Below are 490,766 nucleotides of genomic sequence, written 5' to 3'. Positions count from 1 at the left end.
ACCTAAGGAAAGAGACGGGGAAGCAGGGAAAGGAATCTAGGTCTTGCAGTCACACGCTTCTGCAACATGATCCTCTAGCACCAAAAACATTTATTTTTTGCAGCTGACTAGACTTTGGGAAATTTCAATATATTATGATTATTCGGGCGGGGGGAGGGGAGGGTTTGGGGCTTTTTTTCCCTTCCTAATTATTTCTGTCTCTCTTCAAGCGGGCATTGATGAAAGCCGGGTAAAAGTGCCCTCCCCCCATCTTTCCAAATATATTTCGGCTAGCGTACATGCTGAAGTGTTTATGGTGTATGCCTACATCTTCTTAAGTAGCAATTTCTTTCTGTATAGGGTGAAAGGATTTTTTTTTTCCCCCCCTTAGCACTGGAAGGCACTTAGAAAGAAATGAGAATTTTAGAAGCCGATGCGAGGCAGTGGGGTCACACTCTCGCACTGCCGCGGGTTGGACCGCGTGTGAGGACCGCCGCCGAGCGCTGCCGAGGCGCGGCGGGGGCGGCGGGCGGGCGGCGCTGCCGGGCGCGGGGGCGGCCGCACCTCGGGGCTGCCAATCCCCGCGGGGGCGGGGGCGCCTCCCCTGCCGCGAGCCGCTGCCCTGGGAATGGCAGCGCGGGTGCCGCAGGAGCTCCCCGGAGGCAGCGGGCACCGGCACCGCGCCCGGCCACGCCGCGGGGGAGGCAGCGCCGCGCCCGCCTGCGCCGGCCCACGCGGGTCCGCGCTGCGCCGCAGCGGGGCGGGGACACAACCGGGCAGCCCCTTCCCCGCGCCTTGCCCCCGCCGGAGAAGGGGCCGGGGCTGACACGGGCGGCGGCGGGGAAGGTCCTGGGGGATCGCGGTCCAGCCGGGTGCCTTCGCTCCCGGACCGAGCCGTACGGGGTCTGCGGCGCCGGGGGGCTGAGGCGGTCATCCCCACCCAGCTGGTGAGGTGGCCCCTGGGTGCTGCTGTCTGCTCTCTGCATCCCCAGCCCCACATTTGGTGTGTCTAGGTTTTTCCTTCTGCCTCCTGTCAGGCCCGGGGCAGGGCTTGTTTGGCCTCCAGATGGTTCCGAGCAGTACGTAGCTACTTGCCCAAACCATTGAGCCATTCTTTGCTGGAACAATTGTAGATACCACTGATGTAAGTGGTATCGCTGCAAGCCCAAATCAGGTTCACGAGCTGCTGAAAGCACCCACAAGGTACAGGGTTCTTTCTGCTTTCAAAGTTTGTTTTGGTTAGAAGCAAAAGGCAGCAAACTGGAGTGCCAAGCAGGGAGAGGAGGCATAAAGACTCTTGCTAGCATGGATGTTAAATTTGGTATCTGTGATGGCCTTTGAGATACCTGCTATGATAATCTCCCACACAAAGCTTTGGTAAGATTGGCTGCAGAGTAAAGGAGGAGATTTTCAAATCATTAGCAGGAGATGCTTGCTTTCTTACATAGTCTCGTTTAGTAAATTGTTTATTTTTGTGAATGATTTGTGGAGGTTTTGGGAACCTAGTAGCGCATCGCTTCAGAGAGATACTCTAAAAAAATTTACAGAGACCGGAATTGTATGTGTTTGTCCAGCTTTAAGGGCAATCCTATACTATTTTCTATTTAATTTCATCTTAAGTACTACATTTTTAAATTTTTTTTCACCCATTCAGCACACAGAATTCACAATATATCACAAAATAAGACATTGTATTATTCTGCATCTGTGTTTTAAGAAGTTTCCATCAAGATCTACCTTTACACAGAAATTTCCACTTAATTGTTTACCCTGATGACAGATCATATTTTTGTTACAGTATCATGGAAATCAGGGATGGAAATACAGAATAGATCATCTCCTGGCGGGAGGATGTGGGGTGAACAAGATAAATCCACAAACAATAATCTTTGAGGTTGTATCCAGCCAAACTAAATCTAACTAATCCCTTTGGGATTTTATTCCATCCGCCCTATTAGACATTGCCAAAGGAAAGCTTTTCATTCAGTCACTTGCAGCACTTTTTTTAAAATTTCTTCACATTACATACAAGATGAGGACCATCTCAAGGAATTGCCTTTTCCATAGTTAAAAACCTTTGACACAGAGAATCATTAAGTTTGGGAAAGATCTCCAAGATCATCAAGTCCAGCCTTTGACCAAATACCACCATGCTCACTACAACCACAGCACAAAGTGTTGTGTGTACACATGTACAACAGGAAAGAAGGAAGAAGAAATAAAGGGAAGGCAGTACTAGTTTCCATGTTCTAACCAAGGCTGGCTTTCTACACTCACAGTCTAGAACAGATTGTGCACTTCAAATCATTTTGGGATAGTCTTAGAGGGAAAAAAAAAGAAGGGGTGAAGATGGCATGTTGCTGGTTGACTGACTAAGGCCCAGAGTAGAAAAGCAAAGACTTCCGGGGTGAGGATAGTACCACTTTGAAGTAATTTTCCAGTGTTTGGGGTTTCTTGGTGTATCACCATTACTTGCCAATTTTTTTTTTTTTTTGTAATATATATAAGAACTCTAGTAGTAATCATTCCCACCTCCAGAGGAATGCTGCCTTCCTTCCCTTCCTGGCACAGTGATTAGCTATCACACAGGTAGGCCTCATAGGAAACATTCCTAATAAAGTACATGAGAGCTCTGCTATTAGTTCATTTTTAATGCCCTGAGAAGCAACAAACTTCTATTATGCATTCAAATGCTACCCACTTTTAGTGACTGCAGTAACTTCCTTTGGATAAAATTACATTAACTGTTTCTTGTGGTGGGCTTACATCACCAAACTTAAGTAAGTGGCATTCAGTATATAAACCCCAAAGTCTGTTCACTAGAAGAGAAGGTGGTCCTGATCTAAAACCTTCAAAGGCAAATAGGAATCTTTACATCACATTTGGTAATCCCTCCCTTTGAGTTTTCAGCATTCAGACAGTCACACAGTTGCACACAGAGATAGACTAGAAGTGTTTTCAGGTTTATTAATTTAGACTTGGGTTTTTGCCTCACATGAGTCAATAATTGAAATCATCAGGCAGAAGGCCTTCAATAAATACAGTTCAGTTTGCAAACACTCTACTTTTTGATTTATTTTTAAAGCATTACTGGCCTAGCCTGTCAGTCATGTTCACGAAGCACTATTCATGGTGGTTTTCAGTGACTAGTCAATCTGAACGCAGCATATTTTAAAGGTATATAAAAACAAAAGTTCAGAGGAGATAGAAATAGCAATTGGTCAAGACAAACACACCTCTGTACAATACACACTGTACAGACTCAGCAAATAACCAAACCCAAAGGTATAAAGACCAAGAGAGATCTCATATTGCAAGTTTGCTTTCTCTTACTTTTCTTCTCACATGGCTGACTCAGTTCAGAACTGTTTGGCCCAGCAATACTTAACAAGTACTTAACAAACAGCACAATGAGAGAATCAGTTCTCTTTCATGCAGCCATACTATCACTTCTCCAAGCAGTTTGGAATTTTTTCTTTGTATGTAGTTATGAGGTGAGTATAGCACAGTGTTTCAGATATTGAAGACATCTGTATCATTAAAGCCTACTTCTTGCAAAAGCCCTCTCCCCATTCAAAGCTGGGGTTTTGGTATGTGTCCCTGAACTGTGATTACACTCCTGCACTTCTTGACAGAATCCTTATCATGTGTAGAGCCTTTGGTTTTGTCTTCAGAGTGATTCACTAGCATGATGTATCCTTACAACACCCAGAACAGTTGATGTATTTTATTAGCCTCATTTTATAAGTTGGGAAACAGCAGCAGAGAGGTGATGAGTCTGTTCTATCATCTTTATTCACATTCGATTAGTGCCTTAATCCCTGGATAGTTCCACTGCTTTCAGTGGGAATTCTTGCACAGTAAAATACTGCTTGATAGGACTGAAAATCACAGTGTCTTTCACTAAGTGATTTGAGCAAGGCCATGGAGAGAGTTTTAGTGCAGGTTTAGAACTGAGGACTCTTTCTCAAACAAACACTCTTTTGTTTCATCCATTTTCCCAATTTAAAAACAAAACCCAGAACTCACCACCATATCTGTCATTTTCCCACCACCCAAGCTAATTTGCAGTCATAATAATGATCAAGTAGCCCCACTGTACTGACATTACATACAAGTTGACACCTAACACAAAGAAAATTCATAGGACTGGTGCAGTTCCCAATTTCTTATGCTATGAAAATGACCATCTTTTTGGTCTCCTAATTTAGCAATTCAAAGGAGGTGGGTGAAAGGCACATCTCATATGAAGAAGTTTCATATGCAGTTCAGCACTAGGACAAAGGTAGTACTAAGTCAGTTTCAAGATACAAAGCCACGTCTCTATTTGGCTTTTTTTAATTCTGTTCTTTCAGCACAAAATGTGTACTCTAAATTCACAACATTCATCTTTGTATTTTCACAGACAGATAAAGATAGGTACATTAATTTACAGATGTCTTGCTAAATTTGCTCTGTTCAGTTGACGGAAGTGGGTGTTTTCACCTTCCAGAATCAAGCTATTTTGTCCACTTTTCCTTCCAGCTTCTGCAAAGACCTCATATTTGGTCAACACATGTGAACACCACGTCCTGACCTGTGTCTCCTCATAAACCTTAGCTACCATTGTGTAGCTATCATTGTAAAAAGTAGCCTTTTTAATTGTAAAAGTATAGTGACTTCTTTGAGCTGTTACCAGTTTTTAAAGCTGTGAATTCGCTGACTGGATTTTCACACACCTCTCTGTTGAGAAGAATAGAAGTGCTTAGGGCAGCAGCTACTTAAGACAGAGGAAACTGTACAGAAACTTCCCCACCTCCTATTGGCAACGACTCTGATTCTCCAGCACTTTTCCTCCCCTTTCCTGCCTCTTCTCCATCTCTTTCTTCTCCTCCTCTATTTCTATAGCAGGAATTCCACAAATCCCTCGCTTCTAGGAGGTAATATCCAACATCCTCTACCCAGCAGAGGAAGCACACACCTGCCTTGTCAGTGTCTATAACTTCAATGTGATGAAACTGTAATTATGTTTCCTTTTGTAAAAGACACACTGGGTCATTCCACTCAAACATTTCTAGCTCCCCTGGACTCTATCCCAGCATCAGAAGGTCGGTACTGAGAGTTTCTATGATGATGAGGGTATGTGGAACACTCCATGCCCGAAAAGTAATTTGTGGTACCTTAGGTAACCAAAAGGGCTGGAAGAGGAGAAAACTGTCTGCAAAGTTCTCTTGTCCTCAAACTCTGCCACACTGGTCTTTGTCCCTGCCATTTTCCATCACTCTTTCTTACACAGATCCAGGACCTGTCTGTCTTTCCTCATTTATGTTATTTACTTCTATAGCCCTCTTCCTTGTAGCCTTCTTTACAGATCAAAATCTCTATGGCAAGACACAGAGGCCCATGCCAGGCCCCTGGGAGCTGCTGGCAGAGTCTGTGGTAGGAAAGGAGCTGCCAGCACAGGGCTCTGTTACCTTCCCCTGGCAGCACTGCATCAGGCTAGGAGGTGGACCATGGAAGTTCCCCGGGCAGCGATGAACAGCCCAGACCTGCAAGGCAGCCCTGGGGGGTACCACAGGGGTACACCAAGGGAGTTTACCTGCTCTGCCTCCCCACTTCCTTTTGCCTGCATATTTTGCAGCACAGAGCTTGTCTTGGTGTCTCTGGTACTCAAATGTCTCAAGCAGTGAGGTCTCAAATTCATCCGGGTGAAAATCCATGTTTGATTACATACAAATTCTATAGGAATAAGCAGAAGCAACCGAGAATCAGAATATCCTTGGTTTTCAGTAAAAAAAAGAGAAACCAAACTTCAAGACTGGAGGACGGACACAGACAGTATTTTAGTCTAAATAAGTAGTTCCACTATTGGAAAATCACACAATTTCCACTTACTGTTCATTCAGCTTTCAAACTGCTTTTAAGCTACATCATCTCAACTATCCCAGTGGTTCACAAGAGTTACACTTTTAAACCCCCACCACAGTGTCCAGGCTACAGATTTTTTGTTTCTTCACAATATTCTGTGAAAGATAGAGGGAAAAAAATCAATTCTAACTGCATGTTTCTGCAAGATAAGCTCCACTCTATATTTTCAATTATTTTTAACTCTTTATTTAAGGAATTCAGAATAAACCCAACTTCTGTGAGAAGCATGCAACTCCTGTTATGAATTCTATTCTATAGCAAGTCTTTTACACTTATGGTTATGTCTCTCAAAAGATAATTGATAGTATTTCCATCTGCATATGTTTGGTAGCAGAAAGAAAAAAAAAAACCAAAATACCAGGAAATATCCACTAAATGTAGCATACTATCAAAATACACTGTACATTTAAAGAAGAAGGTACAAAAAAATATTTATAATCTTTAAGAGGTAATTCAGTGACCATACACAGATAATTTTTCCCTTTTGATTCAACAGCACTAGTTTTTTCTACCCCTTTTTCTAATATAGAGCAGGATTAACTGCATCTACTCCCACAAAGTACAAAACTAGTACAAGTGAGAAGAAGAAAGATCTGGCTCCTAAGAGTCAAATCTATCACTGGTGGCAGCTCTACTAAACGTGCTCTAAAACTGCTGTGCGTGAGAGAAGAGGGCAAGTTAGCCTGAGCAACCTGGTCTGATCTCTCTTGGCTTTGAGCAGGAGTTTGGGCTTGACACCTTCTGAGGCCCGTCCCCACCTGAACCTCAATTTCTGCTTTGTAAGTTCTTTTCACTTTCATCTTCACTAGTGAATTTAATGGGAACCGATTCAGACTTTTCTGAACACACTGGGTTTTTGGGATGGTTTTTGTATTGGAGATTTTTTTTTTCAAATCAAAATGTTATGCCCTCACTTCTATTTGCATCACCATTCAAGCACACTACATCTGAAAGAACTGTTATACTAGTTCATCCACTTCACTACTTGAAACTGTGTAAAAGTGAAAATGCAAGGCAGGAGAGCAAAAACCACCACTACTCACAGTCACAAGTCTAAACAATGTTCCCAATAAAATGTCTGAATTTCAAACTCCATAAAAACCTACAGCAATCCTCATTTCTTCAAGAACAGAATTTTTCTTTCAAAAGTTTTGCTTTCACAAGTTTGGTAAAACACAGGACAGAGAGCTTCTTGGGGAGAACACAGAGGAGAAAAGAAAGGATTCTCCTGTTCCACCAGTGTTACTCTACATATTTGATCAAAAGAGCCCCCAAATTGCTCTGACGGTTGTGGGAGTACAATCAGATGACATGGGCTCATGCATGCTCCTCCGCATGCCCTGCCTGCATGAGGAAAAAGTAACATACTTCATGGTTTGACACTGGCTAGGACACAGATGCCAGCAGCCACCTTCTCAGTTTTCTGTCAGATTCTGACACTGTATTGGCCTCTGATTTTTCCAGTCAGGGCCCATGCATCAGGTTTTTTGGGTTTTTTTTTTTTTTTGCTTCCCTTCAGAAATCATCCTGCTTGACAAAGGGGGGAAAACTCTTTACTTGTATGGTCCCTTACATGAAAATGTTGTAGTGAATAGAAAGCTGAAAGTTACCAGACTGATGGCCCAAAATGTGAGGTCCTTTCAAAGTAATGTTTGGGAACAGCACAGCATCAGTCATTCAGACAAGGAGGTATTTTCAGGGTTGCTTAACAGTCATTGAAACACTAAAGGCAGAGAACCACAGCAAAAAGTTTCGTGTTGCCACCTTTCACCATTTTATGAAAACTCTTCTGGTTCTGAAGATCATGGAATCATAGAATGTCCTGGAATGGAAGGGACCTTATAGATCATCCAGTTCCAACCCCCCCTGCTGTGGACAGGGACACCTCTCATTAGAAAAGGTTGTTCAGAGCTCTGTCCAACTTGACCTCAAACAGTTCCAGGAACAGGGCATCTACAACTTCTCTGGGCAGCCTGTTCCACTTCCACACCACCCTCACTGTAAAGATTGTTTTCCTAACATCTAATCTAAACCTACTCTAAGTTTGAAGTAATTGTCCTGTCAATATATGCCCTTGTAAAAAGTCCCTCTCTGTCTTTCCTGTAGGTTCCTTTCAGGTACTAGAAGGCCACAATTAGGTCACCCCAAAGCTTTCTCCTTTCCAGGCTGAACAAACACAGTTCTCTCAACCTTTCCTCATAGTAGCAGATATGGTCCATCCCTCTGATCAGCTTGGTGACCTGTCTCTGGACTCAAACAGGTCCATGTCCTTCCTGTGCTGGGGACCCCAGAGCTGGATGGAGCACTGCAGGTGGGGTGTCACCAAAGTGGAGCAGAGAGGCAGAATCCCCTCCCTCACCCTGCTGCCCAAGCCCCTTTGGAGGCAGCCCAGGTTACGGTTGGGTTCCTGGGCTGCAAGTGCACATTGCTGGGTCATGTCCAGCCTCTCATCCACCAGCATCCCCAAGTTCTTGCTGGGGCTGCTCTCAATATGTTCATTCCTCAATCCAGGTGCCACACTTTGCCCTTGATCTTGTTAAACTGCATGAGATGCCCATGGGCCCACTTGTCCAGGTCTCTCTGGATAGCATCCCCTCCTTCAGGTGTGTCAATAGCACCAGTTGGCTTGGTGTCATCCACAAACATGCTGAGGGGAAAATTCCAATGACTACATTGTTGTTGCAGAGAAATGCCTGGGATTGGGATTTGAGTTCTCCTTTCTTAACCAAGAGAAACGTCAGCTGCAAAGACAAGCAAACCCTAAGTGTTGGTATTACAACAATACAATCATTGTTTTTCTTTGCATCTTAGAGAGACTGTACAAGAAAAACCTTGAGAAACTAACAGGAAAGATGAATTTCTCATCCCTGAAGGCCACAATCCCCAAATTTCCTATAAACTGCAAGAAACAAACTCGCAGAGAAGGGATGAGCAGGCGGTTTTCATTAGCGTGCTCAAACCTTTTCTTCCCAAGTTGTAAAGCAGTAACTCCCAGAAAATCCACACTTCCTACCCACAACCATCAGCCTTTACCGTTTAGATCCATGAAGGCTGATGCTGTGAGCCCACAGGGCCACTCAGGCACACACCAGGGCTGGGCGGGAGGGACACAGCCCCTACTCTTGACGCAGGGATGGGGAAGGGGGTGCAAAAAAACAACCAAAAAAACCCCTCACCGGGGTGGCGATGTCCTGACCCCACCGCAGCGCTAGGCAGGGCAGGCAGACAGCGCCTCGCCGTCGGCTGCGGAAAGCTGAGGATGGGGATGGGGGGACAGGAGCGCTCCCTCCCTCCCTCCCTCCCCCCGCCCGCGGCGGCTGCTGCCGTCAGAGCTGCCTGCGTCAATGCTGCCTCAGCGACACGCACCGGGGCCCTGCGCTCCCGCTCCCCCACCCCCCTGCCGCTCCCGTGGAGGGCTTTTTTTCTTTTTTAATTCTCTTTTTATTTTTTTTTCCCCCCCCCTCAATGAGACGCCTTACTGGCATTTATTTATTTATTTATTTATTTTTATGATCCCTCTCATGAAGCCGGTGCCGTTGGCGCGTTTACGGTTCTTTTGTGCGAGGGGATTTCCATCCTCCCTCCCTCCTTTTTATTTTAAAAAATTAATAATTTAAAGAATAATTGCTGTTTTATTTATTTCGCGCACGTCCCGTGTCCCTCCAGACACGGGTCTCCTCCGGTGCCGACCCCCACGCACACCTTCCCCACCCCCCGATCTTCTTCCCCCTCTCTCCCTGTCACTGCAGCAGAGAGGAGACTGGAACCAGGAGGCTGCACCAGCACACACTCAGCTTACTATATTATAACGGATTTCCCTCTCTTCCCAGAAAAGCAACCGGGTTTTTTCCCTCCTGTTTAATAGCCCACTCATTCAGCATTTGTGCATTATCCGCACACCCACCATTATTTCTTCTCTTGCCACTGCCTTCACCACCCCCTCCATTAATCATCAAGTCCTGGGCTCTAAAGAATAATGGTTTATAAAATGGTTGCTCTGTGCATGTCCTCAGCTGCACGCATAATCCCAGCCTCCTGGTCTGTGTGCCTCTTCTGCACATCAAGGTCAGAGGGAAGGCTTGAGGGCACAGTTAAACCCCAAACTTATTTATTTGCGTTTTCTTCCCAACTGTCTCCTTCCACCCCGTTTCTTTTCCTCTGGAGAATTTAATGGCAAAGCTCCCCGGATTTCTGTGGGGTCAGGCCTTGCCCTACTTCAGAATGTATCTGTGCTTAGCTCGGCGGAGAGGACAATATCCCGGTCCTATTAAAGTCAATGGCAACCAGTGAACTCAAGCGTCACCGGATTTGGCTGGCAGAGCATGCACAGCCACGCTCTGGCCAAACCCTGCTCCGTTTCAATTCAGCTTAACTGCAGCACTGCCAAGCTGCTGGGAAGCTGGCTTGTGATGCTGGCGCAGCGCTGCCCTCTCATACAGGAATCCTTGGTGACGTTAAACAGCTGGAACAGATCCTGCACCTCCCTGCTGCCGCCATGCAAGAAGCCAGACACTAGCTTCCACCTCCTGGCACCTCCCCAGCAGATAAAGGTCCTTCGAGGTCAAGACTGGCTGGATAAATTAGAGCAGCCTAAAGACTATATTAATTTGTACTGCAAACGAGCCTGGTGCTGTCCAAGTCCCAGTGGTGTGAGGCACAGACATTTCTGCATCCTCCCAGCTGCACTTACCCCTGCTCCCCCTCCAGCTCAGGGCTGGGTATATTAACAATTGTATGATAGCAAATCCTTTTTTTCTGTCAATCCAAACATCAAAAGTTTTAAACAGTTTGGTTCAGTAGCTCCAAGTACTTTGAATAACCATTGTGCTTCTAAATACAAGAAAAACAAATTTTTAAAGTGTAAGTAATTAGACCACAAACTAAATTTCTGAAAAGAGAAAGGAACCTACCAACTGAATAACTTGTGCACAGCAAGAGCTTCACTGTGCATTTGAAACTTATTATTTGCATTTATTACACGCACACACAAAAAAATCCCCAGCCAAATCCAGTGTCATAAAAACAGTACTTGATGGCAATAGGGATCCCCACAGCAACAGGAATGCACTTACGCCTTTTAATACCTGGCTTATACATAAAAATGCATTTACATCACTTGTTTTTTCAGCTATTAACTGTATTTAACTTAATAATGTTGGTGAGGATGTTCAATAACTATTTAACATGCCACAAAGCCATGCAGGACAGAGGTTTTCAGGGTCTCAACCAACCTCTGACTTGCCATACTAGATATGATGCAAGTGGCTCAGCAATCTGCCCCAGTCACAGGACGTTTGAGGAAAGGCAGGCATTCGGAAGGGCTCCCACAGAGTCCCAGGCATGGCAAGCAGCCTGACTTTACCCACGGTCATTTACATTCTACCACTGTGACTGCCCTTTCTTATAAGTTGCGGATTTTTTTTCTTTTTTTTTTACTATTTTATTTCAGTGCAGCAAAACCAACCTTGGGATGCATTTGAGCATATTTTTCATATTATGAGTGGTGCAACTCTCAATATCCAAATACGTAAATGGGAGATGGGACAGATAGCATGCACTAGCACACTAATAAGGGTGACTTTACTGTTCATTTCCCCACGTTTAAGGTGACCTTGTGAGAGCAAGGGTAGCCACTGCAGGTGGATGCTGTATGATACTGACAGTGGAATGATGCCCCCGGAGCAGGAAGGGGCCGGCTGTCTATGCAGAATGAGTCCCTCTTTCCTGTCAGTGTGGCAGAGGGGAGTGGTGCCTGCCTGATGGACAGGGCGGCTCCCTGCCTTTTGCACAGAACAAGGCACTGCACTCAATAGCTCTGCCTGCAGAGAAGGAGGTTTGAAACCAGTCAGCCTTTACTCTGCCTTGGGAGTTGCTCCAAGTTTTTGCCTGCAGATTGCAATGCTAAATTGAGACCATTATCTTGCATTGAGCTATTTTCATCCCAAAGTGCTTTAAAGGCTTAGCAAATATACAGACTATGGTGCTATATGCACAGGAGTCGCTCCAGCTACTAATGAAATGCAGCCACATATTAACCAGTCATGTTGTGCCTGGTCCCTGGGTGTGATGACTGCCAGATTTTGCTTTACCCAGCTGAGTTGAATCTGGTTTTTGGTTAGTGAAACACTTCATGCCATTTGAAAAGGACAACTTTACAGGATCTTTTCATACAGGTAAGTAGGTATAGGCAGTTACACTCAGCCCTGGGATTTGGAACACCACCACTGAGACAAGATCTTCTCTGGAGTCCTGCTTTGTTCCACCACCCATATTCAACATTAATTATCAAAACAGTCCTCCTTCCACTCAGGGGTACAGGGAGCTGAGCCTGAACGTCTAGAGCCTTTTACCCATGGGGTAGTTATTCAAAGGCCTCCCCAGGGCCAGACGTGAATAAAACACCATGCCTGGTGTTTTGGTGATCCATAGAAAATGAATTAATATTTTCAATGCAATTTCTTGTGGACTGTATGGGTAAAGCACTAAAGCCACCTCCACAACCAGCTTTAACTCACACGTGTCTGCTCTGTCTAGAAGAGGTAAGAAAAGTGAATTACTGCATGTTTACCATTATGGGCAATTCATTTTAAAATGAAAAAGTACAGTGAAATATAAACTGTGTGCCTAAAATGAACGCCTATAGCATCCACTTAGTACTGTACACACACCTCTGTATAGATGGCACACAGTGCATTAAATAAGCATGCTTCCCTGTCTCTAGCTAGGGTAGAGAGGGAATTGTGTGGTGAAAGATGTAATTTGTACATTAGGAAGTCTCTGTTGCCAGATCAGCAGCAGCAGCACTGACGTCTGTACTCTCTCTCTTTGTTCCTGCTGCTATAAATCAAAATGACTACAGTCCAAATGCCTCACTTGTTTAACTATAAATGCACTGTTAGTCAGAAAAATCAACACCAGAAGGCATCTAGATATACTGCATGTATTTTAAAATTATTAAATAGAGATTGTTCAAAAAAGAAAAAGAACAAAAATTATAAATTTATGGTCTCTAGAACAAAAACTTTTAATGGGTGGAATCCAACAGAGCTATAAAAATTTGAGTCTACAGGCACTGATGTCTTTACTAAATGAACTATCAAATTTGCCTTTCTTAATGTGCATTGGGATCTTAATTTTTTTTCCCAAATTAATGCAACATCTTTAGAAGCGTATTTTCCCCCATGTCCTCATATATTTTTCTACTTATGCAAACTACTGGAAGGAAATTAAAAAAGGATAGATGAAATGGGTCACATTTTACTTCCCTTTTTTTATATGCCTCTGTGTTTCGAATAGATACAAACATATCTATCTCATGCTGACTCCCATTTTGGGGGGGAATTTTAGAAAGCTAAATATCTCTTTTGCTGATAAAATGAGCTCCCAAGGCCTAAAATACAACTTAGATCCCTTCCCAGTTCTAAAAGAAGACTCGATAGTTACATAAAAATGGTGGTGCCAGTGTTTACTGCTGACCTGTCGCTGTGGAAGAGCAGGGGAAATCTCTTCCTAATTCCTGGAATCATTATAGAAAAATACAGCACAATTTCTTGACTAAATGGAAAGGGAACAGAAGAAATTAAGAAAGTAACCTTCCAATACCAACATCAGCTCAGCTCAGCTGTAAATCCTGTGTATCAGGCGACCCAGCCAAAAATACGCTGAGCTGTAGCTCTGAAGAGGAAATAACAGGATCAGGGAACAGCAGGTGAACACATTGTCAACACTACACTGACGTTGCTGCTGGAGCTGCTGTATTACAGTTCCTGAGACCACCAAATTTCTACAGTAAGATGTTCAAAGAGTATCAAAGCAAGAAGTCTGAAGGTTTTTGTCACAGAGGCTGTCTTGTTCAGACTTGGCTAATGAATTTGCAACCAGATGTTCATTTTAACATCTGATCCAAAATGCACTGAAGTCAATGGAAAGTCAATTGGAAGATCCAGATTATTGGAAAAAGTTACTGTAGAGACAATTTAAAAAAAAAAAAAAATTACAGAATAGAGCTATTGGTCATTCAGCTTGTTGCTGACTGTAGGAAAGGCAAAGGAGCAGACACAGAGTCACCAATTGTGTGTCACTGTAATTGTCATGTGAATGGCTAGAGACTATAACAACAAAAACTTAAAAATAACTGTATTTTACTCTTTCTCATTGCATGTCAACTTAGCCAGCATGCCTTCTCATTTGCCATGGTTTAAGAGCATGTACACATGGTTACTATAGCTCAGCTGGAACTACTGTAATATTTTAGGATGTGGTAACTATGTAAAATAGAGGATAATAATGTGACCAATGCTAGTTACCATCACTTTTTAGAAGCAGCCTAACAGGCCACATGAATAATAGTTGAATTTTCTGTTTTGTTTCATTTCAGTTTATAAATGTTATAAACGTTGAAATAGAACCATCTTGAGGTAACAGACTTCTGTATGTCTTTTGGATTCAGTTCCATTAATACTGATTTTATAAGCTTTAAGCAATAAACAGTATAAGAAATATTAAAGAGTCAGACCAGGATGCAGTGTCTGAAAAAGCAAGGCTAAACAAAGTCTTCTGAGTTTTAGAGAAAATAATTAGCCATTGCAATCACTTCCCTGGACATAGTTCGTTCCATCTGGAGTCTTCAACCCAAGACTGATTGGATATCTTTCTAGATGTTGTAATCTTGCTGCAGAACTTTGCAGCAGGGATTCTCTCAGCTCCACTATTCAGAAAGACAGACTTATCCTAATGGTCCTCCTAACTCTGCACACATGGCACCTCAGTAACTGCGGAACAGTGAGCACAGATCAACCATCTCTTTCACCTCTAAGTTAAGGTGTCCTTTGAAAAAAGTTCTGTTTCTCCTCTTGCATACATTTGCATCGGTTCGATTTGCACACAGACCTTAAAAATAACTAACAAATCATGCATTGTCTTTGTATCACCAGGAGGCTGTAAGTTGGTGGACAAGAGTTCAAGTTCACAGGAAAAGAGACAGAAAACAGCAAATTTCAGACGGGACTTTGGTTTGGTGCAGTCCTCCCTCACACCAACTGAATTAGGAAGAGATGGAATTAAACTGAGCAAATGTCCATACAAAAATCTGGTAAGAACTGCAGTGGAGTGGAGACATCTAGCTGCCTACTGTCTCCCAACAGCATCTGTGAATCAGGAAATCCTGAATCTGGAGAGAGGTTATAGATATGAACTTCTTTAGGAGAAAGCAAACAAGCCCAGCCTTTCCAAGAGGGAGCATAAAACTGAGATGGAGAGGAGATTATACATATTTCTTACATTTCCTCTTGTTCTCTCTGGACCCTTCCCTAACAAAATCTTATTTCCTTTAATCCCTTAAGTTTGGTTTCTTAGGAGGGCATTTTATTTTTGCAGTTTGGGTTACATGGTCTCAAAAAGCAGCTTTGAATGTGCAAATTACCACAAGAAACAATGCTGAAAACACCTCCTTGGTCCAGCACTGAGGAGGCTGTATTGTTCAGGCTGCACCCCATGCCTGACTTGGAAGCCTAAAAGCAGGGCAGCATGTAATACTGCGGCAAACTCTCCCTTACATTGTAAACAGGGTCATTTCCAATCTATTTCCAGAGGCCCAGCAAACTCACAGGCTCCGCAGCAAGGTGGGACTGTGCACAGCCCATCACACCTGCATCACCACAGGGAGACACCGAGCAAGCTGCATGGTGTCCTGCTCTGTGGAGATACCATTGCAGCTCTGCCCACAAACCACAGCCTGCTGAGTCCACATATGGAAGCATAGATTTAGACACACCATGAGGTGAGGGACAGAAAATCAAGATTTGATGGGTACCTACTTGAGGGCTTTGAAACATCATGTGTGCCTCCCATTTCATATGGCCTCAAGCTGCTGCAGCCAGATGTCACAGGCTCTGGGACTGCAGCAGTCAGCAGCAGGATATGGCAGTGAGGCCACAGCCTGCTCCTTCAACTGCTCTGCACCTCTCCTTCCAGCTTCAGCCTGTGCCTGCTCCCAGTGCACATAAACACAGGCACATGCTAGCTCCAGCAGCAATTAAACTTTCCGCACTCACAAATTCTGACTCTACAGCTTGGGAACTACCCAAAATTGCAGTTGGAGCCCAGCTGTTCCCTACCATCACCCGTTAAACAAAGGCTAGGCAGGCCTGCATTTATGTTTCTGCAAGAGAGACAAGAACTGGGAGGCGCTGAACCGGTTTTGCGTGAAAAAGTACAGGGATTATCCTAGTTACAACTATCTCATCACAACAAAATAATCCCTGTGACCATGGAGGTGAGGCCAATATTCAGATAATGACGTGCATCTGGAATGAAATAAGAGATTTCGGACATCGGGACAAAGGAAGGATAATAAGAGTACTGGCACAAGCTCAAACACTAATGCATACCAAACGTTAATGCGCCGCAAACAGCAGCTGCTGCAGAGGATTGGTTTTGATTTTCTTAGGGAAGAGATATCACCAGCAGAAGGAAACCTGCAGTGTTATATTTTGGTAGATGAGGAGGCAGCTTGGGTTCTGAAGCCCACACCTATGTCACGAGCAACATCAAGTCCACAGTTCAGACTAAGGCAGGCACCTCTAGCTCAAAACTGGCCGAGTTTGCAGGCAACTCTGACAATGTAAGCAGCAAGGTCGCAGGTGCACAAGTAAGTACTTTTCTCCTCTCAAGAAATCCCTTGAGAATGAGTTTGAGGGTGTCCTCAAAGCAAGGAATTTTGCACTGCAGCATCAACTGCTTTTCCTATCAAAGGAGGATTTCAGCTTCCAGGGATGTTGATTTTGTTGCTGTTCTCCCCTTCTCCTTTCCTCCTTTTGTCAGCCCAAGAGTAACAAGAGAGCCAAATGAAATCTGCCAGCTCATTTGGTCTTTCCAAATCAATGCTTTGCCAGGATTTTCTATGCCTTTTGTCACTAGCATTTTCAAACGTCTCCCCAAGTCTCAGAGTGATCTGAAACCTCTTAGCTTCTAAGATCAAGTGTATTTACTATAATATAAACAAATCATGACACTTTTAACAGGAGCTAAATTCATCAAAGGAAATCACATCATGAGCTAATCGTGAAGGCCATTATTCTAGAAGGGAAATGTGAACATAAGAGCTAAACTTTACCCAACAAATTTAAGCTGAACATTTCCCGCAATGATTAGGGCAGCAGGAAATTGAGGGATGTATTTTCAAGAAAGCTGTGGAGAGAAACACTTTGTGAAGGATTCTCACCGTTCTGTTTACAGGTGCCACTGTAAGCAATTGTGTGGTTTCTAAGTGAAAGAAAGATATATAAATGAATTTGAGTTCAAGCCTTACTTATAAGAAGCCCTCATGTTACCATGATTAATATTGGCATCCCACCAAACCTGAGAGAAACTCAATGGACCAGCATAATCCCTGATCACTGAAGTTAATTGAGGTTGAGTCACACCCAGAACAATCTTTCCTGTTCATTCATTAATAAGAGACTAAAACACTATGTAGACAGCTTCTGGTATCAAGGGCAAGGTATGCTGAAAAAAAGATATTTTTGACTTAAAAGCACAAGATTTCCTCCCATTCTCCCTAGAAGACAAAAACGCAGTCTTGTAGTAAATTCAGATTTACTGATTTTCGTAGACTGCCAAGTTTATTTAGTGTCAAAGTTGGCCCACTACCTTGCCACACACAAGTCCATCACAGTCTATTGTGCCATGAATGAATCTTCACCACCTGACTGAATTCACAGTACCTTTTTCCTGTACCTGCTGGACTGCACTGTGACAATCAAGGGGTTTTAAGCTTAGTCTAGTTTGCACATTGCTGCAATCAGGACAATGCCCATGGTAGCAACAAGAGTATATTGGAATAATGTTCTACCACTGCCTTGACTTTGACTCAGGGCTTGTGCCTGCAGGATACTTTTCCTATTGCCTTAAAAATTACTAGTGAGGGATTCCACATAAAAGACCCTTGAAGAAATGAAACTTAGGATTTTTTTTTTCATGCTGTATATGAAAACAGCAGACTCATACATGAAATTCCTTCAAGTATCTTAAGTATCCAAAGAGAAAATTTATTGTTTTGATAGCAGTAAACCCCAAAGATGGAGTTACAAACATACCTCAAATTTTCCCAACTGTAGTTATTAGGCAGGTGTTCTTCCTGATCTGGGATATTATGGGAGTTATTCAGTCATTTTAACTAAGAAATTGCTTTACAAAACCAGTTCAGAGCTAGCTTCAATTTTGGGACGTCTAGAATCAATGGTATTTTCCGAGGAGATATTTACCTTGGGTTCTTGACTTTCCTGAAAAAGAGCCACTGGGCTGGGGATTTACATCAACAATGTAACTTTTCTGTGTTCTTATCAGTAATAGAGGATACCAGTGTCTTTGAAATAACTCATTTTGATCTTTTACTGAAGCTTGAAAAACAAAAATAGGAGCATTTGTCCCCGTTTTTTACCACTGCTTATTTTTAATAAAATAATCATAACAAAAAGAAAAAAAAAAAAATCTGCTCCAGAAAGGCTTTTAGAACAACCAAAGACTAAGCCTAAATGATCCATCCTAGGTTTTACTTCTTACCTGACTGCTTCTGAAAAAGGAAATTTTGGGTGGTTTATCAATTCCCTGTAGATATCCAACTGGGATGTATTTATTGAATTTTAAAAAACCCTTCAACTAACTTGCTGCAACAAAGTACTTTGGTTAGCTCTTTACCTGAAGTAATAAATTAAAAGCAACCCATTATCTGGGTTGCAGTGCAACTCATTTCAAAAGCCTGACATTTACAGTAGAGGAACTCTTAAATATATAAACATTTCTCACTTTTACTAATACTAATCTCTCAATTCACTTTAACCACAAATGATTTTAAATAGCTAATAGATCTTAAGAATCACTTGGATTTCACTTCTGGTATAGTCACCTAATGTCCTAATATATCTACAGTAAGGTAATACATCCTGAATATAGTTCTAAGAACAATTAATTAAAATGGGAAAATATTTGGAACAGTTCTAGTAAGATTTATTTATAAAAGCTGTTTCTGTGGGCAGTAGTAACTCTTATACTCAAGTCTTTAAAGCCCCCTTGAAAGTATTTACACCTAAATGGAATGAAGATTTTTCAGAAGGAAAATTATGATGACATAGTCAGCAAAGTTACATGCTACCTGTTTGTTTAAACATTTTTCTTCCATAGCAGGGTTAGATGGATACCCCATCATGGTGTTGGGGAACACTGTGCTTTGCTGAAGCTCTAATTCCCATAGATGTAGACAGGGGGAAAAAATGTTACTGTCCCATGCTTTCACAGTTTCACAGAAATAGCCATGCATATTGGAAGAGCAGCACAGTCACTGATAAACATCTCTGTAGTGAGAGCCCACACTTCACATGTAAAGAATATGTTGCACAGGAAGAGCAGAAGAGTTGCTCTTACAACTACTTAAGAACTAGAATTCCAGTCTTCTGGAAAATCCTCATGTATTTTTGTTGCATATTACAACAAACAACAGCAACTTCAGAAGTTCTGGCAAACCAGTTGTGAAACCAGTCAGTTAAGAGAGCAACCCAGCACATTACATTCCATTTCATTCTAATGCCCTTGATCAGTTGCTGTGCTTCATGGAAACTTTAGTCCAGGTGACTTTAACCCTCTTTTCTTCCAGAGCCTATGCCCTGGCTGCACCCTTCCTCACATGCCACAGCAACTGTGCCTGCACCAACACCCTCCCTCATGTGCCTGCAGCAGGAGAACCAGCAGGCCCTGTGCAGGGGGAAGGAGGAGGACTACCAATTGCAATAGAAATCAATTAGCACATAAGAGATTAATGACAAGCTCAAAAGCCTTCAAACAATAGTCAGGTAGACTGCCTGCACGGCCGATCCACGTGCTGGTGTCTAAGTTTTATTGCCAAATTGTCTCGAGCAACAGGGTACTGGAACTGGATTATGGTTATAGCAAACTGGAGGGACTGTCAAAAAGTAAAAAAGGTCACTTATTTTATTCTTGTCTCAAAACATTATGGCTTACCACCCTGAAAGGAGACAAGGGTGCTTGCAGAAACAAAATCTTTCATTGTGAAAGGACTGACAGATCTAATCATCATTTCTGCCTCAAAAATTTTTAAAATGCAGTATGTGAAAACATGCTGATCCTTGGGAAATAAGTGGGGCTGTCAAAAATAAATAGGTTCCAGCTTTTCAGGAAGAGCAGATTCACTACAGTGACGTAAAAACACCCAGCAGTTTGTCCCAGCCATTTCCCATGAGACGCTGCTGATGTAGGAAGAAACAGCAGCTCACACAGCTGCCTGTAAATTTAAATGCCAGGATGTTATTTCTTGAATATCTTATTTTTTTCCAAACCTCACCTTTGACACAGCAGCAGTACTGGCACAGTCCTCTCATACCCTCAGAAAGACCCTTTGACCTACTGAAGACTTAAAAAAAAAGAAAAAAACAAAAAACAACAGCAACAAAATCACCAAAAAAAGTCACAAAATATCACATTATGTCTCCAAATACATTACAAGATACTAGCAAAGAATCTACCAGGGACAAAGAAAATACCTTCATTTCTAAGCATATGTCTGTGTTTCCTATTCAAAGTGGTTTGTTTCAGACCCATGTAGAGGCTGCCTGGGTGAAGTATTTAGTTATTTTAGTTAGGAGGACAGTTTTTTCAGCAAACATTTCATGATACCTCTGTTTTCTCTCATGTTAATTCATCAGGGTCTAGCTCCTTTACTGTTTCATTCTCAGACTTCCACTCACTTTTTCCACAAAAATCCTGTTAAATCCTAACCAATGTTTTCCATAAGACAGAACACATGAATTAGTGTTTGTTTATGAAAGGAGCATAGGGATTACATGCTGGAAAAGGTTCTTTACACATAATCACTTCAACACGTGTCTTTCCACCCCACTTACTGTAAGACTGCAAGTCATGTTAACATCTCAATAAGAAAAAGAATATTGGCTGGCTTGTTGCACTGCTCCAAGAAAATGAAGAAAGGATTGTTGGTATATATTAAAAATATATAGAAAATATAAACCCATTAAAATATGTGTCCAGAAACTGAAGGAAAACAGAATCATCTCAGTAGGTTCTCCTTGATAGCTAAGGAGTCAGGTAAGTAACATCAGACAAGATCCATTTTCTTTTTGCCCTCTCATTTGCCCTGAATAGTAGGCAGCCTTTGCTAGACCAGCAGAAGCCCATGTCACAGATCGGGACCTTCAACAGAAAATTGTCTCTCTTCAGAGAATTTCTGGTGGCAACACCTGGTGGGAAAAAGCCACATTCAAAAACTCAGGGATATAGTGAAGTTGCATGTCTTTGAAGAGAAACCCTACGGCCTCTAACTTTTACAGGACAGAGGTTGACACTTTTAAGCCAGTTGTTATACATGTAAGGAATAGGAAAGAGCTAGACCAAACAAGATCCTGTGATTTCTACCCCAAAGAGCTTCAAATTCATCATTCCCCCCAAACCCTCCTTTCTCAGACTTCCTCATCAGAAAAGGAAGCCCCTTAAAGACAAATCCAGACACAGGAAGGTCAATATCTATAATGATTTCAAAGGCTCACCGTCCTAAACAAATAAGACACCAGGCCTCTGGTGAAGCCAAACACAACAGGAAGGGCAGAGTTTTGCTGTTGGCTTCAGTGTTACCATGACTGTTTTTGCTGTTCTTTCAGAGTATAAGAATTACTTGAACAAGCAAAGTTCAGCCCTGCTTTTCCAGAAGCAGCAAAGCATGCCCAGCACATGACTGAGCAGTCCATCTCCATACCTCATCTCACCTGAAGTTGTTCTGCAAGCAGCATAGTTAGCAAAGCCTGGTTTCCTGCAGGCTCACTTTACTTCTCCACCACCTTTCTCAGCATCAGCCCAGCTTCCTCCAGCATCCACCCAGCACCCTATGGAGTGAGAGGCAATCCACACTGAATTCAGCCACCATCTAGGTGACCACCAAGCCCACTGGCCTACTGGTGCACAGGTCCTGGGCTGTGCCCACTCTCCTGGCAGAGCAACAATAACAGCAGGTCCTTCCTCAATGCAGTTCCTGGTGTTCACCAAATCAGTGAGGGTTTAACGATCATTGAAACCTTCTTTCAAAAGTTGGTGGCAATTGAGCAGTAGGGCTAAAAAGCTGTGAGAGGGAAACAAATGGAGATGGATAAACAGACAGTGGGCTCACATGTCTTCTTTTCACAGTTCAGGCTAAAAAGGAACTTCTTATATATAGGTGTATATAGGGCTGGTAACTGGCAGAATTCTCAGTATCAAAAGAAAGGTGGCCCTGTTTCAAAAAACCATCAGCCTATTTGAAGTTAGCTGGTGTTTTTTCTCTGGTAATGACTTTAACAGTCATTTTTACTAGCCACACTGGGCACTATTCCATTTAACAGACTAGAGCGCTCATTTCTCCAAGCAACTCTGCAAGCCAGGTAAGATCACTCAGTATAAGTCAGCCAGAGATGTTGCATTTCTTCCTGAAATGACCCTGTTGCAGGTGGAGAGAGCGACACTTGTATGATCAGAACAATCTTCTCCACAAAGACAGAAAACCTGCCCCCCATTTTGCCCTGCTTCAAGTGGAAGCCAAATCCACCAGGATGGACATTAATTGGAGCAATTCTACTGCAATGGGCTCCAATGGTGCTAGATGCCAAAGAAAAATATTTTCCAGGCCTTCAGCACAGCTGGAGCTTTGAGAAGTCTGGCGTTGATTCACAAGAGGGTGTAGGTGTCACAACATTCACTACTGGAGCCCTTAGCTTTTTTGATAAATTAGTGGGTCAAATCTCTAAGTTAGAGGTAGCGGGGAAACAAGTGGGTCTGGGATTTACTGCTAAATTGAAATGTAAAGAAATTAGTTTGAGGATGAATATATAATGTTTCTTTTATTAATTTTGAGAAGTTTATTTTTCCTGATTGGTTTAGATTAAATACATTCCTAAAGAAAAACAAAATCCCAAAATTAAAATTGAAAATTCGGTCGTTCTCAGAATTATTTACCACATTTTTCATGATCATCATTCATCACATTCTGTGTGACTTCACAGTTAATTCTGATAGACCCAGTCCTCTACAGTATGAAGAATTCCCTCTGTCTTTACAAAAAGATGTGGATGGTGCCAGATATCCTAAGTAAATGCGTACTTGCTCTTCCCCAACAGTTACTTCTTTTGAAGTTATCCTTATTAGGAATAACTGGATATAAAACCTCCGTAGTTCATTATCTGCTTTATCACATAGGCAAGAAACCAGAGTTACAACATCTGTTACAACAATTTAGCCTTTTCACACTCCAAATTAAATGAAGATTCAGAGTTGTAACTGTCAAATTGTCCTGCTTTGGTCCAGAAATTGTGACGTAAGTTTCACTCCTTGAACCATCAGTGTTGGCATACGACCGTCATGTAACCTTTATGCCCAGCTTCCATCTCTGTAAAAGTTGATGTCACTCATTTTTATGAAGTACCCTGCTCAACAATGCTAGAAACAGTGCTAGATAAAAGACTATCAAAATTCTTCTATCCATGTCTTGTCATCCAGCTTTAAATTTGCCACTGAGCATAAATGGGCCTCAGAAATGTGTCATTTTCTGTTTATGTTTCATAGATATACACTAAATCATTTATTTAACAAAACATATTTTAACAGAGTCTGTTAAAAAAAAAAATTGCATATGCAGTGGTTACATAAAACTTTGTAGTCTCATTTTAGCTTCTCCATCTTTGGGTGAATTTGAAGCTTCCGAGTTGTCTGCAGTATTTTACATTAAGGGCATTCAGGAGAGTGCAGGGTCTGCTCTACTGTGTTGAAATTCCAGCTTAGTTTTCATTCAGTATTATATTGTCAATGCATCTGCCTCATAGAACCTTACAGCAGTCTCCCAGTACCTAAAAATGTTCTACAAGGAAGCTGGAGAGGAACTTCTTGCGAGGTCAAGCTAGTGACAGGACAAGGGGGAACAGCTTCAAGCTGACAGAGGGCAGGGTTAGATTAGATACAAGGAAGAAATTCTTCACAATGAGGATAATGAAACAGTGGAACTCACTGCCCAAAGAAGTTGTGGATGCTGCATCCCTGTAAGTGTTCACAGCCACATCAGACAGGCTTTGAGCAACCCTGTCCAGTGAAAGGTGTCCCTGCCCATGGAGGAGGGTTGGAATGGATGATCTTTAAGGTTCCTTCCAACTCAAACTATTCTATGATTCTCTGAAATCTGACTGCTTTCTCTTCTGAATAAGTATTACACAGACAGTGACGTCCATTTAGAACGGAAAATAAAGAGTTGCATTTACAACTAAAGAAGTCATACACAAGAATTACCACCTTACATCAGACCCATGTGCTTCTGAATAAAAGTAAGAAAATCTTCAATAAGCACTTTTGAAGTGGCTTTTAAACTGGATTGTTTTTACATGAGTTAGCATTTAGCTCATGTCCCATCCAAATCACTCTTGCAGCTTTCAAATGCTCAGCTTTGTAAACCTCAATAGGAGAAAAAAAAAATTTCTAATTTTTTTTAATGTCAGATCAGGAATGAAAAATTTGCTTATGGCACAGGAGACAAGGCTGTTAAATTTTACTTCAAGATTAAAAAAAAAAAAAGTATTTGGCTCTGTAGTACTGCTATTCAGGAGATCATGGTCATCAAATGAACACACATGGTAAAGTGAATTCCACCAGGATACCACAAAGCAATTGACCTAATTCTGTAGGCCAGCAATAACTGTAAAAAAATTATGCAGGAAAATAAACTCCAAAGTGTACTGTTTTTTAAAAGTTATATTCTCATGTAAGTAAGCACACGACTTTTCTGATATTATTGAATGACCCACAGACCAGACTTGATATGGAATGGTATCAGACCAAACCTGCCTTGTAAGAGATACAGTCTCCTTTTATAGTTACGGTCTCCTTTTAAATCACTGGCACTTTCTTGCCTTCAAAGAGATAGCTGCTCTCCTTCTCTTACCTAGAATCCCAGCCAGATCTGATACCTACACACACAGGTACTTACAAGTCAGCCCTGAAAGGCAGCAAGGATGGATACTACAGACCGCCTTGAATTAGGCAGTTTTTACAGATGTAAATGGAGAAGGCTTAAGCTATGCCTAGACACAATACTATCAATCTTCCTTCAAGAATGCCAGAAATTGCAAAAGGATCTAAGAATATTTCTTAGGTGTTTGCCTGTTGGTTAGGTTTTTTATTTTCAATTAATAGGAGACATAAGAGGTAGAAAAATACTGAATTCAACCTACCTACCTTCTGAAGGGATTATCATTGTACTGTCATTAACTGATTTATCATTAATCACTGCACTGTAGGAAAGCAGTGAAGGATAACCCCCTTCTACATCTTCACCCTGTATTCTGCTCAAAAACAAAACTCTGACCCGATTGCAACCCTGCTGGAAACCTCAGTTCTGGATCAGGCACCCCCCAGCTAGGTGTCTGTCAAACAGTGGAGAAGGCTGAGAACAGTTCACTAAGTCTAATACACAAAATCCATACTCTGATGTTAATAGTCTATACAAATAATATGCAGCTCCTATTGCTGTGACAGCTAAACCACCAAAAACCATCTGAAAATCAAAGTCAGACCAAAACTACAGCCAAGCATAATAGTTCAGTACAATGAGACCTGCCTCCCTGTGCTTTGACGTGGCTATGGGGTCGCTGGTCATTGCTGTTATGTGTCTTAATTATTTCATCGCCCATGTGTGCAGCAGAAACATCAGTCTGACATCTGTTTGTTCTAACAAAGTGATAAACAGGTGACTGCTGTAACAAGATGGCTTATGACCATGACTGCTGTGACAATGAGTGGAAATTGCAGTGCTCAATGCCATATGGGTTGCATTTGTCACCACACAAGAGAATAGAGCAGAAAGATGAACTTCTCTCACTGCTATCAAAGCTTCTTCTGCCTCAAGGCACCAAAACCATAGCCTATAACTTCCTAGGCAAAACCCAAAACACTTTCCTACTGTTGTCAAAACCTGTACAATCTTTGATTATGGTGCCTTTACTTGGCCATTTGATCTCATCACTTCCTTGCAGTAAAACTAGGCCAGAGTCCAGGTCCAGCCTGGACAGTTTCCCAGTTCGTGAATTAGGGATGTGGCTAGAAAGAGATAGACTGCAAAAATAGCTGAACCAGAACTATCACTTCCTAGGGTGGGGTTGCAAGTAGCTGCCAAGTCCCCATGCAAGAGGTGAACATTGCTTCCCTCTCTGCTGTTTTGAATGAGCATAGCATGGGCAGCTGCGTGTTCTGGGTTCAAGTGTGCTCTGAGCACAGTGAGGGGAGCCAACAGCTCAGGAGTTTTCAGTCACAAACACTACCTCCACTGTGGATCATAAAGGGCCCTGGGTTGTCACAAGGGACCCAATTCCCTACACTTAGCTACACGGGTGTGTATTTGCACATCCAACTTCACGTGCACAACATTTGGACCAAACAGGGACTTGGTTTTACACATCTCCAGCAAGGCAGCTAACAAGTGGACTGTCTAGCTTGTGGTCTTTGATCTAGATGATTAAATAGCTGAAAGCCTACTTTTGGTGTGAAAATACTTACTCCAAGAATCTTGAATTAATGGCACTTCTAAACTTCCTGTAAACGGACTTGGCAGAATCCGTCACTGGTGAGGGAGACTTTAAGGCACAGATATGTTTCTGTTAACTTCAAAATATAGTAACTTGAAAATTGGCCAATAGCTATCCTGTTTATTTACATTAACTGACACACTGAAATATGTCTAGGAATGGTTATCCAATAGATGCTAAGTGCTTAGGTGACATCCTATGTTCCCAAAAACCCCCAAACCCACACAACTGCTGCATTGGGAAGTAACTTCTGGAAATCATCTCATCTAATCCCCCTCCTCAAAGTAGGATCAGCTACATCAGATTGATCAGGTCTGGTTTTGAAGAATTCTAAAGATGGGGACTTCACAATCTGTCTGGGAATCCTGCTCCACTGCTTGACCATCTTCTCCTAAAAAGTGCTTGTATTAAGTTAAAATGGGACACTTTGGATTTTGGGTTGTGCCCACTGCCTCCTGACTTCTGAATTTTCTTTTAGATAAGTTAACTCAACAAGTAAAAGTTTGCATCTAATAAAAGAAAGCCTGTCTATTCCTCCTGTGGGCCTCAGCACTGGAGAGGTGAGTATTAGAAGGGCATTGGAAGCTGGGCACAACAACACTACAGAAAACACATTATCCCTCCAGAAACATGTAAATTCCCTCCCAGGACACTGCTGCAGGGCTGTCAGGACCTGCACATCACAGCCAACTGCAGCCCCAGCTCTGAAGGGCTGTTCACATTTCCAGGTGACAGCCAGCCACACATGCACAGATAAGCCACGCTTTCCATAGCCCTTCCCTTTGCTCAGCAGATGTGTAGAAGTGCCTTCTTCTGCAAAGGACAAAACCCTTGACTCCATGTCAGTATGACATGACTTGAACTGCCCAGATTCCCAGGATCTGGGGATTCTGCCTATAAATGGGTACCAAAATTGTATGCCAGAATATGCAAATATTAGAGTTACAGTTTTCTTTTATGCTAGAAACTCATCCAAATTCCTGTAAGAACTTCCCTACATAAGGATCCAGCAGTAGGGAGAGCTTGAACATTATTTTATAACTAAAGTGCATCAGCAGAATAGTTTTTCATCAACAAAATCTCTAGCTCACTTATGGAACTTCTACCAGATTTCCTTTTGCAATGCTGTCATAGTCCCTGAAGCATATTCCAACATTTTCGTCATCTGATCAGCCCTGCATAATTTTTTTGATAGCAGCTGTGTGTGCTTTCTTCATACTTTTCCCCCTAGTGCATTAATATTTCTTTTTATGAACTCTTTCCAAGGATTGTGAAAAATGTCTTTTGCTTCTTCCTTTTCTTACACTCCTTCCCAGACTAAGACTAGCTTATGCTTTTGCCTAATGGAAACAATCCAAGATGCACCTTTTAAAGATAAGAAGCAATTCTGAAACTTTTTTTTTAATAGAGGAAAAAAAATACATTTGCTTCTGTTATAAGAGACCTGAACTTGGTTGATGCTCTGCCGCAAGTCTCCACTTTAACCTCAGCTGGACTCACCTAGCCTATTCTTGTCCAATTATTCTGGAGAGGTATTGGGAAAATAAAATGCCTGAGAAAAAGATATATTGGGTGAATTTGTGTCATACCACAAGCGTTTTCCTATTATAGCTTTTTGCAAATAGGTACTAGAAGACTGCAATAAAATAGATTTCTTTGCATTAATGTTGTTGAGACTTAAAATGGAAACCAACATTATGTAGATATCTATTTTAGTGATGTTCATAGTGGGAAGAATCAGGGAATAACAGCAGTGGAAATGAGCACATCACCAGTAGAGTTATGTTCAGTAAGAGTCTCTCTCATAGAGGTTACACAGCTGGTGACTGAGATAAAGCAGAAAGAATATTGCAAACAGTGTGTTTTGCATGAAAAAGTAACCAGATTTTAATATGGGCAGTTTCTGCAGTTCTAGGACATGATGAGTGCTCCAAATCATGCTACAGTTTATAAACCAGAGAGGAAGGAGAACAGTGGGGAAAAAAAAGTTAATTTGTGACCCAAATTCCTTATACTTTCTAAACCTCTTTCCTCTTGAACAGAGTATCTGAAAGCAATATCCTGGCATGAGTTTAATCAAATATAAAGTAACTCAGGGTAATCTTCTGGGACCTGTTATGTCTGTGAAAAGTTATTTCTTTCCTTAAACCCTGCTTCCCTTCTGGAAGTCTGTTAGTCATGAAATAAGCGAGCAGTAGTGTCTGAGGCAGTAAATACAGCACTCACCCCCCATCCTACCCTCCATCCAATCTCTCCTTACTGCTTCCCAAAAGAATACATCAAATTTCACTAATGAAACAGCTACTTGTTTTTCCTCTCTGAGATAAAGGGGAATGAACAAGAGAATGAAAGAGCAGTGGCAACCATCCTAATGAAGAGACATTACAAGGTTTTGGCAGTCATATTCAAATGCTGGTACCAGAAGTAAATCATTTAATATGATTTGAGGAGACCAATTCAAACCACTATTTTTCCTCTTGTTCTCTAAAAAAATATTTTCTTTAGCACATGAATTCAGTGCTGTTATACATCTGGATTTCTGGTTGTTGAGTGAAATTCCTGGAAAGCCCCTAAAAACCTTCTTGTGTTTCTCTGTTTGGTTTCTTGTTTCGATTTGTTTGGGGATTTTTTAAATCTCTTTACCCACGGTGAAGTATCTAGTTTCTTCCTTTATGCTCTTTTCTGTCTTAAAACAGCCAGTATCACCAGCAGAACTCATTTTTCTTTGCTTTTCTTTCCAGGAAAGAAGGCTGGGTTGCATTAAACCTCCTTAGCACTGAAGTGACTGAGTGTCCCATTGGGCACCAACTGCATTCATGTTAAGTCTCTCCATGCTCCAAATCTCAGTAAGTTATTGAGAAACATAGATTGAGACAACTACCAAATGCAGCTGGTTCTCAGTTTTCAAATTTAAGTAGCAATTTGTATCCTGGGTCTAAGGCTGCATTCCTAGAGCACTATCAAATTTCACCTTTGATTTTAGTGTGATTACTGAAGGATGTACCTCAAAACCCAGAAGCAGCCTAATTAAGAGGCATGAAAGAGAACTTAACCATCTTCTACCATGTTAGCTTAGAGGACTCTTCATGCTGCACATTAATCCAAGCATAAGAAAAAGACAAAGCAGGCGTGGATCTGCAACAGCCCTGAGGACAACATAAAACTCAAAAAAAAAAAAAAATCAAACAAACCCTTATTGTTTTTAACTTGGACTAGTCATAGCTCCAGGCTCAGAGCCATTTTTCTCATGCAGAGAACTCCTCACTGCTTTCCATGAGAGATCCCCACACAAGATATTATAAAACTCAGCGTGTTGGAGAATGGAGAAGGTTATTTCCAATTCCTTCTCTCAAGCTGCTCTCAGTGCAACGGAACTTTCTGCTCAGATAGCTTTTCCTCCTCTGAAGTTTCCTTTATTCTTTCAGCTCTGATTTCTGGGATTTCTGTCCTGTTATTTTCCCCCTAGGAAAGACATTATTACAGCTTCTCCTTCCCTCTCCTATCCCCTTGCATGCTGTCAAGAACATTGCACAGAAAGAGTTATTGCTGATTCATTTTCCTGCCTGCCAATTAGCAGTATACCATGTCAGATTCAAGTGAGTAAATACTAATAAACCATATCACAACTATCCAGCCCATCTGACCCTCTGACAGTTTTCAGTGCTTTCTACTTTATTAGAATGAGGTATTAATAGAACAGACATGTTTCACAAGACACAGAACTGTAGTGCTTTGAATCACAGAACTAATTTTGTAGCCAGAAATGTGGGTTCTTTAGCATGGTTCTTTATGGCAAACTCTGCTAAATCGTGTAGTTTTGAGGACATTTTTTCTTGTATTCCATCAATAAAATAATCACACTGGTGAGTGGATATCCTCCTAACTTGCTCTATCTTTCTAATATTTGATCACAAATACTTGGTACAGGGACCAGCTCATGTTGTTTGCACAACATTGCAAGGTCCCAAGTCTAGACCAGAATAACCAGGTCCTCCTGTAAAACACAGTAGTTTAGAAGACACTTTATGTTAACAGATGCCTTGGATATAAATAGAAGGAACAGGTCTCTCCTCCAAAAAGCTGGCAACAGAAGACCTGAACTCCATATTGTGCATGGTGCCAGGGAAAATTTGCTTGCCCAGAAACACTGTTATTTGAAGGCAACACAACATGGGCACGGAGGGCAACTGCATACTTCTCAGTGAGGTGCAGGAGCATAAACAGACTACAACTTGGAAGCAGGAGGCAATCAGACATATGGTCTCATGAAAATATATCTATCTCATGCCATGTATATTTTTAATACAAGGAAACAATCTGACATAGTTCATACTCAACCAAGTTAAAACTATTCATATTAATATGTCATACAGGTTGGTAGTTTTGAAACTGTCCACTTGAACTCTGCAACTCATTTGCAAGCAAATAACCTTATGCTGAATGCATTTCTTTTTCATTGAAAAAACATTTCAAAAATTATTTCCAGCTTGCACATATTTGAATGTCCACTCTTAAAATATGGATAGCTGAATTATTGGAGGAAGTCCAACCACAGCTCTAAACTGCAACTGAGAGTGAAGCAAGACAGATATCAACACCCCAAACACTCACACTTGTGCCAGGGCTGTATAACAGAAGAGTCTCTTTGCAGCAGTAAACTCAGGAAAGTTTTAATATGTGCTGGCATGAGGAAATAAAGACAAAGCCTAATGTGAACAAGGCACAGTGCTAAAGGGTGCTTTGTGAGTTTTCAGGAAGTGACAGACCACTGTTTTCTGACAAAATTCAACTGCAGCAAGTAGCAAAGCCAGGATGCCTTGCTATTACTTAGCCTGAGATTTTAGATTAAAGTTCCTTCTATCCCCATTCTTCTAAGAGGCACATGCAGCTTCTCCTATTAATATTTCTATTCAAGTAGGATGCTAATATTGACTCGCTACCAAAAGATCAAAGTTAACCTATAGAAACATTGTGCCTGCTCCCTCTAAGCGTCTCCATTAAAGATCCTTACATCTTTTTCCTAAGAACTTGTCCTGTGCTATGGAATTCCAAAAACCACACGACTTCCGTGCCAGCAGTTCTTCAGCAGTTGTGCCAAGAGCTTTCTCCCTTACGTACTTTTAAAGACCTACTTTGAAGCAACACATTCTGTAGCCATACACCCCCAGAAAGCAGAGCTCTGCAGTGCCCAGCACCTCAGTGAAGCATTCCTTTATGCCCCCACTCAGACATTTTTTCAAATGAAAACCTACTGTAAGTAGTAATTCACTAACAAGGTACACAATCAGTATTTCCCCACAATAGAGGAAAAACATGTGGTTAACAGACTTCCCTAATAAAATGGACAGAAACCTACAATCAATACTACTAAACAGATGTAAGTTACACTTGTGAAAAAGTTTCAAAGCAATTCTTCCTGGACTAGTGATGTATGTTGCAAAATTTCCATTTCATCCCTGTATATATCTTAAATGGATTAAAACAAGATATACTTGGTAAACCATGACTGCCTCATTGTGGATTAAAACAATGCTTGCTTCCAGTTGTTGGCTATTACTACCAAAATATTAGCTTTTTCTTCATCTCTTAAAAAAAGAAAAAAAAAAAATAAGACGTGTTCAGGTGAATGATCCAAAGTATTTCTGAAGATACTATCACATCATTTGGTTGGCTGACAAATAGCTTGCAATAGGTGCAGCTGAATAATCACTTGATCATGGCTGAAATCACAGCCATGCATATCATAGCAGAAATGCAAGCTGCATGTGAATTTATTCTCAGATTTTTTCAAAACTCTCCATAGCCTTGCAAAATCTTCTGCTTCAACACTGAATACTGGGTGCTAAATAACATTTACTTTAAGATACATTCAAAAACCTACCTAGCAACTTTATTGCCATATCCAAATTCCCATTTCCGTTCTCTGAATATTCTCATGAATTTATCTTCCATGGAAGCACAGGCTGTCTGAGCTCCAGCTTTGAACTTCCTGGAGGACTTGCTTAAACAAGTACAAACTCATGTCTGATCAGATGGCCAGCAAGGAACCAGATTTTATTTTCACAAGAGAAGGACATTCTTGCTCTCACAGCATGACCCTTGTACATCTTGGGATCCATTACTTACCACATGTAGGTCCTTTGAACCTGGTTCAACTAAAAGCAGTTAAACTGGAGTTGCTATTCCATGTGTTCTTATTTCCAAGTCTTTTACTGCAGCCTCTGCATCATCCCAGGTTGCTTACAGCAAAGTCAGTGCTTATACAAATTCATGGACATAATCTCACTCAGAAGACAGAAGTACCTTGTGACATACTAAACTCTTTGAATTTTGTGTTGAACCTCTCATTGCAGCTGAGTGTTGTTTTTAGTTACTTTAGTGACTTCTTACCCAAATCTAGAAGAATCAGTTACAGGGTAGTCTGAATTATGCAGGCTATTGTACTGTTAAACACATATCCTTGGCAATTCACATGTATGGCTTCTGCATGGGGACAATCTGGTTATTGGATGCAATATTTACTTGGCTAGATCAACAGCTGTAGCTACTGGCTGTCAGAGTAATGTATCTGGCTACTAAGAGATTACCTCTGCTGATATACAGGCCTCGTTACCAGTCAAAGGAGTTTTCATTAACTTTTATATCTGTATTAATAAAATTAAAATAACTTATTTCTTCCACTATTATCACATATCTTCTAGCATTTTCTTCAGACAGAGCCCCATTGCATTAAACAGCCAGGATATTTGCTCTTTTGTTTGGGGAACTGTTCTCGTGAACCAACGTTTTTGTTCTGTTTTGGAATATAAGACTTCCCTATGGAAGGAAGAATCCAAACCAAGTAAACTGCTGCAAAGACTACCCATGAAATACTTTATTTTGAGCTTTTCCATCCATAATTTAGCAGCTGTGTCTAAACTAGGAGCTTGGAATGGGGCTTGGCTGTGCTACGGTCAGAAGCCGTGGCGCTCCCAGCATGGCAGCATCCTCCCAGGAAGCTATCCCCATGGAGCCTCCAGCACCACCCCACTCTCAGGGCATTACCTGCCATTCAGCCACACCTTCATTTTGAGAAAACATTGTTCCCCACACAGGCAGACAAAAGCTAATTTATCAGTTAATTCCTGTCCCATCCCATTATTGACTCCAGCCTCCGTCCTCTCTGGCCTTCGTGAACAACCATTTACCTGAAGTTTAAAAGCATCAGTAACTTTTAAGTTAAATTGCTGTACAAATTCCAGATGCTCATCAAGAAGCAGGTACTATATAAACAATGAAAAAGTATTATACATCCATCCCCATGCCCTTAACAAGGCACTGAAGGGCCTAGGAAAGATCACAGGCAGAAGCTTCAGAGTGATGCAGGAAGAACAACATTGGGAATCTTTCATGAGTGCTTAAATTGAAGAGATTTGTCCAGGAGTTTCTCTCCCAAGACTCTTTCCTAGTGTCTGTTTATTACTATTAATGTCATGGAAAGACTCAAAGAGTAGCTTACATTGTCCTCATCTGGGACAGGTCTGAATTTTAACAGTCCCAACAGAAAGTGATGGGATAAATATTCTCAGGAGCTGCAGTAGCCCCTGAAATTCATCGGCAAGTGGGTGATCAGCATTTTCTTCAATCTGTACAAGACAATTACAGTTTTATTGGGAAAGATTAAATACCAAGGCAAAATCTTTGTGAAGAAGAAAGGAGGAGGTAACCTTGCCTTAGTAACCCTCTTGCTAAAAAAAAAAAAAAAAATCCAAGTCTTAGCTCTCTGATCTTTGATTTTCCTATTTACTTGGACTTTGGTGAAGTCTATGCCCTTTTGTCTACAGTTAGAACCACACATTCTCTGTGCTTGCCACCTCCTTGACTTTGTGTAGAGGTATTTCACACAGCATGGTTACCTTGTTCCCTGCCCAACAGAACTAAGACAGCCCAGTTTCAGACAGACCCCCAAGCGCACATCCCCACACCCTCCCCTCACACCAGATACCCTCACATGCTCCAACACACCCTAAGGTGCCTGGCTTGGACACACAGGGTCAGATAGAGGGGTGGCTGATGCAGGCATGCAGCAGCCTCTGGCCAAGGAAACCTGCTCCAGGTCATCCTTCCGGTGAGAAAGTTCCTCAAGGTTCAGTTTCTTCCATACGTTTGGGATGCCTCTGACTTCCTGCTCACATGAGCAATAGGTTCAAAAGCTTTTGGGATGATACTGACTAATACTGACACGCAGCCAGCAAAGCCCCACTGGTGTTGTTTCCTTAGCAAGCAAGAATGAACATTTGGGAAAAGTTGTGCTGGGTGGCTGGAACCTCAGGTCTTGTTGGAAAAGAGAAAGGAAGAGTGTGCTTGAGGGATATTTTTGTTATTTGATCTTGCTGCTAAATATATATATTTCTTATAGTAACTGATTTACTGATTTTGAAACCTCATCTTTCTCTAAGTTTTATATCCTCTCTGTCATATGAGAAACAATAAATCCATAAGCAGTGCTGACAATAGAAAGCAACTAAAGTTTTTGAAAGCTAAGGTGCTCCATTCCTAACACATGCTTTTCCTGCATATGTAAAGCATCTGTGGCTGAAACAGCTCCTTGAGGAAACTCAAGGGAGGAAACTCAAACATTGTGAGTCAAAGCTGCAGAAGGACAGGCTATTAATCACAAAACTATCTTCCTGTCCCTGAAAGAAAACACGCAGGACAAGAACAATACATGATCACTCACTGTGAACACAAACAAGTCTCACTTCAGAAATATTTTACCTTGATGTGCCTTGCTCTGGCCTGTGCCACTCTTCCCTCAGCTCTGAAGGCAGAGTCTGGCCAGGGAATTATGACAAAAGGATTGCTGAATAAATTGGTTTTGTTTCAAAACCCAGCCTGGTTTTCCAGGAAAAAGGGTTTAGTTGTCTATTTCTATGAACAACTCTCCTCCCTGGAACAGAGTTTAAGAGCTCCCTGTCAGCAGTACATGGAACCCGTACTGAGAGGAAGCATTAGAAGGACATGGGGGACAAAGCAGGGAAAAGAAAAAGCCATAGTACTCATTACATGGAGAAGAGGAAGTTGTTTTGTTAATTAAAAAAACACGTATCCTTAACAGCTTGTGCAGGGGAGCAAGAACATACAAAGTTGTCTATGTCAGTCTTGATTTTGCCTGGCTCCCTGCAGAGGCTGGAAACAGCAGTTCTTAGGGCAGGCTGCCACTTGCACAGCCCTCCCCCCAGTGGAGGATCAGCCAACCTGACCAGGTCGCATCAGCATGGAGCGTATCCCACACCAGGAAGAATCATCATGTATTTGCTTTGGCTAGGTGGTCGTGCTGAACTTCAGGCTGCTCCACCTTAGACCACACAGCCCAGGGGCATCTGGGGGTAAGCGTGTGAGGCTGAGCCAGTGGCTCAGCACTACAGACCATCCACCCCGCCCAGGGGAGCACTGAACACCCCTGAGTGGGCAGATGTCAGTGTAGCTAGGCAGCCTGACTCCCTAGACAGACGTCAGGAGTTTATCCCCAATGTCCTTTTCTCCTACCAGAAGGTCAACATGACTGTAAAGGACTTGATCCTAAGCCAGAGCCCGCTGTGGGTCTCACACAGCACTGATGCATGTTCCAATCTCTTCCCATTTAAAAACCAGCGCAAGGGCTGAGGGTTTGTTCCCAAGAAGCTGTGAGAGAGGGCAGCAGTTAACATCCAGAAAGCTGGAGAAACACTCCGGGCATAGCAGCAGTTCACACTGCAGGGAAGGCATGGATCAGAAAGCACCACTGGGTATGGCAGTATCTGCTTTGGGTTTAAAGGAAATGTCACAAAAGGAGGGAACAATATTGATACAGATTTTGCGAGTGCATTCATTGCCTGACTACCGAATGTGGTAGTACCTTTTAGCTCAAATAATCTCTCGTCTATCCTAGGTCAGAAATTTCTACCTATGGCAGGCTTTTACAGTAAAGCACCTATCCCTTCTGTGAATTGTAAATAAAAGCAACAATAAAGATAACATTAGATTATCTAATCAGATTCCAGACTCCCCAAAAGATTTACTCCTCTGTCAAGGTGCTCCTTCAGAAAACCTGAGCTGGTTCCAAGAGAAGCAGCTTTTAAACTAACCATGTACTGATCCAGCACAAGGCTCTAAGTTATTAGACAAGCATTTTAATGAGTGCATCTGATCTTACTTAGCTGGTTAGCTATCTGTACTTTTTAAAACGCTGAGCTTAGCTTCAGAATACTTTTATACAGTGTTGGTACTGTGTGTAAACTGCTGTATTTCCCTCCACCAAAACAGAGATAAAACAGGCATAAATATGCAGTGAACAATGAACACACTCTTAAGGGCCTTTAAGGGTCAAAGTCTGTATGGAGTATTTGCTAACAGCAGAGCATAAGTCCCCTTACTCCTGTATCACTCACAAACATCATTGTCAGGGCCAGCAAGAAGCCTCATACACTCTCAGAGACAGATAACAAGATAGAAAACTGTACTGTACCATGGACATTGTAACTGCAATGACTGATCTCTGCCTCCTGGCTTCATGTCTCAGAGTGATGTCAGTCCACGAGAGTGTATTTGCCTTTTGCAAGAGAAGGGTTCTTAGCTCTAAGGAATAAAAAAAAACAGCCAGAGCAGTGGAAAGACATGAGTTCACTGAGGACTGCTCTCTTCTCATCCGTCACACTGCCCTCCCCATGCCCATAGGCTTGCTTACTATTTTGATTTTTAATTATGATTTTTCTTATATAAGATTTTTAGGATGCTTCTTTCCAAACTAGAAAAGTTTGGTAGCACCAAAGAGCCCCAGAGGGAGAGCCCTTGCCACTGTCAATGCCAGACCGGAGAGTCCCAGTCCAAAGGAGTGGTTCACAGTCTCCTCTCCCATGGCTTTTTGCATTCCAGGCAGGCCAAGACATACAAAAGAGAAAGCACACATTTTAAGTGCATTTCATTTAAAGTAAATTGCCTAAAGTGGAAAAGTTTGTGTTCATTAACAGACTTATTCAGAGATATGAGAACAAATCTCAACAGTAAACCAGTGCAAGATTTGCCCATCCTTGGCTGCATTTATGAAACCCTACCCAGCAAAATGCCATCACCTGTCCTTGGCTCAGCTCTTCGCTTCAAAACTCCAATCAAAAGAGATTTAAAATGGTCAAGAACATCAATCACAGATACCCTTAAAGCAAAGGTAGAAAGGACAAAACTTTCAGCAAGGAAATTCTGGCAGTGCTGCCTCAGAGGCAGAGCAGGTGTACAAGTAAGGGATGGATTTATTGGAATTGATCATATGCAAGACAGCACAAAAAGTAGTGACTACAACACAGGCAAATCTGAAGTTACTGCTCTTGCAGCTTTCAGATATGCACTTTTAGTCTAAGTTTAGTTTTCCTCCTTGTTAAATTACACAAAACTTACACAATCTAAGAATCAGTAGTATTTCAGTTGATAAAATGTAATTTATTAGCAACAGAGAAAAGGAGCAAAATGTGATAGGCAGCTCTAAAAAATTTTAGTTCTGCTTTGGCAAACGTAAATCTAACAATAGTTTCTTTTGCAGCAGCATTTATTCACAGGGCCAATTTGAGGTTGGTTCACACTACAAAGCTACACCCTCAGAGAAGAGAAACCCAGTGTGCTTTAGTAATTAGTACACACCATGCTTGCCTAGCAATCAATTTACAGTTGAGAGCTGTGCCAAACCGCACATCCCGCGGCAACCTCACCTGCTGGCAGGCAGGAGAGACGAGTCTGTCCAGCAGAGGGAGATAACAGACCAGCAGTGAAGCCTGCTCCCCTGGTACAGCCCCGCGCTCGGAGAGGTGCTCCGCCCTCCCTCCCTCCCCGAGGGCCTAGAGAGCATCCTATGGGATGGGGAAGGGCAAGAGCAGAACGGGGTTAAGGGGGAGGGAAAGAAGCACTTTCGAGAGTAATAAAGAAATTGCTTGCTTTGAAATTCTGAAAATGGATCTAAACGGGCAAATAAAAAATTAGTGCTTTTTTTGGTTGGTTGTTTTTTTTTTGTTTTTTGGGGTTTTTTTAGTATTTGGTCTAACAAAACAATTTCACTTAGGCAGGCAAAAAGGAGATGTTCAAGCTCGCAGTAGCCCAAAGAGGAAGCCTGATGCTTCAGCAGGGTTATCAGTCAAGAGTGTTTTATGCTATCTAAAATATACCAAAGCTTTTATTTTCTTCTTATTGAAGTACCCCTGATGTGCTGTAACAGAGGTCTGAGAACAGAAACTACCAGTTCTTCATAGGCAAGACCTGCTTGATCTTGCTCTAGAAATAAGAGTGACATTTTGGTGGTCACTTCAGGACCTTGACACCCCTGGCAGCCAGCAGAACTCCAGCTCCCATGCCTTAGGGAGCACATGTGCCACATCTGCAGCACAGAGCAGAGGAGAGACGGTGCTGGGGCTGCATCCTGACCACCCACTTGGGTGTGGCAGCACAAGGATGGGCTTCCTGCTGTGCTCTTTTCTGAGGCCTAATCACAGAGCTGTCTTAATTTTTCTAACTCTAAATACTTGTTAAGTGCCAACAGTGGCACCCTGAACCCTACAGAAATTCACCACAAGAAGGGGGGGAAGCAAAGTGCTTCCAAACATTTCAAGGTGATAGAGCCTACAGAAGGAAGTCCCTGCACAAGGTCCATTCTCCAAATCCTGATTTTGGTCCAGATCACTTCCCTATAGCAATGCACCAGAAAGCAGCACAGATGAGGTTGCAAGTAGAGCCAACACAGTGGGCCTGGTAGCACACACATATATACTTATGGGAGCCATCGCATTGGCAGCACCACCCCAGAACCCATTCCAGGGGACAGAACAAAAGCTAAAGCAGAGAGGAATGTGTCTTTCAGGACCTCTGAATTTTTCTTAAAAGACAAATGAATGAACAAAAAAAAAAAGTACATAAAAAAAGATGGCACACAACTAAGAAATCCAAGATTCAGGATGAAAATGAATATTTTAGTGATAAATTTCAATCCTGAACTTCATTGGGACCACCACAATCACATGAAACAGAGGTGGAATAAAACTGAGGATAAGTAACAACCATTTGATGTCAAGTCTGTCAAAGCAAAACAGACCCTACTGGCAGCCTTTCTGAGCATGGACTTTGTGCATGTCATCAGCCAAGCTTCACTAGTGCAAATTTATACAAGGAAAAAGAGAAAGCCAAGTTATGGGGTGAACCTACCTGCTGAAATCCAGCTTCTGGAGCTCTCTGAGAGTTTGCCTTATCTAATTACCTAACAGCAGAAATTCAACAAAGAAAGGCATTCCTCAAACTGACAAATTAGGAGGCTGAGGGAATGCTGTCATTTATTCACCAAGGCAAGTCAAAATTAAAAGTTAGCTTTGTTTGCTCTCACTGGTCAGTTTAAAACACAAATTCAGTCTTCTGACAGGCAGTTTTCCAAGGGCTGTTTAATTGCTACCATTTTTCAGCAGTCAGCATATTTGCAGAATTCCCTGGCATGCCCCAACAACAGCTCTGTGGTTTGCAGAAGCAAGCGCTTTCAAGATGAGTATCATTCCTCACCTACATAGAAAAATGTGCTTGTAAGTAAAAAAAAAAAAAAAAAACCCTACATAGAGGAAAAATTGCTCAAGTCCAGTTGCCAAAGTTCATCTCTTTTTATTCATCCTGGAATGGACGGCATCACCAACTTTATATTCAAGTTAGCATAGAGTTGTTTGTTATTTTAGTGTCATAAAAAAGTAACTCCAGCTTAGGGTAATCACACTTACTCTCATTTATTTCCTGTTACCATCTACATGAAAACCCCAGTGACAGCATGGCAATCCTCTATGATCTCTCTGTAGAATAGATCAGTACACTCACTACAAATAACCCAGTCAGAGAGAAAAGAAAATTTCCGTAAACGCAAGACAGGACTCATTTTCTCAAGTTTCCTGACTCAGTGCTCCCATTCCACCTACATATCTCACCCTAAGCCTGGATTTTCCCCTTCCTCTGCACAGATCCCCAGCTCCTGCCCTGCAACCATCCTCCCAGCAGCTGCACAGCAGCTGAAGCACCACCAAAAGGTGACATAGTCTCCGGCTGCCAAGGGCATAAGAAAAAAGTACATCCAGCCTGCAGCTACTTTTTGGGGTGCTTCTGAGAGTTTGCATGTGTCCAAACTAAGAGAACAGGAAGAAGGTAGAAGTTTCACAGGCACCAATAGCAAGAATGCATTTCATTTTGCAGAGATGTAAATTAACTGTGGGAACTGCATAAACCTGCTGCTGGGGCGAGTGGAAATTTCTCTTTCCCTCCCACCCACCATAGGCAACCTACAACATAGCAAAGAACAGATGATGGAAACTTACATGAGCCACCCAGTAAGAGTGGGACAACCAGAACACGTAACTGTCCTGGATTACAAGTGTTATAAATACCTCTCACACAGACCATACACTTTCGGACAGTAATTCAGGCATAGGACACAGCATGGGACTCCACTTCTAATGTATCGAAACAAGAGCTTTCATGTGGGAAGTTCTCGGAATTATTAAAGTTTCAAAATTACCATCACAAATGTTGTCTTAAGGTGAAGGATAGATCAAGAATTAAGTTTCACACATTTAGTGCAGTGCCCAGAACCCAACTCAACAAGCCAAAACCTTTTGTAGAACAGTGCCAATGATTGTGCAGGGTAACTAGCAGAAGCCGCCTTGAATTTAAAATAACATGGCAGGTCAAGCAGCTGCCAGCATCACCACTGCCTCCCTGCCTCCCTGTCACCAAGAGAGGCCTGCAGCAGCTGAAGGCAGTCCTCTTGGCAGAAACAGTCATTAGTTAATTACATTAGTGGTCACCAAGACCACACTGGGCCAAGCTGCTGCTGTGGAGGCTATGTCACAGGGCAGAGACGAGAACCACACTTCCAGCTCTCCAAGCCACCCCACCACAGCAGTATGGTCGAGAAGCTGCTCTGCCTCAGCAGAACATACTGAAGAAGACCTCACCAATCCATAGCAGCTCATTTCTCTCAGTGCCATCAACCCCACAGCATAATCCTAGCCCAGGAGACATTCCATGGCTTACCTGAAAGCTCCAGGCTGGCTGTTTCTGAGGAACAAAAGACAGGCTCACCACTAGCCTGCACATTCCAAATATATCTCAATTCCCTTTCTTCCCCACCGGTGGCTCGACCTCCCACACAGCTGGCTCCACCTGCTCCAAAATCCCCACCTGTGCCCACCCAAACTAGCATCACCTGCCTGCTCCACCTCAGAGCCCACAGAGGCCAGCCAGCAGCGAGGTGGGTGTGTGCCACCTGCGTGCCAGCTCTGTGGGCTAAGGCAGCCCAGTTTCTGCAGGGTCACAAGGCCTTTTGTAATGGACCATGAGCTCTCCAGCCTGCACTCCAGCCCCTGCATAACTGGTATTGGATCTGAGATCATAAATATGAACAAACAGGCAGGTGTCATTCACAAGCTGCTGAATGTTCTGGTTTCCTTTCCATGTGTCCTGTCAGGTTTCTCTGGTTTTTTCCCCATTCAGCAAGTGAGTTTTTTCCAGGTTGCCTGTGTAGCTTTTCCTGTACTGACTGACATACCATGGGCCTTGGATGACACTGCAAAGAGAAGTCACTGAACAATATTCAGAGAACCTAAGTGCTGCAAACCAGACCCCAGACACTGCCAAGAGCAAGGACAAGAATGCCCACTGTCCACGTGCACAAAGAGAGGAGAGAGAGAAGTGGGGTCACTGTACCATTAGAGCATGATGGAAATTAAGGCTAGTACAAGTTTTTTTTCCTCAAGAACTCATTATCCTGCTTCTGTTCTCACTGACTAAGATGAGTTATAATAAGGAGGCAAAGGCAGAAAAGCTAATGGAAGGTTTAGCACTTTCTTTAATGTCTTAGTCCAAAAGTCAAGAGATCATTGACAAAATCTCCTGAAGAGGTGAGGTTCAGAGATGTCACTAATGCAGAGCAAAAGGGAGATATCTCACAGAACAAACTAGAAAACTGGGGAGCAATGAAAGTGGTATAAAGCTGACTGGGACAAGGGCAAAGTCACAGTCAAAGACTAATAATACTTTCTGACAGATGATGGGAGGTCATAGCAAAAAATAGCTAAAGATGGGTGTGGATCACCACGACCATCAATCACTGACCTAACTCTAGATAATGAAAATGTGTTTTTCAATGTTATCAAAATGATTAATTCCAGTGCAAATAGGGAAGCAGTATGCCATTGCATAGGCTCTTCTGCAAGCCCATGCTTTGTACCATGGACACTCCATCTCTCCCTTTCATCGAGCCAGACATGGACAGAGGGCCAGCAGGACAGGGAAAGCTACCAGAGAAGAAGAGAGGGGTTTTATAACCTATCAAAAGAGAGGCTGAGAAATTACTTTCTAACAACACATATCAGCTTAAAGACTACCAGGGGAGAAGAATCACTTAAACTGGGAATAGGTTTTGGCTCAAGATCAGACAGTCATAAGACTATTACAGATAAATTTCAGCTGGCAATTAAAAGATACCTCCTAAGCAATGAGAAGCAAGGGGTCTGCAAAAGTCTGCCAATCAGCAGATAAATAAAAGCAACACCACTGGCCACAGGTAAAAGCCTCCCCAGAATCTCATCCATTGTTTTTAAGCTGAACACTGGTGCTTTCCCAAAAGGGCTTGGTGAAGAGATTTTCTATAATTAAGGAACTAGATTCAGGAAACCCCTTCCAACTCTCTGGTACAAGTCTAGTAATTTCATATCACAGATGAATTACTGGCATTGATGGAGTTACTGAAGCAATTAATTAGTTTACTAGCATCAAGAAACAACCTACTTTTGTAGTGCTGCAAGACTGGGAGCGGAGAGGGAAAAGCAAGAAAGAGCTACAAGCTGCTTGCCCAGCAGGTACAGACAGTCATCCCTAGGAATCCTAGGGTCACATACCTGTGACACCATCTCAGGTGGTGCCTTGGGAGACAAGGCTCAGAGACATGTCAGGAGTGCAGCACCAGAAGTATATTATGGTAACTGTGCCATTCTGGAAAAAAAAAAAAAAGGGCATGGGGGAGGAGAGAAGCTTTGATTGGCTTGAAATTTGAATTGCAGTGAGCTGTGTGAGCATACCAGGAGTATGCAATATATGGCAGCCCCAGTGGACTGCTGTTCGCTCCACACTGACCAGCTGACATCCAACTCTGGGAAGCTATCACAGGGAATGGGCTTCAGCACCTCCCCTGCTCCTATTGACAGTGTAGATGGACTTGAGAAATGATAAACATGATAAACACAAGCCAGCATTTCAGCTAACAAAAACTAGCAGTGTCCACTTAGGAGAGCAGGGGGCGAAGATGAACACAAAGGACAGAAGGACTGTGAATGATAGAGCACTGGTAGCTCCAGGAGGAGATTCCTGAAAAGCCCTGTGCCTTCTCTGTTTACAAAAGCAACTGCTGTAGCCAGCCATATAATCTTGGGCTTTAAAGCCCACAGTGTCCAGATCCTCGATATCACATTGATGTGTACAGTGGGAGAACCTGGCTTTGGATTGTTACCTTCTCAAAGAATTTTTGATATTGTCAAAAATAACTCTGTCTATAAAGTGCTACTAGACATTATGAGAAATACTAGAACTGCACCATGCACCATTCAGACTGGCTCCCTCATTTTCTTTACCTCAGTTCCCAAAGGCACGGACATCCAGGAACAGCTAAAGCCAGGACCTCTAAAGAAGATATTATTTTCTGCACAGATAGAAACCTCTGGAATGAGTCTCTGTGTGGTTTAAAAAAAAATTACATGTTTCTGATTCTGTCTTCTTTATTCCTGACTTCCAATATATTTGGGGGGTTAATTTTTTTTTACTTTCTATTTTTATTACATTTTATTTGTATTTACATGAGTGATGCAGTACCTTAAGGTGTATTATCTCTACTCATAAATTTAATTGACATCTATTGGGGAGAGTCAGGCTGGAGACAAGCATGGAAATACAAAATCTCACATTTTACTCCTGCTTGGAACTGAGTATTGACATGGCTTTTGGAGGCAGAGTAAGACATTTCTGCACAATTGGGATGAGGGTTTTACAAAGATTTTTTTACAGCCAGCATTTGTTGCCCAAAGGAAAATAAAGGTAAAAAGCATTTACCCACTGAGGTGGTAAACAGTATAGGTTTCCTAAGAGTTCTGAGCATTTGGACTTCTCCCAGCCTCACAGTCTGTAGCCCCAGTGTTTGGCTGGTGTGCAGCACAGCTGGGAGCAGTGAGGAGTCATGGTGGACCTAGTACCAGAAAAGAGCAGAGCCACACTCACAGGTGGGGCCGTTTCAGATGTCTCACACCAGCCTTCCTCAGCATTTGGAAACATCACCTACATTGGTGCCTTTCTCTTGCTTCCACCAGCAGCGCCAGGGCTGCACCAGCCAGCAGCTGAGGAAGAAGCACAGCACGGCTGCCCTGAGCCCACGGGTGAGAAAAGCGGCTCCAGAAGGGTCACACAAAGTTCATTTTCAGGTATGAGTACACAGACATCAAAATGCTCTATCTGCCTTAAAGTGGCTTGCAAATTGCACTCACTGAAAGGTTTTGGCTTCTTTAATTTGAAAGTATGGGGGGGGGGGGGGGGGCGGGGAAACATCCCACACCAAAAAAAGCCAACTAGGTAAGATCCATCTGATACCAGCATTAAGTAGGGCCGAGCCCCCTCACTTCACAGCCCAAAGGCTCTAGCTGGAGGCAGGTTAGTTCAGAGAGCCATAGCTCATTCTTATAATAACTAACCTCAACTATTTTCATCCACATGGACGTGAAACCATTTCTTCAGTACAAGGTCTGCAAGAACCTGAGAAACTGCTGACCCTGGTGCTGGGCAGCAGCTGCGGGCTGTCCTCCATGCAAGACTCTGTGCGGGAAAGACACCATGCACAGAGACAGCTTCCAGCTCTAGGCCTAGCACCTCTCCTGCTTTATGGGTCCCTGTCACTGCACAGACTGCCCAGGGAGATGGTGGAGTCCCCATCCCTGGAGTATTTAAAAGACGTGTAGATGTGATACTTAAGAGACGTGGGTTAATGGTTGGACTCAATCTTAAAGGTCATTTCCAAACTAAATGATTCTACAGCAGGTTGATCATCCTCTTCCCCTGACATGCCTGCTTTGAGGGCACAGCTCTGGGGCAAGGGATAAAGCTGGCTCCCTCCCCAACATGAGCTGGGCTCCCCCACCATGTCAGCTCTCAGAAGTGGCATGTGCACACTCAGCTATACACAGAGCCACAGTAGTGCTGATCAGCTGATAACAGACTCCTGAAGCAGCTGAAAGTACCAGGCAGCAGCTTGGCATTTATTACTTTGTTATCAAGGTACAACACAGCAGCTGCCAGGCTTGCATCCAGCTCCAGCGTTTACCCTAGAAATTGGTCGGTGTGGGAAAAGAGCTTTCACCCGGCACCAAAAGCAGTGACCATCTCTGAATACCAGTCAGTCAAGGATTTATCAAAATGAGGCAAAACCAGAGATGGGGCGGGGGGAGCGGGAGAAAGCAGGGAGAGGTGGATGAGAACTTTTTGAACTTTCGCCCACAGACAGAAGCTGACATGCGGCAGGAACCATTTGTGAAACCGCTCCGTGGAAGGTCAGCATACTGTAGGCTTGATACGGCTGATGTGCATTTGCTTCACCTTTCCCACTGCCCCCACAAACTGAAAATCAAGCATGGAGTTTGTCTTAAGAATCTTTACTTCTTTTTTTTAACTTAAATTATACGTCCGAAATACAAGTATAAAATGTAACAATGAAATAGGCTGCTAATTTCTACAAAATAGTCTAAATAATAATGCACTTACATCATTTACACAATTTACCTTCACAATAAAATAGGAGCACTTAGATCAATATTTACATATTGACAGAGGATGTGGCTGTGCAGCCATCCCATTTCTGGTGCTGTCTCCTGCTGGAGTACCTCTGGGAGACTGCTTCCTGCAGTCACACACAGACCCTTCTGCAGGGAAAACACCCTGCCAAAGCCTTTCTAAGTACAGGGACCTGCCCAAAGGGTACCAAACAGACCAAAACAGTGGCAAATATTTGCTTTTTTATCTTATAGCTGCCACCATAGCACATAAGCACACATCAGTGAGTTATTTAAGGAATTCCCTGATACAGAATTTTGCTTTGCTATATTAGGCACTTCATTATAAAAGTTATTTATATGGCTTATGCAAAAGAACTCACTTTCCTCAGGATATTTAGTTGCCAGAGTCAGTGGGAGAAAGAGATGAGTCTAAGGGCATACTTTCAGCCAAGGTTTTGGGTTTGCCTGCATTAGGAATTTGGATCACATTACTTCATATCATTAATGAAGGAACTATTTTATAAAGACCTGTTCCTTCCAGCAAGTCAAGCAGTCAGTGTATTTTAAGTCTTAGTATAGCTGCACTTTTGTGCAAAATCCTTGACAGCTACAGATTTCGCTCTTCCAGCAAGTTAACTACTTACATCCATGCTGTTCAATGTGCCATTGTGTGACATATCCCACAAATGATTGTCTTAAAGTTCACTGTAGGTTGAGGTATTATTTACACATCTTCTACATGTTAGTTAAAGATAAAGTTGTAACTTACCAAATAAAAGATAAAGTTGTAACTTACCAAATAAAAGATAAAGTTGTAACTTACCAAATAATAAATATAGATCAGAGTACAAGATTGAAATAAAATAAATTAGAATGATTCCCCAGGTGTTGAATTCCTTCTCTTAAGGCCTGAACCAAAGATTCAAAAAAAAAAAAAAAAAAACCACACCAAAACAAAACACCAAGTGATGTATTTTCAATGGCTCAAAAAGGTTTTGGATAAGGCTCCTAATTAGACACTGTCTGTTTGAAAATGATACATTTAGCTAAGCTGATGGGTATTTGAAACCCATATGATCAAACAGCAAAACTTACCTCTAAAAGAGTCTTTTGGGTAAAACTTTTTAGACCAAACATTAATACTGGTTTTATTGGGAAGAATATAGTTCTTCAAGATTGTCTCAACATTAATTCAGCAGCAAGGAAATAAGCGTACAGTTAAGAACACAACGTATTTGTGAAGCAAATACGTGTTAGTGCACATGATTTTCCAAAAACTTCACTCCCCAGCTACATTTGTGCATATTTCAGAATGCCTCTAACTAGATGGTTAATAAAAGTCTTCTCATGACTATAGCTAAATTTGCAGTTTGAAAAAATTAACTGAAAAACAGTTAGGAGTAACTTACTCAAGAACAATGCCAAATTTCCGGTCCAAATGTATCAGAACACTGAGAAACTTGGAATCCAAGTAAAAATCTTCAAACTTAGGTCTATCAAACTTCAAAAAAGAAAAAAATATTAAAAGCAGTGAATCTGCTCTCAGAATTGCACACTCACCAGGTTTGTAAACTCTACATGAAGTCAGTGATGCACCGTTCACTCTAAGAGGTATAATGCGGATGCTCTATGCAGAGCAGTGCAGATGCTTTTTGTTCACCATTTCCTTCGTCTCCTCTTTCTCTTCCTTGAGGATTAAGCATCTAAAGTAATTCAGTAGCTATAAGTGTCTTAGAGGAAGAGGCCTGGGTTTACATGGAAGGGGGGGTGACAGGTGTCCACGTGGATGCCAGCCTGGCATGTGCAGAGGTGTCGTACTGGCTGTCGGGCAGGTCCGTGGGCGCCGCACCGTCGTACAGGGGCGAGGCGGAGGAGGCGGCCGTGACCGGGTGGGGCAGAGTGGAGTAGTGAGCTGGGGAGCCACGCAGGAACTGGGAGCTCAGGCCATTGGACATCCCGCTCGGCTGGGACACCGGCGTGATGGTGCTGTTACTCACAGACCACAAGTTGGGGTACTGACTGCAAGACGGAAAGCCATAAATAAACCAAGGTATTAGTGACTCTAATGTCTGCTGGCTCAGCTCACAACACAGCCCCCAAGCCAGGTCCATTTGCTGGAGATGGTGAAATTCTCTAGGCAGTTCCCAGCCACTGCGACACAGGAAGGACCTCCAGGCAGAATTTGTATTCATGGCACCCCCACAAGTAAATCAAACTTCTCTATTTTCCACCAGATAGGGGGTTAGACAAAAGGGGCGGCAGAAATGCCTTCCTTGAGGTTCCACAGTTCCAGTTCTACTGGTTTTACCTTCTTAAGAACTCAGTGACAAAATCAAAAGTCAGGGAACTTTGCAACTTCCTAAATACATATCCCAGGGATAAGACAGGGAAAAAAGCACTAGAAAGACCTCTTGACTCAATCTGTGTTCAGGACTAAAGCTTATATTAACTCATACTGGGCAGTAGTACATAGCCTGATTAACAGTTAAGTATCAATGTGCATGGCTCAAATGCAAAAATGCATTCCACAAACAGAATGGTAGGTCTGAATTGCTGAGAAAGATGTCCAAATCTTGTCCCTCTGCACTTAATAGCAAATATTTTACCACCTTTTCTGTATCTCCTTGAATTTTCAAATTTAGCTCTAAGGGATTAACTGCAAGTTAAACTTTCGGATCCTTTAGCAAAAACTTAATTAAGATTGTAAGTACAAAGAGGGGAAAAGATTCTTTTTTATGATCACAAAGTATAAAGACTTTCACCACATGTACCATCCCATGCTATGCTAGTTAGCGTGGCAATGCTTAAGTAAAGAATTACTGCCCCAACCCTGTGCTCCTTCTCCACACTACAGTTCACTGCTCCATCACTAGTAGCAGAACAAGGATTTATGAAGATGGCTGGGAAAGCAGTGACCAGCTAAAATGAAAGGGATAAAAAAATAAACATTTTAAACACCATTATGCGTAAGAGATGAAACTTAAGGAAGCATCCTCAAATTCAATCTATGTTTGTCTAAGCAATTTGCAATCCTTAATCTATCAAATATTGCTGTCACAAGTATCTACATTTCCAAAACATAAAAAAAAAATTATCTTTCATCAATCTGTTTTCCTTGTGGACAGTCCTTCTCAGTACCCCACAGAGTGCTGATGGTTCATACCAATGGCCAAAAGGTCTTCTAACATGCTGGTGACTCTTTACCTCCTTTTTCAGCCTTTTCTTCCTAGAAAGTACCAATACACAGATTTGAGGGCTCATGAGGGATGGACTCCTACCTGGAGCTGGCAGCTGTGCCAGTGCTGTGACTCATGGGCAGCATTGCTGTGTGCGTAGTAACTCCTAGAGAAGACCAGTTGTCATGGGACTGCAGCATGGATAGGCAGGCAGAGGAGTTGTCAGCATAGGCTGCTGAGAAAACACATAATCACTTACAAACACTAGAATCCAGCCAAATAACAATCTTGTATTTAAATGCAGTGCAGAGGTTTAAATCATCCTTCCCCACTACTGCCTTGGGGAAAAAAAAAAAAAGACAAAATTACACCCACACAGAAAAAACAAAGCCAGTAACCACTTGTGTCAAGCTCACACTTTCATTGGCATTGCCCTGATGTGCTGTTTTGCTCGACTCATAACTGCAAAATCTTTCTGTGAAGGGCCTATGACCAAAAGGCTGTCTGCAAACCACCTGCTAATTCAGCACATGATATCTTATTCAGTCAGTGGGAAAAGGAGAGCTCTTTATTTACACTTTCCCAATCACCTGGGGACCTTCCAGGACACCTTTATCTCCATGACCTACTCTGGCAGTAACAGTCTGGCAAAGCTGGATAACAAGCATACCACTGGATCACACATCCCAGTTTTGAGCTGAGCATGCCACCATGGGCATGCTCATGAAATCTGTCTTGGCCACCATCAGGAGTGACTGGACTGTGGCTTAGACTACTCAGCTTGTGGCCCAAACTGGCTGGCTCACGAGGAAGCTATAAAGGCAACCCCAGCCACCCATAGTGAGAAGGAAGTTGCTGTGGTAGCTAGCTAAGGGAAGGAGGTTCTTTGCTGAGGACCAGGGAAAAAGAAAGAACACCAGAGAGGTTTTGTTCTTTTATTTTTTTTAAGTCACAAAAACAGAACTTGCACAAAATTTCCAGGATGCAAGGGAAGTTCACAGAAAGCTAGTTTTCCACTTCAAAATGAACTACAAAGCTACATACAAGATTGGGCAGGCTGCATCTAGAAGCCCATGTACTTCGTAATTCAAAATATTAAGTACTTTTTTAATGGGAACCTTCAATATCTATACAGCCTGAAAACAAAAATCGTTAACCATTCTTCTTTGCCAGAAGAAAGAAAAAATTTTATAAAACCAACCAGCCAAAAAAATCCCACTGCTAAAAATGCCCTTCTCACCCTTAAGTACCTAGTGCCTGAGATACGAAGTCTTAAGATACTTGGCTACTTCTGAGCACACCTTCTAAAAGCTCTGCAGTTTACTCAGCTCCATATTGTTTCTGTCTATCCAACAGTGGAATGTTCATAGACAACAACCCTGATGCACAGACATTACCTACAGCCACAGGTAATAGACACTAACAAAATCAGACCCTCAGTTATAAAGACACTGGGAATACGTGCTCATCTCAGTCCCCATCTTTTCCCAGAGCTGCAGCCTCAGACTTACTTGGCGAATTGTTCCTGTGTGTGTAGGGGTTGGCGTAGGGCGCAGGCCGGTGGTTCCTCAGCGATGAGTACCTCTCACAGCTGTGCGCAGGGGACAGCGACAGCGGGGCTCCAAACTGCGCGTGAGGATTGGCAGGTGGACACAGAGTTCCACTTCCAGGAATAAGCCAGCTACCTACTGTGGGGAAGCAAGAGGTCTGTAAGAGGGGTGCATAGTGCAGCCAGGCAGAGAATCACAGCAACAAGACACACAACTGAATAGCGAGGAAATGCACACTCAGGAAAGGAAACTGAGTTTCAACATAGCTGGAAAATCTGGATCTTTACAGCTTTCCTAAATGCTCTTATGAAGGAAAATTAGAAAACGTCTTGTGTCAAGGTAGCTTGTTTTTTAAATTTCCATTTAATTACAACAACAGTAAGGAAACATGGAAATTGTTAAACCCTCCCATACGTAGGTAGTGTGTGCTCAGTAATTGTCAGCATAGTATTCAGTTTTAAATTGCTCTTTGGGGGTCTCAATCTACAGCTAAGTACTGAGGTTTCTCAGACTGCTAAGAACTCCTCTTAAAAATTAAGTATTTTCCCTGAAACAAAATAATTCCTACTGCAAATCAACACCCCCATCCTTTATAGGCTGCAGTCATTTTGTTATCAATAATCTGTTAAAACAGAAATCATTAAAACACTAATGCTTTTCAACCATCTAAAAGAACTTTTTTAAGCAAATGCCCATAATTTTCTTAGAGTACTTAATATGTAAGTACTGTCTCAATAAATTTTATGAAATAAACTTTTGTCTCCATGTCCATATGAACATGTCCTTGTATAAAAAGGCAGATGTCTTTTTGGACATGAAGGCAACTCTGCAAGAGTCTATTAAATGATTTTCAATGCAGTAAGTCTTAACCACACACAGACATTATAGTGTTTATACAATCATAAACATGAATGAACCACAGTCACAAAGGCTGGTAACATTCCTCTCTCTGTGAGCTAACAAGCCTGCCATCAAGCACTGGTTTCAAAGCTTTGCTTAACTTAACAGAGAGTAGATGGAAGAAACCAAAGTTATGCTCATGATGCACAATGAAAGGAAACATACACTGTGAATACCCAGACTGCTGGTTGTCCCCCACTTCCTCCATCATGTCTTTGTGATCACTTCTACAAAAGAAACAGTGCTGTATGAGTTAAGAATATGTCTTCACAAGTCTATCTTTAAAATCCACATTTTAGAATTAAGTTAAGAGCTCTCACCTTTCTTTTGCATCAAGAAATGCCTTTGCAAACGGATTGTATTTAATTTTTAAAGCTGTGATCTAAAAACAACAACAAATATCTTTATTCACATGTATCACCATTCATTATCACACTGATACTAGGATTTGAATTAGGACTATCCACTGAAGTTAATAAAATCACAAATTTTTGAAGAAATAAAAGTAGGCCCATAATAGCAACTGATGGGCATGAATTATACAGCTCCACAAGGTCTGAAATATTATCAAAGGACTAGGAGTTAGTCTCTTTGCCAAATCTTAAAAGGCTGAATTGCCTGAGTTCATTGATCATCTAAAGAAACACCTAAGAAAGGTAGTAAACTGAATAGTTATAAAAATCTTCACATTTCAAGCCAGAGGAGATTGGACATCAAAGAAATCTCAGAAAATTTGATAATTACAACTTCATTCAACACAGACATGCATTTGGGCTAACAGAAAAAGGGCCACTCCAAAAATGGTGCATTCAGTACTCAGCCATTTCACCGTGTAGCTGAAAATGACAACTGTATTTTTTACCACAGTTGTTTGCCCCCACAGAAGCTTTTAAGAACTACTCCCCTAGAAGGAATCTGAAGTACATATTGAGACAAACAGTGACCAGAACTTTGTTCGATCCTTCATTCATAGGGCTTAGACACACATGAATTTCATCTTTCATATTTAGCTTCAAAAAAAAAAAAAAAAAAAAAAAAATCACAGGAAGAACTGAAAAATGCGAAAGGAGATCCATTATTTTGCTCTTTAACATGCACATTTTGCTACTTGAAACCTCCTGGTAATGGCATCTTCTCTTCCCCGCTGTGCATACCTCTTCATTCTGGTAGGCTGTCACAGCTATAAACTGGGTTTCTGGGAAGGAATGGCTGGTGATCATCCGCTGCGGGCCACCCACTCGCACTATGTGAATCCGTGGCTCATACTTGTGCAGGGAGTTCAACATGATCTGTGAACAAACAGAGCAGGTGAGCAGTGACAGAGCAGTGGCAGATGCTGGCAGGCACAAAGGTTTTAGAGTATTCATCTTTCCATCAGAAGTGAAAAAGGCAGTAAGGATGAATAAAGCCTAAAACAGAAGCTGTGAGAGAAGGAAAGACACACTGAGGCCAGACACCACAACTTCTTGCACAGTTATCCTCATCCCTGTTACTTGACAAGGCACTCGCAGAGTCACAAATGCATCAGTAAGTCAGACAGAAAGATTCATCTACCACACCACTGACATTAGCAGACATTCAGACCAGAAAGAGATTTGCAAAAAAAAAGGTGATAAAACATCAAGGCACCCATCCTCGGTGGAAAGCAGAGCTCTCCTGAAGAAATTAATTTGGATGAATTTGGGGGCGGTCGGGGAGGGAAGAGGAGACGAAGTGCGACCCATACCAATACGTTTGGTAAGAAAAGTACGAAAACGAGCATTAAGGAGAGAGCGAGCCCGCAGGGCCGGGCCGGGCGGGTCGGGACGCGCTGACCGGCAGGTCCCGGTGTTTACCTGCCCGCCGCCGTTGAGCTTGTTGGTGAGTTTGACTTTGCTGAAGGAGACGGGCGCCTTCATCCAGTGGGCGCCGAAGTTGGGCGAGTCGGGGTGGATGTAGACGCAGCTGGGCGCCTGCGGCTCCGGCTTCCCGCCCGGCACCCACTCCCCGTTCACGTACTTCCAGCGGTGGCCGTCGGCCGCCACGAAGTCCAGCAGGAAGGAGTACATGGCGTTGGGGTCCAGCCCCGACACGCTCACCTTCAGCACCGGGAACATCCTCCTGCGGGGCGACACGGAGGCGCGAGGCACGGCGGCGGGCAGCCCGCGACCCCCGGCCCCAGGCGGCACCGGGGCGGAAGGCAGCGGGGGTCGCGGGGCCGCTCCCTACCTGCCGTTCTTGGTGACGATCATCTCGTTGGTGAGCTCCTTGAAGCGCAGCCACAGGTCGCTGTCCTCCAGCGCGACGCGCAGCTCCCTCTCCGTGGGGTCCCCCTTCTCGCTGCCCGCCTGCAGCTCGCTCTCCACGGCGCTCAGCAGGTGGTCCACGCGGTACTGCGGGGGCTTGCCCGAGCCCTCCGCGCCGGGGGAGCTCATCCTGGCCCCGCGCCCGCCCGCGGGGCAGCTCCCGAGCACGGCAGCGACGGGAACGAGCCGGGCCCGAACCACCTCCCCTCACCCTCAGCGGGCCGGGCCGCTGTTATAGCCCGCCATAAACGCCCCCCCGGTGACATCACCGCGCCGGCGGGGGGGCCCCGCTGATTGGCGGGCGGCGCCTTTGATCGGCGCGGGCGGCGCTGCCCATTGGCCGCCCGCGGCCATATCAGAACGGTGCCCGCGGGAGCCTGTGATGTTAATTGCAGCCCGCGGGATTAAACGCGGCTATTTTATGTAAATCTGCCCCCAAATGTTTGCACCTCTATCAAAGCCGCCGGGGCCGGGGCTCCGGCAGCCGCGGAGGAAATGGCCCATCTCGGCAACAGCCTCACAACCGGCCAGCGCGGCACCCTCCCGCCGCAGCGAGACCCCCGGTCCGCTTCTAGGCGGGCAGTCCTGGACGGGAGGCGCTCCCGCCGCGGATTCATATTTAGGGAGAAAAAACGGGAAGTCCTCTTCTCCAAGCGGCCGCAAGCGGACAGCAGCACCCCGCCCCGCACGCCCCTTCCCCCCACGCCTGCCCCTGCCCCCTTGTCAGAAACTTCTGCTGCAGGGAAGGGTGCAGCTGGCAGAGACAAACCTTGCGGGAAAAATCAGCCAAAGAGCTGAATCCGCATTGTACAGCGGCTGACCACAAACCTGGCACAGTACGGGCTCTCCCTGTCACGGGCTCCCTGGCTTTTAGCGAGCCCAAGCGTCCACCCGTGAGAAGAGTGTCGGAGTTTGCCTCACAGCACCAGCACGGGCAGTGCCGTCGCAGCCGAGATGCTCGACGGGGATGGTTTCGAGCCATCCCACCTAAATAATTTTTTAAAAATCTAAAAATCAGATCGGTACCTACCCGCCATCCCACCTAAATAAAAACAGACTTCTGAAAACCAGATCGATAGTTAAAGGCTTTGTTTCGTGAAGGAAGGAGAAACCCCCGCGAGCTCCTGTGGGCAAGATGGGAGGCTCAGCCTCATGGGTGAAAGTTTGCAACGGGATGAATTTATTTTGGAGTTATTTGACACAAAAACAAGGGCCGGGACGAGGGAAAAGAGGGCTGCTCTGAAGCACTCCCGCCGGCCGGTGTTGTAATAGTTTGCATTCTCCGGGGCTGCGGCGGTCTGTGGTGTGAGGGAAGTTTATTACCTTTCCGTGAGAATCCCTGGATAGAGGGCGAGGAGGAGAGAGGTGACAATGAGCAGGAAATAGTTCAATGGGGTCTCTTTAAACAATAACAAGTTCTTTAAACGGGAGCAAAGGAGAGGGGAAAAGAAGTGGAGCGGCGTAAAAATCAGAGTTGTTTTTTAAAATAGGCATCTCCTCTTCTCCAAACACCGCGCACCATTGCTGCCCGGATTTTTCAAATTTTAGGAGAAAGTGCCCAGGGTACACTGTCAAGCTGCCTGGCAGCAGAAGGAGCTGGAAGTCAGGGCTGCCAGGGGAAGGCACCCTGAAGGTCCCTTTGAGGGATGCAGACGGTGATTCAGTCCTTTTTGGTTTAGTAGCTGCGGCTTAGGGCTGTATTTTCATTACACAGCACCATCGGGCTCATACATCATTAACTTACTCAACTCCGCAGAGCTTTTTCTCCCCTTCAACCTGACAAGCCGAATTCCTCGAGCCACCTCTCTTCAACCACTGTGCAGAAGTAGGCGAAAAAATGTTATCCCTTCAGATTAATTCTTGCTTTAAAGTTTCTTTAAGCTCTTTCTGCCTGAGCACCTACTGCCTGCTTTTGTCCTCATCGGAAGGGCGAAGCAGCATTTGCAAATAAGTTACGGGCAAAGTTTACTGAGTTGATACGTGGTCACTGCTAGCCGTAGTTGGAGACGATCTTTTCGCTATCGGGTGTTTATTTCGCTGAAGGCGCTCCGCTCAAAACGAGCAACCGCGACCTAACAAAACCTACGAACGCTGAAACCCCGCATGAGCACGGCACGCTGGCCCTCGGGTGGGCTGGCAGCTCCAACTTTGGGTTTTGCTTTGAAGGCGACATTTCAAACATCTTAACCCTGAAAAAGCCGAGTACCAGGAGAGGCTAACCCCGAGGAAGGACCCGCACATACAGTTCCCTGCTCCGTTCGGGTGCCAGGGAGAGAAGGGGCTTTTCACCCCCTGCAGGAGTCGTGTCACTTTTAGGGTACGGTCCGCATGGAAGGGGAGGAGGAAGGGGACAAGAGCAGTGGAGGTGGTGGAGGTGGTGATGGTGGGACGTGTCTAGCCTCGGCTTTTCCGCAGCTCGACGCCACCTGACAATGAACGTGTTTGAGCCGAAAGCAGCAGGAACAGCCGGAACTGAAAGCGACGGAGCAGTTTTGGTGGAATAGGAACCGTTTTGAAAATGTATAAATCAAATAATTAGAGACTATCTAGATTTGTGTTTAGGTGATCTGAGCTTTTAAAACACCATTTAATTCTTCCAGATGGATGCTTCAAGGAAGGACCAATCCCTTTTATATCTATGCACTCAAGGAATAGAAAGCCCTTCCGCAGCAGACACTTACCTGCATGGTTAATAATTTTTGCACTGATCGCTCTCTTTAGGCAAAGAGAGGAGAGTTGAAGTTCAACTTGATTTGATAGATCTCACGTTTTAGTTAATACTTAGCAAATCAGTGAGCTGCTCATCCCAGAAAAATAATGTATGCTCTAAAATTTAGCTGGTCTTTAAAAAAAACCAAGTTTTTCCCGCTTTAAATTTTGAAATGACCATTAAAAAAAAAAAGTTTCCAGGAGTTATACATAGTCTTTGGAATGCCAAAAAAAACCCCCATAAAAATAAAAACAAGCCAACAACTGCTCCAAAAGAACCAACAAGCCCAAACCGTAAAGTTTTTCCTCGGCTTGGATTCCTGCCGTCTTTATTTTATTTCCTTCCCCCTCTTTCTGATCTTAATTGCACGTTGGTTCTCAGGAGAGAGGACTCCCCACTTCCACAGTCTTTTCACCGGGAGCTGCAGTGCATGACAGTTTACAGCCAAAAAACTTCCTCCAGCCGAACAGCTATAAAGATTCCCGATTTATAGCAATACTTTCCCTCTTGCATGGGAAGATTAGTAGCCTCCAGCTGTTACTTCATGTTCAGAAGGCCTGTCCGTCATTCCGAACCTTATTCCCCGGGACATCGCTAATCCCCAGACACCCTCCCAGCGGGAACCAGCCCGTCCCTGCGGTCCCAGGGTACCAGCTGCCCCTCTGCAGCTTTAACCGCCTGAGGATGCCGTGCGAAAATGTCAGAGCGTGTTTAAGTATTGGAGGTATTTGTTTAAATATCTTTCAGCTTGCAATTCGAGGGGGGACTCACGCTATTAACACCACCCTTGGTGCCGGATCTGCGTCCCTGCAGCTCCCCCTACCACGTCCCGTCCCCATCCCAGGCAGCAGCACCAGGCTGGGCCAGCACCCACTGAGCCCAGAGATAAAACCCACGTTCCAAAGGTGAAAACTTCCCACTTCTCATTCCCTGAAGAGTAAACACCTGCTTTCTCACCACCTAGGTTTTTTCCCCCTTTTTCCCCCTTAAGAAAAATTAATACATTTATCATTGTATATATGTAACTGAGATGTGCATTTCTGCTTGTCAGCTGCTTTTTCCTGGACACTGGGGAGAAATGTCCTACTGATACTACTATTGAGGCATTGATGTGGATGTAAATGACATTTTCCTAGGACGGTTCTGCATCTTATTTAACCCGACATATAACTTTCCTTATATATGACTTACACGAAGCCTAGATTGTGCTGGAAGAACTCTTCATAAGAACTCACCACTTTGTAACCCCAGCATGCTAACATATGCTTACATAGGACATGATAACCTGTGAAAACTTGTAGTAGTTTTGTCCATATTAATGTGGGTATTAAGCCTCTGGAAAAAGTATGTTTCAGGATCTCCACCTTTAGTTAATAGGACTGATTTTCTCCACAAGTTTTGATGCAAACATATTTTTGAGAAACATTTTCTTTTCAAGTAGTCTGAGCAGAGCCCAGCATGTTGATTTTGGTTTGTTTTGCTTTCCCCCTTTACCATTTGGGAGGGCACGGCAAAGGCAGAGTGCCATCCTGAATTTTTGGAAGGTGGCAAAATTCCCATTGACTTAGTCAGATATTTGCTTGAGTACTGCTAAGTGCCCTCTCCAGCTCAAATGCTCAGATCCTGAGGTTTCCCTCATGAAAGTCAATGATCAAACTTCCAGGGACTTCAGCGCCTGCTGCACTAGATGGCACCAACTGGGGAAAAACAACAAAATAAACTGAAGCTCCCACAAAAGTCCTTAAGAGAGAGTCTGGCTCAAAGACAGATGAAATCAGGAGCTGTGAGAGTAGAATATCTTGACCTAGAATACCTTTTTCAATATCTTATTGATATTGCTTAGATGACAAGAGGTCTTTAAAACAAGTTTTCCTGAGTGAACTAGTGGGAACAAGGAGATGACACAAACAGGAGCCACTCACCATTCTTAACAGGCCATTTCATTTAAAGCTGCAAAGAGGACGGGCACAACAGGGACTACAGGGGATGCAAAGAGCAGTAGTAGTATGATAGATACTGTTTACTGTATTATCCTGACCTAAAGGATAAATTTAAAAAACTCCAAACAAGCAAAAACTAAAACAACAAAACAAACAAAAAAACCGAACCCAACCCCACACTGAAGACCTATTCTGCTTCTAACAGGGACTGTAGAAATCTGATGACAGAAAGTACTAGTGTTGTCATAAATGTCCTAGCAGGGGTCCTGTTGGGAGACCCTGCCATAAACAACACCTTTTCTTATACTTCAATACATATAGCTCCCAAAGAGCACTAATGTAAACTCAACTTTCCTTGCTGAGATATGTTGGAGGAGGTTAAAAAGCTACTGTTCAGGTCTTAAGTACAGAAGTCCTCAGATTTGCTGACATCAATGACCAAAACAGACTTCTACTGGAAATATTCATCTTTGCCCTAAGCATATGCCTCTCTTTATAAAAGTATGCAGTGCTAAGAATCAAACTTTCTTTCACAATTCTTTTAACATCAATAAAAGACTTAAGGAATTTGGAAATCTATAATTTTTCCTTTACTTTGAACATTTCATGAGGATCACCATAAGGCTTAAGACAAACTGGGTGCTTCACAGCTAGACAATGTTAACACCTCTACATAAAGAGATATAAGTCCTTATCTGTAACTGCAGAATTTTAAAAACCAAATAAATCTCTTTTCCATTTTTTTGTAAGGGTTTTTTTCCCCTCCTTTACTGTTAAGTGCTTCTCTTCATTCTCCTCACTGGACCACAGGAAAGGCAAATACACAGCATTAATGAGCACTATTTTATATTTTATAAATAAGGATAACATTTTTAGTATTCATCTGTCAATTTGTGTATAAATCTAGATTATTTTGTGCTTTGGAATCAGTAATTGCCTTGAATGTGGCCTCAAAGCTTACAGCCCCTCCTGAACTCTTTACTGCCAAGATTATTTCCTGATTTCTTGCTCTAGGTAACTGCCTCATCCATACGAAATAAAAGGATTTGGATATCTTCAGCCATGAGGGGTTACTGGAAACAAATTCTCTGCCTCTCATCATCAAGGAAGCTCTCAGATAAAAAAACTGTTTTCTTTATCTTGTTTGAGTTAACCTCCACTGACTGACATCAACAGTTTTGTATAACATGCTTTCATCATGTTGGTGCAGCAGATTCAGGGGAAAAGGACAGAAACTTAACTCAACCTAGGGATTATCTGAACTCACATGTAGCATGCTCTTACATCAACTGAGCCACTTTCTAGGTCCCTCCACTGTACTCTTCCTTACACTGCTCTGAACACAATTAATTTATTTCTTCCAAGCTCTGTGACGTACCTCTGTTCTCCATACCTAACTCTTCATCTTACCCACGCTCACTTCACCAACAAGGTCTTCTCCACATCTAACTATTTTCATATTATTACTTCTAAGACAGTGAAATATTCACAAACTGATCAAGTCACCACCATATTTTCCTGTAAATCTTTTTCCCATTATAGGCACAGCATTTATGTTGCACACCATGCTGGACAGGTCTGTTTGGAGGAAAATATATGGGAGAAGGACCACACAGAGCAGAAGAATAGGACTGTCACACCAACGACTTCACATCCGGACAAGGAATAAATAAGCAAGGCAACACTCATTGGAAAGTGGTAATTGCAGAGAAATGAGAAACTGCTGGCACCACAGCTCCTTAAGGAAGCTCATGTTGGTCTTCTCAGAGAGACAATGGGCAAAACTAAGGCCAGCTTCTGTCTCTCACTCAGGCTCAGACCTGGAGAGCACCTTCTGAGACACAGAGGCATGCTTGTGGTTCTCTGCTTGTGGCTTCATGAGGAATGTAGAATGCTTTGCTAACTTCAGCTTTTTTGCATTGAATGTACCCATCAAGCCCTGACAAACACAAATGTTTCTTACGGTTTCCGGGTTTGAATTCAGCTAAGGTTGATTGGGTCTTGGCCACTTCTTCTGGCCTTATGCCACCTAACAGGTTTAGATATGGGAAGATGGTTGATGTAATGTACAGCACAAGAGTTTGAATGCCAGGAGAGCTGATTCTGCACTCTACTGACTCACTGTCTCACTTTGGGCAAGTTTTCAGGATCTCATTTTAGCAGCCTTCAGAGTGAAAATATTACATAGAAATTTTCATTGCTAATATCCCAGCCTTATTTTCTCAAGAACCATTTCTAATGCAAGCAAGCATCCAATAGGCTAATAATGCATAATGAAAAGTAATTACATGTCAAAACAAAAATTCACAACCTTTGATGTCTGGTAATGCAAATTTGGTTTGATTTTCTAACAAGGTTGCATTTTTCCTGCTGGATGTTTTTGGAGCACTGGTGTTTTTATCAAACTGCTCATTTTAGGACACTTAGTTCCAGGATGCTGCAGACGTTGGTTCATTTTGCACATTAAATTTGTTTAAACAAGCCAAAACAACACAACAACAACAACAACGATGCAACAAAAAAAACCCAAACAACAAACAAACAAAAAAACCCCAACCAATCAAAAAAAACCACCAAAACCTAAAACAAACCCCAACAACAACAAAGAAACCCCCAAACCAGTCCACAGAATAAAAAAGAACCATATAAGCCCTACCTTTTTATCTAGCAATCCATGCTGTCAGTACCACATGCAGATACAACAGAGATGATGAATGCGGAGCAAATGACAGATGTGTGGGGACCACATCATGTAATAACCACCACTGCCTGTGCCAAAGGAGGCAGTGCCAGGAATGCCTAGGGGACACTGCAGAAACATGAGCTTCTCTTCTCGATCATAAACTTTCCACTTACATCCTTGCTAATGTACTACATTAATAAACTTGCAGACACTTTGCAAACATTTATTTGCTTTCTTCGGCTTTTTTTTTTTTAACAAGCTGAATTAAAACAATTAAATTAAAACCAATCTCAATCATGTTGTATGCATTGCTTTATACTAGTAAAAACCACCACTAATTGAAGCCTTCTCCAATTCTATCCTTAGACAGCTTGTTATTTGCATTTAACACTGGCTTTGCAAAAATTTTTTTAAAGAAACCAGAAGGAAGATTTCAATATCATCCAAGTCAGTAATTTCAGGTGCATTTCTCTTCAAGAACCTTGTAGCAGATGCCATGTATCCCCAAGAATTAATTTCCTGTTTCTGTCTGTCCAGATGTCAAGGACAACGCCAATCTAAGAGGTAGAAAAATAACTTTAAGGCACCTTTCTTTAGGAAGAAAACACTTCACTTCAAGCCTTAACACATTGACAGCTTTGATAAAAATAGGATTTAATTCAAGACTTTATCCTTGGCAGATGTCTTGTCTCACACATTAAGTTGTGTACACTTGTAGTAAATATATTTCCATTCAAAAAGCAATTGCTGTGGTGCACTGAAAAGTCTTCACCCCATTTTACATTTAGAAATACAAGATTACAGTGTGCAACACTGGCACAATATTAAGTTAATAAGTCAAGTATACATTTCTGATAAAGAAATTGCAAAACTCACAAACCCATTTTATTAATGAACCCTTAAGGCTAAAAAAGTTCTTAAGTATCAGTTAATTTCTCCAGATTTTACCTCAGAAATATTTCTGTTGAGAGCAGGAAATTTTTCCATGGGTAATTAACACAAGAATAAAACTGAATGAAGTAGAAATATGTCCCCATTTCTTATAATTTTTGTTCTTAGATCAACAACTGGAAGCTGGAGACTCTTGTATTTACAAGGCTGGGTAATGACTTATGACCCTATTTTATTATTGATTATATTTGTAATATTTCTTGGATTTGCACCCTGAGTAAAAGTGAAAAAGAAATGTAACTCAATAGAGTGTACACATTACAAGTCTTCCTCTCAGAAAAGAAACTGTTGGAATCAACCAAGTCTCCAAAATTCTTGCTTTATTCCTGGCTTTTCTTTTAAAACCCTTGCTCTGCCACAAGGAAGTTTTGGCAAAACATTTCTTTTGAGGAGGGGGGAGGAGGTAGAAAAGTAGAGGGAGGAACCTAAAAATCTCCACCTTTTGGCCATCTCAAGTCTGCCTGGAAGCTCAATATGATGCAATTAATGAACGGCAATCCTCCACCTTCAGTGCTTCCTTCCCTTTCTCGAGACAGATGTGCTAACAGCATGGCACCTTCTTTAAAGGAACTCAGTTTTATGGAAGCTGATCTCTCAGCAAGGCACAAGTGGCTACAAGCTTTTGGCTGCCCCATGTATTTTCAAGCAAAATCACTGTGTTTCTTACCAAATATTCAGAGACCATATCAGAGATGAAAATCATTTCTATCCAGAGACCAGCAAATGCCTCTTTTTTTTTTCCAGATTTTTGAATGTCCATGAATGTTAACATATTCTTTGGTTGCCTTGGAAAACATTCTTATATACAAATGTATCTTGTTTGCAAGCTTTTTTCTCATATGGGGCACACATTTTACTCTGTTTAGCTGGAATCCTATTCCTTCTACGCATATCCTGATACGCAGCCCCAAACCAGTTCTCTCCCCCCATGCTTTTACATCTTGCAAGACATACAATGCCACCCTCTCCTCACTTATATCCAAACTCAAGAAAGAAAAACAGCTCAAAATTCAGCCTATCTGGGTGCCTACAATTAAACACCTAAATAAGTTACCTGTTAATCAGGGATGCTAAATACCTACAGTTCCTGCAAAAGTCAAGAACTGTAGAAAACTAGGATATTTCAGCCCCCACAACCTCCATTTCCCACCTGCCCTCAGACACAGAAAGCACATTCTCAGCTTTACTTACCACACTCATGGTGTTACACTCAATGACACTGGATAAAGCAATATTAAACAGAAATTAAGTTATTGAATTGGATTCTCATGCCTAAATTTCACCACAGAAGTTTGATTTTTTAGCTTAAACATTACAGTAAAAAAACCCCAAGAAGATAGAAGAAAACAACTAGATACACAGAATCCCAGATTTCCTTCCAAGAGGAAGCACAGTGCCAGGAAGCATTATGGATATCAACCAGCTGTCATGAAGGACAGAGAAGACACCTGCTCGTACCATGCTTCATGCTTCACAGAATAAATAAATAAAATAAAATCTTACCCTTGAGTCTCCCAAAAAGTTAGTTTTCCTAACATTGCCAATGTTCTGACTCAAAGAAACATCAGCAGAAAGTAGTGATCCCTAACATATTTAAAGTGTTTGTGGAGATAAGTTTTGTCTCTCTCCCTAAAAAATAAGACTAAGCTTCAAGTACTATTCATGAACTGTGGAAAGAGCCACAGTTTTAAAATATTTTTCAAAAAAGACAAAATTTTCTATACATTATCTCAGAGTTAACAAAGCAATATGCACTTCTACAGAAAACAAATGATTTATAAAGGATGCTATGAACTGTTAGAAGTGGAGTTTCAACAGCTTCAGACCAACTAATACGTCATTTGAACAAATACTGAACAGTAACTGAACAGTAACAGTAAGGGATAGGAGAATGTTTTCAATGGATGTATTTGAGATACCTCAGTTGAGAAACTTTGAGACTAAATCCCAAAAACTTCTAATTATTTTCACTTCAGTGTTTTGTTACTAGGCTTCCAAGTAGAAATCCTGAAGTGGCTCTATCTTCCACTTGCAGCTGAAGAGCTTTGTGCACACCACCAGAAAAATTCCTGTTGCTGGAAGTCCTCAGCTGAAAGGGGAGACTCTCCAAGAAGACAAACCTATGGCAACGTCAGGAAGGGAAAAGCAATTGCCCATTTCATATCTGTTTTGAAATTACTTTCTTCATTCTACATAAATTAACAATGCTAGGAGACTTCCTAGGAAAAGTAAATTTTTCTTACAGGGTGCTGGAAAATTTTCATGGAGAACTGGCTGAAGATCTTGTGTGAAAAGGCTGACAGCAGAAATATGCTATTCTGCAAAGGGATGCTGGCTTAGCAATATGCTTTAAAATAAACTAATCACATTGAATATTTCTTCTGCCTTTTCCCATCAGCTGGTCATAAAGAGAGAAGCAAAAGAAAGAAGTAAACCTATTTGAGAATGTTTTCACCCTAAAGGAGCATGGGAATAGACAGCTCAAGAGTTTTGCCTGAACAGCTATGGTGATTTAATAGTATTTCTCTTGGCAAGTGTCCAGATTAAAGACCAAAACCCAGTATTTTAATTTTTTTAGCAGTTCTTAGTTATTTAAGCATCTCACAGGAAGAATGCTAAACTTCAAATATTCAAGGCCTGAAAACAGCAGTGGTAATGACAAAGTAGAGATTCATTTGAGAGTCAATGCAACCTATGAGAGTCATAAGAATTACAATAATTCAAAAATCACCCACAAGTATGTAGAGTCTGTTTTACTTGTGGTGCTTAACAGAGGTTGGCAATTTCTATGTGTTTTGCTTTGGAACATAATCTGAAACAACAATTTGGGTTTGGCACTTACTGATATACCAGCAATTAACAAGTTGTTAAAAAACATCACAATCTTTTGAAGACCATATTGATCCTTGGGGTATTTTCCTGATCTTTACACTACCTGCTTCTTCTTATATTTTAAATTACCTTCATTTACATGCAGATAATAAAAATATGCCTTTATTTGACTCTATTTAACCTACCATTGTCAGACCAACAAATCTTTTTTTTACATTTGAGCAATAGTTCAGCAGGAAATCAGCCCAGCAATGACATAAAAGAAAAAATCCTAACTTTTTCTTTAGATCTTCTTTGCTTTGGGATACTATTTTCAAAGTCCTCAGATCTTTCTCAAATTCCTAATTATGTATTTCTTTTCTTATACCCTCAAACAACTGCTAGACTTGGGGCAATCTAGAGTTCCAGGACCTTGCAGGGAAAACCTGCCCAACAATTTAATTTCTGTCTTACTCGCAGGAAGGGAGTCCCTTTTGGAGAGCAGCAGAAACCACAGTTCAGCCAGAGCAGTTTTAGGTTGCCCCTATAGCAAAAACTCGTAAGCTGCTATTGCAGCCTAATGGGGCTGCTGGTGTGCATTCACACAGTCCTACTGAAATGCCCTCCTCATTAAAAGGGTTATTCAGAAGCCAACGTCTGCACTGACTTCGGTTTCTAAATAACTTTAGATTCAATGTCAGGGTCAAAATAGGGCTCCTGAATGGCTTCAGGATGGCAGAGTACCTGGTGATCCCTAGGATTTGTGAATTAGTGCAAGGAAAGGGGAATCAGTAGATGAAGATCTGGTTATTTGGTCAGGTTTCTTTGCAATGCAAGGTCTCCTCCTTTTACGCTAGTGTACTGTAAATTGCCAGGGAATTGCGGCAAAGGATAACAGCATTTTGTCACAGTTGTGATTAAGAGACTGAATCTTTAGTGCCCCTTTAAATTGCCTCTCCTGTTGTCCTAATTCAAATAGAATTTCATTGTTTTCAATGCGTGGGAGGAGGATTCAGGGGGAAACAGTAGCAAATTTTACTTCTGTCCCAGAGAGGTATGCAAACAAACAGCAGAAGTGAACTTCTAGAGAAATTATTTTACTGCCTATTAGTGTCTGCCAGTTCTCATAGATGCATCAGGATGCATGAGAATTCCCTTATAAAGTAATTTATGTGCTGTGCTGCAGAGCAGCACTTTACTCTTTTGATCTCTGATATTAGGGATAACAAATTTGCAGGCACCTTCAGATTTCTCAGCACTGCCATGCAGTCTAAGCTGGACTGGTCTGACTGCTGCTTGTTCCTTTAACTCGGTTTTATGTAACACATGATTATCTCAAGCATAGCCTGGAAGCAGGCAGGACTTTTAAAACTGTTTGGAGAACCTGATTAGAAATAAAAGGGGCTTCATTTCTGATCTTACCTTTCTTTATGTCCTGGATTCAGCTGGGATAGAGTTAATTTTGAGATAGGTAAGGACAGACACATCACTCTGTAAACATTTTTTCTTGGTTGCTTAAGCTTGTTTTTGCAGTTATGCAAAATATATCAAAATATGGTGTGGGTGAATGTTGGGTTTTTATGGTTTTCATGAAAAATATGGCATATGCCCTTCCAAAGCCGGGAAAATGATGATAGCATTGCTTTCTCATTCTTTTTGGAGAGACTATAACTCTCTTATCCAGACCACCTTCATGGTATCAGGTATCATGGTATGCTGTACACCTGAGGCCTTGCTGTGCTCCAGTACAGAAAGCTATAGTTCCTTGCTAAATGTCTGTACATGGATTTGAAAATATACTCATTATTTCTATGTGAAAGAGCTCTCTGAAAACCTTAAGAGACAACTTCACCCCACCCTCTTCACTGTCCTTCACAGGTATAAACGTGCTTCCTAAAATGTTGTTAAACTTGTTGTGAAGGAAAGTTCTCCATTTTGTACAGATCACTCAAACAGAAATCTGTCACAGTTGCATGCAAGTTGCATACAGTCTTTCTTGGGACTTTTGTATCTTCTTCTAAAGGAAAACATGGATGTGTTTTATGATACCATTTTCTTAAGGCATATGATGGTTTCTTCTTTTCTCTGCTATCTTCCCGTCTGCTGTCAGTGGAGCTTCAAATGTTCCATGCTTCCTCCCTGAAAAAGAAAAAAAGAATTAAAAAGAAAGAGCTGAGCTCCTGCTGCACATCCCAGAGCCCTGTGGGAACAAAGAGCCAAGAGTGATGGGAGGGAGGATGGAAAACCAGTGGGAATAGGCAGGAGACAGGCGAGGCGGTGGGGGAAGGGGCCATGGGGCAGTGGGGGAATGGGAGCAGAAAGGAGCCAGATCTGGTAAGCTAAGGAGAAGCCCGGTAGGAGAAACTTCTTTGTTTGCAGGAGACAACAAAGGGGAAGGGGAAATGATGGAAGAAGCAGAGCTGTTGGGTTAGAAGTTGTTCGTTGTTTCTATCCACACTCTGCCCACACCCACGAAGGGGAAAACGAAAACACACAAGGGGGACTGATTAACATGTGCAAACAAACATGCTTCTTTTGCTCTGCTTGTGACAATTAACTATCTCTTTTTCCTTTTTTCTCCCTTTGTTTGGCATTTGGACAAAAACAATTAGATATGAAAATGTGAAGTTGAAAATCTAATATGGCAAGGCTATAGAAGATATTGACTTCCTTGATCTTGACACATTGATCTAAATATATTTTGTTAGCAGCTCAGAAGTACTGGTTTCTCTTAGACAGGGCTGACTGCTACAAGGAAAACTAACCTGACCGACAGTGATATGATTTTTCTCTAAATCTAAAACTTGAATTTTTTCTGTATCCTGAGAGATTTAGCAGGGAGAAGTTAATGTCACAACTTTTGTATTGTTTGTATACAGAACTGCTTTGTTTTAGGTTAAAAACTCCTAGTGGAAACCATTTATTTGTGGAAAGAAACATCAAATCCCTGTGAGAAATTAATATATATCTTTACTTATCCAGCAGGCCATCTAAAATATCAAAACCAGAGCAATACCAACCTTTTCTAAGTTAACTAATATCAGTTCTTTGCTGTAGGACTGAGTGTTTTCCTCCTAGCAATATTACAGCAGAGTCGTCAGCATTTCAATGTAATCTGCACTACAATGCCCTATGTTAATGCAGACAGATACTTCAAAAACAGAACAACATGTTAATTGTCCCTCCCATATAACTCTTGGGCCTAACAATTAGTACCCACTTTTATTAGCAGTTAAGTGCAGAAATATACCATTTAAAAATCTTACAACCTTTGTTCTGGATTTTAGGTGACTTCCACAAAATGTGTCTTTACTAATTTCTTTTGTAAGCTTTCGTGTCTGTTGTAAACAGCATTTTTATTCCCTGACTTGTTGCCTGGATAGTAAGGCAAAGAAACAGGACACCTTATTTTGCTAAAACTTTTGTTTTCTTTTAAATTTTACTTTAAGAGATTAGTAAAAGCTGGAAAACTTTCTTCATTTGTCATGGATGAATTTTTTTCCCATCTCTTTATCTGCTGTACTTGGAACTCTGAATTTGGTAGTTGGAAATTAAGCTATCCTGGGGATTAAACTCTTCAGTAATAAAACTGGATTAAACTTCAATTTCTTGATCAAATCTGAAAAGAAACATGGCTCAAAAGAGAGCACTATCAAACTCAGGAAGATTTTCCCGGTGAACGTGAATTATCAGAATAGTCATGTTCTTACAAAACAAGCTGACCAATCCCATTTCTGCTCTTTTCTGAATACTCATTGCTGGTTTCACTTTTCACCCATTTATTATTTCAGTTGCACTGTTTTAAGACAGGCTTTGTTCTGTGCAAGATAAACAAAACAAGCAGTGATTCCTGGAAGTAAAAAATTTACTTGTCCTGTCAGTTCCTTTTCCTGCAAGGAAATTGCACTGTCCTTATATACTCATCCCTGTCCTGCTAGTAACCAGGGTGTTCAAGTCTTAAACCCAATCTCTTTTGCATGGTTGTGGTGTGATAAGTACCCTCCAAAGGCTTGCTTACTTAGCAGTGGCCGCTAAAAACACAGTCTAGTAATACCTGCTGTAGGGCTTTTCCTGCCGCAGCTGGGGGGGTGTTGCTGGCACTTTGACTCCATCCATGCCTAAACGAACCAAGAGTTGGCCAGTCAGTCCTCAGGCACCAGGAAGGCACTTTACGTACCTGGCTAAATTTGCCTTGCAATTTACAGCTGTGAGAGGAAAAACATTTTGCCTGTCCCTTTCATGTTCTAAAGAGCGAGGGAAACAATTTTTACATATATACAAGTTGGGTGTTTTATCTCACACAACTTTCTGGTGCTTACACATTTTCTTCTCCATAATGAATGATTAACTTTTTAATTTTTTTGAAACTCCTAGCTCTCAGTGGATATTTTTAGTTGACAATAATGACTCATCTATGAGAGTGTTTCTTTTTTCTTCTCCACTGACCATCTTTGATTCTTTAAAATGTTCTCATCCCTCCCATTACAAGAGTTGTGTTCTCTCATACAGCTGAGGGTATTTTCTCTGCTACCATGGTCTGTATATTTCTATGAGCAGCTACTGAGAGAGTGTAAAACAGCCCACTCATATGTGAGATATGAAGATTTCCACAAAATGAAACTCAAAACCATGTTTTACAACATACCAAGAATATGAACACACTTCTAAATATGCTTATTTTTACTGTTTCCTGGAAAGCTGAATTTATTGATTCACACTCAGTTTTGTTGTGGGCACATACTGGTACATGGAAGGTCCTACACTGGAAAATATTTCCTTCCAATTCAGTTGTGGTACAAAATAAAGAAAAAAATCACTGTTTTTGCTGTTTTCAGTACTGGAAGTGTATTAGCTCAAATGGAGAAACTCAGGTTTCATTACAGCAGTTTAAGCTTTGAGTTGCAGCAATACCAACCACTCTGAAAAATCACTTTACAGATTTGCTGCAGAAGAAGATGAAAGAGTGGCAAAAATTCTTGTCTTCATGTAAGGCCAGAATGATTGTTAATACCAAAAATTCCAAGTATTTATAGATAGTCTGTACCTGATGTAGCTTTTGGGGAAGTTATAAAAAAGCAATTTCTTGCTTCTATATTTTAGTAGTCCCTTTCCAGTTTAGGAGATTTCTTCTTTATCTGCATAATTAGTCCAACCAGTAAGCCTTGATTTAGCTACTTAAAGTTAAAAAACCAAACAAAATTTCACCATTACACTGAAGAATTAAGCCATGTAAATTCATTGAATCAGTCAGTCCTGAACAAGAGATGTATCATCATTGTAGTTACATCATCTTATTTGAAAATACTTCAGTACTTTGCCACTTAATTAGCTTCATTAAGGGAGAAAAATACAGTATTTACAGAAGTAAGCATTTTCACAGAATATGTATAATTTGAATTGGAAAAATCAATACAAAAAATAATCCGGTTTTAAGTCAAATCTGAGTCCCAATACTACTGTTTGTTAAACCAGTCTAAGTGTCTGGAGCCAAGCACAACACCTGGCTGCCTTTGAGCTGGATTCCACATAAGGATACTGGCTTATTTCTCATGGGGCTCCCTTGGCTGGACTGCACAGCCTATTTTATGTGTGATGCAAGGAGGTGCCCACTCTGGTAAGCGGAGGATTCAAGAGTGAGTGTAGCACAGGAGCATGGGGTCATGTGGGAGCCTGACAGAGGCAGGCTGTACTTTCCTTTCTTTTCTTTTTTGAGTTACAGCCCCTGTGAGTCAAAAGAACTCAGGTTAACTGAGCTGACCCAGAGCACTTGGTGTCATTACAACAAATGAAAATAACACCATCGGAGCCAAGAACATCAGTGATTCAATGAGGGACTTTTTGAGTTTTCAAGTCAAAATTCAGTTTTCCTGTTGCCAGACTGAATCTTGGGATTTCTTTTGTGGGTGAGAACAAAATATTTTACTTTCTTTTTTTTTGTTTTTCAGGAAGGAGAATGTTTCAAAATTCATGAATTCTCATTTTTCATCAGATCCACTCCTAATCAGACTCCCAAAACTTGTACTTTTAAAGTTCCTAGTACTACATTTTAGGGCAGAAGTATTAATAACAGTATGTGCATGCCTATATACAGCAGTAGAGTTGAAGTCTTTGTGTGTTGCTGCATTCAGACTTGTACAAAGTCAAACCCAGATCTTCCTTTAAATTAGACAAAGCTTCCAAACTTGATTCAAGAGACTTATGGAACCAAACACAATTGTGTGGAATCTATGAGGAGCAACATACCAGCACTGGATGCTTCAGAGCCATGTCCTGAAGAGTCAGAGGTTTACTTCTTGTGGGGCTAAAGCACTGGCACTGGATTTCTGCAAGGTACATAAAATACACCTCTGAAAAGGCTTATTACAAGAAATTAATTTCATAGACCTAATTTAAATATTTACAGCATAGTGCTATGTTTGCAGTACAATTATATTAGATATACTTTTTGTATTGTAATAAATTAATTTTCTGTCTTGTCTGTTTTTTAGAGCATCTCTTCTCAACATCAAACCTTCCCGACCTCAACCGAAGAGAAATTATTAGTAAAATGTTTCTTAGAACACCTAAAAAATTTATCTAAAAATGAGCTGTGAAAATTTTATTTGCATATACTTTTGCATTCAAGGAAAGTCAAAATCAGTTTCTTTCATGGGTACCAAAGTCGGCACAAATGGCAGAAATCCTTGGAAGGTAAATATGTGCCTTGCTCTGTTTGAAGAAATCAGGCTTCAAAACAGCAAAGTTATAGACTTTTGAAAACATGCATCCTGGTTTGCACAGCAGGTTTTTAACATCAGAAGCAAACACCAGGATGTGATGTTCTGAATATTCACTTTCAGTATATTTGAAAGCTCACACCTACTTGTATTTGAATGTGTGATTACTTTCAGTGCTGCATTGTTCTGAAACAGTTACAAAAAGAAAAGGGCATTGGAGACCTTACTGTTTATAATAAATCATGTTTCTGCTTTCAGTCAGGGAATGAAAGAATATAGGCATTTTACTCACAGGAACTACTATTACTCTTGTAGAAATAAACTTTAGATAGAGCTTCCTGCAAAAAAGGCTGTGATCTAGGATGTATGCTGATTTGAATCATTATGTGGAGAAATATACTCACATTTCTGTGACCCCATTATCTTCATTTCTCAATTCATAGAAAACTTTGTATGCTTTGGAAGATCTTTTGCAGTGCTGTCCCTGATGCTTTTTTCTGGCCAAAACCGGAAATGTGTTTTCCTCCTCACTTTCTCAGTGACACTTGTTGATTTATGTTCTCTTGGAAATAAATAATCCACCTCAGGATAAGAGAAAAACAAAGCTGAGCGACAAAAACCAATTCTGTGCCCTCAGAGAATAGTGAATGCAGCTAAAGGGGATCAAATATGGTCACAATCAATAACGTGGTCAGAACTGAATGCATCTTTCAAGCTTTGGCTTGAAACTTCTGTTAGTTACTGGAACTGTTCACCGCCTTTGGGCCTAGACCGTAGTTTTAGACTGAATTTTGGAATGAATAAGAAAGTTCATTTCTGCCAGTTGACCTGGGGAGTGAGGTTCATGGCTAACTCAGTTCTGAGTTCACCAGCCTCGATTCATCATAAGTGACAGAGGATGGCTGAGATAGGGAGAAGGTGAGACGCTTAAAGTAGGTGCTTAAAAACAGGTGAAAAAAAAAATGCTGTCAAAATTAACTCCTGTTTTATGTGTTTCCTGTACCAGAGTAACACAATTAATACTTCCGTGCACAGTGCTTGTTAAATACACAGTATGAAGAAGCAATTGGAGGAATAATGCAAACGAAGAAAGTGAAAGAATAGTATTTAAAGGTTTTGTTTCTTCAGAAGAGCCACACAACCCTTAATTCAGTAAGAATGTCCCACAGTCTGAGACTATCATAAGCCATTAATGGGATTTTTTGGTTTTGACATTCAGCAAAGTATTAGCTAAATAAGGGGAGTATTTATTTATTCCTTAATTCTATCTTATTTCTTGAAATAATTGTTCTTTAGTCAAATATCTGTCATTGATATATCAAAAAAATCAGAAATTAATTTAAACAAAATGGGCCTTTACTCTCAGATTTTCCCTTTGACTTTTATTTCTCTTTTTAGTAGAAAATATTCAGCATTTCTTTTTATGGTGTACTATAATAATAAAAGCTTAAAAGTTTTACAACAGTTCTGAACTCATACCTGCAAACTTGTATTCTGTAAAGGTCCTGATATCATTTGCTTGAAAGGCTTATCTGTAGATATTAAATATCATGAGATATTAAAGCCCATTTTCAAAGCCTAGAAGATCGAGAAAAAATAAACTTTTTTAATGGTTCATACTTGAGAATACAGCATTTCTAACCTGCAAGGTAATAAAAACATGAAATGTAGATACAAAAACTATTTTAAATGTATTACTTTATGCTTGGTGCCAATTTCTTTGAACTCATTTTATTTCAATAAAAGTAATGCGGAACAGGGAGAGGTTGAAAACAGATGTGAACTCCTGCCCCTCCAGTCTTCTGGGCAGATTTCCCACTGATCTACCAGAAGTACACTTTTTCAAATAATTGTTAAAATAAAAATTTTGGTTAGAGCTAGCTCTCATGAGAACAAGTGCCAGGGGATGTTCAGCCTACAGTCCTTGTCTGCCCACAAACTGGCACTTGGGATTACCAGATTTCTGCTGCCTCAGTCCTGAACTCAGCTTTATGCCAATCATACCAAACTACAAGGTGGCTTCAAAGGTTTCCATGTGTAAACTCACGGCCTCTCATGCTCATCTGTCCGCTAAAAGCTTTCACTGAAAAGTTAATTTTACTTAAGACACCCACTTCTCCCACCCCAGTACCAATACTCCTTAGAAAAGTGCTTTAGTCATTATTTTGCCTGGCAAGGTCTTCATTAAAAAAAAAAAAGAAAAAACAAAGCAGAAAAGAAAGCTGTGATCATTTGCTTACTAACTGTAACACATTCAGCAGCTGCAAACTCATTGTTTTGCTCCAGCCTCCTGCTCCAAGTAGCAGCAAATAGAATATCATGCTTGGAGGAAAGAACTAAAGCTCATCAATCCATGAATATATGGCAGATATTGTCACTGCTGCTGAATCACTGTCCCTTAAGCAATACAGCAGGCCTGGTATCTAACTGTGGAGCTACACTGAAAATGTGCACCTCTGCATACTGGGGCTCTTCTGGTTCTCTCGCAGCACTACAAACAATCTCCTGTTTTTCTGGAGGACTGAGAGTCTTTTATCATAAAAGCAAGTGCTTTATCAGAGCTCAAGTATGGAAACAAGTTTTGTTTCACGGGAATGAACACATGGGTCAGGGTAAATTTTAAATAGTTTAGCTTTCTATCTAAAATGAAGCCTCACTGTGACTTTGTCCTTGAGATCATTAAAACACGAGAGACCATCAAAACACTGAGGCTGCTCTCTCTTAAGGAGCCAGTGGTATTCCTAAGTGCTTCAGTGAAGCTTAAGCAAGAAGTTTTCAAGGAGGTCCCTCAGCTTCCTGAACAAGATTGGGGTTCTACAAGGAGAGGACTTTCTTTAACAACAACACATACAAGTCACCACTCTGATCCTCCAGTTCACGTTCCTAGAACAAGATTCATTACATTTCTATTTTAATGCTCTGGAAGTTGGAAAAGGACTTTGAAATGGGAAAACAGTGATCTGGTCTTAGTGCAGCTGGGATTTTCTTTATGTTGATCTGGTTCTCTGTCCCTAAGGCCTTTTAGTCCAACAGAAATATATTTATTCACGTAACACTGAGCATGAAACAAATTTATAACCTTGCATTGCCAAAATTTGATGTTATACACAGGGAAATAAATCTGAAGTTGAATCAGCTTTTTAGTCACTTCAGTTTTTTGAGCACATGGTCAACATGGGAGCATTAGCGTCAGTTATTTTAATGATTTTTAATATTTGGGACTTTTTTTTCCCACTATTTTGGTAGTCAATAATTGTGAATAACACCCTGCCATCATTTTTGCAAATGGAGAAACAAAAAGAAATATTTGTAAATCAAAAGCTAGTATAATAATGTCTTTTTAAATTTTACATAAATCTGTTAAATAGTGGAGTTACTTGCCCTTTTAAATAAAACTCAGAAGACCTGAATATATCTTAATACAACATTAAAGATTTTTGTACATAATGACAGTAGTTGACCTCCATAATCATAAGTTGTCAAATAAGTTGATAATGCCACAGTAAGAAAGCAAATAAAAAAGGTGTCTTTCATGTTGAAAATATTTCTTACTCCTTTTACAGGTTTTGATTTGTAAGTAAAAAAAAATAAATTAGACTCTGTGTCTATTATGAACTGAGCTTACTCAAAGGAATTTCCCTGTTTAAATCAATAAGAAGATAAACATTGTCTGCATAAGACTATGTAGCACTGGACATTTGATGACCTCCTGAAATTCCTATTCACTCAATTCATTTGATGAAGTATTGCACTGGACTCAGAAATGCTCTGACAAAAAAAAGATTGAATATAAAAAAATCTTTGGCTTAATTACAGGGTTTTTTTACTATATTGGAATAGCTGTAGAGAGATATAATGTTCTTCATAAAAAAAAATTTATATTATATATTTGAAAATAGGTAATTTTTAACTTCCCCTACTCTGATGACTGGTCCAGCAAGCAAACATGACTTTTCACTAATACTGTCTGCTTTTCATTATTTTAATATGTAACTCTATCCCTCATATATGAAATGTATATCTACATATAATTTAAAATGAATAAATTGTCATTAATGATTTTGAGTAGCAAGTTTTTAATTTCAACAATCTTAATTTTTATATGTGTATGATGGCAAATTCATTGAGGTCTTTATTTTGGTTTTCTGCATGAATTCAGCAGCTTGAATTATTTGCCTGCCTCTTGAAGGAAGCAAGTCTAGCAAAAAAGCAAAAAAGTTATTTTATTTCTAATGAGAATTATTTGTTCTCTAAAATTCCTGAGTGACTTCAGGACCAACTGTAAGCTAAGGCTCTGGAGCTGAGCTTCAGAAGATTTCAGGAATCGTTCTTAATGCAGGGTCCAATTTCAATTTATGAAATACTGGTGTGGGTGACTCATTATAAAACACTTTCAGCATTCTGTGTTCCACTAGAGTGAGACTAAAGCAATGGGTAGGACTGTACAGAAACAGGAGCAGGGCCATATGCTCGGTGGGCTGCTTGGCTGCACAAGGAAAGAAACTGATACAGCACTGTGGGGGATGTTTTTTTCTGTCCCATATGGAACACTAGTTACAAGTTACAGTGAATTAAACTCCTGAATCAGCAAATTAAATCAGAACAGCGTCGCCTGATGACATCTTTGGAAACAATCTGCGAAACAATCTGGTATATGTAAAATAATGTTTAAGAACAGATGTGACATTCTTTGGCACTGACCCCCCAATATGCCTGTTCCTATGTGGAGTCTTTGGGACTTCAGTGACTTGCTTGTGCAGGGCTTCTTGCAGACCCTGATAGAAGTAATTCCTTGCTACGAAGAACAACAGAAAGGGAAAGTGCAGCTTAACTTTCATCTGGAACTTCTGTCCTCAGGACTTTTGAAGCTGTATTTGTTAAGTGGCACGTCATATCCGCTTGTAGCACCGACAGATTTAAACACATACAGCACTAGTTTTCTGGGTATATGTGAATCTGCTCACATGCACCGTGTCTTTGCTTTACTGAGATTTAAGGAGCAAATGATCCCATCCCTGCTTAACTAGAATATTTGTCCTTTTGAATCAAAGTAATTTTTTTTTTTTTAAGGATCACCAAAATCCTCCCACACTTGGCAAAATTATTTTGGTTGCAGTAACAGAGCATGCCCAAAGTTACTAGAAACCCTCTGCTTTTTCATAATTTAGTCCTTTACGCGTCTGGGGAAAAAAAAAAAAAATAGCTAAGGTGGAGAAGACCAGGGTTCCTGGGAAATACGGAGTTAACATAACCCGGTTTTGTTGCCCGGAGTAGGAAATAGCTCACTCCTGCAGTCAATTTGCCTAATTGATGAGAAGCCTGATTGCAGGCGAAGGAGTGGATACCCCGGGGGCGAAATGCATGCACAGAGGCGGGGAGCTTGTGCGGCGGCTTCACAGAAACGGGGGCTCCTGCGCTGAGAAATCATTTTCCACGATCCATTTTCCCATGTCCAGCATGCCCCCGAGCACAAAGCCTTGTTGCAGACCTGGAGAGAGGGGCCCAGCCAGGGAAGCCGCGGTGTTACCGCCTCGGGGCGGCTGCGGGCCCAGCGAACCCGGAGGCCATCCCGGCTGGGAGGCCGCTCAGCCCCCTGCGGCGAGGCTCTCCAGCAGGAGAAGTCTTCTTTCGCCCACCCAAACGCTCCCCACCCGCAAACAGCACGGAGTTCGCTTCTCTAGTGTTTCCTGCTCCATCGCTCCTCCGAGGGGAAACCAGACATGCCCGAGTGACAGCGGTCCCAAGGCTTGGGCCCCGCAGCAGCTGCGTGGTTCCCTAAGCCGCTCGCTCGGGATGCTGCCCTGGCACTTCACAGTACAGTAACCCAGCCCTCGTCTGGGCTTTTGCATCTCGGCTTCATTACTATTACCATGATAAAGACCAGCTTTTTTTTTTTTTCGACTTCCCTTTTCAAGTCTCTACTTGCTCTTGACTTTTCTGAATTTCTCTTTGAAACCTTGACACTTTGGTTGCTCTCCCAGACAGATCTAATTACAAGAGTTCAAAAACCCTTGGGTTTTTTGTTGGGCTGGGAGGTGAGGGAGTGAGGAGAAAGCATGGATAACAGAGAGATGCTGTGAAGATTTGCTGGGACAACTCATCTCCTCCCAAGGCTCCTCAGGCCTTCTCTGCAATTCTGAGGGACCAGAAAGCTGCAGCTGTGAGACATAATCAAAAATCCAGGTTTAGCATAAAACAGAAATACCAAAATGTGAGCCTAACAGGATAAACAGGAATTGGAGGCTGCCAATTGTTTCAGTGTGCAATACTCTGACTTCTTCCAATGAGACCTCACCATTCCTACTTTGAGAAAAAAACTTGATAACAGTTTAAATTTTAAAAAGAAGAAAAACCCATGTGGAGGCTCATTCAAAGCATCACACTGTGAAACCGCATGGGAGCTTACAGTCTGCTACAGCCCTCATTCCATGCTGATGTGAATGAAAATGCCTTTTAATTTTTTCCCCCCTATCTCCAGGATTCACTGGAATTCCTGGACAGTTCCCAAACCAACCTACTCCCCTTAACTCGCAGGATTTTCTGATCCCCATGTTGCTAGGGCTGAAAGGTACCAAAAGAATAATAAAGGTATTTCTGGGGCCCTTTATGAAAAGTTATCTCTCTGACGCAGACATGACAGAACTCAGGTCTATTTTCCTGAGAGCAGCACGATTTCAGTCATGGCTCACCTGGGGGTGGTTTACAGAGATTCTCCTTTATGTCAGTACAAAAAAAGGCAGTCAGCTAGTGAGGACAACATAGCCATCATCAAAACTCAGTGTGAAAAGGAGAACTATGTGTTAGATTTTTACCCTACTGGCATTCATAAATCACCTGGAACAAAGACATTTGGGAAAACTGAGCCTAGCCTCAACAGAGTAATTATTTCTGGTATCTCCAATTCAATATTTAGTTCTGTCACTAGAGGTGCTAATACATTATCAGGAAGTTAGGCTGTATATCTGTCTGGAAGATGGACCTTGTTTCTTTTTCTCCTAATTCTTCCCAACCCCTTTCCTTTTCCAGGCCACAAGTCCTTGTACATCCATAGACTTAATCAGTGAGGCTCCTGATTTAGTATTCTGAGGACCACTATTAGAACCGCTAGACACAGCTTTAATCTTTTTGACAAACTCTATTTATATTCCTCCTGTATTAATCTTAGAGTCCATAATACATCATGCAGTGACAGAGTAGTGGATAATTTTATTAAACCTGTGGATGACACTAGGTGGGAAGAGACTACCAGGAAGCTGGGTTTAGAATACAAAGTGATCTGGACAAATTGAAAGCATGGTCTGAAGCAGCAGCAGCAGGCTATCCAGCACAGACAAATGCAAGACAGTGCACACAGGCAAGAATAATGCACTACATGAAGCCAGGCTGCCAAGCAGCTGCTCAGGGCGTGAGGTGAAAGCTGAGTAACTACAGAGGATTGCAAGCTTAGCAAACCCAAATACTGCAAGAGGAACTAGAAGCATAAGCCCAAGCTGGAAATCACAAAACATAATAATTCAGTCATTATGCTGCATTACATCTTCGAGGCAGCACCACATCCAGATGTGTGTGAGCTGCTTCAAGAGGGACACAGAACAGCTGAAGAGAACAATGACGGGCAACAGAAGTTTAGAAAATGCAAGTAATTAAAATGGTGATAGCTTAAAAAAAAAAAAAAAACTGAAGAAATTACAATCTGCAAACCTGTGTAAAGGAATTGATACCTTTTTTTCCTATTTATTTAGTTACTGGGGAAAAATAATTAAAAAATAATTTAAAGAAAGAGGAATGGCTTTAGTTGCAGGAAGAAGGTTAAGGTTCCAGGTTGAGAAATACACATTTTAAAGGTAAGGAAAAGGGGACTCTGGACCAAGTTTGACAGGGAGAGCAGGTGCCTGAGAAAAAGTTATATAAATATCTATTAACAATGAGTGGGTATTATTTGATGCTGCAGTGGGAAGACGAGTGGTTTAGATTATCTTTTCTTTAAAAGAAAAGAATCTTCCAGTTCTACAGTTCCAATAACCTAACAAGCCTAAAACTTTTGAAGTTAACAGAATTTTCCAAGATCCAAGTCCTTAAAAAAATGTATAGGTTTTGACAAGAGTCTCATAAAAATAAACCAAAAAATTTATGAGCTATACTATTGGTTCACCTGTATTTTACCATCCTCTACACAAAGCTGTTATCTGTTCATATTTTATTGTAATATGATACTGGGAAAAATTTTTTGTCGTACGCTTAACTAAGTAAAGAGTGCAACAAGCCATAAACACTCGACAGACGTTTTAAAGGCCATTAGTGTAATGAGATTATACCATGAAGTCTGTCTACAGTACCTGATCTTAAAAAATTAAATCAACACTTCTAAACTAGGAATGATTTCAGCTGAAGAGAACTATCTATCCACATGATCCCTAGTATGCTTTTCTGGTAATTCTTATGCCCAAAGACAGAAAAAAGTCCATCAAGGAATGACAGACATTTATTATACTAGAGTATATACTAGATTACTAAAAACAGATTATTTAAAAATAAATTAAATGATATCTTAAACTAATTTACGTACATGTTTTTCTTTACCTATGATATATCAAATTACGTAGTTCAACTACAGTTTATCAACATGAATCTAAGCATTCTTTTTCATTTTTTGCTTAAAAGTATTGTATAAAAAACATCACATATGAATAATTACTCCATGCTCCAAAAATTTTTTTACATTATACAAATCACCTGTGTGTAACACAATTCACACTTTGGTGTCCCCTTTTTCCCTTTTTTGAAGCTTTTAAAACACACTGGCACACAGGACCACATTCAACTCCTGTATAAAGCTAAATTTCCACCTGAATTTGGTGGATTTATAGTAATATCCAATGTTACGTTTTCTTTCTTTTTCTTTTTTTCTTTTTTTTTTTCCTATCAAGCATTGAACATACTCAAGGCTACTGCAGTTACAAAGCACAATGAAGTTTTATGTCACTGATATTACATCTTTGGACTTTACTGGGGGATCACTCTGCATTTTACATCAGGGCAGTAGATAATTCTGTTGATTTTTTCCCACCCTGTTCAGTCTGAATGATTTTTTGTATCCCCAGTAAATTCCCAAATTAATTTTCTGAGGCTTGAGCAATACTCGCTGAACTTGTTCCGGATTTCACTGTATCATCCTTTCATCACCCCACAGAAAATCTCTACCTGGTAGAGAACTCATTCAGTTCTGAATTATTAGAGTTTTATCTTTGGATCTGACCCTAACATAGATTAAAAATATCAAAATACTTAGTCTTAACTTACAGTCTTGTAAATTAAATGCATATACATGTTCCTACATGGATGACAACAGCAGTTTGCATTTCTCCCAACACACTTTAACATGCATAGACAGGAGTAGGGACATACTAGCTCAAAGTGAACTTTTGGCCTCTTGGGGGCACAGGAAATTTGGTTCCTGAAGCAACTGCAATTCTTCCACAGGATCCCTCCAACTCGGCTTTCAGCTGCAGTAGTACAAATCAAAAGCAACCTCCTGGTGCTAGCATGGATATTGACCAAAAGTTAACACTATATACATATATTAAAAAAATTCAACCTGTGTGTCCTGGAGGTGTGTCCTGGTTGCTATGGGAACGGTAATGATCAATTTCCTGGCTAGTATGGGATCCAAGTACCCTTCAACATAGCTTTAATGTTGTTTTTCACACTTGCAAAAGATACAGATTTTAGATGTAGTTCAGGCATTCCCAAATGGACTAAGCTCTTTTCCCTGACATTTTGCTAGGATGTTTAACTTAACAAAACAGAGCAAAACAAAACAAAAAAAGATCAAACCAACCCCAAACAACGACCAAAAAAAAGGAAAAAAATGCTTAATAAAATAATAGGCACATTGTGATGAAACCCTTACAGTATTACCATCAACATTTCCAGCAACCCCCTGCCAGTATCCATTCGGACTGGTGGCTCAATGTACCTGAGACAGCTAATTAAAAAAGGAAGTGGTCAAAGTCATGCCCTTTTTTTTGGTAAACTTCAAAGGTGATCCCTCTCCTTCCTCCTCTTTACATTTTACTGTCTGGCTTTCTGCCCATCCTGCAGCTGTTGGCTGAGCCTGTCTTTCATGGCGTCAAACCTGCCTCCTCACGGTCCATAAAGTTACAGCAGAGATCGTGATACGCAGGTGTGGAAAAGCCAGAAGTGCAAGATGGGCCCGTTAATGATTTTTCTGGCACCCCATGCTGAGCTGCTGAAAAAAAGAGAGCAGCTCGCAGAAGGCAAGGGACTCTTTGTTTGCAGAGGTATTTGAGATTGTATTACTTCTCCCACAGCAAAGGTGTTGGGTTTTCACTTTAAGGGCTGTTTACAGAAATGATTCACCTTTTATACAGCTTTTAAAAAATGCTTTGAGGCTTTAATTGGACACAGGATTTACATCACACCAGTACGAAAACTCTTACTTTTCATTTAACCCCCCATCAAATCTTTCAATGATCTTGCTCAGTGATAAGCAGCCACCTCCCATTGTGTGGACTTCACAGAGGAAAACAGAAATCAATCTTTAGGGATTCATTTATGTCATAAACTTTCATTTGGAAATTTCTGCACCCATTTACATTTGGGCAATGAAGGCAGAGGGGACCAACTGCTGGGGGGCAAAAAGAACAAAACAGGAAAAACCACAATGATTTGTTATTGTTCTTGAAATAACTGAACAATTTAATAAACTATATCTAAAAGTCTTATCTTATAGAAGTCACGTAAAAGTCTGCTGTATTTTAAACAGTCCTCGAGCTGTGAACTGGGCCAAAAGAACAACTTTTAGCAATTCCAGCTCAAGATTTTTAGAAATGGGTGCCTGAAACTAATAGTCTACAGGAACCATTTTCCAGAGCACACAAGCAACACCACTCAGAATCAATGGGACTTGAATTTTCAGATCGTCCAAATACCAAAGCATGGCCTGAGTTTCACAAAATATTTAGTGCCCAACTTCAACCGGTGTCCCTATCCCCCTCTAGGAGAGAGAGCCTGAACAGCTGCTTGTGGGCTTTAAATCTGTCCCTGAGCCCCTAATTAGGTGTGGGATGCTAGCACTTCTGTGACCTCTAGGTCCTAGATTCCCTAGCACCCCAAACTTTAGGCATCTGTATTTTAACCTTTTACATCAATGTTTTAAAGCTGGACAGTATTTTGGTGCTAACAAAGAGTGAGCAAATAAGGACTGAAAGAAGTAGCAAGTGAGGAACATATTGCAAGGGGATGGGAGGTTTAAGAGGAGTTAGTGAGTCAGAAAAGTGGCAGCTGCACTGTCATCTCTGCTGTGATCTTATATAGCAAAAGTTTAGCAAGGGTTTTTCTACACAAAGCTACTGGGTATTGCCCAAATCTCAAAGGTGCAAGTTCAGTTCTGCAGCTGCTTATCCATCTAGATCTATGCCATGGTTTAACCCCAGCCAGCAGCCAAACCCCACACAGCCACCCACTCACTCCCCCACCAGTGGGATCAGGGAGAGAATCAGAAGGGTAAAAGATAGAAAACTCATGGGTTGAGACAAAGACAGTTTAATAGGGAAAGGAAAGGCCACACAAACAAGCGAAGCAAAACAAAGAATTAATTCACTGCTTCCCATAGGCAGGCAGGTGTTCAGCCATCTCCAGGACAGCAGGGCCCTATCACATGCAATGGCTACTTGGGAAAGACAAATGCTATCACTCCAAACATCCTCCCCATGTCCTTCTTCCCCTACTTTATATACTGAGCATGATGTCGTGTGGTCTGGAATGTCCCTGTGGTCAGTTGGGGTCACCTGTCCTGGCTGTGTCTCCTTCCAGCCTCCCACTCACCCCCAACTTCCCCACCAGTGTGGCCATATGAAAAGCAGGAAAGGCCTTGGCTCTGTGCAAGCCCTGCTCAGCAATGACAAAAACATCTTGATATTCTCAACCCTGCGTTCAGCACAAATCCAAAACACAGCCCCATACCAGCCACTGTGAAGAAAGTTAACTCTACCCCAGGCAAAACCAGCAAACTCTATATGATAATGTGGCCCTTCTGGTTAGCAGTGGTAGATTAATTTCAAGCTCCTGACCTGCTCACGTATTTTTTTCCTAATACTTTTATTTCCATGAACAATCATTTCTAATGCAGCAATTCCTAGGAACTCAAAGCAGGACTGGGTGCGATCACAAATCTGAAGTCAAGCAGTGCCAACCATAAATGAGCTGGATCCAGCTGCATGATGCTTCTGTGACTGCTTCAGCAGCTGGTTGTGCTATTCAGCAGCTTATGAAGTTCTGAGATAGCTGAACATCTCTTCAAGAAAGACCAGTGGGAACCAGAATGCACCTTATTGTCTGCAACAGTGGAAAATGGAGTGTGGTTTTCTCCACGCCTGAAGTTGCAACTTGCTCAGAGCTGGCATGGCATGGCTTTGCTGACAAACAAATTAATCAAGCTCCTTCTAAAGCCATTGGGGAATGATATGCATGTATTTCATGCTACTCCTAAATCCAGTTCTGTTAACAGAATTCTAAGGGAACTTGGTACACATAAGATGCTGTCTCTGCTATTTTCCAGTTATTGCTGTGGAAACTGTGCCAGTATCTTCAGCATGGAAATATAACACAAACTGCCCAACCCAGGACTTGACAAAGATGGTCTGTAACCTAAAAGAGCAACCAAAGCTCAAAAATCTAACTCAGGGACAGAACTGTCAAGAGTATTCACACAGAGCAAAGAAATAGGGAAAGAGATACAGAGAAGGCAACCACTCTCTATATTTTTACTAGAAACTTATTTCCCAGCTGTCAGAAGGAAGAGTAAGGTGAGCTCATGAATAACTGCTTTTGCAGGTTCCCTTGAACGCCAGACTAATCTTTAGCTATCCATCCTGCAGCAGTCTGTAATAACCTCCCCACTGTGTCAGCAGATAGATTTTAACAGCAACACACAAGAAGCAAAATCTTTTTTTAAACCAAGCAAGTCTCGTTAGCCTTTGTGCTGCACCCACAAGTCACCTCATTATATGAACTGGTCTTTCTCCTTACATTTGTGATGCTACAAAATGTCTTCCCAGCCATATGTACCATAGTTCACAACATCTCTGCCATCAGCTTTTCAGGAAGGAAGCTCTGACCTTGCAGCTCTGGAGGGTCATGAGCCAGTGCTCCCACAAGAAAATAAATTTTTAAAAAAGCATGTTAGAAACTGAAAAGCTGAGGGAGCTTGGGCATGGTGGGGAGGGGAAGATGTTGCAGAGTACTGTGGTAAATTATCTGCTGTGCCACAGGACTCTTCTTTAGCCATGTGCATGCTATACAGTCTTTTTGCACCACAATTCTTTTCTCTGGTGATGATGGCAGTACAATAATAATAACTCTGTAGAAATAGCTACCAAGTGCAGTTCTGGTAAGGCCACTGAAAAAAGCTGCTGAAAAACACAGCCCTAATTTCATACACTCAGCTTAGTAATTATAGAGCAAAATTCAGCTGAAAGGAGCCAGCAAGGGCTGGGATTTTCACACTTACCATAGGAAATATTTGCTGGGTTTCTTTTTGGGGCTTTGTGTGTTTATGAGAACAAGGCGGCCGTTGGCAGAGTGCTGATCCCAGAAGTCTAGCTGAGTGCTGTGAGCAGAAGAAAGAAAACAAACTCAGAAGGATGCATTTCTAAATGCCCCTTGATGTGCCATCCTAAAATTCATCTTCCCCTGGAATAAAGTAACTAACATAAAATGCAGGAATGTTTTAGAGATTATATTTTCCTTATTGAAGCCAATCTCCATTTCTTTGAAAGAAAAAAAACTTCTGAAGAGGACAACATTATGTTTTATCCATAGTTCACTCTCTTCTCATCCTATGTATTTTCTTTCCATCAGGCTGTATTCTTCACTAATAATAGAAGTAGAGGGCAAAGGATTTAGTGTTAGCAAAACAGGTCCAGTTTTGCAAGGGCCTGTCTGAAGTAGCCATTCCGTGCTCTGTCTCAGGTAAAACAAGTGGAAATTACCAGCTAAAGGAGGTTCTGTCCCCTCCTCCTAGTATTTGTACAGCTATATAATAAGCCATATCAAGAAAGCATCTCTAAACAAATCTGAAGATAAATTAGGGAGTGGAATGTGGAGATGATTTTCATCCAGATCAGAACCAATGTCTGCCTCCCAAAACAGGGGGCATGAGTTCCAGCAGGAGCACAAGTTGGGAAGAGCTGGAGTTGACAGCTTCACTTTACACAGCACACTTCCATCAATCCAAAATTATTGTGAAATTAAAGTCCTGGCCAGTTCACAATTAAGAATAAAGACACACTCAAAAAAAAACAAACAAAAAAAAACCAAACCAAAAAGGCATGTATTTTTTTCTTTTTGTTTGAGCTCTGTGAGCTGGCTCACTCTAGTGTCAGAGACGCTCTAGCAGGAGACCAAGGACATGAAAGGGAGGGGAGCTGATTTAGCAGCATTAGCTGTTATGTCAGCTTAGTTGTAGCACCAACTCCTTTAGAGCTTCTGTGGCAAGCTGATCATTAGCAACAATAAAACTTGAAAACTCTTGAAATTATTTTATTTCTTTTTCTTGCTGGCTGGAAAATTACAGTGGTTCTTTCTGAGATCTGTCATAAAAGGCAGTTATACATGATGATACAAAATCTGTCTCAGAGACCAAGAGCTGAAATAGAGATTTGAAGCTTTGTTCAGGCCACCTAACTCCTCTTTCAACAGAAAAAGAGGGGATGGAGAGGACCCTATTAAGTTTTGCACAAAGGCTGTTCTGGTGAATCCTTAAACACAGTGATTTTACTTCAATCTGTTATTATACTTCCATGAGACCGAGAGAAGTGCAATTATGTTGGTTCACTGTTTGCTCCCATATCTTCCTCCATCTGCCCCAAACCACTGGCGATCAAGTGGCTGCTACGTGCCGCTCCCAGGAGCAGCACACAAGCTGCAATGCACTGCTGTTTCAGAAATTCCTGGGTCTGGCTCTGCTGGAAGTAGTGTAAGTGTAAGGTATTTACACATTTTCATTTCCAGGCATGAGCCAGAGGTGCAAAGGTTCACAACTGAGGCAGCAAAGGCGACCTCACCCATGAGGTAGGCTTGATTGGATCCACTGATGGCAAATTTCATACAAAAGTTCACCTCAATGCCTCAGTCAATTTCAAGACTCTTAGATGAAAGAGTTTATGACAATGATTTACTGAATAAAAACAATTAATGCCATCGGCAGATTTTCATCATTTGACAACACATAACAACTGTGTGGAAGCGATGCACTTGGATTTTGTAATGGATCTGATTTAAAATTTTCCCATGAGATTTTGTACTTGGCAGCACAGGAAGATTCAGAATGAGTACATTGAGAAAGGCCAAGTTCAACTAGAAAAGATCCTGAGCAACATGATCTAGATTTGAAGTGGAAGCAGAAGTTGCATGACAAACCTCCAGAGATCCCTTACAACCGCTCTTTTCAATGCTTTTAAATTCTTGTATCAGTAGATTTGATCCTCTCACTTTAACAGAGGCATCCTGCTTCACTTGAGTACTTAACCAAGAGCACTTACAAATGGTAACAGCCATGGTCATTATCAAAGCTGAACACCTCGCTGGACTATCTGCTTTGGCCAAATACCAGTCACTGCCCCGTGTGACAACTGGATGAAATACAATGGACCCTTGAACAGGAGCAGGGTCAATAATCAGTTACACCCTCCTGGCCTTAAAATGTAATGAATAGGATTAGATGAAGAGATATCAGGGAGGAAACACCCTTTGAAGCTTAGTTAGCATTCTTCAAACTACAAGATTATTAGTCTTAGCCTGGAGAAGAGCTTATGTCCCTCAGAGACCATCTCCTTTTTGCAGCTGGTCTAATTAAAGAAGCCTACAAACAATCTTGTCTGTGTCTTTCTGACCACACAATTCAACACAAACTGCTACTGAGAGGGAAAGTAACTGTAAACATCCCAGTTACAGCAGGCAGATTAGGCAGGAGGCCAGCTGAGCAAAGAGAGAAGGCAGCAGACCAGCCTCCTGGACCTGGTGCCAGAGGTTAGCTATACGTTGTACTTTGCAAACAACAAAGTCCTTGTAGCTCTCCTTCTGCAGAAACCCTGCACAGCCTGCAAAGAAAGGGAGTTATTTCCAGCAATCTCTACAGGTGTGTGCATGCCGCAGTTCTTTTTCAGATTAACATTAATTTTGATAAAATAAAATTTAAGGGTAAGTCTCAGAGCAAAGATGCTCATTATAGTCTTTCTATATGTTTTAGTCTTTCTTAATGTATTAAACACAGGAGCTCTGCTTAAATTTCAGTCCTGGGGAGAAGAAAAAAAAAAAGAAAAAAAGGAAAACTTCACCACAATGCATAACTATTAGAGTCTAAAAAATAAAAAATTGATAAGTGCTTGTAAGACAAGTAACACTTGCATTTCCTGCACGAAGAAAACAAGGGGGAAAAGAAGACATCCAAAGAGGGAAAGGATCAGTCATTCAACCTAGCCTCCTGACTCAGTGAGAATCGATTTTTTTGCTGCCTGCTGCATGGTCCTGCAAGTCAATGCAGATCCTGACTTCTTGCCTCAAATTTGTTTCAGGAGAGATTTTGCACCCATCAGGCAAAGTGTGCCAGCACTGGAGTGAGCAGTGTTATCGGGTGTTAGCTGCAGCACTCTGATACATCCTTGAGAACTAGCACATCATTAGGGATATTTTCACAATGGAATGTGTGGATCTTAGGTCCATGTCAGACAGAACTGAGAATGCTTTCAAGAAGGAATTAAAAAGTCCTTAACAACTTTTAATAACTGTTCATTTAAATGTCCTTTATCCATATGACTTCAGCACTATTTTTGAAATTTTCAAAAAAGTTTTGATAAAGCAACTCTGTATGGTCTTCTGTTAGAAAAAAAAAAAAAAAAGAAAGAACACACAAAACACCCAACCAATGAAACACACACCACCACCCCTTTCCCCCAAATGGAAGTATTTATTTTTTGAAATGTGCTCTAGAAGAGAAATTAACAGGAAATATATTTCACAGTGCAATACCCACTATAACAGATACAAAATCTGAGTCTCCGCACTTTGGGCAGTTATTGCCACCTCCCTGAATTAGCCACAGTTTACACCTACTTGCACTGATATAAATGACAACACAAGAGCAAGGTGATAGAAAACAGGTCTGCAATGTCTATCCTCAGCCAAACACACCTGCAACCCTCTTACAGAGCAAACTATATATTGCAGTATCTCTAACTTGTGTATACTACAATAACAGTAATAACCTCTGTGGAACTACATGTAACATAAATTACACATTTTATACACTGGACTTACAAGAGATTTCACATTGACCAATATATACGTGAACATTGAAACACCCCTGCTCACATGTTACATTCTAAGCACATTTTAAAATAAAATAGGATTTGTTCTTTGGCACAGCTGACATGCTCCCCCAGCAGCCACCTTGATGAAAAAAACAGTGAGAGTTCACACTCACCAAGGACTTGTCAGCACAAGGCATCACAGTTCCTGAAGAGCACTTCCAATTCCCACAGGCAGGTATCTGTCTCAGTGACACAGCTTCAAGGGCACACCACAGACACCTGTGAGATTAAATATTAAACTCCCTGGTCACACTGGCATGCAACCTCAGCCATTATTATTTGTAAACTACATGGCTGAACAACCCCAGATTTTCAGAGAAAGAAGTGATACTGTGGTCCAGACTTTCACTGTGACTTTGCTGAAAAGCATGAAGGCTGTGTTGCTTCCAGCCTCCCTTACCTATGCTGCTAAAAATGAACTGACACAGATCATTCTACTCATCAATCACCCCCACTGGGATGTCAAGAGACCACCAATAGCATATCTGAGACTACTCCACTGATGAAAGAATATGTGCTTAAGAACTCTACATGTTTTCCTGATCATCAAGTTTCGCTCCAGAGATAACTGGAAATGTTTCATTTGAAATAATTTCCTGAGGGACAGTCTTACAGAACAGCTATTCAGATTATTTACCTGTAGCCACTCTGTGTAAAGAAGCTTATTCCTTAGAATTGCCAAGTGTGTGAAAGGAAAAGCCTCTGTCAGAAGAGTTGTCTGTCTATCCACAATATACCATCCACTTTGAAGCAGTTTCCACATTGATGGTTTCCCATCCATAAACCACATGCTTCATAACCAGAAAACCACTGCAGTGGGGTCCCCCTCAAGTAACTTTATTAAGAACACATTAATGTCCTAGTGAAGGATAAAAATTAATTTCAAATCCATGCCTTGTCTCTGATACAGGGAAAAACAAGTCTTTGCTGAAATACAAAATAATAAAGGATTAACTACCTTAAATGTTCTAAGCAAACAATGATTTTTCATTCTTAAACCCCAAACTCTATTTTTAGAGATTTATCTTATACACCTGCTTCTCTTTCCTGGAAATAATATACAGTACCTGATTTTTACCTAGATTCTCTGGCATCTCCAGCTCCATATCCAATTCTATTTGCTGCTAAAGTTAACAGTAACTTTCAAATGAAATTAATGTTAATACTTATAACTTTAGAAACGTTAATCTCAGCTGCTGTGTCTAGAGTTAAAACAGGAGCAGCTGGTGTTCAGGAGGTTCTGGTTTGGGAGTTATGGATGCCAGTGGAAGGTGGACTGGAAAGAAAAGGAATTTTGTTTATATGGCTGATGAAAATTTCTTGCCTATCAGCAGCTGCTTTCATTAACTTTCTTTACAAAAATGTGAAAGAATTTTGGTGTGGGTCCTCAGAACATGCAGTTCCTCAAAACTCCACATCAGGAGGTGCAGTCTCTCCTCCTTTCCCTGCACTGGGGACCAGGACCCACCACCCACAGACCCATTTCTCCTAAGGCAGGTGTGCTTCAGTCATGCCTGGGAGGAGGAAAGGCCAGGGTCTCTTTCAGGACAAGAGGCACTGGGCATACATAAAGTGGCACTGCTCTGGGAAAGAAAGGGTGGCTGAAGCATGAAGTGGACCAGTTTGGGGATTTATTTTGTTGTTATTAGAAGCTAATGTGGAGGGAAAAGAGGGGAGTCATATTCTTCACTTTCTAACATTCAAGTAGTGTAGCAGTCACCAGACACACAAAACCCCGGGTCCCAGGCCCTCCTTGGTATTTAAACTTTTGCCTCATCCCTCTGAAGCCTCATGCTCCTACACACAATCAGCACCTCCTCCCTGACCCATCCTGGCCCCTTCCTTTTTCCTCTTCCTCTGCTGTGCTGAACACCACATGCACCTCACTCAGTTTTGTCCTCTCTCAGCTCTATGACAGTCTGCACTAAATTTCTCCTTCCTGACTCTGACCCTTCCTTGTCACCCTTTTTCTCCTTTAAAACTTACCTTAGCTTTGGCCCCTACTTTTGGATTTATGTCTATTCTGTAAGGAAGGGATACCCAGTTTATTTTAACATGCAAGCTCAAACAGTCATAAGTTTGATCCAGGCTGCAAGGAGCAGACTGTGGGCACTTCTAATGCCCCCCAGTCCTAACAAATCCCTCTCTATGTTCCATTGCAGCCCAGCATATATATGGATTTCCCATCACCCTGGAATGGCTCCCCGTTCTCCACTATCTCTTGTCCTGTCTGTGAAAGCTCTTCAAAGCTCTACCCTAGGTGTCATCTTCTGTATCTTATCCTCAGGGAGCCTCTCGTCTTCACACTGATATAACTATTACCTTTAGGTAAATGGCTCACAAATCTACATCTCAATACCAAAGTGATCTCCCTCAGTTTAGCACTACACATTTAATAACACTTCTGATCTGCTGCCCTGGAAGGATGACTATTTGTTTAAAACTAAACTTTGCAGATATTACTGAGCAGCTTGTCTTTTTCCTTTTATGTTATTTCCTTTTTATGTTATTTCCTCTTCTCCATTGCTGTTAGCAGCAAAATTCTTCCCATTTCTAAAACTTCAATTTTCAATACCTACTTTTAATACCTATTTTTTGTACCTACCAGTTCTGGAATATTTCCTACCTTTCAAACTTTTCTCCACAATAAAAGAAATAAATCCAGACAACATGCTTCTCCATATCTTGGCCATCTTGATCTACTACAAATACTTTCTTCTGCAGTTCTTCACTGTTCCTGTCTTTTTGGACCAAAAAGACAGTCAGTGATGAACAGAATGATATAAATGCCTTACACTCCCAGGACCTGTTGCACTTAGATATAGTAAGGTAATCACAGGAACTTTAATTACATTAAAAATAAAATGCAGCAGCAGTAACAAAAATTGTTGATCTAGCTCCTCTGTGACTTCCCTTCCTGTACCACTGAATTTTCAATTCCTGCCCCATTATCCCTAAGTTCTATGCCAAAGCTGGGTAAAAGCTCTTGCTTGCTGGCTTTTTGCAGTGCCAATGATGAACATGTTCTCAAAATGATATTTTAAAAAGTAACTTGGCCTTGTATTGAAAATCTCCTCTTCAGATTTGTGCCTGACTCCCACTCCTGTTCCCAGATATCAGTTATCACAAACCTCTTTGGAGCCTTGATACAAAACCGTCCAGTGTGCCCAAAGGCAAGGGCAGAAAGAGGGGGAGGCAACAGAACTACAAACAAACCTCATTTCCTTAGAATAAGAGTGAGAGTGAAAAAATTAATTTACAGATTTACACAATATACTTACACTTTTAGTTCCTTCAGCTTACTTTCAGTTAAAATAGTTTCAATGAAAGAGGCAACAATCATTATATTTAAACTGTCATCTTTATGTTTCAGATCTATTTTTCGAGAGGCATGAAATGAAAGAAGGAGTGAAATGGATGCTACTGATGCAGGACACTCTGCCATTTCAGAAAGCCAAGACACACCTGTTTGCTCTCAGCATTTTCATTGATTTCTTCACATGCCAGACCCACAAACCATTTCTTACGGGCTGCTGATGCTCTGCCAACACCAGTAAATCAGGCATGCCAAGGGAAGCTTTCTAGCACAAAAGCTGAGCAGCATGAAGCAGCTGGTGCCCATGCCAGGAAACTCTCTTACCTTCAGGCCAACGCAAGCTGCCGACCAGCAGCCCTTCCCAGAGCACCACAGCCACTGTTCTCCTCAACAGGACTGTCTGGCACGTTTCAGTCTCCAAGAATGTCGGCGTCTTTACCCAAACCAAGATTACAGATGGCACTTCTATGCCTGAGATGGGTTTTATTAAAACTCCAACTTTCAGCAGTTAAATACATACAATTCTGCTTAGACATAAACAGTGTTCCAAGTGTAAGTAACATCTGAAAAAGTGATCTGTTTTCTTGCTGTTTGGCCAAATGTCATTCACTTCCAGACTTCATTAGACTTACTGGTGTCATCCAAGAAAAAAGAAAACATCTCCTTATCTACCTTGTAATTGTTTTTTAATAGATATTTGGGACAAATTTGCAAGTATTACAGCTTTTTTGTAAAATATTTTGCATATGGATTTTTTTTTTTTTTTTTTTTTTTGTTCACTCTGATAGACAATTGAATTAGGTTACCACTGTAGGTCCTTTTCAGCTGAACTATTCTATTCTGTCTTCTATTTTAACACTCAAGAGAAGTACTGAAATGTGAGCTCTGGATCTGGTCCTCCTCTAGTCTAGGGCTGCTCCCTGCAGCAATCCCACTATAATTCTCTTTTCTCAGAATAACAAGAAGTTGGTCTTTCTGTAAACTAGAGCTGGAGAACAAGAACTGGAGAGAAAAATTATTTTAAATAATTTTTTTTTTTTTAACTTCACGAGGCTGAGGATTCTCATTTAAACAAAGGTGAAGAGAATAGCTGAATCAAATGAAAACAGAAAGAAGTTTTGCCTGTCTTTGTATGACGGGAGAAGGGAAATAAAGAAAAATGCAATGGCACTAATATTTATGGAAATTTGCACTGTGAGCATAAGCACCTAAGCATCCAAGCAAATATTAATACAGGGGTTGAGTATATCTCTGTAACCCTGATGGGCAACAATACAAAACCAGGAAATGCTCTAGGCAATGTCTATGTAAAACCCACATCAACTGCCCGTATCAGTTAAAAAACAGAGATACATTTAAATTAGTGCCAGTATGTGAGAAGGCCTTTGATTGAATGCCATTTGCATTTCATAGAGAAAAACAAAAGTTTCTGGGCCTGATTCTCCCTAGACTTGCACCCAGGTGGCTGCACTTGCATTGCACAGGTTACCACTATAGAGTGGCTCAATATCATAAGTATTTGCAGCTCCTTGTGTGACTAGAAATATATTCCTAAAATGCAAAATACTTGGAGGAAGGAAAACCAGTATCCCGAAGCCAATCTGCACATGTGCCATATTCCTGTCTTGCTTTTCCTTCCCTACTCCACTCCTGGCACTACAACTAAGCTGCTCCAGGCTGGACATGCCAAAAGGAGCCAACTTATTGCAACCAACTCATGGCCTGAACTTTCTATTTTCCATTGGGTATACCTGTTCTAAAAATACTTCTACTGCTCTTCATTTGCTCATCTTTTCGTCCTGCCAGTATTATAGCCTGAAAGGCTCAGGGGTTTTCAAGTCATTTTCAAGTGGCCTTTTCCCCTTTTCATGCATTAAAGGCTGCCCCTTCATTTCTCCGCTTTACTTTTCTCTCACCTGTTTGTGAACAACCACTTCAGCCTCAGCCAACCACACAGAAACAAGCACTGAGCCAAGGCATATTTGCCTTGGGTCAGGCAAACAGGGTCTGTGTGGCCACCCTTGGCCTGGGGCAGGATGAAAGGCCATCCAGGCCCCCTCACGGTTTGGTGACACCCCAGCCAACCCTCCCTTCCTTTGGAAACAATTACAGAGGGTCACCTAAAAGTGGCTGCAAATAAAGCTCTTTGCAGAAGCTGAGAGAGGCTGCTTTCTCACCACCAGCATTTGGGACCTGTTTTCTGCTGTCACTCACACTGGTGGGACCAGGGTGCTGTCATGGAGGGAAATCACCCAGGACTTTCTCTGGGTGCGTGACTTGGCTTCCTGGCAGCTAATCCAGTCGAGGCAGTAGCTCACATGCGGGTTTTATCTTAAATAAAGAATAAGAACTATTATACTTGTGTGTTTTCATTTTTGCTCTGTTAATGGGGTAGTTCCAACTTTCTTTCATGCTCTCCTTGCCAGCTCTGCACACTGTGCAACTGTTAATCTAAATCCTCCTAAAGACATCAGCTGGTGGCTGAATTCTATGGAAAAGTAATTTTAAGAATGGACGAAATTTATAGAGACAATGTCTGCCCAGACAGTAAAGGTGGAAATGAACATGCTTTTAATGGCAATGGAATAAATCTGGTTTAGTGCAACATGGGGGCCAAGCCTTCCTGTCAGCCTACACAAAAGCATGAAGCAGGCCTGAGTCCCCCTCCTCTGTGTAGGATGTCCTCTCATCAGGGGGGTTCACTGCAAGCTACTCCTGGCTCCAGCTTGGAGACTGTAGCTGTCAGGTGCGAAGAGAGAAAGCAGAGTGAAATTTGCTTATCCAAGCCCTTTTCCAGCCTACAGCCAAGAGATACCATTTGGTATCATCCAGTGTACTGTGGGCCAAAGGCAAGAGCTCCACATTATGTACTGTAGAGTTCCACACAGCACATTTCTGGAAGTAGAGAGACTGGGTCTTAAGCTGGACAGGAGGCTGAAGCCCTCTTCTGATCAAAAGAAAAGCATTAGTCTTACCAAATCAGTCATCTCTTCCTCTCACATTAGAAGCCAGCTTAAAAGCCTCAGCCTTATACCTTAAATCCTTTAACTCAAATCTAGCTTGCCACCTGCATCCTTGCCACAGGAAGAAAGTGCAGCCTCAGCAATGACATCAGCTGCACGGGACCCAGCTGAAGCTGTTCAAGGAAGAGCTGGGCATTGGCAAGCCCACGCTTCACCACTGGAGATGAGGACACTGGAGAAGTGTGGGAGCACTGCAGCTCTGCCACCACTGTGGCATGGGGCCAAAACTTGTAGCTTCTCTCTTCAGTCAAACCAGAAAGCAACCCACATATAATGGGTGAGTGATAGGGAGGAGACAAATCCTTTACACGTTAAAATTGCTGATGATGTTACATTGTGTATGTGATGAATACACTACAAGTCTGGAGACAGGGAAAAAGTGGTTCTGATGATCAGTTACTTGAGTGTTTGGTGTAAGCCCTTCTGAGAAGAGGAGAAAAGCTGCATCATGTCACAACATCAAATGGAGTATCACTTAAGAACACCTGCCTCATGTTAAGGATACCAAGAAAGGTATTTTAAAATTAAACCAAAAGGTGGTTAAAGTTTCATCTCAAAACTTTCCCTAGCCATTTTCTTCTATTTCTTTTTTCTTTCAAGCCAAAGAATCTTCTTTGAAAGAAAAAATCACTTCTGATTCCTGTTCCATAAGTAAAATTATGGGGGAAAAGTGGGAAAACAAAAGAAGAGAAATAATTTTAAAATCTCATTGTCTTTTACTGCAAAATGGTCTTAGAAGACTGGATAGACCACTTCTCATTTGTACAACTACTTCTTTAACTTGTAGTAATATTGCCAGAATTGACCAATGGTAGGTTTTTCCAAGTTGTTCAAAGGCTAGGGGTCATGTAATACACTTCTTGTATTTACAAATACAAGGCCATATTGTCAAATATACAGGATAAAGTCCTAGTTTCCTATTCTGTAATTCCTCATCCCCCCCCCCCCTCCCCCCCAACAAAAAACATACTACTTCATTTTTCTTTCAAACTGTTTCATTGTCCAGGTTATCCTTTGGTAAATAGGCTCTAAATTTTGTAAAAGACATTAAATAAAAAATTCATGTAACAAACATTACAATTAATATAGCAACTTATATGCTCAGAACAGGTTAATTCAAGCAAAAAATGACCACAGGTATACCTGTGCACAATAAAAATATCTGGATTTAAGATTAGAAGAGAGCAAGGGTCACTATATTTTTCATTGCTGTAGAAAAAGATGTTATTTTTGTCCCTTGCAATATAAATGAGCTTAGTAGGCCCAACATGTGAAATACCTTCAGGACAGAACAGACTTTATGAAAAGATAGATGGATGGAACCATTGAGTTCATAATCATACCACTGCTTTTGACTTCTCTCCAAAGCATGTTCTACTTAGGAAAAGAATGCAAACTGCAAATTAAACCCTCACTTATCCTCAGCAACCTGACAGTCTGGCCCAAGAAATACTGCTAAGTCTGGCACTCTGGGAGAGTGATGCGTGCATCGCACGGAGGTGTGAGGAACGCGGCCCACCCCGGCTCATCTCGCAGGGCACAGCTGGGGAACTGTACACAAAGAGAGGAAACAAGTGTCTTTGAGGCAAGGAGGTGAGAAGGGGCCTGAAGAAAAATGGGAGATATTTTTATTTCCTTCATATCCTGCTGCTATTTTAGCCAAGCATTTTTCATTGCTAACTTATATGAAAAGAGTTTTTTTTACCAAAACAGTTTTCAGATGTCAGAATTAATCCCTTTGATTAATGTCATTAAAACTGGGTGTGCTACTGAGTCTTTTCAAGTATTCTTCATTACCATCCTTTAAACCTGTTCTTTTTGCATTTTCAGTTTACAGCACCTTTGCACGGGGACACAATGAGCTGGAAGGGAAGGTGTTCTGCCAAGAAGATTGGGGTAAACACCAATGAAGCTTCTTCTAAGCATTTGCACCCTCCTTATCTCTGTGTCATTCTTCAGCTTACACACCCTCAAACATTCTCCTTGCCTTCATGCTGCTTAGCTTCTGTGTGGAACGTCAAAAACTTGAATACCTTGATCAAAATTCTTTCTTTAGCTCTTTGGCTTCCCCATTAGCAGAAGCAGCAGGTGCCTGAATCTGACACAGAACTTCCCTAGCCTAGAAACAGTCTGAATAATTAATATTTCTCTTCTCTAACTTTCTATGGTCCCTTTTCACCCTCTGTCAGCCAAAAGAATAATGTACTTGAATAATCATGCTGTAGTACAGTCAGTCATGAAAACCACTTGTTCGCATGTTGGGCAAATTAATCAGACTGTCTACATACTCTGGCACAGAGGCTTCTTTTCTATTTAAATAATTGAGAGATTGCTTTGGATTTTAGCATTTCATATGTCTATTCAAATTGTAGTTCAGTTTTCCTTTTTCTAGAGACTGGGATGCTTTTGGTTTAACAAGCAGAAATAACTGTGATAGAAGAATTGCACCAAAGGGACAACACCACATTACTGGGCTTGATTCTCAGGTGACACAAATGAGCACTGATCCATTGATGCTAATGGGTTACACATTCCTACAACACTTAAAGATCTGGCTTCTTTTCTTTCTGCCTTCTTGCTGTCAACTTTTTGCCATCAGTTTTGGTGTGGGGCTTCCTTCCCCTCCTCCCCCAACTAAACTACCTAAATACTCAGCTATGACCATGCGTGTAAGTAACACAACTTTTTGATTTTATATGCTCAGGTTTTCTTTTGGGCTGTTAACTATTACAGCCCAGTAGAAACAGCAGCCAAAAGTCTTCACAGTCCCATTGGTCCTGTAGTTTATTCCTTAGTCTTCTGTTCTGAGAAAGATGATATAAAAATATTAAATTATTTAATACTCAAAACCAAGAAGAAATCAAAGATAACAAATACCTTGTTAAATCTTAGAAGATATTCTAGAGATATAATTAGGAATGAGAATACCCTAAAATATACTAAGCTTCCCCTTGAATAAACAAATCTGTTTATTCCTCTCTCTGCTGTTTTCTGATCACCATCTTTCTACTCAGAGGAAAGCAGCTCTTTTTTCTTACTAATCAAGATCCTTCAGGAATTACAGAAAAGGGCTCCCACATTAGTTAGATGTGCTTTTCCTGAGATCAGACTGCAAAGTGGAAAATCTGCCTGGCTACATGTTAAGGACAAGTTTGAACCCATCTTCCTTCCCCCTCTCTCCAGTACCAAGGTCAGCACAGATTAAATATTTGGAACTCCATACCTAAATCCTGGTCTTCTACATTGTGTAAAGTAATTTCCTTCAGATCTAAGTAGCTTCCAAACTGCATGCCTGATAAAGTAGAGCCCCAGACAGTGTTATCTAGAGTGGTAACACAAAATAACATGAGATAATACTCTGTGGACAGCGCACCTGCAAAGGTGTATGAGCCAACGCATATGGAAGAGATACGTGTGTGAAACAGAGCTGAAACGACAGTCAGTGGGAATCAAGGAATTAGATGTATGTCCCCAGACAAAATGCTCTGCACTTCAATGAAAGCTTCTCCCACATTGTCTGGTCTGCCTCTGAGGGCATCTCAAACACTGTCTGAAACCTGCTGTAGAACTGGCTCTCAAACACAGCCTTATCACAGACTGATTCAGTTCTTTGCAACCATATTATGTTTCTGTATATCAAATTGTACACCCCTATGAACAGAGGAAAAATACCTAAACATTCTTAGAGTCATAATTAGTTGCTAAATTGAGATCGAGGTATTTTTTCTCTGAAGTCTGTGTTTTTCCCTAGGATTACTGGAACTAAATTTCCCTTGACACCACTCAAAAGAAACCCCAGCTCCACAACCCAGTGAAGGAGAAGCAGATGATTTAAGATTATAGGATTAGGATGTTTTTACTAGTTCTAATTCCTTCTTCATCAGTAATGTGTGTACATGGTTATTCACCACAAACTCTTCACTGTCCTAGTTAAAAATAACAGTTTCACTCCTTTTTCCCAGCAGGAAAGTGTTCACATCACAGCTGATACTAACAGGCTCTGTTGTTAGAGAAACCAAGAACGGGATAAGCAAAGGGTCTGAGACACTGACCTGGATAGTTTTCTTTTAGTCCGTTTGGATTAGAAGAAAAAAAAAATACCTCTAAACCAGACAGCAGCTGTGTCACATGCAGAAAGGGTACTCCTCTGTATGGAAGTTCTGAGCATGCAAGGTTTCATTCCTCTTCCTCTTCAACAGACCATTCACAGGTAACCCACAAAAACTGAGATTTATGAGAGAAATGAACACTTTAGGAAAACAGACCCTTAAAAAGAGACTGGTATTATCTGTAGTGTTTTTTAAATGTTCAACCATGCAAAGTCCTGCAGTTGACAAAGCCCCAGACATTTCTATTGAATAATTTTCTTAGTTATCTAATAGATAATGAATATATATTGCACAAAATATATAATGTATTATATATTATATATAATTAATATATATTGCAAAAAAATTGGTTGATTTTTCAAATTAAAAAGCAACATTCAAAGAAAATGTAACTTTAGAAGCCTAAGAGGGCTAAGGAATAGTCTCAAGGTACTTCATGTTATGGGACAATTTGTAGCGAGGCAGTTATGTCCAGGGATGTCCACTTAAAAGCAAAATAAAGTTTTAGTCAGTATTTTTTTTTCCTTCCAGTAGCTGGGAAACAAAGCACAAAACAAATGACAAGTAAACATTCAGCCACAGGAAGCCATTAACAACAGTGGGCACCAATTAGGGCCCAGCAGGTATCCTTTACACTGCCTGGTGCTCTAGCTCCTCCTCAAATACTTTGGCATAACACTCACAAACTCAGGCTTAGGAAACAACAGGCTGTTTCATTTACTCTGCAATTTGTAGCCACATATTCCTGCTGATAGGCCCATAAACCTGTTTGTAGTCTTCTTCTGTTTCCCTTCAAGTTTGTGTCATTAGAAACAACAATTACTGTCTGTCCAAAGAGAATACTCTTCAGGAAAGAAAATAAAATTGAGATACTGTGATCCTTTTCCTCTTTGTCTCTCTCTCTCACTCCTTTTCAACTTTTCTTTTCGAGGAGAATGCATAACACAATAGCTGACGTCAGGCAAATGGGCTCACTGAGAAAATATATGTGAATTCTCAGATTTTTGCAATGGGGACATTATTTTTTTCAAATCACAAATTTTCCAGTAGAACAGAGTGAAAAGCACATTGTTCTCAAAATTAAGTCAAGGTCTTCAAGAATTAAAAAAGACCAAAAAACATGTTCTACTTCATCCAAAAACATTGCACAAAATATACAGTTTCGAAATCCTTATGTCAATTTGTAACTGCTATCCAAGAAACCTCAATAAATTACCCAAGCCTTTTAAAGTCACTTATAGATTGTGCCTTACTTCTTCCCTGAGCAAGTACAGAATTTTATTGAAACATGACACAGAATAAGATTCTCACTTTTGCATTGAGACTGTAAGATAAAAAATAACAAAGCAGGTTGCAATCTCACAAACCAAGATTTTACCAGCTTGTAACTGTTTTTCTGAAATGAAAAAGTACTTCTGTGGCATTATGGCACTGCAAAAGGCAGAGGAAAGTCAGAGCCCAGCCCAGAGAACTGAGAGATCTTCTTAGTGAGTGTCATGATATAAAACAATATGGGTGAAACAACCCACTCAACTCCACTAAATCAACCTTTGTCTTACAACCATCCACAGCCAGGGTGCTCTCATGTGCCATTTCTCTCATCGCTGCTAGATGAAAGTTAACCCAAACATCATCAGCTGATGTTTGGTAGTTTCTTGATGCTTTTGGCGTTACAAGGAAAACAAACCAAACCTGTGCTAATTCGGTGCCCTCCTGTTTCTCTTTGATTTTCCTTCATTTTTAATAATTTTTTCCACTGTTTTTTACCATTTCAATAAAATCAAAGCAAACATCAGCAAATGAGTAAGTTACTTTCCAACTGCACTAAATGTTAAATCCCCACTGGCAAAGGTGTGCCCAGTTATCCACCTCTTTGCTCCCTCCACTGCCTCTGCTGACAGTTCTCACTGAAGCTCCCAACTCCTGCTCCGCCAGCAGCATGACAGAGTTGTGCAGCCTCTGCATACAACAGCCCCCACAACAAGCATTGAAAATCCTGTGTGATAGAGGGATAAACTCTACTACAGTGTTTCCAGAACACCTATCCAATGGGTTTTGAGGAATAACCAGATATATACTTTAAGCCTTGTGTCATGTGTCTCAGTACTGTCATACAGGTGTGGGGTATAGGAGTGTCCTTATCATGCCCAGATATTGGCAGCCTAGAACCCAGAAAGATAATTGACAGAAAACCCACAAATCCTGTGTGTATCCAGAGCTCACCTGTCCAGTGCTCTTGTCATGGGAAATGTCTAGGAACCACTGAGTTCTGCACCAGCCCTGACTCCTCACTGCTGCTGCTTTGCAGCTCAGCACTTCAAGGAGACCATGTGGCCACCAAGGTAGAGAAATTCAGTACCTGTCTTGCTCCTCTTGGCTCAGCAGGGAACTGAGAGCAGAAGACTCCACATCACTGTTTCCTGGCATGCTGGGACAGGAGCACTGTGTGACAGAAGTGAGTGAAATGATTGAGGTACTGATATTCCTCAGCAATACAGAAAATGACATGTGAGGAAGCCTGAGTACAGGAAGCCAAACCAGTTTGCCCATTTCCACAGATCAAAGAACTCAATTGAGTGGACTCTGCTGATGTGCTGCTCCATGAATATATGTAAACTCAAACATTCTCCTCCATAGCGAAAAGGATACAACTGATGTGGACATTTGCAGGATTTTCAGAATGAGGTTTATTTATTCCATTTGAAATTAGCCTAGACTGGCCTTTCCCAGGTACCAAACTGCTGGGGAGTTTCACCCATTACAATGTGAGCTTTCCCCATTCCTCTGTGGGAAGGAAGAAGTTGTGCCTGTGTAACTTACCTGCATACACGCATTTCAGTTTTGTCTTGATACTTCTCAGAAAGAAATTTGGGACATAGAATAATACACCTAAATACTCATCATCTAAGTGTACACGAATCCATACACAAAACACTAGCTAACAAGAAAGGTGTTACTATTTGCACAACTGAGTGCATATATATAAGCAACCCTTTCAGCACTAAGAATATATCTTTGAAAACTACATCTTATACTCTAAGGCCAAAAGAGGTAGTGTCCCTGCTCTACAGCCACCTAGAAATCAGGTGGCTCATCCAAGCCAGTCATCTAGGCTCCTTCTGTAGTCAAGCAAGAGAGATAAGTGTCTCCAGATTGCCATTTATCCCATTCTAGGATAGGTGAGTAAAACAGGTGAGATTAATCCCTGGCATGGTATCTGCTGGGGGAGGGTGAGGAATTACTTCCTAGATTACTCTCTTAGGAGAGATACTTAACTTTTAGCAGCTAATGTTGAGAGGAATCCCATGATACAAGATTAGGGAGGATTATAAAGATTCACACACTTGTGAAAATTCCCATTATATTTAGCTTACAAAGAAAGTCAAAATATAAATTTCCCGTGCAAAAAAATCATCTTACACTCTCGATCATTCAAACTGTAGACCACTATATCTATTAGAGATTTGTGGAAGTTTTATGTGTTTTCATAAAGAAGTAAAGTTCATGCTGTTCTATTTTCCCAAGAAAATGAGGTTCACTTTCTGAATATTAAGAAACTGTTGCAAACCTGTTAGCCATTTAAATATGACAGAGATATATAAAAAACTTGAAACATTTAGTGGGAGCATGTTACCAAGTAAAGGACAGATCTGTCAGTGCTGCCGAAGAGGAAAGGTGGGAATGTGTCATCACTCCTGAGATCAGAAATGAAATTTAACCCAGAGAAGAAACTTGTTTAGCTCACTGCTTCCATTCACCTGACACCATAGTGTCAATTAGAGACAACAGTTTTTCCACATCTGCTGTTCTTCAGGAGTTCAAGGTTCCCTTTCGGTTTTGCACAACATCCATGCAAACAGTGAGAACAGCTCTTGTTAGCAGAATCTCTCCACGGTGCCTCCTGCATTACTGAAACCAGTGGCACTAGTTCTTTTTCTCCATGCCAGCTAAGTATGTGCTACCATTTACTGCCTATAAATGCAGGACGTTCCACACAGGCAAATATCTCAGAACAAAAACCTGCTCAGCCCAACTGGGCACTGTTTGCAAGTTCTTTTAAACCGCTAATAGTTACATTAAATAGGGAAAAATATTTTCTGCTTTGATGAGATTCACACCTGCCATTCTTGCAAGGCTAACTCTTCAAGAAATTGAAAAATTCAGGCAATAGTAACATATATAATCTTCGGTCACAGTTTCTCCCTGCATGGAAAAAACAATGTGCTACTTCACAAGCCCTGAATAGACTAAACTCAGAAATAGGTTGAGAAAGAGGCAGACATTGCATTTACTGTTTTTCTCAGTTTATTTGCTACTGTAATCCCCTTTAGGATTTTCCCTTCTCATGTCAAGTATTTAAAAAATGAGGAGAAAGCATAAAGTCATGATTAAGTGAGCATCTGCTTAAAAGTGGCTCTAAATTCTAGAAGTCAGAGCCCAATGCCACAAAGCAGGTAAAATGTAGACGTGAGATCTGCATTTCTCTGCATTGCTGTGGCTGGGTGAAAAGATTCAGAGATATCTACCAAGACTAAATTGATATTCAGGTGTTGAAAAGCAACTGTCACAGTCACAACTGAAATGCCGGCCTACATACAGTGATTCACATGTTGTGTTCCTTTAAAAGTAACTATAACCCTGTCACGCTAACAATCCCATGGAAATCCAAAATGGGTGAGGAGGGGAGCTTTCATTTCCTGGTTACTTTACAACCATTTCACCTGTCTCATCCCAGAGTCTGGTGCTGCATTCCAGTAATGCAAGCACTGGGAAGGCTGGCGAGGTGTGAAAGGACCATAAAACAGAAACACCAGGAGACACCACGGAGATCATCAGGTCACACACTACAGTTTTACAGCCCCGGTTTCCAGCCACGCTAGCTCACAGACAGCCAAAGCCTGGGCTTCTGCAGGCAGTGAGAGGAGCAAAGCAGTGGCTACGCTGGACACAGCCACTTGCTTCCACTCTCCATAACCCATCTCATTTGTACATTCCCACACAGAGCAACTGTGAGATTTGAGTTCACAAAGGTGGCAAATTTGAAGCGTTAAAGCATGTCTTTAGATGCATTGCTTCACTGCAGACGTACTTTATGGGGGTTTTCTCGTAACACCTGCTGCTATATCCAACAGAGAAACTGATGTGGGTCCTCCATTGGATCAGCATCCAGCTCTCAGTTTTCCCTGCAGTCACTTTTCCCCTCTTCCTCTTCAGTATTCTCCAAATTTTCTTCTTCTGAAGAAAGCATCTGAGAAGAGTTCCAAAATTACCATCCTTTAGTCCTACACACTTTCATTTTTTAATACAGACTAGCATAACCAGGCCTACAGTCTTTAGCTTATTTTTATTTTATTTGCTCAAAATAAATAGCTGTTAAGATTAAAAATGAGTGATTATCTGCTAATATACCAATGAATTGCATACCCAAGCTAAATATTTTAAGTCCCAATACAGTTTTACAGACTACATCAGTACAAATGACTCAAGAGGACCAAGAGTTTCACACCTCATAAGATGCATTATGGACACATTAAGATTAATGAAACGAGCAGGATCTGGGAGCATATCTCTGTCCACATCCACATTAGCACGGCACAAAATAGAGGAAGCTGAACCTGCAGAATGAAAGTCAGTGCTGAGGACCCAGCACCCGCCCAAGTTTTTCTTACTTTGAGCTACCTCTGGAACTGTGGACCAAAACACCCACTGGCAGCTGGCACACACAGGGCAAAGCATGTCCATCCATCCATCCATCCATCCATCCATCCTCAGCCCCACTTCATGATGTGAGCCTCCAAGTGCCAAAGGGGAGCAGCTGGAGGCTCACTTCAAAGTAGATCTGGGGTAATTAGCTCTAAAGTCTTTTGCTACATAAATATTAATAGTAGTATTTTAATGTATCTCAAGCACTTCCAGTTTAAAATGGTTGGAATAAAACAGATTTAAAGTTTGTCAGCACTTAATTAAATGTGATTATTTTCACCACCATTGCTGTTTTCCTGCTGTATACCCAGAACACTCCAGGGCACAGCATGGCCATGCAGACATGCCCGCAAATGAACATGAGTGCAATTAGACATCTACAGGCCTTTACACCAAAAGAGCTGAGCTGAACTACTAATTTCAACAAATGTAGTCTCCCTCACAGGTAGGTCTTGGGCAGAAAAAAAATTGTTGGTTTTAGTTTTTTTAATTTAATTTCCATGTATACGTTAAATCCATGTATGCAACTCACTGTGGAAAACACAGGTTAAACAAGCTTAAGATACTAGAAGAGAAGAAAACTTGAGCTGTTGTTCTTTTTTAGGCTTCGAGGCCCACATGACACAGCTGACAAAGCTACAAAAGTTCAACCATTTGTGTGTGCAGGCCCAGGTAAAGGAAGTCTGCACTTTCCAGTCCTCCATGTGCTTATTTGACATAAACATATAATGGGAAATAATGCTGTGGAAGCCCTGAGCAATAACGTGCGAGGCACTCCTGTAAAAAGAAGCATTAACATACTTTTACAAATTGTTATGACAGCTTAGTAATTGGATACAGCAACTTTTCCAGACCTATTGGCACACGAGTGTGGGAAGAGCTTGCCTGGAGGCTGCTGGTTCTGCAGGACAGTAGCTGCAGGCAATTCAGGGAACACTTTCACTGGAAGCTACAGGTCAGGAAAATAAAGGGGAAAAATACTTTGGAAAAAAAAAATCTTGAAGAACAAAATCTAAAAATAGACTTTGATGGTTTGAACAAGATAAAGCTGTTGGAAACTGTTTGAACTGTTAAATTAGATTTATTTAAAGAACATAACTGGTTTGATTTTAAAAGCACTTCAACTTCCTTTACCAAATGAAGTTTTTCTTAACTCTCAAGCTTCAACAGAATTTCCTAATTTTTTAAAATGATTCCTAACAGTTCATGAGGCACATTTGAGGCTAGGCACCAGAAAAAACATTGTATGCAAGGATCTATCCTATTCCTTCCACACCTGCAACTCTCAGCTCTCACTTAAACTAAACATGGAATTTTAAACTTGTACAAACCTCTTATTTCAGTTTAATAGTGACTTATAATTATTCATTCTAAATCCACTTCTTACTGACATAAGCTAAACAAATGGAATTCTAAATTACAATGACTGTTAAAGTCAAGGTTTTTCCACTGCAATATCCAGGTCAGTATAAAACCAACCCAAGTTTGAGGTAATTTTGTAGTATACATAAAGCCCTAAAGTACTCAGAAACAAGTATCCTCCTATTGTTCATATAAATAAAACAAAACGTGTAACACAGAGCAGCCTTTGTAGCCCTTTCTTAATAAGATTTTGATAAAATACAAGGGAAAATACTCTCTGCTCAACATTTCCCTAACCTTCACCTATAAAGAAAAAAAAAGCCACAGATGGGTCAATACTTTTCAAATTGATTGATACCTTACACAAGACAAAATTATGTATATGTCATGATTAAAGCAATTCTCTCCCAATGGTGACTGTGTCACTCCAAAAATAATTCAATGCAGTATTCCCCTGTTAAGTATGGAGAAAAGTGTTTCCTTTAGAAGAGGAAATTCTCTTAAGGAAGTTGTTTTAAGCTAAATAAAAGTTCAGGATGAAGCCAGCAAAAGGTGTGAAGGATTTCTCTTTGATTTCCCAGCTTGTGTATTTGGGCTCAGACACAGACTACATTTTATGCACATATTAATAGGATGCTAATAAGCCTACAACTCCACTTTGACAGGGACCTGTAGAGACAACCTGATATGTGGCACCAGATATAATAGCTGTCTTAAGCAGGAGATTTATTTCCCTCTCCCACAGGGGGTAAATCAGACCACATATTTTTTAATTACAAGTTCAAATGAAAATGTCATGCAAAGTTAGGCTGTTATTTTTGTTGTAATGTTTCTCAGTTAAAGTTAAACCTTCAAAAGATCGAAATAGAATCCAAGCCTTTGAGACTTCCTAGGAGCAGGTTTTGCTCTTCACTGGTAACCCTACATGCAAAATGAGGCCACTCATTTGCAAACCCTCGTAAATTACTAGGTCATGAAAACAATCCTGGTACCAAAAGCACAGAAATTGGCAGCATTTATTTAAACAGCTTGCTGTACCCCATAGAAAACTTGGAGAGAGATTCTATCTAGCTGTAAACTGCAGAGATATTTTGAAGTTAAATCTTTTTAAAACAATGCTGAAAAATTTATAAAAGTGATACAACGAATAATAAAAAGTATTAGGCAAGAATAATCTCAACCATGTATTTATCCTAATTTGTATTTACCATTAAACAAATAATCCAGAAATTACACCTAGTATATCTAATGCCACATCCTAAAAATTAATTTAACCACACACTCAAGAAAGGCTTCCATATACCTTCTCCCCCAAACAAATTTTGTTTTCACCATTTCAGCTAGGGGATTTTTTCATATTTCTTGAACAACAAAAATAAATTAGGACAAATTTTTCATCATCAGACACTAAAAAAGGCCTTTTCCTTGAACAGCACATGCAAAATGGAATTTTAAAAAATTAAAAAACCAACAACTAAAAAAACCCCACAATGCACAAGTGATTTTCATTTTAATTCGAAATAAAAATTCTGGAAAAGTGGGACTGTTCTTAGCCTGTTGACACAGAAGCTTCTCCCTTTTATTAACTGTTGCTTTGATGAAACTTAAAAAAATCGTAACAAGAAGTTTTGTTGCTGTTTTAAAAAATTTTATATGGGTTGAGCATTTTACATTTAAAAAAAAATATATAGATAGATATAGATAGATATTTTTCAATATATTTATATTTTCACTCTGGTCAATTGACCAGCATGTATGTATACAGCTACTAGTAGAATTGTGTCAAATATCTTCTCCTATCCTGGGAAGATTCTCATCTTCAAAATTATTTCTGTCAGCTTAAGGGTCTACTGACAATGACTTCAGCAGTCAACAAAAAAAATGGACAATTGTCACTCATCAGTTGCTCTTATCTGCCAGCTTGAAGAAATTCTTGTGGCCTTTCTATTTTTAACGTGAAATAAATTAGTATAGTTCTGAAATTACAGAGTAGATTATTAATTTAAAAGTTGACTAAATGGGACTCCCCTTCCCTTTACTGTCATTTGTACACAGGGAGTTTCATCTGTTCACTTGACCTTCTCCTCAAGAGGATGAAAAGAGCAGAAGCAAAGTGCCACCCAAAGATGTCTCATGCCTGCATTGCAAATGGTTCAAAATGTCCTCGTGTCCATGCAACTGACTTCAAAGGGCTCTCATAAAAGTAATCCAGGTCATTCTGAAATGAGGCACCTGCGCTGCTCCAAGGGGGCTGGCTGTTCCTCACTCACACAACTGCAGCCACCATGGCACAACAGTGTGCACAAAGATGTTCATCTATAAATCTCACCTGCTCACATGATCTCTGCTCTGGACATGAGTCTCTCACCCCCTCTCAAAGCTGGAAATCCAGCCTTGAGAAGACAGGTAGGAAGGTTCAGAGCTTCAGGCACCAGATTCTCGTACAGAGGGAGGAGGTCAAGGGGACCGTCACAGAGTCTTGAAGGCTGTGCCCTGATGCTTGTGTATCCAGCTACAGTGACACTGAAAAAATAGCAACTTTTATTACCTCTTGCAAATCTATTTTAGTTTCCTAGCCGCAGGACCTAAAGATGCAGGGCCAAAAGAGGAACATTTAAATCTTCACAAAGAGGACAAACCATAAACCAGAGCTCAATCTATTTATTGTTATGTGGCCTGCACATAGATACATGCACATAAACATGCTGCTGTAACACAGAAAACACATATAAATTAGCTGCTGGTCGCATTCTGTACTGCAGGCTGTGAGATGTGAAGGGCACACGTGCATGCAGTCCTTGGGCAGCTGTCCTGCATCACTTCAGGTGCCGTTCAGACAATGCTCCAAAGCCATTTTGTCTTCCTGGTTCAAGCACTATCCTTGAAATCCATACAGCATTTATGACACTCTGCCTAAGAGCTTCCTACATGTGTAAAATCAAGCCAGCTTTCTTCCAGTAGCTTACCAAACATTCATGTCAACCTTGACAGGCTCAGTTCAAATTCTGACGTGTGGCAGCTGCTAACAATCACTTTAGCAGTAACTGAATCCACTGAATGCTTTTTGGGAAGGGTCTAAGATATTTGAACTATTAGGAAACGTGCATTATCTGTAGGTGATGGCCAACCCTGCAATCAAAACTGAAATGACAGCACTTCTGTGCAAACACAAGTTAATTTTGATCATTGCTTTCAGGGCACCAAATATCAGAATGGTTACAACAATTCCGTTATGGAAATTTGAGAAACCTCCTCAGGGACACTGTGTGTATCCTACCATCAGTAGCCTGAACCGGAGTCCTGCTCTGCAGCCTCTCAGCAGTTTTGACGCCTAAGCAAGCCATCTTCACCATCATCTTCCTCCCTCCATCAGCCCACTCAGGACTGGTTTGTAGAGCAGAACCCTCTCAGCATAAACCACATACAAAGCCCACCTCAAGGTAATAAAAACCCATCACTTTTAGGAAGATGAGATGCTGATTTACCCTGAGATCAACATGATGAAGTCAGCAAGGAAACTAACCTTGGCAAATTCACTTCACAGCACCTCAGGACAATGCAAGTTGGCTAACTGTTCATTTTCCAAATCATTTTCCAGCAGTGGAAACAAAGTTTAGCATCCCAGAAGAAGAATCTCAAAGGGTCTGGGAGCAGTACTGGCAACTGTAATTTCTTTCTAGGATAAAGAATAAATAAATAAAAAAGAAAGAAAGAAGAAAAGAAAAAAAAAAAAAAAGAAAGGAAACCCAAGATACAACAACTTAGCTTGTTTGATCTGGGGCTATTTAGGTTTACAACAGTAATCTTGCTTTCACCTGCATCATGGAAGTACATTTTTCCCTTGTCAGAGTAGTGGATAAGTGAAACCCACAAATGTAATTTTTTTTTCTGTGACAACCATTCACATTTCAATCTAGCATTCAAACAGAAAACCAAATCCTAAATCTATTCAATTGTCTTACTATATCCCACAGATGTTAAACATGTTTTACTGACCACTGTAAGGCTGCCAGTGAGAGGCAATGAACTTTCTCTCTCTTGCCCTACACTGACTGTCTTTCCTTTGATTTTTCAATTCTCCCTCTGTCAGGACTAGGCTTGTCTGAAGACAGGAGCAGCAACAGACATCCTGTGAACTGGGGAAAAGCAAAGCATAAGAGAGATCAGACAACATATCTGAAGAATTGTATATCTGTTTTGGTTTGCTTAATTTTTTTTTTTCAGAGTCCTCAGGCTGTAAGGTGGTTTGACCCTGGTTGGAGACCAGATGCCTACAAAAGCCACTCTATCACTTTCCTCCTCTACTGGACAGGGTAGAGAAAATACAGCAATGGGTCAAAATAAAGACACGGAGAGATTCTCCCACTGTCATGGAAAAACAGACTTGTTTGGGGAAATGAGTTAAACTTTTTTACCAGTCAGATCAGAGTAGGATAATGACAGATAGAACCAAATCTTAAAAACACCTTTCCCCCACCCCCCTATTCTTCCTGGGCTTAACTTTACTCCTGGTTGGGGAGTGGGGGCTGTGGTCAGTTCATCACATGTTGTTTCTTCCAATTCTTCCTCCTTATGGGGAGGGCCCCTCACACTGTTCCCCTGCTCCAGCATGGTCCCTTCCACAGGACACAGTCCTCCACTAACTCCTCCAAGGTAAGCCCTTCTCATGGGCGGCAGCTCTTCATGAACTGCTTCAGCATGGATCCATGGCACAGTCCTTCAGGAACAAGCTGCTCCAGCATGGGTCCTCCACTTAGTAAAGCTCCAGATCATGTGGATACAAAGGGGGAACTCAGACTGCTGATGGCTCTGTTTCAGCCTGTCAAAGACCCAACACACAAATAATGCTGCAGCATTCCAAGCAATAGCAGAGCACCACACTTCCAGCACAGGGAATGCCCCTCACCTCCTCCACTAGGGCAGTTCAGCTCTTACCTACTTCTTTGCAGTGCTTGGGCACCTGTGAGCCCCCCAGACTACTGTGCCATTGTGCTCCCAGTACAAGATTATTTGGACAGAATAACTCCCCAATACAAAATACAAGCACCTGCCCACAATGAGATCATTGAGATCACCACAAAAGTGCTGTCACAGAAGTGTAGCTGTGCCATTAAAACATGAGTCCCACACCACATGGGCTACTACAAGAAGCCAGGCTGCTGAAGGCTGCTGCCAGGATGAGTCAACCCTCAAGAGTCAGCCAACACAGGCTGAAGAGTTTACCTGAGGTAAATGTAAACACTTGTGCCAAGATATGATCCATTAATGGATGATAAGCCATAGGACTACCTTCATGTTTCTTCCCCTTCTTTCCGAACTGACTTGCAAGGATTTTCCAGAAATTGGTCTGTTTTTTCATTTATGTTTCAGTATATTGCCTACATAGTTTATGTACCGGAAAAATTGTACTTACTCTTTAAAAACAGTCTCCAATTCAAGTAACAGCACACAGCTTGATTAACTCTCATCTATAGACACTATGGAGTTAAACTGAATTTTCAACTAAAGACAAAGAGGAGGAAGCAAGAATAAGAACATAATAATATATTGCATACATTTAGCTATGTTATACTCCACAGAGAAACATCTTTTAGCAGATGTTTATAGCAATTGTTCAGACTATCCCACACCATATCCAAGTAAGTTTTCAAAGGAGAAGATGTAAGATATGGAATGAAAAGTACAGAAACTTAAAGAAACACATACAAACAATAACCAAACCAACAAAAAGAACACCACCCCCACCCCCCCCCCCAAAAAAAAAAAAAAAGGCAAGAACCCAAAAAACCAACCAACCAACCAACCAAAAAAAAAACCAACAACACAGCAAGACTGATATTTGGGTTAGGTTTTCTTGGTTTTGTTTTGGCTTTTTTTAATAACAGTGTTGAAAGCAACAAAAACCACCCCAAATCCCTCCCACCAAACAAAATCTAATAATAAATGTAATGTAATCTTCAAGCCAAACTCTTGGCAGGGCACTCAGGATTGCTGAGTTTGGATACTACAGTATCCAACAGCTTTGCCTGAGGATGTTCACTGAGTTTGCTCACACTGTGCAACCTTTTTGTTGTATATTCCCTCAAATATTGAGACCAAAATTCTCGGAAAGAAAAAAAGAAAAGACTGTAATGGCTTCGGACACCTAGTTAAGCAGCTTGTTTCCGAAAAGTGCTGATGACCCAGGAGCTCCCATTCACTTCAAAGTGTGGGATCTGGGAATGTTGGTTGCTTTAAGATTTATGGTCTCTCTACATCCTAAATGAGAGATTCAAGAAATTACAACGAGTAGCTCATCTCCATTAAAATTAGAAAGAAGTGCCAGACTGATTTGTGGCATCTGTTCCAGAGACCAACACGTTCATGTCTTCACTGACCCTGCTGGAGGAATAAATAGTGTAAAGAAAGGAGGATACTCCAGGGAAAGCTTTGCTAAGAGGCAGTGGGGCACCTCACCACAAAATCCTCATGCTGACAGAAGCCTCAGCACATGAGAGAGCGGAGAGGATGAGAAGTCTCTCTGCCTGCAGACTAGTTATTAGTAAAGGAACAGAATTCAGCTCACAGCTCTGACTATATTCCTGTCAGCGAGCCAGCTTACCAACATTGTGTAAAAACATAATCACAAGCAGGCCAATAACAGTCCAAGACAGCATGTGGAAATCCATAGCTAAACAAAATAACACCATCAGGAGCAAAAACTTTGATTCAAATACGGGGGAGAATTCTTACCATGTAGCAAAGCTGTTGTACAGCCAAGCTGACAGACCAAACCTACAAAACTTGTACAAAATCTCCTAACATTTAGATATTGATACCCACAGGGATTTTGGGGACTGGCAAGTCACCAAACTAAATGTGTTATTTCACTCTAGGCAGGATTGTTCCCCAGTGTTTCCTAAAAATATGGCAAAACCCAAGAAAGTTTTGGAAGGCTTTCTCCTCTTCTGGGGGGGGGGGGGGGGGGGGTGGAAAAGAATAGCAACTGCAAAGGGTAAGAGTCCATAAAAGGATGTCACTGTTAGCAACCTGAGTGACAGACAGGAAGGAGATTTCCACAATGGGCATTTGGTGAATTGCAAGCTATAAAAACTGTTTGGAGATTGCTGGGTTGTCTGCAGTTTCTGGGGACAGCAATTTAATTCTGTCTGTTACTAAAAGATCTTATTTTATTTATATTATTTATTTGGGAATTTCTGCATATACCAAAGTAAAACAAGAAAACAAAACAAATCACATTTCTTACTAGGTTTTTTCAGTGACTGTATAACTAGAAAAGTGGGTTTAATATCTCAGGTTTTGCACCTATCATTGGAAAAAACAATTTCTCTTGTAGTTACTGTTACAAACAGCCTTCCTTTCACCTGATTTATTTTGTTTTTATTGTGCTTTTTGTGCAGTCATTCTTTTCTGCTTTTAAACCTTCGAGTTACTATGATAATGCATGAATTATTGAAAAGTATATGCATCTATGCTGAAGTTGCACCTTAGTAGTCCTAGCCCTCAGTACCAAGTGGTCTGTTGTAGCTGAATTGGAGAAAGAAAATCCTTTCCTGCACCAAGAAAGTTCTCAGAGGAAAATATAAATAAAATCTTTCTGAGAAAAAATTTCTTCTTGTAATTCAAAGAATTTCATACATAAATATTGGCTCCCCCCTTTTCCAACATCCTCCCGCTCCTCAACTTCACACTTTTTTCTCCTTTTGCTGTTCAAGATTTTCGGTGATGCTAAAACCAGAGATTGAGATCTGAATTCTCTGCTTTTGAACTTCCTTATTCAGCAAGTCCCAGGACCATAAACAGCATTTCTCTGCCTGTAGAGATCCTATTACATTTTAAGGTGGCACTTGAGTGGATGGGTGAAAGGGGAAGTCTCGCTAACTAATTTACACTTGGCAGATTTTTTTTGTTGTTGTTAAAAACGTGTATTTTTCATCTTTTAAATATATATATATATATATATTTATATCTCCATCTTGGATAGGTGGAAAATAAAAGGAAAAGCTAAAGGAGCTCAAGCTGTTTAGCAAGTTGAAACTGTTTAAATAATAAGCCCTTTGAAATGTCATTTCACATACATGTTTTATTGTGTTTATCTTTAAAACGGAAGAGACAGACTAGTCTTTGATATACACCTAAGAAATCTATCTGCATTATACAGTTAAACGAATTTAATCAATGCAACAAAGAAGACGCTTAACTTTCCTCAGAGTGCTAGGGACCAGTTAGGGGCACAAACATACTAACACTTCTATTTGATGCAAGTATGGGTTGGCTAAATTGGCAACTGAGACATTTAGGGCACAGAGCAATGAATGTGAGCAAAACCACCTTTTACAGAATACTTCACAAGTATCATAAAGTACAGGGCAGTAGTAACTGCTTGAAGCAAATGTCCACAGCAGTGGTGGCTTTTTTCCTGGGGAAAGGAGAAGGCAACAGCAGATTTAGTCCAAGGACCCTTTTCCTTCCCCAGCTTCTGGAAGCCTCTTTTCTCTAAGCTCATCTTAAACGGACCTGGGAGGGAGGCTTGTATTTTTTAGCTGCTGGCATATGCACACCAATATCCGCACAATTTCCACCCCCAGACTACAAGCGCAGGAATGCAGGATTTGCCAGCTGTTGGCAACTGGCAACTCCTGAAGAGCCCCAGTAGATGGCAACGTTGACCTGAGTGTCCTTGGGCCCCATGCCTGCCCGGGCCCTGCAGTCCGCGCAGGGGCTTTGGGAGAGGCTTGTTTCCATATAATGCCCGAGCCCCCGGGAATTTGGATGCCTTAATGCACAGAGAAGACATTTCTGCTGCAGAATATGCCAAACAGTGATGTATGGCCAAAGATACAGTAAAAGGAGGAAAAGAAAAGCCATAAGATCCAACCTTCTGAAAGAAAAGTACATTCAAACTACCAGTGGAATTGTAGAATCATAGAATGGTCCGGGTTGGGAGGGACCTTTAAGGGTCACTTTGTCCAAGCCCACTGCTATGAGGAGGGATGTCTTCAACTAGCCCAGGTTGCTCAGAGTCCAGTCCAGCCTGACCTGGAATGTTTCCAGGGATGGGACATCCACCACTTCTCTGGGCAATATGTTCCAGTGTTTCACCACCCTCTTTGTAAAAGAATTCCTCCTATATCTAATCTAAATTGACCCTCCTTCAGTTTGCAACCATTGGCCCATGTCCATCTCAACAGGCTCTGCTAACAAGTTTGAACACAAGGTGTCTTTCCAGCTGTGTACAATTACTGTCTCTGGCACCACAGAATTACAGCTGTCACACTAGTGCATGCACTGTCCTGCAAGTGACATGATGGCTCCTGAAGTAAAAACAAACCTCTTTCAGTTATCAGGAAGGCATGAGCTGAGACCCAGCTGCATCAAACTGCACCCTAATGCAGAAAACACTAGAGCAGTAAGAAAATATTGAGAGTATCCCACAACAGTGCCTACAAAAGCTTTTTTGAAAAGAGTCTTCCAACATAGCACATATTTTCATATGCCATTATGCAAATACTGTTGAATATCACCCCTCTAATGTCTAGGCTAACCAGGGTGGACTCCCATTTGATGCACAGGGGAATACTCTATACTGAAAATTGCCAAAGAACTCCTTGCCCGCCTCCCTGTACAGACTCTCTCCCCTGGTAGCTGATGAAAACGACGGGCACTGCAGCACAGTGACAGCAAAACACCACACCTAAAAATCTAATTTCCCTTGGTATGTGGGAGGTTTTTTTGAAGACCGCTTTCAGCATTTTAGGCTATATAATCAAGTTTTGCTCTTGCCCACACAGACATAAACAAAGAATAAAAATAAACAAATTCATGAAAGATGCCTGTAGAGTAACCACAACTGTGTCAGGATCCATTCTCTTACCAGTTAAACCAAGGTGCTCCACCAATACAGAAACTCTATTGGGTACTAAAAAGGGAACACCAGCCCTTGGGCAACTGAATGATTTCCTTGCGACTTGATCATAAGTCCTGAAATTCAGTGCTGTCTGTTACCAGGTAGCCTTCCATAAGGACATTACCTGATCCATTGGGGCCTGTTTCATCACGTCTTCTTCATCTTCCTCAGTAAATGCTGGTTTGACATTTATCCTCTCTGCCATCTTTGATAGTCCCCTTCTGTGGTTATTCTGTACTCAGATAAATTGGTGCCAAAAAAGAGAAGCTGTGCAATTGTGGCAATGGATACTTTCTGGGTTGTCTTTGCCAATGTATCATTCAAACTAAGAATGAAGCTAGAATATGGCTGGCCATCACACACCTACCCACACTACATATAAACACTTAAACACCAAGAACATGCATCTGGTTCTCAGACATCTCCAGTAAACTGGAGTGGAAGTTGTGCATCCTTACTGACAAGTTAACACTCAGCAGACACAATCTTCTGCTGTAGAAAACATAATTGGACAGCCAAAATCCTACAGGCTGCACCAGCAAACCACAAAAATGTCATAAACAACCTATAAACCCTTCTGAAATGCAAGGTTTCTTGTTCCATGTGTGATGCAATTAATGTATCAGGAACATCCATAGCAGGTATGCAGCTGTGACTCGTGACCTGCAGGGCACGGACAAACCTGGAGGTCTGGAGGGATGGCCTGTGGCAGAACAACGGCTCTGGTGGCTCACAGGTGTGCAAGACTTGCTCAAAGTTTAGATACAAAGAAGCAAACTATATCAATTGGTTGAGTGTCTCTTGCACGTTTAAAAACACCCAGAATTTTATTGGGATATCAAAGAATCAAAGCAATTCGTACGAGTACAGACCAAAAAAACCCACGAACAAACAAAAGAAACCCACAGAGTTTTTTAAAAAGTTTCATTAATGTCTCACTAAAATTAGACTACTCTGGAAGAGCTGCACTGCCTGACAGAAGAAGGTATCTGTCAGACCCTCTCTAAGCTTTAGGAAATGGCAGGTATTCCAGGCAAGAAAAACATGCAGGTTCAGGATAAGCACCTGAAGTGCTCTGATTTTCGAGGTCTGGGTTGGAATGGGTTTTTAGTGGCAGCAACATAAAACAGACCAGCTCTTTGTCCTGCACTGGCCCATGACCTCAGATCTGGCTTGAGGAACTAAAGTATTCATGTACCAGATACAGAAAAATCTTATGTTATTTATCATATTCTATCTGCAACATGTTGGGGTTTTTTGGTTTATTCTAGACTATCAAATGCTCAGCATCCAACTCTGACTAAGCCTGATACCTTTCTGGGCTCACCAAGTTTCTAAGTGCCATTCCAAGAAACAGATCTTACAGAAAGCATCCTCTCAATCCAAATCATACAAGCCATAGCTCTTGTGGCGATGCTTCTGAGGTGGCACAAGCTCCCTCACCAGAGGTCAAGAGGCAACACAGAACAGTTAACACACACATTCACTTGCCCCTACCAAGTGCTATTGGAGATGAAGTCTGACCACATCTTTCTTGTTTGCAGGAGACCAATAACTGCAAAAAAAATAGTTGCCATCTCACAGAAATACCTGGCATTACTGACGTTATTCCTGCATGACATCACTTTTCCCTCTCTTTGTAGTACAATTTGTTGCTATGAAATCTCAAGAATGCCAGTGATTGATTTTGAAAGCCAGTGAATATCTAATGTGTATCTAATAAGCAGCAAAATGAGACAGATGTGACAACAAGCAAAACGACAGTACAATAAAAATGACTGATACATAAAAAGAAACTTGGTTTTGTTAAAAGAAAAAAACACAACAAAACACAAGCATAAAGTGCCACTACTTCCTCCTCCAGCTTAGTTGTAAAATCCATCTCACTGGTTAAACACCAAAGCACTGCTCAGGAGGCACATTGCTCGCAGTGGGAAGAATCCTGCTTTCATTGCAAGTAATCCTTTGCTACCAAGGACACGAGCAAACATGCATTAATCTGGTGGTTCCCACCTGCAGAAAGGCCTGCAGGCACTCGCTGTGTGGAGAACAGTGGAAGGCAGCCTTGGCACCCACCTGGCAGCCCTCACCCTCCAACTATGAGGCAGCAACACTGCCTGGGGCAAAGAACCACGGCAATAATACCTTATGGCACTGACAGTGTTTTGTAAGTGAGAGGGCTAAAGAGAGAAACTTAAAATCAGTAGCAGTAATGGCACCCATGCCAGTTCTCCTCTCATTGTTAAATCCAACATTTGAAGGATCCTGAGCAGAGAAACAAAGCAAACCTTTACAATTCTGTCAAAAGCAGCAGGGGGAAAAGGCTCTGATTATGCTTTGGTTTCAGATGAATGTGCACCCGACATACCAGCGAACAGCACAGCGCTCTCCCGCCTCAGAGAGGACAAGGCTGACAGATGGTGCAGGTGCTCGTGTTCTCTAGGGGCAAGATGATGCTACTGAGAATTGTGTCTGCAGTGCAAGATTTATAAGAGAGAAATGGAACCATGCCACAGACTGAGGTATTTTGTTGTTGTGCCATGTCCCTAAGCTCCTGTCTACTCCTCTTCACATCAACCTTATTTTTCTATTTCCCCCTCCCCCGCTCCATCTTGCAGCAGCTCCCTGGTGACATCCCATTTGCCTCTTTCCACAGAGAGCTTCCCAGCAGCACCACTCTGAGACAATTCAGTAAGCTCCCTGGAGCTGAGCTCACAGCTTTATTCCACAGTGAACACACAGAACAGAAATATAGATAAGCCTAGGTGAAGAGGCATTATTGTGAGTCAGTGGCTGTTCACCTCTTCCCTACCAACAGAGGTCTGAAGTTTAGTTCTGATCCAACATCAAAGGGGCTTGAAGATAGCACAGCAAAAGTGTGGAAAGAAACAAAGAAGTAATTAAACCACTGTGAGAAAACTTTCTGATACAGGACAGTTTGAGACTCCTTTTAAGCCATGCAACTCTCTGCTTGCAAAGCTTCAGACTTTTAATGCAGTATACCTCATACCATGAGTTTCCATCCCTCCTGCAGCACCTGTCAAGGGTAATTCAGCCTTGAGAAGGCCGAGGAATAAATCAACAGGTGGTTGTTGAAAGAAGAGGAAACTACATGAGTAACACAAGGCTGGCCTCACACAAGAGTGAGTTACAGTGTGCAGCATCCTGGCATGTACACAAGGGAAGGCAGAAAAAGTATTCAGCAGATGAATAATCAAAGACAGAATCACAGAATATGCTGAGTTGGAAGGGACCCACAAGGATCCATGCGGGCATACCCGTGTTTCCTTTGTGTGTGACCCAAATCTTACTCCAAGTGAACACAACTGCTGAGAAGTCACTGTAAATGTACTATTAAATCCAAGTTCAAATCTGCCTGTGTGCTAACATTCTTAACTTGTTGGATTAATGCTGGCTGCACATAAGATACTGTGTTGAACCCACACTTCTTTGAGTCAACATTGCTTCATCCTTCTGTTAGATTATGCATTGCCTACTTTTTCTAAAGAATTTAAACAAAGACCCACAGAGAGTGCACATTATAGTCCCAACCTCAGTACTTTATCTTTTTCCCCTCACAAAAAGGTTTTTGTTGTGCAACAGCACCTGCATCACAACACATATAAATTAAGAGAAGGGCCTGAATCCACAGCAGTCAAAAGACAGATGTAGTTGCAGTGAGGCAACACTTGGCACTGCCCCATCCTGCTGAGGTATTCAGCTCACAGAACAGCATTCACAAGTCCAAGCCAGACACCAAAATCCAAAAGAGCCTGGGCCTTAAGGGCTGAAGATCTGCCCTCTCACAGGAGCATTGACTTTTTTCATACTCTGGCTTCAGAGGCGGGGAGGAGATAATTTTAAAACCCTTAAAGTAAAAAAGAAGTACCCAAGAAAAATATTTCTCAAATCTGCACCCAGATGTTGCATCAACATTTTTGTAGTGACTTAGCTATTAATTTGTTACTATCTATAGGAGTTGGATTCTTTTACAAGCAGAAACATTTCACTGTCGTCTCTCCAATGGTGAAAACTCTCCTACAAAATGGCAAAATTTGAGTAACATGCTAGTAGTGGTCACTGCCCTCACGCCCTCTGCATAAAGGAGTTCACACCCACATTCCCTCACCTTTCAGGAGAGCAACATAACAACCAGGCTGTTGACAACACTGAGGGAGAATATTTAACTTATCTTCTGAGCCTACTAGACAAGGCAAAGAGGACACCCACAAAGCAAGAAGTCTTCCCTAAGACAAGGACATGAACCTTGAGGTAGAAACAAATCCTGCACTTCATTTGCACCTAAAACTATCAGCTTTTTCTTTTAACTACAGTTGTCTGTCAAGAAACAGTAATCCACAAACAAATTTTCCCTCTTCCAAATCCTTGTTTCCTATCTCCTCACGAATGCACAGTTTCCCACACACACAAAGCTGCCCTTGAAACCCTAAGAGCTGTTTTTGAAACTGGAGCTCCACAAGTCAGATAGGACACCGTTACACAGGAAAAAAAAAAGTATTTACTACTCATGGCCAAGCAATAAAAATACCATTCAGGCAACTGTTCGAACTGTGGAAAGAGACCAAGTTACACGATCTCTATTTACTCCCTTCCCACACACAGGCTCCCTGGCAGATGAAACACAAGAAAGACCCCATTAGTATGCTCAGGAGTTGAAAGCTTGGGTTTGCCAGCCTTTCACCAGGCAACACAGTCAACACCAACCAGAACATGTCAACGTGCAGCCCAATAGGCTGCATAATTAGGCAGGTTCTGGCATTTTCCAGTGGCCAGTGCAGGGAGCTGTGTAAAACCCATCATGGTAAGGCATAACAAACTCCTAGAAGTACAACCAGGCTGCACAAGAGCAAAGCCTAAGCAGTAAGTGATGTTGAAATCACTTATAAAAAGGCCGTATGAGCACATAAATAAAGGGGGATGGATGAACTCCTTCATACCTAACTTCAGTGTGCTTGGCCCCACAACCACAGTGTGCAGGTGTGTGTGACATTCTCGAATGCTTTTTTCAAAGAGGAAAAAGTGAATGCCAGTCTTCCTCCTGCCAGGGCAGAACTGAGTGAATAAAGTGGCTCTGTTTGTGGAGCCACTTTGTCACCTGCTACCTGAGTCAAATCACAGGAGGAGTTGGGACATCCATTTACTTTGGTATTTCACAGGGATTTGCCAGCATTCTCAGCTCAGTCTCCTCTTCTGCAAGCTCCAACAGTGATTGCCTCCAGCTATTGCTCCTCCTGGCTGAGTCCTTCCATCCATTCAGCCTGGTTCTGACCTGAATCTGTATCATTTTCCCGGGCATCTGAGCACCAGATGCCCGGGAAAATGATACAGATTCAGGTCAGAGCCAGGCTGATGCACCAGCATCTTTCCCCAGAGCTGCTGCCTCGAGCTCTTGTCCTTGTTGTAACCCTCACCAGAGGCGTGAGAGGCTGGCAGAGAACTCTTGTGGTGGAGGAAAATCTGTTCCTGCAGCCACTTCCGACCTCCTGATCCCAGAAGGCAGACGTGGCTGCTAGAAAAGTTCTGCTCCATGCTTCAAGCCCTCATTTTAAACATGCTTCAGACTGAAAAAGCCTTCAGAAAAGAAAACCAGAAGCAGCAACTTTCAATTTTATAAGACCTTTGAAAGTGTGTGCAGAGTAACAAAGAAACATCCTGTTTAATCAATCATTTGACTGAATACAGAAGGCTTAGAAAAAAAAGGCTGCTATTGGACACAGAACTACAACAATTTAAATGTCAAATTCTTGCTGTAAAGCACAGAGAAGTTACAATAGTAACCATAAGTTATGTTAGTAATTGTGCACCAAAATCAGTGCACATTTTTATCCTTCCCAAATTTTTCCCAAGAGCAATTGAACCATTCCTCTTTTCACTGAAATTTCAAAAATATAGATATTTACTTGATGCACACACCTGGAACAGAATTTAATCCCCTCTTGAAGTGGCTTAATGGTTAAAAAATAGCACCAGGCTCTAGGAGACAATGTGCAGTTCTAAATACATAAAATACTTTACCCACTTACACTTTAATCTGGATTAGAGCATGGCCAGTTGATGCTGCAGTACAAATACTTGGCAATAGCCACAGCCAACTGCCATGCCAGAAATGTACTAGGCAGAAGAGAAGAGAGAGCTGCTCATCTCATGCACATTTGATGTCAAAATACATCATCTGTGACTGCACATCACACCTCAGCATGGCTTTGTGTGGAAGACAAAACGCTCTGATTTACAGCATTATAGATGTTTGCTAAATGCCTTAATTGCCCTGTCTTCTTTCAAAGTGGCACTTTATTATTAGCTTACAGAGTGTGCTATGTAAGGCAGATAATTTTTTTCCTAGTTCTTTATTGACACCTTAAAAATCTGTATTTTACTAATATTCCTTTGAATAAGAAGAATGTCTGCTTTACCCCAGGATTCAGTGATGAACAGCCACAGTCAGCTCCTCGTTACTATGGCAATATTACATAGGAGCTACAGAAACAGACCGATGCTTTTATCTTCTCCCTTTGTACCTAGAATATACTCACTTCCCCCTCCCCTCCTTTAATTTTGAACAAAACAGCCACAAAGAGGGATGGTGAATCATTCAGAGAATCAAAACAAAGGTTATTTTATTAACTTTGTTATCTTAACTGAGAATAAATTACAGGTCTGTGAATGAGATATAAACACCAAAAACCTTCAGATATTTTCTTGCAAACAAAGTGTTTTCTTTTTTTTCATGAAAAAAAAAAAAAAAAACCTTGGAAAAAAGCCTTAGTGACCCACTCTGCTTGTTTCTCAAGCAAAGCTGAACCCCTTTGCTCTTTAGCTGTACCCAGGGAATGGTGAGAGCAAGGATCACTCACTCAACTTGCTGTTTCCCCTGAAAACAACTAAACCAGTCAATGTAGACACATTTGTCTGTGTCAGCTGCAATGAAATCCCATTTTTCATGTGACACCATCCAAGAGGTAACAGAAACAGGCTCCTGCATGACTACTAACACCACCTCATCCCTATTCATTTGCTTCTAACCAGCAGTGGTTTAAGCCCTCTGCTCTAACTCCTCTCAAGATTTATAGCAAAACATCTCATTTGCATCTCTTGACTCCACCCCTTGTGGAAGCTCTCCCTGTTTGTATCAATCAAAGCACACCAGATGAGGAAAGGTTTCCAGCTCATGGGATGTGATGGTTTGGGAAGCAGGCATATTAAGCAGCTCAGTCAGCTGAGCCAAGGCAGGAGCTCTACCACAGCTGGGGATCAGCCAGTGGTGGCACAAGGTGGCGACAAGCAGTTTGCTGAGCTCCTTTTGTTCTGCTTACAATCTGAATTCATCCGCCAGAGGTTCGAGACAAAGCTACTGCCTCCAAACTTCTTTTCAGATTCATCAAAAAGGAAAAAAAAAAAATCATGGAACAATTTTCCCCTAAAAAATCAGCTCTTCAAACTCAAGAAATGTATGTTTAGGATTTCTATAATGATACACTCCAGTTGCTCATTCAGAGGAGAGCACCATTTAGCAAATAATTTTTTGTAGTCCCTGGTTCTACTGACACTTCAGTACTGCCCTAGACAACCCATTTTTTCTTTCTCCTTTGCGCCAGTCTATAGTTTTGACAGCTCCACATTCTCAATGTATGTTCTTCTGGCTTTCAGCATTTTTAAAATACCTTTCCAGTGGAGGTAGAGATTCCTGATTACGATTTAAGCCTATGGGCCATTGGTTTACTCTTTCGGAAATTTCATTAAACTCTTAGATGTAACCTGCATATTCCAAATAATCCATAAATTGCAAGATTTTTATCTCAGGCAGCGGAGAGAAGAAATATACTGGCACACATTCCATAAGAATTCCAGAAAAAGAAAAAAATAGACACCCCAGCAGTAAACTGTCAGTATGACCCATAACCAGTTTACCAACAGGCACGTGAATAACATATCTTGCACAGTAAACTTTCCCAACATGCCAGGAACCAAAAACCAGTCCAAAAGGCATTGTAAGCATCAATACGAATTCAGTATTTGCTGTTTCACAGTAATTGCCCCCTGCAATTATGCCAGTTTAAATTAAAGATATCATGGTCATGATATCTAGTTAAGAGTATCTGAGTCAGACTATTTCCCATTTTGACAAAATGTTTTTTTGTAGCCTCACTAGGAAAAAATAAGAAGCCATAAGATTGAATACAATAGATTAATGTTTTCCACGTACTTGTAATTTAAAGGAATTGCTTGCTAACGACATCTTGTGCAGTATCCTTCAGATACACCTGCCAAGCCAAATTACTTATACTAAAATAACCTGTGTGAAGTCTACATACATTTTCCTCAAAGCTAAAGAAGCTCAGTGACTAACATGAATTGAAAAATACCCATTCTCCGTAGACCACGTGGTTGAAAACAGCAAGCAGTACAAAATACCCTCATAACAAGTACCAGGGCATCCACGTTCCTGTTTGATGATGGTTGTGCAGAGTGTTTGTGCCTGTCCCATGAAGAGATTTCAGGCATTGCAAACTGATATAGGGAAGGCACATGGACGTGTAAGACAGACCACTTGGATAGAGGCTTTCAATTCACTTTCAGTATCTGTTCAGCACTTCACATGGCGGTAAAATAATAAATCCCAGTGACACAGCCCCACACAACAGCCTCACAAAAACATTTATTCAACTGTTGGCTCTTCTTCTGTTTGCTTTGAAACTTTGCACTTTAGGGGTAAGGTTGAGAAAGGGAGAAAGGTTTAGCTCATTCTCAGGAGTTATATGAGGAGTTACAGTGGTTGCTGTAGGAGAAAAACACAGGGAGGACTGTATTATATGAGCATGTATTAAAATGGCTGGATCTCTGTTAAGAGCTTCACATACTAGGCACTAAGCAAATAAAATGCTTTCAAAGAACACAGCCATAATTACTGCATGGATTGTGTTAAAACAAACAAAAACTTCTCACAAAAAGCCGAGAGAGAAAAGTAAAGCCACACGTTCTTACTGAGGACTACTCCCTGTTTCCCGGCCGGGCCACTGCAGGGGGAGCAGGCGATGCGGCCCCCGGGCGCAGCTGTCCCGGGAGGTTCGCGTGGTTCCCCGTCCCAGGAGAGCGGCACAGCCCCGCCTCGGGACACCCCCGTTCCGACGTTCCCCCCCGCCCATCAGCTTTTCCCTTAACAACAGCTCCCAGGTGCTTCACGCACCAAGAAGCCTTTTCTGCAGAGTTTTGCTTTTATTTGCTCCTATTTCTATCCTAGTCCTAAATAACCTCTGTTAGTTTTAATTTAAAGCATTTAAAGTTTGGTCGCTTAGTGCTCTTCCCACTCGGGTTTTGCTATTCTGAAAGCTCCCTGGCAAAGTGAACGCTGTGATTCATTTTTCAGCCCCTCACTGCGTGCCGCACCTGCCCGGCTGTTGGGACCATGCTGGCGGGTGGAACTGTGGCAGCCAAGAGAATGTTAAAAAAAAAAAAAATTTGGAATACCAGAATTTACTACAGTTTTCTCTCTCCTGTGCTAATTGTTAAGAAGGTAATAGCTTCAGTGCTAATTTATTTTTATGTTTAATTAGGAACCTTTTTTTCCTTTACATTCAAAGCTCAGCTTTTACCAGCACTCAGATGGTGAGAGGAAAGATAATGGAAGCATTACATTCCTTCTAGTCAGTGTACTGAGAGCTGAACATCAGTTGACCCTTCCTGAACAGTTCATTTAACCAAAAAGTAAAGCTAATTTGGGGTGTAGAAATCTCAGCAGTTTTATTACACCTAACACTTCCACCCAAAATGCAAGCCCTCACAATAAGAATGACCTAATGTCACTGTCGTGCAGCTGGCAATTAAGCACCACAGCAGCCACTCACTCACCACCTTCCCCGCCCCCACCAGTGGAATGGGGAGGACAATCAACAGTAGAACTTGTAGGTTGACATAAGAAGAGTTAAATAACTAAAACAAAGTAAAATATAGTAATAATGATAAAACAAAGCGAACCAAACAAGGGATGCACAATGCAATTGCTCACACACCCACTGACTAATGCCAGACTCCATCCCCAAACCTAGATCGACTCCCCTTCCCAGCAGCTCCCCCAGTTTATATACTGGGCATGATGTTTTAGGGTATGAAAACATCTCTTTGGCCAGTTCAGGTCACCTCTCCCAGCTACACTCCTTCCCAGTTTTCCTTTTGTGTACCTCCTCTATAGCAGAGCATGAGACACAAAAAAAGTTCTTGATTTAGGATGAACACAACTTAGCAAAAACCAAAAGCTTTCAGTGTGTTATCAGCATTATTCTCATGCTGAGTCAAAACACAGCGCTGTACTGAGAAGAAAATATCTAAACTGAAACCAGGACAGTCATTAACTCAAGACAGCTGACTGCAAAACACAGACTGCATGCTTTTGGTATCTTCAGTTTTATAAAAAAAAAAAAAACAAGAAATCTTTAAGTCATTCCAGAACTCTCAATCCCTCATTATATGTTGCTAAGAAGGGAAAAAATTGCTTTAAAATAACGTCCTTCAAACATAACCTGTAACAGCTCTTTCAATAAAAATAAAAGGGACTAAAAGACTTCATTGCCTCACTATATATCTATGTATCTATACACCCAACTTACTCTTATCACTGGGAACCAGCTTCTTTCTCTGGAAGTAGCTCCTAACTCATACCACATCCCTTTGCTGGCTTGGTCCTGCAGCTGGGTGAGATCCAGGCGAGGGCCCATCAGCTGCAGGCATTCATTCAGTGAGGCTCACAGCTTTTTCCCCATGGTCTGAGAAGAAGCAAGAACACCTGTGAATAAGAAATTACCAGTACTATTTCCAGAGACTATTGCTGCAGGCCTTCCTCCCTGGGAAGGCAAAAGAAACATTCACATCTTTCTCGGTGACTTCTCTTCCAGCAAGTGCCAAAGCCAAGCCTTCTCAAAAATCTCTTCCTCTCTTCGCAAAACCACCAATGGGAAGAGGCTTTGATTAGGAGAGAAAACAGAATGTGCCTTTACCTCACAAAAAAACCCCACAAAACCAAAGAAAGAGCCCCCCCAACTGAAAGGGCAGTTGTGATCGAGACAGACACTACCCCACTAGTCCTCTCAGGGCAGCAGCCCCCAAACTGATGCACTCACCCAGCTGTGTGTCAGATCCCTTAGGCACAGCTGGGAAGGGTGTGAGATGGTGGGGATGTTTGACAACAGCTCAGGGAATACTGTTTGTCAGGGCTTTACAAGCATTCTGGTGAGGAAGATCACAAAAGAAGATAAAAGCTGGGCAATAACATGCTCCCCACTCAGCTTTGAAACAAGAAAAATGGTACTGTGTCAGTGGCGTGAGAAAGACGAGAGTTGGGCTAGAACCCAAGAGCAGACTCAGTGATGCACAGGGCTGAGGTTGTTCAGTTAGAAAAACACAGGCTTCACCTGTGTCTGGCCTCTCAGCCTTGCTCAGGAGCAGCAGGAAGGCAACACTATTTATCAGCTACCTTAAAAAAAAAAAGAAAAAGACACAGAATATGTGTTGCTTGGGGGTTTTTTTCCACTGTAAATCATGCTGACATGCTTGGAGGAAAAAGCTATCTACCCCAAAGGAATTATTGATTATTTTAAGCATTCACAGCACCAGCTGCTCCTAACTCTCAACAACTAAAAGGGTTATGAGCGGGAGGCTTAGGCTGAGGCATTTTGAAGATGGCTAATATACTGTAAAAAGCAAATGTAGTGACTTCCAAGCTGATTATTGGTTCTTATGGCAAAATCAGATCAATGCCACCTGAAAAGTGTTCCTGAAGACATCTGATTTGTTCACCAGTACAGAACCAGAAAGGCTCTTACTTATGCCAATACACTGGGGTTCAGCTCCACAGGCTGAGAACTGGGGAGAGCTGGCAGTGGCCTTATCTGTCTGGGGAAAGCTCTCTCACCTTGACTGAGCACAGATGCAGCAGAAGGACAGAAAAGCATCCCACTTGAATTTGCCAGTCATGCCAGCCACAACCTGTCTTAAACCCATGTGTGTGAGATGGAGGAAGGCTCAGGCTGACTGGGGATCAGTGGGATAGGAAGTTTTGGTTCTCAACACTTCATAAGGCTTTTGCTCTCTCAAGGAAAGGAAGAGTGATTAATTTATTGTATGATGCCTACTGACACATAATTAAATAATGGATCTTAGACAGCAGTAGCTATTCTGCACTAAGACAAACGCAATGACTTATTTGAGGGTTTTCACCACTTTCTGAATTTCCACAGGCATTTTTGTCTTTTGAAACCTGCTACTGGGCTCAATTGTCTATTATAACACATATTAATGAATTAAATAAGCAGTTTTATTATGTTTAGCTACAATTTTTAGATACTGGAATCCAAGAGTTTTCTTTTAAACTGAAAAAATACTGAGAGGTAAGCAACATGCAAAAGGAACAGAAGCTACTACTGCTGGTTTGTCTCTTCTCCTACCACTTGTAAGATTTCTGGGCATTTCAGCTGAACGTATTCAGAACACTAAGGGCATAATTCCTCATTCAAAGAGAGCAGAAAGGGGACAATACTGAAAACAATAAATCTTGATGTTACCATTTAGTGAAGGAGATACTATTACAAGCAGACAGTAGTTATATGACTCCAGGGAGTCCAGTGGCTCTTAGCATCCAGCCTAAAATCAGGACTGCATAACCACATTTTAGGATGAGGCCATCTCAGGCCCACTTCCAGTTACCATGGACAATGACTTACCTAACATAAAAGATCTTAGCTGCATGATCAGCTTTGTTCAAATAAATTCTTTAGGAGAAATAAATAAATAAATAAATAAAATCTATCCAAGCAATTCCCAAGTTCTCAAATTCTTCATTCTAGGGGCAGGTTCTTTCTTTTTTGGAATTGGCAGCCCTTCAATGCCAACCCCTCTTACCCCCAGTTCACACTGCATTTGCTGCAGCTGTGCATTCAAATTTACTGAATTTTTTGCCACACTTCAGACTCTGAACAAAGCAGCTTTCAGCCTCACAAGTAAGCTTTAACATACTTCAGCCCCCAATGAGTGAATCACTTTTTCATCGCAACTGGACATACTGATTGTAGTTAATATGAAACCATGGAGCAGTTTAAGGAACAACATTAAGAGGCCAGGATGCTCATTTATAAACTCACATTCCCAAAAGAGAAACAAAAGGAAAACTCAGCTAACAGCTCAAATACTATAATTTCCATCATTGTTAGAAGATGGAAAAACAACAACAAAAAGTGGGTCTGACATCAATCCAGCATATATTGAATTTGGCAGGAAATTTGCAATTGTTGAGGCAGATTTGCTTGAAGATGTTAATGAAAACCGGTGATGTGACAGAACTACATGCAAACTCAGCTAAAATGATATGAAAATGCTTGTGTTTTACAGCTATCACTACAAATGACTCTACATTTGCTTAAATGAAATAGAATTAGTCTCCATACATTTTCATGCCCCATGCTTTTGTCTCTGAGCATATCTATTTCACAATTGCCTTATATTGGTTCATTATTTTTTTTCAATGGCAGTATCAATGCATTTAATAAATAAATATTTTCTCAAACCCTCTCCCCTGTCATTCCTTAAGTTTCAGGTGAAAAAAATGAAAAAAGCACTTGAACAAACATGGAGCAAAACAAAATGCAGCACGTCGCTACATCGTGCAACTACTATACTAGGTTTATCTCACATGATGTAATGGAATAGCCAGCACAGACATCATTTGGTATAAACAACTGACGTCTTAGTGAAATCTATAATCCCCAATTTGTGGCACTAAACTTTTACTCCACTAAGTAAATTCAACTTAACGTGTTCATACATGTTCAAACATTAATTTGCAAAATACTTACAGAATCACAGTAAACGCTTAGGTCTGACTGTTGTTCTGAGAAGCTGGATAACAACAATACAAGAGCAACAGTAGGTGGCCGAGACACTAAGCCTGATAAAGACTTACCCTTCCCTTTCCGCCCGTAATTTTTGTACACTTGGCCTCTCCCGTCCCCTCCTCGCCTCTCCCAACACACAGAGCTCTAAGGAGCACCAGACATGGCCATAGCCCGGAGCAGGGAAGGCTGCAGCGGGCCCCGGGGATGGGAGGCCGGGGGACGCTGACAAAGGATGCTGCTCTGAGCTCCCTCCCTCCTTCCTTCCTATTCCACCTCGTACATTGACAGCAGCTCGAAGGATCGGATGTATCTGAATTACTGCCTGGGCGGGGATGAAATCGCCAAGACCCAGCCGCTCGTCTCCGGTTCCCCGGCACAGGGGACTGGAGCAACCTCTGCCCACGCCGTGGCCGCCCGCACTGCTCCATCCTCCTCCCGTTGCCCCTGTCTCTCCCCGGGAGGGCTGCTCCCCGCTGGCGCGGTGGCCGGCACTGCTGCCATCTGCCCCGGCAGCGACGGGCTGGCCCCCGCCCGCTCGGTACCCTGCCTGCGCCGCCTCGCCGAATCCGCGGCTCTGCGTTCTCCCCGGAGCCGAGATGTCGGCGACTGTTCCGAGGAGCAAACGTGTGAACGGCACAGGCTCTTCGCACGGTGACCAGCCCGCCATCCTCACCTTGTGGACACCGAGATAGGGACACCGCCAGGCTGGGACGGCCCAACGCGAAGCTATCAAGGCGCAAAGGCTACCGCAACACAAGAGTCCTTTATTCAAATAAATAAAAATGAACTTTTATATACAAATATACAAAACCATTACGCACATTCTATAAAGTAGTCAGAAATCTTTAGAAAAACCGCGAGGGTGGAGGCAGGACGCCCACAGCCGGTGCCCTCCCTCCCAGCACCCGGACACCGGCGGGCGGAGGCCGACGCCGCTCCTTTGTCCCTCGCCCCGGCGGCGGCGGCGGCGCCCCGAGGATCGGCTCCAGGCCAGGGGCTCCGCTGCTCTGGCGCCGACAACAGCACACGGAACACGACATCGCGGATGGCGGCCCCACCTCCCCCCGGTCCGACAGCTCCTCTAGCCCCCGCCGTGCCGCTCCCCGGTCCTGGCGGGGCTCAGAGGGTGCCCAAGTGCGGCAGCGTCTCCAGCCGTTCGGGGTGGTCGCGGCCGGCCGCGCTCTCCACGCCGCGCAGCCACTCGGTGCATTTCCGCACCAGACCCTCGTCCGCCGCGGCCCCCGCCTCCTCCTCCTCGTACTCCTCGTCATCGTAGCGGTGCCGGTCGTTGAGCAGCGAAACCTTCAGCAGAGCGCGCAGGTCGCCGCGCCGGGCCGGGGCGGCTCTGCCGGCGGGGGAGGGGGCGGGCTGCCCCCGCTGCCGCTCCAGGCTGCGGCGCTGCAGCACCCGGATGGCCTCCGGGGGCAGGCTCAGCGAGAAGCGCCCCGCCGCCTCCCCCGGCGCCCCGCCGAGGCTCTCGCAGGAGCGGCTGCCCGCCCCCGGCGCCCCCGGGCGCCCCCGCGGCTGCGGCGGGGTGGGCTGGGGCCGCGCCGCTCGCTCGGCCGGCGGTCTCCGCGGCGGCGGCCGCTGCAGGGACGAGCAAGGCCAGGAGTTGGAGAGGGGGCCCGGCCGCTCCGGGGGCGCCCCCCGCGCCTTCCTCGCCCCCTTCTCCTCTGCGGGCCGAGGCGCTGCCTTCTTGGGGGCCGAGGCGGTCGCCGGCGGCTTCTTGGGCTGTGCCCGGGCGGCAGCGGGGGAAGAGGAGGCGGCCGGCAGGATGGCTGGCAGGAGGGGCGGCAGGGTGGCGGGGCGCCCGGGAGTTCCCTCCGGCTCGTCGCTGCGCGCCCAGGGAGGCGCGGAGCGCGCTCCGGGCAGGGCGGTGCTTCTCCCCGCGGGCGGGCAGGGCCCCGCGGCGCGCCGGGGCTGCAGCCCCATGGCGAGAGGCGGACGAGCAGCCCCAGCCGCCGGCGCGGAATGCGAGCTCGCTCCGCGCCGACAGCCGCCGATTTTCTCTCGCTAACCCGTCCCCCTTCCCGCCCTTCGCCCGCCCCGGGAACACCCTTCCCCAGCGCGGGGTGGGCATGCGGGCGGGGACGGGGGTCGTGCCGGGACGGCCGCCCTCCCGAATGAGCCGCACTGGTCGGGCGCGATGCGGCGCTACTCCGGCGCCTTTTCCCGGTCCTCTCCCGCCCAGCCCAAAGCAGAGCCGAAGTAAAGACGGATATGGCGGGGCTTACGCCCCGAGGGCAAACAGGCTCTAAATTCATCTCGAAGTCTTCAAGCGTCCAAGCGTGAAAAGGCAGTATTTTAAAATTGTGTTAAATTCTCTTGCCATCTTAAAAACATGAATGATAGCTTGAGCTCCTTGATTCCTTGAAATATCGTGAATAAGGGCAGGCAGACAGGACAAGAGACAGACACAGTCAGACCTAGGGCCGACTCAGACTTTGTGGACAAGCGGTGCCTGGCTTGGTAATGAAGAGCATAATCCAGAGATCTTTCTAGCCTCAATGCCTTCTGTGACAGAGGTAAAGCACATCCCCCGTTGGGTTTTTGTTTGGGTTTTTTGTTTTATTTTGGGGGGTTTGTGTTTTGTTTGTTTGGGGTTTAGTTTTTTGTGATGTACGAGGCAACAATTTCCTACCTTTTCAAGTACCCTAGCCAACAACAGAGGTTTGGAGAGGTTTCATAGAGCAGTAATAAGTAAACATATATTTCCAATGGATCCAAGATTATTACCACCACTCCAAAATTTAGTCTTAGAAGCCACAGCATATAATTCCTGCAGCATTTACTTCAAAGTACTGTTTTAACTAGGATACCAAAACTTTATCAAAAGATGGGTAGCATGTATGCAATCCACAGGGTCTGAGATTTTCACACCTATCGTTCCACACTACCATGATGGGTATTACTACTGTACTGTGAAGATTCCCCAGCTGTGAGCTCTTGGGATACTCAGACACAGTAAACAAAGACAGGATGTGAAGGAACAAAAGATACAGACAAAACAACACAAGACTGTGTGCTCTGTATCGATGGAGGAAGTAAATCCTTAAATGTTCAGGAGAGAAAAAAACCAAATAAGAAGGCACATGGTCTGGCATAACAGACCAAAGTGCATATAAAAGCATACCAGTACATGGAACTTTTGGCTCTTCAACCCATTCTCTCCTGGTGACCTAAGTGTTAACAGACTTCATCATTTACCATAGTGGATAAATAAATTTAAAAATTTTGAATAACCAATGCCATTATTCTAATTAAAGACTACAGTGAAGGTGATTGTGTACCACCAGATGGGCAAAACCAGCTCTGGAGCAAACGAAGGCCTGGCCCTGAAGCACCAGTGGTATGGGATCTCCCCACGATCAGCTGAGATCAGCAACAGCAAATACGGAAGGGGCAGTCACTTTCAGGACAACATCCACCACCGCCTAAGCACATCCTACTTCTTCTTCAAAGCAAGCTGAAAACTAAAAGGAACTAAAATTTCACCCAAGGGTGCCCCAGCACTCAAGGGCTGTGGGCAGAGCTGGAACAGCCGTCACTACATCCCACAGCATTAGTGAGCCCAAGAGCCTGCTGTGGGGCCAGGACTACCTGGCCCCCTATGACCAGGAGGGACAATGCCTCCCTGGCAATTTATTGTTACTAATTAGTTAAAAGGTGTGGCTTAGTTGGAAGTCTAGCTGCAAAATAATGCAATCACCCTGTACATAGCTTCCTCAAAAGTGGTTGCTATGTTTTGCAACATACACTGAGACTGAACAGGAACATACTGTACCTCAATTTGTCTCTTTAGCCTGAACCCTGAATACTAAAAAGACTGGGGTTTTCCCCTTCCTGACACTGCAGATCACGTCTCTCAAAGCCATTCCTTCTTCTATATTTGTGGATTAACAGAAAAAAAAATCCAAACCAACTCAGTTTTGAACATACATAATTAAGCACATCCATCCTGTGCAAAAAAAACCCCTCCTGCAATATAATATCAACCATCAAACATTAAAGATTTAACTTTGCTCCAGAATAACTGGATAGTTCTTAGTTGAAAAAATTAGAAATGAGAACCTCTTACTGAAGCCAGACAAAGCGTTAGAGTACTTCACTTCAATCTATTACCAGAGTAAGTCAGAATGAACAGTTTGTCTAAATACTAAAAACAAAGAACCTTTAAAGTCACTTCTGCAAATCTATGCAGCAAATTTGGATATAGTAATATACATATCCCCCTTTTTATGCTTTCATATTTATTCAAGTGTAATGCTGAAATTTTCAGCTCTCTATAGCCGATTCCTAAATAAAAATGTATTAGGCACTTTTAAAATGAATTTATTTCAAAAGTCTCATTTATACATTAGCCATAAGTTCTTTTAGTAAAAAGTATTTAGGTATGAAAGTTTTTTTTTTTTTTTTAAATCATTTAAAATACAACTTTTTAATAAAATCCAACAGGTTTTAAACACACCTTTCACATTCTCATTAAGTTCTTTCCATAAGGCACATGTATAGGCATTTCAAAGGAGCAGTTAATTACAACTTTCCAAATCTTTACAACGTTTATAAAACGCTCTCTTTGGAAAAGCATACAATGGATAATATACAAACATCAATGGCACATTGCAAATTTTAGACAGAACTATAAATGAAATCTTTATGCATACCCAGACCTTGGTGACTTACCTCCACTGGGGAATAAACCGTTACTGGATACAAAGTAGTGTTACAACTACTCTGCATAAAGTATTTAAATGTACTTTTTTGTTAAAAAAAAAAAAAGCCTGGAAGTTCCAGGGTAAACACAAATAATTCTTGAAATTTATGTTAAAATCTGTTTCTAGTAAAAACTATTTAATCTCCCAAGTGCAAAAGGCAAGGAAAATACTAAATTGCTACTGGATATTTCAGAAGTGGAAAAGTAGAGTTCTCTGAGCAAAATTTACAGAGGAAAAAAGTTGCCTTTTAAAGCGGATAGTGGTTCCGGGTTTTAATTTACCCTAGACAGGATGAGAAGCATTTAATCACAGCATCCCTTTAAAAAAGAAAAAAGGAAAAAAAAAGTCAGTGAGGATATTTGTTATTTTGTTTCTATGCATCTAAACCATTAACTATTTACAATTATAAACATGGCAGAAACTAAAGACAGATAGCAATAGTTTATCACGTGCAGGATCTGTGTGTGAGTGGCTCTACCAAACCAGCTAAAGCCCAGGCTCCAGCCCGGTCTGTACCGAGGTTCTTCCAGGCTGTTTGCATTGCAGCCCATGCTGAAATGCAGACACAGTGCTGGGAACTGCTCTGCAGCACGTGGGAGGCTGAGCAAAGGGCAGAGCCCGACTGCGCAAGGGCTGCCCAGCAAGGGCACAGCTGAGGAGCGCCCAATCCACAGCAAGGCACAGCTGCCAGGACTCCAAGCCACATCGGAGTTGGATAAAGCACAGGCTGAAGGGTTAAAGTGTGCACTGACAGTGCAGGATGGAGAGAGCTGATTCAGCCCTAAGGTTTGGAAGATCTGGAGGGTTCTTTTTTTTCAATCAACAATAAACTGTTTTCTGTTCTCTGATTGTTACACTCAGATCACTCACTTTAGTCTCCTTTATTTTAACTTTTCCCAGAAAAGTAACAACTTACTAAGGAGTGGAATTTGTATTCTGTTGCTAGTCAGTTTCAAAAAAAGAAGAAACATACTATCATCACTCCTTAAAGTCACTTAGCTGTATGCATTTTGGTTTTGTTGCATTTGTTGTTGTTTTCATTTGTATCTGGTTTGGTGGGGCTTTTTGTTGCCACGCCAACTGGAGAGCTACCATTAACTAAAGAAAACAAACAGAAACCAACAACCTCCACCCCAATAAACCCACGAACAAGTAAATTGTTCTGAAGAGCAAACCATGAATGGAGTTAAACCAAGGAGTGGTAATTTTTTGAAATCAAGAGAAATGCATACTTCAAACAATGACATAATACTATTCTCTGGCACTCAGCACGGTTTAAATCACTGTTCCCATAAGAAAGGCAGCCTATACAACATATTTATGATACCACTCCAAATTAGCAAATAACTCAGTAATCCCTAAAGAAATCACAGTGTTACCAAAACCAGTCTATATAAAATTCAGTTCTTTGGCTCTTAAAATCTAATAGATAGATAAACCCAAAGAAATTAACTGGTGCATATAACCTCATGTTTTTCTCCCCAGAACTTAGAAGTACTGTTGGTAGGGAAGAAAATGTCAGAGAGACCAGAAGCTCAATGTGCTTTCTCTACAGAGCAGACCATTAAAATAAAAGAGAAAAAAAAAGGAATGAACCTACTGAGACTGTCTCCTGGCCACAAGAATTCAGAATACTACTTTTGACTGGGTCAGCTTGAGTTGTCAGAAATAGCAAAACGACGGTTTGAAGCCTGAGTTCAGTTCTTTTATTCACTGTAATTATCAACTACTATCTTTGAAAAAATCCTTCCTAGATGAAATCTGAAGCTTTAAAAAAACATAGTACAGGTGTTTTGGCAATGCTACAGGAAAATACCAGCTGAAACAGGTAGACAATACTTTGAATTCTTTTTCCCCACACTTCTACTACAGAAAACCTCACTATATTGAAGTGCTTAATTCTTTCAAAAAAAAACCAAAAAAACCACTTCTGGAAAGACCAAACAGCATTTTATACGAATCACAGAAAAAACAGATTCTTACATTTGATTACTTGCATGTGTTTTCACTATGTGTTTGGTCTGTTTTCATTCGCTTTTTGTACACACAAGAATGAAAGGGAAGAGAGAAGCTTGCCAGAATGAAAATAAAGACAAAGCATTGCTTTTGCCCCTTCTAAAAATGATGGAGGAATTCGGAAATAGGAACAGAAGCTGCCACTATGTTGTTTGTTTGCTTTTAACTAGGACCTCAGATCCATAAGCTACCTTTAATTTTAGTTACAGAAAAGTCACTATTGCATCACTATATTGCTAAATCATTGAAGAATTTAAACAAAACTTTGATATATTTCCAGTGATGGAAACTAGAGAAAAATTTATTACACAGAATTACTATGTATTGTACTTCTATTTAAAGCTTATATTAAGCATGACTTTAAAGTTCAGCTATGCCATTTTCTAAAAATTAAAAGAAAGGGAGGATGTTATATTTTTCCAGACACATAAAGTATTTCCCCTCCCGCCAGCATAAAGGTAGCTGACTTTTGTTAAGATGGAAATTATTATGCAGACTCACCTTGCAAAAGGAATATAAGACAGACTATACCTGAAAAAAAGAGGAAAAAAAGTATATTTGCAGAGCGTTCAAGTCTCTCCTAGAACCAAATTATTTCACTTTAGCCCAGCATTAATAAAAGCAATCTGTTGTAACAAAATTTTAAACAAGGTTACCTATTCAATTTAATGCTTATCTGAGAAAAGATGACATGTTTGGACAAGAACTAAACATATTGACAAGGACTTGGTAGTTTACTTTTTCCTTGTTTGGTTGGGTTTTCTTCTCTTTTTTTTATGTAGTTCATAACTTCTATTGCACATGAACTTAAAAAAAAAAACCCTGACTTAATATTGTCAAATCCAAAAGGAACAGATTTATTTTTCCAGTTTAAAAGACAATCTAAATTACTACGCAAACATACATCTAATCATATTATATATGTAACTAAATACAGATACATGCTGTAGTTTAAATAATATTCCACAATTCTGACACTCAGACAGCTGACAAATCTATTATTCTCTGAAAACTGCTTCTCACAAGCCTCCAGGCAGTGTTCTGTTCTCATGCCCAGCCTGATCAAACCCTAGGACTCTTTAACAAATGTGAACTGTCTGCTGCAAACACGTGCAGCACAGTCTGAGCTAGCCGTCTTCCCTCTATCTAGCACCATGCCCAGCAGTCCCTGTCCTGAACAAATGGTTCCTTGTCCTCAGACCCACGTGCAGTATAGACTGTGTATAGGGCAAGGTCAAACAAGAACTGTGGTCACCTTGGGTTGCCTGAGAGCTAGCACCAAGTAATTCACCTGAGACAAGGACACAAAGCGTGTATCTCTGAGGAGAAAGCAGTAACTTCCAGAACTTCTGCCAGGCTTGCAAGCATTCACCTGACTGCACCCACACACTGCCAAACCCAGCCCCTGAGCATACTCATGGTCATCACAGTACCTGCTGCACTAAATTCACCCTCCCACATCCACCCACTCTTTACCCAGTGCCACTGTATATTCCCAGGGCAGGACGTACCCTAGGAAAATGTTTTTTAGTTTCTTTCACTTCAAAAATGAAAAATTAGTTAGAATTCAAAAAAGAGGAGATTATACTGTTACTTTCACAACACAGAAAAAGCATGAAAATTTTTTTGCATATATATTCCTTTCGTATGGCTTCAGATAAGTTCACACATTGCAGAATATACTTCATATTACCATTTTTGCAAGACGATTGAATATAGATTTTGCTGGAGTTACACAACCTAGCTGAGAAAAACAGATTGAGGCTAGCATTTGGGCACACTTATATGTGAATCATATATATATAGGTTTATAATCATGCGGGTGTAGGGGCAGAGAGAAGAAATTAAAAGGAATTTTAAGAATCTTACCAGGTCATTGCCAAGAACTGCAATATGCAGAATAACATCGCCAAACCTTTTTTGTTCCACTAAGTAAAAATAAAGCAAATACTGCAAGTTAGTTCATTTTGCACCACTCCAGTCTATACTGTAAACAATTGGCACAGTCTGTTCAATCAAAAATTGAGTTAACTGACATTGCCTACATTTCCTTCTCTGAATTTGTTATTTCTTTCCCAACAACTCTCCATTAATTTTATCCATCACTCCATTAGCATCATGCTATGAAAACCTTTTCTAGCTTTGAAAACACCTAACAACACCAGTGTTAACACTCACTCACATCACTGTACTTCTGCAAATATGGAAGTTCATTCCAGTGACATAATTACTTCTACAGAATGTAACTACAGACAGTTTTCAACCAAGATGCTTGAAGATACTTCTGGGTTTTTTCCGTTGTCTTAACCAGCTTAATACTCTGTATCCATGGCTTCTAAAGATGACTACACACTCTCTGATATTTTCTGACAAAAGTATGCACCACTGAAACAGTATTTTAACTTGCTTTTCTTTAGTTTTTATTCTAGAGGTCTGCAGACTGAACCTGATGCTCTAGATTTTGCATACTCATCTACATCACATGCAGGTGGAAGGATGCACTTGCTTTACAGCCAGCAGGCTCATCGCTCCACCTAAGCTCAACCACAGCCAACAACAAAATCACCACACACAACGAGCTCACCTTTCCTCCACAACTGAACTGTATCTTAAAGCTACAATACAATTAATGTACTAATGAAGTTAGATTGCTTTTTAGAGGAGAAAAGTACTCTCACTTACCCAGAATACAGCACACAGAGTCAATATTAGGCAAAGCTGGGGTGAGGAGAGAAAAAAAAAAGGATGAATACTGCAAATAAACAACAAAGCAAGTACAGTATCTGATTCCATGTTTTCGGTGGGCAATCAGCATTTGAAAATTAACTTATGAAACAAGCAGAGCCAAAGGCTGTTGTACAGTGACTATATGATGAACTCCATGTAAAGTGGTGTATTCACGGCCAGAAGGGCTGAGACAAGTCTTAGAAGAAAGACAAGTCAGGAGTTGACCTCAGGAATCAGAAGGAGTATAGCCTGGTGTGTGCACCCTTATGTGTTGGTTCTGTTAAGAGGTGGGCTTAGATGACAAAGCTTTATTGAAAGGAATCAAATAGTCTGGTAACTGCTACTCTCTTATTCCACTACATACTATCATTTTAACCTAGTATTTGTAACACCTGTCTCTCACAAGAAATATGTGTGCACCGCTAGGAACAACCCCTTATTAAAAACAACCATTCTCAATTACTGTATCTGGCAAATACAGGCTATGCCTCATCTGCCAGTGCTTTTTCATCTTCTGACAGTAATGAAGAGTCTGCTACGGAGCAGCTGCCTCAGGTACAATGAAAAAGCTCACAGGAAGCTTTGTTCAAAGCGCTTTAACACTTTGGATGGAACATTACTAAGATATGGTTTACTATGCCAAATAATCACACCATTTTGCAAGCTTAACCATCAGTTAGAACTTTTCCACTAAATCTTATCTGGCTTCCTCCATTTGTCATTACACATAGTAGAAAACAGAACAAAACTACAAGTTAATTTTCGCTTGAAAAAAAATTTGTTGGTGTTTTATTGAAAGGAATAAAAATAACAGACTCTTTGGAAATTTTCCAAACATGTTTGTGACTCCTCAACTGCCTACAATTCTAGTTTTGTGTTACGATGGGGATTAAAACAGCCAAATTCATCCAAAGTTTTCAAAACTTTTAATTTTCCAGTTCTTCTCTGTTTTACTGAAATTTCCATACTAAAAGCCTTAGCTCTCATCCAATGTTCATGTTCACCATTAGATGAAACCTTTCATTCTCTCTTTTCCCAACTTTGTTGGTAGCCTGGTCTGCACAGGTAGGTCTGTGATGTTTGCTCTGCTCTGTTCTCTTTCCATTTCCCTGATGTGTCTTGTTTTTACAGCCTTCAAAGCAAGTTCTTTTCTTTGTCACCATGTCTGAGCATGGTGGATGACAGGATCATCAGAGCAAAATGATCTTTGTGCCTGCTGTTTTAAGTGTCTGGCTTAGGCTCTCAGTTTCACTGGAAAAAGCCCACAGCTGTAAATTGTTGGAGAATTCATGCTCAGCAAATACAGACTCTATGAGAACTGGAGATATTCTTGCACAATTTTAATTCAGGCCTACAAAACATTAACTTGCTGGGACTTGTAACTTGGTATGAGTTGTAAATAATGACAGAACAACAAAAAAACCACCACTAAAACAACACAAAACAAACCTCTTGAACAAAGCTTGGAGTCTAAGCAATGACCAAGTGACTTCCCCTGGGGAAATGTAAGCTTCTTAAACGAGATTATAACTTTTTTTTTAATGTGGGTGTGTGAGAGGAAGAACATACAACCCCCATATGACAGCCATCCAGAAGAATTTATGAAGACATTCTTACCCACTAATCGACTAGAAAAACAAATTATATGATAGGGAGAATAGGAAAGCCAACTACACCTCAAAATTAAAAGTTGAAACAAATCAGTAGGAACAAGAGAGAAAAGCATAAAACAGAGAAGGAGCAAGGGGACAAAGTTGTTTTAACTACCTAATATAGACCTTTGGGATAGGAATTCTGATATTGGAGAGAAAGTTTTTTTCCATCCTCCTGGAAGAAGAAATGATGGTCATGGAAGTAAAGGAGCCAGGGATGTCACAATGGAGCATCTCAAAGCCGAACATGTGGCCTCCCAGACTTTGGGGAAATAAATTAATTTTCTTCATTGCTTTGAAGATTCTGAACCACTGACCTTTACAGACCAAGCTGCAGCCAACAAACAACTGTCAAGCTACAATTAGTGACCACTGACTTTTCACAGTAGCTAAAAAATCTCTCACCTTGTTCTTGAAGAAAATATTTTAGAAAATAAATTAAAAATAATTAACCTGGTATTAGAATTTACTAAGAAATATTTAGTAAAGAACATTTTACTCCAAATGATTAATTTAAAAATCATAAACAACAAAAACACACATTCATAGAAAGGAGGTAGATGCTCTTTGTGACATACAAAGCTAAACAATTTGATGGTCATTTCTCAACAGAATGAAGAGGTAGACTGAGAAGTAACCTCCCTTTAGAAAAGCATTAAATTTAGCTTTGAGGCTAATGGAAAATACATTTTTTTAATAAAAGGAAACAAAACCAGTATATTTACCAACATCACAATTGTAGCTACTAATCGTTTTGGATCAAACATTGCTTTCAGTTGCTTCAGTGGTCCCATCAGGAAACATGTACTAATAGGAGAAAAAAACCAAAACAAATTGTAAATCACTTTCAAATAACTCTTTCTAAAAGACAGTAGGTAATTAACCAGTTTTCCAACAGATAGATGACTACAAAGACTTTAAAAAAAGATATTTCAGTGCTTAGCAACAGAGATTCACTAGAACAGAAGGTGAAATACTCCATGAATTTAGCCCTGGAAACAGTTTATGAGTCACCCTTGGTCACGAAATTCTTTCCAAAATATTACCATAGTAAAAAAAAGTAACAGGCAAATACAAGAACACTTATATTGGTTGAGATAAGAGACGATAGAGAGTGTGACAAGGATATACTTAAGAAATAACAGAAGAGCATAGAAGCAAATCAGTTTTCATGAACTCTTTTATTGAATAAGAAGAAAAACATTTCCACTAATAATCTGTTTGATGGTGCTGAATGCCATTTATAAATAAAGACAATTAAGGAAGCAGTGCAGTTACAGTTAAATTTAAATCATATTAAGAGACACGAAATGGTAGGAGATTAAACAATGACTATAAGTAGCTCTACATGAATTTAGAGATGGGTGGGTAGTCAAAGATGTTTTGATTGTTATTTTAAGATGGCAAGCACCAAAATACATAGAAAAAAAAAAAGATGAGAAAACTCAACTGCAGAAGTAAATGAGATCATATCCAAGACTTGAGGAAAGAGAATGGGAGCAAATACAGTGGTTAGAGCTTTTTACATTACCAAAACAAAACATTCTGCTATAAGTATAGCAGAGGGTTATCAAGTTGAAGTCTAGTGAATTTTTTGTTGAAGCTGTTATTTATAACAACTGACTTGCCAAAATAATGTCAAGATTACAAAGACCAACCTGCTGTAGAAAATTCTTGTTTCCCAATAGATTTTTTTTACTTGGGCAGAATGTAAGTAGCTACAATCAAGGTTACAGGGAAGCTCTACCTCTTTTAGTCAAACTCAGCAAGCAAAAAGGCAGGAAAAAGTTCAGTAGTTTGTATTAATCTTCCTACTTTTTTCTACTCTTAACTACAGTAGCAGTTAAGTAGTTAACTTGAAGGGAGAATGAAAACCATCAGCAACACCACACGCTGTACCTTCTCATGCAAAGAAATGCCATCTGAACTAAGATTTCACAACCTCAGGAGTAATTCTCTGGCTCAAATATTTGAGATGAGTCTCTTCCTTGTCATTCTGCTTTGTAGAAAACACAACAATTTAATGAGTTAAAATGCCTGTAATCTTGTGGTAGTCTGAATGCTTTACTACAGAGCAGAAAACCCAGTTTAACTCCTTTTCTAGTCATTCAGTTTTATATGAAATGAAGCAGGGAACAGTTTGATAGAGTTTCCTCCTGAAACCAATAATAAGCCTCCTAAGATAGAAGAAATATGGGAATCCACATTCCAAGCAGTAAATAGAGCTCTATCTTCCACATCCAAATGTTCTCCTACCAGCAACTTTGCACATGTATCTCCTTCATTTTTTTTAATCTTATGTAGACAAACCCCAAATGTCCATATTAAATGGAAAAAAGTTTTCACAATTCGATAGGAAAAGTTTTGAATTAACTGCAATCCAAACTAAATTCTTCTCAGTATTTTTTCATCTTGTCTGCTGGGCCATAAAATTAAATTAAGACAAAAAAAAAGGGGCTGTGAAGAACTAGGAGAAAATATCAGTTAGCTAGTAGAAGAATACAGATGAAGAAAATATGGTGGTAAAAAGCAGTTAAGTTTAGGCCACAGGAAATAAGCAGAAAAAATACAGAAAGCAAAATGCATTGTTTGTAATCTGATTGGCATTGAGAAGACCGACACCACAAGAGTTTCTCCAGATATGAGAAGAGATTCCATAGGGAGCAGAAAGAAAGGCTGGGAAAAAATTCTAGACACCCTCCAGTTAAACAGAATAATTCTTTTAGACACACCACATTCTGTAGGAGATATACTCATCATCCCTGAGGATAATCAAGTAAGTACCATTGTTTTCATGTGCATGGTTAGAAAATGACAGTAAAAACAATCTAGAGGGGACTGAACAGGCTAGTAAGAGTTTGCATCTTTGGTTTAAATACAGACTTGCAAATGAGCCTAGAAAAGTTTAAATCTGCTTGTCAATTTGGGACTTCATTGTCATCTCCTACTGTTCTTAGAACACACTTGCCTGTTGTTTATATCTCAAAGGACTACTGAAGGAAAAAGGGGCCTCTTTTCTCTTCTAATCTTAGCTGGAGTCCAGACTAAAGTTTTCCAGCATTCTCCTAAAAGAAATACTAGTCTGTAAAAACTTTCCTCTTAACTCAATTAGACTCGATTAGTAGTAAGTTTCTAAAATGCTCATTTAATTTTAAGAAGTGAAAACACACTCAAAGTACCAGGTAAAAACAACACAATCAAAAAACCTTACTCCAAACCAACAACAAAGAATAAAGAGTAAGAAAAGGGAGAGAAAGGCAAACACTTAGCCTTGCCTATCTCCACTATCAACTTTTTGTCTTGTTTTAGTATGAGATGGAATAGTTCTACAACTGAGACTCAATGTCAGTATAGAAATTATTGTCTCCTAACAAATTTGTTGAGGAAAAGCAGTACACTTTCATGTTTCTCTAACGCTTATGTCACATTACCTGAGTTTCAACAGATTAACAACGCTTTGACTCAAGAATTAAGTCACTTGAGTGAAGTCATAGAGTCCATGAAAGTCAAGACCACACTCCGTGGGGTTTGAGTCCCATGACCATGCCTCAACTACTCTAAGATAATAAGAGGAGGACAAACAGAAACTGAAAATACCTTATGGACATTAAGTTGTTTCTTATGCGTCTTTCAAACTGTGAAAGGAAAGTTTTCAATTTTAAGAGGCCCTCTTCTGCAAATTATTTCAGGACTGTTATGTGAAACACTTCAAAGAACCAAACAGAGAGTTTAAAAACACACTATGAACCAATTTTAGATTCTGCCTTCAGCCTTACAGTCAAAACAAGGATTTCCTGAACGTTTCCTTTTTGAAAGAGTTTTCTTGGAAACAGGATGATCTCTCTGTTAAAAACAAAAAGCTCCTTCCAGTAACAAGGAATCCACACAGTGGGCAGACTACCAGTTTGCTTCTGAAGCTGAAGTACTTACATACCTGGCAGAAGGATTTAGCTGTAAAAAGTAAAGAACATTCAGCTAGCAATTTGTTACTCATACTTTAGATAGCAGTTGTGATGTGTCCGCAAAGAGGCGTGTAAGATAACTGATATACAACAAAACTGTAAAACAAACAAGTTTTTGTTATTAGCATTTCAATATGAAACAATGTTGTTTATATGCGACATAGACAGCACTCTAAAATAAAAGCAAATGGAAATGTAGCTGAAAAGGAGGGTACTTTTCTAATAACAATAACTAAGAAATCATACCTGGCTAGTGCAGCAATATTTCCCAGGGTGTAGAACACTGCAAAAAGTTTGATCCCCTTTGGGAGCCATAGCAATGCTGTTCCCTATAAAAGACAGGTTATTGGTATGTTTGCAATCAGTTAAGTCAATTTATTTAGATTTTTATAGTCTATAAATACAACTTCATACTGCAAAGAGCATCATTCTGACATATACTAGCAGAGCACACTGCTCTCAGAGTTGCAGCTGTCACTACCCAGAACACTTCTATTGCCACCTGCTGGCAGACAATGTGTTGGTTTACTGTAGTTCCAGATATTTTTACAACTAGGCAATGTTTGTTTACTGTTCATATTCTATTCACAACACTTTTGCTTTTGTTACAATGCCTCACTGTACATCCTACACCTCTGCACACAAGATAAAATGTCATAAAGCTGCACTAATATTCACTATCTCCTTTCTCCTCCAATCAACCATTTGGACTTGCAGTCTAAATACACACTGAGGCTGAACAGAAACATTTCAGAACTCTTACTTCCAGATATCTCTTCCCTCCGCTAAACTTAAAAAAATCCAAAGCCTTCTGCTGATCACAGCTACCTATGATGATCAGGGAGAAAAGGAATCATAGCACGGTTTGGACTGGAAGGGACCTCAAAGATCACCTAGATCCAACCGCCACTGCCATGGGCAGGGGCACCTCCCACTAGACCAGGCGGCTCACAGCCCCATTCAGCCTGGCTTTGAACATTGCCAGGGATGGGGCATCCACAACTTCTCTGGACAACCTGTTCTACTGCCTCACAATAAAGAATTTCTTCCATATATCTAACTTAAATTTTCCTGTTTTCAATTTGTACCCGTTATCCCTTGTCCTATCACTACGGCTCCTGATGAAGAGCCCCTTCCGGGCTTCCCTGTAGGTCTCCTTTAGATACTGGAAGGCTGCTATGAGGTCTCCATACAACCTTCTGTTCTACAGGCTGTACAGACCCAACATTCTCAGCCTGTCGGAGCCTAAATAGAGCCTCAACTAGAAGCAAAACAAACTGTGATCTGCACACTGTCCTGAAAAAACCCAACCAAACAAAAAAGCAACTGCATTCTACTCAATTGCAATTTCAGTGGAAATCTGTGGTAAAAGGAAAAGAGGAAGAAAGACAGAGGGAGGACAGGAAGGGGAGAGATAAAGGGGAGGAAGGAAAAGAGGGAGGACTTCCCCCATGTTTTTTCACCTTCTTCTGGGAATTTCCATGCAGCTGAAAAACTGCTTTCTAGTGCAAGTTACCTGTGCCTGATTTTGACAGACCCAAGCAATTAAGAGATCTCAACTCTTAACTGCAGGCTGGAGACTCCTGCCAGCCCCTAAAGTTCAGGAATGAACAAATGATTTGCTGACTTTAAAACCAGCAGGAGTGCAGCAGGTTTTTCAAGTGTCAACACACAACCACAGTCATCACCTTGATTTGTTGAGTGTGACATGCTACACATGTGGTTTCTTCAGCTTTTAAAAACCTTTCAAGCTTCCCCCCTCTTTTATCCCTTTATTAGAGAGAATAAAAGTAAAATGGGTACACACCTCTTTCCTAATACACAAATTACAAAAAATATATCCTATTTTGTCAGTGTCCAAGCCTTTTAGTAAGAAAATGTATTATGCTACAATAAAAATGCTCTCTTCTGTAGTTGGAAGAAAAACAGCCAAAATCATAATTTAGAGATCAACAGCCAATTATACATTTAATGTCCACTTAAATAAATGCATACAAAATTTAGAATACAGGATAAAGCAAACACAGAATCACATAGAAAGTAGGAATGTGAATGAGGTTCAGCTGTAGAACAGTAATAAAGCACAAAGAAAAAAATAACTTTACTTACAAGAAAAGAACACAAAATGCCAGCAACAAAGCATATGCCAAACCATTTGACTCGAGTACCAAGGCTGAGCGTTGAGGCATCAAGGACCTTAATAGGAAGAGAGGAAAAAGAGGCATTACAAACCCAGTTTTGAACAATCTAAAGAACGTTTTTTTTCTTTACCACCAAACTCCTGAATTTCAAACAAAATAATTTTTTAGCTGGAAATAATTATTTTACCTTGCTTAAGAGTCGCTTGTGTATTAATTCTTTCATATTACAAAATTATATTATCAATTTGGAACACGTGGAAACATATTTACAAACAAAGAAAAAAGACAAAATCCATAAAGGCATATCCTGGCATGCAAGCAATTGCTGCTTCACTTTCAAACAGATTTTCTTATTACCACACAATTGAAAATAGTCAGAATTGTACCAAATCAAGAGAATGAGTGGACCTCCTAGCAATCTGCAGAGGAATTAATCTATTTGTGCAACACTGTAGGTTCCTATAGACATTACCACCTTTTCCTGTTACTAAGAGGATCCCTTGTACATATTAATGCCAGTATCCACTGCAAGCATTACAACTGCAATTACTGCTCCTTACAGGGTGAGGGTGTAGGCAGATCAACACAGCTTGTCTCACCAGACTAGGATAACTTGCTGAAAGGGAATATTTCACTTCCTGCTTCTCCAGAGTGACTCCAGAACATAATGAGCTGAGCTACCTGACACAACTCATGACAAGAGAACAGAATTAGTGTTCCTTCTATTCTGATGACCTTGCTAAGGAGCCAAGCCAGCTCTGCAAGCTGTCAGAAAAGCAGCAGGGGTGATGTAAGGAAAGAGGCAGGGCCATGTATCTGGCAGAAAGGCTCCTTTCAGCAGAAGTGATTTGTTAGATGTCCTCAGCTCATCTCCACCCATGCTGTAAGAACAATGAATTTCAGTTTACTCCCGGTCACTACAATTAAATGTACTTTCTATTCTAAACCGGCCTATTAAGTGAAGTGTTGCTTCAGCTTACATAAAATTACTTTAAAAAACCAACTTTCCTATTTGTTTAGATGTCACAGGCAAATCTGCTCTCTTGTTTTCGAGTCAACAGGTATTTTAATCAAGTCTTATTAACCAAATATACATGATAGGCCTTTCCCAGCCAATGAATATGGTATTTCTTCTTATCTCTTGAGAAAATTCTCTTTCAGGCAGTGGTCAATGAACCAAGGAAATCTGTTACTGCTTAGAACAATTTCACATCTCTACAAATGAAGAAACTATATCTAGTTTAATAAAAAAAGTGCTGCACGCACGCTCACATACAGGTGCTGTGATGACAGAACTTCTCAAAGCTCAGAAGATGCAGCTTACCTTGTTAGGTCCGACACTTTATCCTTATGTATGCATTAAAGAAACAGACAAAAACAGTAACTGAACAATGGCTAAGTATTTTAAATCATATTTGACAGTCATAGTCCTGAATGCCTGCGCATTTAAGAGTAGGAATAGCTGGTAGGACACAGCTGAAGATACCCATTTCAATCATGCCTTTAGTTACACCTATTCATGCAACTAATCATAAGCATGCAAACACAAAAAAAGAGTAAAAATTCTTTCCATCCATGTTCAGAAATGAAGTGTAGATAGGCCATACTATCAGTAAACCCAACACACACATTTCAGATTGCCTAGAAAACAGGGAAAGGATGAAGACCAATAATTTATTCAGGTGCATCAGGCTCATTGCTGCCACTTACTGCTCTTCTAATCTTAATATCTGACAGTGCTCCTGAAGTGACTACCAGGACATTTCATTCTTCAAATAAATTCGAAAATAGCTTTATCTTCATTTAAATCCCTAACAGTTAAGAGGTGAAAAAATAAAAACAAACCAAAAAAAAACAAAAAAAAAAAACAAAAAAAAAAAAAAACAGCACAAGAACTAAGAGAACCACACAAAGGCTTGGAGCAAAAAAATGCCACAAACCCCAAAAAGTTAGATACATTTTATGGATTTAACTCTTAAAAACTTCGATTGACAATATATCCACATGAACTACAGGAAGAAAATGAAGGCTCATCCTCCAACCATTCCAGGTGATGTCACCATTTATATTGTCAAGCTGAACCTATTTAATGCAATGTTTGAAATCCCAAAACTGGGGATCTGGTAATGCATTTTCTTAGTCCCTGATACCTAAGAGGACTGAGGGAGACCTTATTGCAGTCTACAGCTTCCTTATGAGGGGAAGCAGAGGGGAAGACACTGATCTCTTCTCTGTGGTGACCAGAGTCAGGACCCGAGGGAACAGCAGAAACTGTTACAGGAGGTTTAGGCTGGATATCAGGTAAAAGTTCTTCACCCAGAGGGTGGCTGGGCACTGGAACAGGCTCCCCAGGGCAGTGGTCACAGCACCAGCCTGAGAGAGTTCAAGAAGCATTTGGACAATGCTCTCAGGCACATGGTGTGGCTCTTAGGGATGGTGCTGTGCCTCTTGGGGATGGTGCTGGGCAGGGCCAGGAACCGGACTCGATGGTCCTTGTGGGTCCCTTCCTATCTACAACTTACACCTTTTGGGTTTCATGGAAGCAATGGGACTCATTACCTTTCCAAGACGCCTGTTTCAACCCTGCGGTGAAGCACCTTGCTGCAAAAGTTGAGTTACAGATACACAGTTCAACTGAGTAAACCACAGCTTGTGCTAAAATGCCAGGCTCACTCCAGAAGCTGAAGATCTGACACTGCACATATCCTGCCACACGTGCTGCAGGCAGTAATTCCTATACTAGGGGCGATGAGACATGCTGAAGTAACAACTTAGGTTCTTAGGGACTATGAACCCTAAAAAAAAGTACATCTAAACTACCCTTGCAAAAAAAGCAGGAAACAACGTAAAGGTGATAAAGATTTTTTTGTGCGTGTCTGACATAAATTATACAGCTAATCCCAGATTTCAGACAAAAAGAGTTGGCATTGCAGTCTATGATATTTGCATTAGCAAAAGCTTTTATTTAGGAGACTGAAAAAATTACCAGGCATGTTCCACATCTGTAGTTCATGTGGAGGACTACACAGTAGTGGTGGCAAGGGAGTTCCTGCAAAACATACCCTTCTTCCTATATGGTTTATCAGCTTGTTTCTAACAAGAAAAAGAAAAATTAAACTGAAATCAACAAAAGGAAATCCTTAGTTTTTTAGTGCTAAACTTTAATGCCAAATTCCTGGGCAAGAAGCAAAGCTTTTTATTCACAGGATATTTCAAGCAAATACTATATAAAATAAGTGACTGGAATCTGGAAGGGGGACTTTCTGAAACATAAGGAACAGTCTTGCAATAGTCTGATATACAAGTTAGAAGTGCCAGTAACAGCATCATTGCTGAACAGTTTGCAATGGACACACAACAAACAATATGAATGATAATCCACAAGGCTGCTTTTGATGAAAAATATTTCTTGTAGCTCTGAACATTCACCTAGGCTCCCCCCACATATTAATGATCTTATAACAGCTTTCCATGTAGGCAAACAGAGAAACATAACCACTTTGTTTTACTATTCTAGAAGCTAACAATTACACCTTTTCTCAATGGTAAATATGCAAGTAATGGAGAAAATTCAAAGAGACACTGAGTAAATTTGCAGCATTGAGTTTCTAAGCCACAAGGAAAAAAATATTTATAGAGATATATTTTCATCTTTCCCTAACAGGCCTCCTTATTTGTATTTCTATCAGCACTTGAGAGTAAAATATAGGAAATGTAATATACATTTTCTTATGAAAATATTATAAATACCTGGTCTATTCCTCTTTGTTGAAATCTTGTCGAGTGTTTAAGCAGCTGTCAGCTGTCACACGGACTGATTTTATATTAGTTTTGGTGCTGATAAAACTAAACAGCATAAGGCTGCCCTGAAAACATCATAACACTGCTACACTTACTATTTATTATTGATCTTTTTGGTAAGGAATTCCTTTAATTTTTTTATATATATATTTAGAATAATGGATCTAATTGCAGCAAGAAACAACAGCTGAAGAGTTTAGAAAGTACAAAAAGACTTCACTGAATCATACCAGAGTTATTTCATTATAGACTTGTCTTCTACTTAGCAGGAATGACTACTGACTTCATGATAATGGTTCTGCAAAAAATCAAGGGATAGAATACAGATATATCTATGGACTTGAACCATATGATGGCTATTACACAACTATCAGATACTCCAAAGAGAGGAGCATTGTTTTCAACCAAACACATGACTTGTCTCCAGAGAGATCATTAAAATCGCTCAAGATTTTACACAGACAGTGCATACCCTCACATGTTCTTTCACAGCCCTACCTCTTACCAAGTGTTCCTCTCTGCATGGGTGCACAGACTTTTTTGCTCTAATGCACACACTTTAAAAATAGTCAGCACCACTCAGCTCCAGCTTTAGTGAACGTCACGTATGAATTTCCTCTCTAAAAAAGAGGCTTGATTTCCACGGTTCTACAAACACAGTGCTACCTTGAGAGAAAAATACAGCTGAAAAATTGCCTGACCTAATCACTGGACTTTTTTCTTAAGTCAAGGGGTATTTATTTATTTTAAAGAGCTCTCTGGTTCATCTCAGCATGAAGCTACTTTGCACTGCACCAAAGACACATTTAAAAGTCTTCTTCTATCAGGTACTGGATAGGTTTTAAGTATAGGCAGATTTTTCTTATTTAAAGTCTTTTCTGGCTATAACGGTATCATTACATGCAATAGTGAAATCATATATAGTTTAATTACTGACATTTAACAAATTAGCACATTCTTAGCTATCTCCTCAGGAAATACACCTCAAATATAAAAACATTAACTATGTAGGCATTTATCTACTGATTGCCACCTTAAAACAACTATCACATGTGCCTCACATGAAATGTGCCTGGTGATGGCAGAATAATTCTCTTGGAACTGAACTGAGATTAGCAGAAATGTAAGTATTTCCTTGATAATCCTGAGAACACCAGGTGAAGCATACCTCCAAAATGCTGGCAGCCAGTTCTGGTGTGAAAGGGCACGGATTCTACACTGCTTCCAGAATCAGTGGACACAATTTAGCTGCTTTGCTGTGGCAGAGAAGCCAAACTCATGAACCTTGAAGACCAACAGCAACTCAGTGCAAAACTAAGTGATGCGTATCAGCAGCAAGCTGCTAGAACTAATATTATGCCAGCTGTGCTCAGGCTGTGCTGGTTCACCAAGGTTTGTGAGCTGCAGCTCAGATCCCAGCTACGTTCCAACCTCCTCCACCACGCTCCAGCACCCTCTAAGTAGCGAGTAGTATCAAGATATTCCTTGATGTAGGGCACTTTGACCTGCAGTCACATGAATTGAGAGGGAGCAGAGGGAATGAATGGTTCTTTGTAAGCATGCGCAGCTTTATTTCAACCTAGAGATTAATTCTCAGGAATGCATGGTCTTCAAACACAGTAAAAACGAAACAAAAAAAACCCCCTGACGATGAGGAAGATAGTGGGAACGAAACAGAAAAATTAAGCCACACTTAAGGAGTAAGGGGCAAAAAGTAACTTCAGCAGAATATACATAAAACGTCTAAAGAAAACCCTTGCTTTTGCAAATTTAAGGGCATAGGGGAATGGAGAAGCAATTTACACTGAATCGCAGAATCAGTAGGGTTGGAAGGGAGCAGTGTGTTATGCGGTCCGAATTCCCTGCCTAAGCACAAGAAGACTTCGCAGAAACCAAAGGACCCCAAGTCACCAACACAGCCAAAAGCTTCACACACCAGGAATTCGCCAAAACCCATCCTCCGGGCAGGGCCTGCTACCCACAACCCTCGTCCGACGGCGCACGCCGCAAACTTTGCTCCCTCCTTCGCCTGCCCATCTCTGCCCCGGTCGGGCAGGCACCAGGAAGCGGGGTGTGCGTGTGCGCAGGCCGGGGACGAAGGAAGGCAGGGTGGGGAACACGGCAGCGCCCGAGCCACGGACACCGGGATGGGGATGGGGTTGGGGACGGGGCCGGCGCGGGGAGGCTCCAGCGCCGCTCGACCCCCGCGCGCCCCGCGCCGGGGAGGGGGAGGGAGAGCGGGCTCCCGCCGAGCCGTACCTGCGCCGTCAGTCCCTGCTCCTCGTCGTCCTGCCCGGCCAGCACCCGCCGCAGCTTCTCCATGCCGGCCCTCCCTGCGCAGGGCCGCGCCGGGGGTCGGGATGGGGCGGGACGGGGCCGCGCTCCACCACGGGCCGCCGGCCCAACCGGGAAGTGACGCGCGCCCCGAGGCGGTGGCGGGGCCGCGCCTGCGCACTCCGGGCCGCTCCGCAGCATCCCCGTGGGACGGCGCTGGCCCCGCCGCCCAGCCGAGTGCGCGGGTGGGGCGAGGGGGCCCCGGTGTAGCCCTCACTGGAGGCACCGGGGAGGAAGAATGGCTTTTTCAGCCTGACCCCGGCTTCATCGTCGCCCGCAGAATCGGCCTTCGCACAGCAGCGTGATTCTCATGAGCGCGCTGAACACAGAACACAGCACCGTGGGTGCGCAGGGCTCCGGTAAAACCGCATTAGGACACGCTGGGGCACCTCGTGTTCAGGTGGAAATTCCTGAGCATCAGTTTCCTGCCATCGCCTCTGGTCCTATTGCTTGGCACCACCGAGCAGAGCCTGGCTCTTCAACTGATGCACAGGAAGTCCCACCTGGATACTAGGAAGAAGTTCTTTACTATGCAGTTGACCCAGCACTGGAAGACTGGCCCGAGAGGTTGTGTAGTTTCCCTCACTGAAGGTCTTCAAGAACCATCTGGATGCAATCCTGTGCCGTGTGCTCTAGGATGACCCTGGAGCACAGCGTGGTTCCGAGCAGCCGGCGGTGTCCAGCTTGGCCTGGCTGTTCCACGGGCACGGTGCAGGCGGGCCGAGCGTTTGGTCACTCACTGTCAGCCGGCAGGCACACTGCGAGCCCCAGCGCCAACAGCCTCGGCCCTCCTTCAACTGGGGGTGCCTGAGGTCTCCAGCACCCACTTGGGAGCAAGCCAGGTGTTCTCCCAGCTAGAATGGGTGGGGTACAGAGAAATGGCATTAGGTGTAAACACCTTTTCCCAGAGACTTGCAGTGTGGCGCTGTGTGGTCTGTTAGCCTCTGCCCCTGGAGGAAGGAGTATGGCAGAGGCCGTCACGCGGTGCTGTGTCATAGCTTTGCCTGCTCGTTCCCAGCGACATTCCATCCTCCATCCACTCTGTTCAAGCCTGGTCATTCCATGTAAGTCTTCCCTGTCCTGCTCTGTTCAGACGCTGCCTCTGTGCCCCCTGGGGCTGTTCCTGCATGTGTGCCTCTGCTGTTTGACCGGCCTTTGGACGAACACCTCAGCACTGGTCTGGGTCATTTGGGGGGGAATGAGGCTGGTGGCTGGGGGAAGGGGTCCAGGTGCTTGCAAAGTGACAGCAGGCAGCAGCGTAGGCTGGGGCAGAAGAGGAAGATGAGTGATAATGGCTGGGTAACCTGCTGCTGTGTGAATGAAATTTGATAAAAGCCCGGGCAGCAGAGCACCCCGTGAGGCTCTTAGGACAGAAACCTTCCCTTCCCACCCTCCTCCCCTCCCCACACACACTTAGGAAGTTTCCTATGTGCCTTCTACCGTGGCTTTTAGGTGAAACATTTGGACACAAACTATACCTTTCCAACCTGATGACAGGCCATTGGCATCTCAGGAAGCTTTAGGTCAAGGCTAAAATTAATAATGGGAGAAACACTTGCAGACATGGCAAAATGTCACCTGAGGCAGGCAGCATTGCCGTACCTTGTGAGGACCTGAGCAGGGAGGACAGTGTATAAGGGAACAATATAACCATGACCCTGCAGGCGGGGGAGGAGAAACGGGAGAAAGAATGGACAGGGTATATGAGGGTATATCTGAGTGTGCACAAATCATCTTTCTTAGTAGCCCCCAGAATTGTAACAAAATTATTTGTTACAGAAGTGTTTTAATTCCAAAGCATATATGAGAGCAAAATATAAAAACAAGAAAGTACTCTTTGGGCGTTTTTTCCCCTCCCAATTTATAGATAGATATGGATAGATGCAGACAATTTAAATCTGAGTCTAGCCTTCTGGTCTGTGTGACTTTAAGCAGGAGTTGTTGGCTGTGCCTTGGATTACTGGTGGCTTTCTGGTTGTACAGGGAGTACAGGCAGGAAAGCACCTGGCAGAGAGCAAGCTGAAGCTGTTCTTTTGTTTCTGCATGAACAAGTGCACAGAGAAAGCAGAGAAGAGCAGTGCACACTCGGGCAGTGTGGGGTGTCCAGCTTGCATCCTACTGCTGTCCCATCTTCCTGCCTGCAGCTGCCTGGGCTCTGCAGCCAGCCTGGAACCCACAGCTGTTTCACTCCTGAGCGAGGCAAGGGGTGGTTTTTGTTTCCCTGCTATTTTCTTGAGCAGCAGGTTGTCATAGTCACACCAAATGTATTTTTCCTAGTTTCCCTGCTCAACAGAAATTCTTAATTCTCTGTACTATCAGGGAATACCATGAGACAGTCATTACCTTGCCAGGAAAAAGAGGCAGTTTGGAAGGCCTATGATATTCAGTGTTTCTGTGCTGATGAACTTCAGCTGGTAAGGCAGCAGGATCAAAAAATTACTCTTATTTTCTAAAAAGCTCAAATTCTTTTGCTAACACAAGTCAAAATAGCTGGTACAAAGTATCATTATGCCTTTAGATCACAAACCTACCACCTCTGGAGCTAATTTCTGGTTTTATGATGACAGTGTTACGGATTTGCAAGCCTCAGTTTCTCTATTCATAAGGAATGATGCGGTTTGCTTACAAGTTTCATTGATTCTTGACCTTACTGTTTTGCATGTATCTGCATCTAAATTCAAAGCTAACTAGAAAATCTGCGAAGTGATGTTGTCTTCCTGAAAAATATGTGAATTCAGCCACCTTACTGAATTGATGCAGTTGGTGGCATACTTTTAACGTACATAGAGCAGTGTCTGTGCCCTTCAGTCTTGCAGCTCTAACAGCTGTAAACCTGTAAACACTTATTCCACAAAAGTAACAGTCGTGTGATTGCTCTGTCACACGTAGGGCTCTAATGACCTGCCCCTCCCCACCTTCGCACTTTTTACCTTTGAAAACGGGATATTTGAATGAATACTGCTGAAAGGTTAGTCAGGGGTTATAAGGAATGTTAAACAAATGATCTTACAGAGACCTACTGGGAGCAGAGTAGAAAACAGAAAATATAGACCTGCTTTGGGGACTTGCCTATTCCACTTGGTAAGACTCCACCTCAGTCCTGCTGTATGGAGCAAATACATCACACAAAGCAGCAGCTTCTGAAGCCATCTGAAGGGAAGCGAGCTTAACAGTGGGGAATGAATGCCTTTCATAGCTTTTGAAAAGATCCTCTGCTCCTGAAAATGCAGCTATAAACATCTTTCAACAAGCCTGCATTGCTGACAATAACAGGTAGAGGTGATCCAAAAGCAGGGAACAAGGAAGCAAAAGCTGAAAAATGTATTCCCTTTCTTATGCCTCAGTTCAGGAAACCCATCTTTTCTGATTTGTCTGACCCCTCCTGCAGATCAGCCTAAGTCACAGGCCACGTGGCGGCTTCATCCAGCTTCATGGTAATTGTTTCTGCTGTGACTCAAACCTTTCCAGATCCAGTCATCGCTTCTCTAGTAACACAAAGTAACCTCACTCACAGGTCTCTGGTGTAGAAAGCTGAGGGATACAAAAACCAGCTACAGATGAGCTATTTCCCGGTGTGCTTGGCAGGTGTGTTTATGATTCACAGGAACACTGTGAGCTACTGCAAAGCTTTGGAGGGAAAGGGAATAGTCTTTATTGGCTCACTGTGGCCAAAAGAACACATGCAAGGAAGTACCAAACAGCCTTATGAGCTCAACTCTGTGTGGCATCATGCACTCAGATCAGGTAGTGCAGACGCTTGGTCAACTGATACACTACTGGAGACCCTGCCAAATCTTTGAAGCCGTTCCTGTTACTAACAATAATCCAGCTGAGAGCTGAGGCTGATGTTTATCGTGTTACAGTATAAGAAACACAAAGTAATAGATAGGTTACTGATCACACTGCTGGCTTTGTGCTTTGCTTCCAGGTGACCCATAGCATCAAGCGTGTACAAAAATACCTTCTAGTTGTTGCTTTGCATGGCTTCCCCATGAACAAATGCAGCAATTGTTTTAGGATTTTAAGTCATCCTAGGTGCAAGGAGACATGGTATATCCGAATCTGTAAGACAGGAACATTTGAGATAATCTTGCTACTCCCTTGGCACTGAAACAAGTTAAAATCTGGAGATCTTCCTGTCCTTAAACTGTGATCTCAGATCCTGTCAGACTGCAACCTGATGCAGTGACAGATTAAAGAGGACTAATATCTTGTCCTGTCAGGAGACACCTTTAAGATTTCACACTACCACATTTCCTCTTGAAAGAGGCTATTGGTATCATTTACATGACTCCGAGAAGGCATCCCTTTAGTTAATACAAACCTTAGGACAAGAAACACGATACGAAATTACTCCCATCAGCCTATAAATCAATATTACTTAGAGCAAGTTACAGCAATGGTTCTCCCCTGAGTAAGTTATGTACTAAATGTTTTCAAAATTATTAAATACTTTCAAAATTTTAAGTGGCTTACTTTGTACCTTTACATTTTTCTAACACAGTGGACCAAATACAGCCACCACGTAAGTGCTGCCGTAACCGACATTGCCTTCTCTTGCACCAAAGGCTGAGTTTGGACCAGTTATCCCCATACAAGTTTCACTTAATGAGAAAGACATGACCCAGATTTCAGACGAAACGAATAAGCGGAAAATTCCTAGCCTTGTTGCCATAGTTACTTGAAACCTGCTGTTAAAGAAGGTGGGAAGAAAGGGAAAAGGATGAAAAGCAGGAAAAAAAGAGAGCAGTATCATGGTCAGGCTTAGGCCATATGATAAACAGAGGTGATGATCTTGACAGAGCAGGACCTCAGTGATGACACTCAGAGCAGGTTATCCAAAAACCTGGTATTTCTGCTTTCTGGCTGCTATTGAATTGATTCCATGGACATTGGTTATTTTTAAGTGGTTACCACAGTGACTAAATGCAATGCACTGGGATTAGGTATTAGATCTGCAAAGGCAGAAAAGGATTGGGTGGGGAGAAACAGACTTCTCCACAATTAATTTAATAAAGAAATTGCCTAATTTTAAATACCAGACTGATTGCTTTTCCACTTTATAGAGATAGTAAAACTTGCAGCAATGTCTTGCTCAATCAGAATAAACTTTTTAGCCTTTGTGTAAGTTGGCAACAGAAATACTCCAGCTCTGTAGAAGCAGAACTGCAGACATATCGCACCAGGCAGTGAGCACTGTTCTTCCCCAAATGCAGACAGGATCAATGTACCCTGTGAGACACAGGCTGAAAACCTAAGAGAGCTGGTAACTGTGCTTGTGAATATTTCCTGTATTACTGCTTTATATTCTACTGCTAATTTTCATGTCTGTCACATGAGCATGAAGAAACACACTGTATTCATTAAGGGCTTTGGACTAAGTGATATGAACATATCACTCTAAGAGGTTTTTTTATTACTTGTCTATCTCATCTTTTTATTCCTGCTCTTTTTGACTGCCTTCACATTCTTATTACTGGCATGTAAAGATATAACCTCTGTCTGCACCTGTAGCAGTGTAATACAGATTCACGTACACTGGAAACACAGTTGAAGTAAATTCATTTGATGCTCTACATATTGGTTGGACCATAATACAGTTTGTATCAGCATTCATGCAAGAACCCAGGGAAAACACTGGAGTAGTTGTAAGATTCGTTAGTCCTCATCTAAGACTGTATTTTCTAAGCACTTTATTTCCATGTCAAAACCTGTCTTGGACGCAAGGAGAAAACTTTTTTTTACTGCCTTTCCTGTCTTTAAACTTACTGAGACTTCCTGCCCCCCACCCCCCCTCCCCCAGTTCTCTGCTGTGCTGTCCTTGCTCAGATGACACCATTGTGCTTTGCATGGAGAATAAAAGGTAACCCTCAGTCCTGTGAAGAACTACATTTTACTAAGAGTGTGTTTTCTCTGAGAGCTGGCAGGCTGTATTGGTAGCACTGTGGCCAAGAGATTTTTCTGCTGGTTTAGAGTAGGGAACATTCATTTTATATAGAAGTCTTAGAAGAAAAAAAAACAAACCAAACCCAAACAAAACAAAACCAAAAAAAGAACCAGAAAAACCAAACAAAAAAACCCCCAAAACCAGCACCCATACATAGCAGCAATGGCTGAAATGATTATAAACCATGAGACAGTTGTATGAGATTGAACAAAATTCACTATCAGTAGGTGTTACTACACTCATTAAAGAATCCTTGCAATTCCTTCTCTTCTGACCACACAATTATGATTTCTGTCCGTTAATTACTATGCTACTAAATGATTTCCACATGTGAATCATAAGTCATCAAGCTTCCAGATCAAGGACACTGAGTCTTACAGTAGCAGAAGAGATTGTGAGCTACTTTGATGCCATAGTTACAGTCTTAAGTCATCCCTTTAAAAAGTCAGTCATCTCCAGCTCAAACTGGGGAGAAAAGGGGAAAGACAGACAGACCGAGAGCTTAGCTGGTACTGTCTTCCCCCTTGAATTCCTAAGGGTGTTGCATTCCTTACCAGCAGTGTAGCAGGACTTGCTCAGAAAGGTGAGAAATTCTTTTCTGTCTGAAGACATGAAAGCAGACAGCAGCTGTTGCTACAGCAGTAACCACTGCAGCAAGAGAGGAAAGGCCATGTGGTTCCCATTCCTACTGTGGTGGAACAGAAGCAGTACACACAGAACAGTGGCTGGGAGCAGAGCAGCACACGCTTCTAGTACCAGGACATATCCTACAGATGAAAGTTGTTATTAAACCAAGCTGTGAAATTAAAACCAAGTAGGTATTTCAGAATAATGGCAAGTACAGACAAGCCCTATAATCTTATAAATCAAATGCAAAGACTGAGCTCTAACTTATAATTAACCAGTGAAACTCACATAGCCCCATTATTTCATCCAGTGCTACCTGAGGGGAATAAGAAAAGGAAAAAAAAAGGAAGCCATTAGTGCCAATAAGGTATTCAAACTCGGAAATACAAAATCACCATTCTTCTTTCAGCTACTGTTCCCCTTTTTGGATTATCCCAAGCAGCCCCATCCCAAAACAGCCATATGCCAGTGTATTTCAGTGTTTTGTGCCAGAGGTGGAGGGTGCAGACTAATCATACAATTATTTATTGCAAGAACTCCTTATAGTATTCCAATAACCCCCTTGCTCCTAGCAGCTTTAAACAAAGAAATGGTATGTAAATGGCTTGATAAATAATGCTTTGACTCACACAGGCCCCAAGCCACTTGGTGGCACTCTGCCCATATAAACTATTTCTGTCACTAGGCAGACCAACAGGCTCTGGAAATCCAGCCCAGGCTGAATTTCCCACCCCAAACAGGGCACTGTCCCTTCAAGTCCCATGAAAAATGCTTTACTGCCACCCCTTCCTTTTTAAAGTCTGTATGGGCTGCAGGAAGCATCACTGGTTTAAAAATCTAATCAAAGCCAATTAGAGCCCACTTTCCAGCTGCAATTCACTCTTGCTCTAGTCCACTATGAAAGAATTTGAGCCTTGTCACAGTAAATGGACAAGGGGAAGAAAGGAGGAGAAAGGTAGAAAGAAGTAAGAAAGTATGGTGCAGCTACCAGGAAAATGAGAGAAGTAACTCTTGCAAATGGTATTCTCTGAGTAGAGAAGCAAAGACAATCAGGAGCTAATGAACAGTGATCAAAGCAGCAGGTGAGAGTAGAGTACAGCCTGTAATGCAAGCTTCACCCAAAAGCAGTGTAACACATTTCACACCTACAAAGCTCAAACTCAGTTGTAGCTTATTTTTCTCTCTCCAGAAGTAATATAACAAACTATAAGGTGCCAAGATAATCAGCTGTCCTTATGTGCTTGTGCCTCACTACTCATTTGTACAGAAGTCTAACAGTGCTTCTATTCCAGGAGATAGGGAGAGAGGGGGAGTGACTACTTTTGTGACAAGAGAGCAGTACTGAAGGGGCAGCTTTATGCAGTAACTTTTCTAAAGCAAGAAGCAGCAGTCAGTACCAGCTTTACCCATCCAGTAGATGTGCTCTCTTAGCCTCTTCCTTGTATGCCCATCAAAAAATGTTGCCATCGCAGTAGAATTAGAAGATGGCCAATTAAGACTTGCTCTAATTGCTAGAAGACAATATGTAATATTGACTTAGTTGCATAATGAGAGCTCTGAATTGAACCCTGCCTATTACAGCAGGACTACTCAGTCTAAGTACCCACACACTCTCTTTCCTGCTAGGGGGAAGAAGTTTTAGGTATTACGATCCAGAGGACACTTACCTAAATTCCATACATACCATTTATTTTTTCAGCCTGTTTTTGCTTCATGCTGTTACAGTAATAAAGTGACACTCCATAATAAAATTTCACTTTTGGGTCTGTTATCACAGTATGAAAAACAAAACTTTTCCAAGTGTTCAAGAGTTTTATTGCCATGTGGAACATGTTTATTGTTCAAAAACGCTGCACTGAAAAAAAATCTGTAACATACATTCTCACATTCTTTGCCTTTTATCTTTACAGCAATGTAACTTTCAGGCAGATCATGCACAAAAACCACTCTCACAATGAAGTCAAAAACTACTGAAAGGCACTTTATGTCTTTCAGATCTTAGACTCCAAACAAGTTTAGTTTTTGCCTGTGTAAGAATTACATACATCTAGAATAACTCAAACAGTAGGAAAAAAATAAAATCTACTTAGAACTTCTTAAAGAAGAGTATCAAACTTTGTTGCCTTCCTTCATTCAGTGCTATGCTTTTGTTTTTCCAAGCCTTCTTTAAAGAGTGTGCAACATAAAAATGGATGTTAATGAAGTCTCTTTACTGAGACAAGACATGCAGTGAGGGAAGAGGGATGGCTGCTCACTTCCAGGCTGCCTATCTACACATTTGTTCTTGTAAATTACAAGCCACTGCTTAAGTTAGAAAAAAAGAGATAGAATAGGAATGAATGCACTCAAGTTAAATGGCTTTTAAGAACATGTTAATACATAAACAATGATAACGCCTACAGTTCTGTTTACTGACCTCTGTTCATGTTGATTTTAAAATTAGTTTTGTCAAACCATCATGGGCCCCTTTTGTAGACTGTTAGATAAAAAAGTTGGTTTTCAAATATTGTTTGTTATTTGGGTGGCTAACTTTTTATTAAAGGGGTGGTTATTAAACATCAGTAAGGCAGCAAGACTTTAAATGTAATGGTTTACATTGCTGAATAGTACTTTTTAAAAGGCAAGATAGAAAAATTATTAGAAGAATTCTTGGTATGGTCATATTCCTAATAGGTGTTTCTGTTTCATCCCCACTGTAATTGTCACAGCAACTGTAGATGGCATGTCTTCTTGGTTGTAATTCAGGATGAATACATTCCCTGGCTTATTTCAAGTTATATTTTTAGTTGTGTTTCTCCAGCCTGCCAAAAGAAAAACAGCTTTTGTAAGAGTGAATACTGAACTACAATTGCTATTAAAAAACTCTGAACTTACATTAGAACTTTATGAATGAAGGACATTGGTCAGTGATTTATGCAGAGACAAGTCCAGTTGCAGTTTTGTAGAGTCTCATTTTTTTAATTTATAGTTCAGTAGGTTTAATCCTCCTATTGCTCCACACAAATTTCTTGGAGCAGAAAAGAGAAAAGCCATAATCCTGATTCATCAGGATTGCTTGGGGCAGCATCTGCACTACTTGCTACACAATGAAGGTGTGAGACTGATTGCAGTCTGTTCCCCAGGCACACTCACTTGGCCCTACCTCATGTATAGAACAGTCAGCTCTGATAGGTTTTGTGTGACTTCTCTTTCCCATGTACAACTCCTTCACAGTTTTATGGATGTTTCCATCTCAGCAATTAGTTGCCAAGATGGACACATGCAGACTAACCAACAGAACGCACGAAACCACCCCAGAAATAGCCAGCAGCTGCTGAAGGCCCTGTCTACACTCACTGCTGACCATAAGGGCTTCCTGCCTTTTCTGTGTGCAGACCTCAGAAGGTTCAACAGAGTTGCAAGGTAAAAAGTGCTGCTACTGAAAACAAGCTTGTTAACAGGTTTGCAAAAGGTAATGAAGTTAAAACAAGTTCAGAAACCATGCAGAGCTTTGCACCACAGTTAAAAATCACTAGCAGAGTATTCCAAGAGCCATCAGTTTATGACTTCCCCATTTTAAAATGTAACTTGCCTGTATTTGATCAGTCGTCCTCCTTGAATAAGTTGTGCAACTTCATTAGTGAAGTGGCATGCAAAAAGAAGCCAGTTCCTTGGCTGCACTTTATAGGCAAATCTCATGAAAGTCAAGGAGTAACAACATAGTGCTGCAAAAGATGATAGATCTTATTAAGAGATTGTAAATATCTGCATTTTGTTGAATCATAATTTTCCTACTAGTACAATGTAAGGACAGGTAGAACATTTGTTGCTGCTTTTGAGTTTTCCAACAGCCCTACAAACATGTCCAGTGTGAGGATCTAATGCAAGGAAACACAAACAGTGCTCATTTCTGCTACACAAGAAAATCTACATGGCTGCAGCCTTCCATAAGAATTCATTTTGCTCATACACTATCCTGTGATGCAACAGAAGTCTTTTTAGTTTATTATCTAAAGTATCTCAGCCAGGAAATAAAGAGTTTATCCCAAGGATAAATGGTCTGTCCTATACAATTATTCTGACAATTTCCAAGTTGAAGTATTTTTAAAGACACTAACCACTTAATACAGTTCTTTCTGGGAACATTTTAAAATGGACTTTAAGATCAGGAGTTTTCGATGCCCAGGAAACCATGAACATTCAGAAACATGAACCTTTGTTACCTGCTTTCCAGAAAGATGAGAAACTATTTTGATCTACTCTCCTACCACAATTAAATTTAAATACAGGAAACTACAACCCAAGAATTCACTAGTTTTGTAAACTTCTGACAGGCTTAAAGAAAAAAAATTGGTAAATTAATAGTTCAAGGAAAACAGCCTTTTTTAAACTACAAATACTCTTTTTTCATTTCCCGGGTTCTGTACACACACCAAACTATATACACCTGCAAAAATTTAAAAAAGCATCTCAACACTGCTGAGCTGGGTAGCTGCCACCAAAACACTATTTGCCAAACAGCTTTGCTGTACTGGAGACTATCTAAACTAGTCTTCTGTCTCAAGGAAGCTGATTCAGGGACTGAATTACTCTAAGCAGAGCCTAATGATGATGAGGCTATAAAATTCCTTAAGCCAAAGGTATTGTGCTTGTAGGAAGAAGAATTACTCTGAATTAAGTTATTAAGTGAATTAAGGAAGAGACATAATGCCAAAGTTAAGCTAATAAATTAAAGCTACTAGATTTCTAGTCCTAGAAAAGAATTTGAATATAGAGGCAAAAACTATACATGTTCCAAAGAAAGGTGGAAAAATATTGCTTATGCATTTAAAAATAACTTCTCATTTAAAAATAATTTCTCATTAAGAGTCACAATAGTCTCTCAGACAACTACTTTGCAAAGAGTTAAGTCTTTGCTGCTTCTTGCACCCTGCTGACCAAGCATTACCATTTCTTCAAGTAGTCAGTGTTGATAAATATTTAAATCTCACACTAACCACAAAGTATCATTGTTCTTTATAGAAAGAATAAAACTGGGTAAAGAGATACATTTTGAACAAGTGTCTGCAATAGTGCAAGATAACAAGAGTTATACTTCAGGAGACAGTCTGGTCTCGAAAACTGCTAAGGTTCAAGACCTGCCTCACTCTCCCCTCCCAAATTAGTGGGAAGCTTTCCAAAAAAGAGCCCTGCAGTTTTTCAGTACCTCAATTTAAGTGGCCTCTGAAGTTATGTAACAAGATATCAAATATCTACATGTGCTTTGATCACAAGTTTGCAGACAACTAATAATATATCATTGCTTAAAAGACAAAAACTGTGTTCTGGAGTCAGTTTACTAACAAGAAGTGTGTCTCAGGTCTTACCAAATGTCATTCGGCCACTAATAATTTCTGGCGATTTCTTCATGTCATTAAAAGCAGCAACAGGAAGACCCCAGTTGGCAACTGGTCCCCAAAAGTGCTGTGAAGAGGGAAAACAAAAATAAAGTTAAACAGAAACAAAGATCTCCTGCAGTAGTCTTACAGTTTTTTCTTAGACACACAAAACTAGAGGACAGGGTTATGGGTGAAATTCCAAGAAAAGACAGAGACTATTTTTAATGTAAGAGAGAAAAACTAAACCTTTCTTTTAGTGGGATCTACTCTTCAGAAGGAAAGGTACAGGAACCTACTCTGGATCTTCTTTCAGACTGGAGAGGAACTACTGTAAAGCCATTGAAATAGAATTTTGTGTAATTACAGCCCAGCAGTCATTAAGCATCTGATTTGCATTGTCATATAATAACTTCAGATTTACAGTTCACTTCTGTGCATAGAATTAGCATTTCTCTCTTTCAAATAAGACTCCTCAAAAATATAATGAAAATGTAAGGACTTGATGAAGTGAAGAATTGAAATTGTTTTTGTGTTATGCGGAGGATGAAGAAATGCTCAGCAAGCATCTTCTTGTGCGTCCTTACACCCTCTCTTTGAAAGAGCAGGGCCAGCAAGCAAAGCAAACTGTTACCCTGAGCTTCATCTGCAATTGCTGAAACAACTTAGTGATTACTTAAAACTCAGTGATTCAATGAAGGTCAGAGGGGAGCAGTTAGCAACAGGTGTGTACACAAACAGAAAAAACAGAGACAAGAAGTGGAAAGAATCAAGTCAGAAAAACTGACAAGAGTTTATTTTGATGGGTATTATATAAAAGACTCTGAACTGAGAAAAATTGTATCACAAGTTCAATTTTCATTACTATTGTAAGCAACAAGGCTTCACCAGAATCCTTTGCACAGAACATGCACACAGTATTTGCATCAGCTTCTTGTAAATAGAAGTTCATTCTCAAAAGTAACTTGGCCAGATATGACAAAAGAGATGCACCTTGAAAGAAAAAGCTTTGCAGATACCAACTATATCCATTCTTCTGACACTTTCTGTAACTGTAATGTGTTTAACGATTTGGAATTCTCAGGGGGTATTTAAATTTCTTGCAATTTAATTCTAATATACTCTTGCCAGTCTTGCTATAACACTACAGACAGACTAAAAGCCACACTTCATTCCTGTGCTTGCAATACACGAAACTTAGCTAAAAAAAATAGAAAGAAGTGAGTTTTAGTTACACACACTGTTTTGATAGTTCAGCTTTAGTACAATATGCAAAACAATATAGTATTTCTCCAAATTCAGATTTACAACAACAGTATTCTGAAGAACAGAATAAAAGCATTTCTTTGCTATATTCCTACTGGTAGGAAAATTGATATCTTTAATGGTTAAAGCCTCTCAAGCACATCAGAGGTAACATGGCATAACGGGGAAGAGTTGCATGACTACATGGTATTCACACTGTACCTCTGTGTATCTACAATACCACTTAAACACAAGATATGTAGCAACAGAACAAGAACATTCACAGAATTCAGCAGGACACAAGATGTTGATTTGGAGGTTTTAATGGAGCTATTTAAATAGTTTTAAAGGACAATAAGAGGACCAGAAACAACTAGTCACAACCATGACTACTTGCACAGTGAGAATGCAAGACACCTTGTGTAAGCATCACCACACCAAAGCAAACTTTAAGTGGAGAGACACTACCTGTATTTGGGGATGGTTTTAGTCATTTCAGGGGTCTCATTTGAACACTGTAGTTTATGAAAAATAAGCTTGTTTTTTTTGAATCTATGAAATCTTTACAGCTTTTAAGAATCTGAGTGACAACTTCTGTTTTGAAAGGTAAATTAAATCAACTTGACATTTTTACTTAATCAACTGCCATTAGAACATAAGGAAATAATACACTATAGATTATGGACCACTCGAATTCAGGCCATGTAAGCTGAAGAATCCTCAGTTCACAAAAGTACTGCAGCAGTAACTTTTCTCTGCTGCCAACGAGTTTTATTTTGGAACCGTCTCACTTGAGATGGCTATCAGACTGTAAGTGCCACCAGGCAGGTAGCCCTTTGAAGTCTCCACACACAAGAATTTAACTACACCTATACAGTTTGTCTTTGTCTTGGGAAAAGAACAAATCTTTCATAACATCATGATTCACAGTACAACAAGCGTAAAACACCCACTTCCAGTTCCAGAGGCAAACTGAAAGGCTCCAGGACAGAAAAGTGTAGTGTGAGTTATTTCGTACATTTATTGTCTGAATTAAAGGCCATTAAAGATAAGCCAGGTAGTTTGGTTATGTACCAGTATTGCTGTTATGTAGAAGAATGGTTTCAAACTGCTCTGATCTCCTTAGCAAGAAGTATGGAAAAAATGAAGCCCCTTTAATTTAAGATATTCTGAAGGAGCTAACATTTGGTCACCTTAACCTCAGACTTGCAATTAAATATTCCTCGTGCATCACTCCTGGAGGTTTGCAGTATGCTTTTCAGTTGCAAACAAAGTCATAACAGTACTAAGGGAAAAAGACAGCAAGTTACTGAAGCCAGGAAGAACGTGAAATCAGAAATCCCCTCCCTTTTCTTACCGTACTGTTCAAGTGCACCATCATTGTTTTCCATTCAAAAAGCACATGAAAGAAAGAAGACAAAAACCCACGTTAGCTTGTTTCATAATTACACAGACAAAAGTGTACCATAAATAGAAGATAGGCAGAAGTCAGGAAGCTGTCATGGCATCAACTTTGATCAGTGTATTAGTGTTAAAAAAATCCCATTTCCCACAAGAGCTGTCACTGTAAAAAGTGTTTGCTGCTCTCCTTTTCCCAGCTACATAAAATCCCATTAGGGTCAGTGGGAGACATTCAACCCTTCACAGAACCCAAGAACCCACCCCAACTAGTTTGAGATATGCCGAAAGACATCTAGCTTTGTCATGACAAAGCTAAACAGCTAAAATTCTTCAGTGAAAGCTTTGAAGTCACTTGGAATTCTCTGTGTACCTCTGTAAGTAGGTCAAATCAAAGACTACCAGATCCTGTCACTAAGTTCGGGCCAACTGTGGCTGTACCAAACATGAGCTATAACACATTCTCAGTGATATATGCAATTACACTTCAGTCAAGTATGGGGTTCATTTAAGTGATCATCTAGGTACCGGTTTATGTAATAACAATGATCTATGCATAAAAGCTAGACTACAGCATACATGTAAGATTGTTACTAAGCTTTTGTTTCAGAACTCTTAAACACTCTCTTTCTAACAAAGATACTGATAAGACTTAGTTCTGAATTATGACTTAAAAGAAGGCATTTCTTATGAGAAATAGGTAGGCTAATAGAAAGCCTAGCAGTGCTCTGAGCTGCAGAACACTTTGTAACTATCGCTTCCCTCACACTGATTTCCATGTTCATAGATCACCATTTTATAAATAGCTATGGTAAGGAAACAGTCAGGTCTACCTAGGAAATCACACAGGATCTGCATTTCAGTGAGTCTTTGCTACAAGTCACAGTTGGTTGAAGGTGCTTTGTTAGCATGCCCTTGACTAGTCAAACCACTTGGTTTTTGTTTTCTGTTTAACTGATCGACAGCAATAGTCAACTGAAGTTCACAAGACAAGTGTACACTTAAACTTTTTCATAAAACCCTAACTAAACAAGTTCAGATGTGTCTCCTGGCACCACATTTTCGCACCAATAGAAGTCAGCCTTAATTTTTGAAGTGCAAGTTGTTTCCAGGGAAGAGAAAGCCTAAAATAGAATCAAACTGATACTACTATAACAGAATAGGCAGCTCTGGCTAAGGTCTTGTAAGGTTGTCCTTACAATCACATGGGAGTGGAATAGTTATTATACTTCTAGAAGAGGGTAAATCAAGGGCATATAGACTCTTCCAGGAAACAGGCATCCAGCAGCCAAGCGAGTTGCAACAAATGCACCATATCCAATAGTGAGGATACTTCACCATGTGCATGCATCTATTTCTGAAATGACTCCATTCCAAATTAGTAGTTTCCAAGGACTTCAAGAACTACATTCAGTCCCTTGACAAAGGAAACATTGTACTAGTGTTTTCAGAACTGTGGATAACAACTGTTGGATGTACTCATTCAGTCTCCAAGTGTCAGCTTTCTGTTTAAATGTCTAGATGTCACAAGAGGAACCCAGGGCTGTTCAATACCTTGTATCAGTACTAAGTTCATTCCAAAAAGGCTATAGTGGGAAAGATTTCGTTTTCTAAAATTTCTGCACATATTTTCCTCATTCTGACAATAAGAATATTAATAGGCTAGATACCATTCTGCAAATATAGGTGAACTGTCACTATTTGTTTTCCCCATACTGCCACCCCTTAAGTGGAAAGGGCACTACCCTTCTGCAAAAGGGCAATTGTTCAGTTCTCAGGGCACACAAGACAAGCAGGTGCTGTGTCCTTCAGTTTCTAGCACAGATCACAGAGGACTTTTTATTTTAAAGTTATATCTTCACGTTTAAAGATTTACTAAAGAGAACTGAAGATCAGCTAATTCTAGTTCTATTACTGAAGAGAACTCCTCTTAAGTTTGTTTGAATTAAAGAAAGTTCTTAGACAGCTCATATCAATTTAAGTGCTCAGGCTTTCCAGGGAATGAACTATGGCTATTTTAAAGCCCTCTATATTAACAGAGTCACTACATTTGCATTACCGATCAGGAAGAGAGATTTCAGATAGTGCCCCAGCAGACTGCAATCTCCATGCTTGTTTTTCTATTGCCAGGAGATTTTTGGAGTCCTTGGAATTCATTGTATGACAAAAGCAATTTAGGCTTCTACCACAAGAAAATGACAGCTTGTCTAGAGTGATGTCTTCTCTCTTAAAAGAGGAAGAAAATTGATTTATTGGATGTTTTTCAGAAGACATTTTAAATCAATACAATAGGAAGTAACAGGATGCAGCTGCCTATTAGTGGCTTAGATAATATGACATCAGTGACAGCTGCCATTTTTAGAATCTTGAGAAAAAATGCAACTTCAGGTTCACAATACACAGAGCTACCATGCTTTAATATGCTAATCAGCTAGTTTTAAATTAACATTACTGCTGCATTTTACAAGAAGCAAGAAAAGTAGACCTACAGCTCATTTTGAAGCATTAAGACATAGTTAGGGTAAATTTTTGTATGATTTACAGTCATTCAGATCCCTATTAATCACCACTAGAGAAAAGTCAATGCGAAACTGGCAGAAAAAATAATTTGTAATGATAGTTTTAAAAGCAGTTTCTCCTGTTTCTTTGTGCAAGATACAAAAGCTAACCTTTGACACCATAAAGCAATTCTAAAGCCAGATATGTCCACCTGAGCAAAGCGACATGGATTCATTAGGCTTGCTTTCATGTTTGCAGGTTATGAAGCTGAAATTGAAGCTACTTATTCCAACAGATGTCTGCAAGTTTTGATTGCCCCAAGCCATAATAATAGAGCACTTAATCCACCAAATCCACCACTTTGGGTAACTTCATTTATTCTATTGAGGGTCAAGTAATCTAAAGCCTAACACTGGTATCCCTAACAGTATCTTAATTTATTAATTCTGACAAACAAATTTCACGTTTATAAAGCCTTGATTCCCTGCAGTGATTCGATGCTGGTTTTTAGAACAGACACCATAGTCTCAAGAGCCTTAAGGACACTTTTGCTCTATGAGCAAAGAGAGAAAGAATGGACTTTTTTTCAGGATAGAGTCCTATAGTCTGGGGAAGAAATCACCTTCAGGAAGAAATGCAAAGAGGTAACTCTCCATTTCTTCTATGGAGAAGACAGACAAGCCTTTTATTGACAGCTATTTAAATTTTAAATGCAACATAAAGCCAATAACTTAGACACTTACCTCCTAGTAAGCAAGAAACAATGCTGAAAGGCCAGAGCAGATGGAGCAATTGACTTTAGCCCTTCATGACACACCCAGTAACAGAAGTACAAATGAAGCAGGTACGTTTGTATATAGCAAGGCAAAACACATTCCATCCACAATGGTAGAAACCTGTGGAATGCTCTTTTTATTGCAATACAGTCATATATACAGCTTGTTTGAAGACTAGATGAAATACATCTGAAAGTTTTTTTTAAAAAACGTTTTCAGTCTTGGGTGAGGAAAGATACTTCCAGTAACCGTGGTGGCATTAGGAAGCAGCTGTTATTTCACCTGGATGTTTGTTTTTCCAATTATGAAGCAGATTACTGTTTTAATGGCCATTTACATGCTTCACATGAATCCTGTTACAATTAACTAAATGTTAACACTAATATGCATCTATCGAGCTTACATGATATCCTCAAGACTTTCAAAAGGAATCACAGAAGCCTAATCTGGACTTTTTGTTTTGCTTCAAGGTTGTTCTCTTCCTTCTTGTATTTTTGTCCCACTGTTTCTGTGGATCTTGATTTTGTGAATGTCAAACGAACCCTCTGCTTAGAATCATAGAATGGTTTGAGTTGGAAAAAACTTAAGGATCATCGAGTTCCAATCCTTCTGCTATGGGCAGGGACACCTTCCACTTAACCAGGTTGCTCAAAGCCTCATCCAGCCTGGATCTGAACACTTCCAGGGATGGGGGTCCATAACCTCATTGGGGGCAAACTTTCCAGTGCCTCACCATCCTCGCAGTAAAGCATTTCTTCCTAGTATCTAATCTAAGTCTTTCCTCCTTAAGTTTAAGGCTTTATTGAGCCTTTATTTTATAATCCCTCGTCCACACAGGCTTACACCACCTCCTGCTACTTTAACGAAGATTACATTTCTCAGATAAGGAGATGTCCTCCTACATGCTTGCTCAACATCAAACACCAGTTACAATAGATGTAGGTAAAATAGCAAGCAACAGCTATAGTGAAAGGTTGCTCAACCACCTTTATTAGAAGAGACCATTTTTATTTAGTTAGTTTTGTCAAACAGCCTATCAGCCAGAGAAACTTCAGCCTGCCTACTTGAGACTACTCCTGCACAGTGGTTCAACCAGATTTAAGTATGCCAAAACTGTTCTTTAACGCAGTCTTGTCGTTTCAGTCTAGAGTGCCATATCCCTTACCACAGCACGCAGGACAAAGCTTGACACCAGCACTGAGCCGTCTGGGAGGTGACTTAAGCCACATTCCACGACAGTGGAGCTCTAACGAGCCTCTGAAAAGAGGTACCTACTTACACGTACTCAGAGATTCAAATAACTGAGCTTCAGACTGCATCCGTGATCAAGCTCGCTTCTGCCCATAGCAGGGCAAAGCTCTTTCTGCCCCTGTGGCAGGCAGCAGTCAGACCGTCCTGGTCCCGGGCTCCTGTGCCCGCTGCCACCTCTGTGTCGCAGCGAGCCCCTGCCGGCGGCGGGGCGGCACTCGCGGCTGTCACAGCCGGGAGGGGAAGGTCACGGAGGGGCGCAGCTGCCGCGGCAGCTTCAAAGCGCGCCGCGTCACTTCAAGGTCAAAGCCGGTTTGCCCGGGCCGGGGCGGGACAGTGACAGCCCCGACCGCTCCTCGGGCCGAGGTGACGACACGCGAGACAAGGGGAGCGACAAGACCACGACACCTCCGGGCCGGCTCCTCGCTTCCTTCTCCCCCCACCCAGCCGCCGGCGAGGGCGAGCTCGCCAGGGGTCAACCGGTGCCAGCCGTCCTACCCGTCCCGGGCGCCCCGAGGCTGCGGAGTTCGGGGACGGGACACTGGTTCCTGCCACCCGCCCGGGCAGGGCGGTGGGCGCGGCGACGACGCCCCCCGTGCCGCGCTCACCTCATCAGGTAGTCCCTGAACTCCTTGCTGCGCAGATAATCCGCGGCCTTGCGGCCCAGCGCCGCCGCCATGGCGTCTCGGCGGCAGTGGGGAAGGGAGCGCCCGCCTGGCCCGGCCGCCTCACGCCGCGATGCCGCCGCTACCGCCGCCGGTGACAACTGCCCCGCGCGCCGCCCGCCGGCCGCTTTACGGCAGCGCGCGCGCGCCCCCGCCCCGTCCCCGCGGCGCTCTCGCCGCCCATTGGCCGCGGCGGCCCCGCCCCCCGCGCGCGCCCGGCCCGGGGAGACGGTCGCGGGCAGGGGGAAAAGCAGGGGGCCGTAAAGCAGCGCGGCGGGAGGAGGGGGGGAAAGCGTCGCAAAGCGCGGCGGGGAGGGGTCGCCGTGGGCCGAGCCGCCGGCGTTCCTCCGCAGCCCGCGGGGCAGCGTCGCGCGGGGGCTCCCCGAGCCGCGATTGGCTGCGGGGCGGCAGCAGGTGGCTTCCCATTGGGCGCGCCGCCCCTCGCGGGACGGGGCCCCGCCCCCAGCGGCGCGAGTGGGGCGTGAGCAGGGGCTCGGTTAGAGCGGGGGGGCGGCAGAGCGCGGGGAGGGACTGAGCGGGGAGGTCAGGGAGTCTCCCTGTCTGGAAACATTCCAAACCCATCTGGACGCGTCCCTGTGTCACCTGCTCTGGGTGACCCTGCCTTGGCAGGGGAGCTGGACTCGATGATTTCAAGAGGTCCCTTTCAAGCCCAGCTATCCTGTGATTCTGTGATAATTACTTCAGTAATTTTAATTGGAATGGTCTCAGATCCCATCTTTCACCAGCACTTTCTATTTCATACCTGAGCAGAGGTTAGTTACGTAGAAGGGAAGATAAACTCTCACCTTGCTAATACTATCTAGAAAATATGGGCCATACAAACAAATTCTTTTATCTTTGCTCAGTGCACTAGAGATAGTGAAAATGGATGTCTATCTCCCCTGCTTTTCAAAGCCTTGCAGCCTCAGTTTTTACAGTCCAGAGCGGGGCTGAGAGTGCAGCCTGGGGCACTGCTACGCTCTGCAAGAAGCCCTGGACACCATGGCTGCTTTGTTTCCTTCTGTTTCCCTCTTCCCTGCAGGATCTCAGGTTAAAAAAAAACCAAACAAAAAACTAAAAAAAAAAACAACCTGCCAAAAACAGAAACAAAACAAAAACAACCAAAAAAACCCCACAAAAAACCACAGAACACACACACCAAACCCAACCCCCTCAAAAACTGTACAAAAAAGCCCCAACAGAAAACCTCTCTTCACCCTTCTCACCCCACATTACTTGCTTAAGAGGGCAGCAGGTTTGAGGAAAAGCATTGGCTAATCTCTCCTTTTTCTATATATATTCAGCATATGATCTGACACCCCACAACAAAGCCCTGCTTTGCTGTGTGAGTGGAAGAATTTTAATCCCCTTGGTATATTGCATTTTAAAAGCCAAAATGTAGCCCAGCATATTTCTATGGACTACTTAGACTCCAATTTAAAAGCAGCAATGTGAATCTAAATGAGGTCTCAAGGAATCATTTATTCCAGTTGATTCGACATGCACTGACAGAAGGAAGGTCTGTGGAAATCAGTTCTGTATGTTCAAACAAAATTCTGATGTGATTCCACATATCTTAGATGGCCAGGCTCAGTCCTTAATATTACAACTACAGTTATAGAACTAATTTTTAGCCGTACATTGCAAGGCTAAAAATGTAGTCTTATTCTCCTTTACTGAAAATTTGTAAATTTTTTTTCTTAACTCCATGTAGGGAGAAAAAAAAATAATGTGTCTTCATTGGGAACATTGTTCTTTAGTCTTTCTTCCTGGAGTAAACAAGTTCTTTTAACCTTTTCTCACAGGCTGTGCCTATTACATTTCTTAACCTTTTGCCTACTCCATTTGTGTTTACAGCTTTCTTAAGGCATAGCCAAGAGTCACCATGTCTCACTCAAAGCCTTACCAGCAGTGCAGTACTCTTCTCCCATTTTGAGAGTGTCTCACTGTTTGTTTTTTTTTTTTTTAAATAGTTAATGGAAAAATCATTAACCTGAAACGTGTCCAGAAGAAAGCAGTCCCACATGACAGGCTCTACCAGTTACACAACAAAACCAGCTAGCAAGGATTTGCTTTTGTTCTGTATGTATTCATAGTGCTTTTATTTGCATACAGTTTTTAGGCTTTTTGTAAGGATATCAAAAACCATACAAAAGATCCCCTTAATGTATCCATAGCTTTTCTTTTCCCCCTTTCAGCCTGTTCAACAGAAAAATTAGATTGGATTTGATATGAGTTTCTCTTGACAAGTTCATGTCAGGTGTACTTTTGAGCATGTCATTCCCTGAGTGAACATTAGCTGGTAGTTCAGTAAATTATTGTAGCAGGTTTTTCTTCATGGTGTTATTTGGTTTGGTTTAGTTTGTTTTTTTTAATGTCAGAATTAGGCCATTTGACTTACAATTTGCTGAGTTTTTGTGAACCCTTTCTCTTCAGACATGTTCTCTTCTCCAGTGCAGGACTGCTCTGTCCTTCCATGACCTGGAGAAAAAATCACTGATCATCTCAAACTGATCATGTCAAATTGCTTCTGTGAGGGCCTGGTGGACTTCAGAGCAAGTTTCATTAGGTTTTGCCACACATTTATTTTCTAAAATATATTCCACCTGTGTTTTTCCTAGTCTGAACTATGCTTCTTTCTATTTTTTTCATGGTAAATTCATACCTATTTTGGGTTATTATTACCACACTTCTGCTTTTATCTGTCATGGACTCTTTCTGCATTATTTAATGACTGCAACTGCCTTTGTCTTATTGTAATTTCTAATGCTTTTATCAAACTCCTTTAATTGTCTTTTATGTCCATGATAGTTGAAACTGATTTCATAGCTTAACCTTTCTGATTCTGTTATCTGCAAGCTGACACCATTTCTTTATTTTCATCTACTCATATGTCCTTTTGGCTATTTACTTGTTCCCTTTTGATTTTTAGGTCATTGTGTGAATAAGACAAGCCGTGTATGTCAAAGGGTGGCTCCCGTGTCTCTTCTAATCAGAACAAGTAAGTGTAGCTTGGTTTGGTTTTCAAACAGACAGGTCCCATGCAATCTTTTATCCCTTAGATTATCTTCACAAATACCCTGCCTGCCACTTCCTGGAATTTCTTCCTGACATTCTCATTGCTTTCTTTTGTTTCTCATTAGCCTTGTACTTCTGACCTTTGCAAGGAGATACTTCTGAAGTCTATTAGGCTCTCCAGTTATTCTTCTTATTTTTCCTCAGCCTTTGGCCAGGTCACTACATTTTTAGCTTGCTTACTGACTTTTGTTGCTTTTGGTCATTAATCTACAGCTTTTCCTCACTGGATTTGAAAGCTGGTGCGCCTGAATTCCCTCCCAGGTTTTTAGCTGATGGACTCTATGGTTGTCCAGCCGTTACTCTACATGGAATACTCTAATAACAGAGGCTTTCTGTAGACAGCAGTTCTGCAGCTCATCATCCCTTGCTGCCAGCACATGTCTGTGCTCACAGCCTGTGGCTGGGGGTATGGAGGAGAGCATTCCTGGATGGAGCATTGTTGGCTCCACAAGTCTTCAGTGCTAGTACACCCAGGGATGGTGTTTTTGCCCACAAGAACACATACATAAGGTAGCCAGGGCTGGATGAGCTTTAATAATTTTTGGTAGTATCTTAAGTTTTGCCCTCTGTGAGGAGGTGAGCTGTTGGATGATTGGTCTGTTAAGCAAATGAATACTGTGTCTCCCTCAGAAGAGAGTCTCCATATCCCATTCCCCATTTCTGGGTGTGGAGGTGGCAGGGGCACTCCTCCTAGCTGCAGGAGACATATGGCTCTTCCTGTTCTCCTCATCCTAGAACTGCATCTCAGGAATTAGTACTTCTTGACCTCAGTGGATGCAGATCCAGCTGCTGAGTAAAGCAGCCTGCAATATTTCTCCTTTTCAGGCATCTCCTGTCTTCCTCTTGACATGCCTTTGCAGGCACATGCATGGTGGCATGTGGGAAAGAGGAGTGTTCTACCTGCCTGGCAATAATGGACATTGCAGAGCAATCTACTAATGCTATGCAGTAGTTAAGCTTGACAATAAAATCAGCCCTAAAGGATGTATCTGATGCAATTCTTAACAAATATCTCTGGGGCAAAACAGTGGTGCCCTTTCCCATCTGTGAAAAGAATTGCAAAAAGCCACTATTTGGAATGTTGCTTGACAGACAAGGGAACAACGATTAAACAAGTTGTTCAAGAACCTGTGACTTCAGGACTGAAGGAGTTAATACTTCCCTGCTGTGGTAGCTCCAAAGTTGCAGAAAAACATGAAGAAAAGATACATTGCTTGGAGAGTCTTCCTAGACCTTGTAACGAAATACCTGTTCATTAAAGTGGGCAGAAATCACCTGGTAGGTAGACAAGATTGACTAGAGCCACTATGACATTTAATCAGGTGCAATCTCAAACTGAGCCAAGCGGGAGCACAGCTTGATGTGACACTTGCATTTGTCTTTGCATCTTTGATTACGGGTACATTATCGCTACATGCTGGCATGAGCAGTTTTATTCCAAGTGGAGTACACAGCAGTAACTGAGTAGAGTGAACACCTGAGAATGCCAAGAAGGGAGTCTGTGTTATAGAAATAATGAATAACATCTGTAAAATGCATGCTCAGTGCTGACATGTTTGTGAAGGCATCCTAGTAGAAATATGACTTCAGTATTAGTCTAAAGAAAACTGAAATAAATGCTTAACAACTAAATAACTCAAAAAGCAGCTATACCTCATTTGAAAAAACAGTTCTTGAAATTCAGAAATCCTTAGTGCTGAAAAATACGGTTACAGCTCCTAGAGATAAGAGTTCTCACTGTGACTGACGGTGGAGCACACTATTGCACAAAATCAGCATATATCATTTGAGAGATCCACAGTTTCTGTGTAAAACCTGATCAAGTAGGATAAATTAGTACATTATGGAGCTAGAGGCATTTCATCATCTGCAGTTCCAGTAGGATCTGGAGTAGGACCAAACAGCAAAATAAAACATACATTTCCAGCTGAGGCCTTGCAAATAACACAATGGTGTAATTACAAAACTACTAGGAAAAGACCCTGCTCTATGAATGGCCAAAAGAACACTATGATGTAGGCATTGCAATGGACCGAGTCAAGAAGTGAAAAGTAGAAAAGATGCAGGACAGATCTGGAAAAAAAATTCTATCGCCAAGACATAAATATTGGCAAATTAGCTGTTATTGTGGTTAACAATGATTGTAGGCAAGCCAAGCAACGGCTGGGCAGCCGGAACTAAAGCAAGGGCGTTACCTGTAACAGTGGAAAATGAAAGTATAAAGTCAGCATAGAAGACAAGCATTTCAGGCAGTTGTTGCAATTATCACTGCTTTCCCCTGCCTTACATGCAAAAAGGCCTGTCTGTCATCATTAGATTACAGTTGGGTGGGGCTGAACACTTGAAGCTTTTATTAGCATAGTTATTCCTGTTATTATAAACTGTCGGTAGAAACCACACAAGCTCTAGGCTCTGGTCTGTATCACGTGTGCATAGAAAACAGCTAGTCCTGTGCTGTGAAAAGCTGAACAGACAAGGGGAAATTGAACAGACAAGGCGAAGCAAAGTACAGCAGTCTGGCAGAGAGGCAGCTGGGTTTGTAGTGAAGCTGTTCTTTTTCTTGGTGCCTGAGAAGCAGCCTGGGGGCCGCTGCTCAAGGGTGGGGCAGCTCCTCACTGCTGAGCTGACTGCCAGCATTAAACCTTGTGTGAGGGGTGGGAAAAACCCCAAACCAACCCCAAACAAACAAACAAATCCTCCAAACAGTATCTTCCCCTGCTTAAACTTAAAGTACAACTGTTCTTAAGGGCAGAGAATTTTTTTCGTAGAAGTCAACCAGCTGTAGATAAAGGAGGCACCCTGCATGAGTACAGACAAGCTTTCAGGCAGCTGGAGGATGGGGCCTTTATATGATGAGACTGCTTTGAGTCCTCAATTAGTCACACATGGTAAAAGAGACAGATAAAATTGAAGCTGAAATTTCTTAAGTCAGCTTCCTGCTGAAATATGTGTAATAGTGATGGCATCTTCTTGATGTTTTACCATCAAGAAGACTGATACCAAGTGTTTTAAAGTAATTTTCTGGGCTGAAGTTCATCTTGCAATTTACTCATATATAATATTGCTTCAAATTAAATAATTATAGATTATATTTTTAAACATAAAGCTATATTTCTAGGGTTATTTAGAAGAAATTAGGTTTTAAACATGGGGGGAAAAAAACTAATTAATGGGTTTATTCACAAGTTATTTATACTTGCAATTGGTAATGTGGATACAGGTACTGGGCTACATATTCAATAAATGGACCTTTAAAACTGTATTTGTTTTTTAACTTATAAAATTCGCTTTTCCTAAGTAAAGAAGTTGTTACAATAAATGGCCATTTCTAATAGTCATGTGTATACTTCCCTGTGAGAAGAAGCACCAAACTGTTGTTTCTAGTACCACACCACTGCATTACTGGTATCCCTGAAGCAATTGTGGAAGATTATCTTGTGTTTGGGAAGGAAGGGATGAGGCTTGCTTATTCAGTCAGGTGCACTCTGTACTTTATACTGCCAAATCAGGTCAGCTGGGGTAAGAGAGCCTTTTTGTGTAAAACTGCCTTGAAAATTCATATCCTTTACTCAGCTGGGGAAACTTCTGTTAAGAGTTAAATGACATAATCACTTCATTTCTGTAATTATCGTGTCCAGAGGAGCAGAATGGGAGGGCTGGTGATGCTTGCTCTGCAGGCTGTACCTCCTAGCAGGTGTCAAACCACGCTGCAAAGCAGAGTTGGTTTCCTCATCCTGGAAAACATGCCTTGGGAATAAATCCAACAGCATTCAAAAAAAAAACAAAAGCAAAAAACCAAACCAAAACAAAACAAAAAAAAACCCAAAAACCCAATGTAGAAATACTCTTCTGTTCTATTTTTAAAAACTACTTCCAGTTTCTGAGTTCTGAGGAAGGACTATCAATGATGTGACATGAGCTTCTCAAGTAAGTTGTGAGGAGATTTGCTTTCTCCAGTACTGCCTAGCAAAGTGTGTTCTGGAACACTTGTTCTTCATGAAAAGCGTTAGACACTGATTTTCTCCCAAGCTTTGTATGTCCTTTTTAAAGTGCTTTAACCAATACAAACATCCCAATGATTATAAGGAAAAGGGTAAAGTCAGAGTTCTGACTGATGGCAGAAAGCGAGGTGTCAAAGTTGATAGACACTGGTAAGTAATGACAGTCATTTTAGTTATGTAATCTTTTCCTCAGGACTCATGGGTCTTTATTGAGCTGTATCTAGTATAAATGTAGTAGAACATGATAAAAAATACAGGTTTCTGGCATGGTTTGCCACTAATAAATTCACCGACCTTATGCTCTTTCCTGGTACCTTCGTTCTCCTCAGCCTAAAAAACCTAAGGGAGGCTGGAGGATGGCCAGGAGCAGGGGATAATTCCTGATAGAAAAGTACAGTTCTGTGCTTTTCTCCTCTTTCAGCCCTTCCCCAGTTAAAGAACAACCACATAAACTACTGCCACTGGAAAACTTTGAACATAAATATTGGTAGACTTATTCTAGGGAAAAAAAAAAAAGTAGATTATTACATTTGAGACAGAAATGCATGATTACACCAGGGCTCACTTCAGTCTAATTACAGTATCCTAGTTAGTGTTAAACTTAGGGTCAGTTTTTGTCTCGATGGACTGAGATCTCTCTCGCTCACTGGAGAAATGCAAGAGCAAGATGGTATCTAAGATGTCCCTGACTTACTAGAGGAAGCCAAAGGTCTTTGAATTGGTGATGTGTATCCAGATAGGGACCCTGAAATCACCTTTGGCCTATTTCTTTAACTAAAAGAAAAGGGGGAAATTTCAGTAGGCTACAGCGTATAAACAAACCACAAGCATACACGATGAGTAACTTGAAGGTAAACATGCCAAAGTCCTTTCCAAAGCTACTGGGATCAAAGTGAAATATACAATAGGTCATAGTGGATTTCTACAGTCATTCAGGACTTGACACAGAGACATTTAGGTTTGCAGAAGGCCTAACAGGCAAAAAAAAAAAAAGATTAAATATTCAATTGAAGAATGGATGCATTTTACTCATGTACCCAAATGTGCATGTGCCAAATTGAGTTGGGTGGTTACAGACAACCTCCAAACTATGTACACTGGATCTTTTATTATTAGAAAGATTTGAAATGTTTTGTCCCACAGACATCTGAGTTAATCTTTATGTGGGTATTGATCTTTCCAATAAACATTAATATTAGCTGGTGATGCTACAGCTTCAGTTCACAAGGACTATCTTGTTTTTTACAAGAGATATCTTGTTTTTCACACCAAAGGCCTTATAAATTAAATATTATATCCAAAAGCTACTGATCCTGGGCACCTGGGCTGGACAGTAGTGTCTGCCCTGCACACAGGGGGAGTGTTAGCCCTTACAGAGTGGAAGCCAAACCTTTCACAAGTGGCAGGAAGCTCAACAAAACCAAACCAAAAAGATACGTGGAGTAGATCAATGCCCTTACTGTGATCCCCCTCTGTGACTTTGGTGTTGCTTTCTTGCTCAGAAAGTCCCTCTTGAAGGCTGTGCAGAAGTACATTTTTATAACCTGCTGAAACCAGTTCCTTCTCTTCTCTGAAAGCTCAGGAGGAGGCAGTGGGAGCAGACATCAAGTGGAAGGAAACGCTGTGATCCCAGTGCTTGCTAAGGATGCTGCAGATCAGAGCAGGGAACCCCATCAGCTCCTTCCTTAGGCTGGTGTTGGTCAAACCCACGCAACCACCTCCTGGGAGCATGATGCAAGCTTCCAGCAGTGTCGGCGTATTTAATGTTCTTTGGACTAAAAGAGGGACTGTCACTTTGCAGGAGGGTGCCCTGACGGGGGTTGCTATGCAGCACTTCCATACTGAGTGGCTGCTCTGCACAAATTTCTGCCACATCATTCCTCAAGAAGGCTGCTACAGCAGTGTTTGTCAGAGATGGAAAAAGCCTCACTAGATGTAATCCTTAGTGTTTAGGTTTACCTAAAATAGTTCTTCTGGGAATTGCTAATATTCACCATCTTGAAGCTGAGGAGTGGGGTAGTGTTTTCCCTTGAGAACCAACTTCTTCAACAGTTGCTATGCATTATTAGGAACAGCATTTACACTTGTTATTTGATAACTTATTTCCCTTCTTCCTTCCTTCATTTTTTTAACCTTTTTTTTCCCCTTAACCTCCAGGTTGCTGTGATTAGAATTTTGCAGCCTCTCTCTCTCAGTGTACATCTCATAGATGTCAGAAGCTGCATAGAGCCAGTCAGTTCATTAGTCGCCACTCAGCTCTAGGCCTTGGTAATGTAAAAATTCAAGATTTTGTGGTCTAATTTTCACTTTCTTTTAAAAGCTTAGTTATAATTGGAGATCTTATTTGAGATTAAAGCCTTATTTATCTCTTTGTTCGCAAAGGTTTCACTCATGTTTGACATCTATTTCTTTAAGGCCCTCCTGTGGTTCACAGGATTAGCGTGCTATTAATGCTATAGTAATTTATTTGGATTTTAAGGCAGTGAGTTTTTTATTATGTTTGGGGAACACCATTTGCCTGGTCTTGTTACAGGTTTTACCGATATTGCACCAACTGTGTGGAAGAGGTTGTTCTAAAACAACATTTATAGGTAGTCATAAGCATCACAAAATTTCAGAGTGATATTCTATATTGTCAAAAGACAGTAAATATTCTCCACGTGTACCATAGTAAAGATACAGATTTAAACAGAGAAAGTTGATTGTTCCAGTTGTTTGTGGCTTAAAAATCTTTGAATTAATCTTTGGAGTTCATCCATCAGTCCTGATCTACTCATTCACTGCCAACTGCTCGTGCTAGGGTGATATGAATGCATGTCATATTTGAGGCCCAGAGAGACTATCACAGCATTTAAAATAGATTTCCAGATTACTGCAGGCCTTTGAAGTCATCCACTTGCTTCTGCACTAACCTTTTGTCTGTTAAGGGATACTACTAAAAGTGACACAAAGGGAATCACAAAATCCTTTTCTCTTTTGATGTTTTATTCCAACGAATAACAGCCTCACTTTTGAAACTACAGTTACCTTATTTCCATTCTGCGGCTGCATGAATTTTGCACCCAGAAATTTGCCTGGTTTTGTGCTCCAGTCTGTCTCTCTGTGCTTCTAGAACATGTGATTTTTCTGCCTGTGAAGATTCTTGTAGACATTAATCAAGTCACCTCTCAGCCATCTGCAAGCTAAGCTGAACAGATCAGGGTCTTTAATAATCTCCATGGCAGGCATTTTGGGGTTTTTTGTCCCTGCATCTGAACTCTGGATCATTTAAATATATTAAAGTTATATTAGTTGGTGCCATTTTAAAAATGACACTTGTGGCCTGAATGGTGGGGTTTGCATGGTATTTTCTTACCGTTAACATATACTGCCTAATCTCTTCTTCCACTTTCCCTTAGAAGCCAGGGATGAAGCTTCCAGTTACAATGGTGAGGTATTTTTTTTAATTCTTACAGATTGATTTTTAAGAGAATCAAGTGCTTGTTGATGATATGACTGAGAAGACTGGCATTTAAGCATAAGATAGGGCAAATTGCAATGGATCTTCCCCAGTTAGGCATTATATTTAATGAAACATGACCTGGAAGAAAGATTCTGTGACTAAGGGAGTCACTCAGCCTGTCTTAGGCTGAGGTTCTAGGTGTTGACTGCATCACAATGAGGGTATTTTTGACTTGAATGGTTATTAAACAGTAGAAAAATACACCGAGTTTAAAGGTCATTGAACAATGATTTTTGAATGTGTTGGTGGACATAATAATATACAACACACCCTATTTCAAAGACAAACACTGTACTTTTCCTAATAGACCATATCATGGTACAAGAACATGAAGTCACTTGGGAGACTTCTTGGAACTGGAAATTGTGCAAGTTGTGTGCATGTTGGATATGTGACATGAGCTTCTCATAAAGCTGCTGTCATTCCTGGGCTCGGGAGAGTAATAACAATTTGCATCCGAATTCCAGAATAAATAATCCTCACTTTTGCTTAACTGAATAAGCATTTCTTTTGGCTGGGCCAAAGGCATGCCTACATCTCAGCTGTGTATTCCACTTTATTCCCACCCATCAACACATGAAGGAGCATGTTTCTCATTCCTGGACAAAATCTGTACCTGCATGTATTAGTCCACAGATCCAAAGACTGCAGCCCTGTAACTGATGTGCAGCGCTACTCAACAGTGTAACTGATGGCAGCAGGCTGGTGGTTGAAGTGAGACCAGATAGGAAAAAGTCAGCACTGCCAAGAGTTTCTAAAAGCTGATGGGTCACTCTTGTCACTGCTCTGAAGTGAAGGGCAGGTTGTTTCTGTTCTCTGTGTTTAAGCCCCATTGTAACAGCAGATGTTCCTAAAGGGTAAGTTGTTTTAGTACCGACAGGTGAAATAAAGAAATGGATGAGTAAAGCAAATAACTGATTATAACAGAATTTACAATAGAGACAAGAGCCCAGACAGTAATGTGACAATTAGAAAGTCTGGGTAAATGCACTAGAAATCACTGAATCTTCCTTTGCATGCCTTAGCAAGGAGACTATCATTAAAATCGAAGCTGCAAAATTCTACAGTAGGGAAAGTGTTACACTTTACAGCTGCAGATGTTTTTACTGGTGACCACAGACCCTGAAGGACAGGAAGAATCAATTAGGCAGGAGCGTGCCAAGCCAAAACAATGCACAGGCTTACCACAGATGGTGAGTCACCAGCCTCTTAATAAACTGATTTCCTTGACAAAAAATGGAATTGATCTCAGGCCAGCTTTGGTTGTTTAGAAAACAACCAAAGAGCTCCTGTCCATCTACATGAATGGACAGATAATCCTTTCTTCCATCTTGTCTCCAGAGAGTCGGAGTATGGCATCTTTAACAGTCAATTCACTAAAGTTATCTGTGAGTAACCTGAAAAGCTGGACATAGCCTAAAATCCTTGTCTTCAGCTCTTCTTCACAGCTTTTAATGCAAAATCTTTGCTTCTTGTGATCTTCAGACGTTAGCTGTTATTGTTACTGCCTCTTGTTTGCCTTGCTGTAGTGTCCGAGATGCTCAAGCCAGCAGCTGTGCTGCCCTTGAACATGATGTTATTCAGGCATATAACAGGACTATCTGAGCCCCAGGACAATTCTCATGGTATCTCCTTGTGGGATAAGGAAAGGGAGTGAAGCAAACTGGGATGAGATAAAGGAGGGGAAAGATACAAGAAAGAAATGAATGTTGACTAAAGAGCAAAATTACAAGTCGGAGGGGAGTTGTGGGCTACTGTTTTGAGTTTTTTAAAATTTTAAACAAATGCGTACCTCTCCATACAGGGGGAAAAAAAGCATGGTTGCTTTCTCATTAAGTGCAGAGGTTTAACATGGTTGTCAATGCAGATTTCCTAAAAGGACTGTGTCTTGATCAGGCACTTGAGTATATTGTGGGAAAGCCTTTCTCTCAGACATCTCATTTAATTCATTTTCTAGCACTGGAGGCAAAGACTTCATCTGCCTGCCCAGGGCCTGGTGTGACCCATGGCTTCCTAACCAGGTCCTCTGAAAAGTTAATATATGTTCAACAGTGGCTGAACTTGGCTCATTCCTGATCATGGTCGTATTACAAGAGGAATTAGAAGAGGGAATGGAAGAGAAAGCCTGGATTTGTTGTTTTTTGGGTTTTTTTCTCTTCAGTTTTCCTGTTTGGATGTTCTTGGTTATGATTATGGTCCTCCAGAGAAGTCTCCTTTTTTAACCACTGGGCCCATAAAGACAGGTGTACTGGACTCACTGGCCTGCCCACCAGAAGAGGCTATAAAAACCACATGACGGACCTGTGGGGCAGAAAATTGGTAAGAGAAAGGTGGAATAGCTCATGGTACGTGCTGGGGGGCAGAGGAAGAGGATGGGGAGGGACATGCATGTCCCAATGATTGAGGATTATGAGGACTAAAGGAGCAGGAATTTTCTTTCATGAACAGAGAAAAGAAAGGAAGGACAGAAGTGGGAGTAGGACAGGAGCAGCTGGTAGGAGAAAAGAGAGACTGCCTACAGTCAGAGCAGAAATCCTACCAATAACATTCCTGAAGTCCAAGTTTGCTTGGTTATGCTTGCTTGGACCTAAATCACATGCTGTTTCTCCATATCTGGTGCCACATGCTGTTCCTGCAGGGAACCTGAGCCAGACTCACCACCTTTGTGATACTGCCAGGTCTGATGACAATCCAGACATGAACACTGGTGTAACTGTGTGCAGGCTCAGATGTGGTAATGCAAGGAAAGCAGAACCAATCCCTCAAAGTAGGAGGGGTTGATTTTGCTTTTGTGGTCACTAGTAAGTCCAGCAAGCAGAAAAGGCTATGCAGGCTGCTTGCCAGCAACTAGCAGTTTCCAGAGGAATGGTACCTTGGAAGATCTCAAGGGGGCAAGGGAAATTCATGCTAAGGCAGCTTGTGTGAAAGCACTCATTTGTCTGGCACTGAAATCCTAAATTTGTCTAGTGGGTGAACTGTCTGACTAATGGGCGTTTAAGACTTACTTGTTGCTTCCCAAAGCAGAGGTTTGAGTATTGAGGCTGCACAAAGATAACAGTTCCAGGTATAATTTGAATAGTAACTGTGTGCTTTTAATGTGACCAACACATGGCATTCAAACATGACCAGTACTTGGGGACTGGAAATGAATTACACAAAAACAAGCAGGATCCTTTTTGTTTTTCTTTTCTTTTTATTTCTTTATAAAGAAAGGAAAGGATGGGCATGCCAAACCAAAATGGCAGAACACAGACAAAGGTGAGCACTGAGGCCTCTCCTTGGGGGCCATCCACAATAAACTCTTGCCTTGGTAGGGTACAGCTCCCCATCCCTCCTGCCAGGAGGAATCCAGCATGCAGCCAGCCCTTCAGCACAATCACAGCTCTTTGAAGTTAGTTTGCACAGTTTCACAATACCGTCAGCCCACATCATGGTGGGACAGCAGCAGCTGAGGCCAGCAACATTAGCAGCAGCAACATGGGATACAGTGCACAGAAAAAAGGGAGCAAAGAGCTTGTTTGCAAACGATTGTAGGTAACAATATAGAAAGTCAGATCATCATTCTGCTATAAAAATATTACACTTCATAAAACCATGTACTATAAAAAAAATCTATTCAGAAACGCTGGTAAACATAACAAGTATCTGTACACTGGCTGCCCTTTTCATACAGGAAACATAAAAAGCGTGAGCCTCAGAAATCATCATTTTGTAAACATGAATATGGAGCCTGTAAACAAAGTGCTAGATCATGGTTCATATTTTGTCAAATTAACTTAATACTACCAAGTAAATCCCTTACACACATCATCACCTAATGGCCAGACTCCACTACTGTGACAGGAAAGAGGACTTGACTCCAAGCTCTCCCACTAGAGTCATTGAAGGTGCATATGGATTCAGGAATTAACACAGGAGCGAAGGCAGCAAGATATGGCTCTGAATAGCAAATCAGAAACAATCTTTTAGCAACTGGTTTTCATTTTCTGCACTTCAAATGCGTATTTCCAGTCTCTCCTTTCAAAATTTGCCTTTATCAAAGAGGGTGTGCATTTTCCTCATTTTCCTTTCAGGCTACAGCATCTCTGAAAAATATGTCCATAACATCCATTTAGGAGACATAATGGAGTACAAGTTGACTCTGTAACTATGTATACCAAAGCAAGAAGCAGTGGTTGAACAGTTCAACACTGAACATCGTGGTTTTCACAACAGAGGATGACAAAAAGGGCCAAATTCTTATTTTTAGACTCTAAACTTCCAGCTGCAAAATATTTTCACGTACAAGCCTTGTGATGACATGAATGATCAGATGCTGGCTGACATACATGTGTTGTCACCTAGCTGCATCTGGACATGCAAGGTCTAGGTTCACAAAAATCTATGAAGAGAGTTTAGCTAAAATTTGGCTCTAAGACTTACTGTAACTTTATTTACTCTGTAACATTTTTGTTCTGCATAGGCTTCAATCCACCCTTCACCTGAATACTATGAGTTTTAATTCTGTACACACTGAGAACCTACTTTTAACTTCACTTCATCTTCTGAGTTTAAATTCTCATGTTTTTGCTGACTTTCAGAATAGGAGAGGGTGCGCAATTGTTGGATGTGTCTGCTGTGGACAGACATGGAAGGAGGAGTGTGGGACTGTGTTCAGACAGGAATTGAGGTACCAGAAGCAGATTAGCTGCAGTATTTTCAGGCAACACAAGATTTCAGGATCAGGGTCAGCTAGGAGGTAAGAATATACACTTCTAAAGGAAAATGATGCATACCTCAAAAGAGAAAAGAAAAATGGGCTTGTACATTTTATTTTTTTTTAAATAAACTATACTAAAGCATCTTATTAACATTATTTTAGGCCTTTTATTTTTATGTAAGGAATATCTGAAGGGTTGTGTCTCTTGCCTGTCTTTTAGGATTCAGATATGGAAACCTGGAGCTTATGTGGCTTTTGCTTAAAAGTGTCATCTCTGGATGTTCAACAAGAGAACTTTGCTTATAAATATTTGCTTTGGCATTTCTGATACACACATCCTAAGAGAAGGCTTCAAAACACCTGACTGAAAATAATTTTCCAGTGAAAGCTACGATATATTTTCTGCTATAGGAATCTGCTGTATTTTCTGTGTTTGACTGCCTTACTCCTAGTGATCGAGAAAGCTGTAGCATGCCTCAAAATCAAGAATTTCCTCTGTAAAAATGGATGATTTAAAAACAAATCCTGGGGGTTTTCTACCATTCTTATTAAGTTATCGGTGGCAAAAATACATGCAGTTAACATTATTTCCCCACGACATGCCATCTGTGGCCCTTCTGGTTACAGGGAGTTTATGTGAACTTTTGGCCGATTTTCAGTAACCTGGACTTGTCCCACTCTCCATGCACAGGGCTTGGCACTGGGAACCTGCTGCTGGACAAACATCACATCATTTATAGCCCTGACTCTGAGCCACAGCTGGGCTCTGCTCAGCCTAACTCAGAGACAGAGGGACAGAGGGGACACTGAACTTGTAGCCACTCCAGTGTGTTGACAGCACTGTTGGCTAAACTGATTCTGTTGCCCTCCAGCTGTCTCCAGCCATTTGTTCTGACGCACAAACATTTACTTTGCCCCATGGTGACCTGGCTAAGGGAGGTGGGAAAGGACAGATGAGCAGCTGAAATCAAGAGAAAGTGACTGCCTGCCATTTTTAGTGTCAGCACTTGCATATGCTGGGGTAAGTTCAGCAGACCAACAGCATGAGAAACCTTTGTGCCATCTATGGCCTAGTGGATGTTCCAAACCCTGTCATAATTCCTATCACAGACACACAGCAATTGCATACTTGACCAAGGTTTGGATGCATCTGGAGGTACCAAAGCTGGGTACAAGTTGCTAGAGAGAGCTGAAAGGGTCTGGCTGAAAAGAGAGCCCAGTATTATATCCAGGGTTAGATGAAGCACAGGGACACACAATCTGTATTTTGTAAGAGTGTGACATGTGATGTCATGACATCATGTCACACAAGATGTGCTTCACTCAGCTCTCTGTGCTTGGACTATCCCCAGCATCCTGAGCTCTCAGGGAGCTGAAGAAGATTATTTTGTGGAGAAACAAACCAGAATCTATTCTCATATAGACTTCTTTTTCAAATGTAAAGATTAATTACAGTGTGTCTGTGTCACTTGTCATTTGCTGAAATAGTTAGGCTTTATAAATGCTATCTGCTGTTAAAATTTGCTTAGAAAAAATTAAACAGATTTTAAACAAGGGAAAATTCATGAGGGGCTGGGGCAGTGGTCAGCCCTCCCTTTGAGCAGCATCTCCCACACCTCTGCAATGTACACAAGCTGTGGTGCTGTGTAGGAACTGGGGTAACACTTCCCATGATATTCTTCTTCAGAGCCCTTTGACTTTCTTCAGAGTTCTGGAGCTGCAGAGGCAGGGTCCAGCTCTGCAACATGTGGGGAAATGCCTCCTCCCTGCTGGGCAGACACTTCTCTACTGAGCTGAACAACAAAACCTGCACAGATATGGTCCTGTGCAACCTGCTCTAAGTGAACCTTCTTTAGCAGGGGGGCTGGACTAGATGGGCTCCAGAGGTCCCTTCCAACCCTAACCATTCTGTGACTGATTTTGAAGTGGGTCTCTGGATGAGCTGACTATGTCTGTGACAGGTACACTGTGGTATGCCTTGGACAATCATTGCATTGTGCAGCCTGATGGTTAAGAATGTAACTATAATATTTGTAATAGCCTAAGGCACTAGGTCACTTTATGGATCAAAAACTTGCAAGATGGTATGTTCTAATTCAAAGAGATTTTTAGACATTCAGGAGTTAAACATAACATTTAGTAAAAGTCTCTTAAGGTTATATAAAGAGAAAGAGAGAAGCTAAGCCTTTTTCTATTTTCTCCTAGGAAAAAAAAGTGCTATTGCTGAGCTATACCATGGCCAGGAGTCTAGAAAGGAGATGCTGGTATAAAAGCAGCCATTGCAGTAATTAGGCCACAGCCTAGCATCCTCTCCTGGATCCAGCTGGGCCAGGGGAAGTGGTGGGTGCTATGAGTCTGAAATAATGACTGCCAGTGGCATATTCCTCCCTTTCTGCCTCCCTTGGATTTGCTGATGGAGGCTCTTGTATTTCAGTCCAAGTGAGCTGGGACAGTGGAAATGGTTTAATTTGGTTCACTTGACTGGAACAGATCAGAAAACCCTCAGAAGGGCACTTCCCATGGCAAGACTGCAGAGGAGAGACTGATCTGCCTTTGGAAGTGCACAGGATGCACATCTGGGACAGAGGGGAGGCTGAATGGCACAATTTCCTCCATGGATGGGCACAGCCTTTTTTTCTACACCCAGAGTAATCACTACCAATATCAATGACAGATTTCAAAGAACACTGCAGACAAAACTTTCAAGGCTATCACCTCAGCCGCTGACTACAATTCTGTCCCTATTTTTGTGCATGTATTTACATACAGACACATATGTGCACACATCTGGATGCACTGGCAACAAAACCTTAATAAACAAAGCCCACTATATGTATGGGCTTATAGTTATTTATAGGCTTATAAAGTAATTAATAGCATTAAGATGTATGAGTCTGTATGTGTCTCTATGATAATAGCTGGTGGATCAGAAAAAAGTAAGTCAGGAAGAGATTAAAACCATTAAACTTTGGGAAGAGCAACATCCTGTAAGCTTGGCCTAAAATAATATTCAGTTGGGGAAAAATGCTCAAAGAATTAAGACTGACTATATCTAGAGGGAATTAGACTTTTTCCAGTGGTTGTGAGAGAAAGCAAACTGAACCAATACAAGATGACCAGGAAATCTCAGAGGGAGACAAAAACTGTACATAATATTTGCAATACTTTTTCTGCCCATATACAATACAATACAATTACTCTGACCACTAAAAATACATTTTGTTAAAACAGCACATAGCAGCTCGGACCCCACAAAATCCAGCCTTCCTTCCAGGTTGTCCTTTGCATCCTTATGCCCACCTTGCCTTCTTCCAGGACAGAAGTGACTTCAAGAGAACCAAGGCCTGGCCAGAGCTATTCTGCACCAGCCAGGATATCCCTGTCAGTGGATATCCTCGCAGCGTGCTGTTAGCAGAAACACGCGAGACTTAACTTCTAACAAGCAGAAAATTCTAAAGGCAGCAAAGCTTAGCCAGAGGAGAGAATATGGGCTGCTGTGTGCACAACCATGAACACCCACCTGCACGTTTGCACTCATCGGTCCCAGCTGATTCAGCCTCTGTGTGAAGTTTCACAGCATTGTTTATTTTAGAAAAGAGAAGGGCTTCAAGGAGAGCTGCTTTGCAGTGATTCTCTGTGCACAGCACATAAACTTGAACATTAAATATAAGTTTAAATTATTAAGAATAAATTTAAATTTAAAAATAGACTAATGCAAACAAACAAACTTCAGTCAACATTGAATCAGAGCTACTTTTAGGAAGAATATTACTATAGCAAATGAAACCCCTTGGACACTCTGAGGCAGTGACCTGGTAATTCCAGTTCAGCACCAAGATGCACAAACTACCCAGCAAGCAAAAATTACCATGTCTAGCATATGAAGCTCCATGTTCACATTTTTCTTTTTTTTTTCCCCTGTCACAACAGAAAAAAGCCAACACAGCACAGTAGATTTTCCCACGAAGCATCTGAGGTGACAAAATTCACTCAGAAAATAAAAATTAACAAAAGCAGTACAAAGAAGAATCCCGGTCAGCTTGTGACCACCATAAGCCAAGATGGGTAAGAAAAAGAATAAAAAAACAGTTCACATCCAGCACCACAAACCTTGCTTGCTTTCTTTGAAACCAGGGAATGAGAAAAAAGTCCATTTTGCAGAGACCATTTCAACAAAAGTTTTCTTTCCCTGGACCTGGAAAATCCAGGTATTAGGGCACAGAATTTTTGTTTTATATGTATATAAATACACATGTACATATTCATATAAATATAAAAGCAGAGCATCCTCCCATTTCTCCTCATAATTTATTATTATTAAAGCTTGTAACAGAGTTGGCTGAACTCTTCAGAAGTGGGTACTCTCTGCACACACATGGCATGGGGAATTTAGCTCTGCTAGAGCAGAACACCCAGGCAGGGACATGAAATGTTGGGTGATGGAGGCAGATTTGGGTGAACAGCCAGGGGAGGGCAGGGAGCAGTGACTGGAAATGGCCTCTCTTGCTCCAAGATGGCACTCTGGCCTGCCAGAACTGCTCTCAGTGAGCAGACTGGGTGATGGTGTGGGAGGATGGCTGCATCAACCCACTAGGCTCCTGGGCAGCCCAGCCACCCACTGTCTTCTGCACCAGTCACTGAAGAGGGACTGTCCCCTGTTTTGAGAGAGTCCCAGTTTGCCCCCCAGCAACTTGTACACTAGTTGCCTTTGGGTAGTTTTGCCTACTGTCCTCAAAGCCACTCACACCTTTCCCTGCCTCTTGTTTGGTTCCCCAGCCCCCTCACCTAGTCCTCCCAGACCTGCTTGCTAGCCAAGACCAGACACATTTCTCTTGCCTGATCCACACGCTCCTACTCACACTGCTTTACATGAATGCCTTCCCACAGTCTCATAAGACCCATTCTTTTCCTCAGAAGACCAGGTTCTCAGAGGTTTTCTGCTCTCTGAGACTTTTGAGCAAGTCAGAGCTGGTGGCACACTCTCCTCGAGAGATGCTAGCTTCATTCCAGAGAAGGCAGGGGCAAAGTGCAAAATATTCCTCAAAAATAGAAGGTATTTCCACCACCAGCAGCTCTCTCTCCCTCATGCTGTATAGCACTTGTTTCAAATAAGGTATTAGTCATGTGTCTCTGCAGCCTTCACTCTTCCTGGGGTGAGTGGAGATCAGTAGATGTCTACTGGTGACCAGCCAAGTCACTTCATCATCACACATGCTGGAACAGCATTCAAACCCAACTGCGTTCTTTGTAGCAAAAAGTGCTTTTCTTGAGAAACAAAATGAAAACTGTTCCCATGGAACATCTTACAGACTCAAAAATAGATTTCCTAGGGTGGGAAGGATGGAGCTCACCTATTTTGTTTGGCTTTATCTCAGTAAAGAAACAGAGCTACCGGCAAAACTGGCACATCTTTGTGAAGTTGTTAAACTCAGGAGCCTGGCTGGAATGTAACAAAAAAGATGTGGTGAATGAGAACTTTGCCATACGTGGGCTTCTGCTAGTTCTGGCAATTTCATGTGCAGGTTGTTCGAAAAAGTTCTGCTAGCCAAGTGAAGATTAATTTCTCAAATAATAAGCTGTGGGTTTTCAAGGAGGCCTTTTGGGGGTACTGCTACAATCTGGTAGAGGTAAGTCTTTTCATGCCTCGCCGCTGAGCCAGATTGGAGGACAATACAGGCTCCAGCCTTGGTGCCTGAGGTGCTCGGTTTAAAGCAAAGTAAGTGGCTGCCATTGCACCCTGGAAAATAGAGAAGGAGAAAACTTTGAGCTGAAATTCAGTTCTTTGATGCTTTTCCCTTCCCCTATTCAGTCTCCTGCAAAAACTGTCATTCATGCACAATTTCCGTGAAATTATACCATTTAGGCTGGCAGACAGCCAGAGTGTCTCAGATTCAAAGTGGTGAAGAGCAGTATGTACCACCAGATTATTACAATGCCGCCTGAAGTTAAAAATACTGAGCAGGTTTCAGTCAAAAATCTTTGCTCTTAATACAGTGCCATATTAAATTTAGCTGCTGTGGCAAATAATCTTCCCAACTCCTCTATCACTTTCCAGACTATTTACACAAATGACAGCTCATTCTGCAAGGAAGGAAGAGGGAAGGGTGTAGGAGGTACCTTCACCAGGTGAACATCCTGTCTGCTGAGTTGGTTTTGAGACAGGTACTCCCTGTTCACTATCCATGGATGTCTCAGGACTTGGACTGCTGTGAGGCGCTGATGAGGGTCTACATGAAGCATCTTAGACACAATGTCCTGGGTTGAAAAGGAAGAAAACAGTACAAGGGAAAAAGTAATTAATAGCAGGGCTGGTTTTACTAAGATCTTCCTGTTGGCAGTATCACAGTTAGCATGTCCAATGGAGAGAGTGATACACTTGAGACAGGCTTTATATTCTGTAAGTGTCAGGTCTTATCTTCAAAACTTTCAAGTGTAATGTTCAACTCTCAGCTCATAATCCAGTCAAAACATAATGTGGAGGGTATTCATCTGATCGAATGAGTGTTATTTACTGATGACCTTGTAGGAGTGATGAATACCTAGGGAGAGGATGCCATCTGGAGGCATCTCCTCGATGACCTGGAAGCATGCTTACAAGAGGAACTTAGAATAGAAACCTAACACTCAGGTAACTAAAGTTCAGTTAGGTTAGTTCTACAACATCTTTAATTTCAAAACTGGACAGCTGATAAAAAAATCCACTGTGAGGCTCCTAGGTTCTGGTAGCAAGATTAATATGTCAGTAGGATTGCTTGCAGTTTTGTGGTGGAATGTATCAGTGTTACTCCACTGGATAGTAACATTTGCTAAAAATGAAATCTCTTGCAAGAATCTTTAAATCCTGTCAAAGCTTCTGATTAATGCTGGGCAACTGGAAGCTTGCAAATTTCCTGCCCATTTACCTGGTCACAGACTAGTGCACAGCTTCATGCCTAAAGATCTCAGCACCTGATGATTTTTTTCTCCTGGGGTTTCCATGCTTTGTGATTGATGGGCAGCCTAAACTGTGAACTGTACAGGAATTAAAACTGCCTGCTCCTGGCTAACTGAGAAGCAAAGAGGTGATTCATGTATTGACTATACATCTGTGGCATTGACAAACCTACACTTCCTTTAAAAGTGCAGTTGCAGCAAAAAAACCCATTCCATGGTATTTAAATCTCGAGAGAAAATCTGAGAAAGGGTTTCACTGACCTTTGCAGTATCAGATACTGAATCCCAGTTTCCTCCTGTAAGAGCATATTTGCCACTGCCAATCCTGGCCAGAATCTCCTCTGGGGTGTCATCCGGTCCATTTGCAAAAGGAGTGAATCTATTATAAAAAAAAATAAAGAGAGAGAGAAAGAGAAAAAACCTATGTAATTTGCAAGTATGTGATTTCTAGGTTCTAGTATTAACTGCCACTAATTGCAACAGGAATTTGGTTCCAGAATGTACCACTGATACTGATGCTTCATTTTCACTCAAACTGTACAGGCTGGTGGTTCCTCATATTGATCTGTAGAGGAAAAGACTGATTCCTTAATTGTTTTTTATATTTTTGTTCCATTACAATTTTTTAGGAACGACATATTCTTTGTAAAAATAGTCAGGTTTTTACCTTAAGTCTGCTTTATTGCCAACACCTTTATTGGCAATACCAGTACCTTGGTAATGGCAAGAAAGGATAAAAATTATGAAGGAGAAAAATTACGATCTGAAACAGAAAAAAAGGAAAAGAAAAGAAGAACCCTTTCTAATCTATTTTGCATTGCTTCATTAACCATAATGTACAAGTCAGTTGGGCAAAAGAAATGACCTGCAATAGGTTACTTCCTTGTCTAGCCAGTCAGAAATGAACAGTAACATGCGCCCAGCTTTACAAAATCAGTGTCACATGCAGAGGGTACACTTTTTGTCTTCAGAAAGTGACAAGAGAAAAGGTTTTTGCAGCTGACTAAAATCTACCAGGCCAAATTTTACTCTGCAATCTTGAACAGCTGTGTAGGTTTAGAAGAAGTAGGTATTTCAGATTTTTATATTTTTCCTTCAATCTGTCTTTTCTGAGAACTTGCCAGAGTGGTTTTTAGATTGTTAGATAGTTGGGTTGGCCACAGCTTCCTATCCCACCCTATTTCTGGTAAAAAATTCAATTCCTCATGTTGTATTTTCTCCTTTTCAATAACATTTCAGACTTCACAGCAGTTCAGCCCAAAGAGATATGTAATGCTATTCCAATCTATAGCCATCAGGAGGGATGCAGTAGGAGTTAAGGACTGGCAAAAACTCTGAGGTCTGTCACTAGCTCCAGTAACAGGATCCTGTCCTGTGCTCTAGTCCTGGCTGTCTGAGCCCTCTCTGCTCATAGTGATGATAGAAGGAGAAAAAAATTCCTGGATGTAAATACTTGTTAGTTCCTACTCATCTCCTCTAATGAGGAAGAACAAGACCATTCATAAATGCAGTTCTGGCACCAAAAAAAGCATTCCTCAACTGATTTTGTTACTATTATTTTCTCTGATAAGTGCAGGAAAAGTGAAATACAGGTTACTAGCACCTGTCAGTAAATTTAATATCCACTAAGTTGTGCTATTTGTATTTCTGATTCAAATATATCTGGACTTTTTTCTTCATATTTAATAAAGAAACATTTTCAACCAAACAAATGTAACTGTGGGTAATGTGTTAATTTTAATTTACTGATTCCAGCTGTGTAGCAGTCTAGGGCAGCAGCCAAATAGGAAAAGGTTCTTGGAGATCCTAGCAGACTGGGAGACTTCCCCAGAAAGTCTCAATATATTTCAGGTGACCTTGAACACATCTGTAATCAAGATTAAAACAGATGAGATAGAGACCCCTGGCACCTTTTCTATAATCCACAAGGCAAGAGATGCAAATAACAGAAAGTCAGAGTCCAACTTTTTGTTTTCTATATAAAACCTAGGAATGAATCCAAGCTTCCTGTCACAGCTGAATGATCATGAAGCAGATTAAACAGTTTAGAGAGATCACTGAAAAGCTGCAAACTGCGCTTAGGTGTGATAAATGTGCACATACTACACTCTGAGAAATGAAATGCAGGGGCCTGATAACTCTAGATTGGGCTTGCACACTTTGTTTCCCAATCATCTCAGCACGTCTTACTCCTATCCTTCACTGCTTATTTCAATCTGTGTCTTTCCCTGCATCTTCCTGTGTTAGTATTTCACTTTAGCCAACACATTGGTAGGGGTATTTTTGCCAAGTACCTCTCAAAAGTTTCTGCTACCTGTTGCTATTCTTGCTGATCTCTTAGTTTACTTTCTGAATCATGTTTTTCAAATAGCATCTGAAAACTATGTCTGGGTGGGGTTTTTTTAGCTTTCAAAGGTGCTCAGACACTTCAATAACAGTATCAAATGAAGAATAATGAAGCTGAGGAGAATACATGTATCAGTAGAATGAATTAACATTCTTCCACACATAAGGTGAACGTGATGTGGCTCTTCATACTCCTATGCACCTCTCCTAATGGAAAACTTTCCCACTGCTTAAGTGGTGAGTGAACCCTTTAGGCGTCTAGGTCTCAGTGCATACAGGCACTTTCTGTTAAAAACCTAAACAATTTGTCAAGTGTCAAAGCTATTTATGCATTCTAAAAAAACCTTTTTCTAATTCTAGGTCTTGACATCTATTTTCTTGCTTTTAACAACTGAACACACTTCTTAAGGAGGCCAGAATCCTTATCTGTGACTCCTTTCAGGCTTAATCAGTGCTACAGTGCTGAGCCCACTGGAGACTGCTGCTCTAGGAGAACCTCGTCACTCACCCAGCCAACATGGTGTACAGCAGGATCCCCAAGCTCCAAATGTCACAGGCTGCATCATAACCTTGGCGTTTAAGGACCTGTGGGAAGAAAAGAGAGAGATGGAAATAAGTTAATCTGCATTCCTGAATTTTGAGCTTCTGATCTACAAAAAGCACTGATTAGTGGTTGTGTCTGCTGACATTCCCAGGGCTTAGCTGCATATCTGCCTTGAACAGGTGGCTGCCTTGAGATCAAAAACTCCAGTAGTGCTATGGAGCAAGGTGAAGCCCAGGCTGGAAGGATCTGGTTAGTGTTCAAACTCAGCACATCTTTCCCCTTTTCAGTGAGAGAGATGGGTGCAGCCTGGTGGACCTGGGAAGTCTGGGAGCTCCTCTGACCATCCAACATGCAGCAAAGCAGAGCAGTATTTCAGTGTTTTAAAATGCTTCATAGAAATACAAGCTCACTAATACTTTGAAACATATCCTCCTAACATAAAAGTTACCAACAACACCGTGGATGCATCATAGGGCTAAATGACGGTAATAAGTGTTCCAACTGAGCTCAGTTTGGATTTGATACAGCAAATGGATGCACACTGATGCATATCTAATGTCAGACTAAGGAAGATACATGACAACTGCAAAGAAAGCTAAAAGGCTTCTCTTACTTCTGTGTAAAGAAAAGTGGCCACATTTAGACTGGAAGTAACAGATAGCAGGCTAAAACTTGACCCCCTTCTCCTGTGGGGCAAACAAGACCTGTGGTAGTCAGCAGAGATCTGACCAGTAAGTTCAATACCGACACATGGTAAGGTATAGCAGTAAGGGTAATGTCCAGATTTCATTTGTGCTAGTGCACACTAGCAGAAATGCCTGTTTGGGTCAGTGCAGGTCCAAGTGAAAGTGAAGTCACCAACTAAGCTCAGGGACCACCTCCAGATCTTCCCACAAAAGCAAACTGCCCTCTCTTTATTCAGTTCTGTTACACAAGGATAGTTTTGTCCTCTTCAGATAGACTGGTAGATAGATCTTTTTGCAAAGCACATGAGAAAGGAATGTACAAATTCAGCAAGTCTTTCTCTCACCTGCAGCCTTATTACCCAGGAGCGATTTAAGTAGCTGAAGCCTATCACAGAAACTATGAAGTCTATCACCAAACTCTGCTAAGGAAAAACAGTTTGAGAAATTGTTGCCTCGACAGATTTTATAAATGATGAGTGGCAAAGCAACCATCTGCCAGGTGTGCTGCTGAGTGAACATTTGCTACCTGGAAAAAACCCCAACAAACCAAAAAACTCCCACAGCAACAAAACCAGGAAAAAGCCATAGTTCCTCCTGTTGACAAAGCTGGAAAAATCATGCTTCTGCCTCTCTCTCCTGTACATAATATATAGGCTTTCTGGCTGATTTATTTATTTCCATTTCTTTAGTTCCTGCATTCATTCTCCCTCTATTAATGTTAGTTTTTATGGGAAAAACTTCTTTGGTATATGACAAACTCAGCTGCTTCTTCCTTCACCTGTGAGACTGAATAGCCAACATTTATCTTTTGTTGTGGTCATTCTCACTGACTTTTGAACAGTTACATTTTCACTCCTTCTCTGCTTTCCTCCGATAACCAAGGATAATCAAGCCCAAGGTAAGTGACAGAAAAATGGGGCAGTGATGATACTTAGTGGAGCAGGTTAATAAGCAAGTGGTTACACAACCCCAAAGTGATGGCGAGGTGTCGTTGTGTGTTATCATTCCGTTTGCAGGTGCACTGCTAGATAACAGGGACACTCACTCTGTGCCAGTGCCTAGGGAAAGCTTTGCTGGCAAACACCTTTTTATCAATAGTAACTTCAGCCCACAGATAGCAACAGGACCCAGTGAGTTATCAGTGTCACTGCTATTTGAAAATGTCTCCAGCAGGTCTGTGTTTTAAAAGAGAACACTGAGCTGATGGGAGAAAGTGTGGGAAACCTTGGCCAAAAAGACTGGTGTTTGATCTGGGCAGGAGATGCTATGGAACAGTAACAAGCATGTGTCTTAGCAACAGATCAATCAGGGAGAGAGCTTTGCAAAAGTTGCAGTGCTGTCCTCCTGTAATGGATGCCAAAAAAAATTTACCACTGATTAAGGAGTTTAAGTCACTTTGAGAACTTAGTGGGATCTGAAACAGAGGCACAAACTGGTTCCTAGTGCCACACCATAGCAAGACATTGTGGAGGTGTATCCTGGACATAATGATACCCTGGGTTCATCCAATTCTGATAATGGCTCAGGTATTTTTCCAACCCCCTTTTATTTTTATAGGCTTTGACTTACCGGGTTAACAGTGTTACAAACACAGTTTTTTCTCAGTTGTGACAAGCAGGGATGTGAATGGGTACACAAGATAATAAAAAACCCTCATAATTTCAAATGACAAAGCAATAGTTCTTTACGAATTTTGTAGGAAAACTACAGAATAAAATATTTACTTTATCCAAGAGCACCCTACTGCATCAGTAGTACAACAGCCTGGCTCCTTCCTCTTCGCATGCAGCACGACTCGCACTAGGTGGCAGCGTGCCTCTTTCGGATAGCCTTCATCTTTGCTCTTGCTATCACCTAAAACGCAAATTAACTGTTTCCAAAATAAAGCGAGATCCAAGGGGGCAAATATGTCCTCCTTCTTTGGTCACTACCGTCTTTGTCACCAGCTCAGCTGACTTTCTGCCTCCTTAGTTATTTTCCTGATCATGTGGCAGACGTTGCCATCGGACTCAGACAGGGAACATGAAAGTCAAGTCTAAGCTGGAGGGCAGCATTATATCACAGGTAAAATGTAAAAGCACTTAAGGCTTTATGTAAGCTCCCTGCCAGTTCTGGTAATGTTTCAGTTAATCTCCAATGTCTCCTGCATTAGCAGGACCTGTATTACTCATCACAAATGACTGGGAGTGTGATTCCTGCTTTCAGTTCAAATCAGAAGAGTCTGATCTGAAACTGGAAATGTTTGTGATTACAGAAACTATACAAAATAGCCAATCTTGAAAAATAGCTACACCTATTTTAAGCATCTTGTACCTTGGAGGAAATCTGAGTGCATCAAATCTTGCAAACATGATTATTTTTGTGGTTTAGAAATTGAATGGCTGTGGTGTCACACAACTTTTTCAATGTACTTTGATAAATTTTGAACAGCTCATTCCCATTTCTAAAATGGAAGCCTAACCAAACAGCAATTAAAAACCCCAACCAATCTATCTTGGCAATAGAAGATTTTTTTTGCTGAAGAAAAATCTGTTACGAATTTATACTGGCCCAGCAATAGTCTCAGTATAACAAATTCTCCTTCTGATGCAGGAAGGCTGTTGATTCCTGTAACTTTTGGTATCATGAAAGGACCTTGTACAGAAAGATCATCCTATTTTTCTCTTCCCAGCCACATACCACACAGATGAACATAGCTTGGTTAGCTTAGGGAGAAAAAAAGATTGCTAGATTATACCGAGAGACACTGGTATTTGATAGTAGAGAATGGATGAAGTATTAAAGACAATAGCTTTTTGTTTTTCTTATAAGGACCAAAACAAGCAAAGGAAGACACACATTTGAAGTAGTGTATTGCAAGTACTAAAATTTTTGATTTTCATCACTCCAAGAAACGGGCAATTACCCAAGAAATTAACTTCTTGCTCCTTCATTGTGAGGAAGCAGATACGAACATCTCATGGATCAAATACAGCAAAGAGCCCAAGCCATGAAACAGCTGTATGACCCAAGCCCACTCCTGCAGGGCTGCATGAAAGGAGCAGCGCTTGCCAGTGATGCAGAGCCACCTCTCCCTGAGCTCAGGACAAACTGTTTGGTCTTCCTCCATTGCCCTGTGTGTAAAAATGAGAAAGCCTTTCCTACATCCCCCAGAATAGGGGGGATTGGTACTAGGAAAGCCCAAGACAAGAGATGTTTCTTTACCTCAGTAAAGTCAACAATACAGCTCTCACTGATTTCAGCACAGTAAAGATTTCATGCAAGGATTTTTGTTTTCAGTCTTATCACAGAATCATGGAATGGTTAAGGATGGAAGGGTCATATAGTTCAACCTCCATGCTCAAGCAGGGTCCCCTAGAGCACTCAGCATTGTGTCCAGATGGCTTTTGGAAATCTCCAGAGAAGGAGGCTCCACAATGTCTCTGGGCAACCTGACACCAGATTTCCCTCTTAAGCCTTAATCCTGTTCTGATGCAGTGCACCAGAGGGAAAGCACTCCGATTAGAAGCAGCTAGAGAAAAAAAGATATGTATCCCAGTAATGAGCCAAAGCATAGTGTGCACCAGTCCAAGACAGACACCAGCTTCTGTCAGGAGAAAAACAACTGCTGTGACAGGACCAGGAATAGGAAAGTTATGGTAATAAAGGCTGTTTGAGTGCCAGTAGCCTGGTTTCTGCCTTGCTCCTCTTGTAAAGGCAGCAAGGGAGAAAGGACTGCTTCCCAGGACACACTACTGAAGGCTTTGAAATGTGATCCTACCTCAGGTGCGACAAAGTTGGCTGTGTAGCAGGGAGTCATGAGCAGCCCGTTCTCCGCTCTCAGTTGCTTGGCAAACCCAAAGTCACAGATCCTGATGGAGTCTGGGTTTCCTGACTCATCCATGTAGAGGATATTACTTGGCTTGAGATCTCGGTGCACCACCTTAAGAAAGAAGAGTGAGAAATGAGTGAGAAGAGGAGGTCAGGGAGCACTCAGGCTTGGCTTCCACTCTTGGTCTGCTGGTTGAGGTAGGTCAAGAGCTCACGCCGAAAATATTTAAGTTTGGAAAAAAACTTGCTTAAAAGCCTTGGACAAATGAAGGAAAAAAAAAAAGTTAAAGTCTGTTAAAATGAGAAATAAAATGTTTGACAGCCTCTGCTGGTGTATTAAGAAGGTGGCTGCTGCTCTAAGGGGAGGCAACTTCCTGAGGGTGGTCGAAGTCAGCTGTTGTACAAACATCTTGGTGATAGAGTCTCCTCTGGAGCTTGATGGCCCTGAATACTCAGCTGAAAGGTGAAGAAGAAATCACATCATAGGAGGAAAGTGTGTAAGGGTCTTCTTGTGACTGTCCATGTGAGAGGCTCACACCTGAAAGGAAGGATTAGTTTTTTTCTTAATTTCAAAATGTATTCACAGAACTTCATGTGACTGTGTGTTTTACGAGACATGCTGCATTTCAGTGGCAGGAAAACAGCTTTTATTTGTTATAGCAAGACTGAAAATTCCCATGAAAGCAGAGAAGCCAATGCACAAAATGCACTTTGTTTTAACCATGAAGCAGGAAAAGCAGCAAATATTTGACTAGTTATCCAAACTGCTTGTCCCTGAAATGCAGAAAAGGAGAGATTTTCAAACTGTTGTATATAAAGAGCTTAGACTTTAAAAGTCAGATTTTAACAGCATGTCAGAAGTCTTTCCCCTCAGCTGCTCAAAATGCCACTTCATTTGGAGAGCTGAGCATTTGATTTTCTACCTATCTGCTGATTCAGCTCCCTATTTGAAATGTTGCTAAAAGTTCAGGTCCTGCAATAATGATTGTGATAAAAAGTATATAACTAATATCTCAAGAAGGTACATGAACTTGAAAGTCACTGTAGTGTGGGAAAGAAAATACTACTTTGACATGCTTCAGGTCAGTGGAAAATGGATAAAAAGCCTATGACCCTATTTCACAAAGCAGATGTAATTATAAATATGGAGAAAGTTTTTTTTTGGGGGGGGAACATATTAACATTTCAGAGAAGCAAAATCACAACCATTTTCTCTTTCTAAATTATTTCTAAATATAGTTGTATTTTAAGGAGGTTGATGCAGCTAAGCCAAAAAAGCAGTGCTTACACCCTGAGAGTGCAGGTAGTCCACAGTCCTGGTGATGGTGCACAGCACAGCGCTGGCCTCCCGCTCTGAGAAACACTTCTGCCGAAGAATGCGGTCCAGCAGCTCTCCTCCCCGCATCAGCTCCATCACCAGGTACACGAATTTCCCATCATCATAGACCTGGAACAGCCATACCATAAATACATGCTTTGGACCCATTAACTTGGTAAAGGTTGGTCCTTTAATCACAGTGTTGGCTTGCTTGTGTGAGATGTTGCAAGAAGAAAGTGTCAGCAAATGTGTGGGAAATGTGCTTATTATGCCTAACAACAAAAAAGAAAACTTTATAAAATGACTTAAGTCATCACTGTTTTCTTGTGTCTGTAGCAGCTTGCTGATTTGTCCACACAGAAATGTAGCTTTCCTGGTCTGCTATCATGGCAGCAGAGCAGGCTCAGCTGTTAAAAACAGCACCACTCCACACAGCTTCAAATGTCTGCTGGCTCTCACCCAATCATTCTTCTCAGTAGTGTTCTCTCTTTCCACTTCCACAGGGTAACATTTGCCATTTCAAATATCAATATTTCCCTTTGACTCACGATCAGCTAAAGAACTGTATTATACTGTTGGCCAACGCTTGCATCAAATGATATTATATAGTTTATATTTGCAATTCTGGTGAAAATTGTTGATATCAGGTACAAGACACATTCAATGTCAATGGCAATTGGTAAAAGACATTTTGTCATTTAAATTGGAGGACAACCATTTTCATGTCATCATCCTTTATCTGGACTGCAAATAATAGGCAGTGTTATAGTCATCAATGCTAAATGTTTCTGGAAAGGAATATAAAACCTTATTTTGCATAGATTTTGGGATACTCTTTAACACTAAGGAATTAGGTAAGACTTTCCTGAGAGCATGTGATTAGCAGATTTTTATAAAATTCACTAAGGTCTAAACCATAATATACTGGCCACTGACACAAGCAGGATTTTGTTCTGTAAACTCTGAATATGACACGGTGTGGACTATCTTAGGTGAGACTTCAGACAGCAAAATTAAAACATCTCTGACTAAAGACCATTACTCCACTTAAGCAAAGTGAAGGCTATTTTTCATATGACATGATGAAGAAAAATACCTTAATGACTTCTCAGGCTGCTTGAGTAGAAGGTAAATAGTCCCTGGCATTAAAACACTATCGCAGTGACTCTGTGAGCTCTCCTCTCCCCAACAAAGCAGACCTCACAGGCTGCATGGGAATGGCTGCTGCTTGTGAAAGATCATCTCCCTGTCCAGCAGCACCACTGTGTGTGTTCAGCAGTGTCCCAAAACACCCAGATAGGGAGATCTCCTTTTAAATAGTGCTGCCAACCCAAACCCATTTTGTTGTTCTCCAGCACTGTGCCCCTTTGGTTTATTTATGGTTTGTAAGACAGTAACTGGAGAATGCGTAACCTGAGCAGTCTTTCCAAATGCTATCCAGTAATTTGTTAAGTCATGTTTTTCTCCTTGATTTCAATGGGTCTGGTTTTAGCTCTGACCTTCAACTGAAGAATTTTCCAGACATGGACTAATAAGTAAGCCTGACTATAAGATGAAAATCATTTAATGCTGAAGTGCTCAAAGACTACTCACATCTTTAAGAGTAATGATGTTTGGATGCTGTCCATATCGCAAAAGTATCTCAATTTCTTCAGAAGGGTCTCTCTTGCTCTTATCAATTATCTGGAATAAATGAAGCACAGTGCAGTCAAATACTGGTTTGCAGCACTAAGCATAAACCAACCAATTCGTACAGTTTAAACAATTTAATATTCAAAATTCCTCTATTAATCATTATCCTAGGAGAGGACATGCAAATGAGAGCCATGCTGACTGTCTGCCAAAGCAGACGGAGCAATAATTAGTTTAGATTCTGGAGGCGTAGGCCCTCTTTTTGATGCCTACAGTTCTGTTTACCCATAAATAATGGCAGTTACAGGAAGTGTCATTTAGAAATCAAACAACCTTGAGAGTTTTAAAATAACAGTAGTTTTAAAATGATCTCTTTGACATAAAAAATTGATGTAATCATAATATTGGCACATGCTTGTATATATGCTGATAAATTAATAAAAACTAATTGTCATATGTATTTGTTAGAAATAAAAATGTATAGACATTTCTGTCAGGGGAGATTTGAATTGAAGCTATGGGCAATCACTTGGCTCTTTGGGCCAAGCTGATGTAGTGAACAACAGAGTGACCACAGATTGCATTTGGCCATGTAACCGAACTCCCCACCCATTCCTAAACTGGAAAGAAATCTGCTTTATAGATCACTTTCATGTAGTCAGCATCTTTTGCCTTATCAGAAAGTATAGTAAGACATGCAAACTTTTTAGTTTTGTAGCAGCCAGTCTTAGAAAAACATGACACCTGGTGCTTAGAGAGCATCACTGCATGGAAGGCCAGCTATGAGGAGAGCACTGACTTCTCCTCAGTGATTCTGTTACCTGTACTTGGGATGTCAGTCAAAGAGCTTTAGTCATTTGTCCAGTTGAGTGCATTGATTAATGTTTCTCACTTTGCAGATTTAAATGATCAATATGAAACAAAAAATAATCCTAAGGGAAGTCTCTGCAATTTTGGAATCTCAAAAGCAACTGCCCAGGAAATGGCAAAAGACTCATTCTACTGAAAACTCATTAGGAGTACACTATTTCAGCTCTATTTCTTACTGCTAGAAAACAACAGCAGTACTTTTGAGTAACACATTTACTGAAGTGGAATGGGTGGCATTTTCAGAAAATCATAATTCCATTATCGCCTTGGATATCAAGGCTTCCAAACTTAAATGGGGTTAGTTCTCTCCAAGAACTAGGCACAGAGCACAGATTTAAAATGATGGTGTTATCGGGGAAAAAACAGCTTTTTAAAAACCTCTCTGGATAATGAAGATAAATGCCTGCCTGCTTTTTTATAAAATGCATGCATTTTTCATGGTTTAATTATGGTGATACAAATTCAAGTACATGAGTAGAATCTTATGCATTAGCTATAATAATGCATTACTGCATATATATCAGAGGTTTCATAGTCATCATGACTGGCATGTATGTGCAGTGATAATGATGGTCAGTAGTTGTCCATGGCTCAGGTATGGATTTGATGCCATATCAGTGATTTGGTGCTGGATTAAAAGAAGTGTGACAAATCAAAGTGCAAAAGGCAGCTGATGCAGGTAAATTGTTGTTGTCCACATTTGAATAAATAAAGGAAAACCTCAAGAACAGGTGAATGAAAAAAAATAATTCTGCTGCTGTTCTCCCAGTTTAGTTGAGGATTATCAAGAATCCAATGAAGTCCTGACCAACTGACTCCTCAGGAATACAACCACAGTGACTGAATGTGTCCCACTCAAACAGTAACTCTAATATACAAAAAGATCCTCAGGGCCACTTCCTTGGCTAAACTAATATACCTCTTATCAAGTTACTGGAGTAACTCACATGTGCCCCTGTTAGCATCTGCCTGCCTTGCACAAACCTTGCCACCCATGTGAAGTACCACTATCACTATGCTACTGTAGCAAGCTATACATTCCAGATTCCTTTTCTGTTGCAGCTCCCCGTGAAAGGAAATATCCAGAGCTGTGGAAAATTTTAAGCAACTATTAATAATGCAGGACTATAAATGCATATATATGGCCTAAAAAAATCCAACCCAAAAATAGTCTCAGCTATTGACAAAACCGAAACCAACATAACCCAAAGCACTCTGCTACCGATGTAGTAGTAACAGCAGTAGATGACTTTTAATGCTTCTAACTCACAATATGCAATGTAAATACAAACTGCAAGACAGTCCCCCTAAATATGCATGCCTTTTGTTTTAATGTGTGTGCAAACTGCAATACAGTGATTAGGTGGACAGACAAGCTACCCAAAACCACGCCACAAATCACTGTCAGAGCTATGAATGGACCTGCCAAATTCCTCTCGGTCCCTGGGTAGTTTGACTGGACAGACCAGAACAATTTTTTTCTTCCACAGCAAGAGTCTGTCACCCTGACAGTGCCTCTCTTCAGCGTGCCTGTGACTTAGCCTTCGCCCATGACTGATTAAGCAGCAGAGGAGGTGTCTGCTGCAGCTGCAGCAGAAATCTCTCTGCAGTTCAGACTGGCTGCAGTATGCACAGTTTCTTTATTTGTATGTTGCAATGGCCACAGCAGTTCATTAAATATGCCCCAGAGCTCTGCTGTGATACCCAGTCTTCCTGATCTTCCTTTTCACAAAGTCATAGAATCATTGAGGTTGGAAAAGATCTCTTGAGATCATTAAGTCAAATAATTAACCCAGCATTGCCAAATCCACCACTAAACCATGTCCCCAAGTGCCATATCTAGATGTCTCTTAAATGCCTCCAGGGATGGTGACTTCACCATTTCCCTGGGCAGCCCGTGCAGTGCTTTACAATCCTTTCAGAGAGTTTTTTGCTGTGTTGTTAAATGCACCCAGAATTTCCTGTGGTAAAAAACAGTATTTGCCACCCCAGTCCCTGTTTCCTCTGAGACACTGTGTTTTGCATGAATACAGACTCTTCTCTGTTCCTCTCTGTGACAGTACATGAACCTCTAGCAGCTCTTCCTGTGCAAGGAATATGTCTTTCCTTTAGGAAACTCATTCTGATTTCATTCAACTAAAATGCTGAATTCAACTAAAATGTTGAATGTTCACTCTCTAGAACTCACAGAATTAAGGGAAGATCTCAGCTACTAGTCCTGAGAATTTGAGTAATAGGTAATGATGCTACTTTTCTATTTCTCTCTTTAGATGTGCGGTGAAGAACACCAAGTCAAAAAGCCACCATAATGCATAAGTAACTTTACTGAAAATACAGTGTGAGCTCCACTGTACCTGGGCAGAGAAGAGCTGTGACACACGAGGGTCTCCTATTGCCCTTCAGAAGAGAAAGAAGCTGAGCATAAGGTAAACAGACTTTTCTCTGTGCATTGGACACCCAGGGATTGTTCAGAAACTCATCTGTGTCAAACAGTGTATGAAACAATTCCAGAGTAAAATGGGCTCAGCACAGTCAATAGTGTCCTTTGTTCTGATAGGGCACTTGTTTGTTCTTTGACTATCACATCCTTTGTGTGACTAACTGACAGAAAAAGGTGCCTTTTCTTTCCTCAATGGGATTTAGGGTAATAACCTCATGATATTTTAAAGTCAGTCAAGCTCCTTTAAAGGACAATACTGAACACTTTCTCTATTAACAAAGAAAGGATCAGGACGGAATATTTTCAAAATCCCAATTAACACATCTGTCCAGTTTTTACAAGTCCTTCTACAAGTCTTCTGCATGGAAAAAAATCATCCAATTCTCTTTTACTAATGGGTTTTCAATGGCTTTAGCCTTGCCAGAGCAGACTGATGAGTATAAAAGAGAGTATCAGTAAAATTCCGTGTGGGTAAAGCCTTGCTGAAATTGGCGCAGCAACTAAATAGACAGTGTATATATATATATTTGCTTGTTGCCTTTTTGTGAAGGTATTTGCATGCTTCCAGCTGTGTAGATAAATCTCTTCTTCTGGACCTAGTTATGCCACTAGCAAATGTTGGAGCCTTCAGCTGTTTGATACCACCCACCAGCTGGGGCTTACAGCCTTTACAGCCCTGCCAAAGAAACAGTACGTGTGAGCACTCCCTAATCTGCTTTCCCTGAACCAGCCCTGCTAATACAAATTGCCTTTTCAAACACTGAAATTAACCTGAACGACTGTGCACAAGAAGAAGGGAGAATGGCTGTGTTTCTCACATGGAGTTCTCCATCACTACAGTTGTGAGATTGGAAAAAGGCAAGAGGTGGGAGGAGACAGTGTAACTGCCTTTACTGTCTGGAAAGTGAACAGCCTAAAAGAAAAAGTGAGAGAAAAGCAAGAGAGCGAGAAAGAGGACAGAAAAGAAACATGAAATGATGGGAAGAGCAGTGATATGAAACTGAGGAAAAGGATAGGGCTCTGGCCAGGTTAAGCTGGAGCTAGCCAGAAACCAGCTCTGGAAACTGCTCTGTTGGGTCTTTCTGTGGCGGGGAGAAAGGACTTTGTGCATCTTTAATGACCAAACAAGACTATATTAAAACATTTGCTTGGCTCTGACTTGATTCTTCTCTTTAAGTGAGACAAGACTCAAAAGCTGTCTGATCATGTCAACTGAAATGAGTGATTGTAGCCACCTTCCTTCCTGGGGAAGCTGAATGCACCCAAGACTGTCACAGTGTTTTAACCCTTAACACCATGGTGTGTGCCACGACCACGGACTGCAGCAAAAATTCTCCATTTTATTTTATAGATTCATTCCACAACGAAACCCACAAACACGGGGAAGCATTGAAGGCACACCCTGCAGCACGGGAATAGATAAAAAGTAGGTTGAGAAGCTTTGAATTAGGAGTTTTGTTGGGTCATGCTGCAGAGGCATAAGCCATAGCTCTTTTTCCCCCCAGTCCCAAATGGGATAAGCCTCTGCTCTGTCTTCAGCTGCCCCAAGTGACCTTTCCTGGCAGCTGAAACTGAGATACCAGAGTGTGAACTGAGGCAGCTGAGCTACTGGTACAAGTCCCAGTCTGCTTCTCCAGCAACATAAAGTCCAGCAGAAGGTAGGGCAGACACCTGGGCACTGTCACAACTTGTACAGCCACAGCTGAGGCTGCCAGTGTGTTTAGGCAGTGAGATGATGTAAAGCTCCTTTTGACCAATACTAGGGAAGTTCTAATGGCTTTGTGAAAAAAGCATGGAGGAGGAAGAGAGTTCTATACACTTTTAAAAGCTGCTTTATTTTCTGTTATATAATGTTTTTTTCTATAGTCTGTTTGGAGAGTAAGCATGGGTTAATCTCCTTTAAGAAAAGACTCATTACATAGTGTGATGTGATAGTCCCTGTAAAAATCCTTTACTTTTCTGAGAAGTGAGGGATGAGCAAAGGGAGAATTAATTTTGTGTCCCTTTGCACATTATATCTACACTGTGATGTATTTGAAAATTGAGGGCACCACTAGTGGAAGTGACTATAGGTGGGATTTGCTTCTCTTCTGAAAAAAGGAGGTGTGACAGCACACAGAGATTTCAACCTGACAGTTTCATCTACAATACTAATTCCAAAGAAAGTATCACAGAGAGAGTTTCCTGCAATTCTGTGCTGCTGGAAAATGTACAGGTTTCCATTTCAGTAATATTTCCTTCTAAAAATAAGCTCTATTCATGCCAAGCATCTGTTTTAATTTCGTTCCTTTTTTGATGTCAAATAACTCAAGCTGGATGAAAATCACTGCAGAAAGGCTAATATTATTTAAAAGAACATGGTATAATTTTACATTTAAGATGTCTCCAAGGAGAACTTTTCCAAGCCTCATAGTTTCTGAGGGACTATTTGCTGTGCTATTAGTTTTGATTAGCTCCAGAAATTCATTCCCTCCATCCATGTTTAAATCTTTCAGGAAAATAGAGAAACGACTATTAGAAGAAACAGGCCTAATTAGCAATACTTTTCTGAAATAAGGACTGCCCATCCAATCAAGCTGTGCAGGTGAGACATTAAACACTTCTGCACACAGAGCATGCCCACTTGCTGACACTGTTTGCTGACTTAGCACTCCTAAGCTGTCAGCTGGAACTGTTAATTAACTGTTCTTGTTAATTAGCACTTATAGGGTAGCAGACATTTTCCAAGCAGAGCAGAAACAGTAACAAATTTATTTCAATAGCACCCGTGAAACAGAAAAGCTCATTCTAGGGAGAAGTCTTCAGTTTTGGAGGCAGAATAGCTTGGTGGAAAGGCTCTGCACTGTTTCAGTCTGCTCTGCTCAGCACATTGTCCTTGGATCAGACTGATGAGTTTTCAGTCCATCAAATAACTGCAGTGCTGCTCCCACCTTCTTCTACAAAAAGCTTCAGGGATGGAAACCAGTGTATCATATTCAGAATTTACAAAAGGGGAAAATTATTACGTCAGTACGGAAGACAAATACAAGAAGCATAGTTTGAATGTCCCCAAAAGAGAAACAGAGGCACAAAGGACCAAATTCTGTCCAAAATACTTTCGGTATTTGGCAAGCAAACTAGCAAAGAGAAACATCATATTATTAAGCTGTAGAAAAGTCGCTGCCTGATCCTAGGTCTCAGAAAAGATCTAGTTAGCAGCGAGAAATACCATAATCTCACATTCTTCAGAGGTTCAGCCATGCCAAGGAAAGAGACACTGTGAGCTTTGTGATGAAGCGGGAGGGAGGCTGCAGGAATCCTTAAACCAGAGATGTACAACCACTACACATTTAATATTTGCTTCAAAGCTGAGATTAAGAGGTGACCTGCACATGTTTCTGTATTTCTACCTGCCCTCTCTGATTATTTTGTTAAGACTTAAGCAATGCTTTGACCCCATTCAGCCCAAAAATCCTGACCCCATCAGGATCATTGAGTCCAACTCCTATCCGAACTCAAATCAAAACAATAGAAAAGTGAGACTCGTTGAAGTTTTTGCAGGTATTTCAGAAACCCCAAATCTTAAAAAATGAGGATGCCATATGAAATAGGCTATGTTGCCTCCTGTTATGGTGAATGTACAGAACTGCTCTGGTCCAGTGTGGAAGTTAGGTCCTTTGATAAAAGTTTTTGAAGTGGGAAAACCAAAATAGCCTTCAAAAAGACTGTCACAGATCAGACATAAGATCCTCATAGACAATAATAATCTATCACCCTTTGATGCTTCATCCATTGTCCTGTAAATCATTTTCTCTTTCCATCACATCTAGAGGACACCCTCCATGCTGTTCGTAACCTCTTAGTATGGTAACTAGCCCTTATTAGGGCTATTAATGCTGGTTTCTTTGCAGAGCGCTCTGGAAAACAACCCTCCCTATGCCAATTCAAAGAAGGACAAAGATTTGTGCTTAAATCTGCTCTGAAGCCTGTATCTCCTACATGGCACTCTATAGGCTACAGCATCCGGTGCCCCACTGCCAAGAAGCTTGTGTGTGCTTCAGACACTCAAAACCATCTTTTCCTTAGGTGTCTGGGCCACATTATTTCCTGATGCCCAGCTTTATAAACCAAATTCCATGGGAGAACCTGGTAAGTGTTCTCTGCAGTTTATCAAGGTAAGAAGGGATCTTGTACCTCTGACCCTGCATTTTGTAAGGCTACATTTCCACTAATATGAGAAACCCAACTTCTTGGCATGTGAGGGGGAAGATGTCTAGGTCATCTCCTTGAAGAGTCTGCTTTACCAACTGCTCTCACAATCAGACTTTTTTTTCCCCTGAAAATCCCTTTTTTAGCTTCAAGACATTCTGTCTTCTTTTGCTGTCTTTAGCAGCCAAATGGTTGTCATCCATCATTTATATCACCTTAGAGATATTTATAGATTTTGATTGCATTCCTCTGGGCTCTTGTCTGTCTTACATCACACGTATTTGTAGCTCTCTTGGTAGAGCTTGCCTTGCAATTCTTGCATATTTTCTGTTACAGATTTTCTCTAATTTGCTTATATTCTATCTTAAATCATGGATACCAAAAGAGCGCATGATCTCACAGAGTTCAGTATTCCTACTCAGGTACTACAAGAAAAACTCATTTATATGCAAACATGTTAGTAAGATAGAAATCTATAGGTCTGCATAAGAATTTTATTAATAAAACTGTAACTACACTAGCAACATATTTATGAAATGCTTGTCTGATGGTGGTATTCAAATATTTGTATTTCCATCCTATGAATTATTTGAAAACACTGAGCAGTTGCATTACATATTCAGGGAAGGGAAGCAAATAGTAATGAAAAATTTTGGGAAGATTGCAGTCAGAGACACTTTCTCAATAAAATATTAGAAAGTATCTTTCAGAATCGTTAGTATGATCTTGCAGAGGCAAAAAATTTGCTCTTCACAGATAATTTGATAAGCCATCTTGGGGAAGAGCAAGGACAGTTAGGGGCTTCCAGAAGCATGGCTGACATTCTTATTTCCCTTCACTTGGCTAACAGGTTCGATAATGAGGTCCTTTTATATAACATTATATTCTTCCTGATGCGATTTTTTCCCCAAGTGCAAGATGTGACAGAGGCCTACCCTTACCCATACAAACCTGATTGTGACAGCCACCCAGCAAAGTCAAGGGGGGCTTGCATTACTAGGGAGTGAAGGAGAACTGAGACAGCACCTCAGCATCTGATCCATGCCCATTCAGCCCATCCTCTCTCTTTCAGAGTCTTGATAGTGCTCTGCTCCACCAGCAGGAACTTCTGCGAAATTTCAAAGCTAAATTTAAAGGGGATGCATTACCAGTGGTTCTGACCTGGAGATTGCTGCACATACCCTGGGGCCTGACCCCTGTACCATGTTCTGGTGCAGGCAGAGGGAGGAAAAGGCTGGACAAGCAGTAGATGACAAGCAGCTGGTTTGACAAGCTGGCAGACTCAGGGCCAAGAAATCTGAGGTCAGTCAGCAAACTTTCCATTGACCTGCCTATTTATATACTGATATATTTATCCATTTTCCAGCAGACACTAGGTACCTCCCAAACAGACAAGAATTGATACAGAGCCTTCCCTGAAATTTTCACTGTCTCTTTCACTTTAGCGACTTTCTATGGTTAAGGAGAGACAATTTTAAGCAAATCTCTCTAAATCTACAGACACCTTAACTTTCAAGGAGATTTAATGATGTTTGGACTGGTTTTTTTATTTCACTAAATAAGATTCCTATTTTCTTTACTGCATTCAGCACCAAACTCCTGACCTAACCATAGTACAGGTTAAGGAGAAAATGTAGAGCCACTAAATACTACTGTGGAACCTCCTGCCTTCAGATTACTGTGCAATTTTATCTACTTACACTAACCACCTCAAAACAACCAAATCAAGACCGGGAACATCAATGGAAGAGGAAAATGAAGTTTAAGGAAATTATGAATAAACTCTGGAATTTAGACGGATTTTAGTGACTATGTCACTCACTGTTACTACAAATAAATAGACGTATACAACCAGTTCGATTACACAGGCCTGCTAACACTAGCTCTCATGATCTCTGTTTATTGACAGCATGTTGACATCACCTCTCTGCTGGTATTGAATTTTTGTAGCTAATTAAAATGTGCCTTCTCTCCAGTCTGCACATACCAAAACATGCTAGACAGATGTGCTTTCAGTGCTTTGCAATTACCAGAATGATACATGAGCTGTACAATTTACTCAGACTCTAGCATAAACTAACTTGTATCCCAGTGGCAGACATAGATGCAAACTTTGGCTTTGCTCAGAACTGTGGAACATCTGGAGCCAAACAGCTGGTTAGTACATTACAGAGATAGGAAAAAGTCATGAGATTCACATGTGTTTCAAGATCCAAATTCCACTGTAATATTGGCATCTGCAAAATTGGACTTGTCAACTGGGTCGGTCTCTACTATATGTTTCTTCTTCAAAGGAGGGAAAAATATTTATCCTGTGTTTTTACCTAGTTGTTTGCCCTGTCTCTAACAGCATGAAGGGACTAAAAACCAACAAGACTTAACCAGTTGGATATTCTTTTGACCTGGAGAAGAAGGCGGTTGATGTCAAGCTGTTGAATCTGGCACCTAAGCCACCCGCCTCTGCAATGTCTGGGGCAGGACTGGGGGTAGAACTGGCCCAGCAGCAGAAATTTCTACTTGGCTATTATCCACCAGTAATCTCTCCTGGGGGTCAGGAGTCAATCTAAATAGATAAACTTTCAGAAACAGGGAGATGAAATCAAGTCCTTTTCTAACTTACTTAATCTGGTGTCAGTAAGAAGCAGATCCAAAAATCCATCTTGAAAGCTTCATTAGCGCTCCAAGCTTGAAAGCTGTGCAATAGTTTTAAGTAAAGAAAAACATTTGGAATATGCTAATTGCATCACATCTCTGGCAGGTTTTGCAAAATCTGATTCACCGAGAGCTCTGAACTCCAAACAAGAGCTCTTAATCTGTTTAGGCTTCCATTGCAAACTTTCTTCCACCCACAGAAACCCCTCCCGTCTCCTCTAGCATCATTCTTTTACTTAATTAACTTATTTTCTATAGATACTGATGTGCCTTAATACTTCGATCTGATTTTCCTTTGCTCCTGACCTCACCATTACATATACACCCATGTGAAGTATGTGACTATGACAATGCCAGTTCTCTTTGCTATTGAAAATCATTAGGCCTGCTGTAGTCAAGATGATCAATATCATAGCAGAAGAATCTGTAACACAATAGAGGTCCATCAGAGAAACACTTGTTTTCCCGTCTATGTTCTTTCTACCAGAGTCTTATGAAGCATCCAACTAAGAACATTCTGTGATTCAGAAAAATTAACAAATACTTACTTGAGTTTCAGAACTTTTTACTTTTTTTCACCAGAGAATGAGACGGAAGGAAAGTTAAGAGTAAAATTTTAAAAGCTCCTCAGAGTACGTACGTGCAGTAGAATATGACACATGGACTTGCTAAACCAACATCTACCTGCACTGACCTAGATAGGTGCCTATTAGTTTCAGAGTAGACTCAGCTGGCACGAAATCTGACTGTCTACAGGGTTTTTTCTCTAGCATGGTAGTGAAATGCTCTCAGAAGTGGAGATATGTCTGAATTCTGAAATACTGCACTTAGGAGCCCGAGGGCATGTCTAAAATAGCTTTAGAGTTTATTATTAGCATTTCATTTTTACAGATGACACAGAAGAAGAGGGAATAGGTTGCAAGAAAATTCTCTTCTTCAGCAGGCTCCAGGACTGGATTTACAAAGGCAGTACAGCTGCCTACAGGTGCTGAGAGGTGTCTGGGGAAAATTCCAAAAGCTCCTCAGTGAGCAATGTGCCTAGTCTCAATGAGCTCTGAAAAGAGTGAAATTCCAGATCTGTTCAGATGCTTTTACAACACCAGCAAAGAACTTCTTTGCACTGCTATACATCTAATTATTTCTACAAGATGCCCCCCAATTAGTAGCAGATGGCCATCAAAAGGAAAAGGGATGATTTTCCATTTTAATAAATATATTCTCCTTCTGGGCTAGGAAAGGTTTTGCTTTTCTGACTGTAGCTCTGACTCAAGTTACTCTGGCCAGGTAATTTCCTGTCTCAGTAAGACACCACACAATAATAGTAAATAAGGTGAGTGGCAGTCTGCACTGAAGGATTATTTACTTCCACAGTGACATGATGTGTGTCTTCCCGCAGTGATGCCACCACATAATTTCCCTAACTCCTTCCCTACCACCAGCCTCCCCTGGGGGAGACAGGATGCTACTCTCTGACGTGTTGGCAGTTCATCTGAAAGAGGGAGCTTTTAATGAGGTGGTGCAAGGCAAGTGGGGCTGCTGCCTATCACATAAACTATCACTGCAGATACTTTTTCCTGTGAACGTTAGGTACTTGAGAACACTGGGAAAATTATACTTACTAACACAAATGAAAAGAGCCTAATTACAGTGATTTTTATAGAGAGTGTTAAAGGATGCATGTCAAAAGGGACCGATATATAATTATGATAATATCTGTTGCGACTCCTGTGCTATCTAATTACTTGAAATGGGTGGCATTGTGCAATTTTTTTGAAAGTGAGCTACTCTGACAACAAAATGATATAATCTCATTATGAAATTACAATAAAATTGAAAGAAAAGTAAAATTAATATATTGGTAGGAGTAATAGTCAAAGAGGCAGCACTAAATGTGCTGGAAAGAGAATAAACAGAAACCCACCAACTGTCTCCAACCCCAAATCTGTGCTACACATTTGACTCACACTGTGTCAGAAACTGAGATGCTGCACATGTTGCCTACACTGGCAGTCAAAATCAAGACGTATTTACATGACAAGAAAAGAGTTGTAAGAAGTGGAGGAAGAAGTAAAAAGAGAAAATATTAAAAAAATGGGAAAGAGCATAAACCTAGTGCTGAACCACAGTGCTGAACTCTTCTGGAGTTTTGAGTGTCTCCATGCCTTGGCTTTTTTTCTGGATCCTCTGAGGTACCCCAAACACCCAGCTGCTGAGCATGCTGGACCCTGTCAGATTTGGGCATGCAGACTTCTTCGAGGGATGAAGTTTTTCTATTTTGGTTTCCCAGTGGCTGTATTACACTGATGAATCTGTCCACAATACTTGATACAAATGAATTATTAAAGTTATTACTTTAATTTAGCATACATTTTGTTCATCATGGATGTATTTAAATTATACAGAACTCATACCTACTATAACATAATGCCATCTGTTGACAAATTACCTGGGCACTGAAAAAACCAGATTTTTTCATTCATTAGAAATAAAAATAGTAGCATATTCATTTGCAAGCCCACAGATCTGCTGGTAAGTCTATGTTCCTGATTATGGTGTAGCGCAGAGAAATCAACCATTGTTTGAAGTGACATCAACAGATTGTAGGTTAATAGTGTTTTCCAGATTTTTGTGGCCACCATGAGGAAACATGAAAATTTTCATGGATTTTCACAGATACTGCATTGTCATCAGTCTAGCAGTGGAAAGTAAGACTAAATAAAATATTTAATCTTATTCTATTGGCTGTCTGGAGGTAATTTATCTCATGAACTGCAGTTTGGATCACTTCCTTAAGGTCTCATCATCTCACTGACTAGCAAAGACACAATCTCATTTATTAGCAAAATTTACATCTCTTTTCTAAAATTTTAAAATAACCAAAGTAGAGTGGCAGTTGGCTAGATCCCTTCATTTAGTGCAAGTTTGGTAAATACACTTCTCTATGAACTGCAATCTGTTCCCATGAGATGCTGCAGAGTGAAAGGATCTGACCTAACTTCCCCTGTCTTCTCAAATTCCTTGTTATAATCTAATCTTGTCCCTTCTTGGTACAAGAACAAAAACATGAAATACTGTTCTAACATACGAGTGTTTTCATTGCTACACTTTTCCTTAAAGGAAAGTGCACTTTTGGAACTCTTCCTCTGAGCTGCAATCTCACAACCACTTGCCACATACCCTGGTCTGTACTGCCCGCTGAAATGGCTGCATGCTGCTCATTCAGCAGCCCTGAATAGAGATTATGACAGTGCTCTGAGCATGGCCTTGCAAAGTAGTTCTACTGAAGTTCTTCCCTGTAGGAAAAGGTTCCCTCATCTTAGCTGCTTCCTGGCCTCAGTGGCTGAGGTGACTCTGTTTTATGCACTGCTGCTTGACCAAGTCTGAAGTTCACTGACTTGTCTTTAATGCCCACCTAAATCAATATTTTAAATTTCGGCTGAAGATCGACTTGCTCATTTTGATAGCATTTGTTTTGAATGTAAGAAGAAAAAAAAGAAATCTGAATTTTTGTATGTGGTCATGGTTTTCACTGAAAAATCTGTCTAATTACAACAAAAAAGTGAGATCTATACAACTTGAGAAAGAAGAATAAATCATGATTCAACTTTGCAATAATTTTATATGTGATTTTTTAAAATTATGATGATTCAGTGTAGGATATGTAAATCTTATTCAGTTTGCAAGGAGCACGGCTGAAGTGATTAAAAGGTTTTTTCCACTGAGGAATTCTATGTGGTGAGACTGAAGTGTGAAAAAAAATAAAACTTATCATGAAACCTGCCATCTTACAAAACAGAAAAAGTCCCAAGCAACACCCAGCAACAAGAAATAAGCCAACAAAAAATCCAGTGACTCCACTGCTGCCCAGGCTGGCAGAGCAGTCTCAGCTGCATTTCTGGCATTTACCAGAGGCTTTCTTACCTTCACTGCAAACTCTGTTTCTGTAGCTTTATGAACACATCTCTTGCACACTGAATAGGAGCCAATTCCTATGTCCTCCTTGATCTCGTATCCATCAGTAAAATGAATGTTGTTCCCATGTAACTGCTATAGGGAAAGACAAAAGAAACAAGGTAATCAGGACATGGGTATGTAAAAGCAAAGGCTAGCCTCCTCTTGATGGAGGTGCTTGATCTCTCCTTCACAGAACTCTCTTGTCCTTAGCAGCTTTTCTAAGTCCAGTTAAAAAATTATGAAGCCCTTTACTTAAACAAATAAGTGTGTCTCTTCCCTTTTTACCTTTTTCCAGTCCATAAGATGGAGTTGTCCATGTAGAAATAGCAGCAAAACCACAGTGATTTCCTAAACTACTTTTGGAATGCAGAAAATCACTATCTATTAGAAATTCATAGAAAACTGTGGGGCCAAATCTCCTGAAAAACCCACATATCTTGACAATATAAACTGAGGGGCAGATAACTTATAAAATATTAATAGCTTCACAGTCTTCAAGAGAGATACCCCATATATGGGAGCACCTCCAGATCACTGGAGGTCCTGTCTAGAATATGTTTATCTGTGGTTTCTCTGTGAGAGAGAAGTTACTATTTTAAGTCCTTAATTCATATTTGGAAAATGTCTGGGCAGGTAGACTGGTTCAATGGTGAATCCCAAATCTGAGGCTTTGCTGCAAATTCCATCCCAGGACTCAAGAAATGACCAGCACCTCTAAAAATCCTCCAAGAATCCTCTGTCTAGAAGTGTAACCTTGCTAGCAAAGTCCACACAGAACCTGCTAAATCATAAGACATGCATGTGTTAGTATTACATTTTTACAAATTAAATCACAGAAATATATATAACATTTCTGGGATGTAATTGCTTGGGTAACATTTCACTTACTGTTGCATAAGAGCATCTTTAAGAGTATGACATATTCCACTGTAAATAATTAAAATAGAGATGAAAACCTATGAAAACCATAGGCAGGGTCTCCCTCCTTGAGGCATGTATACCTGTGGCTGTGGGTAAGAAAAGGGGCTTTTCCCTAGTGAGAATATTGGCTGCATCTTTAAGCAGCTCAGTTCTTTCTCGTCATTCGCTTTTCCTCTGATGTATTGAACCTTTTGTAGCAATTTATTTCTGGTTTAAAGTACAGCTGGATGTATTTTTTTAGGGTAATGGCAGAAAAGAACCAAGTGTCTGGCATGTTCCCCCATCAAGCCACCCTGGTTTAGGTGAGTACACCCAGGTTTTTGTGCACTAGCAACAGGAGTAGGGTGGCCTCTTACACCCAGGAGCTTGGGCTCTGTGTCTCTGGGAGCCTGTAGCTGTAGTCCATCAAACCCCTTTGCCAGCACAGACTGTGTCATATAATCCAAGACAAAACTGTTGAGAAAGACATGCATTCAGTGAAAAAACACTTCATTACCCACCCTCCATGCAAAACTGGAATCCTGTTTCAGGTATTGAGAAGTACTTTTCATTTTAGTTGTGACAAAGTGAAGTTCCTATTTCCTTTGCAAAGGCGGTGAGGAACATTTTATACATAAAAGCCTTTGGGAAAAAATTCTCGTTTTCCACCACCTACATGCTGCATGTAAAACACCTCCTTCCTACACTAGGTAGCTGTGAAATACCAGTGAGAACATTAGGCAGCTTAAATACACTATGCACATACGTATCTGCACATCAGATGTGAAATGTAACCAGCATCAGTACCTGCACAATTGGGTGAACAGTGATTTTGTGCACATCTTGCTGTGCAGGCTCCTGCACCAAGTTAGAGGCAACAAAGCTGAATCCTCTGAAAAGATGATGAGCATTGGCACTTGGAGGAACACCTGGGGAATCTGTAGAAGAAGGGAAGAAAAGAGCCTCATGAGCTGCACAAAAGAACAAAAATGCAATAGCATGGCACCACGACAGACAAAGCCACCCCTGCCAGTCAACAGCAGATCTGATAAACTGGCAGACACATGGGAATATCAAGGCTTTGGTGTGCCTTCTCCATTCTTTTCCTCTGGATTTGAACAATGCCGGGGGATTTTTGCAAAGATGTCTCTTCTTGGATACAGGGATTTTTTCACAGTGCATGTTCATTCTTAGGCAAAGTACTACCTGTGCACAGAGAGAGAGAAGGCACAGGGCAGAGAGGCTCGGAGAGACAGGAGAGAGACAGGGGCAGGGCACCCTGCAGGGCTCAGCAGAGGTTCTCCAGGGAGTGGAAGAAAGCTACAGGCTGCTATATCTGTCCTTTGCAGCACGACTTGACTACAGAAATTACAAAGACTGAAGTGTCATGCTGGGTCAGGAGAATACCAGGAAGACATGAAACCAATGTAAAAGCACAATACTCCAGTAGTGGTGGTTTGCAGCCTTATAGGAATCTTCTGGAGCAGCTTTAGGAGCTGGGACCTACTCCAGGAAAGGCAGTGGCTGACTTGTCCTCAGGTGAACAAAACAACTAGGATTGTTTTAACTAACTTTCATGGAGATTTTCTCCCCATTCCTTCCCCTGACATGGCAAAAGGAGGGAAGGAATCACCAAAGTTCAAAAAATCCTGAATTATTCTACCTTTGGAATGAAATAACCAGAGAGCAATTCTTCATACCTGCAGCACTGCTCAGTGAGAGAAGCAGCATGATGAAACGAGAAGAGCTGTGCTTCACTTAAAATTCTTGAAAGGTTTAAAGAGATCTTTCTCCCCTATGTATGTTTTATCCCAGGTATTTTCTTAAGCAAGAAGAATCACTTTGTAAACCATTCCTTGGTAACTGGCTGGGTATTATAAAACCTATAGTAGTAAAATTTGCCAACCTTTTTTTTTTATTGGGGGGGGGGGGGGAATTGTGTTGGTTTTTTTTTTTCTCCTTTTCTCTTCGCATTTTCTCCAATGCACCATGTGATTTACCATGACAAAGTTACAGCTAAACTTTCTTTAGAAAGCTATTTCCTTGTAGAAAAGTGTGTAAATACCCAGTTATCTAAAGAAAATTCATCCCCACTGAGCCTTATATCTGACTCACCTGCTTGAGGCCCTGAAAATACGTGAGAATGTGTACTTCTTAGTGTGCACACTCCCTGTATAAATCTACCGGTCAAATGAATAGAGGAACTGAAGTCAGAATTTGGTAAAACCAATAGATCTGCTTGGGAATAAACAAACTGAGACGGCAGCTAATTCTGTTTCTCATCACAAAGCTTCCTCAGCTTTGACAGGAGTCAGAGTCAGGAGTCAGTCTGTTCTTACTGCCCAGCAAGTAAGAGTTCAGATGGAGGAGACTGTCTTTCGGTAAAATGACGTGGGCTTTTTGCTTATCTCAGTGTTTTTGATGGGCACTCTCCTCAAAAATACATGGATGAATCACACCAGATCTCTTGCATCACTGGATACTTCCTACCATGGCATATATATAACAGTGATTTTTACAAGAGGGATTAATTAAGAGGAAAGAATGTTTCTTTTAAGAAAAGGAATGACAATAATTCACATCTGAACACTTCTGAACTTCAGAAAAGCTGTGATCCAGCTCTAAAACTGAAGTGGTAGGTCAGCTCTATTTAAAAATAACTGTTTCTTCATAACTCCCTGCCAATCGCTTGAGCAAATACTGCAGAAGAACTATTGATGATTTAGTGTTCACTATTACATATTCATCGCCAACAACTGATTTACCCATTAAAACATTTTTGTTAAGTGCAAAATTATGTTTAAATCATGTTAACTGACTGACAGCTCAGAAAACTAAATCATTTTTCTAGGCCCTATAAATCAGAATCATTTCATATGTCTGAATTAGATCCACTTACAAGCACCAATCTTGTATAATGGTTATCTTTCCTCCTGTGAAAAAGTCGTAATGCTTTGTTCCACTAGAGCATCTAAGTTTAAGGGTTTTCAAAGACTTCATAACTCTTAAGTAATTTCCTTCATCATGTTTCACTGGGGCTGGGAAACATCATATTTGCAAAGCAGGATATTTAGATACTTCAGGTGAAATTTTACATACTTTTTTCTCAGCAGAAAAGTCAGTCTAAAATATTCCTGCTGTCCCATCAATTGCAACAGTACAAACAATTGTGGACTGAAATCTAAATTGGGTCACAAGAATGATCTTGGTCTGATCCATGTTCAAATCACCATTTCTAACCTAGATTGCTTCAGCCTCCAGCTCTCTGTAAGGAGCTGAGTCACCACAAATGACATGTGGGTCCACGGTGGTGAATTCAGGAAGCAAGTGGCCAGAAAAATCAACTCCAACTTGGACAAATCTCTGAGAAAAAGTGATGTGAAACTATACCCACATAAATGATCTGTCAGTGCCAGAAACCACATCTCTGGCACACTTAGATCTGAGGTTAAGAATCCACAGAAGGCTGTTTCAACCTCCAGGGTAAAGGAAGTTTCTGAGGTACAGCAAATCACTGGACTGACAAGATTTACTGGATCCAAAACTTTGACATAAACCTGCCTCCAGGCAGGAGAACTCATTCATAAATACAGTGTAAAATGACTATATGTTGTTGTATCCCCTGCTTGGTAGTGTCTTTCTGGCAGCTTCATTAAAACACAACTGCATGATCATGAAGCAGGAATTATTACACTGCTTTCTATCTGAGGATGTTCACAGTAACATGGTTATTTTGTTTGGGGTCTATGTCATGATAGAAAATCCACAAAATAAAAGAGGTTATTGTTCTGTTCCATCAGCAGTGTGAGCCAGTATTGAACACATCTGTGATGCTCTCCCTCATCCTGGTTGACCCACCAGTAAACAGTCAGGGGCTGCAAAATATTCTTCCATTCTGCCAGGGCTTTTCCATCACTCTGGAAGCGCAAATGGATTCACACTTCCAATTACACCTATTTTGAAAAGGCATGGTTTGATTCTCAGGACACTACCCATGGTAGCCCAAAGCAGAATTGAGGCAGGCCATCTCCCCAGCCCAGCCACCACCCCAAAACAAATCTTCCAAGTCAGTGTCTTGTACAAAATAACAAATTTAGTTAGGCAACAGTAGTAACATGCAGAGTGTAAAATACAGCCCCAGGCATTACGAAAACGAATGAAATGTGAGCTTCCAAAGCAATACAAACTCTTGATGCTTCTTTGCACATCAGTGGAACTTCCCATGGCAGCACCAGACTACACATCTCTCAAGACCAGACTCACTTGCAGTCTCCAGTATTTCACAGAAATTAGTTCCTCTGAAATCTAAATTAAAGCTAAAATCAGATGGGTGAGATGTCTAGTTACCAAAGATCATGCTTCTATGCAGTGGAATAGGAATATCAGAACATGACCAAAATATACTGGACACAGGTGGGGATGTTCCATTTGAAAAAAAAGAATTAGTATTTTTATAGCTTGCAAAAGTCAGCACAACCTTGCAGAAAAAAAAAAAAATAGGAACTGACTGACAAAAGATTTGAAGTAGATACCATTATTTCAAACCTCGTGAAAGGAAATTTGAGCCAGGCTTTGAATAGAAGTTTGGGCTAGTTTTAAGAAAAAATGGTGTAGGTCATAAGCCTGAACAAAAACTGCTGGAAATCTCAGCTCTGATTCACGTGTTACAATGTAGGCATTTTCATAATGCAAGCTCAGATCTTTCCCTCTCACTACAACAGTTCTGGGGCAATTTGAGGGTTGAAGCTTATACTTGGTTATTACAACAATACTACATGATATTTATAGAGCTTACCATCTTCAAAGTGTTTTACAAACAACAACTAATTCAATTCTTACACTTTAGAAAGCATAAATAGGTACTTACTACTTACAGGAATATCACAGGCAGAAATGTAACGTAACTTATCCATGTCTAGCAGGAGGCAACAAAATAAATGGGATTACCACTCTGACATTATTGATATTCTTGCTTTCCACTTAAAAGAGTGGAAAGATTGAGTTTTGTGCAACAGTCACCTTCATCTGTATATAGAGTAAAAAGTGTGGTATTTCTATTAGGAAATAGAAGTTACAGGAACAACATTCTCTCTGCAAGCATTTTCTAAATATTGTGGGCGAAATTTCCTGTTGGCATAACTCTGCTGACCTGAGAACTTGATGATTCTTCATTGCTTTTAACCGCACTTTAACTTCCAACAGTCCATAGTCTGTGGGACGTCATAATTAAAACATCTATGCAATATATAATTACATACTAACTTGCAGAGATGCAAAGTTCTTTGAAGCCGAGGTAACTTAAAATAGTTAAATTCAGCTAGTGTAAGCAATGATGAGTAATAAAATAGCAAAGCAATAGTTATTTTTGCTTTTAAAAATGTGAAATCTGTCCTTCCTGAAGACAAGTTAATGTGAAGCTGATGAAATACTTATGAGCTTCTTTTGTTGGAAAAGCAAAAACAGTCTTTGCTTCCTGCTGGATATGGCAAAACCCTGTAATGCCACAGATGATCAGACTTTTAGACTGTGTTGGAATAGGGAGGGGAAGGAAGAATGAATTCACTAACTGAAAAGATGTATTTACCCATGTGCCACCTTACTAACCTGTGGGGGTTCGAGACGTGAACTCTGGATCAAAATGAAAGGTGTCTTCTGGCCGCCCCACTGCGGGCTTGAAAGGAGGCTTGATTTCTTTTCTGTAGAGTTTCTACAAGGAGAAGAACAGATCACAATCAACATCAACGTTTACACCCTCAGCATCTGCAGGTAGACTCCCCTGCTTCCTTTAGGGTGTCCTCTCTCAGCTCCATGCTGTCCTTGCTGGACTGACAGAAAAGGATGATGTATCCATGGTTCTGGCTCCTGCTTGACAGGTTGGCTTAAAATCTGTGCTCTGGATGGTCGCTGCAGATTTAGCTACACAAATGATCCTGGCAAAAATTTAGCCCATAGAATGGAACAGTATTCCAGCTGGGGCATCTGGAAATTCACTGGTCTAAGGGCAGGACTGGAGTGTGCAATGGTAAGACCAGGAAACAGGGTGACTTCAGCAGAGCAGCAATGGCAGTCAGCACAAAGAACTGCTAGGAAGCCATGAGTGTTTTAGCATTTATTATTTGTCAAGAACCAGCAATGTTTGACATGCTGCCAGACTGAGCTGAGCAACAGGCTTGGCTGCCTGGTCCTTACAACCTAAAAAAGAGACTTTCTTTTAGCATACCTGGTAAAAGGGAAGGGGGTTTACAGCTGATGATTACATGAAATTCCCATCAAAAGATGCTAGGGAGAAAGCACTGGGAATGGGTGGGGAATCACACTGAAGCTCTACATGTGGCTTGAACTGAGGAGCAAAACCAAGGTAAAACATAAGGAAGAGAGGGAAGTCTGTAACAGGTAAGTACTGGTAGGTGTGTGAGTTTCTGCTGGTGACTGAGGGGTCATGTAGGGGATCACCTAAGTAACAGGCACCATAAGTTCATCCTAATGCATCCTACCTTTATTACAAGGGACTTCGTGGCCTGTTTACTTATTCTCAGAGATCTTTAAGAAATTTCTACACCATGCTCCTTTGCAAGCATTCATACACACACAGACACACACAGGTGCAGGATGTCTGGATCTGATCCAAAGCCTACAGAGGCTAATGGAAAGAGCCCTAATGATTTCAGCCATCTTTGCACCATCTCTGCCTGAAATGGCCAAAACTGAACATCACGCTGATAGCAGCACGGGGAACAGAGCTCCAGTTTGACTCCCTGCCCCATGTTGCAGTCCCTAGACTGCATTTCCTTTCTAGCAATGCTTTTGTTCTCAGGTTTCAAAGGGCTGAATTAGTTGGCACAGACAGTTCCCCACAATTAACATGTCTGAGCATAAATGTAACATTTAATCCAAACTTTCAAGTCAAGATAAGAACTGGAGAGTTCAACTTTATGACTGCTTGCAATACATATTTTTAGGTTAGCTCTTAAAAAAACTTCCTAATGAGCTGATTTTTCAAAATATTTAATAGAGATTACTAAATGCTTGTCCAGCTCCTTGAGTGCAGGAAGAGTCTTTTTAACTGTGCATTTTGTGGTGAATTAACTTCTGTAATACAAAGCATGTGGTCAGACCTAGGATATATACACATCACCATAATTTGAATTTGATTTCGCATTGATAAATAAAGGTTCTTGAAGCAGAAAATTCTGTAGCATAGTATTAGCCTTAACATAAAGGATATATTTATGGTTGAATTATTATTCCCTGGGAAAGTGAAACGGTGAGGTTGGAAATGACTGCAATAATTAATGGCCATTTCACCATAAAAAGTTCCTGCTTGCGTAAAACTGCTCCATATCTTCGGAGAGGAAAGGAGATGAATAACTGCTGTGAGCCACAATGGAAAGCCAGTCTTCCAAATAATTAAAAGCCAATTGCAATCTTAAGCAGGAAGTGTCACTCATCAGCTGAAGAGTATCAACCTAGTAATTAACATACATCTTTTTCTGTCTGCACAGAACTTTAAAAGAGAACTCAGCACCTACTAAAGCTTTTTCAGTTCCTAGCATTTCACCTTGAGAAAGCTATTTGCTTCCAGCTTCCCTTTATTTGTCTTATTTCAGAACTGCAGTGCTTCTACTGCAGAAAGCAATATGTCATATGCACATGCTTCCTCCCCGAAACAACTGCACAGCTCATCCTGTGAGGTCCAAAAATTGGAAAATGTTTCAGAGCTGTACATCATTCAAGAATTGCACTCTCTTTTCATTATCGTAACCATATTCTCTCTGGCCTCTTAATTCCTTCCCCCATCTGTAGTTTCTTAAGTGCTGCTGGAGCTACATTTGTATTTTGAATCCCTAACCCACATCCTCCACTGCTAGGGAGGGATTTAAGATTCAGCATGAGTCACACACCACCTAAAGATGCATAATCACAAATTCACTTTCTGGGAGGGAATGGAAACGAAGAAGTTGCTTGTGTGAGTGAAAGGCACTCCTTCGAGCACAACCCCCATGACTCCCTTTTCCATTTCCTTACTCACTTGTGATAAAAATTAGACAACAGAACAGCAAAAATTAAGATGCCAGAACAGCAAAAGGTAAAGTGCCTAAAACATCTTTTTTCCCCAAGCTCTTGAATAGGGTAACTAAATGAAACCATTGAGGACCAGGAAAAGCAGAGTATTATCATCTGTGGACTTCTTCATCCCACATTGGCTCCAGTTCTCTGAGTGAACCATTACAACCAAAGCCAAATGACTAAACCACAGGGCAGCCCAGCAGAGTTAAACACAAAAGCCTGCTGCAGACAGAACGCCTCTCCCTTTAGAAACCTGCATCCTGTATGCTGCAAAACTCAGTGGGACACAAGCTGATCTAAGAAAATAGTACAAATCACAGCCATTGCTTTGTATACACATAGAGAGGGAATCTCTTGGAGGATTTGAGATCCCTCTTCTTTCAAGAATATTTCTAGTTTTAGGAAATGTATTAATATATTATCTCTTACCATGGTGCCCAAACTATTCAGGGATAACGTATCTTGACTCTGACCTCTTCTGACAGAAACCAACCAGAGTGGGAAATGACAGCAAGTTAAATTTCAAATCTTGCCTTTGACCATTTCTATCAGGCTGGCCATAACTTCTGGTAAAGTTTAAGCAGTTATGTACTTTCTAAGTCATGGTAGTCTTAGCACCATATGCAAAAGTTACTGTGAGTTCCATCATCTGTTTAAATGGGAACAGGGTCCCAGTTTTCCCAGTCCAAATTCCAGTTTTGATATTCAAATTTTTGTTTTAGGGCTTCTTATTAGGCATTCAAAAGAGACTTTGGATATAGTAGTGCTAACTGGAGCATTTAAATTTCAGGCTGGGTACTTAGGATCATTATATATTTGTTATTTTGCACAGGTATAAGAAGCTTAAGATTTTTTTTTCTTCCACATTGTTTCCACATCCATAAAGGAGAATTGCACTCCTTAGCCCTTAATGTTTTATTGAGAATATTATTTATTTCTCTTTCCCAGTAAAGAATAAGCTCCCACATCCCATCACCATTTTTTTAAAACTGGCCACAGCATTGATTTAGCACAGAAAAATGTGACTGACAGGAATCACTGCACATCACACAGTGTTGTCGGATCCAGAGGCTGTGCTGAGGGAGTGCATAATCCACAGAACGAGGGAGATGGACTCCAGGGTGTGAAAACACTGATGTAGATATTCACACCTCGATACATATCCATGCCTCTGACTACTTATCAACCCCTCACATCCTCCTGAGACTTTGATAATAATTACCTATGAATTAACCAGAAACCATTTCTATTGCAGTTTGAGAAACAATGAGCTTCTATCGACTTTCTTTCTGATTTCAGACAAAAACATTTTTATTTGAAATAACTAATTTTCATCCAGGTGCCACTGGCCTTTTCTTAAAATATGTTGCCAGATCCCTAATATAATCTTCAGATGAACATCTCCTCAGCTGGAACTAAAGTAATACACAAGAGAGACTAGTAATAAAATGCTTCAACATTGTGTTTCTTTCTCTTCTTATTTATAAGTAGTTAATTTTTCATCATCTTTAAAAAAACACACTCCTAAAAACCCCAGAGATGTAAATGCTCTGTACATGTGCCTGGCAAATATCAAAAAAAGGAAAATGGTTTAATTTCATTAAAAACTATTTAGTCATTTCCTCAACTGAGTTTCTTTGATGAAGAATTGAATTATTCCTTAGACACTTTCTAGAAAGATGCTACCCTCCACAGTGATGCACTTGTAGTGTGAGAATAAACTCCCTTGATACATATACCTGTCATAGAAAATCCAATAAGCAGACAAAAGGATGAGCTACATTCTAAAATGCTTGTCCTCTCCTAGATTAATGACTCAATGTTATTGCCTGCAAATGATAGAAGAGCTAGCAGAATTCAGACCTCAGGATTAATTTTTGCTGTTGGTAAAATCTGCAATTAAATAATTCACATTTTCAGTTTAGTTTAATCTCTGATTAATATTAAAGGAAAAAGACCTGGAATCCACTTTCTTCCCACGCTTTTCCTCAGCTGTATTTGACAATTCGTTTTCCAGCATGTCATTTGCTCTAGTTCCAATTTAGCCTGTCATCTAAACAAAAACTACTGTTTATAGCCCACTCCTCCGACAGCAGTCTGCAAAAAGGGATTTCATTTCTCATTTTCAATGAAAAGCCAGAAATTCATTATGCATGACCTGGGAAGAAGAAACAGTGGTAAAATATCAGGAACCAGACTGTGCTTTCTCAGAACCAATGACTGAAATTATTTGAGGTCAACTCATTTTGGGTCTGCTTGTCTTAAGAAGAAAAGAAGGTGCAAGGTTAATAAGCAGGTAAAACTGTCAAGGAGCTGGACATCTAATCTCTTTCCTGAGCATTCCAGCCTTGATCATGAAAGACAGTCCATCCATTTAACAACAGATCTACTGAATTTGTGTCATGGTGCCCTACTAAATGCCTCAGGGCAGCAAGACTGATACTTTCAGAAACCTCTAGCTATTTTTCACTCTGGAAAGTGGGAATTTAAGGCTTTGTTACAGGGCAACAGCTGTAAAAATGTGAGTCTTACAGAGTCTCATGCCACAATTTAAGTCTGGGCATAAAAATCCTGTGTCAGATTGTCCACAGTTCATGTAGCAGAGGAGTTAGCCAGAAGTTAAACCTAAGGTGGCTGGAGATTTTGCTGAAGAATGGCACTCTGGAACATGGGAGTGGCTTCTGGGAAAGGCTGGGATGAGGAGGGTTCCCTGGCCACACTCATGTTTTCCAGGATTGCCCTTACTGTCTCTGCATGCAGTGGTCACACGGTACCAGCACGCTGTGCTTGGCAGCAGCGACTGCAGCATCGTGACAGGGGCCATTCCCACACTGTGTATGCTGTTTCCACTGTGTTTGCTGTGTTCATCCAAAACAGACATTATATCTGGTTGTGTATGTTTGATTACTGCCCCAACAGGTAAACACTTCAGTGACAGAGAAAATAACCAGCTCCAATCCAAAACCCAAGGGAACAGCTCTGAAAATACTGTGAAATGAAAGCCCGAGTCACACAGTTCTGTCTGCAACTCTAATATCACTGCAACATCAAGACTTCACACATGACTTAGAAGAAAGAAGCTAACTCATTTCTGTTTTGAATCTCTCTTTAAAATTAGGTGATGAAATTTGGTGCTTTGTTCCTGGTTATCATGTCACTCGTGTAGGAAAAATCATGCTTAAAATCAAACCTGTTTCACACTGCATTTCTAGCAGACACTAACCCATTCTTACCCTTCATGATAAGGGGGCTTTTGGTGGAGAATTGTTTTACTACAGTTGCTGAAATTTTCTGTGCTGTCAGTCACAGCAGTCCTGTCTGTCATAGCTGCCAAGGTAGCACAGAAGTTCTCCAAAAGAGCTTGCCTCTTGCTCTCTGAGGTCTTTATATTACCAAGGCATAAAGTAAAATCAACATTTCTGTCCCATCTCAGCAGTGCTGTTTGCTTACTGTCTGCAAACTGATGTGGGAGATTCAGTATACATTATGGGAGAACAAAATGAGGGCACCAGGGAGTCTTTTCCTGCAACTGTACAGAGACCAGTGCTAAATATCTATGTCTGATCCATTTCTGTTCTCTGACCCTGTTCTGTTTCTGTCCATGGAGAACACGTTAACAACTGGTTGGATGATCATTGAGAGTCAAAGTCCTGGCTTCAGCTCAGGGCCACGCTGGCTCACACTGCTCTGAAATATGTCCAATACTGTAGCTGCTGGAACGAGATAAGCCTCCCAAGATCTCCATGAGTGATTGCAAAATGAGGATAAAATGAGGAAATATATTACAAAGATGATAGCTGATCGGTATAATAATGATCTGTCTCCAAGAAAGTGCAAAAAGCACTAATTATGTTGAAATAAAATGGATTTTTACAGCTATATTTCATAGCAGTGTTAGAGGGCTGGATAACACATCAAAGGGCAATTAAATCCACCTTCCTCTCCAGCTTCAAGGCACGTTCAAGCATACCTATCTTCTTTGTGGTAGATATTTCTCTGTCCAAAAGAGCTTTTTCAAATGATGGAGGACTGTAGAGTTTCCTTAGGACAGGCGTGAAATTGTTCCCTAAAGAACGGAGCTTGAAGCAATCACCAATTACCATGACAGAAGGTGGTCTTGAATATTCTCTTGGGACAGAACTGACTTTTCCAAAAACCTTTCCAAGATGCAGAGCCTCATTTATTTATGATGAGCTAGTGAGCTGCTCCACTAGCAAACACAGAAGCAAGAAAAACCCTCTCACCGTTCCAGTGCTTCTTATTATATCAAGACATATTCATCTGACCTATATGTTTATTGCAAAGCTGAGGACTGTGGAGATATCCGAGGAATATAGAAAATAATATTATTTTTATTTATATTAATGTTATTTTTAAATAATCATAATCATAATCAACAACCCATGTCTTTTGGATTCTCTATTTTTTTATTTTCACTTATTGTTTTCATAAATATAAAGTCTTCATACAGAATCTCATGGTTAGTAAGAAGCAAAAGAGGAAAGAGACTCTGGACTCCAGAACATATGTACTGGGACTAAAAGTCAGCTTGACTATATAGGAAAGTCTCAAAATCCACTTCCATTGATTATATTTTAATGTGTTTATGAATCATGACAACTCTTCAACATGCAAATAAAATTAGATATTTCTAAGGAGTTTTACCAAAATAAATGGGTTTGTGGGCCTTTCAAAGGCTACCTGGGCACCACAAAATGTTCTCTCACAGAAGAATTAGCTTTACTGCAAAGTCCTGAGCAGCAGTTTGAGAATGGCTCTGTAACACAGATTCATGCAGTTTTACCAGAATTTATTGTAAGACTCGCATCAATGTTACTGATTGTACTAGCATTCATGAGTGAATGCATTAAATACTGAAGAGACACAACAATATCATAACACAGGCTGGATAAAATTAAACTAGAAAATGCTAAAGGATGTGGAAAACAGGAGCTCTGATGCACTGGCAGATGTCCAGATCAAGAATGAAAAATGTTTGCTGCCAGGTTTGTCTAAGAACAAGTCAATCTGAAAAAATACGATGCTGAAAATGTGAGATTTAACCTCTTACGAGTCTAAATCAAATACTCAGATAATCTGTACCACCACCTTTATGAGCTCTAGCTGTTAGCAATAAAATAAATCCTTGTTTACCATTCTGTTAATCACATCTGACATGTCTTACTTGAATCATATTTAATTTAATCAACTGTTCCAATTCTGAGCACTGATGCTAACAAGCATGCAAGAGGGACATAGGCACCCACTGAGAAGGCTTTAACTCCTCTGTGTTGAAGTTAGGCTCTCAATGTTAGAGAACGTAATCCTATTCCTAAGCATAGAAGTTCATCTTCAAAAAATGTAGCAGCTAAGGAAAAAGAATGCTGCTCCACTTACATTCCAGTCTATAGTAACAAAGAAAGGGTGACGTTTAATTTCTTCCACTCCATCAAATCCAGCACCTGAGAAGAGAAGGAAAGAATCAAAATGAAATCATGCTTATAAGAGAGCAGCAGCATAACCTTTCTTCTCCAGTCTCCCTCCCCATCCCCACTTTTCTTCTGACAGAGTGAGAGCCCCCATCTAAATGTTTCTTCTAGTCAAGAAATACTGCATGGTGCAACTGCCACTGCAGTATAAACTCCCATAAACAGATGAAGGCACTTCATTAATGACAGTTTGATCCCAAGGGTCTTTTACTTTTTTCTAATTGAGGCTGCTGCCAAGGTTTTGCATGAGACAGGGGATTTTAGCCACAGCAGAGTGCATGCCCCAGCAAGGTCAGGAAAGGCCCCAGGATATGCCGATACTCTGGCAAGGCTCCACCAGTGGCAGCTCTTCTATCCACACTGGCTTTCAAACCTTGATTAGCTACTGTTCTCCACAGGCACAGAAAGCTGCACTACAGGCAAGTATAGACTCAAAATACCAAAAGCCTCCAAATGATTTGAGGGAAGCCAGGGTTTTAGGTTCCCCGTCTTCAAATACTGTCTTCAAATTCCTGTGAGTACCAAAATCATCACTCTCAGTGTTATGTTATGTTCCCTTCACTATTAAATTTCTGTTACATTACTGTAGGAAATTTAGGGAAAGTCTTCTGAGATCTGGTAATGAATCTAATTCCTTCATTACTTTTGCCTTATGTTTTCACTGAAGATTGACATTTTTATTCCTTTAGCTCAATTTATTTGCTTCACTGCTATCAGAGAACCAAACAGGTACTCAGAAATAATTAAAGAACTGTCAGAGAGGATCTAGAATGCCATTTTTGGGGTTGATTTGACCTTATTAATAGCACTTCTCATTTTCATTTCAAGGAAAATTAAAATCTGGAAGCAAAGGCTTTGCACTGCAATTCTGGAATCAGTTCCTGAAGGGTACCCATCCTACTTCTTTACAAGCATGCTGAGCATCCTTAATTCCCAAAAGGATTTGGGATTCCTGCACGCCTTGCAAGGGGCACTCAGCACCTCAGAGCTTTTTATGTATGCAGTATTTGTACTTCAGGAAGATAACATTACAAGCAGCTTTACAAAGGCCTTGCCAACGGAAGCTTTTGGAAAATGTGATGTCTGCTCTCCTTGTGTACAAAACCATTATTGATGTTTGTCAAAATGCAATGATCAGGAACTGCTTCCTACAGCCTGCTTAACATTCACTGATGAAAGGATACAGAAAGCAAACACTTTGTAAACATAACATGCAGGATTGTCTGTGAGGCCTGCTGGAAAACAGCAAAGAGGGATGATCTGATTAATTCCCCATCCCATTAATCTTTCACTATGGGCAAACACAAGCAATGCACATGAGGGTAAAGAATCCTAGCCTGCCATACAAAATTATGTGCTCAGAGGTGATCAGCCCCACTGAGGAGCCTGTGGGTTATGACAGACAGACATTTCTAGGCAAACACAACATGAAATCAAACCTTGGAAAAAGAAAGAGGACAAAAGGGACAATATCATTGCACTGTCACCGTGTAAGTCTGTTGCATTCCTGCAACTGGAATATGGATTGTAGCTGACACTCCCCCTGTAAAAGGGTATACTTATTAAAGTTAGGAAAAATCAAAGATGGTCAACACGGAAGCTTATGGAATGAATGAGGAATGTTATGGAATAACTGAGTAGGTCCGGACTTTTCATCCTGGAAACAGATGACCAAAGATGTATACAATAGATCACTAAACGATGCTAGCAGGAATCAGGTTCAGAAGAACCTGGAGATGTTTCCTCAGGAAACAGACAGTTGTGTGATGTGGAATTACTTGGAAAAGATGACGTGGTGTAAAATACTTATATGGGTCCATGGGGAGGCCAGGAAAATCTGTTGAAAAGAAATCTGTTGAAGATTACTTCATCGACAAACCACAAGAGTTTCAAAAAATCCCTTGCTTGACCTTAAAGAAGGAATAGGAGAAAATTTGGGTGAAGCAACACATATGTTTATCCTGTTCTTACATGCCCCTAGGCAGTTGTTTATGGCCCATGGGTACAGAACAAGAAAATAGTAAGTCTTAGAAAAAGACTTGTTCTATGACTTCCCTAGCATATTTTTGTTCAGTGCACAGTCTGAAGTCTGCAAGATTCCCTTGGCAGATTCATTCTGATTTTAGCAATGCCAACAGAAACACAAAACCAACAGAGTTACTCTGAAGAGAATTACATTAAGCAAATCTTCAGAAAAGAAATACCTGTGAAAAATGCTTTGAGTCAGTGGTGGTGATTGGAAACTGCAATGTGCAGTAAATGTTCTTTACCACATCAGGATGAAACCCAAGTGCCAGATTGATTTTTGCAGGACTGGGATAAGTGCTCAGACACTGTAAGACACTAGTAGCATATCCTAGACTGAGGAAAATTGCTAATGCATTCAGTTTTCTCCACTCCATCCCTTCCGCACTACTTCTCTTTCCCTCCTGCTTAGGCTAATGGATACATCATTGTGTGTCGGGAATGGCACGCTTTTTTTCAGACCGTCTATTTGAAAGCCACACTTTTTGCTACTGTTGTTGTTCCTTTTTCCAGAAACCCACAGAAATAAGAACCAAGAAAAAAGTCCACCCACAGCTACTTCTTTTAGTGGAGGGCTTCAGTGTTCAGTAAGAAATGCAAGCATGTAGTTAAGGCAGGCATTTGTTTGAAAAATTTTCATTTCCCAGTTGGGGCCACCTCAGCTCCAGCACAGAAGGAATATATTGTTAAGTGCAAGGGCTTAATATATTAAAGAAATTTAGGATGGTAATAGCCTAATTTTGCAAAGAGTGGATGACTTCCAATTCTTAGCAACTGATTTTATGCTATGGAGAAGGTTTAGCACTTCCTGCAGTTTTTATTCCCTGACCTTCTGTGCCATGAGACCTGCTGGTGTAGCCCACAACTCCTTCTTGGATTGTGTGCTGTGGCTGCAGGCAGCAGCGTGTGGCCTGGTGCTCTCCTCAGCTGGAGGAGGGAAGTGGCCCTCCTCCAGGGTGCATTCAGGAGCAGCTCTGGGAGCCAGAAGGACAGCCCTGATCCCGCTGTAAAAGTCCACGGGAGACATTAGCATCCGTGCTTATGCTGGAGTCTCCCTGGATTTGCTCAGCATGTTTCAGTCATTCATCTACCATCGGCAAATCTACAGGGGAACTGAAAAGAGATGTGCTTTCATGGAGAAAAGAAAAGCACTACAGAGGTCATGACTGGAAAGGCCTGCTTCATGGAGATGGACATTTCTTGGCATAGAGATGGGTATTCAGCAAACAGCACACTGCATGACCACAAAACTTTCACCTTCCCCAAGGTTTCTGGTGAGTTTGGGTTTTTAACTTCATTTCAACATCAATTTAGCAATAAGACCTATCAGTCAAGAATAATCAGCACTACCAAACCTATTGCCTGCAAATATTCTTATGTGCCATCTAGTTCCATGAGGGTCTGAAAAGATAAATAATTCTTTCAGATCAAACTGCCAGTTTAAACACATTATAGAGTGCAAGCATTTATATAAAAGCAGCCTCATATTAGTAAGTGAGAACTTAATTATCTAAGTTTTATGCCTGTAATAAAAGTGCCTGCAAAGAGTAAGAGTAGAATGTTTTATTTTTAATTGGTTTTGATTATTGAATCATTATGGACAACACGAGCCTTGAAATATTAAGGGCAAGAAAGGAGATCTATGAAATTTGAAAGTTGATTACTTGGATATTCAAATTCATCAGGAAGAGTTTCCAGAATTTTAGTTTCAGATAATTAAATTTCAGTGTCTCCACAGCTTCAGAATCTTTTTAGTGGGCTAGACTTTTTGAAGTACTTTTCTAAGGTTTACAAGAAATCTTTACAGTTGCTCTAACAAAGGGGAAAGTTGTTTTTTGTTTAAATTCATCATTTTATAAAGCAAAACCCCAAAGTTTTCTATATGAAAAAGCAGAATGTATCTTCCCTGAGAACATGGGATTAAGAAAACAGTAATGATTTCCTTGGCTTTTACTCTGACCCTACTGGCATATACTTTTATTTTAAACTTTCTTGGCCAAGCTTCTCAATTATAAGGACTCTGGAAACTTTATACTGCTCAGCAGCGCAGGGAGTTTGTTAAATAATATGTTCTTAATATAAAATACATTTTAATATGTATTTTTTAAATAATCATTTTAAATAATATTTTATTTACCTGAGCAGATCCAGGCCTTAGGGCATGTCCCTTGCCTAAGTTCCAGGCAATGTAATGAACTAACACCTTCATCATAAAGCTTTACTTCTGAGTGCTTACTCCTTATTTGCCAGGGTATTCAGTTAGTTTAAGAATTTAAAATTATGCTTATCCATAATCTGAAATTTGTTGTACTTAGAGCAATACTACCAAAGCAGTGCTATGCAGCTTATTTGTACAGCAAATAGGCTCAGAAAAGAACAGACAGTGCCCAAAACCAGGGATAGCAAAGGAAGACTTTCCATTCCTTAAAGATTTGTCACAAATATTAATACGGGCATCAGACTTAAAAATAGAAGCAAGTAAACCAGATCACTAAATTTCTTCTCAGTCTTGTCAAACTTGCTTCAACCCTAATATTTCTTCCATTGATAATCCAAATCTTCAAAACAAAATTTCAGAATACATCATCAATCTTTACTTCTGTTTGTTAAGATACCAAAATCAAATGGCAAAAAGTGCCTTTTATCTTGTCAATGTTTAAAATTGGATTTTGGAACTAAATGAACTTTCCAGATTTGCAAATTTATGAAACAATGGCTGAAAACAAGTGTTTGATCCATAATATAGTTCATTTGTTTTAGCATGCTTCATTAATTTTCCAAAGATTTTTCAAAACTGGATGTCTAAGCCTACTTTTTTTTTAAATATTATTATTCCTTTCCCAGAAAAAGCTAAAATTCAGAAGGCTGAAGCAGTCCTTTTATCTACTGACTTCTGTTCAGTATTTAGGCCAACTATTCAAGCTTTTCTTCTTCTGTTATCAACAGGTCCCTTTCCATCTTCCTTTGTGCTGATCTCAATCAGTTAAAACAGAGTGCCTTCAGGAGCTTTCCACCATTATCCCTGAAATGTTAAGATCTCTTTCTCTGTTACACTTTTATATTTTATTTCCTTGGATGTTTGTGTTAAAAATAATTTCATTCTTTCTTTTTTTATTTTCCCCCAAGCCTTCCCAGTATTTCAATAAACCTCAGGTTTTAAAACCTCGACCCCTAGCAATTCCTCATTATTAACATATGAGGGCTAGAATTGTTATGGCTCAAACTAAGTTTTAGTGAGTAGCTTTTTATTTAAGGACTGGTATCCAGAAACTCCCACTGTCTTGACTGGAGCTCCATTTTGGATGGATAGTAACTTGTGAGAAGGCACAAAATGAGCACAGCAGAATAAAACCAAGAGATGGAGGAAGGGGGGGAAACAGCAGAAAGAAACAGAGGTAGGGAGTGGGAAAAAGTTCGTATTTGGTGCAGCACCCATTTTTTCTGAACAGAGATTAAACCTAGAAATCCCAATACTCTATTTTTTTCTAGTGTCAAACAAATTGCTTGAGAGCAATTGAAACCTGGTAAGAAAATGTGTTTTTCTACTCTCATGTCTACAGCATATCAGACTACAAGAGTGACCATTTGGATCGAAAGGTAAAACCAATGGAAGGGCATTTCCTCTGGGGGCCATGTGGGATTCCCCTGGTAGGAGAGGGGCCAGAGCAGCATGCTGCAGGACTGGATCCCCACTGCCACCCAGCACTGTGCTTGATTGGGTTGTCCCCTCATCCCTGTGGAGAACAACAACAAAATTTGCAGTGGAAATCATGCCATAGGCATTGTCCACGACCTCATCAAATGCAATTAATTTGTTAATAAAACCCATAAACAAAGGTCAGATGACATAAGATACATTATTCAATATATACTTTATCACAATCTAAACAGGATTATTAACAAAGGGTGAAGACACATCAGTAAAAAGGAGATGCTATATTTGGGTAATAAAGAATAAAGTCTACTGTAAGACTGCACCGAGCTACTGAGACAGGACTGAAATGCATTTGAGAATGGGAGAGATGAAACCTCAGATTTGCAGCTAAATTACACAGATTCACTTGTTTCTCAGTCCCCTATATTATCATACACAGCAGTTATCTTAAATCATTCATAAAAGCTGGCGGTTTACACACCCTCATTACGAAAAAAATGAAATACAAATTAATAACGTGTTTTAGATTTCAGTGCTTTGCCTGTACTCCTTACAAATTTCTCTAGTGATGCTGAAGGTTCACTGTGCCCTGGGAAGAAATGCCAAATGCCACCTAATGAAGAGGATAACCATCAGAAAAGATGGGCTGAGAGCAACGACCACCACCAGACAAGGCAGGGAGCACACACCAAATGCCCTGATCAAACGCACACGTACCCAATCTGTTGGAGGGGTTCCTTTTGAAGAGGGCTCGCAGCAGGCTCTGGGCTTCTATGCTCAAGAACTGTGGCATTCCCAGCTTGGCTCTGAAAGAACACAACACTTGAAAAGAAAATAGATTTTTCAAACTTTTTTTCCATCCCCCTGTGGCTGAAACAGTGGAATTGTAGTAGTCAGGATGGGCAGACACACGAAATCAGTGACCAAAGGCTGCCTAAGCATAGTGCAATACAGAGAAGCTGATCTTATTCTACGGAATTTAAGGAAGGTTTTACCACTGACTTAGAGGTACAGCAGATCTAATGAATCTCATAAAAATTTTGCAACCTAAATAGGTATTTTCCTACAGAATTTTTTCACTTTTTTAGTTTGCTGGAATAAATTTGGGAATCAAGAGGAATTTAAACAATGAAACAATGGAAAAACATATACTAAATTGCATACTATTTAAAGAGAATAAAACTTTTCTCTTGGCCATTCACTGCTACAAAAAAACCCATAATACTGAGCAAGGCTAAGCTTCAAGTACTTTTGTCTGCATTTAACATCAAATGAATGGGACATTGCAAAGGAAAATATTTGAAACTTGGCAACAAAATATAAGATGTCCTGCAGAAATCTGACTTTCCTGCATTTTGCAGATACTGACATTATCACAAGTAAGATAAATTTCTTTTGTAAGGCCCTCTCAGTAATTCACTTCCTAGTATTTATTCTGAAGGCAATTTTAGAGTTAAACACAGGCATCAGCTATGTGTGCCTTACTAAATTCATGCCTTGCATAGCTTTGGAAAGTTCATTATGCACTTTATTACTGTCTACCCTTCCCATACTTGGGCCCTATGGAGTCTCCAGAGGGTAGAGTTAACTCACAATTAGAAGAATGAAAGCAGTTTTGATACTCACTTGAGAATGAGTGCCATTGTCTCCTTTCTGTCTTTTCCCTGGAAGGGTAATGATCCCGTCAGCATCTCAAACTGTGGAGTAGCAACAAAATGGTAAATCAAATGTGCACTGGGACGGTCTGCGTGGCTGAAAGACACCACATCCATCTTCTATTTCCAGCATGACTGAAAACGTGAGGAAAAGAAATGATCCAACAAGCTGTGCTTCAGAAAAGAAATGGCACAGCAAGTCTGGATGATTGTTCCATTCCAGAGATGTGTTACAGACTGTTTACACTGATACTTGTTGTCAAGTTTTGGTATGTGTGGGAAGAAGTGTCACATATGCTGTTTCCTCCAGCACCTGTTTTATGACCAATGCTGGAAATGAGTTATTTGGGTGGAGGGACCCTTAGCCTGCATGGGTATAGCTGTTCTTAGGTGTTTGGCATGGACTACCATGCAAGGAAAATGGATTCAACAATGCCACTCCCCATCTTTTTAGGTTGAGTCCTAAACCACCTTTTTGATTGTATATTTGCACCGCTTAGAGATGCCTCTACTGTATGTTGCAGGAGAAACAAGCCTAAACCACACATTCTCAAGGCTTTTGAGTGTGCCTTTTCTCCCTTGCTTTGGTTCCTCTGGCTGTACTCAGTGATGAATCTCACAAGTGTCACATTTAACTGAACCCAAATCTCAAAGCAAATTCAACAATCATCATCAATTATTTACCTAACTCATGTGTTGAAATATCAATCAGATATGGTTCCTTTGAGACAGATTAGTGCTATCAGTAAATTTGACAGGAATTTCACATCTGTAAGGAGGAAAAAAAACCAAAAAAACCCCAACCAAAGAAGCTTGCCTAGTTTGGATTCAATACCAGGTCTTTCACATAGCTCTTGCCCATGGTGTTTTATGGAGTGGCAGCTGCATTTTCTGACTAAGGGAGGTTGAAGGCTGTGCATCACCAAATATAAAGACACCAAGAACATAAATCAGCTTGGACACAGAGGAGAACAGTATCCATTGAGAGTAAGGTGAACTGTTACTTGTTTATGTCTGTCACTCAGGCTTTGGATCTCTTCTACTATAATAATCTAATTAATTAGATTAATGAATCAATTTAATAATTAATACTCATTTCTATAATTAAATACCTGTTAAGGCAGGGAAGACTCTTCAAGCTTCATGTAGTTTTTGTACCTTATCCTACAAGAAACCACAGTGCTCCCAGAAAGCTCTTTGTGCTAAGAAGAATCTTTTCATTACCAAAACTTGTGTCAGATTGCCCCACAGCCTGACTCTTCCTTTTGCCCAGATTAAATACAGATATACCATAAGAAAAATACAGAAGACAGAAGAAAACTAATGGTGAAACTGCTATGCTAATTTTGAGAGAAGGGCAGAGGAGGCATATAGAAGCCAGATAACTAATTGAATATAGCTAATTGAAGGATTAATCTTCATTAGTAACAAATTACCTCAAGGCACTAAAATCCATAGCAGAAAGAAAAAAAAAAAAACACTTTAAAAAAATGTATATGGCTGACAAATATAAACAAGATTTGGAAAAAACAAATGTATTAACTTCTGCTTGGGTTAGGAGAGGCAAGAAAAGAGCTGCCTGGTAGAGCTGGAGAAAAGCAGCTTGTCTTCTACAAAGAAACATAATGGAGGAGAATTTTTAAACCTGCATAGATGACACTGGAGCTTAAATACCATTTTCAAAGTAATTCTGACCTATTAGAGCCTTAGTCCTGATTAAAGTGTTGAGATATACTGGGAATGAGGGGCAGAGAACACTGCTTCCCAGGGCAGCAGCAGCAATGGTACAGATTGTACCAAACCCTCCTCATGATTTCTAGAGCATTTATGCTCACAGTAAGTACCTAATGTTCACTTACACTTGCTCATGTTACTTTGTTGTTACAATAAATCTAATTTAGCTGCTATGTCTCATTTATACTGGCATAAATGGGCTTGACACTGCTGATGCAGATGATACAGATATGGAAGATACCAAGCAACTGCTTGGTCAGTGACTATGTGGGAGGGGACTGTAGCTCCCACCCACCCCAATATCCCAGGAATACCTGCAAATGCACTGTGGCTGCAAAGAACGGAAACCAGAAGGAAGGAACTTGGAAGAAATTTAAGTTGCAGGAGGGAGCAGGGAGAATGACTGTCCCAGAGGCTGTAGGGAATATTTACTGTGCTGCTGTAATGGCCAGCACTTTGTTACCCCATGTTCTCCAATTGCACAGGCCTAATGTTGAGATTAATTCAGGTCCAGAAGAAATGCCCTTAATATCAGTATTTAAAGTGAAAGGCAGCTACGTAAGTTAAGTATACCGGAGCTTTTTACTTCAATGAACTCAGCTAAGCAGCATCTATAAGAAAGCATTAGTTTCTCAATTACAGTCCTGACTAAATGTGTTGAAGGTTAAAAATGAAAGAACAGGAATGAAAACAAAAATTGAAATAGTTCATCTCATTAGTTAAAGCTATCACCTCACTGCGCAATGACCTGTCCTCCTGCTTACTTTTTCAAAAAATCAAAACTCTTGCTAAATCTGAATATGAAAACAGATGTGAGAACATGCTGCTTACACTCTTGCACATAAACAGAGAGCTGTATGGGTCACAGCAGTTTGACAAGAAGCTGAGCCTAGGGGTGAATGAACTCTGCAGTATTTTTGTCTATTAAAGCACTCCCTATAGTTTTGCTGGGAGACTCAATTTTCATTCTCTCCACTTCCCCATCTGTATAAACCATCTGTTTTCACCTTCCTTCCCACTGATTCACTTCCTGGGTGTTTTGGAGGGCAATCTTCTGCTCACAGTACTTCAAAAGTCTGTACCTCCCTCCAATCTTGACTTCCTTTCTGTACCAAAGAAAGTGCAAGAAAGTCAAATACTCTTTGTTCCAGTTCAGCTGCCTATTTAGAAAACCACAGAATTAAGCTTAATGGAGTCACACAGTCCAACCCCTGTTGAGGTCTCAATATACTATGCAGTGCTTCCTTTCTCCAGTTTTCAGGGCAGTCTCCCATTTCAGTAGGCAAAACGAGCACTTCCCAGAAGATACACATCGGAGAAGACCTTGGAAAAGAGTGCCACATTTCCTGAGGAAATGGATTCAAGAAGTGACCTTGGAGGGTCATTGGGGAAGATAAGGAATGAGAAAAAATCCTCAGCCTAGGTAACTACCATATGAATCTTCCTAACTGATGGAAGAAGAGCAGGCTGTGCAAACGACTTCAGCCCAATAAATAGGATAAAACTCAGAGTGACAAAGAGACTTGATACCACTCAGTTTTTGAAGAGAGAGACACTCTCATCAGAATGGCCAGGTTCTCCTCTCCACTTCCAGTCATTTTTCAGGTATCTGAGAACTGTCAGTTTAATAATTTGCAAAATGCATTGAATACTTTTCATTATTATCTGAATGTGAAACATAATGAATTAGTGCTTGCAAAGGGTTGAATCCCTTAACACAGTGCAAGCACAAACATTCAAAATGATGTTCATGAACACCGTCTCTTGCACCAGGAATAGAACAAGTGTTATGATGGGATTTTATAAAAGAACATTGTAATGCTTTGATGTCTTGTATTGATTTTTCCAATGCCACTGTGTAGTTAATACAAAATTAGTACAGAGCTGAATACGTTGGATACCAAAGGGACATCTTCTTTTCTTCTGAAACTTCACTACTTGCTGACACATATGAATACATTTCTTCCGGTTTGGGACTGCCTACCAAGTCATCAAAGCCATTTCTCTAATTATATTCCCCTCTCTGCTCACATGATTCTCAAAGGTATACAGTGGTTTTTTTCCTGAACTGAAAGAGATAAAAACTTCCATAAGGTCTGTGACCTTGTAAATGAGCTGGCAGGATGAACTACAAAAGCACTGCTTTGTGAGACCTTCCAAGAGATTTGTACATGTTAGATCATGCAGACCAGTTTAGCTGGGCTTCAGAGATGGTAGTGTAGGCATCAAGACTCTTGCAGTGCAGCTGAAAAGGTATTATTTACATATCCAACTGTTTAACAATTTAGGCCAAACACTTGTTCATGAAGATCTCTTGATGCAAAGCTTTTACAGAGTATATCCTATCCAAAATCTCCAAAGCAGTAAGATACAGAAAGGCAAAAAACGAAAACTGTCTGGTCACGATAAACCGCATAAATTCACCAGCACAAATCATAGTTGGGTTTCAGCAGTCATCACCACGTATTTCATGAGAAGCAGGGGCTGTCTTCTGCAATGCTGGAAAGGGCGAATTTCAAGATGTGTATAAGTACACTGATGCCTTAGGACTTAGCTTTTATATTTTTCAGGTCCTGTACTGCTTTAGTCTGTAACTCTAAAACTCCCTAGCCTGTTAGCTAGTATTCTCCCATTCTGGTTAGACATAACAAACCCTCTCTGGGCCTGGACTCAAGGACACCTTGCTGTCCCAGGCCCTGAAATATGTAAACTGAGCCTCTGGGGAGGGGGAACAAACTTGGGGTAATGACTTCATTACCTGAAATTGTAATTGGAGAATTAACCCTGATGTGCAACTGGACCAAACTTATAAAAGTGTGAAAAACCTGTGACCCAGTGTCCATCTTGGGTGGAGCCCCTCAGAGGCTTTTTGACTGCCCAAGGTGTACCTACTGAAGGCCCTCAATAAATACCCGCTTTTATTCTCTTAATATTGTCTAGACTCTGTTTCCAGGTAGCCACTCCAAGGCATTAATACCTGTTGACACACAGTAAGATACCATAAAACAGTTCAAATAAACGGAGCAGCAAACAAACAGAGCAGGTAACAGTTTCAGTTGTGTGGCCTGTGTCAAAGACCTAGGTGGCAGTAAATGACATTTTTCTGTTGTTGACAGTGAAACTCCTGGTGAATAATAATAATGAAATAATTAATAACATAATTAATAAATAAGACCAGAATAAGACCTCATTTTCAGGCAAGTTTGCTTCACTATTAATAATCGCAACATGCCACATTTAAGGAGTCTGCAAGGATCACTCAGTTTGATTCTAGCCTGTGCTACGGTCGATGCAGGTTGGCAAGAAGCTGCCAGCACAACCCAACCCTTCATACAGAAGTATTAATCCCCCTTCACAGAACAGAGCAGAACAGACAAGTGAGTGTATGGTTGCTCTGATGATGAGGAGGATACAGGCCATGTTACAACTATCTGCCTAATATGTTCCCTTTTTTGATTAGAATTTTAGATGTGAAAATTACACTATCACATACAGTTTCTTTCAATCTATGCATATTTCATCAACTGGTACACTTTCTTTGTGTATTTTACATCATACTGCAAAATGCTTAGGAAGAAATGCTAATAAATCATTTGAATACCATTTAATTATTTTCAGATTGACAGAAAAACAGCTTTCCTAATAGAACATACAAGTGACAGAACAAGGAAAACAAGGAGAAAAGAGCAGAGTGAAAGACAACACTAGAAAATCCTCCCACATGTTTGATGTCTGGAAATACACATTTTTCTGTCCCAACCAGTTAAATGTTGAAAATGGAAAAAGGTTGAACTGATTGACGTATTTTTCTCTAAGATGTTTGGTAACCCTTAAAGGCTAAAAGCGTTAGCTTGGAGTTTAAAGGGTTTTACTTTCTTTAATTCATCTCCTTTTATAAGGATTCTTATCTTTTCTAATTCTAATATGCTGAATTCTTAGGGGAGGGTTGAAAAGAGCAATGGAAAGAAAGAAAGAAATGCTAGCATAACCCAGGAAGGAAGCAGTCTGGTTTATTAAGAGTTTATTAGCTGGTGAAAGAAAAACAATCTATACACCAAATGCACCATCATTTAATGGGAGACAGAGTGAGCAGACACAGCTATCCTCCAAAACTAAATACGTAATAAAAAACTTAAAGATAGATTTATTCTTTGAGACATAACCTATTGATTTTCATGAATAAATGTATATAGTTCAGAAGTGCTGATCATCCATAAATGGATTTGTGGCCACAGGAGATAAGGATGTTCCACTCCTTTTATAATTCAGGCAATCAATTACAATATTTATGTAGATTAACTGCTGCCAACCTGCTAGATCAAAGATATAGGCCCTCCCCCACCCAAATTTTCACATTGTTTCCTATACTTCCTCTCGTGGCACCAGTTGTCCGCTTTGAGTAAACAAAATTTAAACATATTCTATGGATTTTGGTATGTAGTATAATATATAGCTACCAAACATAGCCTCCATACCACAGGAAAGAGTACCATATTAGAAGAGCACATTGCCAATTTCTGCTTCTGCAGGGAAGCTGTGACAATCACAGTGAGGTGCCCTGTGAGCCACAGCTGCCTGGTGGTGGCCATGCCCCAAGCACTTGGGTAGAAGCCTGCACACTTTGGGAGAGAGCAGCACCACCTCTGCTACCCAAACAAATCCCCGTGAGAGTAACAAATGCCTGGTGTCTGGGCTCAAGGGACAGCACGATCCTTGATAAAACAATGCTGCAAATATCTGCTTCCAAAAACCTACAGTGTTTATACAGCTTTTAAAAGAATCAGTGTCACAAATCAACTTCTTGATCTTCATCAGCAACAACAGAACACAGACTGAAGAGGCTGGAGGGGTGCACGTTAGCATCTAAAGATGTAATTTTAGAAGGCTGGCTTGAGGAAAAAACTTCCCTGATAGTGCAATTTTTATCTGAGGGATAAAATCTCTCCTACAACCACCCCTCCAACAAAGCAGCACAATTTTTGCATTACCATGAGCACGCCAAAGGACCACCAGTCGGCACTCTGCGTGTGTCCTCGCCGGTTGACCACCTCTGGGGCCATGTACTCTATTGTCCCGCAGAATGAGTACGCTCTCTTGTCATGGTCAATGGCTTCTTTACTCAGACCAAAATCTACATAAATTGAAGAAAAAAAGACTTGTCAGGTCTCTAAAAATTATTACAAATGCTTTTGCTCACTTAAACTGTTTGAACAAAACACACCAACCAGCTGGAGAAGTGCCCTTCTGTCGGTGTGCAGAAAGAGGCCGCAGGCACGTATGTGCTGGAGCCCTGCCTATGTGGAGTGCCTGGCTGGCACCTGTAATACACTCTGAAAGTAGGCATATCATTTACTCTGTTCAGAATGAGGTTCGGGCCCAAGGCAGAAAGGAGTTTAAATAAGCAGAAATATACAGTTCAGGTTTGGTGAAGGCAATGCTAGTGAGGATTCTTGTGCAGATAACCAAAGTACTAGGAATAATAAACCCAGATTACACCAGTGAAAAGGCTGGGTACACAGCACCTTCAGAGTGGCAAAGGGACGTCTTTCCAGCCATCTTCTGCCTGGATTAAATACTCATATTGGAAGCATCCTTCCATACACAGTTGTAGGCAGCCAAACCTGCCTGCTTCACATCAGTCAAGAACACAATTTTACCAAGAAAATGCTATGTTCTCCGTATGCTGTGCAGCACGGGGGTTTGACAAATTGACAGAGAAGCTCAACACTCAAACTCTTCTGGCTTCTAGTTTTTGTAAGCAAACTCCTTCCAACAAAAGACCAGGATGCATGGAATATACTGCAGGAAAAAAAAAATCAGCTTATAGGCACGAAGTTTTCTGTTCCTCACATACCTGTTATCTTAATGTGACCCTCTTCATCAAGAAGAATGCTATAAAGCAAAAAAGAAACATTGATTCATTAACCAGGCACAGAGTGCAGTTAAAAACCACAAATATAAAATATTTAAGTCAGGTACGGAGATATGCAAGTGTCCTGGGGTGACGTTATGAAGCCGCTTTATTCCTTACCCATCCGCTCAATGCCCAAGGACGCTGGGCCTTTAGGATGGACCCGGGGCTGGGGCCGGAGCCACGGACCCGAGGGGGCGTTGAACGGTTCAGCCCAAGGGCTTCAGGGGCTCGGGAGGGAGTGCGCCGGGAGTGCTGTGCTGCTTTTTGGTTTCCTTTGTGTTCCAGCTAGCTGGGAAAAGGTTCTGTTGGTTTTTTCCTTGGTCTTTTTTCTCTTTCCTTTCCCTTGACTCACTGCTTCCCTTCCCTCCTCACTGGTCTGGGGAGCCTGCGGGGGTGGCCCCAGCTGGTCAAGCCTGGGTGTCTGTTCCCTCTCTGGGAATTTGTTGTATTTTGAGGGTTTTTAAAATCCTGTTCTACCCTGTTTTGTTTGTGTGTTAATAGTTTGGTTTCTTTTTCCCACTTTCACTTCTTGTGACCCATTTGTCTCACTGACGGAGGAAAAGGGGAGGCCCTTTTCCCTTCGGAGGAGACACTCACTCTGGAGTGTTTCCTCCTGAAGTTTTGTCTCAAAAACCGAGACAGCAAGATTCAAAAACTTGTGTAAACAAAACCTTAGTGGATTCTGTGGCTCCAGAAAGAAAAATGAATATCAGAGGTTTGTTTAATCTCATGTCTGAGGCATGCACAGCCTGAGGCAGTTCCATGAAGAGCCTCCTCCTTGCTCCATAGGATGGTCAAGGTGGGCATGCAAGCAGAGCTCAGAAAGAACAGAGTGCTTAAAGCCAGAAACTGCCGAGTATATGCTTCCAGCAGGAGAAGGAGCTAGAGGTTTCCTGTTCTTGTCATAATAAAGGGCAATCACACAAATAATCAGGGCTTGGACTCACTGGACCTAAAATTAAGTCCAAAGGTTCATGCTGAAGTAATAAAAGTCATCACAGAGTGCAGTGACTAGTCATAGCCTAACTGCATGGATGTCAGCCTCTGCTTATTTTTTCTGTCCAGAGCACAGATGAAAATTCAGCCTGGAAGCCAAATTCAAGTATTCCCATATTTGCCACCTGCCAACATATTTTCTCCTCACAAAGGCACTCCAACATTTCTGTAGCTCGCAAAAAGCAGTGCTAGTTTTTGTGGAAAGGAGGGGACAATGAATTTGAAAAATAATGATTTTGGTAAATAAAAACTGGCATAGTAATGAAGGAAGTCTTCAGTACTAGTTCGACTTAGTACATTTCTCTTTTCCAAATGATCTGTCATGGTGCCAGCTATTTCTATATTACTCTTCTCTTAGAGAATCACTTTAATTATTCAGGAAGAAAATAGGACATAAGTGAACCAAATGTAATAGGCTATACTTTTGTGAAAAGTTGTGAAAAGAAACATAATTGAAAAACGATGCTCTTCTGTCATTCATTTATGTGTTTAGAAAAAGCTGTTGTGCAATTCCTCAAAGGGCAGCAACTAAGTCAGTACTATGCATCCAGTAATTAAAGCCTTTTCTTCTCGATAAAAGCATCTTACCTTTATTCTTTCTCCACAGCTTTCTTGAACACATAATTTTCAAGGACTAGTCTATAACAGGCATATTTAAATGTATTTTTGTGACTGCGACCCCTAAACCTGTGCTTCAGAAGAGAACAGAATGAAACACCTGCCAGTGTGGAAGTGAGCATGAATGTACGAACTCCACAGACCTGGATCTGGAAAAATAGCAGGAGGACTAGAGCTCATAGAAATCACCCAAAAATTTGCCCCACACCCAGGAAGCCCCTGTGAATTACAATGCAATTCAAAGGTTGTGGAAATTTCCCCAGAAACACTGATTTTATATTTAATGGATTTTAAATTTCATAATTTCGTATTAAAAATCCATGCTGCTTCTGTATGTATACGATGTACGTTTCCCATACCTTTGCCCTGGTTAGAGGGTCCACACCTTACCCTCATTAAAGGGATGGAGGCAACACCAACACAGCTATCAGACTGATAATACTGATGGAGGTTGAGTCAGAAACATACAGCAACTCTTTCTCACACTGAATGTTTGAATAAGCAGCAAAATTAATAGATCCTGGCTTCCAATGGATGCGTAACCTATATCCCCCAAAACGTGATCTACAGTTCCCTCTGCCATCTCATGTTCCCTAACCACCCTTCTACCATGCCCTCAGCTGCTGGCAGCCTCTGTGGCCCCTTGCAGCACCCTTTGGACATCTGGATGTTTCCACATTTGCCATCTGGCAGCACAAATAACGCTACAGTTACTAACTGAAGATTATATTTCACATAAAAAGAAAACAATACGCTAATAGGAAAAAAAAAAGGCAACTGTTGCACTGAATTATCTTAGAGTGAAATTAAGAAGCAAAGAACAAAGTACCTGCTTCTAAGAATGCAAATTACAATAACAGACAAATAGTTTTCTCCAGTGTGACTGTAGAAGCAAACTTACTATCTGATCATTCTCTGTACTCTCTTTTTATCTTCATCACTTTACAGTTCCTTTTTATCCTACAATGTCCATAGTAGAATTTCTATTGTGACAATCACAATTACTTTAGCTATGGTTTACAGGATACATTACTCTGCAATAAGACAGTTTTATTCTGTGGAAGGGAAAAAAGAATCAGAAGTTCTTAATATGATTCAGGCTTGAGAATAATCTTTCATTTAAATTAATGTTTTGAAATTATAAAAGCCATGAAAAGTAGACTAATTTTAAATGCTAAATTAGGTTACAGTCTCACTGAGTGATAACCTTCAGGTAGGAGTTCTTTTCATTGTATTTGTTCAGTCTAAGGCTTGAGTGCTTTTACAGGATACTGTCATCGTCAACGTTCTCCTCAAGGCAGTAATAACAGTTATTAGGTGAAAAATATACCAACACCATAAATAAGTGAACCGCACATAGGCTTGGAACAAAAAATGCCACAAAACAAGGGTGTCTCTTAGAGAAGAGGAGACTAAGGGGAGACCGCATTGTAGCCTACAGCTTTCTGAAGAGGGGAAGAGGAGGGGCAGGCACTGATCTCTTCTCTGTGGTGACTGGTGATGGGCCTGAGGTTTAGGTTGGATATTAGGAAAAAGTTCTTCACCCAGAGGTTGGTTTAGCACTGGAACAGCACTGGAACAGCACCAGCCTGACAGAGCTCAAGAAGTGTTTGGACAATGCTCTCAGGCACATGGTGTGACTCTTGGGGTTGTCGTGGGGATATTCTATTATTCTATGACAGAGCATTTTTGCATCAGGATCATCCCACAAACATTCAAACTGCTTTCACTGACCTCAGTTTGAAAGTATGCCTTGAGAAAATAAAGGCTGGAAATCTCCATGCTAGAGGCTGGAGCTAAATTAGTAGCAGTGGAATGACATACTCCGAGTTACAGGAGAGGCCTCACAGTACAGCTAGGACTGCAAACTCCGTATCAACAGTACGGCTGCGACTTCATCACAGGGATAAAAAACTTTCACTATGGGTTGTTGGCATTGTTTTATATTATGTCTTAAGTCAAGGCCTGAACAATTCTCTCCCATTTCTCTCTTTCTTTATTTTTGGTTTTTAGACATGTCTTTTGGGCTTAACTCTGAGCTCCAAATTCCCAAATCAAGGTGAAGTTCTGCCAAATCTAATATAACTGGAACTCTGGGGTTGGTTTGTTTGGTTTTATGGGGGTTTTTGCGGGGTTTTTTGGGGATAAGTTTCTTTCTAAGTGAGAGCTGTTTTGCAGAAGATTCAACCCACACTTTATCTTTTTCAGAAACTGTAGCCAAATTTTCAGGTTGGAAATAAAACCCGAGACTTTATGAACAATGTTTTATTTCATTGCATGTTTTGTTATGAAAGTACCAGATGAATAGTCAAATATCTACTAAAGAGATGAAGCTTCTCACAAATTGTCAGTGTTTTGTGACATTCAGTGTTTGCATGACCCCATGCTATCTCACATGACCCCATGCTATCTCACCCTGCTGAATACAAACTCATCTCTGCTGCAGCTTCATTGACAACATGAAGTCAAAAAGGGACTGTTAACATCAGTGGAAGCTTTCCACCATAACCCTTGGTCTTTTACTGATTCTCAGATCTCCCCTCTCTACACAGGGCAGTTACATTCATAAATCGTCATGGTTTGGAACACGTTGCATTAAAAATTGCTGTTCGTGTTTTTTAGAGTATAGTTCAACATATCAGATGTTGTTATAAAACTGTTATATATATGAGCTGTCCCTTGTATACACAACTGAGGGTCTTAATACCACTCCTTGTGAACCTAAGCCCCTATGCCAGCACTCAAGGTGCATCTAGGTTCCTGAAAAGAGAAATGGTAAAGATAAATAATAATATTAGTCTATCCATTTTCAGATGGTAGAGTTATTTCTAAGTCACTCATACCCTTAAACCACAGCATAAGAAATAACATACGCAACACATACTACTTTATAATAAGTACCCATTTATCTATTTTGGTATATTTACCATATTTAATAGCTTGATTGTGCAGTTCTTAAGTAAAATCATGCCTCACCATGTAAGGAACTCAGTGGCTCTCAGTGTGACTGAACAATACCTTGTCCCACGAGGGATGCCACTGAAATCACCAAGACAACTCAAGGAGAAGAATTTGTCTGCAACAATTCAAGAGAAGTATCTGCTTGTTCTAAACAAGATTTTAACCAGAAAGCTCAATTACTTGTCTTTTTGAAATAAGTACAGCTGACTTGAGAACAACTCCCAGTTGCACTTGAAATTAACTCATAACTTTGAGTTGTTAACATGGATTTTTGCTCAGGGAATCTTAAAAAGTAAAAGCTGAACCTTAAATTTTAATGTACTGAGAGTTCTTCCAAGTGGTTTGAACAGTACTATTTTCTAAGTTTGTTTTTTTTTTCACATATACTATTTTAATTCTTATTTTAGCATACTTAGAGAGCTGACATGCAAACTCAAACCTATCAGCAAATTACTTTTGGGAACTTCTGAAGAACAGCAAAAGCATTGAACAATGAAAGGTCAAATGCAGAATCTATCTTTAATAAAGGGGGAAGAGAGAGAGAGACTTGGGAAATTATAAACTAATTAATTTATCTCCAGTTCTGCAAATGTGACAGAGCAGACCTTGTGCTGTAATCATGCTGGCAATGCCTCTCCTGAAGATGTGTGTGTGTGATTCTGCACGTTGCACTTCAAAGGTGAGAGGAATCAAAGGAAACCAAAGGGGAGGAATGAGAATGACTGAACACCTATAAAGACTAACTAGTGAAGAAGAATTCAGTAGCTGGATTGTTTAGGGTACAGAAAAGGGTCTAAGGACAAGGATGTTCTCACTATTACCTGAGGCTGCTGCTGAGAGCAGAATAAGCAAGTTGGAGCATCTAGGAGAGCAGGCCAAGGAGCAGTGGCATGCAGTGGCAACAAAGACATTTCAAACTAGCTATTAGGAGCAACATTCTAGATGAACAACTGGTGGAGCACTGCCAAGAGGCCTCCTATGGAGACCATGGGGTCTCCACAGCTGTCTTAAACCTAGGTTAGCAACATGCCTGTAATGGTCTTGATAAATTTGATCCAGCCAGGGGGCAAGGGGAAGATGAGAACATCCTGGGATAGTCCTAATTTTCTTTTATTGTCTTATTTAGAAAGTTATTCTTTCCCAGATGTAATTCAAAAATTTAGCTTTTTTTTTCCCCTTGAGAATAATATTTTTATTCTGCTGTATCTATTTCTTTAACGTAAACCTAAAGTTCCAGCGCAGTCATAGGCTGTCATGCTCTGCTGTCCTAGGTGTGACTACACATAGGCTTTACACTTACAGAGCTATTTTTAGAGGATGTGGTTTTCAATCAGAGGCCTTGCTTTATCTCCAGGTATGAAACTCCTGGGTCATTTCCTTTCCTACACAACAGTTATATTCATGTAAACTAATTTTATACTATGTCAATTGCATCCAAATGAAACTGTATTACAGTTAATCCATTTAACTGTACCTCAAAGACCACAAACCATATATACAGAAGTTAGAGAATGCAAGAGTGAGGGCTTCCACCTTAACTTTACACAGTGATCTCACTGTATAAAGGTCTTCAGTTATGTGATGATACTTCCTATTTTCTTCCAGAGAAATCTTGTCTCGGCAAACTGGTAACACTTAGGGACGCATTTTAGCAGAGCAGTACAGTGAAAGGGATGGCTGGTCTCAGACAAAAATACAGAGAAAACTGCATTCCATCTGTACCTTTTCAACATGCTTCTATGTGACAATGACAAATCAGTGACACCTCCCTTCCTTAGATGAGCTCTAATTTCTCGATTCACTGATCCCTGATTTGAAGCACTGCAGCTTGGTCTGCAGAAATATGAAGTGCTCTCACTTGCAACTGGAGTCATTGAGAGATGTTTTTTGAGATGCTAAGTGACACTTCCTGCTGAGAACTCTGAAAAATCCAGTTCTCAGTATCTCAAATACAATGAACAGTTTTGACATACACTTAATTTTCTCCTTGGTTTCTAACTTCTTCTAAAGCAAAAAATTACAGTCTGTGCCTATAAATGTAACAGCATTGTGGCTTATATCTGAATATACAAGCTCATGTCTGGATACCTTCTAATAGCAGATTCATATATCATGTATTCTCTCAAAAATCAGCCTCATCTAACATCAGAGAGAAAAGCAGTGTGCATGAGTCATACTAATGCTCACTAAAATCAAAGTTTAAAACTGAAAACCTGTAACTGGAGTTATTCTATTGTGTACATGTTTGTTGATGCTGAATGGATAAAACAGCAATTCAGAATGAAGCTGAAATCAAGGAGCTGCTGGCAGACAATGAGAGAGCTGCCATGGCTGTAGCAGCTGGGGTGCAACCACTGCCTACCTGCATTTCATATCAGGAACAAAATGGTACTTTTCTCCCTCCAGTTTTTCAATTTTCAGGATGACTTCCCATATTTGCCAAAGACTCTGGTTTCCAGTTTTGGTTGCATAAATGGGCAAGATTGGAAAATTTGGTCAACTGCAAAAAACCCTCTAGCCCAAAAGACTGAGAGCTCTTGTTATGTATATCTGTTGAATTAGCATAGGACTGCTACTACTATTATTTTTCTCACCAAAACATAAAATTGAATTTAAAATTTAAATCACATAGAACTGTAATGGAGATAAACAGTCTCCTCCCCCTCAACTTCTCACCTACAAAGTCCACATTCCATCACTTTTGGTGTCATGTTTTGTCCATGAGAGTGAAAGCAATACACTCAATTTTAAAGGAAGAGCTGCTTATTTTCAGTTTGATGTGAAAATGCACATCAAATGCACATCAAATGTTTCAGTTTGAAAATGCTGCTGTGCTGTTGGACTTTGAAAGTGTAAGCAATTGCCAAACAGACTGCCCTCAGTGGTTACCTTTTATAAATCCTGGTGAACATTTCATTAAAAAGGAACTTTGAAATGTTGCAGCCTGATTTATTCAAGTCATCACAGCAGATGCCAGCAAAGCACCAGGCAAAGGGCATAGAATAAAAACAGTATCATGTCACTCCCAGTGATAGCACTGAGGGTGTAATTTGCTCTACTGATGTATTGCAAATAAAAAAGAGAAAGGAAAATTAGGACCACATTACAAGTGAAAAATAGCTGCAAATATAAGTGAGAACAAATATTTTGGAAAATATTTTTCACAGTTAATACAAGTATTTTAAAAATCCTGATTACCATGTCTCTCATGAGTTAATAGGCACACAAGTTTTCAGACATGCTCATTTAATGGCTACAATAAAACTGAATGGTGCCACGACATATTCCATATGAGCTGGAGGTGGAGTTGCTTTGAATGGTTTACACTGCATCAAGGGGAAGGCCAGATTAAATGCTGCAAACAGAGAACAGTGCCAGTGAAGTTCAAGGCACGGGGATCTGAATTCTTTACTGAATTCATTCACAAAACTGAAGTCCAGGCACACAGATGTCCCATCATACTGGAGCACAGTCAAAATATTTGGCCTCACACTAAAATGGTAAGATAGGAAAACCCTACTGCTCTTAGTGCAGGTCTCATGTAGAGTCTCACAAACAAGAAGGAAGGCAGAGCCCCTGGCACCTTCTCATTTAGTAGCATGACAAGGAGCAGAAGCAGCCTAAAAGTTCATGTATTTATGTTTCAGTTCACTTTTCCTTGTTAACTTACTTTTCTGGTTTTAGATCCCTGTAAATAATTCCAAGACCATGGAGGTGGTCTAATGCCAAGGCCAGCTCAGCTAAGTAGAACTTGACATCCTCTTCTGTAAACATCACCTAGAAAGAAGGAAGAGAAGGAAGAGAAGACCACATCTATTTATTGGACAGCGGAGGGCTGGCTTGCCTTAAACAGACACGGGGAAGGAATTGTCTAACCTGGGAATGCTGGAAGAACCATCATATCAGGTTCAATTTTCCATAATTTGTCTGAACTTACATTAACAATTCTTACCAGATTCTCCTTATAAAACAAGTCTTGATCTTTTGAGTGCCTCTGTTCCTTAAAATATGCTGCTCTCATTTGTCTGTTTGACCTGTTTAGATGACATTATGTCACAATAATAGGAATAAATTATAACTCCTTAGCCTTTGGAAATGAACGGCAAAATTAAACACATTCAGTGCAGCCTATATTGCTTTCATAGTCCTTAACTTGCTACAATCTTGGCATTTGGTTACCAGCTTCCCATGAAATGGAAACCTTTTTTTTGGAAGTGAAATACTTCCAAATCTGAGCAGAATACATGGAATGAAGAGACTCAGATCAATTTAAAACCTTCTGCCTTGGAGGTTCAAGCAATCTCAGTGCAGATGCCCTAAGCAGTGATGTCTTGTTTAACATCCAGGGCCTGATGAAGTGCCAGCCGAAGACAGCTTTTTCTGTAGCTGATATGGATACTGCTAACACTGAAAGCTGTGTTTTAGGTGAAGAAGCTTCTGTAATCAAAAAACCAATAAGCTCTGAAAAACTCAGATGGCAGGAAACCCCTCCGGTTCTACTTCCATTGTATCTCAGACGTTCTCTTTAATTAAATTTCAATATGCACAGAGATAATAACGCAGAAAAAGAAGCTGATATATCGGATACACAAGTGTGAATATTATGCATGACAGAAGTAAAATGAGTCAGCTCAATACAAATTTACTTGTCATATGTAAATGCAAATTCTACAGTAGAAGTTGCAGAGCTTAATTTTAAAATTAAGTCTCTGCTCCCAGAAAGGGGTAGCCAAAATATCTGAGTGCTTTGAGAAGTTCCAGACAGCTGAGAGAAAAAAAAGAGATGATTCAGAGAACAGATGTCACATAATTTAATTAAGAATTTTACTGCAAAGGCTAGAAATAAAAACACAAGGAAAATAATAAATAAATACACAAGCAAAAACTCTAAAAATTTAATTGCATTGAATGCAAAAATTGCATTAATTTTCAAAATAAACTTAAATTATTTATAAACTTTAAAATAAATAATGTAGGCAAGAAATTAAATCAATGGAATCAAGGAAAAATCTAATCTATACATATACACCTAGTTAATGTCAGATGTCTCAAAAAGAGCAAGAAGTAGGCAAGCTTTGCATGCATGCATGCAATGTATGTATATGGGATCTGACTGAAAGTCCACTGAAATCAATACCTTTCAACCAAATCTATTATAACAAATTGCAGACAGTTCAAGTTTTCCCAGAACTTCTGGCCCCTAAACAGCTGCAAAGTATAGGCAGACAAGGTGAGCTGCAAACACTGAAAAAAGAGAAGTATGTTTTTACTGTCAGCTTAAGAGGACTCGCTCCTGATGGTACACAGCATAGAAGTCAGTGAATTGCCCTGGAAAAGCTTTGGGGAAAACATGAAGCTTTAAAGAAGTACAAAGTCTGAGCTGTTATCTTCCACTTTTGAGTACACTGGCTGTGCAGAACAGGGACCTGCCCTCTTAGGCGAGAGCCACATTTTCTGTCTTCTTCCATGAAACTGGAGAGGCCCTTGCTGAGACAGCAGCGCTGCCTCGCTAATGAAGCTTGGTCTCATGACAACAGCAGAAGGATATTTTATGTTTAAATTTTTAAAATCTTTTCCCTCATATTAAAAGTAACTGCTACCAGGAACTGAATATTTATACAAGAATCATTACTCAGCGGTGTAATTAACTTCTTACCAATGTCTTGCATTAGCAAGCAAGCCTTAAAAGCAAATACTTGGGGTCCCCAGCTACACTGCACACAGCAGCCTGCAGCATGTCACTGAATCAGGAACTGAATGGGGAGGGGAAAAAAAAAAGCTAGGGAACTTTTGACTGAAAATACTGTTTTCACTGCTTTTTTAGTCCATCAGTAGCTCCCCAAACCCAAGAAGAGCAACAGAGCTTGCCCTCAAGATGGCATTTGAAAGGTCCCTGTCTTTAAAGACTGTGTGGTAAGTGGTTGCCCACACCCTTGTCCCCACAACCTGGGAAGTACCAAGGGTTGGGGACGTCGTGTTGGTGACAGAGAAGACCAGGGCACAGACAACTGCAGGGCAGCCATCCTGCCTCACTGGAGCCTCCTGCACTTCTGCAAGGACATCTCTGGGACTGCTGGCTCACAGAGGTTTGGCGATACAGAAGAGGCCCAAATGACCCTGGAAAACCTACTGTGGCTGCTCTGTATGGGCACCAGTGAGGCTCAGGTTTGGGATGTCTCCTGCCTGCAGCAGTCCCTCTCCAGGGACATGGCATGCAGAGGACAGAGGAGGGATGAGAGCCTGGGGAGGGTATGGAAGCAGCAGCTACTCCTGGCAGGCAGAAGGAGGGCAGGTGAGGGCTGTGATAGTCAATCTCCCATTCCCAGGGTGGCGCATGGCCCTTGACCTGCTCCCAGCAGCTGCCGGGGCTGGCCCTGACCCACAGCCATCTCTTCCCTTTGCTGGCAGTGTGTGTGTTTTTCCAGTGGTTCTGTGCTCATCCCAAGGGCAAAATGTATTGGGGATTGATTACTCAGACCGTTTCTCATCACATCCAAGACTTATTTTGAAAACAATGAGTCTGGGGCTACTTTGCTACAGGAATGGCTTAGCAGTGGTGTAGTTTTCTCTGGCAGTGATGCCTACATGGTATCTGCTGCATTACCTATAGCATAATTCAAATACAGTTATTAAGAACCCACTTAACCATGCAAAATGAGATAGCTCTATTACATATACATAGGACTATTCCCAAGGCCATTTTTCATTCCCACCAACTCAATCTGAGTTCTGAAAATCCAAGACAGTCTTTAATTTCTCAGTTGAAGATCGATCAGCTTACCTCTTTGGAGAGTCTGGTGAAAAGGTCCCCTCCCCGTAGGAAATCTAGTATTAGATACAACTTTCCCTCTGTTTGAAATGCTGCATTAGAAAAGGAAGGAGATGTTGGAAGTTTGAATCAAACTAAAGTCCCCAACAAGTAAGTCCTGTTGACTAGCAGTATATCATTCATGCCATTGCTTCACTGTCATTTTAAAACTTTGAGAACCAAAAAAAAAATTATTTCTGTCTAGAACTTAGCAATTGAGCTTAGATTATGGGGAAAAGTAGCGTCAGTTGAGAGACATCAGTGCATTACTAATACCTTCATTTCTGTGCTAAGCACCTACGAATTAACAGTGTTTCCCACTCCACAAGGTATCTGGAGTCACCGAGAGCGAGGCATAGAGAGTTGTTCCCATGCTTGTGTGAGAGGAGAGCCCACACACTCAAATGTCCTCAGAACACCTGTTACAGTAATAATGGGGCTGGCAGGGCAGGAGGCAGCTCCAGCAAGACACCACATTCATGTACACACATATGCAAATTTAGACTGGTACTGATTATTAAAACCAGCTTTTATTTAAATCCTCTGTCTTTCTAAATGATACCTTACAGTGGGTAAAGGGTTGGCATATGTAAACTCACCAGTTACCCCACCAGCACTACCTACAACATCAGACTTTATGACAAATTTATTTTGATGGAGGAATGGATAAAACTTACAAATACTGAATTTCTCCTTTAGCATAAATGAAGAATTTCACACAGGTTGCCTCTATGACTTTGTTAGAAACAGAGTCATAAGTAGGCAGAGGGTATCTGTACGAAAGTTTAACACATCTAGTCACAGTTCCCCAACCAATTTAAGAAAAAGCACAAATTATATTTTATTATAGTTACCATAATGAAGCTTGACTATGAAAGGATGGTTGACTTCTGCCAAAATATCTCTCTCCATTTTAGATCGTACCCGATCCCGAACTATAAAGAAAGAACAATAAGAACAGTGACATACTAAGAGGCAGCATGGTTGCTGGATACAGTACTGGAATAAGGTTTGGCAAACTGGATCCTGATTCTCGCTCTGCTGACGGCTTATATGACCTTAAGCAAATCAGACCACTCATGTCCTCTGTTTCTGACTGTCTGGTCTGTGTAGTAAATTCTCCAGGAAGGCCCTGAGCCTCTCTCTGTGGTGAGCTGCCCTAACTAAAATGACTACAGTATTACAAATAACAGGAAGGCAATTACACTTCACAGAAGAGAATGCTAATGTGAAAATGAAAACTACACAAAATTAATAACTTTACTTCATTTAAGATGAAACAGAATGTACCAGTCCCAGAGCAAGTCAGACTAATGTCACGCAAATTAATTTATTGTATTTTGCTGATGCTAGCAGCGTCTATGACGTATCACTGAATAGCACTTTCTGGAAGTGATGTATATATAAAATATTCAAAACTTCCAATAAGCCACCCAAGAAATCAGTAATAAATAAAAATTCCAAATAAAAATAGTACATGATTCTTTTTATGTGTAGAGATAAGTTTATTGTGTGACAGCAGTGAGAAAAATACTTTTTTTGGTTGAGATGAATAGAGAGAAAGGGAAATCATAATTTCAGAGGTGAGCTGAGTTCAAGCTAAACAAAATTAGTGCTGAAGATTTCATACCAAAGCCATTCAGCAGAATATTCAGACACTGAGGATTCAAGTCCCCATGTAATCAAATCTTGATTCTAAAGATCCATTTTTCAATCACTATTTTATTAAAAGTATTGATATTTTCTTCTGTCTTTTCACAATGCCAATACACTTTTCAGACAAAAGCATCTACAAGAGATATTATGAAACTATTTTAGGTAGCAAAGCCTGAGATCTCAGTCAGATTCTGTCATTGGAGGCATGTGTTGTAGAGCTGCTCAGAAGCTGAGTACTCTCAGCACCCAAGGAAGGAATATATCATAACAAAACCTCCGTCTATTGCTGTACTTCAAAAATTGATGCACGGAAATAGGTCCAAAGCAGCTGATCTGAAAACCTTAAATAGCACTGGTGACATACTTGGATTTCTTGCTATTTTGATGCTTTACTTAGGCCAGTACTGACGTAAGCTTTACTAGCTCATTCAACCTAAGCTACCTTGTAGATAAATTCAAAACAAAGGGAATTGCGGAGTCGTAATCTCATCCCACAAGTAAAAATCACGCATCATACACTCACAAAATGCTTAACCTCTGTGAAGACAGACCATTTTGTGTGCTGTCCATCAGTGATGATCCCAGGTGGGAATTCCTGTTGGATATGTGGGCATTGCTGGGCACTCTACATGGGACATTTCCCATTAAGCCTGGTTAGGTAGCCCAAGAAAGTGCCTACCTGCATTTGCACTGCACAGGTGTGAGAAGAGGCTGTCAAAACAGCAGCACACCCTCCTCCACCCATCATTTTAACCTCTCAACAAGGAAAGGCCCAGGTGTGCAGCCCAGTGCTTTGCCAAAGCCCCATGCCTTGTGCCCTGCTTGCTGCTGTGGGGGTTCCAGGGTGTGGACCTGCCAGGGTGCCAAGTCACCCTTCTCCCCACATGCACAGAGGAGGCACACCAAAATTATAGATAAGGTGATATCACCACAGAACACATCTCATTCTCCAGTCATGGCCCTGTAACCACTCATAACCTGCACTACGGGGCTACACTTCCTTTTTGAAAAGCTGTCTTTTGGGAGCAGAAATCAGGCTCATGAAGCTGGAGGCTCAGCAGCATCTCAGATTGTCCCTGTCTGGGCCCTGCTGTCCTCATATGGCCTGGGCCAGCCCAGGACCCCACACGCAAAGTACTTGTGGGGTGCCTAATTACCTGAGATATGGAGAAATACAGGCTATCTAAAAGTGATCATAGTCTCGCTTCAATAGTTCTGCTTAGAAGTACTATTTGCATTACTGTGGTTTTGTTCCACACAGTACTAAACTCAAATCCTCTAAAGAGCAGCCTTTCATGTTGTACCTTCATCAGCAGAGCATTATTACAACACAAAGAAAAAACAGAAAAATGTCCTTTTGACACATTGAATGTAGATGTATACCAGTAATGTCACATGGGGACTTCATGTGCTTTTCTTTTGAAATGCATATAATGTTGTGAAGGCTATTCTTCTGAAAGAAAGATCCTCTGTGGCCGGAAATAGGGAACCTTTTAGAGATGGGGAAAGAGCCATTATACCAGAGTTTTACCACTCAGCCCTACGCTGCTGCAGCAAAGGTAAAAATCCAGACCTACAGAACAGGAGACGCTTCTTTGTAGAAAGGCACTTTGAAAAATCAGTAAGAATGTAGACTGGGTTTTAGGAGTCCAGGGTCTGAAGCAGGTCATTTTACCTCCAACCCTCCCCCCTCCCTTTTTTTTTCCTTTTTACATGAAACAACACATCTAGCTTTAAAGAAATCAAAGACTTCCCTTTGCTTGTTTGTATTTTAAAGTAGCCTTGATGCTCCGATGTTGAGATCCGAAATGACAGATGTCTCTAAATCAATACTACACTTTAGTATTGAACTTCCATTTACAGTCTTTATCACCTATTCATTATTCTCTCTGTTTGTAAAAGTTAATTAAATCTTGCAATATCCCTCTGAACTACCTCTGCTCAATTTTCTAACAGAGAGAATTAAAGAAGAGTGCTGAAGTCTGATGTTATTTAAAAAAAAAATCACATGGGACTTGTCAGGAGCAAACATGGGTTCTAGGACATAAGAACTCAGCTGAAAATAAATCCTCAGAGCAGTAATCTGAGCTCTTCTCATGTTTTCCTCATACCCTTGCCCAGTAGGGAACAGCCTGGTGAGCTGAAGGTGCTGCACAGTCGCCTCCTCCCTACCCGATGGAGCCTCTGGCAGCTGTGACCTCCTGCTGTTTCCTCACTGGGACATCAATTTGTATCTCTCTTCTTGACTGAAAAAATCCACAGACACTGCAGGAGATTAAGTGTGTTTTAGATTTTTGGCTGAAATTAGCTGCTGGGTTCAACCCCATCATTAGAGAAGTACTGACTGACAAACCAGCCAGATGATCACATAAATCTCATGTCCTTATGCAGAGGTGAAATTTCAATTTTTGTGTATTTTTAAGTAGAACTGGACCAACTGAACATCCACAGATGTGCTTATGCATAGCTCCCAGGTGAAACCATTCCCCACTGAGGTCTGTGAGCTGAGGATGTGAAATGGCATCCAGTAAGCCAAATCCTGTGGTGATGTACATCACCAGCAAAGTCAGATCTACACCCCTCACAATTGCATAAATCAGTTCTAACTAAATTCATTGAAACCAGACTCATTAAACAGCTCGATGAAGAGAAAAGAAAAGCGGCCATCTGCTGGAAGGGAACTTCCTCTAAAAGTCCAAACCCTACAGCTGGAAATACATCTGTTCACAACTTGTGCAAAACTGAAAGTCTTCAACACCTCTGCAGAGTTGCACCTGGAACTTTTTTCTTTTTATGTAAAGCATATGTTTGATTTAAATTTATTTACCTTAGTGGATGTGATATCCTGTGAAATCATCAATAAAGTATTTGTTTCTTGAATTTGAGTGCAACATGCTCCTATATTTTATTTGCTTCAGTTGAATAGAGTTGTAACTATTTTTTATTATTATTACTACTACTGCAGGCAATAACAACACTTTCAGTACTAATTCTTACTGACAGGCAGTAATTACCTATGCTCTAGGAATAGGCATAATTTCAAAATGACAAATGAATAAGAGGGCTGGCCTTAGAATTCAGAGGTCCCAGTAAACACTATTCATCAGTAGCTCTGGAAATTATGATGACCTGAAGGAAGAAACTGGTTTCATATAGTTTTGCAATAAAGAAAATTTGTTTAAAACATTTATGGGACAGTTGGCCTTTTCTCCCCACACAAAATAGGTATTTCAAATTTAGTTCCAGCCTGCAAGAAACCAATACAGGAAAGATGACCAGGACATATAGTCCTCAGTCCTACTCTTAAACACAGTCTAAAGAGGGATGAACTTTTTCCATCAAACTTCTCTTGTATCTCCTGGGACACCCTTTTTCCTTTGCAGCTCCTGCCCTGCTGCAGTGCTGGCTAACTCACATGCAGCTGCAAAGAGGCAGCACCAAGATTCCTATTTCCTATCCATGGAGCATTCCAGCATCAAATGAGTGTCTGCCTTGTGTTTTGCTATTGAGATGTTGCTAAGCCAACAGAAGCAATGAAGAAGTTATTTTTTTCTTGTCCTGCTTGAGATGGAGATGATCCAGACATCCAGGAACTGCTGGGTCTCTCAGGGTAATGAGTTTCACTGCTTGCCTTTTAAGCTTGAAGCCCAGCATGGTTTAATCAACCACTGCTGCTCTTTGCTCTGAAAACACACCTGTTTGGGGGCTTTTTCAGGGAGGGCTGAATAAAGTTTATGCATCACTTTACTCTGGAAGTGTGAAAGCTGTCTGTGCTTTGGTATTCATCACAAATACTTTCGGCAACATATCATCAAAGGCAAAAATACAGCTTTTATGTTTGAAAAGTATGTGGAGTGAACACTGGCTCAGGGGTGAAAATGCAAAGATATTCCCTCTTATGCCAGCCTTCTACAGGAAAAAAAAAAAAGCTCCCTTTATTTAGTCTCTCCAGGTCTAAACACCCAGTTGTACTGAAAGGGGCATTTCCTCTCCTTCACAATCTTTGAGCAATTACTGATTCACTTACAAAGCCTGGCAGAGGTGAGAGGGGGTGAGGGTGGTGCAGGATCTTCCCAAGGAGTTCTTGGCACACCAACTCAGGGAAAACTACCCCTGTGTGAGAGTGATTTAAAGCCCAGCCAAGCCCTTCTCTTTTGTTACATGAGCCCCTACTATTTTGTTTAATGGCATGGTATGAAACCTTCTGCCTGGTCCAGTTCAGATGTTTAAGGATGAGACCAATAATCTATTATGAAATATTAAGTGAGAATTCCTGGAAGGAGAGGAAATGTGGTATTTCCTCTCTGTGTAGAGTGTATGTTCTGGGATGCTGTCATTTGCCACCAGGGCAGTTTTATTCATAGACTGAAGTAATCCTAGTAAATGTTTTCTGTAGACCTGTTTGAAACTTGTAATTTTGAGTATTTTCAAAGGTGTTTTTGCTGTGGGTTTTTTTTTCTCTAAACTGGAACAAAAAGCTTAAATTTGGCAAATTTTGCCAAAATTAAATTGAGAAAAATTGTTTTTGCTGCATCAAAGTACTCTTTGTTAAGGGTTTTATTTTTTTAATCTCCTCTTTCTTAACACTAATTATAATGTACAACTATAAAATATTTTTTCAAATGTACACAATCAAACCAAATAATTCTGCTGAAATCCTTAATACTGATATTTTGTCAAGCAAAATTTCCCTCAGCAGCCTTGTTCCTGTGGATAGACACTCTATCAGAAACTCAATCTTTTCTTTATCAGTTGTAACGTAAAGTCAGAAGATGGAATAATAAAAAACCCCACCAGGAAGTTTTAAAAGAGAACCCCTATATCTTCCAGGTTTAGGGTAAACATACAAAGTTATGAGGTAATGTTTTTGCAATTGTCCTAATTGGAGTTTACCAGCTTAGTTCTGATATGGGTAACGTGAGGCAGCGGCTGGACAGTGAGAGGTGCACTTCTCAGATGGGAGGGTTTGGATGGGTTTGGTCAAAGGACAGGAGGCAAATGTTAACATTCTCCCTAAGCTGTCCTGACCACAACTGCACTATGCCGACTTCTCACTCTAAACACTCCTTCCATTAGGCTGCTTGGATGTGGTAAACACAGAGCCAGTACAAACTTACTTGTTCTAACATCATTTTTTGGATGAGCGTTTCAGATACTGGATTGCAAACATTTTGGTTTCTGAAACAAATACCTAGTATATTTAAGGCATCACTGAGGAAGCTGGGATAGTGGCTTATCCAACACTGAGGACACACTTCATTTAGGAGATATAAAGCTCTGAGACAGTTTCTATTTGTAAACCACATAGGATGAGGTTTATCAGGTTATCCGTAACCTAGCCCTCCATGCTACCTGCACACAAAACAGACAGGAATTCAGAATTTAAATTGTTCAGTAAAATTGTGGTGTTTACTGTCAACATTCAGACAAAGCAAATTTCTGCTTTGCCCAGGACCTGACATGTGATGCAGACATACTTAATATAGCTCTGCTGATGTGTTTGCCTCATAAAAGTGAAAAGCATCTGTGAGACGGCTGTCTGTCACTGAAGAAGCCTCCAGTCCCATCAGCAAGCAGGGTGTGAAGTCAAAGCAAGGTCATTTCCTAAACCAGAGCATAAGAAAAAGCCCAGTCTTTCGTCGTTATCAAGACGTTCATTAAAGCTTTGCAATCAGCAAGCCTTGGTCACACGGAAAACAACAACAACAATGAAAAAAGGCTGATTTATTGTTTTCTCCTTTGAGAAGAGAAACACAGACCTCAAATAATTGTGAATTGGTTTTCAGCCTGGACTCCACTACCGTATAAGGAGCGTTGTGGAAGATATGACTAAGTTCAGAGAATTTCTGGGTGAAATCATGGCCCTAAAACAGTCAATAGTAAAACCGTTGTTGACATTAATAGGATCTCACCATCTACATCTCAGTCCCTATATACAGTTCTGAAAATATATGTAGCTGCTTGAGATCTAAAAGAATACCTAACCAAAAAGGAAATCTTGGGTTTTTTCCCTATGTTACTGAGTAACTGCCAAAAGCTAAACATAAACGGTACTCAGCAATGACTACAGGCAAACAGGAGGAGAGCAGATAAATATTTAAAGGATATAAACATGAAGGAAAAAGAAGACTTATTTATCAAAAAAAGGAAAGAAATTAATATAAATAGAGGAGGTAAGTGAAACAGACAAAGAGGAAATATAGGCTACGTTGGACAAACTGTAATCACATGAACCCCTACAGAGCAGAGTAATGGGTTGGGATTGGAACCTTCTTACTGACACATTTTAAAACAAAACTGAACAGAAAAAGTTAAATAGCTATTTAGTAAGACACCAGCCTGCCCTGACTGCAGGGGAATGAGACTGCATTTTTCACTATGTGCTACTTTGCTGCAGTGACTCCACCTCATCGAAGGACATCTTAAAAAATAAAAATCTAGATTATTATGCACAAGTGTTTGGACGGCTGTCTGAAACACAGCATTTGTAGCAGGATTAATGCCCATAGCATTATATCAGAACATTCCAGCAAAGTGGAAAAAATATCAGAAACCAAAAATTCATACTGGGAGTGAACTTGAAAACCCTGTGAAGAATAACCATGAGCAGTTTAGTTTCCATACAGTGCTTTTAATTCTGCAGTCTCAGATAGCCTTATCAAGAAACTTTGATGTCTAAGACTATTACCCCACAGGTGAAAGCTGTGGGTAAGGCACAGGGGTAATGCAGCCCCTCTGGGGCCACCCAGCCCTGCGACCACCAGCCCTGTGACAGTCCTTCCAGTGCCTGCTAGCAAATCATACTCCTCACACACACAGTGCAAACTGTCCTTCCTCAAAACTTTGCTTTGGAAGTTGCTTGCTTTGTGCTGCTTGTGAAAAAGCTCTCCCAAAACCTCTCACATGGTAAACTCTCTATAGTAAATTAAACACACATCTGTGATAACGGCACGGCAGGGTTCCGCATATTTTTAATGAAGATGCATGTAAGGAGTCCTATGACATTGGCAAATCTCATCCAGCATAGTCAAGTCTTACATCTTGGGCACCTTGTTTTTGCTCCATCAGTCTCACACTTAGCCACATGTAAAATTCCTTCCACTCCTTGCACCGGCTGCAGGGCTGAACAGCTCTACTGCTGACCGAGCACCCCCTCTGCCCACATGGGAGCTGAGCATCCCTACTCCCTCGCAGCCCCCTCTGCAGTCCCAAGCAGAAAGAGGTGGGAGGAGGTGGGAGGACGTTCTGGACAGACTGGCAGACAGCTATCACCTGCTTCCTCAAGTTGCAGAGAAGATTAGTTCTGGCCCTGTCTCCCATACGCCACTAAGCTCAGGCCTTCCCTCAAAATGACACCTGGAGCAATTGCTGCCCATGATTTGTGGCCCTCTCTCTTGCTGGACCTCCACTGAGGTGTTGCCTTTCCTATTGCCTTTCCCTTGGCTCCACACACACCAGGCCTGCTGACTCAGGGGATGGTAGCTTTCCTCTGCCCTAGAAAGGGGCCCTTGGGAATCTGCGGGGCATCATCTCACCTGAGGACTCAGCTGTGGGGTTTCTGGACAAGAGGGTGTCCAGATTTCAGTAGGTTGGAAAGGCAACTAAATGAAGGCTGTGCATTTAGTGGGATGGTCTAGGAAGTGTGTCCTTTTTTCCTTGGTACCAAGGTAAAAATCTGTTGCTTAAGAAACTGTCTTCTGCACAGAAATCTCATCCTAGGGGCTCACTGGAGCTGTTGACCACTGGCTGGTCTCCTCAACAAAACAAGAGAGGGGGAACAAGCCCATTCTTTTCCCTTTATGAGGAAAATTTTTGAAGAGACAGAAATAGGTGGTAAAGGTGACCCAAATGCAGGGAATACCATGTAAAAACAAAAATACAAACCAGTACTTCTAAATGTACACTTGAAAATATTTCTTTCTTATGATAATATACAAAGGTCAAGATAGTACCTAGCTGTATGACATTGACATTTTACATTGCAGAGCTTATTATATCCATAATGGAACCAAATTGGAACAGATAAGCATTGACAAAACCTATATAGAAGATAAATATTTAAAGGATATCAAAATGTAGGACAAATACTTATTTATCAAAATAAAAGGAAAGAAGGGAATATAAATAGAAGGAGACAAGCAAAACAGAAAAAGAGGAAATGTAGGCTCCCTTTCAGCAGAAAAGTTTATTCTGAGTTTACACTGTTGATGAAGACAATTCCCACTCAAAGGCAACTATGTCATAGCCCAAACAAAGACCAGGGACATAGTACAATTGTCTGATCAACTCAGGCTTTGCCCAAATTTACAAAAATTATCTACTGCTGCTGAGAAAATGTCAGTTAAATTACTGTGCCATGGAAACCTTTTGAGTGTTTCAATTGCTATCACATGCAGATAGAAAATGTAGAGAAAATGGAAAGGAGAGGCTGTCATTGATGCTGATTGCTGGTCTCTCTTCAAACATCATCAAAACCTCCATCTTGGAGCAAATGCCACAGCCACGAGGAAGCTGAAACTGACATGTGTGACCGACATGAAGAGTGTGAAAACAGAGAATAATTTTGCTTCTGTTTCAACAGATCCCAGATGGTAGTCTCACACGTTGTGCCATCTAACTTTTACAGAGAACCAGCTAAGTGCTAGCACACCTCCCAGAGCAGTTGTGAACAGCAGTTGCTAGCCAGCTGTTTGGTGAAGGTTTACAAGCAACCCAACTGCAGTGCTGTGAGGAAAACCATCACCAGTACAACTGACCCCTATCCTCTGCTGTCACTCTGAATTAAAATGGCATCAAGTGACAGCGTTGACCTCACTGTTAATCTGTCCTCATGCTTGAAAGGAAGTAAGATTTTTCTGCTGTGTTATGGGAACCAATAAAAGCAATTGGATGCAACTCCCAGAGGATGCTTACGAATTTGGTTTCCAACCAACTATAAATGCACTGCAGTTGCAGGCAGCTGAACTTGGTTAAATGGCAATTATACTGGATGTTACAAATGATGCAACTTATTCAGTGAACAGAACAAACAAATGCTTGTCATATAGATAATGGATTTGTACCACAGCCAGACTTGCAGAGTCCATCACGGAGGTTAAAAATCCCAGGGATATTTAGCTATTTTATTTTCAGTTTAGCTTTCCACTATAAATTTATATAAATATATATATATTTTATATTTTATATAAATACAAATTTATATTTGCTATAAATTTATTCAAAAGCAGAACTGATTTATAGTTCTGATTATTTCAAATAATCAATGCATTATACAGAAGAGACATTTCCTAACAATTTCTTCGTTTGGAATCTTTAGCCATTACATTCCATAATGCAGTAGGTTGCAGTTACTTGGGGAGGGGTGTTAATAACATCTCCATGAATATCTGAGTATTACTCCTCCAACACTGCTGAAGAGCAGGCATAATTAGGTTAGCATTACAGATATGGAGATTGAGCAGAGGAGCAGCAGTAAGGGTAGCTGGTTTGTGTTCACGCAGCAGACTGGCAGCAGAAACGTGAGCACAGCCAAAGTTTTGTAATTCCTAAACTGAGGTACCAGCTCCTATGCTAGACACAGCCTGTTCATGAAAGAACAGACTACATGATATAATTCAAAGGAGATGAAGACTAAAAGCATCTGAGCCTGTATTTGCCAAAAGACCAATTTTTTTCTTCCCGTAATTCGCAGCCTTGTGGTACCAACAGCAAGCTCTTGGACATCAGGCAGGATTAAAAGACTTTCAGAGTTCATTCACGTGCTGCATGGCTGACTGGATGGGTCGCCAGCAACAGCTTCTCTCTTTTGGCAGTGGGCTTCATAAAATTAGAAGCATTCAGAGCAAACACAAAGCCTACAAAGCTCCTTCAAGACAGTGCAAGACAAACAAAACACAAAAAATTTCAAGCCTCAAGACTAAGACAAAAAAAAATCAGAAAAGTAGATCTTCACATGAAGATTTCCATTTGGCTTATCAGACACCAGCCAGAGAGGCAGAAGAAAAAAGGCAGCAGGGAAGATAAACCAGTAACCAGTATTTTGTTGTCACTGTTAAAGCCCGACTAGCCTGGGTATATCCTGTCCACTGATAATGTGCTTAATTCTTAAACTAAACACATGGGAGAGGGGGAATGGAGGTTGACAGCCGCAGGCAACCACCTTCCAGAAATCCTCACAGAATCATGGACTCATAGAATATGCTGAGCTGGAAGGGACCTATCAGGATCATCGAGACCAACTCCTGGCCTTGCACAGGACATCCCAAGAATCACACCATTTTACAAATCCATCTACCCAAGGGCTGGCTTGTTCGAGGAACTTTCTCTGAATGGGATTCTCCAAAGGAACAAACGTTCAACATCTCGACAATATGACCACTCTGCTGTCTTTGCAGCAAGACATTTCTATCAGTTCAATTACACCCCTTGAATTTTCAATAATCTTTGTGGTAGAGCAGGGGTAGCTCTACTACTCTGTCATAACAAAGCACTCACAGAGGACCTGAGAGGTAGGACATACAGCCAGAGCAGATAATGTCACCTCTCACTTACCTGGTGTATAACTACATCTTCTAAAATGATGTCCTGGGTTGCAGTGTATTCTATCACCATCCTCATGAGCCGTTGAAACCAGGTGGGGCAGTGTTTCCTTGCCTCCTCCCCCCAGACTATCTTTCTGTTAATGGCCCATCATTGTCCTGCTGCCTGACTCAGAGATAACTCCCTCCGGACTATCTTCTGTTAATGAGCCTAATCAACACTTTGCCTCATGACTCATTACCCCATTGTGAGATGCTCCACCCAGAGGGAGGAACCAAGCATCCCATCGTGGATATAATCTGAGACTGAACACCAGAGACACCCTTTCCACTGGATTTCCAGAGGACAGGAGCTACATAGCCACCACTGGACCTTCTGAGGAGGAGCAGACCCTTTTTCTACAGGATCACTGCTTCAGAGGACTGCAGCCACCATTCTACTAGACTGCTACAACAGGGAGTCAGGTTGTATCTTGACTCTGTCAGTTTGAACCAGTGTTCTCTTCTTTTTTTTTTTTTTTTCCTTTTCTTTAATTTCCCCATTAAATTGTTATTCTGACTTAGTGCCTCCCACTGGTTTGTTTTCAAACTAGAACAAATGAGTATCTAGGAAAAATGAACCCTGAAGAAGGAAAGGAACATAAAAGATTCTCAGACTACAGAAGACAGAAGCTAAACTAACAAACTTCAAGATGTGGAAGAAAACCGCAAAGAGGAAACTGTTGTTGATGGAGAGGAGATGAATTAACAGCATCAGCTGTGGCCAGGCAGATACTGGACAGATGCTAGGAAGCATTTTGTAACAACAGAGTGATAGAGACAGCCTAAGAACAAGTTAGGCACTCCTCCCTCTGTGAGGAATGACACAAAAGCATCACTGTACCCCCCTATGTCAGAGGTGGGCCAAGGGACTTCTTCAGGTGCCTTCCAGATGATGCCTCAGTAGCAGTGCAAGGCACAGGGTACCCTCCCAGAGTACCACACCAGTGGGTTTACTTGGCACAGATCCAGGCAAGGACACGAGCTAGGTTTCCGAAGCACAATGACTGAGCCTCTGTGACTGTCCTGAAGATCAGCTAGTCCTCACTCTCACGTTCTTAGCCCAGGCAGAGCACTGTACATGACCAGCAGTGACAGTCTCAATTTGGACTCATTGTTTTAGCTGAAGCTTCCTGTCAGTTTTCATAGAGCTGTTCCAATTAAACTAAACTATGGGTTTTTTCTCCTCTCTCTGCTTTCCAGATAGTGTTGATGAGGGGTGTGAGGGCTCACAAAGGCCATTGTACCTCTCAGTCCTTTCCTGGTAAAAGGAGTTTTCCCACGGACAAAATGGAATTGCATCACATTTTCAAACAGGATAAACATTTCACTTGTGCCTTCGGAACAAGTGTCCGTGTAGTCTCTCCATTCCTGAATCTACAGCAAAAGCAATTAACAACAATCTGCTACTCGACAATAAAAAATATTAAATGTGGTCTTTTCTGTAAAACCATAACCAATTTGGGAGTAACTGCAAATATCTGTCATTAGATATACAATGCAATGAATATGATAAAAAGAATAATCCAAGGGAAAGCAAGCCATAGTGAAACTCTTGATCAAGTCTTCGATGCATAGTTTGAAGGATGATTTTGGGTCTGAAAACCTTTTAACAGTGGTACCTACAGGAGCTGCAGTTTCAAGTGTCTCCATTGCTACTTATTCACCATGGCAAGTACACAGGATCAATTGAAGCTTTAAAGAGGCAGATGGCAAATTGACTGAAAATTATAAGATGATTTGAAAAATTGCTTTCTACTATCAGAACAGCCATGAGTATGATGAACTATTCATTCCCAAAAAAAAACCCCCAGCTACCATTCCTTTAGTGCCTGGAATAGCCAGGGGGCATTTCAAATGCAACCTGCATGAGCTGCTGGAGGTTTTTATATTTAAAAAAGTCACTCTTTATGTATTTTACTGACAGAAGAGTGACTTAACAAACACTTAGAACAAGCTTGTATAATTTGATCACAGGTAAAGAACATATATTTTCTGCCAAAGAATTCAGCAGGTTTTTTCAGCGCTTTCTTTGACTTCAGATTTGAATCACTTTTGTGCTCTCTAGAGAGTCATCACATGAAAACCTGAATAATGCAACACTCAGATGCTGCTAAAGCCCATGGAACTGCTCAAGGATTAGAAGTCAAGGGCGGGGGCACTTTAGCCTAGCAAAAAAATGGAAAAATTTAAGACAGTTCTGTGGTATACCTTGTGAAAAACGTGAACACAGGTGCACTCCATATCTTCATAGCAAAGTCGGAAACTTTGGCATAAACCTGTGGGTGCACTAATAAGCAGTGTGGTTCCAATCCATGGCAAACAACAGTGGGGTGGGTGCTGGGACCTGAGGTGGCCTCACACTTTTTGTCGCACTTTGGAGCCATGACCCGAATGGCCACGAGAGGCTGGAGGGCACTGGGTGGGCTCCTGAGTGAGTTTCATCAGGAGGGAACTTCGCCTGTGTGCTTGGCAAACCCAGGCACAGCAAAGGGAGATGACTGGAAGAGTTCCTTCAAAAGCTCCATCAAAGCCAAGCACCAATGCTGTTGGATGCTAGGGCTCCCTCCACAGTTTCTGCTGCTGAACTGCTCATGAAGAAAGCTGGAGTTTGCTTGTGAGTCCCGTCCTGTGTGCTCTTTGGGGAGAATAAAACAAAGCTATTTCAGGCAGCAGCATACTAAGTGGCTGAAGCTGCTTTCCAAATGAACATACAACTATGCAGGGAGCTATAATTTGATATTATTGTAACAGCAGAGTTACACTGGAAGAGATGTGTGGACAGGAAAGGACTGGGCAATATTGCTGCATTTACCTGCAGCAGAAATGACAAGCACAGAAGTGTGTGTTCCTATGTGAATCAGTCTGTTTGGATGACAGGGAGAAAGAGAGGGAAGTTGATTTTAATTTTTTACCTATATTTAGGCAAAGACGACTTAATTCTGCCCTGCTTCGGGCAACAGGAAGAGCCTGCTGTTCAGCAATGTGAGCAGCAGTTTGAACAGAATCACAGAATCAATCAGGTTGGAAAAGACCTCTGAGATCACAGAGTCCAACCTATGACTGAACACCACCTTGTCAACTAGACCATGGCACTCAGTGCCACATCCAGTGTTTTTCTGTGACGAAATTCTTCCTCATGTCAAACCTAAACCTCCTCAAGTGCAGATTAAGACTGTCCTCTCATCCTATCACTAGTTGCTGGGAAGAGGCCAACCCCTCACTACCTTTCAGGGGGTTGTAGAGAGTGATAAGGTCACCCCTGAACCTCCTTTTCTCCAGGCTAAAAAACCCCAGCTCCCTCAGCCACTCCTCATAGGACTTGTGCTCCAGACCCTTCACCAACTTCGCCACCCCTCTCTGAGCCCTATACAGAACTCAACAGCCAACATTTTCACAAAGAGAAAGCTGAATTTTCTTTTGCACTTAGGAAATCTCCATAAGGAACAACAGTTTTTTGTGTAAAAACAAATGAGCCAAAATGTTCCCTTGCTACAAAATAGAGAGCATTTTAATATCCAGTGTTCATTTCTTTAATGTCTTAGCAGTGGGAATTTTTTTGCCTCCTAACAGAATCTTCACAATGCACTTGGCATTGTGAAGGCACTATAATTTAATCAGGACTTCATAGAATGCAAACTCCCACATGGTTTGAATAAAACAGATAATGAAATCTTTAAGTGATGCGTGTTCTGTTTATATTTATATGCAAAAGTTTTCCCTTCTCATCCGAATCTGAACCCAAACACTGTACAGAATCACTAAGGAGTATTAAGTATCTAACCCAGAAGCTACAATCTCAACGAACACTTCAACAAATGCTATAAAAACAAACTTCCAGAAAGGCTTTTCGCTGTTTTTTTGACCTGTCCAGTCTGCTGTATATGCAGGATAGGACTTTCTATAATATTTACTGACACATAATGAGTTGCCTAAACACAGCTCATTTTCCTTATAATACAAAAACACCTTATTCTCCACAGCCCATTAGAATCAGTGTAAGTGAGCTCTCTCTTGCATACTGCACCCTTTCCTCCTTCAGAAAGCAAGCCCTAGGCAAGCTGACTTTTTAGGGGAGGAAGGAAAAGGTGGTCTGATGCAAGTAACTTTGCAAAGCCACTGTAAAAACACAGCCCAAGCACTGGTTGTTGAAGACCTTCTTGGTTTCATTTTCAAAACTCCCACAGAGGAAAGAAAGCTCTGCTTCCTCAGGTGAACGCTACTAAATCCAATTTTCTCCTAAACTGTTAGGAAGGTTGGCACGTTCCGCAGCACTTCTTGACTCCTACCCCAGACAAAATGTGCATGTGAATGGGCCAGGTCCAGATGGTGACCCAAGAGCACTGCTGCCTGGTTCAGCACGTACTGACTAGGCTGATCTTTGCATTTTAGAACCACTGGGAAATATACAGAGGAACGAAATATTTTAGTGTTTGTGCACACAGAAGTTGCTATTTCCTTCCAAGACTGAAAAATTAGTGTATGGCTATTGGTGGAGAGGGGTGAGTCTATGTCTCAGCTGGATCTTTAAGGGCACTTCCAGGTCCAGCAATGGGTGGGTTTTTGAGCTCAGAGCCCTGACATTTGGAGGGTTACAATTCTCAGACTAAAGAAGCCGTGCATAAGCAGCAGCTCCAAGGATGCAGAGCACACAACTTTTCCTCCAAACTGCAGGGCAAGGGTACCTCTGCTGTGGAGTCTGGACTGTCCTGTGGACAGGACTTCCCTGGTGAAATTTTCAGAAGCAGGTAATAAGAGGCCTAAGAAAACATAAAAAATATAGCAGAATACCTTAAGAAAAGATAATAAACCAAAATTTAAATAGTGAACTTGGATGAGTACCAGGGCCTCTCACCAAACACAAGGACTGAACAAAATAGAAAAAGACACCTTGAAAACCTCGGAACAACAGAGTTAGTTTTACCTGAGGTGAAGACTCTTTCTGAGTCCTGCTTTAGAGGTTAATACTGTCTACAGTTTCTCATTTTGTTGGAGTTTTATTCCCTTCAAACCAGAGGGAAACCACTGGACTTCTGTATCTGATATCTAAACATCGCAGTTGTTACAGGGGAAACTGAGTCACATACAGAGGAAAACAGAAGAAGCCATTTTGGTTGGTGTCCAATCAGGGAAACCACTACTACAATTTTATCAGTGGTTTAGATAGAAATCACACTTCACCTGGTGACATCTAAGTTAGTTGTTCAATTTAGGGTATATTTAACATCATTGATCCCTGAGAACACTCAAGCTCTCAGTGAGTCACTAAAGCTGCTCTCATGGCCTACTGCACCTATAACCATCACACATCAGCAAACACTTAAGCCTGCTGGCTTAAACTGAGGGGATCATAAGCTGCAAAGCACTGCAGAGGTTTTGACAAAACAGATTATCATTTCTAAACCCCTTAAGAAGAAAAAGGTAGATTGCATTCTCAGGGTCAAATGGCTTCCAGTGCTAAGACTTACACAGCCCATTGCCAACCAGATGGGCAGCTGCAAACAGTGTCCTCATGATTTGTTGCAGTGGGGATCCTGCAACACGCATATATCAAACCAGGAGTCCCGTGGAAGGGAAATATATACGGACAGACAGATTCTTGCTAGCTGTTTCAGAGAGATGTTTATTTCTCCAGCCGCATGGCCGGAGCTCTGCCCAGGAACTGTTCCAGTCACGGGACCAAGGGTCCTTCTGCCCGCGCAGGGAACACAAACCAACCCATGGGAACGAGGCTGAGCAGGGGCAGGGAAGCCCGTGTCTGTGCCCTCAGGGCCCCTCTCCCAGGGCTACACGGCAGGGGAGGGACCCCAACAATGATCCATCACATAACCCTTGCTACCTCATCACTGTAATATTTATAAAATTCATAAGCATTACGGCAGTGAATTACAGCTTCATGCCACTTTCTCTCAGATTGCACGGCTGCTGGAGGAATGGGTCTTTGATTTTCAAGCTCCCTTAGATTCTGGCACAGCAACCTGCTGGGGATTTATGGGCATTTCATGGGTGTTTAATGAGGCTTACACCATAACCAATCCGAACAACTCTTGATCATGGAATCCTGAAGCACATTCAGTAAAGCTGATGGAGCCTGAGACACCTCAAGAGAAATACTGAATGAATCAAAACAATTAGCTTGCCATGTCCCTCTGTTCCAACTTTGCTGGTGAATACCAGACACACATACACACAGAATAAACACTCCCTGGTCTATTTCTGGTTCCCTCAGATTTACAATGTATTCAGAGTGGGCAGTAGAGATTTGCTGATATATCTCTGTAAGCTTTTAAACATATAGATAAAATTTATTATCTTTCAACTTTCTATCTAAAAATCTGATTTTAAAGAAAAAGTACAGTATAACAAAGACATGAAAGCAACATTTTAAGATTGTATTTTAAGTGTATTATTTAATGGCATTCTGAAAGGCAAAAGTGTCACTCACTCCTGGAAGGTATTTAAATGCCTAAATATCTTTGAGCACCTAGATGCCCGAAAAGGATTTATATTTTCAAATTAAGCTATTAAGGTACTGTAGTTTAATATACAGCATTTGAAAGAGAGATAACTTAGAGTTACACATACATGCAGCCTTCAATCTGATGTATTCCGTATCTGGCACTTACCACACATAACATCCTTAAACATTTTGAACAAGGTTTTCTTAAAGTCAATAATTAGAATGAAACACTTAACTAGTTTCTTCAGAGAGCTTTCTGCTTTAAAATCAGATACCCACAAGCTCCCAAAAAGGGAAATGAGGCAGAAAGGAAAGAAACGTATGTGTGATGCTCTCATCTACAACAAAAAGTAACAGTGGCTTTTTCACTTTCAAGGATCCATGCTGTTACAGCTGCTTATTCCGATATCTCTATGTTTAAAATAAACCTTCATGAGTTTAAGATTAATTTCATTTTCACAAAAATTCATGTGTACAGCATGTGCCTCTGCAAACTTTTACAGTCTAAACTGGAATATTCTGGAGCCTAATTTTCCCTTCACAGCAGGAAGGGTCTGCTGATTAACAGATCTTTTTCAAGCTGAAATCTACACATGTGATTGATCTACAAAGTCTCTTTTGTATCAAAAACAATTTTTGAACTGTAAATGCTTGAAGAGTTCTGCTGCTGCTTGCTGTACCCTTCTTATAACTAACCTTTGCTGTTGGTGAAGTTCGGATCATGCTAACAAGGGGCAACTACCCTGGAAAGGGACAGGAGGCAGCAGACTCACTGGAGAAAGCACCATTTTGTACTTCTGCTTCTTCCTAAACATTACCAGCCAGCCACAGCCACAGTCAGGCTCCCAGGATAGTAAACCCCTCAACAGGACCTATTATGGTTGTTCTTCAGAGCAAGTACCACCACTCCTGAAGGAGTCTTATTTATCCAGGTTTTATTTCTTCAGACTAATCCAGAAAAGAAACCAGCTTTTCTATCCCATCTTCTTTTATTTTCTCTCTGACTTCTCCATTTACATACTTTGCAAACTTGTTTCACTCAAGAAATTAACTGCAATAACATTTAGGGCTGTCTGGCCATGTCAGTGGCATTGGCACAGAGAGCTCTGACTTTCCTGCTCCATGTGGTACTTGTGCAGAGTGCAGAAAGAAAAATCATTCCAAAATGTAACTTGTAGCGTGCCTTTTGTCAGCAAATGCTGAATGCAGCGCTAACACGTACCTGTAGCTTTGCTCCCACTGCTTGACGTGCTAATAAATACTTCACACTGGAGTGACTTCCAGCCTTTTTGAGTGTAGGTAGTCAGCAACAATTCAGCACTCTCACTTAAAAGATGAAATTAAGCTGTCAGAGAAATCATCTCTGTGCCAAAAGTTACATGGAAGCTTACCGACAGCAATCCTCCTTGCTGCTTGTCTCAGTTGCCCTGTGCCAATGGGGTTCTGTCTTTATTTTTGTACTTTGAGTTAAACAGCTGTCAGGTTTAACTTATTTGTAGAAAGTGGTGTGGACAAATTAGCTCCTACCCCTGTGCTGGTTATCTTGAGATTAATGGGAAATCCAGAGCTAGCAGTCAGAGGGGTAAGTAGTCTGAATGGGAAAGGGATACAATCCAACAAAATCACAGAGTAGCCTCTATTTTTGGATCTTGTGGCCCACACTTGAGAAAACAATAAACAGCCTTTCTGCGCTATAAAGAACCACAGAACTGCGAAGAGGTGCCTGCTCTTGACAGAATAGGAACTTGATGGAACACTTTGGGTACTTTAAAATCGCCATCTAAATTTTGAGACTTCCTGAAATACTGCCACAATACAGGTCTTTTACAGTGGAATCTAATGTTACATATTTTGCCATCAAATATTAAGTAACGGTATCCTGTTTGGGGATGCAAAAGAAACCCTCCCCCTCTCCAGAGCTCTTCCTGCTAAACACTTCTCAGAGTTCTACAGAAAAAGAGGGAATACCCAGTTTTTTCTTTTGGTAAAAAAATTCTGGGTTGTTGAAAGAAACAGAAATAAGTTTCTGGTACATTCTGATGTCTGAGGGGTTACACAGACCTTGCTCAGACACCATCAGGAGATGACTTTCTCTCATGGGGAAGACTCTGGCAATTGAGTTCAGCTCAGTTTGGGCATTTCACGGTCCTGCTGTTGGTTGAGAAGTCAGAGAATCACTCTGTCATACACGTTATGCACACAGGCCTGACCTATTACTTTGCATGTCTTAGGCACAATACTATTTAAGTGTTTATTTACACTAGGCTGTTCTGCTAGAACAAACACTCTCATTTAGATTCCAAACAAAAAGATAAGCACGCCAGCATTGCTTCAAGCTAACATGTCCCTGAAAAGGCTTTCTTAGGGGAAAGGACTGTCTAAATGCCTGGTGTGCCCGTTCCCCATTTTGGCCACTACTCAGAAGAGGTGCTGGCTCTGCTTGCCACCACCTGCAGTAGCTCTACCTTGCAATTACTGGTAGCTTTATTCGTATTTTGGTTCCCCAAAAGCAAGGCATGCTATAGAAGTCTGGATTTTTAAGTGATCAGAACTATCTGGTCACTTAACAATTACTCTTCACGTTATGACAAAAATTTAGACACGACACTGCATTGCAGAAACCCACACTATCTGAGACAAAGCAAAACATCTGCTCCAGACAAAATGAATGGTCTCCACCTTATCTGCAAAAAGTGTCAGGCTTTTGAGGGAAAGAACAGAACAGTGCTGGGTCAGGGAAACAAGAAGATGATTGCATCCTCCTTACTCTGTGGAGGGTCAACCAGTAAGGACTTCAACTAAGACTGAACTTAACTCTCTTTGCTTTTCAGTCCTGGGCTTGACTAGAAATTTTTTTTTTGTCTGTAGCAGGCTGTGGCCCCAGAAGAGAATGACCAGCTTTGAACATCATTCATTTGGCCCTAGCCTCCTACAGCCCATGAGCTAGGAAACAGCATGATCTCAACCATCTAAGAATGACTCCTCACACTTGAAAACATGTTCCCATGGTTTTTAAGGCACACAGTGAGAAGCACCAGCTGGGAAGGCCATTCTGCCCAGTAGGAGCCAGGTTTTACTTCAGCAATATCCTTATTTACTTCAGCAACAGAAAGATAGTGACACTTCAACAGAAATTCATATATACCAAATAGAAGTCCTAAAAATAACACTAAGAAAAGAAAGCAAGCATGCAGCTGGGAAGCTGCAGATCTCTGCTTTCCTGCTCTCACACAGCATAGGTAACATATTTTGGTTTAAGTTCTTTTTAGAACATTCACTTACAGTGAGGCAGAATTTTGGAGGACGACAGAGACATGTTTATGCATTCATATACTGCAAGGCAGCAACAATGTAAAAAACAGCAAGAAAAATAAATTACTATGTAGCACAGAAATAGAGACTGGAGCCACTGTCCCAATCCTTACCTTTCAGAGTTGCCTTCTTAAGTACCTTCATGGCATAAAGCTGGCCTGCATCAGATCCTTTTATCTTCCTGACTAGAAATACCTGTAAAAAGAAAATGTTTTGTATAGATGAGTACTGAATTTCTACTTACAAGACTTACTGCATTTGACAGGGAAATAGATACTATAGTTCACTGTTGGGGTCCCTCCCCTGCCGTGTAGCCCTGGGAGAGGGGCCCTGAGGGCACAGACACGGGGCTTCCCTGCCCCTGCTCAGCCTCGTTCCCATTGGTTGGTTTGTGTTCCCTGCGCGGGCAGAAGGACCCTTGGTCCCGTGACTGGAACAGTTCCTGGGCAGAGCTCCGGCCATGCGGCTGGAGAAATAAACATCTCTGAAACAGCTATCAAGAATCTGTCTGTCCGTATATATTTCCTTTCCACGGGACTCCTGGTTTGATATATGCGTGTTGCAGGATCCCCACTGCAACAAATGGTGGAGATTTGAGAGCAGAACGATCCCCGATCCCTAAGCGACTGATTTGTGTGAGTAAACCCTGGAAACTTTGGATTCCTCTTCTTGGTTTTGCTTTGCTATTCCATATCTGAACTATGGAGGAACCGTGGGAAGACTCTTGGCTCTCAGAGCCGCATATGGACATTTATCTTAAACTTAAAATGATTCTTGAACAACGATTTGTAAATTTTAGCTTGATTCAAGCTCAAAAAGAACTGAAACACTTCCTGGCATGGTTGTTTAAGAACTTTTTCTATGTTTCTTGGGATTTAATTCTTACCAAGGGCTTTTGGAAAACCGTTTGGACACAGTTAATACTAGAGTCAAAATATATGCCGATGGAAGAATATTTTCGTGAATATTATTTAGTTACTGAGACTGTTGAGCAATGTCAGCTGTGTCCTGGTGAAGGGAAGCGTGGCGCAGGGACCGTGCGGCCCAGGCCACGTGCACCGAGCGCTCTGCGAGCAGCAGCGAGGCAGTTCCCGCGCGCGGGCGGAGCCACGCGAGCCGCAGTGTCGGTGGCGGAGCGGGGAGCGGCGGGACCCGGCGGGACCCGCACGGCGCAGCACAGCGCGTGGTGGAGCGAGCCCCGTGAACGCCCGACCGAGAGGGGCGGCACGCGGGCGGCGGCTGGAGGCGGTGGCGGTGGAACGGAGCCGCGCCCAGCCGAGACGCGCGCTGGAGCGGGGCGCGGGGGAGTCCTCGCTCGGGGGCCCGGCCGAGACGTGGGTGCAGCGCCCGGCAGCGGAAGCGAAGCTGCGACCAGAGGAGGCGACGCACGGAGAACTGAGCGGCGTGGCCCGGCCCGGCCCGCGCAGCCCCGAACGCGACCCCGGGAAGAGCGCGCAGGCACCAGCAGCCCCGAGAATTCCAACACGGGAGCGACCGAAGGAGAGAGCAAAGACGCAGCGAGACAGAAAACAGCAGCCACTCGAAAAAAGGAAAAGATCATAGCAACTAAGACCTTAGGGATAGTAAAATGGTATAATGTTAAGCAAAATTATGGTTTTATAACAAGGTATGACAACCAGCAAGACATATTCGTGCATAGAACTGCTATTAAAAAGAATAACCCTGAAAAATGCATCCCAAGCTTGGGAGATGGAGAAGTGGTGGAATTTAATATTGTACTAGGGAGAAAAGGGTTACAAGCATCGCAGGTCACTGGGCCTGATGGTGTTCCTGTAAAAGGCAGTATATATGCAAAAAATCGTAGTCATGTTAGACAATATCTCCATTGTAAGCCCCCCCTACAGTTTCCCTTTCCTAATCCCACCTTTCCCTTTTACCCTATGTCCTGTTACCCCCAGTGTATTCCCAATCCGTTTTTTCATCCATGGTTTCCCTCACAAAACCATGCTTTTGCCAATTGTTTCCCCAAAAATCCCTTTCCAATGCCGAGTGGGGGATGAAAAGGGGGAGGGAAGAAGTTAAACCCTCTCCTGCCTCAGTTTCCCCACAAAGCATGCTCAGAGAGTTCTGTCTCCCTTCTGTCAGCCCTAAGATGTTCCACAGAATCTGTTTGGACATTTAAAGACTCAGGAGGGTGGCTTGTTTTGTTTTGAAACGGTTCTTGTTATGTTTATCCAGTTGTTTTCATTCTCCTTTTATTAAAATAAAACGGGTGAGGTGTTGGGGTCCCTCCCCTGCCATGGAGCCCTGGGAGAGGGGCCCTGAGGGCACAGACACGGGGTTCCCTGCCCCTGCTCAGCCTCGTTCCCATTGGTTGGTTTGTGTCCCCTGCGCGGGCAGAAGGACCCTTGGTCCCGTGACTGAAACAGTTCCTGGGCAGAGCTCCGGCCATGCGGCTGGAGAAATAAACATCTCTGAAACAGCTAGCAAGAATCTGTCTGTCCGTATATATTTCCTTTCCACGGGACTCCTGGTTTGATATATGCGTGTTGCAGGATCCCCACTGCAACAGTTCACGAATTGTAATGAAAATTACTAGCTGAAAGCATTTCGTATCTATTTCACCTGCAATTGGTTGAGCTAGCTCTGGAGATTTTCAGTTTTAAGCCTTTACCACCTCACAAAAAAATCCATTTTCAACATTATTAATTGACCTTATACATTCAGTTAAAGATGGGTGAAAAGTTAGAATCAGTGTGCACATATCTCTTCCTATTCTGACCAGCTTTACATGAAAAAAAAAATTATGTCTCATTTGTGTCTAGGAATGTGCTGTGTCTTAAAATTATTGCCATCAATTAAATTAAAGAAAAAAATCAATTTGGTGCCATTTATGCTATAAGTCATGATTAGCAACTTGCCTAAGATGCAGCTGAAGCAGAAAGTTCATACAGCTGAAAATCTGTTGTTATTATAAAAAAGACAGTTTTCCCTGTTACAGTCTCCTATGCTTCATCTTCTGAAAGTGTAAATTTTTAATTAAAATAAAATAAAGTTTGTAGCTAAAGTTGTACTCTTTTTGTTTTACTACATGCAAATATTTCTTATCTGCCCCTGAGTGCACCTGAGCACTGGAGGGGTAGTGAACAAAGGAATCAGTGGTTAGGTTTGGTCTTTGTAAGACTTTCAGTGTTTTAATATTTGAAAATAAAATAAACAAATCTTTTAGCTGGACACACTCTATCTATCTGCTGAGGTCAGAAGTACCAGGCAGCAGTGTGTCTTCTTTTTTTTTTTTTTATTTCAGCACTTGTGTTACTGGACAGAAACTCAAGTAAAGCCAAATGTGGAAATAAAAATATAGTCCCCACATACACAGCATATACTTATTAATATCTGAATTAACAAAGAATAAGTGAAATTATGTAACTAATGAATGTCTAGTTGGATTAAAAATTCAATGGCAATTATTTTATTAATTGCCTATTCAGGAACCACACAGCTTTGTTAACTGTCTCAACCTAAAATATAAAAAGCCAAAATAAAGGAAGGAGGAAGTATGTTTCTAGCACAATTTTTGCAAGTTGAAAGATTCTTCCTCCTAAAGAAACTCCAACCTGTAAACAGATTAGATTTTCTCAAAACCCTTTGAGGAAAGGTTTGTGGGAAGGGAGAACAACTTTTATCAAGCAGGTACAGAAGCTGGAAAACAAAAAGGTAAATTCTCTCTGACCAACTTCACCAGGACTCTTACATCTGACAGCATCACAGCTGCAACACTTCTGTGACATTATCTGATAGGTTTTTTCCCCTCTCAAGATGTTTCCTGTGCACAGGAGATACACACAGTTCCTCAGCTGAGCAGCCCTGACCTGATGAGCTTTGGCACACGTTGCTTGCTCCCAGCTCCTGCTTCCTAGGCTGATGAACATACAAATAACTCCAGTGCTCACAACTGTAGGAAAAAATGATGAAAACTGGATGCAACAGGAAAATATAATATTTTCTGAAGTGTTTTTGTTACTATTCATGATAAATTAAGCTCAGCTGCTCCAGAATTAACAGAAAGTCAATTCATTTAGAAGTTTACAGAGGAAAGTTGGGATATTTTTCTATCCACGTCAAGTAAAAGATTTAATTTTTGTATTACATTGAAAAGGAGGAGAAAGTCAAAAGTAAGCTTGTCCAGACACTAGATTTTCAGCTGTATTATTATTCTTTAAAAATATTTATGGACTCTTTACCCCAAAAAACCAAAAACCCAAACCCTTAAGGTAATGGTTTTCAGCAGCACTGCACACAGAACAGCACAGCATGCTGCATCTGCAGAAATATCAGGCTGCAGTTCTTGAAATATCTTGTCTGCTATATAATCTTGCAAAGCCTTTAATACCCATGTTGCTGTAATAAGCAAAATTATCAATTTACATTACTAGTCACTAGTCAGCTGTTCACTGTAGCATGGGATAGGGCATTCGTCTGCATTCCCTCCAAAAGAGATGAGTCAAGAACACTGTGTTCTTTTTCAGAGGACATCAAAATAACCACCAAGCCAGAAAGGAACAGAACAAATGAAAATGCATTGTATTTAAAAATGATGTCATCCTTCTGATTATTCTTAAAGGTTCTTGAAACCACCAAGTAGCCCTGAAATGCTTACTTGACAGGTTATATTAGCTGTACTATACCAGTTTGCCAGAAGAGAATGTGCATGTGGCTGAGCATGACTTTCAATTTTCTAGTTTGATATGTTTGCAAACACCTCAGGTTATTAACACCTGAACTAGCAAAACTCCCTTAGCTGGAACAATTGGTGCATCATCCAAAACCTGGTCTAAAATGCTAATAAGCAAGTGCTCTGCAGCACAAGAGTGTTGGAGGCACTCCCTCTAACACCAAAGACATCATCTCTAATCCTGCGAGAAATTATTTAGGCCTTGCGTGAACAACTTGAAAACCTAATGGTTTGCATCCCCAGAGGCATGGATTTGAACCATTAGCTCAAATATCACGGAGATGAAAATGTACAGGGTTGGGGACTGCATAAGAAACACAGAGCAGACCTCTCTCCCCTGTGTCTTTCCTGCTCTGGGGTAATTACTGATCTTTCTCACATAACATATGGGAAGTAATCACACGCAGCTCCAGACAGGTACGCTGTCCACACTCACCCTGATGCCCCAGAAATCAGACCTCCTTTTAGGGAGTGGTTGCAGAGACCAGGCATTTTGCTTATAAAATGCTTAAGGCTAGAAGGCCAACTCATGCAATACTGAAAATACATCAATACAATCTAAGGTAGCCAGTGAACCATTTCTAAAATCTTTACTGCCTGAATATGAAAACTGACCATTCTGCCTCTGTTACTTTTGTGAAAGATGTTTCCTTCTCCTGTTCTTCTCCTTCTTACACTGAGTCACATAGTAAACCTAATTTTGAGCTGTTTGCTTTAAATTATTCATTTAATATTTAAAACTTAAATACACTGTGCTCTGAAGAAATTATTGAGCTCAAGGCTTGGTATTAAATGTTAACTTTCTTGATACCTCTCATCTCAGGGAACTTCTAATAGATTTAATATCAATATAATTCTAGAATAACCAGGAAGTTGATAAATACTCTTGACTGATAAATATAGCTTATAGTTGATAAATATAGTTTCCTTTAGGAATAAAACTAAAGGTTCTGACTGGAAAATATTGTTTTTAAAACTCCACTGAATAATATAGTTATAAGGACTTCCATGCCTAGTTTCCACTAGGTTCACTGTTCCAAAGGTTTCAATGGCTTATTTAAACCATGGAAAGACTTAAAGGCTGAATTGACTCTTCCTTCTTTCTCTCCATCTTTCCTTCCTGTTTTTGTTTCCAATCAACATGCCCTGCTGAAGAACTGTCTTTGGAATTAAGAAAATCCTGTGTCCTAAGATAGGTGGAGAATGTTATTTCTCCACCAATTAGCATATGGTCATACAGGCAGGGTTTTTTCCCCCATGCTCTTGCAATAATGATTACTGTATTCTGCACTGGGGTTTATCTCCAGGACCCTCTCAAGGCCTCTGAGTGTGAGCTAAACAGCACTCTGGGACTTGGAAATGTGCTGGAGGTTGCCCTAAGTGGGAATTGTGCAGCTAACTTCTTTAAGTCTTTGAACGTTCACATCCTCCAACTAAGCACCAGTGGCACACTCATCTCCCTGGTGGATAGGTCAGAAAGAGGGAGGAGGGTCTAGTTTTGTAAACACTGATGCTTATTAACAATCACTTGTACTCATTAGTCCAGGTCCAGAGCCATAGGCACTATTTCCTAAACTGGTTCATATGCAGGAATCCAGCTAAAAGACAGAAGTGTTACTTAAATGAAGAGAAAAGGACTTTCCTTATCTGCCTTTACAATATAATTTATATATGCACAATGTCAGCAGTTGAAATGAACTCAGAGAAAGGACACAATATTTTCAGTGTTGTTCTGGGTGATTAGGTGACAATAAAAATTACCTTTCCATATGAACCTTGTCCTAATACTTTCAACAGTTCAAACTGAGAAGGATCTGCTTTTTCAAAACCTTCCTTGACATGATGACTGATGTCTATTTCCTTCACGATACCTTCTTCCTGCAGAGGAAAAAAACAAAAAAAACAAAATCCCCAAATCAGAGCTGTTATCCTAAGGAAACATATTTTTATTAAAATCTTGTCTTTTGTGATGCTACAATCATGTAGCAAATTTTGAAAACAGAAACAAATGCTTGTCTAAATATTCTACGTGTCTGTTACCAGCTGGGGAGGGTAACTGTCAGGATATCCAGACCTGGTGGTTCTGTTTATTGAGCCTCAAAATATGACTAGATAAAGACAGATTATACAAGCTGAAGTAAAAAATACACTGCAGAGCTAGGGGTGCCCATCAGAGACCTTGCTAGCAGAGTAGCATGTACTCAAATCTGCATTGCAGAGGCTCCATCACACTTGTCTTCACATACTTTCTCAATTTCCCCCCAAATCATCATTTAAGTCAATCTTAAAAAGCTTCCTTAGTCTTAAGCAGCAATTCTTCTAATGAGTAGGCAATAAAGAAAAGACATTGCTAAAAGAGCCTCTTCCTAGTTACCTCAAAAATTGGAAAGCTACTGCTGGTAAGGATTTTAAATAGAAAACAAATTAATAGTTAGATGTAAAATGAGGGGGTGGTGGGAGAAGACTGACACAAACTTCATTGCTTGCAGGAATTAGCTTTATATGCTTTGGATTTGTCCCGGTTCTTTTGTTAAAATACCTCCTCTGTCAATAGATGCCCATTCCTCAAAGACACCAGTTGAACTAGGACCTTCATCATGCAAGCTGTGACATATGGCATTAGTTTCAGTTGTTTGTTTCATGTTACTTTGGCATGTTCCTCTAAAAAGAGAGCAACTGGGTCAAGTGAGACCCAGAGGGACGACACGGAGTTTGCAGCAACCCAGAAAGCCATTGAGCTGAAAAGAAACCTGGAAGAAAGGACCTACTTCTCAAGGACACAATGATAAGGAAAGATAACATTTACACACCCTTTTATTTCTGTCGTGTTTTGTACACCTACATTTGAGCTTTTTGGTTTGTTTGGTTTTGGGTTTTTTTTCAAATTACTTGTTCTAACTTCTCTACAACAAAAATATGAATTTTGAGTACAAATCTTTTGTTTCATTTCCCAGTTCAAAGGGAATTACTCATTTAGGGATATGTCTGAATGTTTCTGCACCCAGAAGAAATAACTGGAATCTCACAAACATTTTTTACGTGCAATTTTCCTGCAATTTTCCTTTCTTCCCCCAAAAAATCCTTATAAGATCCAGAAATATAACATTTATTTCCCACACTTAGTAATTAATGTTGAGAAAATATAAATAATTTCCTAAAAATGAAAAGGCATTAAAAAAAAAACCAATCCAAACATTTGGCCAAAACACATTCTGTGATAAATAAGAATAAATTTGATTTTTTTCTCCTCCAGAAAAATTGCTGTCAGTTTTTACCAGCTGTAATTTGTCAGATACACAGCTTGCATTACCCAGATTTCTTTCTGTATTGTAGTTTCATCCCTCCTCTTCCCTACCCTGCCTCTTTACACTCACATGCTTTGGAACAGAGACTATATCCTCTTCTTGGTTTGGAAAGTTTCCTCTAGTTCATTTGTGCTACCACAATCATGGAAAAGAATCATCATCTCAGAGCAACTCATTTTTCTGATCCTAATTCCCATAGTTTAAGGTTTGACTGAAAGGAAATGCTTGAAACCAATGAACAGTTTTCACAGAGAGATTTAAAGGATTTCTAAGTACAGAACAGCAAAGATCTCTCTTTTCACCCTTCTGGCTTTAATTGCTGTGTGAGATAGCATAACTTTCTGATATTAAAGATATCATTTTTTTCCATTTTTTTGTACTCCAGCCTGAACTATGAAGTCACTTTCAGCTACATTTGCAATTTAAATGATGAGTGAGTTTCAATTTGCCCATTCATATTACTCATCAAAGTAACAGACCTACAACCCTAAGTGTTATTTCTCATTGTATTACTAAATTTAATATAACCTCTTTAGGTTCATAAAATGTGTTCAGTTACAGGAATATATTAAAAGTATTAAAATGATGAAAATTCAGCTTGCTGGAAGAGTGCTTAAAAATTTCTAGCACTCCCATAGAATAGCATAAATAATTTATAACATGCAATAAAAACAGTACTTTAATTATATGCATCTTTAATTAAAAGCTCAGGAAAAAAAAAAGAAGAGTATTTACAAAAAATGAAACCAAATACAAGGCCTAGCAATGTTTATCAGAGAAGCATGGATTTTAAAGACAGAAAAAACACGTTAGATTTTTGGTTATCAAAATATAAAAACATTGGTTAGAAGAGGCTTCAGGGGGTCATCTAGTCTAACAGTCCTGCCCAAAATATCACCAACACTTGATCAGACCAACCAGCTGGGTTTTTGTCCACTGTGGTTTTCAGTGTCTCAAACACTGAAGCTTGAGCCACTTCCTACAAAAGATTATTCTCTTTCAATTTGCCCACAGTCCAGTTGAGCTGGCTGATCCATGCATCCTTAGGAGGAAGCAGGATATTTTTCTAGGAAGGTAGGATTTCCTGTGGATTTCCTGTGGTCACCTCTCTAGAAAGGAGCAGCAAAGCAGCACTGAAGAAAAGCATGCAAGACAGCTGTTTTTTCATCCATCACCACCACAGTGATGTGATGTGATGGACAGTCACTTGTGAGCTGTCCAAGAGGTAGATAGTATTTTAGATGGTATGACAAATTCACTTCCCACTGGATCAGAAAGCCAAAATGGCAGTGCTTGAGACTGAAGACAGACACAGCTCCTTAAAGGAAATACATGCTTAGAGTGTTTGCTCACATGCACCCATTTGCCTTGAATGTATTTCTATACTCTTATTACTTACTGGCTGCATAAGTTATGGGGTAACTTCTGTTTGTTTGTTTTACCTTACTAAGAAAAAAACCCAACACCAACCAACAGTGTTATTATATTCTTTATTTACATTCTTACTTACATGGGATTTTCTCATTTGAAGTCTCTCTGTATTATGCTAATATGGAATCTGGCATAATTTTTCTCAGGTATTGATGATCAGAGTGAAACCCAAACTGTTAAAGCGTAAGTATTGTGGGCAGGTCTCCCAACTATTTTTGCCCTGTGTTGCATCCTAGAAACTTCTCTAATATGGATTTATTTTTCCCTGTTCCAGGAAGTGCACCATATTTTCATCAGGAATTTGCACAACAACAATAAATGTGAGTCAAGAGAACCACGATACAGACAAATCCTACACACTGAAGAAGCTGTTTTGACGGAAAGGATTTCACTCTGGAAAAAAACCCAACCAACTTCAAAAATGGTTTTGATCAGTGAAGTCAGTGCAATCAAAAGTGAATGTTCCACAGTTTGATCTTGCAACAGCTGTGCACACCAGCCCAGGCTCTTGCTCCCTGCTAACTTGTCCCAACACTGCATCAGGAATGCTTGACTGGACGAAGCTTAATCTTTTGTAAACTTCTCTAAATATTTATGTTTGCACAAAACCCATCATCTTGTGACAAAAGTGAGATGTTCTTGGTGGCTTGAAGAAAGCACATGGTCAAGCAGGATAGACTAGAGGAGGGAGAGCAATAAAACCGGAAGGACAAAAGAGGAATGGAGAGTGCTTCTCTATCTCAATACAAGAAAGACCTATTCCGGGTCTGATTCTCTACTGAATTACTCACTTAAAGGCTTCCCCCAAAGCTGGCAGAAGGTTTGGACATAAAATAACTCATTATTAGAATTCAAAGACCATTTTGATCTCTTCTCCTCTGGGACATGGGAGAAGAGAGCCTCTGTTCTTGCCCTGTGACTGTGGATAGCACAGACACATCTGTTTTGGTGCTTCTGGAAGGCAACAGCTCCCTGTAGCATTGATCTCAGCTCAATTCCAGGATTGCTTCATGTAGCCTTGGAGATAGAGAGGCATTAAAGCTCAGCGGCTGCTGGAGAGCAGCCACAGAAAACTCTTCTAACTGCAATAATACTTCCTGACCCACTGTCACATGTCAGAGTAGGATCAAGTGTAGGGGTATGGATTTGGCAGTGGAGTACAAAGTCATACAAAAGGGCAGCCCTTCCTGGAGAGCCACTCTTCAATTTACTATCTTTCCTGTTCCACAACCTCTCAGCAAACATTATGGAAAGAATACCTCCTAGCAAATGGACAAGTTTAGCCCCTTTTGGAGTCTTGTCTGGCCGCTCCCCAACTAGTTTCTGAACAAGCAGAGCTAAGGTCATCAAGCAAAGAGACCACCTTAACTGCCAGATATATTTCACCCACACACAAAAAGCTTTCCTCATCAAGACTTCCTGAAGTATCAGGAGGGGGGAGATTATTCAAGAGTCAGTCACTTTTACCAATGGAAAAATTTATGCTACCATGTCACATGGGACAAAGCCATGGTGCTAGTGTAACATGATTATTGTTTTGAAAAATCAGTAAGAAAGGATTCCTAGTTTTATTCCTTGCATGGTCATCTCCATTGCAGAGGATCAAGACTGACATACAGGTATTGCTGTGAAGGGTAAACTTCATTTTCCAATAAAAATATGTGCACTTTTGATGTGCAAGTTTTACAGCCTTTAGGCTTGCATGCTTTAGGGTCTGAGGTCAATGAAGAAGTCAATGAAAATGTGGCAGGAGGAAATAAGAAATGACGATAACTCAGAAAGTATTTTACTGTTGTTTGAGATAATCATTATTTGTCTACAGCATATGCTCAGGATACAGACTTTATTTTGTTACCGATCTTCCCATTTGGCAGGTTACCACCTAACATAAACCCAAATCACAATTATTTAACTACCAAGTATCACAGGCAACACAACATTTCAAAATAATATGATTCATTAAGGAAGCATGTTTAGAACTGTGATATGGGAATAGTTAGGACAGGATGTGTCTGATAAAGATGAGGCCAGGTTTCTACCTCTGTTTCACAGTTTCTAATCTGGCTCAACCCATAGGAGAGTAATTTGTGTCATAGACATAACAGGCTATTCAAATGCTGCCTAGGGCAGGAAGTGAATTGCTGGCCTGCATTTAGTTCTTTGAGGACAAGTATCTACATTAAAAAGAAAGTATAGGAGCATTTTCATTAGCCTCTTCCCTAGCCAGTCTCCAGCAGCTGGGGTAAAAGTTGAGAAAGAAATCTTCCATTTTAAATGGGTTACAATCCAAGTTCTGGCCTCTGCTGTCATCTGGAAAGATGTAAACTGAGCAATAATACCATAAATGGGCCTGGTTGCTTTGTTCTCTGCTGTCAAATAAACATTTGCTTTAACAACAATGAATTGAACATACTGAGCCCTTAAGAAGCATGTGGAACTCACAGTGAATTCGCTGGACATTGTGCCAGGTCTGTATTTGGCTTTCTAGCATAAGCTTACCTACCTTCTTGAAAGGTCATATAGAGTTAAACAGTACAGTACAATTTTAAGAGAGATTGGGATTTCTTTCACAAATGTGAATAGAATGTGTTATCTTGCACATGGAATTCCAACAAGTATGTCAAAACTTACTGGGAAACAAAAACCTTAAGAGCAAACTCTGTAGAAATCAGCTGTTAAATTCAGCAGACCTTTTTCTAGAGAGGGTAACAAGCTCTCTTTAACACCTCTCTCCAGCTCCAGTTTTTTATCCTACATTTTCATTTTCTTCTCCCTAATACATGCGTGTACAGTTTGGGTTCAGCTGAAGTCCAACGAACTAAATGGGAAGAGATGAATCACGGAGAGCAAAGGCAGTGAATACAATCTGCTGGATAGATTGGTGAAGTCCATGAGGTAGAGGTTTGAGTATCTGGGAGATTTGGGTAAAATCTTTTGTGCCACAAGGCATCCTGTATGTCTTTGATGAATCACTTAAGGCTGAATTCACCTAAATAAATGCAAGCATTTATAGCACAGGAGAAAACGTTTTGAACTAGGTTTACTTTGAAGTCAACAGAGAGAAGCAGGGACTTCATGACTAAAAGAGATCAGATCCTTAAAAGAAATCACATCCTAAAAAGTGCACATTTCTGTCTGATGACTATGAAGAAAGCCTAAGATAACCTGCTGAGCTGAGGGCTTCTGTAGTTGCATTCATGAGATGAATTCACATTTGCTGTATGATTTTGAAAAACACTTAAATAGAGAAGTATTGTGGCCAGATTTTTAATGACATTACAAGAGAGATGTTTGCTGATAAATGCCATGAAACTTCTATTGAAAGGGAATATTTTTCAAAAGAATTTATACACTTGAAACATCTAGACAATTAAAAAAATACTCTAAGGTGTTGGAAATTGTCCACTTATCAGGATTTTACAGCTTGATAAATTAGGCATTTTTTCTACATCCTCCCCAACCTGAAAAGTAGAGAAAGCTGCTTTTTGCTATCCTTTGGGAATACCATGAGATTTAACACAGGAAAAATTTGAAATTCGCATACTGCAGTAATGGATAGAGAAATTATCTGAAATGTATCCAGTACACATGAGATATCAGGTGGCCTACAACTGAATTCTCCTTTAGCTCAGATTGAAATATTCAATCAGTCTTGAAGTCTGGTGCTCTTAATCTGATGACTGTAGTGTCTTTACAGATTCAGTCCCTGACTAGGACAAATATATGTAACACTATGACCGCAAAGTTGCATGAGGAGAACAATCTTCCTATCCCACGTGCAGATACGCATTAAGTACAGGGAGACACCAATTCCTGATCTAGACTCAAATCACCAGCCAGGGTAACTCTAATTTTTATGTTATTTCTTTTGCAAACTGCAAGAGCTTATGAGGAGTGGTGAGTAGAAAGAGTGGCTAAAAAACTATTAAATCGAGGGGTTATAAAGAGAAAGACAAAAGCAGAACCATCTGGGCACAAAAAAAAATAAAAATACAAACAGTTGGCCAGCCTTACTCCTACAGCAGCTCTCTACAAATACTCAAATACATTAGTGAACTTTACCAAAAACAGTCTCAAAATGAGTCACACCATTAAAGGACAAAGAACTTAGCCACATTGCTCTAATCTACAACAAATGAGAGCAGGAACATTTTTACCAACATCCTACGTGGCACAGCTTATAGGTGTGGTGGCATTGGCCTTTACAACTCCGAATGGTAGGGGCCAATATACATAATTGCATTGAAAAACAAAACTACAACATAGCTCAAGTCTGGCTCCCAGGTCAGTATTGCTCCCTGTGCACTCTGCTCTGAACTACTCACAAACTCTCTGTGAGTGGCTTGGCTGACTCCTGCCAGAGACCCTCTCAGGGATGCCCCCACCCACCACCACTGCAACCACTCACCAGAGCTGCCTGGCACCTGCTGCAGCACATCAGCACTCACAGGAAAGCCCTAATGGGACAGTCCTAATGTGATGGCAACCCATGCTCCATGCATTTCCAGAATACAGGTACCCCCCACATCCCCATGTCCCAACTTCCCATCTGTGAAATGCAGGTAAGGCCATCTTCCTCTTTAGCATGGTTAGGCACTGGGCACTGGAAAGATACCAAGTGCATCAGATAGTTTGATATTAGGCTTGAAAAAGAAGGAAGACAGAAAAAAAGTCTATCTGTTAAGGATACTATTCAAGAAATATTAATACTTGTTAAATTACTCCAATTCCCTTATTGCTGTACTCAGCTGCTTCATAGCTAGAAAATAGAGACTAGAAAAAAAAGGTGCCTGGTGTTTTACTAGTGCATTTGAGTGTGAAATAAAAACTCCAGCTGCACTAGGAAGATAAAGTGCTTAAGCAAAACATATTTTGAACCATTTCCTCACTGTTTCGCGATCCAAATAAAACACTGCTCACCACAGCAGTGTAAATGGCACCACAACACAGAAAGTAGAAAATACAAAGCCCTGGGGCATTTACATGGTGATTTTAAAGAACTGAATCATCTTTAATATGCATACTAAAGGAAAAATACCAGGTTTCATCTCAAAATGTGAGGCAGAGTCCACAAAAGGCTGTAATAAGAGATAATCATATTACTGAAGTGCTGGATTAGTCAGTTTAGGAAAAATACCCGTCTGCTGTTTACAAATCACTGGTACGGTTTGGTAATTATCATTTTGTCTCCAAGAGGAATACTGGCTTGCTTGCACATTTTGCGTCCTCCCATTAATTAAATCAAGCATCCACTAAGGGTTCAACCAGCTTGTACTTCACAAACTGGAGTCCTGCTGGTGATGTTAGGGAAAAACGTGTTGTAATGAGGTTCATTATCTCAATGGCATTTTACAGGCAGAGTATTAATAGGGAAATAGACTAATGTGAGGTCATTATGGAATCAAAGCAAATAGAAATTAGTTTTAGTGCTACTGTTCACAACACAGAGCATCAGTGAAGGCATTGAAGGAGAGAGGCTGATGCAGCTAAATGAGGCAGAGAGAAGATGGCAAAAGGGAAATTCTAACAGATGATATGACAAATTTAGCAACATGGACAGAGGAATAAGATGTGGAGGGCAGAGAGAAAAGGAGGTATCAAAAAGGACACAAGTCAAGGGCAATTGGCTTGTGCCTATGCCAACAGAGAAGTAAACCAAGAGAAGAACTGCAATATTATACAATTTGAAATGCAACTTTTGCCCCTTTTATGCAGCAGCTTAATCCAATTTAAGTACCTAACCATCCTTCTGGGATGAGGAGAGAGTACAGGCATGCATGTATGTACTAGAGTGATCTGATGGGGAAGCTGGTAAGCAGTCCTGGCACACTCAGAACTGCTTCCAAAAGAAAGGGTGAGAGTGTGATGGGGACCAGGGGTGCTTTTCTGCACAGTTGGTTAATGGCCTTGGGCATCCAGCCTTCTCCATTAACTCAAATGGGCCAGCGAAACACATTATGAATGCAGTGGATCCAGACTCTGCTTATTTATGTAGACTCCAGCTTCCATTTTTTAAGTTATACAAAAACACACAGATAAAATTTTAAAAAGAGTTACACAAAGTACCTGACAATACCTCATCTCATGCTGGCTCCAGTTTCATGGACAAATATTTAGCAAGGGATAGTAAAACTTATCTCTTCAGCTGTATACTTTTATTACAACCATGGCTAAGACCCAGGTCATTATTTGCAGACATTTGTATTTCAGTGCCTAAGGACTGTTACCATGCACAAGTACCTGTTTAAACAGAGTTTAAACAGAAAATCTGGCCCAGGAAAAGGCCCATTACATTTTGTGGTTTTTTGAACTCTCAAAAGCCTCTAGTTTAGGTCAAGTCCCTCAAAGATTCACACACTCGCTCTCCAAGGAACAACCTGCTAAATAATTATCACACATCCTCCTTTCTGTGAAGGGAATAATTGTTTACAATTACTACACTAAACAGAAGCATACATTATGTAAACACACTGACTGAAAAGATGTGTGTTTTGGGAATGAGAATAAACAAAACACAAAAAATCCATCTGGATGCAAAGAACACCTTTGCAACACTGTTTGGAAGACTGCAAAGAGGTCAAACTGCTGCACCAATCTGTTCTGCAGAGATTTACAATGGATAATGTGGTAACAAAGGGGGCAGTGGTAAGTTAGTTGGTTCTCAGCTGACCGGGATCTTGAGGAACTTACCATGACAGCTTCACAGCAGTAAAACTTCAGTCAAAGCTGATCCACAGTCTACTGAATCTGAAATAATTTCCAGAGTAGGATTCATCCAAATACACCTCTGCCTGAGTTAGATGTCTAAACTTCTGTACAGCTGACAAAAAAATGGGTGCTTTTAGGCTTTTCTTTCTTTTAGACAACAGTATGCCTCTAGTAATCTAAACCAGGACTTAGCAAGTTTGCCTCTTTCTGCTGACTGTAAAGGAAGTCTATGCTAATTAGTTCAGATACAGATTAATTCTTCCTTCCCTCATTCCTCAGTGACTCCTTCAACATCAGATGGAGCATATGTGCTTTTCCAAAGACACACACTGCATTATACCGGATATTTACAAGCCAGCTTTTGATCAACACACCTTTTTCACAATGGATTTTCTACTGTCTCCAGCAGACAATGTGTGATGCTCTCATAGTTTCATTTTCTGGCCTGATGTATACTTGTACAAACTATTGCAATATCCTTCTGCAGGGACAGTCTTACCCTGTGTGGCTGCTGCCATGATCTGCCACCATAAGTCAGGGAAACCAGGGCTCTTGGCCATGAAACTGGAAGCAAACCCACAACCCTGTGTCAGATATCATGCCAAACTTTTACACTGGGAGAAACTTTGAAAGATATGAGAAAAAAAACTTTCTTCAGTCTCTCAATTCCAAATACATTTTACTTATTTGCACAATCCTTGTAGTATTTGACTCATTAGATCACCTGGCATCAGTAAGAAAACTGCCAAGACAACTTAAGCTGAGCCCAGCTGCAGTGCTCATCACCATGTTCCTGCAGACTGTGAGACATGGCTTTCACCTGCCCTGCAGCTCTTTTATTCTGTCCCAGCTGTGTAAAGGGACATTTACATTAAGTGGTCCTGGTTAATATCTTCAGCCATCTTATTCACAAAAACCTTTTTGAAAACAAAGGTATGTGATGATGATGAAGGAAGGTAGTGGAAAGGAGCTCTTTCTGTTAAATCCATTTCTGTGCAGAAGCTTTCCAGGTTTCTAAGTATTGAGTATACCAGTTTGAGAGCAAATTTACTGCTTAAGCCTCCATTCTACAAGTATTTTTTTAAACATATACACAAGCAAGAAAAAGGTCAAATGGAGATTACCAAGTTCCTGCCAGGTAGTTTCCATTGACCAGCAGCTATTTCAATATTTTTCTGTTCTGGCTGAAAACTGTTAAAACAAATTCACATGGCATCTTAACAGGTAAAGGCTTTGTTGGTCTGGTTTTTTTTTAAAAAAAAGATAATCCAAATGGCTTTACTGAAAATCAGTTTTCTGCACACTGTAAAGGGACAAGGTGGAGAGAGAAGATGAACTTATATCTATTGTCTTACTGAAAGGACAGGTTTGCTCATAAGTGATTACAGAACTGCACCTACAAAAAGACCAGAGCACAGATAAAGATCTTCGTAAGTGCAACATCACGACCTCTTTCTCAAGTTTATCCCCAATGAGCTGGAGTTACCCTGTACAGTAAACTGCGAGATTGTTCCTATGCTCAGAGCAGCCACAGAGCTGTCTGGGGCTGCTGGAAGAGACTAACCTCCCATTCAGAGAAAAGTGAATGGACACAGATTAAATGAGTTCTGCCTATTCGACTTTTAACATTCATTTCAGGTAGAGCTTCCATTACTAACCCAGAGAGAAATGAACGGCAAAATGCAATGCCACACTTTACACAAGTGTACTCATTTTTTTCAACATCAAGCTAATAAAATAATTTTTTTTTGATGTTCCATATGGTGGATGCTATCCCACTGCTATGGATATCAAAATCCCCAGCTGGCTCCACTGGGCTGCAATGTTAGTGAAATCCTTAATGCAGCTGGGAGACACCATTCTGAAGAAGAATCTGTTACAACAGTATAATCACCAACAATTTTTTGCTACATAAAAAATTTGAAAATCACTTGAATTCAGTAATCATGTATGAAACACAGGACGCTAAACAGCTTATCTTTCCTTTACAGATAAGGCATTGATTGTGCTTCTCAGGGAGTCCTAGGCAATTGTGCCCACAGTATGTTATAGCCTTTAGAGTGAGTCTTATTTTATAACCCTAGCCAGCCAACCATATCTGTATCACGTGTAACTATAGTGATGTTTTATAAAAAATAGCAAGACAACTGATTGGTAAGTGAAGTAATTCAATCACCCAATAACGACAGGAAGCTGAAATTAATATTATGGACAAAGGAAAAATAGAGAACACAACCAGAAGACGACAAGCCAAAGAGGAAAGCTGAAACCACAAAAAAAGTGTTACTTTAAAGAAGTGTTTAATCAAATACACAAGTCCAGTGCTCATTCATTTTCCTCATTTTGTCATAAACCAAGAGCAATTCCACAGTGTTTCCAAGACACCATAGGACGTAAAGTTTCTGTAATTTAATACCTAATACTGTAAGGAAAAAACTCTTTAATGTAAAACACAGTGAAAAGCTGATTATGAATTTGCCACAAATTTTGCTTTGTTTGTATTCTTAAACTTATTTGCATTTAAAACCATCTTTTTTATTGCTGACTACACAGCAGAGTCCTGGTATGCCAAAGCAGAGTTCCATTTTTCTTCATTAAAAGCTCAGTTTTCCAAAAAACATTATTTTTGGACTGTGCTTTTTCTGATTTGTTTTCAAGGTTCAGAATGTTTCTTTATCCATGAAGGCTGAGTAAATTGTCATCTGCTATCTTTGAATTTTATCCAGAACTTACAACTAAAACTTTTTTGTACAGGTCAATACCAAAATCTTTTGTCTTCACAGAACTCCTTATGCTTGTGAAGATACACACCAATGTCATGAGTTTGCATTAAACTATGTTACTGAAACAATCTGCATAGTTGCAATATCTAAACTTCCAGTTCTATGAAGTAGCAAGTAAAGCTGGGTGACGTTTAACACTGCTGTGTAAATAGCCTTCATTTGGAGATTAAGAGTAAAGAGAAGCAAAAAATTCACATCAGCTTCTCATTTCAGTACCAACTTTCATGCCAACAAGCTGTAACTGTATGTTTTAAGGACACTGAGGGTTGATTAGGCGCAGTTATAACTAAGATTCCTGGAACTGCAGAGAGCAGAAGAATCTAAGCCACTTTTCTCACAGTTAAGGGTACTGAAAATAGAACCAGTCTTTTGTACACATTCTGCAAGTTGACCCAGCGTGATGTATACCAAACACAAATAAGTATTATAGAAAATGCACAACATTATTCCCATTATTAACAAGGAAAAAATATATGATGTATATCCACATGTATATGATGGATTTTATCTGGAGTAAAATCAGAAGTTTGTTTTTGTTTTTGGGGTGTTTTTTTAACAAAAGCTCATCTGAAGACTTCAGGAGTCCATTACACACTAAACAGAGCCTATCAGCCAAGTTAGCTACTTGGGAATCTCTCTCCCTCAGAAGTCACCAATGAAAGGCACATAATCCCTTACAGTGTTTTCTCCATCAACAAGCAAGCAAACCAAGTTACTGCCCACCCTACCTGAAAACCTCCTTCCTGCCTTCCAGTCACCCTATCACAAATATTTGGGTGGTAAGCTGAGTCTGGGAGAGTGCCAAGAGGAGTGTAGGGTTGGGCTGGGCAGGAACCTGGGTAGGATGCAGCTGCAGATTCCTGGGATCCACACCAGCATCATGAAGGGCATAATGGGGACATGAGCAGAGCTGCTGCCCCTCCGAACCTGGAGAGGTATTGCCTCAAAAAGGTCTCCAGCTGCTCAGCTCTTGGGAAGTTGTAAGGAGTCTTTTGAATCCCAACCTGAAAGTGAGCCACAGGTGAGTGAGGTGGCAGTTCACACAAGGTGTAGCACCCCAAAGAAGTGGCAGTAATGAAAGGAGCCAGGTTGTTTTGTAGTTGTGGACAGCTCTGGGAGAGATGTAAGGCAAAACACATGGGGCACGTTCCAGCAGCGAGGCCTCAAGCGATGACGGAAGGGTTTGGGGGGTGACAAGTCACAGGAAGCAAAGCTGACAATCTCCCAGCCCACCACAGCCACACATCTGTTCAACACTGCAGGGTAACCCTTTGGCTATTACAAAAGCCCCCGAAGTTCTGAGCAGAGGCACGAAACAGCTCTGCAACCCGTGTGAGCACTGCAGACAGGTTCAAGGGGGATTCTCAGACTTGGTCTTGTAACTCCCTCCCAGGCCACTCTGGGACTTGGGGATAATACTTCTGGCCTAAACAAAAGCTGTTTTCCACCATCTAATGTGTGCATGGAAACACAAGTCCTAAACCAAGCCTGTTATAATGTCTACCTGCAGTATTTTGTCAGTTATGCAAGACTGGAGACACGTACCGAACCTAACTTATACTATGAATACAGTCAGGGGCAATAAACCTAATCACAGCATGAAAAATTCAGGTTAGACATCTGGAAAATCCTTCCCTGGGAAGGGCAGAGAAACATCAGAACAGACGCCGCTTTATGTGTTACTAACTTGTATCCTACCACCCTTCAGCTACCTCTTTTTTGTTTTGTCCTATCTGATATTAAACTCCTTTGTTGTGTTTTTTTCCAAGAACCCACAATGGTCTCCAGATGGCTGTAAATACAATGAATACTATTAACGAATGGTGATCATTACAAGACTTGTAACAGATATTCAGAATCCACCTCACAAACATAAGCCCCAGCTCTTAAAAACCCCTCTCTTTATTAATAGGTATAAGTAATCACCAGCAACATAAGTAGGTGTTGGATGACTAACTGTTCTTGTAATAGTTTTGCAGGATCAGGCCCTAAAAACAGAGGATACAGGTGGTGAACACAAGATGCACACCGAGTGAAAACAATTCTCCTTTTCCACAGTGGCAGAATGCCAGTTAGAGTCTGCTAGTGGTGGTGTCATACATATGTGCCAAATTTACTCATATAAAAAGTGAATTTGGCATCGATATCTGTTGCAGCTAATCAACAACATGAGATAAGTGGGGCAACAAATTATGCCCCTTTTAATCAGCTAGCACTGTCATCTCCTTTATAAACATGGAGAGTTTCCAAATTTGTTTTTGGTAAGTTTAAAGCAGTAAAAGAAGATGGAAACATCCTGTTAACAAAATACTGGCTCAACCATCAAAGAACTTCCTACAGACTTTAGAGCACCATCAAAACACATAAATAGTATCACTTCACGAAGAAAAGTCAGAGATAAAGAGCAGATTCATCACTTAGTTTTTAAAAGCTATTTGAGAAATAGTAAATTATTAGATCCTAACTGTGGATTTCCAACAGTGTGATTTCACTGTACTGATGAAGAAATAAATGTTTGAAGAATTAGGCCTTTATTTTACTGGATGCTTGACTGCACCAGTCTAAACAACCAGATAATGTGTTATTTCACCTCTTGTTGTAAAAGGGAGCAGAATGAAAACCCAGGATTTTACCAGCTTATCTTGGTTCAGAATGCAGATCTTCTCTGAAATAACATAAATGCCAACTCTTTTGGTATTCAGAAGGTGGCATGTTGCTTGGACCATGTATCCCTGACACAAAAATCTGCAAGGGGAAATTCCCAGTGCTCCTGATACACCAACCCACTCAGAAAAGCTCCAGCATCATATCCATTTATATTTTAGCACTCCTCAGTGTGAAAAAGATCAGTTATAGAATATAATGCTATGCAAAGAACAACCATAAAAAAAAACTGGATTAAAAATGGCCTAGGCATTTAAAGAAACTTTTCCAAAAAGGATACAGGTCTGAACACATGATTACTTAATAACAAAAACCTAAGCCTATATGTTCAGACATAAAATGACTAAGAAAATTTAGGTTTTCATCCAGATTTGCAACCTCCTTGCAAAGGATGCCAGTAGACACGGCAATCTATACAATAATCTTTCAATAATACAGAGCTGTTTCAAATCCAGGAATTCAAAACTAATGCAACTGAAAGCCAAATGAAAAGCTGCATGATTCACCTGGTTTATGAAAGACTCAGAACCTTCAGTAATCCAGTGTAAAATGATTTGCCAAACAGAACCACTTGACTATGGAGGGTGAATATAAAACTTGGTTTATAAATGCATCAGGTAACTGCCTGAGGAACAGCCCAGCATTGCATTAGTCCTGCAACACTCCCTCATTTTGCTTTCCCTCCCTGTGAAAGTGAAATTAAATTCCCTTGAGAGTTTCCGTTGCCATTGAAAAAACATTTCAACAATCCACATACAGGATTTACTCCACTGACCACTAATGCCAAAGGCCTCAAAACCACTTACACTGAGAGAAGATGAGTTTTGCAATTTGTAGCTGCATCTATGAAGCAATGAAAAATTGATGGTTTCCTTTCGACTGTCATAGAAAGGGCTGCTTTGTACATTTCTTTCCTCGGGGAATCCATTGCTATAATTTTCCATTGGAAAGTTTCTGTATTACTGCATTGCTAAAGTAACTACAGTGATGACCTAATCTGGGTCATCAAAAACCTAGGATTAATCACATGTCTAAAAACAAACAAACAAAAAACTGTTCTGTAAATTTACTTGCTTGATTATCTGAAATTATTTCTATAAAATCCTACGAAGCGTTCTTCAAAATGTTAAAATATGGGCTGTGAGTTCTCAATTTTTCACCTGTAACAAATAAAAAAGTAATTTACATTTCTTTTTTTTTTTAATGTTATTATCAACAGCATATGCACTGTGAACATCATCCATTGCAGGATGCCAAAGAAACAACAGAAACATTAATCTAGCTTCAGAAAACCCTGCACATTGGGTAAGTACTAACCTCAGAGGCTGTGAGGTTAAGCTGCTTGCCTATGGTCACAGACCAAATTTGACAGGACCAGAAACAGAGTCCAAATTTCCTGATTCCCCCGCCCTATCATAAGGCAACACAGATGTAATTGCTACATTTTAATTTAATGGTCTGTACAATTCATGTTTCTAAATCTCCAGAGCTTGCACCAGCAGGTATTAATGCTTACTTCAGGTTCAAAAGTACAAACTACACTAAAAGCTGTTTTTAGGTTAATGGAAATGAACTGGCCCATCTTGAAACACCATGCTGTTTAAAGCATGCTGTTGCTTACAGAACTCTATGAGAATGCTGGGCACACAGCTCTTGAGTTCCTTCACCCCTCTCATCAGAGCTGGCAATGCAGTGCCCAGGCCAGTTTTGCACAGCCTGGGACATTTTCATACAGCTCCTCTCTATATAACCTTGACCCCACCCTTGCAGGCACAGCCTGAAATGGCACAAGAGAGGTCAATCCCATTAGATTCAGCACATGCTCACTAGGTGGGAGGGCGTCCAGTGTGTTTTGGGGGGTTACCTGCACACATAGGATATTCTGGTTCCAAAAGATCAAACAGTGGCTCATTAGAACTGTTAGATGGCTCAACTGCCTCAATTCCCCAGTCCCATTTCTGCTGAGGCAAGTGTGTGCCCAACATGTCTCTCTGGAAGAGCTCCAAATTGTTTCTTTTCAGAGGTCCCAAGAGCACCCAGATGTGGAAAGCCAAGACAAGCTGCAGGTAGTCATCCTTTGGAAACTCCTCATTTACACAGCTCACAGAAGAAGCACGGAGAAGCACACATGCCTCAGATCACCATACAAGGGGGGACAATTCCTTCTGCGTCCAGAAAACTACCTCTAGTACTCACTCAAAACCAAAGTCTGCCATTCCAGAAAGTTTTTCACATGAAAAATACAATTTCAAAATTTGTTTTTACCTTCCCTGTCTTCATTGTGCCTTCATTTCTCTTGCTAACTGACTGAAACTTCCCCACGTTTTTATTAACATTTTTCCCCTGACTTGCATGGTTTGTTGGTCTTAATGGTCCTACCCATTTTGGGGGTTAAGCAACATCTGCTCAGATAATCAGAAGAGAAGAGATTAACAAGTCAGAGAACAGTCATTACCTGGAGACATTCTGAAAATAGCCATTTCCACAAATCCAACAGACAGAGCCATCAATTACAGTAATCCTAGAGGAAGGCAGTATTTGCATAGAAAAAGTATTTTAATCTTATAAGTAGAACACAGAGTGAAATAGGTTTCTCTAGTTCCAAAAATGTAAACTCCAGTATTTCAGGAAATAAACAGTGAAATTAGTGCCCGCAATGCCACTAAATGTAAATTGTGTCATATTTCTAGGGATTAGCCAGGTCTAGAATAAGGGACTACTTAGTATGAGTGAAAGAGAACCAAAAGTATCTACACAGTAACAGCTTTTTCTCTTAATGACAATCACCTCTCCACAAATGTCTGGGACTACCTGCAAATCCAATAGCGTGCATATGTTTAATACTTGAGCCGGATGCATCCAGTTAGCCCGGTTACTTGGATAATGCTAAAATAAAGACATTCTTTCTTAAGGAACTCCAGCTCATCTTTAATGTCAGAGCACTTTTTAACATCTACTAGACTTCACCCTGTTTCATTTTTGATTTGAAGCATCTACTTATTGGAAAGAATATTGTATTCAACTAAGAATCTGTTGGAAATTTTATTTAACTATCTTGGATTTAATTACAAAAGTTACTTGAGATATATATATATATATAGATATATAAATCTAGAACTAGATTTTTTTTTATCAAGTATGTTTTGAGAACAGTTTTTAAGCTGTGGTTTTATAAAAAAATCTTTTAAAGATTAAAAACTCATTTTCCCTGTTTTAAAATTCTGCTTTTATCTTACTTTGAAGGTAAGTTTAAAAAACTAGGATGTTGTTTTTCAAGAAAATCCTAAGATAACAATTAAAGAATCATGTACAAAAGGCATAATATAGTTTTGAATCAAAAATTCTGTTTGTAAAATTAAAGTAACTTTGAAAACTGTTAAAAACACTATGACTTGGTGACTTTAAAAACTTTAATTTGGTGACTCCCCTAGTTAAGTAAAAAATGTCTGAATGGAAAATCATGTTGGTTAGGTAGTTGCAACTTAAATTTGGTATCAGCAGTAAAAATAAGGAGACATGGGTATGGCTGAGATGGAAGACACACATACACAAATCTACCAGGCCTGTTGTTACCTCAAATGGCGTAATTTCATAGCACCTCTCTGTACAAGGGAAACAGCACAGTACAGACCAATTCATTCCCAAATTAGAAAAATAAGACTTGACAAAGCCACTTTCCCTGGCAGAGACCAGACTGGTCATGCTGCTGGAGGCACCTGGGATCAGATGGAGTCATTTGAATTGTGCCAGTCACTGAACACTTGTCCTGGGACACTGGGTGTTCACTTGGCAACCCTACCAGCTGAGGGCAGGGGGACAGGCACCTGGTACAGACTTTAAAAGGGACAATCTTAAAGTCCTCTGTAAAATTCAAATTCTTGGAAAGTTTTGTGACAGCAGCTTGCACATGACAATGCACCTATTTAAAATAAACGATGTGTCATTGTTGTGTCATTGCACTCAGAAACTCATACAGGGATTTTCCTACAGAGATGATGCACATCAACAGCCACTGAAGAAAGCACAGGAGCTCTGTTTCCTGCTCAGGTCTGGACATGACAGTGTGGAGAAGATTCAGAGCCTCCTCATTCCCAGCTGAATGGACTGGTCAGAGCTGTGGAATGGCTGCCAGGACCGGTGCGACTGTGCTCCGCTGCCCTTTCTCCAGTCCAGCAGACCATCCCTCTCTGAGCTGTTTGCCCTCTGACGGGTGGGGGCAAGCCCTGCTAGCAGAGCAGAGAGGCAGAGCCCCCATCAAGGAAAGCTAAATGAGCTGTAAAAGGCAAATACATACAAGGGGTGCCATCTGGCAACAGTATAAGGAAAAAAAACGTTAAGTGGGTTACATAAAGCAGTGCCCTAAAACCCATGTATAAAGGCAGCTAAGGACACTGTCTCATCCAGCCTGAAGTGCCACTGTCTGAGCACTGCAAAAAGAACAAAATTAAAGTTACGCAACGCCTCACACAGGCCCAAAGTAAATAAAGTCCGGACACGCATTTTGACAGCAAAGTGAACCAAATCAGCTTGTGTTGCTGGGTACAACTCCTGAGCTCCTCCCCACTGCTGTGGCAAACTGGGATGAGTGGGAGATGAGCAGGGGCTGCCTTGGCTGCAGGAGCCCCAGGCTGTGTCAGACACACACAGCCCTCCAATCCCCATCCCCTCCAGCCAGGCCTCAAGGGGCAGGTCCTCCATGGTCCAGCTTACAGTAGAGGCTCACCACAGTAAGAAAAGTCCAGCACTGTCAGAGAATTAAGGTTTGAAGTTATAGGAAGGAATCTGGCACAACACTGGTTTCTATGCAGTAGAGCTCCTGAAGAATCAAACTCTTAATTTTTCCTATGAGTTTTATAGTACGCAGAAAATAATAAACAAGAAGAGAGCAAAGTGTAACACACATCTGAAAAATACTGTTGTCTAAATTTTACTATAGGTATAGTTGCACAGCATTCACAATGCTGTAATGCTCTGGCTTTATCTGTTCCAGTCAACCACCATCAAACTGATCCACCTTTATTCCTAGCAGGATTAAATATTTTGGTAACTTCTTGGTAAAGTAACAGTTATATCACACACAAATGCCAATTCTATATCAGCTTTCTCTACAGGAAATTGAATTTAAGACCAAAATTATTAAAAAAGCTAATTAAAAACTTCTACTGAATTTTAAAAGCTCTGTGCAGTTACTTCAGATGATTGCTCATAAATTCAATAAAACCCTAAAGATTACTCATGTCTAGCAGTGTTATCATCAAGGGCAAAGTAACTTTCTTTTTTCTTTTTACATAGAAAATGGACTTTTATTATGCTGATAATCACACCTACACACTCAGTACCCATCAGTGTTAGAAGCTGAAAGCTATGAGCAAGTTTTATTTCTCATTTTTAGAAAATTACAATGTTTTTACATCACTCCCTCAGACTTTAGAACTGGGTGCTATGCTTTCCCTAATAGTATCTGTAAGTTCATTATCAAGTGTCCTTAGCACCTTGGAAAGTCTCTTTTTATTTAATAATACATGCATACTCAAATATATATTGAATAGGAATTTCTAATTGAAACTGAAACAGAATCTCATAGGAAAATCCACAGTGTTACATCTGTGGATCATTCATATGGGTCACTATCATTTTTAACATAAAATAAAAATTCACCATTGAAAATTTCAACTGCGCATTTCAGAAATATTTTAAAGAAATTTAAAGATCTATGAGACTCCTCATGGTTTCAGAATAAATATCTTTATAGTTGAATCTACAATTTTTGTCGAGATTCAAATTAAGAGAAAGGGAACTCTTTGCCTTTTAGACCTGTATGGTGCCTCTTAACCATTTAACAATCCTTGGACTCATTTTTTCATCCACAAACGTTGGCATAAAACATTCCAGAGCAGGCAGCTACCCTTCCCAGAGGAAATTCCTCAAATATGCCAAAATTTGTTCTCAGTATTTACTACTGACATTCCTTACAGCTGTCATAAATGCTGTGCAACTTTCAAAAGTTGTCAAAACTGAAAGAAGATCACTTGCAAAACAGAACAGTCCTCAAGCTCTTGTGCAACTGAGGCAGCCCTTAAGAGCATCACACACATTGCGAAATATTCAAGCAAGCCACTGATGAGAAAATGTTAGGATGCAGAGTGTGAAAACATTTGTTTGCCTATTCTTGATCATCTACCCTTTCCTGAGAAAACTACTGGAACATGCCAGATGTCCTTTTTTACTGAGGTTTTCATCTTCTTATTCGTATTCTTAAGGTCAAGTATGCAAGTTTTCCCCACATCCAGACTAATATTTTCATTCTTCCATCATGTGCACTGTGCTCTGGAAAAGTGTCAAAATTTACTTAGTAGGAATTGACACAGAGGAAGATTTACTAACAGGATTAACATTTCACTAGTAAAAAATAAGAAGCATATCAAACACCTACTTTATGGTTAAAAAAAAAGAAGACAGTAAAAAAAAAAGGAAGAAAGGAAATCAAAACTGTCCATCATTAGGGTTACTGGCAGCTGAGCAAGCTGCTTCTCAGGTTGCTTAGTTTTCTCTCATCATTTCCTTTTACTCCCGCCTGCCACTGTGTCTGTCTGCCTTGCCTTGTTTTCCACTGTCTTGTGGGTGCCTGACAAGTTCCCTGGGTAGGGTCATCTTGTGTCCCCTGTGAGCACCAGAGTGGAGGACCATGGCTCCTGGCCAGGGATGCTGTTCATTCTGGCAATATGTACAATAAGCAATAACAATGATGGAAAATTCCACTCCATTCAATGTAGCTAGTGACTCTTCTATGTCTATATTTGTCTTCTGTCCGCAGGCAAAATCCTGCCCAAACTCCTGTTCAGAGTACAGCTGAGAGGAGCAGGAAAGGAGAAGTTCCCTACAAGGAACCTGGAAGGTTGGACAACTTCTTGCTTATTCCCATCAAGTGTCCTGGGCACCCCCTTTGTGTTTTGCCAGGCCCCAATCAAAGGAATTTGCCCCCATTATTATGCTACATTATTTAGTTTGCTTAGGAGTTCACTGGGAGCTGATAATCTGCCTATCATGACCAATCTGAAACTGGAAAATGGTCATGCTCATTTTAAAAACAGTCTGTTTATCACATCATATATATTGATTATCTTTTGGAAACACTCCAAGAGACACCATTCTGGAAGTCAATCTAAAATAAATATGACCTGAATTTATCCAGTATAAGTTGAATGAAGCCTTGTTACTAGGCACCTAGTTGGGGTTTTTCCCCTATAAAAACTGCACACATTCTAACATTATATAACTGTCTATATATTAATATCACAATCTCCTGGTAATTATGAATCATTAAACAGGATTTCATGTGTCAAGTTTCACAGATGTACATTGATATTTGAAAAAGTTCAGCTCCCATGCTCCAAGTACTGAAACACCTTTCAAAATCCTAAAATTGTACCACTAAAGTGGCCCGCTCTATGCAGTGAACTAACCCCAGCCATCTACCTGTGACCTGCCAGAAAGACAAACAAATGCTCTCAGGCAGGAATAAACAGATGGCAGAAAGTTGAAGCATAAACAAAAGCATGACTGAAAACACTGAGAAAGAGAAGATGCGGATCTGCAGCTCTGCTGCTAATAAAGAGCTGTCACTCAGCCTCAGTATCTGGCAGCAAACCTGCTACAGAAAACTTTAGCTGGATGAAGCTGGGACATGGAGGTTGTCTTTGGAACCAAGATTCAGATCATTCTGTCTTTGATAAAGGCTGCTAACCTTTGATTTCCAGATGTGATTTCCATATAAAGGAAAGTGATTACTAATTCTTGTATAAATTAATTGCTTCTTAGGGTTGATTGCTGCCACTGTTTACTGCTACAACTACTACAACTACTGCTACTTCTGTTTAATATTGAAACCTATTTACACCTTCCAGAAGCAGAGAGAACAGGTTTAATTTTCAACAGTCTACCTCAATGCCTCTTCCTCACTGGAATGAACTATGAATACTATAGGCAGGTATTTCTTGTGCAAATAAAATTACTTTATACACCTGCTTCATTAATGCTCATGAATAAGGATGAAACATCAGGCAGAGAAAGGTGGATACTCTCTGAAAGGGGAAGAGAATACAACTCTGGGGTAACTGATTTCTGCAGTAAGTAATTTGTAACAAATTTTTACAGAACATACGTTTTATGGAACATAAAACCAGTAGCATAAAATATTGTTACCTTCTAGCAACTTAAGATCAAAAAGCTGTTCTCAATTTCCTCTTTCCTGCCCAGAGTTCAGACTCCATGCATAACCCAGTGCTTTGGACCTCCCTAAAGGGCACCTGAAGTGTGGGGCACTGAGTGTGGTGAATTGAGCTGTTTCAATTCTGCTGTGACTTCCCTGAAAAAGTGACAAAGATGAAAGTGTCGTGTTTTATCCACTAGATCCAGGTAGCAATGCTACACTTCAGGAGAGTAGGACTTTGCTGTGATGTGAGAAGCTCTAATGCAGTCGTGTTGGCAGGTGCAGCTCCATCATCTCTGCATGCCACCTTATAGCTAGAAAATATTCAAACCTTCTAAAATACCTTTTAGTTAACAACACACTCAATTCTCCTTTGCCCAAGCTGTGCTCCAACCCAGCAGGCAGCAGACTCAGAAGCAGAAAGGTTTGCTTGCAGGTTACTGAGCTCTAAACACCACTTTTGGCAAAAATGGGAGCAGCACCAGTAGAGAAATCATATCCTTCTACCCTATGTTCTGCCTCGTCTTGTCTATTGCAAGTAGGGGAAAGAAGAGTATGTTCTGTAGAAAAGAACCACTACATAGGCAGACGTGCCCCTAGGAGGGAAGCTTTCCATGAGCATTTCCACTTGTCTTCCACATTCATTTCACACCTTGTTGTGTCATACAAAGAAACTTCTTGGAGCTCACTATATTCAAAAATGTGGCTAAATTAAAATGGATCATGCTACTTTTCTCCTCTTATTTCTCCTCCTGTCCCCCCACACACCATAAATATATTCTGGAATAAAAGAATACACCCACTGCTTAAACAGATTATAGGTATTTCACAGGTTATACATGTAAGGTGGAAATAACAATATATAAATTCAGCAAATCTGCAGCTCTACCTGCCTACAGAAAAAAAAAAAGTGTGAATTCTAGCAATACAAACACATGGAAAGATAGTACCCTGTTAAGTAGGAACCAAAGTGCTGCAATGACTGAAACCTGCTGTGAATAATTAATGACATTTTTTAGACAGTGACTTATGCTTGAATTCCTAGAGGAAAGAGTCTACTTAAACTGGTTTATTACAGCTGTATCCTCAGGAAAATCTAAACTCAGTTTAACGAAGCATTCTGATAAATTTGTGATGCACTTTCCCCCTTAGTTCTTTATGTGCTATTCAAATTCATGCAGCAGAGAATTAAATCAAGGATGGCTAAAATATTTCACTGGCTAAATTACTGTACATTTGCCTAATTAAGCAATTACAACCCACTGTTGCCACAGACATTTGCTGAGTAATATCTCTGTTCCACTGTAGGCTTCAGCACAACTAGAGAATGTAGTAACACACAAAAATTGCTATAGTTTGACCCTTAGCAGGCACGATGGATAAATCAAAAAGAGGTTTGTAACTTTAAAGGAACCAGAGCTTTAAATTACAGTGGAGAGATTAACAACACAATTAATAAGAATTATAAAAAAACTGAAATCCTCTACCCATGCAGCTTTGGGAAAAGCAAATAAAGTCAACAAACGAACCCCAAACCAAAGCCAAATATTGGTACACTCTGCTTCTGATCTGTGATCCACTCTATTCCCTCCCTGCCAGCCTCCTGTTAAAGAGAAAGATTGATTTCACACCAATTCCACACCAATTCCACACTTGAGAACAAGATTTCCAGGGAGCTTTTCTTTTCCTACTATGTAGGCAACAAGCAATGATAGGATCAGATAAAAGGAAATAATGAGATTAAGTCTCATTAAAAAACTCCTCTTGTGCTTCAAAAGCACTTAATTCTATTAGAGGTAAAACTGAGAACAGTACATACACCTACAGACACCACACAGTCACATGGGCAGAAGAGGCCCTATGCTGCAGAAACTGCATTTCTTGCCACAGAACAATGGTCACATCAAATGACAAAACAATTTTCTGAAATGCGTTGATTTTATGCAATGAGACAAGACAATACCGGACAGAGTACTTGATATGACTTGCATTTACGGTGTTTTCTATCTTTTAAATATCTTTACACATAGGTTTGCAAAACTGTAAAACTAATCACTTCATATCAACTTGTCAACATCCAATCTTTTCCTTTTTGAATAATAAAATTACTGGTTTTATCAGCAAAATTCTTTAATTCCTGTAGAAATAGAGGATACATAAAACACTTCAATTTTTGCTTCAAAGTTTCTACTACAAACTTCTTTAGCTAAAATAATTATTTAATCCTTTGATGGACAATGTTCATCCTGATTCTGCAAAGAAAATTGATAGATTTTTTTATTAACAACGAATCCTGAAGTGTTCAGTGCCATCCAGGTCAAATTTAGCTAGAAACTGACCCTAATCCTAAATTAGATTTTCTAGCCAGCCTCTATCTTGCCAGCACACAAAAGCTACAGATGGCAGAACAGAGGAATGCAACAATACCAAATAGGAATATTAATTTTCAAAGAAAAATTTAAAATAAATTTACCAACAGCATTATAACTTAAATTTCCTGTCAGGCAGAAGAAATATAAAATAACACAAAACAAAAAGCTGCCTGGTGGGAAATATTCCTGAAAATACAGTGTTTCCACTGAAGCAGTCTCTGAGACCAGATAGGGCCATAGACTGGAATGGAGATGATGTTGAGAGCAGTGCTGTAAGGCAAAGGGATTTTTTAAAATAAATTCTCCCTTTCCCAGTCTCAGTTTCTCAACTCCTCTACTACATTCAATTGCTTTTTTTTTTTTTTGTTTTATTTCTTTGAGCTTACAGATATAAATGAAAATTAATGTCTATGAGAAAGTTTTTACTTCAAAGCTGATACTGTTACACTGTTTTATCATGTTCCTCTGGAAATGTAAAAAGGCCTTACAGCAGGAACATGTGTATATATATATATATATTTCTCAGTGTGGGTCCCAGCAACAAGCACAGAAATCCAGACCCACCATCTAAACTACACCAATTTCCATACAATAACCTCTTCCATGTTGTTAGACGTTTTGTTCTGAACATCTCTCTTCACAATGTCATACATTATTTACAGAGTAAAGGAGGAGAGCACAGAACACATCACCTCTCATTCTAAAATTAACACAAAACACCCATGGATTATGCATCAGTACCTTAATTCAGGCATTTTTTTTTCAGAGCTTTGTTTGCAAGCAGCAATCCATGGATTTATCAATGCTGCTATTTTAACAGAGGTTCCATTCATAGGCAATACCTATTTCATGATTCATTTTTATGCAGTTAAACTTTTTATTCACCTGTGTGAACAGGTCTGCCACCAAAGGTTTATATAATAGAAATAGTCCAGACAGAAATGCTGTAGTCACTAGGTGTCACAAAAAATGCAGCCATGCTGTACAGTCAGAGCCCAAAAAGGTTCCCAGAACCTTTTTCCACCAAACCCTGGGGTACCAGTCACTATTCAACACTGCAGTAAATCTAAATCCTTCTTGCAACAGACCTAGAGAAAAAGCCAACTTGAGTGCCACCTTACTCCAAAACATGCACCCACCTCTAACAGCAGGTTTTAGATTATAACAGTAATTCACATTACAACAGAATCAAGATCCAGTCAGCTATAAAAATGAGACAATAACGTGCCTTCCATAAGGAACTCTCTTTTCATCCACCTAGAAAAGCCTCTTTCCCTGACAACATCTCTGCTCTGAGGGTTGGACACTCAATCTGATCACCAAAAATACCCTCAGAACTACATATTTAAGCATGAAAAGACAAAGTTATTATGCTTTTTTCAAGCCTAACAGCCTATCACCAGAGAAGGCAATGAAATCCATTCCTGTGCACTTGGAGAAGCAAATTTATCTGGCCACTCTTGGAAAACAGGAACTGCTTGCAATGGGCAATATTTTTTGCCACATCTGGAGTAATTTTCTGCTAAAACCAGCTGAATGGTGCCCACAAAACTATGACATTTGTAGTCATAATTAGGGGAAAAAAGCAAACCATTCTCTCTCTGTGCTCCAGTCATGAACAGCTGCTGTTTTCACTACTGGTGTGAAGAACAGCTAGGCAAAGTTATCTTCAAGAGTCCTTTCCTCGAGGGAAAAAAAAGCATTTCAGTTAGGAAGAATCCTTTTCCCTTAAAGACATTAGGACTGTGTTGCTCTAATTCGGGCCCAGGGCTGGCTTTGCCCAGTGGACAGGCAGACTAAGGCTGAAGTAGAAAGGCTCAGGCTATAAAGAGCACTCACAAACTGGGGAGACCTATGGGACGGCTGTAGAGCCTCAAGAATTGAATGACCTGTTCCACAGTCACAACTGGCCCACCAAACAAACTTCTCTGAGGGACAATGAACAGGAAGCAGAGCAAATGGAAAACGAAGCCAACCTTTAAGTCATCTGCCTTCTGTCTTGTATGATTTTGGTGGGTGCAGTTGGGCTTTCTACAGCCTCACAGCAGGAGACAGAGTTTTCTTCTGAAAGAGAAGCCCAGAATGGACATGGCCAAGAGAGAGTTCACAGTGGCCACAGCAGTGCAGCAGTGGCCACCAAAAGCATAGTAGTAGCAGCAGCAAAGAAGCAGAGGGGTAAGATGGAATGCAAGAGGAAGGTCGGCATTGGGAAGATGGTGTAGGTGGACAGGGATTTGGGACAGGAAGAGGAAACAGTGGATAGAAATACTTGGGAGGGACATACAGTGGCTGAGGTCAGGGGCTCAAGGACCACGAATAGGTTTATGCTAGGATCAGTGGGGAAGTCCAGAACACGTGGAAGTTTTGGGAGGCTCTGGGACTGGTGTGGGGGCCTTCACTGAACTGTGCAGGGGGGCTGGGCAGGGGAAGGAACAGAAAGGACTCCATGAAAAATCATTTGAGAATCTCATCTGAGCTTAACTGCAGCCAGTACTTCCTTCTGCTACTCTAGCCTGGGAACAAGAATGCACCCAAGATTATTTTACTTCCTGCAGAACTGTTTACTTTTTGTTTAGGTTTTGTGGAGGGCTGATGCAACGGGCTCTGGGTCTGCAACCAAGGCAGTCTGGCAGAAGTGAGGAGCTTTTTTATTGCAGAAGTCCAGACAGGTGATTCAGACACCACTGTCACACCCACACCAAAACACTGTTTGGCATTACCCTCTAATTAATATAATGCAGCTGATCTGGGGATTGTACAAAGTTAAGTTGCTGGCCTTAGACAACTTTGCTGCAGAGTCTATATGGTCTCTCACCTTCCTACCCCTACTCTCTGGCAAAGCAAATAATGGATAATATCAGGTGCCCACAAGAAAAAACTTGGGCTCAGCTTTCTGAGATGCTGAATACTTATGGATCCTGTTCAGTCAGAGCTGTGACTGATTACCTGCTCTGAAAATTGACACCCCTCCTCACAAGAACCCCTAATCAAGGACCTTTGAAAACATTTACTCTATATCAGCCTTCCATAACTGACAGAGAGATTGTGGCCAGAGGACATCCACCAACCTAAGTTAAATTGTGATTAGGGCTATTGTACAATAGAATTAGATTTAGAGGAAGTTAACACAAGTCATCAGGCATCAGTGAAAAAAAAACCCACTTAAGTAATGTTCCTTTTGCAGCATGCAAACAAAACATAATTCATCCTGCAACCTTAGCAGCTTACATTAAACTGAACCAGTGGCAGCTGACCTTCCTCAGTCACTCTGACAAGTCTATATTAGTTGCCCTTATTACATAAAGACAATCAATCAGAAACTGGAGAACAATGGCCTTATGAGGGTTCATAAAAATTGAATGCAAATCCTCTATGCCACTCAGGGACAAGTTATTCCCAGAGCTACAGACACACATCTGTGCCAGAGTCAACATAATTTTTTTCTCTAAGTAAGGTCTAGGCCCAAGAGGAGAGCTCACTGGCTGCCTTAAGAGGGCCAACCACTGGAAAGTTACTCTTGTTTCCCTGTTTTGCTGCAACTCCTTTATCTCCTCTCATTACTTCAGCACAGATTAAGAATGGTATTTATACAAGTGGTTGCTGTTATTTACTTGCTTTAAGTATGCTGGTATTACTCTGCTGTACATGCTCTATGCTAAAAACTTAGCTAATGTATACATAAGTTCCACTTCAGCAAGTTCTTCATCACTAATTGGAATTACCAAGGAGGAACTCTGAGACCCCTCCACTTTCCATCCCCTAGAACCTTCTCCTATGTGACAGGCCAGGCTGGCTTCACATCACTGATTTCTAATGCAGAGCGTAGAGTACCACTGTCACACATGATCGAAACAAGCTAATACCTTCAATTTTCATGGGAGATATGGAGCAGAAAAACAATTATCAAGGAAGAAATGAGATCCTGGGTGCTTAAGTCATACAGGTCTCCTAGAGGTCACCAGAACTGCAGTTTCTCATATATCACCAGAAGAAGAAATATGAGGTCTTGTTCAAAATAGTAATGGGCTGCTGCATATCACGTTTGGAAGTCCAGATGCCTGTTAGAAAAGTCGATAGCTGATAGTCAGGGATCCTGTTTGGCATACATGAAAAGCAGCTGTTACTAATATACTTAGCTAACGTGACACCATGAAGCTTACTTTCAGTCATTGCTGGGTCAACTACTCTTTATTCCTCCTCCCACAACCCTACGCATCCCCTTTCTCAAATAAAAACCTCATGGTCCAATACCCAAATGGCCTTCATCAAACTTTATGTTACTTAAATATCTTTTTGTTTGTTTGTTTTCTCCCAATCCCATATACAGATTTAAATCAAGATCCAAGTACTGCTTTTGGTCCTGATTTAATGGGAAAAAACGTCAATATGTGAATAGAAAACCAGTGTCATTCTGCATCCTCTTCATTGAGCTTTTCTCCCCTTCTTTTAAAGGTGAAAGTAGTTCTCAGAGGCTAAAACACTAATTTTTTTTTTTGTCAGTGGTTAGCAGAACTAAGAATAGTATTTAATCTCCTTGTTCATTCTGCTGTGCTGATTTTCACCTGAAAAGCATTTAAAAAGGTGGACTCTATCTGGCAATGTTGTTTGCTTTGGCTTCACAGCTTAACCAAAGTACTTCAGTAGGTACTCCTGGAATCCACCTAAGCAATTAAAATACCACATGCAAAACACTTCCTAACTTTTGCCATTACACTCTGCATCTGTTAGTTTCTAGATCCTTCTCCATAATCATGTATATATATATATATATATATATATATACACATATATATAGTAATACCTCAGTGCTTTACATTACTCCAAGGTAATCCAGGAGCAAGTACAATCAGTTGACAAAACACTGGTTTTATTTTCACTTCTGAATGATTATAAAGAAGTTAATACATGAACCACTTTGCACATATAAAAAGGTGGCAATATTGTACTTGGATCCGAAAGCCAGAAAAGCCCTACAACATGTAAGAACTAACACCCAAGTAAAGCACTGTGTTTCACAGTGAGGGGAAAAAACCAAATAAACCCTCCCAACATATAAGGCATTGGAAGTCTCCAGTGTGTACTCCTTTCGGCTTTCATGGAAGACACATGCTGCTGACCTCTTAAATTCTGCTTTAGTCCTCTGTTGTCAAGAAATCTCATACAAACAAAACCTAATCTGTATCAGAGGGTCATACAGAGCTCCTGAATGGACAAGCTCCCTCTCCGACTTAGTTCCAAGGTTTCCACCTTGAACTGGGCAACTACAGGTTCATACAATGCTCTCAGGCAACTTTCATTTCACCCTGTGGCTGCAAATATGATGTTGATGTAGAGTGAATAAACCACTCAGATGTATGCTATCTACCAACACATTTCTACAAGGACAATCCCATTATTCAGACCTAACACTGCCTTGGCAGAGATATGCATGTACTTGCTGTCCTGTACACTTGGAAGCGAAGGTGAGTAGGGTAACAACAGCAGGCTGGCTTGAATTATTAGGGAGAGATGCATACTTGCAAATGCATTTGGCAAGTCAATCCACACACTGATCCAGTATTTTGATGATAAAGAACTCAAATACTTTGTTTTGTGAAGCAGCAGCTTCATCCTCTAAGCAAGCTCTTTTCACAAAAATGTCATAACTTTACAGTCTGACAGATAACTTAGCTTGCCACTGCTCATGAGTGTGGGGAGGTGGGGAAAGAGGACGCAATATGTAATGCAACGCTGCGCTCGTAGCCAAGCAAATATAAAATACATTTGACAACTAACTACATGGAGATACTGCTGCTACTGTCAAAGTTATCTTTAAACAGGTGCCTAAATAGTCTGATTCAAGTGCTTGCTGAAGTTCGCAGGACTCTCTATTATTACTTGCTAGGAGTACTCAAGCTCACAAGAGCTAGAAGCAGGTACACTACACCCAGTTACAACACACCACTCTAGGCTGATCCTTAACCCACACCTGCTCACTGCACCAGCATTGTTTTCTGGAGAAATGCAAATCACAGCAAAGTATGGATGATACACAAACACATTCTCATAGTCTTTTTCAATAGGTCCAACAGGCAGTGTAGACTAAGGCAGTTCAAGCCTTGAATGTCATGACTTCCACAGTTCAATTGGTTTTAAATAACATGTGCCTTCTGTTATGTTAAAATTACTCACTGTATCTCAAAATGTGGCCAGGCAGAAAACTACAGCTAGAAAGGTTAAAAGAAAAAAAAGAAAAAAGGAATGTGGGGATAGGTTTTGGAACTGTGGCTTCAGAAGTGATGTTGAAACTGACTGACTATGACTACTACCTAGATTTCTTCTGCCCTGAAGATTTTCAGAAGACTGTACACACTTTAATCCAGCAGAAATAATACTGCTTAAAAACCCCCCAAAACATAGGAAACCGTAAGCTATACTTTAAATATAGCCATGTATTTGAGTTCCAAGTAGAGGGTTTTTTTGACAGATTCTACATCTTAGGGAAAGGGGGAAAAGAGTGGCAATTATAAGGTTTAATATATTTTATGACTTACACACTAGTAATTTTAATTTGATATTGTAAAGATACACTTTGACAGAAGCTTCACAGCAGGAATAGAACTATTTTAATTTATAGTAGGTAACTTCAATTAAATTCTGCTTCAGCTTTTAAACTTGCAGACAAAGAAAAGGCCAACCCCTCAACTCCAAGTTGGCACACTAGGTAGTTTTCTCTAAGCCTCTTGCAGTAGCTGGACATCTGGTTAACTCCCTGCATTTGGCTGACAGTAATATCTAATCTGGATTTTACTTCTTCATAAAGATTTCATTAAAAGAAGGCCTTCCAAGTAAAGTCAGAACATGAAAACAAAGTATAAAAGCTATACATGTAACTGATAGACATATGTGTTATATTGCATACTTTAAATGTCAAGATTGTGGTCCTACTACATGCTAGTAAATTAAATATCCTTCACCGTTATCAACAACAAAAAACCAGAGGATTTTTTACCCTTCGGTTTTCCCCTGTCCCTGTGTGAGTTGAACTCATTCACTGGATATGTGATTCTGAAAATAGTTTTCATTCCTGTAACTTGCTTCTCTGCCCTTGTTTGCTTTCTCTCGCCTACTGCTTCTGCTGTCTTCTGCAGTTCATTAGAGTACAGCGGAATCTGGGCATGTTCTTCAGCGGTCTTTTGATAAATAAAATCATGAAACAGCCCAAGTCCTCTTTCTTTTTTCTGGCCACACACTCTTCCTTTAGATGGACTGATAGCAGAAGTAAATATTGATTCATTTGTCTGGCAATCTCCTATTGGCTAAACATTTCAATTTTATTCTTTTAAATACTGAAACAGACATTTTTTTTCCAAGTGTGCTTTATCCAGGAGACATAACTTTTACTGTTCCCTGCAGCCAACCTCAGCTCTGCTCTCTTCTGCAGACAGATCTGCAAATTTGCATATTTCCCCCAAACCCACCCTACATTGTCATTATCATCCTGCAGACTGGCAGGAAAAAAATCTCTGTGATGTATTGTCTTTGCTGAATTACCACATGAACTATTTGAAGTAAGATGAGTCATAGAAGACACATTGGGGAAAAAAAAGCTGATATAATATACAATAGCTTATATAAATACAGTGGCCAGGATTTTCAATGGAGTTAGCTAATTCCTGGGGGTCCTCTGTAAATTCCAGGCAATGCATCTGCTTATTGTAACTCATACTTTTACTGCTTCAAATCTGCCAGTTTCCCTTATCTTTCATATCTTTGAAAAATTATTTGTAGGAAAATAAATCATGCTGTCAACTTCCTCTATTTAAAACCTGATGTTTAAAACCAAATAAATTTTACAAATATTTGACTGCCCACAAATGAAGTTTCGAGCGTGATTTATGCATACATATTTGATTCAAGCCAGCAGAGTAAGTGAATCCTCATGGTCAGTTCTGCTATGAAGGCTTTAACTACATCAATTTTCTCAATTTAATGTAGTATGATGAAAAACTGCTATGTTTATTTAATAACATACCTGTTGACCTCCTTCATCCAAGTAATGACATATATTTAAGACAACTTCTATTGGAAGAAGGCAGGGAATTAGCTACTTACTCTATGCAATTCTTCCTACAAAGCAAATACAGTCACAGAAGAGGAGAAATTATGACTTTGATCCCAGGGTACTCATTATCACAACGTTTGTCTTCCAGACCAACCACTACATGTGCTTCAGCGCTGCTTCCAGGGAAGAGGTTGGACACTGCTTACTGATGGGAAATAGAGACTACATCTTTTGTTTTCCTTTGCTGCTACAAGCAGCTTTTGCTTTTATTAAACTGTGTCTATCTTGACCCATAAGGTTTTTTCAATATATTTTCTCTCCACTGTCCAGCTGAGGAAGGAGTGATAGGGCAACTTTGGTGGGCACCTGGCATCCAGCCAGGGTCAGTCCACCAGATTCACATATTTGTGATGTTCCAAATTGAATCTTTCAAAGCAATTTACAATAATTTGAAGTTCAAGGGAGCAACTTACCTGTGTCTTGTGTGTCTGTATTTGCAAGTATTTAGAGCTTTCATTCAGGAAGTAAAAAAGTATATGCCGTATACTCTTCTTACTTGAAATACACCCGAATTCTGACTTTGATTTGACCAAAATTATTATATTGGATAATTTTGGTATGTCCACTACTTATTTAGAACTATACAACGTTCATTGCTCCATTCTTGTTCCTTTGATACTGCAGTAAATCTGAACTGACTCTTTGCGTTACAAACAGATTTTTCAAGAAGCTATAAAGAAAAGGTATTAAAATTTTGTAATATGTGTATTGAATTAAGAAAAGACAGCAATTTAAAAGTTCCTCCTCTCTTTAAAAATAGAAACTGAAGCACTAGTCATGTAAACATTTATGCACATGATTAAATATAAGCATGCCTACTCATCTGTTAGATCTGCAGAAATATCTGCAGGATGTGGGCCTAATTCTCAGTCTCGTTTCAATTCACTCATATTTCAAATCCATACTTTGGAACAAAAATAAATAACTCCAGTCACTCACAGTACACCAGAGTGCCAAATCACTCTATGAACAATTACATGACAATTAGGGACACAAGTACCTCACATAACAGGGAGCTAAACTAAAGACTCCAGCTTGGGACCTGAAAAGCACGGACCATGTTATTGCCAATGCTTTGCCAGAGTCATTAATCCTGTCTCTATACCGGATTGTGCAGGCCTATGCTGATAATTTATAGCGTTCTTGAGATTCCAGCTACTACAAGAACATGGTAACACACTGTGCTTTCTGCTATATATGCTTGAAAATATTTATCACGGTCTTGCAACAAAATGCCTAACTCCCAAATACTCATCCACAGCCTTAAATAGGGAGCAAAACAATTGCAAAATTTGCATCTTTGCTGCAACAAAACAAAGGCCTTGGACTTAGTAAAAGACATGTTCAGAGGGTACTCTATGTTATTTCACTAAAAGCCTTTTTCCCTGTCCACTGAAGCACAAACGTATTATTTTTTAAATGTTACTTTCATGTGTATGCAAGTTAATTTTCCAGCCTCAAGGAAAGCAAGCAGTCAATAGAAAATCAATTGGTGGAAAAGAGTGTGATAGTGTATTGTCCCATAAAAGGAAATGGCAGATACAGTCTTCAAGCAAGATTTTATAGTACAAATTTGATAAATAGAAAGAAAATGAACTGAGAAACAGTTTCACAATTCTGCCTAATTTGGTATATATGAGAGCCAGAAGTGTTCAGCACACCAAAATCTTATGGGAACCAAGAGGGTGAGGCACAGCTCAGCAATCCTGACAGATTATCCCTAGTCCCTGCATGCTTCAAGTAAACTGTTAAAATCACCACTAAAACAACATTTTTAAAAATTAAGTAAATACAATGAGTCAAATTCAGTCATCAGTTCCAAGGGGGCACCTCCCATTCATCCTTCTCATCTATGGAACAGAGAAACAGCTGAGATACGTTCTTTCCATGACCTTTTACTATTTTTCAGTGCCATGAAGCAGATAAAGAATTCCAATGACGCAAGAGGAAACTGAGGGCCCTTCTCTCTCCAGTTTTATGACTGTGCTTGTCCAATGGCTCACAACTGGCTTCTGTTGTTCCTTCATACTGCTCTTGCCCACATAAAAGATCTGTATTTCCACATTTCTTTTTCTTTCCTTTCTTTTAGGTTTGTTTTTTTTTTTTTTTTAAATAATTTGGCTCCTGATGCCAAATACAACAATCTTATTCACCATTTGGAATCCCTCTTGACTACTTCATTAAAGAGGCACTAACAAAGAATGAAAAACAAACCCAAATTTTGCACTCTGGCTGCTGTTGCTCTGTGATTGTGAGTAATTGCTGCCACCTTAGAAGCACTGCTAGCAGTGCAGAATAAACCTTCAAAGGCCTTATTTCATTAGCGAGCCCAGACAGTAGTCATGAAGAACAAAAGCGTTGTGACAGAGGTCACCAGCAGCATATGACTTGCCTTCAAAAGAAGACTGTTAATGAGCTGCTATCTACCCTGAACCCTCTGAAATAAAATTATGGTACCTTCAAGCTGTCAGGGAGATTAAAAAAAAAAAAAGGAGGAAAAAAAGAAGGAAAATAAAAAAGAACCCCCCCCCCCAGATGTTTATGGGCAGCTGCCTCCAGGTGTGAAGCGTTCTGTTTGTACTTCGCACACAGCTCACCATAAGCAGCTGGTTCTTCCTTAGGCCATGGTGAGGGGGGACATTAACAGCTTACAAGAAGGGAAATAGAAAAAAAAAAGAAATTTAGAAAAAAACTCTGAAACAGTTTTAATACTTGGAATTTTTTTCTGCTGCAGCTGCTGACTATTTTTGAGGCTCAGAAAAAACTCCCCCTCTCTGTATACAGAAATACATTTGTGGGGAAAAGCAAGACTGCAACCTGAAGAGGCCAAGCCTACAAAACTGACTGGTGATATTAATTTTATCACTCATTAAAATGCCAACAGATTGTAGTTATCAGAAACAAACTGAACTGTGGAGATGACTTTTATGCTCTGCAATGAATTCCCTGTAAATTTCTGTCTGTCAAACACTACTACCACATGCCATATGATCAGCAGGAATATGACTGGGTATAAAAACTGAATTACTATCTTGTCTTGTTTCTATTAGAAGGCAATGGTAACATAGCAATGAGATGCTTGTTTTTTCTCTTCATAAACAAAATGATTTGTTAGTTTCCAAAGCTGTGATGCCATGAATTTTCCACCCCACACTAAATTCCTACAAGAATTGAAGGAAATGGTCACTGTTGATAAGGCTTGGTTAGACCTCTGGGAACAGCTGATGTGAGCTAAGGCAACTTAAAGCAACTGAACATCCTCCTTGTCTTCTGCTGGACATTCATGTCAATTCAAAATGTCCTGATGTTCATCCATCATCTCCAGAAATGTGGGACGGCTTGAGTGGCAGTTCCACCTCATTGCTGTAGCTGGCAAAGTTTTTCGGTGCCCTTTGAATGCCAGATATTTTGCAAGGCAGTGAAAAAGCCCCCAACATCACAAGCTTGCTTTCTAAACCACACATTTACCTGTGGATTACAACAGCCCCTGTGCAGGCAACTTCCACTGACTTGTGTGAGCTTTAACAGTGACACACAGGTGGCCTCCTCTCACTGTGTCACTTGGCCATTCTGGTTTTTTGGTCAGCACACAAGATTCAGCCTGCTAATCCGGGCTCATGCAAGTCAGTCTGCACATTGGTACTAGTCTCCTGTGTCCTGGACTTACTGAATATGCTGCTTCTGTGCACCCAGTATCTGCATACGCAGCCATTGTTTGTTTGAGGTCACCATTTTAGTTGGGGTTTTTCCTAAACAGATGGCAATTCCAGTTGTAAAAGGCTTCACAAAGACGGGAGTGAGTGAAAATGCCAAGAAAGGGATGAAGAATGGAAAGGAAATTGGAAGAGTAAAAATCTCCTACACTTTCCAACTTATTTGAATAGCTACATTCCCCACTCCAATTCCTTCCAAGAACAATAGGCATGGTTGCCTAAAGGTCATTCTTTCTTTGAAACCCCAAGTTCTGATTGTCTGTTCCACAGACTGCTGCCCAAATGATGTCTTAAAATATGGCATTCTGTTATGGCAGTTTTGGACTGTGCTACTACTCATATGTTTATTGGAACCAAGACGCTGCGAGGCAGTCAGATGTGACACGGCACCAAAAAAATTCAATTAAGATGTTTCTTCTTGCTTGCAGTTCTCCAAAAAGGACAAGAGGGAAAAAAGAAAAAAACACAGTCGGAAACAATGGGCCTTATTATTGATGAAAAGACTATAAATACTTATTTGCCAAGCAAATCCCTGTATTCAATGATTCACGACAATTATTAATGAGGAAAGTTCTGTTTTCAGTAACACAGAAAAAAGCTGAGGCTTGAAGGTAATATCTGACTATTTCAGAATTCAGATGTTCCCAAACGTATTTTTTAAGTTAGTTCATCTGATTTTTTAATAGTCACAGTTCTGTATACAAATTTAGATACAGTGGCGAATAATTTTATCTACCACAGGAACCTATCAAGAGGAATTAATGTCTTTTCATTGCATTTTTTGTCACTTGATCTAGGAATTGAGTACTTTCCCTTGGGGTGGAAGGCATGAAGTAGCCCATGACTTGGATTCCTTCCTTATGATCCCTTAGGGGAACTCCACGACTGCATATCCATACAGAGACCACAGCAAAGCACGTGAGAATCAGAGGTAAAGTATGGCTGAATGAAAAGCCTGAGCTGTAAAAGGCGTTGTCAGAGGCAATGAGGTCAAGTGGAACAAGATCATCTCTAAGACACACTGTAAGACTCTCTCAAGTCAGCCATTCATCACAACTTGTACCCACTCCCCAGAAACACCACTCTACCTAATGATAGGAGAAGGGTAAAACACTCCAGGCACATTTCAACATGAAGGAATAATTCACCAGCCAAGTGCTTAGAAGCACGTTTTTGACACATGCTGCAGGAAATCCCTTAAACAACTAGAGGAGGAGAGAGAGAACAGTGGGATCCAGCATCAAGATGTCTTGTAAAATTCCCTTTTTTAGGCTGCTTCCAAAATTCAGCCTCATTTACATCCAGATTACTGTTTTATTGCTAAAATAAACTCTTCAGCATTACTTTTCTACTATCTTGCCTGAAAAGAAAACCCAGGACGTTTAAGGTCAGCCTGTATGCCTACTGCATTGGGCAAGGAAGGTTCCTGAAATTTCCTGCCTCTGTCTTGGGACATGGCATCAAGCTGTGTACAGTCATGACTAGAGGTAGGCTTTGGGGCACAGGGCAACACTGCCTCCCTTCAGCCTCACGACATAAGAGGAGGCTTATGGTTTGCAACTGCTTGTGTGCCTAAAACAAACTCTCAGATACCTTTCTTCCTCTCTTGCCTAACACTGGGATTCATGGGTATGGATGGTAAGAAGTTTGCGTGCCATATAGACAGTCTCCTTGGCTTAACACTGTGTGCCTCCGTGCAAGAGGGAAAATGTTTTTGACCTACTAGAAATATAGAGAAATCAGCAGTGGTGAATTCAGCACAGGGGACCATTTGGAAGGTAACAAAGAAAAAAACAAAGCAGAACAAATAGTCTGAGTTCAACAAAAAAACAAACAAACAAACCCAACCAAAAACCATCAAAACAAAAAAACCCCTCCAATAACAATAAAAGAAAATAACCCTTGGACAAAGTAGTGGGTGGCAGCGAGAAGAGCTACAGGATGTGCAGACCAACAAATCCTTTTCCTTCTGAGAGTCAGCAAGTGTTATTTAAGAGGAAGCTCATTCACTTTCCTGAACTAGTGAAAATTTACTTTGTAGAGAGACAGACACAACTAAGACACATAGTTTTGCATTATTCATAAAAATATTACCAGTCTTTGCCTGGACTTGTCTAGGGTTTATGATTTGTATGACAAATGCAGCAGTGTAAAATCTGCATTCTTTTCCTAGTATGCAACAGGCTATGTCATTAATAATAAGCATGAAAATCGCACTACACAATCACAGACTGCTGTTTCCTATCTCCCATTTGCCATCATAAATACAGTTTAGATTGTACATTCCAGCATGCATTATATCCACTTTTATAGTATGATGGGGAAAGAAACCAATTTGCCTCTCTCATAAACTGCTCAGTATGGGTTATGTTTGGCCCATGGCTGCAGATTGGTAACTCTGCTGTCCTGCCTGGACTCCTCGCATCCGTCCAGCAGGTCACAGCTTTCATTCCCATGTGCCCCCCACTCCCTGTACACTTCTTAGTAATGACTTGACATACCACAACCACTGTCCTGCAGTGATGGGAAACGGCCAAAGACTTCAGCTGTAGCCATTTTTGGGGCATTGGCATAGAGGTTGCAAGCCTTGATCATGCTCAGTGCAATGAGCTTAAACTTCTTCAACAGAGATGGTCTGGGAAACATATTTAAGAAGGCAGAATCTCACTCTCTGCCTCAAGGTGAGCAGAGGTATTCATCTCTATCTTACTTAATTTTAGAATATTAACCAGGAACAACTCACCTAATTCTAGGGTAACCTTATTCATACTCCTTAAGATTACAGCCTTTTAATCAGGCACCATAACTGGAAAAGCCATAGCTGTCCAAAGCATAACTTGAAACTCCATTAATTTCTGCACACTGGAACTCAGTTATCCTTCAGATTTTCTAGATAAATCTAGACTACCATGGAAATTTAAAACAAACGGCTCCACTTGTCAGGGGAAAAGTATATTTCTACCCTATCTCAACTATTCTCTCAAAACTGAGGAAGACATTATATTCTAACCTCAGGAGACATCATTACTAAGCTACATCCACAGAAACTAGTTTTGCCTCCCGCTGCTGCTTAGTGTAAATAAATAGTGCGTGGCAACATCCCCACTCCCAAAATTGTATCAGTAGTTTCATTGTTTAGATATCTATAGACTGGAGACTATTTTTAGCACATCCTGTCAACAAAGAAGGGACAAAACTACCAGGAAGAGGATGCATTAGGCTTTTACATTAACTGGTGGTAAAACTAGCGCCCAGGACAGCCTAAGAACTGGGCAGTTGTTCGCTTACACAAGCATTCTGTGTGTTAGGGATTTGTTTTTCCACATTAATTCTTAGTTCACATGACACTGTAGATCTCATGATCTTACAGATGTAGAGCTGAAAGGAAGAGAATCGTATTTTGCTAGAAGTACTAGGGAAGGTTTAGGAAAACCCAGCCCACACTGCCCACAGCAGTGAACTCACATGTCAGCAGCCCTCAATCTCTTCCCTGGCCAGACCAGTGAATAACTGCACCTTAACCTGCCATCCCAAGAGAAAACTGATCATCTGCACACACCTCATGCACACTGAAAATAACTCATTTTTCTGACTTGAAATTGGAAAAGTTACTCAGTACATGGTCCAATTTACTATCAGCTGCTTACTGCCTTGCATCCCATTGAAAACACAGGATTGGGAGCATGCATTTGTAATTTGCTATTTCTGGTTTATACAGTTTGCAGTACTACACAAAAGTAGGAAAAAGTTCCCTTCAGGTGAAAACTTGATCTCAAAGGCCATCATATTAGTCCAAACCTCAGTCAAAGCCTCAGACTGAATTTGTAATATGTGAGCTTAAGCTTCAGCTTTCATTGTACTCTAAAGTACTACTTTTATATTCAATGTTAAATGCAGCCTGGTCTCAGCAAGTAATTTTGGCTTAGATCTTCAAAATGCATGTTAAAATTTACACTTTGAATTAAAATTGTATGTTGAAGGTCTTGCTTAAACGTATCATAAACTGAAGTTATATTAAAATAGATTTTAAAGTCAGTAGAAGTGGCTCTGAAAGGAATAGCATTGCTTTTCAGAGCTTTGGTGGTAATTTCAATAAATGAAATAATTATTGAAGAAGTAAATGAGGGACTTTTTTTGCGTGTGTGCATATCTTTAACACTTTGTAACAATGGAGCTACATAAATATTTTTTCCCTCTAGTCCCATATACTCTACAGAAATTAACCCAGCATCTTTTTAAAAATTGGCATGGACCATGTATTGACAAATGAGCCCTTCAGTCTGTGGGCCCATTTTTTTCAAGAAAATTAACACAAGGAAAACTCTTGAATCTGAAGAAAAACAAAACAAAACAAAATAAAACCAACCCCAGATCTGTTGGCTTAGATTCATTATCCAAGTTTTGGGGAATGCAAGTACATGAACCACGTGAAAAGAACAGTGCAAGTGAGATTTTAAGTATTTCTGTATTACAGAAGTATTTTAAGTATTTTGTATTACAGAATGATAACAACATAGTCTAGAAAAATACAGGTGGATAGTCAGCTAGTGGTATCATGATAGTGATATTTTCCAGACCATGACTGTAGTCCCATGCACATGCAGTGAATGCTGTAAAGGACAGGTTATTTTTTCAGCAAAGCCCTTAAAATTTTAAATGGCAGATTGCCTGTGATGCTCTACTGAAGATGTCACAGAACAGCACTATCTAACTTGGAAAACACGTCATTGAAAGTGGGAAATTGAGTTTGCTGGGCTTATGTCACTAGTATTTAAGGTCTGATCTGCAACATCAAGCTTTTGCTGGCCTAGCTTTGTTATCTGTGAACATGAAAAAGAAATTTTGTCTGGTACAGAGATGTAACTTTGACGAACCACAGTCCTCCTGTTGGGTTTGCTTTCCTCTTTCAGGGAAATTTTTGTTGCATTCCTCTGTAACACTGCAGGTGCAAGCTGCAAGTTCTTTGCTGGACCTTGTTATGCTAAGAAAAGCAGGAGCCTGTAGATTGTCTGTCATTCACAGGATTTCCAGCCAAAAGCTGGAAACACTGGAGGATATTAGCTTTCCTCTGCTCAAACTGCATCTACAGCTGGAAGAGTTACCAGCTGTGATTCACCATAGTGCACTTTGGGGAAGGCGTAGGGGGAGGGGGGAGAGACTTGCAGAGTACAAAACCAGCTGGCAAGAACAGCTGCTGAAACAGTCAAAACAGGTTTTTGCTTTTTCCAGACATCCAACACTCTGTAAGCTCCTGACAAGTTTCTCAGCCTTGTGTTAAGTGTTCACTCCAATCATCTCCACACCCTTGTTTGTCTGTCATCTATTTCAGTGTGCCCCCTCTCCTCGCTCTACCACATTCCTCTCCCCTCCCTTCTCCTCTCATTTTAAGTATGGTTCAAAGGGAGCCTTCCTCCCTTCTGAAGCACTGCATCTTTGGTCTGAGTTTGGCTGAACTTCCTCTCTTTCTGCTACAGCTCTTCACTGCCAGCTCCCTCATCACATCCTTTACTTACCAAATCCACAGGGCATTTTCTGTCCTCACAATCAAAGCATCTGGCACAGCCATGTCCTGTTGGTGGCTACCCACAGACAGCAGCCAGAGTCACAGAAATGGCTCCTCAACTGAATTGAAAGGCCATTGCTCCTCTTGCATCTCTGGTGTGGCAAAACATCCCAAACAGAAAGGCATCACAGCCTCTTCTCAGACATACTCAAGGCTCAGGGTATGGACCAAAGGGGTCAGGCTCTGGTGGCTGCTGGTCCCCAGGTGGGAACCAAGCTTGAATCTGTGAAATGAGCTGTCTGGAGCATGGACAAGGTAGGACAGGCACATGTGTGTATGCGTGTGTGTTAATCTGCACGCACACTCCTGTGTGCATCCAGAGACTGCAGCAGGACTGCTGATGGCGTGGCAGAAATAGAGAAAGGAGGCAGGGGCCATGGAGAATCTACAGCTCTCTGTATGTGCTGAATAAAGAAACTGAAGGCTTCAACTCATCACCATCCAACTGCCCATTTGAATTACAATTTCTCACAAATATAGAACATTTAATGTTGCACAAGATATTATATACTTTTAGAATAACAGATAATATGTAGAGCAACAAAAATGCAGATCTCCATTAACAATAACTGACAGTAGCCTTTATTTGGCATATAAAAACCCTAAAAATTCTTAACCATTTACCTTATTGTTAATTCACAGTTACTTGTCTAACCAACATTAGATTAGATGTATGTAGCAAGTATTGCCGTTAAAGAGTTTCAACATGAGACCTAATGCTAGTTAATTCTACTTTAGAAAACAATCCCAAGGCTACCTTAGAGAACCTCCTTGTCTAAAGAAAAAGAACAAAACTCACAGAACAATTTGGAGTGTGCAGCAGACCCCCAGCTCTAAAGGACCAATGGCATATTTCTAGGGGACACTGGATAGGTACTGCACTCCACAGCCTTCTCTGCACTGGTTCTGCTGGGCCACCTTAGTCTTACTGGGGACAGAAAGGGTAAGATTTGACATCTTTTATTATTGTGCTATAATCAGCCTCATCTTTTCAAATAGTAAGGTACCTTTTCTGACAGTCTGAAAAAAAAAAACCAAAACAAACCCAAAACCGTGCAGGTACACACAGTAGATTTTACCATGCAGGAGAATACAGAATGGAGTCAGTCTGCAGCATTCTGAAGACAACTGAACAACTGGTATACATTGATTTTACTCCCCATAATTTCCTGCTGCAATATAAATGCAATTACTGGCTCTTTCTCAATAATAGGTAGCATTTCTCATCAAAATACTAGCAGTATAATCTCTTCAAAGATGATGCATATTTCCACAGATGAGTATCAGACTTAGCTCTCTGGTGCTTTAAATCCAACAACATTAATACAGATGTATTTGGTTTGTAAAAGAAAAAATTAACTGCCAAATAATATTCTTCTAAAGAAGTTGGTTAAATAAAAAAAAAAAACACCAAGCAAAAACCAAAAAACCAAACTGACCTATTCCCTATTTTGGAACATTATGAAATCTGCTGTTTGTTTAATTTCCAGAAAAACAGACCCCCTAAAGGTTTTCTACAATGGTCTTATTTTTCCTCTTTCTTGCTCAAACAAGAAAAAATTTCCTCAAATTAACATATGTCCCATTTCAAGAATAAAAGGTAGAATGAAAAATGGTTTTAACACTTAAATGGGCTATTTTCTGTCACTATAATTCTTTTTCCAAATGTGTTTCTAAACAAGAAATATGAGTAATTGCAGACTTATACATAGAACAGAAAACAAAACAGTATAAAATTGCTTGGCAATATAAAAAGCCCCACACAACCATCAATTCCAAAAAAAGGTCATCAGCGACTAACAGTCTGGCCTGTGCAGATCTGTCGGAAGAATGCTGGCGAAGAGAAGACAACATATTATTCGAAGAGAAGCTATTTGTGCACAGAAAGAAGCAGCAGAAGGTTTTGAATCCAGCCTTAATTTACACAGATCTCTGTGTATCCTTCCAAAAATGAACCGAGGCTCCAACCATCAGGGTTTGGCAGACTTAGTGATGGCAATCAAATATGTTTCTGCTTCCCAATCAAATATGTTTCTCCATCTCCCTTGAAAATTACTGCTCCTGTGTCAGAGGCAGCAGTGCAGATAGAGATCTGCCCATCACTGCCCTAGCCCACAGCCTGGAGTGCCAGTGTCAGCCCTTCTTTTTCCATGATTTGAGCCAAGACACCAAAGCATTGTCTGCAGGCTGCCAAAGCACAGCCACCCATTCCCTCCTGCTGCCACTGCTGCAAAGTGGGTAATTTACCACAGGAGCACTTCATTTTCCCAGTTTACAGAGGCACTTATAGCAACTCATGCCTGCTGAAATTGGGAATACAGATGGGTCCTGCTGATGCGTGTAAGGACACAGTAATGTGCCAGAGTCACATCCTACCTGCTTGGACAGGAAGGGTAAGGGCTGGATAAGGGCTGTACTAAGAAGACAGACACGTAAGGTCCCTCCTTCTCCTCTAAGCCAGTCTGCTGACCAGAGGCTGTTAGACTGCTCTGGGTCAGCAACTTGCGTTAATACATAAGAGAATAAAACTAAAAAATGTGAGAGACCAAGGCAGGGAGATGCCTGAAATAGCACCTCCCTAAATTTCTTGTGGGGTGCCATTCCATGAAATTATGTTTATACTCTGTTTAACATGAAGGCTGACCTCCCCCACCTTCTGCTCCACCAAAGCAGGCTGCCTGCAAGGAGGTGGCTGCAGTATTCAAGACTGTTCTGCTGATCAGCTTCTAATCAAGGCAGCAGATAATCATGAAGGAAACCAGATACCAAGTCTAGTTTGGTCTCTGTTCTCTGATCATGCCAACCCAGTTCATCACAGATTCTTCCAGGCAACAGAGGGATTTTCTGTCTGCCTCCTTTCTCCCATAAAGAGTTTACGCCACAGGTCATTTTCTTCTCCATCCCTGATGCTCATTCTCAAGCCTCTCTCTCTCTCCCTCCACATTTCCTCTAGGCCCTACACCATCTGTGCAAGCAGTCCTTCTCTTTATGCACACTGTTGCATTCTATTCCTTCTCTCTCTGTGATCTATATTTAGTTGTTTTCCTGTTTATACACCCCTCCAGAGAGGGATATTGTTGAATGTGACTAGTCAGGAAGAGAAACAATGTGGTCAGAGCACAAATCCTTTCACAGTATCTGTGATGGGAAGCTGCGCAGGACCTGGTAGGATAGAAAACTTTTAATCAGATACAGAGATCTGAATATAAATCCATAAATCCCCTTAGAGCACCCTGATCAAAGCCCAACAATACCTAAATAGGGGAAGAAACAAAGGCAAGGAAACACATGCAAACTTTATTCTGACACTGCACTTTTTTTTTCTCCGTAAGATAAAACCCTTTTTGTTTGGAAACCTTACAGTATTTGTGTCTCTTTGCTCAAACTACCAGGAACCCTGAATATGAATTCACAGTGCATACATGAAGAAAGCTCTAGGAAAAATGTACTTCAAGACTACTGAAGAGTTCAGTGTTGGTTGGTCCAGAAACAAAATGCTTTTAGTGTAGGAGTAGTAAGGATAAACCTGGTTCTCTAGAAGGTGGCTGCAGTACAACTGGAATCAGGACAGGTAAGAGCACAAGAGCTCACCATGGTGCCACAGTGAAGAACACCAGTGCAGTGTCCAGGGAGTGTCTGTCTGGTCTGAGGGATACCTGCTCAACAAATAAATGGAGTGTTTCCCATCTTCAAGATTCTAGCAAAAATAAGTAGCTTGTGAACGGACTGGTTGTGAAATAAACCACAGGTGTACTAACCCTGGGGAAGCTTGATATTGTGGGTATTCTCTGCAAGTGAGAGCTATTTATCATTATGAAATGGAGCCCAGTGGAGAACACAGAAATCTATTATTCGAACCAAGAGAAATGTCTGAATTTTGCTTTGGAGTTTTACCATTATAATTGTGCAGATAGTTTTGATTATCATAGAGAATAAAAAACTCTGATAGTCCTTAATATTATGCTAATAAATGCATTGGCAACCCAGGGAGAGTTTTGGGTGCAAATCATTCACTTCCCTAGCATGATGAACTATGAAAGGAAAAGCTGGAAGGCTTTGTAAAGCAGCACAGATATTTGAAAAACCAAAGACGTATGCAACTGGTGATTTCATATTTAAGCCACGTGTGTCACTAGTAGATGAGGCACAGTGTGTATTAGAAAAATGTCAGTGCCAAGGCAAAAACATCTCTATGTGGTTAGGACTTAAATATGAATGATGAGCTGCCCTCCATGACCAGCAGACATTCCCTGGCCAAAGGGAGTCCACAGCCTTTGGTACAACACCAGAAGGGAGGACATGTGGTGATGGAACAAGGGATAATGACTCAAACTGAAAGAGGTTAGATTTTGGTAAGATATTATGAAGAAATTCTTTATTGTGAGGGTGGTGAGGCTCTGGAACAGCCTGCCCAGAGAAGTTGTGCATGCCCCATCCCTGGACGTGTTAAGTATCAGGTTGGATACAGCTTTGAGCAACCTGGTCTAGTGAAAGGTGCTCCTGGCCATGGCAGGGAACTAGGAACAAGATAGCATTTAAGGACCCTTCTGAGCCAAGCCACCCTACCATTCTATGAGAAAGAGAAGGGCTACAGAGTAGAAGTGAAGGCAGTAGAAAAACCTCAGAAGTTTCAAGGAAAGGACATTTGCAGCATGAAATGGTTCATTGAGCTTGTTTGCTTCAGTTAGTGGCAAGAATGGTTGTTTATAAGATATTTAAACAAGGGGAGGTAAGTGGCTTAGTCTGCAGGATGGGCTTCAGCAGTGGAACAGAAGATGCATCTAAAGCAGCTGGGAAAAAGATGATTTCATTAGGAGCCCTTTTCAGGGACAGGAAGAGCCTCTTACAGACAAAAAGGGAAAAAACTACACCTGTTGGGACAATATAGAAAAATGGCTCAACCCTGAGAACAAAAGGGACAGAACAAGGTCAGAAATTGTTCATTTATAACCTGAAAATCATTTTAAGAGGAGTTTAAACCCTGAAATGGAGAAAACATTTTTTAAGTAAGTTTCACAATATCAATTTGGGGACAGATTCTTATGAATGAAAAAAAAAGTTATCTTTGCAGCAATTTCAGTTCAAACAGAATGTCAGTAGCACAAACGTAAGCTGCTGATCAGTTTGGTGATCACCAGAACTAAACAATCCTCCACTCGGAGTCAATGAGAGGTTGTGTACAGTATTATGAGATCAAACTCTAATCCTCTTAGTAGCATTTTCCCTGGAAGAACTGCCATACTATATGTATTTACACTGTTAAATGCATTATTCATGTAAATGCCTCACATATACACACACAAAATATGGCTGTAATTACAACATATTCCTTATAAATAGTATCATCTGAATCTTGTTCAGAAACTGTCCTGAAAAAGAGCAGAATACCACTAGGCATTATTTGCTTATGTTCCCTTTATTGCAAACAACAGAACAGACTGTCTGTTAAAAAGATGTGTATAATCTGGTTAGTGTAAAACATTTGCTACGCATGCCCACCCACGTCCCCTTCTCTCTTGTATGCACTGACCTCTCATTGCAATTCAGAGGCTAAGCGTAAGGACACCATGCAAAAGTGGTCAGTTTTAACTCCGGGTTGTGGGGCACAGCTATGTAGTCAGGGCCTGGTTAAGACATTTCAGTGTCACCAAGCAGAAATCTTGCTTTGCTATTTACACATCCTGCAAACATCAGAAAATGTCAAAATTCTGTAGATTGACCCACTTGACTGTTTAGCATGAAAATATGATAGTATATAGTTACATGCAACAGAATTTTACAGCAATTATTACAATGTACTATTTCAAGGAAATCATCAGTAAACACCAATATTCTTCCCAGACTTCCTTACTCCAAATATTCCTGCCTGAGGACTCCTCATTGCACCTGCAAAGCCTCTCTTACCAGTCTAAATATCCACTTTTATCCAAAGAAATTAATTATTCATGTCATCAAAGCAACAATTTGCTAGCAAGACAGTGTTTCAAGCAAACACTGATATTCTAATTCTGTAACAAGGATTCTAAAACCTTGTGAGTTACTACACTATGATAATTTTTCTGATGAGCTCTTTCTTTGTCAGCCTACATTTTCTACTAACTTCTACAGGATTTTAAAAATAATTCTACTGATAAATTAGTCCTTTTTTCTTAAGTTCTGTGAGTATTTTACTCCATAAATTATAGTCAAATGCCTCTTTTTCCCCCTTGGTACACCACATTTTAAGTGACTCCAAACAAATATTTTTAATACGCTTCCACACAAAGATGATTACTGCATTCCAAAGAGAAAAACAACCAGGATTATACTATGTTGCCTGCCCCTTACAGCAAAAGCACCACAGTAACCTTGATAAAACAGCACTGCTAGTTACTTCTTCTGCCTCGCCCATTGTATTAGAAGCAGGAATTGCTAAAACAGAAGAGCTGGCTTACTTCAGAGTAAGGGAAAAATATTAGTAAAAGACAGCAGTATTGTGATAAATTACATCATTGTTGGGGGCTACAGTATTTCAAAGCCCAAACATTTATGCAAGTAAATAGACTAACACACTTGTTTCTGCAGCAAATCCAAATACATGTCTCACAAAAGAATTCCTATTTTGCTTCCTGGCATCAAAGTATAGTAGTGTTCTGAATAGAGTGGCGTGAGGAATCCCCGTTTCTTATCAAGCTGTCCCCCCCCCTCCCACCATCTCTCTCTGCTTGGTTTCTTTAGTGGCTAAGGAATATGCTCCCACTCCCTGTTCCTTCATTTTGCGGTAGCAGTGTTGTCCTTTCTCTAGGCCCCTATTTTCATGATTCTTACAGGAAACATTATGTCTTCAAGAACACTATTTTTTTTCCCCTTTCTCTGTTAAATTTGACAATGCTTTCAAAGCCAAGGGGCAGAAAGGCATGTCAGGGCATGTATAAAGCCTCATTTTTTTAGGAACCTAGGCTAAAAATGAATCCAAATCAACAACTCTGTTTTTTGGTAAATTTCCTCTGTTCCCACAGATGACTACATGACAGACACACAGCACACTGACACATCACCATTTCCGAAAAGTAAAGGAAAACCAGTGTAATACCCTGACATTTTGGTTTGCATCCCTGCAGGAGTAACAGAACACCTCGTTCATCCACTACTAGCTGGGAACATCAGTAGTTCAAGATTCACTTTCCTGGTTTTATTTAATAGATATGCCTTGAACACTTTAGGAAGAAAGAGCAAGACACTCTTTAAGATCCAGTTAGGCCAGAGTTTGAATTACACTGAGAAAAAGTGTAATTTGACAATCTCAATATATTTTAGAGGCCACATGGATAAAATACTGTGATTTCAGATCCAGATGTATTGCCATGGGCACTTTACCCTCCAACACAATCAAATTTAGCATTTTAGGTCCACAGCCGTGGCCAGGGGTTAACCCTCTTTTACACATTCAGTTATGAGGACACTAATTTTGTGCTAGCCCAAAAGTTGGTAATAATACAAGATGTGCTTAAATATTAAACTACAAGATTTTCTTCTTTTTTTTTGCATAGTCCTTGTTTGCAACCTGAGGCCACCAGCCAGAAGACAGAGAAGCCAGGGAAGTTCACCTAGAGCAGGTTGTTAAAGCATTCTTCTACATCTCAAGTTTTGGAAAGGAGGAAGAAATGATGCTCTAGCAACAACAACAGTGTCAGGCTGATACTGCGTTAAATATCCCAACAAAAGCAATACAAGTTTTCTTCTGATTCAGATCTCATTACAGTTCCAGGGAAGAAAAAAGAGCAATTTAATTTGCTTTTCACGTGCTTTGAACCATGTAGGCTTGTATTGGTTTAGGCTTTTTGGCATTGTAAATATAACAGAAGTAGCTGTTAACTACAAGGGTAAGGTGCTTTGAATGGAAGATCTTTTTATCATAAATGACTAAATTAATGCAGGTTAGTTTGTCATGGAAATCCCAAGTTAAACAACTACATAAGTTTACTGCTTTCAGGAAATTGAAATGGATGATGACTGAGCAGAAACTATGACACTCTGTGTGATTTCACATATCTGAAATGACAGTGGTCATTTTCACTTCGAGGTTTTTTCATCAAGATTCAAAAGAAAACATAGAGGGTGAAAACACAGAGGCAAAACAGGAACAAAAGTTGTCAAACAACATAAAATGTTAACGCTGATATCTTCACTATTTTCTAAGATATTGTAGACGCCATAGTAGCTGTGGTTTAAAGTCAGAGTAGAGGTGCTGTGAAAATGGTACTATATAAAGCTAAAATCCCAGACAGACAGACGCTCGTGCTCAATTGGAAGCAGAGCTGAGTCATAGGTATGAAACCCTCAGCAACACACTCGGGAGCCTGTGAGGCAAGGAAACTCCCTTAGAGTTTTTGCTGCTGCTTTCCCTGAAGGAGAAATGATCACAAGACATTTAAACTACAGAAAGCCAGAACGCAGAGACATTTGAAGAGAAACAGGCAAGGACTGTAGTATATGAGATGGGGACATTTCTGAGATATGTCGCAAGTACTGCATTTGAGATTTGCTCCAGAGCTACCTGACCATTCATTGCCCAGCCTCAGAGGTGAGTATCATCTCTGCATCAGCACCTCTTCAAACAAAGCTTTGTTTTTACTGATGACTGCCCAGTTACCTCAGTAAACTGAGGGTGGAAAGCACCAAAACAGAGGCAGTACAAGAAAAGCAAAAACAAGCTATTGCACTGTTTGAGTCTAAAGCATAAAGCAAAAAAGCTGAATCAGATGAACGATAGGGTGAGGGAGAAGGAAAAAGCAGAACTGTTACCTTACAAGGGAAACATCTGAGAAGGCAAAGTGAGTTTCAGGATTCACCAGGAGGCAAGAGCCTGGTCTCGAGGGCACAGTTTCCATGAGCGTGGAGCTCAGCACTTCCGCAGTCCAGCTGCACAATTCTAACCAGTGCACAGCACATTCCAATCCTCAACCTTTATCTACAAGAGGGAAGAAAAGCCTGCACACAAGAGTAAAGAATCATATCCCAGGAGAGCAAAACAACTTAATTTCTTCTCTTCAGTAACTGAAAAATGGGGAATTGATGTGCCTCCCTGAAGAGATAACACAGAATCCCAGACAACAACAGCTCTCTGATCACCAGAAAGATAAATGAGTGCTTGTAGACCATAGTGGTACTCCATGGAGAGAGCTCTATTCTTATTTCTCTCTCAGTCCCACGAATTTCACACCAGCAAAAGGAATTTAAAAGCTAGGGTAAAAGGGCAGACTTTCTCTTGGCTGTGGTGCATACAGCACATTAAATGTTTTGTAAGTCCCCCCTCCCCTGGGGATAGGTTATAATTACCATGGTTGTGCATGTGGTTAACAACAGGGAGGAAGAGATGAACACAAAGATGAAGCAAAAAGAAAACCCTAAACTGATCAATAGAAGAACAAGTGATCAAGAGCAGAAGCAAAGGACTGATCTGTTTTTCATAAATAAGGCTCTTCAAAAAAACTCTGCTTCTGAAATGACCCAGATCATCTGCAGTAGAAAAGATTAAAGCTTTAATTCACTCCTTTGACACGCGTTATGAGAAAGATAGAAATACTAAGTCAAAACCTTAAAACTTTCCTAACAATTTCAAGGAAACAACTCGTCCCATAGCATCACAAGTGTCTACCTGTTATAAAGTTTCCTTCAATACAAACATTGCTCAAATTAATGTTATGGCTTCTTTTGCAACATGTTACAGAGAGAGAAAATGCTTTGAAACTAAGGAAGGGAAAAACTGCAGTTGGTACCATTGACATAATTACCCTTGCTATGGGTAACTTACACCCTTTCATAGCAGAATACCCATCTCCGAGAGTAAACTGGTATGTATACTTTATCCTGATGTGTGGAGAGAGTATTTCCAAAAAGGCAGTTGGGATAAAACATGTGGCAGATAATCACGAAAGGTATCTCTGTCCTTTGGAAGTGACAATCCTCAGAATCACTAACAGCATTCCTTCTAATGTCCCATATGGGTTTTCCTGTCTGGGAAAAATGAAAAATTGGTTCGCTAGAATACAAAACCCCTGTTGCAGAGAAGACTTTCAGAAATTCATTTCATACCAGCAGGCAAAAAATGCCATTAGGACTTTTTTTTTCACCACACAGTCTTTCAGAGAACAGCAAATAGAGATGGAGTTTCTCTGATGTGCAAGAAGGGATGCTACAGCATCCAGGGCATTAACAGCCATAGGAAGGGAAAAGAAGACATCTGGATGCTGCCATAATTGTACTGGTGAAATAGAGGGAAGAAGGTGAATAAATATTATCTACACTTACTTTGCAGACAGAGTAAATTCTGCGGCCCACCATCCTTATCAGCATTGCCACTTGGTATATTATGATGGGACATTAATTTTTCAACAAAAGTAGGAAAAGAAAAAGCAGGTGAACTTGAAGTATGCTTTTAGTATGGATTCTTCAATTCTGCAAACGCATAAAAACTTGAAATCATGGGGGGAAAAACAAATCTCAGCAACTGCCTTTGGGAACTGGTTTGTCTCCAGGTCTGCTAACATGGGTGATATTTTTTTGTTTCGTATCAGTTTGCAGTTAGCATGGTACACGCAACAGAGTTAACATGGTCCTTTTTTCAGACCAGAGCAAATGCCCTCAAGTGCTCATCCTTATGACACAGTGGCTTGATTTAGCCACCAAACTAAAGAAAATGCTCATTAAAAATTTTTAAAGGAGAAAGCAAAATCTCCTCTCAACCCCTCCCTCTGCTTTATTAGCTTTACGTATTTTCTGCCTTACAATTGCTAAAACTTCACCATGAACAAGAGAGGAATAAATAATGAAAATAAAACAGTATTATTACCTCTGACTGGCAGGCATCATAAGCCTGGACAACTTCACAAAGCTAGAGAGACTGAGAAGGATTAATTAATGCCTACTTCAGTGGGGGCTTTCCTGCCTCTACACCACACAGCATTTTCCTGTGTGGATTCGTATTTCTTGAGTAAGCCTAATCATGTGGTCCTTCTTTGGAAGTAGAAGTTGAAGAGAAGTTGACAGAATGCAGAAGTAAGAGCTAACATTACCACACTTTCCTTCCCTCCTTTTATGCCTATTTCACTGGTTGCCACATAAAAAGAAGATAACTCTCACAAGTACAAGAATCTGAAAAACAAGAACAGATATATCATCTTCTCCACCTTTCAAATTTAGGCACTGCAATGTGCTTGAAATCAGCCATAAATGCCAACACATGATAATCATTTGCATTTTGAAAACATCTTGCTTTAGCTATCTTAATAGTGTTGAATTAATTAAAGGAATATTAAGCAGTTTGTTTTGGAATAAAAATTAGTGATTTTACTTGCCAGAAAAAATCTCTTAAGTTTTTACAACATAATGAAATGTTACAAAAAAAACTTTTGAAGTATGTACTATTTAACATCTGCACACATACTAAATACTAAAAAAATTCAAATCCAGTGATATGAATTGGTCTTGAACTGTCACAGAAATAATCTAACATAAAGCCTTGCTTTCAGATTGCTCTTTAGTAATAATTGCAATGCATGCAGGAATAAAGTAGCAACTGTGCAGGCTAGCAGCAGGTCCAGCAGGGTTTCTGATATTTAGAGAGATAGCTTTGCAATTAATACAATTACAATGTTAATTGCTGTCCCAGACATTTTCTAGTCACAGAGGTTGTATGATACAGGAAAGACAGGCACGGAGGTCTGCCAATGCAGAAGTTTAAGGCAAAGATATCTTTGAGAGTCACAGAACCTGTCCACTAGTTGCTGGCAATGTGAAAGTAGAGAAAACAAAGTTGAAGTGATGCAGAATTTTCTTTGTTACTCTCTGGAAAAAAACAACAGAAATTTCTACCAAAAGTAAAGAAAGGTGAATTTGATAGATAAACCCACACACTCAGCTCCCCGCTTTGCAAAGCCTTCAGTTTATTCGTAACAACTCTGGAAAGCAGAACTATACACTGCCTTCTGCCAGTCATACAGAGGCTCAGTTTTGGCCCTGAAGGAAAGAGGCCTGACACTTGAATTACACCTGGACTTTATATGAGTTCATGTGTTAAGGTTTAAGGAGTTAACCAGCAGTTTGCCAATTATTATCATTACCACCTGAAGGCATGCTGGCAAACTGTATCTTCCCCTCTTGCCTGTGCACTGCTACAGAATGTCTAATAATATACTGTAATCTGAGGAAAAGATTTTCTTCATTAGAAACTTTGTGGTTTTGTCTTCTGTGCTCTAAAAGGTTTGCCCTTCCAGTACCCTTGAAGTCCTGGCTCTCAGCTAGAAGAAAGCTGTAAGTTCTCCCACATCTCTAAAAGCAGCTCTGCTGAAATACTGGTACATTTCAAAGTGGTGAGAGAGATTGAACAGCAAAGGACAACTGCTCCCTTCAAAGTCTTCCAAAGCCATGCTGTGTCCACCCCATCCCCATCTATGCACTGAATGAGGGAATGTGCACCCCAAACTTCCCTGTGTGTGAATTGTAGCTGTCGTGCAAGGACCTTGATTAGACGTATCACTTGCTTCCTTATGCATCCTCAGTCAGAAACCTATTTTCAAGGCAGATTTGGTGATCCAATCATTCTTTTTCATTTCCTGCAACTTTTGTTCTCCAGAAAGCAAAACTGTACCTGTAAGAGCTGGTGGTAACACACACACACAGAGTGTGTCGTGTGTGCAGAACCGACCTTCTCTGCAGTACTTGGAGTCTTTCTTAACAGCAAATACTTTTACTGAATCCTTGCTGAACTGGGACAGTAAGTCTTGTTAAGTGAACAAAAGGAAATGACTAGAAAATATCTAGATGGAAAGTATTTGTACTTGAGTAACTGGTAAATCAACCTAAGGAGGGTTTTTGTTCTGATTTCTGTCTTGCTTTAGAAATACTTCCAGTTATCTATGACAACACAAATGCAGAAAGTACACACAAAGGAGTCAGGTTCTCCTGAGACTAGCAGAAAAATGCATGAATCAAATGCTACTGATAATAAAAATACATGCAGGAGAGCTAAACCCTCTGAGAACAGACATTTTGTGCCACAGGGTCAGACAGGACATCGTGTTATGAGCTAAAACTCAAAATAGAATTACACGTTCTTCGCTTGCATAAAACTACATTACTCCAAATAAATGCTAGGCAGGTTCCAACAGTCCCTCAGGTTCAGCTCTTCATCTCCTGCACACCCACACACAGATGCTCCACACACAGGGAACCAGGGCATTACCTGGCTCAGGGAGTGGAGGGGTGCTGCCCTCTCCCTTTCAGTCATTCCATCATTAGTTTGTAGGCGTGTGTGTGTCCCATCTGCTGACCAGAGAGGACCCATCCCACACCCACATGAAGACCTCTTCTGCTAGATGATGATCCCATGCCCCTGCTCCATGCCCAAACATTCACGTACCCTGGCTATGCGACCAGAGCCTGTGTTTAATTGTGTGACGTATGTCAGAATTCATCTGACATTAGAGCCCATGGATCAACTCTGTCAGCACTGGCTTGGATGCCAAATACCATCAGATCAAGGAATCATGCAGACATTTAGATGGTGGAAATGGAGCATAAAATGACAATTTGGATTGGTCTTTGGCAGGGTAGGGGCCTTTGAAATATAATTGATTTTTACAAGGGACGATTAGCATCCAAAAAAGCAAGAGATACTCCCTAACAAGGTTGCTGTAACTGGCCCAGGGTCTTGTTCCTGGAAGTCCCTAACTTTGAGAAAGGAAGAAAGACATTTTTCCCACCCTACCACAAAGACTGAGGAAAGGGACCTGAACAGCTTTCAAATGCATAAAAATCCTGCTGCAAAGAAAAGGAAACAATCTCCTTTTCACAGTTACAATGGAGAGGACAAGAAGACACAGGCTTAAATCACGTTAAGAAAACTTGTGTTAGATATTAGGAAAACACTCAGATGCTAAGGACAATGATGCAAAATATACCACATACAAAGGTTATGGGCATTTACCACTGAGGGCTTTCAGTTAGAGGTTAGAAAAACGTCTTTGGTGGAATAGTTTAGATATAGCTGATGCTGCCTAAGGAGGAAGAGGAGTCCAGATTAACGGTTTTTAGATGCCTCCCAGTCCCAATTTTCTGTGATTTTCCTGTGTACAAATTATCCCTACATCTACCTGCTTAATTTTCCCTTTATGTAGCTCAGCAGTTAATTTGAGGCTTGTGGGAAGGAGCACATATCAAGCCTAAGGCACATGAGACTTTATTTGGGATAAAGTCAGAAGCAGTTGGGGAATTGGGAGCAATTCCTTCATTATGAATGTGTACACATATGAGTACTGCCCCCAAACCCAATGTAAATAGGTAGAATAGTATCAAAGGACTTGAATATTTATCATAATTTTCCTTTTTTCAAATGGGAAACGCAAAGTACAAAGGTCTGAACCATCTGTAATGACACAGCAAGTTGTCAAAATGAGCCTGAAAAACGGATTTCCTGGCTCCTCAAGTGACCTATCTGAGGGACTACACACTCCTCCTGCTCTTGCTCTCTCTCCCCTCCCTGCCTCCTTTCCCCCCAGCAAGCTGTGCAAGACTACAAGAACTGCAGCATTTCCTCATAAAAGGCTTGCCTGCAGCTGGGGGAAGTTAGACACTACAATAGTGTCGGTAACTTCTGCTGTAACAAGAACACGCATCACAAAGATGATCATTACCACGGGGGAAAAAAACAACTAAAGCTGCCTCAGGACTTGCACCTTGCAGAGATGTTCCTGGGCTGATAACCCCCATCTCCCTTCTTTAACTTGCCTTCATTCTGGCTAACATTTGGCAGAAAGACTCTATTCCTCTACCAAGTGGGTAACTATAAAAATAATAAAAAAAAATAAATAAAGGACATACTGCTGATAAGGAGCCGAACTGTTCTTTATACAAGTGCAGAAGAATTCTCAAGCATTTGCAAGCGAAGTGTTGCTCCAGCCCACTGTGGAAAAGGAGCAGTCTGGCTCAGCATTTTCTGGGCTCTTTCCTAAGGCTGCTGTAACTTTAGCCTGTAGGAAATCAGAATCAGAGCCTAAGATTAGAACCAAAAATCTCTCGTAACAAAGTATCACAAAGCCAGTGCCAGTCCTTCTGCACTACTACTTACAAGCCTGGATAGGCTCACTTCCATTTCCTACATGCCAGTGCTGGAATCAAAGGAGGATCCACGCTTGAATCATCCACAGGAGATCCTGCCTCTCAAACTGACCATGCCGAGGCACACCAGGCTCCAAATTAATTCTGAATTAATGTGCCAGCACTCTGCTAGGCTCTAAGCCCGATACATAGATTAAACATAATTTGGATTCATCATTACCAGTAAAACTAAAAACTAATTAGAAGAATTAAAGAGTAAGAATAATGAACTAAAAGTACATCAGGAGTACAAAAGTCAGAAACATCTCCAAAAAGAATAAAAGGCAATGTTTTAATTGCTCATTTTCTCACAAGAAAAGAAAAAAAAAAAAGGCTCCTGCATCATTGGAATAAATATTACCAAATTCTTTACATGCTTAGGTATTTCCTAGCTTATTCAAATGGCATATTTAAATTTTGGTTTATAAATCAAGGGATATTGCTCACTGCCATAAGATGCATTCCACCAGGTCTCAAAGTCTTTAGCAGATCCACACTGTGCATACTTTATCCTGATGGTTTCACATTCATGTTCATCAACACGCAGCAAGAACCATAAACAAAGCCTTTTCTCAGATGCACACATGCAGTTCCCATTGACTTTGCTGGATTTTCAGCTGACTTCAATCAGAACTCTGTGCATGCAGAAGGGCAAAACTTGGCTATGCACATTCAATAAAATTACATCACTAGATACCTTTTAAAAGAAGGGCAATGCAGACCATACTGAAAAATAATATAAACTGAAACCCCTAAACTGTAGCCAAATAAATTCAAATTTCAGCCAGGTTTTTCCAGAATAATAAAAAGGGCATGTATTTTAGGCAAGATGAAATGAAACCCTAATACCATCTCATTTACCAGAGTGCACTCGGCCTCTTTTAGCAGGACAAAGTGTGAAACCCAGCTATTTACACAACAAGGTGATGATCTTCTTGTTTTAGCTATAGCAATGACATTGGCATCTGAAACAATTAAGTAAAGGTCAGGTTACTAGCTATGATCAGCTAAGTCCTTTTCTGCATCTGTATCCTGGCTCTGTAAGCTATGGATCTCATTACAAGTGAATTTAAAGTGTAGAATACCACAGTAGAAAAAGTAATTAATCATTATATTAAGAACTAATATTGTATTATTTTTGAATCTACTCTAGTAGTGGTATTTTAAAGATATTAAATGCTTGAGCCTAGGAGTATCTATCTTAAACCCTTCCACCTTCCTTCCTAACTTGCCAAAAGAACACAACAAAAATCCCACACAACCTAGTAAAAACAGCTCCCTTTCAAATTTCAAATGACATCGTGCAACACAATTTCTGCCAGGTACATTAGCTAATGCACACTAAGCAAAGCAATGCCCCATGTGTTTTCTCCAAATTTCTTTCCTTTATTTTAATTTTACTCATTCCATGAGGTAACAACATGTACCTTTTTACTGCATCTTTAAAAAATATCTGCCTATTAGGATGAGAAATATTCTCACTTCTAAAAAACCATCTACCAACAGGCTTCCTTACACCTTCTGTTTGTCTGACAAGCACTTGCTAGCCTGCAATAGCAAATTTATACACAGAAGTACTCAGGGATGAAAACCACAGAGGAGGCTTGATGTTCATGATGGGCTGTTTCTCCCCGCCCCCTGCACCCAGAAGAAACATCTCTGATGATTTTCACACTTAAATAGCAGAACAGATTTTATGAATCATTTTTTCTTGATAGCTGGAATAGCCCCTGTTCTCCATTCCATTGTAATACTGAGTCACTTTGCATCAAGTTGGTCATTATTGACAAGCCAGGGGAAAAAGGAGGGAAGTGGATGAAATGCTGTGAAGCTACATGTGCAACAGGATATGTATCAGGTTGCTTCTTGAAGCAAACTATTTAAAATCAGAAAATAATCATTACAATACAACTCACATAAGGGAAAACAGTTTCATAATTATTGAGAAAGTCCAGTAAATCTAACACTGATGGTCAAAGGGACTGCAAAGACCTTTTCCTTTTTTTTTTTTTTAATGAAGCAAGAGTCTAGCTTGATACAAATGCTGAGTCGTACTGGTCATTCACACTACGTTATCCAGTGAGTTAAATAATTAGTATGGTGGAATCTGTTTCTCCCAAACTATGGCACTGTCAAATGAATAGTTATGAGGTCAGGTGGAGCTCTGCTCTCTCCGAATCAGCTCCCCTCCTCACATCCCATTGTGACACTGGTGGCCTGCGAAGACACTCATTTGTCTCAGAACTCCTTCATGTAACTCCAGGTCTACTTCCTGTTGTCTTCGATGGAGCATGAGCTTAGAGAATTTACAGCGTGTTACAAGGAACATTTATTCCACCTTAAGCTTTGTGATTGTGACTAAACAACCAGGAAAGGAAAGGTATCCCCACCGCTCAACTCAGTCCTACTGGGACAGGACTGTTGCAAGGAGGGAGTTAAATAGTTTGTTATAAATGCATAACATGTCCATTTGATGATGTAAATAAAATTAGGTAACATATTTTTCAAGAAAGTTGATTTTAAATAGTTAGGAAAGAAAATAAAAACCAACAAAACACACAGGTCAAAAACTAGGCTTTTCAGCGTGTCCTGTTTAAGCAATGACACATGAAGAACTTTATGTTCAAACAATTACCTGGTGCTTTAAATAGGACACTAAGGGAATAACATTTTAAAATGTATTCATACAGCATAAGACTAATCCTCCTCCTGGGAGTACCAGTGCAAATCAGAGTAACTCCTCAGAGGTCAATTGAAGTACACCAGCACAAAATAAACGTAAGACAGAAAGGAATCAGGCCCCATATACCTCTATTTTAATGCAGAGGTTGCAGATCATCTGCAATGATATAGTGAAAAACATAAATATAACTGACATCTATTCAATTGATCTCACATCCTGCCGACTATTCACAGCTCCAAATATAGGGCTGAAGAACAATGGTTTGAGGAAGGCAGGCAGGAATCCGGATTCTAACCCATTCACACATTCCAATTTGCTAATACCTCCTACTTGAACTGCCTTCATCTCCCCCCACTGCTAAATCGTTCAAGGTTTAATTTGACATTGTCCCCCCAGCTCCTAAAGAACAACTTCTCCTAAAAGAAATAAATGAAAAGAATACTAGGAGAGATGCATGGGAGAGAAGATAAATACAAAAAATATGTGCAAACATGAGAACCCATAGCTAAGTAAGCAAGAGAATCCCTGTCTAACATACCACATATATATGAAAAGCACTAGCAAATTGATTAATAACTTGGAAATCTAGCACTAAGAAAAAATGGTATGTGTGCAGGGGAAGACTAAAATATGAGGCTATTTCAAACTATGGTGTCATTTGTGCTAATTTAAGTGGATCTGTAATTATTTCCTACAACTTCATGATGTCCTGAACCAGCTTCCTCCTCCCCTGCAAGGCTGATAAAAGGACTCTTGGCAACACACTAAATATATTATGCAATGTATTGAATACTACCGAGAAAAAGCCCTGAATTACACGGAAACAAAGAACATTAGGTGCGAATATCATCACCTCCAGGGAAAGAGCACCTTTAACTACTTATCACATCAGTAAAAGCAGGCATTCTCTTGTACCTCTGTTACCTGCACCTAACAGCATTTGCTACATTTAACGAAGTTAGGGCGAATTTTACCTCAAATCTACTTAGGCTCGAGCTCTTTGACCGAGACTTCTTGCGGAGGTAGACCGAGAAGAAGCGACGCACTGTGAACTTCTTCATGTTCATGTCCATCGCCCTGTCCCAGCTGCGGTGCGGAGCACGAAGGAGCTGCGGCGCCGGCGGAGAAAGCTAGCGCATCCCGATTGTCCCCTATTTATATCCACAGGCAGGAGATCCTCCGAGGTGTCTGGCTGTGTTCGGCGAGCCGGGCACAGCTAGAGCTGCCAGCGGTGCGCTGCCGGAGCCGCGGGAGCCCGGAGCCGGCTGCCCGCCCTTCGGAGCATGAAGGCGCTGCGCTCGCTCTCGCTCCCCACTGTTTACATTTCGGTGCGGCGAGCCCAACTCTCTGGCCGCCGCCTCGCCCCCTTGCCTTCGGTCCCACTACGCCCAATCAGGCTCTGCTCTGGCTGCACGCAGAATCAGCGCCGGCAGATGACAGCTCCTGCGTCCCAGGCGTAGCAGGTTTCAGACAAATATTGGATGTGTCTATTGCTTTGCACTCCCTCTCCTCTCAGTCAGGCTCTTTCAATTTCCTGCTTTCTGAATCACATGGGGAATAGGCACATGCTGTACTTCTGTTTTTAGCTCAGAATTCAGACGCTGCTATAATTACTGAGGGCTGTGGTGGTCAGATCCGAGAAGAAAGCAGCTCCCCTGTGAGAGTCGCTCCTGGAAGAAAGCTGAAAGATGTCGTGCCCCCCCTGCCAGAATAGAAGGGTTTGAACCTCCTTTTATTCTGGGGAGTATGCAAAATAACACTGCCCCCCCCCCCCCCCCCCCCGCCCCCGCAATTGGAAAGCTTACCATCCTGTTCACAATCACCCGCCCGCTTTACATTAAAATACATAACACTGGCACAGCTCTGAAAATAGAAAGCACAATCTAAATGGTAAGTATTACTATTCTTATTGTACTACAGCAGGGAGCTACAGCCCTTCTAGGAGGTTCAGTATGTACATCTATTTACAGGCTCTAATTTTGAGCTGCATGGCAAGCATGCAGACTTACAGCTGCACCCCTCACCTCCCCGCAACAAAATCACATTTTTCAGCTTTTCTCCAAAAACTAATGAATCTCAGTGTGATCCAGAGACCAAAGAGGTTTCTCTGCCTATTGCACACAGTTCAGACTTCTTTTCTATGGCAGCCTTTCCTTTCTGACTACTAAGGAGCCCCCAGACATGCCTTTCTCTCGTAACCTCACATGAAAAGGGAATTACTCTGATGACTTATTAACAACTTAGATAAATGAGCCCAGGGAGAGCGGACATCACTACAGCCTGAGAAAACTTAGAGGTTAAATGACAACACCTCTGAAGTCCATCTGCTCTAAAAGAGAGGTGCATTTTGCTTTAATTGCATATCTGGGCTGTGCTGTGAACTACCTGGGCTAGCAATGCCTGTCACTATCTGCTTTGTTCTCAGGTTCTCGGTCCCATTCTTCTGTCTAAAGCTCACCATGGTCTATATGTACCCAGAAAAGTATTAACAGGGAAAAAAAAAAAAACAAAAAGAATATTTTGGCATTTATGGTTTCATTAAAAAGGAGACTAGATTGGAAAAGCTACCATTAGTGCTGGGCTCTGCAATTTCATAGAGCGTGACTCTCCTGTGCCTGGTCCCCAGTGCTACCCCAGACTAAGGTAACTGTTGCACAGTGACACTCTGCTTTTTCTTTTCCCCTTCTCAGCACACCTTCTGATTGCTTCTCCAATTTTCTTGGTTTGCAACAGAAGTACCTTAGGAGGTTGCTTTCACAGTGCTACCCCAGTGCAAGCCATGCCAAGCCTAGGCGCCCTTTGCCATTACAGTTCTGTTGTCTCCCCAGATAAAGATCCTGGAGCAGAGGCAAGTGTCCAAGAAGAAAACCTCAGGTATGTATAGGTACACCTATACACAGGCGAAACAATGAACAGGCTAAAAGGCAATTTAGTTGGTCAATACCAAAATTACTTGCTGATGCAGCCTCTCCAGTCAAGTTTTGTGTCTCCTCACAACCTTGCTGCAGTAAAATCTGCAGTGTCACAAAGGCCTCAGGCACTCAGCTGATTACTTGACCTCCCCTCACCTGTCCTGATGCACCACACAGCTGCTGCTGCAACTTCTTCTGTCCTGCCTTTTCCCTGGCAAAGAGGTGTCCTGACACAAGCTAGACCAGGCTTTGTGCTGGCAAATGCTTTTGGCAGCCTCACACATTCCCACCTGTGTAAGCCACTTGAGCCCTAAATAGCAACCAGACAAGCTCAGGGTAAGGTTCCTGTACCCTTCCCATCATAGATACATCCCTGGTCACTGACATCTGTATTAATGCAGAGGAGGTGATCATTTCCCAGTTTTGAATACACAGGCTGTGTGTAATAATATGAAGTATATGAGTGCCTGTTGCTATTTACACCAACAGATTTATCACAACCTTCCATTCTCATTATGCTGGTAGTGATTTCACATACAGGGACGTGCAGTCATCATTAAATGAGCCTGTGCTGGAATAAACTTCCAATAAAACTATATGGGCTATGATTTAATACCTAACTATCAGGTATGCTTATTACATTCAGAATTCTGCTCTTTAACACAAAAACAAATAAAATTTTTAAAACAATCCATCACAATGAATTGGCAATTAATCGTGCAAATCAGAGCAAAAACTAGCCTTGTACGCTAAAGTTTAGACTATAACACTGAACACAGTGCCCAAGGATAGGAAGTAACTCTCTTACACCCCTGACAAGATACTAAGGCATGGAAATAGGCATGCTATTCTTGTTTTCTTACTCTGCTTTCAGATAGGTGATTAGAGATTAAATACAGAAGGACAACCAGCCACCTTTGCTCTACTGGGCAGCAGAGATATTGCAGAATATATTCCAACTGCAAAAAAGCAAAAGCAACTGAGATGCAAAAATCTACATTAAAAAAATACAAATACAGAAATAAAACAAAATACATGTGCATGCAAAATTAAAGCATAGGGATAGATATGTAAAAAAAAAATTCTACTACAGTTCCACATGGCATGCTTCAAGACATTGAACTTAACTTTGCTTCAGAAAAACAAATGAGACATCAAAAACATTAACTCAAACTTTCACATGTCAGACAATAACCACTTTTCACAGTGATTCTAATAAAAAGGTGCAAGCTGAAAAGAAAATATTAAATTGGAACATTCAGCATAACATTTATAAACATATTACTGTCAGATCAATCTACAGTGTGAAATATTAACTGCACTTAGAAATTCATGTCTTTAAATTATTTATCTTCTCTGAGCAATTTTAACTGCTGAGGAACTTGATGGAGAAAAAAATCCCCCAATGTCTCTGTTTAAGACAATAATAAACAACAAAAATGATGGAGGGGACATATGACATTACAACCAGTAATACTCATCTGTATTCTGAAATATGCTTTTTAAAACTAGAATCATATATGCTGTAAAACAAAATAAATAAACACAATAGCAGGGGTGCCCCTTCTCCCAGTGAGCTTAATAGCAAAATAAAGTTTGCTTCAACTGGAAACAGGCTTTAAAAAACCCTCAAACAAAAAAGCTCATAGCCAGGATTCAAGACAAACTCTCCAGCAGGAATCACCAAAATTAGATCTTACATAGCCCAGGTTTGAATTTTTAAAAGATAAATGGAGAATTCCCAATTAATATCTAATGAAAGCCAACGGTCCTTTCCTTGTGTGTACAGATGGACCGTACCAAGAGCAGTAACAGACTGAAGGACCCAGACTTAGAAAATTAACATGGGGCAGCAAAACAGCCTGAACAGCACCCAAGTGAGAAGGATGCCAGTAGCTAGTCCCAGATGAATCATCAATTTCTAAATGATAGAACGTGCAAGTCCAAGATATCTACCACAAGCTGGATGATATAATTACCAAGAGAAATTCTATATTTCTGTATTACACAAAACATGAGGCTATATGTTGAAATCACGCCTTCTATTTTTTTATGTGAATCAACAATTTATGAGCAAACCCATAATGACTCTGCTACTTGAGTAAATTTAGTGGTCACTGCAAAAGTAAAAACTATGAATTGATAAAACTATGAATTCCTTGCAAATGCAATCAGTATTACCGATCCTTCCTCAGTAAATCCATCAGAAAGCCAGAAAAAAATCCAGAGAGAAATAAGACAGCATCAGAAGCAGAGACACCACAAACAGAACAAATAAGATTATCAGAACAAAATATGCAGAGAAAAGGAAAATGAGACTCCCACAATAGAGGCCCAAGGGACAATGCTACAGAAAAGGTGAATTACACAGTGCCATTTATGCTCTCATTAAAGAAACTCAAGAGCAAGAGCAGATGTTTCTAAGAGACACCAATCAGCTGAGTAAGGAACACTTTCCCCCCGGTGGTTAGATTGTAGACGACTCTTCCAATGATTGCTGTTTCCTCATCTTCAATGCTGGACAAATTGCCATATGGCTTCTGTTTCCTCAGTGAATACGTGAGGTGGATATTTTTCTTATTGATGTTTCTTTCAATAAATAGGATGGGCTTTGCCCAAAGAAGTGCTTGGGCTTTGCTCTCATTGCACCAATGTACCCATGTGGGTCAGCCCTTCCAGCCACTGTATGTAATTAAGTACCTTGTCCTATTTAGCCTACACTTCACTGGAGTTTTCTCTTTTATAAAGGTGCACTGCCCTGCCAGCGCTGCAGAATACAGGCAGTGACTTGCCATCTCAGACATTCTTCTCACCAGCAGTGACAAGTGATCAACAATGTTGGTTGGATGGGGATATAAGGGAATAGGCAGGAAAGAAAATGCTTTTTCCCTTTCTCTCACCTCCTGGCTGTGTATCACAAGCTTCAGTAATTTTGATCCTTTTCATATATGTATTATTCCAGTGGAGGTGCAGGCCCCTTCAGCCATCTTGCAAATTAAAATCACTGCTCAGAAGGAAGGAGAAAGCAAAGTCATACATCTTGTCTAACTGATGTACTGGCAGGACACAGGCTCCTCTAATCCCAAGAGAAACCAACAGCCCTACAATACCTGTTTAATCTTCCACTTGTAACCTCAAGGCCTCTGGGCAAAAGCAGAGTACTTCTTATACCCACATATAGGTAATTCCCTTGTTGCTAAAAGCATCATCCAACACACTGGCAATTATATGAAAAGTAACTGGTATAAATAGAAGTGCAGCAACCGCAGAACAGAATGACTTTAAAAAGACCTGTTTTGCTCAATATGGTGATATTAGTGGATTCTATTCAACACCTTAAAATATTCCTAAAAATGGGCATCAAAATAAATTCTTGACAGATGTGAAATCGGTATTTTGCAGGGATGCAAGTTGCTTAGATGGAGACAAAAGTTCTGAAGGGTTTTCAATAGACTACATCAACAGTAAGATTAAAAAAAAAATTACACAGCAGCACTAAGAGGGTGAACCACCTCTGTGCCCTGCTGGTGCAGAAAAATCATATAATATCCTGAGTTGAAAGGAATCCACAGGGATTATTGAGTCTAACTCCTGACCCTGCATGTGACAGCCCCAAGAATCCCACCATGTGCCTGAGAGCATTGTCCAAATGCTTCTTGAACTCTGTCAGGCTGGTGCTGTGACCACTGCCCTGGGGAGCCTCTTCCAGTGCCCAATCACTCCCTGGGTGAAGAACCTTTTCCTAATATACAAGCTAAATCTCCCCTGACACAACTTCAGGCCATTGAGGTCTCCTTGGTTCAGTTGCCTAAAAATCTTCCTCAATCCCTCCTAAGCATCCACCAGTCACATGATTATAGTGGTACTTTCAGACAACCAAATGAGCCACACTATGAGGACATATGCCTTGTTCTTATTTGTGCAGGGAGACCCGGGAGTGCTGCAGAAATTATAGTTCCAGAACAAGAGAACAATATTTGATTGAGTTTTCACCAGATGACAGACATTTTAATTCTCACAAAAGCATCTTATGTTAGTGCTTGAACATCAGATTGGCAAGTGTCACAGCTGCTGTATTGACTGCTCTCATATGTGCTTTGCTTCTTACAGACTCAGAGGAACATGCAACAGCTTCCCGGCCACACGCACGTCAGTCAGCTCTGGACTACTTTTAGGATGGAGATTAAGATCTCTAGCAATCTGCATAGAAGAGTACCAGCCTCAATTTTCTTTTTTTGCTTTTTAGTGATGTCACTGAGCATTTTACTTTCTTGGCTGATACTATATACTGGTCTTGCTGGATTTTGTTAGCTTAGATAGAAATATAAGACAAAGAACCCAAAAATCCAATCTCCTTTATATAACATAAGCTTCTACTCCAACATGATGGAGATTGCTGAAGATAGAATTTTTCTTTCCTTTGGACAATCAGAAAATCATACTTTTCTCCTATAAAGGACTAGAAGTTTTCTGGAAGGAAGGATGCTACTTATTAACTGAAGTATGAACAGTCTTATCACATGAATATTTATGAATATCACTTTGAGCGAACATTATACAATAGAAAATTGGATGGAAGAATTTCATTATGCACAGCATATGTTTACTGTTTATTCAGACTAGCCATGAACAATATCAAAAGAGGCATTTGTTAGAAATCTGCTAATAGGCAATTTTCCTTTAATAGGCTCTGAAAGATATCCTACACCTAACAGGAAAAATAGTGCATGGAACATTTACTGGAGCCCCCATTTCTACTTCTAATAATCATCGACAGAGTAAGCTTACACTGCAGTAAGCAGAAAAGCCAGATCACTGTCTGACATTGAAACCCTGAGAAACAGAAAAGTGGATAATGGGGTTTGCAAATTTATCCAGGAAAGCACCAATTTTAGGTAAAATTTTTTCTTCAATTATTTAATAAAACCACACACATGAGGTACAAAAGTTAACTAGCTGTACAAAAAGCATCATATTTAGTTGAACTGAGTGACCTGAATTAATATCCTTCTTCCATATCTGAAACTATTTGTATGACCTTGAAGAACCTCAAACTCTCTAGCTATGTCTAGCTCCAGGGCATGTACAAAATCCAGCCACATCCTGGATCCTCTATCAAATAGGGGCACGGATTGCATGGTTTTTCTCTTATTCTTCCCAAATGGCATCTCCTGTCCCCAGTGAAGAGAATGCCTCCTGATATTTTTAGCCTGAAAGGAGACCGAGTGCACTCTGACAGGTGGGTATGTAAACTCAGGACCCTAAAAGGTTTGCACCTGCACTTCAATGCAGAGAAAAAACTCTGCTTCAAATCTCCTTCCATAAAATGGGGCTGGAGTATTCTGCCACTGCATAAGACCTCTTTCAGAGAAAACACAATGATTGATATTATGTGTTCACAGCCAAAATTTTAGCTGAAGGCTGTCACATATTTGCTAGATTTATTTACAGAAACAGATTAACTGTGAGTAATGTCAAAGAAAAAACCAATGGGACGTGCAAATTTACCTTGGTAGGCATTACATCTAGCAAGACAAATGACATACAGAATATTTTCAAAATATATTACACACCTAACACTCACTGAAAATTTGGCTTAAGGTTGTATGAACACCTACCCCATGTTAGACACAACAAAAATGAGATTCATAAATAAAGAAATCAGTAATCCCTTTTGAAATCTTTAGCATTAGTTTCCTTCTTGTTGGACTTGTACAGCTCTTTAGACAATTTTTGAAGGACTGCTTTAAATTAATGTAGTGGCAGTACTTAATTCCAGATTACAGGCACATCTATCCCTGCCTGTTTTTGAAGTAGAAGCTGAAGAAACAGAGAAAAAAGGTCTAAATTCTCTGTCTAATGCAGCAACATAGGAAGTGTGAAACGGAAAAAAAAAAATACAAAATTGTTTTAACCCTCAAAAAGTTAGTTAGGTTCCATTTGGTATTCACAAAGACACATAATGATTTCTTAATTCATCCAGAACAATAGTCCAAAGTCCTATTTTACTGCTGACAAATTAAAATCAATATTCAACTCATCTTCCATGCGCTTTATATAGTAAAGCTAAAGAAATTTTCATCAGGATTTCACAACACCAGAAACTGTGAAGGATGTGGGAATAGTACTAGCCAAATACGATGTCAGCGTTTCCTCTAAAGTTTGTGGCATCACGAAGCATGATGAGTTTTAGAGCTGCTTTGAAAAGACCCACATGCCCTGGGCTGCTTATCTGTAACCTCACAGCAGCATTCAGCTGTAGAGGTGTATGTGTAGGCAGCTCACTTGGGATCAGAGCAAAGTGGCCTCCATCCAATAGCTGTCCAAGGACACAGGGGTGAGCAACAGTGCTCTCCTTACCACAAGGACCATGTGGGTCCAGAGACAGGCACCACAGTAGAAGCATCTTCAGTAAAGGCAAGAAAGACAAGCCATAAAATGTCTCTGTTTAGGACTGATTGTTGTCACAAGATATATTTAGTATGTCAGATGACCTTTTCCTTATTTAATTTCAGATACACAAAGTGTCACCTTCTCTTAAGTGTCGTGTCACTTCTCTCATCTAAGTCACCAGGCAGCAGGAAGTGCATGAGGTTCTTTCTGTGTAACTGAGCCTGCCCACACTGGAAGTGAGTCTTCCTGGCTGATGCTTCAACAAATATCTGCAAGAAATTTCAACATCGTGTGTATGTCTTCCTACTCATCTAACAAATGTGTGAAATTAAAGAGCACATGTGGATTAATGTCCAAATACTTGATTAACATAATGGACAAAAAAAAAGGCAACTCATCATATTAAATCAATTTGACATCTTTCTACGAATTTCATATATCTTTTCAAAACATAACTCTAACATAAGACATACAGAGAAATAAGCAACACTATGTGTATAACACAAATGAAACAAAAATCTAATTCCCCATATGCACAACACAATACTTGCAGTTTTATTTGTTTTTATCAACTAGAGATTAAAATGTGCAATTAATTCTATCATAAGGTAAGCTATGCTATTTAATAAAAGTTCAAATACTTATTCATACACTTCAATGTACAGATTAAGATCCTACAGAACTTCTGCTGTCCTACTTAGTGTGCGATGAGGAAAATGTACAGTTGTGGCCAAGATGTTATAAATCTCCTCCCAAGTGATATTGTCTACCTAAATACAGTGACATTCTTCAAACAAAATGAAACGTCTTTTAACGTACAACACAAATATTAAATTCGTCACTTCAGCAGCAATGCTGATATTTGACTCCAATATTTTTTTTTGAACCAATGAAAAATTCTGTAAGAACCACTTGCCTTTGAACCATAAACTTCTGTTAATGTCACAAAGCAGTCATCTCATTCATAAAGCTTGCAGTGTACAGTGTGTGATTCACGCCATATACATTCACTGAAATGTGGCACCTTTGCCCTAATACGCTACTGGATCTGATTTCATATTCTGATACTTCCTTTAGCATCTGATATGAAATCTTACCATGCATAGTGATGTGGGACAGAACATCTACAGATTTAGGAGACAGACAGAATTAGGAGACTGAGATTTTTCTTTTGCTTCAACTCCCAAAGGAGAAAATGGATGTATTTGTCAGATATGAGGAACAAATAATGCAGCTACTACACAGACTTGTAACAAGGGTCTCCCTTCCCATCTTCACAGACAAGAGAGTTTTTGCAGCTTCCAAAGAGCTGTTCATGGGCATCTTGCTCTAGCTGGGATGCTTAGGAACTGCAAGCAAGGAGCATTTCAAAAAGGCACAGCAGAGCCTTCCTATTGTATGCCTTGGGGACTGAAAAATGTGTTATTTATCACTGTGATTTTACTATGTTCTTAATATTTATATATTTAGTCCCTTCTTTCACTCCAGAGTCCGTCTATTCGTACTTCCTGTTCCCCAGGTCTTCTCTTCAAATGCATGACTCACTCCTCTTAATTCAAGAAAATTGAAATAATAAAAATAACAACTAAAAAAAGTTGATTTTTAGGGACTGTTTTATGGCACGTCTCTGGGCTTCAGAAGATCCAAAAACATGCAAGAAGAAATATGAAAGAGAACAAATCATAAAGGGATATTCAGGGGGCTGTACCTGTCATGTAGTAACACTTAGACTGGTAATATAAAGATAGAAAAAAATGCTTTTAGCAGCATAACTGAGCTTTGAAGTATTATTGTGTGTCTTCTAGCACATGAAGCTTTAAAATCTATTGGATTCTGGAGTCATAGTGATACGTGGGAAACATCAGAGCTGAAGTATCCAGTTGGTGTCTGGTTACCAGTGGTGTCTCCACATCTCAGTATTGGGCCTAATTCTGTTTAATGTCTTTATCGATGATCTGGATGAGGGGTTTGAGTGCATACCCATCAAGTTTGCAGCAAGTCAGGTGGGAGTGTTGATCTGCTGCAGTGTTACAGGCTTTGGGACAAGTGGTTGGAAAGTTGCCCGGTGGAAAAGGACCTAGGGGTGCTGCTGGACAGCCAGCTGGACATAAGCCAGCATGTGCCCAGGTGGCCAAGAAGGGCAATGGCATCCTAGCTTGTATAAAGAACAGGGTGACCAGCAGGATGAGGACAGTGCTTTATACTCGGCCCTGGTGAGGCTGCACCTCAAAACCTGTGTTGTTTTGGGCAAGGACATGGAGGTGCTGGAGTAAGTCCAAAGAAGGGCAACAGAGCTGGAGAAGGGTCAGGAGCACAAGTCCTGTGAGGGCTAGCTGAGGGAGCTGGGGATGTTTAGCCTGGAGAAAAGGAGGTTCAAGAGAGATTTTACTGCTCTCTACAACTATCTGAAGAAAGGAGGTTGTATGGTCTCTTTTCACAGGCAAATAGCAATAGGACAATAGGAAATGACCTCAGTCTCTGCCAGGGGAGGTTCAGATTGGCTATTAAGAAAAATTTCTTCATAAAAAGTGTTTTCAAGCATGGGAACAAGTTGCCAAGAGAAATGGTTGAGTCACCATCCCTTAAAGTATTTAGAAGATGTGCAAATGTGGCATATAGGGACATGGTTTAGTAGTGGACTTGGCTAATGATTAGGCTAATGATTAGGCTAATGACCAGGTTAATGATTAGGCTCAATGTTCTTAGAGGTCTTTTCCAACCTAAATGATTCTATGATTTCACTGAAAAAGAAAGTACAACTGCCCTGGCCCAGCTAACCTGCTGTAAGATGGATGCAGCCATAAGAGATGTTGGGAAACAAGAACTGAAACAAGTTCTTCATGGGAAGGAGGAATGGAGCTAAAGCCACCTGCTTCTCACAGAGATAAACATGGGTTTGGAGGCTGTGTAGAGGTTTGTTGTATTTTAGACAAAAAGATCTTGGCTCATTAGAGGAATATCATTAGTCCTGGCATAAGCCCTCACTTGTGGCCTCACTCTGCCATCTTCCAGGCCATCATTTCCTTCTTCCTCTCTGCTGGCACAAGTATTTCCATAGCCACAGAATGAACCAAACTGGAGAACTGGTCCAAATTAAAACTGGGCCAGAAACCAATCCAGAATGCTAATTTTAAACCAGTTCAGGTCCCTCATCTGATTCACTAAACAAATATCTGTGCCTACTCAATATTTTTTCCAGTGGTGGGGTCAGGAATGTGTGTGCTTGTGAGGTGGCTCTGCCTCCTCCATTGGCAGGGATGGGTTATGCCAACAAAACTCCTGGCTTCCCAGGTACAAAACTGGCACACTGCAGCTGCCTGGCCTGGCAGAACTGGAATCACTGAGCAGGCCACGTCAAACTATCCTTTTGATCACAGTGAAGGTTAAGGTAACAGTGCTGGTATAGAAGGGACATTTTAAAATGTCCTAAAGTATTTTTCTTTATTATAAAACTAGCCAAAGTGAATTAGCTAAAAAAATACAAAACTTGGAATTATGCTTTGAGATTATGTGCTTTCCAAAAAGTTGAATCTATAAAAGGTTCTTGGATTGTTTAAAAGGAAAAAGATCCCAAAATGTGTGAGAGAGTAACCTATAGCTGCACTGCAGAAATTCAGAGGGCTGTTTAAAGCCAAGAACCCTACCAGAACTGACTGGGCTCCACTTTAATGCAGAAGACTAACAACTGGGAGTGTAGTACAGCTAAGACTGCAAGTTCCAGTGGTGTTAATTGGCACCACTTTAATTGATTTTCTGAACAGTATTTTCTGGCGCTTATCTGATTTAATCTTCTATGGCTGCTAATACTTTCCCTGTTAGGCAACTCTTTGTTCTCCTAGAACCATATAACTGCACACACAAGTGTGCACCTCTTACAAATCTCTGTAGGTTTGTAGTATGTATGCTAGCACATGTCCAGAATTTGAGTTCCAGTTGGGGGCTACAGGCCTGAGACACCTGTGTGAGTGCAAATGGCATGACCTGAACTGTACAGCTGGGATGTGTTTGATGCACATTGCTCAGTGAATTTGAGAACCACTATCAAATGCAACACGGATGTAACCACAGGCAGCCAGTCAACACACAACATTCTTGAATTCTTATGAAGTTGTTTTAATGCCATCACAAAATCATCAGACAGTTACTCAAGTTTTCACTACTTGTTGCTCTCATCAGGAGGCTGTTTAGAAACTCACCTTCCTATTCACTCTAGTGCCTAACTTAGAGGCACCACAGCTAAAATCTTTTGCTCTTACTCTAGCATCTTTCCAGGCAGATTGTTTTTTAAAGGATAATCATATCTCCTCCCTGTTTTGACTTAGCTATACTAAATGAGAGTGAGATTTTGGCCTCCCCTCACTCAACCATCTCTCCTTGCTTGTGTCCCAATACACAGCCCTGTCCTAGACTTGATCACGTCTATCCTCCTTGTAGATGTCATGAACAGAGGAGCTTTTATTGGAGCCTCAGTAGTAACATCAATTGGTAGTTCTTCATCACAAGAAATACTTTAGGAATTTCTTCAATTTTTCCATTACTATTTCAAATTTTTAGTTCACTTTGCCCTGTAAATTAAGCAGGAAACTTAGCCGGACTTCCTTGGTGGAATACTCTAGGGACTCCTAAACCTGTCGTGTACTCAATGGAATAAGACAGAAAGCTCTCTGATACCCTCTTTGGATCCTCCAACATAAGAATGGAAATGGAGTAAGTCCAGAGGAGGGCCACTAAGTGAATCAGAGGTCTAAAGCACCTGTCCTACAAAGGCTGAGAGAGCTGGGTTTGTTCAGCCTGGAGAAGAGAAGACTCTGGAGAGACCTTACAGCAGCCTTCCAGTACCTAAAGAGAGCTGATGATAAAAGGAGTAACTTTTCACATAAGCAGATAGTGATAGGACAAAGGGAAATGGTTTTAAATTAAGACGAGCTATTTAGGTTAGATGTTAGGAGGAAATTCTTTACTCAGAGGGTGATGAGACACAGGAAGGGCTTGCCCACAGAAGTGGTTCCCTCATCCCTGCAAGCGTCCAACGCCAGGTTGGATGGGTCCCTCGGGGCCTGATCTAGTGAGTGGCACTCCTGCCCATGGCAGGGGGCTGGAATGATATGATTTTTAAGGTGCCTTCCAACCCAAACCATTCTATGATTCTGTTTTCTTTCCCTGATAAATAACCATATGTTTTCAGCATACTATTAGCTTAGAACATAGTAATGTTTGTTTTGGCCACAACTCCAACATAGCTGTGAGAAATTTCCCCCTCTCAACCACTGATGCATAACCTGAATCTTCCCCTAACCCTCATTTGAGTTTTGTTTGGATACTTCCTGGGGATTTTTATTTGAAATAGAATGAAGCTAAGCAATTACAGGATAAATAATACCATCTAATATTTCTTAGACAAATATACAATTCTTAAATTGCTCTTAAAACTTTGAAGTTTCAAAGCCAGTGGCTCAGTAGAGCACTCTGAGTCAGAGCTGGCTAAAATGGTATTTCTGAAAAAATATGCACGACATGGCAGTCAAAAGAGACATTTGTAAAATTTCCTGTAAAGTTTCAGAAAATCTCTGAAAACATTTGTGAACAATACTATGAGGATTTGGCAAACAGTTTGGAAAATACAAGAACAACATACGTACGTACCTACACCTGAAGCTGGCAGCTACCAAATGGGTCACAGCAGGTGTGCAGCTGCCTTAAGCCTCCAGTGATCAAAGGGTCATTGCCTAAGCAGGTCAGACCCTTTACCCCTCATGGTAAATACTTTCCTCACAAACACTTCTATAAGTATACTTCCCACTCTCTTATCCCCAAATCAGCAGGTACACACGACATGTTGATTGTTGAATTCATGTTAAGCTAGGTTTGAATTTTTCTAATGATCTGAGACAGTTTGCTGCTAAAGACAATATACATTGGCTGTGTAGACAACCTGCTATTAGTGGCTCAAATTTACTATTTAAAATTTCTAGATGTAGAAAGCACATATATATTTTTCTTTCCTCCCCCACCTATTATCAGATACAGTAAGTTGACTTTTAGGGAATTTACGAAGTCACACTGGAAGTGGTATGTTGCACATCTGCTCTCAACTTGAAACATAGATTCTTTGCCTTTCTTCACTACTTGTACTTGCTTCTTAAACCTAGCCCACCTTCTGATGATACCACCTGAAAATAAACAGTGGGTCTATGGCTTGTACATCAAGATTTCACAAAAACTTTGTGTCAACTTTGATTTCTAGGTATTTAAAGGAATCTGCATATCCTTCTTGGAGAGCTGGGAGGCAGACTTCATGCCCTTGTTTTCCAATGGCAACTTTGCTTTTTGGAGTTTTTTGTCAGGCAAACCCCACAGTTTTTCTGGAATATTAAAAGCAATTGAGCTAATGAAAAGCTAATAGGCTTTAGCTTAGAGGGTTGCAAAGAATAGCCTGCCATTATTCAAAACGCCCTGTAATAGAGCACCTTGTTAATTAGAGATGATTCACAGATGACTTGCAATAGATTATGGTAGTTCTGAATAGCAATGATATTTTCATATTGAGCTCTTATGTACTCAGGAGTAATGAAGCTTTAATTTTAATTAAAAGAAAGCTCCTTCTTTTTTTTTAGGCCTGTAGGTCCAAGCAACACTGAAGTACAGAAAATTAGCATCTTTTACTAATTTTCCATATTTAGAGTGCTGCACTTTATAGTTTTACTTTCATAATCTTCCCTACCAGAGGACATATAAGCACCTGAATAGCAGCTGTCAATAAGAAGGCAATATGATCATCACTTTAATTGGAGAAATAGGCAATGAGGTAGGAAGCTGCTTGCTCAAGGTCTCTCAGCAAGCCTGTGATAGAGTTATGAACAGAAAACTAGGTTCATTTTAAATACAGGATTATCCCTTTACATCTCCATGCCTCATCACAGAACACCATCTGCTACGCTACACTGATGGGCATCCCCTGCTTTAGTTATGATCATTGCAGTGGTACAGTCGGACATTGTAATGACCCATTGCTACTGATAAAGGGATTCCCACATTCTGTCACCTTCCCTCTTCCTTTTCCTTAACACTTTCTCTTGCCTTTTGCTGGGGAACTTACAACGAATTGGTCCAAGGAACAGAGGAGATACTCTACACACATTTTCTGCTGGTTTAGCTCCTCTGAACTGACCCCCGAGGATCTGGATGAGTTTCAGTACCAGAGCAAAAGGAGATGCTAGGAGCATGAAGGAGCAGAATGGTAGGTCTGTGCCCTTCCAGGACAGCTGGCCATGGGGTGGGTTTAACTGCTCTGCTAAACAGGACCTTACCTTTTTAGCATGTTTTACTTGAAGTCAGGGCCCTTCTGAATTAAAATAATTATTCTCATCACTGACAAAAACACCGTGTTTTGTTTTAGAGCTGTCAGAGGTCTATCCCAAGCTTTCCACAGGCAAGGCAGGCCAGCCTGTGCAGCCAGCAGCACACAGGAGAGCCTCATGGATAATGCCAGCAGTTCCATGGCCTTGATGATGCCAGTGCTGACTTAGGGCAGGAAGGCTGGGGCTACCACACTTCTGTCTCGGATTTCCCATGGTAAATACACACATGTGCCTATGCACAGTGTGTGCACACAGGAGCTCAAACCAGTCACACGATTCGCTGTGGGTGCACTGTGCTTATGCACAGTGGAGATCCAGAGCACATGTAAGCACACAGATCAGCAACAACAGCAACCTCTTTTATCCATTCTGTCACCATGTCTCTTTCTGTGACCCCAGGTAGCTTCAAAACATTACTGAACTGCAGGGTTACCAAGATGTGAAATATGACCTGAAGTGACAATAATTACTGCATTCAAAACACTTGATGAGAAGCTATTAATTTACTAATTGATACAGGCAATGACACAACACCTCTTCCCCTCTTTAGAAAAGAAGGGATGGAGAAGGACAACTTGCATCCAACAATGGCATTATGCATTCTGAAAGTTCACCACAAAATTCCCTAAGATTTCTTACCATTACATAGATTTGCAGGATTCAATGTTGTGAGTTATTAGGGAAAAAGAAACGCACTAACAGATGAAAAACTGGAACAATGAAAGCCCCAAACCAAATCCCTCTCAGTCTTCACATCCAGTAGGGTATGCAAAAAACCCCAAACAAACCAAACAAACAAAACCAAAAAACCAACTCCAAACCAAACCAACCGACCAACAAAAATCAAACAGCACAACTCCCCTCCCCCCGGAACACATGCAGATTTACATCTTGGATTAAATTAAGTGGACAGAAAAGAGAGTACACATAACACAAATGCAAATATTTAGCCTTTTTACTTCTCATTTAGGACTCATGGCAAGACATACCAGCTTTTTTTAACTTAATTCAACAGAGTGAAATACACGCAAGTAGTACTTTGGTCAGGTCGTCTGCCAAAAGATACCTGCATCATTCAGTGTTCCCAGGATCAAGGCCTTTTTACAGTCAGCTCTTCAGAGAGGATGCATGGTCTCTATAAGCATTAAGCACATACTAGGTGCTTGAGTAATGTACAAATAACAGTACAAAAATCAGTAATTACTGCAACCTAATTTGGGAAAAGACAACATTTCATAATACATAGAAACAACTAATCAAAGACAATGCGGAAAAGCACAGATAAAGAAATCAGAACCTTTAATTATTTCAAATACAAGAAAACAGTTACAGATTATTGAATAACTGCATGTTTCAACAATTTGCATTTCATATAGCTGGTTTCATTGTATATCTAATAATAAGATGTTACATTTAACAGCGTGAGCTTATCTTTTTTTTTCCACTCACAAGAATAGCGGTTGATTATGCTTTCAAATGCTTTTTTGTCTTATTCATTGATCTGAGTTTTACCAGATCCCAAATTAAAGAAAACCTCTCTTTAACATAAGGTAACAGCCAACTGAATATAATTCAGGGAAGCCTAAGACAATGAAAGCACGCTTCTTTGAGTGTAAGCTATACTCAGCTTTCAAGCACACCTAATGCTCAATAACCAGCACAATCATCACTGTATTTTTCATTTATCACTGGAAGTTTGTTATAGCTTCAACTGAAGACTTTCCTTTTGCAGTGAAAAGTTTAGGTGGCTAAGAAACATTCAAATCTCAAAAATCATTATGTCTTTATGCACAGCCCCTTAAAAAACATTTTTCCAACAGATGCAATTTATATTAAAAAAAAAAATTTGTGCAAGTGATGATTCAGCTTCATTATAAACCATTTTCCAAAATTTGTTTCAGATGCAATAAACTTTCATGCGAGAAAATAAGTGGTAGTAAGTACCTTACATTTCAGTCTATAAAAATTTCAAGTAAAGATGGAGTTCCAAAATAATATTTTTAGTTTCCTGATCTCTTCATGAGACAAAAAAAGAATGAATGAAGAATACTAAATCTACCACAAGAGATCATTATACATGAGTACTCTATTGTTCAACAGGGTATTTAAGATTTCCTGTGTCACTGCTTCTGTCAGCTCACAGAGGTTTGTCAGGACACACTAAAAAGATTCTTAACATAAACTCCTGAAAGAATTACCTTTCGCAGGACTGTTATTTTCTTGTCTTTTTAGCATATGACCTCCTCATATAACATACATACACATGACCTCCACTGTGTCAGCATCACTCTGTAGCTGACATGCTAGACTCATCACAGCATTCAGCTCATGACAGTTCCTGTGGGACTTTCTTAACAATCCAGGCACTAAAGTTTCAATTCTCAGAAGGATTTAGGTTTGAAAAAGGCCAGAAAAAGCAAGAAAAAATCCTCTATGTGATAAATAGTATCTCTCATACCTAGACAATGAGATGGCATGGTAACACTTAATTTCAAAGCTTATTTTGATTAGCCTTTTGCTTAAAATTCCTTTTGAGAAACCCTGTTTTACTTTTGTCCGTATTATCTGTTCCATACTCTTTCCCGGGTGTAGGTAATATGCCGCTCACTTACTTTGTAATGAGTCTTCCCACAGCAATAATTAAACAACAGATAACATGACACACACACATTTACCAGTTATTACTTGTTTTGCCTCTAAGCACAATTTTTCAAACCATCAGCATCATCCTTTCCCCTTATATAACTATATTTTTCCAAAGGGAAAGCTGGATTTCAGTGGAGCCCTCATTCTCTGTCATATCAAAGACTTTACTGCTACTGCCTCCACAGAAGTCTCTGTTTTGTGAAGGATCCATGAATTAAGGACTCCTCCTTTAATAGGAGCTTCTGCCCAGTGATATGGATACGACAGACACCGAGTATGTGCAGCCACATATTATCCAATAGCAACAGCTGAATGTGTAAAATAGACATGTCCAAATTAAACAAGGAGGGGATCAGACAGAATCCAGAATAAAGAAAGGTTAGCCTTTAATTTCAGCCCACAGGACTGGTAAACACAAGATTAGAAGATGATTTACTCATTAAAATATATGAGCTTTTGATACTTTGTTTTTGCACACCTGGCCTGAAAAACTTAATTAGACCAATGTACAGCTGCCACACTTACTACTCGGGTGATACTGTTAAGCATTCACATAATGTCAACAATTTTTCAAAGACAAATTCCTAAGTTTTGAAGCTTTCACTTTTCACTAACACTAATTGGCTCTATAAAGAGCTCGGAACACTACTGGAATCTATTAGGCTGAATGGCTCAAAAGCATGCACAAGCAGAATTGGCTTTATATTCTGCACTCTGAGTACGCTGCCAGCTGGGCAGAGTTATGCTAAGTAGATAACTGTGTGAACAGTCCACCCTAAATTAAAGTCAGCTAGTGCAGTGGACGGCATTGTTCACGTTCACAGAATGTGAATCAACATACCAGCAAGGGGAGCAGGGGAGCAGTAACGTTACTCATTTTTTTTCTGAATGACCAACACACATTAATTTCATGTTATTGTCACTACATGGAAATCCATGCACAAGTACACCTCTTTCCCCTGCAATCCCCAAAGGTCTGCCGCAGCCAGAAAGTGAGTAAAAGCGATGTCACTTCTGCTCAGGTTTTCATTGTTCTCAAATTTAATGAGACTTTCAATTAAAGCAATGCTTTAATTCTGTACCAAAGGCAGTGTCTTCTAAAAATTTCCTCCATTGGAATGACAGTTTCCATCTGAAGCCTTTTTCCCTCTCCCTTATAAGCCACAGTAGTCTGACATATGCGAATCACTGCACTTAACTGACAAAGAACCATGGGGGAAAGCATATTCCCAGCTCAGAAAACAGGGCATAAACTTGTAGAGTCCGAAAAGATATGGCATGCAGGGTAAATTATGCTGGTGTCCAGAAGCTAAAGAATCCTCCTGGAAGCCAATACAACCAGCAAGTCTCTATGCAAAGGTTCAAGCTTCCTTACAGTTTTAAGCATTTTCATGAAAAAAAAAAAAATCCAAACGGACCACAGAAAAAAAATCACATAAGGATTTCCCATGTGATTTATGTACTTCTCGCCGGCGAGGTAATTGTAAGCAGTACAGGCATCTTCAAATATTAGTTTCATTTTACTAAATTGCTAATCCCAACAAGTATTAGCACCCGCCCAGGAGGTCAAACTGATTTCTTCTCAATGCCACAGCTTTCAGGAGCTACCCAGCAGCAAATCCACTTGGACTTTCTGCTAGAGAAACATTCAGGAGAGCAGATTTTCTATTAGCCCCTGAGACAGTATTCCTTTTTATTTTTCTTCAGGAATCTCAGAGAGAGAGCAGGAGAACAGGGAAGATTAGGAAGGGTTGCAGGGAAGAATTAACTGGATGCGTGGATAACTTCTGGATTGTTAAAATTTGGGCTACTGATTTCTGCTCCAGAATGAAACTGCAGGTTTTAGTTTTCATTTGGAAAAAAAGAAAAAGAAAGAATAAAACAGAAATTTTAAAAAGAGTGAGGAGTAAAAATATGTTTACACAGAATATCAGAATATAAAACTTCATTTCAGAATATAGTACTTAAGCCTGTTTTTCTCAGAAACAAAACTTTAGGACTGGTTATTAAGCCTCTTTTTTTATGATATTCTTCACTATTGTTCCTGCAATAGTGTCCTAGTAAGAAAAACAAATGTAAATTTTGTTCCTACAGAATGACATAGATGACCCCATAATGAAAGAGAGCAAAATGTTCCACGTAAATCTTTGCAAGACTGAGTCCTGTAATACTGTAATCTATTTCTAATTCCCTAAACTGCTATGCAGATGACACAGCAGAATTATACACACATCATCTGAAAAGGCAGCTATGCAATTATAGAGATGTTCAGAATCAAAAAAGGGTTAGTATTCAGTCCCCTGTCACCAGATCTCTCAGATTTATGTGCTTCCCTACTTGCAGGTTTAGGAAGTGATCCTGAATTGCACTTACTCCCCCTTGCACCTCAATTTTCATGCAGAAGATACTTGCATGCAATGGCAATGAGGTGTGTGATGTTCAGGGAAGTTGGTCTGTAAGTGCCTTCATGAAACTGACTTGCCACATCCATCACAGAGTGCTTTTTAGCACCTTCCAAGTTTAGCCCCTTCCCTAATCAAAGCACTTTACATGCATTAGCCATGGTTAATCTTCAAGGAAGGGTGATATAGATGACATCCCCTACAGCTGAGCAAATTCACACTCCTATATGAAATTTCTCTTCATTGAAATAACACAGGGCAGAACATTATAATCAATCAAACCATTGCCCTTCAACTAAAACCTCCCTTGACCTGCCCCATCGGAAGAAAGATACCTTAAAGTGGACAGAGCTACAGTTTGCCGCAACCTGTACCTCCTCCAAACCACCAAAAGGAAGGTAAAGGGCCAATTCAAATCAAGGAAGTCCCAGCACTCACAAAGACATTTCTCTTTTTTACTTGACTCCTTGAAACAAAAACTGACTCATTTATAACATTTGATCAGTTTTCCTGCTACATTATTAACTCCCACAGCGGTGACAGAACATTTGGTCCTAGGTTGGGCCAAGAAAGACCGAACTGCTTAGCTGCCATCTGTGCCTTTGAAAGCACCTGTGTCTTTGAGACACACATGTACGTGTGCATATGAGCACACACTGCTTTGAAATGCAATACCAACAGCAAAGGTTTACAGTTTTAAGAGAGAACTTGTCTTTGAAAAAAAGTCTTAATTTTGGTATCTTCCCTAATTATTCACAGATCTAGTGGAGAAGCCTTCCTGAGGAGTTATGAGAGACTGCATAATGTGTTTCTCAAAAGTTTCAAGATATCAAAGAGGAAGTATAAAAAATGCAACAGAGCCAAATTTTAAGTTATTGATTACCTGCAGACATGTAACAAAGTAAAAAGATATGTGGACACTACGCATCAATAGATTCAAATCTAAAACAAGCACACCATAAAGGCTGAATTTTGAATTTGAACACAACGTTTTGAAGATACCCCCCTATTTTGATTATGAATACTAGGAAAGAATGATAGCATCTTTAAAACACTACAATTATTTTATATATTCTTCCAACTTATGCATAAAACTTCTATATATGAATTCAATATGATTTTATGAGCTCACCCTCATTTATTTTTTTAAAATCACAAGTGAAAGAGCTAGTGTGACCTTGAAAAATTATGTGAAATTAAATTCCCACCACTGAATGAGAATTTTTACTTTGGGCTATGTTCTACATTATGTCTAGTATCTATCAGAGGGATATAAAATAAATATAACTTATTTTACATATTACTTAGGGTTTTTTCATAGTGTTAAGACATCATTATCTCATAATAATCAAAACTCTTAAAACAAGGAAATAATCTAATACACTTCGATTATAATTTGTACAGGGAATACACAATCATTTACTCATCTTCATCCTAAATAATATATTAGTCACGAATAATGTTAATATGGGCTGCTAATAATGCACTTTGTACTTAAGCAGACTCAGAGGCAAAATCTAACTAAAGCAAGAAAAATAATACTTTGGCCAACTGTGTGACTTAGCTCAAGCTTTCCAGAAAACACTGAGTTTTGGGCTAAGGCAAAGCACAGAAAGCCTTGGCCTTACCTAAGCCTTTAGTACAAGGTCAACAGTGACTGGAAAACAAAGAGTTTAGTGGCATGTTTGCCTGTGTCGTTGCAGATGATGAGATGTGAAGGCCAGACCCCAACAGGGGCACCAGGACATGGAAAGGGGCTTCTCTCTTTTTAAACCGTGCTCACAGCTGCCCAGGCTGCTGACAGACATGCCCCCTGCTGCCAGCCTGTGCTTCCAGGTCCTGTCTTTGGTCACTTGAACTCCAGTAAACTGTGTTGAAGCAGAGACAGTCCCAGAACATACGAGACAAAGAAAAAAGACTTGGATCACTCCCACCATTAGCATGACCTACCTGTATCACCTCAACTTCAAAGAGCAAACCACACAGCCTACTCCCCCCTCTGAAGTGCCACAAGGGCAGGAAGCAGCAAGTACACAGGACAAGGAGCAGTACCACAATCACCATGAACCCCCAGAGGGCACTAGGTCCTACACAAGCTCTGTTCCCAGACATCAGCTCCAGGCAAGAGAATCTGCCCCTCCTTGCCCTGAAAATACCACCTGTTGTAATTTCATCCCCTATAAGACAAATAAAAAATTTAATTTGAGTTTATTTTCTTCCAAGGATGGATAGAGATTAATCTTCTCTGATGGCACAAAACAAATTTCTGGTACTCTGGATTTATTTTATTTTTTGGAGCCTTGTCATTTAATGACTGAATCAGAGGTGACAAGGCTAGGAGAACAGGGAGCTCATTAACATCCATCAACATGTGGTATACAACATTCTAACTTCAAATTTGTCATTTGTACCCCAGCTCAGTCATGTTTATTTAGTACTGGTCACTAAATGAAAAATACAGCAGTTTGCATATTTTGTCAGATTAAAAAATGGAGCAGTGAATTGAATCGGCAGTGGCAGCATTGCAGAGCCACTGGATGAGGAGAAGGAGGAAGGTGTTTGTGATGACCCCCACAGAAACAATGGTTAGAAGTGAAAATAAATTGCCCAAACACCAGCAGTTTGGAAACACTTATGACTTCATGAGGGTCATGCTCAAGACCCTCAGAGCAATCCTCTCTGCAAATCAGGAGGCAGAACCTGAAACTGGAAAAACTGCTTCAGTTTGCTTGATATCCCCTTTTCTCCTCAATGCAACTTAAAGAGAATAATGCCCACCTAACTCAAAAACATAAAGGTTTCTACTGTTAGAAACAGTTACTGCAGAACATGGCTGGGTCAGGCACTATGTATGACCTAGTAACTTGTAAAAAAAAAAAATCTGCAGATGGTCAAAGTCCAGACAGCACCTATTACATATCTGGCAGAGATCCAGGAATATTTTACAGGCTCCTTGGGACCCCACAACCTTGTTCATGATAGGACTAGCTACAGCTTGTAATGGGTCACAGGGAATCAGAGATTTGACATTACTTGTTTTGTGTAATTTCTTCTCACCATGGGATTCAGCTTGTTCAGCAAAACCAGCGCAGCCCCAGTACTAACCAGCTGACCTTACACTGTTATTAGAAATATTTTCAATCTGTATGAAGAAGTTCAGGGGCCAGAGACTACAAACTAAGAGTAGAGTGTGTAACAGGTAACCAAGATGTTGTAAAATGCTGTAGTACTTATTACACTAAAATGTAACATGCAGGCAGGAGCTATAATAAGATCTTTGTAGCTGGTCAAAATGGAAGAAGTGTGAGCTAGCAGACAGCATCCAATATCCTTAAATTTCATTTTGATACATAATCAAATCAGCTCCTATCCCAAGCAAGAGGAAATTTGAGAACAAACTACAATTTGACAATTTTAGACCTGTCCTTTCCTTATTGTTTCTAATATGACAAAAAAAAAATAATAGCTTAAACCAGTATTTGCTTCAAGGACTCTGATCTCTTAGTCAAAAGTAAAACAGTCAATAAAGGAATTAAGTTAAATACATACTGAATTACTATTAAATACATACTGAAAAGGCATTTTAAAATCATCTGTCTAGAGAGTTTCAAGTGAATTCCATATTGTGAATCGTGGCATGAAGTGATTACTCCATGTGTTTTCTTCTCTGACTCTGAGTCAAATTATAGAACATAAAAATTCAGTCTGGAGGTCGTGAACCACATTGTGAAGATTTTCTGCTTGGGAAGTGGGAGGAATAATTTTCTAAGTGGGTCATGCTGTGGTTCCCAGCAATGGCCCTGTCTGTGGCGAGCCGCACATGAGAGCACAGCGTGCTCTGGAATAGGCACTAATGGAAGTGGCTGACCCAGCTGAGGACCATGAGAGCTCACTGGTCCGACGCGCCCTAATTGCAATTGACTGGCAGAGTCCCAGAACAATTTATGGAGCTTAGAAGTAAATGCAGTCTTGTGACTAAATACAAAAGAAAACATGGTGCCTGCATTGCAGACCTCTCACTCTGCCAACTAGTTTATTCATGAAACTGTAAATGAAGACAGGCTCTCATATAATAAACTGTCTACTAGATATGCACTATTTACGAATGTAGTAGCAATTTTAGGGTTTTTTTATTTTTGACACTCAACAATGATGTTTGTTTTAGATTGAAAAAGATTAAATCAATGTTTCCAAGACTTACTTTTCGATTTTAAGCAGTGCAAAAGGGATCTTGCATGGCTGGTAATCTAGATATACCTACAAGAATTTAACTATCTTCCCTCTAAACCCTGATGTACGTACCCAAAATCAACTTATAAATCCACTGTACAGATTGAATACATTTTAAATAATTCTTCCTGACGTTAGTTAGAAAATTAATTTTCAAGAATTTTTACTCTAAATACGGACATATGAGAATAAGAGCAATAATTTTCAGAACCAACCACCAAAAAATTCATGAAGAAAAGGTGGGCTGCAAAGACAGTCAAGTTCCTATTCTCCAGTTGAGTGAGGTTTGGAAAGTTGCTGGGGGTGGGGGCATAAATTTTGACAATTTTCAGGAGAAAGCAGTTGTCTTCAAAAGAAACAAAGATAATATGAAAAAATCCTATCCTGAACCAGCAAATTTTTGGTTACTTGGAGTCCCTGTATATCATTACAACATATGTTTTCCTACTAGAATATTTGCTATTCAGTTATGCATCTTCCCATTAAAAAATAATTCAAATAGTTAACTCTAGCAATCCAAATAATTAAAGCTTCTACTATTCATTTAAGTACAAGAGATACCAACTAGAAAGTTATGCAATTAAAAACCAATCAATACCCTAGAACAAGGCAAGAGTATAAAATTATGGACATAGAATTTTGCTCGAACATAAACATGCATTTGTAGCTACACATTTTATTCTAATAGAAATTTTAAGCTGCATTTATAAATCCTTGTTTGTTTCTGAGCATGGAAAGAAATCTGTAAGAAAGGCAAATAGAAATTTGCACCCTGTAAATACCACCTTGTTGGCTTCTCCTGCCTATAAACTGACACAGAACAAACCAGAGCTTTCCAGATGCCCCTTTATTCTCTGGCATGTGCTTCATCCAGGCTGGGTCAATTCAAGGTAGAGAGAAGCTCATAGTGAGGTGTTGCCATTCTGCCCCAGCATAGGTGAGCAGGAAAAGGACCAGAACTGGCTGAATAGAAGGCTTGAAGTGTTTTCCATAGTTTTCACAGAAAGGAAGAATCCTTTCTGGGAGCCTATCTACACTGTGGAAAAGAAAACAGTACACTTTGAATTCAGGTCAAAATTACTACTCCCTTGACTACTTCTGAAGGTGCAGTCTGCCTTTTCCTTTGAATAAAATGAGAATTTTCCAACCTAACTGCTGGCACACATTTGTTGGACACTGCATCTGAGAAAGTAAGTACAGGCTTTCCTGAGGATGCAGCCTGTCCAGCAGACCCTGTGCAACCCTCCTCATGCCTGGGGAAAAGCAACAAGAATACACCATGGAGGTCTGCACGGCATTAGGCTGCAATCTTTAGGCCACCTTGCTATGTCAGAGAACACTGCCAAAGTCATATACACTGCATCTGGTGGTACTGAGGAAAATTAGGCAGGCACCCTAGGAAGGAGGCTGGAGACAGTGGAAGGCCATTTAAATAGGAGAAGATTGGTATTGTTTTCCTGTTGCCTTTCTAAAAACCAAAACAGCCCAAGAAAAATCCCACGGAGCTATTAATTGAGCAGTGTCTCTTCCATAAACATTCTGAAATGACACTCCTGAAAAGAGACAGAAACTGAAGGATCTCTGCTAGCTTGTCTTTTTCAAGTTGCTGCTCTTTTCTGCTCATTTTACTTACCTGCTTCAAGAACAGGGCTTAGGTCAGGTCATCCTGTGATGTCACCAGGAATGGGGTGACAGCTGATGTAATTAGGTGCACCCAATCAACACAGGAGGAAGAGGGATATGGATCATAGTCCTGGCAGATTAATGAATATGCATCCCTGCAAGGTCATTTGCCAGAAACTGAATCTCAGCAGTTTGTTGCAGTTTTACTGCTGCCCTGCTTTGCTTTAGAGCAAAGAAATGAAAACATACAATGATACGAGTGTTACTGGGTGATTCAATTTGTCAATACATTTTAATATTTATGCTGTTTAATGAACGTCTTGGAAAATGAAACTAATATTCATGTCCAATTTGGTAGATGTGGTGAGAAAAGTAGTGTATCTCTAAAGATTTTCTTAGGACACAGCATGATACCTCTAAGACATGGAATTCCTCTAAGCAGGTATCCATTATGATGTTTTCTTGTGCCACCAGTAGGGTAATATAATGCCAGTTTAATGTATACTTTTACATTTCAGAAATAAAATAGCAAATTGTTTGCATATATACTTCAGATTTTGCTGCTAACACTCTTTACCTCCATCACATTTTCAGGTTAGAAAACCAAATAGCCAGACAAGGAATATAATAATTTTTCAACTTTATACAGGCTATACTAGCTTGAAAAGTCTCAAAAACTGCTTGGCTCTACTAGGAGTATTATGTGTCCTGGGAGAGGATATCCTGAAAACCACTAGGGACTCACAACTGTCATCATTGCTAAGGGCATATGACACCAAGTGCACAGAGCTGTGATCTGTAGATGCAGGAGGAAAAAAACCCAAACATAATAGTTGGAACAAGATCCACAAAAGGGAGACAAAAAACTAAGTGTTTTCAGACCACACTTCAGAACCAGATTGGCAAGTGAGGCACAGGGATGGTGGCCCAGCTAAGCAGATGGTGTTCTCCCAGCACGGCCTGTGTGGAGAGCCTTCCATCTGCTAGCACACTCAAAACAGACTAAGAAGGGAATTATGGGACTTTTATTATAAACAATGCTTTTAATACTCTGAAAAATATTTGATTTCATGTTAACATTGATGAACTCAGGCTACATAGCCCCAGAATTACTCAGGAGAGGCTGAAAGGATTAGCAGGAGCAGCAGATTGCTTCTTTTGGTGTGCAAAGTCACAGCTATCGCACAAGCTGCAGAAGGAATCCCAACTGTTAACCAGACATAATTGTTCTGCTGTTGCTGTTTTCTTCAAGAGAAATACTAGGTACCGAGACACATACACATCTACTAGATACCAAGCTATACACATTTCTAAATAGTTTTGGCAGGTATGGGGTGTTTTTAATAAGGGAAGCTTCTGCAGTTAGGATGGTATCAGAGATAGTATGTAAAGAACCAACAATCTCCTGATCATTGCTTCCTCAGAAGCAAGGTGGCTGATGAAGTTTTACGCAGGGACAGTGGCACAGGCACGGCTAGCAGAGCCTGTGACACAGGTTCAGCATGGCACATCTGTAATACTATTCTTTTGCTTTAACTGCAATTATTATTCTATGCTTGTGCAAACTAAATTGCTTAAAAAAATATCCAGGCCCCAGTAACAGTACTATTTAGTTCAGTACTTTTTCTGCAACATTTTTATGACGTTCTGGTGACATAGGAGGGCTGGGTCATTGTAGATATAAAAATGCTGTTAGCAAGGAATTTTCCTGCTTCTTCTAAACTGTGGGATACTTTTCTCTCTCATGGAAGGTAATAGCAGAAGTTCTGTAAACTAAGAACACCTGCAACCTTGTAGAACTATGTTTATGGTACAGTAGCAAAACATTTTCACAATGGATGTTTTAGGATTTTAGCCAATCACCCCAAGGGGTAGCTGATCCTTTGTCCCATTAGACTATGAAGAAAAAAGTCTATAAAAGAGTTTTTAAAATAATTAAATCAATCAGTCTTGCTGCACAATTCCTGCCTGCTGGATCTTCTCTCCTCCTCCCTACGGCTGTGGGACATGGTAATATCAACAGCGGAAATAGGTCACCATCTCTTGGAGAGCATCTCCAACTGTTACTGGAGAAACAGCTAAGCAGCCCCTAGGCAATACCTGAGGAGAAAAGCACACATCACCCTCTCCCCCAAGTCCTTGGAAAAACCATCTCTGACAAAAGCATGAGCTGCTGCTGCTGCTATGGGTTAAATTCTCAGGGCAAAGCTATAAACCGCCTCACTTCTGACTGTCCTCTGACTGTTGTTACCCACCAAAACTGCCACAGCCCTGCAGCTGCTGAGAAGCCCCAGGGAAATGCATAGGGTAGCAAGTCCCTGAAAACACCTTCTCTCTGGGCCAGGGCAGCCCTTACTTGCTGTTCCAAAAGCAAAAGTTAACACAAAGAATTAAATGAGATTACAGCAATTCTATTTTACCTTCCTCTTTATATGTTAACAACTAAGAAATAACTGTCAGAGAATTAAAATGTACAAAAACAAGGCAAAACTCATTGGTATGGTAATAGAGAGATATTAGGGAAGAAGATGTGTATCAGACCTGGTAAATATTGTTAAACTAATGGGGAGTACTTAGGCATATCAGAACAGACTTTTCAAGTGTAAGACTTTTTAAAATATTTTTCCAATTATGTCAATAACATGAGGTTGGAATATTTTACATCAAATTATAACTGCTTGGATCATTAAATGTTTAAAAAATCCTGCTTTGACAACGGTACAAATCATATAAATAAAAGCCATTTTAAATTTCCAGTTGCTATGAATTTGTTTTTCTGGGTGAAAGAGCACTTAATTTTGCTGGAAAGCCATTAAGCAACAGTAGTCATTTCCTAAACCTGGTTTACACTAGCACTGTTTACAAAATAACATCTCAAGGGACTCTTTAAACTTGCATCTCAGAATCAATGCAATATTCATGGACTGCAGTATTTGTTCATGGCTCTTCCTGTAGTTAATTCTGTCATTCCACTATCTTCAGTATTCAGGAAAGCAAACCTTAAATTAGAATTAAAAAAAAATATGTTGGGAAAGTCATCCATATTTCTACAAGTGGTTTGTAAATTGAAGACTTTTTGTAAAACCTAGAAACATATTTTACAGTACTTGTTACAGCTCAAAATGAGTAACAGTTGAACTTTCCCCTTGCAAAAAAATTTTCCTGCCCTTAGTTTCTGCAAAAAAAATGTGTGGAAGCATATGAAATACATATGTAGAGAAGAAGAAAATAAAAAAGATAGTAGTGAGAAAAAGCTGTCTGAGGAAGAGCAGAGAAACAGCAGCAGCAGTCACTGTTGTCTAATGTCCGTTCAACAGGAGCAGCTATTTTAAGAATAACTCTGGAGACAGTTCAGAATTTCAATTAAGCACCTGAAAGCATGGACACCTAAATAATTTTCAGGGCAAGACAACATCACCCTAAGTTTGGTCTGCATAGCCCCTTTAATCACACCTACTGCTACACGGATTATTCCCTGCACAGAAAAGTAATTCATAGAAGAGCGCACATGGAAGGACCAAGGGACAGAAAGAACCAGGTCTACAGTACCCTAAGGCTGGCAAAGTCTCTTTTTACAAATTCTCACAAACTGAGGGAAATTACCTGCAAGAGGAAAAACTGTAAGTGCAGCGACCCAAAATGTTTCTGCACTTTACTGGTCTTGTCAGTACCAAATAGTGATGTCCCACCCATGAATTAGTAACTACAATGGCAGGAAATGAATATTTCATTCCCAGAGAAAACGAAAAGTACCAGTACAAATCAGTTTTACAGAACACATAGTAATTGCCAATAAAATGTCAGTCAGTGTTCACAAAGTGTGCCATAGAGATTTGTACTCTTGCTCCCATTTTGAGAAATCAAATAATTTAGTACCTCAGACAGTAACTGTCAGTGCTGCATAAGTGTCGAAGCTGACAAATTATTACAACTCTAAATATATATCTTCCCAGAAAGGCTAGGAGCTCAGGTTTCACTCAATCCAGCATATACACTACTTTTATTTTTGGCTTCAAATTCTCTACAAGCTGAGTACATGGTATCACAGGTAAATGAAAGGGAAGACAGGCAGTGGAAATCACTGGGAACTAGGAAGAATGCTCTGATGAATGACAGGCATGCACAGCTACACATGATAGCAAGTTTCTGTGAGCTGTGGTCAGACCCTGAAAAGCAATACAAAGCAAACTGCAGCAATGGCGCTGTTCTCTCAATATACGAGCAGCTCAGAGGGGAAGCAGATCTCTCATGTAAATCGTGCTCACAGACGGTTTGCTTCAAGAGTGTAGTGGTAAAACTGTACAGATATCCTAACATTCATGCAACTGTAAATCAATTGGACTGGTCAATTCCTTCTTCACAGAAAATTACCGAGAATAACAACTTCAAACTAAGGCACTACTATTTCAAACAAGTTTATAGACAACACATGAATTCCAGTGAATCTTAACCACAGATGTTTAACTCTTTTTGCATAATAAATTAACACTCAAAAGATTAAGTCATGCCTAGACAACAGAGGGCATTTAAAACTGGGCAAAACCTTCCCAGATGCTTTATTCTTTTGCTTAGCCTTAGGGGACACATCTGAAAGCGCGCACCAGCCAGGACAGATGGCAGCCAACACATTCCTTGAGTCATACACCCTTGCTTATGCTAGGTCATGATGAGTGCCTCAAGGCAGTGAATTTGAACTACCATCTAGTCACGTAAAATGTGCCCAGAAGGTACCATCCAACGTTCATTTAATGTAAATTAACCTGCCAAAAGGAATGTGAATAATTGCCTTACTCTTTTGTTCTATGCAGGGGAACCATAAAATGCTCACCAAGCTCAGTGACAGACTGAGTGGTCCCAGAACAACATTCAGCAAAAAGCTATGGTTGAGGGTCAGCATTGATACACTTGGTTCTTCTAAAGAACAGCCTGGAGAATGCTGGCATAAAATGCTAAAGCTTAGTGATCATATTAACAGCAACTGAAAGCAGGTCGTAAGTGGAGAAGTATGTACGTGATCACAAATTCTACACAGCACAAAGGAATCTCACCTATTCTCTTCCTATCATGCACTGGTCGCTCCTCATGCACTTTCAATGCTTGTTGCTCTAAATCACGAAGCTGAGTGGTAGAGTTGACAATCTGGAGAATCAGATGCCATCCAGAGAGACCTGGACAAGCTCAGGAGCTCATGGGAATCTCCACAGGTTCAACAAGGCCAAGTGAAGAGTGCAGCATCTGGGTCAGGGCAACTCCCAGCATCAATACAGGCTGGGGAAGAAAGGGTTTGTTTGAGAGCAGCTCTGCTGAGAACAACTTCTGGGTACCAGTGAATGAAAAGCTGAACATGAGCTGACATTGTGTGCTTGTGACTCAGAAAGCCGTGTCCTGGGCTGCATCATAAAAAGCTTGATTGGCAGCTGGAGGGAACCAGTTCTCCCCACTCTACTTGGCTTTTGTGAGACTCCACCTGGAGTACTGCAACCAGCTTTGGAGTCATTAGCACAGGAACAACATGGACCTATTGGAGTGGGTCCAGAGGAAGGCCAGAAAAATGATGGATGGAACATTTTTCTTATGAAAACAGGCTAAGAGATCTAGGGGTGTTCAGCCCGGAAAGAGAAGGCTCTGGAAGACCTCATTGTGGCCTTTCAATACCTAAAGGAGGCTCATAAGAAATATAGGGACAAACTTTCTATCAGGGCCCGTTGCAGTAGGACAAGGGGTACTTGTTTTAAACCAAAAGAGGTTAAATTCAGATGACATATAAGGACGGAGTTTTTTACAATGATGGTGGCGAAACACTGGAAGAGGTTTGTCCAGAGACTTGGTGGATGCCCCATCCCTGGAAACATTCAAGGTCAAGTTGAATGTGGCTCTGAGCAACATGATCTAGTTGAAGATGTCCCTGCTTTTTGTAGGGGTCTGGAAGTAGATGACCTTTAAAGGTCCCTTCCAACCCAAACCATTATATGATCTCTTGATAGAGAAAGAAATAACTGGTGATTTTTTTAGATATAGACAGATAACTCAAAGGTTTTTGCAGACAAGTGATGTTTCTCCCAAAAGAGATTGATGCCTAGAATAAAAGTTTAGTCCTTAAATACATCATGAAACCAATAGGTCTAGACCATCAACACTTGAGGTGCATGAGTGAATCAGCACAAGACTAGAACAAATTGCAGAAGCAGAAAGCGCAACAGCAGATGAAAAAGTGGAGAAATACACTTTAGACAAAGTGAAGGTACACAGTATCCTAGGGCACCTTAGGCCGGTAATTAAAGACGAGGTAAAAATAAATACTGATTTCACATTGTTACTTGTTCATCTTTACAGATCTTATTTTTAGATATACACATGCTATTGTAGACAGATATTTTGCTACAGAAACAACAAAATCTGCTAAAAATATGAGAGATAAGAGTCATTAATTCCACATAACAGATAACAGCCCTTGAACACTGTAGACTTGCCATGATGACTATTGCCTGATAGGAAGTGTATCCACTTTGAAAGCAGACAAACTGCAAATTTAATGAAGAACAATGACAAGGATTTTGGAAGTAGAGACCATTTCCTGTTTTTCTAATTGTGCAAACTAAAGGAAAGATATGACTTTCTGAAAAAAAGGAAATTATCTAACTGGCAATTGGCAAAAATCTCTGTGGAATCTACTCTTCTCCTCAGGGCCAAGAGTACAAGGATGAGAGTGGAATAGTGTAAAAACAAAAAGGAAAAAAATGAATAAAAGTTAATTTTTTTTGTTTAGAAAACTGCTACTACAATTCTTTTACTCTGTGTATTAAGACATTCTGAAAAGTTTTAATATTCAATTATTATAGTTTTGGGGTTTTTTATTACAAAAACATTTTGTTCTTCTTGGTGTTTGTCCTCTGCTGTTTCACTTTGGTTTTAACTTGAAATATGCTCATATTTTCTGTTATATAATAGTAATTGAGATGATAATAATAAAGTGACACATAGAAGTACGTTCCCTCCCTGAAGGTTTCAATGTGCACTGTGTGTCAAGAGAGAAAAATATTTTAATGGATTGCCACAGAATTCAAAGTGAAGGTATTTTCAAGTAACAGAGGACAACTGAACACCAAAAATGGAATCTAAAAGGGCTTGAAATACAACAGGCTGAACACAGTCATCCATTGAAATAAAAGTCAGTAGGTAACTTATGGAGAGAAGTATCTAATTACCCAGGTTGAAATCTGGCCAGGATACTGGATCAACACAGTTTTACTTTTGTAGAAACAAATGGGTCAGATGCTTGGTTAATATCTGCACACAAAACGTAGGGAATTCAGCAGCAATGCAGTGTGTCACCAGTGAAGCACAGGCTGGGGAAAGAATAAATACCAGCACCTTATTTTAAGTAATTTTCCACCCTAACTACACTCTGATCAGGCTTAGAAATACCCTGAGCAAAACTGACATTGATAGAAAAATGAAGGAAGATATAAAAATGGAAGAGGATTACACCACAAAAGAGTTGTACAGTGTCTACCGTTTCAAGTCTGGTTGTAGATGGGAAAGATAGGGAAAGGTTTTCCAAGGAACAGTTCTGTGAAGTTACCACATAAACAAAAGTAAGTATGGGCATGATTCAGTCCTCCTTCCAGCAAATCAGGAGTAACTCTAGAGAGAAAAACCTGAGTAGTTGTGCAACCAATCATGTACTCCCAGTCGGGGCTTTCAGCTTCAAATACACTATGTGGCAATAATTCTACTACATATTGCAGAACTGTTGAAAATTTGACTGGCCAGAACTGGTGAACCAGAGAAATGTTCTCTTTTTCTCCTTTACCTGTAAACCCTGCAGTTTCTCTCTTTTGACTAGACTTCCAGTTAGTCTATGCTTCAAACATTACGTTCAGATTTTCACAGTAAGAAGAAACAGTAGATGGAATAGTTACCATCAGGTAACTCTGAGCAATACAGAACAGGTAGATTTACGGCTTCAGGGATTTTCTACAGCTGTATTAAAGGACATTGTTACGAATGTAAACTGCCTAAAATGTAGTACTAGTCAGTCCCATGACGAAGCACTGATGCAGGTGGTCACCCAAAAGGTACTGCTGGCTACACAGCACTGCTGCTCTGCTTCAGCTCCCGGACATCCTACAGGCACCCATGGCAGTGTCACTACCCAGTTTACCTTTCTGCCCTTTAGCAGGATACAAGCTGCTGGGTTTTACAAACTCCTAGGGAGGTAGGTGATTGAATATTTTCTGGTGAACTGAGCATCCAAAGACATCCTTTTTTGGCCCCTAATGTTTTCTCAGAAACATCTTAACTTTGCTAAGCTTTTGCTGCAGGCAAAATAGGACCCCTTGGTAATCTGTCCTATGATGACTGATATTAAGTGCCCCTAGTAAATAGATGAGCATTTAATATATATATTATATAAATGTGTATTTAATATATATAGTATATATAGATGTAGAAATGGATTAGGAGTCTTGGAGAAGCATGCTACATCTGGAGCAAGACACACTGAAGATGGAAGCAAGGGATTTATCAGCCTTGGAACAAAACACACTGGCTCAGACCAAAGACCCACAGAGACAAGTATTTCATCTCCAACAACAGGCTGTAGCAGTAGTCAAAAAAGCAAGAGGACGTGGCATGAGTGTTCTGATATTTCCTGAATATCCTTCTTGTACTTTGCTATGGGTCAGGGAATTCCTGAGCCAAGATTAGTTTACATTCAAGAGCCAGTTAGAATTTCTTATGCCATTAGTTTGTACAGCCCCATTTGAACCCACATACACTATTAGCTCCTGGGAGCAAGGAGTTCCACAGCTTAATTACACAAGACAAAAAAACAGTAGCTTATTTCAGTGATCTAAAGAAGCCCTCACTACTGTCATCCAGCAGCCCCATGCCCTTGCAGTAGGAGACAAATTGGCCAGCCTCTGTTAACCTTGTCCCAGCACCATGATTCTGTATGTTTCTATCTCGTTTCCCTCAGTTGTATGATTTTCACACCAAGAGTTTCGGATTATTCAGTTGTTCCTCATAGGGAACATCTTTGATTACCCTAATGGCCTGTCTTTGTGCTGTTCTCATTTCTGTACCATCCTTTTCTGAGATGTAGGAGGACCAGAGATCCACACATTATTTGAGACGCTGGTGTACCATACTATCCTACAATGGTGCAAAGACATTTTGTTCTTTGCTTTTCTCTGATAATTTCTAGTAGTGTGTTGTGTTTTGCATCGCCACCAAGCGCTGTGCTGACATCTTCATGGAACTGGGGAATAATTCCAGCACATTTTTTCCCTGAGTGGCAAGAGTCAACCCAGGGCCAATCGCTGTGCACATAAAACTGGTATTATTCTTTTCACATATGCAACAGTTTACATTTATCTGTGCTCAATAGCATCTGCCATTTTATTGCACATGAAGGTCCTGCCACTTCATTACCAACCCTTCTCTTTATCCTCAGTGACACAGTACCACCAAATTCATTGTTTTCCTTGTCTCTCCTTTATACATTATTTATAAATAGCACAGGTCTCAGTAGTAAGCTCCCTACACTGAGAAAGCCTATCATTTAATTCACTGCTTTTCCTCACTTTCCAAACATTTCTTCCTTATTAAAAGGATCCTCTTGCTGCTATTCTGTCTACTAAACTTTATAAGGAGCCTCTGACAGACAGTTCCAGATTTCAAGTAATAACAATCAGTTCTCAAGTCCTAAAAACTCTGTGGCTCTTCTGTTATCCATACATGAACTCAAACAAGATTCTTCCACTGCAGAACTTTCACCAAATACACAATTTTAAACCATAACCCTCTCAAGGGAAAATCTCTAGTCATACTGTCTGAAGCATTAGGAGTGATTTGCAAGATTTTCACATAATTTATCCCTGAAGGCATAATTGTATTAGCTTCATATCTTAAGTTCATTCTATTAAAGGAGAAAAAAATAATCCTGATAACTGCATAAAAAAAGAATTAACTAATGAATCAGAAGTCCACCTAATTTCTCAGTTGTTCCCATTCTCATTTCATCAGAGGTTTTCCCTCATTTTAGTTGTCAGGTAACCACCAGTGGAACTGGATTACCACTAACATCCAGCATGGAAAGGAAAGTTATCTGTACAGTCAGGATTTAACCTTGCCTGAAACTGGCATATTACTATTTTATCACACAGCACCTGGAAGTCCTAACCATGAATCAGTCAGTGCAGTGAGCACTTTGTCGTGGACAACTCAGCCAGATTACTGTAACATTTGCTGTTCCATTCACCTAAAGTGAAGTGTAGGAAATGCTGCAAATGCTGACACTCATACTCATTTTATTGAATGTAAAACATTTCAATTGGCCATAGTAGGCAACTTTGATCGACAAAGACAAATAGAAATACAACTCCCCTCTTCTATATTGGATTTTTAGATAAATCAAGTTTCTGAATCCATTTATGAGCTATTCTAATAACCAGAGAAATTCTTAAGTGGTTTTTTGGGGTTTTTTTTATGACTAAATTCAATCTTAAGCTTGCTGGATTGTAATAATATTCACCCACAGATAGGGGGAAAGTTTTCATGTGGCTTGGATTCTCCAGTTTGTCTCTGATAGAGAAATTCTTGTAATTTTGAAAATCTTGAAAAAAAACGAGAACCAACTGCATCAAGAGGCTTTCAAAAGACCAAAAAGGACATTACTGCTGGAGTACACTGTATTACTATAGCTTTTTACTGAGCATTTGCATTCAGCATGTTGTGGATGCATACATAATGGGAAAATACAAAAGTTAAGCAGGCTAAGGATTGTGTATTTAGGGCTTGCAATAATAAAAGGAACAATAAAATAGCAAATTTTCATGTTTTTCAATTGGCTCCTATCTATATGTATACTAAATTTGTATGTGACCGCCTGAGCAGTCTGGACAGATAAAATCCACCCTAAAATATTTACTACCAAATTTTGTTGTTTGGGTTTTTTTTTGCTTTTTTTAAATTGATCATATTGCCAAGTAAGTGTGTTTTCTCTAAGCATGCAAAGCCCAGTTTTGCAGTGACATTAATTTTTGCTTGTGAGCAGGATGAGGAAGGTACAGTTTGCTATAAAAAATTGTCTTTCACAGACAATACCAAGACAAACATTTATAATAAGATTTTTTTTGCAAAAATGAGATTATTTTATCCTCATGGTAGCTGAAAGGCAAATTGAAAGCCCTCAGTCTTAATTGGATTTTGAGTATTCAAAACTGACCCACATACAGCCTTATCTATAGAAAGGCATCCTCACCACAGCTAACAGCAGCTCAGCACTGTATGTATCCAGACTGTCAGAATGAGCACTTGAGGCTTGTTAGCTCTGGCAGCTGTTTTCAGAATCCAGTGAATTTCTCTGAGCTGACTTAAGCTGATCTATCACTGCAAGTGCCTGTAGGAACTGGAGGCCTGTGCATTTTCACTGCCACTGTGGGTGAATTGCTAGTAACAGTGGCACACCATTTATATTTAAATATAAAAATTTCAAAAATCATAATGCAACATAGCTCAGGTATAATGAAGACGCACATGTGAAAGAGTCAAACTACTATAGTTTCCAGTAGAAACACCGTGTTCTTTTTTACTATTTTTCTCTCAGGCAGCGAACTAGAGGGAGCATCAGTAGGTTGGTGAGTTAAGGTGACAGCAGTTAATTGATTTTCAAAATAGGTCTCTCTCTAAAATAACTAAGCATCCTTGCATGGACTTTAATTGGTGCTGGAGCATAAGAATTCTTCGACCTTGCCTTGTTGTTAGAACAGGAGTGTCTATCCTTGCAAATTCTTTGCAGTGAAATTGAATACTGGGTATCAGGGAGGAACAGAAGTCAGTTGCCTTAATGTGAAATTAAGCATCTTAAATCACTAGTAATATTGCCAGAAAAAGCAAGGAACCAACTGAATTTTGTAATGGCATTTGAGAACCGCAATATGAACACACTCTGGCACAATAGTTTAAACTAACATTCAGTTATACAGCATGAACAAAACCTTTCCAGCACAGCACTGAAGAAAGAGATTTTACTTCCAAATGCTTATCACTTGAATACTTAAGGAATTCACTTCACAAAAAAGTTGAAATGAATTTCACCATCATCAACACTGAAGTCTATTTCCCTCATGACAACAGAGCTGGTACCTCCAAGGTGGTACGGATATTCTTAGTTCAAGCTGCCTTTAATTTGGTTATCAAAATATTTTTCTCACAGAAAACTATGTGGCTTCCACAAGGAAAATTCACAAGCCTGTCCCTATTTTCTTGCAGGAAAATAGAAAGCAATATTGTAATTCATGTACAACTAGATATATATAAATTACTTCATTTAAAGTAAATGTTACAGTCCTTCAGAGAATATTTACACACATAAACAAGCAAATACAGGATGCAACAATAACCATTATATGGCTAAAGTGAAAATGAAAGACAAGAATCTCAAAAAATTACTTCAAATTTACAGTTCATAGCTGTAAGCCTGAAAGGTAAAAACTTCCTTGAAGATTTAGGCATCTTGTGATAACCACAATTATTCATAGTACAAGTAGAAAAGGAGAAAGACTTTTCCAAAGAGAATTAAACCAAAAAGGAAGGAATACATTTCTATTGTTAATTTAGTAGCAGCAAGTCTAGATAATAAGAATATCGGAGGGGAAAAATAAAAAAAGCAAACCAAAAGCAGGTGACAAAAACTCTAGAGAGATATAGATTAAAAGGGCAAATGATTCCAAAAGAAAAAAAACTAAACAGCCAATGGGTGCTTTTTGAATCAGCACTCCTGTGCAACACGTGAGCAGAAAAATTCTCAACAAATAACAAGTGCAAATGAAAATTAACAATCACAATACACTTACATTGTCTTCAACCGATCAAGCCTAAATGATGGACTAGATTTGGCAATACAGATCTTCTGGCAGACCGACATAGATTTAAAAACTTTAAAGTGTGAGAAATGAGAAAACTGAGTAAATAAAAAATGGAAACATTTAATAGAGAGCATTTGCTAAACAAGGGGCAAATAAACCTTTACTCATCTCATGCTTTTAAGAAGATGGAAAGTACAAAACACACCAATGGAACTGTGGAAAGACACAGAGCAGGCATTTCAGATAATGGTAGCATTGTCAGCTTCAACATCTAGCAAAACCCTCTATTATTCTCCACACCAGAGAGCAGGGGAAATAAAAATCAAGAGCAATTTCCTTCTACAACCTGTTTAGAAGCAAGTATACTTCCAGGCCAGAAAACACCAAGCAGATTTTAAGCCAAGTGTCAAGTGGCTGTTCTCATTTTATACAGCTAACATAAACTGACAAGCACCATTCATGAAAAATATTAGAGATTTTCAAAAAGCTTGTGATAGCAATTGTGCTGTCAGGGAGTCCGGTTGTTTGTAATCATAACTGGAACAAGACCAGAATGTATAATATCCCTGTTATCGTTAATACTGGTCATGACCAGGGTGCAACAAAATTAGCCCAGTGAGCAACTGAGAAGTTTCACAGACAAAAGTCAAATTTGGGTGACTTTCATTTCATTTCCCAAGTGGAAGAAATAGACCAGTTATTAGCAGACACAGCAAAACATATTGGTCACTTTATTGACAAGGAAGCCAAAACCCATGCCTACTAATTATTTCAAACCAGCTCCACAGCAAATAAAGGAATATCATTACATATGTATCATCTTGTCTTTAAGGAAGTAGACTGTGTGATGATGATTAAACTCTCCTGCAATTCATGCAATGCAAACCAAGGTCAGAAAGAGGCTTTGATAAACTTCATAAGAGTTTAGCGAGGGGGATAAAAGTAGAAGCATGAATCAAAATTTATACTAATAAAAAAATTTTAGTCACGTTATTAGATCTGTTCTCCCTGCCCAAAACAAAGTCACAGAGCTCTAAAACTAGGTTTGATAAAAGATGAACTTAAAAACCTCATGGGAGAAGTCCAGAATCCTTTGGATAGAAAAAGTGTCAGGCTTCATAGGCTGAGCATATGAACATAAAATATTAAAGCCTAACAAGGAAGAAGTGACAGATGACATTCGTACATGCTTTAAGAATGTCAAGTGATATCCTGAAGTATGAAAGCAAGTGCCAAGGAGAGCTAGAACAATAACACAGGATGAAAGGTGCATTTTCACTTAATTGACAAAGAGAAAATTATGGGACCGTGGCACTGGAGAAACTGTTTGGTCTCCTGACTGGCCCACAGGTGCAAAAGTACAAAGAATTTGCATCCCAATCTTCAAAATATCTCAAAATGAGGACATTGATACACAGCATCAGACATCTCAGAGTTACTATAAAAATAATAGTTTACCTTACCACTGAACATCAATCTACCCACTGCAGTGGATCTAGGCTTCACTTTAGTGCTTCCCACTACTGAACATCAGAGCAGTTAAGCAGAATGAGGATTCTTCAGTAATGTTTGCCTCTGAGTGCCAAAAGGAATTGCCAAGAAGTGTTAAGCGGCTCTTGCAGAAGGAACCATCTACTATTTCTCTGTTGTAGTCAGAAGGCTGCTCCAGTCAAGTCTGGCACAGCATCACATCTTTGCTTACATGAGAGAAACAGAGCACATTTTGGGTTTATTCACTGGCACCAGGTGACACAATGGAGCTTTCAATTAAAAAAATTAAAAAGAGGAGACCACAGACCCAAGAGAGTTTGCAGTTAAGGACAGCAACCATTTGCAGATTTAACATGCAACATATTATAACAGAAACTTAAATCAGACTCATTGTAGCCATTCCTTCATACAAATTATGGAGCCAAACTACTCTCAGACAACCAAAGCAGGTAATAGAACAGATCAGCTTTATAGATACATTCAGCAATTTAAATTATTGGACTACTAAAGCACAATTTTGCATAAGCAGGATTATATTATCTACTAAATTCCCAAGCCAGCAATTAACTGCACGAGCACTCACCCTCTTATTTTGTAAGGCATTACAGATTGTTTGGTTGTGCAAATAGTGTGCCTTTAGAGAGGGCAAAAAGACTTTCTGTGAGGCTGTGTTCTGTCAAAGAACTGTAAGGAACTAATATATTTTGGAGCTCGGGTTGTTACTGCATATGTTGTACACAGCCCCAGTCTGTTTTGGAGAGGAATTTTCCCTTCATTCCAAGGAGCAAATACAGTCAAGAATTTGGGCAGCACAAGCTATTCCACAATGTTTTGCCAATACTCTTCACTGATCCATCCTGGTGGGGAGAGAACATGTGGAAGGGAACAGCCCATATCAGAAGTGTCTGGGACCTGTTTGCAGAGAGTGCCAGCAGGACTGCAGGCAGACACCACGTACTGTGTGAAGAGGAAGTTTGTCACATCCTATGAAAGGCAAGATAGGTTGCAACATTTCCTAGGTATTTGAGTTTTGTTTTCCCAAAGGAACTGCTATATGCAGAATCTATTATAAACACAGTGCTAAGGCTTTTCCATAACTCAGGAGAAAGAAAAACGTATAAACACTATGAGAAGTCAAGACACAAATACAAGCCAATGCAAACATCATTGTCTACTTTTCCTATCAGCATCAGGAGTCACTTTTATTATGCATTATTATAAATTGTAATATTAAAAAATTAGTATTTCAGGAATCATTGCTGATACTTTTAAAGCTTTTTAATTTCTTGTGCTGTTCATCTTAATAGAGCTACACAGGAAGAAACTCTTCTGCTACAAAAAAAAATTTAAGGATCTCTTTTTCTCTTCATCCAGAGAAACTCCAAACCATCTGAAAATTCTTGTGAAAATCTAGACAAGCATTCTCCCACAATTTAACCAGACACAGCCTCACTGGAAATCCTAGATGCCATACTTCAAATCCCAGCACAGGCTAAGTCATACCAGGAATGAGTGGCTCTCCTATAGACTAGGTGAGTGCACTAATTACCAGCTTCTCTGCTATTCTCAGGTGAGCTGCTCTCAATTATTCTACTGGAGTAACCTCATCTTGTATAACTAATTACACATTCACAGGGCTAACTAGGCTGTTTTTCTAAGCCCACTGGTTATAGGATTTATCTCAAGTTGTGAAAGATCCAGATTCAATTAGTATTTTAATTACTTACATAAAGCAGAACTGTTTTCACAAGAGAGATGGAAATTGTAACATCCCAAAAATTGCCTCAAGGTTAAGGCATTCATATAGGACACAAGCGACAATTTCAAGTTCTCAGCCTGAACTACATCCACAGGACTTAAATACGTGACATTGTGTGTGTGCTCTGCCAGGGTAGGTGCTCCCATCTGGATGCCAGAAACTTCCTCTGTTGAGAAGTGATAAATTTTGATGTTGAGAAACAATCCTAGATACAGATATAACTATAAAAATATACATATGGATATACACACGTGTATATGGGTATGAACAGTAGCATTCCCTAAATTCTTTTTTACTGTGGAATGAAGAACAAGAAGAATATTCATCTAAATAGAAACAATAGAAACAACAAATACCCCATTGGAGTGTCTGATAATTATTTCAGGCGCAAAGGCTTCATCTGCAGTGGATATTTTGCAGTTTGAATTATATGGGCCATGAAGACCATTCTTTCCATAAAATAATGGAAAAGGAATCTGGAACTCCTATTCCTTTTGTTCCTTGGTTTCTCAATAAATACTTGGTGTGTGGAAATGTAAATTAATTTACCTAAAAAATATGCATATATATGAAGTATATAAGTATTAAGTTAATAAATGCGCGTTATGTACGGTGTTCTCAACTTGTGAAAGTGTGTTACACTACATGGTTATTCACAACTTATACTCCACATATAGTACATGCATATAGCTCAAAGTACCCTACTCTTTCAATCTATGACCACCTTAATAGATGAAAGAACTGTAACTAAGCAACTTTTTAGCCTGGGAATTTTCAGAACGTGAACCTGATGTAATTTGCTGTTAAAATTTTGGAATTTTCCCTTAGAAAAATAAGAATCAAACATTTTGTTTCAAGAAGTTTGTTCTTCAAAATATTGATATTCTAAACTTCATATTTCATTGCTAATGTCTTACGTGAACATTTCTGATGGCTTGAGTGTTCTGGGGGCAAAAGCAATTATTGAAGCCTTGGCACTTCCCTAGAGGATGGGAGCTGTATTTGACAACTTCAGTAATTTCTCAAAGGGGAATTACTTTGGACATCTTCTGTTGATTTAATTAGTTCTGTGGAGCTCAACATTTTGAGTCCAAACCTTCTTCTAAAAAATTGCCACTCAATGGCATTTATAGCTGCCTCTGTTCCTAAGGAATCTATAAATGGAAGTGGCATTGGTACTCATGACTCATATACGTTGGCAGCACTGTGTGGGCAACTCAGCACAGTGTGTTCCCATCCCAAGACTGATCTACCTGGTTGGAACCTGTTTTCACTTCAACTCATCTCCTTCTCTATAAAACTAATATTTGCATCCTGCCTCATAACAAAATAAAGAAGGCAAAGTAAAAAGGATTCAAATAACATAGATTTGATATACACAGATTATTAATATTTTATCATTACTGAAACTCTGTACACATAATAATAAAGAATGTTTCCCTTACTCCAAGTCCATGAAGTTTTATGAGTTATCTGACGTGGTCTTGACTTTCCTGGATTGATAGCCATAATAGAAACTCAGAAACTACTTGTCTGATCCTTTCAACAGCTCAAAGCTTTACCCATTCCTCTAATAGCATTTTTCAAATACTATTTTATTAAAAAGTTATTTGATGTAGAATTTTATGTCCTCCTTTTTAATTTCATGTCTAGTTCTCTACTTTACCTTCTTTTTTCTAATAACACATCAAGCAAGTAACCTCATGAATATTTTTGCTATTCTCCATTACCTGTCCCTTATTCATGGCAAGTAATCCTGGACAAGTGAGACTCATTCAAAATTCCTCAGAAGGGAAGACAGCTGTTTTGAATGCTTTTATCTGGTGTGCATTTTTAATTATTTGCCTGAGTAGTTCCTCACTACTTCAACTGCAGTTGAAGCTACACATCTGTATTTATCCCAGAATAACAAAGAAACAAACAACCATCATTATTTGGGTTCCTGAAATATTGAAACTGGTAAACAGTTCTCAAACTTTTATCAGGTCCCTCCTTCCTCTCAAGTCCTCTCAGCAGTCCGAGTAATTCCCATTCCTGCTTCTGTTTCTCTGTTGCCACAGATTTGCTGTCATTCGCAATCAAATTAGCTCTGCACAGCTCCTTGGTGCTCACTCCTACATCCCCATGAAGGACCACAAGGAAAACAGCTTTACTGGAACATCAGCAGCACCTTTGCAAAAGACTCTTTGGAGGAGGGAGCTGTGAAGACCTCTGCAGGGAAAACCCTCTAATACAGCCTGCCAATTTAAAACATCTACTCCCTGGCACACCAACGCAGACAAGTGGGCAAGTACGGAGGAGATATATGAGACCAACTTTTGAAGAAAATGAGCAGATACCACCCACCTTGAAGAGCCTGGATTGGGGTGAGTGATGAACAGGGACTTCACACTGTGGCCATTTTGGGGTTTTTGGGCTAAAGAATTATGCTCAAAAAAAAAAAGTAATCTAATCTAATCAAAACTTGCTAAATGAAAAATAAATTGGAAAGACTAAACAAAAATATGAGAAATAAATCAGTATTTTTCTATAGTATAGGAAAAGCCTAACAAGAATAGTGGAAAGAACACAAACCCATATTGTGCTATTAAAGGCTGCTGAGATGTAACACCAAGGGCAAGGGACAAAAATATCTTCCTTGCAGAAGGGATTTTCTCTAAGCAGTTCTAGGCCTGGAGCCTCTTTTGGTAACAATTTTGTACTGTCCCTTTTCTGAGTAGAGGAGATCCAGGTGTCCATATGTGTTACTTTGATGCCAACTAAAACAGTGGGTGTGGGAATCTTCCCCACCTTTCATACTACTGCACTCTGGATTTTTCTGGTTTTTCCTCCCTATTACAATCCCAGTCAATGAATGAACTGGAACACAGGTAATTTGCAATGATTTAAAAATAATCAACCTTCCATCTTTATCCAGATAACTGCAAACAAGTTAACACAGTCAAAATCAACAAGGAATACAGATAATTACAAAGAAAGGAAGAAAACAAAACAAAATAAATGCTAACAAGTACAAAAAAAAAAAATCACCTCTCACCAATCAGAGGAAATTGAAAAAGAGAGGATTGTGGCTTAATTGGTAATATAGAGCTCTCAGGCATATGGGTCTCTAGAAAAATAACAGACATCCTATTGAATGATATTCCAACTGTTCCAGGAAAGCAAGCTGATATTCATTTCCAGCTCTGAAGACCCAGACCCATCTCAAAATTCAAGGGAGCAAAACCAGTGACATTGAAGTCCACTGTGAGTAAAAGCACCAAATCTAGCAGGCTGCTTGCTCTGCCCACTTCCACAGAGTCATGATGTGTGCAAGGTGCCAGCTTTGGTTGTCAGGGCAAGTTGTTGAGACAGGTAAGCTAGCTGGAGACAGGCTAAATGGTATATTCAGAACACACCGGGTGTCAAGGACTGCCAAAGGTGTTTGATCCTGCTGCTTAGTAATTCCCCAGCCTTTCCAGCAACCCTGTATCCTCTCATACTAATGGTTGCTAAATAATGGTCTCCCATGTTCCCTTCTGTGTTCATCAAATCCACAGATGGACTGCATGAAGAAACAGATCAATAAGTATTTGTGCCAAAAAGGAAGAATGGCCACTAACTAGTAGCTCTTTCAAACAGAGGAAAAATAGGTTATTGGCAGGAATATGAATGCCAGAATGTTTGAAACACCTTGACCTTTCATTACTGATTTGCAGATATGGTCTGCTCTATGCTGACCAACTGCAAAAAATCGCCTGTGCTCTCATACACACTCCAGCTTCCAAAGACCAATTATCTCACTTACTTTGTTTCACTGAAGCTTTTTGGTAAGAGGCAGAATTGGAGCAGACGGGGAGAGGGGAAGAGGAAAGGAAGGCAAGAAATATCTTTAAGCCCCAGACTAAACTGTGATAAAGATGTCCATCCATGGTACAACAATATTTGCCTCAAGAAAGCAGTTTATTCAGCTGCTCAGGAAAAAGGCTCAGCTACTTTCTGATAATGCATTTTCCTAATGACATTGGTGAGTCAGAAAAGGCACGTGCCATGGAGACACCGAATGCTTGAAGAGCTTCTGTTAACGGGTGTGCTCTAATTTTTACCATTTCTCTACCACTGACAATCAAAAATAAACACTTTGGAGGAGGTCTGTCTCCAGATTAGTCTGAGTAAAACTAGGCTGTTTCTATGGGCAGTACTCTAGATTTCCTCAGAAGGCCCAAATTCAACTTGCTGCTCTGCCACAGACTCCCCTGTAAACCATAACGAGGTTACTTGCATGTGCTTATGTGGGCCAACTCCAACGTCCTTCTTCCCACAGAGCTTCATGAAACAAACCACTGCAAGTCTTTGTAAGTTAGAAGAAAATGAACTGCAGTCCTAGTAGTTCACCCAAAGAGGGCTTGACTGCGGCACCACTGTAAACAGCCTCTGTTCTTGGGGGGAAGAACTGAAGCATTTAGTCTTGAGTTCTGTTATTGCAAACACCTTTGAGGAGTAACACCTCCAGCAACACCTAAAGGTATTCTGGGACATGTGACAACACTAAGACACCTTTTTCAGTACCAACCCTCTTGCATTTCTTGTGAACAGATGTGTCAGAGTTCAAACAATGGGATCACAGACCAAATGCCATCTCCTTAGGCCCTACACCATGTTCATCTCACCACCTTAAAAGACTAGAAGAATTAAAGGTTTTGATGTGGTTACTAGGACTAGTTTAGCTCTTGTGTATATTACATGTTTAATTCAGCCAAATGAACCAATACATTTTTGGTACCTCTTATCTTCAAAGCTGAAAAACCATAAAAAGCAGCACAGCAACAGGTGATTCAAGGCAAAATACAACAGATATTGCAAACAGCATAGCATAACCCTGTTATCAACTTGTGTTCCATCTCCATGTTTAAAACTTAGTGCAACATGGCTTACAACACTGGTCACTCACTAGACCCCTGTTATAAAGGCGTGCTATTAAAGAGAGCCTCAAAGTGTCTCCCCTATGTACTACATAAGCTGACATATATGATTCATGAGCCATCACTGCCATACCCCCACACTGATATTTGGGGTTTGGTGCTTTTTGCCTAAATATAATTCCTATATTACTCTAACTATTCCTTAGACAAAATATACAAACAAAATAGGGAAGGAAATGCTGAATGAAAAATGGTATATGTTAAAAGCATCAACAAGCAGATCTACTGCTCTTATAAGGCAGGGCTACAGCATTTGCTTGTACTAGGAATGATGCTTCCTCTATGTGAGTTTATTTCAGCCCATTTTAACTAGCAAACACTACCGTGTGAAGATCCCCTCCAAACACTCAGTTTCCTGCCACAGGACTTCTGTAGGTAAGTTTTAATTTAAATGGTTCAGATCATTCATTTTTTTTTTTTCCAGAATACATTCATTTTCATATCTATGCCACAGTTTCCCTTTATTCAAGCTGAAAAACAGCCCCATTTATCTCACAACTGTGTTTTTGCTAAAGCACTCCAGATTCTAACTGCACAATATAAAAATGCACCTGAAAGAAATGAGCATGGTCTTCAGAGCAGATAACAGTAACATGTAGCATGTTCAACCCCTCAAATGTGTTTAAAGAGGATGAAAAAACCAACATACGCCAATTAACTGAACACTCTAAATTCCATTCAATCAACAACACACTTCCAAAAGAAGAATTTAGTGACCGTGTAATTAAATGCAGTATCAGACCACATAGTCACAAGTATTCAAAAAATGACAAGTTTGTATTTTTAACCCCAACCTTTTGAAAGTTTTGGCTTTGAACAATAAAATTACTTCCTTCTGGTATCTTTTTGCGATTCAAATGGAATTTGACAAAATTTTAAATTGTCTTTTTTATCTCTGAGTTCATTCAAAGTTAATTGCACTGCAGTTTGAAAGCAGGGGCAGAGTATCTCCAGTTTTTCTGGCACCATTCAAACTGGGGACAATTTTACCAACTACTATTTTCTGTAAGGTGAGTTCTTCCAGAACAGATAGAAGGCTGTGACTCCTACTTACCTGGACTATGGGAGGAGCCAGGTTCTTACTTGATGCCTGCACTGCATCAAGTGCTTTCTCCATTCAGATGCTTTTGATAAACATTTCTGTATGTCTCTGCCTCCTTCCACTGTAGGTCAAAACAAGCTGCTAAAACACTCATGAACAGAATAATTGTTTCCTGGTGAGACCTGTCTGCCTGTGCTCCCAGAGAACTGCCAGGTGCCCTCATGGAGAGGTGCCTATGGCATGCACAAGCTCTCTGTACACACTGCAAGTTACATCTGCTCAGGGCAGACCTACTCGAGACTTCATTCTCACCAAGTCTCTCAGTGTTGCTTTATATCTTTATCATTTAATTAAATCACCAATAATTGGATTTTGTACACAAAGCTGAACAAAAATTACTATGAAAGGCCAGAGTTAAAAGACACTGAAGATGTATTTCACAAACTTGGAGTCTGGAAATTACAGTCTACCAACTCTTTCCTACCATGGCAGAGTTCTGTGAAGAAATATGTTACAAATGGCTTTTGGCTGCCTGCCGAAGCCTCAGTCGTTCTGACATATGTACAGCGAGACAACTGCTGACTCAGTGTCAACACAACACACCCGTGATCTTCCAAGTCACTCTTAAATAGCAAGATTATTGGCCAGGCAGTTCATTTTACAGACTAAAAGTAAAAGGAAGACAAGAAACATATACTAGGGTAAGTAAGCTCAGACCAATGGAAACCCTTTAAGAGAAGGGTTCATAGGAGAAGCTCTCAGTGGGATAAAATGTCTCATCTGTCTTTTTTTTTCCCCAATACTCTTCTCAACAAACAGAGGGATTTACTGAGCATTCCCAAAAAATTGACATTACCCAGATGCGCTGCACTGGCTGTAACTCAGGTGGGGTACACAAGTTTTGCCTGTCTCTGTGGTTGGGCATTTCAAACAATATAAAGATGTTATAGGATCTTCCCTCACCTCAGCTACTCTACACTTCACAGAAATCAGCATCAAGATGCTGGAAATACATATAACTGGTTAATCTCTCACCAGTTTACACACTTAAAAGGTACAAAATAATTATGATGTTGCAAAACTAATTCATAGAACAATTTTTGATGCATATGTTGAATTGAAGCTCCTTTTAATTCATATCTGGATTAGCAGCTACTACCTTGAGATAATGCTTGAAGCTCCCAAATCTTAAAAACCAGAAAAAAAAAAAAAATTCATCTTTGTTTTGAGCAGATACACTGATCACTCCCAAAGCCTTTGACAGCACTTTCACCACTATGAAGAATGAATGCTACACAGCTTAATTATGGCTTTTGAGACTTTTTGCCTTCCAAGAAATCACATAATGCCTAACTATCATTAGGACAAATACCTCTATCCAAAGGAATAGAATAAAAACAGAACAGAAAACAAAACCAATACACTTAAAATCCAGATTAGATTATAACTCAAGCTCATTTTAAAAGAAAATATAAATATGTGTAACATGTCAATTCTGTGGGAATTTGTTTTACATTGAGCTAGAAAGACTAAAACAAATTAAAATTTAGGAGCCAATTAAATTCTGAGTTTAAGTCTACGAACTTCAATGGGGTTACAGCAGGGTAAGATTCATCTCAGATCATTAACTGAAGTATTGAAAGGTTGAGATCACTTAGAAATTTAAAATGCATGTGAATATAATTCACAATGAATAAATTTGAAAGTCTAACTTTGTGAGACTTTCTGGAGACTAGGGAAAACACTATGGTTTTCACACTGCTGCCTGAGAAATTATTTTATTCTACATGAAGTTTCACTTGTATAAACATTATTTCTTGTTTCTCCTTATGTAAGCAGAATCAGAATCAGGTTCCAGGTTTCTTGCCATCTGGTCCGAGACCTCCCAATCAGCTGGCTATTGCTCCCTGAAAAAATTGAAATGAATGCAGTAAAAGGCCACTGGCATGCTAATCTGTGAACTGAAACAGACTGCAATGACAAAATCGAACAGAAACAAATGATAGCTAATGAGGCATTGTTATTCACATCTTATGTGGCTTTGCTTCATCAAATACTTGCATACTCAGGACAGATGTTTATTCAGGGCTTTGGAAAAACTTCATTTCCTTCAGCTGCCCAAGTTAAGAAACAGCTGAGTATCTTTTCCCAATATAAGATGTAGGAAGTCACACTTCAGCTTATAAAATCACACGAACTAAAACACAGTCATAATGTCATAAAACTCCTCATTTAAATCCACAAGATGTATTTATTTCTGTACTCTTCAATTATTCACTTACAGTACAGTATATTGGTAAATGGTCATCGTTAGGAAAACCATTTTTAATTAAAAATACCAATATTTTCCTACTGATAGATTTCCAATGACAACTGCATATACTAAGATAACCTACATCTAAATTCCTCCAATATAAAGCAGGAGTGGTAAGATTAACAAATTGTTAAAGAGCTGGTTTTCTTCTCTTCTTTATAGGGGAAAAAAAAATCCTATAGTCTTTCAAATGTTTTTTCCTGCAAAGCTCACTCATGGCAAGCACAACTGCTTTGTACACGCCTTAACACCAATTCTTCTGCTCACTGTAGCTACCCTCATTTTCTCTTTGCATACCAAAAAGACAATTGAAATATATTTGCTCAGTCTTTACAGGTAAGGGCTTAGAAAAGAACTTGAATTTTCACAAATGGAAATACTATTTCATGAGCACTCCTTTTTGGTGAAAATGGAGTTCCCCTACTGTTCCTGGTAAATAGGAATTAGTTAGGATTGTTAGGCAGAGCTGCTCCCCCAGCCAAACAGGTTCATCCAATGATCTCTAGTTTAAGCTACAATTTTACTAGACTGATCATGTAAAGTGAAAGATGCAACACCAATCCCTCCATCCCAACTGAATTACAGTTAAGGATTTGTCAGGCAGTGAGATCTCCATTCCCATTAATACTGCCCAGGATTTGTGCACCAGGCTAAAAGGCAAGAAAGCAGCTATTCATCCAGATTGCTTGTCCTTGCCACCATCCACACCCAGCTGGTGGCAGCATCTAGCCCTGGCACTCTGCAATTATTATGTAATTCATCTTGTAAAAGCACCTCACAGGCAAGAGGAACGGATGTGTCAAAGTTATAAATAGAATTACATTGAAGGAAGCAAGTTACTGCCCTGAAGGAAATAAAAACATTATACCATGGAAAAAATAAGAGATTTTCTAAATCTTGTCATCTCTTTCTGCTGTCAGATTCATCTGTATCATACACAGTACAGGTACACTGTCAGGACTTAAAAGAAAGCAACGAATGTAAGAAGCCACATATTTAAACTGCAGTTTGTTTCCTAGAGTGAAGATCTGTCCTCTCTGCTGCTTGCTTTGAAAGGAAACAAACAGCATGAACTGTAGCACTTCTCTTGGGAGGTAATTGCGTAAGTTTATAGGCATCACTTACAGAAATGTTGTCAATGTTTACCTTCAAATTTTCTTAGCTTAATTTCATTTGCATTTTCCTTTCTTACCCTTCCAAGGAAAAGCTGAGGTGCACTTTCTTCCTTTCCCATGCACTAGAAAAGAGCCTAATAGGTGCTTTACACTAAGTCACACAAGCATTATTTCAATTATTAGTTATTAAAGTTATTAATTTAAAGGCTTTTAACTAAGGACAAAAAATGTTTGAACAAAGATTATTATACAACTAAGAGGAAAATCACTGCCTGCAATGTTTAAACATATTTATACAGATAAACCATTCAGAAATTCCTGGGTAACAAGAGCAAAGATAGTGCTAAGATGAGTTATAAAAAGGTAATAGGAACATCCTGCAAGAATCCACTTCCCTTGGATAAATCCAAATGCAAAATTCAGGATTTGCTCTTCTGATCTTGTCAGTGATCAGAGAGATAGGAAGGGGCAAAGGGGCAGAGCAGCTGCAGACCTGCTTCATTCCTCGTACCCAAGTCTCTCCGTGGCTTGTTCCAGTACTTGCCATGAACCACACTTGGTACCAGCTTGCAAGGAGGTGCCTCAGGGTGACCCTTCCCAGAGACCTGAGAGCCAATATCCAACACAGAGGATAATTCTGGCATAAGAAAAGGGAAAAAGTAACAGCAAGAACAAAGAAGGAACTGGGCCAATGTGCAGACATCCAAATCACCCACTTGGGCATCAGTTCCACAGCATAAGCCACAGGCAGTGGCACACAGCTCACACAGAGAGGCTGGCTACAGGCAGGCAAGGCTGGCTGCAAATCCTTACAAATCTTAAACAAACAAAACAACCTCTTACTAATGTTTTCTTGGGAGGAGAATACAATATAGGGAATAATTTACTTCTTTAAGTACAACAACTTAGTTACCTGGATACTCAGCCTTTGCTTTTGGACAAAACTAATGAAGGAACTTTTACTCTGTCACACTGGTATAATTCTGAAATAAATCAACACCTTTCCATGGAGTTAAGATTTACAGTAGAGTGAATGAAAGCAAAATCCAATGTTTTGTTAAGATGAAGATTAAAATCTTTGAACCAATATGGATCTCTGTCCTAATGCCAAGTCACAAATTTCTGAATTGTTTTCCACATGTTTAAAACAAATATGTGCAAATCTTTTTGCGCTGCTTAGGCAAAGCCATGCCAAAAGTAGCAGTGACAGGAATTTTACATGTTGACAGGCTCCAAATTCCTGCAAATCCTCACTCTTTGTTCTGGAACACTAGATTTTTTTCAAATATTCTTAAGGAAAGAATGAAGAAAAAAAGGCTACACAATATCATTCAGTTGCCCCCAATATGTCTGGAAAGGGCCCAGCTCTGCTCAACAAGAGAAATGCCAAAACCAGACAAAACTCTGAAAGATTTCTTAAACTTCCCAACACTAGAGGAAGGCAGAACCCCGATGTTCTTTTCTTTTCTGAATTTTATGTAAACAGAACAACTCTTCCCTGTCTCTCTAGTCTTGGCAGAATATATTAAATTTGCTCTTCCTACCATGGTAGGAGGAATAGCATCCAGCTCAGACTTTGAGAAGCCTGGATTCGATTCCCTCTCAGACACCAGCTCTTTGTGCAACACTGAGAAGCCACCATTTGCCTGTGGATTATTGGTCTATAAAAACAGGGTAACATTGAGATAAGGACGGGATACCTGCCTAAGTAGCAGGGGATTGAAGCATCTAAAATAATACAAATGTGCCTAGCCTAATTCCACCATTATCACAGTCATTTTATGAAGTAATTTTTCTGTACTTTCTAAATACAAAATATTTTTGGAAATGTTCAGAGGGAAAGAGCAAAAATACTTAAGACAGGAAAAATGTTTAATATTAGCTGAAGCTATTCCCTTAAAGCCTTCATTAATTTATTCTTTTGATAAATTTGAAACATATAATATGTAAAGCTACAAACTTTATAGTGAATGAAGCATCTTCTTTTCCCACCTCAAGATCACATCTAGAAGTGTCTTCCTCAAAACTACAAAAATTTATCTCTTGGTAAGCAAAGGTACAGGACTTTTACCAGTGATCATCTTATCACAAAGACTGTGAAAGAGGCAGCACCAAAAATCAAGCTTATTATGATCTTAGATTGTGTCAGTTACAGCTTGCTTTATAAATTACCAAATTAAAATTGCATGCAAATACATCTTATTAGAGAATTGTAAACAATTTCTAAGGGATCAAAAGAGCTACAGGGAGCATTGCTCTATACATCCCTAGTTCAGTGCTATTACTCATGCAACACCAAGTACTAAATACTCTGCACAATTCTTATTTTGGCAATGGTTTTAAACAGCATATTCCATCCAACGTCTCCTGTGTAATGAGTGGGATAGATAGATAGATAGATAGATAGATAGACAGACAGACAGATAGCAGCTGTTGTATAAATTATCCAAAATAAAGAAATTGCTAACTGCTGAAACGTCTGCCAGCTCAGCAGCAACAGGTAGCACAAGCAGCCTCTCTTCATTTAAGCTTTGCTGAAGCAGGACAGGCAGGGAAGTGTCCCCTGCACATACACCTGTGCCTGGAGAGAGAGGTCAGATGGCACCAGTTCTGAGCTGGAAGGAGAAGTCAGGGTAACAGGGCTGTGGTGGGGGTTAGGTTGAGTGCTGTAGTGAGTACTTTTACATGTGATTCACTCTCTCTTTTGTACAATGTTGTTATCAACGTTGTTGCTGTTACTGTTCATTTTCTTGTCTCATTGCTGTTTCCAGTAAATTGTTCTCATCCCAACCTGTGATCATCACCTTTTTGTGCCTCTGATTCTCCTCTCCATGCCACCTCAGTGAGAAGAGAGAGCAAGTGGCACCATGGTTTGGAGAGTCTCAGAGGGAGCACTGAATTGGGGAGTACCATTCCTAAACCACAACACCACAGTACAAATAATGCTTTGATAATTTAATTTATTTCATTCTAATGATTGCAACATGGTCCTTGCTTCTCTGGAGCATATTCTTTCCCCAGAAAACACCCACTGCCAGTGTTCTTGCAGAGGCAGAGAGCAAGAAGGTTGTCACCTTCTTAATGTAATGTGCAAATATAAAAAATTTACCCCCATAAACATTTCCTTACCTTGACCCAAGGAAAGCTTCCTTCACAAAATCATTGTGTAAAAAGCCTTGGTTATGAGGAGATTTTTCAGGGAAAACAACCAAAATAGAGATATTTCCCTCACAACAAACATGAAGAGTTGGAAACTTGGTAACAAACTCAACTCCACTAAAAACTGTTATTCTAAAATTCAATAATAAATGTCAACTATGTTTTTAACCACAATGAGTCATGCCTTTTATCAATGTTTAACAATTTTCTTTAGATTTTTTTTTGTCGTTGAGGATATTTTTTTCCTTCTTTATTCATTACTTTATAGATCATTCTTTAGGCAATTAAATAATTCACACAAAACAGCTCAATAATGCCCAAAGTTCAAATAACGAAAAAAGTAATTTCTAATCTGTTATTGTCAGAAATAAACAAATACAGGAGCCATTCTCATAGGATTTCAAAGACCTTTAAAACCACTGTATAAAACGTCTCAATACCCTTCTGAAGCAGATATGCATGTGCTTGTAAGTAAACTGAAGACTTGAGACAGACAGCCCAGGTCCATACATCATAATAGTATTACTCTCCAAACCAAAGTCCTGATCCTGAGTTTCACTACTAAGCATCATCTCCCCCGATGAAGAGCTTTCACTCTTGAAACAAGGAGATTACACTTGATCAGGTATTTAAAGAAAACCTGGGGAGCTGTGTTGTAGTGGCTAAGTCCACTTTACACCCCTCAAGTTGCATTAAAAGTGGTCTCTCCTTACAACACTATGCCAGAAAGTTCTCCCTCTGTCTAGATACTGCTAGTCACTGGCCCTCTCCCCCTCCCATCCCTTTTCCCATTGGCCCCTGTTCCGTCATTCAACCTTGCCTCTGCCCCCGAGCCCTCAGACCATTGGTTTTGGATGCTCTGCCCGCCTTTGGGAGTTTTCGGGATAAAACGGGCACGAGCTTTCGAGTTGTTCATTCTTGCCTGTGTTCCCTGCAGGGAGTTGCCATTAAATACCTCGGAATTGCATGCAGAGAGCCCCTCTCGCCTCTCTGTCTCCAGTTCATGCACCGACTGTGGGTGTGAGCGGCTGTGCACAACCGCCTGCGAAGGTGACATCGTGTGCACGCGTGGGTGCCGGCACAGCCGCCTGAGCGTGTCCATGAGGGACCCAGCAGGGACAAACATCGATCCGCCAACGCCCTCACTTCTTTAGGGCTGAGCAGTTTAGGACTAAATGTTAATGAAAAAAGCCTTTCAAGGTGCTTAATAACTGCTGGATAAAAAACAATATACTCAGGTTACTACAAACACATCTCAAGAAACAAGAAACTTTGGATCATCTGTGGAGAAGTTTAGGAGAAAGTTTAGAGACCGGGAAGCACAAAAATCAAGTGGATAGAGTAGTACTACGGACAACAGATTACCAAAGAATAGTCACCACTGTGTACAAAAAAATCATGTGACTAAGAAGGAGATTTAAATAGAAAATTCAAAACACCATATTCTTGCTCCTGTCACTACTCTGCAGTGAGAATTTTACTTCTGCAAATGAGTCTGATCCAGGTCTGGTCTCCATGTGTCTAACAGAATGTAAATCTTTTGCAGAAGGTATGAAAGAACAGTTAGAGTACATCCCAAGAACCATTTTTTCCCTTTTTGATAAATTGAGTAGAATGAGCTCTTTAAAGATGGTGTCTCATAACTGTAAGGACAAGCTTGATCCTCCAATATACTTGTACCTAAAATGAGAAAGATACATCAAGAAACAATAGCAGAAGCCAAATCCCACCACTTTCGTACTTCCAGCAAGGCAAAAAACCTTTTGAGCTAAAGTTACTAGACAGAGCAACAAACTGCTAAGACATGGAAAGAATGTGTCTGTCCCCTGAAGTCTTTCAGGGAAGCCCAGCTTCATTCTGGACATTTTCTTTTAAGTACAATTGCAAGCCATATCCAGGATAACCCAGGGAGAACCAGACACAGTGCAGTAGATGATTCCAGGCTGGCACTCTGCAAATACCTGAAGTAGGAAGAAGCAGAATAACTTGAAGAAATGGGCCAATTATCAGAATATGCTATGTTACAGGACATATAATTTGCAATAGCTTGCTGTGGGCCTGTCACCAGTGACAATTGTGGAGCTCAATAGAATTGTGTGGGTCTTCTGCTCCTCACTTGTGATTTACTTACTGATTGCTCATGGAACTTTATATGGTTTTCAGAGACATTTAGTGGTCAAATAATATACTGCAACTCAATGTTCTTTAAAAAACTGAGAATGGAATCATGTCAGATACCTCCTAGCACAGTGAAAGCTGTGAAGCATAAACATGACATGAACAAAGGACTAAAAACAAAATTACGTCTCCCTTTTCTAACATGAGGTGTTGTTTAGCAAAGGGTAGTATCTTTCTCACAAATAAAGATACAAATTTGTTGAACTGTTGCAAAATAAGAATTGGTTATCAATGTCTTTGGAACAACACACACTGATTTTTTAAATGGTAAATTCTTGTCAGACCACCCTTCAAATCTCTATTAAGTTTTTAATAGAGTGTTTTTTCCACTTCACAAGCAGTCAGAATTAGGGTATGTCTACCTAAAATATGCTTAATAAACAACAGATGTCTAGCTGCCTGTTTAGTCACATATTATGAACTTCCAGCCATCCCATCCCATTCCTCACACTGTCACATGTTCACAGAGCAGAGATCCTGCTCCTACTGCACACAACCACACAGCTGGCAATGCAGGAATTGCAATTCCAGTCAGCTGCATGTCACCCTGCAGAAGGTTGGAAATACCTGCTCACATTTTTATTTCCCAGAGACCCAAGCAGGCCATCGGTAGGAGGCTGTCCAGGAGGACCAAGGCACTGCTGTGAGGACAGGTGGATGTATGGGTGATCTCAGCATGGGCTGGGGGAACACTGCCTGCCTGGATCATGGACTTACAGGTGAGGCTCTAGAAAATTCCAGCTGTCCCACAAGTGCTTTGGTGGGTGCAGTGTGAACACAGCCAAGAGGCCTCTCAGAGCAAAAACTGCTGCTACTGAGCATGGAGTTTGAACTCAGATTTTAAGTCAGAACAGAGAAATAGGAACATGACTTCTACTGTCAAACATTGTGTGAAATTGAGGTGGGAATAAGGCAGAAAGATTTATGGTTTGTTTTCTGAAGCAAACTCCTTGCATGTGTTGATAGATTGCTTAACTTTGCCTAAACAATTCACAGAGGGATACACATAAAACAATTTGAAAAATTTCTGGTACAGAACAGCCTGCTGACCAACAGCACAGATTCATAATGGGTAAGGAGAACAGGTGATGAAAGCTGCCTTTTTTCTTTCTTTCTTTCTTTCTATAGCATCCTCAGACAGAAATGCCTTTTTAAATTGCTTGCCCAAAATAGAGTATCAAACAACATATGGAGCAAACATCAATTACTTCTGATTCAAACTCACAAATGGTGCCGATCTAATTACACTGCAATACTAGTCTGAAAGGCATCTATTACAGAGTAAATGGAAGGATTACAGTGGTAGTGAGAAGGGATTAATTTCTAGTTACCTTACAGCAGATAATACTAAACCGAAATTAATAATGGATATGATTTTACAACTAATAAGAAGTCCTTCTTAAGGACTGTAGGATACAGATAGCTAAGGCTTCAAACACAGCTGCTACAGCAAACAAACAAGTCTGCATAATGGTTACTGTTGAAATTAGTGGATGTAGACTTCTTGTGTGGGTGCATTTCTGTCATAGAAACAGAAGTCTGATGCTATTTTGAATCAGAAAAAAGCCACATCAGCCTGAGGAAAAGGTGGGGGCTGGGGGCAGGGTAGGCAGGGAGAGAAAGAACTTTGCTGCCCTTCAGCGTAGAATCAACTCTGAAGCAACAGGTCACTACAGCACCCACTGAACAGAAGCCATGCCTAACAGCAATGAACTTAAATTGCAACAGCAGTGACCTTAATGAAAAGGTATTCAAAAAGGCTGCATTAGTTATATCTCCCTCAGGCTTCTGCTTAAAACTGTCCCAGTGAAGCAGCCACATGTGATTAACAAACATGACACAGGCATAAAAGCAAGAGGGTATCTTGGGTCAAAACAATTAGGCCAGCATCTCCCTCGGAGGTGGATCATACAACCTGCTGGGAGAAGTAGTATAACAAACAGGGCAAATATGCAAAGATTTCTCTCTGCACCTTTCTGCCCCCAGCCTCTCCAGAACTTCCCAGCTTCTAACAAGTGGTCAGTTGACTGCCCATAGCATATGCTGATTTACTAAGGGCACTGCTAGGCATTCCTATAGAAGTACTTGCACACATTCATTTTAGGGACAGAACGTCCTATGTCACAAAATATATATGCAGCTCTCCTGGTGGGGAAGTTAGGGAAACCTGAAATCTTTCAACAGCAGGTGTGTGTGATGTCAATTAAGAGGCCTGTAAAGAGGGAAGCTGTAAAAAGTAACAACGAGACTAGATACAGCAGTGCTCAAGAGCTGTTGTGGCACAGACTTAAGGAGGTGTTTGGTGATTGCTGCGTCCCTACCTTGAAAACCCCACATCCATAAAAGAACATTTATCATCATAGGTGTGTGTCATTACTGGCACTCAGTTTAAAAATATCTATCAACCACCATTTGGAAAATGGATCCAAGAGCTCAACACTATAAGATTTGCAGTTCCTAAACTTCAAATAAAAACTGCTGGCAAGTGAGAAATACATATTACATTAAAATAAATAACCATACCCAGACTTTTAAAGAACAAGAAAAGCGAGGCCTCATTATCCTCAGCTTAACATAGACACTCTTTAGCTTTGTCAGGTACATCAGCTGATACAAAATTATCGTAATGGGTATTAGTTATGATTTCTTGATAGGTCCTTTTTACATTTCCCAGGATATTAACATGTTTGTGGATAATACTGAAGGAAATCCCTCTGACAATATACAAATTACTGTACTGTTTATATACCTTTTTTTCCTGACAAAAAGACATTATTATTAAGTTCTGAAAACACCAGTTACTTCAATAGGTGAAACATACAAAAGGAACAATTTAATGCCTTGCTATGCAAATTCAAATAGCAATGCTCAAACACCCTTCAAAGAGTAAGACATTAGCTTTGCTCAAGTGTTTTCCTTAAAAAGTTTCATAGTTGCATAGTTAAAGTATTCCATGAAATCATTCAAAAAAGGCACTGCCACACAAGTCATCTACCCAGTTAACACCACAGTACTCTATACTCCTACTGAGTTCCCTTCTTAAAAATGTTCTGATGTGTTCAATAGATGTATGTTAGCTATAAAGGGCATTATATAGGCTACTTTTACGAAAAACATGTTTTGGCTTACAGAAAATAAAGATTAGATGAAGGTTTGTGATCAAGAAAGTCTGTAGGCAAAATTAATTTCAACAAAATGGCTATATATTTAAACAGATAAAAGTCCCAGTTTATTTATGAAGCAGCAATAAAATTGATGTAGTATAATTGAAGAAAGAAAATTAACTGTGAAACACTGAAGTCCAAAGAACCCGTTAAATATATTAGATACACTGTTGGTATCTCAACCATGTTGGTACAGTATGTGTTCTGATGGAAGGTTAAAATACACTTATACCAAAACAAATATTACACTATTTTGAGGAAATACGTATAAAACCCCACCAGAGTACCTATACAGTTTTAAACAGTGTTTAACAAAGTTATCCAATACACAGTCTTACAAAGAAAGTGACTTTCAAATTGGTGCAAATTTCCAAGGAGAAAAGAGGAGATACAAATACAACCTGGCTGCAATTTTCTGTATTCTGTATATATGACCTTCTGCTTTTTAATGAACTTAAAATAGATGTAATTCTGTGACCTTATGCAGTCCCTATTTTAACAGTTCTATCAAAACATTCTTCTAGGATGGCAATAAGAATGGCAATTCTTATTTGCTATTTTAAATGATTAAAAAATGCAGAAGAAAAGCTTCAAAATTGGTAGTGATGGATAATAAATCACTATATTCTGAGCACCTATAGTAATAGAAGACAGTGAGTTCAAATCAAGCAATCAATCCATGAATGAATCAACAACATCTCAGCACTGGTCAGTATAGAATTTTTTCCACTCATCAGGGAAATGCTGTTTCTTCTGGTGGCTGAACAGTTAAGTGAGCCAGTGCAGCATATTTCAAATGCATGAGGCAGAAGAGAAAATTTATATTAACACAGTCATAGAATATTCTGAGTTGGAAGGGACCCACAAAGATCACCAAGTCCAACTCTTAAGTGAATGGCCCATACAAGGATCAAACCCACAACCTTGGTGTTATTAGCACCATGCTCTGAGCCCATCTCAGTGGCATTATCTCATCATACACACATGAAAGGTTTACTTAGCACAGAGCATTAGGCTGAAGTGTATAAAGAGAAAATCCAGAAAAAAAATCTACATACAGGTGTTCGGGTTATTTAAAATAAGTGTATGTATGTTCATTATTATGCATGATCATTCCAATAACGCAAATCAGAAAACCAGTATCTACCTGTTCCTACAATCTCTCTACTGTTGGCACTTCAAATCTACCTTTTTCTCCAGAGGTGAAATACCTTTGTCAGCCAAGTATTATATTCCTCACCGTTTACACAGCACTCTGATAGCATAAAGTTTTTGAAGGAGGTTGTTCCCTGCGAAAGGGTTTTCAAAATAACAAAAGCACCACCACTTTTTTCTAGGTGCATCCTAAGCAAGTAGGGACATAAAAGTGAATGTCCCACACAATACTCTGTGTCAGAGATTGAGAAAAAAAATTGAAAGAAAAGAATGGAAAACTAATATCAAAGTCAGACATGGAGGCTGCAATTTCCCAAAAGCAATGCATGAGGCTCCAAAGCACTTATTCCTTGCAAAGGAAGAGTATAGCAATTCCAGAAATAAAGTTTCCTCCACAAATGAAAGAAATTATTGGGCTGGGGGGCTGGGGTGGGGCGGGGGGGGGGGGGGGTGGTACAGTGGAAAGAAAACCATGCAAAGCTCTTAGCTAGTCCTCAGTCCTATAAAACTGGTGAAAGGAACAGCTCTTCTGGAACTTCTCTCATCACTGCTATGGGAAGTGAGATCACATCCACAAAGCTGGGAAATAAAATTATGAACCGGTAGAAAATTCAATAACAAACAACAAAAAAAAGAGGCTCTTGAAAGAACATTTTCTTTTGCTAAAAATAAAAAACCCCTACAATTTACACTTTACATTTGCTGGCTAGTAACTCTGTTCAGAAAACAGTCTATCTAAGCAATACTCTCAGCTCTGCATGGTTGTAGTATTATGTAAATAACATCTTTTTCACAAGTGAATCTTATAGCATACTTCAATCAAATTTTATTCACTGCATATTATCTCTCTAATGGCCTAGATCCCCAGAGGCAGAGCACCAGTGTCATGCTTTTGGTTTATGCAAACTGAAGACTGTACATACAAGAACATTTTCACTCCAGCTGCTGCACTGCCATTTCTGAAATGGAAAATTATAGCATTTTCGACCACCTCATGAACTACTCTGATCAGTAACTGAGAAACTTATTTCAAAATGAGTCCATAAAGAGAATTCAGGGAATAAACAAGGCAATTCATGTCATTATGTGCACGAACAAGCCAGGCATCAATCCACATGCTCCATTTTGCACAATACAAATTAGCTGCAAAGAAAAGGAGACCAAGGCATACAAGTTATGATAGGACAGTTCTGCCCATATTAGTATGTAGCAAACAAACTATCATTTTCTTCCTAAGAAAGGCAGGGATGCACTAATTACAACATAGTATTAATTCCCTGAGATTAGAAAACACCCATTCATCTGCTCCCATCACTATGCCTACAGTACTGTTTTATTTAAGAGCAGTAATGGGGCCATGAAGCAAATCCTACCATTAGCCACAAAAACTCACGCTGGTTGAGATCACCTAACAATTTTGGTGCATGTATAGCATATTCCTTCAGAGGAAACTGAACTGTAATCTCTTCTCCAACCGTAAACAAAATATGTTTCAATCCCAAAGAGGAATATAAGTATTTGAGTAAGTGTCTGGCCATTTGGACTACACTGAAGCTGCTGATTTTTTTAAATACTTGTCTTGAACTGCATAAAAAGGGATATAAACCCAAAAGATTTGAACACAGTTACTTTCAAAGATTTAGCTGTAGCATCTATTATTAACACTATCTGAGTAAGTGCCTAGAAATTAATCAGGTAGGAAGACAGTGTCTTTTACAATAGTATCTGACATTAAGCCCAAAACTAAGGACTGGTAAATAGTTCAACAAGTAAAAGACCATTTATCATGGCCATCTGCTTAAACTTATATGAATTAGGCTTCCTTGCACACATTTCACCTGCTCTCTGTAATAGCCATTTAGATTCCTGGAAGTTTACTCAGCAAATATTTAACGTTATCAGTCATCATTAAGCAGATCAAACAGTTACATTAACCTTGTACATCAGGTCAGCACTTACTTGGAAAGCTTGTCATCATCTCTGACTGTTAATACCTCAAACCCTTAATAACATCTCTATACATCACAAGCCCAGGGTCAGGGAGTTAATGACATGTATTATCCACAGTCTCAACCACACAACTGGGAGAGAACTAGGGTAATGGAGAGCAACAGAGGAAGATAGTGTTCTAATAATAAGCAAAATTAAGGGCGAAGCAGGCTACGGGAGAAACACAGAAGCAAGTGTGTGTCATGGTTTAACCTCAGCCAGCAGCCAAGCCCCATGCAGACACTCGCTTGCTCCCTGACTAGTGGAAGAGTAAAAGCATCCCTTTGGTCAGTTTAGGTCACCTGTCCTGGCTGTGTCTCCTCCCAACCTCCCATTCACCCCCAATTTCCTCAGCAGTGTGGCTGTAGGAAAAGCAGAAAAGGCCTTGGCTCTGTGTAAGTCCTGCTCAGCAATAACAAAAATATCTCAATATTATTAACCCTGTGTTCAGCAGAAATCCAAAACACAGCCCTGTACTAGCACAGTGTCAGAACTTTCACTGATGAGATCTGTAAGACATTTTATGTATATGAACCTCAACAGCAAAATAAAATAGGCAAGTTATTCAAATTTAGAAGTGTCCCTATCATCCTCTTGTCCTCTGCTCTAGGTTTCTTCAGGAAGATTAGACTGGATGGTGTGAAGAAGACAAACATGTTTTTCCAAATCTAAAGGCACAGGTTTGTTTAGGCTGTGTTTAATCAAGCATGGAGACATTGAAAGCAGGAAAGTTCCTGACTTGCTGGGGAAAAAAGCAAGAAGTGGATGGAGAGGTGATCTTTGGAGTAGATTGAAAATGCTGCAATCCTATGTGTTTGGAGTCATATTCTGACACTCTGTTTTATCACCAGCTATTACTTTGATATAGGAATATCTGGCCATACTTTTTCTGCTTCTGGAGCCCATATCCTTTAACAGTATCTCTGTAGGCCATTTTGTATTTTTCATATGCATTGCATTTTACCATCCAGTTTTTAAAGTCCTCCACCCTGCCTCACCATTAAAGGTATTAAGAATCATGGGAAAGTGGTGGGAATTCTTCCATTAAAACTGAGGTTTAGTTATTTAATATAGAAAACTTAAGCACTTCCCACTGTCCTTCTTCCATTTCACAACACTTGCTTTTGATCTTTATTTTCACATATTGCCACCCATCAATAGGTCTCCAAAAATGTCTTAGCTCAGAATGAATCATAAAACTTGAATCTTTTTGTGAATGAGAAAGTATGGATCATCTAAATAAAAATAAAAGAAAAAGCAGTTTTGAGAGCTACCAAACAGAAATAACTGATATACATGTAGATATAAGAAGCACATTCATTCTTAGTTTTTGAAAGATGAAACAATCCTATAAATCTGTTCCATGTGGTTTCTTGCTCTACATTCCTCTGCTGTAGAACTCAGTGATCATTTATTAGAAAGAGGAACCTATATCACTAATTTCACATAAAAACATGACCAAGCTCTCAGACCATAAGAAATGTGTGCTGTGCAAACATTCCTCCCCATACTACTGAACTCCAGCACAGCAAACAAAATGGAACCAAAACAAAAGCCCTTCAACCCTGCTAATCAAAACTTACAGCAGGGCTAGTTGCTTGCCAGGCAAATATCAACCACCACTTACAGAAGGGGAAAATCAGGAACTAATCAATATTTGCCAAGTTAATATTACAGTTTTGATAAGACTAAGTAGACTAATAATTTGGGGGTTGGTTTTTTGTTCTTCATTTGTACCTTTCCACTAAGTTCTCTTGACAAGTCTAGAATGGGCAGTGATTAATAGCTGTGGCCTTTTCTCATAGATCAGTTTTTGCCAGTAACAAAGTCCTTGAGTCAGGTTATTTGGTAACCTACATGAGTCATTGCAAATTATTCATACATACAAGAACAATCTTTTTTTTTTTTTAAGTACTGCTTTTAACCTTTGTAAGATATCATACCGAGCTTGATATCATATTCAGATAACAATTCCTTTCACTTGACTAAAAGCTTTGGTCTTTAAGCACAAGGTTTATTTTCATCTAGTGTAACATATTCAAGGTGAAACAATCAAAGGTCCAGAATGAAACCAAGAGAAAAACAGTGAAGATAAAGTATCACCTAAATGAAAAAAAGAAAAATCTAGGCAAGACTTTCAAAAGTTCCCCTTATCACTTATCAGGGTTGTCATAAACAATGCTGCATCTATTAGCTTTAATATCAATGCTGGATTTTTCTTCCCTCTTGCTAAAAGCAGCTAAACCATCCTACTGTCCCTGTTGATGAGACAGTCAGGTGGATTTAATAGCACACCATCTGTTTGTCTGAACAAGTTGCAGTGGCAGTGCTGCTAAAGCTTAGAAGGAGCAGTTTGCACAGAAATCAGTGCTGCACAGAGTAAATAAAAGCTTGTGAAGCTAAACTGTAAAAAAACCCTGACTTTCAAATAAATTATATTCCTAATGAAGCACATGATATTTTAACTGTACAGACACTTTCCCCCATATCTACAGCCCTTCATTTTCCTGTGTCACACATCCAAGACTACTCTGAAGTACATTTCCATCTTTTAGAAACAGTACTCACTATTCAACCTAGAGACTGGTGAAGGAAGAATGACATGCATATAACAAGGGCAGTTTGTCTAGGCATAACTGATGCATAGATTCTTCCTCTAAGATTAGGGTTTCAATTTTTCAGCTTGCTTGTCTTGAGAAAGACTTCCAAGTGGCAGGGATGGAAAAGAAAACAGAAGGAATGAGAGGAAACCATGTTAGGTCAATTGGTCCTTTGACTAGAGAGAGCATTCTTAATCTTTGGTAGCTTGGGTAAAGAACCTTAAGACCGAAGTAAATAGCCCCAGAACATAACTTATAAAGAGATATGATAAACATGCAGGTGTTAATTTGCTTTTTTCCCCAGCAAGTCAGGAACTTTCCTGCTTTCAATGTCTCCATGCTTGATTAAACACAACCTAAACAAACCTGTGCCTTTAGATTTGGAAAAACATGTTTGTCTTCTTCACACCATCCAGTCTAATCTTCCTGAAGAAACCTAGAGCAGAGGACAAGAGGATGATAGGGACACTTCTAAATTTGAATAATTCCTATTTTGGTCAAATAGAAGTTATGTGCAATGCAGTTTCTTAAAAGCATTAGTGGGCTACAAGCAATGCTAGAAGGCTGAACATCATGCTTATGACTGCAGTCCACATACTGATTTTGGTGCCATCCTGAAGGATTATCCACAATCACAAAGATTAGTGGGGGCTTAAAAGGAATTAGCAAATTTTGTATGTTTTTGTGCTCATCCTTCATTCAATTCAGTTAATGTGAAACATTATCCCATTGCTGACCTCCAAGTAACTGTCTACCACTCTAGGTCACTTTCAGTTGGCATTTCATTTACATATTTCCAAAGGTGAATAAACTTTCACTAGCAATAAAAGGTCAAAATCTGCTTTATTTGGAGAGTCTTCTCAAGTAGCCACACTTGGTTATTTTATCTTATCACACATTAAGTTACAATAATAACACCAAATGTACTTCTTACCAAAATATGTGGTATTTCTAATTTTGTTAGTCTCAGTTTAACAGCACTTTGAAGCTTAGAAATTTCAGCACGAGCACTCTTCCCACATTGATAGCGTTACTTTGAGTTACAAGACAGAGCATCTCTTTTTCTTTCCGCCTTCATACGCTGTTCATTGAGAACGTAAGAGGAAAATTAAAGTTGCTCATCTGTAAATACGGGTTCTCAAATCGGCTTGTAGGATTCCAAACTGACATTCTTAATTAAAAATATACTTATACAGATTCTTATACAGTGACGCAGGTTGGGAGCTTGTAAAGCAACAGCAATCAAAAGCATTCACTTTCCTTCTCCATTCACATCCTGCCTGGTCATATGTCCCTGAGAAAGGAGATCTCCCTGTCAGAAGGCTGCAGGAATGGCCCCCACCTGAGCCAGATCCTCCCAACAGTTTACAGACACTCCCTCCTACCTTTCCTTTTCATTTTCCCCAAAATAGACATCCATCCCCCTTGAGTCACCCTGGCCTTCTTTTCCCAGCTCAGTCCTCTGAAGACTGTTGCTGAGGTGTTTCCACCTTTTCTTCTCACTCTTGTGTCTTTCTGACCGGACACTTACTGTCAGTCACCTTCGTCTCTGATGGCTCTTCTGCCTTGTTTTCACTGTCTTCTCCTACTCCTCCTCCCTAACAGCCCATAAATTAATTTCTGTAAACTCTAGCTTCTCTTTCTGTGAGAAGCACTGCTGCCAACAAGCCCAAGTAGGGAGGCTTCTCCCTTTCACTCCCTGGCAAGCATGAAAGATAGTCTTTAGCAGGGTTTGAGGAGAACAGTTTGCTCAGCTGCATCAGGCCACAGTGCCCCATGCTGCCATGGAAACAATGGACAAAACCAGGAGCTGAGTATATCTCATTCAGCAGGCTGTTTGCGTTTTGCACCATTTCTGTCCACGAGACTGGTTGCTCATGCAGCCTTGCTAGTTTTGGAGCTGTTTGCAGGGAACATCTGTTATGCTCTTTTAACTTCTCTCCTAAAGAGAGGACCAAACCACAGATCAGCTTTGATATTCCCATACACGCACGCACACAGCATAACAAGCTACTACTCTTCATTACTGCTAATACTGAACAGGCAGTTAGATCAGATGTTAACATGAAAATGAGCAAGAGATTACTTTTCCCCCAGCATACCAGAAACAGCACGCTGCTTCAGACCCAAGAACTCCATCTACCTTGATCAGAAGCTGAAACCAGCATGCTGGAGTCTAACAGGACAGCTGGTAAAATGCTCACGACAAGGCTGATGCTACCAAGGCACAAAAGGAGCCTGAGTAAAGTTTTCTTCAGGGACTATAACTGTATATAACTATACCTTTGCTCCTACTTTTCTCCACGTGTCTTGGGGTGACTTTATGATGATCCTATATCACTGTTCTATGCCTAGAAATTAATTTTGTGCCTTTCAGTGCCTTTAAACTGAGCCTGAGATGGGGGAGAGGAAAAACCAAGGGAACTCTTCAAAGCAGTTTGTTTTCAAGGACACTGATAAAATCTCTCTGCGTTCTGCCGTGGCAAGAGGAGCAGGAGGAAGCACCCTGCTTGCTTTCCAGCCAGCTTTCAGCTACTTTTTCTCCCACAAGAAACAGAGTTGAACTTTTGTTTTCTTGGGACTTCGATTTTTTTTTTCCCTTTTTCTCTGCTGGACGGTTTCAACATCAGAACACAGTGGGACTTTTTCCACCAAGGTGGAGGCCCTGGAGGTGGGCCACACCTGTCCCAGCTCCGAGGACGGAGAGAGAGATCTACAGAAGGACTCTGAAATTTTTCCAAGTTTCTCTTCCACAGCAAGAGGTTTTATTATTTAGCATTAGTATCCCTTTCCTGTGTGTTTGTTAAATAAATAGTTTTTATCTCTTTCACTTTCCTTCAAGGAAAAAGTGGGAGAGGGCTGGGTGTGACCTGCCTTCTCTCAGAGAATATATTTCCACATTTGCCCAAACCAGCACAAATAATTAGTGGTGCCCAATGTGGGGCTCAAAGGAAAGTAAAAAACCTGTACTAATTACATTTAGGTTTGAATTTACTTATTTTGTGTTGGGATAAAGTAGTCACCATGTTGCTTGAGTTCATAATGTTCCTCTGGCTTGATGTACTGATGTCTTTTTAGTCCTTAGGCTTGCTTGAGGTATTAATGCCTTTCTGGTCCCTAGGGTTATTTGCCTATCCACAACTTGCTCTGATCTTGTCCCTGATACGAAATTTTTGCAGAGCAGGGGTATGAATCAGGTTTTCTATTTTGCTGTGCTTGGTGAGAATGATTTATGAGAAGTTAACAGAGGTACAGGCAGTTGTACAAAGGGTATATGATATGTGGTTTCTCCGTCCTAATCCCAGTCCTACTCTCAGTAGCCTGTTTTGGGGGTTTATTAGTAATTGCACCCAGTTTGTTAGAAGTGGAGGAGGCGGGGTTTCCCAGCCTTTCATCTCCCTTCCCTTTAAATTTGATATGTTATCTTTTGAGAATGTTCAGTTTCTCCTGGATGTTATCTGGCACACCATGGTAGCTATAAATTGAGATTTTATAACAACACTGAATCTATATTCTACTGCAAAAAAGATTACCTGAAAACACTAACATTCAACAACTTTCTGATATTTTCACATTTTATTTCCCTATCATCATGATCATGCAAAATTTTGACCAATATTAAAAGAAAACTTTAAATTTTGAATTCTGAGCATGAAATAACAGAAGGACTTCATTTCTTCCTTACAAATTTGTGCACATAGAGTGAAAAAGAAAATCTGGAAATGCTTTACTAATTTAACTATGGGGTTTTTGTTCTAAGTCCATCAATACAGACTAGTGGTACTCAATTCAGGAACCAACTTCTCAGGCAAGAGGAGAAAAAGGTACTAGAAGAGTCCTAACCTGTTTTCTTCACTTTCTTTTACATTAAGTAACTACATTGCCTAAATAACAGGTTTGGTCCCCCTTGCCTTAACCTCTCTGTCCCATATTACAGAATCACAGAATGGTTGGGGTTGGAAGGAACCTTTGGAGACCATCTATTCCAACCTGCTGCTAAAGCAGGTTCACCCAGAGCAGGTTGCAGAGTATGGCATCCAGGAGGGTTTTGAATATCTCCAGAGAAGAAGAGACCACAACTTCTCTGGGAAGCCTGTTCCAGTGCTCTGTCACCCTCATAGTAAAGTTTTTCCTCATATTCAGATGGAATATCCATTTTAAGTTGGTGCCCATATTATCACCTCTTCCACTGCTACTTGCCAGAGATTCAATTCTAAGATTTTCAACACAGAAGCTGGACAAACACCAGCTGCACAAACACCAGTAATTGTCATCAAGTTTTTAGTGGAACATTCGTACGTGAGGATTGAGATACACACCCATCTTGGGTACTTGCAACTTTATCAGTGCAGTAGTTGAATATTTGCCTCCTCAGAAGCATTCAGTAGTAGGAGGTCACTGTAAGCTCTGCTTAGCAGCTAGGGAAAATAATAGGTTTTATTAGCCTGGATTTACTTCTTTGGTCAAATACAACTGGACAACCATCTGTAGGGCTTCTCTTTGAATCAAGCAGGTTGTTTTCTGCACTTGAATTTGTTTTTCTCACTACAGTCTGATACTAAGAAAGATAGCATAGCTGCGGCTTTTAGTAGGAAAAGGTTATTTTAAAAACTCTTTGATGTAAAGTTAAAGAAAGCATTCAAGGTGAGGAGAAAAAACATCTCTTCCAGCATCAAACAGAAAGGCTAAGACCAAAACAGAAAATAATCTTGCTTAGTTTTATCACAGTTTCCTCTGCAATTTCTTTTTAATCAACAGGTCTCTTACTGCTATCTTCACCTATTTTACAGTTGTTTTGTGTCACTCAATGAATAATGCAGTCTTATTATTACCCCAAAACCTGAAATATTGAAGTGATGCCTTCTGACACAAACTGAGGCGTGAGAAAATTGTTTGACTTCCACAGAAAATAAAGGAACTTGCAAAGTTCATTAAGTGGGTTTGGGGTTTTTGTTGGTTTGGGGATGGGGGGGAGGGTTATTATTGTTTTGGTTTGGGGTTTTTTTGGAGGGGGGTGTTTTGTTGTTTGGGGGGAATTATTGTTTTTGTTTTGCTGGGTATTTGGGGGTGGGGCTGTACGTTTGTTTTGTTGTCCGCCCCACCACTGCTACATGTTTTCTTCATCTATGGAGAGAAAGTTGTTTTCACAACTACCTATTATCCCCCGAGCGTACTTGAGTTGTTAGTTCTTTCCCAAAGAAATGAAGATGTTTACAATTCCATCCTGCAAGGTAATTCAGGCAAATCAATACTAGAGGTTGAATCTTCAGCATACAATAAACACACCCGCAAGTATTGCTTGTGAATACATACATAGGTACACAAGGCCATGGCATTTCACAGCTCTTCAAACTGATATGCACTTGCACTTTTTTAATGCTTTCATGAATAGCTCATTTAACCCTACACAGCCCTGTACCTTCAAGTGTTTCCTGTTAAACAAAAACAACTGCTATTCCCTAAGCAAGAAGCATCAAAAAATTATTTTTAGATGTTTCTGGTCAAGTTCCTCTCTGCTTGATTAGTTCTCGTACCAACATGACTTTGTCTACCACCAGAGTCTGACAACAGATATAGTGGATGCCTTCCCATGTTAAGGAGTTGTTCTTTGAGGAGGCAGCAACAAAAGACAAAGGGCAGACACAGCTGCAAGATCTCCTTGATTTTCAGAACTCAACAACACATTCTGCTAAAGGCTCCAGAAATAATCCCCTTGAGATTGAATTTAAATATGCATTCATTTTCTTTTTTATTAAAAAGCTTAAGGAAACACGAAACACCAGTGCCTGTAGCAGTCACCTTGGTCATTAATGACGTGTAAATGTACCTTTACTTTCCAGATTTAGAGTGCTTATAATTTGAGCAAGCAGCTAGGAAGGTTATTTTCTGGTTTTTTTTCAACAGGGCTTCTTTTACTCTTGAGGAAAGAGAAGAACAATATGAATACTAAGCAGGGAGAATGGGAAGGGAGAATAAAAGGGAGAAAGATCCTATCAACATCCAGTCATAAAGAAGCAGAACTATCTGCTTCCTGCAATCAGCCTTCCACGGTAATACAGTACCAACAGCTTGCAGCTAATGCCCTAAGAGCTCCATCAAATGAGTAACCTCATGCAAGAGCTTTGTTTTGAACTCTAGATTCATTTTCCATTTTGGTAGCTTGAATGACTCACAAATATATTTATATATCTATAATGCAGATAACATAAAACAGAATTTTAAACTAGTTTGGGATGAGAAAAACTTTCACAGAAATGATTTTTATACAACTCTATCACCTGGCTTGTAGAGTCTCATTTCAAACAACATCAAGCAATGGAGCAGCAGAGAAATTGTCACTTAGAAAAACCACATATTAAGACGTCTGTAAGGTTTTTTGTGTGGCAGTTTTTCAGAAGTGAGAAGTGTAGTGCAGTATAATGGAGGGGAATGAATAACGTAGCACAGAAAAAACAGACAAGGCAAGTCCAAATTCTAAAAGTAAAAAGCCATAGTAAAATCCATTCACTTTTCCTTCGTTATTTAACTACAACAGCCAGAAAAGTGGGGATGAAAAATCATGTTGTATAATACATACTCCTACTAATTTACTTCTCTGAAAGCAGAGCTGAGGAATATCTGAACCCTGAGATCTGTGAGCAAAGCAAGAAACTGCAAGATAAAACTTGATGGTAAAAGAAGAAAAAGCTAACTACAGTTCAAGCTAATGACATGTATTGTAGTTCCTTGATAACTTTATACTAATATAATCTAATAGATTATACTAATATGATCTATTGGATTCTAGCATTGAAGTGCAGTAAAGTATTGCCAATCCATTTTAAGACTTACTGTCTTATTAGACGGCTATTAAAGACATACTAAGATTTGCTTTTCCTTGAACACTGCCTACTTCCCTTTATGTTTTAAAGATTAAATAAACATCCCTAATTTCAATGCAATCATAAAAATAAAAACCACACTTGCAAACTTCCGACTCCTGATCTTAATGAGCTCCCCAGCCCACAGACTTTTCAGATATAATTTTGAACATGAGACCTGGTGCCTACTTGAAAGGGGCTTCATTCTTTGCTTTAGGAATGGCACAACTTTCACCAGCCTGTGGGAACAGCTGAAGGCAAATAATCTCCTTTAGAAAATAATTCTATTTCCATTTGGCCAGAAAGCTATTTTTCTTTTAGGCACATGTCACAGGGCATTGACTTTACTCTAGTCAAAGGCTGAAACATTGTAATTAACCCCCAAATTTATTAAAAGAGGCAAGGAAATTCACATTAAACAAAATATATGGTCTGTGCTGCAAATCTTATTTAGCTGTCATCATGAATTCAATTCAGAAAGGGTGCATCCTGGATTAAAGTCAGTAAAATAAGAATCTTACACTTCATTCACACCATCCAACCCAGCCTTTCCCCCCAGGGACAGGTCTTCCTAAGGTACCTACTGTGGGAGCTTGTGCCAAAGACCAATCCCACAACTTCCATACAGAGCATCACTGGAGATCTAATGTTGACCCCACAGCCACATCTTATCATTCCTCACTGCTGAGAGTATCTTTTGGAATTTACTGCAGTCTTGCAAATACAGCACACAGTACTAAAAAGCTCGAAAAGTTATAAAATACTAAATCCTAGTTTATAAGCACAGTTACAAATGCAATGTTAATAATTTCTAGTGTTTTTCGATGGAACATTACCCTGCTTGGTGCAGGAGACCAATGAGAGATTAAACGCAGGTAATACTCATGAGGGAGCTGTAAATGAAGAAACAGCTCAGACTTACTTTTTAGGTTAAAGTAGGCACTGCTGAGCTGACAAAACTGCTAGTAAGAAATAGGTAAGTTACCTCTACACCCACACAACTAAAGTGTAGATTTATTACTTCCTAGAAAACATAGCATGTATATGTATATATATATATATATATATATATGCTTATATTCCCTCTAAGACTCACCCGGTTTGGTAGCCTGCATCAAGCTTAAGACAGGTGAGAAAAAACCCAAGTTATGCCTTCATGGAAATGTACAGGAACCTACCTTCATTGCATGACTCATACCTTCCTTTATATAGTAGCACCAGAAGTCATTGAGAAGAGATTTCTGCCAAGATTGCTGCTTTTACTTCCTGAAAGTTTGAAAACTAAATACTTGCATGTTTCACCCTTTAAAATATAATTTCTGAAGGTCAGCAATGACTGCTGAAAGAAGACACTGCATCACTCTGGAAAACTACAAAAAAAAGGTGAAACACATCAGTGCTAATACCTACTGGTCCCAGTATGGCAAGAGAAAAATGCAGCTGCCTGTGTAGAAATATAAATGGATTATACTTGTGCAGACACTTGATACCCATGTTCAAGGGGATGCAGTTAATTAACTGGAAGACCATCCTAATTAAAGCAAAAAGGCAAAGACAGATCACACCAGCAAAAGAGTAAGAAAAATTAACTTGGCCTAAATGGCATTCAGAATATTGAAACAGCTAATAAAAGGAAGGATGACTTCTGCTTGCAGCAGAAGGTGCACAGCATGTGTGCTCTGCTGTTAGCAACAGTGCTGAATCCTGGATACAAACAAAACAAATGGGAAATCAATGCAAAGAATTCAGGGATGATGCCAGGGGACAAGAAACAACTTGAATATTCTGCAAAGGAAGAAGCTAAAGCCTCATTTCGGTGAAGAACAGGGAGTTCCATTTTTCAGAACAGCATGCCTTGGGTGTAATCTAAGGAGAAGGTGCAATAGAGTTGACACAAAAATCTCCATGTTCAGCCACTAGCTTTTCCTTAAGAAGAAATAAATGAAAACATTGGTAGTTTGAGGTGCCTAAGATTCATTCTGGGAGTGATGTTTCTTCTTAAAGTCAGAGAAATAAATTTTCCAAAATAGTCTATGTCTTAAGCAAAAAGGAATCAAGTTTTACCTGTCTTTCTAGGAAGGCTTTAGTACTGAATGATTTCAAGAGAAAGTTGCTTGGACTTAGAAATCTTTTGGCAAAACAAGAATACTACAAAATCTGTGTTTGCCACACATCGAAAGAGTAACTCTTCAGCAACCAGAACACATGCAAGACTAAACCTTACAACATTGAGAGGACCTGACATGGAATACATTTCGGAGGATGCTGCTTACACTGCATTCCCAAATTTTAGCTAGGGAAGATACCTGAAAAAGTAAGGTGAGAAGAAGGGGAACACTTCAAAACAACAAGAACTATTTTTTAACAGTAGTGTCCACAAGTTTCATTTCATAAAAGCGCAACCACCAGAAGCTAAAAGTTAAGGATGTTGTGGCCCAGGCTGCAGAAACATTAAACCAAGATATAACAGAACAAAGCTAGCAATGACATCGAAATATTCTCACTTGCAGCCCACTGTCTTGATCCTTGCCTTTCCTTTGGGTTTCCACAAATATTATTAAAACCCAAACAAACAAAAGGTGAACTTAACATTACTGTTTGTACATTTCAAAATTTCTGGGTGAGTCCAAAGGCACCAATGGTATTTAAGGCCATAAGCTTTCAGGCATGCTGCAAACTATTATGACCAGACATAGTCACTGTTAAAAATTTCAACAGAAGTTGCACTGGACTAGCAATTTGGTGCAAGCATCCAGCTGCACCACAACTACAAGTAGTATTTAAATGATTTTGCATATAATAGATAAAAAATGCCTGCAGGATTGGGTTTTAAATTTCTGTATGTTCACATTTTCTTCATCCACACTTCATTTAGCTTACATCTAGTTATATGAATACTTAAATTTTAAGTGCAGGTGTTCAAAGTGATTATGCTTGAATATCATGCAGCAGTTGTGGTCCCTTCTCTTCTTCCCTCTGCAGTCTGCCCCAGTTTATCCAACAAGTCCTGTTATTATCAGTATAGATCAAGGTACAAATTCAGTTCATTTCTAATGGATATACAGAACTAGGTATAATCAAAGAGAGAGCTAAAGAAATGCATGAACATCAAGAATAGAAAGAAAAAGCTGAAGCCTCCATTAGAATAGTTCTGTAGCTTGAAAAGTCTTCTCAGGTGCAACATAAGAAGGCTAAGGTATTGGAATGGTCACATATGTTGTATCAAGTACAAACTCACGAAGGATTTTCTGGCATGTCAATAAAAGGAACACGAATGGATCTGGGTTGTTAAGTCATAGCCAGTGACAAGTGGAGTACTGTGGCTCTGAAGGTTTCGTGTAATAAAACTCATCATTTGCAACCACCCTTGAATTAGCACAGACACTGTAACCCTAAAGTTAAAAATAAAATTATCAGAGGAAGCAGAACAAGTAAAAGGGCTCAAAGACAACTGAGAACGTTTACACGGTCCTGGCATCAATGTAAGTTCACTTTACTGAACTCTGCTCTTAGAAGTTTATTGTTTTCTAAAGCTGAAGAACATTGGCTAAAGAAGATCAACATAAAGAAACATATGAAGTATAATAGACCAAAGCTTTGAAAAAAGTATGTCAAAAGGTCAGCCAAGAAATAGAGCAATACATTAAAGAGGACAAAAAAAAAAAAAAAAAAAAAAAAAAAATCAAAACCACATTACTAACTGCTCTTGAAGATACCTGCAAAGGAAATGGTGGTTCTGGAAAGAAAACAACTTGCTCACACAAGGTAATCATTAATTGTTTCTGAAGCTGCTAATCCCTTCTCTTCTCTAAAACACACCATGAGCTTTGCAGGTTAACAAAGGGTAAATAACTTGAATGACAGTAGTGCACAAAGGATTTACAGGTACATTCCCTGACAGACAAATTTCCATGCAGGGAAAAGTACCTGTTTGAAGCCACTGATCATCAAGTCATTTGGGGGAGTGCTCTGATTTTCAGAACAAGAAACAGATATTTATCATCACAAGGTCTAGTTAAAACAAAGAATCTAGCATACTACCTGTGCAGAAAAGAAGAACTCATTAATGACAACACTATGAACAGTGCTGCCAGAACTTATGCAGAAATGTGCATTCCCGTGAATCAAAAAATCTCTAATTCCTTAAAAGTTACAGCTTTGGAGAGGAGTTTCTATATTTCAAGTATCTTTCACACAAACATCACTTTCTGCCTCAGACTTCTCTTCCAGGGCTGTAAGATTTCTCAGTCATTTGAACATGACTTTTCTACTAGGAGTTTCCAAGCCACAATACATTTTGCTTTTCTGAAAGGCAACATAAACGCAGTATACACATTAAGCTCAGATAACAGGCTACAGAAAAAAAAATAAATAAGTGCAAACTAAGTGGGAGGAAAGTACATCAATTATTTCATCCTGACTTTGTCCCAAGAAAAGCTGCTGAGCTATTCTTTGCACACAAGTTCCACTCCTGTGTCTTATTTTCATTGTAAACTCAGAAGCCCCATGGAATAAGGTGATTACTCCAGTCTGAGTCAGGTTCTTGAACACCAAGCCTGTGCCTGTCCTGATGTGAAGTTCTGCTCCTTCACTGTGCTCCTTTCAAATTCCTCTTCATCACGAGTCCTCACTAATTCTCAGTGAAGGGTTTTGGAAGTGGACAGCATAGGACTACTCAGCAACAGGAGAATTCAGGGGTGCATCAGGAGTTAGGGCATGTACAGTGCTCAGCCAAACTACAGAAGAGCAATCCTTACAAGCTAGGGAATGCTATTACTTCTGGCCCTGGTATCCATGGAAGCTACAGAGGGGGAACAGCCCTGTGAGGCATAGGGCTATTTTAAAAGTGCTATGAGAAGTGCAGAATTAGGCCCAACGCACTGCAAAAGGTACCAGTTATGCCAAATTCTGTTCAGCATTTTCTGCTATGAACTGGGTCTCAGAATTGTCTGCAACAAGCTGCAGTATCTGACCTGAGCATAACCACAATTAAGAGTCATTAACAAAAACAAACCAAAAACGGCTTCTCTTCATAGAAAGCCATATATCTGCTCACAAAAATCTTCAAAAAATAATGAAAGGTATGGATAAAGTCAACTTAATATGAAAGTATGTCAGCTGTTTTCCAGAGACACACCCAGTGACTACAATATGGGTGCACTTGACAATAGCATCATATCATGTGTGCCAAGAAATCACATTTTCCTACTTTTCAACACACCAAAATCAAGTATACTGGGGAGAAGAACAGGTCTTATGCAATACTTTCCTAAATTCTGTGCTTTCATCTGATATTATACACAGGTATGTGGAAGATCCTTTCAGAAGGCAATTACAACCCACCACAGACTCAGAGGTATTTCATCCTACTGGGTAGCTGAGCAGATAGAGGCAGTAGCACTTTTCAGACTTCCAATTCCTCATCCCTTGCACATTTCTCTTACTTGAGATTCAAAGCATATTCATAGCAGTAAAAACAGTATTGATTTTGCTTTAAAAAACAAATACACATCCATCTTTGTGTATATTTGCAGTAAAAGTTAACTAGTCAGTGCCCCTGGGGGTGTGCAGCAGGCAGCAGAGTGCAGCCACACAGGGAGCTTCTTTCTGAAGCTCAGAAAAAATGTTATTTAAAGAGTTTACACTGCTCTAGCACTTGCCCCAGCACACAGAGTACAGGGACATATTTGAAGCCCTGAGGTATTTCCCAAATGCCAGTGGCAAGATCCTGGAGCTCAAAGCACCTGTGCTTGCCTCCAGCTAAAGGAAAAAGTACTTCAGAGAAAACTTTAATGAACTAACATTGAATTAGTCACACAATCTCTTTAAGAGACACTGCACAATGCCAAGCATATTGATAAAGCACAGAGAAATGTATAAGAAAACAAGCAGGAGAGAAAGCTGCGACAAAACCATACATCTCCACGCAAATTTTAACTTTTGACTGCAGATTTCAAGAAATTGCTGTACAGTGCAAAAATCTGCACAATACTAGAAAGCTTCACGTAAGAGAAGTCATGTATTTTCTGCACACTCAGCAGTAGGCCCTCAGACAGTCGTTCTAGCAAATAGTCTTCAAGGATATTACTACAGTTCTGTGCTCCAGGGGAGAATGTCACTACTGTGCAGGAAGAGTTTGGGGTGGGGAACATATCATATTAATCTGATACACACCTATGTAAGGCAAGGTTTAGTGTATATAAGGGTGTGACAATATGCATAATCGTCTTTTGTTGATTTTCTTGCATTTAATCTTACAGTGGTGTTTCAGGTAGTCTCTCTTTACCTACCAATTTTTTAAATAAGTTAAATTATAAGACATATTTATTAGCATATTAGGCTAGCAATAGCAAGGAAAATCACATCAATTTTACAAAGGTTAATGTCAAAATCCCCATTCTGTTCTTCAGCCCATCAGTGCTTCTTCTCATCTTGGAGCCCCAGAGAGATTCCTCAGCAAGACCCTTTTCCACAGCCCTCCCAGTCCTACCAACATGAGAGTCTGTTGGTGAAACATAAGCTTCAGGAGACAGATGAAGCAGTCCTTCATCCTCAGTCAGGGAGGCTGAAGCACCGTCCACTGAGAGCAGTCCCACACCCCCATACATCGAGGTCCTGCTCTCCCCAGAATCTTTCCCAGCACTCCCAGGGGGGGCAATAGTGTGTCATGGCCAGGAGAGATGCCCAGTGGAGCAGAGCAAGGCAGGAAGCAGGCTGGTAACGCAGCCCAAGCCATGCTGCAGGGAAAGACCACAGAGCAGTTGTGGCAGTCAGAGATCACCTGGTAGCATTTAGCATCTCCAGGCTTTTCCCTGGCCCAAACCAGCACATTTCTCAAAGCACTACCAAGGTCTGTCTCACACTAGATCACAAGCTTATTGAAGTACTAAGAGAGTGTTAGGCTCCACATAAGAAATTTTATAGGAGGACCACAGATACATCTAAGAGATGGAAATTTGCTGGCATTTCCACAGGTCCTCCTGTATCACTGTCACATTTTAGGGTTTCTTTTTATTTGTTTCACTTGTTTCTCTGTTTGTTTGGGTTTTTTTAAAGAGGGGGAAGAAGGAAGCCTGCAGTAAGTTATCATTAAGAACTATGGATCAGCCCCATTGAATCTTTGGACTTGGAAAATACAGCTGATATTTTACTTCCTTAATTCTTACCAGAAGTCCAGGGAGTTTTTCATATTATTTATGAATCTGTTGAATATAATTACTGCTGGTTCCATCCAAACCCCTCATTAGGGCCAGTGTGCCAGTTTAAAAGCAACCTATTTTTCCTCCACCTCAAGTACAAGAATAAGAAGTTTCTTGTCTGCATGCTCCCCTATTGTTCTATTGTTTCTAGACCCTATAGAAATAATTGCTGTATCACCTGTAGCAAACAACATGCCAACACACCTCCACCCAGGTTGCACAGACGCACGCACATTCACCACATACAAATTCTCAAACTGGGCTTGATTTTCATTCGCAATCCAGTTACATAACCATGGACAGCAGTAGCTGTCTCACTGGCATATTAGCGGTATGTGTAAGTAGATATTTCTGAGCTGTGGTCACAGACTTAGGCATGGCATTGCTCAAGACATGCAGCTTGGGGAAGGAGGAAAGAGTGAAGACAGTGCTCAAGGGCTGGCTTGCATTCTCCCTCAGTGGCTCCCAGTTGTGGCCTCAGTTGTGGCTCCCAGAACGCCTCCACAAGCACCACCTCCTCTTGAATTTACTGACGCACCTCTATCAAAGAATTCAGAATGCTTCAGTTGCTTCTATTTCTACCAACTCAAGTCTATTTAGACTGACATTCTCCACACCAGAAGATTGCCTCAGGCTCAATTCTTTTGCAAACTTTCAAGCTTGACTAGGTCAGCTATTTCTCAGAATAAGATGAGGAGAAGAAAAATACCTATGTTGCTTAGCTCAAAAACAAACCTTTCCTCTCTTCCCTCAAATGAAACACTCCTTCGGAACACTGACACAAGTACAAAGGGCAGAAATATGTACAGGTCTTGTAACATGAGGAAAAGACAGAATAGAAGTATAAAGATTAGCTCCCATTGTAATTTTGAAAGTGATCAAACTATTTGAATTCAGAAGTCTTTTATATTCAATCTTATTATTCCTTTTATATAGGGATACAACTTTTTGGCTATAACATGCAAAAGCATGTGTAGTGTTTATACATGACTGAAGGCCATTTTAACATACTATTTGTCTTTATATTAGTTCTATTTATGTATATTATATGTATTATAATACACACCTGTAGCCATGCTAAACTCATAATTTTACTGCTTTCCTTTTACAACTCTTTGTCTTGACTTGAAATTCCTTCTTCTTTTGTGAACAGCCTGCTTCATTCTTTGTTGACACTAAGAACTGAACAAGTACTTCAGCTACAAGAACACCACGTTCAAAGGCATAATTGTCCTCTTAGTGTCTTGTGAAGTTTAGGAGACTTGTACACTTCAGAAAGCTTCTCCTGCATCTTTTCAAAATAAACTACCAACAAAACAAATTTGTATTTTCTGTCACTCAGTGCTGCAAAAACATATGAACCAAAAAAACTCATAGAGCTTTAACTCCTGCCAGTGCCACGCAGACAAGTCCAAGGCTTGTATTCTGACAGAGAAGTAGGCAAGTCTTTTTAAATGACCAGGAATGTCTCACCAAGAGTAAGAGAAATAACTGTTCCTGCTTGCAGCTTTTCCTTTTAAAGCCCAACCAGAAATAACATCCAGTTGTTCCTTCTTTCCTCTCCTCATAAAACAGATGCTTCAAAAGTTAGTTTGACAGCAATTTCTGTGTAATACTGTGATCTCTTGCTCCAAGTGATCATGCCCTATCCATTATCTGTTCTGGGAACCAAGGAACTAGATTATTTTAAATAATTACATATTTCCTAGAGCAAAACTTTAAGCAAAGTTCCTCATAAAAACATCTATGGACTTACAGTTACTATTGCATGGTCAAAAGATTGCAGTTATTCCTTAACACCACTTTACAGCTGGAAGACAATACGGCATTGGGGTCAACCAGCTCTAGGCATAATCAAGGCATGCAGCTGCCTAGAGAAACAGGCCAGTGTATGTGGCAAAACAGTCTTCCCTCCTGCCCAATCCTGCCACAGTCCCAGAGAGAGATAGATGGATGTTCCTGCAAAAGGTAGGATAGGGATCACAGGGCAGCAGCTTGATTCATATATGCAGAAGTGACAAACAGAGCACTCTCCAACCTGTTCCATCCCTCAAGTCCTCCAGCAGCTGCAGCCACAACACAAGGCTGCTTTTCCCAAGCTCTACCCCCGACCCGGTGTCCCAGCTCCAACCTGTTCTTCTCCCTTTACCATGAGGGGGAAGATGCCTGACTTGACTAGCCTCAGATCTTCATACTCAAGAACAACAATCATCCTCAAAACCCACCCAGCAACCTTGCTGACTACAACAGCTCTTGGCAGCTTAACAGTCTGAGGCATTGTGAGTGGGACAGATGGAATCCTTTCCCATATCTGGCTTCAAAAGCATCCCTACAACTGCCAAGCTGAAGTAATTTTGCTTGGCTATCTTAGTCTTAACAGTAGTAAAATGAAGATTCATTAGCATGTACTCATAAGACAAAGCAATATCAACAGTGGTCATGATGTGCCAACCTCATACACAAATCAAAGCCCTCATGAATCAAACACCTAGGTCCTCACAGCCTGAGCCAAGGAGGCTGCCTCCAGCTGACAACTGAGGCAACCTGTACCTTCTCTGGACCAGATACAGGAAACCCCCTACACACACACATCCCTATTGATAGGTTATTTAGAAAAGCGTAAGAGAAACCCCACACACTTGTTTGAAACAGCTCCCCAAGTTAATTCTCATGCCTTCTATGATTTCCAACATATTTGGAAAGTACTATCCCCATTTTTCTCTAACATTGTCCCAGTCATGACAGAAAAAAACTATTTGCCAGATCAGGCACGTTTCACTACCTCAACACAACAGTCCTGCAATAGTCCCACAGTAAGATAGGAGTCAGTTAAACACCACTAGAATTCCCTGCATTCCTGTGAGCTGACCCTGTACTGAACAATGTCATCACCAGGGATAGGAACTGTGACACTAAATTATACAGGTGGTGTGCATGCAGGAGGGGGGAGAGCCTTTGAAAATCCTTCCACTATGAAGGGTTCAAGCCCCTCACCCAAAATGGACAGGCAGCATCACCGTGATAGAGCAGCTCCCTCAACTCAAGCTGACTAGGTCCTTGAGAACACAACAGATAAGCATGCATATGATAAACATCTAATTTTATAGTATGAAACATATTGTTTTACATAAAATATGAACAAGTACCAGAAACAAAAATCACAAAATACCTTGCCCATGTGTATGATTCTCCCATGTGAGAATGTACAGAAAGACATCTAACAGGTCCACACTGTCGGATTCTTTTGGTGCTAGATATCTTTTCATTCTGCTGTCCTTTGCATCAGTGACTCAGTCATATATTCCTTAAAGACAGAAACTTCTATTGGTGGCAATGGAGAAAAGGCAGAGGCATTTATCACAAGCTACAACAGAGCAATATTCTGCCAATACTGCAGTCATTACCAAATTGTTTTTCACAATGCTGAAAAAAATTAAAGATCCTCCTTTTTAATGCTACAAAGAACATATGCATCTCCATAAATCATTCAATCAGCATTTACAGCACCAGATCCTTGTAAAAGAATGCATCAGCTGACATCTTACTTTGTTTTCCTTAAGCGCTTCTCTCTTATTAGGCAACATTGTATCTTAATCTTAGACAGTGAAACTCTAAATTACCCATTTTTAATAAAACCTATTTTTCTCTGTCAGAATGATATTCAAGATGTTTTTCACTAGCTTTTTATTTTCATGCTGACTCCATTACTGAATTATAGTTTATTACAAGCAACTGTTTTCAGATCCATTCCTTAAATCAAACTGTTTATGTGATACTGTATTTTCTATGCATACCAATTTTGTAAAGCATACTAATTCAAGAATTAGTTAAAGCACTACAGGAGGAACATCTCTGTCTTTACATGATTGTTTCAGACAAAGCTTTCAGAAGAAATTGAGTAGCACAGGTAAGTTTACATGGAAATGTAATTTACATTTACTCTCACATGTTAAGCAGCAGCCCTTTCTTTGGAAGGACAACAGTTCTTTCAAGGTTCAGCAGGCAAAATTGTTAAATGTTTTCTTAGCAACTAGTTTTTTTGGTCCTGAAAAAAATTCTTTTAGGAACCACTGTGTGATTCTGAGAGCTTGAAAGACAACATGTCCTTTTTCAGTCACTCTCCAGGCCAAAGTCATGTTGTCAACATAGCCATTGAAGACTCAACTCTGAAACCACCCTTCGTATACTCAAGATGAATCATTCACTTGTCTAAGAGCTGCTGGTGCCTACACAAACAGCAAGCTGAGTAACATCTGATAAGGTGTTTGACTGCTGCTTTAGTATACAATATTGAAGAGTAAGCATCTGAAGATGTTCACTACCATAATCAAATGCAATGTCATTCTTCGGTAGATAGTTTTTTGCCAGAAAATACAGGACTGTACTTAGGTCCGATCTGTCAATTTGGGGCATTCTTTTATATGTAAAATTAAAAGCATATCCTTTTAACTTAATTGCATCAACATCTAAACAATATTCATGTAGGCTAGCCATCAGGTAGATGCATATATTCACAAAAGGAAGAAGGGGGCTATGAGTCCTTCTCAAAACCTGCTTCAAAAAAATATTGCAATGAGAGTGGCCACAGTAAATAAAGAAAGAAATTATCAGCTGAACTCCCTATTTATCAGAGCAACCCGCCTCAAAAAATATTCGTAAGTTCTGCCCAGCCACCACTCAAAGACTTAGTTCACCTAATTCACCTTCCAGTTATTGGAGATTACTGTTTTTTTAACCACAACACTACAACCTCATTAAAGAGGAAGGGAAGCAAAATTCTCTATACTAACTAGCTGTGATATATTCAGGCAATCTAGGATGACATAGGTTATTGATTCCTGTGATTCAAATGACAGCATCAGACAGAAACTTGACTCTGTCATAATAAATTCATGCACTTGCTTGAGTGCAAAGTATGCACACACAGTGTAGGGCAGGATCTAGCCACTTGTTCTGCAATGCCTCCCTTTCTTAGCATCTAGAAAAAGGCCTCTTCAAACTGAACCTGTACATAACTCTTGGAAGGGTTACAGATGTTTTCCACCATTTTCTTTTGCACATTATCACAAATAAAACCAGTTTGTTTAAAATACTCCATCTGCCTCCAGAGAAACACCAGGAGCCAGCAACACAGATGAGTACATGAATGATACATGATTTCTGTTGTGTGGCACCATACAGACATCTTTGTGAGAGAACAAGTTGCTATGGGACTCCTGAGACTACCAATAACCTACTGCAAATTTCATGTTAACTTATGCTTATCACCACCTTGGTTGTACCCTCTTCACTTTGTCACTTCAGACTAGTAGCTCAATTAAATAAATTTCTAACAACTACATTAAAATAAAATCCAGCATAAGTTTTCTCTCTTGCATTTTAATCCACTTTAACTGATTGGGTGCTTTCAGTCCTATATTCAAGAATATAACAAAAAAATCCACCGTTGTTAATATATCCCAATGGAATTACTACCATTTGATCAGGTATGCCAGCATTAAGGCATATATAAACTAGCAAATGGCAAAATTCTTCTCAGTCAACATAAGAAACCCTAAAAGGATAGTTCAACAGCACAATGGTGATATCAACATTTAAATGCTGAAAATTTACTCCAGAGAAAAAGGTACAACCAACCACCTGCATCTGTGAATGTGCCAAAAATCAGTGAACCATGTACCAGATCCAACTTGCTCTGACATGCAACTGTCTTCTCTTGTGCCCTTTCAAAACTGCTTTAATTAGTATACAAAGAAGTTGAATATTTTATTTTGAAGAACCATATTGCAGCTATCAGCATGAAATCTCATATATGTTAAATTTTACCTCATGGTGAAAATACAAAATTCCAACTGACTACAACTGCAAATGCCCTGCATGAAAATTGAGATGCTTTACAGAATAAAGAGACTGCACTTCTAATCAACCACTAATAAAGTCTGTTTATGAGTAGCCAAGATGAGAAGGAGGGGGAGGGAAAAAGCCCAGTATGTTCTCATGACCTATGGGATAAATGCTTATATGTTGCCAACAAAGGATCCAGATAATGCAGACATAAAATTAAAGAATGGTATTTCGGATAGCTAATTACCGCAGCATTCGATACCTAGCTAGGTAGTGCTTGACAGAAACATATGATCTAGAGATAGTTTTAAACTCAGTTTAAACTCAGTTTTAAATGGAGGGCTACCTGAAAGTATTCAGCTTTCTATTAGATGTATTTGTATCTCCAGTGATTTCTGTGAATATATTTGAAAACAGAGTGCAAATATACAGCCTACACATAACATATATGCGTATCTCCTAATAACAGCTCTTTTTTTAAATGAGAACCAGTCAATGAGCAGCATTCTGCTTTGTACAACGCAAAAACTTAGCACTAAATTGCTCGGCAGATTCAGAATATACAGTGCCACTAAGTCAAGGAGCACTGCTAAAAGCCAGCATAACACAACAGGGTGACAGAACCTGTAAACTGTATCTGTAGTCAAACTAACCCCTGTAGCATGCTGCTGAAGTCTGCTTTTGATGGATATTAATTGTGACCCAGACCCCAAGCCAAGAATAACATTACACTGAGAGAACAGTTCGAAGCATCTCAGTGCAAAGAAATCACAAGGCTGAGAGCACATAAACAATGCAATTATCAAACTTTGTCACCAACCCAACTAAAGCAAGCAAACCAAAAAAAAAGCACTTTACCTTTTTAAGGAAAAATTTCTGCAATTTCTTGTGAGGCAGCTTTATCATCTTTTTTTCCACTATCCAGGATACAGGTCAGGCATTGCAAGTAGTTGAGCCATTCTGCAGGGGCTCGACACCTTTTGCCTTCTCTATTAACTCACTGCAGTCAGCTTAGCTCAATGCGTCACCAAACACCAGCCCAGCCCCGCAACAGATTAAAAGGCAAGAGCTAGGCTGGATCTCATTTTTGACTCAAACAAGGAAGCTATAATACAGACACTCCATCTCCAGTCAAAGCTTTCAGCTGTGTTGTCAGCACAAGGAGGAAGAGAACAGGTATGATGTCGGCATTGCTCCCAAAAAAAAAACCAAACCTGCAAAGTTAAAAAGGGTGCTTACACAGGGGCAAGAATTTACAAGATGAAAGAGGCACAGAGATGCTCAGTATCTCACTGATCCTTTCAAATCCCATGTTACAAAAGAAACCCAATGTCCAGGACTCTGAACACGACCCAGCACTGCCTGCTGAGTGCAGCTTCTCACTGTGCACCTGTTAATTAAGCACATTGTATGTGATTCAGCCAAGCACAGGAAAGAGCCTGTCATTTACATTCTCTTCAAATCATTTGAAGACTTATTTCCTCTGAATAGTTTTTAGAAAAAACTCTACAGAGAGATTGCATGCAAAGATGTTATATACAGATCCATACGGAGGTATTTATAGAGCACACCAATGCTGGGTTTGATTCAGTACCATAGGAACCAGCAATCATGGGCATCGCTGCCTTCCCTTTGGGAATTTGCAACCTAAGCTCAGCTTCAGAAGGAAGGCCAGGGCTCAGCAGCACACCAGTAATGTTGTGTCTCCTGGGCCAATGGTGTCCTAAACCAGCAAGCGCTGTAGGGTGATCTGATCTCAAACACTGTGTACACTCCCAGTTATGGCAATGGGATAATCCCTATCTTTAAGAATGAAGCCCATGCTGAAGCAGCTAGTTTAACCAGTTTCAAAATCACTCCATGGTCAAGCTACCTCCACGATCAGTGTTTGAAGAGTCAGCATGTGTAAGAATACACAGAAATGTACTATGAGAGGAATTTCTTCCAAACACTATCAGTTGGTCCCAAATCTCCATCTCCTGTTTTTATGCTGTAAATAGGATTTCACACAAGCTTCAAACCTCTAATAGTCCATCTCTACTTGTAGCATTTTTCTGCCATTTGCATAATTTTCTTACCACAAGGACTCTTGTTTGTTCCTCTGCCCTCTCACTGCCCATTCTTCAGGAGCTTAAGTACCACAAGCCCCATCAAATGTCACTGTAAATTTCCATTCCTACAAAGGCACACGTGTTTAACCTCCAGCAAGTGGCAAGGTCTGAGGCAAGCCAAGGAAACAGGAGGTTAAGAGAATTCAGCACACACTCAGCTGCAGAGGTTTGTATTTAAGGGAAGGCCAAACATGATAGGCAAAGGACAACTGCAGTAAGATGCAGGACCAAACTCTGAGAACTAGTGCCACTATGGACCCCAAGTCCAGCTGAAGAGACAGCACACTGAAAATGCCACAGAACAGAAGTGCAAGGTATGTCAAAATATGGGTCAGGAGAAAGATACAGACCCAGGACAATCACTGTGGTAAACCAAGAGCTGAAGATAAGCAGCAGACCTGGTAAAAGCATTTCAATTATTCTGGCCATCAGGCATTCAGACTGATGGTGGAGAATTGCAGACTAGTTTTCTGAGAACCATCCTGCATCATGAGGATATCTATCACAACAACATGGAAAAGATGATTTCAAGTCCCATTCCAAGGAATTGTTCCAAAACTGACAACAAGGGAACACAAGAAGCAAGACAGGGGGTAATTCTTTGGTGTGTTATATGTTTGAAGCCTTTGGGTTCAATTTTGATAAAAGTTAGAAAAAAATTCTTAGTATTATCTCACTGTGTACTGTGTAAGGTGGAAAAAAATCCAGGATACCTGTAAAAACGGGATGGTGAACACACGATAAAACCCACCTGGATGCATGTAGCAGAAACAAATTGCAGCCATAGTATCTTTCTCAACAGTTTCTGCTACAAATGGGCAAGTTTGAAACTTGAAGCCCTTCAAGCTATACAGTTTTAAAAACCCTGTGATTTTGGGGTATGCATTACCAAGAAGCATACTACTTTTAAAACTAACAATTCTTACTCCACATCACCAGGATCTCCATAATTTCTTAGGATTGTTTCTTAGGATTTGAACTTCTGTCTAGGAGACCCAAGAGTCAAACAGCACTGACTCAGATTTTCATTTTTGCTATTGTAATTATTTGGCTGCTTTTCATTTCTGCACTCACATCCACAAAAGTTGCAAGGTTTTCTTTTACAAGAGCAAACAAAAATACATTGAAGAGATCTTAAATTCAAAACTTCCTTCCTTTGAGATAACACATAATCATCCCAGACTCTATATTAATCTAGGTCTTTAAAGCTTAGCTCAAGCTAAACAATTACATTTAAGCTGAAGGTACCATAAGGACACTTCCATGACTTCTAATACATAACCAGGTTTTGGAAAAAAGCTGCATTACAGCAGAGGTCAAAGGTAGGCTTTCAGCTACAACTCTGAATTTCTGTGGTTTTGTTGTTTGCATTGTTTTGTGTTTCTTTAAAATCAAGAAAAACACTGAGGCCTGAAGACACACCTTTAGCATTATTTTTAGGTATTTATCTATGTCTATATGTCAGAATACATTCTGAATTCTGTCACGGTTACTATGGTAGATAATTGCTTTTTGTTAAATCTGACAGTGAACAGATGTAACACATACAGTCCCTGCTTATTCACAATCCTCCCAGCTAAAAGCAACATTTCACATATAAACAAGTCCTCCAAACTCCATGTGCAGGAACACCTTTCCTTCCCGATGCAGCTATCTGCCCTTTTCAAGTCAGTGCATTGTTACATGCTATACAGGCTTTGCTTGGGCAATTTAAATGAAAGATGCTTCATTCATTGATGAATGCTTACCTCATCTTTCTGACCAAACCAATAGAAGGAACACATTTTTTTCAATTGTTGTTGCTGTTGTTGTTTATTTATTTTTGTTTATGAACTACACAGTTCTTAGCAGGCCTCCTCCATCTAATACTAATTCTCATTAGTATTAGAAAGATGGCATTAGCATCCCAAGAGAAGCTGGCCATAAGCAAATTCTGCAAGACTGAAGGAATAAAGTATCCTGTGGCTATATTTAGTTCTGCATGTAGTTCATATATACAGTATTTTATATTAAAGAAAAATGTAGCTCAGATTTTTCTTTCAACACAGTGCTACTCTCGACTGGAACCAATATTAAAGAGTTCCATAAAAATGTAGGTAGTGTTACAGATACCCTTCCTTTTCTACATCTACTGAAGTTTCTACTTTCCTTAGTAACTCAAATCTGAAAAGATAAAATACCTTCCTGGTTTAACTCACATAGGTAAAAAAAGAATAAGAAGCACAATTTGAAAAAATAAATTATTTTATCAGCAATTCTACCTAAGTGTTAGTCCTGTAGCTAACAGGTTTCTATTTTACCTCCTGTTTTTATTTAAAAATTCAGACTTACAAAATATCAGGCGACTTGTTTAATACAAGCTAGTTTCTGCATACTCAAAAATCAGAACTGACATTTTTGTCAGCTTTTCCCAAAAAGTATTTGAAGTCATTACATAGAAAAGTGTATTTTTTTCCTATTTGATGCTGAAAGGATTTCTCCAGACAGCTGGCTAAGGCAAATCTCTTTAAGCTTGCTGGGGCTGCACAGCAAATGACTGATCGAACTCTCTAAGTCACTCATTAGTGACTTAGATCAAGGAAGATTCCAACATGATTACCTGTTTTCAGGCTTTTTCTCCCCAGACTTACTTAAAAATAACTAACCATATTTGGTCCGGAATTTTGGATTACAGAAAAACTTTCTTCTTCCCCTCCCACTCCTCAAAAGCCTAAAGGTATGATTGTATCACCTTTTCTGTCCTGATACACCAACTGCATCTCCTCAAGAGCCACCTCGAGGGATAAACAAGGAAGCAGACCACAGAGGATAGACAGAGCCTGTGCTCTGCATAGCACTTAATACATGAGAGCAAGTCAAAAGCACTGACCTTGGAAAACAGAACTCTACTCCCTTTTGAAAATAGCCGGTACCAAAATCCACAGCAGTTTCAGCATGAAAGTGCCCACTTCAGGCAGCAGCAACAGCACATGATTTTCCCCTATTGTTCCAATTAGCAAACATCACTGCTTGGCAGATCCTGCTCTAGCTTTAAAAACAACTCTCCCCTCACACTTGCCAAACACCCAACACACAGGCAGTTTCCTGCGGAACTGATAACAAGGAATTCTGCAATAAAAGCAAGGAATTGGTTTCCCCACAGAGCCCTCTTTGTCTCCTTGCCGCCCTAAGAATCCTTGAGCTACCCTTTGAGATGGTCTCAATGAAAAAAAATAACTGCATCACCTTTATACCAGAAACAAACAAAACAGATCCCTGCAGTTAAAAATAGAAAAAAGAAACATAACTACATCACAGCTGGGAAATACCTAGATGTAGAAGTAACTTAATGGGAAAGGAGAACAACTTCTAAGAAAAAAGAGGTATATTTTATTTCCTGAAACTCACTGTATCACAAAGTTTAAGGAGATTTATGACCAAGGTTTTTAAGGGATTTGAGTTCTGCTGTGAATTTGGACACTGACCAAGGTTCGATCAAGATTTTCCTTTCTGTATTACACTTTCATGAGGGTAAAACAGCTCCATGCATTTTCTCTAAATCTTTATTATAAATGTAAGCCACCTTCAAGTTGATTTCTATTCAGAAGCCTTTTAAAACAACATCAGTACTCAGCTATTAAAGTTTAGCTTAGTCTTTTGCAAATCTTTCCAAGAGTCAAGAGTTTTGTTGGTTTGGTTAGTTTTGGGTTGTTGTTTTTTTTTTTGGGGGGGGGGGGGGGGAGGGGAAGGGGGTGGTTTTTCACACAAACTTACAGTAATCCATGCTCTTTTTTCCCCCTCCTCATCAGACAGAAATCAAGAAAAGTTACATTATAATTCATGGCCCTGCCGAGATTTTGATCTGCTTTTAATCAAGTTCTAGTTATTTAGGACTCTACACTGCGCATACTAGTTACAGAAAACTCACATTAGTTAAAACATGAGATAACCCTCCCTTACTTCTACTATAGCCAAGGCCTGTGCTCAAGTTCGGAAGAAGACAGAGGGGTACACCTCTACATAGATGACAAGGTTAAGAAGCATAGCAGGGGAAAATACCTGTATCCATAGACATGCAGCTCTCTGGCCACTTCTCAGAGTCTCCCTATAACTTCACATATACACTACTAGAAACATCCCTTGCTGGAGGCAGAAGAAGGGGATGGAAGTTATGAACAAAGCAACAGGACAATAAAAGGCTGTAGGCTATAAATAAATCATTAACACCATGCTTCTCTACATGCAGGCGTAGTTTATCTGAATACCAAAAGCCACACGTGTTTGAAGATGATCATGGGGTGATTCCACATTTTACTCTTAAGTTTCTACTGTGTTGATCAGTGAAAACAGAGACATGAAATTACGAGTTCTGACAGTATTTTCGCTATATTCTAATGTAGTAATTTGTTCTTATTTCACAAATGCCACTAAATGTTCTGTAGTGATCAAATGCCTCTACTGATGAGGTAAGGTTTGTAACACTGTACAGAGTTGAAATTACTTACATTTGGAAACCTAATCCAGTGCCTCTAATAAAACTGTTCTCATTAGAGAGCCCCTTAGCAGAATTGTCAGTCAGAGATTTGTTCCTCTAAATGAAGGTCTACACTTTCAAATATGCCCAAATAAAGGAAATTTATCCAAATGTATGATCACATCACAGCTCGCAAAGCTGATTTAGGCAGTGCAACACCAACAGCCATGCTGTGAGAGCTCAGTCTTGACATCACCCTAAATTTTCAACCCTGAAATTGCAGTCGGGGCTTCTTTGTAAAGGTCCAGTGTAAGCCATGGGACATTTCAGAGAAGGACCCTTGGAGAAGTTGCTCATGGACAAGATGACATGCTTATCAAGCTTTCAAAGAAATTTAATTTCTGAGATTTACAAACCTTTCAAATATTTGCACTTGGGACCCTGACATTTAAAGAACTGTCTCTGGACAGAAACAAGTTGAATCTTTTCATGTATAGGAAGAACGTCAAAGAAGCAGCCAACACTTTTAAAGGAGTTTCACTCCTCACCTACAGTGAGGAGTCTGTAGCAAAGGTTCAGTTGCCACACAGGCAGCAAAATGAACAGCTGTACATTCCAGAGGAGGCTGCATGCAGATTGCTAAGATCTACCAGATTTAAAGCTCAGATGTACCCTTGATGAGCTCTGCTCTCCTGATGACCCAGCTTTGAAGTACCACACACACAGTGGTTCTGCAATTACTGCCTCATCATCAAGCTTGTGATGCACCATGTCTGCCAGCTAAGTATCACACCCTAGTTAGCAGAATAGCTCTTAGCACTAGGAACATGGAAAGGGCACAGTGGTCTCTTGACAAGCAGGTTTTTGGTGGGAGGTTGTTGGGATTTTGACTCTTGCTGTCATCTTTTTTTCAGATCACTATTCAGTATGATATAATCTCTCTCTAGATAGAGTTTCTTTGACAAACAATGGAAACTGTAATTCAGCAACTTCAAGAGCAATTTAAAGCCTTATTTTTGTCTACAGATAACACTTAAGTTACAATTTGGGAAACCCCGATAGTTAGTTTCCATCGTAACCTTACAGGCAGAGCTAACCTTCCAGCAACAAAAAGGTTAAATATGGCACTTTCCCCAGACAAACATGAACCACTACCATCATGATGAACAGGAAAATATGCCAACAGGTAATATGTTAAAGGAGACATAACACTGTATGCTCAAACTCTGATTACAGAGAAAAAATTCTCTAACAACATTTGTGAGCAAGGACTGACTTTTTTGGACTTGCACTTTCAGCACCATATACTTTACTTCTGAGCCACTGCTTTCATTGTGGCAGCCAACTGCTAGGATTGTCTGGGAAAAGAGAACCTAATTTGCAAAATAAGTTGGACTTTGGGTATTTCCATTTCTTTCACTGAGGTATAGTATTCAGCTTTTTTTATTTACTTAATTTTAATAAAAATATAGTCATTCCAAAACTCAAAGTGAGAACTGTGTTTAGAAACACCTGGGAAAAAAAATAGACTCAGAAGTACCAGGTCAAATCCCTACCTTCCCGCCAGGACGGTGGTTCTGACCTCTTACATGCAGATGCAAGTACGTGGATCCACTGAAAGCAGGATTCTAGGGTGAGACAGTGCTTGGCACTTGCATCTACCTCCAGGTTCAAGTTTTAGGCATATATTTTACAGCACCTCAAGGGGACAAGCAGACCAAGGTGGGAAGAAAAAGAAAAGGAAGCATTCAAAATGTCTTCATGAACACAAAAAAAACCCAAGACTGCTGCAGAAGGAGTAACTGATAATTCACCTGTGGCTACAACCTGAAATTGCCTAGGGTTTCTATTGGTTTTCCATGTCTTTATGGTAGATCTGTAATTTAGATATATACTAGAAATATGGCACATTAGTAGGTTACTTTGAAGGTAGATTCATATCTTCACCTGACCTTTACAATAGGCAGAGTAAATATAAGTGAATAACTTATGTAGTTAAGTTGATATGAAAATGAAAAAGCTTTCATACCATATACTGTTCTTATTACAACAATCACTGTAAAGATTAACTCACATTGAGGGCAATTCCTCAGCACAGTGAAGCAGGAAAGCCTATTACCCAAAGTGACTGCCTCAGATTTAGACTAAGATCTCAGTGTATAATTAGAGTTCTCTAACAAGCGTGTCTCTTGGACATTTTTTAGACATTTTAAATATTCTAAGTTTATAGATTATCTAAAGTATACACTTTCAGAGTTACAAAAATATTTATTATATTGGTGACTTATGCCTTCCTCATAGCTATAAAGGATATAAAACCAGAAGTAATACATGACTTAAGCCAGAGACCTTGGAGAAAAACAGAAAAGCTCACAACTGGAAATATATCACATCTTTTCTTTAGGATGAAATACAAACTTAGTTCTATTCTCTTCATTTATTAGTATTCATTTGAATCTACCTGCATTTTAATTTTGTCATTCTTGCACATTTTAGACATACATATAAGGAAGAAAAAAGTTGTAATTTAAGAAATTTCTTGAATTAGTTGACCTTCACTTCCCCACACAAAAGCAAAACCACACAAACCAAATGAACCATCTCCTATCTGCTTTACCTTTATTTAAAAAGAGGTTTAATATTATTCCCATCTCCTCATATACATCTCTCCACTGCTCTAATAACTTCCCACCAACTCTTTGGTCTCCATAAGCATGCTTCTCTATGCTTTTTCAAAGGTGAAATGGCTAGAACTGAAGAGAGGGTTCCAACTGAGAAGAATCAGCACAGTGGCATAGCTCTGCTGGTACTGCCTATTCACCTCCTCCTGCCAACAGTACACCTCCCCCCCCCCCCCATGCTTCACAAACAAAAGAGAATTGATGCTCCAAAGTCTGTGTTCTGCATCCCCCCCAGTGCCACAATACTTGGGACAATAACGCCATCCCCGCATGCTGTTAGCATTTTGAAAGAGATATCTAGAAATAGCCACCCGACTGACTTTTTGAAAAACAAAATAAAGGAAAAAAAAAACCCAAACCCTCTTCCCCTTCAGTGCTTTTTCATGGGATTAAAGATGCTATTATTCTTCTATTAAGACATGTACCAAAAACGTGAATATAGAATATAATATCACAATGACAGCATAAAAGTTCTTTGCTCATGGATTTAAAAAAATTCATCTTCCTGCTGACTTTATTATCTTATCTCATGTAAGGTAGCACAATAGTACTCTTTTTAACAATTCCAGTAATTTCTGCAGTTGATCATAACCTATTGTAAAACAAACTCTAGTAGATAAAGTCACCTCAAAACAATGTGCTAGGGGGTGAATGCTTGGAAAACGTAGAGCTTCTCACAGGAGTTTTATCTTTCAGATGAGGCAGAGAATCCAAAATTTTAAAAGCAATATGGCAGTATAAACACTGTCAATAAAGGGATGATTCTAAAGTTCTATTCCCAACATTCAGTTAAAACAAACAAAAAAAAGCCAGGAAAAGAACAACAAAAGTTGCAGCTTGATTTAGGCAACTGCAAGGTCTGTTCAATTAAGGATTAGCTAATGCAGGGCTGTACTTTCAGTGAATACCCTTCCACTAAATTAGAATTTGTATTTTCTGACTGAATTCATGCAGAATTTCACACTGTGTTTACCTTTCAAAATTTCCATATGGACAAGTACCTAAAGAACTACCATTAAGACTTAGCAAATTTGGTCTGTGATGCAAGAGAGCAATTCACCAATTGCCTCTTAAATTCTTATCTACAAAATTAAGATGGAATATGAAAACAGGATTTTGAAGTTTATATTAACAGCAAACTTGCATTAAGTTTGGATAGAGGCAACGAGAGGACCACCTCTATATTGTGTACTTAGCCAAGTTGCAGGATGCTTTACAGGATGATTGGCAGAAATGATCATAGTTCTGACTCATAGATGGTAAATTAGGTGTTTGGGCTGAAGTCATTCAACTTTAGCAAAACCAAATATAAGCTTCCAATAGCTCGATGAAAACAGCACCACAACCTAAAGGAAAATATCATTCCAGAACAGTACAAGCAAGGGGATGAAGAAAAGATTGCATACCTTAATGGATAGATAATGAACTAGAGATGGTTTGAGTTAAGTAACAGAAAACCCACACTAGAGACCCGTGCTTTTAGGAGCTTGTGAAATCATTTCTGGACTGTACAGAATCTCTCCATTCACAGATGTAACAGGTTATTGGATATGGAGAATACTTAAAGGTGATTTGGGTTGAAAGACACAAATTCTGGCAGAAGCTTTGTAGTTTTGTGAGTTAACATTAGAAGAAAAAAAACTACACTCATCTGCTATAACAATTCCTGTCTAACATTAGCCATGAACTTTCATCCACTTGTGCCTATCTGAAGCCAAATAACTGGGGTTTGGCTAAAGCCAATTTTCTAGAAAGTAATACAGTTCTGACTTGAAAACTACAAGAGAAGGACAAGTTCCCTTCCCAGTGTGTAAAAAATCACTTCCCCACTTCCAAAAATCTGCCAGCAGTTTCTGTGTCTCTTCTCAGTACTGGGTCTGGGGAGGGGAGCTTCAGCTTCCAGTTACAGCTTCTCACACCAGCTCAGTGATTGCCAGAGTTCTCCAGCTACTGCAAATGTGATTCACTTAAGTGCACACTGCACTTTCAGGCCAGCTCTTAGCATTAAAAAAACTTTAAATTGGTATTCAAAGAAACAAAAAGAAAACTCCACCGTGAAAACGACTGAAAAACTACCCAAATTCTCATACACTCTTAACTGACAAAAAACCTTTTGCCAAACAAGACAGACCTCTACTGTTGGATGAAGTTATTGCAAGCTTAACAAGCTTCCTCATTACCCCGGAATAATTCCATTGGGCTGGTTATAGGTTATAGCTTGTAGTGCAAAGCAAGGCCCTTGCTGCAGGGTAGTGGCATCTGAGGTGGCATGTTGCCACAGGCAGCCACATAAGATGAGGTGGCAAGTCCCTTCTTCCTAATGCATTTCTTCCTAAGGGGCCCATCTCATGGAAACAAACATGCTCAGAATCTCATAACAAGCTACCCTTCGTGCCACTGCTGTTGCCCGTTCAAATAAGGGGTTACAGATCTCACAAACAGGATTAAAAGATGGAATTGCCGAGACTAAGAAATGTAAAGATTTACAATGAATGTATATACCACAAATATCAAAATGCCTGATTGCAGCTTTCCATTGACCTGAACTGAGGTCTATGACACTGGGACTAATATGTGTCAGCCAGTCACAGCATCCCAAATTGCATGCCAGCCCTGTCAAACTCAGCTGTACTCAGGCTACCCAGCACCAGTCTCCCTGCCAGATCCCTGTGCTGCACCACAGTTACTGTGGACTGCAATATTGCTGTGATGGTGTTCCAAACATCGGAGTTGAAAATGTGGTTATTTATTTACTTAAGAAATAACCAGCATATCCCCCTTGCACCTTCCATTGAAATAGCAGGCTATGATTTAAGAAACAGAATTATCCTTCCTCACTGTTCAAAGCAAGAACAGGGGAAAAACAGTGGCTAAACCCCCAATTCTTAAAATCATTTAGGTTCAAACAACCACTAACAACTAGGTGACCTAGATGAAACACATGCTCAAAGAAGTCAGTCCAAAGTCAGATTTGACTTAGACTCTCTGGCAGAAATAAGATAATTATCACCTGGGGCATGTTTCAAGGGCAGGATCTGGAGAAAGGGAGAGCTGTTTCTTTTAACACTTGACTGAGGTATGTGTATACATGTAATTAAGATAAAGTCTTGCTACAATAAAGTAAACAATTACAGCTATGATAGTTATTCTCTATGACGAAACTCAGAGTTACCATCTGCAACAGACTTACACCACATCCAGTTTACTGGGGTATAGTGATACAAGACATCACATCAATTTAAAACACAGATATGAAAAATTTTATCTGGAAGCTCTGCAATAGCTTAAATTCAATATTAGAAATATTTAGCTGCCATGGTTAAGTTCCACCCTGCTTTTTGGATTTTTTTCAACCTTCCAAGATCTGCTCTCTTTTCTTCAAGAGGGTAAGACACTCAAGAGTTACCACTTATTAAAAGACATAGTATTGCATTAGTCTCAGCAGTACAAGTACCATCTTCAATGCCTAAAGTATTACTGTAACATGAATGCGGCAGTTCCACAGTTCCATCTGTAGAAAATACTGTGAATTACTGTCTTACATAACACAGAAATGTGTCTGATGGCCTAAAATCAGCCAGCTGGGGAAGGAAGTCAGGTAAAAAGGGGACCACGTTTTCCAGCTGCTATGGTTGTTCACTACAGCAGCATCTCTGCTAGCAGCTGGAAAGATGAGCAAAGGGACAAGTGAGCTGTCAGATGTCCAAACGGAAAACTTATATATCAAAAGCTCTGTGACATCCAAAGCTTCAAGTAACTTTTACTGAGCTTTGCAGTAGCTTCATGAGCTGAATGTTCAGTTCCACCCAGCCCACACTAGGTGTCAGTCCTGCCCCAGTATGGCCAGGTTCTGGCACACACAGGGAACAGGTATTCCCAAAGTGCTGCGTTTTCCTTCTAGACTACTAAGGGTCGCACGTGCATAGCGGTCAAAGAACAAGAATAAAAACAGCTTTCTGTTCTCACGGACAAAAATAAAGAAACGACATGCTTTGTCTTTAAAATGTGCTCTCTTAAAGCTGGGATAGTCTTGTAACTAAATCTAAGAAAGGTTAAAAAACAGGTCAACACATGGCCGCAGTAAGTGCAGTCGGGTTTCCGTAGGGAAATAAAGCAGCTAACAGATTTCTGTACTTGCTTTTAGGAAAATGAAATTTCCGAGAAAAAAGGTAAGTCAAAGTTGTTCTGCAAGAAGCAGAACTAGTAGAGCCTGCTTCTCAACAGACTTATGACTATTGCTTCTTGGACTTCTTTCCTCCTTCTGCCTTTCTGGACAGAGACGTAGCACACAGATTTCCTAACCTGCTTATTGTATTGAATAATACACATTGACTTGTGGCCAGGTACAGTTCTGCCTTTCCATCCCTTGGTAGGGTACTGCTCTGAATCTCCCTGCTCATTTGTCAACACTCACAAAATCTTTAAGAACAGAGGTCTATGTGCCTACTCCTCTTTCCAGCCTGACTGAAGCTGGCCACAGTATTCATACTGTGGGGATGTCTGATCAGTGTGATTGTACACATTGCTTCCCTAGAACAGCTTTAAGATCTAATCAAGGCGATCAACTTTGACATCCTTCAACAAGACTGCTGCATAACTGCTTGCTTACTGGTCATGCACTGCTGGGGTACAGCAGTTTTCAGTACAATTCTATAAAATGGGACTCATCTTTGTCCCCATGGCAACAGACTGCAGTCATGTCCACACCCTACTTAGGAGATGTGATTGCAGTTTATTTGCCAGCTTCAGTCTAGCTTGTTCAAGAAAATATTACAACATCCTAAGTAGTACGGGTTAGGGTCTCCACACAGAGTACACACTTATTAGCTAAAGCTCGTGCTGTCATCACATATCTGCTCCTGAGACTGAACCTTTCTGTCCCACAGCTGCAGAAATATCACAACCAGCTGCAGAGCAGCACCTGGTAGGAAATGTACATCATGTTATCTGAAATTATTTCAGCGTGCACTTTACAAGAATGTGATGTATTCAGATAAGAGACACAAAGCGTACACAGCATGCCTGTGTCATTTCCACCTCACCCCCACAAAAAAAAACCCCAAACCCACAACCCAGTTACTTAAGATGTTTGTGACTAATATAAACACAGGACAGAAGAGGCAATACTTCCAATACCACAGATGGAGGTGCATTTTCCTTCATTTGGCCCTTTTGCCTATGAATGTTTCCAAGTATCATGTTATGCTAAAAAGGTCATTGACCTGAGTATGTCTGAATTCATGTCATCAGGGTAATATTCAGAAACCTCAATGTTGGGGTTTTAGTTTAGTCTTAGGTTTTCCTGTTAAAGGAATTTTCTCCCATATGCATGTTGCTAGGGGACAAATAGCTGTACTTAAGAAAGACAAAAAGGGGAGTGGGGCGGGCCTGGCTACTCTTTTGTCTACACCTGGGTGTGGGGTCAGTTCGCTCTGAGCGTCCGGAGAGAGAAGCTGCAGAGAAAGGAGCTGCTGCTGCTTTCTTTTTGGCCGTTCTTTCTTCCTGCTGGAAACAACGCCGGGACCCCAAAAGCCGCTTTCCCTGCCCTGCTGGAGACCGGGCTGTGGCTGCCCTGCCCCGCTGCTGCTTCGAGCTTTCGCTACGCTGTAGCCCTGCTCGCCCTGCCTGCCTGGGCCTCCGTGGGGTTCTCCCATCTGGATACATCTCGTCTGCCACCCGGGATTTGCGTCCGTCCCTGCCGTTCCAGCCTGCTGTTCCTGAGAGCCCGGGATCAGCTGCCCAGCGGTTTGTGAAGCCTTTGTTCCATCCTTCCCGGGATCCCAGGGCACCAGAGCCGCGGGTTTCCCGAGCTCGCTCCGGAGCGCCCCCTGCAGCCGCGGGGGAACCATCGCACCTGCCCTGCTCACCGGGAGCCGCCAGCGCCCCTGCCGGCTGCGAGTGGAACTGCACCCGAGGGGAAAGGGCCCGACAGCCGAGAAGGCTGGGACTGGGTTTGTGATTGCTGTTACTGCCATAGTTGTTGTTGTTTTGTTTGACTGGTTATATACATATATATATATAGTAAAGAACTGTTATTCCTATTTCCCACATCTTCGCCTAAAGGCTCTTGATTTCAAAATATAATAACTTGGAGGGAAAAGGGGTTATATCTGCCACTTCAAGGGGGGCCTCTGCCTTCCTTAGCAGACACCTGTCTTTCAAAACCGAGACACTCAATTAAATCTCTGCTTTGCTTAAGCAAAAGTCACATTTACCCATCACAACACTAAGTCTGGTAAGCCTGTGAAATTTCATGTTGTGCCACAGCAACACATGCAATTTAATCCCTTGTATAGAGCTGGTACCATCTTCAGTCACTGGATATTTCTGCTGATTCACACAGACCAAAGCAGCAAAGGGCAGTCAGCCTCCTCAGGACACTCACCTGGGGAAGGAGTTAGGTGCATTCCATGTCTTCAAGCAGTGAGGAAAATTGATCCTGGTCTCACACATTAGCTGTGTTGTAAGAACTGGAAAAGTCACACTGCAAGCTCTTTTGCTTCTACTTTCCAGAGATACTCTAGTATTTATGCTACTATATATAAAGCAAAATTGTTTCAGAAAGAAGAAACCATTAGGTTACTCATTTCAGTCTTGAATCGATCGTTTGGCTACAATAACATGCCATACGCAATGTGCAGACAGATTCGGGTGCCCAGAGCAGCAGTTACCTGACTGCCCACAAACAGCATGCCAAACTCCTTCCTTTTTCCTAACCTCATAAGGACAATATTTTTCCAACAGGAGGAAAACAAATTATTCTTGAAATCTCCATGTCAAACTTTGGGCCCCAAGGCAAGTCTCCTTTCTTTATAGAGAGGACAACTATCTCTTCCCTAAAAAGCTGCAGCACGCAGTCTTCAGACACAAGTTTCAGCAGAAAAATCTGCTATTCAGGCCCAGAAACAGTCCCTATGCCAGAAACTTAAGGGCTAAAGGGGGGCTTGTTGTTGATGAGACCATAAGCAAGGAGACTTGAGTACAGAACACTATACACTCCCAACCCCAATATGCAAATCTTCCAGTATTTCTTATCTTTAAGCTATACAGTCACGAGATCAGGTCAAACTCCACTTTTCATTATATTTTCTGAAAACATTGCCTAACAGGAAAAAAAATTATCAGTATTCTATACATAACCTTAAATTTCCTTTATTTTTACCTTTTAGAGGTGAAAGACAGTTTTAACAATGCAAGTTAGTGGCTCTAAATTCAAGTGATCAACAGTATATCTGGACATTGCATGATGCCTAAGTAGAACTCCCAAAGAAATAACAGCTAAAAGAAACAGTGCAAGAAGAGCTACCCCAATTTTTCCAAGACATCTGCAGATACTCTGGCAAAAAAATCAAAAGCACAAATCTCAGAGGGTTTCTCCATTCCCTGTGATAAAAGCAAAACGTCTAATTTCCCTGTCAGCTGCAGACAGAAGTTCAGACTGTAATCACCCTGAGCCACCACAAGGAAGATATCCAGCACCTGTATTCTTTGCTGAAGAGGATTTGCAGATGCTCCCCATCCTCCAGGTTTTTTATTACTATGAAAGAAACACCCTAATCCAAGTTAGATCTCCTGTTCAGAATTGCACAAGCCATTATTTCCAGACAGCTAGAGACTTATTCTGCTTCTCCTGCTGTCAGCATCAGCCTCATGTAGCACTTACTGTGCCATTAAATGCTTCCCCCAGGGGTCAGCCAGGAACCCAGAGCTGCTTCATCTCATAAAAAGCAGCTCTTCCAAGTCTTCATACAGGGTCCATCCACATTAGTTAAAGAGTAAAAAACAGGTAGAAAGAACAAGCTAGGCAAACCAGTATTTTAATGATCCACTTCTCTCCCAGGGCCTCACCTCATCCGAGCTGTACAGCTGAGAAACCGTATGTCTTCTCAAGGGGACGATTCTCTGCTCAAATCAGCCTCCTAAGTACATTGGAAGCATTTGGTCTGCGCACATGCTTTTCGTGCTGGTCAGTGACATATAAGTAAGCTTATAGCTTACTTATGACATATAGCTGTCTTTCTAGCAGTCAAACTGAAGTCTAAGACTTTCAGCAAGGGTAAGGAATACTATGCCAAGCACAAAATTATCAAATTTAAGAGGAGACTCTGTAGATTGACATAGGACAACAAGCTTTATCCTTTAATATCTCCAGCAAAGTTGCCAGAAGCACCTTTACCCAACATTTGTAACTGAGTCATAAGAAAAGCCAGTGGAAAAGAAGGCTCACAAAGTGTTCTCTGGTAGTCACAGTTGTTTAAGTCACCAGCCAGATGGTAACGGTTGTTTTGGCCACTTGTTGCCTGTAACTACACTTGCAATGCACTTTTAAAGACTACCCAGATAGTAAGAAATACAGTGAAAGAGTTGTAATGCTTTGAAGGCAAAGACTAGTAGTAATATTTAGAGAACAGGTACCAGATACAGACTACTAAAAAAAACTCATAAAACCTGCCCCCCCCCCCCCCATAAAACCAAAACTACACACACACCCTCCCAACCCCCAAAAATAAAAAAAACCCCCACACAACCATAAAACCCAAACACAATAGCATAAAAGCAACATGGAAGGCATTTCTGGTTTTTAAGCCTGCTTCAGCCCACTCTGCAATAGCCAGGAGACCTTCAACTCCAGGCACAGTGGGTGGGAGCTAAGAGCCAGACAGCTCAAAATGTGCTGTGCCCGTGTCCTTACACCAACTTCCAAGAACCAGCACAGTCACAGCACCAAACCTGGCAAACTGATGAAGTCATCACTTCAAACCTGCAGCAAGAATTTTTCATAGCTCTAGATATTCCACAAGGTCAACTCTGCTTTAAAGCATTTCATGGGCAAGAGAAGTTGCCCCACCAAACCACTCTGTACCTGCAATCAGATCCCAGTGTACAGTTAACTAGCATCTATGCCATTAGAAAAGTTAAATATGAAAAACTCAGGTCCCCCCAGTATGTTGCCAATCTACAGGATTTGGAACTAAATGCATGTTTCAGGCTTTTCAAAGAAGCTTGGTCAAATTTTCTCCCAAAGCTGATAGAGCAACTTAGGAGAACAGTTAAAAAGAAAAAAAAGTAGGACTGGGAAAAAACTGTAAGACTAAAGAAGGATAATTTTGTACTGATCTAACCAGTCAAAACAGTTAATCATCAAGTTAAGAGATAAACAGTTATTCCATGCAGAAACTGAACATAAAATCTCTTTTCTCCCAATTCAGACATTCAAGAAAGTTTTTTATTCCTTGCCAGTTACATTTGAAAATATTCACATTCTTAAAGCTACATTTACAAATGAGTTTACTGCAAAACCAAAGAGTTAGAGAAGTCAAAATGAGGATCCAGGTATCACACTATTAGAGACTCCTGGCTGATCTTCTAACGTGCATGAGAACTCCTGCTTCCTGTCTGGAAGATCAGTTTTTCAATTCCTGTTTCAAATCCAGGAAACCTGGAGGGCTCCAGGGACAAGAACTGGATTAAGCCAAGCTTCTTCATCAAAAGGATTGCATAAGCCTCACCTAGGCATCAAAACCTCTGGGGTTTTCAAATTTTATAACAAACACAAAGCAAACAAAAAAACACGTGTTCTTCATTTGCACACTAAGTATACGTCTGTTCATCTTGAGCATTTTTAAGTTATTAAATATTCTTTTTACACAGATGCTTCAAAGCTGACAGTATGCACACCAAATACTTCACCTCCTGCCCAAATTATTTATTCAAAGCTGGCTCTGAGAACCAAAAAGGTGGGCAAGTCTGCCAGCTACATGCAGCATATTTCAGGAAAATGACTCACTAAGTTCAAAATGTTTTACACGTTTAATTAAGCCTTACGCTAACTCCAGTTGGCAAGCAGGAGTATGAATCATGGAAGCTAGATCACAGGAGCAAACTCAAAGCAACACAAAAACTAAACTGCTTACTTCTGGAGCTGAACCATTGCTTACTGAAGCATGGATCCAGGAGGATACTCTTTACTTCATGGGCCAGTGTAGTAATAGGGCCAGGTAGGAAGCAAGGGGGAGGGAGAAGAGCCCTGCCATGACTTGAAGCCCAGAGGCTGCACCAACCCATCACTGCCAAGGCACCGACATCAAGCCCTCTGCTAATCCTCACTGTGCTGCCACTGACACTGCAACACTCATCTACTGCTCTCCCCCTTCAGTGTCTTCTACAAAGAAGATGTCTTCTTCCAACAAAGGGTGGAACGTCAAGGACAAGGAGGTAGTGGTAATGATGTCAGTAGCACAATTTTTGGGTCATCACTGTATGTACTCAGTGGTTACCATGCTGTTACCTGACATATTATGCACTGCACTATCCTGAGCTCCTTTATTGAGATAAACTACTAGTAAAAGAGACCAAACTTGCACAATATAGTCCTGATGCTAAAATAAAAACTCTTATGCACATGTATGTGCATTATCCTGTTGTCCACAGGTTGCCCACTCCCACTGCTGACAGCAATGAGCTAAAGTAATTAAGAACACAGAAGAGAGCTCTGAGGTCCCACAAGACCACAGAAAAATGTGCAACAGAAATTTAGTTTAAAAGGATCCGCAGAACATCCATAAGATGTGCTATAAATCAGCCCCCTCATGCCCTTAAAAAAAAAAAGGAGACCAGTAACACATTAAAAAAACCTATATACACCCCACTAGCTGGCTGCAAAGAAACACAAGTAAAGTGCAGTCATTGTCCTCTGCACCCTCATAAACTACTTCAGATATTTCATATTGCAACTAAACTTCCACACACCCACAGTGCTGTTAGTGTATCCCCCTCTATCCTCAGCATCCTGACCTCCAGGATGACTAGCTTACCATGTTAGACAAGGGGACACAGACAAACAATCGCCACACAGTCAGGATCTCACTGTTAGCATTTCAACCAGCAGAAAGTTGTAGAACTGAGGGCATATGTTCTGCAGAACAAAGGTACAAGATCATCAGAGGTCCTCATGAACAGCAGTAGATAAGGTTTTTCACAGGCATGCTTGGATTTGCTTCCTTGGTCAAGTTGAAACCATTAAGAAACATCCTGCCAGATGCAGTTACTGCCCTCCCTTGTCCTAACGGGCACTGGTGTTAAACAGGTGGCTAAGAGAGATGTTTGTGGCAGAGGCTGTACTGACTTTCAGGATCTGTCCCACTAATGCATTTGAGGCTTCAGGTGGCCACACCTACCCTGTAGAAGGAAAGATTAATCCTTTACCATTCCCACACTTTTAATCTGAACAATGCTGAACTCCTCACCATGGCTACCAGCGCTGAGCTATCAGACAGCAAAACTCTTTATGCAACCCTAAACCAAGCCTGAATCAAACAAGTATGTAAGAAAGGAAAGGCTGTCACCTTCTTACACCTTTTCATTCACCTTTACATCCACAATAACATCATGTACAAGACATGCATCGAGCCTGGATATCAAGTCATATTTATTTAGCATTGTGCTTTACTGCTTAAATATTTGTTGGAGACTGGAATCAGATATTTATGGGATTTGATCACTTGTCTGTTTACAGAAGTAAACAAACTACACACTGCAAACTGACAAATACTATTCAGATCTGTGAGCTATGTTAATCTCCCTTTCAACAAGCCTGTCATTCACAGAAACACATTAATATCAGCAATAAGATTGCTTCTCATACGCCATTTCCAGAAGAAGTCTCTGTGAAACCAGACACATACTCTGAAGCTTCAGGGCTACCTTCCCCTCCCTGAGGTGTGCTTATACCAGGCTAGGAAAACTGACAAAAGGCAATTCAAGATAACCAATCAGGTATAGAAATAAATCCAGACACACAACACAAATCTCCTACCCCAACAGATCTTGTGACTCAATTCTTTGGGTCAGATGTGTCCTGTGCATCTAATCTACATCACCCCTAGCAAATTTCAAAGAAATGAGTAATTCTTCAATTTTCTCCTGAAAGTTAACAGCATTATACATACCAGGCTTAGGCATACAGATTTGTCATTTTCTTCAAGTATTTCACTGCTAACAGTACAAGAGATCACTTCAGGCATCTGTGAAGAACCCAGACAGTTGCTTGAGAAGGAACTCCCAAGAACACCTGTGTGAATCAACCTACCTAGCACACAGCCCTGCTGGGATAGGGCCCTGACCTTGCTTGGCACCCACAGGGCCAAGGAACCAAGGCTCCTTCTGACAAGCAGAACAGCCAAAAGGATGCTGCCCTAGGAGAACTTCCCTCTGGAGAAAACCCATCATCTCCACCTCTGCAAACAGCTTCTCTGCAGTTCTGCTGCAGGACTGGCTCTAAACAGACCTCACCTCAGAGGCCCGTTGTTTCAGGTACAGTCAGGAATACTGCAGTGAGGAAGCCGGGAATCACTAAGTATCACCTTGCTCTAGCTTTGATTTTTGGAACAGAACTTAGCCCTCCTTCTACCACTACTCTTCCCCCTTCTAAGGAGCCTCACAAAATGACTTGAAAAGAGACGAAGGGACCAAGCATTTCAAAGACTTTTTTAACCAAAATCATAAATAGATAAATAAATATAATACACCCCCCTCACCATGTCCTCCCTATTCAGCTGTGCAGAGTGCTCAGAGTAGCCTTCAAGACACTGCTGCAGCATTTCAAGCAGGATTTCAGAAACAGTTTTCAGATGACAGACACTTGGAGGAGGCTCACTGACATAACCATAACACTACTTATGCAGTTTAATTCTGTTGTAACAGCTTCCTTTATAGGAAGGGTGACTCACAACCCTTAGCTTTCTTAAAAAAGAAATAAAGCAAATCACATTAAAAGCTGCTGTAATATATACTGTACAAAGAGTCTTGAGAGACTGTTCATCATAATAGAAAACTTTTTATAGAGAAATGCAGGAGATGATACCAACTAAACATGCATGATTAATAGCACAAACCAGGAAGCAACCCACTCAAATGACAGGTCTCATGTGCAAGAGTATATCAGCATTAACAGTACCATGCTGCTCGTTGTTCTGTTTGGAATGTTTGCTTCCATAAGCTCTATTGCTAAGCATATACTAGTATTACCTTTTCACCACAGTTGAAATTGAGAATTGGACTGAAGAGATAGAGTTTTAGATTAGTAAATACTGAGGACCCCTCCGTTACTGATTACTGGAGGTGAGAACAGTGGTTGCTAGTGTACACAAGGGTCAGACTACTTGTTCAAGTGCTAAATATGAATAAATATGCCTAATCTGCACACTTAAAACCCAAACCATCCCAAATAACAAAAGATACCCATGAAAGGGACAGACTGTGCTTCAATCATCCATCATATATGTGAATGCCAGTTAGTACCCATATGCATTCCCTCTCTTTTTCTTTTGTTTGAAGTTTGTCATCAGAAAGACTAATTCTAGACCAGACTAAACAAGCCTAGCAATCACTCTAATTACTGACCTCACACAATTAAAAAGGGGAGAAAACACATACAAAATAAAGACTAAAATAGTAAACAGGAAATCCACATCCACTTTTGATGAAACAGGTCTGAGCAGGGGTAGAATTTATCATTTACTAAGCTTCTCACATCCAAAATTGAAATGTTTAGAAGACCTCAGGTTTCTACCTTGCCTAATTACAAAGAGGTCATTTGATCATGATACCTACGCTTCAAGAAACTTAGAATTCTATGTAGAATTCAGGAATTCTACGTAGATGCTGGATCAAAGTTTTGAACAACTGGGAACTTGCAGATAACTTCACAGACACAATATTGTAAAAACACCCACCTGCAGCCCCAGACATCAGGTCTTTATATTCAGCCCCACACTTCCCTGGTGTTGAAGCAAACCTCTTCCACAGAGGTGACACGCAGCGTGACTTTTCTGGCCACCTCTCAGAAACAATTGGCCGGATGAGACAAAGCATCTGGTAGTTTTAAGCATGTGGGCGCTTAAGAAGAGATAATTTGCCTTCCTTCTTGACTTCTAGAACTTATGCAGTGTTGTTTTTGTTGCTGCTCTGAGTATTTCACATGCCACTTGTAAATGTCAATATAATCTTTGTGAAACCCTGAGTGCCATAAACATGCCCATGTGCTGATCACACATTCTATAAACACAGAACTTCCGCAAGTGCAATTCATTTGCTCAAAATGCAGCCAGACTAATTTATTACCAAAAGCTGCCTTTCAAGTCAGCAGGGAAAACTGGTCAAGTCTTGAAAAAAATAAATTGCACCATGAAGCACACAGCTACCTAGAAACAGAAGCCTAATACTTGACATCTTCAGTAGCAACATAACTCTTCTGTGTCTAACCATGCCCATTTGAGAATATACTTTTAAATTTCTTTTTCTTTTTTTTTATATTTAGAGCTACCTTCTGATTTTTCCTATCAAATCTTTGGAAGAAAGCAGTCAGAGGAAGACTTTCTTCCAAAATAACAGTGCTCATATTGCTTCTTTGTCACATTACTTTTCCTTATTTATAAACCTTGGAAGTAGCAGGAAAGGAGAGAAGAAGATTCAAAGAAAGAACTCTCATTTCAACACAAAACACTATGTTCTAAGGAGAGAACAAACCACAGTGTGAGCAAGAAAATTAGAGCAATCTAGTAGGAAAAAAAGTAAAACAATTGACTTCCACTTCATTGTAATGAAGAAAAATGGATTTTCTCACTCTAGAGTTGTAACCATCTGTGTGTAAACTGTAGTTTGTTTCCACTTTAAATAACACACCATACTCATCACAGAAGCAATTTATCCTTGACTCCAGGGACTGTCAAGTGACTCATCTCTCCTGATGACACAATTCACTCACAGCCAGCACACTCTTGGGCACCAGCTGCCATTATGGTACAAGATTATTTTCATTAGGGAATGGTTTTCCCCAGATGAACTTTCATTTGTCTTAAGTAATAACCCTTGTTCAAAATCAAGGGCCCTAATTCCATGAGGCATTTTACATCTTGAAAATACTGTCAGAACATTTTTTCCCTGTTCAGCATGACATTTGCTCAGTTGTGACCACTGCAGTGCAGTCTGCAAGGTTTATTTTCAAAGCTTCCAAACACAATATACTAGTTGTGCACCCAAGTGCCTGTCTAACTGATTAAATCAGAGTTGGCCATTTTAGTGTCCACTTAGGAAAAAAACACTTGGGTGGTTGGCTGTTTGTTCAATCGCTAAACACTGCAAACTTAAAAATCCAACACAAAACTGAAAACACACCAACAAAAGCCACACTCCCCTATGCATCATCCTTGAACTCTGCAGGTAGCAGCACCCCACTGCATCAGTGCTTCCTGGAGTACCAGGAACAGAGGTGAAATAACCACCACACCAAGGTCCTGATTCAATAAAGAATTGAAGAAGATCAAGAAGATCAAGGCCAACATGTGTAAAAGTGACACTTCAGTAGGAGGGAGCATCAGCTATTATCTCAAGGGAAGCTCTGCTGCCAACTATAATTATCAGGAACTTTTTCTACAAGCTGAAAATCCATCACCTTCTCATTTAGGGTCTCAAGGGATATGGAGACAGAGTTCATTTTTGGTTCTGAAAGACTAACATTTCTGAGAAACAGTATCTGTCACCCTTTGGCCATGGAGAGAATAGCTTCAATGCAGGTTGCCACTCACCACAGATAGCAGCATTTAGCAATGGCTGCAGAAAGCCAGAAGGGTTGAAAAAACCCTGAAAAGAGTTCACAGACTTTTGAAGAAGTGCTTTTGAAGTGCTGTTATCTTCTCTCTAATGCACCTGAGCCACAACAGCACACTGTCTGAGAGCAGTAATTCAAAAAATAACAAGAGGCTGTGCAATAAAAACAGCTAGAACTGAAGGGTAACATGAATGGGATATCATATATATATATATATATATATATATATATATATATATATATATGATGTTAAACTTATATGTTTAAGTTCAAATATCAGAAGTCTTTCAGATTATAAGTTTCCCTACACATTGCTTGCCCCCCAGATTTTGAAGTTTTCTATTTGCTGTATGAAACATACAAGGGGGAAGGGAAAGGAAAAAAAAGTGGAAAAAAATGTTTTCCTTTTATATTGATATCTGCCCTATGTCTGTCTTAATTCAGTTGATGAGGACAGTGACAACAAGAAGTCAATTTACAAAGAATCAGAAGTAACAAAATTCTATTTCAGTAAGTGTAGCTCAGCTGTTGTCTTGCCAGCTTCCCCTTCATTGCTGGGATTCTGAACACATGCTCTGGGGTGCAAGAGAAGGAGGAGACATTTCATTCATTCCATGACCCCAGCTGCCCCCTCTCACATTTTAGCCACACAAAGTCAGTAACAAAAAACCTTTTCATTGCTACCAAGGACACACATTTTTATACACTACTTTTCATGGAGTTAAATAGAAACCAACATTCTGTTGGTTGCGTGATCAGCTTCATTACAAAACAAATCACAGTTATTTACTCTTCTAAAAAGTGTTAGACTATAGGCACTGTAGATTAATATATTTTGGGAATTAAAACAGTTTTTAAAAATCAATTTACAAAGTTATTACCTACCAAATCCTTCATAAGAGCTAAATAATAGAGATTATTTTTTTAAATGAAAAATGTTAAGTAGAACAGCTTACACTGCCTACACCACATGCTCAAAGAACTATGGAAAGGAGAAATAATTTGTTTCTTAAATACATCACCAGTGTAATTTTGTAAGAATCTATACAAGGTCATAATTTTCCAGTAAGGGCTTGATTTGAGTTCACTCAGCATCTACTTCTATAGAGAGACAAAAGTCATCCCAGATAGATGCCTACAAATCTTTCTTTTAGAAAGGTGTGTAGCACAATATCTGAACTTACAATTACTTACATACTGTGATTACAAAGCATTACTTGATACAAAAAAAAAAAAAAAAATTCATTACTTAGAACCTTTTTCTTAAACAAGGTTCCTTAATTCTGAGTGTTTGGTTGTTGTTGGGTTTGGTCGCTTGGTGTTTTGGGGCAAGAAAAAAACCCAGTATGTTCAAACATGTTGCTGTCATCTAGCAACCTGAACCAGGCTTCCCTCCTCAAAAGTTTTTACATCATATTACAAAATTGTACTTCTCTACACTTTGTGCCATACCACTCATTCGATGATAAGCTTCTTACTTGTTTTTCCCTCAAAGGAAAAGCTCCTCCTATAGCCCAAGCTTTTTAATAAGGTACAGACTTCTTGTGTGTGTGTATATATGTGTAGACATATACACCAAGAAACGGCTTGTGTTCTGTGATCATTCCTGACAACACACAACTCACAAAGCAGTGGAAAACTAAAGTTATTCTGTTTGAAGGACCTCAATACACATGCTAACCTGTGACCTACAAGCTCAGCCACTGAGATGTAGATACTTTCCTTCACTATGCATTTATTATTTCTATTAAAAATGATCCCCAACATACATTTAGTTTTATAATGGATTGAATACTCCATACCAGGTGTATTGAGACTTTTAATTAATTGAAGTGGGATACACAAGGAAAAGTTCACTAGATATTACTGGAAAAAATCCACCATGTCTCCAACTTTGCAACAAAAGCAACTCTTTCAATTGCAGATCAGAATGTTCTGACCTGCCTTAAGCTCACTGCTGGGGTTTTTTGTGGGAGAAATAGATATACCAGCAACTCTAGTGTTTGTGTGCACTGGTTAAGCTGTTTTGACATAATCCTAGTGAAAATCCCAACAAACAAATCCCAAGAAACATTCCCTATTGTCTCTGTAGCTAAATACGATTCCAGCCTCTTCAAAAGAGAGGCTGCTACTGGTGGTTCAACATTACAGTAGCACAGATGTGCCTCAGCACTGTGGCAGGCACCTACTGTAGACAACCTGTCCAGGAAGAAGCAGAGGCCTTCTTCAGAAAACAGGAAGAAACCTTATATGCACAGACCTTAATCCTCAAAGAATCCACTTTATCCTCTCTGGTATCTTCTGAAAGTCAAAAGCAACGCAAGAGATTGCTGCACTGATGAATTCTTGATACAGGGGATCTACAAGCCAACAAGGAAAGTTGTTCTGCTGAAGCTGATCCCAACAAAGAAAGAACTGCTCAAGACTGAAGTTCAAGAGCCGTTTTTCTTGCAGTTATCATGAGAAGAAACTCAAGATCCTGAGACAAAAGAGCAAAGCAAAAGTCAAGATCCCAACTGTAGACTTCATCAGAGCAGATTTTGTTCTCTTCAGGCACCTGCTTGGATGAATCCCATGGCAGATGACCCTGGAAGAAAGAGGAGTCCAGGACAGCTGAATAATTTTCAAGGATCACCTTTCTCCTATCTCATATCAAATGAGTGGCCTATTTGGCCACTCTGACCAACAAAAAAAAAAAAAAAAAAAAAAAAAAAAAAAAAAAAAAAAAAAAAAATCACACAAAGGCAGTCAAAGGCCTGCATGAATGAAAAAGGAGGAAAAAACCTCGGACAGCAAAGAAAAGCATTTATAAATGGAGGAAACAGAGGTGCCCAGGAGGAGCATGAAGACTATTAAGCATGAAGTGATGGTGTTGACAGACCGAGAGTAACAAGAAGGACTGCTACAGTTTTAGCAGCAGTAAAAGGAATACCTTTGGTCCTGCTCCTGAGTGGGGAAGGAGAGGTGGTGACAAAGGATACAAGAAAGCCAAGGTACCAGTGCTTTCTTTGCCTTGGTCTTTACTGGTAATTCTGAGCCTTTAGGATTCCAAAGCCCCTGAAACAGGTGGGAAGAAGGATTTGGCTTCAGTGGAGGAGGGTCAGGTTAGGGGGCATTTAAACAAACACAACATAGCCTGCAAAAAGAATGTGGGACTTGATGACATATACCCATGAGTGCTGAGGGAACTGGCCAATATCATTGTGTGGCCACTCCCAGTACTCTGAAGACTCATGGCAATTGGGAAAACTTCTTGAGAGGTGTGAGAAAGCATGTAGTTCCTCTCTTCAAGAAGAAAGATCCAGCAAATTGCAAGCCAGTCAGCCTTACCTCAATATGTGGAAGGGTGATGAATCAAATCCCTCTGGAAAGAATTCACAAGCATTTGAACAACAAAAAAAATTATTTGCCGTAGTCACCATAGATATACGAAGAGGAAAACTGCTTAAATGCAGCCTTCACCATTTTGAAGGATGCAGGTGCAGGCTTCAAGTAAGACTTTTGACTGTCTCCCACATCATCTCAGGCAAACAGATGAAGCACTGATTGAAGCAGGTAAGCAAACAGTGAGATGGATCACAAACTGAACCACACTACCCAGAGGATTGTGATCAGCACAAAGTATCAGCAGAAGTTACATGTCTTTGGAAACTGCACAGGAGTTAACAGTAAGCCTAGATACTGCCATTTTCAGTTCTGCCATGCAGTTCTGATTGTGTATCAGCATTTCAACTGCATATGTCCTCTACTTTCCCCAAGAGCCCCATGCAATGCTTGAACTAGAGCATACAAATCCCCTTGAAAGGGTAAAGCAGCTCAAAGCAATATTACAAGACAGCTTCTGAATGATGTAATTTCAAAGTACTGGGAGCTGTTTTGCATATACTCTCATTATTTTAGAAAAATGTGGTAAAGAGTTTTTCTGCCAGCTGCATCTTCAAGGAAGTTTACAATGTCAACACTTTGACCTAGACTAGACCACAAGACACATCATCCTAAAGTATGTCAGGGTCTCTAACCAACACATATGGTCAGACTTATCCTTCTCTATCAAGAAAAGGCCTTTTTGTCAAAAAGAACCTCTTAAGGAAAAACTGTACAAGTCTAAGCAAGAACTGCTGCAGGAGTATAAAAGCCTCTTAAGGAAATTTCCATCCACTAATCTGCTTGCTTTTGTGGCAGGACAAACAGGATCTGTGGGATGTTCCTCCTCCTAGGAAAAAGCCCTCATGATAGCAACCTTGAGTAATCTGGGTGACAATTCTAGAGCAGAGCTGACAGAGTGCTCTAGGGCCAAGATGTGTCTCAGGAAAACTTGTTGTATCCAACAATCCCATTAAGTTATGCCCCCAAGACATTTAAAGAATTTATCCATCAACAGGGGAATCAGATCTCAGAAAAGAAAGGGGAAGGGCAGTTTTTATAATGCATTTTACCTCTATCTCATTTGTCCATACTATACACAGCATGGGAGAAACAGCAGGAGGCCAGCATAGCCTAAGGCAGGTTATTTACAAGAACATCCTTTAAGCAGGTATGAACCATTGCATTATATGATTTAAATTCACTCCTTAAGACACGCTTCAATGTCTCAAAAACAAAACAAAAAAAAAACAACACCAAATTTTGGGGTTGGGCACAGTACAGCTACCAGTCACCTGAAGAGTAGACTGTCCTTTCTTGAAATACCACTACAGCAGGACAGAAGCTTCATAGAAATGGAAGAGGCTTACAGGCTCAGCCAGCAAAGGGCTGAAATAGCATGGCAGCAGCAGAGTAAGGGAGAAAAAGTCAGATTTTCTTATTGTATTTTTCTGTAGTACTGTATAGTGAAGGCACATGGAAAGTTAAGTGAAAGGGGGGTTACTTCTGCACTGGACAGTGGTATTCCACTGTCAATAATTTGTTAGTGGTCACTGTGTATGTGTTTTATAAAGCACAAGTGCAGCAGGCTTTTCAATCAAATACATGCTGCCACTTATCATACAGATACTGCAAGTGTCCTGCTGAGGCAGGAGTAGACATACAGAAAGAAACACCATTACAGATATTAAATTGCACACTGCAATGCTTACATCAGAAAATGAGAACACAGGATTAAGGTTTCTACCCAAGCAGTCATTACATGCCCTTTTTTCCTGCAAAATTTAAAAACTGAAAATTATAAGAAGCATCCCCAATGAACATTAACTAGGTTTAAATTAATTTGGGAAATGGAGGCAATATTCACAAAAAAAGTCCTCCCAAAACCCACAAACCAGAAATTTTATCTTCAGCCAGATCCTCAAAGAAAGCGATGAGCCAGGCTACCTGCACTTAATTTCTTCCTCAAGCTTTTTAAAGAGTAATTTACTCTTCTTTTTAAGAAATGGCAATGAAAGGGGGAAAAAAAATCCATTTGGAAGTTGCACTCATTTCAGAGATCAAAGCTAAGATTTCCTCTTCCTTCCTATGATTAGGGGGTTAAACTATGCCTTTAACATAGTAAAAATTAACAGAAACCCGTTCTTGCACAGAAAACTAGACGTCAAAGGCAAGCATTATATCTCAAGGAGTAAGAGATACCAGGAAGCTGATCTTCAAAAGGTGGCTACTTAGACATGCATCTTTGCAGCCTCCCACTAGTCCTGAAGGGATTCAGTCTGCTTTGCTTTTTGACATCAGCAAACGGCCAATGATCTATCAAGCACACTTGGTTCACTCTACACAAACCAGAAGCACATTGCACTGACACCTGGGACCAGTGTCAAACTTTGCCCTCAACTCATCGTAATAGTGAATGACAATTTGATCTTACCTGCTTTATATCTTCATATCACTTATTTGGCATCTAAACACTTTGAGGCAAGACTTACCTTTTCCTGTAGGTTTGGATTTGGCTTTTTTGTTTGTTGTTTATTTTTTTTTTTTTTTTTTTAATTAGCACAATAGTACAGTGCTACAATAATATAAACAACAGATTAACTTGAAGCAAAGGGTTAGCTCAGTCTTGCTCTGGTGAAGAGCCAGCCAAGGGAACAAGCGGTAATGACTTCAACTTAATAGTATGTGGAATTAACTTATGCATAATTTACAATACAGAAACCTTGTTAATATGATAGCTACTCTTTTTAAGGTCATTACAAAATCTTCTCTGCAGGAAAAACTATATACCTCAAGATGTTGTGTGCTCTTTCTTGGAAAAACTGCACAGGCAATATCTGTAAAATAAAATTCCCTAGCCTCTAGTTGAACACATCTTTTTATTCCTCACTTGACCTTGTAATAAGAGACAAAAAATGGCTTGGCTTTCCATCTTCACAGCTAGAAGCATGTGGAAAATATGTACCAGAGACATTTTGTTTCATGAAGATAGAAGGTGATATTATAATTTGTTAGCATTTGTGTGATCCATGAATAAGCTGATTTACCTCTTTTACAGGTTCTTCATCCAGGGCAGCATCTTCCACCACACTCTAGTGAACAGAGAAGAGAAAGGAGGAAAAAATCCTGTAAATATACGTTACCAAGAAAGACAATTCTAATCCAAGACCTAGCACAAAATACAGTCAATTTAGTTTTAGACATTTAATTTGCTCTCAATTTATACTACTATAGCAGGCTTCTTCGATTCTTCACACTTTACACAGGTAAATTAACCTTTGAATCCATGGAGACCTGCTTTCTCCAAGATATATAAAATGTTAAAAGAAGAAAGCAGGATTAAAGAACTATTGAAATTGCTGATGAAGACTTAAAGCCAAATTTGTCATAGAATGGATAAAGAGCAAAAGATTATTACTGAAAAAAACTAGAGAAATGGAACAGCATTTCTTGCTGAGAAGAGAGAATATATGTGTGTATATATAGGACCAAATTTTCTAAACATTTCAGCTTCCATTTAAATGTTGTGCTCACCTAAAATCTATTAAGTGATAAACCCTTTGGAAAATAGGTAGAAAGATTACATACATCTTGATCACACAACCTTTTCTCAGGAAAAATATTCCCAAGGTTGTAATTCGCTATCCTATCCATCCAGCTTGAGTGGGATCAATAACTTTGCTTACTCTCAAAGAAATTCTAGAACAGCAAATATCCCAATTTTCTTGCTTACTTGTCAAACACAATTAATGACCTCCTGAGTCAACAGGTGAAAGCAGCAGTATTTCACTCTAATCTCCCTTTACACAAACATAATATGGAACTTGCCCTCGATGCACTCTTCCTAATCAAGCGATTGATTTACTGTAAAAGCTGTCTTTAATATCTGCAAGTCATTCACCTGAGTCATGCGCAGGCACTCATAAATGCCTCTGTTTTAAAAGGTTTTTTGGCATTAAGGAAGGGAAGGAGAAAGAGGTCCATATGCATCAAAGAATTATACTGTCTCCCTCCTTGTCTGCTATCTGTGAAAAGCTTCCGTGAAAAAGAACAACTTAGAGACAATCATGAAAACATTTTATCCCACACAGATTCAGAGACCATGACAGCTCCCTTGAATCAGTACAACCACCAGTGTTTAAGCTGCATTCAGCTCATTAAAGAGTAAATGTTTCTGCTGTTTAAAAATGTCTTCATGGACAAGAGCCCACAAGAGATGAAATTAATTTCTATGTGCTTTTACTAGATTTGAGCAAACACTACTTTAGTAATTCTATCTACAGTACAATCTAAAATGGTCTGAAGTTATAGCATATCTTTATTGTGCTTAGAAACAGCAATAAATAGAGCCAATAAATGGAGCTTTATCTGTTGTTCTCATCTAAACTGCGTGAGTTTATGCCTGTAATTCTTTAACCCTCTAAACTTTTGGTAAGTGAAATCTCAGCAAGTGATAGAAGAGGGTAGCTCAGCTACGCTATTCTTGCAAGCAGGAAATTAAAAAAAATGTGCTACCAAAAGCTACAAACCCACACATCTGATTAACTATCATTGCAATGGGTCAGTCACACTTGGTAAGGAGATCCTCATAATTTCTTCTGAAATAGAGGTGTAAATAGTCCTACACCAGCAAAAGAGGTGACAATATTAAGATGTTTTCCCAGGCAATGTACATTGGGCTTTAGTGCAGGATTTACCCTATGATCCAGAGGAGATTTTCCCAGAAAATGACAGCAGAAGCAGCAATAACTGAAGTGCTTTCTGTCTGGGCTAGAAAGAGAAACACCACACACACACAAAAGAAACTGATTTTAGGAAGAAGGGAAGGAGGAAGAAAAAAAACAGGCATGTATATGCAATTTGAATACCAGTCAGTAGAAAGGTAGACTTTCATTTTTATGGTGTTCAGCAGAAAACTGTTCATCATAAGTATAGTTATACAAGTCTTCTCACTGTGCAAGGGATTTAACAAGGTGTCAGCTGACTTCTCAAACAAAATCAGGAACAATACACAGTTTCCCAGCTACAACCTGTGTATTAGCACTCAGATTCCTTGCATCCCACAAAGTGGAACAAGTGACAGTATTCAGAAGTGAATTACATTATTTAAACCTCTGCAAGCCCCTCACAGCTTGTTTTTAACCTAGGGACTCCAGAATGAGCTGTGCTGGTATAATCTATCACATTATCACTTCTGTTGTATTGTTTACATGTACAACCTAACACCTTGCATGAAACTTTTCCTGCTGTTCAGCAACCCCTTTTGACTCAAGTGTTCTCCATAACCTGTCTGGCTCAATTACACTCCTCTCTGTCCTTCTCACCAAAGCCCTGTTACAGTACTTCAATCAAACAAGGGTATAAGGGTGTTAAAAAATAAACACAAACTCCCCACACCTCACAAGTTTCACTCGTCTATTTCTACCACCTGTTCGTTACAAATGTGTTTCCTGTGCTGCAAACAATTGACCTGAAATACTTTGGGTTTTTTGCACTACTCAACTGTCCCAGAAATACTCAGGAATCTACCTTGTCCCATTACAGTACAAAAATCATTAAATCGTAGAATAACCCAAGCTGGAAGGTATCCACAAGGATCACAGTGTCCAACTCCTGCACAGGACATCCCCAAGAATCACACCATGTGACTGAGAGCACTGTCCAAACACCTCTTGAACTTGAATGATGCCTCTCTTGACACAAGATAACCTTGGATTGAAGGTAAAGAAAACACTACAAGACAAGTGGTGAGCACACACAACACAGCAGCCAGCTAATTATCACAGTATCGGGTTTCCAGTTTGATCCAGAAAGCACAGTCTTGTGCCAAGAGGTAATGGGCAAATGGGTAATCAGAACCCAAGTGAGGTACACGGACCTATTCGAGCCTCAAATCACAGATCACATATTTCATGTTTAAATGTGAGCCTGAGTCCGACTCAGCCCGCTTTGCGGGTTTCCATCTGTGGTATATGCTCTTTCCTTTCCAGCCACCCCAGTCCCCCGGGGCACGGTTCCGACCCGAGCCCGGTGCGGCGCGGGCGGGAGGACAGGACCGGTCAGGACGGGACATCCCGCACCGCCCGGGCTCCGCGGCCGCCGCTCCAAACCGCTCGCCGTGTGAGGCAACAGGTTCCCGAGCCTCGCCTGGCTCCCCGCCCTCAGCAGCGAGCACAGCGGGCGAGGGATGCTCATGACATCCCATTTCGTGAGGTCTGGAGCGCCACCGAGGTGGTCCCCCCGGCGGGAAAGGGGTCCGGCAGCACCGCTGCGGCCGCACGCCCCCGCTGCCCCTCACCTCCGTCTCCATGGGCTCCACCTCTATCCCTTTCCATAGCTCCAGCAAGTGGGCGATCGGCATGCTGGGCGATTCCTGCGTGAGGACGGGATCAAGCAGAAGGAGCGCGCGTCGGCCGCCGGTGAGAGCGGGAGCGGAGAAGGGGAGGTGTCAGTGGGAGACGGGACACCGCGCCGCGTGGGACCGGGACCCTCCGCCCACCCGCTCGCCAAAATGGCTCCGCGCTGCCCCCAGGGGAGCCGCAGGCGGGGCGCGGGCGCTCCGCAGGCGCGGGGGGCAGGACAAGGCGGCGGCCGCCGCTCCGCAGCCGGCGACGGACCCCCGCCCACTCGTCCCGTCCCTCTCGGCCGCCGCGAGCGCCTTGGCTCGCGTTTAATCCGGGGGGAAAGTTGCTGCGGAGGATGCTGCGGCGGCGGCGGGCGCTGCTATGGCAACGGCAGCGCGGCCCCCCCGGCCCGGCCCCGCCCGCAGCGCCCCAGAGGCGAGAGCGGCGCCAAGGCCGGACCGGGCTGCAGAGGCAGCAGGAGCATCAGCCAGTTTATAGCCACGATTCAGAATGTGGGCATCGTGATAGAAAGTGCAGCTAACAGAAGGATATCTAAGGTTTACAAAGCCCGGTATTATTCCAGTCTTAGAAAGAATTATCTATCACTTCCTCTATTTTAGCTCTGTACTATGAAGCCTGTAGTAAAGTCTGTTTATTCACATGCCCTTTCCTCCTCCTTCAGATCTCAAAAGATACTACAAACCTTACTATAACAAACATGAAAATACACCACATGCCCAGCTGCAGAGACCATGATTTATGCAGATGTTGATTTGAATTCTCCTCAAATTTAGGACAAAATATGCATTTTTAACTAGTTCAGACAATTTCATCCAGGTCCAAAACGTTTTACTGTTAAATAAACTGCTCTTCAAAGAACAATTTTGAAATGAATAGTCAATATGCAGGGTGCATTTTTCTTCTATTCCATGCTCAAAATGCCATAGTTTGCTTCCATATAGGCAGCGCTATACAAATTCAGAACAAGTTTTAGTTAACAATAAAAATTCTTCTGCCAGTCTACAAAGGAACACTTGAGAAATGTTCCTCCTCCAGTCCCAACTCAGGTCCCCCAAACTCTATTTAACATGAATAAGCTTCCCTGTAAGTCCAAATGCTAAACATGATTGGGAAAATCAAATTCACTAACCATAATAAAGAAAAAAACCCAAAAATCAGACAACAAACAGATTCACAAACAGAGCCATGCACTCAGATACTGCTGCAAGAACTCAGTCTTTTAATTCTGTGTCAGAATATGAACACTTTTTTTGACATCTGTGACAACAATTAAGTAACAACTTGTAACACCAATTATGCAGTTTCATCTGCTTTACAGATTGAGCAATTAAATATCTAGATTACTGCCTTTACTCACTGCTCACCAAAAAAGCATAGTGGGAGTGATGTCAATCACATAACAGACACATAACTGAGGTCAGAAGCTACAGTACTGTAGCTGTAACATACTTCCTGGCCCTTGTGTCCTGTCTCTACTTCTTCCCCAGCAGCATGAGAGACAGTGTTACTACCTTTAACTTCACATATAGAGGCTCTCAAACAGCCTCATAGCACCAACAACTGTGAGGACAGAGCCAGGACCAAATACAACAAATTTCAGAGCACAAACCACACTTACTTTACAAAACCCAGAGACCTCTATCAATCAGACACACGATTCCAGAGAAGATACATGAAGATTGTACATGATTATATCACATGCCATCTTGATTTTTAAAAACTCTGTTTAGCTCCAATTTACGTGACTGTATTTTAACCTTTGAGATACAAATCTTGGATGCCACAGGCTGAAAGCAAGAGCAAAGTGGCTGTGACAACAGGGAACTTGTGTCCAGATAATCCCAGGGGAGAAAACTCCAAGGTTTGGGGTCATTGCACCTGCAGTCAAGTAAAAACATGTGCATGCAGATCTAATGTTTTTACTTATTTTCCAAGAACTTCACTTAATTCTTGAGACGTACAGTTACAGGCTTCCCTATTAATCTATTATCAAACTGGGACATCAAAACCCGCAAGTTTATTTCCAGATCTCTTTGGTCACTCTAAGCATACATAAATTAAAACCTGGGAAAAGCAACTGATAAGATCTTGTTATTGCTTTAGCATATATACTTCTGTTATAAGCACGAGACATGTATTGTTCACTGTACTCGTTCAGCACCAATGTATCAATTGGACCCAAATTAAATATTCAAGTTTACTGGAATAACCAAAGCATGTATTCCATATGTTTCTTATCCCTACCTAACGAAAAGCAGAAATCTTTTACCTCAGCTCAAAAGAAAATGTGGGTCTTAGCAATTTTCCCCCTGCTGCATTTACTTGAAGTAATCCCACTGAAGTCTCCAGAATGATGTTTGACTAGAGATTTCATAATAACAGGGTGTCCTTCATTAATATGTACACCTGATTTCATTCTTCATTAATTGAGTGTTCTGCCACAATCTTCATTTGTGAGAAAAAGCATTTTTGTGTGTCCATAAGCTTCAGATTCCTAAGCATTTGGCAAACTAAATTCCTCATATAAGAGATGGGCATATTTGTAATGAAAAAGAATCTGAAACAAAAGATTAATTATGTATTGCTAGAAATAATTGTGTTACTACAAAGGGACCAGTCATTTTCATTACGGTAACATCTAATGGACAACAAGACTGACATTCTTTTGCATGAATAGAGTAGCAGAAAAATCCATGCTTCACTCCCCAAGCCCCTCTATGATCCACTTAAAGATATTGGGTCAGAAAAAGACTGAATACCACAAAATCAGAAGTAGTCCACTTCCAAAAATACCTCATTAGGAGCAGAATAAAGAAATAGAAGGGAAGGGGGGATGGAACATTAAAGCAGAAAAAAAAAAAAAAAACCACACAAAAGAGCGGACAGAAGTTCAAAGCAATTGGTCTCTGAGGACACACAAGAAATCTGATCAGAGCGAGAAGTAGTTACAGATTTTTTTCCTAGGAAAAATTATTAGTTAACCACATTCACAATTTAGCAGAAGTAATATTTGCAGATACACTAGCTAGGCTGAAAATTGCAAGGAGGTTGGTTCAACTTGCATCAAGAGAATAAAAGCATTTTTATCTCCTGTGCAAGGAAGCACTGGACTACTTGCATCGTGATTTTTCATCTATTTTTACCTGTCTCCTGAGTGGTAGCTAATGGTTGCTGCCAGATGCAGAGTGGGGGATTAGACACATCGATATCCTGCTGCGTTACGGTAATTCCTACGCTAGCAGGAGATACACAAGTACAGAAGAAAATTTCTTAAGAGCATTGTGTGTAAATTACATTTACTTCAATAGCTTATGTGTCCACAGCTTTGTGAAAAAGGAACGTACTATTGCCCCATTTGATGCACAAAAGGGAAGAAGCATGGAGAAATATTATTTTCTGTCACTAGCTCAACACACTGCTAGGTTCATGACTTCAGTGTTCAGTTGAATGTAATCATCCCAAAACACATGCATTCATTTGCACACAGCTTGAGCTCAAAGCTCACTCAAAGCTTGAGCTAGATAACTTTCTGCCTGTCCAGCAGCCAAAAGAGATACTACTGACATAGAAGTCAGCAAAAAATCCTCTCTCCTTCAAAGGCATTCCCAAGGCTCCCATCTGCATTTAAATGTCTCTTCCTGGTTGCCACAGTACAAATACCACCTATTATTAGGCTGGCTACAGTGCCAGACCAGCATCATCTGCCCAAATTTTTTTTATTTCCTTTTCTAAATTTCAGTCAAGCTTTCACTCAAGCGAAAACTCCTTCCCTGCACATAAATTTCTGGGACAAGGCTGACCATTTGCCTCTCTGTTCATCTGCAGCTTTATACAAGCAAGACTTAAGCTTCATGTTCACCAACTCCCAGGCAAACAAGAGCTACATGGAACATTTTCATAAAGGGTGGAATCTCCCAAATGCCAGCTGAGAAGATGTCAGGTCTCTGGAGCGTCAGTAGCATCAGTAAAAGTGGAAGGAAAAAAATTGCTAAGAACAAAGTAGTATCACCCCCTTGTCCCTTTCACATGCTGCACTAGAGAGCATCCATTGAGCACATTACTTGTCTGATGCCATTTTTGGCTGCTAAAAGACTCCTGGAAAGCCTTGAATACTCAACTACAAAAGACCTGACCACTGATCATCCTTTCATCTCCAAAGAAATCAGACTGTACAACATGTGCTGAAGTTCCCCCAAAGGTCACTTAAGAATAAAATCAGAGCAGAGCACTTACAACATTTCCTGCAGATTGATTCAGTTTCCCACGGCACAAAAAAGGAGTTTCTTTGGTCATTTGCAATGGTTCCTGCTACAAACTGCAGCCTAAAAGGATGGACCAGGGGCAAAAGGAACTCTGTCCTGCAGCATATAAACACATTTCAAGCAAGCAGTTATCTTTTAACCTCTTTATTCTGTTGAATATTTGTACCTATGGAATAAGTACATAGGGAGGGATGCTGAATTGCCCTTTCTGTGAAGAAATTCCTCCTAATGTCCAAAACAGTAAAAGAGCAAGGCACATTGAAAGAACACTTCAAAATACATCACCTGACAGTAAATGGTTTGCATAAACTGAAGGAAATCACAATAGAAGTCCTGCTAATTGAGACCCTTCAGCTAAAGGATTGGGCACCCTGTGATGGAAAAAGCACTGCTGGCCACACTCAGAAGGTGAAGGTGACAGAAGGTGACATACACAGACCATGCACAGAATCTCAACAGCAAGAGGAGAGGTCTGAGCACATGCCAGTGATGGTGTTAGAGCCACACAGACCACTATCATCACGTATATCCATCATGATGACACATCCATCAGCTGCCACTCTAGTTTACCATAAAGTGCAGCCTTATGGCAGAGAAGTCAAAAGCATGGTCCTTGAGGCTAATATGGGACATTCATTACACCATCCCAAATGAGAAAGAAACATGCTGTGCATGACTAGTTTCCTATAGTCTGTGCAGTCGAGCTTGTGTTAGATGGATGAAATCTGTGGCAAATGGGTAAGTGTCAAATGCTAGAAGTAACTAGAAAAAGTAGGGCACGTTTTAAACTACACAGGATCCATTCTTTGATGGAGGGAAGTCTAAGTTGACTCTAAATTTTTGGTTTTTATACTAAAGTTACCAAAAGCTACTCTTCCAGTTTGAAAGCAAATAAACAAAATCCCTCACGCTACCTTTTATCCATGAGAGCAGCTGTTGAAATGTTTTAAGCTCATTCCTAAACAAGATGAATACATTTCTCCTCAGCTTCTTTGTTCAGTGCCTCGGCATTAAGTACGTTAAGCTCAGCACTTGGATAGCTTACCATCATTTGTGCAGAACCTAAGAGAAGCACAAAACAGTATCTACACACTGCTTATTGCACCAGGCACAGGGGAAATTTTGTTTACTCCAATAGGAGAGTCATCCCTAGTGCTGCTAAAACAATTTACTGTTTAGTTGTGAAGTACATGCCTGAGAAGCGCAAGAGGAAAGAGTGGCAAATAAGGCATTTAGTATCAAAGCAGTGTGCATCTGTCCCCTGCAAAGCTCATAACTCAACATTTTCAAATTAAAATCATGTATGCTGAGTCCCCTGAAATAAGAAATGCTCAAAACTGGAGAGAAAGTCAGCTTGATTCCTAACCTCTGCAATGCTCTGGCTTCACAATTTGTGTTTAATGAGAAGGTCTAGACTGAACATTAAAATCCATATGCTTAGAGAGCAACAATGGCAATTAGACTCCCTTTAAAGGGGGCAACAGACAGCTATTACAAGCCAGCCTGGTGCGTCTGCAAAACAGGGATGAAGGCTATTAGGAGCTGTAGAAAAACAAACACTTTTCATATCTGTTATTTATCTGCATTAAGACTGCAGGTACTTGGCACATTCTACATTAATCAGCTTTTAATATTAGTTAATAGTTAAATACTGGAAGAACTAACTTGGAAAACAGAAAACCTAGTTCAGATATCTGCAGCAGACAAGCTTCCTTCACTACAGACATGGCTTAGCTGGTGCCCCCACCCAGCAGGGATAATTGGGTAGAACAGCAGAGACCCCAGCCAGTTCCTGCATCCACCCATCAGTTAAGTTGAGGTACAATGTTGGGTCTGGCTTCAATAGCCTGAGTGCCTTGGGCCTGGTGAGCCAGTGCAGAATACTGGAAGCAGCACCAAGTGGCAACACACAGCATCAGCCAAGCTCCACAATCCACTGGAGTGCCACCTACACAACCAGGTGATGACTGGTTTTTCCACAAGCCATGTGGGTACCTGCATGATGTTTGCACTGGAAGCCTACACAGCTAGAAAGCCTGAGCTGATTTGCTGACAGTTTGGCTGAAATCCAAAGCCTGTTAGTCTCCTTACTGTGCAAGGCATTAACCACTCTCAGAGCTGAGCTGCCAAACAGAGGGTAGCCTTACCCACTATATTCTGTATCTAATAAAGAAAAAATGAAAGGACTCCTGTGGCAAAGATGCTAACCCTCAGAAACATTTACTCAAGTAATCTCCTACACAGCCATTCCCTGTGCAAACTGCTGGGATATTCTTTGTTAATGCTGTAATTCCCCATTACAAACTGGTAAACAGTTAAAGATATTCAATAAAGATAAGCTGTAGCAAAAGCTTTCCTGCTACACAAGATTACACTAAGTTTTGTGACTTCATGTTTTCATCTTACAAGGACAGAAGAGACTTCTCCCCAAAACACACTGTGTACAGCTCTTCAAGGAGCAGCTCATAATGCCCTAGAGCAGAAATTTCCAAGGACACATGCCCATCTCTGCCAGTTCCTACTGCAGCAGCAGTACCTTGGCTGAACAAAGAGGCTTCCACTTGCCTGCTGCACACAGCCACTTCTGTCACAGGTTGGAGAGCCGAACACAACAGCTCCAGTCAGGCTGGATCAAGGCTTCTCAGCAGCTGCAGCACAGCTTGAACACTTACTACAGCCAAAATGAGGGGATAGGAAGGGAAAAGGACAAGCACATTGCTCTCCACTCAGGGCCAGGAAAACTGGTTTGGAGGCAATAAAGCAACTCAGGATGATGGGGAAGAGTGTTTGACGCTTCACTTACTCTACGTGCCACACTCGCTGCATCCAGAGACAATACTGCTTCAAAATACCCTTCTTCCCTCCCCAAAAAACAAGGAAAAGCTCTCCCCTGTCACCTCGATGCCATAGGAGTGGAGCACACAGCAAAAAGATGGTAGCTGCAACCTAGTCTCTCCAACTGCTTAAACAGTTCCTTACTGAACAGAGCAGGAACAGCTTTGCTACCTCAATTGGACCATGCAGAAGGGGCAGAAATACCAAAAGAAAAAGGTAACAGGGCTGCATCTCACTAGGGAGATTGTAGCTGCACTGTACAGAGTAAGAGCACCTGTGTTACTCCAGCATACACAGGAAGAATTGTCCCCAAGAAATAAATTTAATTCTTCCTTAACTTTCTTTGATGAAACAGACTACTTTCATACAAGTCACTGTCTCTGTCAGTAGTTATATTTAGAAATCCAAGCAAATCGTCAACCTAAGTACATAATGAGATTATTATTTTAGGTCTAGAACAACATTCTGGTGACAGAATTCTCAGGAACTATTTTTTTCATATAAATTTTCTAAATTAAAAAAAAAATAGAACTAAGAAGCTTACTTCCTTAATTTTCTTTAGAATTAATTATAACAGACTAGGAAACATTGTGATAGCAGAAAAGCGAAAATTGCCTAAAAATACAGGGAGAGGATTGTAAGCAATATTTCAAGCATAATTCAGTAAGAGTAACATTAATGTGATGTAAGATTACACATCATAGAAAACCTCACAGTAAGCTACCCAAAAGCTGTGACAGAGACACTTTAGGTGACTGAGGACAAAAGTACTAATTCATTTGTGGGCAGACTTTCAGTTTAGATACTGCTAGAGACACACTCTGCTTAAACACATGAAATAACTGAATTATAGCCTTCCTAAAAGAAGATCCATTTCTCATTCAATGTTAGGGGGAAAAGCATAGTGTCAAGAAAATGGACTTTATTACTTTCAGGATGTCTACTCAGACAAAAGACTCTCATTAAACCTATGCACAGACACCATATATTCAGCAATTGCAAACATATTTGAAGAAACAATGGAGAAACAAGACATTCAAAAGATGTACACAGAGCCTGAAGAAGCCACACCCTTGAGAGGAAAGGATCAGAATATTTGCAATCCATTTTGAAAGCTTGTGCATGCTGCCAGGTTTTCACTAAGTAAATCATGATCTCACACACTAAGAACAGGAGTGAATACAGCACTAACAGAAGCTGACATACTTCAGCTTCATAAGTTCTTCTTCAAGGAATCTAACCTACAGTCTGGAAATTAATAAAGTCCAGTCAACATAAGCAGTACCAATCCTCTTATTACAGGAGCTTTGCAATATCAATGTCTTTAGTATCAAAGGGAATTATTACCTCTCAAACAGAACAAATATTCAAAACAATAAAGACCACAGAAATCATACACACAAATTAAATCAGAAATCAAGAACTTCTAATCCAAAACCAAATAGGCAGTGTGATTTCTTCCCCTGCAATCAGTTCAGGTTTGTCTCATCAAAGATGACTTTAGCTTGAAGATGAGAAAGAAAAATGGAGTTACTAAACTCCGCAGGTGCTTTATATCCAATTCTGGAAAAAAACAAATCAGACCCCAAACTGAGTTAATTTCACCAGTGTTTTGAATTTTAAGCAGACAGAAGTAACAGCTTTTTAGGTTTGGTATTTTAAGCATATGACATGCTGTATTTTCATTACTTTTTCCAAATGAATACCGCAGTAGCTGCTTGTTTTTATAGACAAGTATGAGATAACTGAGATTCAGACTTGAATATCTGAGCTCAAAAAATGAAGTATATTATGGGTGATGATTAAAGGTTCTTTGTTTGCAGCCCAGCCTGCACCTATCAACTGCGCCATTCCAGAAAGAATTCCACTTCATTGTGGCAGTTGCCATTAGCAAAGGCAAGGACAGAGGTGAGAGCTGGGGACAGAAAGCCACAGACCAGAGCTAAAATCCTCTCATGCTGTGAGACTGAACAGAGAGCTGGGCTACACAGCACAGCTGTATACCACCCCCACGTAACTCACATTTCATATTCCTTTTGGGAAGGATTAAAAAAAGGTGAAAAAAAGCAGCTTGATGGGCAAGTTAAAATCATGCTGCACAAGGGACCAAAACATTTAACACTTCCAGTGCCTGCTAGCAGAGAGACACCAGCTGTAGCATAGCAACTCTTTCCAAAATAGACTCTTTCCAAATTAGAGGTCAAGCAAGCACTTTCAACAGCAACATCACTGAGATGAGTTACATGCACAAACCAGAATTCCTACCTACTGGTGGGATAGGAACGCACGAGGCTGGGATGGGCTGTCCACAGGTGAGCCTGTTATGCCACACAGCCAGGCTCCCACTCCACAAGGCACAGCAGAAAGGCCTAGACAAAAACAAGCCTGCCTAAAGAGTTTCCATACCATTTACCACTTTTCAAGATGAGTAAGTCAGGAAGTTACATGCTACCAGCCTATCTCTAGGTGCCATTCTTCCCCCTCCTGAAAAGCAGTAAAGAAATTATGTTATTCAAAACCACTTTCCCACCATCACAGGTCAAGGTGCAGCAGGTACCACAGCCCCAGGAGCCCACAGGGATGGTGTGCTTCCATATCCAACATCCAGACAATGTTGCTCCCCCAGAGGACAGCAACACCAGCACAAACTGCAAAAGACACCACAAAGACAGAAAAGACTTCTATATGCCCAGCTGCACTAATTTATAGCCCCTCCTTCATGTAACGAGGATCACCTGGGTGAGGGCCACCTGGAGGAGAGCCACCTGCTCCTAGGTTCCAGGGGGAAAGAACTGTACTCCTGGTGTTAGTGCTGGCAGCACTTCCCAGGAATGGCTTTCTGGCAAGAATGGAACAGTTGCTTCCCTTGACCTCTTGCTGCGGGTCAGACACACATCCTGCCCTGAGCAAGGGCAGAGAGTGTTTGTAGTGGAGGAAATGCAGAGTGCAGAGAGACATCTACTCTCATATCTGGCCCACAGGGCTGTCAGTCAGATGTGCACTGGCTGACTGATATTTTGATTCAGATGCATATTAAATTGTGGTAACTTACTGACAGTGGGGGTTTTGTTCCCAGCAAGAGTTACTGAGAGAAAGAGGGTACAATAGAATAAATCCCAGCCAGTAAAAACCCCTGATGTTTTAAGATATGGATTTCCTTGGTTTTCTTTTATCATCCATTTGCTATCTGTCCATCAAGAGAGTTTGAAAAGTTCTGGAACAAGTACAGTATATTATTTGTTCCAAAATTAATGTTTTTCTTGACTGTAAATAAAATTAAGCCTGCAGTAGAATTTTACATTTCCCTTATGTTTGATGTTCCCTTATAAATTATGATTTCTGTGTTCTGCTTCAAGAACCATTATATGTCCCTAACTTGCTTTTGTATTCCTGAAAAAAATGTAATGCACAATTTGTGAAGCGAGGCATGAAAGCAAAAGCTTGCCAAACTTGGTGTATGAGTACTGATCAATAAAAGCTTATTTGCATTAGAAAAGAAATGCAGTTGTTCTGCAAGAATAGCAGAATTTAATATCACAAATTACTTCTAAAACAAAAAAAAGTTTCAATGCCTCATACACAACTGACCAAATAAGCCTGAGCACCAACTGGCCAAAGACTTAAAAAAGCGACAAAGATCAAAGCAGGATTGCAGCTGTTCCATAGCAGTACTCAACCAGAGGCAAACCTGTCTTAGATTGTACAAATGAGGCCCAATTCTCCCCGGAAAGAGCAGAATTCTGCAAGAGCAGTCATGCTGCTGGATTTCAAAACAGTTTCCTTGGCCTCATTAGAGCCTTTCAAACAGACATACAAGTCTCTCAGCTGCTATTACCCACTAGATCTGCAATTTGCTTTTCAAGCTGTAGCAAATTTGTATAAAACTAAGGTAACAGCAGGAAGAATAAAAGCAGAATGTTCAAGTTTAGCTGGATTGCACAGTCTCTCAAGTCAATTCAAATCTGGAACAGGGTGGTAAATTTCCCTCAAAGCATTTTCATCTATACTCAATAAGCAATAAAAATGCAAGTAGAATTCCTCCTTCATTTCCCAACTTCACTTAACTTACCCATACTCATGTTCATTCTCTCAGAGGTCTAATATTTCCCCACTCTCCAGCTTCATTATGCCTATCTGGGTCTTCAGGGTTCAATTAGCTCCTACACAGATGATTGCCTTCAGCTGATTTTTGAGGCTGCAGTTGGGAATTAACCCTGAATGTTCAGCTAGCCTGGACCATCCTATGAGTGCTGCTGGTAAGGACTTCAGGGCCTTTATAATTCTGGTGAAAGTCCTATGCATCTTATCCCAGGAGCTCCATGTTCAATCAACTCTTCCACAGGAATATTCCCTTCTCCAAGAGCAGACTGTGCTGATCTCTTTGGGATACAGCCTTTGACTAGAGGGAGCTCCAGCTTTCCCCCTCTATGGGCTGTGCACTTGGAACTGGCATCTGAAAGGACACCAAATCAACTTGATGTCACCCTCATACTTCTCAGGTGGCTGCCAGGTGTGGGCTGCCTGCTGATACCTCGTGTAACAAGTGCACAGTGCCCAGGCCATGCAGCCCATGCTGTGGAAATTTTCAATAAGATGCACTTAATCTCTTCCCATCCTCTCAACTAGAAAGCATTTTGAAGTTTTTCTCTGGAGGCAATTATCAAGGTTAGTGAAGAGGAACTGGATTCCAAATTATTTGCACTGCAGAACCACATCCCTTGTAAGATTAAAAAAACAAACAAACCAACCAACAAACACACAGGAAGACAAAAAAATAGTGTTCACCTATAACAAAATAATTACAAAATAATGAGTATCCAGATTAATTGACATGTACTTCTTACTGTATCTACAGAGCTTACCCCCAGTACTTTTCTATCCCATATTGTATTCTTTTATATTAAAATGTTTTCTAGGAAGCAAACGGACAGAAGTACATTGCAGGATTTGCATTTCCTTTTCAGTGCTGAAGATCCACTGCCATGTTTTTACCCTGGAGACACTTTAACCCATACTTCACATTCTCCCACCATGTTTCCTTTAATTGTTATTTTCTGGATGGAGAAACACCTCAGTGTTGCTGAAAAAGCTGCCTAGCCTTTCATAAAACATCTGAAATTTCACCAAGATGAAGAGGCAATTCATGACTGTGTAGTGCCTCAGAAGTTCAGCAGATGGATAGGAGTCCCAAGGCCCAGTCCTGGCAGCAGAGTGCTGATTTGTGCAAAGGGAAGGAGCAATACAAACAGTTGATGTAATCCAAACCAAACTGTTCTGCCAGGTGAGGGACTTTCGTGAATGGTGGAAAATGTAAATCCTCTTGGCCAAAAAAGGGAGCTAAGTAAAGGATCCCTACATTCCAAGCGAGTGTTTAACCCCTTAATTAAAACAAAGTGTCACCTCATAGGGGATTTTTTAGTATTTGTGTTGCTTTTTTCTCATAATTTCCTTATATCCATCTTTCTAAGGGTATTTGTACTTTTTGAAGCCATTGAGATCCTATGCTTTCACTCAGCATTAGCTGGAGTATTTTTCCACCTCTCTGCATCAGAGGCGTTACTCTGTCTCACACGTCCTCACAGTTCTTACCAAAGTTGTCACATTTCAAGTAATCTGTTTAACTTCCCTAAGTAATCTCACAGAACAGTATCACACAGTGTTACATCACAGTAAAAGCAGGTTTAGATCCTATCTATCTTGGCTTTGAAAATGAGCCTTAAGTCCAAATAAGATCATTAGGATGAGTATATTGCAACTAGAAGGTCGTAAAATGAGGTTAACTGCCAGGAGTAAACAGGAATTTCTGTCAAGTAAAGAAAGGCTCTTCAATCCACTGTTCAATGCCAATCAAGTGAAACTGCTATGTAAATCATTTTTATCCACTCTGAAATTGCTGTCAATGTGCTTAGGATTGGGAATGGTTTTACACATGCTCAACTTTTCCTAGTACATAAAAATACAATAAAGGAAAATTATGCTTAGGGATCCTCAAACTTTTTAAATTTAATTACTTGCCTGAGGATTCTACAAACAGGATTTGAAACTGAGGGTCAGAAGTACCTTTATCACATGATTTACATTTTCAGTGTCAGACAGAAATACAGCAAGGAAAATGCATTTTGTTTTAATGACTTGCTCGACTTCATACAGACCCTAACACACTGCAATCAGAAATCTTTTTATATTTTTTTTCTATGTAGACAAGTCTACATCTTGCACAGATTTCCTCAGATGCTGCAATATATTAGCATAAATCATATTTGTTAAAAAAATCTTTTTACACTTTAAAAATTTTCAAAATAGGAATAGAGACTCATGTATGTGCTGGAGGGACTGTTCTGATGTATGAATCACTACTTCTAGAAATCCATTTAGGTACAGATTCATAATGTCTTAATGATCCTTCTTGAAAAAGAAGCTCTAACACTGCAATGAGAATCTCATGTTCTACTCCCTTCCTATAGCACCTGGTAGTCTGTGCCAACCATTATAAAAATAGGAAACCTTTGTTCTTGTTGAGATGCTTCAAGAATTATACTTTTGCCAAGATAATCATTAGCCCTTGTGGTAATCTCCTGCATATAATGGAGTCATGAAGTGACCTCAGGAGTCACCTGTACAATCTGAGCTGGTTTCACTCCCCGCATTTAAGAGTGGAGAAGTCAAAGCTCACTAGTAAACCAGTCCTGTATGTAAAGAATTGTAGCTTTGCAGCTGAACAGGACTGGTCAGACAAATAACTTTCAAATGTTTCAGCAGTTTGTGCACTTCTATGAAACTGAATCTGGAATTACATTGAAAAAAACTTCATGCTAGCAACCAATATCTACTACATATAACATTTCTAGCCCATAAACCTGTAGGAGAAGACAGTTTCACAGGGACCAGAATTACTTTGCAGATGGCATAGACCCAATTATAAAATTCCTGGACACATTTTGTTCACCTAGTTTAGTTAATTGCATTGATACACTGAAGAATGAAATCCAGCCTTTTTCCTTTTCCAAATAAGGGTACAACCAGTTTTTCAGAAATTGAGTTTGTGTCATTTCCCCAGAGCTCATTAAAAAGTATTCCACTTAATGCTTTTATTGAGGATGTTTGCTTGGGGTTTTTTTATGACAGTTAACTATATGTGCATGTCATTTTGCAGTGGTTTGCACAACAATTCTGCAATGCTTAGTATTGGGATACATGTTCTTAGGCATCTTGTTCAATAAAGTAGATGCACATGGCATTATTAAGTATCTCTAATTTATCCTTTGATTTTAATATCATAATAATGGCTGATCTGTGTGTTGTGTGATGTAGAAAAATTATATTTGCCATAGCTACTTTAATAGTGAAATTGCATAATCTCAGCTTTTATATTGTTCCAAGAAAGTAGTTTTATCTTAGAATTTTGCTGTTTTCCAAACCTGGAAATTCTACCTCATGTTTAAAACCTGTTGTTTTAAATACTTCCTTTTACTGCTTCTACTGGAAATAATCATAATTATGTTTCTATTGCTTAACCATCTGCTGGCTTAAATGTTCTAGAAATAATTATACATTCATAATTTCTATAGGTCACCAATAATACCCTGTACACTGCTCTGAATCATCATTCAGTTCAGTTAATTGGGGTTTGAGAAATGTTATTTTCTCATGTCAGGATATTCTGACCTGAGTAATTACTGGTACCATTTCCACTCTAATATCACAAACCCCATTATGAGCAATAATACAGCTCCACAATAGCCTGCTGAAAGAAAAATAAATATTTTCCATGTTGAATAGTATATGAGACAGTATTATTTTCAAACAGTGTCTTAATCACCTGTCTGTTATCACCGGAGAGGCAAAGGCTTACTTGAATAATTATGATTTCTCAGTATCATTAAAACCAGAAAAATGTTCTTTATGCCATCGTAAGTAATTTGCAAAACATTCTTTCAAGCTTTGCTGCAATTTGCCTTGAGACATTACTGTGACATGGTTGACTAGAAGTTTCCTACATAAAGCAATTAAACCATTTCTGTGACTGTGTTATCTTGCCATATAACATGACCAAGTGGCTAAGTCACATAGCTAAAAACAATCCCAGGCAAACAGCTGCCCTGACTTAGATGTGTATCTAATTACTAGACCTCTCAGACAGCACTCTCCAAACAGTTTTAACAGGGACCATTTTCCTCCTTTTGTCTCCTGCTCTGCTTGGTTCCAGAGAAGAGAGAAATCTGTTCCTGATCAAAAGATACAAATTCCACCACAGATCACCAGTGGAGTCAATTAACTACTTCAGCTTTGGCCCAGCCTGTTCGTTGCAGTCATGCCTATTTCACAAAATAAGCAAATAGCTATAAAAAATTTCTACAGTTTGTTTACTTCTTGTAATTGACTGGCTAAATCCCTGTGAATCTGCCACCTGTTTTCAAGTCTCTAACACGCAGAGACTTAGAATCAGGAGTATAACATCCACCCAGAAGACCAATCCCTCCCAGTCTCAAAGTCCTGCCTCACAGTAGCTCTCAAAGTGCAGAATTTATTTCGAAGAAAATCTCAAACCTCTAGCAAAGCTCTAGGGAAAAAGGCCCACATGTGCATCAGGCTTTGCAGACAGAGGCTGCAGGGAGGATCTCAGTCTTTGGGAGAACTTGACGAAAGAGCTTATTTTGCTTGCTAAGTAGGAAAACTTGTGAAGTTTAGGAGAGCTTTCTAAGGCGCCAGTGTTCTTAGTTGGTGGGTACTTCATAGAAAAAAGCCTTTTGGGATGACTGGCAGCACAGCTTTCCACCAGCTCCAGTGTACAAGGTTCTCAAGGACAGCAATGATTCATCTCCACATGGGCAATGCACGTTGTCTGGGGGAATTGGAAGTCTTATAAGAAGTGTTTCAAAATGCATGCTGACTTGCCTTGATGTTGTAAATTAATACATTTTGAAAGCAGATACGTGGCACATTATTTTCAGACTGTTTCTCCTGCAGTCATTTTATTTGTAAAACAGTACCTGTAGGAACAAAACATTATTTATAACTCTGCTCTCTGTCACATAAACAAATTCTCTGCAAAATTCCTTACAATACTGTGCAACAAAACAGAGCAAATAATGCTGCAAATCTAATTTAAGCTAATACAGGCAGCACTAAGTGAGGTTCTGGTCATGGCTGATTTTACTTCTCTGTAATCTGCAGCAAGTCACTTGGTCCTTTGTTTTCTTTCCCTCTCCTGTAAAATCCAGAATAGGAAAGCTTAATGCAAACAAGACAGAAGTTCAGACTGGAAGTAGAAGTAATCTCAGAATTTCAGAACTGAATTGTCTGAAATGCTAATAGTTTGATCCAGATACAACAGAATGAAGCACAGCTCTGCACTGTGATATTCTTGGAACTGTAAATATCTTGGCTGCATTAGGGATGTTTTCTGGTGGTTGCTGAAGTCTAGAAAAGGCTCACTGGGAAATAAAATTCAGACTTGTGGACAATGGTTGGCTTGGAAAGTTTTTCTCCCAGAACAGAAATGCAGCCAATGACCACAGTGCGGACAAATGAGATTCAGAAATGTTCTGGATGAATCCCGAAACAAATCAGCTGTTTGGCTAACCTGGACACATCCAATATGTTAGCTGGATTGATAGTCTTCTCTTCCAACCAAATCCCACTTTTCACTTGACAAACTGGAAAAGGTTTCTCAAAAGTAAAATGTTTCCCAAAAAGTCACAACTAGCAGAATCTGGAATTGCTTATTGTCTCATATAAATAACACCAACTGTACAATTTTCTCTATTTTGTAAACTGCCCTGAAATGCTCTGAGAGCAGGCCACATGGTAGCTAATTCCAGAAAATATATAAAGTCTGAAATAAAATTTGGTAATAAACTGTCTTAATAAATTAGGTCTTCACGAAGAGTGACTACAAAACTCAACCTCTCACCCTGAACATGAATGATGCCAAATAACCTAGAAGAGAAACATGCTGTTACTGAAAGCAGGGAGATAAAACAGAAGCTTTATTGTCAGTTATTTGTAATGATGCGAAGGTTAGGGATTAACAGAGTCTGACTGTGATTTGTGCAACTGATAATAAAAATTTGCCTTCGTGCAATAGGACCCCCAAATGCTATAGGTGGAGCCAACAGCATTGGGCTTCTGTGTTGTAAAGAAATTGAGGGGGAAAAATAAAGTTAAGCAAGTTTCTGAAAAGCAGCCTCAGCCTGGTTTCTTTATCTAAATTTAGCCATGATGCTACTTAATATTTCATCTGAAATCCTTGGCTAAATGGAAATAATTTTATTCCAATTGCTCTGCTATAAAGTATTAGTATGACCCCAATATTGGTAATTGGCTTTTGGCAGTTTTATTACAGCTTAGTCAATCTTGTAAAAAAGATAAATATAGTACAAAGCTTACAAAGATGGGTGGTATTAAAATCATTAAAAATTGCAATCATAAATAATTGAATATCTGTGTTGTGTATTTAACTAAGTGGTGTTTGAATTACTTATGTTACTGAGCTCTAAAGTACTGGAAAATTCCCAACAGTTTCTAAGTTAAATACATGATGAACTAAGCATATAAAATCTCACTATTACTTTTTCTGTGGTGTTGTTGTTGTTGTTTTGTTTATTTGGTTGTTTGGTTTTGTTCTGTCCAGTGTACTGGACAGTGGCTTCTGAATATTGCATTATCTAAAGTAAAGTTTCACCTCCTTCTAGCCATCCCAACTGCAAAAACTTAAAATAAATTGCTAAGAAGTTGCCAGTGTGATATATTTTTCACGCTCACTATCTAATTTCACAATGACCTATGATGACATGGTGCAGTCAGATTACCATAAAACATTAGGATTGGAACAAGAGCTCATTAGAAGCTCTTTATAACGAAGGCAGTACTTTTACAGAATAACAAAGCAGCAGCTTTTTCTTTCAAAATAGCTAATAAAATTTCCTTCTGAGAAACTGTGATAAATATCTGCAATTTAAGTTTGTGTAATTCTCCCTGATTGACTGTAATGAGTCTCAATTTGTCTTGTAAGCCAAATACTTAATTGCTGTGTTCAAAATGACATCAGGTTATTACAATGTTCAGTATGCCTAAACCGAAAAGTTATTAACTGGCTGATTTGCAAGCC

At 40.5% G+C, this 490,766-nt stretch overlaps 6 protein-coding genes across 12 annotated transcripts; all 6 read right to left on the bottom strand.

The window, feature by feature from the left end:
* Positions 1–46,200: 46,200 nt before the first annotated feature.
* Positions 46,201–54,516, bottom strand: TBXT (T-box transcription factor T). 2 transcript variants are annotated; one of them, XM_048299625.1, is made up of 8 exons: positions 54,165–54,516; positions 53,792–54,056; positions 53,111–53,245; positions 52,277–52,338; positions 52,122–52,183; positions 51,018–51,194; positions 49,609–49,738; positions 46,201–48,349 (listed from the first exon to the last, which is right to left on the bottom strand). In XM_048299625.1, the coding sequence occupies exons 1-8, from the start codon at positions 54,368–54,370 to the stop codon at positions 48,082–48,084; spliced, it is 1,305 nt and encodes a 434-aa protein (XP_048155582.1). In that variant the 5' UTR covers positions 54,371–54,516; the 3' UTR covers positions 46,201–48,081. The 2 variants fall into 2 exon arrangements, with proteins under 2 accessions (XP_048155582.1, XP_048155581.1); XM_048299624.1 differs by having other exon boundaries at positions 49,609–49,741; positions 54,165–54,515.
* A 12,911-nt stretch (positions 54,517–67,427) lies between these two features.
* Positions 67,428–131,427, bottom strand: LOC125322824 (circumsporozoite protein-like). Of its 2 annotated transcripts, XM_048297039.1 has the most exons (8): positions 130,829–131,427; positions 89,556–89,661; positions 85,584–85,682; positions 73,532–73,630; positions 72,457–72,634; positions 71,580–71,659; positions 69,391–69,454; positions 67,428–67,475 (listed from the first exon to the last, which is right to left on the bottom strand). In XM_048297039.1, the coding sequence occupies exons 1-4, from the start codon at positions 131,425–131,427 to the stop codon at positions 73,601–73,603; spliced, it is 834 nt and encodes a 277-aa protein (XP_048152996.1). In that variant the 3' UTR covers positions 67,428–67,475; positions 69,391–69,454; positions 71,580–71,659; positions 72,457–72,634; positions 73,532–73,600. The 2 variants fall into 2 exon arrangements, with proteins under 2 accessions (XP_048152996.1, XP_048152995.1); XM_048297038.1 differs by lacking the exon at positions 69,391–69,454.
* Positions 131,428–131,504: 77 nt separating this feature from the next.
* PRR18 (proline rich 18) lies at positions 131,505–134,990 on the bottom strand. Its single transcript, XM_048297040.1, has one exon. The coding sequence runs from the start codon at positions 132,690–132,692 to the stop codon at positions 131,880–131,882; it is 813 nt and encodes a 270-aa protein (XP_048152997.1). The 5' UTR covers positions 132,693–134,990; the 3' UTR covers positions 131,505–131,879.
* Positions 134,991–135,076: 86 nt separating this feature from the next.
* On the bottom strand, positions 135,077–154,192 carry SFT2D1 (SFT2 domain containing 1). Of its 2 annotated transcripts, none has more exons than XM_048297041.1 (8): positions 154,034–154,192; positions 147,942–148,028; positions 146,079–146,161; positions 142,596–142,677; positions 140,174–140,209; positions 139,361–139,419; positions 137,993–138,022; positions 135,077–135,792 (listed from the first exon to the last, which is right to left on the bottom strand). In XM_048297041.1, the coding sequence occupies exons 1-8, from the start codon at positions 154,094–154,096 to the stop codon at positions 135,753–135,755; spliced, it is 480 nt and encodes a 159-aa protein (XP_048152998.1). In that variant the 5' UTR covers positions 154,097–154,192; the 3' UTR covers positions 135,077–135,752. The 2 variants fall into 2 exon arrangements, with proteins under 2 accessions (XP_048152998.1, XP_048152999.1); XM_048297042.1 differs by lacking the exon at positions 154,034–154,192 and adding an exon at positions 150,960–151,066.
* An 8,282-nt stretch (positions 154,193–162,474) lies between these two features.
* MPC1 (mitochondrial pyruvate carrier 1) lies at positions 162,475–173,970 on the bottom strand. The gene is made up of 5 exons (XM_048298674.1): positions 173,811–173,970; positions 168,639–168,642; positions 166,028–166,124; positions 164,254–164,386; positions 162,475–163,483 (listed from the first exon to the last, which is right to left on the bottom strand). The coding sequence occupies exons 1-5, from the start codon at positions 173,879–173,881 to the stop codon at positions 163,465–163,467; spliced, it is 324 nt and encodes a 107-aa protein (XP_048154631.1). The 5' UTR covers positions 173,882–173,970; the 3' UTR covers positions 162,475–163,464.
* A 13,651-nt stretch (positions 173,971–187,621) lies between these two features.
* On the bottom strand, positions 187,622–472,640 carry RPS6KA2 (ribosomal protein S6 kinase A2). Of its 4 annotated transcripts, XM_048298315.1 has the most exons (22): positions 472,493–472,640; positions 469,242–469,286; positions 289,805–289,921; positions 283,461–283,542; positions 262,197–262,277; positions 261,316–261,395; positions 258,205–258,311; positions 249,900–249,937; positions 249,034–249,176; positions 242,283–242,353; positions 241,374–241,462; positions 234,885–234,949; positions 227,025–227,127; positions 222,228–222,358; positions 220,488–220,613; positions 206,378–206,467; positions 204,755–204,913; positions 203,417–203,578; positions 198,935–199,011; positions 196,342–196,459; positions 195,265–195,402; positions 187,622–194,884 (listed from the first exon to the last, which is right to left on the bottom strand). In XM_048298315.1, exons 1-22 carry the CDS (start codon positions 472,553–472,555, stop codon positions 194,759–194,761), a joined length of 2,211 nt encoding a protein of 736 aa, XP_048154272.1. In that variant the 5' UTR covers positions 472,556–472,640; the 3' UTR covers positions 187,622–194,758. The 4 variants fall into 4 exon arrangements, with proteins under 4 accessions (XP_048154272.1, XP_048154275.1, XP_048154274.1 ...); XM_048298318.1 differs by lacking the exons at positions 469,242–469,286; positions 472,493–472,640 and adding an exon at positions 442,960–443,042; XM_048298317.1 differs by lacking the exons at positions 469,242–469,286; positions 472,493–472,640 and adding an exon at positions 438,838–439,266.
* Between the last annotated feature and the right edge of the window lie 18,126 nt (positions 472,641–490,766).

Source organism: Corvus hawaiiensis, chromosome 3 (genome assembly GCF_020740725.1).
Source record: "Corvus hawaiiensis isolate bCorHaw1 chromosome 3, bCorHaw1.pri.cur, whole genome shotgun sequence".
NCBI classification, from domain to species: Eukaryota; Metazoa; Chordata; class Aves; order Passeriformes; family Corvidae; genus Corvus; species Corvus hawaiiensis.
This window is presented reverse-complemented; position numbering and strand designations above follow the sequence as displayed.

Coding starts and splice junctions, on each gene's coding strand:
- SFT2D1 (XM_048297041.1), bottom strand. CDS start 154,096: ATGGAGAAGCTGCGGCGGGTGCTGGCCGGGCAGGACGACGAGGAGCAG. Junction 142,678..146,078: donor AATATTGCTGCACTAGCCAG/GTATGATTTCTT, acceptor TTCTCCTATTAG/TACATGTTTCCTGATGGGAC. Junction 139,420..140,173: donor CTCTGTGTGCTGTATTCTGG/GTAAGTGAGAGT, acceptor ATTTTTACTTAG/TGGAACAAAAAAGGTTTGGC.
- PRR18 (XM_048297040.1), bottom strand. CDS start 132,692: ATGGGGCTGCAGCCCCGGCGCGCCGCGGGGCCCTGCCCGCCCGCGGGG.
- MPC1 (XM_048298674.1), bottom strand. CDS start 173,881: ATGGCGGCGGCGCTGGGCCGCAAGGCCGCGGATTATCTGCGCAGCAAG. Junction 164,387..166,027: donor TAGTGGCCGAATGACATTTG/GTAAGACCTGAG, acceptor CATCTTTTGCAG/CACTATGTTGTTACTCCTTG.
- TBXT (XM_048299624.1), bottom strand. CDS start 54,370: ATGAGCTCCCCCGGCGCGGAGGGCTCGGGCAAGCCCCCGCAGTACCGC. Junction 53,246..53,791: donor AGCTCAACGGCGGCGGGCAG/GTAAACACCGGG, acceptor GTTTGTTCACAG/ATCATGTTGAACTCCCTGCA. Junction 51,195..52,121: donor GCAGTCTGGGTATTCACAGT/GTATGTTTCCTT, acceptor GCTTCCCCACAG/TAGGTAGCTGGCTTATTCCT.
- RPS6KA2 (XM_048298315.1), bottom strand. CDS start 472,555: ATGCCGATCGCCCACTTGCTGGAGCTATGGAAAGGGATAGAGGTGGAG. Junction 289,922..469,241: donor ATGAAGAACCTGTAAAAGAG/GTAAATCAGCTT, acceptor TTTCCTCTGCAG/GAAGAAGGTATCGTGAAGGA. Junction 203,579..204,754: donor ACTACCTGCACTCTCAGGGT/GTAAGCACTGCT, acceptor TTCTTTCTTAAG/GTGGTGCACCGAGATCTCAA.
- LOC125322824 (XM_048297039.1), bottom strand. CDS start 131,427: ATGGCGGGCTGGTCACCGTGCGAAGAGCCTGTGCCGTTCACACGTTTG. Junction 89,662..130,828: donor TTACGGGCGGAAAGGGAAGG/GTAAGTCTTTAT, acceptor TTAATCTCACAG/GTGTCTGTGGTGTGCCCTTG. Junction 73,631..85,583: donor CCCAGCAAATATTTCCTATG/GTAAGTGTGAAA, acceptor TCGATCTTCTAG/GCTTTGAAAATGGGCTTTAA.